General features: G+C 39.6%; 11 protein-coding genes across 18 annotated transcripts in view; 6 read left to right on the forward strand and 5 right to left on the reverse strand.

The window, feature by feature from the left end:
* Positions 1–5,264, reverse strand: part of zbedx (zinc finger BED-type containing X) — a 10,224-nt gene extending 4,960 nt beyond the window's left edge. Inside the window, exons 1-2 of one of the 2 annotated variants that reach the window (XM_077199212.1) lie at positions 4,863–5,264; positions 2,853–3,113 (exon numbers count right to left, since the gene is read on the reverse strand). In XM_077199212.1, coding sequence (XP_077055327.1) covers positions 2,853–3,113; positions 4,863–5,030 — 429 coding nt within the window. In that variant the 5' untranslated portion in view covers positions 5,031–5,264. The remainder of the gene's footprint in view (positions 1–2,852; positions 3,114–4,862) is intronic. The other variant, XM_077199213.1, reaches the window with a different exon arrangement.
* Positions 5,265–20,111: 14,847 nt separating this feature from the next.
* Positions 20,112–37,681, forward strand: slc19a2 (solute carrier family 19 member 2). 2 transcript variants are annotated; one of them, XM_077199241.1, is made up of 7 exons: positions 20,112–20,334; positions 21,182–21,748; positions 22,803–23,040; positions 24,458–24,650; positions 25,897–26,038; positions 26,135–26,277; positions 33,068–35,277. In XM_077199241.1, exons 1-6 carry the CDS (start codon positions 20,206–20,208, stop codon positions 26,267–26,269), a joined length of 1,404 nt encoding a protein of 467 aa, XP_077055356.1. In that variant the 5' UTR covers positions 20,112–20,205; the 3' UTR covers positions 26,270–26,277; positions 33,068–35,277. The 2 variants fall into 2 exon arrangements, with proteins under 2 accessions (XP_077055356.1, XP_077055355.1); XM_077199240.1 differs by lacking the exon at positions 33,068–35,277 and adding an exon at positions 36,208–37,681 and having other exon boundaries at positions 20,149–20,334.
* On the reverse strand, positions 35,040–43,772 carry ccdc80l1 (coiled-coil domain containing 80 like 1). Its single transcript, XM_077199208.1, has 7 exons — positions 41,606–43,772; positions 40,786–40,942; positions 40,414–40,550; positions 40,162–40,313; positions 39,959–40,062; positions 36,652–36,735; positions 35,040–36,538 (listed from the first exon to the last, which is right to left on the reverse strand). The coding sequence occupies exons 1-7, from the start codon at positions 43,292–43,294 to the stop codon at positions 36,243–36,245; spliced, it is 2,619 nt and encodes an 872-aa protein (XP_077055323.1). The 5' UTR covers positions 43,295–43,772; the 3' UTR covers positions 35,040–36,242.
* A 537-nt stretch (positions 43,773–44,309) lies between these two features.
* Positions 44,310–48,380, forward strand: faimb (Fas apoptotic inhibitory molecule b). The gene is made up of 4 exons (XM_077199978.1): positions 44,310–44,616; positions 44,985–45,213; positions 45,669–45,718; positions 45,935–48,380. The coding sequence occupies exons 1-4, from the start codon at positions 44,503–44,505 to the stop codon at positions 46,082–46,084; spliced, it is 543 nt and encodes a 180-aa protein (XP_077056093.1). The 5' UTR covers positions 44,310–44,502; the 3' UTR covers positions 46,085–48,380.
* A 3,751-nt stretch (positions 48,381–52,131) lies between these two features.
* On the forward strand, positions 52,132–294,110 carry agap1 (ArfGAP with GTPase domain, ankyrin repeat and PH domain 1). 4 transcript variants are annotated; one of them, XM_077199205.1, is made up of 19 exons: positions 52,246–53,319; positions 181,469–181,527; positions 182,983–183,070; positions 185,657–185,671; positions 189,515–189,600; positions 190,532–190,673; positions 192,320–192,454; positions 203,357–203,484; positions 204,033–204,188; positions 206,595–206,687; positions 224,881–224,985; positions 227,796–227,961; positions 231,280–231,441; positions 248,045–248,206; positions 264,212–264,366; positions 265,620–265,710; positions 265,915–266,137; positions 288,807–289,062; positions 290,958–294,110. In XM_077199205.1, the coding sequence occupies exons 1-19, from the start codon at positions 53,157–53,159 to the stop codon at positions 291,162–291,164; spliced, it is 2,592 nt and encodes an 863-aa protein (XP_077055320.1). In that variant the 5' UTR covers positions 52,246–53,156; the 3' UTR covers positions 291,165–294,110. The 4 variants fall into 4 exon arrangements, with proteins under 4 accessions (XP_077055321.1, XP_077055320.1, XP_077055318.1 ...); XM_077199203.1 differs by lacking the exon at positions 52,246–53,319 and adding an exon at positions 117,161–118,510; XM_077199206.1 differs by lacking the exon at positions 185,657–185,671 and having other exon boundaries at positions 52,132–53,319.
* Positions 294,111–301,140: 7,030 nt separating this feature from the next.
* Positions 301,141–304,316, reverse strand: gbx2 (gastrulation brain homeobox 2). Its single transcript, XM_077199979.1, has 2 exons — positions 303,365–304,316; positions 301,141–302,299 (listed from the first exon to the last, which is right to left on the reverse strand). The coding sequence occupies exons 1-2, from the start codon at positions 303,864–303,866 to the stop codon at positions 301,782–301,784; spliced, it is 1,020 nt and encodes a 339-aa protein (XP_077056094.1). The 5' UTR covers positions 303,867–304,316; the 3' UTR covers positions 301,141–301,781.
* Positions 304,317–323,782: 19,466 nt separating this feature from the next.
* On the reverse strand, positions 323,783–378,399 carry drc11 (dynein regulatory complex subunit 11). Of its 2 annotated transcripts, none has more exons than XM_077199171.1 (19): positions 378,264–378,399; positions 376,195–376,522; positions 375,811–375,930; positions 375,501–375,683; positions 363,261–363,332; positions 362,235–362,437; positions 359,087–359,171; positions 358,753–358,902; positions 355,913–355,988; positions 347,055–347,161; positions 346,645–346,743; positions 340,540–340,601; positions 340,055–340,137; positions 337,739–337,846; positions 328,286–328,485; positions 325,975–326,061; positions 325,074–325,251; positions 324,661–324,899; positions 323,783–324,559 (listed from the first exon to the last, which is right to left on the reverse strand). In XM_077199171.1, exons 1-19 carry the CDS (start codon positions 378,272–378,274, stop codon positions 324,404–324,406), a joined length of 2,547 nt encoding a protein of 848 aa, XP_077055286.1. In that variant the 5' UTR covers positions 378,275–378,399; the 3' UTR covers positions 323,783–324,403. The 2 variants fall into 2 exon arrangements, with proteins under 2 accessions (XP_077055286.1, XP_077055285.1); XM_077199170.1 differs by having other exon boundaries at positions 375,501–375,686.
* A 3,818-nt stretch (positions 378,400–382,217) lies between these two features.
* ackr3b (atypical chemokine receptor 3b) lies at positions 382,218–387,569 on the forward strand. The gene is made up of 2 exons (XM_077199172.1): positions 382,218–382,438; positions 385,698–387,569. The coding sequence occupies exon 2, from the start codon at positions 385,746–385,748 to the stop codon at positions 386,832–386,834; it is 1,089 nt and encodes a 362-aa protein (XP_077055287.1). The 5' UTR covers positions 382,218–382,438; positions 385,698–385,745; the 3' UTR covers positions 386,835–387,569.
* A 51,619-nt stretch (positions 387,570–439,188) lies between these two features.
* trim63a (tripartite motif containing 63a) lies at positions 439,189–440,825 on the forward strand. The gene has a single exon (XM_077199173.1). It carries the CDS (start codon positions 439,351–439,353, stop codon positions 440,374–440,376), a length of 1,026 nt encoding a protein of 341 aa, XP_077055288.1. The 5' UTR covers positions 439,189–439,350; the 3' UTR covers positions 440,377–440,825.
* A 12,361-nt stretch (positions 440,826–453,186) lies between these two features.
* On the forward strand, positions 453,187–490,105 carry mlpha (melanophilin a). Of its 2 annotated transcripts, XM_077199174.1 has the most exons (15): positions 453,187–453,262; positions 453,789–453,929; positions 463,910–464,131; positions 464,263–464,375; positions 470,268–470,309; positions 470,486–470,547; positions 473,650–473,739; positions 473,827–473,941; positions 480,002–480,198; positions 487,462–487,545; positions 487,659–487,877; positions 488,715–488,885; positions 489,037–489,201; positions 489,362–489,433; positions 489,535–490,105. In XM_077199174.1, exons 2-15 carry the CDS (start codon positions 453,820–453,822, stop codon positions 489,598–489,600), a joined length of 1,728 nt encoding a protein of 575 aa, XP_077055289.1. In that variant the 5' UTR covers positions 453,187–453,262; positions 453,789–453,819; the 3' UTR covers positions 489,601–490,105. The 2 variants fall into 2 exon arrangements, with proteins under 2 accessions (XP_077055289.1, XP_077055290.1); XM_077199175.1 differs by lacking the exon at positions 488,715–488,885.
* A 3,548-nt stretch (positions 490,106–493,653) lies between these two features.
* On the reverse strand, positions 493,654–494,544 carry LOC143707272 (uncharacterized). The gene is made up of 3 exons (XM_077199980.1): positions 494,429–494,544; positions 494,146–494,334; positions 493,654–494,037 (listed from the first exon to the last, which is right to left on the reverse strand). The coding sequence occupies exons 1-3, from the start codon at positions 494,541–494,543 to the stop codon at positions 493,994–493,996; spliced, it is 348 nt and encodes a 115-aa protein (XP_077056095.1). The 5' UTR covers position 494,544; the 3' UTR covers positions 493,654–493,993.
* Positions 494,545–499,477: the final 4,933 nt, after the last annotated feature.

The following is a 499,477-nucleotide window of genomic DNA, read 5'->3' on the forward strand; positions in this document are numbered from 1 at the left end:
CGTGCTGCGAATAGCAAAATTGCATCACAGACAAATGGTTTAATATTATTATACATAGAACTGGCTGGCGAGATAAACATGTTCAAGATTACGTCTTTATATCAATAACAAATAGTAGGCTACGTGTATTTTCTATTTTCTCCAGTACCGACAGCAGAACCGAAAACGTCCGAGCTTTAAAGCGAACGGGGGTAAACACGGGGGATTTGAATGGGACTTATGTATCGATACTCGTGGCTTAAAAATCGATACTTTCTTGGGAAAAAAAATATTGATTTATATTGCAGAATCTTTAAAATTGCTCAGCCTTATAACAGAGTTACGCCTTCGTGACTATTTTTTGTATATCCGATTAATCACATATATGATGCGTTTGGGTAAGAAAATAAATGCTGTAAAAGAGCGCTTCAGTTTACCATCTTTAGCTTTAGCGCGCGGTCAAACAGTAATGCACAACGTTAACCACTATGATTGAGAATGTTATATTACATAAAATTATAAAGAGAACACTTCTAAAACACTGAATTATTTGGAGTTAGTTGCCTTATTTCAGCACGTTGTTACAGAAAGAGTGCGGCCACAACAGGAGTAACACATTCTGACTACGTAACTTAAAGGAGCATTGCGTAGGTTCTGAAATTTCTTACCGTTACTGACACCAGTGGCTGTTAGAGAAACTGCAGCCAGTCTCATGCTCGCTCTCGGTGCGACCACATCAACCAGAGAGTTGTAACTATGTCTTACCTTTGCAGTAAAAAGAAAGCAAACTCCGGTCTGTTTTATACCCGCCACTTTATTTTGGCCGAACTAGATAAGGCTTTTATTTATTTTTTTAAACTTACGAGGAGTTTCCGTGGGTGTCTGGATTGTGCTGGAGGCTGGCCGCTTCTTTCCGTCCGCAGAGTCCATTTGAAACACTAACGTTACTTACTGCTAGCGATTGCCGAATGTAAGCCCAAGTAGATGAGAACGCGAATGACGTCACATTTTGTGAATTTTCGCGCCAATTTGGACCCGACTCCTCCACACACAATTGAGCCTACAGGCTGATAGAGGCAACCGTGGTGGACATTAAGGTGTCATTCTTTCTATTACATTATGGTTGGCTCATAAATGTATAAATGAAAACTCTATCTTAAAGATTTTTTTTTAAGTAAAAAGCTACGCAATGCTCCTTTAATTCAATTTCACTTGAGCATTTTTATTTTCATTTTTTGCAGATTTAAGTTGTAATATTATGTTTATGTTGCATACATATCTGATTAATTTTACATAGGATGTGTTTGGTTAAGTTAATTTAGTGCTGGTAAAGCACTCCAGTTTACCAGTGTGATCACTGATCATCTTTAACTTCATCGCACGCAGCTCAACTTGCAATGCACATAAATGACTATGATTGGGACTGTCATATAACCTACATAACATTATAAAGAGAACACTATTTACAAAACGTAGTGAATTCTTTGTGTTTAGTTGCCATGTTTAGTTGCCATGTGTCAGCATTGTTACGAGAAGAGCACATCCACAACAGGATCACACATTCTGCAAGCATGTAGAGTTCACTTGTGCATTAGCATCATTTTGTGCATTTAAGTTATATGTTTATGTAGTATAAATATGATTAATCTCATATAAGACTGTTAATTTAGCTCTGCAGCTTGAGCGCACACACTGCTTTTATTTGAAAAAGTAATATTAATTTAAGATGTTTCTTTTTCAAAAAAAAACTTCATTCATTATTAATAACTTGCATTTTCATAAACAATATGGTTTAATTAAAATAATTTCATTATTGTCTGTGCTTAGGGGCTGTTTACAAGACACCGCTTTCAATTAAAAACATAAAAACTTCTTATGGCCATTCATTTACACGATAACAGCGTTTTGGGTGCCTGAAAACGCAAACTTTTGAAAATGGGTTTTTGAAAACGGTCTCTGTGTAAACAACAAAAACATGAATCTCTGAAGACGATGACGTCATGCACATGCGTATTACGTGTTCAGTCTATAGTGTCTATAGCAGAATACAGTATTTTTAGTCGTTTCAGCGGATCCGTGTAAATAGGGATTCGTTTTGACAATGGTGTCGTCTGTACGCCGAAAACTTAAAGGAAAAATTTCTCAACTTTAAGCATATCGTTGTCGTGTAAACGTACCCTTAGACTATTCCATTATTTATCCATGGCACACCCATTTTTAATTTTTTATACGCGTGTAGTCCAATGACCTGTTTGCATTACTATTATTTTTATAAAGAAATTTGCATTTGCCCCATTTTTACATTTGAGTCCCTGTCCCCGAGAAACTCTCTGCACGGCCAATACATTAGATTGATTTTAATAACTTAATTGTACTGGAAGTTGTACACCAAGCACTAGGAAATTACAAGTATCGGATCGGGACTCTGTATCCGCAGATACTTAATATTCAATGACTCAGGACATCCCTACTCAAAACATTCTTCACAATATCTTTTGTGTTTCACAGACAAAAGTAACTTATACAGGTTTGGAACAACATCAGGATGAGTAAAGGATGACAATTGTTTTTGGGTGAACTATCCTTTAAAATGTTGGACAAAGTGGGACAGTAGCTTTCAGGCCAGCTGATCTAGAAATGTAACGGTATGAGATCTTCACGGTACAATATAACACGATTATACACTTGATGTTTTTTTTTTTATGTTGCCCTATAGTAATGTTGCATTTAGGGCTTACAGAATGCACCAACATAATGTTGACCTACCAAAAAATTATTAATTTCAAAACCTGAAGTGTATTCCATTTGCTTATGTATTTTATGAAAGGCGGTCTACAATTTATTAGTTGTCGATTTATAGTATTGTCACTTACATTCATCTTTGCAAATTCCTTGGGGTGGTGGTCACGGAGATGGTGCATCATGTTTGAAGTGTTGCCCGCCCGTGCCGACACTTTTTTCCGACACATTCTACAAACTGGATAACCATCAACAATGATGGTGCCTCCTGGGTCTTTTAAATACCCAAAATACTCCCAGACAGCGGACTTCAGCCGCTTGGGTGGGAGAAAAAGAGGCTCAGGCTCCGACATTTCGATGTGCTGCCGTTTGCGCATCTGGCAAGGTGAGTGACACTTAAATGAAAGAGGAGAAAGTCGTAATTTAGACATTTATGATTCTCTTAATTAAACGTATAGTGAACAGTAAAATGTCTTATTTTGATTTAATTCAAAATAAAAACCCTAACTCGTGTTACAATAACGTCTTTATTTAAAACCGTGTACCGTAAAACCGTCATACCATTACATTGCTAGTATGAACAGATAAAGTGCTTTGATGAATAATAATAAATCAATCATCACACTGTTAGGAATGAACATGTCTCAAACCATGCCATTGAAAATTTAGCTGTGTCTAAAATCACCCCAATCCCATGTATTGTGCATTATTTAGGGTGGAGATTATCCAGTGCACCTTTTCAATCCCGTAAAGCTCTACTACAACATACATGGTTAAATGGATAGTTCACCTAGAAAATAAAATTCTGTCATTATTTACTCACCCTCAAGTTGTTCCAAAACCATACACTTCTTTCCTTTCCTGAGCACAAAACCAGGTATTTTGAAGAATGTCAGTAACCACATGTATTGTGACATTGACCTCCACAGTATTTCTTTTCCCAATCCTTTGGAAGTCAATGGGGCCCCATCAACTGTTTGGTTACCCATATTCTTCAAAATATCTTCTTTTGTGTTCATCAGAAGAAAGAAATTCATACAGGTTTGGAAAAACTTCAGGGTGAGTAGGCTAAATGATGACAATTTTCATTTTTGGGTGAACTATCCTTTAAACTATACAAACATTTGAATACTGATTGTATTAATTAGTAACAGGGAGGGGGATACGTTATACTAAGGCCTATATAAACAATTCTGCAAAGTAATGTTTCATTTCCTCTTTTATAAATCAAAGTTGTCTGAATTCACTCTCCAATTTTCATTCACCCCTTTCTAGTGTAGTGGATTATAAGACTTTCACTAAATAAGAGATAGGGGACTATTTTGGACACAACATACAACAAAGTTGTAGATAGCCCGCCTTAAAAACATTACTAACCAATCCCACCTTCGAACTGCCGTCCGCCATTTTCTCAGACGAGCTTTTGCTTTTCTATTTTTAATATAATAAGTCTAACGTTACCGAGGATATGCATGTTTCTAAGTCTTAGACTATATTTTACAAGCATACAGTAAGATGGAGTTGTTGGATATTTTATAATTGTAACACAAGCGGCATTTCCTTCTGTAAAGCACAATAAACAAACCGTGAAACGTACACGCGGTATTACCCCTCATTCACAAATTAACACGTATTAACTTGCGTCAAAAACATTTTATAAAGTGTAAACAAGCCTTACAAACCTTTTATCTATATGTTAGAGTCGAAACTACCGAGTTTGCGAATAGTAAATGCGATATCAAATGAAGCTTTCTCATTCCATCACTGGATCTATTGTACGTTATTACTAGCGGGTAATTTAGCACCCAACTTAACACTTTTTAATAGAATAAATTTGTTGGCTACAAACTCAAAACCACTCCCACTTTTGTTGATTCTGTCCCCACGTTTCGCTTGAAACTTTGCATGAAAAGCATTTAAAGTAAAACCAGCGCCTACCTGTATTTATAAGTCACAAAATTATATTATCTCGTGCATCCTTGTATTCACATATAGAAATGTAACAAAAGCTTTAATCTGTGCTCGATCGCGAATCTACCAAAAACAGTCTACTTTTGCATATTCGCTCCACAAACTCATGGGGTTATACACAGTATAAAACAGCAATCTTTGGATGTTAAAATTGAGAAAACACGCAAATGTACCTCCAAATGCTTCTTTAGATTAGATGTAGAGTCCCTCGCAGTGGACAAGATGTTGATCTTTGGAAGGCAGAGGTTGCACTGAACGGTTATGTTTCTCCCTCTTGTATCCCTGAACGTGAAGTGGTGTCTGTGCATCCAGTGGTCAAAAGCTGTTCGAGTCCGCTCCATCTTCACACGAGGCTCCGGCGAGGTAAAGCTCTTTTAAAACGAAAGAGCAAAAACAGTAAATTATTTTTGCTGTTTACTATTTAATCGTGTAATTAAAAAAATATATATATATCCTATTATATTTGCAGACTCTTGGTTTTTGTAATCTAATTACGTAATCCAAATATCGTGTAGTCCGTTACTACCAAACAACAACAGACAAATTTCTTCTCTCTTCCGTTTGCTGTTTCCGGCGGAGGACAAACTAAAATAGTTCATTACCACCACCTTCTGCTAGCATGGAGTAAAGACACTATACCTGGTTCTGATCCTTCTCATGTCTGCTTCTCATGCACAAGCACACACACCACAAACTTCATTGAGAATCTGTGTCTCATTTTGTGCTCTCTGCATTTGTCAGCCACATATGTCATTGAAGATGTCTCATTTCAGAAAAATAACTATTATAAAATTGACTGTTATCCTCATGAGTTGTAAATTACACTAACTTCTTTCTTATTTTGGAATATAATGGGTAGGCGTACTCTACCTTTTTTGTGTGTTGGGGGGAGAACGGGGAAAAAAGAAACCGCAAACAGATATTAATTATGGTACACGAAAACTCATCATATTTATTCAAAAAAGAAGTACATTTTCTATTATCAATTATTCTTAGTGATTTGATATTTTACTTCACATAAGACATCTTTAAAAGTAGGAATTTTCTTAAGAAACCTTTGTTTGTGAAAGTAAAACTTTGCCACAAGGATAATAAATTTAACAGTAGATTCTAAAGATTTGTTTGGGTTTTCAAAAAGACAAATTACATAATGTGTAGATTACCGTTCATATTAACTTTAGAAAAACAATAAGAGCTCAAATCATTCCAGGAAATTTATGAAACATTACAAGAGATTTTTCATTCTTACAGAAGGAGCATGTCAGCTCAATCACAGTATTTGGACAATCGTGCATTACAAGGGAATTATGCAGAATTTTAAAATGCATGTAAACCAATTTCCAGGCTAACAGAGCTTGTTGATGAAATCTAGCCAATTTAATGGGTAATTTACCAGTGGAGTAAATACATTTAATCAAAAAAGAAAGGCCACCTACCCTTTTAAATGCATTATGAGGGATTCTGACCCAAGCAAGCATCTCTTCAACCAATTAATTTTGAATGTATTGTTAGTATCATCAAAGTTCAGGACTTCAAGACCCCCCTCACTCCTTTTGTTTGCTAGCACACATATACACACACACATATATATATATATATATATATATATATATATATATATATATATATATATATATATATATATATATATTATCTATGTATTATTCAAAATAAAATCAATATATTATAAATATTTTGATTAACTAATGCTAAAGACAGGGAAGGGTACACAAATCTGGATAATCCATTTTTTTTGGATAAAAAGACTCTGCCTAAAATTGACAGATCTCTTTGTAGCCAACTAAAATATATTTTGTTTTGGATAGTCGTGGAGAAAAATTCAGAAACGGTCTACTAATTACATTTTTCTTTATATGAATACCCAAATATTTAACTTCATTTATAAATGGTATATTTTCAAATTCATTTTCTACATTGTCAAATAAGCAAATAATTGCACACTTGGATAAATTAAGTTTGAGTCCAGAAGCATTAGAGAAAGCATTAATTGTAGTTAAGACATGGAGAAACTTGCTCTTTATCTTTTAAGAATAAAGTGGTATCATCTGCTAATTGTGAGATTCGAATCTCAATTGGATAATGTTTCTACAACCAATAAAAATGAGCTTAAAGGGCAACCCTGTCTTATTCCGCGAAGAATAGGAAACCTTGGTGATGTTCGTGAATTTAAAATTATACAGCTTACAATATCTTTGTATAACATTTGGACAACGTTAATAAAATTGGATGGGAATCGAAAAGCCTCTAAAGAGCTTATAAGTGACTGGTGCTCTACAGTGTCGAAGGCCTTATAAAAATCAAAGAATAAAATAATTGCATCAGACTCAATTTCTTCTTTATAATCAATAAGATCCAGAACAAGTCGAGTATTATGATATATATAATATTTCGTAAAGCCAGTCTGCCCTATACTTTTCTGAAAAAAGACAGCCTTCATGACGTATATGACCCACAAATGCGACCCTATATCAAAATATATTATAGCAAACTATAAAACAAATGCTTTAATAAACAAAATCTACATTTGGGTGTTTCTTTAACTATAGGCAATTGGCCTTGTTGATTTTAAGAATAATTTTTTTTTAAACAATCACGTGTTTTTCCAATAACAATATGATACTATATCCACTACTATATCAGCTCTGTTAATAATGTACACTCCAGGAACTGTGACAATAGTTGGATTGTGTTACTCTCTATTGCTCAACACTTCTAATAACTTTTGTCTTTTGCAACTTCCTGCAATGAAGTTATATTGTGGAATGTTCACTGACCCCACAACACTCACAAAGCCCTGTTAAATTTTCAGTGAGAAACACAAATTAAGATATTTTTGATTAAATCTGAGAGCTGGATCACTCCTCCATAGGCTTCTATGGGATCGAAACTTAGTAAAGACAATGTTTAAAATAGTCCAAGTTCATCAAGCGGGGAGAATACTTTTTGTGCACAAAAAAAAAAACACTTTATTCAATTCATTTTCTATTCATTTTCTTCTGTGTGGGCCTCTGAGTGAGTTCACGTAGTGTAAGAAAAAAAAAGTATTCTCGTTGCTTGATAGGTTGAGCCATTGTAGTCACTCTTGGATTATTTTAAACATTGTCTTTACTAACTTTCTGGGTCAGCAAGTTTCGATCCCATTGAAGCCGATTGGAGGAGTGATCCAGCTCTCAGATTTAATCAAAAATATCTTAATTTGTGTTCAGAAGATGAATGAAAGTCTTTGTTACGGCGTCCAGTCTCCCTGAGTCCACCATCTCTCAACCACGAGCGCCCTCTTCTGAGTTCTAGTGTGTTGCATACTTTCCTATTAGTATGCATCATTTGCGCTGTGACTACCCATCACATGTTCTGTATTATTAATCATTGCTCAGCCTTTATCTGCCTCGTTAACTGAGCGTTCTGTGCGAAGTATTGCCTCTCTACGTGTGCATGTCTGAGCCGTTTCTGTGTATCAAGATCTCCCGTATTTCTGATCCTCGCTATACTAACCTTATCTGAATGTCTGCAGCCTGCCTCACGACCCACAGCCTGATATGGATTCTGATTCTAGCCGCCTCCCCAGACCTTGTTGTCCGAACTCACTGCTTACTTCAAGCCTAGTTTCTTCCCGCAGTCAGCACATCCTTATCCAAGAATTTCCTGTGTTTCTCTCTGACTGTCTTTGAGTTATTAAAGTTCTTGCATATGGATCTGCCTCAGCCTTCTGATTCGTTACTGAATACTTCGCCACACGAGGATCCAGCAACTATGACAGCATTATCCGCAGCTTTCAACTCACAAGCCTCGCAACTGGCTTCCCATCACCATCAGCTTACACGTCTAACAGCTGTGACAGAGGAACTGGTAAAGGCTGTGCAAGCTCTACGAAGTTTGACGGTAATCCAGGTAGATGCAAGGGATTCATCCTTCAATGTTCTCTGTTTCTGAGCCAACAGCCTTCACAGCATCCTTCGGACTCCAGCAGGATCTCTTTCGTCTCCTCCCTGCTGACCGGCCGTTCTCTGGACTGGATTGCGGCTGTACGGGGAACGGATGGCTCTGCATTCCGCTCATACGACGAGTTTCTTCAGGAATTCCGGGCCGTCTTCGAACATTCCAAAGGAGGGAAGGAAGCGGAGAATCTGCTTCTGGAACTTAGGCAAGGAAGTAATACAGCAGCTGAGTATGCACTAGAATTTCGTACTCTTGCCGCGCCAAATAACTGATGTGGCGAGCAGGACGAGGTCGAGGGACGTGGGAGAACGGCGCGAGGCCGGTGGCGTGATTGGTAATGAATGACACCTGCGAGACGCACCGGTCTCGCATCTCTCACAGAGGAGCGGAAGCATAAAGGGGGAGCGACGACAGAGGAGATCGAGAGAGGACAGGCCTGTGTTTTATTTGATGTTTTGTTTCTGTTCGGTGTTGCCAGCAGTCGGCCGTGAGGGGCTGCTGGCAGTTTCTTTTGTTTTTGTATTTGTATCACGCCGCGCTGGCATTCACTCCACTACCTCCTCTCGCAGTTTTCCTGTGCCACGGTACCACAGTTCCATGCCTACTGATTCAAGTGAACCCATGCAAGTTAACTCTTTTCACATTTCAGAAGAGGAAAGAGAATGTCGCAGATCCCAGAGGCTATGCTTATACTATGGAGGGGTTGGTCACTTTCGTCAAAACTGCCCACATCGGTCTGCCAACAGAGAGAATGCTGGGGTGAGTCTAACCCTTGACTGTTTAAATCAGAAATCATGTGTAGAAGTTCCCATTGAATTTACTGTGAACGGTAAATCCGTTTCCACATCTGCTCTGTTGGATTCTGGCGCTGCTGGGAACTTCATGTCGCAAGAATTTGCTAAACTTCACAGGATTACTCTAATTCCATGCATTTCTCCCCTTTCTGTCGAGGCTGTAGACCGCTGGGTACCGGTCACGTCACTCCACCTGTCTCAGGAGTTGCACATGCACACCGGGCTGTTACACAGCGAATTTATTCAGTTCCCTTTTCGAACGGTCACTTCGTATTGCGTAGCTATACGCAGTGGGGAAACTCCTTTTCCTCGATTTACTGAAGCCTTTATGTAAAGCGCATTTGCAGCTGCACAGCTAGAACATGAGCGTCTGGCTCGCTCATAAGCTGCGCTGCGGCAACTGCACCTCCAATGTCACGGGCGCCGGCCAAGGGGGCGTGACCTCAGTCTATAATAGTCCCCGAATTCGCCATTATAGCAGATTTTACTCCTTCAGCGACAAACTTCACGTCTCTGACCATTTATTGAGCTTTCACCGTCAAACAAGCTTAGATTTGAACAAAGCTCTCATGAGACGGCCGTTCAAAATGTTAACTATCAAACATATCCTCGCGCAAGTGCGCCCGGGGGATTGGTTTGTCACAATGGATCTAAAAGACGCTTACTTTCACATTCAAGTAAATCCTCGTCACAGGCCATTCTTGAGATTCGCCTTCGAGGGCCAGGCTTATCAATATACCGTTCTGCCATTCGGTCTATCGTTGGCACCCCGTAAATTCACGAAGTTTGTGGATGCAGCACTTTCTCCTCTGAGACATCAGGGAGTGCATGTGTTAAATTTTCTCGACGACTGGCTGGTGCTGGCACAGTCGAGAATCGAGCTATTAGCTCACAGGGATTTGATTCTCGGCCATCTAAAATGCCTGGGTTTCACAATCAATGTTTCAAAAAGCAAACTAACCCCCAGCCAGAGCGTGATCTTTCTGGGCACAGTTTTAGACTCGAGGGCTATGACAGCGCGACTCACACCAGAGCGCGCGCTCTCAGTGCGAGCGCTTGCAGGCACTTTCAGAGCGTGCGAGTGCGCGCCACTGAAGAAATTTCAGAAACTGCTTGGTCTCATGGCAGCAGCATCGCCAGTACTCCGCTTGGGATTACTGCGCATTCGCCCACTGCAGCAGTGGCTGAAACGCCGTGTGCCAACTCACGCATGGCGGTCAGGCAACTTGCACGTTATGGTAAATCACGGTTGTTTAAGAACCATGATTCTCTGGCGGGCTCAGAACTGGTACCACGAGGGGGTGACAATGGGAACAATTTCCAGGAGTAAAGTGGTTCTTACAGATGCGTCCAACCTGGGTTGGGGAGCGCTGCACGAGGGCATGCCTGCATCCGGCCTCTGGTCGAGCACGGAGCAGAGCTTACATAACAACCGTCTGGAGATGAAAGCAGTTGGATTGGCCCTGAAGGCCCTTCTCGAAGAACAGGCCCATGTCTGGCCCAACCGTCCCCTTTATGCCTTTCCCCCCGTCTCGATGATTCCACAAATCATCAAACGGGTCAGAGAGAGCGGGTGCCCAGTACTTCTGGTGGCCCCTCTCTGGAAAACCAGACCGTGGTTCCCGGAACTGGTTCAGTTATCCCATGGCCTGTCCCACTGAGGAAAGACCTCCTCACACAGGCGAGGTGCGGGTCCACTCTCAAAGTGTATGTGGCAGCCATAGCAGCATATCATGTTTTGGTGGCTGGTCAGTCACTGGGAAGAAACGACCTGGACGTGAGATTCCTTAAAGGTGCTAGGAGAATAAACCCCTCCAGAACTCGATCTGTGCCGTCTTGGGACCTCTCCACGGTCCTGGGGGCTCTGAAAGGTCCGCCTTTCGAACCGCTCCAATCGGTTGATCTAAAACCCCTCTCGCTGAAGACCGCTCTCCTTATGGCGTTGGCATCTATCAAGCGAGTGGGAGATCTGCAGGCACTCTCTGTGAGCCCTGCTTGTTTGGAGTTGGGTACAGATGACTCCAGAGTCATCCTCAAGCCCAGGCATGGTTACGTTCCTAAAGTGCTCTCAACACCGTTCAGAGCACAGGTGGTGACGTTATCAGCCCTTCCTCCTTCTGCAGAGGATGGAGAGGTTAATCTTCCCTGCCCTGTCAGAGCGCTGAGAATCTATCTGGAGCGTTCTGCGTCTTTTAGACAATCAGAACAGCTTTTTGTCTGCTTTGGTGGTAGATCCAAGGGGGATCCAGTCACTAAGCAAAGACTGTCTAGATGGATAGTGGATGCTATTTCTATGCCTTATACCGCAGCGGGTCAAGTTTGCCCTATAGGCATCAAGGCCCATTCGACCAGGGGTATGCCCTCGTCATAGGCTTGGTCATCTGGCATTCCCATTAGTGATATTTGTGATGCGGCCGGCTGGTCCTCGCCTTCCACATTTATGAGTTTCTATAATATGGAAGTGCCTTCCCTGCAGGCGAAGGTGCTTTCGGTATGATTGAGACCCGTCGGTGGCCGGTCTTGTCATTTATTACTGTGCACAATCACATTCACATATATATATATAAAACCCGCTGCTGGCCGGTTGTATTTCATGCAAAAACCCGCTGTTGCCGGTTATATTAACATATATATATATATATATATATATATATATATATATATATATATATATATGTGTGTATATATATATAACCCGCTTTGGGCCGGTTATATGACATATATAAAACCCGCTTTTGGCCGGTTATATGACATACAGGTCCTTCTCAAAAAATGTGAATATTGTGATAAAGTTCATTATTTTCCATAATGTAATGATAAAAATTTAACTTTCATATATTTTAGATTCATTGCACACCAACTGAAATTGTTTTAATACTGATGATTTTGGCATACAGCTCATGAAAACCCCAAATTCCTATCTCAAAAAATTAGCATATCATGAAAAGGGTCTCTAAACGAGCTATTAACCTAATCATCTGAATCAACTAATTAACTCTAAACACCTGCAAAAGATTCCTGAGGCTTTTAAAAACTCCCAGCCTGTTTCATTACTCAAAACCGCAATCATTGGTAAGACTGGCGACCTGACTGCTGTCCAGAAGGCCATCATTGACACCCTCAAGCAAGAGGGTAAGACACAGAAATAAATTTCTGAACAAATAGGCTGTTCCCAGAGTGCTGTATCAAGGCACCTCAGTGGGAAGTCTGTGGGAAGGAAAAAGTGTGGCAAAAAAAATGCTGCGCAACGAGAAAAGGTGACCGGACCCTGAGGAAGATTGTGGAGAAGGAACGAATCCAGACCTTGGGGGACCTGCGGAAGCAGTGGACTGAGTCTGGAGTAGAAATATCCAGAGCCACCGTGCACAGGCGTGTGCAGAAAATGGGCTACAGGTGCCACATTCCCCAGGTCAAGCCACTTTTGAACCAGAAACAGCGGCAGAAGCACCTGACCTGGGCTACGGAGAAGCAGCACTGGACTGTTGCTCAGTGGTCCAAAGTACTTTTTTCGGATGAAAGCAAATTTTGCATGTCATGCGGAAATCAGGGTGCCAGAGTCTGGAGGAAGATTGGGGAGAAGGAAATGCCAAAATGCCTGAAGTCCAGTGTCAAGTACCCACATTCAGTGATGGTCTGGGGTGCCATGTCAGCTGCTGGTGTTGGTCCACTGTGTTTTATCAAGGGCAGGGTCAATGCAGCTAGCTATCAGGAGATTTTGGAGCACTTCATGCTTCCATCTGCTGAAAAGCTTTATGGAGATGAAGATTTCCTTTTTCAGCACGACCTGGCACCTGCTCACAGTGCCAAAACGGCTGGTAAATGGTTTACTGACCATGGTATTACTGTGCTCAATTGGCCTACCAACTCTCCTGACCTGAACCCCATAGAGAATCTGTGGGATATTGTGAAGAGAAAGTTGAGAGACGCAAGACCCAACACTCTGGATGAGCTTAAGGCCGCTATCGAAGCATCCTGGGCCTCATAACACCTCAGCAGTGCCACAGGCTGATTGCCTCCATGCCACGCCGCATTGAAGCAGTCATTTCTGCAAAAGGATTCCCGACCAAGTATTGAGTGCATAACTGAACATAATTATTTGAAGGTTGACTTTTTTTGTATTAAAAACACTTCTTTTATTGGTCGGATGAAATATGCAAATTTTTTGAGATAGGAATTTTGGGTTTTCATGAGCTGTATGCCAAAATCATCAGTATTAAAACAATAAAAGACCTGAAATATTTCAGTTGGTGTGCAATGAATCTAAAATATACGAAAGTTAAATTTTTATCATTACATTATGGAAAATAATGAACTTTATCACAATATGCTAATTTTTTGAGAAGGACCTGTATAAAAAACCTGTTTTGCCGGTTATATTCCATACATATATAAAACCAGCTTTGGCCGGTTATATTCCATACATATATAAAACCGCTTTGGCCGGTTATAATTTCATATATAAACCCACTTGACTGGTTATATGTTCATATACTAATAACCCCGATAGTGTCTGGGTTCATTGGTGTAGTATATTGGGTTATTTCAAACTGATGTATACTATTTTAGACCTGACGGTTTCTGGTCTATTTATACATAACTATGCGGTTATGGCTTGTTCTGTATGCTCATGGGTCCTGAGTTGCAGTGGCAATACTCGTTCCCTAACTCAGGGAACTAAGGTTACGTGAGTAACCGAGTAGTTCTACATCCTTCAAGCTCCACACACTCCCGTGATTTTGGGGTTTGCCCTGGCTCCGTAAGCATGACCCACTTCTGCAATGAACCTTCGGTCAGATCATCAGCTGGGTAAAAAACTGCTTTACCAACTGCCTGTCCTCGGTCCAACCTCGTCCTGTGAGGAGCATCCGAGAGTTCCCCGATGACACCGTGTTGAATCACCTGCCCGCTGTGTACCACGACCTGGCGGAAACCACTGAGCTGCTGCCTCATCGCCCTTATGACTGCGCCATTGACTTCTTGCCTGACGCCACACCACCTAAGGGGCGTATCTTCCCTCTGTCCTAGCCCGAGACTGAAGCCATGCAGAAATATATTGAGGAGGAGCTCGCCAAGGGTTTCATTCGACCATCCACTTCTCCCGCATCAGCCGTTTTTTTTTTTTCGTTCAGAAGAAGGATGGAGGACTCCGACCATGTATTGATTACAGAGCGCTCAATGATTGTACCGTCAAGCTTCGCTATCCACTGCCCCTGGTTCCAGCTCCCCTGGAGCTGCTCCGCAAAGCAAGATCCTATACCAAGCTGGATCTGCAAAGTGCATACAACCTGGCCCGTATCCGTGAAGGGGATGAGTGAAAGACAGCCTTTTCTACGTGTACACGGCACTATGAATACTTGGTTATGCCGTTCGGGCTTTCCAACAGTCCAGCTGTATTCCAATCCTTCATTAATGATGTGTTCCGAGACATGCTCCAACGCCATGTCATCATCTATATTGACGACATTCTGGTTTATTCAGACTCCTTAGAAGCCCATGTCCGACATGTCCGTGCTGTGCTTCAGAGGCTTATCCAGTATCAGCTCTACGCAAAAATTGAGAAGTGTGACTTCCACCAAACCTCCACCTCGTTCTTGAGGATACATCATCAGTCCGGGGGGTGTGGCTATGGAGGAGGGCAAGGTAAAGGCAGTGGTGGAATGGCCCCAGCCCACTACACTGAAGGAGCTGCAGCGCTTCCTAGGGTTTGGAAACTTTTATCGCCGCTTTATCAGAGGGTTCAGCACGATGGCGTCACCCCTGACCACGCTGGTTCGCAAGGGTACTTCTTGTCTGCCTTGGAGTGAAGAGGCCGCTCGGGCCTTTAACCGTCTCAAACAGGCTTTTACCTCAGCTCCCATCCTGCATCATCCTGATCCAGAGTCACCTTTTGTAGTGGAAGTGGATGCCTCGAGTACCGACCTGGGTGCAGTGCTGTCTCAGCGTCAAGGATCGCCTCCCAAATTGTACCCCTGCGCCTATTATTCCAGAAAGCTCAGTCCAGCCGAGAGAAATTACGATGTGGGTGATCGTAAGTTGCTGGCCATGAAGGCAGCCTTTGAAGAGTGGAGGCACTGGCTGGAGGGCTCCACATATCCTTTCATCGTTCTTACTGATCACAAGAACTTGGAGTACCTGCGCACGGCTAAAAGGCTGAATCCGCGTCAGGCCAGGTGGTCTCGGTTCTTTTCTCGCTCCCAGTTCACAGTCACCTATCGTCCGGGCTCGAAGAACACCAAGGCGGATTCCTTGTCTCGTCAGTTCGATTGGTTCGGTAACCATCCAGACTCCAGAAACCATTCTCAAGCCTAATTTAATCATCAGTCCCATACGATGGGATATCGAGACAGAACTCGAACTGGCCAACGCTGACTCCGAGACTCGTCCAGAATGCCCCCCGGGAAAGCTCCATGTACCTGAAGCTCTTCGAGAAAAGGTGCTTAAGCATGTTCATGCCCTGCCCAGTTCCGGACACCCAGGTATCACCGCCACCATCCATCTTCTTCAGAATCGCTTCTGGTGGTCAGCTGTGTCCCAAGATGCCAGTCGGTTCGTTCACCAATGCCTAACCTGTAATACCCAAAAAGCTTCCCATCTCATGCCTGCCAGTTTACTTCAACCAATGCCCATACCACAAGGACCCTGGTCTCATTGGCTTCTCCAAGGCCTGCCGCCTCATACCCCTCAGTAAGCTTCCCACAGCCCTGCAGACTGCTGAACACCTCTGTAATCTGGTATTCCGGTTTTATGGGCTGCCTGAAGACATCGTCTCGGACAGGGGTCCTCAATTCACTTCCCGAGTCTGGTCTGCCTTCTTCCAAATGCTCCAAGTCAACGTGAGTCTCACCTCCGGCTACCATCCTCAGGGCAAAGGTCAGGTTGAACGACTCAACCAGGAGATCTCCCGTTTCCTCCAGTCTTACTGCCAACTCCATCAGAAGGACTGGAGCCGGTATCTGATGTGGGCGGAATACGCTCAAAACTCCATTCAGAAACACTCCACGGGCTTGACTCCTTTCCAGTGTGTTCTCAGATTTCAGCCACCCCTGTTTCCTTGCTCTGATGAGCCCACTAACTCCTTGGTCTGGTGAGCGCAGTTAATGACTGGCTAAATCGGAGCGAGGAGACCTGGAACCTGGCTCATACAAATCTACAGTGGGCTGTTCAATTCAATTCAATTCAAATTTGTTTGTATAGCGCTTTTCACAATACATATTGTTTCAAAGCAGCTTTACAGAAAGTGCATTTCAGAATTGTACATAGAAAAATACAGTTAGTTAATCATGTATAGTTTAGGGCATAACATATCGCTGTCATTGAGTCGTCTCTTCACAGGCGTTTAGTCATCTCATCGCAGGTGTTGGGGCATCTGAAGTCTGAAAAGCAGATGGGAAATAATTAGCATAGCTGCTGTTCATAATATTAATGCATTCGATCTGATTCAACAGTAGTATAAAAGGTAAGCATTATGTGAATGCTTGGCTAAAGAGATGCGTCTTTAATCTAGTTTTAAACTGGGACAGCGAGTCTGAGCCTCGAAAAATATCAGGAAGGCTATTCCAGAGATATCCTAGGAATAACCAGAAGCCTTGAATTTAGTGATCTTAAAGAACGCGATGGATTGTAGGGCGATAGAAGGTCCATTAAATACACAGGAGCAGGGACGTGCACAGGAATTATGAGGGGCAGTTGCTCTGACCTGAAAAAAGGGCTTCCTGTACATTCAGTTGTGCTTCTTGCTCGTATTCAGTTCTGATGGTAAGCTACGGGCAACTACGCATGATTTGAGGTATGATTGCGTAAAGGGAACAGGAATTCCGGTAGGGAACAGAATCGACTGCTAAACCCAGGGCCGATCCTGAACTCCCCCTGGGGCCCTAAGCAAAAGGGGCTCTCTACCTGACCTGTGACGCCGTGAGCTATGTAAACCATTTGCCATTGCCACACAATCACACCTGACACTTCAGTGCTCCCAATACAATCCTCCCTCCTTTAAACAAAACAGTCAAAGAATAAGTACAACAATATAGAACAGAATGAGGTTCAAACAAACAATATTTATTGAATAGAGTATTTTCTATAGAATGTTAACATAACAAGTGAATATTAACGTAAACATAAATAAGAAGAAAATAATAAATTATAACCCTGAGCTTTGGCTTTTGGGATTAACTTTGGTTCTCTCTACAGCCTGGGTATTTTCGGCATCAGTATGATTTTTATTTATTTATTATTATGCATGTTGAAGCAATTCTTGATTTATGGTTATTATTTACCGAGGGATGTGCATCCATATTGACCAGTATGTCCAGCTAATCAACATTTTAAATTCAATATAGCCTATAAATCAATAGTCAATCAATGTCAAATTGTCAATACATTGCTTTCTATCTTGCATAATTAGTGCAGTTGTTTAGAGTTTTTAACTACACTGAGACTAGATAATCAGTTTCTTGTTTTATAAATGTGACTTTGATTGGGAGTGCCATCATTCACGTGCATTTATTGTACAGTATGTCTGGTCTCCACATATTTCTGCTTGAAAAATGCGAGTTTCATTTCGTGCACGCGCATATGAACGCACGATAACACACGCGACGCGGTTATGTTTTCCGAGCTGCAGTAAACAAACACCGTTGCACTTTGTCGTTTATCAAAAACAAACGTAATATTTTTTTTTATTTTACTCTCACTTTTGTCAGGCACAAAGTGATGCAAGGGATGCACTGCCTGCCCAGCTAGGTTAGCAAGACCGAAAAACATCAAACTTTGCTGACATCAAACTTAGAGAGGAGAGAACACAAGTTTACCTGATTGTTGTTCCCGCAATTCACTCTCATGGGTTTTTTTCTTCTTCCTCTTTTCGTGACCAGAAGGATAGTTTCGCTTCATTTTGTCATGGATGTTGTACACATTAATTGACACGCTATGACACGAGATGGAGGCGGGGCCTTAAGTAATTTGTGGGGTCTTACGCACCGGTCGCGTGCAGCGCTGCAGCCACGTAAACAGTTTGCCCTTCCCTTACTGACTTTCACTTTCGGTGCACGAATGGAAGTGAATGAGGCTTTGCGATTTAAAAAAAAAAAAAAAAATGTATCTAGGCCTATGTGAAATTCTGCAGCCATTGTACGATTTTTTTTTTTTTTCTCGGAAGGGCAACTTGAGTCGAGAAGGGCATATGGGCAGTTGCCCGGGCAACCTGAGCAACCCCCCTGTGCACGTCCCTGCTTATTGGTCCAAAAAACTACCCACAAAACCTCGTACAATACAACTTTAAATTAGAAGATGGGTGTTATACTAGACCACAGCTTTTCTTTCGAAAATCATATTTCATATGTTACAAGAACAGCCTTTTTCCACCTTAGAAACATTGCTAAGCTACGTAACATGCTATCTGTTTCTGATGCAGAAAAGTTTGTTCATGCATTCATGACCTTGAGACTAGATTACTGTAATGCTTATTAGCTAGCTGTCCTGCATCCTCAATAAACAAGCTGTGCTCTAGTGCTCTAGCTTCTAGTGCAAAATGCAGCTGATAGAGTTCTTACTAGGTCAAGTAAATATGATCATATAACACCAATTTTATCATCTCTACACTGGTTACCTATTAAGTTCCGTATTATTTACAAAGTATTACTTCTGACCTATAAAGCCCTAAATGGTTTAGCTCCTGTCAAGTAATACCTCCGTTTTATCTGAATTGAATAGCTGGAAATTACACTTCATCCAGCGTTTTATATCTTTAAGACACTCTGTCAATTTAGATAAGTTAGTGTTTTCATCTGGTTGTGATGAAATATATAATTCAGTGTCATCAGCATAACAGTGGAAATTAATTCCATGTTTTCTTATAATATTACCAAGTGGCAGCATATATTGAGAATAGCAGAGGGCCTAACACCGATCCTTGCAGCACTCCATAGTCTACTGACGTTATCTTCGATTTTTCCCCATTTAAACACACAAAATGTAACAGTCTGATAAGTACGATCTAAACCAGCTTAATGCCTGTCCCTCAACACCAGTGTAGTTTTGTAGTCGATCCAAGAATATTTTATGATCTATAGTGTCGAATGCGGCGCTAAGATACAGCCTTGGTCAGAAGCTAAAAGTAAATCATTTGTAATTTTAACTAGCGCAGTTTCTGTGCTATGATGCGGTCTGAATCCTGACTGTCATTTTGCATAGTTATCATTTTCTAAGGGCTGTCAATCGTGGTAAGAGGCAGGCTGATCATCACCGCCGCCCCAACCCAGAGTATCAGCCATGTACGGCGTCCAGTCTCCCAGAGTCCAGAGTCCACCATCTCTCAACCACGAGTGCCCTCTCCTGAGTTCTAGTGTGTTGCATACTCTCGCAACGCAAAGTGCTATCATTGGCTTCTGTGAATGTGGGAGTCTTGAGACAGTAGGACATGTTTTCCTGGAATGTAGAAAGTATGGGGCAGAAAGAAACATATTCTTTGTTAAACTGGCAGGACTTGGTGTTGAGGCTTTTTCTGTTTTTTCTTTGTTTGGAGTGGACACAGTGACAAGCATAAACTTATCTCCAAGGCAGTTCTTCAGTTCTTGGATGACACAGTATTGTATGTAAGAATTTAGTGCACACTTTGACCTGTGGAGGGCAGTAATGCCCTTAGCAGTGTCTACTACCGGAATCCTAGAAGAAGAAGAAGAAGTCGCCCGGTCAAACCCGGTGAGCGAGAGTTATTGCAAAATGCTCCTGTATCGTTCGCTGTCGTTAAGGTCAATAGGCGCAAGCGATTATGTCTGAACCATGGCTTTACCCCACCGTTTTACTGTGCATTTATGGATTTTTCTCCAGCCTCAGACCACTGGAGCCTTTTCTAACACCGTTTTTGATGGGACCTGACAAAAACCTGACTGAGACAGAGGTAAGTTAATGTGCTGTAGGTTGATGAAAACATGCGGGTTCACCACATGCAGACAGGCAGATCTACGACAACTCATTTCAGTATCGAAACCGTTGGAATAGCCATTGGATTTTATAAGAGTGAAATACAATAAATTATAGTAAAATATGAATTAATGTGAACACGTGCGTTAATTTGACACGGCTAACTATTCTGCTCTTTTCCTTCTCTGAGCACGATTTGAAAGAACTAGAAAGAAAAAAATATTAATGTGAAGAATATACTTCGGTGTTGGAAGTCAACTTTCCCACCAGCTAGATGGGAAATCTGCCAGCTATTTGTCTAATCCTAGAAGCTTAATCTCTTTTCAAAAGAAAAATCCTGCATTAAATAAAGCTGCATCACAAGATTTTTAGGCTTCAGAGAGTGTTGAGAGAATTAGTTCAGGTTGTAAAATGTCCCCGAGATGAATTATATTAATTAACAATTTGTAAAAAAAAAAAAAAAAAATTAAAAAAATGTTACTTTTATGTTGTAGTTAAATATTTCAATTTACCTCATTAAAATGTACACACTCACATGTATTGAAGGTGTAAAGAAACTATGTTACTTTTTATTTGATGGTTACACCACATTTTTTGTTGGTAAATTTAAAATGTGGCACATGTGTTTTAAGCTAGATTTTAAAATAATCTTTTTTTCACCATAAAGACTGTACAGTACACCATTTGAAGTGGATAAAAACCTTTCATGATATTTGAACAATAGCCGTTCTTGTCTTAGGGCAACTTTGAACTTTTTTTTTATCAGCTTCAAATGTTGACTACTGTATTATTGACTCTTCTAACTACTTTAACTTTTATCTCAGGTTGTGAATGAGATATATCCATTATGGACATATTCCTACCTTGTCCTGCTTTTTCCTGTTTTCCTTGCCACGGATTACCTTCGCTACAAGCCTGTGCTTATTCTCCAGGCGGCCAGCTTCATAGTGACATATGCTATGCTCATGAAGGCCCGGGATGTGCGGGCCATGCAGTTATTGGAGTTTTTTTTCGGTTTGGCCACTGCCACTGAAGTTGCGTACTACTCCTACATCTACAGTGTTGTGGAGCCGTCTCATTATCAGAGGGTGACTGGTTTTTGTCGCAGCGTCACACTGTTGGGCTCGGCAATTGGCTCACTCATGGGACAGATTCTGGTGTCTGTAGCCCAGGTACCTCTTTTTTACTTGAGCGTCATCACATTGGTGTCCTCCTGCATAGCTTTTGTTGCCCCTTGGTTCCTACCCATGCCCAGTAAGAGCCTGTTCTTTCATGAGAGAGAGCGCAGCTCTCAGGATGAATCAGTACTGGAACCCATGAACCGTGGTCAGCTGATCGAGAAGCCAGAGGATCCAGAGTGCAAAATGCAGCTTAGTGCAGATAAAAGAACCGTGAGTAGACTAGTTTTTATGTAAAGATAATATAATTTAAGAAGTTTATTTGTATGCTCTTCCAAAATGTTTGATTATACTGTGTTAGTCAAAAACATTTATTTAAAACAATTATTTAAATTAATAAACAAATATGCATTACTTCAATGAGCTCATTGTTTCTGTCTTAAATTATAACATTGTTTAAAAAAATGTTTTTTGGCTAACTGTGATTTTGTATGTACATTTCTGAAATATATAATTTGATAACAGATCACTCTTAATTGTAATGTGGACTCAAAATATGCATTTTCTGTAAAGCTGCTTTGAAACGATGTGTATTGTGAAAAGCGCTATACAAATAATTGTGAATTGAATTGAATTCAGATAATTATTCTTATGTTATGACTGATATCTAGTATGATGTAATTATTATACCCTATATGTTATAATAATATTATATTTATTATGCACCATATATCTGATCTTTGAACAAAATTATCCCTACTATTACCTGCTACTATTAAAGGAATAGTTCACCCAAAAATGCAAATTCTGTCATTTACTCACTCAGATGTTGTTCCAAACCCGAATGATTTTGGTGAATCTTTAAAAAATACATATTAAGATATTTTTATTGAATCCTGAGAGGTTTTTGTCCCTCCATTTATAGTCTAGATAACCCAAACTTAGAAGATCCAAAAAGGTCATAAAGGCATCGTAAAATATATATATATGAATCCAGCGGTTTAATCCAAATCTTATAAAGACCTATGATCGCTTTATATGATGAACAGATTTAATTGACATCAAAGCAGTGATTGAAACATTATACATGGAACATGTCACATATGGTAAATATAGAATCTCAAAAGTGCGTGCGTAATGGATGAGGACAGAACCAGGTTTCATAAAAACAAAATATTGTGTTTCAAAGTTTAACCAAAGCCTTTAAATTATGACTGAATGTTATTTTTTAAATTTCTAATATTTGCAGATACTGATGTTCACGGTCATATGCATGTTTATCAGATAACTGTCTATGACTTGATTTGACTATTTGTTTGATTTTCAGACTCTCAGGCACAACACTAGCAGTAGTAGATTACTGGAAGTGTTAAAAATGCTCTGGGCAGACTTCCTGCAGTGTTACTCCTCCTCTACCCTACTTGCCTGGTCAGTGTGGTGGGCTTTGTCCACATGTGGTTACTTCCAGGTGATTAATTACGCTCAAGCACTTTGGGAGAAAATCTTGCCTTCCAATGATTTTGAGATCTACAATGGATATGTGGAGACCATTTCTACTTTGCTTGGTATGGTTATCAACTTCATTATATACTCATTCTCAAATTACTTTATGCGTTCTCTGTTGAATTTGTGTTGATAATTATGAAAAGGCTGGCAACAATCAAATAACAATAGAGACACAATTGTATAAATTGATTCCCAATAATAGAGCACCTATTATCCTTTTTATTTTTACTTTTATTTTAGTGCATGGGTATCAAAGTCCGTTCCTGGAGGGCCATAGCCCTGTAGAGTTTAGCTCCTCTGAAACGCCTTGTTTGTAGTCCTAGCTACATAAACATGTGATTTCACTATAGCCTTGTTTAGACTATCAGTCCACAATATTTTTGTGCATATCCAATTGGAATCCAATCATATTTAGCAAGTGTGAACGGAAAAAAAATCACATGAAATCGGATTTTTGTAAATCCATTTCAAGCTACATTCATATGACGACTTTTGGCTGAATTTTGCTGTTGCAAACAGATTTAGAAGGTTTGCGACGACAACCCCTGGATCGCGGCCAAATCGGTGCTCGTTGCGGTCACTGATGCTCCTCAAAGACGAGCTTGTCAGTGACATGATCTGAGCCTGTCTCTCGCAGTCACAGACGCTGCAATATTTTCAAACCTGTTTGATATTATTGCCATGATCGCAGTGAGCTATGAAACATGGTAAACTGCTCATGCACCTTAATGTACATGAATGCAAGGCGACAATTTGAAATTAAAATTAAAATGCGGCATGACCTCAACCAATCAGTATGTTCAGCGTTCAAGTCCCACCCTGAAAGTTCCTGAACTTTGAAAAAGTGCTACCTAGTGAGCAAGGACTTTCTGAGGGGGAGATTTTTACCCTGAACATTTAGACCAGGGGTAGGCAAGTTCAGTCCTAGAGAGCCGCTGTCCTGCAGAATTTAGTTCCAAACCTAATCAAACACACCTGAACAAGCTAATCAATGTCTTCAGGATTACTAAGGCTATAGGCAGGTGAGGATTTTTTTCAGTGTTGGAGCAAAACTCTGCAGGACAGCGGCTCTTTAGGACTGAACTTGCCTACCCCCGATTTAGACCCTAGTTCCTGCGGTCGAAACACAAGAGTACTATGAGTACCTATGTTGTCTAATATAATAGAGACATCTCTGTGGTCCAGCGATGAGGTGACTTCACTTCTTTCACTGTGCAGCAGAAACGGCATAGAATGAGCCAATCAGGCCAGCCTCAATTTCTGTCTGTGCGCGAACTGCGCGTTCATGTGTTTTGGAGGAAGTTGGTTTTGGGATCTTATGCTTTCAAAGCTAGCTCGCTATTGCCAGCCACTCCGAAATTGCCTAACCCACCTTTAAATCATGTAAATGTATTTTAGTAGACCCCAAAAATAAAATTATGAACTTGGAAATGAGCATAAATGGGCACTTTTGATGACTTATGTTTTTCCCACCAGGTGCTTTTGCTGCATTTGTTGTAAGCTTTGTGAAAGTATCTTGGACAGTGTGGGGAGAACTTGCTCTCTGCATTTTCTCTGTGGTAATTGCAGTGTGTGTGTGCCTCATGGACACCATCAGGAATATCTGGGTTTGCTACGCTGCCTATATTATCTTCAGAGCTACCTACATGCTGCTTATCACCATAGCAACGTAAGTAAAGCTGTCAATATGTATCAATTTTCTTTAGAAATCACCTTTAAGCTGGATAACTTTTAATTTTTTGAAGGTACATTTTGTTTGGACCACAACGTTCTAAGAACTTACGACAGCGAAAGAAACGAGGATGAAAGAAAAAAGTAGAAATGAGTATTCCAAAGATACCCGGATTGTCTACTTTTTCCGGTTAGAATCCGAAGTGCAGATCCATGCACACTGTAACGGCTAATATTGCCAACAACCCATTGCGTGTTGGACAAGGATTCGATTAGAACTGTCTACAAACATAAATAAAAAGTTTTTTTTTTTTTTTTACTACAAACATGGCAACACTACAAATCCAACAGTTAAGTAGAGAGAGGTTTAGATAAAGGGGTTTGAGTGATTAAAGGGATAGTTCCCCCAAGAATGAAAATTCTGTCATTAATTACCCACCCTCATGTCGTTCCTAACCCGTAAGACCTCCGTTCATCTTCGAAACTCATTGGTCAGAACGCCAGCTCCTGTGTCATTATGCACATGCGTCGTGGTGCTCTTGTAAGAAATGACTGAATAAAGTCGAGATTTTTTTTATGGCGCACAAAAAGTATTCTCGTCGCTTGATAAAATTAAGCTTGAACCACTCTAGTCACATGGACTATTTTAACGATGTATTTCCTACCTTTCTGGGCCTTCAAAGTGTTCATTTTTAACTCAGGATTCCTCTGAGGGGAAGTGCTTGGGGAAGTTTGAGTGGAGTTAAACAGCCAAAGAGAAAAGACAGAGCACAGCTTGGGCACAACAACAAACCCTTATGGCTCTGGGCGTAACAACAGCAAAATGAACTAGAACAAAAATTCCCAAACTCTTGATTCATTTGATTGCATGATTGAAAGAATTAATTACAAAGCAAGTGCATATTTACTCTCTGGAAGATGGGATAAATGAAAAAACACTGTTATTGCATTCCTAAATCACAGAGAGCCCAAACGCATTCATTGGTTCCATTTCCATTAATATTTTTTCGGACAAATTTTTAGCCATTTTAATACTTTTTCGATATTCGTCAGCATTTGTTCAATTTGTGCACAATCTTGTTGCTGCAGTACTCCAAATAATCATGTGTAAATCTGAAGTGAGTTTTGGATTAGCGATGTTACCTAGTCTTTCTGCTCATTTATATGAAATTCGTTTGGCTGTTTCAGTAGAGTTGTCCATGTGCACTTGGACTTCAAATTCATTTGTCTTTTTTATATTGCAGGTATCAGATTGCTACTAACTTAAGCATGAAACGATATGCTTTGGTTTTTGGAGTAAACACTTTCATTGCACTTTTACTGCAGACGGTTCTTACAGTGATTGTAGTAGATTCTGCCGGACTTGGCCTGGACATTGTTCTACAGGTAAAGTACAACATGAATCCAGCTGAGTGAGTAATAATGCTTTTGCATCACTAATGAAAGCTGCTAATATCCTGTGCAATTTTCTGCTGTCCACAGTTTTTGATCTATGCGAGTTACTTTGCTGCAGTAGCGGTGATATTCTTCATTGCTGGGCTGTATACACTGTTCAAAAGAAGGAGATCTGGAGGACAGAATGAATTGCCCACAACAGAGTCCGTTCCAGAGGCATGAAACGCAAGGTTATGGAATAATCCTCTGTCCGACTGAACAGAAAAAAATCCTATATATATATATATATATAAATACATGCAAAAAAAAAAAAGCATTTCCAAATCAGTCACACTTGATTGATACAGCTTTATAGATTATAAGCACTGATGATTATGATTCTTATTACTGAGTTCACAATTATAAGTAAGTGGCCCGTTGTGGGTCACAGATTGTGTAGAACAAAATGCACTTATTTAAAGGAAACCATTATGATGCCTTATTTTATGGCTGTTACTTGAAACTAAAACCCTATGGAGAGTTGGGTTAAAGTAATTATTAACAGAGCTTCTCAGTGATTTTAGTCCCATTTGAATGTGCCATCTCAGTAATAATTACGGACAATTAGCCCTATTTGGACGGGATTAACACTGGTAGATGGAGTTATGTAATTTTACTACAGGACGTATGTTATAATAATGGCCAATTCACATGGAATAAGAACTGTCAGTAAAACTAGCAGAAGTGGGAGGGGTAACTCGATTTGTGCACCGCCTCCCTGTCCTACCTTCTTTTTGATCTGAATGGTATGCGGAGAACACTTGAGGTTTACTTGTCTGTGCTGTGTGTAATCTATTACAACAAAATTACCCAAATTCTCAAAAAATTGGCGTATGGCGTAATTTCCTGTTTAAAAGTAGTTTTCCCTGGTTTTTCCAAGTTTGGCAGCGCTTGATAAATCATTCAGTTGCGTTCTAATCGGTGGGACAAGTCTGTGGTAAATCTCAAGTGTTTTCTGCATACCATTCAGCTCAAAAAGAAGATCGAAAGCAACTTCTTTTAGCTTTAGGCAAGTGCCTATTACCAACATAATTTAATTAATAAAATGTTCTACCGCAAATAACTGTAAATGTGTGTGTTTGTGTATTAGGGGTGTAACGATACACAAAACTGACGGTTCGTTTCTTCCCACGGTTTTGACGTCTCGGTTCGGTACGGTTCGGTGGGGTGGGGTTTAGAAAGCTAAAATTGCTTTTTTAAAACAATGGTTTAATGAAAAAAATTTCTTTCTTTAAATTAATTCACTTACAATTAAACGTTTTGCAAGGATTTAAAAAAAAGATCTGCTAATTGCTAATTTCAGTGATGCTTTGGATGAGCAATATATAAAACCGCAAATAAATGACAGCTTTTGACAGCGCCTCAAGTCACGAGCTCAGCTTCTTGTTCGTCTTTTCACCGGAACACGCACAGCAGCGGAGTGGCAACTTCACAATAGCAGCTTGTGTTTCTGTCGACTGAAGAAGTGCTTTTCTACGGCGAGCAACTTCTATGTTTGGCTTGTTCCAGCGGTGACAAGTCAACGGTCTGAAGAAGAAAGATTCAGTGTAATTGCAGTTCGATGCCGCTTTATTAAAGGGGCATTCGGCAACTATTTCAACTTAATAAAACCGTTTAGAAATCATTTGGATGATTTAATAACCTGTTCTGGTGAGAATGGTGACTTTCCCCGCTCCCCCCAATGTTCCTAGGCGGAAAACCAACCTTGCAACATGGGGACTAACGTCCCGGTAAGTTGGAAATAAGTCTTGTGAGAAGCGAGAACGAGCGAGAAACACAAACTGCTTTACGGCAATTTGAAATAAACGCACACGCCGCCCTCACAATGTGTATGATGTATTACCCACCTCGGTAGACATAGCTCCACACGATAAAGTTGGCCGGCTCCGATAATAACAAATGCACGTGAGCAGCAGTAGAAAGGGGGAGGAGGTGCCGCAAGTTGGTTTTTTTACGACATTGTGGTGAAATATACGCCTCACAGCTGTAGGCGGAGCTCGTTGACAAAACATGCAACAACAAAAGTGAAAATCAGCAAAGAAATAGCTAGAGCTGCCGAATGCCCCTTTAAGCGGTCACAGCGCTCACTCACATTCTCCGTCGTCATTAGTTTACGACCTCTGTTAGTCAGATCTAATATTTTGTTAGACAGAACCGGTGGCTACAGAACTGGTCAAAGAAAGTAAATGGTATGCGAAAAAGTAATACGTTTGCTTTTATATTATTTGTAACCGAAAAGGCAAACAATCAGGCTAAAATACTTTCTCATTTACCGTCAACATTCAGCAAATGCGCATCTGCATAATTTAAACAAATCTCTGAATATCTAATACACATTTAATTTCAGAAACCTTGCAGATTTAATCGAATCCAGCTGTTATATCTTGTGAAGTGTGCATTTGTAGCCTGCATAAACGTGTTCCTGCGAGTGACGGTCCGTGCGAAGTGAGTAAATGCGAAGTGAGTAAATGCTTCACAGGAAACGCGATTGAAAAACTTTAAATCCTTCATTTTAAAATATGCTGTGCTATATCCAGTGGCCCACTGTGTCATATTTATGTCGTTTCCACTGTGTGCTGTATGTAAAATTAGCGTTACCTTGTCAAAAGTCAAAGTAAAAAAAATAATCTTTATTTGAAAAAATATGATTATCAGTGATTACTGATTAATTACCAGATTACTGAGTGCCCTGTTACAGTGTTTACTTCCTTTTTATTCACATATTCATATATTTCAAAACAATTACTTTATTTTTGAAAAATTCTGTAATAGGATTGCAGATTCAAGAAGTTGCCATCTAAAGTATAGGGCCTAAGCATGTTTATTTTAAAGATTTTTAAATATTTATTAAATTTATCTATTGATTTATATAAATATAAAGTGTGTGTGTGTATATATATATATATATATATATATATATATATATTGTATATATATATTATACAAATATCAGCTTTATATCGGCCATCGGCCACCCTGCTCTCTTAAGATATCGGCATCGGCCATCAAAAAACCCATATTGGTCGACCACTGTTGTGGAACAGCTGTGTCGTCATCAGAGCTCGTGCAGCCGCTCTTGAGAAGCTGTGCAGAATGAATCAGCCGGCTGCCTTAGGTTGCTTTCACACCTGCCTCATTTAGTTCGGTTGAATCACACTAGAACTCGTTGTCTCCCTTGGTGCAGTTCGTTTGGGCAGGTGTGAATGCAGCAATCGCACTCGGGTGCACACCAAAAGCGGACCGTACAAATCTCCCTCTCGCTACTCTGGAATGGTTCGTTTGTGGTGAGAACGTGGTCCGACCTCCTACAGACCCAACTGCCAAAGAACTGCGCATTTTTGGACTAAACCAGCTGCCGTAGTCAGCTGTGCTGTGCATTATGGGATGAGGATTAATGTTTGTTGACAGTTTGCACTTTTAGCATGGCAGCTCGCGTACAAACTTGGAGTTGCGAGGAGGTGCGAAGCCTCATAGAAATTTGGTCTGATGACCATATTAGGTCTCAACTTTCAAAAACTCACAAGAACAGAGTAATAACTTGCTAGAGACAGATCCTTTCAAGATAGTTAATTTACTCAGGGAACATCAATAGCCATCAGTACACTTGATAACAGCCCAGGTGGATTAGATCTGCACCAAATAGGTTCTTCTTTGCTACTTTTAAGCCAAAGTCGAACGGCATTAGATTAAATTGCCCCCTACAGGTCAATCTACAAAAGCTCGCTCTAAAACAAACAGCAAAATCTTCGCTTTGTTTAGCAAACAGCTCTCCATAGTAAAAAGCATAGACAGTAAAAAGCGGCGTGTTGTCTGCCGGATTTTCCTCCTCTTTGTTTACTTACGGCAGGTCTGTTGGAATTTTCCTGCACATTAATTCTGACCAATCGAAGTGCAGCTATGGAAATACGTTCAAGACACATCTGGCCAACGAGTGATGTGGATGTTGTCACGTGACTGCATTTTGGTTTGTTTCATCAACTGATTTAGACCATAGCAATCAGTGTGGTGTGAAAAGGAACCAAAACGCCTAAAAAATTCTATAAAGTATCATTTTTTGCCCTTGGTCCAGACCAAATGAACCGAACTACAGATGTTAAAGCACCCTTAGAATCACTCTCTCGGTATTTTGATGCCATATGTCACAGTCAAGTGGCGTCGGCGCTGTTTCAAGTCAGACACAATTTCTAAATGGCATGCCCTGCTTTAAAGGTTGTATCAGTGATTTCAGGCCCAAAAATAAATGTCTAATCTTTCCTAACGATCCGCTAGCTGCCCGCCCCATAAGCATGCCGTCCAAAAACCGCGTCTCTGTAGGCAGCCTAGGCTCTGAGATCTGCACACAAAAACAAATGGGTACAACCACCACTCAAAACCAAAATAAAGTGTTTCAACCAATCACTGACAGGGGCGGGTGTTGTGAGGTTTTGCGCTCGTGCACGGCTGGACGCGAAATCGGAGCAACACCCGCCCCTGTCAGTGATTGGTTGGAACACTGTTTATTTTGGTTTTGAGTGGTGGTTGTACCCATTTGTTTTTGTGTGCAGATCTCAGAGCCTAGGCTGCCTACAGAGACGCGGTTTTTGGACGGCATGCTTATGGGGCGAGCAGCTAGCGGATCGTTAGGAAAGATTATACATTTATTTTTGGGCCAGAAATCACTGATACAACCTTTAAAGGTACAATATGTACGAATTTTGTAATAAAATATCCAAAAATCACTTGCACAGTGTGATATATTTCCTGCAGTTTTGTACTTAGAATATCCCAAAAGTCACCAAAGATTTATTTCAGAGAAATTCTGTTTTTAAATAATTTAAAAATTAAATTATAGTCGCCTGTAAATGACGCAATATCCACGCTATCCTCGGTTTCCACTCGTACTGCCATAGCTATGACATAACCATGGCGACAGATGTAGACAACTGCGTAGTGCATAACGTTTAGCGCAACGCTGTTCTTGTTTCGTTCAAACATTATAGACCGTGGCTAGCAGACTTTAGGACTAAAAAGAGAACTAAAATGAGGATCAATATCGGCGTGGCGTTTTTGAGATGCCGAGAGCTCCACGACTAACTTGGACTTGACAGAGCTTTATGAGTCACGACTTGACGGCAACACCGCTCTTGCACATACTTTATTAGACAGGTGAGCAAATGTACATAAAACAAATCAATGTTATATAGCTCAACATGATGAAATATTAGAATATGATCAGTATATATGATCAGCTTACTGCTAGTTTCATATAGCAAACGAACTAACACGTAGAATAACATTATAACTTTCAACACACATTTTAATGCTATTTAGGGTGATAGTGTAATGTTAGACCAAGTGAAACAGCGCTGTGTTACCTCACAAGTTTAATTCGTCTAATAAACTGATCTGTGCGAGTTAGTAATCCAGCGCTTGCGGGTAACGTTAGTTCGGTAGAATTAAATGTCTTTATTCATTTACCCGCGGGACTCGCGTGTGATATCCGTCTCTTATTAGCAATCGCGACCTGCTTCATACCACTGTAATGTTAAACATGAATGTTTTCACTCCTCCATAAACATTATTAGATCCATCAGCTGGACAGCAAGTCCCATCATTCAGCTTATCACTGCATCATAAACCTGCTCCTTTGTTATTGTAAGAGGTTAGCAACCCCTAGCGGCGAAAAAAATAACATTGTTAGGGCTGCTCAATTAATCGAATTTCTAATTGCGATTACGATTACGGATGCCACGATTACGTAATCGTTCAAGGCCGCGATTACAAAAGAAAATCCACTCTGCGTGTGTGTTTAGAGCATTTATGTTATGAGATGCGAATTACGACTACTTCAGAAAACCCAGCACAATATGACATACCAGGCAGTGACGTAGGTGTACGCTGAAATAAAAAGTCTTTCACCTCAGAAAAACGGACTTTACTGTCCTGTCAGCCGTTATCCTGTGCTCGTAGCGCACATCTTCAATTGCACGCGCAAATGCGGCGGCGCGCGCTGTGTATCGCTTCACTGTATAAGTGCAAAAGAAACTACGAGCATGCAACGTCGTTACAATGTAAATTAGTAAGTCACGAAATAAAAGTAAAATACCAATAAATCACGTGTTAGCTGAGAAGGATTTACATGCAGGTATGATTTTCATTCTATTCACCAGGAGCTGTTTCATTAACAGTTCATGTTAGTATTGTGTATTTACCATGGTAACTGTCGTTTCCATAACCCAAAAATGCCACTTTTTCACTTTGTTATTTTTTTATATTATTAAATGACTGTGGTGGCTCGTATCAACATTTTATTAACAAAAACTATTTTGGGACTGCTATTTAATTGCTTTACCATAGTCCTAATGTTTTTCTAGTCTTTACTATGAGTCATACAATTTATGTGAATGTTAAGTAAAGGGGGACAGTACTTGTGTGTGTTAACAATTTTTGTGTAAACGTGTATTATAATATGCCTATATATATTCAATGTAAATTGTGATAATCGTAATTAATAATCGCAATTACAATTTCAAGGGAATAATCGGCAATTATGATTTTTGTCATAATCGTGCAGCTCTACATATTGTACCTTTAAGTCAACTGCTGATCGGTTTGCGCAGCGCTGTATGAGGTCGAACAAGCCTATCATGAAGCAACGTAATACGCACATGATGACAGGGAGGTGACGGCGGTGTGTAAATCGAGTTACCCCTCCCGCTTCGGCTAGTTTTACCGAGATTTCTTATCCCAAGCGAATTGGCCAATAATATTACAGACGTCCTGTGGTAAAATTATATTACTCCATCTACGTATCCTTGTAAAAACTAATCCTGTCCGAATAGGGATCAGAAACTGTGGTCGGTTCATAAAAAGCCAGGTCCTTAATTTAAAAATAATTTAAATACATTTATACATTCATTCAAGATATTTGAATTTCTAGTCCAGTAGGCCTTTCCACCGAATTTACCCAGAATAATGTGTCCCATGAACTTTTTTCCCCAGATCTGTTGCTATCTGCATTTCCACCGCGGTCTAAAGTACCGTGAAGTTTAGGGAAATTATTGCGGTGACTTAGGACTGCGGGCACCGCAACAGATTTCTTAAAAAATGGTGGTTGAAATGAAATGCTGCGTGGAGTCAATCAATCCAAATGCGGCATGAACTCAACCAATAAGCATGTTTAGTGCCCAAGACCCATCTCTGAAAGTTCCTGCACTTTGAAAAAGTCCTACATCGCAAGCAGGGACTTTTTAAGGGGAAAATTTTTACCCAGAACTTCATTTAAACCATGGTTCCTGCGGTCGAAACACACTGAGTACCTACAAAGTCCCTAGTTCCTGCGGGTGGAAACCTGGTTTTAGTGACAAGAATTGGGCCAATACTAGTCAGACTGTTAGCCCGTACAATCACATTATGGATGTAAGCACTAGTTTGAATCTGCCATCTCATCTTTCTTACACATGTGCAGAATTAATGCACGTTCACTGCAAATTCATAAAATGTTTGGCTCAAACGAGATTTTGAGCAATTATACCCAGTTTTTGCCTACCATCAAAAAACACTATTTGGACAATTTTCTTCATTGACTGTATAAAATGTGTCTTTGTCATATAATTTGGTTGATGCTTCCTCATCTCCTCACTCCTCCAGCCATTGACACGGAAACCGATCAAAGTTTGCCATCTTGAACGTCATCTCACTTCTCTAATTGCACACGAGGTGTGAGCAAGGGTGCACAGTTATATCCTATGCTGAAGTGTTTCTTGTCGAAAAAACCTAACGCACATATAAATTCTCCTTCACATCTGTCACGATCATTTCAATTTATGTTTTACCTTTGCAGTTTAAACAAACCATACATCTCACATATTTCAACAAGGCATCTTACTTTATTATTATTATTTATTAATGAATTTCTGAAATAACCAACATAACATTCAACAACATAAGTGCAGATCCCTTAAGCACCGCTGATGAACCTCGAGTGATCAAGAATATTCCAATTTGAACTAATATTTCCTTCGATTCTTCGTCCTCTTTTCTGGTTTCCTTCCCTTGAATCCTAAGTGGGGTTGAGCTGGGACATGAGGGGGAAAAAAGGGAGGATGCACACTTAAAATGGTGAGAAGCACCCAAAGCCTTGTAGATTCAGAACAGCAAGATTGTGAGTGTGAAATAGCTTTTGTAAAGAAAGAGAAATGTAACATTTTAGTTATTTTTTTGTCTTTTCTAAGAAAATAGTTCCAAACGAAACCACAGCAGAATCAACCGTTGCACATCTGTGTGCAACACAAAGTGTTTGTGTTTTGTTCTGGATAGAACCATTGAAAAGATAGAATGATTCAAGGACTCCATCAAACACAGTCACTTGACCAATTAAATTTGAGGACTGGAACTAACTTGTATAATATTGCAACAGTTTATCATTGTGTGCTGCTAGACTATAATTAAGTTTTTCCATACAAAAACGACACATGTTTTGTTGAACATCCCATCTATGTTTTATTTAATACATTATTATTTTTTGAACATTTCTTAATTTACAGATAAAGGGGAGCATGTCTGTGTGTTTGAACACCAGAACATTATTGAACACTATAGTCCTTGATATATCATGGTACACACAACAGAAGGAAATTAATTATTTAGATCAAGACTCAGAATAAAAAAATTAAGTATTAACAATTTGTACACAATATTCAGTTGACTAAACTAAACAGCGACATAATTTACCATGACCAGCCGAAAGCGGCATTGCACCATCTATTGTATCGTTTTTGCAAATACCGGCAAAGATCTATAAATCTTTATCTAGGGTCTAGCTTTACAGAAAAATTATATTGTAGAAAGCTTTTTTTTAGAAATATAATAATATAAAAAAAGCAATAACACATGATTGTCTTGAAGGACTAAAAAAATGAAGTCATGATTGTGCCAAAATTATAACTAATATACTTTTGTTTTTTTTTAAATATATATTTCTGTCTTATTGTATAGTATTGTGGAAATTTGAGACCAAAACAGGGTTGTGTGTGGAATTAACATTTGTAAGGTATATTTATTATATTGTAAGGTAATTTGGTTTTAGGTTTTGTGTGCTCTGTGATGTTGGATACTGATTAAATATGATCTTCTAGTGCTGCTCTTTTTTTCTTTTACAAGTATTCTTCTGTAGAGGTTTTCTAAAATAAAATAAAAATAACCTGATCACATTTTGTGGATTTGTGCATTTCTTTTGGTTTGAAATATTTAAGATTTGTACAAATTATTAATCTTAATGTTGTTTCACAGTGCATAATTGCATACTAATAACACATTTAACATTTAGCCTTTTTAAAAAGTTTATTCATTTTAATTCATCTATGTCATTAGGAAATGTATGAAAATAATGTTAATTTACTAAATGTCTTCATAACCAAAGTTACAAGCAAATTTTTTTTTACCCCTGAATACCCAGTAGAGGGCAGTAGAGAAATTCCAGATAAAATAGGCCATACAAAATGTTCCCAGAATAAAAAATATTTACTTGTGACTCAATTTATCAACAAAATATATAATTGCGGAACAAAATACACACAAACAAATAACTTTTCCCTTATTAGCAATGAATATTTTATTACTGCTAAATTCATAAATGTATACCCAAAGAAAAAAACTGCATACAAGTATATTCAAGGTGTAAAACATGATTCAAAAACATTAACAGCACTTTAAAATAATTGGTAAAACTTTACAATAAGTTTCATTAGTTGACATTAGTTAATGTATTAAGTAACATGAACTAACATTGAACATAACATGTTACAGTATTTATTAATCTTTGTTAATTAATAAAAATACAGCTGTTCATTGTTTGTTCATGGTAGTTCACAGTGCATTAACTAATGTTAACAAATACAACCTTTGAATTTAATAATGTATAGGTAAATGTTGAAATTGATATTAGATTAATAAATGCTGTAGAAGTATTTTTAACTAATGAACCTTTTTGTAAAGTGTTACCAAATCATTCATGACGAGCAAATCTAAATATCAGCTTCCACAAAACAGTACATAAAATGAGGTGTTCATTGTACTGTTTAGTAAGAAAACTGCAAAGGCAAAGTCTTCTGACATTTGAATCTATTCACTTTTCCCTGTAGGGAGTGCACAGCCTCAAAGACATCTCGCACTGTTCTTAATAACCGTAACCCCGATGATAGCCCTCATGGTAACCATCATGGTGACTGTCGTCGTCTGGGCAACGCATGCCGAGAGACTGCTGGATGGCCATCTCCTGCCTGCGAAGCTGCATGGAGTCCACCAGCTCGTAAATGATTGACATGGACCACATAGGCGAGGGGTACCAGGATTTCACATTGCCGTCTTTCCCAACAAGCAGCATGGAGAAATACTCGTGGCTGACCTGGAAGTAGTTTCTGATGTCCTGCACCAGCGAGGCAGACAGGTCCTCATGGTCCACTGATACACTTCCTGCAATACAAACCAGTTTCCTCTTTTTTTTCGAATAATAAAAAAGCACATCTGCATTCCAGGAATAAAAGTGAGTGAGTTTTGTTCACTGCGAAACGAGTCGCTAAACTCACCATTTATGGGGTAAAGCTCCAGGACTCCACTCATGTCATCCAGCGTTTTTCCAGTAATTTTCAGTACAGATATGTGACGCAGCCCTGTGAATTTGGGGAAAAAGAAAGACTAAACAACAAAAGGAGACTCATACTATACACTGGATTCAACCGACTTTTTGCAGAGATGTTCTCTAAAACGTGCCTGTGATTTGCATTAAAAATATCTGTTGTTTTTTGTTCTAAAACGGGCCTTTGTTTATGAGGGCATCAATCAAGCTGTCATGCCCCAGAGAGGAAGTGGTCTCTGTTGGATCGCTACGCATGACTCAAACATACACAGGTCCTCCTGGATTATAAAGAATGCAGAGAAAGATTCCTAAAAATGTTCCTACTTCCGAAATAGCCAACAAAAAAAGCTGTAAATGGACTTCGTCATCCTATTTTTATTAGTGCCATTCCTCAGAGCCATTTGTCATTGAGGGCTCTTGTGCAGATAAGAGCTGGTTCCAATTAAAAGACAAGTATCAATACCATATGTGCATTTCTATAAGCGGGCAGCTCTCTGGAGAATCCTCTGGCATCTGACTTGATTTCCTAGTGCAAATAGTTTTTTATGTTAGTTGTTAAATTGGAATTATGGGGTTGGTTGAAGGTCAAGACATCCAGATAGTGTAGAATGCACTTAAGACGTGCATTTTTGATTTGAATGTCCAAACAAATCAAAGCTTTTGACATTATCGCATGAGGTGTTGACCGGACCGGACCCCTAAATTTGTTTACAAATGCTTAACATTGAATTTCAGAAAACAAAAGTTTACATAAACAAGTGGTAGTGATGTTGATATAGCAAAGCTCTTAGAGGTTTCTGTATACAGTTCACAAAAAAGTACGAATATTGATAGTTTGAGTGCGGTGTCATATAGTTTCAACTTTCCTGTTTTTTATTAATCTAGTAAATTCTCAGATTTTTTCTCAGAAATTCTCTGGCTGGTTTTACACAACTGTGTCATGAACAATTCTACTAATAAAAAATTATTATTACAAATCCTAGAAATCCTTTTATAGTGTATGTTGTCTGAACTATTATGACCATTAAGGTCTTTTACATATAATAGTACAGGGTTTTCCCAAATCGGGGGGTTCGTGGGTTGATGAAAATCAAATAATTAATGAAATCGGATGTAAAATTTAAATAATTAAATGGGGATTCACAATTAGTCAAAATAAAATGTTCTTAAAAGCTTATTAAAGGTTTTGTTTAATTAAATAAATATAGTCTGTTGTGTTGCGTGTTTTAGAGTGAAGAGCAGCACTGCTTTGTACACTCAAGTAGCTTTGATTAGGTGTATCAGTATCTTAAAGCGGTTTGGCTCTGTTTTATGTGCATTTTGAGGATGCTGTGTGCTCTTGGTTCACTTTATTTAGCCTAGACATAAAGTTTGAGGATTTGAATGTTTGAAAGTAAAGCATTTAAAACATTTAAATATTGCTAACCTGTGGTTAAGGGTATCTATGTCAGTTTCTGTTTTGGGTGGGTTTGTCACATGTTTTAGGTTTCTGTGTTTCAGTTTGTTACCAATGCTGTGTTTGAAATCGCCCCTTAAACCCTCATTCACTATTCCCTACATTACTCCACTAATATAGTCCCACTTGAAGGACTGAATGAAAACGGGTGAGTGAATTCGGACAATGAGTTGGCAGGAAGGGCTGCCGCTTTTGCAGAGCAAAACTGTAGCAAACTGCTCCAGTAGTAATGAAAAGATTTATCCTGAACTCTGCTATGGAAACTAGCATGTATAAACCGTAATTAAACAATTTAATAAATTAAAAAGGAATTTATACCTGTATGATATTACGGGGTTTGGAAAATGGATGGATGATTGATTTAGCTGCGGCGTCATCTCCTGGCGAGACGCGGGAATTCCTTCAGCGCATTATGGACTCTCACAGTGCATTATGGGTAGTCTCTAGTTGTTGAGCGTACATCAGTTGTACACTCGTTATTGCGGTGCATTGTGGGATTGAATGAGTGCACTCAAAATTGTCCACTATGTTTTCGGACACCACTACAAATGGCTGTCCCTTCAAATAGTGCCCTATTTAAGGGTATAGGGGGCGATTTCAGACACAGCCCATGGCTTCTTTTTGATTTGATTAACATGTGCACCTGTTATTCATTTAGTTGATTAGTTTGCCTTGTGTATTTAATCTCTGTCTTTGTTCAGTTCATTGTCTGTTGTCATTTGGGGTGTTTACACGACAACGATATGCTTAAAACGGATAAGTTTTTCCTTTGAATTTTCCACGTACAGACGACACCATTGTCAAAACGATCCCCATTCACACTGATCCACGAAAACGACAAAAATGCTGTATTCTGCTGCCAGGCCATTAGATGGCAATGAAACACTATATTTTACCTCCAAGAGGTTTGGCAGACCAAAACGTTTTTGAACACCTGTAATAGTGTATATTACCTACAAGAGTGTTTCTCAGTCCTGGGGACGCACATATGTACTAGAATGTTTTAGATATCTCACTCATTAAAACACCTGATTCAGCTCATCCAACACATTCTCATCCTTTGGCGTCATATAGGTGACGCCATATGACATTTCGCCGAAATCTTACGCATATGGCATCCTTTAGCGTCAATATGACACGCACTGTTATGGGTAGGTTTAGGTCTGGGGTAGGGTACGGTTATGACGCCTTGGGATCTGCGTCTCATACTGACGCTAAAGGATGCCATGTGCGTCGGATTTAGACAAGCGTCACCTGTATGACGCCTTGGGTTCTGCGTCTCATATTGACGCTAAAGGATGCCATGTGCGTAAGATTTCGACGAAATATCACAAGCGTTACATGTATGACGCCTTGGGATGAGAACGGGCTGGCTCATCAGCTTCTTAGGCTACGTTTACAAGACAATGATGAGCTAAAAACAGAAAAGATTTCCTTTGAGTTTTTCAAGTACAGACGACAACGTTGAGAAAACGATCCTTGTTCACACAGATCAGCGAAAACAACTACAAACGCTGAATTATGCTGCCATGACAGTAGTTGGCGATATCATTTTGTAAAGAAACACTACTACGCACCTATAGACTGAACACGTAATGCGCAAGACATCACTATTTTGACCATACACTAGAGATTGTGAAATTGAACATTTCTCATTTTGCAAACTTCTGGATTTGAATTGCATTTTGTAGTCTACTGTAAGTAGCGCTAGTGGTACGTTGACATTAAAAAAAAACATGTTTATTTCACAATGGAAGATAGTTCCTAAAAATGCCACTAAGGTTTATCCAAATGATCTCACCTAGATTACAAGCTTGGCTATTAATGACGTAGAGTTGTTGCTGATAGGCCCATTCTTCATCATTAGGGGTGGATATTACAAACAGTCTCCGCCTCCAACGGAATCTTAAAAGACAATGACATGAGAAAGCATGCAGATGAGCATATTCCATTAATGCATGATATCAATTATAAATTCAGCCACTGACACTGGTTATTTCGAACCTAGATAGGAAGTCCTCTAGAGATCCTGATTTGTCTTCTTTCTTGCACATAACCGCAAGTTTCCTCTGCTGTTCTATCTCTTTAATGCGAGTTGACAATGTGTCAATGTAATCAAACACTGCTTCCATGACAATTGGGACTTCATATCGTTGCTGTGAAAACAAGGAATGCATAATTTTGTGTAATATAATTAAGTCAGAAACGATTACATCTACATCTCATATACACTAACAAAAGTTTTTTACGACGCACCTTGACTTTCATGTCAAAGTCAGTCAGCAACATGTTGAAATCATTATAAATCATCCCGAAATGCTTCCGAAATGCAGTGATGAGGTCCTGGTTGATGAGATCACTGTCCGGCAGGCCTCGTAAGGGCTTATCCTGTTCTGTTAAAAAAAGAATGAGGACATTTTGATAGGACATGTTACAAACACACAAAGACTGTAAGCAGGAGCGCCGCTAGAAATTTTGGGCCGTATGAAAGAATATGAGGTTGGGCCCCCTACCGCACCCATTCCATTAATAAAATCGATCTCTGGGGGCCCCCAAAAGTGTGTGGCCCTTAGAATCGTCCTAACTTTCCCCCCCTTAGCGGCACCCCTAACTGTAAGCAGCACTGACCTGTCTGGTAGTGTTCAATCTTCATGGTACTGTTTGTGAGGGGCCCAAATATACTGATGATGGAAATTTTACGCAGTGCCATATCACACACTTGCTCCAGGTACTCATCCCTTTGTTCACTGTACATATGATTCTGCTCATCTGGAGCAGTTATTACCTGCAGAAGATTAATAAAACACCCAACATTTTTAGACATCGATTCAGTGCTTTAATGAACCAAACTGCTTCTTAATTTTCAGGAACATATTGAGAAAATAAATTTTTTAAAAGGGAGGGTTCAGATTTTTGAGATCCTTTCAGTAAAAAATTATAGAATTATAGATACCACAGAGAACCTTTATTTTAAAGAGGGCTCAACAGTACGGATTTTCTAAAGGTTTCTTAAATAAGTGGAAAATTATTCATTTAAATGTATACATTTATCTATTTTTTATTTTAAATGTATAATATTAACAATTATTATTTAATAATTATTTGAAAATTATTAAAAATGTTCACACATTTTCACTGACCTTTAAAAAGTATTAAAAGTATTCACACATTGCAGTAATAGATACGAATTATACATTATATAAATATGTCTATCTGATGAGTTTAAAAATTTGATAAACAGAATTCCATGTCACCAAATTTCAGAAAAAGTTTGGTGATGAGTAATGTGTAATGATAAAAATTTTAAGATATAGCGCTGACCCATTGGGCATGTGACAGTTTCGACAACTGCCCCGAAACTCTGTCACAAGGGGTCATCCATATTGTTGAGCCCTGAGCTATATCTCTATGTAACTGTTTCCATGTGTCTCATAGATACAATACGTACTATGAGCCGTCGTCTTCTCTGAAAGTAACTCAAAAAAGTTTCAAACGATTTCTTGGAATTGGCTGCCTGGTCCACAATAGCCCTTTCTTCAAAGACATTTGGCTTTTGCACAGTGTTTTTTATTTGAACACTGACATTTGTCACTTTTGGGCCTTTTTTCCCTCCAGGTATCTTCTTTAAAGGCTTTTCAGGTCTATCCACCTTCTTCCTCCGGTCGGCACTGTCAGCTTTAGTTTTCCCCTTTTGAGTGGTAATAAGTTCTATCTCTGGTTTATTAGCAGTGGGCCTCCATGTGTCTCTTTCTCTTGTGTGCTGACTAAGCTTTTCACTCCATCCATGTTTTACCACACGCAGTTTGCCCTTCTGTGTGGATGCTTGTGTTGGTGAGATTGCAGTTGAAATCTTTTGCGTGTGGTCTAGGTGTTTTCCTTTATGTTGTTTGTAGAAGTTAGAGGTAACAGCGAAACGAGTATCTGTGTCCCTCAGACGGTTTCGTAGTGAGGGCCGGTAGACCCGCTCAGAGGTATTGGGCACAGCTGTGTTCCAGGGTATGGTTGTGTTTGGATGCGTTTGCACCACTGTGGAGGGTGCATTTGTGGTAATAGTAGTTGTTGTTGAGGGAAAAAAGGTGGTAGTAGGTGCTGTTGTCGTTATAGTAGTTGTAGTTGGAGGTGTTGTGGTTGTAGTTTTCAAGGTAGTCGTTGTTGTAAGTTTTTTGGTTGTAGTCATTGTAGTGGTACTGATGGTAGTTGATATTTGTGCCTGAGTTATCTGGGTGGGCTGAGGGACTGGTCTCACCCTGTGTCGCCCTGTATTTTTTGTCGTGTTCACCTGCGTCTGCAAACCAACTGCATTTGAGCCAACAGACTGCACTACCTGGCCCTCAACTCCAGTGGTCTTGCACTTTTGCACAAAGCCCTTTTGCCTGGCCTTCTCCAGTCTACGCATAGGAGTCTGGTCTATCGCTTCATAAATTGCCTCCAGCTGAACAGGGTATGGGTATCTTTCCTCTACCTGAAGGGTCTTTCTTAGGAGCACCATCCCAAACTTACCATCCTCCAGCTTCAGGAAGCCCATCAGTCTGGGCACCAGGGCTGGATCCAACGGCTCCTCCACCAGAGATCCCTGATTGTTAACACGGCTCACCTTGCCTCCCATCTTCCCCTTTTCATGGAACATTATAATCTGCTGCATGTGTCTGTCCGCCATCTCACAGTACACGTCCGGCTTGAGCAAGTTCATCATTAACCTGTAATAGCCATCAGAGTCGTTGGGAGCTGAAATGACCAGAACACGTTTCTTACCTGCAAACCCAGCCAGGATGTTTATGGAGCTAGTTGTGCCCAATGGAGTAGATTGAATGATATGTTCTTGAGCAGGAATTCTCTCAGTCACACTAGGTTTCCTGTATAGAACTTGTCTTTGCCCTTTCAGGACCCTCCTGGTTGGGGGTCGTGAGGACTCCACATTCTGATCATTTTGACGTTTCCTGAGTATACGTGTGTTTCCAGAGGTGGATAACCGTGCAAATCTTCTACTAGATTGCACATCATTTGTGTACTTTTTGACAAAAGTGTTTGATTCTAATTGTGCTTTTCCTCCATCTGATCCTGTGTAATCCAGGACCAATTCTGATGCTTGAATCCACGTCAGAGTAAATAAAATGACATGTACCTGATGATTTTTCATTGCAATAATACTGCTAATATGACTACAACATAAATACAAATCACTCCAAAAATTATGACACTGAATAGGCGAAAAGGTTTGGGTAATTTGATCCAAAAGCAGCGAGACACAAACTAACCCTGCATTCCAGCTCAATAGTGTTACTTAATAGTAAACAAAATACAGATTAATTCTTAGAAAAACTGCGTAAAATAGATATAAAGAAAACAACTAAAAGTAATTCCGAATCGTCTTCGAGGGAAAAATATAATGTCATAATCCAAAGCGAATGAGTTTGTCAAATGATTGCGAGAAATGGATTATTCCGTATGGATTCCCTCATTATAATATTCAGTTACGTCAAGTAGTTTCCAAGAAAGACATCAGGCAGAACTCCACAACACTTTGTCAAATTTCTGTATCCTTTAAAGAATGGCGTAAAAGTGCCTCAGCAAACGTTCATCGTGTCCAATACTTCTCAATGCTCTCTGAGCTCAAGCTACTGACTGTGATCTAGAAGAAAGTTCTCAACAAGCGGAGCTCGCAGCAAGATTGACCACGCCTACTCTCTTTTGATATGTTAATAGCGTGCCTGCCTGCCTAATGTGTTCTACATCAACTTTGCATAACATCATATTGCACGACATTGCATAAAATAGGGCTGTGAAGGGATTTATATGACATCTTTAAAAGATTAAATACTAAACTTTATTGATCACATATACGTAATAGCCTACTATGTATTTTTGCCATGTAATCAGCTGATCTGGTTTTAACGTAGACCTAAAAAGAAAGACTTTTTTTTTTAATTTGTATTTTTTGTATTTAATACTTCAGGATCTAGAAAATATTTCTAGGTCAAGAATATTTTATAAAGGCGAGATAGAGAGAGAGAGGACTGCCATCTATTGGTACAAGAGAGGATGCAAAAAAGGGGGACAAATGCTCTTTAACATTTCATTTCATTTTTTTATCTAAAACCTAAGTTCTATTTAAATGTGCTTGAAGTAAAAAAAATAAAAACCTCAATGACTCTCTGCTTGATGAGTTAAGCCTCTTACACTAATGCACTCGTTGCTGAACGAGCACAGGATGGCAACCTTCTCAAGAATATACAGAGATCTAATCAGCCATTACACATGTCGATGGCTATTATGACCAGGCTCAGGCTAAAACATTACAGAGAAATAAACATAATATAGAGTGCTTAATCTTAATAGGCCGACAGAATGTCCGGAGACATTGTGGGAACCTGGGATGTGTCGCTAAGTGATGGGTTTTACCGAATTGAGTTTGAACATGGAACAACAACAGGAAAACGGGTCATTTACATTAATGGGAAGGTGAGATCTAGTCAAATTTGTATGTATTTATTATTATACTATAGGCTATACTATAGCATTGTGTTATATTACTGTCATAATGATATGTGTGAGTGTGTGTGTATATATATATATATATATATATATATATATATACACACACACACACAAAGTATATAATATAAATACATTAATGAAAAAATACATTAAATATCTTACACAGAATATGAGTATATAAAACCAGAAGCATAATGTTTTCTATATTTTTATTCAAGTTTTTATATTTCTATATATTTTTATCTTGAATTTATTCATTTAGATAATAATGTAATATAATATATAGATAAATGAGATCATATCAATCAGTCTCACCAAGTCTTGTTTTTAAGGAGGTGTTGAGGAGGGATTGGCTGTTTAAACTGGTGGGCAAAGAAACATTCCCTGTTGGGAATACAGACACAAAAGCAACCATACATATTGAGGCGGTCACTGGGTTTTCCTATGAGTACACACTGGAGATCAACGGAAAAAGTCTCAAAAAGTTTTTGGACAACCGATCAAAGATTTCCAAAACATGGGTGCTGAAACTGGATGATGCTGATTACAGGATAGTTCTAGGTAAGATTCACAGTGAAAACATCCCTCTTGATTTATGACGCAAAATGATGTTCTTAAAGTTTTTCTGAAAGCCCTTATTTTTCTCAAAGTAATTTATATCCACATGAAGTTTATGAAGATAATCAGACTATCAGGGGTTTCAATTTAGGGGGTCAGCAAATAAAAAAGGTCAACTTATTGGACAGTACAAATAGGCATTTTTTACATGAAAATATGCTTTATATTTTAGGAAGGGGGGTTTTCAAAGGGAGTCATCGGGGTCTGAAGCATCAGTTTGAAAACCCTTATAGACTAATTTATACAGTGCACATGCAATACTAAGAGAACGCAAAAATGATCCTCTAATTTGCCTGTTTGATTTGGCAGGCAGCAGACAGTTTAACTGTAATCTCTGAAGTTAAGACAATTAAGACAACATTATAGCAAACCATTATGTGTTTTTTCTGTTTCACTAGAGAAAGACACTATGGATGTATGGTGCAATGGACAGAAAATGGAGACCATGGTGAGAACTTTTAATACTGCTATTCACACTGGCACAGGGCACAGGCCTTGAAAGATGCACTTTGGTCCATTAAGTCTGAGTCGCGTCAGCTAATGGAGCGGTTGTGTGACCAGTGACCACTGTGGAAATATGAAACACCTTAATCAGTTCACAGCATTCCCATGACTTGTGCTTATTTAGTTACAGGTATATGTTTATATTGATTTCTGTGTGCAGGGGGAGTTTACCGAGAATGGAACCGAGACACACTTTGCAGTGGGGAACCGTGAATGCTGCATAAAAGCAACAACTAGTGGAAGGAAACGGAATGGAATAGTTCATTCCCTACTGGTGGATGGAATCAGGATAGAAGAGGCTATTGAGTAAAATGGAGGCTAATAGAATTCAGATGTGCCAGACATTTACCAACAGTGTACTTTATCAGAATTAGATACAGATGGCACTGAAAAGTTTATTTTTTTCAGTTCAATACATCCAGTATGTTGGCATTTGTTCAGGGTATTGACAAAAACATTTAAAGTTGTTAAATGTCTTTAAGTATCATTAGAAGCACAATCAAACCCATTTAATTTAAATAAATTACACATTTTGTGAAAATGAAAAAAAAAGTTATCCAGACCAGGGTAAGATGACCTTGAGTAGCCTAAGATGACACCCATCCCCACCTTAATTCTTTCTCTTGAGCATAGTACAATATCTCAAAAGCTTCTCAACACAATGAATGGCTGTTTCAGACTGTAACAATGTTTAGGGAAGGAGGCGGAACCGGCGAACAATTTAAAATAAAACAAACCAAAATACCTTCAGCAGCCCCTCGCGGACGACTGCTGCCTACCGAAAATAAACAAAGAACTGCCAGCAGGCCCTCGCGGACGACTGCTGGTTAAAATAAAATACAAATACAAAAAACAAAACAACGTAAAACACAGGCCGGGGGCCTATACCATGAAGCCGGTTTAGGTGGCTAGCCAGCTATGTTTCAGTTTAGTTTGCGTCAACCCTGGGTTTTAGGGACCATGAAAGTGGTTTGGCTTTTAGCAGTGTTCATCGCCATAGTAACTTACGCTCCACGGCAGGTTATGTTTTAGGTAAGAGGTTGCAAACTGAACTTGGACCAATCAGCTGTGAGCAAAGTGACACATGCCTGATGCGATAAAGTCACTCCACCTGTTTCTACTCCAAATTAAAGGTCACTACATAGCAAATGATTCTTAAAGACAAAATCGTCTAGTTTTTAGTGATGCTTATTTAGAATAATAAATTTGTATGATTTAGATATTATTTAGGCCTATGTAATTATTATACCCTTAATCAATCACAGATGTACAATTTTAGTTCATCAATAATTATTTCCCAGTTTAATTAAATATACAAAGGTAATATAAATACACTTTAGCATCAATAGATGAAGCTATAAAATAACTTCATGTGAGCTTAAATGTTCAATTCTCTCTATACCTTTATCAGCTGTATAAAATAACTCCACAACTTTTACTTGCACTGATATACAGTAGCGAGACTTTTTCTTTTAGTTGTCCTTTTTCATAGACAGCTGTTTTCTTCTTGCTGTGTAAATTTGTTTAAAGTCTAACTATTTTAATACTTTTATTTAATAAGTGAATTGCGCTGCTTCTCTCGCGAGAAATTAATCACAGTTTCACTCTCTCAACATGTGATTGGCCGTTTGCTGCTGATGTCACACTTAAACTCCTAAACTCAGGATCAAAGCCCGTTGACAGAGAAAGTTGATGATCAGCATCATGGTACCAACAAAGTCTGGTCGGATTGGTTTGGTTTTGTCAACTCTAAACTAATCCTGTAACCCTGAGTTTGTTCAACTACCATCATGGTACAGGCCCCTGTTCCTCTCTCGATCATCAACGACGTCGCTCCTCCTTTATGCCTCCGCTCCTCCGTGAGAGATGCGAGACCGGTGTGCTTCACAGGTGCTGCTCATTAGCAATCGCACCACCGGCCTCGCGTCGTTCTCTCACGTCCCTCGGCCGTCCTGTTCGCCACATACCCCCATCGCCCCTCACAGGCCGGGGGGTACACCCTCTGTGGACGGCTCGACTCTCCTCCTCCGCCGCCCGGTGGACGGCGACGGCTCCTCGGGTGCCTTGGGCAGACGGCAGGAGTCCCCCGCTCCTCCCCTTCTTTGGTGGACGACAACAGGCTCCGGCCCACGGCGAGCGGCAGCGAGCTCGACCGTCCAACCGGCAACTCACTCAGCGCACCGCCTCGAGCGTCCATGGCCGCGAGTCCCCCGCTCCCTGCTCCTCCCCTTCTGGCGGATGGCAGCAGGCTCCGACCCACGGCGAGCGGCGGCGACTCGCGCACCATACTCGATGGCACCGCGGATTCCCCACAGCGGCGAGGACTCTCTGACAGCGCGTCCCTCCCTCTTCCCGGGCTTCGGCACCAGTGTAGCAATGTTCAGGGAAGAAGGAGGGGGGAACCGGCGAACAATCAAAATATACTTTATTTAAAATAAACAAACCAAAATACCGCCAGCAGCCCCTCGCGGACGACAGCTGGCTACCGAAAATAAAAAAAACAACTGCCAGCAACCCCTCGCGGACGACTGCTGGCTAAAAAAAAACAAAAAAAAATAAAAAAAAAACAGGCCTGTTCCTCTCTCGATCATCAACGTCGTCGCTCCTCCTTTATGCTTCCGGTTCTCCGTGAGAGATGCGAGACCGGTGTGCTTCACAGGTGCTGCTCATTAGCAATCGCACCACCGGCCTCGCGCCGTTCTCTCACGTCCCTCGGCCGTCCTGTTCGCCACACAGACTTTTTATGTAGGCCTATATACTTTGTTACTTCTCAGCAATATACTTAAAATTAAACTTAAGTAGCCTACTTGACTATACTGACAGAAACGTCTAATTTGGAATACTCTACCACTATCAATCAGAACAGTTTCGTCATTTGCCACTTTTAAGTCAAAGCTTAACAAACACTTTCTTAATATGGATTCTTAATGCATTCTCTTAACTTTCAATTGCATTATATTCAATGTATCAGTTACTCTATTGCTTGTAAATGTATCGATTGCTCTGGAAATCTTATTATATCATATTATCTTTGTACTGATTATTCTGTCCTGTTTAGCACTTTGGTCAACCATGGGTTGTTTTTAAATGTGCTCTACAAATAAATAAATAATGAATAAATGAATATACTTAAAATTAAACTTAAGTAGCCTATACTTGACTATACTGACAGAAACGTCTAATTTGGCCTATATACTCAATCGATATATACTTAAAATTATAATTAAGTAGTCTAAGTAGGCCTATAATTGGCTTGCAGTTGTGTTTATACTGTTTTTATTGAGTAGGGTATTCAATATTTTTTTTCTCATGATTTTGATAGTGTCTCATAAACTTACATTGTTTAAAAATATTAATTTATAAAGAAATATAGATATGTTCCGAATTCTGAGTATGTGAATTTGTGTGCAGTCCACTGGTAATGTAAATAACCCTGCCATTAATGGAATTTACGGCTAGATATCATCTCATTTATTCAGTAGGGGACACAATACGCATCTTCTGAAAGAGTACTGAATTTCCGGATTAAAACACAGATGAAGAAGCTTTTTATTTTTATTCATTTTTTATTTTATTTATAAAAAGCAGAGAGGCTCCGATCAGATATTTATACCAAAAAAATATTCTTGGGGCCATGAAAGTTTTGTGAAAATAATCAAAAATGATGGCGCAGGCTGACAACTTAAAAATAAATTAAAAATAAAAACTCTTGATGTTAAGTTCACTTTAAAGCAGTATAAAAATGACTAAACAAGTTTTCTTAGAGAATACTTCAAAGTGTCATTTCATAAATTAAAAAATGTGCCACCTGGTAAACTACAGGTATAATTGCGGACGGTACAAGCAAAAACTTAGTTGTTGTGTACTCAAGGTTTACTACTGTTACATTTAACAAAGTATTCTTTTATACACTAAAAAGTGGGCGAATTTAGTCCCAAGTTGGCTAGTATTGATATAGTAAACCTCCAAGTATATTGATATTAGTAAGCTATAGGCTACTTAATAAATAGGCCCTACTTAAATATATTCTTGAACTTTACTTAGTATACTTCATAAAATGAACTTGAAGTAGGCTATACTTATTTTGATAAGGGACTCAGATAAATGAAAGAAAAAACACAATAACAAACAAATATATAAAATAAAAACAATAATAAATATGTATATGTAAAATACAGCAATAATTACAATACTGAAGTGTTATTTTTATTTAATATTTACTGTAATTAATAGGGTTATTATTCATCGAATTCATGAGTTAGATATATTTTAGATGCCTTTACTATTAAAACTATGGGTTAAATGAATGAAATGATCCAATTTAATTACTATTACTGTTTTTTAATTACTGTTTTTAATTAAAATATGGGTAATTAAATATGTATAATCATATGCCTAAGTCATAGAATAAATTTGCCTTTCAGATGAATGTCTTATACTCTTATTCTGCTTTGTCTGTTTTGGTTATTCAATTATTGAACTAAATTGTCAAAAACAGAGTTCAATTGCTTTAGTATTTTAATGACACTTTAACAAATGTTTACTGTACAAACATTATATTATATCCCCTAACCCTGAAACCTACCATCACAGAAAAAACACAAAAAATGCATTTTTATATTTTCAAAAAACATCACTTAGTATAATTTTTAAGCTGTTTACCAAAAAATTTACCTACAAGGACAAGGATTTTGTACATTGCCCCATAACATAGGGTATCAGGACCCCCCACTCCCACTCCCTCTCTCACTCCCACACACACACACACACACACACACACACACACACACACACACACACTCTCTCTCTCTCTCTCTCTCCCTCCATCATCCTGCATTATATATGCCTAGATATATCTAATATGCTCAAATTTAAAAGAAAATCCATATGCATACAGAAAATGCATACAGGCCAGGGGTTGCATCTTCCTATAAGCCCATGTCAGCACACCAGTAAAAACCAAACCTGCATATGTTTAACCTTTATTGTGGTTAAATTGGGCCGGGGCTCTCCGGGGCTCAGACCCGCCACAAGCCTTCTCGTTTGTGTCCTGATGTGCTTGTTTACAGTCAGTGGCCTACTGGAAATTATGCCACATAAATTTTGATGAAAGTGATGGTTTTGAAAACATATTTCTGACAATAAATTAAAGATTTTTGAAATGGCATGTCTATTTTGTCTTGGTGGAGCTGAGATGAGAACAATCGGTACACGGCTGTATTCTTGTTCAGCTGCTTAATCTCGTTGTCAGTTGACCATGATCGCGTAACGCTCGCGCATGCGCATCTAGGTGACACGGATAAATGTACGCAGCAATATAAAATGAATGTTCCTGGGAGATTCGTAGTTGCGCGGGATGTGGAAGCGCGCAAAAGTTCCAGAAATGTACAAAAGTGCCCTGGCCTTAAATAACCAAGACTAGGTTGACTATGTGTTTTTTTTCCTCATGAGATGTGTTGAGCATTTTGCTTCAGACACCAGATTATCAGCAAACTGCCAAGAGAATTGCTAGCTGGCTACTCAAAATAAACTAGCAATCTATTCAGTCATTTGTATTTGATCTGTGTGAAATATAAGACTTGCTAGACCTACTTTTAGCTAGCAAGCAACCTTTCCACAAGGATAGATTGATTTTATTTTTGTGACTTGTGCATACCTTGATGTGAAATGACGCAGAGTAGGCTGTTTGTGTGTGTGTGTGTGTGTGTGTGTGTGTGTGTGTGTCTGTGTGTTGTAGTAATAAAGAGAGAGAATGGGAGAAGGAAGTTTGTGTGAGGTGGACCTGGTCACCACAGACCCAAATCTTCTCAGCTGTACGTTGCTACTGTCATACGCTGCACTCTTCATGTGGCACATTATGTTTGGCACATTGTATGGGTCACCTATATCATAACAATGCAATACAATGTGTAATCAAGTGATGACTGATTAACAGTAGGCTAATTTAAATGCTAAATGTCCTAATACCTGTTGATACTACAACCATGCAAAGTAGCATATGCTCTTAACCTTGCAGTTTTTTTTTACATATCATGTAGTAATATTTCTCAATTTCTTTGCACAAAACTCTCCAGACAGTGCCATTTAATGGTTTATTTAAATTAAAAAAAATTCCCAGCATACCCACGGACCCCCCTAGGGAGAGCACCCCCACTTAATAAATCCCAGTTTAACCCGGGGTGGGGTGACCATGCACACCCATGTTATCATAAGACTCTGAGGTCATATCCGAGTGTGTTGCAGAACTGAGACCAAAAGGTCATTCTTATGGTTTACAGGGTCCACTAATCAGACAACACATGTTTTCAGGCCGGGTAAGATAAAGGCACCATATAGCGCCCCCATCCTGTGTGTGGCGACCTGTATGCGATTTTATGACAACGAACTGCGCAGAATTAGCGCAGCTACGACCTTGACGACGGCTCCGAAGCACCGACGTTTTTCCAGTAGGAAGCGTCAAAAGGAAGGAGCAGGCGCAATGATGTTTGAGAGGATACAGACGGGACGGACCTCAGTGCGGGAGAAAAGGGAATGCACCCATCTTTGCGGATAAAACAAGAGAGATACCAGAAAAACCCGGCGATAGTATCTCGTTGAGGTTGGCGCACCTGGTTTTGTGGTTTCGCATCGAGACCGCAGAAAGTATTTAATTGGTTGTAATGTCAGCACGAGCCGAAGTGAACAACAGGAGAGAGCGAGTTGACTGTGCTGGGAACACAGCAGACATACCGTGTCCAGCTCGTTTGTGCGAACTGTAGTTTCTCGGCGAGTTAGAGTTTTAATAATTTATCTTCGTCTCACCCCCTTTTGCCGCTGAAACTGGTCAGTGTGTATGAAGCACACTGCCGGAGTCGACCATGTGGACTCTTCTCGCCTCGGACTATAGACCTGAGATGGCCTTCACTTGCCTATTATAGTCGGTAATGACGATGCGTGGTGATTTGGTGGAGCTTCTTTGTTTTTATGCGGTATTTACGAGGATATGGGGCATATGACTTTATCCTGGGATTTCCAATCCGGACAGCTGCAGCTCTCCCTCCAGCGTCTGGACTTCTGTTGTAGTAGCCTACACATATACTCAAATATTACATGCACTGATATCAAATCCGCTGCTAGATGGTAGTCTCGCATGACGTGTTAGGTGGTTTAACGCCTAATCATTAGTTAGATTTGCAGCCATCTGTGATTGCATCCTATTTACCCAGTGTACATTTGGGATCATTTGGAGTTTTGGCTAAAATCGTTAAGAGCTGACCTCAGACCTCATGTGGACATCTGATCTCACTCCTGTGTTTGCAGCACATCAGTGTCCCTAAATCACCTGCAAACACTCTTTAGATAATTGCATATCGGGTTCCATTGGAAGAGATTACATTGCAAACATGAATTATCAGCAGCACCTGGCGAACTCAGCTGCGATCAGAGCTGAGATCCAGAGGTTCGAGTCCGTCCATCCGAACATCTACTCCATCTACGAGCTGCTAGAGCGGGTGGAGGATCCACTGCTGCAGAACCAGATCCGAGAGCACGTCATTGCCATCGAAGGTAAGGGCAACAAGGGCATTTGAATCTCATTCAGGAGCCAGTTTTCAGAATCTTTAATTGTACGTTATATTTGGTGGCAACGAAATGGGATGGGACGACAAACCTGCATTATAGCATGCCACTTTTATGAAATCTGTGTCCACTCCCAGTGTCATAAAAAAAATACACAATGAGTTTTATATTACATAATGAATAATGCCAGTACAAATCAGGCCATTCCAAAGGGTGATTATTAGTTCTCTCTCTTCACATGACGAGTGCACTTTCTTTTCAATCTAAGAAAAAGTTTTGGACCTTTGGCTTCTAGAAATGAGAGGTAGTAAATCTTTTATTGGTTATTGTAGTTTAAAAAAAAAAAACATTTACTTGTCTTCAAGACATCTAAGATTTCCGATTTAGTCATTGTAAGTGTGAGAGAGGTTTGAGTCAAACTTTAAACCGAGATGATCCGATTTTAGTCAGCCAGATATTTCCCATATGTGATTTTTCACTATATATAACCAGGTTAAATAGATTTAGAGTATGTTCGATAGGTTATATAGTATTTGATTGACTCATAGGTATACAACACTACAAACCTTTGATCTGCCAGTCACAGCATAAGTTCATTCGTCAAAATTTAATGTCATTTACTCTGAATAAGATCCGTACTGTCACAAGGAATTGTTGATGGTTTGTGTCAGATGCAGATTTCATTCTTGCTACTTATAGAGGATTGAAGGTAGTGTTTATGTATGGTTTGCATGAAGATTTCTTTGTAGGGTGGTGGGAGAGTGCCTGTCATGGTCTGTGAGGTTTAATGCCCTGTCATTTTTTTTTTTAATAATACTGTAGTTAAGATATAATCATCATGGTTTTTACAAACACATGCAAATGCTGTCAGTTTTAGCAGTAGGTTATGTAATGGCAAAATGAGAAACTGCATTGTGCTTGAAATGAAACTCAGTGTTCCACTAGATTGCAGTGAGTGTTTTGGTAATGAGGTAAAGTGGGCTTCTTGACTGTGTGTGTGTGGTCAGTGACATGTCTCTGTCAAAGCTGATGTATGAATCTTTGACCGATTTCAATGGAAGTAAAAGGGTTCTTTATTTGTTGAGACATGCACATGGATCATCCTGACATAGACAAACCTGTCACTCCCATAGCACACCCCCTCTACAGACCCCGGCCTGTCTATTTCCTTAAAAACCAAGACAGACTTGGGAATGGAGTGTTTACTTGCTTAGTGGAATCAATAGTGATTCTTTTGAAATCCTACTTATAATTCCTTAAATTATAATAGACCTAGGCTTGTTATGTTGCATGTGGTCATGAGTCAAAGTTGGCATTCTAAAAGCAGAACTTGATAGAAGTTATGTTTGTTTTGTTGTCAAAACTGGTTGACTTCTGGCGTTGCAGTGTTTTACTAATCATGTTAGATAAGTGCTAACTAACTAACTGCTGTCATTACTAGCTATGTGTACTTGGTAGTGAATTTAATGCAAACAATCTGAATATCCCAAAAACAGTCTGCAGAATAATCTGCATTTAGGAATTTAATGTGTAAAGGTGGATTAAATGTCTACTTTGATGCCACTTTCATTAACTACTCCCTGACCCTCTAGTTTAACAGATGGCAAATCTGAGCTGAAAAGCGATACTTAAAGTGCCCCTATTTTAAAGTTTCCTAATGTTGTTTTGGAGTCTCCTACAACAGGTTTACATGCATCAAAGGTAAAAAAAACCTTTGATGCAAAGGTTTCATTTTCTCAAAAATTTGCACATCCCCACATTTTCAATGATTCTCAAACGACTCGTCAGATGAATCAATCTCTAAATCCTTCCTTTCCGTGAGCTACTCTGCTCTGATTGGCCAGACAGCTCAGTCTGTTGTGATTGGTCTACCGTGTACAGCGTGCATCGAAAACAAAAACGCCCATTGCCATAACAACATCACCTGTCCTGAGGCTTCCTACACCGTAAACTAAACACAGTAACGAACAATCCGATGATGAAACATTGAAAGAACTAGTTATTCAGCCCGAACCTCCATCGCAAGGACGACTCGAGCAGGACGTTTCTCAGTGATGCGCTACTCAGTTTGAGGTACATTATGAGATGTTGCAACTGTAACTCTTCACCATCAGCATTAACAAGTGCATGTCCATCAACAAACCGATTATTTTACTTGTACTAATTTATTTACAGAGTATTTTTCTAATATATTGTGTGAACGTGGAAATTGTATCAATAACAGTACATACATTAGCCAAGCTCTAGCGTGAATGACTGATGTAACATAAACGTTGGTAAAACAAATCTTGCTCCATGCTTAGCCTAATCTTTCCTCAAAGTAGTGAGAACGACAGACAATCTGCATTAATAGACACAGTTTTAGGTAATAGTGGCCCACAGCTGATTATCAGAAGTATTTCAGTAAGACAGTAATAATGTGAGTTAACCAGTTAACAGGAGACCAACACAATATAAAACTTGAAACTAAGTATTTTAAACACCATCTTTCAAGAGCAAGCGGTTTGCGAATCCTGCATTGAACTCCGAGATTTGAGACGCAGTCATCAGTAAAATAAAGGGAATTATTTAGGATTATACTGCTGTGGTATCATGGAATGAATTTCAACCACTGATTCTTCACATACTCGTCCTTGGGCAGTGGAAAAAATAATGTGGCTTTACTGTCACATTGTAGTGCACAGCATCTTCTCGACATGATGCTATCCAGCATCCACTGGAATCAGCTGCAGTGTTTGAGGTTGAAGTTGTCCCTGGTGTCTGCACACACAATAAGTGGGCGGGCAATATGCTAATGTTTCGTCTTGACATCATAATTGTCTCTTTTGAAAAATAATTAATTTTATTGACTCAGAGTCGAATCCTACTTTTGAAAGACAATAACTTAACTATATACGTTGCACTTTAAATTTTAAATTTTGCAGGATGTTTTCATTCATTTAGAGCTATGTTATACACTACATGAAAGGTCATTTTCAAAAATCCATAATAGGGGCACTTTAACACGCCCTGTGATCTGAAGCACGTCTGTCTTCGGATATTAGACTGGTGTAGCATTTACATTAGGGCTGGGCGGTTTATCGAGTTTTTACAATATATCGATATTTTTTTTCCCCACGATATGGAATGAGGCAATACCGTTTGTATCGATACAGTAGTTTGATACGAGCACATCTGAAAAATAGTGGAGTTCGCAGTGTGAGCTCCCGCAGTGAAAGAACAGTACAATTTGTCCTAAACATGACACAAGCTTATTAAGCGCTTCAAAATAACTGGTAAGATAGTTAACAAGTTTAAAGCAGCTTGCTCTGTCAGATGCTCGGACAGATAGCCTACTGTTAGTGACTGAAAGATAAATACTGGCGCTGTTTAATGCGTTTGAGACGTGGTGCTTTCCTCAGTGCTTAACTTACATTTCACAGATATATTCTCCATCTGTAAATGTTCAAACAAATATGTCCATATCATTGTCAGGAGAGGACGAGCTTCTGCAAATTAATCTCCTCTAAAATTTAAGATTCCGTGAATGAGCGCCGCCGCGCGCATGCACGCCAAACAGACAGTAGCAGACAGTAGCACAATAGAACAGTAGCGAAATAAGTCTAACTAAAATACATATTACTAAAATATTTGTTGTTGGAGACAATAAATGTGCCATATGTGGAATTTTAAATCTACAAGTATATTTTTATGAAAGTGACAATTTTAATGGGGTAATCAAATGCAGGCTAATATAATTAGTTTGTGCTTTTTTTTTATTTTCATTTTTAGTTTAGCCTTTAGTCATTTTTATTTTTCATTTAGTCATTTTTAGTAATTTTTTAGCCCATAGTCATAAAAACAAAAGCATTATTTTTGTTTTTAGTTTGTAATGTTACAAAGTTAGAATGTAATGTGATTTTAACCACCTTTTTTACACATAATATATTGCATAGCCTACATTACATTCCCTATTTGTTTCCATATCCTTCAATATCATTGTTTGGAAATCATTGAGCAGGATGTGAAATAACTTTTTTTTAAAAAATAAATACATTTTCTTTATCCAAATAGAAAAACGTAGACAGTACCGAGATATATATCGTATATCGCCATTTAACCAAAAAATACCAAGATATGATTTTTTTGGCCATATCGCCCAGCCCTAATTTACATTGGTGTGCACTTTAATTCATTTCACACAAGACGCCTGCTGACACATCAGGGATGGGTTGGTCTGAGCCTAAGCAGATCGCTCTCTATGCAAGGCATGTTTGTGATCCCAGAGACGCGCATCTTGGCGACACTCTGGCCTCCCTGTTTCTTGCATAAAGGGCATGACATTTATAAGAATGAATAGTGTAGCTTGTGCATAGAAAAGAAGAGTTGGATGAATGTTGGATAAAACAGACCTTCTGAGAATCTAAAATTCAGAAAACTATCATGCACAATCATATACAAGTATTAAAGTAAATGTTGTTCAGTTCTGATTTCATATTCATTTTATGCTCGGTCAAGGCAAACGTGAGCGTATGAGCATTTTATTTGCATTTGTTTTATCCAGCATTTTTGATGTAATGTCCCCAAAATGTGCATAAAAATAAATTGATGGAAAATGTCTTATGCGAATTTGGAGTAATGTTGTGAAATTTGGTACATTGCTTGGGGAAAGTGTGAAAAGTGTCTGGACCAAGTTTTGAATCTGTAATGTCTATTCTATATTGCCATCAACAGTTGAAATTTGACCTTTCATTTGCTGGTAAATTTTTACCTGAATAGCCTTCTAATAATTATTGCTGGGTGGTATACCGGTTCATACCGAATACCATTGTTTATGTTTTTTTATGATATGAATTTTTAATATACTGAAATACAGGTGTAAATAACGTTCGGAACACGGCGTGGCACGACCCCGTTTGGAAGGGTCCCTTTTCACCTGCACTGTGGTGAGGGCACAGCTGTATGTTTTACTAAGCGTGACTGTGAAGATGGATAGGTTAAACTATAGCTGTCAAATTATATTAGTGTTTCCCTTACATTGGTTCACAACATCAACACTGCCCGCCACAAATAGATTTTCCAAAAGGCTTTGACATCGTTGAATAAACATGAGCACTGGTTTCAAAGTCAAAACGCATTGTGGGTGTTTTTATATGAAAGTCTCTAGAAAAGTTTTGATGTTCTTTTCATTTAATCTTTCTTTATCTTTCCTGATGAAGCAGCGTTATGAGTGCTGCGCTGCTTTGTGTACAGCCGTTACCAGGGAAACCGCTGTTTCTGCCGCTCCTAAAGCGCCTCCTGCTGACACCTCTTTGTAAACAGCATATTTTTGTGGGGCCTTGCAAACCTGTATACTAGTGACAGTAAAATAGGACATTCTAAGTCAGTCTACTGCAGTATTTCCTCCCTCAATCAGTAGAAAATGTGGTTAACACCCAGTCATACGTTGGGGAAGAACTTTACCGTGAAACCGGAATACTTTTTAAAAATACCGTGATGTACATTTTTGGTCATACCTCCCAGCACTACAAATAATTATTCCTCTTATTCTTTTTAGTGTGAATTGCATCAATGTCTGCCAAATATATTTTATGACATTTTGAATTTTATATAACTTTCGAAAACTTCTATCTAATTTCATACTTTATTGGCCACACAAAGTTGATAGATACCCAGTGTTCCTCAGTTATTAATTTTGTCATAAAATGCTGAGTTTTAGCTATTTGGTCTGTTGTGTAAAGCCATTTTGAATTTCACGCAGCTGTTTTCGTATAACACCCCTGTAAATATGATAGCAAAACGTCAAAAAGGAGGGTGTCTCTCGGCACCGGTGCCAGACATTTTTCCCTCCTAATTTGCCAATAAAAGTAGCTAAAAAAAGCCAGAAAATAGAATAAGAAACATTGATTATAAGCGGACTCATAGTTCTGTTGCTTTTTGAGAAGCTCATTGTGTGTCTGGTTAAATTTTCTGTCGAAAGCCTAACCCCAACACTGTCCACTTTTGCAATGCAGGACAGGTTCCCTGTTGGGATTGTTAGCTAGGAAATAACTGGCAGATCTAATGGCTGGGGTTATTATGCTAGGGCAACAGTGCTTTTCAACACACCCCTTCCAAATGAGAGGTTGCAGCATCATGCAGATGTCAGATACACAGCCCTCCCATCCAATCTGTGTGGAGGGCACCATTAGAGAGATGTAGTCACAGCCATCCATATAGTTAGTTAAATGCGTACAGAGGAGCGTGCGTCACCCCGTGAAATGGCAACAAGGTTGTACTGTCAAATTGGTCCATCCTTAAAATTAGATCTCACATCCTACTGCTGAGTCATACTCTGCTTTTATGGCCATTATGTCTGGTACATTAAAGATTTTGGCCATCTCTTTTGCATTTCTCAGAGCTTTCACTGTGGTCAGCATTTTACCCAAATTGAACTAAGCATTTGGTGCAGTAGAATGCGAACCAGAGCAATGGCTGCAAGGAGACCATATATCTTTTTATATTTAATTAGGAGGACCTGAATCACAGCCGTAGAAACTATAGCTAGGAGAGAGGGACGGGACAGCATATGTGGGGGCCATATGTTGAAAAGCGTGCAAAGTCTAGACTGGGTTCAGGGATTAACAAGCTAACAGTACAGTTGAATTAAATGGTTCAGTGGGATTCTGAACACAAACAATAAAGAGGCAGATTAGGGGCAGTAACTGTCTCTTCTAGTTATGAGAGTAAGTAGATTACTTGACCTTCACTGATTCCCACATAGGCTACGTCTACATGAATCCATTCCAGATACATTTGAAAATGGCGTTTTCGTTTCAAAACTCTCTCCGTCCACACTAGTGTTTTCCAAAAGTCTCTTGTCTGCACTGAAATTAAAAATCATCTTAATGTGCATGTGTAAAACTTAACAAAAGCTCACTGAGATGACCAGACATAATAAAGTTCTCACGTTATTCTTCTGGCGCAATCATTTTATTAGGAAAATATCCCACCACATATTGGTGTGTCCAGGTCGACCTCAATCGCCATTCCATGTATGGTCTAAAATGCAATTACCCTAATGTTTTGACACAGGACAGAAATTGCAAGTAAACTTTCCTAAAAAGTAGTTCCTCGCCATAGAAAAGCACCTCTTCTGCGGATGGCATCACAAGCTTCTATTGTGAACACACCGCTCTGCTGCCGTGTTCTAGCGAGAAGACGTGTAAGAAGCTAATGGTGCTTGTCCACTACTGTGGCAAAACTATACTCAGTAAACTCTAATTAAATTTGGAAATAGGGAAGCTTTGTTTCCAAATTCCCCAAGTAAAGATATCCTGTCAATTTCATAAATTTTTGCAAACCCAGTATAACCAATGAAAGCGTCCAAACTGCAATATTTAACATATTAAATAGGAATATATATATAACAACTGCAAAGCATCCAATCTGTAAACAACATAATTTACGCACTGAATCCAGCATAAACTCCGGCATAACCTGCATATTTTTAAACGCTCAACTACCTGAACCTCCCAGTGATTGGCTGCCGAACTGCCCAACCTTTTGACGCTCTCGGATGCTCTCAACGCTTTCTCTGGTTCGCTGTCAATCCCACAATGCACTGCGTGAGCGTGAAGCCCAACTTCCATATGAATGAGTTAAAACGCTCTCTCTGCTCGACTCACCCTGCGCCAGTGGGCACAAACCGTAAGCTCGTAAGATGCTGCTAAAATTTTTTTTTTATTTAAATTAAAAGTTTTCTTACTGTTGGGGGGTGGGGTGGCAGATTTTTTAAAGTTTTTTTTTTTTAAACCTTTTGTTCCAGCTCTTTTGTTATAGCTTCTGTTGCAAGGGTGCCTCCATCTTGCATTACTAGGACCCATGACGTCACTGGGTTGGTTGTCTTGCCTGAGTTACGGTAGAGATACCGTTATAGACCGACAGTGGAGGAAAGTGAAAGATAAGGACAGAGATAATGAAAGATGGAAACTGGAAAGCCACAGGGCATCGGAAGACAAAAGAGCAACCACTATTGAATTGCTCCTGGATGTAAAAAATGAGTTTTAAAGTGTTAAAGCAAAGGACAATTAAGATTGCATTTTCATAAACTGCAGCTGAAACGGAAAACATTACTGCTTCGCCTCCCGATACGCATTCAGGTACAAGACCCACTGCCTCAAGATTTTCATAGTTATACTTGTCTATACAATATGTAGCCAAAATGACTATCAGAAATTAAAATGAACCACAACCATTATAAACCCCCGTTTGTCATTCCACAACATGCATAGATCAAAGCTGATACAAACCGCAAAATAAATATTTATTATTGTGATTCCACATTTACCAATCATCAGGACTCCATACGTTGGATAATCTTCAACCTTTATCCATGTCATCTTCCTTGCCATCTTTTTTGATCCCTTAGCATATTGTGCAATCAATTTTCTTTTTTTTTTTTTACCAACTTTTCCTTCACTGCTGGAGTCCTGAATTATTTTTCTTTGCCTATTTTGTACCTATCAGCCCGGAATTGTCTCGCTAATAGCACTGGAGCCCTCTTTTGGTCATCTACTTGGTGACGGATATTATGAGTTTTTTTTTTGTCTATTACTAGTAACGATTACAGCAACTAAGCAGAAAAATCAAAGAAGAGAATCGAAACTGTTATAATCCTCATTAATCCAACGGAACCAACCAACCCTGTGACGTCACGTTGTAGTACTGCAAGATGGAAGCGCCATTGTTACAAAAGCTGTAACAACATCTTTTTAGTTTAGAGACTTTTTGATAAGTGGAAATCCTTTTTTTTCTGAGAGTGTTGGTACAATGTAGCCTGACTACGTCAGACTTCCTACTTCCGCTAATTTCATTTCGCTCCTGTAGTCAGTCTGAGATAGCAGCCTATCTTTCTGTTTTCCACCGGCCTGAAAACAGCCTGGCCAATCAACGAACAGAGGGCGGGCTGAAAGCCGTGACGTAGTCGGTAAGCGCAGTGTTTAAGATTAGGTCAGGGAAATCGAAAACGACCGCTGATATGGAGACGCGGATGCAATTCGCTCTGTTGTGGAGAATATTCCCGGCATTAGCAAACTGAAGCCCGAACACGAAGAGTGTGTATTAAACATTTTGAATGGAGGTGATGTTGTGGCCCTACTCCCTTTGGGAAAAGTTTAATTTATCAACTATTACCGATCGTCAGCGAGAAACTGGGGAGCCTTTTGACAGGTCAGTGTCTCTTTTCTTTTCCAGGTCTTAAATACCGTAAAACTTCAAATAATAGCCCGGGCTTTTATTTGCCCAAATCGTCGAACTGCACCGGCTTGTACTTGAGATAGGCGTCTAACTTATATGAGACAGGCCTTTATAGTTGAGATGTTGTTCATTGAGATGTTGTTCCTAGAGTCTATAATCTCTAAAAATCTCCAAATGCTCCACGTGAAACCGCGGTCTTCCGACCTCTTACTATCTTGTCGATTGATTTTTATGAATATGCGCGAGGGAGAGAGAGCCAAGACAGCGCTCTTGTTGTTTGTAGACGTGGGAGTGCGCGCGCGCGGCCGGGGCTCTCTCTCTCTCTCTCTCTCTCTCTCTCTCTCTCTCTCTCTCTCTCTCTGTCTGCTCGTTTGTGCCCTGTCAAGCGCAGCAGTCATTCTATTACATCACTCACAGATCAAAAAAGTCGTTTACAGCCATGTTCACTCGGTTATTTCGCTCGCATCATCAAGTGTTTACAGTGGAAGTTCGATCATAGATTTGAGTTCGATGCATGATGTCTGTGGTTCGATGCGGCTGTGTCGGCGCATAACATACGTCATAAACAAACTTATCTGATTGGCTTACGGGTAACCAATGATTTTAAACTTCAGTACGCGCCCCCTAGCGAACACTTCTCTATTATGCTATCCCAGACTCTGTGTACGAAGCAAAGTGAAGTAGCAGAGTCTGGTATTACCAGGCTAGGTACAATGGGTCACATGAAGAAAAATGCGCCACCATTTTCAAATGCCTTCATTTTCATGGTCCACACTATTATGTAAAAACGGCTTTTTTAAATGTATTTATTTTGGAGCGCATCTTCTGAAAGCTCTGCTTTTGCAGGACAAAAAATATGCATTTTCAAATGTATCTGGATTAATATAGAGCTAACTTTTGAAGGTGTTTATTTGCTGTTCTCAAAACCAAGGTGTTACATCTTTTGGGGTTTTGGTTCTCTAGCAGTAAGTGGGACAAAACATCAGTAGCATGATGGGTCAGTCCCAAGGGCCTTTTTTTTCTTTGTTCGTAGTAGAAGGCAGTAGAGGAAGTTGAGCTCTTCTAAGTCACTTTCAAAGGAAAGAGATGAAACACTGCCACAGGCAAAGCTGTAAAGAGTCTCGAGTCGAGATCAGCTCGCTCTCCATCTCTTTCCCTCTCACTCCCTCGGTTTATCATTTTCTTTCTCAGTGTGGGTGGTGAGTGAGCAAAAGTTCTCAGCTAAATAGTGATTTGTTCTTTCCAGTCTAAAGTGAAAACAACACCCTCATCCCCCCTCTTACTGCTTTTATCACTCCACATTGTCATCCTTTCAGCAGACCTGTGCACCTGTGCCCTCTGAAAAAATGTGCTGGGTGATTCACAATGGTTGTCTCATTCCTATTTGAGCCTTGAATCTGTATCTACATTCTTCTCGGATAATAGACCAGATGCCGGATAATAAGAAAGATCAATTTAAATGACAAGATATTTAAGTATTGTTACATGTAATTATTAACTCTACTGTCATCTGCGTTATCCAGAAATGCATTACTCATAAATAACCAACAATCTTTTCAGCAGTGACGTTCTCTAGGGCAACACTCTAGTTTTTCTGTCTATCCTTGTGAAAGTTGAAAATATTCACCTCTTACTGTGCAGTAATGAGAAACTCTTTTAGCCCATCGTCCTCATACTAACCTAGTTCTCAAAGGACATTTGACACTGGAGGAAGTGTGTGTCAGGTGTTACAGCGTTTCTGATTAAAAGAGTCAGTTGTGTTAGATTGTTTAAAACTGTATTGTAATGACCTGGAGGAAGATCCTCCTGTTTGTCCAGTTTTGTGGGGAACTCCATCAGCAGGCACTCTAGATGGAAGCACTTGCTTCCTCTTTTGCCTTTAATGTATAATGTGGTTATGCTGATCACCACATTTTTGTTCCACCTTGCTGTAGACAAATGTATGTTTATTGTATGTCTATTAATTTCATTACTCAATGCACCTCATAATCATAATTGAGCCAATTATATATGGCTATAATGATTTGTGGAAAAATACTGTACATAAAAATGCTAGGGCTGCACGATTAATCGTATTTTAATAGTGATAGCGATTTCTAATAACTAAAAATAATCGACACAATATTTTCCCTGCTGATTATTTGTTCTGAAAAAGTTATTTTTTTATTTTAGACATTTCCATTTTCTTGCATTGCTAACCAGTGTTCTACTTAATTTTCTCAATCAACCATGCACACACTCCAATGTGAAATTCTGCTTGAATGTCAGAGTTATACAGCCACACTTTGTTCCTTCACGTGGCCACGTTTTCCAATTGCTGCTACTAAATCTAAAACGTCTCTGTGACAAACTTTAATAAATCTAAACATGATTCTTGACCATATTGTTTGCGATCATTGTTGGTGAATAAATGGGGTCCATGCACCCTCTGTGCTGCAATACAAAGTATACTTTTATGTAAAAGTAAAAATGTAACACAATTTGGAATTCATTTTAGGAATTTCACTTTTTCATGTTTTAGCTTTTGAGATGATCTAAAGCAATTGGAAACTACATAGCCCCACCATCAGTTTGCAGTGTTTAGCCATTTCAAAGATGAAAATGGCTGAAAGAAAGAAAGAAAGAGGAAAATAGCAGCTCTGCAGTCTGTCTGTAGAATGTGCACTTATGAGGCAATTTGAATCTGAGGTTTGTCTCATTTGCAACTGAATTTCAAGTCATGCAATTGCTAAATTAAGCAATGTTCAATTTACTGTTACCCCTTTTGATACTTTACCAAAAAAAAAAAAAAGAACAAAATAATCGTAATCCTCAGTTAAACCATTATCAAGCTGCCCTATACAGTGCAATTCTTACAATAATTGCAATAACCTGAATTTGAATTCATGTTCATGTCCTGGCTAATACAACTGTTCTGAAATCATCATGAAGAAATCTTATTAAAAGAATGACATCTTAAAAACACAATTTAGTTTAGCTTAATCGTCCATTATTACTATCAACAAAACCACTTGACTAAATATAGTTTTCATATCAAATGATATTTCACATCATATATAGTTGCCATCTCAAAATAATGTTGTGCGACTAACAAAGTAATGTGATGCAGCCAACATGCAGAAACAGGAACATGAAATCATATATATTACCATACCCCCACAGACCCTGTGTAAAGGTCAGGAATTCTCTTTAAATATTACATAATTTGATCTTTTTATCACGACAGATTCAGGTTGTAAAATGTATTGTGGTGCGACTCCCCAAAAACATATTTATGAATTAAATCATGACATTTGTAAAAAAAAAAAAAAAAAGATGGCTTGATTGCTACACTGTATTACAAACACAATTATTATTTAACGTTAAAAATGTTAACGTTTTTTTTTTAAGAGTAAACCTGACAATTTAAGGACGTTTTTTCTTTTTTCAGCGGGTTCATAATGAAGCCATTCCTTTCTCTGACATTATCTTAAGACCGATACGAGCAGGACCATGAAGCAGTTTGTTGGCTGATTTAAGTCCCGTCCACACTACTGCGTTTTCGTTTAAAAACGGAGAATTAAAACGAAAATGATCTCCGTCCACACCAGCGTTTTAGCTGCGTATTAGAATTGATCTCCGTCCACATTAAAACGACTGAAAACTCGGATCACTTGACCATTCTCCAACACTGTGCATGCGCGTGCCGGTATAAACAGGAAACGGATGGACTATTTCTCAGATTTGATGAGGAAGCAAGTAACGTTAGCTACCTCTGCAAAGATTAGAAAATGTCGAAGACCAGAGATTTCTTTTCATGGACCGCCGCTGCACACGGGAATTGTCATAGATCGCTCGAATAATAGTTTGCCTCCGGCGCATGTAGGCAGTTATAGCATTGTAAAATGCAGAATTTGCTTGCACAACAGCTGCTAACAAAGACATCAAAGTCAGTAACGCTTGTAATTCGTTATCCATGTTGCACTCACTAACATCAGCTACGTAGTCCAGGATGTTTTTGTTTGTTTTCTTCCGGTGACGGGACATGTGATGGGTGGCTGACGAATCAGGGAAGGATACGTCATGGGTGATGACACCCAATCATAGAGCCGAGCGTGACCTTCTACGTCATCGTTTCTAAACTCCTCCGTTTTGTCCCGTCTACACTAAAACGCCCTCCGGAGATTCAAAACGAAAAACGGAGCTGCAGCTTTTCTAAACTTCTCCGTTTTGGGTCTTCGTTTTTCCCGTTTTAGTGTGGACGGGAGGTGCAAACGTAGCAAAAGGTCTCCGTTTTTAAACGAAAACGCAGTAGTGTGGATGGGGCCTTAGTCCTGTGTTGCAGAAATTCCTAAGATTCAGTTCATATTGTTGGCTGAACTGCGATGATGTTGTAGATCTAGTTTGCCAGTGAAGTGATATTGGTTAGACTAGAGAATTGGAGACAATGTGAAACCTAGTGTCACAACGGTCTCTGAAGATCATCATATAGCTAGGAAATACCAGACCGTGGCAGTGATATGGTGATGTAATGTCTCTAGAGACACAGGGCTTTGTTTTCATTTTGTCCTCTGCGTGCCTACGCACTCTGCTGATGGGTTGGGTTTGTATCTCTTGTCAGAAGAGCAGCTCACCCATACAGCTAAAGCTGAATTCTGTTTGTAATACCACTCCATGTGATTTTCCTGTTTGATGACCTCACATGGCGATACAATTGCTTAATTCCCCTGTCCTCTTCTTTTCTTTATTGGACTGGAATGGTTGTAAATGGGTGTGTCCCCCCCCCAGATGTCATTCACATGTTGGTTTGACATGACCTCATTTGTAAGTTAGTGATTTAGATCTTGCGGTGTCAGTGTGGTGCAGTGTTTTGTGGGTGAGTATGCTGTAAGTGATGTTGGAACAGCTGCAACTGTAGGGGAAGTGACTGTAATAGAGCCACATATATTATATACTACCATTCATATGCTTGGAATCCCAATGAAACCAGTATAAAACGGAAGTTGCGATTAGTTGTGATTTATTTTTCCTTGTTGTGACGTATATCCAAGTGAAGCGGCTTCTTGAATAAGAAAACCATGTTGGGCGGGACTTGATTTTGTCCATTGGTAATTGATTGGATCGTTGGATTCTTGTGGTTTGCTATTGCTGTGTTCTGTTGCTAGAGGATTTATTTTGTTTGCACTGATAAATAATTGATGATAAATACTGCAATATTCCATAAAAATAAGAATAGTCAGTTTTGTTATTATGGTTACCTTAAAGTAGCAGAGTAAAAGAGCCTTTTACTCAATAAGAATCCCTTGTTAGATGTATTATCAAAAATGCATTTAAAATGTTACAAAGGACTTTCTATTTGATTCAAATAAACGCTGTATTCTTAATCTTCACATTCTCTATTCATCAAATAATTCTCCTCTTGCAGCACTGACAGCTTTTTCAACCTGGGCTAGATTTATTCAGGTGAAGTTTCATTCTATGCTTTTGATCAATAAAATGCTACATTGGCAAACAGAAGCATTAGCGTCTATTGAAAACAAATGCAATGCCGTTAAGACATTTGAAATCAAAGATCTTTTGTTTTATTTTGAAATATAAAAAAGACAAAACATGAGAAAAATAGTTTTTTACAGGTTAAAATGTTTGTTTCTACCAAAATTCCTGTAGTCGGTACCAATACCAGTACAATTTCACATTATAATAATAGCATTATATTATAATATATTAATAGCTTCAATAGATAGAATCAGTTCCTAAAAAGTCCACTAAACTAAAAACACCCAGAACCAATAAAAAGCATTATTGAATTGTCTGTGCTCAGAGCACTGTAGCCAGCCAGGGAAAACAGACTTATTTAAGCTGGTGAATCAAATATGAATCAAAATCGAATTGTTACTTAATCAAATATGAAACATTTAGCCTTCATTAAAACAGAACATTTTAAACACAGGTGGGTTTAATTACACATGTAGCCCATTCTGGTTTTCATATTGTTATTATTGTTATTTTTATTTTATTTTTTGCAAAACATTATCGTGTTTGAGATTTCAATGTAATCTTTGATTTAGTATCAGCTTTATCCCGAAGAAAAAGTTGAATGGGGTTATTTCTCATCATTTAGAGCAGCATAAAGGTTGAAAAAAAGGCTCATTCGCATGACTGGAGTGAGACATGACTTTGTGTTACTGTATTTAAAGACAGTCAGAGCTTGAGCACAGCAGAAGTAGCAGCACCTTTTGGCCCTCGTTCTCCTGATATCACTCATCTTACTGGTCAGGGGGGGGGAGACACCAACCAAAACAATAGCGGTGCTCTGATTCAGATCTCAGGGAGGCAGAAATAGCCTCCTGAGCTGTGGCCTTCCTGCTGCTCACTGTACTGCTTCCCCCCATTAATGTCTCCAGGGTAGTGATGTCACTTCCTCAGCATTGATCGCTCTGTTGTGGGTCGGGTGGATGTCCACCAGCTGCAACCTGTCCCGGTGGCTTTGCTATCAGTCACATTAGACCAATACATTATTTTTCAGAATTTATTGACTATAAAAATGTTATGCGGTGTAACCAAGTAAAACGCTTGCCTTACACCTTGAATGCATGTGAGTGTACACCTCTTAATCATATACATATTTACTTGGAAATTATGACATTTTTGTACAGATAATAAAAAAAATAACATTTGTACTAAAATGTTATAATTTCCAAGTAAATATCATTCTTTGCGGAGTCACACCAAATGACATTTTACCTTACCTTATCATGAAAAGGTCCAAGAAGTTTTTTCCCAGTTTTTTTTCTGAATGTTGTAAAGTATTGAAGCAGATTTGTATGTTTATATTTCTAAATAATAGTTACAAATATTATAATGAATTATTAATTAAAATATATTATGCCAACCTACTTAATGTTTTCTTGTCAAAGTTTTTTAAAAATACGTTTTCTTCATTGACATCAGGACACCCTTACATTTATGAACATCAAAATTAATTTCAATGCAGAAATAATCTCATAGAATGTGTCATGTATGTATAAATTGAATTAAATCGAAAGTATTTTTTTTTTTATAAATGAATGCACTGCAAGTCATTGATCCTTTCACAACTTTCAAAATGTTAGCATTCACTGCTGTAGTAGCTCTTCATCTTTGAATGTCTTTGAATACAGTTGAGAAATTCCACAGCCTGTAATGCCCCACCTTTGAGGTGAACTGAGAAATTAAATTAGATTGAGTCTGTCTTTTTTCCAGTTTGTTGTTGTTGTTTTTTGACTGGAATTCCCATTAATCTTATTTTTTATCACTTTGCCTTAAAATAATTACGCTTCTCCATCTGTTGTACATTTAAAAATAACTTTCTAGCTTAAAGACATTGTAGAAAAATTATGCTTTGTTTCTTCTGTAGGAATTCACATAATGGGGTCAATCTTTGTTGTGTCCTATATTCGCTTATACAATATTAAAATTGTTCTGTCATTCATTCATCATAACTGCCGTTTTGTCTGACTATCTGTGTTGTTGGGCATCATTTGTTGGTGATGCAGTGGTTTGTGGGGAAGCCTCAGTCAGAGTAGGGAATACTCCAGTTGCACAGTTGCTATGCCTGCTATAATTTCAGTAGAACGGTGGAAGAACAACGTTACCTGGTCTTTTAAAGTTAAACATTTGTATCCGCAATCAGGCCATCAGCAACCACCCAACCCCCACCTTTGAAAGGAAAACAAACGGATTAGTTGAGCCTCTGTCACAACATCTTGGGGTTGCCTCCTTACAATGGGTGAAGCTCACTGGCTGAATTGGCATTGAAAGTGGAAGTGTTGCATCAATAAGAGGCACTGTTCCCATCTGGCCCCTGCTTAGAAAGGAAGGGGAAAATCAATGGCACTTTCCTTCAGGACCGCCCTCTTGTGTTAGGTCACCATCTGCCAGCTCTAGACCCCGCTTTCAATGTTAGTGGAGTAATTAATGTCTTCTGCTACATCTCAAGAGTGTGTGTGCTAATGCTGGGTATACACCAAAAGATTTTTTTACATCTTATAAGATTTTCAAAATGTGATAGACCACAAACATGAGGACAAAAAATCCTAGATTTAACTGTTTTGCTCCTATAGTGTGTGGTGTGCCATGATGTGGCAAAGACAGCACACCTCACACGAACAGATTTTCAACTCACAGTCTCACTCACAGTCTCGACTGTGAACACAGGAAATCTCTCAGATTCTCGCGAGACTTCAGAATAAGTGTGGCGGACAATATGCAGGAAGAAATTGCGATGATTAGTTTGGAATGATTTTCACAGAAAATTCACGGGGGGAAAAAAGAAAAGGGTTTGGGTGAAGTCGTGGAGATGGCAGGAATTTAGTGAATTTAGTGAACTTAAAGGTTGTGGTAATGCACACACGCTCTCTCTCCCCTTACGAATATTTACCATGGTTTAACTACAAAATAAAACATGGATATTGTAGTTAAACCACGATAACCACAAATTGACCATAGTTTTGCCTTTAAAAAAAATAATTCGAACTATAGTATTTATTTGGTTACAAATGTTCAATACGCCTATAATATGGTTAATTTTCCGTGTCTCTCTTTCGCTCTCACACACACACACACACATCATGTGTACTGGTACACCTATCCTTATATGGAATGGTTTTTATAGCGAGCTAATGAAATTTTGTGAGCCACAAATAAACAAGCTGATCCTCCATCTCTGCTGTCCACATCAATTTCACTTTATGCTGTGCCATGACTGCGTATGTTATTCTTCTGTCTTCCATCATCTCGCTTTCTGATTGGATATTGTTTCTTTTCACGTGATAATCTCCAGAGCGTGCGCACGTTTGTCCTCGGGGTTCCCCCCACACATCAGGATTTCTGATCGTAAATATTCAACATGTTGATCAGGGGGGCTCCGACGTTCTTCCGAGCAGGTTCGGACACTCTTAACACACATCTCACCACAGGAATATCTGATAAGATAATCCGTAGAACCATCAAGGTAATCGGGACATAGCTAGGATTGTCCGAAGGGGGAAAATCGTCCTCAAATCAGCCCGATTATCTTTTGGTGTGTACCCAACATAACACAGTCTGTGAGCGTCGAACCAAGATGTTTACATAGTTTGTGTAGATAAACATTTTAATATGTCTTGACTTCATTTCAACCTTCCTGCAACCTGTACTACTGGAACATTCAGTCTGATAAAGGAACTGTTCTTTACTCAAAGTTTCAATACAGTGGCACCAGCAGAATACAGTGCGTACATATGTACTCACTTAAAGCAATGTATACAATAGAGCAAATCTCAAATTCTTGTTTATTTATATTGACGTTTCCATGACACATTGCTACGCGTTTGTGTCTTGCTTTGGACTTGACTGACAGACTGGCAATCTGACGCCTCAAGCTTGCTAATCACTATGCACCCTTTTTTATTCTACTCACTTTAAAAATAAAATGCAAGGAGTCTGTAAGTAGTTAGCATATTCATAACTGACCACACAGTCCATTTACAAAAGTGACCGAGAACCGTGGACCATGGCTCTCTTAATGATTGCTAGTGTAATCAAAATAGAAATCTACATATGACATTTCAAAAATGTTACATAATTAATCGATGCACGTTTGTCATGTATAATACACAAATCAATTGCGATGTGGTACGAAAAGCTCAAATTTCATTGCAAAATGTGAAGTGGTCATTTCCTGGTGTCTTTCATAAATCAGTTAAACTATACAGCCACTTTCTTCTTTTTTTAACAAAGTGAAATGGCTAAAAGAAAAAGGACGAGTATCATTCTTTACAGTCAACTCCAAATGGACAGAAGAATTTCTATTTGTGGAGTGGTTTGTCAGTGTAAATTGACCACTACTTACCATTAACGCGACTTCTGGTGCTGCATTGTTTTGTCCGTCCATCCATCCATGTTTTTGCACACGTGTACACCTACCGAGGACCTGCCAGTCTACTATTGTGAAAAAGTTAGCAGCCATATCACCCTGTAGCCCAAGACTGGTTGCCCACGGAAGCTAAGCAGGGTTGAGCCTGGTCAGTACCTTGATGGGAGACCTCCTGGGAAAACTAGGTTGCTGCTGGAAGAGGTGTTAGTGAGGCCAGCAGGGGGTGCTCACCCTGTGGTCTGTGTGGGTCCTAACGCCCCCAGTATAGTGACAGGGACACTATTCTGTCAAAAAACACCGTCCTTCGGATGAGATGTCAAACCGAGGTCCTGACTCTCTGTGGTCATTAAAAAAAATCCCAGGATGTCTTTTGAAAAAAGTAGAGTAGGGGTGTAAACCCTGTATCCTGGCCTAATTTACCCATTGGCCTCTGCCCATCAACATGGCCTCCTAATCATCCCCATATATGTACTGATTGGCTTCATCACTCTGTCTCCTCTCCATCAATAAGCGGTGTGTGGTGGGCGTTCTGGCGCAATATGACTACCGGTGTATTATCCAGGTGTGTGCTGCACATTGCTGATGGTTGAGGAGATTCCCCCTTCCATGTAAAGCATTCGAGTGTTAAATTTAGCGCTTTTCTTGGCAAATTATTATAATACAATAAATTAAACTTTCCTACCCTAATTAAGCTTCACTACACCTTTATTTTCTACACCCTAACACAACACCGAACCCTTCCCTTTACAGACAGCATTTGTCTTTTTAAAAAAATGTGGAGAGATATGCCCTCACCAAAAAAATATTAGTGAGCTACAGAGGTCATGCTTTTGCCTTAGCATGATTACAAAGATGATGGAACCGCTGGCAGAGGCTTGCGTTATCCATCACTGCGATTAAGTCATTGGGCTCAGTAGGTTATGCGTTATCAGGTAAACAGAATGTAAATAATGTAATGTGAGGCCAAAGCCTGCACTAATCCATCTCATCTGTAGTTAGAGATTCCGTTTCTGGAAATTCACCACTGATGTTTAGTCCGCTGTAGACTTGCTCCCCGGGCATCAGAATATAGAATTTCTATTTAAGCCGTTTAGCGTGGACAAGCTGGCACTAAGAGGGATGAGTGTGCAAAACGCACACAAACACACACACACACACACACACTCTGCTCAGGTGTGTTGGGGTTGCCATGGTGCTCGAGCTGGGCTAATTAACCCCTGTGGATGCATCTGCCTGCGGGCGGCGGTGGTTCTAGGTCATCTTTGCTGACTGGGAATTGCACCAAAACACTCCAGTCCTCTTTTTTTCTTCACTTGTTCCAGCTCTTGTCAAGTGTACTTGAAGAGTTTTCATATAAAAGGGTCACATTATGATTTGGTGCAGCAATGGCGGTCTTGTTGAAAAGAGATCCAGCGGTTTGACATTATCACAGTATCACAACTTCCTGCAGATGTTTTAACAATACATAAGTTGCGTGCCAAAAATCTGCCGCAATTGTTTATGCGTGGGAGGCCTGAGGGGGAAGCTAGATATTTCAATTGCATATCTGGGTTTTTGTTTTAGCTGTTTAATGTGTAGTAATTAAGTGAAGGACGTACCGTATTATGATGGCCATCTTCTCACAGAGTGAGAGGTGTAGTAACCGCACGTAATTATGATAAGAAATGCCTGAAGGTGTACAATGTAGCTTGTGTACAGTATATATTTATTAGATTCCATGAAATGGTTTGAAATTGGGGGCTGAGAACCAAAGTTTTGATATGGATAAAAGCAGCTTGCATATGAAATGATCCAGGTTTAATTATGTAAACACCGATTGATGGTGATATACTGCCAGAAAGAGCTTGTGTTAAAGTTGAGACGCACGTGCCTGCTGTGGTCAAAATTCAAACGCACTTGCAAATTCAGTTTATAATTTGTCTAATTTTGCATGCACAGTGTGATGTAATTCCAATATTATAAATATATTATGTTATGCATATTTTACTTTGCATTAACTTAGATACTCCACTTGCAAATTACTAAAGATTTTATTCATCTTGTAGGACTACATTAACAGACATGGACTAATCCTTCAATTTTGATTTTTGAAAAATAATCAAAAGTTACGGTGTGATATTATTTATAGTAGTAGTATGTATATTCAGTACATTATAGTACTGTTTTGAATATGTGGGTGGTGTAGCCTAGTAGTTAAAGACTACTAACCAAAAACGTGCCTGTTTGAACCAACGAGTTAATCAAAGGTTAATTCACTGTAACCTAAATTGTGATCCTGAGTTTCTCAGAAAGACATTAGCACTTAGGGGTGTAACAATATATTGTCACAATATATTCCATTACAAAAAATGCAACAATAGAGTGGATAGCAACCCTCTATGGACACACTGAAGCTTGAGTCGCCATTGGCTAGTACATGTTGTATTTTACTCGTCAGACTTTTTACATGGAATGCAAGAATAAAACAAATGAAAAAATATTTAACATTAGGCTATTAAAGAGAAGTAAACCGTTTGTAATAAAATAAGAACAAATTAAACTACAAGCAGTACAACACAATAGAACAAAGATACAAATAAATTAAACTGTGCTTTTCAGTTTTTCAGGTAGATCTAACAGTAGTTGTATGCAGATTAGATAAGGGACAGAAATTGAATAATCAAATACAAAATAACACTGGATAGTCTTCACTGTATAAATTAAATATCGAATAATAATTTATTTATTATTATTAACGTTACAAAAGTTATTCAATCAAGAGCAGTGAGTGATATATATATAATTTTTTTTTTTTTTTTGCAGTGAGTTTTTTTGTTTAATTAACATTAAAAAATACAGACAGCAGCAGGAATATTAGGCTTCTGTCACTTTAAGACCTAATGCTCGAATCCAGTACACTGATACTGTTATACATCCGTTGTCTTTCTCGACTGTTTGTCCACTTAAGACATAACTGCCGATGTTTAGTAGGATACTCGCCAAGATGGGCATTTTGACATAATTTTGTGATATTGTCAGTTCAAGCGCAGGAAGATGTGAAAGAACTCAATTCAGTATTCGTGTGCTGAGACAATTTCTGAGGGCAAAATTTCTGAGTACCGAATTAAGTTCTCTTTTGTATCTTCTTGTCACTCTTGTGCTTGAATATTTTAATTGGAATGGCTTAACACGTGCAAATGAAAAACTTTAATGACGATGCAGCACTGGCCCGATCAGGACAGTGACAGTTCTGTCAACTCTTGGCCATCAGGCAGACTTTATTGTCGATCACTGCATTTAGATCTAGCATGTCAATTCTATAAGCATCTCTCTTTTTCTCACGTTGAGTGTTAGTGTGAGTGAAAGCGACAGAGGGCGCCCTCAACCAAGCGATGGTGCTCAGCAGGCAATGCAATTTATATCTGAGCTAAATTTATTTTTGCCATCTTAATCACAGGCAAGTGAAATTGTACGCTTTACTAGCCATTTGCTAATTAAAGAGATTTTTTTTAGCTGCCTACTGTGCCTAGCATGAAATTTGGTCTCATATGCGAGTAATTTACTCACGTTGTTGAGGGTTGGATTGCGACAATACATTAGGCCAATGTATAGTTAACAAACTTTTTTGAATTTAGCATCAAATATGGTAAACCCAGAAGGTCACACATTTGAGCTTCCATGTTTATTCATTATTATTAATACAATTAAAATAAAACGCATTAATGAATAAAATACAATATTTCAAACATTTTAAATTTAGTCAGGGACAGAGTGCAAGTATATGTTTTAACATAATTCTATATTTTTAGCTAAGCTGAATCAAGAATAAGGCTTTTTCTATTCTGGTGTCACTATTACCCTGTGCATGAGGAGACTATTCAAATACATTCCTGATGAAATGCCAAATTTATCATTTTAAGAACTGTTCTTTTCGTTAACCGTTTATAGTTATTATATATCCTAGAAGTAGTAATTAAAAAACACTTACCATTTGAACTCTTTTGGCATAGTATCTTCTTGAGAGTATTGCATCTTGAGATCAGTATCATGTTTCGAACCAAATCAGGCTATAAATGTATTGTTACACACCCTTATTTAGCGCTGCCTGTTAGCAGTTATATCTCATTGTGAGTTGAAGCTGTTCTCAAAGCTCTCAGTGGTAGATTAGCTTGAACGTCCAAAAGTGGTGCTCTGGGGAGTAGAGCCTTTCCCTCCAGGGTCTGCATGTCTGCACAGTATTGTGGGAATTTGTGCATCAACAGCTCATTGGATGCTTGATGAGTTCAGTGTGAATGTGCAGTATCCTGTTTCATGCTATTATTATTCCCATACTACAGGAAGTGCCTTAACTAAACTCACTAATATACTCATGGAAATCAATAATAAGCTTCTCAGTTTGCGAAATGTTCTTTAGTATATGTAACAACTAATGCAATGAGATCTAAATATTAATTAGACACGCAAATGGTGCTTCTTACATGAAGCAACAGGCAAGGTGTGGCAAAACTAGGGCACACTCTTATTACAATGCTATGTATACTGCATGTGCACTGTCAGAACAGTCTAGTTTTATTGTTACATCACATTGCTTACTTGCAGTGTACTCATGGTGGCCCAGTAGTGCACAACGCAACGAATTTTAAAAAGTAAACATAAGTTCACAACACAACGAAAACAAGCCACAACACACATTCAGATGACAGTTGGTAATATCTAGAAAACACATTTTTAATCAAAACTTGCATGTTTTTTTATTTTCATTACACCGCATTACCATGAAATGTTAGTAATTGTATAAATAGAAATAGACCTTGTGACAACCAGTCTTCCCTAATGCCTGGCTCACACTACAGCAGTTTCAAAATCCTAACCGATTTTGAAATCTGGTTGCAGCACACAAAAATGCCTTTACAGTCATTCAGAAGCCATGCATGCAGTGGTTGATCTTAATGAAAATGGTCTCATCAATGGCAAACGTTCAGATGCATTTCAGGTTAGATTTGAATAGATTGTAGGTAGATATTTCACTTCATCCAGTATTTTTTTGTACTTGCTTTTTATTGTTATAGTTTTGTCATGCCAAATGCTTGTACAGACTAAATGATGTTTAAATGATTCAAATCATGAACTAATTTAGACTGTTTCGCTTATAGTTTTTTGGAACCGACTTGAGAGAATCATTTACCTGGTGCTCATTGCTATTTTAGATTCCAAACCACTGACAGAAAAATATACTGATTGCTGAGTACAGGCAAGAATGGAATAAAGCAGGTCTGCATGAGATTCTCAATCATTTAGGTTAATTATAACATTTAGGATGCCATTAAAACTACTAGTCCCCTCTCCATATGAGGCATTTCAGGAGGAGATCTGCCCCCACTTTCAGAACTGCTATTCAGGGTTTCAGGCCACTGTTCTCTTTTCGGACAGCCAAAACTGGCTCTGTAAATTCCTCAGCGCTCTGAAATTTGAAGGTCCAAAACTCCCCTTTCTCTCCTCTCTCACTTTGCTGAATTGGCGAGAGTTTGCAGAGGATCAACAGTGACTCACTTTTGAGGGAGGGTGTGTGTGAGTGGTCCGGTGACGCAGGATGACGCCATCTCCCCTCTCGAGTCAGTCATCCAGTTGTGCTTTGTTTGAGAGCGAGTGTGTCTGTCATCTTTGTGTGCTGAGGTTCCATCTCTTGCTAGCTGCACTTTCATCTGTGATGTGACTGTCAGTACGTTGACTGTGTCTCACAATCGCATGTCAGTCTTTCTGTTCTCCATCTGTCTGTCATATTGCAGCATTGCACCCGGCTCAGAGACTGGAACGGTGATCAAGAGGGACAAACTGTGACTATAAATTATACACACGCAGTGGCAGCCATAACTTTGACTCTGATGCCTGTCACATGGCATCTGATCGTTTCCCAGCACTTCTATTAAACTGTTTTAAATTCAGTATGAAACTAAAGTTGAGAGTCTCTTTTCTTCCCTATTGTGACATACAGTTGTGGTCAGAATTATTGTCACCCATGGTAAATATGATCAAAGATGGCTGTAAAAATAAATCTGCATTTTTAATCCTTTTTATCTTTCATTAAAAAAATTGCAAAAATTTAGCCTTTCATTGAAGTAAAAGAATTGGAAAGTGGGGGGTAAATCACATTATGAAATAAATGCTTTTCTGCAAAACACGTTGGCCATAATTATTGGCACCCTTTTAATAAATACTATTTGCAACCTCCTTTTGCTCTGAGTCTTCTTCTATAATCCCTAATGAGTTTGGAGAACAACTGACCAGAGATCAGACCATTCCTCCATATACAATCTCTCCAGATCCTTCATATTCCCAGATAAATATTGGCGCTGCTTCTCGTCAGTTCAGCCCACTCATTTTCTATTGGGTTCAGGTCATGGAACTGAGATGGCCATGGCAGAGGCTTAATTTTGTGCTCTGTGACACATTCCAACCACAACCCATTATAACATTTCTAGCTGAAGTGGTCAGGTTTTGATTTTTTAATATGTTGGTATTTGTTAGAATCCATGATGCCATGTATCTGAACAAGATGTCATGGACCTCCAGCAGAAAAAAATAGGCCCACAACATTAAAGATCCAGCAATATATTTAATTATAGGCATGGGGTAATTTCTCATCCCTGTATGCACTAAACACATCTGGTGGGTTTGCTGCCAAAAAGCCCTTTTTTTTGTTTCATCTGACCATAGAAGTCGGTCCCATTTGAAGTTGCAGTCATGTCTGACAACTGAATTTGCTGGAGTTTATTTTTGGAGGAGCGAGGAGGATTTTTCTTGAAACCAACCCAAACAAAATGTGCTGATGTAGGGGTCTTTTTCTTTTTTCCTCAAGTAATCTCTGCAATTACTAAACAATGCAGATATATTTTTACAGCCATCTTTAATCATATTTACCCAGGGGTTTTGACCACAACTGAATATAATTGAGACAGCTTCTTGAACAAGAAACAAAATGTAGAGCAGGACTTGATTTTGTCCGTCGTGATTTGATTGGATCATTGTGGTTTGCTTATGGTCGATCTCTTGTGAGTGACAGGTTGTCACACCCTCGCACCAGTAAACACTTCGTCAGAGAAGAGATGTCGCTGCAAGTGGGAGGGGAACTTATTTTAATTAAAGATTATGAGAGCACATAAATTAACAAAAATGCTTGTTTATTTGTTCCATCTTTTCTACCATATCTGTTGCCCTATTAAAAAGCTGCGCTATATGCCCAAAATAAACACCTTTTACTTTAATAGTATGTTTATTTTGTACTATTTATCATGAAATAGTTTATAAAAATACAAATATTAGTGTGTGATAGTTATTTTGTTAACATTTAACCAGATTTAGCAGTAAAGGGGTAACATTATTTGTACTTACTATATTAATAACACTAGATTATGTGCAATTACAAGCAACTAACCCTAAATAAAACCATAATCCTAACCCTATAGCAAATATATGTTTGTTAAATTATATTTCTCAGTACTTAATTGTAAAATTACACTATACCAAGGACAGACTTTAAAATAAAGTGTAACCTTACACATTTTCCCCTACAAAATGTTTTTTTCCCCCTTAGATTAATATGATGTACATTTAGATATAAACAAATTTCTATACAATTACTGTTTATTTTGCTACTGAATTACCCGCCTAGCTTTATAATATATTTTTGGCTTTGTCTGTGAGTTAAATTGTGTGTGTGTATGTATGTATATATATGTATATGTGTGTGTATGTGCCTTTTTATAATAATAAAATAGTGTTTTCACTGGGCTCTTTGAAACACAAAAGAATGATCATCAGTTCCACACAGTGAGACAAAAAAACACCACTGGTATCATATCGGTATTGACAACGGCTGATATGCAGAATTTGGGTTTCAGAATCGGTAAATGAAATGGTGGCATCAGTGCACTGCTATCTAGTACACAGCTACCATAAAACAGCACCACTGAATTCTCACTTTAGTTCACAATGTTTTTGCTGCTGACCTTGATTTAAAATTCACTATACTAATGGCTTTACTTTAGTACAAGGTCATGTCTGTTTTCTATTTTGAATTTTTATTATAATTGTTTTTATTAGAGCGTTAAACTTGCTTCTAATAGCTGTATGGTAGAGCAGAGTGCATTGCTCCACCTGTTTTACCGTGTGAATTTTCCTTTTTTTACTCCGATAGATATTTCTTTTGCTTTAGGTGTAAATAGACCATACATCTGATAACTTTTCACATTGCGTTTGCTATGAAAGGGCCTTAATAGCTAGCAGGGAGACCAGAGGCCATTAGTTTGAAAGAAGCATTTCAGTGACGCCATTATATGATTTTATCCAATTTCAGCCTTGTTGACTGTTCTTTTCCAGCGATACAGCCGGAGGAGGTTGACCTCTCCTCCTCCTCCTCCTCCTCCCCAGAATGAAATCTCTGGTGCAGTCCAGTTCCCTGCCTCTCTCACAGACACATTAAAGCAGTCCTGCGTCACATACATCATATTTCTTAACTCAATTTGCTGACCAGCTCAGCATTTCCGTCAGATCCCTGTGAATAATTGAATTCTGCTTGCATCATTCTTGTCTGAACATGAGTGGAGGGAAAAGACTGAGGATGTGATTTTATCCTGGGATTTTCTTGGTTTTTGTAGAGCCCGTTTTTTTTTCTCTGATCTTTGTTAGGAAACTGAATGGACTCGCAGGTGGCGAGGTTTCTGTGTGTTCAGACATTGTTGCTGCGCCACTTCTCTTTACCCCCATCTCTCCCACTCTCTCTGTCTGAGGAAAACGGTTAAATGGCACATTGTTTGCTAGATACACATCAAAAATTGAGAAGGACGTGCTCAGGAGGGGGCGAGACATTAGAGGGCAGTCTTGGGTGCTTTGGAGATCTGTGTAGAGGAATGAGTTTAGTCGCCCTTTGTGACCTAAAATACAGTATGCAATTGAATTATGCTGTAAATCGCATCTGGCTGTTCTTCCTCCCAGGAGACGTAGGCGCACAGACCCGTGATTATTCTCTTTTCAGGCTCGCAGAACCCTGTGCTGTTTCTCTGCACTAAATGGGACTCTTTTCTTGCCCAATTTCTTGTTCTTATAGAGTTCACATATATATACTTTCAGTGTAGAGCAGTGGTTCTCACTCTTTTATTAAGGAATTCTTAAATCCTTATATAATTATTGTTATTACTGAAACAGAAATTTATTGAACTGTTCTATAAACCCCTTTTGCGCCGACGTCACAGTTACGTCACGGCGTTAGCTAGAGGCAAAACAAAGGGGAAACTGGAGGCGGCAAATACAAACCAGCACAGATTCGGCTACATAATAAGGAGCTTAAATTTGTATTATTATTATTAAATGTCATCTTGTTGTGTTGTTGGGTGCTAGAATCAATTAAAAATGAATATGCTGTATCTGGAATTTTTATTTCAAAAAAATATTCACATCATTAAAATGGCACCGTAATGTCACTCTTTACATTGTTGTCGTCTTGGCGCTGGATAGGCAGAACTGCGGATCGTACCACACAAGTCTTGTACATAACCATTCAGCCCATAGTTATAGCATCTAAAGATTTATATGCCCTCAGTTTCTCTTTACGCTCTGTTTCTCTATCGGATAGGTGTAGAAGTCAGGCCACTCAACCGGAGGTAGCCTAGCGTTAACGTTAATCCTGTCAGATCGTCCATCCATTGAGTGAGCGTGTACGGGTCAGCCAATCTAGTTCCGTCCGTTAAAATTAACTTTTGCAAATAACAATCGTGGTCCTGGACAGTGAGTGACCTTGCACATTAAAATAAAATCGGATTTTCTCCCGTCATTGTTAAAAAAACAAACTAACAAAACTTGCAAACTAACGTTAGTGAAGCGGCCAGAGGGATTGTTCTGCCTCCACCTAAGCTCCGCCCACAAACAATTTCATCATGTTTACTAACTGAAAAGGGGTCTATTGAAGGGGAAATAAATAGGCTATTATTTTAGTTTACGTCTTTTTTTTTGCATTTTCATTTAGTTTAGAGTTATTTTAATTTATGATTATAACTTTATTAATTTTATTCATTTAATTAATTAAGCGCATATATATATATATATATATATATATATATATATATATATATATATATATATATATATATATATATATATATATATATATATATATATATATATACACACACACACATACACACACATACACACACACACACACACACACACACACACACACACACACACACACACACACACACACACACACACACACACACACACACACACACACACACACACACACACACACACACACACACACATATTAAAGTGGGCCGGAACTGCGTTCCGGCACCTCAGATAAATTAAAAAAAAAAAAATAGATTCATTAATCTCAACGGATCTTGCTGGTCCCGAGATGGACAGACTGGCCGACCAACCTCCCTTCCTCCCCGCTGAACGCGAGTGATTATAAATGCATGAAATGCGCTCACGGTGGTTGAGCGCGGTAAAGTTAGTTTAATGTTCGATATTCCGCCGGACATTGCTTTCCATTGCCACTGTTCGGGTCGGCAGTCTTACAAAGATATCAATGGCTGGATTAGTTTTAACATTATGTAACCATTATCGACATTTTAATATTCGTTCAAAATCACCGTGCGTTAATACGGACCCCCTAAAGGGACGTGGTGGTGAAAAAAAAATTAGGATGGGAGAAATTTTTTTTTAATCTTTTGCGTTCCCTCGCAGAACTTTTGCGTTCCCCCGATAAACTTTGTGTTCCCTCGCAAAGATATTTGCGTTCCCACGCAAAAGTTTTGCGTTCCCTCGCAAAACCTGTTGTGAGCTCGGACAGACACTTCCTGTTTAATGTCCTGCTGGCAGTGCTTCAGAGCTCCGTACGTTAATGGAGCATTTCATAGTGTTTGAAGTTTGAACTTGGACTCAAATATAAAGAAATGCGGTCAGTGCTTAACTCAAGGAACTTCCCGGATCAATATTCTTGAGCTAAACGTTGTTAACACAAACGACACCTATTTACAATCACAGTAACCTAGACAACGAGCTACTACCCAATTTTCCTCAAAACGAGCTTTATAATATAGGCTAAATGGATCTTTATGTGCAGGTGGCTGAGAGACAAGTCAAGGGACCATCTGCAAAGTGCAATATAACCCAACAAACGACTACAACATCAACCCATATTCAAAAATACAAAAACAGTCATTAACTTCAATGTTACAAACTGTAGTGCCACCCAATTCAGCTTACACATCAATGGTGACCCACTGGTCATACTACACTGCTTTTGCACATTTTATATTATGAAAAATATTCAATAACTCCACTGTAACACACCAAATTTAGTTCACACATCACTGCTCTAATATTGGTTATACAACACTTTGTCTTCTAAATGCATAACTGTAAATGTAACTCTTTTATCCAAAGGTATACATTTACATTCTTATGAGTTCTTGCTCTTCCCTGGGAATCGAACCTATGACCTTGGTATTGCATGCACCAATGCTCTACTGTTTGAGCTACAGGAAAGCTAGTATGGGAAGTAATTGCACATAAAAAATAAGTAGGCCTATTATTTACACACAATTATATTTTGTACTGTGCGCAACTAGTTACAATCATAGCTTATGCATTATCTTTGCTTACTGAATTTCGATTGCATTACACATGAGTGTGAAGTTATTGATTTTATTTCATAAAAAAATCATAACAACTATGCTTTTTTTTAATCAAACTAAGTATTGTAGTATGACCAGCAGGAGAGCGGTGATGTGTGAACTGAATTTGGCCACAATGTCATAGTGAAGCTATAGAATATGTTTAATAATATAAAATGTGCAGATGGGTTTGGGATTTGAACTTTGCAGACGGCCCCTTATTTGGACTTGTCTCTCAATCGTCTGTTTAGACATAAATTTATATTGTGAGGAGAATTAGCTCGTTTTCTAGGTTACTGTGATTGTAAATAGGTGTCGTTTGTGTTTTAACAAAGTTTAGCTCAAGAATATTGATCCGGGAAGTTCGAATAGCCTATTTGAATATTGCTAGCATTTCTTTATATTTGAGTCCAAGTTCAAACACTATGAAACGCTCCATTAACGTACGGAGCTCTGAAGCACTGCCAGCGGAACATTAAACAGGAAGTGTCTGTCCGAGCTCACAACAGGGTTTGCATGGGAACGGAAATATCTTTGCGAGGGAACGCAGAACTTTTGCGTGGGAACGCAAATAACTTTGCGAGGGAACGCAAAGTTTCTCGGCGGAACTCAAAAGTTATGCGAGGGAACGCAAAAGATTTTAAAAAAAGAAAAAAAAAATCCCATCCTAAATTTTTTTCCACCACCACGTCCCTTTAGGGGCTCCGTACGTTAATGCTGCATATTTATACCCGAGAATGCTTTTTGACGCGTTTCCACAACGCATGCCTAAGGGAACGTCTGCCAATTCCACTAACTGCGTTAAACGTAAGGCTGAGCAATTTTAGCGATTCTGCGATATAAATCCATATTTTTCCCCCCAAGAAAGTATCGATTTTTAAGCCGCGAGTATGGATACATAAGTCCCATTCAAATCCCCCGAGTTTACCCCCGTTCGCTTTAAAGCTCGGACGTTATCGGTTCTGCTGTCGGTAGGCTACAGGGGAAATTAAGAAAATACACTTATTATTTATTATTGATATAAAGACGTAATCTTGAACATGTTTATCTCGCCAGCCAGTTCTACATATAATAATATTAAACCATTTGTCTGTGACTGTGATGCAATTTTGCTATTCGCAGTCCAGCAGAGAGAGAGAGATCTCTCACGCGGAGCCACAGCGCGCACAACATCACAGCCCTGCTTAATGAGTGACAGAACTAAACATTCAAACGTGGTTACACTTTAGATCTGGGATATTATTCTAATTTTATTTTAGATTTCGCCTTTTAGAGATTATAAAAAGAAGATATTTGAGATGAAACCATTACAGACTAGAGTAGAAGCAGAGCAACTTCCTCACTTTCACAGCGATGCGCTGTCATTTCTTTCTAAAACCCAAACGTACCGTCAGAATCAGCATGATCAGTAATTGTTGTAAAATGCAGTATCTACTGTTGCTAAATAGCGGACGCGTTTAATCATTAAAATAGCTAGTATAAGCACAAAAATCTGCGCTAGAGCTGTTCACAAGGCGACGCGCGCTCCGAAATGGACTGCAACGAGACAAGAAAAGCCCTACTTAACTTTGGGCTTCATGTGCGCATCTAAACTATCAAATATACATACAAATATAAAAATGACCAGCTCTTCACTGAAACACAGTTTATTCACTTAAACAGTTTATGTCTTAAATGGACGTAAATAATTGGGAGAAAATGATGGTGCATCAGTCACCTATTAAATTGCACTCTAATAAACCTGCTAACGTTTGAGCCATTAATGCTAATCAAACTACAAAAGGCACTCACAGCTCTTGAATGAATAACTTAACTTGTCCAGTCAGAGACATATATTGTGTAATTGATGTTTTTAGTTTTCAGTTCCATTAATTCAATCCAAGTAAATGGAACACTCACAAGATGTCACCAAAATCACTCTGTCCCCTTTAAATCTTTCATAAAACGATGTAAGTGTATCGAATTATATCGAATCGTATCGTTGGCTGAATATCGTGATATATATCGTATCGTGAGCTGAATATCGTGTATCGTATCTAGGGCTGGACCAGAATATTCGAATATTCGAATATTCGTTCGGTGGGTTGGTATTCGATTTGAAAATTTGACATTCGAATATTCGTTTTTTTTTTTTTTGCACACCTGGGATCCCCCGCGAAACGGTTCTCACTCGCGCTTGAATAAGGCCGGCGACACACTGGCTGCATGGCGTGAGCGTCTCAGCTGTGTGGCATGTACGTTTTTATTTCAGCTCCCATGTTAACAGGTTGGAGTTTGCACACTGCCTGTGTGAACTCGAGCCACGCGGAAAATGCGTGCATGCTAGAAATAGAACCGACGCCTAACTGCAACGGGAGTGTTCTCTGGCTAGAGCGCAGAACAGCGGAGTTTGTATGGACCGAAGTGCATGCCTGAGCTTGTGTTTTGGGTTAAGCTGCGTTGCTTTGACATTGTGGAAAATAGAATAATAGAAACAAAATGTATTTGCCTTTTACCCGTTATTATCAATCTAAATTAATCTCGTTTTTAATTTAACTTAATTTCATTTTTCTTTATTTAAATTTCGTTTTTTCTTTATTTAAGTTTCATTTTTCTTTATTTAAATTTCGTTTTTCTTTATTTAAGTTTCGTTTTTCTTTATTTAAGTTTCGTTTTTCTTTATTTAAATAAATTTTTTTCTTTATTTAAATTTCGTTTTTCCTTATTTAAATTAATTTTTTTCTTTATTTAAATTTCGTTTTTCTTTATTTAAATCTACCCTTTACTGTGTCAGTAATTTGTTAGTCAGAAAAATATTAGACTACCTTAAAAGTATTGCTTAATTTAACAGACCTGTGTGTGTGCGTTTTATATCATAGAGTGTTCGTTCTCGGAGCATATAAACCCTGCCCGCGTGAGGTGCGCTGCTTCCCGCTCGCGCTGTTCTGTAGCTGACTAAAAGTTCATTAATTCTGAATGTGTCGCGTCTCGCGTGTCCATCTATATTGCACCAAATGCAACACTGCACTCCCTTGTGAAGTCGGTTGGATGAACGGTTCTCGAAATACTCAAAATGCAAAAAGACAGACCAACACAGAGATTCCTGCCTTTATTAGTGAAAAGAATATGTTCAGCCCCCTCTCGCCGAAGCTTCGAATATTCGATGTTCATTACTACCGAAGCTTCGAAGCTCAAAAAATGGTATTCGGACCAGCCCTAATCGTATCGTGAGATTAGTGTATCGCTACAGCCCTAGTTAAACGTAGCCTATAATTTGTATTATTTAAAATTACTTTTCAAATTCCAAAGTTTGTAGAAGGTTCCTATTGGCAATGCTGATCTGGTAGCCTTGAGTAAATTAACTTATCTAAGAAAATGATTCATAAAACTCATCAGTTGAGCCTATGTTTACTTTCTTCACTGACACAGACGAAAATGAAAAGACTATCAGTCAAAGTTCAGCTTTAGGAGGGGAAGAAATACGGCAGGATAAAGAGGAGGTATTGACAAATAATCTAATGCACACTGACATGGTTTTGAATTTATTATCCATTTTTTTTTGGCCTTCAAAAGTCTTAAATTGCACATATGTAGGTCAGAGAAATAAAAATTTTCTCGGGGGAGCATGCCCTCGAACCGTCCTAACTACCTCACATTTAAATGCACATGTCTGTGTCTGTGGGTGGGGCTGTGCTATTGTGGGCTGAGGTGGCTACAATGCCAGGGCTCAATTTTTGGCACAGTGTTCAGCAATTTTTACATAGCATACTCACCATATCAGTGTTGATGGACCAAAGTAAAACCGTTAAAATATCAAGTAAATAAGTTTTGTGATATGTGGTGCCACAGTGAGTGACACTCTTGTCACAAAAAGTATTACTATACCACGATACTCAATATGTTGTCCCACGGTGAGTCATTTTTCCCTGTTGCACCTACACAAAATTTGAGGGTTCCCCCACCTACCAAATCCCACTTTAAGCACTGTGTGTGTATATGTATATATATATATATATATATATATATATATATTTTTTTTTTTTATATAAAGCAATATTTTATATTTATATGAAGCTATATATAAATTAGGGCTGCAACTAACGATTATTTTGATAATCAATTAATCGATTATTTTGATAATCGATTAATCGGACGATTATTTTTCGATTAATCGATTAATCGGATAGAAATTAAATTAGATTTTTTTTTTATTATAACTAAATAAAACCGTAAATCAGGGTATTTATGTGTAAAAGTGTACTTTAAAAAGTGCAAAAGCTACACATTGAGTTTTACTAATATCAATATTTGCATTGTTTTTAATGATAATTGCTGATGGCAAGTTGACAAACATGATTATTGTTAAAAAAATGATATCCAACATATTATGTTTTAACACAATTTTTGTTAAAACAAATTTACACAGACATGTTGTTCAGATGTGAATATCTGAACTAAAAACAAACTAAAAACATCTAAAATATATAATTCATTTAATTTTTATTTAAAATTAATTATATATAAGGAATATAAGGATAAAGAATATAATATATATTATATATATAATATATAAAATAATATAATATAAGGATAAATTGATTAAATAAATATAGAAAGACTGAAAACAATTGTGTGAATGTAGAGCCACAGTAGATCGCGTTTGAAAAACAATTAAAACTTAGTAGACAAATGCTATAAAAAGAGAACGGAATGGAGGTAACGTTACCCAGCAAGCTAACAGGCTTGAGTAAAGGACAGGAGAAATTATGCATTAGTGCACAAGCATTCGCTGAAAACCACTGAGTACAGTGACTAAAAAAAAATATTTTACTGCTGCTGTTATTAACTGCCTTTGTATTTAATGCTTCACTTTGTAAACACCGTTTTAATTTAACCTATTTCTGCGGTAGCGCTATTTTAATCCATCACTTACGTTGCGAGCGAACTGATTGCACAACCTGATGCTCGAGACAAAATACAGACATCCCAAGATCCCGGAAGTCCCGGGAGTCTCCCGCATATTGATTGCGGCTCCCTGATGCCCGCGAATTAGTTCAAACTCCCGAAATCTAGAGCGCGCAAGCAAGAGCGCGCATGCGAGACAGAAGAGACTGCTCCAAACCGTGTAGCGCGCGCGCTCGGCAGAGCGCCTGAGGGAGAGAGACCTTGCGTGTGTGTGCGTACCAGTAAACGCTCCCCGTGACGTAAGCAGACCAACTAATCGATAATGACATTCGTTGACAACGATTTTCATAATCGATTATAATCGATTTTATCGATTAGTTGTTGCAGCCCTAATATAAATACATCGTAATAAACATCTGTTTTTACTTTTTTTTAAATTGGACATGTTAACACATGAAATGTCAGTAAACCCCGTTTCATGTTGGCGGGGGCGGCACCGGCACCGGCACCGGGAACAATTGTTTTCTGATTTGATTGCAGCAAATTTACCCACTGTGAAAGGCCACTTTTACTCATTCACACACATTCACATGCTCTCTCATACTCATTGACTTGACCGCAGTGGCATCAACCTTCCTTTCTTGTGTGTCTGCAGTCTGTGTGAAACATGTATGTCAGTGTCTATCACCTTCAGGCAGCCTGGAGCTCTCTGCCTTGCCTGCCTGACTCTTTGACTGCCTGGCCTGTGTCATTTTGAATTGTTCTGGCCTGTGTGTGCTTGTTTTCATGCATGCCTGTGTCTGTCCATCATGCCGTCCATCACTTATAATAGAAACAGAGTAAAGACAGCCTCTTGGAACCTCATGCTATTTGTGCTCTGTGGAGCCGTTGTTTGTGTCGTCATGATGTTTTTGTTTGTCTAAAAAATAATGTAAATAATGTCACATATAAAGTTACATTTACCTCAGAAAAGCCATTCAGTAACCATAAACCTTAAAATTAGAAAAGTTAACTCTAGAGAGGAGCATTTTGCTAAATATATGCACCATATTACATATTCATTATAATTTGTACTGTTCTTTGATGTTTGAAAAATATCATGAAGTTATGACAGTCACCATTAAAATGTTTATATTTCAAAAATGAATTGCAGTAGAAACATAATTATGTAATTTATATAGTTAGTATTAACTTTATTATAAAAACTTCAATATTATAGTGATGTAGTACCAACTGACTTCTTGTTTAGTTTACAGCATTAGTAGAAAATTTGCCATGTACTGCACCTGGTAGGCTATATATACAAAATAATCGAAATCGAATGGAATCGGAATCAAATCTAATCGCAAGATTATAAATCTGAATCGAATTGTGGAATTTGTCAATGCCTGCCCTACTTAAGTGTAGCTAATTAACCCCAAAAAGAAACTATATACTGTATATCAGCAAAAAGATAATTGTGTAAAATCTGAATATTGGAAAGGGTTTAAATAGTGTTTTTCATGGTTGTTCAGTAACAATTATTGCACATGCACCTGTGGAGCACTTAGGACACTTAAAGAGTCTTTTCTACTAATTCTGAAAAACACCAGGAGAAATGTCCAGAGTCCCTGATCACTTGTGTGAACATGCCATAGACCTGCTGTAGAGGCCTGAGGACTGATAGGGAGGCAGATACTGACTGCTACTTTTATAGTGAACCCCCCTTTGTTCAGGGAGTCGTTATTCCGTTTCTATTTGTCAGTGTCTGTGAAATGTCAGTTTATGTCAGTTTTTTTCTCTCTCTCCAATTTTCAGAGTAAGGGCTTAATTGCAGTAAGATGTTTACATGACACGAGCAAACCTCTTCACTCCCGTTCACATGCAATTTTCATGATTCTGATAATCACTAAGAATACCCCAATGCACACGCTACAGTGGGTTTGGGCCACTGTTGTACGTCAAATGTAAAATTCATTTCTATGGGTGTATTGGATTTTTTTTGGTCACGCGCAAAGCTCAAAAGTTTCACATTCATATTCTAGCAGTTTCATACTATATGTTAGGTACGGACATGGTGTTCAAAGAGTAAGATCCCTTACTGCAATAAGCCTATTACTGTGGCTTACCATTTTTGCTCCAAATGCCTCATAATATGAAATCAAAACCCTCTCATTCCTGTGCGTGTCTTCATGGGTTTATTTATAGACTTGTAAGGACACACTGTTAGTATGAATAAAAATGAGATATGTGGCCTTCAAAATATGCAGCACAAAAGCAGCCTCTGTTCTGATGTGTAGTAGCAAATTCACACCACTATGTGGCGGCAGTGAGCTTTGAGTGCACTCAGCAGTATAGATTAATGCACAAGTATGAAAACCTATAGATGTACACATCACTATTCATTATTCATTCATTTTTTTCTCCTTTTATTTGTCTTGCCTTCCGCTCAGCCTCTGCTCTTCGTCCCTTGAGTTTGCAAGTTTGCATACATTAAGGCTTCTTGTGTTCACAATACTGTTTTATAAAACACAAAGTTTATGTGGTTGTTTTGATGTGGAATCTGACCCTTTCTTTTTCTGTGATACGTGGTTGTTTCGCCTGTTTACACATGCTGAGTGAATCAGTGGGTCTCAGTTTGGCTGCAGGCTCCCGTCTCCCATTATTTGTGCATGCTAAAAGACGGCGCCACATCTCCCATGTTGATACACCGCTACACCAGGGGTTACTGTGGAGCGTGGGGCTCGGCCAATTTACAGTTATTAGCCTAAATTTGTTGGTGTACTGAAAAAATCTGTGTGTGTATGTATAGGAGGTTGTTTGGTCCCTAACCTTGTAGCATTAATGTTTAATAACAATGTAAATTGTTTATGAATCACTTAGTGTTCTTATAAATAATCATATTGAAGATACTGATCGTAAAAACAGAGATTTTTGGATATTTCTGTAATACATATACATTAATATGGTACAATGAAATAAATCTCATGTTCTTTGGTGCAAGATCTGTTAGATAAACAATTATCTATCATACAATTAACATAACATGAAAAGCAGTTTAAACCTGTGGTTCACAAGTTGTGTGCCTAGGGGAATTGTTATTTGATTATATTAATAATATTATATTACTAATTACTTGCATAAAACATAGAAGCAAATTATATTTTCCCCTTAAGTATTATTTAAAGTCCCCCTGTAGCCAATAGTCATTTAGTTCATAATAATATCGTAATATACATCATATACATGATTCACCTGCTATATTGTTAAATCTACCCGACTTTTCATATCAAAAGAAAAAATTATATAACCTGGCTTCTCTTGAGACTCTCCTGCTTCGCAGTTAATGATAAGCCTGCCAGCACGTTGACATGATTAGATACAAGGTATTTTGTGACGTCAGAAACACCAGTGATTTCAAACCGCGTTTTTGAGACTAACTTTTTTCACTGCAGTATAAAGAGAAAATACTCAGCAAAAGTGTTGACTTATACATTTGTACATGGTTTGTCTTAAAGCACATTAAAACACCACAGGGACATAAAGTTTTTGAAACTTCTGGAATCATAAAATGAATTGTTTTTTTTTTGTTTTTATAAGAGAAAAAAAATTATTTCAGCACCTCTATTAGGCTGCGTTTACACTTGGCATTAACATGCGACCTGTATCCGGATGTTGTCCACATACACATTGAAAAGACAAGTGTAAACGCGTTTCTGATTGGAATGTTATCCAATCAGCGTGTCCAGGTTCGGAGGTAGTTGAGGACGAATTGTGATTGGATCTCAGTGTAATGTAAACGCAATCCAGCCATCGTGTCTGCATTCACAGGTGGATGTCAAATAAATTCCCGCCCAGTCTCCCCGCGTGGCTGTCAGAAAATATTGGCCAGACGCAGTCTGATCTAGATCTTGCGAGGCTGATCAATGTTTTCTAGAACATTTCCGTTCATTTTTTCCCAAAAAAAAAAAAAAAATAGATTCAGGCCTTATTTTGTACCCTATTTGTGAAGGGGCCTTACACTACGCAGAGTTGCAAATTGGCATTGAATTTTATACACATGTGCATTATTCATTCAATAACGATTTAGGATTGTTAGTTCACCCTCATGTCATTCCAAACCCATAAGACTTTCCTTCATCTTCGGAAAACAAATGAAGTTATATTCAATGGAATTTTAGACCTTAATGTCCCTCCATTGACCGCCTACTCAACTGCCACTTTCAAGCCCCAGAAAGGTAGTAAAGAGTAGTTGCCTAGGCTGTCAATGGAGAGACATAAAATCTCTAAAATGTAATTAAAAATAACTTCATTTGTCCTTTGTGTGTGTGTGTGTGTGTCTTCACAGGGTTAGTTCACCCAAAAAAAAGAAAATTCAAACACACACACACACACACACACACACACACACACACACACACACACACACACACACACACACACACACACACACACACACACACACACACCCACCACCTAGCTCCCTAATGATGTCTCGATGGCAGGAGTGTGTGTGTTTACATAGGATGCTGTTCTTCCTCTCACTGACAGCTCCTTCTTTATTACATTCTCTCTCTTTGACAAATAGAATATTTGACACTTTTTTTTTTTATGCTTCCTTGACCTCTCATACCTCTTTTCCACCAAAAAAGAACTGGTTCGGAACTGGTGCTGGTTCAAAGTTGGTTCAAAGCTGGTTCAACTTGCGAACCTTATCAGAACCTGTTTGTTTTTCCACTGACTAGAGAGCCCAGCGAATGACGTCGTTAGGTCACTGTGTACGTCGCCTTACGTCTTAGCTAGAAACGCTTGCGCCAACTTCAAGCATAACAATTACAATGGCGGACTACATCGTCTTTCTGCAAATGTTTCTTCTGGCTTTGCGATCCTACATTGGGGTCAGAAGAAGACGTTTAGAACACATTTGTGTTCTAAACCCCACCCCCAGCCCCCGACGTAAGCATGACGTGGTAAAATAACGGTTCTAGTCCAGCAAAGAGTTGGTGCCGTTTTGGAACCAATTTTCCTGGCCGAGAACTGGTTCTTTGGCAGTCGAAACACAAAGAACCAGTTCGCAAGTAGGCACTGGCTCCGAACCGGCTCTCAAAATGCTTTGGTGGAAAAGGGGTATCATTCTCTCCAACGGTGCTTCCCATTACTCATCCTTGTTCTTCCTGCAGCGGTGTCGTTTAGCAAGCACACCATTGCCTGTGTCAGGTACTGTCGGCATCCTGTTTTGCATTCGTTGGGTGTGTTTATATAGTTGACAGTGGTGGAATTCTGTTAACATTCAGAATGTCTGGGTCTTGAGTGTGTGTGAGGGGCTTTGTTTAATGGGAGGGCCAGACACAAGACTGACAGCTGCTTAATGAGAGTGAAAGTCACTTCAATAAAGCCTTTACTCTTTGTGGGTGTTGGGCTTTTATGACCGCTGATGTGGAGGGGTCTTAACACAGTGGATGCCATTGTTGTTTGCTGTGTTTTCCCCAAAAGAATGTGGAAAGGACTTTGAGATAAGCAGCTCTCTGAGATGAGTCCAGGACATTTTCTTTTAAACTCTTTTAAAGTTCATGACAAATCTCTGCATCCATAAAATGGAAGACGCATGGACACAAGGGAAAGTTCCAGACGTCTATATGGTCTTTCTTAAGTTGGGAAATAAAGAGTTGGTTGGTTGGTTGTACTAGTCGCATATGACTTACCTTATACTGATCCAAAAAGAAGCCTTGCAAATGTGTAAACAGAAGTTATATAAGTAATCATGAAATAAAATAAGTAAATATTGTGAATAAGTAAACATTAAATAACCTACAATTGTGACAGTAAAGACATTTATATACAATGTGACTTTCAAAAAAGTGCTGTTCTTTTGAACTTTCTATTCATAAAAAAATCTGAAAAAATAAAGCAGCACAACTCTTTTCAACATTAAGAAAAATAAGAATGTTTTATTGAGCACCAAATCAGCATATTACAATGATTTCTGAAGGATTAATGTGACACTGAAGACTGGAGTAATGGCTTCTGAAAAACCACCACTTTTAATAAATTACATTTTACAGAATATTTGTAACTTTATATTTCACAATATTTTTACTGTATTTTTTTATATTCAGCCTTGGTGAGTAGCAGAGGCTTCTTTCAAAAACATGTTTAATGGTATTGTATAAACTAATGAACAAACTATGAGAATTAAAATGTATGCATGTATTTTTAATTAAATTTTGTTATGATATGCCTGAAATGCCTGAAAAGGAGTTGCACAGGGTGATGCACACACTATTTAGTCACATCTTTTATCAGTTTTGTACAGAGGAGTCCGGTATTCACAATGGCCTCACTCGTATGTGTAAATGAGTGTAGAAAAGTCAAATAATTAGATGTGCGTAAGTTTGCAGAGTGCTCATTTATTCAACAACTATTGTAGGTTAAGTTGGTGGAACCGGCCCCAGATTCTTAGTAATCTTGGTAGTCAACATTACACAACTGTTGGTCTGCACATTGGGTCTTATGCTAATTTCTTATACGCTTAAATATGAACAGCACCTTGTCCAGGTGTGCATGAGATGGGGTGAGCGGTCTATATAAAAATATCTTTTTTGTTCAATGACATTTCATTTCATGTGATTTATAGATATATTTTGAGGAAAAACCCACTGCCAGCTGGCATCGCTGACATCTTGAAAGGCTTCCTGTGTTCTAAAGGAATCTGATGGAGTTCAGCCAACTTAATGTCCTGTTTTTCTGAACACCAAGCACTTCCTCTTGCCTCCATGTTTTTTTGTGCTGTCTCTTATCTAGAACTTGAATAATTCAACTGCGATTGCATAGCCAACACTGTTGACTTACAAAAATAATTTTCTACTCCCTGCGTAAATAATTTAGACCAGTGTTTATCAAAGTTTAGATGTCTCTGTAATATAATACACCTGATTCAAACCATTAGCCAACTGACCCTTCGCTAAACCCTGCATTTAAAACGGTACTCACCAGTCCTACCTTAGCAACGCGGTCTCTACATTTTCTCAGACATTCCAAGGGTTCCATCAATGGTTAATGAATCTGAAGTTGTGCACATTCATTCCACGTTCAAAATAAGGTGGATGAATAATACTGACACAAGGTACACAGAGAGGATAAAAGCAATATTTTGTTCTTCCAACTCTTTAAATAATTATTACGGATTAAAGTATCCCAAACAATCCCAAATAAACATGTAAAAATAGCTACTTTGCAACAAGATAAATTTGTACATTTTTGTATTGATACAAATCATTCTAGTATTAGATAGTGGGTCAATTATGTGGCGCTCATTTTAAATATCAGATGCCATCAGGTGCAACCTCCCAAAATTGTTCTATTTATGAATTATAATTTTTTTTTTTACTTCATTTTAACATATATTTCAAATGTTTCAAATTTCAGATATTTATAAAATGAGTAAGATGTGTACACACATTTAATATGTAAGAACAATTTATTACTTAGTACTATTTACAGTTTTTAATCCCTTTATTTAATCCTGCATTTTCCATTTTGCAATGTCACTTCATTCCAGTCCAATTCATTTGACCACTTTTGAACAGCGTTTACTGAAAATCATGCTATTTACAGAAATCTACTGTTAATTGCTATGCAATGTTCTGTAAAGCTTTTCTGATTTAGCAACAAATACCCTAGTGATTGTCAAAGCTGTTTTGTCTTCAAAAAATGGAACGGAGCAAGTTTTCTCAGCAAAGTTGGCGTTTTTAGATGGAATAAGCAGCAATGCCGCAGGACGCAGTGTAATTACAGGCTCCAAACTCACTCAAACAGCCTTTTTTCCCCACCATGTTTATATGCAATCCTGAATTTGAAACATTATTGTTATATATTGGTAATGGTTGCCATCTATCTGTTGACCGAAGGGAGTCAGGCAACTGGTGTGCAGATGGATTTAAAGGAGATGAATTGAAGCTTGGCTTTTGTCCCTAACATCTGTGACGGAGCTGTGTTGTGTAGCGACAGCTAGATGGCATCAGCATATTGAGTGACCTGCAGCAGGCTGGACTGTGGGGCTTTGTTTGTTCAGAGTGGCTGGTTTCACAGATTCACCCTAACATTACTGACATGATGTTCTAATTCAATTCATATTTACTATTGTTCAATATAATTGAAGTGATTTCAATTTAGAAATGTCTGCTAAATGCATATTACTTTTCATTTCCATTCCTAGAAGGAAGCACTTCCACTTCAGATCCTGAGGATGGTTTCTTGTCAGGGATTTGGGCTGTAGCTTAGGTTATCTGGTTTAAATCTAATGCTCAATGTCAGATCAGCTGTGCGTTCTACAGCTGGCCAAATCCTCTTTAAATTGTGATCACGTCAAGAGGTGTAATCCTACTTCCTGCAACACCTCATCAGCCCCACGTCCTCTCCGTCACCAGGCCAGGGTGGCATCTGTAGCACTTTACCCACTGTTATTGTTTTGAAAGCTTTTTTTTTTCTTCAAGCAAAACTGTTTTAATTAGACTAGAATCTGGTTCAATAAGCCATTTTTACGTTGTTGATGGCAAACAAACAGATTTATAATATACATCATTTGGCCAAAAACAACCTTAATTTCGACAAAATATGGAATTTGAACTGCAATAGGATAAACTTTTTTTTTTTATCTTGTATTGCTACTACGGAGACATAAGCTATCATGTTGAATCAGATGTAAAAACTACAAACTTGCCACTGATGCTTGTTTTTGCTTATTCATTTGCTAATTTTCTCATACAGTAATAATAATAATAATAAGAATAATAACGGTTGCACTTTATTTTACAGTCCTGTTTCTCATTAACATACTATGTCCTTATTGTAGTAATGACTCTAACCTGGGTAATAACTAGGTACTAACCCTGAACCTACTGTTAAACCTTAACTTAACCCATATACACTAAGTATATTAAACTAAGTTTTTTAAGGTGTTGTTCTAAAAACCTCTAGGCTTTTTTGACAGAAAAGCAATGAAAGGCATTTCATTTCAGTATGTGACATGTTTGTAAATCATTATAACCATTATTCCAAATCTGGCTACTCGCTGTTATATCCTTTTCTGTCAAATCAATAACTATCAATATGTTTTTTTTACTTTTTACTTTTTCTTTATTAAATGTTTTGGTAATTATGCAATTTTTTTAATTAAGTGGACCTGGATAGCTTTCCATTTACAATGGCAATAAGCATCACAATACATGGAATAGATGACCGAGTAATTCTGAGGACTAAATATTTATTCAGAGATCAACCTCTTGAGTTTAAAGACCAGTTCACACTGACACGAATGTTTGACATTAAAATTGTGTCTGATTTTTGCATGCGATTTGTCTATTCAGACCAATGCGTAAGTCAGGTGGGCTAAATTAACATAATGTGCATGCAAATGCAATTTCTGACAAACAAAAAGTTATATTGCTTTGTCTCCTGGAGGAACCGAGTATTTCTGCTTTTCTAAAAGCACATTGGTTTTAGAAAAGCAGACATATCCTGGTTACTCCTGGAGACAAGGCACAATGTAACTTTTCTTTTCTGACACCAGCTTGTCACGGAGAAGAAAGGAAGTCAAACAGTATTTAAATGTTTTCAAACATTCGTTATGAATTTTTACATCTGTGGTTTGAATCAAATGCAAGATTACAGAGACGAGAGCCAGTTCCGGTTTCTTTCTCTGCTATTCATTGTCACATTGCAAAATAGTCTGTTTGTTTGTGTTGCAGTACTCGAGACTGGTCTTTTTTTTTTTTTTTGAAGGTCTTGGTCACAGACTAAGGGTACATAACACGACAATGATGTACTAAAAATGGAAAAGTTTTTGTCAATGCGATCTCCGTTCACACTAAAAAAACGTTGTTTTATCCTGCCAGGCCAGTAGTTGTCACTTTGTAAAGAAACACTACGCACCTATAGACTTAACACGTAATACGCATACACATGTGCATAATCTCACTGTACTCACAAATTTGCGCTTTTGTAATTTATAAGCGAGACGATAATGGTATCGTTGTTGTCGTGTAAATGAATGGCCAAAACAAAGTTTTCCGTTTTTAGTTGAAAATGTTAAATGGCACCTAAGAGGCCATTAACTAAGAGATTTTATTTCAAGACCACAACTGCGGGGATATCACTAAATTGCCGGTGCATTTTCTGAATTATTTGTTAACGTCATTGATTGGATATACAGCTTCCTGCTTCTAATACAATAACTTATTTCTAATTTGGTTTCTTTGTGCCGTGTTAGAAATTAAAGGGGGAATTGTCAAAATCCGTGGGTCTTGACTACAACACTACTGTTCGTGAATGCCAAAAAGTCGTAGTTTTATATAGCAGCAGCTGCTCTGAGCATGTGACCAAAAGCATACTATCGGTTGACCAGGTTTCTTCACAATGCAATCTAAAAAATAAATTTGAACACATGCAAATGTTTGTCTGCCTAAATTGACACATTAATGGCAAATAAAAAAATATTTTTTTTTGCATCAAAATATTTGTCTTAGTGTCAACTGGACTTAATAATTGCATAAGGTCATTAGGTCATACAGCAATTTCAAATCTATTTTGATAATTAAGTGGATTACATTCCTTATACCGTATCTTGTGTAAACTTGCACAAGATTCGATTTCTAGAGCGTGAGAGCGGAGTCAGTATTTTGGCAGTGTACAGCTGAGGTTGAACGTGAACCATGAGTAAGTAAAGGGTGTTTTTTAGGCAGGTTGTTCTTGGAAGGTGGCTTGAGAGGCAGAAAGAGCATATGGTGTGATCTGTGAAGGGTGATTAAGGCTGGATGAAGGCAGGAGCACTGCAGGGATGCCCAGGGGGTCTTTGCTCAGCTGCTGTCTGTACTGCCACTCTGATAGGAAATGGCATTCTGTTCCTGCCCCACTTTTTGGTTGGCATTGCGGCTGTGCTGTTCTGATAAGATTACCAATATTAGAGTGAAAAGCACATTTACAGTCTGATTCAACTTTGTTGGATAAGCAGAGCAGGATCAGATCATGCACTATGATATGCTCTTACTCATGGGCAGAAGTGTGCTTGTGAACTTGGCCTCTGTACTCAAGCCCTTCCTCCACCTGCTCATGAATATGTTATATGTGTGCTAAATTCCACATTGAAACTACATGGATCATGAATAATTAATGAATCAATGTAACAACCTGACTCAAATGCTAGTTTGAAGCCCTTGATCTGACCTCAAAGCTCTTATAAATAGACACACATTGTGAATTTAACTTATGCGCAGAATTGGAATATCGCATAAAACATTTGCGAATAAAGCACCGTTTCCATCCAGTCAGTCAAAGCGAATAAAACCGTCTCTTCTTGATAAACTAAGAAAAATGGAAGTTGATGCAGTAGGAGAAGCCACTATATATAATAATGTTATTTATATATATAATATATATATAATTATAGTTATATAAATAACCCCCAGAGTGTGCAGATGGAACACAATAAACGCAGTCATGTTAACTTGCTTTCTGAGGCGGATGCCTGCTGTTTGGGAACGCAGTCGTGTAAGACAGTTGTGGGAGAGAATTAAACCAAACCACTTTGACGATAGACTTCGCTTTACGCATTTCAGAATGACCATACAGCATTTCAGATGCAACAAGATCGGTCCGCTGGTTGTTTCAGTTATTTCGTCAAGTCTTTTCTGATGCGCATCAAGGAATTTATTCGGTAAATGTGTTTTCATCCTAGTTTATGCGCACGTTTTCTTAGTTGTACTCAGTTGAGCACATAGGTTTTTAGAATTTGTGTATCTTGGTGTTTCTATCCAGCAGTTTTTTATGCAATATCCCAAAATGTGCATAAAAATAGGTGAATGGAAACATAGCTACTTTTGATCACTATATTAAGACCTAGTTTGACTTTTAGCCTTGCCTTGTTAAAAGTTGTTTTATAAATGTTTTGTGCACAGTATAAATATCGTACACTAATTAATGTTTTTCTTTCTCTTTTATGTAATCTTGGCTTCTTTGTCGTGATCCTCACAGGTAAGCAATGTTTTATTTATTCAAATCAATCAAATGTATTCTCTTTTTGAGTTATGGTTCTCAGAAAGAGCCCCAGAAGGAGGCTGCAGGGTGACTTAAAGGGTTGGTTCACCCAAAAATGAAAATTATCCCATAATTTACTTGCCCTCAAACCATCCTAGATGTATAGGAGTTTTTTCTTTCAGCTGAACACAATAGGAGTTATATTAGATAATATCTTGGCTCTTCAAGGCTTTATAATGGGAGTGAATAGTAACTGATTTTGAAGCCAAAGTGCATTCATCAATCTTAAAAGTAATCCATACGGCTCCAAGAGGTTAATAAATACCTTCTGATGCGAAGCGATGCGTTTTTGTTAGAAAAAAAATCCATATTTATAGCTTTATAAACTAGAATCTCTGGCTTCCCTACGGAATACTAGTTCCGGCGGAAGAGTGACCTCAGATCCGACGCATGACATATCGACGAAAGCAGAAGCGCAGAGGATAGTGCAAAACAAAACACCAGTCACGAATAAGAAATCTAAAAGGAGAATTTTTAAAGAGAAATGTCAGAGAAGCTTAAGTTTGTTGCCCAGCCCTATTTTTTGGAACCGCGAGAGACGTCTATCTCACCTAAGCTTACGTTATGCCTACGTCATACGCCGGAACTCGACTCTCTAGGACAGACGGACGTTACCGAAAGCTAATGATTACGGTTTATAAAGTTATTATTTTCTTATTTGTTGTTATTTTTGATTGATTATCACACTATTTATTATTCAGTGTGGACAAACACAAGTCTAATGCTAAAATATTTTGTAATGACTGCTTGCGACACAATGTAAAAAACAAAACCAAGAAACACCTGTCTTAGTAAATGTTATTTCCTTAAAGATTTTAGCCAGTTAGTCTTAATCTGATTTTTGTGCATATCCGATTGGATTCCGATTTATATTTAGCGAGTGTGAACGTCGAAAACACCTCATATAATATAATTTTCACAAATTGGTTTCAGGCTACGTTCATATGTGGTTTGAAATCCTATTAAAATCACATGTATGGAAATTCGTTTCAGTCTGATCAGCTCTGCTCTGAATTCGTGTAGCTTTTCTATGTCACTTTTTTTAAGCCACGTGAAACATAAAAGGCTGTAACACAGCAGACTGTTGTCACCTCACGTCAGCTGCGTTTGGGCCAAAAAGCTGCGTTTGAACACACTGCAAAGACTACAGCAGACTGCCAACTAGCATGTGTGTTCAATGCCTGCCTGTAAGTAAATTATGGTTTATATCAGCAGGTATCTATAGTCTGAATTTATCATTCAAAAAGGAAACCGAAAGTTGTGTAAATATAAACCATAAACAAAGCAGCACTTGCTTACCATTTTCACTACAATTCATGTTGATCACTTTCTGCATTACATGCGGCTCGTGTCGTTATGACAATATTAGCGTATTAGAATATCTAGGACGACAGAGGCTCACCGACGGCCCACCGCCGGCTTGGTGTCACGGCCCAAACATGTCAGACGTTGTTGTGTGAAAATAAATTCAGAAACAAGGTTGTGTTGTTGCAAAGTGCAGGTCGAGCAGAAATGCTACTAGTCGGCCTGGTCTACACACCTCTTTGAATTCTGAGACCGGCAGAGCCAGCACCAGGGAATAACATTGTTACATTGTAAGAAAACATGTAAAACCGTCCATGTTATTGCTGTTGTTTTTTCGTTGTTTTGGTATAGGTATACAAACACAACGTCATTGTGACGCCATTTAAAAACGTGTGAACGTAAAACCTAAAATGTTGAGCAATAATTACGAAACTAAGTTTCTGTAATGTTGTGGGAATGTTAGTAATTTCTGCTGTTCTTCTAGTATTATCTGATGTTCATATGTTTAGCGTTATGCTGTGTCTTCCTGTTACGAGCTTCTATACCTATGCTTAGTGTTATCTGATTTTCCTGTGTTTTTAATATTATCTGTCATTCTTAGCATTATCTGATGTTCATACAGTATATGAAATGTATAGTATTATCTGCATTTCCTTTAGTATCAGGTTCTGATCTGGTCTTTGACTATTTATAGCTTGCGAGACATTGCACGAATCTTAATCCCTTTTGTATTTTTTTTTTAAAACTGTGCTTTTATGTGAATTGTGTACCTACATTCATGCCCATATGCCAGTGTGTGCGTGTGTGTATTCCAGCAGGGGTCTGTACTCTCTGCTAACTGACCCATTTTCCACAGCCTCATGGGGGGGATGAAAGGCAGCGTGGTGCTTCGCTCTTTCAATCTCTCTCTGCATCAAAGAGAGAGTGAGAGCTGCTCAAACGCACCTTATTCACTGTTCAAACCGCTCTATCCCAGCATCCCCACATCAGCTCCATCACAGCTCTGTTGGTGGCTCCATAAGTGTCTTTTAATGTCTAAACAAGCTCCGTTTAAAGTTTTTTAACGGTTTGCATGAGCTGACACTGGAAAGCCAAGCGTTTCTGCTGTGTTGCAGGGCTGCGATTCATATTTAATGCAATGCGGAGAGTGTGTGAGCATGTGTGTCGATGCGTAGGAGGGAAGCTGCAACTGAGGGTACACTTTTTTTTTTTAACGTAGAAAGCATGAGAATATCTTTTATATTCCACTGCAGTGTCAATTCCCTTTTGGCTTTGCTAGTTTTCTGATCTCCATTTAGCAGTGATCTGCAAAAATGCTAACATAGAACGAGTCTCTCTCTCACCACCATTTTGTTTCAGTTCCTGAACTGTAGCGTCAAGGTTGATGAAAGGCCTGAAAGTAAAATCTGCCCTCAGGTAAAAGTGGCCTATGCTGACAGTCATGTGACAGACAGGCTGCTTATGTCGCACTTTGTTTTCTTGTTGCTGCTGTGGACACTGTTTCAATTGACTTATGTATGCTGTAAGTTTTCTGGAACTACTATTGATTTTATTGTAATAACAGCTTCTAGTGGTTTCATGTTCATGACAAGCTTATTATAGTTCAGAACTACAGCATGAAAGCAGACTGCAGGGCATTTCTTCTGTTTTCTTCTGATTTCTCCTGTTTTGTATGGAATTAGCTCTTCATTAGCTTTTTCTGCAAAAAAAAACACACTCATACATTGTCAAGTTTTGATTGTTTTTCCATGGCAAATAAACACTCTCTCTGCCACTGAACACTATGGGTGGTTTCCTTCTCCTTTTTATAAAATGTAAACAATAGATAATGCGTTAATCAGGTCATGACACATATTACATTACAAAAGAGGTTTCTCAAAGGCTTTCCTCACTGAGCCAGCAGGTGGTGTGCACCTACAAGGGTTTCAGTTGACAACTGACTTAGCATTAAATAAAATTGTTGGTGTTATTTTTTTCTTCTTCTTGGATTAAGATAATTAATTTAAATATGTATAATTATGTTTACTATTAACACATACAAATATTAACTTTATTTATTAAACATTTTTAAATCTTGTTCAACTAATTAATATAATTGGACTTTTAATATATTTGTATATATAAACATATGTTCTATATATTAATTATTTATTATATGCATATATGTGTGTGTTTGTGTATGTGTACACACACACACACACACACACACACACACACACACACACACACACACACACACACACACACACACACACACACACACACACACACACACACACACACACACACACATATTATATATATATACATGTGTATGTCAAGTTACCTTCATTTATGTAGCGCTTTTAACAATACAGATTATTTCAAAGCAGCTTTACTGTGATAATAGGAAATTAAAGTTACAGAGATTGTTTTGGCTTTACAGCAGCTCTAGAATAAAGTTATTGTCTAGCTAAAGTTAGTTTTGATTTATTCACTTCCGTTGCTATGATCATTAGTTATTAAATTAGGGGCCGCTAACACGACACCGTTCTAACAGAAAACCCTTAATGCGATCCGGCCACTCATTTGCACAACACAGTGCCTAGTGGCTCGAGAATGCAAACCTTGAAATAGGTTCGAAGGTACAAGCCTTGAAAAATGTATAATACAGAATTTTTTATCGCTTCCGTATAGCCACGTGAACCATAATTATCCCCACAACGTTTGATCTGTACAGAGGTAAATGGACGGGAAGGAGCCCTTCACAGTGGAGAGACTAGTTCACTTCAGAACTGCGTTGTGGTCGTGTCCAGGCGCAGGTCCTTCATCAGATCCGGATATGGCCTGGATCCGGCGGACTGCGGTAAACCTCGGGATAAACAGAGGGACTAATATTAGCATAGATGCCATGCTTGACCAGCACATCAGGATTTATGGGAAGTGTTCCTGGTTCTGGCTGACCTAATCTATGCAGCCTAACATTGAATTATTGAAGTCTATAATGTGTTGTGTATGCTAGGTCAAAGAGATGTGTTTTTAGTCTAGATTTGAACTGACAGACTGTGTCTGCTTCCCGGACAATGTTAGGAAGACTGTTTCAATGTTTTGGTGCTAAATGGGAAATGGATCTACCGCCAGCAGTCTTTTTTGATATTCCTGGCCGGAATTTTGAGATCGCAATAGATGTGAAGGACTATCATGCGTTAAGAGCTCGATCAAGTACTGGGGAGCTAAACCATTTAGTGCTTTGTAAGTAATCTGCAATATTTCAGAATTTATACGATGTTTAATAGGGAGCCAATGCAGTGTTGACAGAACTGGGCTAATATGGTCATATTCCTGGTTTTGGTAAGAACTCAAACTACAGCTGGTCCAAAACGCTGCAGATAGTTAATTAAGCGTGCAGGGCCACCACTCATAATAGCATTACAATAATCTAGTCTTTGTCATGAACGCATGAACTAACTGTTCCGCATTTGTCATTGAGAGCATATGACGTAATTTAAATATATTTTTAAGATGGAAAAATTTGGTTTTACTGATTCCCTGACGTGACTTTTAAATGAAAGATTGGTATCAAAGAGCACACCCAGGTTCCTAACCGACGACAAAGACTTGACAGAGCAGCTATCAAGTGTTAGACAGTATTCTAGGTTAGTATTTGAGGAAGTTTTTTGTCCAATAATTAGAATCTGTTTTTTTTTTCAGAATGAAGTAGTAGGAAATTACTAGTCATCCAGTTTTTTTTAATATCTGCTATGCATTCCGTTAATTTTGTGAATTGGTAGGTTTTGTCAGGGCGTGAAGAAATATAGAGCTGAGTATCATCAGCATAACAGTGAAAACTAATGCCATGCTTCCTGATGATATCTCCTAAGGGTAGCATGTACAGAGTGAATTGCAACGGTCCTAGTACTGAGCCTTGTGGTACACCATACTGAACTTTTGATCGATAAGACATCTCTTCATTTACTACTACAAACTGATAACGGTCAGATAAGTATGATTTAAACCATGCTAATGCAATTCCACTAATGCCAACATTATTTTCAAGTCTATTTAAAAGAATGTTGTCATCAATTGTATCAAATGCAACATTAAGATCGAGTAACACCAATAGCGAGATACAACCACGATTGGATGATGCATCCAAATCATTTGTGACTCTTGAGAGCTGTCTCAGTACTATGGTACGTTCTAAATCCTGACTGAAAATCCTCGCAGATACCATTTCTTTCTAAAAAGGAACATAGTTGTGAGGATACTGCCTTTTCTAGTATCTGACAGAAAAGGTAAATTCGAGATCGGCCTGTAATTGAATAATTCTGTAGGATCAAGTTGCGTTTTTTTAACAAGCGATTTAATCATAGCCAGCTTAAAAGTTTTTGGTATCCAAATGACAAAGATAAATTAATGATATTAAGAAGAGGATCTATGTCCTCTGGAAGCATCTCTTTCAGTAGCTTAGTCGTTATAGGGTCTAACATACATGTTGTCAATTTAGATCATTTAATGGGTTTAGAAAATTTTTCCTCCGGGAGACTACAATACACTGCTTGATACAATACCGGTTGCATAGTTATAATTTTCTCCCTTATATTATCAATCTTGTAAGTAAAGAAGTTCATAGTCACTACTGCTGTGCTGCTTGGAAACGTCTGGTGGTGTATATAACATATATGTATATGCAGGGTCCGAAATTAGCACCCGCCAAGCGCCAAATGCGGGTAGATTTTCCGTTTGGCGAGTAAATCTCAAAAGGCTATCCGCCACACTGGCGGGTGGATGTTCCAGACATCCAAAGTCTTGCGGAAGTTTCGGGAGTCTCCCGCATATTGATAGCGGCTGCCTGATGCCCGCAAATTAGTTCAAATCTCCAGGAATCTAGAGCGAGCGAGAAAGAAAGAGCGCGCTCATACTGTGCTCCAAACCGTGTAGCGCGCGCACTGCAGAGAGCGAGAGACCTTGTGTGTGTGTGTGTGTGTGTGCCTCAAGAAGCGTGTGTGAACCTTCTCCACACCCAAAATAGACCAACACTAAATATATTATTTTAACTTAAAGAATTAACAAATTAAGATGACAAAAAGAAAACACTGAATCAGTTTGAAGCTTTGAAAAAAACGCTTTTTTTCATCAGACTACGTTTTTTCGTCAAATAAAAATAGCAGACCTACCTCAATCCACAGCTTGTCTAGTTTTTACTTAAAAAAGTAATATGTCTACATGATGTGGGGTGAGTCTGGATCTCCGATGGCACAGATGTCCCGGGAATACAGAGATGACGTCTCGCTAGAGTGGCCAATTTCGGAAAGCGCCTTTCATTTGCTTGTGGATGTTTGCTTCGCCAGTGATATTGCATTGTACTTGCACTAGGCCTACTGCTATTTTAATACCACGTAGCATATTTTGCAAGTAACTTCGTCGCCCTTTCTGTCAAAATGGTCCCACACAGTAGCTACTTCTTTTCGCGTGCCTTGCTTCATTGTGCTTGCTCAGCGAAATATGTCTTTAGGCGCGTGTGGTTGCGCGTGTCGACGCACCCCATGATTTAACAAATACAGGGTATATATACTGTTTTTTTTTTACCATGCAGCAAACAAACAAAAAAGCTAAATGTGTGTGTGTGTGTGTGTATATATATATAATTTTAAAACATAATTTTATGTTTACTTTCGGTAAAGTATCCTTCAAATGTACTGTTATGAGCACTAGTTCCATGCTCACATCTTCCATGTCTTATATTTGTTGCTCTGATTTGACTTCTATGTACTCTTATTCATTCAACATAATACTTATCTCAATTAAATGTACTGAAATGAATGTATATGTGACACAAAAAGGCTGTTTATTATTTTGGCCGGTAAAAAATATGCTTGGCTGGTGGATTTTTTCATCTACCAGTCCCCGTGGCAGGTGAGCCAAAAAGTTAATTTCGGACCCTGTGTATATGTGGGTTTCCTTTTTACATATATTCAATTTTATATATAGAGAAAACGACAAATCTTAATTGCAGAGGCAAAAATTCAGTTTATAAGAAAACTTTTGTGAACATTTTTAGATAACTAAAATAATTGGACATTTTATATATTTATATTTAATATAGTTTTTATATATTTATATTTAATATTGTTTTTATATATTACTTATTATATGGTTTATTGTATAATCAATGTATTCATATATTGTATAATAATTGTTTCCTATCAACAAATGTAACATTTTATTATTTATGAAATACTATATTAATTATATTATTAAAATCATTTTTTTTTTTTGCAGAGATACATTTCAGATCATTTGAAGACTTGAAGATAATTTGAGATTTGACAAAGAAACTGATCTTTTTTGGGGGATTTAAGGAGCACATCTGCTTATTTTGCTGTTTCGTCACAGTTAGAAACATGTTCCATTACAAGATCAATCAAAACTGTTTTGTAATATCATATTTGCTAGCTGACAAGATCATATGTACATACAATCAAATTGAGTTTCACACTGGGTTAAAGCTACAATATGTATTTTTTTCACTAACCTCTTACAATAAAGGCGTATAGGTTGATGATGCATAAGCGGAATTATGGAACTTGTGGTCATGCTGATGGATCTAATGATGTTTATGGATTAGTGAATACATTTGATTTTTTAACATGACTGATATGAAGCAGGGCGCGATTGCAAATGAGAGACAGATCTCAGTGCCACACGCGAGTCCCGCAAATATAAAGGAATAAGGACATTTCATTCTACCAAACTACCCGCAAATGCTGAATTAATACTCACACATGTCAGTTTATTAGACGAATGAAACTTCTGAGCTAACCCAGCGCTGTTTCACTTGGTCTACACCCGGGCTATTCAATTGGCGGCCCCAGGGCCGGGTCCGGCCCCTGAAGGATTTTGTACTGGCCCTTTAGGCCTAATTTGCGGGTGGGAAATGTTTTGCTAAGGTTGATATTGTCCGCACCACTTTTGAAACATCTTGCGGCACAAATGTACCAATACAAATAAATTAAAAATCTCCAGTTAACTAGCAGAGCATTCGTTTCGTTTGTTTGTTAAATAAGAGGCTTTGAAATGTGTAGTTTTGGTTCAAAATGCTTGTTGCCGCTGCGATCAGTGGCGCGGATACGTGTTCAATCCGTTGTGGAGACTCTCTATATTCCAGGGCACTCAAGGGTCACGCATTGAGTGTGACAGTCACTCCTTTCGGTCTTTTGTCACGCACTCCCGCCACACATTGCATTTCTCACGCGGAACAACTATTTATAATATATTTAATATGCAGCATATGCAAATTTACATAAAACTAAAGTACACGCAAGTGTGGCGTCTGTCAAGTCGAAGTTTGTCATGGACATGGAGCTCTCGGCATCTCGAAAACGCCACGCTGATATTGATCCTCGTTTTAGTTCTCCTTTTGTCCCAAAGTCTGCTAGCCATGGTCCATAATGTTTGAACGAAACAACAACAGAGTGAGCGTGCTGCTAGACATAACGCAGTTATCCACGTCTGTCGCCATGGTTACTATGGAAGTACGAGCGGAAACCAAGGGGGTAATCCATCAGCCGGAAGTTGAAGCCTCGCGGGAGCCGCCATTGTTGCAGAACTTCACCTGATGTTAGCATTCCATTGACTCTCATTCATTTTGGCGTCACTTTGACCGTGAATAACTTTACATCTGAGGCGTCCAAAGACTTCATTTGTCCATTATTTATTTCTAAATAAACATGACAATGTATAAAAGGCTCCATTACTTTGTATCTTACGTTATGGCCCCGTAGAAGCCGTTTTTGTTAAAAACAGGCTAACGATTGCGTCATAACCACAATAGAGACATTACCGTATAGACAGGAGGAGAAGCTTGCAGGCAATCTTTTACTGTCTATGAAGCAATCGGGGGGACATAGAGGCATAAAGTCAAGGGAGAAGCCCATAGATAGAGAGTCCATAAAAACAACGGGACAACATATTTCAACAACGTTTTTGAGGAATTAGGTGATTCAGTCTTCTCCTTTGAAATCAATGGGGTCGCTGTGTCCATTTCTTTTACTGTCTATGGCGGAAACCAGGGATAACGCGGATATTACGTCATTGACAGGCGACAATGACCAGGGATGAGACATTATTTAAAATTGGAATTTCTCTGGAATTAAAAATCTTTGGGAACTTTTGAGTTATTGTAAGTACACAACTGCAGGAAATATATCACACTGTTGTAATAAAATATCCAAAAATCACTTGCACAATCTTACATACAGTATATTGTACCTTTAACCGGATCATCCTCACTTTTTAGGTAAGAGTTTCTGTAAACCTTCATCTGTTCCAAAGGGAAATCTGTCACTCAGGTTCTGTTCTTAACCTGATCATATGAAACACATGAAAGCATTCGCAATTATGAATCGTTTTTTTTTTTTTTACTTGTGGACTGCACTTTAGGTTCTATCAGTAAAGCGATGATATGTTTTCTCTTTCTCTCAAGTGTTTCTTTGTATGTAAAACAGGGATCAAGACATGGACCAGATACTTGTTCTCTCGCTCATTCCCATTGAGAGCTGTGATGCTTTTCCTTTTAAGCTTTAGCTAATAACATGCACCAGAGATTCTGTGCGGGCTGCACCTGTGAAGCTCTGTGGTCTGTATTCGGGATCTTACATGATGCAGGAGTGATGAAACCCGCCAATCATGGGGCCTGTCGACACCCTGCCACTGGAGCGCAGCAATAAACATGGCTCTTTTCCACCTGAGCCTTTTATCTCAGATGAAAGTCTCTCCCCTGTGAGTCTTGCCAACCCTTCCAAGTGCAGCAAATGGGCCAGAGAACACCTGCTAAAGTCACCATGTTTTTTTTTTTTTACATCCTTCACTGTTCCTTCCATCTCGATTTGTTTTTATATTCTTTCTGTCTGTCCACCCACCTTGCTCTGGGATCCTGTTTTCTCTCAGGCCTGAGCCTTCGTTGAAGGTTAAGTTGGCACTGGGCATCTACGTCATAGGTCTATCATAACTCAAATAAGAGTACACTTTTCAGTTCTACTGTTGTGGTTTGTTTTATGGGCTCCTTTTTAAACCGCTTCTGCTGTGTCAAAATATACAAAACGTTTCAATGCTATTTGTTTTGTAGGGTTATTAGATTAGATTATTATTATTAGATTATTATTTTTTTTTCATTTGTTGGTATTGGTTTATATTGTATATTGAAATATGTATAGTACCAATTTCACCTATTTACATTTCAAAAATACTATAAAAAATATTTTTTGGAATGAATTAAATTAAATTAATTAAGGATACATTAAATTGGTCAGTAAAGACTTATAACACATTACAAAAGATCATATTCAAATAAATGCTGTTCTTTTCTTAAAAGAATCCTGAAAAAAAAATTTTTTTTTTTAATCTCACATTTGTTTTTGTGAACACTATCGGATAGGTTTAGGGTCGGTTTGGTGTGGGTGGTACGCTATTTTCAAACATAATAGAGCATTAGCCTGTTAGCCCCTCTTACCAGATATATAATTCCAGAACTTCCACGATATGTATACACACAAACAGATTCATGCATCACGTGAAAATTGAAAACACTTTAGCTTCGAAAGTGTCGCGGAATGTTCAAATTCAATTTTTATTTATATAGCACATTTACAACAGCCACTAGGCTGACCAAAGTGCTTTACAGAACAACAAGATTAAAAGAAGATATTACATGCATAACAAAAAATAAAACCAAAAATAAGAGCAACATGGCTAAGATCGTGCAAGACATAACTTTATATATTTTTGCACAAATGTCACCATAGGCATGTTTTTCCAATGAGCTGGATTAAACACTGAAGTGTAATGGCTGCTTTGCCATCACAGGGAAAAATATATATTTTAAAGTTATTCTAAATTGTAGTAATATTTTACTGGATTTTTGATCAAATTGACCCTATACTTTTGAATGAGAGTATACCTTTGCCATCATCTAAAGCTCACTTAAAGTTAATTTTTAAAAGCACTAATTATTTAAAGTTTAACTTCGCCGATTTTCAACCCTCTTTGTATTGTTACAATGTCGGTATTATATGTAAATTAACAATGTTTACTCATTCTCTGTGTTATCTGAAGCTAGATATTCACGTTTGTTTGTCAAAGTGAGAAAAATACTTTTGATCGCCTCTGGCCTTTCGTGAAAAATACAGAATTAAACGCGCGGGGGTGGGGTTTCTACTTCTCTGTCCATCAAAACCTTTAAACCCACCCGGGTTTACAGAAGAAAGAAGCGTGCTACGATGCACAAAGTAGTTTTTCTGTACATATGTTATCGCTTTAAACTATGTGTATTCATGAATATCGTAGCAAAAGGTAGTTTTATTGATATGGCACTAAATTAGGGAAATGCCTAAATTCACTTAAAATCAGTATTGATTTTAGTTTTGACTTTTTAAGCTTGATTTTGAGTTACAGGCCCCTATCTTGCACCCAGCGCAATTGACTTTGTACATCAATGCATGTATCATTCCTATTTTGCACCCGACGCACAGCAGACTTTTCCCTCCAAAGACGCACGTCGGTAAATTAAAGCGGAGGCGTGTTCCGGCGCAAATGTTCCCTAGTGCTATTTGCAGTTTCAGAAAACAATTCCGCCACTGACCAGAAAAAACTTAGTCTAAAGTCAGTGGCGCGTTATTCAGATGCTAAGGGCGCATGCTTGGCCATTATGTAGCGTGCGCACAACGCGCATCCACTTTGCTTCTCTCATTTACACAGACGCAGCAGTTCCCATTTTTGCAAACCATACATAATTACAAGGAAAAATATTACCACACAAGGGAAATCATTGTGGTGTCCATGAAGATGTGAAAAAATAGGCATAAATCTAGCTTACACATTTACCCAAATTATTATATACTTGTTTAACGAAGGTAATTTGGGTGGGTTTCTCCCATCCCCATACAATGTCACTTCTCTGTCTTTTACGGCCCTGGAGAGAACGTCGGTCTTCTTGGCTGTGAACCGGTCCTGGCGTGCGTCTGGCAAAACCACCATCATAATAGCAATCCACCATGGAACAAGCGCGCCTGCTTTTAAAGGGAATGTGAGATGATGCTCTGATTGGTTTACTCATAGGTGTGGTTTGGGCGTAACGTGAAATAATGTAGCTACTTCAGACCAACCCAGTTTAGATCCGAGATCTGACCACAAAGTTCCTTGCGTTTTGCGTTTGATACTTGCGTTTCAGATCGTTAAAATGGGGCCCTTAGTGTTTTTATGATTAATTTATTTATTAAAATGGTCTAAACCATTTTATTGGTTATTCACCAGAATATGAAAGTAATGATTGGTTTAACATATTTTCCATGGCCAAAATTTTATCATTGTGCATCCCTAATTGAAATTTCACACATTTAATACTCTGTTTTTTTTATGGTGAATGGGAGATTTACTTGTGTAGTACATTTGAGGTCCAAGGCACTCTCAGAGCTCACTAAAACGGTGTGGGCTCTTTTGGCCTGCTGAGAAGACAGGTGGTTCTTCACGGAACATCCTCTTCAGACCAGGGATCTCGAAACATAATTTCATTAAAGCAGCTTTCATGGTCTGCACGGCAATTATCCGAATCCTGTGTTTTTCTTGGCCATGAATAAAAAATAAGAATGAGGAGGAAAAAAACAGACCCAGAATACTCTAGACAATGTTAGCTGTAGATAGCAAACTCTTTTTTTCCAATGTTCTACATTTGCAAGCATGATCTCTAATTGTTATCTTTAGGATATTACAGTTATTGAATTTGATGCAGTTGAATTATGCATGTTTTGAAGACGCGTTAGGCAAATTCTCAGTGTTAGTAACTATTGTAAGGCAAGCGGTGCTCCTTTTATTTCATGGCATACAGTGGGAAATCCTACACTGGAGAATTTTTCTGTAATCAGTCAAGCTCCTGGGTCGCCAGCGGTGCCACATGCCTTTCAAAATAACTGTACCTCATCGTATTTTTTATTCAACTGCATATGATAGTGATGATAGAAACATGCTTGATGTGAACCTCTGTTATATATTTCATATGTGCCTGCTTTATATTCCATTCTCTGTGTTCAAGTATTCAGGAGGTATGAAGTCATGCAGTCACATTGACGATAGAACACGTGAAGGGCGATGTTGCATCAAGAGCATATAAGTGTATACCTAGGCTTTTAAGTTTGCGTCTCTTTATGACAGTCCTGTGGATGTGATGAAAGGACGGGGCTTGTTTGAAGTCAGACTTATTGCATCGAGTTTATAATTTGCCTAAACTGATTTTCTATAGCCTCGCTAGTGCAGAGTTTTGAAGTCCTACGATCAGAGCAATATTGACGGAACTGGATCACATTGGTTGTGTGGGTCTATGTCGATGAAACTGACATGTCCTGTCGATATTCATTCATACATGCATTGACTTGAATACGCCTCTTTTGAGATCATGTTTTTCATTTCTGAAATAAAATTTTGTTATTTTTTGGAAAAGAAAAACATATTACAAAAAGCAAGTTTTAGAAAAGTATTTTGACACGTCTTTTATTATTATTTAAGAAGACTTTTATATTATATATTAATATTTAAGTGTGTCAACTTTAGTATTTGAAAACCTTTTGTCCGCTAAATGATAAATCATATGGTGGAACCAAAAAATGTGGTAAACAATAAATTATTTCATAATTTTTTGATTTATGTGCATCAAAGTCAATATGTTTTTTGAAAAAAGAAAAATGTGACCTTTTATGAAAAGACAAGTTATAGTAGTTGAGGTTGTAAAATGTCATATGGTGCAACTCCCAACAACATATTATAGTATGCATTTTTAACTTCTGTGTGTGTGTGTTTTGTGTGTATGTATGCATATATATATATATATATATATATATATATATATATATATATATATATATATATATATATATATATATGATTAGGATATCTACATTCACATTTATTTGAAATTGAAACTAATTCAGTCATTGGAATAATGTTAATTACTTTTATGTTTTGACAAAACAGGTTTCGTAACTTGTATATCTGTATCTTGTATTATTAAGATGAACAAAATTTGGTCTTTGGACAGGGGAGTAGATGAAGACTGCTAGAGTAGATGGAAGCGTCACAGAGGCACGTGGGGCTCCATTGCTGAGTTATGGGGAGGACAGGGGAGAGGTGATAGTGAGAAAAGCTGTACAGAATGGATCCTAATGAGCTGCTTCTAATCCGCCTAAATCTCTGTGAAGATTCCACAAATGTCAGGCCTGGATTGAAAGCGAAAGGAAGACGCAGGGATTTGAGCGGCGAGATAAGAGGGGTAATCTTCCACATCCACACCTCCCTCCTTAGAGAGAGAGTGGGGTGATGGAGAGGTGGCCCGAGGGCAGATGAAAGCGCTCCTTGACCTCAAGTGTGTTCTGACTGCTTATGAAACATGTGATTAGTCTATATATACTATTGTTTTATACCGTCACATCATACTATATGCATTGAGAGAATATATGGATTTTTTTTAGTATGTGGAAGTGCACTGAAAGTTTTAATAAATATATATATATATTCTAATTAAGTAAACCAAATAAATTATATAAATTAAAATGTTCCCACAAACCCTGATGCTTTTTTTTTACCCTAATTTAGTGCCATATCAATAAAACAACCTTTTGCTACGATATTCGTGAATACACAGTTTAAAGCGATAACATATGTACAGAAAAAGTACTTTGTGCATTGTAGCACGCTTCTTTCTTCTGTAAGCCCGGGTGGGTTTAAAGGTTTTGATGGACAGAGAAGTAGAACCCCCCCCCCCCCGCGCGTCCGCTAGATAACGCGGTGACCCGGAGTGGATCATCCAGCGCAGAAGATTCACTTCAAACTCATTACTGTTTTTCTTGACACACCAAAGCAAATACAAACGCTCGCATAGCAGTTAAATTTATATGAATCACAACTTTTTGTCTCATAAATGTTGTCTCTGAAAACATTTTTGCTTGCTGGATTTTAAGTAGACCTACCGTGTTTGATATGGCTCTCGTCGGGCACCAATAATAAACATTACAGGTAGCTAGATAATATTGGGTTAGATGAGTTTTTCGCATGCTGATTTAATGCATAATGATTGTATTTTATATTGATGTATTGCCTTTTCCCCGTATGACAATTAAATGATGCAAGTCGCATGTAACCGCGGCGCACTAGTGTGGAATGCGTTTTGGAGTAATCCGTTCCGGGTTTTCCTTCGTATCCACACAAATCATCCAGTTAGAACAGGAGTACACGGGGCTGATAGAGGAGAGAGACGGGTATGGATCCGTAGCTGTTTCGGCTCTCTGTCTCGTTTCCCGGGACTCTCGTTATGCGTGCTTCGGGTCGTGCTTGTTACATTTGAATGAGAGTAGGAACGCACCGCGGCGGGAAACAAAGGCGCGACCGGTCTTGTGTAAAGGGTGCAAGCTGGCTGCGCGGCGGGGGATGCACGGGCACAATAGGGAAGACCACACTCTTCTGCTTTAGGAGGACTGTGTTGCAATAACATTTCCCCTCAGACAGAGAAGCCTCGCAGCGGGTAGCAGGAATTTGTAGCCGGACTTTACTTTTCTGTGAACATTGATGACGGGCTTTGCATTGGACGTTTAGGTGACTTGACGGGGATCCTTTTTTGAAAGCGCAAGTAGTCAGAACGCACCTTTACAGCAAAGGAGCATTTATCTGGATTTTGTGCACACCACAGCGATTTTGTAAAAAACAACTTTTTCAACAGAGAGCTAAGATTATTATTATTGTTGTTGTTATTATTATTATTATTATTATTATTATTATTATTATTATTATTATTATTGTTATTATTATTATTATTATTATGTGCTCTGGTAATCACCAACTGTGGGTGGAATCACACTAGAAACGTATTTGACATTAATTCATTTATTTGGATTTGGTTTCTGAAGAATGTACTTACTTGATTCTAATTACCCGGAAAGGATGGAGCGGGGTACGCCACAAAGAAAAACCGTGTACCGGATATCTTTGACATTAGTGAAGAAAGAAAACCTGCAGGATGGCGGAGGCTCGGCGCACCGGCGGCTAGAGAACCCTAAAGTGAGTGCGTACCGGCGGGAGGGGGTCTCTGAGCCTCAGCGGAGCTCTGCTCTGGAAGAACTCAAAGAAGTGGAGGACGAGACAGACGATTTTTCTACGCACTCATACATGAGGAACTTCAGGACCTTTAGTACTGGACATCTTGAGTTGGGCAGGTTGAAAATCTCAAGGAGGGTGCAGCATTCACTTAAAGACAGAGAATTAAATGAAACGTGCATTCTGCCAGAAAATGGACAGAGGAAGGAAAATGGGGCACCAGTGCAGAAAAGGGCAGAAGATATAGCTGAAAGTGACAGATTGAAACGTGATGCAGAACGTGGAGAAATCTGCAGCACTACTGCTGGTAATGGAGAAAACACAGGCATTAGAAAAGTCCTCAAGACCTCCCGGAGCACAGAGGAGACTGTCATTACGTGGTTAGATGAGATGTCTGGTGAGGCGAAGGGTGACAGTACGGCCAAGGAGAGCTGCGTCTCCTCGTTGCTGGCTAAAGGGAATGGGAAGTCACCCAAGCCTGTGCCTCAAACCCCTCCGGCGAAGAAGCACCCAAGCCTGCTGCGGAGAAGTTTCAGCTTTCGCCACTGGACGGGTGGAGAGTTGATCCGCATACGGGCGCTCTCCAAAGAGAAGCACCACAGCAGCTCGGGCTGCATCGGCCGTAACGGAGAGGAGAGTCAGGCCCCATCCGGTGTGGTTCTGCAAAACATGACGTTCGCAGAGTCCTCTGAGAAGCGAAACACTTTGGATGTGGGTGAGGTTCTAAACAATACTGACTCTATGATGGAGCCGGGCCGCAGGGAAAGGATGAAGGGCAAGAATCGCACACTGGACAACAGTGATCTTCTCAAGATGTCGGATAAATCTTTGGTGGACAAGGAGGGATTTATCAGAGGGACGGGATCCCGTTCCAGCGGGCAGGAACGTAAACTTATCAGATTTTTCAGCGGTATCTTCTCAAAGCGAGATGGGACGTCCACGCCACTTAGCAGCCCCGGTAATCGAGCTCTCCGGAAGAACGGCCTGCTGGGAACTCAGCGCAGATCTGAAATGGGCTACTCGCAGTCCAGCAGTGAGAGTGTTAATGGATGCCAACCGGACGGTAATAGCTGTTTTTCTTCTTTCTGCCATTTTTTTCTAGTTAACATGTTATTATGCAGGAGGATGCTCTGTTTGCTGTTGTGGTCCTAGGACAGGCTAGTGGGATGCATGTTTGTTTTGGCCAGGAAGGTGATGTTTAGCTGGCACTTTGCAGGCCACCTGTGTTTGTGTTTCATTATGCTGCATGCTTGCAGCTTACTCTGAGATCTGGCAGCCTTGTTTGCAACCGTGATCCGTGAATGTAAAAAAACTCAGTTAGTGCTGTATCGGTTCTGTTAGCCTGCTCTGTTCATTTTGCTGGCAATGCACAATGTCAGAGTGACTGTTTCTCCCATTTGTCTTTTCTTTTTAATGGCTGGAGTTAATGTAAGGGGATTGCACTATTCACATGCACGCCTTCTCTGTTGTTCTGAAGGCATTATCTCACTCTCTGTGTTACTGGAGATAGAAGGCCACCACCCACTCCTGTCACTGATATGGTAATGTAGAGCTGCTGGTAGATATTGTGTCATATAGATTTTAATAAATTACCACACAATCTAATGTCTGTGAGGTGAACAGATCCTTCTGAAAGACAGATTGCCACTCTCTGTAAAACAGGCCTTTTGGTTAAGAGGTTTCAATCTTTTCATCCCTTAACATTAAGATCCCCTTGCAATGGTCCCGCTTCCTAAAATATAATTGCAGCTATGCAATTAAATTATAAAGACTGAATTATAGGCCTACAGTTGTTAACAGTCATACTATAAAGAAATTTTTTCCCCCAAAATTAAATAATTGACCATAGCAAATAATTATTTGGTGGTGAGTTGACTAACATTATTCTAATAGTGGTTTAGAAAAAAATACAGATTATCCTTAAAAAAATAATAATATAATCACATATTTCTTACCTGTTAAAAACTAGAGTTGTCAGTAGAATACTATTCTCATGATTTTGAAGTAAGTTAACTGATCTTAAGATTGTTACTTTGATAACCCCAAAACTACTGCAATATTTAAAACCTTATCATCTTTGTCATACTGTCAGTTTCTGTGGAGATTAATGAATGGTCAAACTTAGACGGGATATTAAAAGAAAAGGGTTTTGGACAATTCCTCTCTGTTTGTAAAGTATTACATTTTGAAATGTGTAAGATGATGCTGATGCAGGTATGAATTAAATTGGAAATTATTTTTTTACATTTGTGTCAGAGGAGGAGTTATTTCAGGAGAGTGTTAATGATCAGGTCAGCGCTAATGCCCGTAACACGGCATGTAGTAAAACCTTTAGTGTCTGTGGGGTGAGACAGCACCTTAGCTGATTAGCCGTATCCACATTCCTCACATTCCAGAGGCATTCCTGACTCTTTAGAAGAAATGCATTCTTGCCAATTAAATAATAATCTTACATTAGTACAGTGTCATGTTTCCTTTTAAATGAGCAGCTTTACCTAGAACTGTTCAATGAATGATGCACCAATCCATCAATTGTTGTTGGCTAATATTTATCTGAAGCATGTAATTCAGGGTTGATATTTTAAATGGCTTCATACAAAATGTATACATATGGAGGTAATGGATATTATGAATAATAACAACCATTTCAGTATGTTCTCATAACCCTGTGAATTATGTACCAATAATTATTCTCTTTAATTATAATGAAGTGAGTGGCCAGAATATTCTTTAAAGTTCTGTCTTCGAGAATCCAGATCAAATCTTTTGTTTTCCACTTAATCGGAATTACAGGTTTGGAATGACATAAGGGAACTAAGTAATGACAGTTCTAAAATTTTTGGGTGTTTCGGGGGGCTTACCAGCAATGCATGTTAATTGAAATAAGTTTATTTTACAGTATCACCTTTTTTGTGAAATTAGTTGATTGTTTGATTAGATTCCTATCATTAGATTTAACAAAAATCACAAAGTCAACATTTCTGATTGATTGCATTTGTAGAATGGTTTTCATTTTTGCTTTTATAGCAAAACTGTGACGCATTAGAACACACCTGCCTCCTTTGAGGTTTATTTTTAGTCAGTTGTTTGTTTCATGACTCAGCCTGTGTGGACGTAGCTCTGACGTTTCCTCGCCATGCAACCTTGGAGTCATCCGTTAATTTCAGTTCAGATAGCATTGCTGTGTTAGCTTGCAGCCGGATGGCGTATGACTTTCATTCATTTGGCTCTGGTGAGCAGGATGTGAGATTGCACTGCAATGTCAGCGTTATACAATCCTGGAGGGGATATTCCCTGATGGGTCCTGCATATGGATAAATTTATAGGCGACTGTTGCCCTCATACAACACTTACTGTCCTATAGCTTGAATGTACAGCGTTCAGTGATTCATAATGAGAGCAGAAATGCGTATTAATGAAGTAAAAGGGGCAGTTTTGGTTTTTATTGCAACTTTAAAGTTCCCCTGTAGTCAATAATTTTATTCCTTAACTCATCTTTGATCACCAAAATTACATAAAGTTTTTTGCTTGAAAAAAATTCTTCATGAATTAAGATAGCTTGAATGTGACTCTACACCCGTGCCTCATTTATTATATGCGTTTCTTTGAATACGCAAATTAGCCCCGGCTCCACTCACTCACACCAGCTCAGAGATCCAATCGTTGACGATCACACGTTGACGTGATTGGTTACAAAGTAGTTTGTGACGTTAAGAAACACCAGTGATTTCAAACCGTTTTTTTGAGACTGTCTTTGGTTCACTGCAGTTTTAAAGAGAAAATACTCAGCAATGGTGCTGAATTATGAATTTGCACATTAAAAACAGCACATAGACATATAAACAACATTAAAAACTTGATTTTCACCACAGGGGGACTTTAAGATGTCAAACCTCTGTTCACAGAACTCTTACTCGAATACTTATGAAAAGCAGAAGTTGTATTACCATCACTAGCCGCGTTTCCACTGTTGGGCCAGGGCCGGGGCAGGGCTAACAGCGAGCCGAGCCAGGCCACTGGCCTCGGGCCTCAAGCACCGGGCTTGGGTTTCCACTGCCGGGCCAGTAGTCCCGCAGCGCTGCCATAAACCCCGCCCTTAATACGCCTTCCTGGATCGCACGTCATACAACCCCACCCATTTCAGCGGGAATTATGAAGTTCATTCAGGCAGGACACATTAGCTTGCTAAAATCACACGACGATCGAGATGGAGAGGACCGTAGCGTCTGTTTGTTTGCTCTTTTTGGTATTTGCTTGGTGGAAGATGAGGCAGCCGAGCCAAGATAAGAAGATGGAGGTTCAGCGGCTACAACGCCGAAAGCTTATGTTGGCTGCAAGGAGAAAGAGAGCGATCCAACGACGTGCGATTCGGTTACAGCGAATGCAGAGTCGCCAGCAATGGATGGAAAATGGTAAATATTTTATTTTATAGTATAGTTAATTCGTATCTTGTAGTCGATGTGAGCATTAGGGCTGCAACAACGAATCGATTAAATCGATTAAAATCGATTATTAAAATAGTTGGCAAAGAATTTCATTATCGATTCGTTGTGTCGCGCGACTATCAATAAGTTGCGGAGATGTTTGAGTATAAAAAGATGTGTTCAGCGCGGAGCAGAGCTATGAGGCGCCGGACTGGACGCTGCGCGCGAGAGAGACCGGGTGTGTCAGCGCGCGAGCAACAGTGTGCGAAAGATACCGAGTGTGTCTGCGCGCGAGAGATACCGAGTGTGTCAGCGCGCGAGCGACAGTGTGCAAAAGATACCGAGTGTGTCTGCGCGCGCGAGAGAGACCGAGTGTGTCAGCGCGCGAGCAACAGTGTGCAAAAGATACCGAGTGTGTCTGCGCGCGAGAGAGACCGAGTGTGTCCGAGCATTATTAAATTGGTACATAGGAATGTAATTATTAAGAGGCATGGAAGTTCGATAAATGGACAACAATAAATAAAACCAATTAAATTTTTACCACTGAATTAGCAGACTGTGATATCAATCAGATAGACAGAAGATGAAAACACTTTCTTGTCTGTCCCAAGTACCACTACAAGAGGAATATTTTTTCCACAATTTGCAGCACTGAATTTTTCATTCTAAATGACTCCGAGAAACTTCACTATATGCTCCGAATGGATGAGCTGCAAAATAAGCCTTACACACCATATGAGGTAGTCAATCCATTGTATATATTTTATATACATTGTATTTATAATTAATATTAGGATAGACTAGAGATATTATCTTCTGTTGTAATTATTATTGTTGCTATTATTATTACCTATTATCCGACTGCACGAGACTTGTCTTTTGTGTGCATGTGTTTGTCAAATAATGTCAAACATTTTGTTAGATTACAACATATTTGACAAAAAACAAAACAACACACAAGTTTGTGAGTGTGTGCGTCTGTGAGTGTGAGTTTGTGAGTGTGTGCGTCTGTGAGTGTGTGCGTCTGTGAGTGTGTGCGTCTGTGAGTGTGTGCATCTGTGAGTGTGTGCGTCTGTGAGTGTGTGCGTCTGTGAGTGTGTGCATCTGTGAGTGTGAGAGTCTGTGAGTGTGAGAGTTTGAGTGTGTGCGTCTGTGAGTGTGAGTTTGTGAGTGTGTGCGTCTGTGAGTGTTAGAGTTTGTGAGTGTGTGTGTCTAATTGTGAGAGTCTGTGAGTGTGAGAGTCTGTGAGTGTGAGAGTCTGTGAGTGTGAGAGTCTGTGAGTGTGAGAGTCTGTGAGTGTGAGAGTCTGTGAGTGTGAGAGTCTGTGAGTGTGAGAGTCTGTGAGTGTGAGAGTCTGTGAGTGTGAGAGTCTGTGAGTGTGAGAGTCTGTGAGTGTGAGAGTCTGTGAGTGTGAGAGTCTGTGAGTGTGTGCGTCTGTGAGTGTGAGAGTCTGAGTGTGTGCGTCTGTGAGTGTGAGAGTCTGTGAGTGTGTGCATCTGTGAGTGTGAGAGTCTGTGAGTGTGAGAGTTTGAGTGTGTGCGTCTGTGAGTGTGAGTTTGTAAGTGTGTGCGTCTGTGAGTGTTAGAGTTTGTGAGTGTGTGTGTCTGTGAGTGTGAGAGTCTGTGAGTGTGTGCGTCTGTGAGTGTGAGAGTTTGTGAACGTGTGCGTCTGTGAGTGTGAGAGTTTGTGATTGTGTGCGTCTGTGAGTGTGAGACTTTGTGAGTGTGTGCGTCTGTGAGTGTGAGAGTCTGTGAGTGTGAGAGTTTGTGAGTGTGTGTGTCTGTGAGTGTGAGTGTCTGTGAGTGTGAGAGTCTGTGAGTGTGTGCGTCTGTGAGTGTGAGAGTTTGTGAACGTGTGCGTTTGTGATTGTGTGCGTCTGTGAGTGTGAGACTTTGTGAGTGTGTGCGTCTGTGAGTGTAGTGTAGAGAGCAAGTTCTGATGTTCAAACAAATCATTTTAAAATCAAATTATTTATTGTTCTAACAGCTCAGGTCCCTTTTTACAAAAATATACATCTTTTTGTTCACTATTTTAAAAAAGCCTATATATTTGGCAGATGTAAAGCATACATGTGTATGTTTTTTGTGTTAGTCCATTTTTTATTATTATTATTATTACTTTAACAGCTCAGGGATGTTCAAGGAGTGACCTGTTTGTGCACTTTCGCACTGTGAATTTGCACTGTCAGTTCTGTTTTTGAATAAAGGGTTGGAAAGTAATGCTTTTTTTCCTTCAGTTTTTTTAATCCGATTAATCGATTAATCGAAAAAATAATCGACAGATTAATCGATTATTAAAATAATAGTTAGTTGCAGCCCTAGTGAGCATAACTTCAAATCATATTGCACGGAGTTGTTTTTATGAGCTTTTCACTAACTTTACTATCTGATGAAAAGAGACAAATATTTTGCTAGCTTATCATATCTTGCTTGCTATATTAATAAAAATAAAGTTAGGTGTTAACTGTCATTGTATTATTCGATTAATACATCTATTTATACCCATGATTATGAATATATGCATTTACATTTCGCATAATTAGGGGTTATGTTAGAAGTAATGTTTACAGTACCACTTTGCAAGAAAGTAAAGTATGTAATGTATGGGTTAACATGAACGAAACATTAGCAATACATTTGTTACTGTATTTGTTTATCTTTGTTAACGCTAGATTTAAAAAAAATCAGCTGTTGGTTTGTTAGTTTGTTCACAGTGCGTTAACTGATTGTAACAATTAAAACATTGGCGTGTAATGTATTAATAAATGGGTTAGCAAATATTTATAAATGCTGTGTACGTGCATCCTCGTTTCTGCACACGCCGTCAAATTGACGTTGTACTCTTTCTTCTGCCCAAATGCTCAGAAGAGCTCTGGTATCCTCGACAGACCAGTACAGGCGATTCTCCATTTCGAGCAGGGATAATTTTGTGCGATATAAAAAAGTGAAATGTGCGTCTTGCCGCAGACCATACCTTTCCCTAACACCGATAAACTCCGCCTTTTACCTTGACCACGCCTCTAGCCCGAGCTGGCCTGCTTTGGCCCAAGGTATTTGACGGGCCAGAAATCCTGGCCCCTGGCCCCAAGTAAGCCCCACTCAAGCACCGGAAGTGACCGTGGGAACGCGACTGGCCCTGGCACGCACTAGCACGGCTCGGCCTTGGCCCGGCAGTGGTAACGCGGCTATTGATGCTCCCATGTTGAAGTGGTTAGAGGAAGAAATGGACTCCAGTTTTTTTACATTGAGTCATTTGGTGTTTAAATGGAACTCGCTCTCAGTTTCCTCTGAAACGGTGTGATCATTAGGGTGTCCATTTCAGTGTTCTGCTCAGGTATTCACTGTTGGTAGAGTGAATAATAATTTATGTTATTAGATTTGTATAATATGGGATGACTGGAGGGTCTAAACTGTGTATATCTGCCCCACCCTCAACATGAGCCATCTATTGGTGTCAGGTATGAGTGGGTGGGGTTGTGCGTGTGTGTGACCTACATCTACAGCCATGCAGAAGTAATGCCGGTTGCATGTGGAACTGTGACATGCTGGATGTGATAAGAGCATAGCTGGAGCTTCTCATGGGACTAGTGTCTGACAGTGGAATGGAAACAGACTGTCTTATACACTCACTCATAGACAGAAGTTGGAACGTCTTTTTTCAGACAGTCACTGTCTGACTGAGTCAGACACTGCTCTGATTAAAAAAAAAAAGTGTTTAAATATTGTATGAATATTCACTTTTATATTCTATATTCTACACAGAAAGGGTTTTTGCATTTAAAAATGGGGCAGTGGAATAAAAAGAAAATGCAAAGTCTTGAGACAAGTTGAACTACTCTTGACTGCATTCTAACATCGCAGTGCTCATTCGCAAGATGATGCGAAAGATGTGAGACATGAGCGCAAAAGTCAAAGAGGTCCGTAAGGCATTTTTGCTTATAAAAACAGAAAAGAGCTTGCTTTGTGAACATCTCTTTATTCTGTTGATATCTTAATGCCTCATACATTCTCACACACAAAAAATACTTTTGTGTAAGGATGGGAATCATAAGGAATGTAATGATTCTGATTCTTTAATGGATCCATTAATTTTTTTTTAGAGATGTATATAAATGCAATTTGTATTACATGTAATGCCCTCAGCAGTCATTCATGATTTTAACAGAGCAGATATAACAAAGAAGAAATCAATTTAATCAATCAGTTCTTGCAAAATAGGTTTGCATTTAAAAGAACAGTTTCGAAATAGAACTTCATTCGGGAATCAGACTTTAATGTTTGCAATGCATGTTTTTGATTCCTGTTCACACCAACACATGTTGTTTGGTGTGAAAATCCTGTATGGAAGAAAGTAAGTCAAACAATATTTAGGCTACACGTTTTGATCAGCTATTCAGATTGCATTGCATTGACGGCATGTGAATGTTTGTGTTGGTCTGAACAGATACATTCAAATGAAAATGTTCATCGCACTGAACAATCCTTTTGGTGTGAACAGGCCTTAATAGTCATTTGTTCAAGAATTGGCCTACACTGGTTGCATTGTATGTTTTGTGGTGCTGCTGAATTTTAGTGCGAGAAACGGTTCAAATATTTATGTACCGTGATCTGTCCTCATCAGTGGAAGAATTCACATTCAGGAATCATTGGAAGAACCATGGAAGTCATGAAAATCCTTTTGCTCTGGTTCCTTTTTAATGGTAAATTGTTCTGATAAAGAGAAAGACATAATGTGAAAGAAATGTAACTGTGGATTGCAGCCAGAGATGGATTGTTGAGTTGTACTGTATCCATACAGCTGTCATCATTGCAGTGTGCTGTAGAACATCCACTCCAGAACAAAGATGCAGCAGGTACAGACTAAATGTGGCTTTTGTTTCCCATGCGGCACGGGAGTAGGAAGTAAAGGAAGGATTGGGCTGAAGTAAAGGAGAAGGATTGGGCTAAAGTAGTGAATTATTGTGTGTGAGAGGGTCTGTGTTCTTAGAAGGTGGAGTGTTGACACATGATTTGGACAGGCATATAGACATAGCAAAGAGCAACTTGGAAAAGCAGGGACGGACTCACTGTTGGTCAGACTTAAACCTGTATCATCTTTAGCAACATTAGAGAGTTGGACTAACACTGTGTTCTAACCAGACATGATGCTGTGATACATGTTAAAGGTGTCTTTTCCATGTTAATCAAAGATTTTGTCCTAACCAGCCACAACGGTTGTTTTGGAAACCGTTTCTATTGCTGCAATGTTGGTGTTGTTGCATTTATTAAAAGACACCTTTCAACAATTCTTAAAAAAATCTAAATTTGAACATTTATTGTAATTTTTGAAATATTAAACAGACCTGCAAACTCACAATTGGTGAAAAAGGTGACATGTTTACAAAGTAATTTGTTGTAGGGGGTCACCAGGGTGTTATTTGCCTTTATAAAGGACTATTTATTAAACCTTACTAAATATGTACGTTTTATGTCAAATTCTTACATTTGATCAAATTCAGTTTTAATAAAAAGGGCTGTTATCCATTAAATTAATTTACACTGCAAAATTACAACTGTAAAAATATGATGAGATTAATGTTTAAACAAATAATAAAATAAAAAATAAATTCAATGATGCCCTTACCTTTAAACAATATATCAATAGGTGGCGACAAGTGACCGTCTTAATAAATGAATTATTGAGGCCCTGTTTACACGAGAACGATTCTGGGTGAAAACGTAAAAATATTTTATCGGATGTGCCTTTCGTTTACACGGCGACGGCGTTTTGGAGGCTTAAAAACGCAAAAAAGTGAAACCACCCTCCAGAGTGGAAGTCTTAAAAACGATCCACCGTCGCGTTCCCATCTAAACAGTAAAACCGCAAATCTGCTCACTGTGGCTCTCGTCTCGTACGTGTTTACGTCACTGGCATGCGCCATTACAGGAAAATAACCCCAATATGTTGGATTATTTCCATACGTCGGACCTTCAAGTTGCCATTGCAGCTCTGATAAACGGACAAGAGTCTTTTCAGCAGTTGTACAAAATATTCTCAGATATTGGTGTTGTTGTGTCGCAGTGCTTCACATTGCCACCTAGCCGCTCGAGTGCATACTACATCGAATTTCACACACTTTTGCGTCATCATATGCACGCGGATTTCCCCCCGATAACGCTCGTCTAAACGCAGAATAAAAAGTGATAACGCAACGCCACTTTTGCGTTTTCTCTTCAGATCGTTTCCGTGTAAACATAGCCTCAGTGTAACAGTGTATCATTTGCAATCGTGATATGATATTATAGAACAGCCCTTAATCATGTTATGTTACTTAACTATCATTTAGCCTATCATAAATTAAAAAAAAACTCAACATTTCTACCTCAGTATGTTTCTTCTGTGAGTTTTTGTGTGAGCTGTTAGGCTCATTTGTTTTGATTTGTCCACTAATGTCTCTCTCACAAAGGCAGCGCAGCTTCCAGAAACTATCCAATCTTTGTTTACACTGACTGTATAAAATCAAAACCATCTCGCGTTTCTATCGGTCGGGCAAGTAAAACTCTTTTACTTGAAACTTAAAAATCGCCTTTTCCCGGACAAGGAGACACGTTTTAATGTTGCTCCCTGTGTTCATTCTCGATTTGTTTAGTGCTGTAAAGCGGAACAGATGATCAGGTCATGTGCGCTCGCGCTGCCGTTCGCTTGAACTGAGGCGCTTCAGTGATCGAGCAGAAAGAGATCGCGACAGCTCGAGATACGTCTATGGTCGGATTCCGTTCTATATATAATAAGCCAATTGTTATTGTGAAGTTTATTGTACTTACAGTTTATGACTGTATAGGCTGAGAGTGTTTATGGCTTCGGGAGGGCGGATGTGCGCGTGCGCGAGTCATTCAGAACACAAGACAAAATAACATGACACAGGGTTGGATCTACCGGGGTGGCATGGGGTGGCAAATGCCACCCTAAAAGAAAGCCTTTGCCACCCCAGTTGGCAGCAACAAATTAACAGTTGTGGCCAATTTGACAATTTACGAGCGCGAATCTCCAATGTCCGGAGACTGCAGTGAATGCAGCACGAGATTACGTCAGAGCGTCAAGAGACTGATTTGATTTGAAAACTCTCACACATCTGCCACTCATCACCCTGGTCGTACCTTAATGTTTTTCCTGTGATAATGCCCCTTATTTCTATCATACTTCTATCTCCTATTACGTGAGATGACATTGTATGGTCACTTATTCCCAGTGGTTAAATTGGGCCGGGGCTTAATCTCGTTGTCAGTCGACCATGATCGCGCACGCACATCTAGGTGTCACGGATAAATGTACGCAGCAATATGTAATGAATGTTCCTGGGAGATCCGTAGTTGCGCGGGATGTGGAAGCGCGCAAACGTTCCAGAAATGTACAAAAAGTGGCCTGGGCCTTGAATGACAAGGTAAGGAAAATAAGATTAAATAAAATAAAAATTAAATAACCAAGACTAGGTTGTGTGTGATGATTTTTCTCAGGAGATGTTTTGAGCATTTTACTTCAGACACCGGATTATCAGCAAACTGCCAAGAGAACTGTTAGCTGGCTACTCAAAATAAACTAGCAATATATTCAGTCAGCATATTTGTATTTGATATGTGTGAATTACAGAAATATAAGACTTGCTAGACCTACTTTTAGCTACCAAGCAACCTTTCCACAAGGATAGATTGATACATTTGTGACTTGTGCATACCTGGATGTGAAATGATGCAGAGTAGGCTGTGTGTGTCTGTGTGTGTGTGTTGTAGTAGTAAAGAGAGAGAATGGGAGAAGGAAGTTTGTGTGAGGTGGACCTGCGGTCACCACAGACCCAAATCTTCTCAGCTGTTGCTACTGTCATACGCTGCACTGTCTCTTCATGTGGCACTTTATGTTTGGCACATTGTATGGGTCACCTATATCATAACAAGGTAATACAATGTGTAATCAAGTGATGACTGATTAACAGTAATGTAAATGCAAAATGTCCTAATACCTGTTGATACTACAACAATGCAAAGTATATGCTTTTAACTTTGCAGTTTTTCACATATCATGTAATACTCAATTTCTCTATTTCTTTGCACAAAACTCTCCAGAAAGTGCCATTTAATGTTTTTTTTTTTTAATCCCGGGGGGGCATAGCCCCGGACCCCCCTAGGGAGAGCACCGGCCCCCACATAAAAAATCCCAATTTAACCCCTGCTTATTCCTAATATGAACTGTTTCACATGAAACCTCAAGTGCAAGACATTGATTCCATGAGACTAAGTTTGTCTGTATGAGTTTGTAAATGGCAGTCTGTGCCCTTTTGTAGTGTGTACATACCATTTCTCTGTGATTAACTGTGATTAAATTCAGTATATACGTCTGCCATATGTTGCCACCCCTCAAAAAATTCCTGCCTCCCTCTCGCCACCCCATAAATGTTTTTCTAGATCCGCCCCTGACATGACAAAATAATCGTTTTTACTCGATTGTACTATTTTGGAGATCGTTGGGAGCCAAAATCGAAATTGAAATCAAAATTCTATTAATTGCACAGCCCTAATTGTTTCAGTCACTATTTTGAATAATATTAAAATGGTGTAGTTTCTATGAATTGTGGTACTTAATCCATGTTGTTGTAAGTGCAAAGCGCTTGCAAAGAGATCCCACCCACACTCTCTTCTGATTGGCTTGGATTGTTGATTGATTTTGTCACATCTCGTAGTCGTGTTGCATCTGGTGTGGCCAGACAAATTGCTTGTCGCTGGAATCTTATCGCATCACATCTGGCTAGGACGCAGTGCAAGTGTGTGTGTACATTTTTGCAGTAGTCCTTTGTGGCTACTCCTGGCTTCGTACCACTGGGGAAACAGGGCTGTGTAAAAATAACGAGCCCTAACCGAGTGAGCAGGGATGGGGGGGTGGAGTGGACCGCGTCTGAAACTCAGATGCACTCATCCTGCAGTCTGTGTTTTGTAGGTCAGTCTCTGCCTGCATCTGCAATGTGGTAGTTAGAGCTGCCGTTGTTATGCACAGAATCCTTAAAGTTTAATGAAGAAGTTTAATGCCTCTTGCCTTTTGAGGTTCAAATTCTCCATATTTGTCGGGGGTCACGGAAAGGAGCAAGGTTTACAAAATGAGTGTTGCTTCTGTGCGTTTTAGTGATGCACATTCAAATGGTGGTAGTGTGTGTATTGTGTTTGTGACAGAGGGAGAAAGAACGTTATAGCTGTAGGCAGTAATACTGACCTGACCAGTGGAGCATAGACTGCACAAATACTCACACACGCACATGTGCCTTCACTAACTATATGCTATTTTCTCTGATGAGGGATGAAGAAAACACAAAAATAGATACCTGAAGCAATGCATACACCTCCCCCCCTTTCTTCCCCCATCATGCTTTTTCTTTTTTTTCCATGTCAAATTCAGTTTGTTGTGCTTTATTTGTATGACCGACAACTTTACATTCTGTATTGCCGAAAGGTTGCTGCATGAAATGCAAATAAGTGCAGAATAATATTAACTAAAATAACACTTTCAAAAGGTAGCCTAATATTAACAAATAATGAGTATATACAATAATCTGTTTTCTGATGTTCACTGATAACTTCATGGATGTTCATTGATAAATATCATGGAATTTTAAAATGTGATTTACAGGCCTGAAAAGCCATGGGAATTAATTAGTGATTGACTATGTATTTTCTTGATGGCTGAAGCCTATGTCTTGGAGAGCAGGATGGCTGATATAAAACTGATTTAGTCCTACAGTATAATATCACATTATTTCTATTTAAAATTAGTTAATAACACATGCAACTATATGTGATGTAAATTTGTATTTGTTTTTACATGCTAGTTACAAAAAATACATTTGAAAATGTGTTAATTAATTTGAACATGGTAGATCAATCTGTAAAATCTTCTTGATTCTGTAAGCCTATTATTGTATTTTTTTCTCAGATAAAGAAGTTGCTTAAGTAACTAGCCAACAGTGTACTCCGTAAACTGGTGAGTTTGTGTGCTGAAGTCATGGTAAATATTGGTAATATATTGGCCTTGAATAGAATGATTAAAATCAAAGTCACAGAAGAATCATGGAATTTGTAGTGTTAATATTATGGATGGGCAATAAAGAAAAGATATGTCGGATTAATTCAAGCCTCTTACTCCTGAGTTCATGTAGGGCTGGGCGGTTTATCGAGTTTGTACAATATATCGATTTTTTTTTTGTTGAAACAATATGGAATGAGGCAATACCGTTTATATCGATACAGTAGTTTGATACGAGCACATCTGAAAAATAGCGGAGGATGGAGTGTGAGCTCCTGCAGTGAAAGTACATGGTACAATTTGTCCTAAACATGACACAAGCTTATAATAAGTGCTTCAAAATAACTGGTAAGATCGAGTTAATGGTACTCTAAGCGATGTTGGGTGACGTCACCTCTTGTTGACGTTCGAAGTATTGCAACAGCTTCTGCAAGTGAATCTCCTCTAAAATTCAAGCTTCCGTTAATTAATGAGCGCTGCCGCGCGCATGCGTGCCAAACAGACGGAGCACAATAGAATATGACTAAAATATACATATTGTTAAAATATTTGTTGTTCGAGAGAATGTTTCATTGTGGAATTTTAAACCTACAAGTATATTTTTATGAAAGTGACCATTATAATGGGGTAATCAAATGCAGGCTAATATAATTAGTCTGTGCTTTTGTTTTTATTTTCAATTTAGTTTAGCCTTTAGTCATTTTAAAAACAAAAGCATGTAATGTTAGAATGTAATGTGATTTTAGCCACCCTTTTGCACAAAATATATTGCATAGCCTACATTACATTCCCTATATTTGTTTCCATATCCTTCAATATCAACATTGTTTGGATATCATTGAGCAGGATGTGAAATAAAAAAAAATGTAAACACAGATTTTCTTTATCCAAATAGAAAAACGTAGAAAGTACCGAGATATATATCGTATATCGCCATTTAACCGAAAAATACCGTGATATCTCTCTCTCTCTCTCTCTCTCTCTCTCTCTCTCTCTCTCTCTCTCTCTCTCTCTCTCTCTCTCTCTCTCTCTCTCTCTCTCTCTCTCTCTCTCTCTCTCTCTCTCTCTCTCTCTCTCTCTCTCTCTCCTGTCGTTTAGGTTAATTAAGTGTCTAGTGTATGGATCAGCAGGGTCTTTATGAATCACAAATGCATCCCATTCTGAGGTTCATTACCGTTAGACACCACAGCACGATCCCATTAAACACATGCTGGGTCTGAATACACACTTGCTTGTGTGTGTGAGCCACAGCACAGAGAGATCTGTGTGAAGGAAGAGAAAGCAACCTTACAGCTTTATGATGACTACTGAGTGTCCGTAAGCAGATTACATGTCGTCTTCTCTCTGAGTGTTGATACTCTTTTAGACTTGATGTGATCCAAGCTGGTATTAAGGTCAGTGTGTGTGTTTGTGTCAGAGATAGAGAGATAGGATAAATTAGAGCTGTGCCACATGCTCAGAGGAAACCAGATGCTATACAGCGGGAGGGAGTTTTCGCCTCTGTTTGCAGCTCTGTTTGTGACCATTGTCGTGATCATTAGCTGGAATTTTATATTGGGGGTTATGTTGTGCGTGTGAGAGACCTTCAGTAGCTGTTATTAGTTGTGGTTAGACAGCTGTGTGAGTGTGTGTAAAGATGAATGTGATCGTGTTGATCACAGAGCTCAGTTCCCATACTGTATGAATCAGGCAGACATTCCTTGTCCCCCACCTGACCTCACAACACTTTAGTTCACGGTTAGCACTTATACACCTCTTCTTAAGATACATCTTTCCACTGATACGGTTTCTGTGCAGGTTCCCGGTCTTTGTCTGTTCTTGAACTGTTTGGCGCATTTTATATATAATTTATAATAATAATGGATATTATGTTATTGCATTATAATGATAATTTAGTCAATATTGGAGCAAATAGAAGAAATAAAACAATTCAAAATCTGTTCTGCATATTGGTTATTGAATACTTAAAGGAAATCTATTATTGTCTGACAAAACTATATTGGTTGAAAAGAAAATGGACAGACTTTAAATTGCTATATAATGTAGGATAAGATCCATTTTATTTCTGTGCTAAACTGCAAGACTTGACCTGTAGAAAGAAAATGTCCCTCACACACAGAGCCCTTTTCAGTTGCTGTTTTGCATAGGAGCCTATAGGAGTTTTTGCCTTTCTGTCTGTCTGCGTGCGTGGGTGTTGTGAGGGGTCATGGTGGAAAACTCTTGAATTTTGTTTTTTGTCAAGTCTTTTCCATGGTTGTTTGGTTGTTCTCTGTCCTGTTATCTGGGCCTGAAATGGAAAATAAAGGAAGATGGGGACGGAGCGGTGAGATTTTGCCTGGGAATGTGAAACTGGAGGTGGGGGAAGCCCATCTGGGTGTGCCAGCTGAGATTTGGCTGCCCAAGAGTTTGGAAAATGGATCTAGAGGTGAGGAGAGATGGAGAAAAAGAGCTTGTTCACATCTGGTTCCCAGCAGAAAAATATTTGTTTATTGTAGCAGTCCTGTAGCTTAACTGATCATTTCACTATCAAAACCAAGATCATGGGTTTCCTCAGAAACAAAAAATGAATACCTTATGTACCTAAATGCCGACCAAATGCACTGTAAGCCGCTTTTGTTGAGTGTATGCCAAATGCATAAATATTGAAGACCATATATAAGAATAAATTAATTGAGTGAATGTGAATGAGAATATGTAATATTCTGAAATAAAAAACAAACAATAAATGCATCAGTAAATAATCCAATATGGTTAAATTGATTTGCATTCTTTTGCTTTTATTTATTTTATATAAAGTTATTTATTTATCAAAAATGGTGTTTAGTACTTTTAACTGATTAAAATATAATATCTAGGTTACTAGAACCTAGTTAACTTTTGTTTGTAATGGCCAGTGTTGATAATTCCATAGACAGTGGAATGTTCTCACATTTATGACCAAATAAGTTGATATTTTTGGCCTTTTATTATATTATTGGAAAGTAAAGTTTATCATAATTTTATTTAATCACTGCATTATTTTGTACAAGCTCTAGCGGCATACTTTTAAGCTCTGTCTCTTTTCTCAACTCACCACGGCTACCCAGAATTACCCAGTGCTGTGTCTGTCACCTCTGCAGAGAAGGACAGCTGTGGTCTGCCACCTCTCATGCTCATGTTCTGAATTCCTGTAAGTGCATGCCAGGGCACTTGTGCCAAAGAATTAGGCTACATCTTCATATTTTCCCAGTGTGTGTTGCAGCTGCACAGTACAGATAGCAACACCAAAGCATTTCTGTGGCTTACATTCAGATGTGTGTTCAGAGCATCTTGTGTGGCTTTAAGAATTCATGGTTCTGTGTGTGGGATATCTTTGCTTTGCTGCAGTTGTCACCTGTTCAGGTAGTCGATGAGCAAGATAATCGAAGGAGAGGACAAGAGACGTGAGCTTAGTGTAGAGTTTTCAGTTTATCTCCATGTCTTTTGCATTATCAGTGTCCTGTCTTGTCTTTCAATTTTGTGCACAGGTGTACTAGTGCTCAGACTGCTTTTGACCTCTACTTATCTCACTGAAGTGGACTTGCGGTCAGTTTAGTTGATTTTTTGTAGAAACAGTGTCTTTATAAGGGGATGAGATGCTCCCAGGTGATTAAAAAGTCTAGACTTGAGTCTTGACCCTACAAGAAGTGATTAATGAATTGCAACCAAAGGGCAAAACCCTGTAAAAATAAAAGTTTTAACCCAGATTGCCCAACAGCTCAAAACATTAATTGAAGCAGGACAAAGAGAAAGGTTGAAGCCAAAGTATAGCTTGGTTTTCTGTTTGGTGCTTATTATATCACCAATAGGTGTGTGTGTGTGTGTGTGTGTGTGTCTGGACTGTGCACGTGCTGCCCAGTTTTTGTAACCGTGCGCCCATGTGTGCATTTTACAAAAAGGCAGAATACAAAGGTGGAAGCAACAATATTAGGAAGTCAGTGGGGCTGGGTATCGATTCAGGCTTTCTAATTAAGTTTTACTTGATTCTGATTCATATTTCAATTATAATGTCCATTTTGCTTACTGATTAAATAAATTATATGGTACTGTAATAAATACTTGTGTATTTTTTACTTTTTATTAAAAGAATATTCTCAATTGTTTTGGAAATCAGGAAATCTTTTTATTACCCGTCAGCCAGAATACGCAGGTTGCGTTGTATGTAGGGCTGTAGCTATGGATTATTTTAGTAATCGGGTATTCTACTGATTATTCCATCGATTAATCGAGTAATCGGATACAACATTTGTGGTAATAAAAATAGATCCAAGTCTTTAAAATTACTTAAAAATAACTACCTTAGTATACTAAGAATGAACAATATTTCTACAGCATTTATTAATCTTAGTTAATATAAATTTTCAATGTATTTCATTTACTAATACATTATTAAAATCAAAGGTTGTATTTGTTAACATTAATGTACTGTGAACTAAATGAACAAAAAATGAAACTAACATTAACAAAGATTAATAAATAGTTACAAATGTATTGTTCATTGTTAGTTTATGTTGGTTAATACATTAAGTAATGTTAACTAATGAACCTTATTGTAAAGTGTTACCTAAATATATAATAACAAGCAATAATTATTTGTTCAAATAAAGTATCAAAGTAATCATACGGGTTATATTGAACGACCCTGTTAAAATACACCATGTAAACGACCATGTAAAATAAATGATATAAACTAATATAATTACGTAAAAACAAATGTTCACAGAGAGCGTCAACGGCTTGGTTACACTAAGGCATGATCGAATCCTTGTTTAATATTGGCCAAACTAAATTTAATTCAAATGTCAACTTAATCTTTAATATTTGGTCACTTCTTTACAATAGAAATGCAACAGCTGCTGTAATTTCTTGAACAAGAACATGTGCACGTTAAAACATGCAAACTCAGTGCAAGGGTTACATTTTATTTTGAAATCGCGGTGAACAACAACATATTTTATATATTTCATAATATTTCATAAAGATATTTATATATTCTCCTATGTTGGTGTAGATTTACAAATGAGTTGCGCTATGAATCTTGTGAATCGGCGCACACTGCGTGCAGATGAACGTTATAAGCAGACAAACTCACAGCATGCAGAGATGGAGTTTGAGAAACCCGAGACGCTGACAAGCATATAAATGATGACAGTGCTACTATGAAACATGCGCCAGAGATTTTTGTGTTCCAGCACATGCAGAGACTGAGGCTATGTTTACACGGAAACGATCTGAAGAGAAAACGCAAAAGTGGCTTTGCGTTATCACTTTTTATTCTGCGTTTAGACGAGCGTTATGGGGGAGAAATCCGCGTGAATATGGTGACGCAAAAGTGTGTGAAATTCGATGTAGTATGCACTCCAGGCAGCTAGGTGGCAATGTGAAGCACTGCCACACAACACCAATATCTGAGAATATTTTGTACAACTGCTGAAAAGACTCTTGTACGTTTATCAGAGCTGCTAGGGCAACTTGAAGGTCCGATGTAACGAAATAATCCGACATGTTGGTTGTTATTTTACTGTACTGGCGCATGCCTGTGACGTAAACGCGTACGTGACGAGAGCCACCGTGAGCAGATTTGAGTTTTTACCCTTTAGACGGGAACGCGAAATTTAAGATTTCCACTCTGGAGGGTGGTTTCACTTTTTTGCGTTTTTAAGCCCCAAAAACGCCGTCGCCGTGTAAACGGAAGACACATCTGATAAAATCTTTTTACGTGTTCACCCGTGAGCGTTCTCGTGTAAACAGGGCCTCAGGCCATGTGGAAATCTCAAAAACGCTCCACCGTCGCCTTCCCGTCTTAAGGGTAAAAAAGCAAAGCAAATCTGCTCACGGTGGCTCTCGTCGCATACGCGTTTACATCACAGGCATGCGCCAGTACAGGAAAAATAACAACCAACGTGTCGGATTATTTCCATACGTCGGACCTTCAAGTTGCCCCATATCTATCCAAGTTGCCCTAGCAGCTCTGATAAACATACAGGAGTCTTTTTGCTGTTCGCTTCACCATGTTTTCATTTCGCGCTACTACGGAGAGAAGTAGAAGGAAGGTTGTACGCAGGCACTCGGACTTGGTGTTGTTGTGTGGCAGTGCTTCACATTGCCACCCAGCCACCTGGAGTGCATACTACTACTATTTTTGATAAAATCTGAGAGCTTAGGGCTGAACGATTAATTGCATTTGCGATAATATCGCGATATGATGAAATGCGATTTTGTAACCGCAAAAGCTGTGATTACACTGGTCATGTGACACGCGAGAGAAAAGCAGTCTGCAAATCAAGCATCAACTTGGCACGCTGCGCATAGGTCTGGCATACAGGTAAGAACAGTTTATTTTTTATGTATGTGATATTGTGTTATTTATTCTCTCTCCAACAATTCTGGATTGATTCAGAGAATTTCAGAATCAAATCTGAGCTTAGTTTTTAAACACACATGCGTGATGACGCTGCGCGTGCTTTAGAAACAACCGTATTCTGCTTGCTTCTAATCTCTCTCTCTCTCTTTGTTTATTGCTTGTAATGTTTTTTTTTGTTCCTCTTTATTTACTAGCTTTTATATTTTGAAGCTATATTAGTTTATAGTCCATTTAAAATTCTTAACATGTAATTTAATTTAATTAATAAATATATATATATATATATATATATATATATATATATATATATGTGTATATTTACACATGTAATTAAATACATATTTTAAGTATTATTAAGATTAATTAATAAGAAAAAAATTAGATCGGATCATGAGCTGCCTAAAGATTCCCATCCCTACTGTACAATGATTTATTGCTTGTCTTTGTCGACTAATACAGAAGGTAAACAACTTAAAGTAATCGCATATTAAATCGCAATCGCAATGTTGGTTAAAAAAATCGCAATTAGATTATTTTCCATAATCGTTCAGCCCTAAGCTGGATCACTCCTCCATACTAGTCCATAGGCTTCTTCAGGGATTGAAACTTGCCAGGCCTGAAAAGTCATTAAAGACATCGTTAAAATAGTCCAAGTGACTACAGTGGCTCAATCTTAAGTTTATCAAAGGACGAGAGTACTTTTTGTGCGCAAAAAAAAGAACGACTTTATTTCAACTATTCATTTCCTTCTCTCTGGGCCTCGAGTCAGTTCACTAGTATAATTGCGTAAGCTTCTGTTGTTGTATGTCACACGCATCACACACATGACCCTCGTCGGCCAATAGTGAGCCTACGTGTGACTAGGGATGCAACGATTACAGATTTTGTAAGTACGATTATTGTCTGAGAAATAATCACTATTTAACGATTATTATGCATCAATTAATTTCACAACACTACTAATGTATAATATCACATGAACACTCACCGCAGTTTGACAGCAAATTTTGACAGCAAATTTTGATTTAGTTTAGTCATAGTCTTGACTAAAATGCCATTTAGTTTGTCATATTTTAGTCATCTAAATTGTTTTAGTTTTAGTCTAGTTTTAGTCGATGAAACACAATAAGATTTGTCAACTAAATCTACAGTAGATTTAGTCGACTAAAATATAATGGGTTTAGGGAAATTGTAATGCATTAATTTAGAATTTCTCTAAAATTTCCAAACCCACATACTCCCGGAGAGAACATCTATTAACCCATTAATATGAATGATTTTTACGTTTGAACATGCAATACAGACACAGATTTAACTACTGTGGCTTAAAAAATATCTTAAAATTAAAACCACCTTTGCTAAAGTAAAACAGTCTTCTTTTCAATGAATGATATATGCATTCTTTATAAATACTTGCATAAATCATTCTTTATTCTTTCAAGCAGACATATTTATTTGTATGAATATAATTAATCCTTATCAAAGCTCAAAAAACAGTGAATGCTTTTCTCTTTTCTTTTGTTGCTTGATCAATATTAAGGACACAGACCGCATTAGATTTATTAGCACTGTCACTTTAAGACGTCGGATCATGTCCAATGACATGCGGATCCAATTGCACTGATGCACATCCGATACTCTCACAACTGTTTAAGACATAACCAACATAGTTTACATGAATACTCTCCAAATCGGACATTTAGACATAATGTTGTGTGTATCGAGCGCGCTACAGTACAAAAGTGCGCACTGCAGGCGTTTTTTCAGTGGAAATAGAGCGTCGCTGCTTAGTCCCTCTGCCATAGTGACTGATGAGCACGGCACTTTAAGCTGGTGCACCGCTGCAGTAACTGTTTTCGTTTTGTGTTAGTTGCAAAATTTCCGTTCCGTGAAAAACACTCGGTGTAGCATAGTATTTACGATTAATTAACCGTGACGTTTTAAAGCGCGGTTAATTGTGAAATCCGGTAATCGCTGCATCCCTACGTGTGACGTAGCTCTACGCAATAGAGATGCGTGGATGGGCTATTATTTCATCTGCAACCGCATCACAAAACTCATCATCCGTCCGCCATACATCCGCACCAACGTTTTTGAACAATTTTCCCGCCCACCATCCGCTGATACAAGGCGCTGCTGATGACAGCCGCGAGACTAGAAACTGCCCGCCACCCGCCCGAATTTAATGAAAATATTTTTTTTCGTCACGTCATCCGCCCCATCCGCGGTTTATCCGCGGAGTCCGCGGCTATAACCGCCAACCGCGCATCTCTACTACGCAATCATACTAAGTTAACTGACTAGAGGCCAACAGAGAAGAAAATTAATAGTTTAAATAGTTGAATAGTTGTTTTTGTTTGTTTTTGCACACAAAAAGTATTCTCGTCACTTGAAAACTTAAGATTGAGCAACAGTAGTCACTTGGACTATTTTAACGATGTCTTTAATGACTTTTCGGGGCTGGCAAGTTTCAATACCTGAAGAAGCCTGTGGAGGAGTGATCCATCTCTCAGATTTCATCAAAAATATCTTAATTCGTGTTCCGAAGATGAACGAAGGTCTTACGGGGTTGGAACAACATGAGGGTGAGTAAATACTGACAGAATTTTCATTTTTGGGTGAACTATCCCTTTAACACAATCTGCAGGCATGTAAATAATTAAAGGTTCGTGCTTCTCTGTGGGGAAAAAAAACAGCACATATATTTTTTTAACTCATTCGAAGCCTTTGTGATTTCATGATAGCACTATGCTATGAATGTAAATGGTTTTAAATAGATCACGTAGCCTTAGAAAACGGTGTAATAATGTGGTTTATGGATTCTTGTCTGTGGAATGCACCACTTCCGGTATTTTGCCGGTTACTCGACACGGGTAAATTGCAATCGAGGGTTTTGTTAAAATCGAGTACTCGACTTTAATCGAGGAATCGTTACAGCCCTAGTTGTATGTTTGTTTTGTGCGCAGCCTGCAGCCTTTTTTTGTGTGCATCTAGGTAGATATTGCTTTTTTCATGTTTTTGTTCACCTTCTGAAGAGGTCACATCCTCTTTTAAGCTGCAGTCAGGTTATTACTGCTTGTACAGGTGAGTGTTATGTGTGTTCATTCTCCCTTCTCTGTCATCGTGTCCCTTCTAATCCTGCCAATGAGCTCATTTTCTACACATTCCTTCTTAGAGAGCCACTGGCTTTCCACTGAGCCAAGCATTTCTGCCATTATCCATCCTGCAACTCTGTTTTCTCATTCTATTGGTCCCGTTCTTCCTGTCCTTGGCTGCTGTATCTATCTGCAAGCTTTCCATGCTTGGGTCTGGATCTGTGCCTGGTAGATTATGGTCACATTGACCCTGATTGACCACTAGCAGATGTCTTGATGTCTGCCTGTTCACTATCAGTGGTCACAATGGCTTTACTGTACAAGGAGCATTTCCAGCGGATGACTTTTAAAGTGCCTGCATTTATGACTCTCATGAATGATTCACTTGCGTTTTCAGAAGCATCTTTGCAGTGTTCCTTTTGCCAGCCCAAGAGAACATGGTCTGCATGAAGACCTTTTTTAATGTGCTGGTGCAGAAAAAAATGTCCTCATTGACCCTTTTGAGTGGAATCGAACAATTAACACGTATGAGGTCATTTTAAACAAAATCCGGCCAAAACTAAGGTTGTTTTGCCATTGCAAACTTTCTAGAAAACTTTAAACCGACTGTTAAACACCTTCAAACTGTCCATGGCGATTGTGTAATTGGTGGGTGTACTCTGGGGCTCTACCTTCTTCGACATGGAAATCGTTTTGGTTAATTTCTTCACTCCGGTTGTAAATTACTTTTAATTGATTTTCAGGGATTTTTTTTCTTAAAGCATAGTGAATGTATGTCATACTTCAGTGAATAATCACATTATATTTAAATAATTATGGCTGTTGTATATAACGTCAATGAAATAATTGTGACAACTCTAAATAATTCATAAGGTATCCCAACAAATGCTCTGTTGAAATTATTTTGATCTCAAATCTCAGCTCTCTTCTGGTTACCATCACAGTTGATTGATATAATCAATGTGTTGGGAGTGTTTTATGCATCTTTTAATTAAGAAATGACTTCTTTACAAGTTAGTTTAGCCTGCTTTATTTTTCTGCCGGAAATCATGTGAAAATTGTGTTGAATTTCGTATGATCCTGACTCGCAGTGTTATTGCACTAGTGTTGTAAGTCACTTACAAGCTTCTGATCATTTTTAAACATTCTCTAATGTTTCAGGTACCGACGGCATGTAATTCAGAGTGTGTGAACTCTGAATCGTTTGCGATCTGCCTCAAACTCCATGTTTTCAAATGCTAACAATTGCACAAAAGTTATTGTGATTGCTATTGGAACTCACCAGGTCATACAGTCAATCCGTGTACCACTGCTTCTGTATGTTTTGTGCAAGGACTCTCGACTGTAGGAATTCACACAGTGTACACACACTCTTATATATTCAATACTTGCCTCTGAGACAGCAAATAGACGATATCTGAAAGCCACTTTAGGTCTCTCTGGTATCTGCAGACATACTAAACCCATACTAAATTATAAGTAGGCAGGCCTATAATAAGTTATCAGGTTTAAAAACATAGGAATTAACAACAGGGTAATCTTTGCCCCCAGATTTTAAATATCATTTAATTGTCATATTAGATAGCTAGTTTGTCATTTTTTGTGTGGCATTTTGCCCCAACCACTGGTTCAGTTTTGACCTTGGTGGTAAACAAGACTTGCAAGAGCAACCAATGAAAGGGTTCTGTGGGTTCCATATTGCCGAGATTTTAGATACAGCTGGCTGGTTGCTACCATGGTTGCCCTCCATGAGCTGTCAATCAACAGCTTGTGCAGAACTGCACTCACCACAATTGATAGCAAACAGCTGGCGAACGCAAACACTCAGTGTGACTGATTGATGAGGATGAATTTACAAACATTTAGAAACATGATTTTTGCCCAGCATTAGAAGAAAAACATCCCACACTCAGATGGAAAGAGGCCAGATAATGATGGGACCTGATAACAGAAATGTGGGGGATGGGGTAATTCTGGGTGGTGTTCCAGTGCAGTTTCAATGATCCGTTACCATTTTCTATCTGGTTGGGGCTGTTACAATTAACTGAAGGATTGCCCTGGCTCCCTTCTCTCCTCCGGGTGCTGCAGAGTGACCCTTGAGGCTGGTGATATCCACTGTTTGTTTAGCTATTGTTTAGCTGACAATAGGCCAGATCAATAGCTGCAGGCGGCTAACTGATGAAAGCTATTCATGGCGATAAGTCTTGCTTTCGGGAGCAAGAAGTCAGCTGGAACTATGGCGAGTGGCGCATGTGTGTAGGGCAGGGCTTTTTAAGCAAACATGAATATTCATAGTGTTTTCCTCCACCATTTGTTGTTGTACATGGAAGTTGTCATTTGTCAACAGATTTTCAACAGAATTTTCTGATTTTTAATCTATAAAATGCATTTTTTTTGCTTTTATGGACCATAGAAAAAACCTATGGCCTGTTCACAGGATATTGCAAGGTTTTGAGGGGTTTCCCCCAAATGTTCTGATGTTTATCTTGGAGACTATGTAAAATAACCAGTTAGACGAGTTACTTGGGCATCATCTGTAGTCTTACACAAAATTGAAAACATCCTCCCTCTGAACAGGATTATGAGTCTTGACTGTGAATGCGCTGGCAACGGTTTCATTGAGGTGATGAAGTTGACCTTAATTGCTCTGATTGAAACTAATTTTTGGGCTCTTTGTTCGAAGAGTGTCAGTGGCGACACCATTTAATGTGGGGGAAGCTTAATTGTGTATGCGTGAAGAAGGGAGTTGCTTATTTGCATATGGTCGAGGATGATTATTATTCACATATTCAAGTAAAATTGCATTTTGTCTTATGTATAAACAACAGTGATCTCTTGTAACCCTTCTGCTGAGAGCACAATGAGAAATGAATAGCAGCTAGCAAGGTTTGAGGGGGAGAAGGGGGGGGGTGAATGAATGAGTGGTTATGGGTTTGATGCCATTTATGAGAAGAGAGGGGAGAAGCCAGTGACTATTTGTCATCGTCAGTCTCTCGTTAACCCACCGTCAGACACGCACACCTCCCCCCACTGCCGCACACTTCTTAAACACGAGCTGCCCTCAGGATATGGGCCCGACCCTCACCCACACACTGCAAGTGTGTCTTTGTGTACTCTTCTCATTATGTATGCAGCGTGCAGTAAAATTGATAATGTTTCCCGGAACACAGAGCAATTAAAGTTTTGTATAATTATTTCATTAATCTGTGAGTCAAGGTTTGGCCTGAGACCTCAGCAGGGGTCTGCCGTCACTTAACCTGCTGTTGGTGTGCTTTCTGTCTGGCTTTACATTTTCTCTCTTTCTCTTTCATATTTGCATCCCGCTCTGTTTCTTCATTCTGTAATTGGTAAACATTCTTGTTTTTATCCCTGCATCTAAATATGTAAAGTATGTATGAGTATACATATGACTTTGTACTTCCTTACTTATGTAAAAATCAGTTTGTCAAACGAATAGTATGTGACTTGTTTTTTGTCATATCTATCTTTTTTATTGTTTTATTCAAGAATACATTACATTAAAATGCAGGGTGCATAAACGATGGCAGGGTGATGCAGCTGTTCTGATATTATGATGAAAAAAACAAAATTTTTTTTGATAATCCTTAAGTTTTTTGACATTTTTAAATAATATTATGAAATAAAACTGGGTATTCATATTTGCAAAATCATGTGTTGCAAAACCCAACTTGCAAAACCCCCTACAGTCTTTTAATATAAATAATTTGTCCTTTTTATTACAAGACTAAGTTAGCTAGTTAATTATTTAAATTTATAACAAAATACAGGAAAATGTTTGAATACTTGAAAATAATTAATAGTATGTGCACTCACTGTATAATGTATTCAATGAATTCATTCAGTGTATAAGATAAATGTTATTACATTTTACTTGGTTACACCACATGATTTTTACAGTCATTAAATCGTTATAAAAAATGATTTTTTTTTTCCTGCCAAAGCCAAATGGATAATACAAAGAGTACATTTCTAAGATCTTGGCACACGTTTTAAACTAGATTTATTTACTGACTGACGGAGGGTGAAGTCTCAGGTGAAGCTGTCTCTGAGTCGAAGACATGAGGCGCTCTGTGTTTGAGTTTGTTGTTTAAGGATGTGTCGGATTGCCATTGTTGCATGTCCTGGAAAACCCTGTCTTGTACCCCCACCCTTCACCTCTTCACCTCACTCATGGAAAAGAAAAGAAAAGAAAAGGCCTAAATAATGGCACTCTTACAAACAAACTGTTCCTTCAGTCACTGTTACCCCTTTTCCACCAACAAGAACCAGGTGCTGGTTAAGAGCCAGAGCTAGTGCTGGTTCGGAGTTGGTTCAACTGACGAGCTTTCAAAGAACCGGTTTGCCTTTCCACAGGCTAGAGAGCCATCACAGAGCCAGATCTTACGTCACTGTATACATCTCATGTTGCCCAGCAACGCTAGCGCGGCACACACAAACACACCAGGCTTCTTCGAGATGGTTCGGCACTGTGAATCTAGAACTGCGAGAGCGATCCAAAAGCAGGAGGAGTCGTATGCTCTCCAAACACTCCCGCAGCTCCGATCAGTCCATGCCGCTCCGATGCATCTCGAACAAGCCTTCCATCAACAATGGCGGTCGTTGCGTTACTATTTTGTGGCGAGGGACGGCAGCGCACCACCACCCCCGGATCCGTCTCAATGTGGTGCTGAATGAGGTCCGTTCGACCAGGCAGGGGAGAGAACACATCAGCAAATTCAGCTAAATTCAGTAAATTTTTAATGTCAGTGAGCTGGGAGGGTGAGAGGTGATCTCCGCCAAGAGCCAGCGCGAGATATTGTGGTTTTGTGTTCGCTTCTGGCCCGAGATCCTCCTCTCCGCTCACTACCGTCGCCAGCATCACTGACTCTACCTCAACCCACTTTTTGAGGAGGTTGAGGTGATAAATTTGATGTGCCCCGCCCCTATCTGTTCAAACTACCTCATAGTTGAGATCGTTAACCCGCCGTGTGACCTCAAAAGGTCCTTGCCACTTTGCGAGTAATTTTCGAGCTAGAAGTAGGGAGTAATACAAGCACCTTATCTCCCGGTGCAAATTGACGGTCTAGCCCCCCTGTTGTACAGCTGACTCTGTCTGTCCTGGGCCTGTAACAAATTCTCCATTGATAGCCACCCCAAAGTGTGGAGTTTTGTTGTCAGGTCCAAGACATACTGAATTTCGTTCTTACTAGCGGACGGTCCGTCCTCCCAAGCCTCTCTAAGAACGTCCAACACCCCGCGGGGCTGACGCCCATAGAGAAGCTCGAAGGGGGAAAACCCCGTGGAGGCTTGGGGAACCTCGCGTACAGCGAACAAGAGGGGTTCTAGCCACTTATCCCAATTTTTGGCGGCTTCGTGAACGAACTTTCGAATCATGGACTTCAAAGTGCGATTAAACCGTTCCACTAATCCGTCTGTCTGTGGGTGGTAGACGCTAGTGCGAATCGATTTAATGCCCAATAATTCATAAAGTTCGCGAATAGTTCGTGACATAAACGCCGTGCCCTGATCGGTGAGAATCTCCTTGGGGATTCCCACCCGGGAGATTAATGAAAAGAGCGCGCTCGCAACACTTTTGGCAGAAATGTTACGGAGCGGGACAGCTTCAGGATACCGCGTTGCGTAATCCACCAGGACTAACGCAAAGCGGTGTCCACGTGCTGACCGTTCCAATGGCCCGATGAGGTCCATACCAATTCGTTCGAAGGGGACCTGCATTAGCGGAAGGGGGCACAATGGTGCTTTTGGATTGGCCGGTGGATTCACGAACTGACATTCACGACAAGACGCGCACCACTTGCGCACATTCTCGTGAATGCCCGGCCAGAAGAACCGGGCCATGAGACGGTTTAGTGTCGCCGTTTGACCTAAATGCCTGGCCATTGGATTACAGTGAGCCGCCTGAAAAAGCATTTCCCGGCGGCTTTTAGGAACTAACAACTGCGTTGTATCCTCTTTTAACTGGGTGTCTTGGGTCACCCGATACAACTTATCTTTTGAAATAGCAAAATAGGGATAAGAGGGCGGTTGGTCTGGGTGGAGTACCTGGCCGTCGATAGAACGGACCTGATTAAACGCATGTTTTAACGTCTCGTCCTGGGACTGCTCCAGGGGAAAATCATCGCGCTCTGTGAGGATAGTTCTGTCCCCACCTCCATCACCGGACACCGGTCGATAAAGTGTCCCGGGTCCCCGCAGCGCCAACAGGCCGGCCCAGGCCTCCCCGCCGCCCCAGTGGCGGGAAGCGGGTCAAGGGATTGGCGTGGAGAGCGTAGGGCTGCCGGAATCGGGGCGGAGTGGTCGCCGGACGCAGCCCCCCTGGGTGGGGCCCTGAATGCGGGGACAGGCTCCGCCGGAGCCCCTGTTTTCCACCACGGGCCTCGGCCGACCTCTCAAAAAGGTCCAGGAATGCCTCCGGATCATCCTGGGGTCCCATCCTATTGAGAGGCAGGGGCGGGGCCGTAGTTGGATCGGGGACGGCCCGAATCTCCCGGTCGAGCCAGCTCCGGAACAGCTCGCGGTCTTCTTGCTGGCCTTGGAGAAGCATCTGGAACCGGTGGTCTTGCTCCTCCTTTACGGCCAGCAGGGCGTGGTGTTGTTCCCTGTGAAGACCCGCGAGCGTATGGATGAGGTCCGCAAATGGCGTTCCTGGCGGGGTCTGCATGGCGGCGGCAGTCTTCTTCTACCCGGTTTTCGGCACCAGTGTAGTAAAACTCAGCGTGGGTGTAGGAAGAAGACAGGGTCGGCTGAATTGGGACTTGCACTTTATTTAGAAATAAAACAAACAAACTAAAATACCGCCAGCAGCCCCTCGCGGACGACTGCTGGCTTACCCAAAATAAAACATAACGGCCAGCAGCCCCTCGCGGACGACTGCTGGCTAAAATAAAACACAAATACAAAAACCAGAACAACTAAAATCAGGCCTGTTCCTCTCTCGATCATTAATGTCGTCGCTCCCCCTTTATGCTTCCGCTCCTCCGTGAGAGATGCGAGCCCGGTGTGCTAAACAGGTGTTGCTCATTAGCAATCGCACCACCGGCCTCGCGCCGTTCTCTCACGTCCCTCGGCCGTCCCTCGCCACATATTTATGCTAATGGCTTTGCAAACCTACATCGGTATCCAAACACGGCGAATCAAGCACGTTCGTGCACCTCGCCGTAACTTGCATTAATGGAGATTACAATCGAGCTGCTATTAGCACGATTAGCTGCTATTTAAAAAATGGTGGTCACAAGTTTCTGTTTGTCTTGTTGGTCACGGTAACCCCACGGTAACCCCAGCCGCTGACGTAAGCGGTTCTTACTTCTAGACCAGCAATGATTTGGTGCTAATATACATTACATTACCACTTTTACTGGTTCGGAGCTGGTGCTTTGGTGGTCGAAAAACAAAAAACCGGTTTGAAACTAGGCTCTGGCTCCGAAACAGCACCAGCTCTGCCTTGGTGGAAAAGGGGTATGTGAGCGTGATTGTTCCTGACAGCAGTGTGTCTGTATTTGATGATAAATGTCATGGCTGCATTGCTTTGTTTTGGACCCTGGAGGTATAGTTGTTTGCTGGGCATTGATTGCTTGAAGAAAAAACAGTAGATTTTATACTACCACATATTGTTGTGTTTGCATACTGTGCTTTTACAGGTTTTTCTGAAAGGATATTTTCATTTCCTTTCATTAGTTTCCTCTCTTGCTCATATTAGCTTTCATCTTGCCATTAGACACCGCAAGCTGGCACAGAGCAGTGGCACGGAAATGGCGCCTTGGCATCTTGGCCTTTTAACAGACCTTTCCACCCTTCTCTCAGACTCCTGCCGTGACTGTGGTTCTTATTAATGCTCTCCTCCATGAATGATAGCAGACTGGAACCCGTAAGAGTGGGTTTAGAAAGTTTCATAGCGATTATAGATTGGACAGACAGTGGCTTGTGGATTCTTGTAATCATTGTGCACAATTGCAAATCATAGCTGTCTATTGTCTGATTGTCTGTCTGAGACTGTCAATGAGCTCACACTGAACTGCAGGGATACTCTTGCAGTCCCTCCGTCTTCTTGGGGTGTGCAAAAGTACATACTTTTTATATTTTCCCTAATGACTGAGGGCACTTACAAACTGGAGTGCATCAGATTGATTTCCATTTCAATGTGAAAGGAGAACTTTTGATTTAATCCATTGATGAGAATGTCACAGAGGTGGGACCATGTGTACTTTTGAAATCCCATTCACTGTAATCCTGCTTTGTTTGAAATTGAGTCGTTTATTAGAGAAAAAAATACAATTTAAAATTCTATTTTTACATAATTTAAAATGTAATTTATTCTTGCACTGTAAAAGCTGAATTTTTAACAGCCATTACTCCAATCTTTAGTGTCACATGATCTTGGGGCTGCTTTTAGTCACGATTACTATTGGTCAATATTGAAATTGCAATTATTTAACACGATTATTGGTGGGGTGATGTGATTTAAAGTTTTATTTCACGATATGAGTATTTTTAAATAGAGAAATTTTACAATTATAGATTCTTCAGCAAAAACTAATCAAGGTTAAGTAATGTTAGAAAAGGTCCTCAAAATAATTACATAAGACCAGTAAACAGTCAGCAATACAATATGAACAAAGAAACTAATTACAAACAAAACGGACAAATAAATACAACAGCATGAAAATACAAATGAAATAAACAGTTTTAAGTTTTTCAGGAAGCTGTACTAATAATAGTAATACTAGCCTACAAAAGCTTACAACAAAACATAATGAAATGTAAAATAACACTGCATAGTCTTACTGTACATTGAATATAGATTAATCCTGATGAACTCTACTTAAGTTATTCAGTCAAGGTCACTGAGTGATTTTCCTTTGTCATTTGTTGTTTGATTATCATTAATGACAGATTGCAGCAGGTATTTAGGCTTCTGTCACTTTAAGAGCTAATGCATGGATCCAATATACTGTTTTGTAGCTTAATGCGCTTTTAATAAACTCTTTAATATCAAACACATCCTGCACTTTAGCAACAGTAGACTGCATTTTACAACACTCACCTATTTGGCTGATTTGGATGTTAAGTTTGGACTCTTAGGGATGAACGAAAGCACACCGCTGTGAATGAAAGGAAGGCGCACTGGACGGAATGCAGCAGGGGCACAATAATCGTTTTACCTGATTATCTTCATAATCATTGGAAGCCTAAATTGAAAATGAGATTAATCGAGCGTCCCTACATGATCTTGTATGTTGATTTGGTGCTCAAGAAACATTTCTTACTATCTATTTAAAAAAAAAAAAATCTTACTGACCCCAAACTTTGCTTTGAATAAAAGTATCTACTAAATGAATATATGTAAATAGAAAATATTGCCGCAACTGAAGTAGACCTTAACGGAGCTGTGTGATCTATACTTTTCACAATTAGACGTTGTAAATTGAATCTTTATTGTTTTTTGTGCAGCCCAACAAGGGGCCAGGAGTTGCTAGCAGTTGGTCTAAAGCTCATGCTGGGTAGTCAGATCCAGAGACAACGACACGTCTGTGGTAACAGAACACCACTGACTTGGACCGATATTGTGTGAATCCTAGTGGTTGCGATGGGTTGTTTGGAGGCTGCCAAGTGTCTCTTTACTGTCTCTTCTTTATAAATTTGTTTTTGTTTCCTGACATTGTGGTGGAGCTTTATGTATATGTTTGTGCATGTATGTAATCTGCACTGTTGTGAGTTCCACAAGTGTTTGGTGTGATTGAGCATTTACAGCAGCTTAACCTTTCATAACACTGCTGAGTTTCACTTCTTTTCACATTTCCTTTGTTTTGTCCATGACACCCATTGATCTTGTTGTGTTAAATGGTACTCCACTCGACAGCTTAATTGCAATGTGAATTGCAGCATGCAATGTACAGCTCAGTCCTACTGTAGGGAATGTCATTTCTAGAACGTTCTGTTTATGAGGATGTTCCAACAACATATACAGGGCCAACCAGATTATCGTTTCTTGTGCATTTTGCTTGCGTACTCTCCCATTGTCGTTGTATCACTGCTTCATTTTTATATCCATTGTCTTGCTTTCAGTCAAAACAATGAAGGGTGGAGAAGCGTTTTGCGTATGCTTGGTTTATCAGGCTTTCATCTGATCTTCTGTAATAATGGCACTCTGACTGTGTCATCTGTAATGATATCTTGCAGGACTATTATCATAGTTACAGTCAAGTTAATGGTGCATTGAACGTGGGTGGCTTTTTTCCATCAGATGTGTAGCAGCATTCTTAAGCTAAGGGGCCTAATGAGGGCTGTAATTCCATTGTAACTGGAAAAGCTGTATGAAAACGTATGGACATATTTTGACCCCTGATCTCGACATCTCTGTTTCACTGTCTGCATCTTACAGAATTTACATTAACCCTCTGAGGTTGGCGCGATAGTCTCGCTTTTTTTCTTATCAGTGCAAACTCAAAATACTGTATGAAACGAGAGAGATATCAGTCTTTTTCTTTCCAGCTCATTATACCTAATTACGCATTAATGTGCCACGCCCACGGAGAGCGCGCGGTATTCAAACGCAAATGATCTAAGGCAAGCCATTCAAACATGCCAACGCCCACCAGTTGGATTATAAAACACATCGTGTTTAGTAAGTATCTTACTACAGCTGTGTACACAGCGTATCCATACGCTATGAGGAATAATACTATCTAATAACCCTGGAAAATGTACCAGAAGTGCTGGTAGTTTCATTTCGAGGAGCAACGGATCCAGCTGATGTAGTAAGTCATTTATTCTTAAGTGCTTTTTTCTAATCGCGATATTGAATAGTGTCTGACTGTAAACCGAAAAAAAAACTGATTAAATATGAATTTCGTGTCTGTGTGTAGGCTAAATGATGAATAAACGGCACAGGCTCGCGTGCGCGCTTTGTTTACTACAGTTATACAGCGCGCGTCTGTGCCGTTCATTCACTCTCGCACCTACATTAGTAAACGTTATGTTTACATGAACACATCCAAACTATATTGCTATAGCCTACTAAGATGAGTAAAAATAGACTGAAATATGTTGAAATAAAATTTTCGTATAAGCAACAAACTGCAAATTCACATGTATATGCTAATATATCATACACAATATGTTACCGACTAAATATGAATGTTTAGACAAGATGTTGTGATTAGTTTTGGATAGATTATAAAGTTTTGACTGTAAAAAAAAACTACTGTCACATTAAATAGGTACGCTTTTGTTCAACAATTTCTGCTCATAGTTAAATATACGATAGCATGATGTTTTGTCAAAAATAAAGTAGGTATATTGAATTAACAACTAAGACGTTATTAGGCATGTGCCGGTATCAAATTTTCATGCTGCGATTAATTGATTGAGCTTTTATCACGGTATACGGTATTATCACGATATTTTAATTGCACAAGAGAAACAGACGGATTGAAGGTGTCTAAAAAAAACTTGCATCACAATGTGTAATTGTGATTGTCAAAACATTAATTTTATTTTTTAGTGACAACATGTTATAATGTTTACATGGTACAGTTACTGAGGCTACTGTTTGTATTATTACTTAACACAATTTTCATGATTTCAATTAAATTCTTGGATTTAATTTCAATCTTGATTCAATGTTGACTCATTTGGATAAATATTAGGTAAGCTACAGTAGATAGCCTGCATTTAATTTTTTCTCAAGAAAAAATATATCTCACATAATGCTGTAAACATACAGAGAGAAATTAAATATAATGCATACAATATAAATATAATAATAATATAAATATAAAAATGTAATATGCCGTAATTTTCATTATAATAACAATTATATAATGACAAGTAAACAAACATGTATTAAAATATGTAATATAGTGCACATATTTAGCAAAATACTCTCTATAGCTATTTTCTTATAGTTAACTAACATTAAATGGCTTTCCTGAGGTAAATGTAACGTTCTGTGACATAATTGTTCTCCTGCAGTGTTATTGACCTCTTTCCGTGGTTGAAAAACACTGATTGATCGAAAGTACGTATACCTTTCGGTGGGTTGTACTGTATCTTTAATAAAAAGTAACAGATGATCTGTTTACTTGAACTGAGGCGCGCGATCTGTCACGTCATTTACAAGCACCAAAACAGTATTTATTGTCTGAATTTCGTTATAAAACCTGAGAGCTGATATTTTTTTCATATCAAAAGTAACCTGCTCTGTCTAGTCTGTCGGTGTCAGTGTCCTCTTTGCTCCGCGATTTTTCTCTGCGTGAGAAAATGGATGTGTGGCGCGAGACCGTGTGAAAGTGTCAATTGCGTGAGTCTCAAGGTGCTGAATGCGTGAGAGTTGGCAGCCATGCGGGGGATAAATAGTCGGCAGCGTTCCTCCTTCCGCCGTGCTTCTTTTCCATGTGAGGATTGTTTACATTAGACTAGAGTGCACACTGCATTCACACAGTGCTTATACATGTGATGTGGGGATTGTTTACATCAAAGTGCGCACGTGTTTTGCGCAGCATATACGCATTGTTTTTTTAAGCGGTTGATGGAAAATAAGCTGATGCGCGTTCTAAAAATCTAAATTCGGATCTATTATTTTTCACGGTATTTCGAAGTCCCCGCGATAACAATATCGTGCATATTCATTACCGCGATTTATCGCATTACCGAATACCGGCACATGTCTAGACTTTATTATAGTTTTTGTTCCAATATCCAAACTAATGAATCCTTACCTTTTTTAATATGTATGATAAAACGTATACTTTTTACAAAGAAATACACTTGAAATATTGTTAAATTGTAATTGTTGTTGTAATTGTAACCTATTAGTAATTGGTTACAATTTCTAATTGTAAAATATGTATATATAGATAATTTCTTTTGTCCTTGCATTCTTTGGGATCCTGTGACACAGCTGTGTGAAAGGGCTAATTAATATGCAGCTCATTATGTATGTGGCACATTATCCGGCCTTTGTCTTCTCATGTGTGAACACACCTCCATGCATATTGCCTTTCCAAACAAAAGGTGTCTTATAAAATTTAAATCAATGTATTGTTTTGTGTAAATGATTAGGCAGGATGATTTTCAGATCATTTTGATGTTCAGGGAAGGAGGCGGGAACCGGCGAACAATCAAAACAATCTTTATTTAAAATAAAACAAACCAAAATACCGCCAGCAGCCCCTCGCGGACGACTGCTGGCTACCGAAAATAAACATAACTGCCAGCAGCCCCTCGCGGACGACTGCTGGCTAAAAAAAGGCCTGTTCCTCTCTCGATCATCAACATCGTCGCTCCTCCTTTATGCTTCCGCTCCTCCGTGAGAGATGCGAGATCGGTGTGCTTCACAGGTGCTGCTCATTAGCAATCGCACCACCGGCCTCGCGCCGTTCTCTCACGTCCCTTGGCGTCCTGTTCGCCACAGTTGGGTACACGATCGAAAGCCTTGTAGTTTTGACGTTCAGAGACGTCACCCTTGCCTTTCCAGATTGGCACCGTGGTGCTGGTCGTCAAGGCCTGCGGTGCACTGTTCTCGGTGGTGGTCTTATTGAACAGGGCGGCAAGGATCACGGCTCCGCAATGCCCCATCAGCTTCAATACATTGGCTGGGAAGTCGTCTGGCCCAGTAGCTTTGCCATTTTTCATTCTCTTCACAGCCTTCGTGACTTCGGCTGTGGTGACTGGAGATACGGGTCCACGGATGGGGTCGGGGCTGTGAATCGGTGGATGCGGGAATTCCTCATTTGAAATGGCAGTGAAATACTCGTTTCAACGGGCCAGTATGGTGGGAGGGTACAATACTTGCCAATGGCTTGGGTCGATTTGTGCCACGAGTTTGCGATGTGGTAGATCATTTTCTCCCCTTCGGGTGTTCCTAATTGCTTGTACAGGTCATGGTAGTACTCAGCTTTCGCCTTGGCCAATACCCGTTTCGCAGCAGACTCTTTTAACTTCTCTAATTCACTTTAATTAAGAAAATTTCGACTGTTCGACTGTCATGTAAGCATCTCAAAATGCTTTTATGATGCGAATTTAATTTAAACAATCAGATATGTCTTAATGGATTAAACAGACAAGACAAACATCTTGTCAAAATAGATTTGTGTATTTGTGTGAATGCAGCCTAGCTCCCACTGTCTATGATGTCATCACTAATAATCAAACAGCAGTAAAGCTGAGAAAGAGAAAAATCCCTGCTATTGACTGGAAAACATTCAGATACTTGAATCACTCTTTGTGTATTGCTTGTAAAATGTTTCTTTTGATCTTCTTTATACCCACCCTAATGCTTAAAGGGTTAGTTCACCCAAAAATGAAAATTCTATCATTAATTATTCCTCATGTCCTTCAGCTACGCAACTGACACTGATCGAGACGCTTTGGCTTCAATTTTCAGGGCTTGTGCGGCACGCTTGTGTGTAACACAAGAATGAACCTCATTGGTTCTTGCACGTCAAGTGAACATGCTTGAGCTTCCAACTGATGTGTAAGTTTGAATAAATTAATGTTTATATGTGAATAAAAGCCTAAATTCAATCTGTTCATAAAGCAATCATGTCTCCAGAAAATTTGTGAATTAACCGCTCAATTCACATGGATTAGTTTGACGATCTATTTATGAACTTTTTGAAGCGTCAATTTCAGTTGTGTAGCTGTCAATGGAGGGACAGAAAGCTCTCAGATTTCATCAAAAAGATCTTCATTTGTGTTTCGAGGATGAGCAAAAGTTTTACGGGTTTGGAATGACATGAGGGTGAGTAGTTAATGAAAATATTCCGTGAAATATCCCTTTAAAACAAAAGGATCAAATGTACATATCACTGTCAACACTGCTCTTGCAGAAATGGAACCAGTTTTTGCAAATTTGCATTTAGCATTTGATATTCAGATAAGCTGAAAATTATTTCCTTGTATGTTTTGGCATGTTTTTTCTTAGCTGCTTTGGTCCTGAATCAGGTGCTTTGTTAATGTGCGTCTTTGTACTTTTCCTCTAGTGTTCTGTATCCTGTGATGTTTGTCCTACTTGACAGCGCTGACTCAAAGGTGGCCACAGTATAATAATAGAAGCAGCGAGGGAAAGAATAAAGCAGAAGGAGCAATGCAGAAACTGTGCCAGTAGCGCAGGCTGTCGGAGACAGAATTATGGCAATACGGCTATTTTCCTCTCTTTTTCCCTCACTGCCATGTTTTCAGCTGACCACATCACAGACGCAAAGGGAGGGAAGTCTATATAGAGAATGTAAACACTGCACAGGAAGTGGTAAAAGCATTATATTTACATCTCTCCTCCAATGCATCAGTCTTTATTTAACACCACATTTCTGCTCAACTAACTTTATATTATAAACTGCATTGCAGATGTTTATTGCAAAAGTCTTTGCACACATAACAGGAACAAAAGTTTGTCTCAAGCATTGTGCATAGTTTAGGTCTATAAACTTTCATCAAACCCCTGTTTACACCTGATATTAAGATGCGTTTTGGTTGATCGCATCACAAGTGGACGACTCTAAATACAGGTGTAAACAGGGTCTGAATAGTTTTGAGCTTGTCCACTTTCTAACACTTTCTGGAGGTAGTCAAAAACGCATTCGACCGGATTGCTTTTGTAGTGTAGACACTCCTGTGGCAGAATGCATTTGAACAGTCACCAAAGACCGCCTACTCTGACTACTTACTTGATGTGTAAACATTATGGGAAGCATGCTAGCAAGACAGGATTTAAACTTGGCTGTTGGCTGGTGTTACAATGTTAGTTGTTCAGGGAAGGAGGCGGCGGGAACCGGTTTATAAGATAAACAAACACAAAACGTAAGTTAAGTGGCAGCCCCTCACGGACGACTGCTGCACAGACATAAACAAAATACAGCATAAAGGCCAGGCCTGGTCCTCTCTCGTCCTTCTCTGTTTTCGCTCTTCCTTTTATGCTCCCATAGCTCCTCCGTGAGATACAAGGCCGGTGCAGTGCGGAGATGATGTTCCTTATCAATCACGCCACCGGCCTCGCGCCGTCCTCCCGGCTCTTGGCTCCGCCCTGCTTGCTAAAGCTGGAGACCGAAGTAGAGTTTGAAGATGAAAAACCTACCAAGCACAGTGTTCTCTCACCATTCCCAATGTCTAAAACGCACTCAATAGCGTTCTGCATAGTCTTTTGGCTGTTAGAACAGAAACGAAAGGCACTGCTCTCCGCGTGATTTTCCGTGTTCTCTGGGCATGTTCGTATGTAAATTGTGCGTGCTTATTTTGTCCATTACATAGAAAGATCTGAAAAAAAAAATCCATACATTTACCCGCCCATAAACCTTCCCCTCTAAGAAATTAGGACAGAAATGGTTGAAAGTGGACAAAAGAGCCAGAGTAAAATACCAGGTGTAAACGAGAATGTGTCTACCTCGTCTACTTGTTATCCAATCGACCAACACGCATGTTAGTACCAGGTGTAAACAGGGGCCTCAGTTTACTCTGTGGCCATCTTGGAAATGTGCTTTGTCCGCTATTTCCTTTCAAGTACAGCTCCGATTGAATTAAATGGGACAATACTGAAATCTCAAAAACTCACATTTTATTAACGTATTTTAAATCTGCAAACTGACATGAATTAAATTTTAAATAATTTTTTAAATGTTTACTGGTTATCAGTGGCGGCTCCTGCTAAATCTCTCAGGGGGGGCAAATGTTTCAATCAACTTTATCGCATGCAGCCTTTTTAATAGATTTAACTTTAGGGTTTGAGATGTGCAGGAATCAACTTAAAACAGGTTTTCTTTAGTTTCCTGAAAAGTAACAGTTTTGGACATACAAGGCTTCCATCCGACAGCGATGATTTGTGTGTGTGTGTGTTAATTAACATTTTTACCAAAATTCAAGCTCGAATGGAGTTTGACAAGGGTAAATGCATTTTCCATCCACTCAGATAGTTTATTTTATTAAAGATTCCACTAGGTGGCGACAAATAATATTGTTGACTGAATCGTAGACGTGTAGGATAAAGATTGTGTTGGTGTTCGAATGGAATGTACAAATTTCAAAGTACAATGCTAGGAGTAAAATGCTAGGAGTGCTTTTCTGCTGTTAAACGGCGTTCGTCAGCTCCAGTTTGTATCCAGCCTTTCACGGAGACTTCAGATACCCCAATCACAAAGCCTGTGAAGAGACGACTCAACACCGGCGATATGGACCCTCTATGGTGGACGGCACTGATCCTCAACAACTCGTCTCAACACCGGAGTGATTACTTGGACTTCTAAAAGATGGAAATGGATAAAATTCTAAATGTTCCGATCCAATCTGCCTTGTAATGCTGCCCGAATCATAAATCATGCACTGTTCCTTCGTTGGCCAGAGGAGAACTGGCCCTCCGACTGAGTCTGGTTTCTCCCAAGGTTTTTTTCTCCATTCTGTCACCTGATGGAGTTTTGGTTCCTTGCCACTGTTTCCTTGGCTTTTGGCTTGCTTAGTTGGGGACATTTAATATTCAATAATATTATTGATCTGCCTTACTTAAGGTGGACGTTGACTCAATTTTCTTTTAGAAACAAACTCTGTTATATTATTTTCATGTTATCACTAGTGATCGACCGATATTGATTTTTTTAACCGATACCGATACCGATTATTTGCATATTTATGTGCCCGACAACCGATATGCAGAACCGATATTTATTTACTGTTATACTTCTTTTTTTGACACAATTATTACAACACAAATGAACTGAACAAACCATTTTATTTAAACAATCACTCCCTCCTCTTGCATACAAAAGAAATAAACTTTATATTTATACACAAATAAATAGAAGGGTCTGATTCCAAAAAATAAAGTGCACTGTTACTAAATGTCTTTGTTTAAAAATAAAAGCTTTGATGAGGTAAAAAATAAAGCACAAAAATTATTCAAACATATTGGGCGGAAAAAATCTAAATTACCTGAGGTTTTTTTTGCAAAATGTAACTTAATACTCCCAGTTAAGCAGAACTAGGTTGTAATGTAGAAAACAGAGTCTTTCAGCATTCTGCCCTGTAAGCCTGCTTCGTTTGTTTTCATAAATGGCTCCCACTTCACTGAAGACTCGCTCACTGGGCACCGAAGACGGTGGGGGGCAAAGGAACTTTCTTGACAGACGAGCAAGAATGGGGAACCTTTTCTCATTTTGTTTCCACCATTCAAGTGGCTTGCCCATCCTCCTATCAATCACTGGTTCTGAAACGTACTGCTGAAGCTCTCCTTCAAGGCTAGACCCACCAACTACAGAACTAGTAGTTCTGTATCTTTAAGTGATTCCACATGTTGGAGGTATTTTTTGTTGTAGTAGATTTTGACCCCATGCTTACGTTCATTTGTCATTCTTTGCAAACTGCCACCCCTGCTATTATTGACTGAGTGAAGTAAGTCCATACTTCACTTTGATTTTTCCTCCTTTCAGTCATCTTAAAAAACAAAACAAAAAGTGTGGAAAGTTAGCAGTCTTTCATGTTAAATTAAATCTTCAAATTACAATAAAAACATTTATATTACTACATTATATAATTTATATCTAAATTATACATATAATTTATAAGCATCAGCAGCAACAATGTTAACAATAGGCTAAATAAATGTTAAGTCTAATGTTTTCATATGGAGAAAATAATTGACAGGGGAGTCATATCACCTTTGCAGAAATGTAATTCATTTTAAACAGTTTTAGGAAGTTTATGTGCCGTTTAATAGGTTTAAAGAGTGAGGAACAATTCCCTGGGTAATATTAATTCACTGAATAATATTAGCTGGAATATAACATTGTCAGGAAAGTAACAAACAAAACAGCATATACATCATTGCATTTTCCAACTAGTATGTTATTAATTATTAATTATATTTTTGTCGGTCTAGATCATGAAATGCTTTCTGACAAAGTGTAGTTTATCTATGTATTTACACAGAACTATAACTTAGGCTAATGTATGTTACTAAACCGCGATCGCGCGTGCAGATAATAAATAATTAATTTCCACAAAGCAGTATATTTAGATGTGTATTAGCGAAATAATTGCTATGTAGTAAATTATAATATAATCTAGGGTGTTTAAACAAGATAATCTTGTCAAAAGTTTCATTCAGTGGACGGGTTGAGCATTCCTGATCATCAACCCAGTGAGTGCTCAGCAATATGAACGAACTTTTTTTCCGAGACTACTGGTGAGCAAATACAACAGATAGAGAATTAAATTCAGCGCTTTTATTTTCAACATATACTCATTCATGTCTGTTTTATTTAATTCATGTAAAGTTACGTCTTTATTGGGGCAGGACACGACGATTAAGCTAATTTACGTGACTCCATGAGACGAGTTCGTCTCAATTTTTTAGAACCAAGCTGCATAAATAAACTAGGCCTATATCAGGCATTTATGTCTCAAATTTTATTTCTGCATGTCTGTTATGTTAAATAAAGTTGAATAATTAAAGGAAAGCAAGTAGAAAATATACTTTACCTGTGCACAGAGTTGCTGTTGACTGATCTCCTCAGACGCGGGCTGCAATGGCGTAATTCTCGAAACGGCCACAAGATGGCGCCGTATATCGGCGAATCCGATATTACAAAACCGATACCCGATTATGGGAAAATGCTTAAATATCGGGAAAAATATCGGTAAACCGATACATCGGTCGATCTCTAGTTATCACTGTGAAGCTGCTTTGATACAATCTGTATTGTAAAAAGCGCTATGTAAATAAAGGTGACTTGACTTGACTTGACTTAAAAAAGACTGCTACCATTCTTTCCTAAACTGATTGTAAAAACAAAGTGAGATTTTCCAACACTCGAGTATTTAAATGGTCAGCAATAAATACCTCCTCTGCTTGTCTTTCTTCTCCCAAGGCCCTCCTAGATCTTGTTGTTCCTGTTGCTAACTTGTTACTTGCTCCTGAAATGAGCCCTGGTCCTGATTACTACGACGGCTGAATGGTATTTCTTTTAATGACACGATAGAATTAACTGCGTTCGCCATGACGTTGTTCAAGTTCAACTGGCCTCAACTCGCGAGATGTCCCAACAGTCTCTCTCGCTCTCGCTCTCGCTCTCGTTCTCGTTCTCTTTTTTATTTTTTATTTTTAAATCACATTTGATAAAGATATTAAAGTAGTGTTTCATTTTTTCTTGTTGTTCAAATTCAAAATTGTTTTCAAATATTATTTTTCACTTAATCTTACAGATTTTTAATAGTGTATGTTTGTTCCCACCAATCGCTGCACAAGTTAAGGATACGTATGATGACGTAAGCATGTTAGTGCGAGCCCTCCCGGAACCCATAGAGAATGCATTGCAGTGCCTGCAGTTCGAAAAAAAACATCTTTGAATGTAAGTCTATTCTCAGCCAGAGTGAAATCGCCCAAAAAGAGGCGGTACTCCACAGAACGTGACATGACGCTGATTGGAAAAATATCCAGAGGCACAGTGACGGCTAGCGGAACTCTGTGGTGAATGAGATTGTGAATGTGATTGAAAAAGTCCCTTTCACACTTTGGTGGTGTGTAGCCCAATCGTCCTAATGAAGAAACCGCCCCTGCTGGTTATAAGGTATTTCAGGTTGGTCCAAAAATGTGAACCGCTACACCCCTTTGTCTGTTCTTCGGTTTGGGCAGCCTCCAAATTTTCTAAAGATTCTCTATAGGCTATCTTCTATATTCTCAACAGTATTTCTGCTCTGACCCACCAATAGAAATAGAATACGTTTCTATAATTACCTAGTATCAGAGTCAATTCTGTGGCTTTCGTTCCTAGTAAGTTTCAATCAGTGTGCATCTTGTTTACTGTGCTACGCATGAGAATTAGAACTTTCAAGCATGAAATGTATGTGTCCCATGATTGTGATTCCTTATTTATTCTGTTGAACACAAAAGAAGATATTTTAAAGAATTTTGGTAACCAGTCAGTTTACTGTCGCCATTGACGTTCATACTAATTTTTTTCCTACTTTAGAAGTCAATGGCTACGGTCAACTGTTTGATTACCAACATTCTTCAAAAATATATATTTTTTGTGTTTGGGTTAACTAACCCTTAGTGATGCGCGATATATCGTCCGCCGATATAATATCGGCCGTTATAGTACATTTTTTACACATCGGTATCGTTCCGATGGCAAAATAGGGCCGATGTGAACACGCTGATAATCATACATGTGTATTTGACGGGTGTGTAGGCTCATGTGGGGCCGGCGGGGATGCTTGTCTTTTCACGAGCGCATACATTACACACATAATGTGCTGAAGCAGGTGCTGGAGCCGCAAGTTATGGCACTCTGCCTTGTTCTGACCGACCATCAATGTATTGTCTATGTAATGTTAGATTACTGAATAATGGCATACTCTCGGGGGAAAATGATGATGAAAATGATCATGGTAAGAATGACGCATGACACGGGTGCATAAAAAAGATTATCTTTAAAATCCAGTAATAGCTAGCGATAGCCTTTAGCTAGCGATGCTACTTTACGAACTAGACACAAACACGTTTCAAGCCATAATCAACAACTTTGTCTTGTGTGTCTAGTAACAAGTGCTGCATTAGAGCAGGCTTGTAGGACATCTTAATTCACAGCCCGTAATACAAGGCTACATGTAGGCTACAACTGAAATAAAATGCTAGCTCTCGCCTGTCAATGACAGTCCACTGACTGAAAACTACGCTAATTTGTTGGTTGGAGCCGCAACAACGCACCCATTGTACACCAGCAACAGGAATGTAGTAATTTAAAGCCTACCTTTTATTGAACCCTGGTTAAAATCCATGTCAAACAACCGACGAGAAAGCAAATCCATTACAATGCGGAACTACTAACTGTTAGATACAGTTCTTTAGGGACACCTAGTCTGTAGCCCTGCCTTAGCTCTGAAGCTCTGTGACTATTATGAACTGTCTGTGACGTCAAGAATGCAATGCTGGAATATGTTTGTGTGTGTGTTTGTGTGTGTGTTTTTGGCGCGTGTGAGAGAGAGAGAGAGAAAGAGAGAGAGGCGCGGGCGCGATCGAACAGTGGAAACAAAAACATACTCCATCATTTTGTTCATACAGGACATTCCAACTATTCTCACTACTTCAACTTCTTGTTTATATGTGAAGCCATTTTTATCATAGTGAGTCTATTAGGGTTAATATTGCTTACATTTTAAGTGTTATCATAACATTGTGCTATAAAATAGAAGTTAAGGTCTTTTGCCTTAAGCCCCTTTCACACAGAGATTCCAAAAAATACACGGATAAAGTGACCCTGGATTTGACCCGGGTTCGTTTGATTTTGGTTCATTCACACTGCCAGTGATTTTCTGGAATCAGAGAGTGCGTTCACACACAACCCGTAAAAATCCCGTAAAGACACGTGACATCGATGTGACATGTAATGTCTCAGCAGCGACTATGTTTGCTTATGAGCTGCGATTTCTCTCTCGAGAAACCACGTTGGTGCATTTTTTTCTCTTATTCGATCATAAACTAGCGCATTACGTACCGTTTCACTAGCCTGCTTTCACTTCGCTTCAGCGTCATCATTACAACACAGCATTTATTACGGCTTTTGTTGACACAGCGCGCGTTCCGGGACTGATCCCAGCAATGTTACTAGGTCCCCAACCTGGCATCGATCCCGGGATCAATCCTGGGTCGTGTTTGCGTTCACACAGAAGGCCTTCTGGCAAATTCCCGGCAATTTCCCGGGATCAACGTGCTGTGTGAAAGGGGCTTTAGTAGGACAGTACTGTACTTTAAAGTTTTGAACTGTTGTACAATGTTCACAGAATACAGTGACTTGGTCTCAAGTGAGTTAGATGTTTATTGAGAATACTCATTGTTGGCTTATTCATAGTGTGAATTCAGGACACACTTGTATCCTTTATAAAAATGTATTTTTATATAAATATTTATTTTTTTCTTCTAAAATTACATTTTACACAGGTAAAGGTGCCTATTTAATAAATAAAATCAGTTATTTCTGAAAATAAATTGCATAAGTAAAAAAAAAAAAGTGTTTTCGAAAATAGCTCTTTATTTGATTATCATAAAAATGGGTTTTCTATACAGAGATATCGACATCGGTAAATATCGGTATCGGCCATAAAAGCAATATTAATATCGGTTATCGGTATCGGCCACAATTTTCACATCGATGCATCCCTACTATTCCTTTAAAGATACAGATACAAAAAATGCTATAAGTAAAAGTATAGTGTTTTTTTTCCCTGTTGTTGTTTGATTAATACTGATGCAGCCAGCATATATACTATATATATATATATATATATATATATATATATATATATATATATATATATATATATATATATAATATATCTACAGTAACTCACAGAGCCAATACTGACACACGTCCCAGACTGTTTTTTTCCCCAAACAGATTTTCCTAAACTATTTTTCCCCCAAACTGTTGGTTCACTTTAAGTCCCCCTTTGGTGAAAATCAAGCTTTTAATGTTGTTTATATGTCTATGTGGTGTTTTTAATGTGCTTTTAAGACAAACAATGTGCAATTTCATAAGTAAACACCATTGCTTGAGTATTTTCTCTTTAAAACTGCAGTGAACCAAAGACAGTCTCAAAAATGTGGTTTAAAATCGCTGGTGTTTCTGACTTCACAAATTACCTTGTAATCAATCACGTTCGTGCCGGCGGGCTTTACCATATCATTAACTATGGCCGCTCTGAAGCAGTGAAGTCTCAAGAGAAGCCAGGTTATCCCCGTATATTTTTCTATTGACATAAAAATCAGGTAGATTTACTGATATAGCGGGTGTATGATGTATATTACGATGTTATGATGAACTATAGGCCTATACCTTTCTTTGTTTACCCTTTCTGAGTTGTTCAAAGCGTTTCTAAGGATACTGAGGTAGCGGTCAGACTCCAAGATGGCGAACGGGAACAACACACTATTAGCTGTTTGATAACATAATCAAGCAAAAGGCTAATCATATAAATTACCATTGTGTCCGACGTTGTAAAGAGCGATACCATTGTGGAGGCAGGGCTAATTATCATATTCATAAATCTGCGTACATACTAAATGAAGCAAGGGTGTAGAGGTACAGGTGGACTTTTAGACATAACCGCCAAGATAAATATTTTAACACAATTGTGTGTGTATTTTACAGTTCACGCTCAATAAACCTAGAACACAATTCGGTATTCGCACTGTGACAGGTGGCAAGCGCACGCATGGTAACTAAAGCCAGCCTGACAACGGTCAGTATGAGTTCTCTTTGGCGGTATGCTGTGCTTTTAATCTTTTTTTTTCTTTCTTTTTTTTAACTATCGAATGTTTAATCGCTTCTTCGGGACCGGACACCAGAAAGACTCGCTAATGCTACGTTTCACACAGACTGAGACAACATTCATGACACCTGTATCCTCGTAAAAAATAATGCATTATAACTTAAAGTAAATTAGGGATAATTTAATTAGATGATTATAATTAATATTGTTGTGATTAGCCTATTTTGCGGTAAAATGGCGAATTATGCAGGATCACAAGACAATTTACATTTAGTTGATTTTGCGTTATATTCAATGATCGTGGAATCAAGAAAGAATGGAGGGACTGGTTTTTACAGACAAATCCTGGGAGAGAACAGACTGTGCTTCTGACAGGCAGAGGCAGCCAGGACACAAAACACATGTTCAACTGTGCTACACTGGATAATTTATCTAACACAACTTCAAATACACCCCTGCTTATTCCATCACTTGCTGTGTCCCCCCCCCCCCCCCCCCCCCCAACCCTCTTCCTCTCTCTCTTCCTCTGTGTCATTTTGATGAAGAGCAGACACATTCTGCTAAACATTCTTATCTCCTGCTCTTTTTGCAAAGGTGACACCTAGTAACACAGTGTGAGCCTAGTAGACATTGCCACAGTGTGTGTGGATAAATTTAAAGCATGGAATCTTGCATGTTCACCTTATGAAGCTTGTAAAATCTAGGACACGGACTCAGCTTTTCTTCTGCTTTCTCAGCACATGATGTGCACGTGTGTTGCAGGTTGATGTGCATTGTGAATCTCTCTCTCTCTCTCTCTCTCTCTCTCTCTCTCTCTCTCTCTCTCTCTCTCTCTCTCTCTCTCTCTCTCTCTCTCTCTCTCTCTCTCTCTCTCTCTCTCTATACACTAAACACAGTATTAGTATGGTGTTCCTAATAATCCTTTAGGTGACTGTTTATATATATATGCTAGAAAAATAGAAAGGAAAAAAAACTCTAGAGGTGAATTCGCTCATATATATATATATATATATACATACAGTATATGTGTATATATATGAGCGAAATTCACCTCGTTATTTTTCTAGTTTTTTTTCTTTTCTAGTTTTCTAGCATATACAGGTCCTTCAAAAAAAATTAGCATATTGTGATAAAGTTCATTATTTTCCATAATGTAATGATAAAAATTAAACTTTCATATATTTTAGAATCATTGCACACCAACTAAAATATTTCAGGTCTTTTATTGTTTTAATACTGATGATTTTGGCATACAGCTCATGAAAAACCAAAATTCCTATCTCAAAAAATTAACATATCATGAAAAGGGTCTCTAAACGAGCTATTAACCTAATCATCTGAATCAACTAATCAACTCTAAACACCTGCAAAAGATTCCTGAGGCTTTTAAAAACTCCCAGCCTGTTTCATTACTCAAAACCGCAATCATGGGTAAGACTGCCGACCTGACTGCTGTCCAGAAGGCCATCATTGACACCCTCAAGCAAGAGGGTAAGACACAGAAAGAAATTGTGGCGTGGCATGGAGGCAATCAGCCTGTGGCACTGCTGAGGTGTTATGGAGGCCCAGGATGCTTCGATAGCGGCCTTAAGCTCATCCAGAGTGTTGGGTCTTGCGTCTCTCAACTTTCTCTTCACAATATCCCACAGATTCTCTATGGGGTTCAGGTCAGGAGAGTTGGCAGGCCAATTGAGCACAGTAATACCATGGTCAGTAAACCATTTACCAGTGGTTTTGGCACTGTGAGCAGGTGCCAGGTCGTGCTGAAAAATTAAATCTTCATCTCCATAAAGCTTTTCAGCAGATGGAAGCATGAAGTGCTCCAAAATCTCCTGATAGCTAGCTGCATTGACCCTGCCCTTGATAAAACACAGTGGACCAACACCAGCAGCTGACATGGCACCCCAGACCATCACTGACTGTGGGTACTCCAGTGCTGCTTATCTGTAGCCCAGGTCAGGCGCTTCTGCCACTGTTTCTGGTTCAAAAGTGGCTTGACCTGGGGAATGCGGCACCTGTAGCCCATTTCCTGCACACGCCTGTGCACGGTGGCTCTGGATGTTTCTACTCCAGACTCAGTCCACTGCTTCCGCAGGTCCCCCAAGGTCTGGAATCGTCCTTCTCCACAATCTTCCTCAGGGTCCGGTCACCTCTTCTCGTTGTGCAGCGTTTTTTGCCACACTTTTTCCTTCCCACAGACTTCCCACTGAGGTGCCTTGATACAGCACTCTGGGAACAGCCTATTTGTTCAGAAATTTCTTTCTGTGTTTTACCCTCTTGCTTGAGGGTGTCAATGATGGCCTTCTGGACAGCAGTCAGGTCGGCAGTCTTACCCATGATTGCGGTTTTGAGTAATGAAACAGGCTGGGAGTTTTTAAAAGCCTCAGGAATCTTTTGCAGGTGTTTAGAGTTGATTCAGATGATTAGGTTAATAGCTCGTTTAGAAAACCTTTTCATGATATGCTAATTTTTTGAGATAGGAATTTGGGGTTTTCATGAGCTGTATGCCAAAATCATCAGTATTAAAACAATAAAAGACCTGAAATAATTCAGTTGGTGTGCAATGAATCTAAAATATATGAAAGTTTAATTTTTATCATTACATTATGGAAAATAATTAACTTTATCACAATATGCTAATTTTTTGAGAAGGACCTGTATATAAACACTCACCTAAAGGATTATTAGGAACACCGTACTAATACTGTGTTTGACCCCCTTTCGCCTTCAGAACTGCCTTAATTCTACGTGGCATTGATTCAACAAGGTGCTGAAAGCATTCTTTAGAAATGTTGGCCCATATTGATAGGATAGCAGCTTGCAGTCGATGGAGATTTGTGGGATGCACATCCAGGGCTCGAAGCTCCCGTTCCACCACATCCCAAAGATGCTCTATTGGGTTGAGATCTGGTGACTGTGGGGGCCATTTTAGTACAGAGAACTCATTGTCATGTTCAAGAAACCAATTTGATATGATTCGAGCTTTTTGACATTGTGCATTATCCTGCTGGAAGTAGCCATCAGTGGATGGGTACATGGTGGCCATAAAGGGATGGACATGGTCAGAAAAAATGATCGGGTAGGCCGTGGCATTTAAACGATGCCCAATTGGCACTAAGGGGCCTAAACTGTGCCAAGAAAACATCCCCCACACCATTACACCACCACCACCAGTCTGCACAGTGGTAACAAGGCATGATGGATCCATGTTCTCATTCTGTTTACGCCAAATTCTGACTCTACCATCTGAATGTCTCAACAGAAATCGAGACTCATCAGACCAGACAACATTTTTCCAGTCTTCAACTGTCCAATTTTGGTGAGCTCTTGCAAAGTGTAGCCTCTTTTTCCTATTTGTAGTGGAGATAAGTGGTACCCGGTGGGGTCTTCTGCTCTTGTAGCCCATCCGCCTCAAGGTTGTGTGTGTTGTGGCTTCACAAATGCTTTGCTGCATACCTCAGTTGTAACGAGTGGTTATTCCAGTCAAAGTTGCTCTTCTATCAGCTTGAATCAGTCGGACCATTCTCCTCTGACCTCTAGCATCAACAAGGCATTTTCGCCCACAGGACTGCTGCATACTGGATGTTTTTCCCTTTTCACACCATTCTTTGTAAACCCTAGAAATGGTTGTGCGTGAAAATCCCAGTAACTGAGCAGATTGTGAAATACTCAGACCGGCCCGTCTGGCACCAACAACCATGCCACGCTCAAAATTGCTTAAATCACCTTTCCTTCCCATTCTGATATTCGGTTTGAGTTCAGGAGATTGTCTTGACCAGGACCAAACCCCTAAATGCATTGAAGCAACTGCCATGTGATTGGTTGATTAGATAATTGCATTAATGAGAAATTGAACGGGTGTTACTAATAATCCTTTAGGTGAGTGCGTGTGTATATGTGTGTGTGTGTGTATATATATATATATATATATATATATATATATATATATATATATATATATATATATATATATATATATATATATATATATATATATATATATATATATATAAAAATAAATTCTAAATAAATATAAATTCTAAATAAATATATTATTATTTTGCATTTTTCTAAATGCAGATTCAGACACAAATAAATTTGAGATTTGTGGAGATATTGGCTCTCCTGCACACGCCTAATATTACTCTTCCCTTAATGATTCTGCCAGTCTTATTCAGCAAAGTCCCTGATTATGGATAAGCCCATGGTCTTCCTCCGAACAATCTTCCCACTCTTTCTGCTCACCTGGAACTGTGATTGGCATTTAGAATTTTCAGGATAAATTCTGACAAGAAACCTGTAAATACAAAAAAAGAAAAAAAAATTTTTCAACTAAATTAAGAGTGATCACAAAATGTAGCATCATCTGTAATAAGTCACGTCACAATAATAGGGGATAAGCTCTAAACCATCACTTATGCAAAACCCCATTGGTGTTACTAATAGAAATCATTTTGTAACAAAAGTGTATGAATACAAAAACTTTTGCAGGGCATTTGGCCTCCATGTATTTCATTATAGTCATGTATATCATCCATAGTTAAAACAACAATTACGATATTGTAGCAGACAATAAATGTCACACTTAGCTTTGTCTTCGGACAAAAATCCACACTTCTGACTGAGCGCTTCCCGCGGTATTAGGTCCATCATGTAACTGAAGTTCAGAGAAGCGAGCAAGGTTCTGGCTGATCGCCAGGTCAGGTTCTCACAGACGTGCAAAAGAAAAATCTGATCTACATGAAAATGAGCGCACGTGAATCAAAAAGAGGAATCGAAAATTACATTTTAGAACAATTATCCAAATCCTAACCTTGGGTATCAGATTTCAGGACCCATTGATCGATTTTCAATTCCCAACCCTATAAATAATGAATGCGCCAGTGCTTCCACCGACTTAACGTGGTAGATAACGAACGATTAGTTAATTCTGACCTTAAGAGGCTATATATGCAATCTAGGTTTATAAAATCAAATTTACTAATCAAGTAGGCCTACAAGCTATAACACAAAGGAAATCCACTTCTAACTTACATAAGCCCTACTGTTGTATTACAAATTTATTAAATGTTTAATTTAGGTTCCAATACAATAGTATGTAAACTGAGAAAGTTTAGTAGACTGAATTTAGCATTTGAGGTATAAATGAAATGAGTCAGACTAATGAGACTATCACTCTTTGTCTTTAATGTCTCTTGGAGCCAGTCCCAGTCATTGAATAGTTAGGCTGATTGGATTATCACCTTTGCATTTGAATCACACCGTTATACTGATGAGATCAGGGCTGGGGAATTTTCGGTAACGGGCTGACTCCTGTACTTCATTTACATGCTTTGTTCAGATTGTCTCCACCTCTATTACCCCTTTTCCACCAAAGCATTTTGAGAGCCGGTTCGGAGCCGGTACCTACTCGCGAACCGGTTCTTTGTGTTTCGACAGCCAAAGAACCGGTTCTCGGCCAGGAAAACTGGTTCCAAAGCGGCACCAACTCTTTGCTGGACTAGAACCAGAGAACCGTTCTTTTACCACCGTGTCATGCTTACGGCGGGGCTGGAGGCGGGTTTAGATGTGTCCTAAACATATTTTATGACCGCAAAGCCAGGAGAAACATTTGCAGAAACACGATGTAGTCCACCATTGTAATTATTATGCTTGAAGTTGGCGCAAGCGTTTCTAGCTTTTTTTAAATTTTATTTTTTTATTGAAAATATGTAAGCAAAGAAGAAAACAGTCAAAATATAGAACAAATAAACGGAAAGAAAAAAAGACACAAGACAGAGGTACATAACTAATCAGAAAAGATTACATATCAAAGGAAAAGATTAAAAGACTTACTTATTTCAATTGTTTTTAAAGCCTTCATGGTACACAAGTTAGAGATAATCCCAAAATAATGTACTTGCTAGCGTTTCTGTATGGCGACGTACACAGTGACGTAACGATGTCGTTCGCTGGGCGCTCTAGTCAGTGGGAAAACAAACCGGTTCTGAGAAGGTTCGCAAGTTGAACCAACTCCGAACTAACTTTGAACCAGCACCAGTTCCGAACCAGTTCTTTTTTGGTGGAGAAGGGGTATATGTAATCCCTCCCCCTTGAAAGGTATAAACTCTACTGTGCTGAGCTATTTGTTAGACTTAGGATGACTACAGCCACGCACAGGAAGTTTCCTATAAAGAGTAACTTCTGCTTGAAAGATATCCAGACGACTCCTGGTCTCTGAAGAAAACATTTTCAACGCTACGTTACAGCTAACATCAAAGCCGCTGGCAGTTCTTATACTAACGTTAATGCTATGTTACTGACATTTTGGTTTGCATAAAAAATAAAGATTCATCACTAACCAGAAAACTTTGCAATAGACAGCGACACGAGGCAAAGGCGCTCTCAAAGTTGCTCAGATAACTGAAGAATTCTTCATAAAATGGCACTTTGTGGTGGTTTTTCGCGGTCATTTTGTATTATTGTATTTAAATTTACAGTAACCTGTCCCAAACTGCATCGAAACCTCCGTATCATATGTACACAGAAATGTTGAAAATAAATGAAATACCTTGAATATCTAAAAATCTTAAAATTTAAGAGTTAACCCTTGTGCATTGTTCAAATTCACTACCATTTTATGTTCGTGGCTGAAAACAGCCACTACTTTAAACTGCTGTAAAAATATCTAATAAATATATATATTTGACTTCCATTGACTTCGATTATAACCACATTTTTTGATTGCAAAGCCATGTCGCCATATAATCATGCATTTTTGATTGTTGGTGGATTTCCATTTTGGGAAGAGGTATCATTAAGTTTTTACTGTTGATAACCAGGTGGCACCATTAACCCTTTAGATAGGCCTGTGCAAATAAAAGCTTAGTTTCTGGCTTTTACATGGAGTTATATGGAGTATAATAGCATATTAATGTGTGAGTGAGAGAGATAGAGAGACGCTCATCTTGATGCGTCTGAATTCCTAAAAAACAGGTGTTTTGCCCCCTCGATATGTTTTAGGAAAACAGTATAAAACTGTGAAAACAACAGAAATCATTTACAGTGGTAGGTAAAAGTAATCCATGTGAATCAGGAAGTTTAATCAAAGTCCTGATTGCTTTAAATGGTTAACCGATTTAATATAGGTTTTTATTCATATACATATGGATCAATATTGCATATTGTTGACCATGAAAATTTATTTATTGTTCTTTGTTATTTAAAAACAAAACAAAATCAAGGTTTCAGTAAGTGAGGCCCTTACAATGGGAGTAAATGGGAATCATGTAAAATGCAAAAGCAAAGTTGTAAAATGGGATGACACTTAACAGAAAAGATTTATGAATCTTTTTTTTTTTTACACGGTAACTGCCTCATTGTAACCCTTTTTATTTAATAAAGAAAATCAAATTCATTTTTGTGGTAATTAGCATTATGTGATAATGTTGGTTGAGATTAACTTACATTGAATTTTCCTCAACATTGACTTTTGGCATTGTGTCAGTCAGTGCATGCAAGCATTAGGATTTAGTTTTCATGATCATGATAATAGTGTCGAAGGGGACTAGCGAGTCACTGAACTGGTTCAATTTGTGTGTGGCAACACATTGATTTAGCCACAGCAGTGACTCCAGCATGCAGGTCATTGAACTGGTACTACAGCGACCTTGCTGCACTGGGAACTCTGGGGAAGATGGAAAATTGAGGCCCCTCCTAGGAAAACAGGAAGCAGCTGTAACAACATCCTGTTTCAGAGTGATGTCCAGGGAGCATTGGCACATGGGTGAGCCAACAGTAGCCCAAGTGCAGCCCAACTGTAGGGCAACAATGCAGCCCAGTGTGTCAGAGGAGCAGTAGGGGGCCGACAGACTGGAGTTTTTCCATTCAATCTATTGAGGTCAATGACCAGCATATGCATATTGCCAGAATACAGTTATTTGCTGTTTTTTGTTGTTGTTGAAGATTATGTTTGATTGTGGGAATTGGAGAGAGAGAGAATCTTTGAAAGTTAGTGTGTTTTCGCAAAAACTGCTGGGGAACGTGGCTTTGTGTTCAGGAAGCTATTTCGGGAGATGCAGTGAATGAGGAGGTGAAACATGCTGTTCTCAGTGTCTAGAGGGAATGATGGGGTGAGGTGGGAATTAGATGATAGAGATCGAGATGAGGACTGGAAAGTGAGTGGAACGGAGAGAGAGAGTGAGGTTATCTAGTGTTTTCCATAAAATGATCAGAGTGTACAGCAGTAAGTCATGTTTCTGACAGTTAATTGAATTAAACTGAGGCTCCACAGAACACTGACTCAATGTGCACTTCACTGCCTCTCACTGTGTTCTTTACAAGTCTAGAAGCAATTGGATAAGTGCTATGTATGCCTTTTTTTGTCTGTAATTTCCTCATTTTCAATTCTAATATGGCCCATCTTTGACCTGAACTTGTCAGCATTTTACTTTACAATTTCATGTTGAATCAGACAGATGTAGCCCAGTGTTAAGCTCAGAAAGCACGCTCCAACTGTTCACACACTGTGTAAGGTTTTAAAGAGATAGTTCACTCAAAAATAGAAATAAATGATAGGATGACAGAATTTAAATCATTAATTCCATCATTTACTCATGTCGTTCCAAAAGTGAGTTAGGTACTTTCGTCTGTGGAACATCAAAAGAGATATTTTGAGAAATTATTTGTCAATAGAATAAATGTCAATGGACTCCAGTGTTGTTTGGCTCATGAAAGCATGGTTACATGTTGTTCTGGGAGTTTTCTTTGGTGACATCCAGTCATTCCATTAGCAATCCACAGAGACTGCAATTTTAGATGAGGGTAAAAGATTTCTCCATGCAGCTTTCATTAAACCAAAGATTTCCACGATGCGGAACAGAATCACGGAATCCAGTCAGAAAAATGAAATTTACAGGATAAAATGTCCCCCATGTTGATAGTGGTTCCCTGATGCAAATGAGATTAGGCCTATATATCGTACGAAGTTTATCCTGGTGTTAACGCTGTGACATCCTATTTGTCAGACTGATACAAACCGGTAATGATTCATTCAAAGAAGCAGCTCATAAGAGTCATTTGCTCATGAAACAGACTACAGTGGTCACACTATTTTATATATTATTTTGAGTGCAACTGACTGTAAAGGCTCATTCTTGCTGGAGCTGGCGTGAAAGCGGTACATGAAACACTGGTAACCACTCTAATGCATATGCTAGCACATATGGCGAGAGCTTTTCAAAATCATAAGCTCCAATCTGACGACGACTTCCGTTCTAATTAGGCCAGTTCTTGGCCAGAATAAGCTGCAAAATGTATCAGACTTTGATGACTGTCAAAATTCTGGCTCTAGATGAATATAGATGATACCAGATAAAACCAAGCCCAATAGAGCCCTGCACGGGCCTCAAATCTAGGCCCGAGCCCGGCCCTGGCCGGAGACGCTCAGGCCCTAGCCCGACCCGTGTCCGACAGCTCATCAAAATTATCAGCCCGACCCAAGTCCGAGCCCATTTTTTATTTTTTTCATTACACAGCGACAGCCTTCCCTATTTGCAGCCATTAAAATAGATCAGTTTTGTTTCTTTTCATTTATTTATTAAAGGAGAACTCCGGGCAATTTTTAAGTTAATCTTGATCGTTAGACCTTTGGGAGTACTGACTATAGAAAAAAAAACGAACCGGATTGGTGCTTGCTACGCGGAGCTGCGACCGCGAATGCCCAGAGCTCCCACTCAGCTAAAACGGCAGCTATGGGGGCATGGACATAAAGAGCGTTTTTGAGCCTCTTAACAGACACAAAATGCAATTAAAATGTCTGTCCAACATGAACAGGGACCCTACATGTGAACAAGATGCGTTTAGCAACTTAGCCATTGTTTCAACTCACCTAAATAGTCTTTTAGACGGCAAGCTGTAGTCTCGCGCTGCAGTCCCGTGCTGTAGCCGGAAAAGGTAAACAATGTCCAGGTGGGAGGAGCGTTGATCATGTGCGACATGAGCTGGGTGGGAGCTCTGGGCATTCGCGGTCGCAGCTCCGCGTAGCAATCACCAATCCGGTTCGTTTTTTTTTCTATAGTCAGTACTCACAAAGGTCTAACGATCAAGATTAACTTAAAAACTGCCCGGAGTTCTCCTTTAAGTTGACGATCAAGCAGCCGAGCCAACAGCAAGTAAAACATGTTTGATCAATTTAGCCTCTGAAATCAACGCTAATACTTTACTTTGCTACAATAAAATCCATAGATATAAAACAATTCAAGCATATCACACAGACAGTTAGTTTAATAAATGTTTATTTAATGTTTTGAAATAGGCTACTACTGAGGCAGGCTCAGGTTGCTCGCAACAGCGCTCGCAAACGAAATGAGCAATAGCCTATCTAAACAAATTTAATTAAAAACAAACTTGCAGGTTATCTTATCTCAAAAGGGCACCACAGAACATGGCCATTCTATTTCCCAGTAACTTAGTTTCCAACAGTTAAACAAAAATAAAGTCCAATCAAACGATAAACAGCAGTAGTTTGCAACAGTTAAATAAAAATAAAGTCCAATCAAACGAAAAGTTAGAACAGTCTCTTACAGAGGATCGTGGAGAAAAAGAGCAGCATCCACAGTGGGAGGTTTTAACCCCGTCCTCCTCTCTTCTATCACTCTTCCCGTTGCGCTGAAGACGCGTCCGCTGCTGCTGCTGCTGGCGGGGGAAACTAAACACAGAGTTGCGGTAGCAGGGTCTCGTGCTGTTTCCACCAGAGCAGCACATCTCGTCCATCACCTACCATGTTGTGTGGGTGCGTGAGACTGTCTTGTCAGTCATATGTCAGTGTAACGTTAATTATACGATGGGTTAAAAACAGGTTATGTATGTATGTATAATGTTTACGTTACTCTATGTGGCCCCATTAATTGCCCCTTGGGGAAAAATAATGTGTTTTGAAATTGAGGTTATGAAATGTCTTTTTATGTTTGTTTTTCTATCGTCGACGTCAACTTCTCATATTTTCTTTTAATTAATGTCTAAAAATATAAAAAGGATAACCCAAAAAAAGCCTGAGGCCCGGCCCGCATGTGAACTATGACGTGAAAATTGGCCCGAAGCCCGGCCCTAGGGGCGTAAATAAGACGGGGCCCGTCGGGCTCGGGCTGAAATGCAGGGCTTTACCAGAGAAATTACATACTCTCACTGTTCTGAAGAAGAGGAAATGCAGCTTCATGAGAGAATTACGCCATGACCGAATGATGATGGATGTCCTTGGGAGTGCTGTGAAATGGCTAATTGTTGCACGCTCCCCGAGTCCCGACACATTCATTATTGGGCTCTGTGTGTTTGTTCCGCTATCCGCTTTCATAAATCCTAATTGAATCTTTGATAGAGCCTCATGCTGTCGATGTTGGGCTGCTATGGCCTAGTTCTCCAAGACCCCTCAGGATGCTTACATTGGCTGTGTGGGATTTTAATGATACAGCAGACACTCTTAAAGCTGCATGTTTATAAAGTGAGGGTGAAAGGAGGAAAGCTGAACTATATAAAATGACCTGATCTGGTTCAGGCCATCAAAGACTCTAGGACAACAACCCTGATAACATTATGCAGAATTATTGTAAATTGATGGACCTCCAGTAAACGTCTTTTTATTCCATTATTCTGTTCTTTCCATCACATCGTCCTTTTCTGCCCAACACACAGAGTGGGTGGTGGAAGTCCGCTTCTGTAATCGGTCAGCTCACAGCGAGGGGGTGGAGGGTCCAGGCAGGTCATGGGAAACTGACTGCAAAGAATCAACGTCGAGTGAAATTACTCTCACCCTACATACGCATATAAACAAATACATAAGAGCATTTAAAAAAGACACTTGAGCCTCCCACAGGGCACACAGACATCCCTTCATTAGCCCACCTGCTTGACTTGGACTTTGTTTGTTTGTTGTAGGTTTATACTGTTCTTTTTTTACTGTACCTTCTTAATTTCTATTTTTTTTTTATAGTTTTGTCTTGTTTAATGTCTACAAAAATCCCTATGTTCTTGTAATGTCTGTACAGGTACAAATGGCAAATTAAACAATCAATCATGAACCACTATTCTTGACTTGAAGACAGACATGTGAAAAACAAGTTATTTTGGTATGGCGTTCCCAATTACATTCTCTTTTTATTATTACCCCACATGACAGCATGAAACGCTACATTTTACTATTCATTCGTTCCCTTTCTATGCGCTGCAGCTGCAAATATCACAGTTCATTGTAGGGCTGCAGCTATCGATTCTTTTTGTAATCGATTAATCTAGCACTTAATCGATCGATTAATCTGATATTTTTTTGTGTGTGTGTTTTATTAACAGAATAGTTACAAAATATTACAGAATTATATTAAACTTGTGTCTATTTCGGATAAAGCTGTTATAAGTTATATACTATAAGTTATATAGTATGCAAGTTATAAAGCTATCTCATATGTGAATTTTCCTTTAAGATGTTATAATATAACAACTCTAAGCATCTAAGCATATTTGTGTATTCTGGTAGTTTAACGCTGAAGAAGAGCTGTTACGTGACTTGTTGTTGAACACGCAGTAAAAGCTGACGCACTTTTTGTTCCATGCGTTTTAACCTAAAAAATGAATAGGCCTACTCCGAATCTTTATTAAAAACCAACAGCCTGGGGACTTAAATTTTTGTTGTTGTCTGTAACTATTTTGCAGACGTGAAATACAAACAAGGTCTCGCAAAGACTGCAATACAATATTTGTTCCTCCATCACGTCTCGGTGTGTACAGTGAATGCATGCTGAAATTATTGTTGCGTGGCTACATAAAAGTTTAAGCATATGTGATGCATTGCTGCAATTGGTCTGACTGGCGTGTGTGTATGTGTGTGTGTGAAGGGGTTCTTTATTTAGGCTATACTCTCTTGCAATTGAACGTGATAGTTACGTTTACTACTTAAAAATGTCATCAAAGCTAAAAATCATATCTAGTCAAACCGCATCACGACATCACTACAAATACAGTATGGGATTAAAATCAGCGAACATCAATAGATTTAGACTACGTTACCTTGTTTCAGCGAGTTAAGTGTATTTAGTGAATTAAGTGTGTAATGATCCCACACTTTAGACAATTTCTGCCGTTTATTTACATATTTATTCTCCGCCATCGCGCCAACTAAATTCAAAATATATGCTTCCTGATAGTATAGTGATAGTATTGAATCGGGAGATAGGTGCATCATCCCAGCCCTTATATTCATCACTCACAACAAACAGTAACAATATAGACAAGTCTTACCTTGTATTAATCTTCATTTAATTTGTAAAGCGATCAATTAATCCAAAGGGGAGCTGCGATGTACTTCTTTACAAGCAAGCCTCTTGACAGATGTGCAACATGTTTCCTTGTACTTTCACCCCCCCCCCAAGTATTTGCATATATTATCCAAATTTACCAAGTTAACCTGCATCTGGACTGGATGAACACTTCCATGCACAATTTTTGATTCTGTGCGATTGTGATTTCCACAGATTTGTTGAGTCGGGCTGTGTTATATCACACACGACACACAGATGGAATGTTTTTCTTTGTTTTGTTTACCGTAACGTTTGTCTATACACAGGGGTTTTGTTACCTCCGGCACTCATCAGAAGACTACATTACATTACCCATCCTTTCTTGAAAACTACACCAAACACGGCAAATGTCTCAAAATGTATAAAAAATATACATAAAATTATTTTCTTTAAAAGCTTTAGCAATGTCTTTTATTACTGTTTTTATCGAGGCTGCACTAAGCTTTATAAATAACCATGCTTTTGTCTTCCATAATGAGAAAGCATCTAGCAAGTCTATTTAAATTGAAGAGTTGAGACAAAGATGACAAGGGCTTTGGCTGCAATAGATCATCACCGGTCTGTCACTCCCATCACGTCTCCTGTGATGTTACGGTTTGTCATTTTGAATGAGCCACAGTATCGCAGACACAGCTGTCATACCGCTTTGTTGATTGGTTCCATCTGTGCACCGCATACCCAGTAGAGGAAAGAGATCAAATAAGTCCAATCTTATAAAAACAATATGATTAATATGTGATTGCAACATTAAATGTACAATCCAACCTTTAACACCCAGTCAGTTGTGGGTAGCAGATTTTGTTAACCTTTCTCAGATTTCAGACACTGTGGCCTTTTGTGGGTCACCCAGCTGAATATATGAAGCAACCCCCCAAAGATTTTTCTTTCTTTCTATACTTCATCTGCTAGTTTATCGAAAAGTGCCAATGGAGACAATCCCCAAGGGTTATGCATATATGTTAGCATTAGTGTGTGTTTAGTATGGGTCTCTTGAGAAATTAGTTTTTTTCCATTCATTTACCTCTATCCTACCTTAAATAACAATAAAACCGAGCATGTATTTCAAACAGTGTAAAAACAGGAAAATGGTAGTCCTTGTTTTTAATGTTGATGATATATTATACTAGCAATAATTTTCTCACACGATTGCAAATGTGACATTGATTCATACAAGCATTCAACAAACAAAAATATATTAAGTGACCTACATTTTAAACACAGTATTGTCAATATTGTTTGCAACAAAATAATAGTTCCAATGAAAACCACATCTGAAAACTGTTGTGAGTCTCCTCTCCAAACAACACAACAGCAGTTTTTCATTAGTAAATTAATATGTGGCTTTGAACGAATCGGGAGATTCAATGAGCTTTTATAAACATACCATAGAAGATAACATTACTTGTGTGCTACTTTAGAGAAAGCAATGGCATCTGACATATTTTAAGATAAATCTGTGAAAGTTGCTTTTAGTTAAAACAGCTCAAAGATGCATTTAAGTCTGGGACTACGCTTAAGTCTTGTCCGTGAAACCGGGCACTAGTGTTTTAAAGTCCGTTCAGATTTTAAAAGCTGAATAGTGTATTCCAGTCTTCAGAAAGCAGCTGTCTATGTAGGCAGTAGACAAGGAAAGGGACTCACTACATTTATGCATTTTGCAGATACTTAGAGCATCAGGTACAAAGGATTTGAAACAGAGCTTAATAATCTAATACACCAAACTGGCATAGCATTATTTATCTTTTTCTTTCGTAATAGAGCATGACCTGAATCTCACCATACATGATTTTCACAACACTTCTGGGCCTGGTTTCACAGACAGGGCTTATATTAAACCAGGATTTGACAATTAGTTTAATTATCCTTGGACATTTAAGTGGCTTTTATAAATGTGCTTTAGAAAAAAAACAAACACATTACTGTTGTGCATCTTAAGGCAAAAGAATGGCACTGACATATTTTAAGATCCTAGTGCAAGTATCTTTCAGTTAAAACATCTCAATCATGCATTTTAGTCTTGGAATAGGCTTAAGCCTAATCTGTGAAACTGGGGGCTAGAGTCATGGATTTGCAGGCTTATTTGCTGGTCTCTTAGATGTCCTCTGAGCGTTTGAGCCCACTGTGCACATGCAGCCACTATTGTTCTATTGTAATGTGAAACGTGTCGTGCAGCTGAGCGTGGGGGCCGTGAAGGCATCATGGGGGTCTAATTAACACTTTGGATATTTCGCTCTGCTGAAAAAAAAAGACCTAAAATAAACGCAAACATGTTTTGTGCTATAGTGTAGTTGTAGAATAGTATGATAATTTTGGTTAAGTGTCAATGGAAAGGATTTTGTTCCACTTTGGTCTGTTTGACTGTGCTTTTCATCTGCTTTTTGTATTGATCAGTGAGCCGCATACCTAGAACTGTTCTTTAAATAAGTTTGTGTTTAAGTGCATGACCACATTTATGATGATCCCTCTCTTTTTCTGTTACAGATGCTTTTGTCAACAGTCAGGAATGGACGCTCAGTCGCGCAGTACCGGAGCTCAAAGTGGTGAGTCCAGTCACTGATGTTTATATTTGCCTTTAAAAAAAAAATCATAATAGAAGCTTTTATTTGCATCATTTAATTAGTGTTGCATGCTCGTCACCCCAAAACGGCTTCGATCAGGTCGAATGCAGTGTTTCTTAGAAAATACACTCGCTTAAACTCTCTTTTTACACTGTTTATTTGTCGGTTCACTAATAATAGACATATACATTCATTTCCTTCACAGTGTTATTTCCTCTACATCTCAAATTATCTCTTGCTTGATTACATTCTGGAAAATTATGAGGGTGAAAATGACATTGTACCAGTTTTAAATTAAAATGGTTGACATGTCTTGCTAAGGATAGTCCTATAATAATCATTTAATGAATCCAAAAGTCCAATAAACAATATTTTAATACATTTTGCATAATTTAAAATAAAAAGTTTGGAAATAACCATATTAAGTTACCTTATTTAGCTCAATTTTACTTTTTCTTTTAACATAACATCTCATATTTCATCCTTGGAAACAAGTACAATAACTTTAGGAAAAAAACATTATAAGGGTCAAAGTATTGCTTGATGTGGTGTTAATCCGTCTACAATCAAGAGATAGTCGAAACTGTTAATATAACTATATCAAAAAGGATACAAATAAAATCTGTTAGTTCTAATAAAACTCAACCCAGATTGCAGAGCGCCATAGCGCGGTACCTCTCGCTCGTCTCTCTCTCTCTCTCTCTCTCTCTCTCTCTCTCTCTCTCTCTCTCTCTCTCTCTCTCTCTCTCTCTCTCTCTCTCTCTCTCTCTCTCTCTCTCTCTCTCTCTCTCTCTCACACTCACCAGTACGTCTCGCGCGCTCTCTCTCTCTCTCTCTCACTCACCAGTACGTCTCGCGCTCTCTCTCTCTCTCTCTCTCTCTCTCTCTCTCTCTCTCTCTCTCTCTCTCTCTCTCTCTCTCTCTCTCTCTCTCTCTCTCTCTCTCTCTCTCTCTCTCTCTCTCTCTCTCTCTCTCTCTCTCTCTCTCTCTCTCTCTCTCTCACACTCACCAGTACGTCTCGCGCTCTCTCTCTCTCCCTCATGGAACACCGCTGCACAAATCTGTCCAACGCTGCGCTGTCAATGTTGGAGACCCAGCTTTAAAAAAAGTTATTAGCCAGCATGCAAGGAGCCTAGCTAATAAGGAGAGCTAAGTTATTGTTAGAATACAGCTGGATTTTCGAGCTGGTAGTCAATATCGATGTATATAGCTGGTGTATATAGTATATAGCTGTATATAGCTTGTTAGAATACAGCTGGTGTATATAGCTGGTAGTCAATATATATGCAAGCGCGCAGCCGACCGTCCCCCACCCACCCGTCACAGTTACACTGTCATTCTGTGGGAAACACTGTCAGCACTCAGCCAAGGTTATAAAACCACTAAAATATCACATAGTAAGGGACCCCTAATAATACTGTGTTTGTTTGTGTGCAGGGCATTGTGGGTAACTTGGCCAGTGGGAAGTCTGCTCTGGTTCACCGGTATCTGACGGGGACTTATGTGCAGGAAGAAAGCCCTGAAGGTAAGTAGCTTCAAATGGTTAAATACGGAGCCTCTTTAAAAGCCTTTTTATTCTTAGATTTTAAAACGTATTCATCTTATGCACAAGCGATATTATTAGCACAGTTTATAGTACTCCCTTTGATGCTTTTGAAAGACTGTACTATCTCTATTTTCAGTACTACCGAGGCATAGGCTAGACACACTTCTTATTTCTACTCTCAGCTTTCTCCTTCTCTTATTCTTCTTCTCCACACACCTGCTGTTAGTATGTTAGTATGGTACAGTTGTGCCGGAGGACTCTGCCATACTCTCCATGTATAATTGAGAACATTCAAGGCACGCCGCCAGACCACCACAATATGCTCTCTTCCCCGAGCGAGGATCTACTTTCAAAAGCTCCCCGTGTCAATATTTCATGTCCTTTATGATGTTATTATGTAGTCATGTTAAACTGGGCTTTCAAATGGCTGCCTCACAAAGCAGGGCTTGTAGTTTAGGTATTCATTTAAAAATCAGGGCTTTTCTTTAAAGATCGAAATTTGTTTAAGCAGCGTTTAGTACAATTGGGCTTAACTGCAGTAATCTGAATGCCTTAGGATCTCGTAGAGAGCATGAGGTCACAGGAGCGGAAATTTGGTGGACCGACGGGCACTAATCATGTCTCGTCCTCTCCTTTGCACTTCATCGTATAAAACTCAACCCACTGCATACCAGCGGTCAACCAGGAAATCACCCTGCAAGAAAAAACCCTCAGAAATGTCAATTGCCTGTTTGCTGCAGTGGATTATAGCACAGAGTGCCAAAAGAAACTTAGCGCGACATCAGAGACCGTTGAAGTGTGTGCCTTGCTAAGCTTAAGCGACACGGTTGAATTTTTCACGTTTGAGGCCAGCACGTCATCATGTGTTAGAAGTGCCGCTAAACTCAAATTTTCAGTGACAGCATGTCACATTTCCGCAACGGTTAACTGATTTGAAATTCAAAATTTAGATTCCAGTAAAACTACCATGCCACTAAAATGTTTTCCTACTCTTCTTTTTTGAAGTTTCACTATTCTGGGTTTAAAAATAGTGTTTCCTAGCTTTGGTAGAGTAACCCCAACCTCAAAACCACTAAGTAGAGCTGGAGCAGATTTTTACAGAGCACTCTGCAAAGAAAGCAGGCGGCCGCATGGGTTTTGCTCTGTCCCTCACTTCTATCACACATAATACATGAATAGACACATTCTCAGAACTCATTAAGATATATTATCACAAGGCCAATTGTGTGACTGTGTGTGTATGCTTACACAAGAAGGAAGAAAATCCCTACAGGCTTTGTGGTCCTGACACCGACCCGACCTTTACCATTTCAAAACCCAGCACCCCTATTTGGGTAAATAACTGACTTTTTGCTTATGCCGCCACATAAGCTGTTTGATTTAGAAATGCAGCTCTGCTGGGATCAGCAATTTGGTGCAATTGTGCAGGCCAGTCCCTCTGGCATGGGAAAAACACCACCACTTATATCAATGTAAAACATCAAATTTAGACTTTAAATCTTTTCCAAATGGGGTTTTACCCCACAAAACATTAAATCTAGATAAACTGGTTCACCATCCTGACCCATTTCTACTCTGCATGCTTTATCTTTTTATGGGTCAGTGGCAAATAAAAATATTTAAAAAATCTAGCTTAAAGTTTCAGTCTGACTGCTCTGATAGGATTTTGCGTGGATTATGTGACTGTCTCATGACACGTAAAACTCAAACGTCAGACGTTTTTATAGGAAACATGCTGACAGTCACTGCAGAAATAAGATTTCGTTGTTGCAAAGTGCCGGACGAGCAGAAAATGACAATTTAACAAAGACATTTTTTGCCAACGATGAAGACGACAGCATGGAATAAAGCTGCTCATACCAGCCTCCTACGTTTCTTCCATGTAAATGTCATGTTGTAAATAAGACAACATCTGTATTGCAAACCCCTCCATGTTGCGGTTGTTGTTATTTTTGGCGTATACCTACCAATCGCAACATCAATGCCACATAAATCAATGCAGATATTCCGGAAAGTGAAAGAGCGGCATGGGACACACACATCGGATCTGAACAGTTGCGATACACTGTGGACAGTCAATAATTTTAGATCAGATTCCAATCGGATACACAAATATTCGTATGAGTAAATTGCATTTGTAATGTATTTTTGAATGAACTAATAGATTGCGAGTTGCATCATTGACCTCAAAGCTCAGCTGGCATGCATTACATGAGTGTGTGTGATAGTATGTGCCCTTTTCAGCTGTATTGACCTGGCCTTGTTTGATCTGTTCAGATACACACATACTCACAGAAGCCCCTTGACTTTAGATAAGATTGTGATGAATGAATGAAAGTTATGCTTCTCTCTCTCTCTCTCTCTCTCTCTCTCTCTCTCTCTCTCTCTCTCTCTCTCTCTCTCTCTCTCTCTCTCTCTCTCTCTCTCTCTCTCTCTCTCTCTCTCTCTCTCTCTCTCTCTCTCTCTCTCTCTAATTTCTTAACTGTGACTGTGCATGTTTAGCTTGGCTGCTTTTTGATTTGAGTTTTGTTTATTCTCTCTTTCCTTGGTCTCTTCTTTAACTAGCTGACGTGGACGCAGGTAACTATTTGCTCTCTTTTTAAACGTCTGATATTTTCTTCTTGGGGAAGGTCTTTTCTAGTGCAAGAGAGTTGGACAGGTGGACTCTCCCCTCTGTGGCTTGTATAACAGCACATTCTTTGTCATGTTTCCATTTAGATGCATTGTTTTGCTCACAAACAGTCTGCATGATATTTAAAGTCTTGAAGTAGAGACGTATCAATTCCACACATCCTCTGTTTACTCAGCACAAAGCTTTAAACAGATCAAGCCACAGAACAGGAGGTTCCACTCCTCTCATGATGCCACTGTAGTTTTGCCATCTTCCATTTCATTCATTTCCTTAATGAACCACCAATGACACCACTGCACTAAGTGTTATAGGTCACTGTACATCGAGTCTGGATGTCAAACTGTTGTTCCACTGTGCGTTCTATCAAAAACTGTTCTTTTTTACACGAGTTTGTCGAGATGAGCTATCAGAGACATGAAACTCAAGCGTGTTTTTACTCAACTGACGTCAACTCCATGGAGAAAGAACCCAGAGTGTAATTAAGCGATGGGTGTGTATCTTTCACTCACTGTGCACTTCTCTCTCACTCTAAATTTTCTACAAATATATAAATAACTGGGTCCAGACTATATGCTGAGTATTAGCTGTCCTGACCCTGGTCCTCTTCCTCTTCCTTTATAGCTCAAACAGTGTCATTATGGAAAAGCTTGTCGTACCCTCCAGCCGTACCACCATACCCGAACAGGCTAACCCAATCTTCTTTTTCAACATGCCGACTTTTAGTCTAAAGCGCATGAACTTTGGCTTTCATATTATTGCCCATGTTTGGTTCAGCAGAAGAGCGGAGTTTAAACACTTTATCCAGACAGAGAGAAAATGGAAACAGAGGCTATAACTGTATTTTGGATATATTCCCTTTAGTGTAATAACTTATCTTTTTTTTAGAGATAATGATTATTTGCTGCTGTGTCTGATATGCAGAACTGATATTTAATAATCATTTTAATCAACACCATTTTTTTGGGTACAGTTATTACTAAATCATGGGTTTTCAAACTTTTTTTCCCAACTAGGATCTCATTGCCAAGGCCCCCTACTAAAAAACACTCTTTTATACTGTGTGTGGTAAAATAGTGTGATATTAAGGCAAGATTTTGTTTCAAAATAAAAATAATTTTCATTGCATTGAAGCCAAAATATCTAGAAAATGTGGTTAGTACATATATAAAAATATTTAAATAATTATTAAATTGTATTTGTATAGTGCTTTTCACAAGATTGGGATGTTTTTGTAATTGTCAATATTTAGAATATTTTTCTTTTCTTCTGAAATGTTCCCTTAGTAGCCTATTGTGACCCCCGCCCTGTGAATAATCCTAAACTTAGAACCGTGTTTCTCAAAGTGTGCGGATTTTTTGAGTGGAGTTTAAAGGGGGAGGCATGATTTAAAAAATTGAGAACCACTGGCTAGGAACAATAAAAATATACCATTTCTGTAACATATTACTTGAGCATAAATGGCTATCTAAAAAAAAGCACACATTTATTGACAATTGACATGATTACTGCTTTTAAATTAGTTATTTTACTTGAGAAGACCATTGTTCCCTGTTAGACCTGATTAAAAAATATCAAGTTAAATAGTATAAATATTTAAAATATTGGTTAAACCAGTTATTGGTCCATCTCAAATCTGTGTATGATTGATCGTCTTTGCTGGTTATCATGGTGATACATAGTTGGAGGTCAGAGGTGAAGGGTGAAAGTTTAATAGAGAATAGTGGAGTGGCCAAATCTCCAGATGACCATGGAATGTCCAGGATATGAAGTGAGAGTGAGGCTCTCTCAGGCCTTCGGTACACAAGCCGATTAGCCACATAGAGCTGCGATAAGGTTAAGAAGACCCTCTAACATCTCCAGGAATCCCCTCTGATCCTCTTATGTTTCAGCAAACCAACCAAGCAACAGTCACCCTCCCTTCTTCCCCTGGGAGAAAGGTGGAGAGAAGTCTCTGTCACACTGATCTCTGACCGCCGCGGTCTCACCTCAGATGGGACGTTCTGACCTTTAACATTCTCTATCGTCGGACTGGATGTTTGAAAACAAATTGTTTTAGTTGACACCTTATTACTCCATGGGTTCAAATACTTGTTTTGGCTGAACCCTGTGGGCAGAAAACTTCACCTATGCATTTCAGTCACAAGGGAAAAACTCATGTTAATAAGGTTTAGACCAGTGGTTCTCAACTTTTTTTTGAACTGGCCTCCACAATTGTCAATCGTCCAACACAATATTCAATGGTTCCTCATTCAAGATACAGTGAAATATTTTCAAAATCTTTTTGTCTTATTTACTTAACAGAAATTGGGATTGTCAATATATTATATTAATGAACCACATTTTTTCTTCTGAGGGGAAAATTAATGATAAAAAGAAATTAGTTAATTACATTTTAAACAACTTTATTTCAACAATTTTAATTGAATTAATGTCTGAATAAAATTCTGGGATTTAATCAATATACTAACTTGTGAATAATAGTTCCTGAACAGTTCTGTTAATTGAGATGTAAAAAAATTGAGATGATTTTCTCTAAGAATTTCTATTTAAACAATTCTGACGGAAGGTGTTTTTACACTAACAAACAAAAAATGTGGTAACATATTCCATTTATTCATTTATTTTTATGAAATACTACTGTAAAAAATCATAAATGTTTCTACGCATTGGCCGTTTTTCAATATGAGTTCTCGTACGTCATCATCGACCGTCGAAGTACGGATCCAGTACTCAAGAACGCAAGTACAGAGAAGGCAGGAAAGTAACCAGATGTGTTCTTGACCCGAGAGAATCAAACCGTTTCTTGTTCTCACTCAAGAGATCATTCCCACTGAAAAACCCCACTTGACAGCTTGTGAAAGTAAACGTATGTCTTTTTGATTGGCATAATTTCAATAAAGTTATAAATACCCTGATAAAGTCTTCAGTACTTATTAATTGGCATGTTTACAATAATTAGGTTAATAAAGCATAACCATTATAGGCCTATATATATACAGTACAAACACATTTACACATACTCATGTAAAACAAAAAGATATCAAGTAATAATTAAATATTTTTATAGGTTATGAAATCTGTGATGTTCCGTTTTATTTATTGTGCATTGGATGGTGCTGTCCTACTGCCTATTACGTCCTGAACGGTCCGTTCACAGCACATCTCAATTCTCAGAAAGATGCATTCTGTGTCCTCGTGTCCTTCAGAGTTTGTTCTTTCAAAGTAGCCTGGCAAGACCACAAAAGCGCAAGTCTGTTCTTTGCATTCAATTGAGAAAAAGCCATTGTCATATGAACAACCAGTCAGTAAGTACACTATTAGCATGAGCACATTTTACGAGCGTGAAGCACAACATGACACAGTGTGTTCTATGCTGTGTGATTTTGATTCACTAAATTGACCAAGCTTGTTCATTAAGAATCAGCTCTTTGGGAATAAAAAGAGAGAGATTCTGTAGGAATATAAAAACTTGAATCGTATACCAGAATACCAAAACTTGAAATCCTTTGCACTTTTCACAGGAAGAGTAGAATTATAATGGAGAGAAGTTGCAAAGAAGCAGTGTAGCTCATCATTTATTTAATAAATTCACAGTACTTATTTTTTGAATATTAACTTCGATTTGTAGATCAAATTATTTACCCAATAAAGTAATTAGAAAATAACCAGATACACATACCCTTCTCCGTTTCCATGTCAATCAACAGTCCACCAATCATCTCATTTTAGAAGTAGTAAATGTATTAGCATCATCAGGCTCTTTAAATTGATTGGCTGCTTCTGTTGGACAGGAGGGCGTTTTAAAAAGGAGATCGTGGTGGATGGACAAAGTTACCTCCTCTTAATCCGGGATGAAGGGGGACCTCCGGAGGCGCAGGTAGGAAGTACAGCGGATGTTCTGATTCACAATGTTGTGCCTGAACTGTGGATGGCGTAGCTAAAACAATAGATTAGTTTTGTTTTACAGAGCCGATTGAGTGGAAACCATGATGTAAAAGAGTTTACATGAGGTTGATCATGTTTATTTAGACCAACTGACTTTGTTAGTCATAAAATGCAAACAGGAAGTCATTTGGCTGCTTTCACATGAACTGTGAAATATGAATTGTATGGTTAAGTCTCAATCCACTTCCTAGTTCAGTAAGTGCACTGTAGACTTTTTAACCGTATAAATCCTGTGAGCATTGGTTGCTCCATGGATTCACTTACCTGAAAAGTCTTTCAAAAAGTATGAAAATGTATGAAGACAAACTGACAAAGCCTTATTTTTCTGTCCTTAAAAGGTAAGATGGTATTTTTCATCTTAAACAAATCAACAAAAAAAATCTGCAAAATAAAGTTAGTTTTAGTTATTTCATCATGTCCTTTTGTAATTGTATAGGTTTTTTTATATATTATTTATTTATTTATTTCAGTTTTAGTTATTTATTTCCAGTTAATAATTTTAATGCTTCAACTTTAAGTTTACTGCCAAGGCAAAAAAAAAAAAGTCATCTAATATTTTTATTTTGCATAATTGCGATGTTGTTGATAATTGATAAATAGCCCCTGTAATTTAATGTCTGGCTTTTTAATCATTTTGTAGGTAATAGTCATCTGTGTCCCAATGTGTAGTGGTTCAAAGCCCTTGCTAGTACAAAAGTTCACATTCACAATAATCACATCGCAGGGAACGGGGAGCGGAATGAGACACAGCCTACGATTCTATGATGAAATATAAGTGCAGCCTATTTTTAACAATGTTACTTGAAAAATATTTCTCTCTCCCTTTCTAAATTGTTCCCACTCTCTCAATCATTTTCTCTCAGTTTGCATTGTGGGTGGATGCGGTGATATTTGTGTTCAGTCTGGAAGATGAGATCAGCTTTCAGACGGTCTACCACTACTATAGTCGCATGGCCAACTACCGCAACACAGCAGAGGTGCCCCTGGTGCTTGTGGGAACTCAGGGTAAGTGTAGGCACACTAGAAGAGGAAAAAATATATCTTATGACAACAACTCACACTCAAATTCCAAGGCCATATTCTTTAGTGGTTTGGCAACAAATTTAAAGACCAGAGTTTGACTAGACAGAATTTCTTTAAATATTTTCAGGGGTTTGTTTGGTCAGTTTTTAATTATTATCATTACGATTAACACAAACACCTCAGATGCATTAAGCTATGACTGTGTGTGTAAGCATTATTTATAGATCTTTTTATAGACACACTACCTCTCAAAAGTTAAGGTTTTTTTTGGGGGGGGGGGTCTCTTATGCTCACTAAGACAGCATGTATTTGATAAAAAATGCATTTTTTGCAAAGACAAAAAATTGTGAAATATTATTACAATTTAAAATAAAGTTTTTCTATTTTAAAGCTGCAGTCTGTAACTTTTTGTTGTGCTTTTAAAATTGAATTTAAAGTATACAAATATTCTATAATGAGCGAGTAAACCATGAATCCATTTTCCATTGTTTTTGCCTTATCCTGTATCACTACGGTATATCTATAATTAGTACACCTATAATAAGTGTTTGTATTCAGACTGGTTCTGCGTGACTCGTCATAGACATAAACAGAGAGAAGTAACTCCGGCTACAATGCTCTCCTGCAAGACGCATGCAGTTCTGTTTATTAACCACTATAGCGCCAAAAGTTAGGGACTGCGGCTTTAAGATATTTTAAAACAATATAGTATCCTGTGATGTAGGGATGTGCCCGAAGCCGAATTCAGAAATAATTTAACGGATTATATAGTTCCACAATTATATAGTTGGGTAATTATATTGTATATAATTTGCGGGCATCAGGGAGCCACTATTAAATTGCTTTTAAATTCACACTAGCTTCTTACTTTCGCTTTTGAATTCGTGATCTTGCGTACTCTGTTTATAGTAAGCAGCGGTACTGACCACACATTTTACTGATCAGATATTTGTCAATGACACTCAGGATCTGTTGCTCACCTAATCCTCCGACAAGGTCTTGTCAGCCATTTTTCCTATCTTCACATGATAAGTGAAATCTGATGTACTGTAATGTATCCAATTACTGCAGTAAGCCTAATGGTGTCCCTCTAGGGACTCCATATTAATTTTCTGTGCCTTTCGAATTCGGCTTGGGCGCATCCCTACTGTGATGGCACAGCTGAATTTCATCAGCCATTACTCTAGTCTTCAGTGTCACATGATCATTTCTCACATTTCTTACTTATTAGTTTTATGGAAACACTACTACATGTTTTTTTTCAGGGTTATAAATAGCATTATTAAAATATAAATCTCTTCTAATATTATAAATGTTTTACTAATGTTTAACTTTTGATCAGTTGCTGGATGAAAATATTAATTTCCTGATTTTTTTTTTTAAATCTTACCCCAAACTTTTAAACACACACACATATATAATATATATATTTAAAGTATTAAGTAATGAAAAAAATTATACCCTATGCATTACTTGTGTTTTCAGTATATGAACACTAGGGGGTGCCACACTATAACCAATGGAAGATTGTTCTTAAATATGTCCACAAGATCATTTGATGCAGTTAAAGCCTTTTCACCAGTGTTAGTTTTAAAAATGTTTTTTTGTCTCATCCTATCTATTCACAGATGCAATCAGTGCAGCTAACCCTCGTGTCATCGACGACACACGCGCTCGTAAACTGTCCAACGACCTGAAGAGGTGCACGTATTACGAGACCTGCGCTACCTACGGCCTCAATGTGGAGCGCGTCTTCCAGGATGGTGAGTCTCTTCATACTGTCTTAAATAAGTTAACGTGAGCTTTAGGTGTTTAATGTGTTTGAATTTACTGGCAAAGTTATCAAATAAAGGTTTAAACAAACACAAGGTCATCAATGGTGGTTTTAATTCAGTGTTCAAAAGTGTCAATTGTACGTCACCTCTGTTAGATCAGATTGTTTGCGGCACCAGTTGTAACAGCGCATGCTTGGAGAAGTGATACTTTCACATCATGTAGGTTACAGCATAAGAAAATGGAGGCAGAAAGTGCAAGGTGACTTTGCTGTTGAATAGCTGGCTCAATCTGGCTTAATCGGCTCTTAATTACAAGCTAAATGGCCCATCTCGTCTTGTGTGGCTCTGTGTGGTAAAGAGATAGCTGTGGTGTTCTGTGTGCTGACATTTGCTTGGGCACTTTGAGAAAAGCGTGATTTAAGTGCTTCATTAAACGTTTTGAAGTTGTTTTGTTTATTTGCCCACTAAACTGTTGAGATCAGTGAGAACAAAATTTTCTAGGACCGATAAAGTGAGGATGAAGTTGTGAGATCTGTGCTCTAGGGGGCGCAAGACGTTAAGAAATGAGGCTCATTTCAGAAGATTTTTTTGGATGTGCTTATGGGTTTTCCTTGTTGGAAAATTCACATCCTCTTTTTGATTCATTTAGATGTCTTTGGTCTGTTGCGCGTTCATATTTCGCACCAGATTTCATTTGGAAGCGGACCTAGACCCACCTTTTCAGGGATCTTGGTCCACTTTTTTGGTGCGCACCAGGGTTCGGATGGCAGCATTCACACTTATTCAAATGAACCACACTAACAGAGCAATCGCACCAGAGTCTGTTTTAATCGAACCAAACTCTGGCAAGTGTCAACACACCCTAAATGTACAATAAATACAAGTAGCAAACTTGTATTGCATACATTTATGAACATGTGAGGGTTTGTCCTCAGTAGTGAACCTTTATGGTATTTCTTCAGTTGTAAATGGTTCTTCTGGCCTCACAGAGGAACAAGAAAGACATTTTCGGACCTGGTTAAGTGCCCCATCATGTAGAGAGCTGGGAGAGCTAGATGACTGCTGTAGCAAGGCTTGGTCTGAGATGCGATGATGGGTTGGGGATGGTGGAGGGGGCCTTAAGAACCAATGCTAACTTAGTTGATCTTGCCAGTTACAAGCATGCATTGTATAAACCTGAGGAAACATGAGAGATTATTGAGAAAAGAAATGGAAATCCAATAAAATCATTCATTCAAAACGACACTTTTTCTAACCTTTCCCTGTTTGTCGTTGTGATGTTTGTGTTGTTCTATGTAACTCTGTTATGTCTGTTGTTTGCATGCGGCTTTACGTGGGTTTTGTGTATTTGCACATGCAGATGTGTGTGTGGCTGGGCGGCAGATGCGCGCAGCTCTTCAAGGCTGAACCGTTCAGTGCTCCGTCCAGGAGGGAGATTTACACTCTAAACGCTCAGCTATTATCCTCTTCATTATTACACTGTTGGCTGCTGCCGGGACTGCTGTAATTGAACTGTGTGTGTAAAAAGAGTGGCTGCATGTCTGTATGATGGCCAAGCTCATCAGCAGCACTAAATGAGAGCAAGAAAAGGCTACATTCCTGATCATTACTGACGCTGTCTCTTCGCATCTCTCATTTCATTATCCTCAATTAATCATGCATTCTAATTATCCACTGTAGTGGAATGTATGGATGAGTACCAAAATGATTATTTTAATGTTTTTTGTTGCAGTGATAGCATAGCAACTACCCAGAGGTGTGTGTGTGTGTGTGTGTGTGTGTGTGTGGGTGTGTGTGTGTCTGTCTGTGTGCGCGCGTGCCACTCATTCCATTTTGTTTGCCTGATTTGGGCCTATTATTGTCATTACTACATAATTAAAGAGTTTTAATAATTGGCTCACTGCATATTTACAGGCTCTGTATGATTCTGTGAGGGAACTGGACAAAAGCTGTTGATGTTTAGGATCATCTCACATTAGAAACAGTATGGATGGAACTTAAGTCTGTTTGACTCCATAATCATGTCACACTGGAACAATGCAATATTTGTGTGTGTGTCATTCTAGTATTTAATGAGAGGAAGAAAAGTATCCTATCTGGCTTTGTTAAAATACAATTTAATATAATGTATTGTAATATAATATAGGTTAATATAATACAACATAACATAATTTAACAACATATATGTTTTATCAAAAAGTGTGCTTGTTATTTCTTATATAAAATGAAAATAAATGTAAAATATATTTTTTCAGACTTTTTATTTTGTTACTTAATTTTTCAACGTGAAATAAATATTGTGATACACTATCGTACAAGGTCAATTTTTCTTGAAGCAGTTCTGCTTTGTTAGTGTTCTCGATTGATTTGAGAGATTCAGCGGAGTATTAATGTAAGTGCAGTTTATCAGGAAAATTGTTTGTTTTTTTATAAAGAAGCATCATGCCCATTGATTTGCACCGCAGTTTTATGCATGTTTGATCACCTTGGGTTACTTTCTGTCACAATCAATTATTACTCACTCGAAATTCATAATTCCTAATGGGACAAAAGTCTATACATACAAGTTTGCTCATGTTTAAGAACAGGGCTCAAGCTCCTCATGGCCTTTTGCCTCTAATAAATGACAATTGTCTTTGGTTGAGCATGCAGTAATATAATGACCTAAATTGCCATAAATCAAATAATGCAGGCGAGCGAGTTGCATTGCTTTCCCAGAATCATAGAGATGCCAACACGCAAATAACAAGAACATTAACCATTAAAAATAATTGGTGCACTAGTTATCTGCATTAGATTTATGTAACAAACTGTTTACGAGATGGCCAGTGGAGAAATAAAGTGAGGCAATGTATTCAGTCAGGGTCAGCTGAGGGTTTATCCGAGTAGTAGTTTTTTTTTGTGCTTTCCTATATGCGCCCACTGTTTAAATCGAATCCACGGTTCTGAGCGCGCATCTGGACGTGGGTACGTGTGTATTTCTACGCCTACAGAGTGTGTGTATGTGTTTGTCTGTGGTACTTGGTTAGAGGAGAGGGGTCCTGACAGTTCCCCAGCCTGCGTCCATCAGCGTGCTAATTTAATTATCCTAATTACCCCCAACCCCCCCCCCCCCCCCCCCCCAATCCTTCCCCTCGCGCGCGCTGGCTTGTCACATTGTCAGAGTGAGGATGTAGAGCTTTGTTAGTGTACGCTAACAGCTAACGAGGTCTGCTGTGCACTTCCTCTCTCTTTTTCATTCTCACTATTTATATCTTAATCTCTTTCATAGGCCCCTGTGGTTTGACCATTACTTTCATTGTTAATGTCATATATTTCGTATTGGAGTTATTAGTTAAATTGTAGTTGCCGTTTTAAAATTGTCACCAAAAAGCGGTGAGGACCGACCATGATGGCACATGTGGGTTATTTGTGGAATATTTGCTAAAACTATATCAGTAGTTTTTTTTTATTTGATTAGTGTATTAAAACTGAAATGTGCAAGAACAACTAGACAAACAATAACATTTTGATTAAAAATGTCCAAAATATCATTAGTTTTAATTGTTGTGCTTATGCAAGCTCTCTTTAACTCTTACACATTGGTTTGAGTATAATCTTGGCTTAAATTAACTTTTGATTTGTTTATTTTGATAACTTCATCCTTACAATCGTGGCTCGGCAACTAGTTCACAACGTGTGACCTAGTGGTTTTGAGAACCAGGGGTTCTGGCTCTTAGTCTGCCGTTACTTTACAATAACGTTCATTTAATTAGCATTAGTTAGGTAACACAAACTAGCCTGTATTAATCTTGTTAATTTCTTCATATACTAATATATTTTAAATTTTGAATGGAGATGTATAAATTAACATTAGTTAATATATTATGAATGAAGAAGAATTCACCATGAACTATAATGTATTTATTAACGTACAATACAGTTCAAAATCTTGGGGGCAAAAAGTTTTTTTTTAAAAATGTTTTTCTAACTAGTCTCTTATGATCACCAAAAGTAAATTTATTTGATCAACAACACAGCAGAACAGTAATATTGAGAAATGTTATCACAATTTAAAATTATTATTATTTTTTTTCATTTTAATACATTTTAAAATATAATTTATTCCTGTAATGTCAAAACTGTATTTTCAGCAGACATTACTCCAGTTTTCAGTGTCACCTGACCCTTCAGAAATCATTATAATATGCTGATTTCCTGCTCAAGAAACATATCTTATCAATGTTGAAAACGGTTTAATATATTTGTGGAAACTGTGATACTTTTTTTATTCTTTGATGAAAAGAAAGATTTACATACGAAAAGAAAGAATAAACAATTATTTATTCTAAATAGAATATGTATGTTACTTTTGATTAATTTAATGTGTCCTTATTAAATAAAATTATTAATTATTTGAGAAAACTTGCTTATCCCAAACTTTTGAACAGAAGTGTAGAATAATAAATGCGACTAAATATGTTGTTCATTGTTAGTTCATGATACTTTAGCTAACGTAAATGAATTTTAGATGTATGTAAAAACCACACACACACACACACACACACACACACACACACACACACACACACACACACACACACACACACACACACACACACACACATATATTCATATTCTTTTATTTTGTCTGGGTTATTGCACTGGAAAGGTCAATTTTTTTCTGTAATTTTTAGTGTATTTTATCACCGTCTTCATTTGGGCAGAGAAAACACTACAGTTCTCTCGCATCTACGTGAGGACCAAGTCAGGACTCAAGGCTGTCCAATCAGATCAGTGTTGCTGTGTACATTTGTGATGGATGGAGAGAGAAAAAAGCTGTCAGCGTGTCATAACTATCACTGTTACACCTGTGGCTTAATTCCCTGCATGCGGGACGTAACGGTTGGATTTTTTGTGTGGATGCGAGTCTGTATTTACGCGAGTGTATATTTTGTCTTGTATAGCAGGTCTAATTACTGAACAGTAAGTGCAGGAGCTCTTCGACCTTTATACAAGATTCCTGGCGGGTGGTTCATCTGCCCTGCTCTCCTTCAACTCATTAGCTAATATTTATAGCACACTGTTACTAACCGCTCTGACAGCAGCCTGATAAACATACCTGTGTCTTTATTTAGTCTGACTCACCTGTTCAGTCCATTCTCCCTTTGCACGTTGTGGTCTCTTTTTCTCTTTGCTTATTTCTCTCTGGGGGTCGAGGATAAAGGTCAGTCTGTTGTATCAGCTCAGCGTTTAGATGAGAGGTCACAACCTGTGTTGCAGAGTCGGGGGTCCAGATCTTTGTTCAGCAGGGTTGAATGATATGTTGACCTCAAGGTAGTGTAATTGAGTGAATAAATAAACACAGCAACAACCAATAAATTAGAGCAAGAGAACGGTTGTGAATTAATAGTAGAGCTGCACGATTCTGAATAAAATGTGACCCTGGATCAAAGAACCAGTCACAAGTAGCACAGGTATATTTGTGGCATAATCATAAATGGCCAACTTTAAAAGCGATTTTCTCAATGTTTTGATTTTTTTGCACACTCAGATTCCAGATTTTCACCCTCGGATTATCAGATTTTCAGTACATTATCTCAGCCAAATATTGTCATATCCTAACAAACCATACATCAATGGAAAGCTTATTTATTCAGCTTTCAGATGATGTATAAATTCTCAATTAAAAAAAATTACCCATGTGACTGTTTTTGTGGTCCAGGGTCACAAATGAGAATCATGATTTTTTCTTTTAAAATAGAGCTCACAATTCTCTCACGATTCTGAAAAGGCAACTAAACAGAAGTCTATTAAAAAATATTTATTTAATTTGAATTAATAAAAAAAAGGTTTGAATGAATAATTCAATGACTCACTCATAAAGACTTCACTTGTTTCATTACTGCATGAATCAGCGTTTGAATGAATGATTCATTGACAAATAAATTTAAGTCACTTGTCACCACCTACTGGTGTAAAAATATAATTGATACAATCTTGATTTGAAACGTCAAGTGCGAAAGAGCATTTAGAGATCGATCGACAATCGGTTTTACCAATATCTTTCATGATATTTAAGCATTTTTCCATAATCTGGTATCATTTTTTAAAATATCAGATTCACTGATAACTTGGCGCTAAAGAATAGAGACAAACTCACAGTCACGTAACCGCCAAGTCATGTTCAAATAAAGACATACATGAATTAGATAAAACATCCATGAATGGAAATAAAACCGCTCAATTTAATTCCCTCTCTGTTATCTATGCTCATCATTCTTCTTATATAGTGGCGTTCATAGTGCCATTCATTGATGGAAGTACTCCATGGCCACCGTATGCAGCTTTAAACTAGATCCACTCATCTTAAACTCCCTATATTATATTAGCATTTACTTTATAACCTTATTTCGCTTATAAACATTTAAATAATTAAATCTGAGTGGAAATCTGTGATCTCTGCGAAAAGTTCTGTGTAAATGCATAAGAACAGCACTCTGTCAGAAAGTACTGTATTTCATAATCTAGACTGACAAAACCATTATTAATTATTGTGATTAATTATGACGTGTTCGTTAATTTGTTTATTTTTCTGTCAATGTATGTGTATTCCAGCGAATTTTCCAGCGTATTCTGTTCACTTAAATGTTTTACAACACAACACAAATTACTGATATTAGTCCTATAATATTTTCCTCTTAGATTAAATTATTAATTCATGAGGCTTTTTTAATTTGCATCTAGGACTTTATTTGGTAAAGTGTTTTCTAAATAGTTTATGCTCATGTCTGCTTACTGAATAAACATGAGTTTTTATGTGCATTGTGGAAATGTTATTCATATCACAGAGTTTACCTCTAGCATTTTATAATCAAATTTGTATACCAGTAAAACACTGTAATTATATATGTGGAAAGTAACCTGACTATTGATGTGCACTTTGTCCCAATTGTAGCAGAAATGTATTCTAATAGGATTTGTACAAGCAATAGCAGTGTTTTACAAGTGCGCAAATGTATAAATAACTACTGACAAATGTCTTCAATGTATTGTATAGCTGAGAATATTCTTATTGGCTTTAATAGAAGGCACAACTCTCTAAAATCTGAAGAAAAGAGAAGCTGGAGTGAATGGTCCTCTATGATGGCTATGCTTCTGCTTCTCAGACCTCCTGCCATAAATCTGATCAAACGGGAAATGTTTCCGGCAGGATAAATGGCTGCCTCTCACAGGGGAGCCAAGATTGATAGTCAAAGTTAAATTGTATTAGCTGTGCAGTTTAAACATTTAACCCAGTCTTATCATAACTGCTCTTAACACTTAAAGTAAAATACAGCAGGGGTGTCTGGAGAGGGATCTGTGGACATATATCTCTCACCACCTCCATGCTCCTGCAGTGCTATTGTCCAATAATACTTTAATGGCTTGACTTATTATGAATGGTCATTATAAAGCTCTCTAGAAGATTCTGGGTGATAACAGAGTTGTGTTTTCATGAAGGCCACTGCGGCTTTGTGAGCTGCATTGCTGTTAACATAAGGGTCAATGACATAATGCTCTATTTTTTTTGTACAAATTTATTCATTTAAATTCCTATCGGTCTAGGTAACTCGTGCACACAATGACTTGAATACACTGTTTCTATAAGGAGCGTTTTTTTATTCCACATTTTTTATTTTATTTATGTTTTGAGGGGCATAAAGTAAAGATGTCAGTGTCATACAACTGCCATTATGTCAAGATGAAAAAGCCTCATTAAAAGAATATAGTGAAAATAGTTTGAAAATGTTTTTAATAATAATCCGGTGTCTGAAGTAAAATGCTCAAAACATCTCCTGAGAAAAAATTACATGGTCAACCTAGTCTTGGTTATTTAATTTTATTTTCCTTACCTTGTCATTCAAGGCCAGGGCACTTTTTGTACATTTCTGAAACTTTTGCGCACTTCCACATCCCACGTAACTACGGATCTCCCAGGAACATTCATTATATACTGCTAGATGCGCGTGCGTGAGCGGTGCGCGATCATTGTCAACTGACAACGAGATTAAGCAGCTGAACAAGAATACGGCCGTGTACCGATTGTTCTCATCTAAACTCCGCCGAGACAAAATAGACATGCCATTTCAAAAATCTTTCATTTATTGTCAGAAATATGTTTTCAAAAGCATCACTTTCATCAAATTTTGTTTGGCATAATTTCCAGTAGGCCACTGACTGGGTTATGTGAAAATAGTTTGAAAATGTTTTTAATAATAATCCGGTGTCTGAAGTAAAATGCTCAAAACATCTCCTGAGAAAAAATTACATGGTCAACCTAGTCTTGGTTATTTAATTTTATTTTCCTTACCTTGTCATTCAAGGCCAGGGCACTTTTTGTACATTTCTGAAACTTTTGCGCACTTCCACATCCCACGTAACTACGGATCTCCCAGGAACATTCATTATATACTGCTAGATGCGCGTGCGTGAGCGGTGCGCGATCATTGTCAACTGACAACGAGATTAAGCAGCTGAACAAGAATACGGCCGTGTACCGATTGTTCTCATCTCAACTCCGCCGAGACAAAATAGACATGCCATTTCAAAAATCTTTCATTTATTGTCAGAAATATGTTTTCAAAAGCATCACTTTCATCAAATTTTGTTTGGCATAATTTCCAGTAGGCCACTGACTGCAAACGGGCACATCAGGACACAAACGAGCAGGCCCCGGAGAGCCCCTGCCTAATTTAACCACTATATATATACATACATACACACACCACGGGTCAAAGTAAATTAGCCTCTTAAAATATCAGATATGACCCCCCCCCCCCCAAAAGGCTTTATTTATTAATTCATAATGCATTGTGTTCGAAATGCTTTTTACTTTGAAAATTTTTATTCAAAAATATATTTATAACGCTTTCCCTGCCATTGACGGAATTTTCTGTCATTTATAACGCAACTCTTCCCCGCCATTGACGGAATTTTCTGCCGTTTCGTTTTCCCCTGGGGGGGACTATTACACATCTTCATCTCCAGATCAAAACACAGGCAAACAAGCAATGGAAGCATTGCTTACTTGCATGTAAGCTAAAGTGATCATCAAACATCAAATTAGCATATAAATCAAAACTGCCAAACGTTACCGAATGAAATGTCGAACCCATGAAGAGTTCTAGGCCTGTGCAAGCTTTAGGTGTGTTGATGGATTTGATCTACACGGTCTATGTTTTGATCATTGTTCTGAGTCCGATCTAGAACGTGATTTTTCTCAGCTTTTCCTTCAACATGTTGCTTTTTTTTATTTTTTTTTATGAAACTTCCCCACATTCAAGTGTTCATAAAAAAATGTATGCATGATGCTAGAATAAAATTAAATTTTTAGAGCAAAAGCTCTGTTTTTTCTTTTGATATATTGTATGTTCAGATATATTACAACAAAATATTGTCTGGGCCATGAAAGTTTTGTGAAAATGATCAAAAGTGCTGGCTGGAAAATTACAGTATTAATGTGTTTACTTTCCTTAAATTCTATAGTAATTCATCGTAGAAAATTCTATCATTTTATACTTTCTTTGAAAAATTCTAGGTTTTTCAAAACCATATAAAATCAACATGAACCCAAAGAATGCATTTCTAAGAACTTGTTTTAACTTAAATTTTTTAAAGATTTTTCCTTTGCTTTATTGCGGATGTTGGTAACAGTTTGTCACAATAGTGCTGTTGCGGCTTCTCTTTCCTCTCATATGTTGAAATGAGAGGAGCTGCTGGTTTATGATTATAATTAGCCGATTAGCGTGGTAGCGTGTCACGACGAGTCTAAATAAACACAGCTGCACAGCTTTTCTCTTGGAGCGGCAGATGGGACAGGGAGAGCATGAGACTATTGCGTTGAGAGAATTTTTTAGCAGAGTAGCATGCTGTTTGCCCTTGGACAGTGATCTGATCTCTCACCTGAAGGTAAATGTTTATGACGGAATCATAATTAAAACTCAGACGTTTAATAGGTTCAATTAAAACAATGACTTCATTTACAGCGGAATGAGAGCCGGCCCTATTTATTGGGAAGTGGAGTAATAGAGTTCTGGGCACTTGGACCGTTAACTCCCTCCTGCCTCCTGAGAGCCACTTCAGTTTCAGGATTGAGGAAGTTTCTGAACACTAGAGGGCGAATGTTTTGTGCTCAAGGGAAAATGAATCTAATCACTATTATGTTTGGAGGAGTGTTTAATCAGAGAAATTAATTTTTGCATTGACAGTTCACAACTTAAGAGTTACTGTTAAGTTCTGAGAGGGAATAAAAGGCCACTCTCTACACTTCTTTCCTCAGCACGTGTCTGTTTTACGGGATTAATGGGTTAAAGAATGAGCGGTTCTCTGTAAGCTTCTCTCCACATGATGGGATCAATGTCGTTAGCCGTGAGATGACGAAGCGGTAGAATATTTCTCCGTGGGCCGAGCGCAGATTGCCACAGGGGCCGTCAACCGATCGATAGGGACAGAGGCGAGCGATTGACTGACACCGCCCTTTTCCTGGCACGGGCAGAGCATCGGGGGAGAAGAGAAATGGCCAAGGGAGGGGAAATGTTGAAATAATAGGCCTTGGAGGCTTTGAGTGGAGGGCGAGTGCTTGCCTGTGGAGGAGAGTGATGGGCAAATTAGGAGCGGCCCGGGTTAGCAATTACACACACACACACACACACACACACACACACACACACACACACACACACACACACACACACACACACACACACACACACACACACACACACACTCTCATGAGGGGTAATAAAGTAGACCACTTTACCCATCTAACTACAGACTAAACTGGCATTGTGTTCTCTGCACACTTGTTGTTGGTCCTTCTCCATAATGCATAAACTCCCTCCGACCTTTTCCATTTCTTTGTAATTTCAGTGGCTCAGAAAATCGTTGCATCCCGGAAGAAACAACAACTCTCAATCGGACCCTGTAAGTCACTGCCCAATTCTCCAAGCCACTCTTCCGTCTGTGCAGCGCCTGTGTCTGCAGTGCATATCAGTCAGGTGAGTGCAGTTAACCGTCTTGTTGGGTTGCGTTGTGACCTGTTCGATTTGAAACACTTGTTAAATTATTTCTTGAAATGTTGTGAACGATTTCTTTTTTCGAATTATTTAGGGTTATGAGTGTGCATTCAAAGTGTTTGGATGTCAACTTTTGTGTTGGAGTCAAATTGACCCAATTGGTTTCCATGCAAAACCAGCCTGGTGTAAAAAATAAATAAATTGTAGCTTGACTCAACATATGTACAATGCATGAGAACTTGTTAAATTTAAGACTCAAGTTTTAATCGTCAATTGAAGTCTGAATAATACAAGGAAAATTGTGTTTTTTTATGTGTTATCCCCCTGCTGACAGTAATCCACTTCCGCATGGCTCAGTCCTCATTGATTTCTCATTAGCAGTGTACAAGTGAGCCTGTGTATGTGCAGCCAAGCTTAGAGAGGCTTAGGTGAAGCTCAGAAAAAAGGAGGCCTATGGTGTTCCTTTGTAACATGAGATTATTTTCTTGCTTTTGTTGCTAAGCCATTCTCGCTCTGTGTGTGTGTTACAGACTAGTAATGGTGGAGGCAGTTTGAGCGATTACTCTTCTTCCGTTCCCTCCACTCCCAGTACCAGTCAGAAGGAACTGCGTATCGATGTACCCCAAACTGCCAACACCCCTACACCCGTCCGCAAACAGTCCAAACGACGCTCCAACCTCTTTACGGTCAGTCTGCTCTCCCATTAGACATATAGGCGTTATTATAATTGTTAATTAGTTTCTTAACTTTATAAGTAAAATTACAAAACTACAATAGCAGCATTTGCATTTGTTACAAAGTGAATACAACAAAAATAAAGTAAAATTGATAAATGTATATTTTTTATTATGTATTTTTATGTACAATTCTGTTCAAACGTTTGGGGTCAGTAAGTTTTTAATTTTACTTAAGAATTTAATACTTTTATTCAGCAAGGATGGTTTAATGTTGCAAATGATTTCTGTTTCATCAAAGAATCCTGGGAAAAAAAATCATATTTCCACAAAATATTAAGCAGCACAACTGTTTTAAGCATTAATAATGATAAGAAATGATTGATTGTGAGCGTGTTCTGGTGAGACTTTCAAACATATTACAAAATCTTACCAACGTCAAAATTGGAATATAAATGTATGCATGTATATAGCATACATAAATTACATGCATATGCATGTATACATTATGCATATATATATATATATATATATATTTTTTTTTTTTATAATTAGAGGTGGGCATAGATTAATTTTTTAATCTAGATTAATCTCACTGTAATCTTGGAATTAATCTAGATTAAAATGGCTCATTTGAATTCTGCCGAAGGCATTCAGAATATGTGTGCTACCCAAATAATGACTAAAAGTAAGTCTTTGAGAATAGTTCGCCTCGCGTAGGGATGTGAATTTCTGCCAAAAATGCCTCTCGACAATAAAGGAGCAATAGTCGAATATCGTTCGAAAAACAAAACAAAAAACCCGCACACTCACAATGACAGAAAGGGAGGTCAATTTCATCTTTAACGATTTGTCAAACAAACTGTTTATTAATTGAACAAGTAACATGTTTTCGTAGTTTTTTTTAACATAGTAGGCTAATTGGAAGAAGAAAAAAAACAATAAGCACGACGTATAGGCTACAGTCCGTTTTTGCATCGCCAAACCAGATGCTCGTTAGATCAAAAAATAATGTCATAATGATTTTATGTGAACCTGCCTTTACCGGCAATAGCCTCCTCCTTTTTAAACAAATTAGTTTCAATCAATGTAAACTATTCGTGTGACTATGCCCCTGCGCAATACACACACGACACATTACCGTAGGATGGCGGGTTTTCATTTCATAAACTGTACACAATGGTAGCTTTAACCTGTTAACCTTTGCCAGTGCGCCGACACTCTGAAGCGTTTTTTTGTAGCCTATAAATTAATGTATATGTCCAAATAACGGATAATGTCATACTTTTTAGAAGTGCTATCGTGGCGTAATAATCTGTTTGGTTGTAAAATGTATTACCTGAATGAAATTAAATCGAATGCATCGTCCTGTGGAATCATTCATTCACAGACAGCTTACGAAGATGTTCAACTAATAAATATCTTCATCGCTGGCAAACAATATGATGCATTTGCAGATTTGCTTTTACTAGACTAAACTAGATCCACGGCCACTTCATCCAACGCTCTTGATGTTCTTAAATATTCCTGTTACGAATCCGAGTCGAGTGTGATTGAACGCGCTTCAGACGATTCAGTGCGTGAGGAACATCAGATATACATCTGCCAACTTGTTTGATGAAGTCTTTGAACAGAATCGACTCTAAAGAGTGATTCGTTTGTAAATTGAGCATCGCTCATGCCCATAAAAAGATACAGCGCGCTTGGAATAAACTCATCTAACAACATGTATTGCGTTAAAATAAAGTAACGAGAGGACCGTCGCCCAACGTAACATGTAAAAGTATACACCTTGTGTCCCTGACAGGAAAATACCCTGCTGCGCGATCTGTGACAGTAGGCGCGGCGTCAATTATGCTGGGCTACACATGGAATTGCGTGAAAATATAACGATATTCGAAAAAGCTATTTTATGATCCCAACCCAACTTTGAGAATAGATTAACGGCGATTTTTTTTTATCGCCCGATAAGAGTCTCACGTTAACGCTGATAACGGCCCACCACTAATATATATATATATATATATATATATATATGTATATATATATATATATATAAAATATATATTTAAAGGGGTTACTGATCATATAAAATGTGTGTGTGTGTGTATAATATATAATATTATATGTTATACACACACACACACATTTTATATGATCAGTAACCCCTTTAAATTGACAGCCATTCTTCCGGTCTTGTAAGCTCTTTAGTAGTGTACGCACATGTACCACATGTCTTGCTTTCAAGAAGTTGGGGGGGGGGGGGGGGGTCACGTCAAGGTCAAGTTGACCCCTTCCACACCCTTTGACTTTTGAAGTCAAGAGTTTGCCCTGCACTCCAAACTGGATCTGGTCTGAAGTAAGGCTCAATTAGCAGTTATCTTGCCTTTGACTAAAATGATGTCTTCTCCCCCCCAGTCTCGGAAGGGAAGCGAACCAGACAGGGAGAAGAAAGGGATGGATGGGCGCGCAGACAGCATTGGAAGTGGCCGCGCTATCCCAATTAAACAGGTAGGGTCTGGCCGGCCGTCTGGGCTGGTATAATTGGAGTCCAGCAGCGGCGTATTGTGGACGAAGGGGCCTCAGATCAGTACTCAGACCCGCGAGAAGCCCGTTTGATGCCATCTTCTTGATTAACAGTGAAAGCACGCACTTGACATCAATTAGAGCCAGACTCTCCCGTGTGCTGAAATGAGATCATTAGGATAAGATGTGGGAAGGGATTTTTCTCTCCTCAATGCACTATACCCCCCCTCCACAGCCAAAACCCCTACACCATCTCACTCTTCCACCTTCTTTTTCCCTGTCAAGTGTGGGGATAGAAAAAAAGCTTAGAGGAGCCAAATGAAGTGCAGTCTACCAATCTGCATATGGGCCCATCTTTCCCATCAGCCCTCCCCGACAAGTGGCGTGGGGGGGAGGGGTGTGCGGGGGTGAGAAGCAGAATGTGATGTGAAGATGGACCCCCCCCCCCCCCCCCCCCCTCCTCTACACTGTGGGAGAGATAGTTTGACTTGGCCTTAATTTGTCGCAAACAAGGGTGTAGTGAGAGAGTAAAGAAAACGCTAGCTAGCGTGGGGGTGGGGTGGCGAGATCATCCTCTGCGCATCTCAGCTGGAGTGAAAGAATCAGGTAATTAGCGGCACTAATCGTGCCCTCTCATGTCAGCGCAGTGGCCTTGTTTGTAATTTTCTAATGAACAAATTGCATCTCTGATTAAAGCTGCCTTTAAGTGAGATCTGTGTTTGTTAGCGCGCCACAGCGGAGAAGCACTTCCGCCATCCACCATACAGCACAGCTGGCGTTCAAGAGCGAAGCTGTAGACCTTTTGGATGTGTGGGTTGCGTTCGGAACCCGCTGGGTTCACATTGAGAGGCTCCATTGGAGGCAAGGACATTTGCACAAGACTCCTGGGCAATGAAGCGGCGCTGTAATCGGCCCTTCTTTTCTGCAAATTAGACATTTGAGAATACATTGCGTCTTCGCTGACATGTGTGGCATTGTAATACTAAAATCCTTCTTAGTACAATCATAATGCGAATGTCGAAATTTGAGCTATGGATCAATGATGTGACATTGATTTTTTCCCCCCGCATATATAAAAATACATTAAAATGCAAGTTATATACGCACTCACTTGAATTCTTCGATGATTCGGATTTAAAAAAAAAAAAAAATCATTAAAATATTTTATCATCAAAAATGTCAGTATGATATCTGAATGAATCTGTTCTGATATCATAATGAAGAAAATAATCATTAAAGGAATGCAATTCTTGAAGAAAAAATTAAGTAGTTTGGCATAATATTTTATTATTTCTTGCAAAAAAAATACTTAAAATAACTGCTCTTTTAAATTTGAAACGCATTTATCCGCCACATGTTAAGTGGTGGGACATTCATGAATTAAACCGTAAATAACTATGTTATATAGAGGACCCTCATGCAATAGGATAAAAAAAGAAGAAATTAATACTTTTATTCAGACATTACCTAGATTGAAAAAAGTTGCCCAGAAGCGTTACCTAGATGGTTGCTGAGTAAATTGCCTTAAAGGGACTTTGGAGGTACTTCTTTTTGGAGGCACACAAGCGAGTGCTAATGCTGCCAGCAGTGATCTCTCACCTCCTGCGGCTCTATTTGCATAAATCCTGTTAAAGTCAGTGGCGGTTAATGAAGAAGAAATGAGGCTGGCCCGGCTACAGCGGTGCTGAGAGCAGGGCGCCACACTAGTGGCAGATGGGAAGGCTGAGCTATAGAAGGCAGCTGTGCGGAGAAGAGAGCAGCACAGGGTTCTGACTATAATCTGACTCTCCAACTGGGTTTGCGCTGGGATCATTTGTATGTGCGATGCCAAGAGCAATCAAGACGGTAACGCGTGTTCTCAAGAGAGAGGGCTGGCTGCTGTTCCCCAACATGTAGAACAACCATGTTATATGACATTAGAGCACGTCATTCACGTAAATGATTACAATTTAAATTTAACAATTAGAGGGATTGTTCATGCAAACATTTTAATTCTGCCATCAATTATTCAGTCTTGTGTCGTTCCAAACCCATAAGACTTTCATTCATCTTCAAAACACAAATAAAGATGAAGTGATTTCTGTTTTCCATCCATTGAAAGTCTATTCAACAAAAACGTCTGACGATTCGAAACGTTCATAAAAAGAATGTAAAATAGATCCATATGAATCAAGCGGAATTGAGTATTCTGAAGACACACTATTGGCTTATATGATGAACAGATTGAATATAAACATTGATCAGCAAACATAGAGCTCTCAAATATGGTAAACGGAAACTCAACCGTGCTTGACACATGAGAACAAACCTTAGGCTATTGGTTCTTGCAGAAGCTCAAACATACTGGCGTGACACATGAGAATGAACCTTATTGGTTCTCGGGCATCAGTCAAGCTCAAATTTGAGCTTTTGTTTACCAAATTTGAGTGCTTAATGTACATTCTCTGATTAATTTTTATATATGAATAAAAGCCTAGATTAAATCTGTTTATCTTCATTAGACTTGGATTAAATCACTTGTTTTATATGGATTTCTTTTACAATCTCTCAATGTATGTTTTGAAGCATCTGAGTTTTGGGTGAATAGACTTTCAATGGGAGGGACTCCGTCTTATGTTGAATTATAATAGGCTATCCTCATTATGTGCTCTTGTTTTATAGGTACTGAAAGAAAAGTTTTATTTAAATGTTACATGTATTAGAGAGCCTGCATTATATTGAGGCATTAGCGGATAGAAAGTGTCTCACGGGTGGCCTGGCGCAGAGCCATATCTCTGAAGCATCTCTCAGCCTCTTGACACTGCAGGTACATAAATGAGGGATTAATTTCCTTGGTGTCAGACAGAGCCTGCCCCACACTACACGCACACTTACGCACACACTCTTGTGCTGATCAGAGGCTCCAGTGGTGCCCGTGTCCCTCATCTCATGAGGAGATCAATCAGAGCTCCCCAGCCTCTGCAGTGCACAGTGTTTCTGTTCTCCCTGCTGTTCTCTCGCTCACTCACTGGTGCTTCAGCTTCATGTTAGTCCTTATTGAATCCCACTGGCTGGCCCAAAGGCACTGTTTTGCATTTTCTATGCTGATTGGGGCAAAATTTGTCGGCTAAATGATTTAAATAGGACCACACATTTTAGATTTAAATGTATGTATTAGGGATGTCCCGATCCGATCCACAGCATCGGTATCGTGCCAATGCTGGCCCAGAACGCTAGATCGGAGATCGGAGGGGAGAAAAAATATGATCCGATACCTATCCAATAATGCTTCAATATAGCATTTCCCTTCCTGCGACATCCAATTAAGCTGCGCATATTGGGCGGTTTTGCAATCTATTTTGCGGGCAAAAAATTGATTTGGGCGGGTGGATAAAAATTGGGCTGGTTTCGGATCAGTTCGGCGGGTTTTTGTAGCCGAAACACCGGCACTTCAGATTCTTCTTTCACTCCACTTCTTCAGACACTCCATCCCACTACCTTCGGTGTACTATAAACACGGTTTTGCAATCTGTCTCCTCAGTTTATAAACGTAGACTGTAAACTGTATGCTACACAGGATTTTGACGCATATCCAAGCAAAGGTTTGTGCAGAGTGTGGAGCGCGCACTGCATGGCACGGAGCGCGGGCGCGAACACTTCCGTTTTCCTTTCAACTGTGGAAACAACTTAAAATACTCTTATCATTTCTGGTCATAGAGAAAATAACTTATTTATATATAATAATATATAAATTTATATATTACGTCAATATTTATTTTTTTCCGCAGCTTTTGGTGTGCATACAGTTCAAATTAAAATGTTGGTGTTCAACTTTGCGTTTTAAAAATACAACAACCAAAAAATTTTTTTTTTACGGGTTAAAAAGGCAAAACGAATGGACGCAAAAGTACACGGATCAATGGGTAATTTTAAAGCTAGTTAATGATTAACTTTAAACCTGTTGGTAGCTTTAAGTAGCCTACTAAAATAGCCTGCCTGCCTGTATTTATTTTATTTTTTTGTAGTGTTTAAATCATGGTTTGAATAAAGGGTGGCAGTCTTTCATAATCAATTGTTGTTGTTGACTTTATTCTGAAGAAGTATTTGTTCTCCATTTGAGTGAGATGTTTTTAGGTTGCTAATTGAGCAAAGTGCTTCCATATATTTTATTAGGCCTAGTATTAGTTCAAGAATATCGGTATCGGCCATTTTCAAAACCGATTTGCTGATAAAATAATTTAATTTTGAAATGCGCTATATTTGGCTGTGACGCAGCCACCTCTGTCTGAATACACCACTCTGTAGACTAGACTAATGTCCCCGTCCATCTGATTTGTTGGGAGTCACAAATCTGGCCAATCAACTCGGAAAGCTGAAGGCACTGAAAGTTTTGCGCACTCATACCGAATGCACTTGCTGACTGGAGCTGACTGCTTCACTGATCACGCATCAGTTGTCTCTCAAAGAGGCAGCAGCAGACTTTGCTGAAGTAGCAATAAATTACTACACTGAAGTTGCAAAACACCTCAATATAATCGGGCCCTGTGATTTCCGCGATGCAGAAAACACGGACGGAATCGTGGAATCCAGTCATAAAAATGGAATTTACTGTATAAAGTGGAATGTCACTGAATTTGTCAACTTTTTGATGAATTAATAAAAAGCAGGTCAGTACAAATCAAATCGAATTTCAAACCGCAAAAAGACTATTTAAATATGATTCCTGCGTGTCTCTAAATGAATGGCGCAGACCCGTGATTTCATTTACCACACACACACACACACACACACACACACACACACACACACACACACACACACACACACACACACACACACACACACACGAGTCAATATTGAATTAAAAATTGAAATCAAATCAAGAATTGAACTGAAATCGTGAAAATTGTGTTAAGCAATAATACAAACAGTAGCCTACCAGTCATTGTACCATGTAAACATTGTATCATGTTGTCACTAAACTTAATAAAATTCTGTTTAGTTACCAAATGTTTTGACAATCACTATTACACCTATTGTGATGCAAGTTGTTGTTTTTTTACATCCCCCAATCCATCCCCCAATTTCTCTTCTGCAATTAAAATATCGTGATAATACTGTATAGCGTGATAAAAGCTCAATCAATTAATCGCAGCATGAAAATGATACCGGCACATGCCTAGTTACAATTACATTTTTGTTGTAAATATGTAAACATTTATTTCGCGTCTGCCTTAAATTAAATACACTATTAGCTAACTGTGTAATTTGTCTATGTATATTTCTGAAATGCATAACTTGGACACCGTCACCTCTGATAACAGATCACTCTAAATTGTAATGTCGGCATGCATTTTCTGTGAAGCTGCTTTGAAACAATATGTATTGTCAAAAGCGCTATCACATTTTTGATTATACTTTAATTAATTGTGCAGCACTAGATGCTGCAGAAGTTAATAGACGTATGTTCAGATCCTGAAGACTTCTATGGACGCCCATTCTATGTGGGACTGGACATTGGTCCTTTAATCAAACTTAATTTAATTTATAATATCCTTTTGACCCGTGACATCTTCGAATCTCCTCAGAAAGAGACTCATAGAGAGACAGACGCTGCAGACCGGCATCCGTGGAGCCGCTGACCACAATCCCTCCATCAGATCAGTGGCTGCGTCTGCTGCTGTGGCATTTCCCATCTAATTGGGCGCTACGTTCAGGCGATGAGCGTTTCACCAACAGTTTGAAAGCGGCCCGGGCACGTCCCCTCACAGATGATTACGCAGCCGAGCAGTTTGCGCTCAGAGCCACAGGGCAGAGCGTTGTTTTGGAACTGGATGTTAATTGATTTGATAATTCCCTGTGGTCTTTCCTCTTACATGCTCGCGTCTCTCTCGATCTTCCTCCTCGCCTCTCACTAGCCACTGCAGGCTGCTGGGCGTTAGACCTGCTCTCCAATTAGCGTGTGCTTCCCGAGTCTACCTACCTCGCATTAACACCTTTTCAGTGATCTCTTTTGGTCCAGGAATGTGATTTTTGTAGATTTCACCAGGAATCCCTCACTCACGGCACGGCATCAATCTCTGGGATGAACTTTTGTGTGCTGGCTCTCAGCTGCACATCGTCACCGGATGTTGATGAGGGACGTCAACTTGTAATCTCTTTGGCAGATGTCTGAGTGTATTAGATTTATGGTTCAGCTGTTCCTTGAAGGTATGGCCGTAATTGTTAGTGAGTTACTCACACACAGATGAGTCCTGAACTAAATCGATTGCTTTTGATGCTTTGGATTTTCACTCAACACTCTTGAAAAAAAAAAGACGTTTCCAAAAGGGGGTTTTCGCAGTGATGCCATAGGAAAACCTTTTTGGATTCGCCAAAACATTTGTTGGTGAATTTTTAAATGCTTGTCCAGTTGGCTTTTCATAACGTGTTGTTTTTAGATTATTGGAAAGTAAACATCCAAAATAACCTTAAGTGTTAATTTATTGCACTTTATATATTTGCTTTATATATTTCAAATACAATGCTTATCCTTGCAGTTCTCTGCAGTTCCCAGAAATTCTCCACTTCTGTGGCACTTACATACACCAAACCTTACAGTTTTAAATATTCGGTCTATAGAAAATCTATCATGTACAATTATATACTTTCTATAGATTTTAACAGAGGGGTTTGTTCACGTATCATTTGATTTTTTGACATTTTATTCTTTTAAATCTTTTAACTTTTTCTGGCTGTTGACCGTATTTTCTGATTTATAGAGTGATTGAAAGAGATATCCAAAATCCCCTCTGTAACAACGTTTGAGTCTACAAAATGAAACCAGAATTTTGAACTGGGCTTTATCCAATGTTCAAATTTCTGTACTCAATGTATGCAAATTAGTGCATATTTAATTAGATAATGCATCAATTGCATATTTAATCATAACATTTCAGAAAACTTATGATACAATTTTTTTCCTTAAGTGTTATAATGTATCAGTTTGTGCATGTGTAGGATCTGCAAAGTTACATTCTCTCTAACAGAGACCTGCTTAAAACGCCTTGATTGAAGTCCAGATATTGCTTCCTCAAGCGTCTGCGTCACAATGTGAAATATTGGCATAATGCCCGCTTAAAGGCATAAGCAAAGAAAGAAGACGAGACTTCAGTGAATTGTCTTGTTGTTTTGTTTGCGGAGGTGCTGTGTGTTTGGATGCAACTGATTTGTTTGGAATCAGTGGTTAAGATTTATTCATAATGCTGTTCCTGAGCAGTACAACCCAAAGTTTGCTTGTGTACAGCATATTTTAAAATGGACAGCTTCTTGAATCTGGGAGAGTACAAGGCTCTGTTCTGCTGAAGTCGTGCTTGAAAAGTTGGTTCTAATCTATCGGCTTGATCATCCGCATTTTCAGAATCCCACTCAGGCTCGAACTGATACGCTAATACCGTTGACATTATTAACTGTGTTTGTAATTGGTTAATGCTTTGGAAGATGAACCCTTGAGGTGTTTAGCCAATCAGAGCGCTCTGACCTTTTTGGAAGGAGAGGCTTTGTAGTTATCCGTATGTTTCAGACAGGTACTGCAGTGTACAGTGAATGAAAAATAAATGTTTTTTTAGCATTGAAGCATGTTAACCTATTCTGTTACACCCAATAAACAAAATAATACACTTTTAGAATAGCTTCATTTGACCCCTTTAATGTAATCAATCAACTGGGGAAGTATAATGATAGTATGAGTTATGTTTTTGTGTTTTTTTTTGTTATTGCCTGAAAACAGGGTGTCCATTCCTGCTCCTGGAAGGCCACTGTCCTTTAGAGTTTAGCTCCACCCCAATTAAACTCACCTGAGCCAGCTATTTAAGGTCTTACTAGGTATTCTAGAAACTTCCAGGCAAGTTGAAGCTAAAGGAGCAGGACAGTGGCCCTCTAGGAGAACCTTTTTTCTACTATAAAGAACCTTTTGTGCTTTGGAAATGTTCCATGGATATTGAAGGTTCTTTATTTAACCATAGATAAAGAGCAGATGCAAAGAGCAATGAAACAGCTTGGTTGATTTCTGTGTTTAACATTGACACATAATTCTTCCTCTTAATTACAGAATTGCAGAAAAACAGACACAAAACTGGTATGAACTCATTCAGTAGTGTTTTTTTTTTTTTTTTACTGTTTATGTGCACATGCTTAAGGTAGTTTTATTCTCTCTTAGACCTTGTCGCAGTATATTTGCCATTCACTGTGATCTCATTACGAAGGTTATTGTCCTGACTCCTGAGCTGAAGGTTACGCTCTCAACATGGCTCTCAGCTACAATAAAACCTTTGTAAAAACGCCTTCATTAGAACATGCTCCTCATTAAAACACGCAGACGGCTTGGTGAAGCGTAATGAGGCTGGGGTGGGCTCGCACTCTCCAGCAATTAGACGGCTAAAGAGGAGCGTTTTCAGCGCCGTCTCCCTGTGGAGAGCTTCAGACTGGCCTCTCTGAGCCCTCAGAGTGGGTGTGGTGAGGTCAGATGTGTCACCTGAATTTGCCATGACAGCTCTCGCATCTGCCAATCACAGCCTCCTTTGACCCTCTGCCTTGTTATTAATACGACTGTTTGTCCAATCACCACAGAGATCCCGGTTGTTTTGACATCTATTAAATATTATGACTATATTATGGTGTTTGTTTTGACTGGTGGTCATTTTTAATGGCTTTTAGTGTTTTTTCTTTCTTTCTATTTTTTAAATGACTCATTTAAATTTGTCAGAGGTCACGCTGAGCTGCAATTATTATGCTGAAACTGTTGAAACTTGGCAAGGTATTTGGATTGTCTGTAAAAAAAATAGTTTTGTTTGATAGTTGTTTATGGCTTTGTTCAGAAACTAATGTTACTCTAATGATCGCCAGCTTTGTTTACTGACCTTGTGCAGCCCGGAGTCTGTCGACATCTGTTCCACGTTCTTAATTAACCGATTACCGTGCACACACACATCTTTGCTAACTGTTCGGAAAGGCATTTTGACAAGCTTTAATACAAATTAATTTTCATAAGTGGCTCTAGATTGATGCAGTAAGACTTATGTCTTCCTCATTCTCAAGTCAATGTACCAATAGGTCTGTGGTTTTAAATGTGATTGCATAGGGTTGGGAATCGTGAACAATTTTCAAAAAAAATTTCTGATTCATTTGAATGATTTCGGTTTTGTATAATTATTTATTGTGAGGTAAAAATTTTTTTGAAAAACAATTGATAATTGAGATAAATTTAAAACCGTTATTGCAAAAATTGTTTAAACACCGATGTTTAAATGACTTAAAGGGGGACCTATTATGCAAAATTCACTTTTACATGGTGTTTGAACCTAAACGTGTGTCTGCAGTATGTGTACAAAACCACCCTATAATGGTAAAAATCCACCCACTCCCCTTTTTATTAATTCTCATGGTCCCACTTTATATTAAGTGGCTTTAAGTATAATGTACTTACATCGACAAATAAGTACAATGTACTTATTGTGTTGATGTTGTATTGCAAAACACTTGTGCTGCTATTGAGATCTGATACGGGTAAGGTTAGCGGATGGTGTGGGGGTATGGGTCGGTTTAAGGGTGGGTTAAAGTGTAAGGGAAGGGTCAACTGTGTAATTACAAATGTAATTACATCAATTAATTACAGCTGTAATTACATGCAGGTATTTTCAAAATATAAGTACAATGTAATAACATGTATGCACACAATAAGTCCATTGTATCAAATTATTAATTTCAATGTAAGTACATAGTACTTAAAGCCACTTAATATAAGGCGGGACCAAAAATCATAAGCAGTCTCTCAGAACAGGCCGTTTGCAGTTTCTGTGCAATGTGACATCATGACTGCTGACAGACACTGCCCTATTAGCATAGACCCGCCCTGAGTGATCTGTACACAGTCCGCCATGTTGATCTCCTCGCCAGAGCGTTTAACAGCAGCATTCAAGTAAGAAAGTTATTCAATTAAAGGACACCTATTATGCAAAATTCACTTTTACATGGTGTTTGAACATAAATGTGTGTTGGCAGTATGTGAGCAAAACCACCCTAGAATGATTAAAATCCACCCAGTGTTTTTTATACAATCTCAATAAATCATAAGCACTGTCTCAGAACGAGCTGTTTTAAGATTCGGCTCAGTGTGACGTAGAATTGAGCAAGCCCCACCGACGTGGTTTGATTGACACTGTGGTTTTGGCATAGACCCCGCCCTCGGTGATCTGTTCACCATCCTCCATTGTTTCAATGACAGCCAGGGTTCTGAAGATTTGTGCTGCCTTGTCGAAAATGTCTCCTAAGAAACATAACTGTTCTGTTGTGGCATGTAATAATGTTCATAGTAGTTTTCACTTACTTCCGACATCAGAGCCACTGAAAACGCAATGGATGGATTTTATTTAGGAAGGAAAGGCGCCACTTAAACTTCCAAAATACATTTATGTTAGCGCGAATCATTTTCTGACAGACTGTTTTGTGAACGAGGGTCAATTCAAAGCAGGTCTAAGTTAATCCTCAAGTGTGGATCGTTGCCTACTGTTCGAGATCCAACATCACCTCCAGTAGAAGTAAGTGTATTTTATGATTTTTGAGCAAATAGTCATTTCAGTCGATGTCAGCCAATTCAACAACAAATGTGTCTAAAGTTGTCGTCGTCGTAGGATGTCTGTGTATATAATTTAAACCTTGTTTGTATAGTGTGTAACCACACATTTATAAATATATTTTTTAAAGATATTGTATTAAAAACTGTGCATGTTTTCTGTAAAGACAAGTCATCAAAATTGCTGTTTCATCCGTCTTGTAACCTTCCATACAACAAATAGCGTCAGACAGTTTTATGTCACATATTATTTTTTGCAACAATTACAAATGTAAATAAATTAATACCTGTTCTATCTCCCTGCAGCATATATTTTCTTGTTCTGTAGCCATCTTCTCACATTTGCCACATAAGCACCTGTTCGACAAGTAATGTAAACATGACGCAACAGGTCCCTCGCATAAATGTAATTTCGTTTGTATGTAGCAAACGTTAGTATTTGTGTTTGTAGTTTTTAAAAATTGCGCCAACGTTATCACAGTTTGTGTGTGTCTGTGTGATTTGCACATCCATAATTGCAAAGGGGACGCGATTACAACTCTATAAGTACATGTATCAAATAACCATTCCGAGACGTCCTGGTCCATTCTCATTTGTGTTTCTTCTGCCGGAGTCTCTTCATCATCTGGGTCTGATTCCGGTTCAAACATGTACGGCTGAATGCCATACAAAACAGCGGGTCTCTCACTCACTCTCAGCCATTCTGCTTCTACCGACTGTTTATTGCCATAGGTATGCAAGTTACGCACTCATCCAAAGGCTGGGCGGGGATATGCAGCTCATTTACATTTAAGGTGGTAAACACCAAAACAGCTCTTTTTAAAACAGGCCTCAAAAATGACATTTTCAAATCCTTATAATAAATTAATTGTGGGGTATTTTGTGCTGAAACTTCACAAATACATTCTGGGGACACCCGAGACCAATATTACATCTTGTAAAAAGGGGCATAATAGGTGCCCTTTAAGACCAGTGAGTGGTTTTCTGTTTTTCTTTTGTTGTTTGATTCATAATAACAGCATATATAGCAGTAAGCACTGTATATTACGCTGCTTTCACTTTAATACACAGATCTAATATATACATGATTTCTTTCCCTGCTGTTTACATTCACACTGTTTTTATATGAACTTTGTGTGTTTTGAACATAACCTTGTGTGTATTTGACAGTTTAAGCGTAATAACACGTGAAAGAGAACTTAGTTTAATACTCACAGGATGCGCCGTCTGGTAGCTCTCTGTGCGCGTGTTTCGGGTGTGCACTCCGAAAACTATAAATTAGAAGTTTAGACCGAAAAGGCTTTAAAACGCATGCAGATAACAAACTTTCATGATGATGAAGAACTGCAATGTTACGTGAGCGTGACCGTGATAGAGATGAAAATCAAAACCAAACAGATGTTTTAGTTTTTGGCAGAGTATTCCGAGGCATGAGCTGTGTGCTCAGCTCTCTTTTGGAAAACGGGGTGGGGAGCAGCAGCTCATTTGCATTTAAAGATACATGGACGAAAACAGCATGTTTTTCCTTTTGCACAAAAATGTTAATTTATTTGTATAAATACTGCAGACAAAATCATAATGTATCTCTTTAACTACACACCAGTCAGGAACTATGCTGAGTTAAGTCTAACAAACTAGGTAGGCCTACAATAAAATGCTACAGTAAGGGTAAAAAAAAAAAACACTGGATCATAAGAGTAATTTGTTCAGGAAATAGACTACAATGGTCATTCTGTATATTTTTTTTAATTAATTTAAAAGAATCTGCTCATAAGAGTCAGTTAGTGACTGGCTAGACATCACTTATAACCCTACCCTGTATGCATGTTTTTGATCCACTAGAAAGAACTGGCTCATATGGGCCATTTGTTCAGAATCGGACTACACTAATTGCTGCTGTGTTTCTCATGTTGTAAATCATTTGGTTCAAATGATGTTTTATATATATATATATATATATATATATATATATATATATATATATGCTATATGCTGTAGCTACTATTATTGTCTTTAATTTCCATCACCGTTGTTTTCCCACAGTGCCTGATTTATTGAATATCTTCTTGTCATCCTAGCCGATGTGTTCCCAATGCTCAAGATTAAACAACATTTTGACCTTTTTCCATGTTTGGTGGTGCAGTGAAACTTTTCACACGTTACATTTTACCGTGCATTGGGCTCTTAAAATTTCCTTTTAAGAAATACAATGGCACTGAAACGTCTCTCCTCATCATAAAGGGAAATTAGTATCATGGTTGTAATTGCATGTTCTGGTGCGTAGATGAGCACTGAGCTGTGCATGTTTGACGAAGTTCTGCCCCCTCGGAGCAGGGGTGCTTTGTAAGGAGTTAAATTGGATGGTTAATTCGGGTGTTATTTACCCTGTAATTCATTAGCTTGGCCCTGCCATTGGCAGCGGGCAGGCTGTAATTTCACGCTTCGCAATAAAAGATGTCTCATAATCTGCTTCATTTAGCACCGAAAGAATTTAATGAAATTAACTGCAGCCCTAATTAAGACGGTGAATATTAAAGACCTGCTATCAAGCCTTTAACGAGTGTGACATGATCCGCCTTCTGTGGGATTGGAAAAATATCATTTCCGAAGGAAAGGTTGTCGCTGCTCCGAGCCATTTTGGCCAAGATGGCATTTTTGTCATGCACACTAACCTCCTGCAAATTTGATTTTCTTTTCTTCTTCTCCCTGTATAATTTTAGCTTGAAAATAATTTAACCCAATACATAAACATAAATCAGTGCTCTCTGTTTAGATTGGGCTAATCTCGTGTTGCTGGCTTCAATCCACTGGCTTCGATTGGTTTAAGCTTTCAGGGGAGTGTTTTAACCACTCATTAAGCTCCTTGATGACCTCGACGTGTTATTGTTTAAAGCTGAGAGCTGCAATGAACCTCACAATACCTACTTTACTGTTTGTTCATCAAACTTGGACTCCTGAGTATTTAAGATGGACAGGGGTGTAGTTATGAAGACATTGTTTTAAGAAAAACAACTCTTTGTCATTTATTTTCATTATAAGACAAGAAACTCGATCAAAACTATATGTACAAGTCTCAGAATAATTTAACTACTCTATGTATTGTCTATACAGAATAGACACATTTCCAACCTATTTTGGCGTAGAACATCTGTAATTCTCAAGTTACTTCCTTTTACGCCAACCTAGAAAAAAGTCGTGTCTGGTTCCTAGAAATATATAATCTTTGTATTCATGTTGGTTTCATATGAATTTGGAAAACCTTTTTACCGTTTCTCAACAAATGTTTAAAAATGTCACCTGGTGTAAACAGTAATAAAGGTAGAAAGTATTTAATTATTTTATTTTTATTTATTTTTTACAAATTTCACGAGTTACTCTTAAATGTCGTTTTGTTTTCGGAGATGTACCATATGAGGCTTGACACAATTACAAGGGTCTTCAAGGGTCCTTTATATCCCTGAACGCTAGTTGCACTACATGACTTTTCAAATATTATTTATTGTATTTTTAAGTCGTAATTTCATTTTTTCAGCTTTAAAGCAAAATATAACCTGTTTGGGAATCACTGTGCTAGAGAACATGGGTAATTCTATAGTAATGAGTATTTAATGAAGTATTCCCATTTCTAGCCTGATTCAGGTGTGTTTGTCAGCGAGAGAGAGAATGTGCCTGTCGTTAAATGATAAATGTCTTTTGGAGGGGTGTGTCCTCTCACTGCCTGCACTGGCCAGATCAGATGGCCGCAGCGATTATAAGACCTCCAGCTTTCATGCCGTGTCACTCATGTGGCCCTACTTCCCTTGCACACACGCGTACACATTCAGTCACAGTGACAGGGCCGGAGGCGAGCCAGTGTTGGGATGACACACTTAATTTAGCGCCCTTCTCTCTGGAGCGCCCAAGAACAATAAGGCCAGTGTGGGCAAACACCCAAGCCTTTTGTTAAGCGGCTGTCCGAAGCGGACTCATAGGAGACGGATCCTGTCCACCATACTGACTCTGTCCACACCCATGCCACAGTCTGCATTCATCTCCCAGTTAACCTCTCCTTTTGTTATCAAAGAATGGGAGAATTGAGAAGAGCTGAAAGAAGAGGATAACACACTGATAAGAGCACATCGGCTTCTTTTAATGGAAGAGTGCACAGATTAGAGGCTTTTGTTTGTTCGTGAAGTTTATTTGTAATGGACGCTCGCCCTGTTCCGGTTGTTTTCCATCCAGGAAAAGAATGGGAATTTACATTTTCTGACTTTGTATTGTCTTATGTTGGCTTGACAAAGACAACTTACTGATGTACTATTTAAGCTTCTTTTTTTGAAGATCTACACTTATCTATGTATCTATCTTTCTGTCTGTCTAATTCCATCCACCCATCCATCCGTATTTTGTCACTGAAAATATCCGACCAAATTCATTTTCTGATCTTCAGTTTGATGAATAGATCTTTAAGTCTATACTGTTTTAAGTTAATGCGTGAAGAAAACTTCTCTACACATTATTTGTAGATTTTTATTATTAAGTTGTTCTCCTCTAGAGAGATATATTTTTTCTTAAACTGTTGTCTTCATTATTTAATGTATGTTAGAATAAATTTGTCATGAAGTTTATTTTTATTATAGCCACCATTTAATTGTTTATATTGTAACAACGGATTTGAGTAGACAGTTGCTGCAGTTGCTGGCTTGTAGTGAGTAGGAAATGCCTGTGTGAGATTAATTTTTTTGGCCCCGTTTTGCAACATTACAAGACCTTTCAGGTTGTCAACCAGGGGAGGGGTAAAATAGGGGCAAGCAGGGTGTCACCGGCCCAAGCCTTAAATAATGAACAATTACTCCAATCAGAGAAGCGACATGGTGTTCAATTAGCCTCTCCTGCTGAATGATCGCTTGTCACCTTCCCGATGGATGTGCAAAATTAATATACCTAGATCCAAACCAGGCTGAGGTAGAAGACATAACAGCTACCTGCTCAACACACCATGCCTGGAGAGACCACACACATACACCGTCTTTAAAAGATCATCTCAATCGGTCCCTTTCTTTCTTGCTCTCCCTCTTTTGCCCCCTTTCATTCTTGCTCTTTTTTTCCCCCCAGAGACACACACACACACACCTCAGTCTTAGTTAATGAAGTAATGGATATTCACCCTATGTGACAGATGGGCCGCTAGCGGCAGCACCCTTGTTATAACTCGTCAACTTGTGTTTACTACTCAGCAGGAGAGCCTGTTTTTATTTTACCCAGGAAGCGCTCTTCTCTTGTCTTGAACACTGGGTTTAGGGTGTACACAGATGTGGACTGACCTAAGGGAACATCCTCCCACATGTATAGCTCCATCACCTGGGGCCCGACCGACCTCAGAACAGACCTCATTACCTTAAATCCAGATGATCTTACAACAAATGTATACGTTTCACCCAAGGCCAGGCTGATCTCAGAACAGTTCCACAACAAAAAATGTAAAATAAAAATTCTATGCACTGCTGCTTTACCACATTAGGATTTTTATGAATGCTTAAACATCTTTATAATGCCTTAAGCTGATTTTTTGTTTTTGATTTAGGCTTCTATTTAGGAATAATGTATAATGTACATAGGCTAAAATAGGTTACAGCTCAGTTTGACATCATTATGAATTATTGTGAATTGATTGTTCAGACACTTAAAAAAAAGTTTTATTTTATTACCAAAACTTGTCATACACTGATAACTACCCTACTGATAATTACTGAAAAGTGTGCAAACAAGTCTAAATAACAATATATACCATATAGTATATAGAAATGAGAAAAAAACAATGTGTGTAAATGTGTGTTGACCAGTATGTATATTCTAGTTTTATATAATTTGAAACTCCATTATGTTTAGTTAATGTAAACCTGCTTTCAGATGGTGATACACAAATATGGACATGTCCACATTCAGGCATTTCATACTATGGGCTTAAACAGCTCACCCTTTTACAGCAGATGTAGTTCACAAACAACTGACAATCATGACCTAAATATGATTTTCATTTACAATAATACATCCTACAATTCAGCATTAGTAACTTACTTTTCACGCAATCAGTTCACGCACACTCAAGCTTCGAGGATTTTCCATTCTTCGCTCATTTTGAGTCAGGCTTATGAATTCAGGGAACTGTTACCTGGAGACTCGCTCTGAGTGGATCATTTGAAACAGTGAGTTGAATCAAGAACAGATGCAATCGGATCGTCCAATCCACGAATTAATTCTTCAGTACGATTTGTGAACCGATTTCTAAAAAAAAATCAGCTCATTATTAACTAGTAAAAAGTACGACATTATGCTTTAGAATGTAGTGAAGTAAAAGTTTCCCAAAATAAAAAGTGAAATAAAAATAGTGTATTTTTTTTATTTATTTTTTTTTTTATTTGATCCTTAGGGCCTTGGTTCAACCTGTCAGTTTTTGATTGGATGGGGTCAGATCTGAATGCAAGTTTGCAGTTGATTGTAAAAAAAAGGGAGGGGCAATGTCAACGACTTTTTAATTCAAAATTACAAGGTAAAGAAAAAACGTATGCAAAGATGAATAACCAATAAGATCAACAACATTCATTTAGGGATTTTTTTAAATAAATAATTAACATTTTTAAAATAAAAAATCGAAATAATATTTTTATTAAAGATTATTTTTTTAAATTATTTCATTCTCTGCTAAAAAGTAAAAAAAATCAATCAAAATACTCAATGTATTTTGAAGATTGACAAAGTGAAGTTTATTATTTACAGGTTTTCGGTTTCAGAAACGAAATTTGTCAAATACACTTTACTGACAGTCCTCTCAGTAAATCCTGTTTTTTTCTTTTTTCCTCCAGACTGTTTGGATACCAATTACCACATAATTAGGCCAGTTTAACAGTGTGTGACAGTTAGGGTTTGTGGCATTTTTGTCATTTTTTTTTTAATGAAAATTCAGGCTGTGGAGTGACTGAAAGAAAACAACAAGAAGTGAAATAGGCAGAGAGTGACAGAAACTTGTCGGCTCTGATGTCGCACGCTCCGTGGCAGGCAGAGCAAGAAATCTATTATTATCCGTCCTGTCTGCACGTTAATGTTTAACAAGTCCAGCGAAGTGACACGCCGCCTCTGCAGCGTAATTGCTAATCAACGGACAGTTTTATTCCCTTCTTGCCTAATGAATTTGGCTGAAATGAGGTGTGGGCGTCCGGACCCTTAAACGGGCAGTCAGCCGCCACTGATGTGCGTAGGAGAGGAAGGTTAGTGCTAGTGTCATAGTGCTAATGTGCTCGCTAACACTCCAAGGGGAATGAAGCTCACGGTGCACTTTTTTTTTTTCTCGCTCTCTCTCGCTCTCCTCAAAGTGTGCATATAAACTGTCTGTCCACTTGAGTACAATATAACAGAGTGTGTGATTTTTATGTGTCAGTGGGAGATTTTTTTATGAACCACAGACAGTTTTAGCCCTCTATTTCAACTTATAAACTATTTTTCAGACAAACCTGTTTTATTGTATGAAAGAAATGAATAAATGAATACTTGAAGTGTTTATTTTCGGTAATGAAGGTTTAACTGTGCTGCTCTTTTTTTTTTTTTGTCTCTCAGGGCATGCTGTTGAAAAGAAGTGGCAAGTCACTGAACAAAGAGTGGAAGAAGAAATATGTCACGCTTTGTGACAACGGAGTCCTCACGTATCATCCCAGTTTGCATGTGAGTGCCCACACACACACATGCACACAAACACGCACGCACGCACGCACGCACGCACGCGTGGGGCCTGTACACGTGTATTGTATCTGCCTTTCTCCTCATCCTATTGGTCCTGCCCTATTAATATTGTTCTCTGTTCGCCCATCACTGCTACATCCTGTTTTTTAATGTGCTTTTCACTGACGTTTAACAGATTATCGTGTCTGCTTCAGTAAGCATAGTGTCTGATGACACGGTCTTGTCCTTAATTACTGCCTCATCTGTTTGCACACGGCTGATGCTGTTGATGTGTAATATAACGCTGTAATGGCTCGTCATAATCACCAGCTTTGACGACCTGTTTGCCCACACAACAAAGGAAATGGCCGTCTTTTATTGGTTGTTTTCCTCTCTGGGTTTTTTTTTGGACTGCAATCAGACCTTATTGTTAGCACTAACCGATCCCTGAGTAATTCTACAAATCACAGATGCAAATGAAAAAAAAACTGTATAGAATGGATGGATGAAGACATGGATAGCATATAGTCATAGGTCAGTTCTTGTATAATTTAAGATAGAAAGACTTGTGTGAGCTGTTGCATATTATAGAATTATTATCCTTGGGCAGCTAAAGGATTGTGTTTCAGGACCCAGGGTTAACATTGAAATGATCCAAGTGGCAACCTGACACAGCATCAAAATTGTTTATTGTACAAAAGTAAACACAAATGTCCTTAAAATGTTTTCGGAAACTTTGAAATACATTTTCATGGTTTCATGCTCCCTGCAGCTGTTTTTTTGTTTGTTTTTTTTGTCATCTACTGAATTTAAAAAAACTTTAACTGGTCATTTTAGATGCTTTCCATCAATTTGAGAGGGAAAAAATATGCATCTGGACAAAGTAATAAAATAACGTGTCAGGTCTAATACTTTAGCAGATTGCAAGAGCACAGTGTCTGTTCTTTCTCACATTATGAAAGCTCATATATGAAGGCGAAACATGTAAGACTTTCATTTATCTTTGGAGCACAAGTAAAAAATATTTTTAATCTTCTCGCATGATTTTTTTCCCATCCAAACCACTCAATTCATATGACTTGCATTTACGATGCTTCATGTCCTTTTTGAACCTTGAATATGTTGAATGGATGCTAAATGATGACAATTTAAATTTTTGGGTAAAGTAACATTTTTATGTAAACTAGGTTTGTTCATTGTTGGAGGATGAGACAAAAAATTGTTTTGATATGGATATTTAAAGGTTGATGAACCTTTTTACTTTAATATCCTAACTTTGCACAAGTATGGTTGATTACATTTTTTTTCTGTTATTCGAACCCTTTCAAACAGACTTGTGTCTCCTGAGTTAAATACCCTCCTGACACACTGATACAGATTTTATTCTTTTTTTTGCCATCTTATTCCCCTTCTTTATTTCCAATTATCTCAGATACTGAGCCCATGTATTTTAGATGAGTACAAAGGGGCCACACTTTTAAATTTAAAAAAAGGAAAAGAAAATAGTTTGTCAAATTCACTGAACATAATTTAAACTCGCATGCATTAATTCCCTAATTAACAACCTCATCAGGGTGAATTAGAGGAAGTGTGCGTCATCATATACCGTCCCCCTCCTCCTTTTGACTGTGAACAGGTTCCTCTCATCAGCAGGTGTCTGCTACACAGCCATCAATTAGAGTGTTTGCGGAGGCTAATAGGATGAAACTCAATCAGGGCTCTTAATTGCTCAACTATGTGAAAAAGAAATCACATTAATGCAGCTGATTAAGTGGATGGCAATAGATGCAACCTAATTAGTGAGGGGAAAAATATCCCAAATAGCTCATCCATGTTCACATCCATTATAACCACAACTCTTTTTTTTTTTTTTTGGCACATAACTATTGTGCGTTGATTAAACTTGCACTGTTTTGTTAAACATTACGCGATAATGCTTTAGAGCAGTACGGTTTGATAGATTCATCTATGCAGAGCATCAATTTTAAATGCACATCTGCCCCTGAAGTGCCCAGATGATGGTCTTTTCACCAACCGTTAACATTTGAGCACTCCAACTCCCAAACGAAATCCCTCAAGTGGTTTGCCCGTCCTTTATTTTAAATTGAGAGTTACATATGGACCAGTCCCCGGAGTGTATGTCCTACATGAAACACAATAACATACGTTCTTCAATAGAGCAGCTACGTGGAGTGTTTGGCCTTAATGAGCAGGGGCAAGGCTTTGAGAGGGAGCGTGTACCACCCGGAACTGCCATACATCAGCTGAGTGCCAATCAAATAAAACAAAGACCTGAAGACTCTCTGTGTATGTGTGCTGTACCGAGCAATTTACAGCAAGAGCATAACATGTCCATCCCTCACTAGAGGCCAACAAAAGGGCAATTCAAAGCCAAGAGCTCTCAACACGGTTTAACAAGCCACAGGAGAGCCCTTCAGGAGTGGCGGGCCAACAGCTTGCGGCTGGTAATTGCATCCCTATTAGCATTGAGTAACTTTCATCATCAACGCAAGCAAAGCCACGCGCAAATCCAGACAACGCAGTTAGAATCCAAACACATGCTGCGATGGCATGCTGTGATCTGCGGAAAAGGAAAACGAAGATTTTACATGTGCTCTGAAAAGCATTAGCTGATTTTCTGCATACAAAAGTGCATTTCTTCACCATGAATTTCAATTATGTTGATATTGATTTCTTCACCTCCAGAGGGTGGGAAGGATTAACTGTGTGCTGACAAAATAAATTTAGTTGACACTTTTCATCCAAAGTGTCCAATGCTGTTGGAGTAATCTTTTTGTCATTTTTACCTATAGGATTATATGCAGAATGTTCATGGGAAGGAGATCGACCTGCTTCGGACTACAGTGAAGGTTCCAGGGAAGAGGCCCCCCAGGGCCATCTCCACATGTGCGGCCCCCAGTCCCAAAACCAATGGGTTGACCAAGGACATGAGCAACCTGCAGCTTGGACAGGCACCAGGTAACGTGATCATTTTTTTGTTTTGATTTGATTTGCTTTTTGTTTGGCTTTTTGTTTTATTTTGCTTTTCGCTTTGCTTTGTTTTATGATATATATATGTGTGTGTAGATGGATGGATGGATGGATTGATGGATGGATGGATGGATAGATAAAATAAAATGAGATAATATACATTTTTTCCTATATAACATAAAATATATATTGGCCATCCTTCCAGATAATATGAGCATGCTTGATTTGTTATATATATATATATATATATATATATATATATATATATATATATATATATATATATATATATATATATATATATATATATATATATATATATATATATATATATATGATAAAATAGATAACCATTTTTATTTAATAGAATACAATGTATACTGGCCATTCTTCCAGGGTGTTTTTCTGCCTATGGTCTGAGCAGCGACCCTACATATGGTAATGAATGGATGTATAATAAAATATATAAAACTGAGTACATATTCATAACAATTATTTATAATACATATGAAAAATAATATAAAACATTTCCTTACATTGTAAGGAATGTAAGGAAACACTTGTTTTCCTAGAAAACACATGTATTAATGTGTCTTAATGTCATTATAATGGGCCTCAGAAGTGCACAGTCTTCATTAGTAGAGAATTAAACAATTAAGTTATTGTTTAGTAATTCGTATACACACTCATTGGATCAACAATCCTTAAGCCCCCCAAGGAGTGTTAAAGACCCTACTCGGGCACACACACACACAGCACCAGAAGGACCAAACTAATAGCATGAATATTCAGTGACCCATAATACATGTACTAATTATTGTCATGAATATTAATGCAATCAGCTCGTTCTCCAGTCAGGCAAGTCCGAAATGAACACTAATGAGAGGGAGAGAGAGAGAGAATGAGGGAAGGAGGGAGGCTGTGGTAGAGGAGAAAAGAGAGATATTTCACCGTGTTAAGGCAGTGAAAGCTTTTGTAAGTCAAGTATTTGACTGTAGGGCTGGATCACATGCACCTCTTATTCCTTTGGTCTTAACATCTCTTTTTGTGAAAGCTCCCATTATCCACCGAATCCATTATAGCATATCTTCACACACTGCTGTTCTTGCACTGTGTATGTGCGTAAACCCTGCTCTGCCCTCATACATGCATAGTGTTTATTTTTTTCTTCCAGATGGCCACGGATGTAAAAATGTAGTTTATCAGGCCTCTCCTGAAGTACGCTCAGATTTTGCCATTTACCCAAAGGTGCTGCCGTCTGATTTATCCGCTACAATGGAGATTAAATTGAGTCATGACATTTCATTCAGTTGAGTTTGCAACGGGTTCATTGGAGGCCTGTGGGTACACCTTTCTCCAACAACATATTAAAAAACAGAAAAATAAATATTTACTGACCCCTTTTTTTTTTTTACTAAATCAAGTGTTTTGTGTGCACTGACTGTAGCTAGGGCCAATAACAAGTGGTATCATGACATCAGCGTTATTTACATTTTGTCCGCTGCTATTGGACAAACTGTTAAAGGGTTAGTTCACTCAAATATGAGAATTATGTCATTAATTACTCACCATTGTGTCGTTCCAAACACATAAGACTTTCGCTCATCTTCGGAATGCAAATCTTTTTGATGAAATCTGAGAGCTTTTTGTCCCTCCATAGACAGCCTACGCAACTGCAGCTCAAGCATGTGGCGTAACCAATGAGGTTCGTTCTCGTGTCTCGCAGCACTTTTGAGCTTCCGCAAGAGGTTTGTTTCAACGTGTCATTTAGGTTCGGTTGAGCTTTTGTTTGTTCACTGATCAATGTTTATAGGTAAGTAAAAGCCTACATTAAATCTGTGCATCATAAAAAGCGATCGAGTCTCTTCAGAAAATTTGGACTAAACCACTCAATTCATATAGTTTTCTGATCTCTTTATTGACTTTTTGGTGCTTCAAAGTTGCAGTTGCGTAGGCTGACTATGGAGGGACAAAAAGCTCTCAGATTTAATCAAAAAGATCTTCATTTTGCATTCCTAAGATCAACGAAAGTCTTGCGGGTTTGGAATGACATGAGGGTGAGTAATTAATGACAGAATTTTAATTTTTAGGTGAACTGACCATTTAAATTTTCAGAGTTGAATTTCATCTGTTGGTAAGCCCAGCAGTCTTATGGTTGATTGTGTTTGAGTCAGTATTTGCACGTCATATAATATCTTTCTCACATTTGTTTGTGCTTAGTTGTGCTGTAATCTTATTAGTGCGATTAGATATGACTTGCTATGATGTCCACTTTAATTTCCATGCGGGTCAGACAAACCTCTCCCACCGTTTGATGACTCACGGTGGTGATAATTAACCTTTAAGTAATCTTATGTCTGATCTGATGTCACTATTTATGTTCCTTGACGAGAACAAATAAAGAAGTTTCGAGCATGTGTGTTAGTTATGCTTATTATTATTGTCCAAATCTATTATGAAGGCAACAGCTAATTAGGGATGCCTCTATATTACACCTCTGGTCGATTTCAGTAAGAGAATCTTTATTCTCTTGATGTGGATGGTATTAAAATTACATACTGTTTTGTTTAAATAATGAAAAAATAAAATGCTATAAAATAAATCAATTTAAATGCTTCAAGTGAATTTAATCATCACAACGATACTGTGTATGATATAAAAAATAGATTTGCTAAATATTACATTTAACGGGGGATAATTTGCTCATATCACATTTACTCATGTCATCTCAAACCAAGACTTTCGTCCATCTTTTGGACACAAATGAAGACATTTTAAAAGTAATCCAAACAAATTGAGCTGTTTAATCCAAGTCTTCTCAACAAAACTTTTATATGATTAACATATTTAATTTAGGCTTTTATTCACATATAAACATCAATTTTAATTTTGTTGGATGAAACTATCTCTAGAATTATTCATTTTTTAAGATGAACTTTGAGTGATAAATGATGGCAAAGGTAATTTAAAAGTAAAATTACCATACACAATTAAATGTCCGATATCGACCGATACTGCTAAATTAAAATTAAACAAAAAATCCAATATCGGCTGATATAACCAATCTCGTGCTTAATTGTACATTGTACTTACTATTATTGTACTTATTGTACACAATTTTTTTTATTAACTGGAGTTTACAAAAGAATGAAATCAATACACTATAACATGAACAAAAACTAAATGGCATTACAGATAATTTTCGATCAAATTTTGAAACAAGATGAGTAACTACTCTGTAAGGGTATATACTCATTGAGTATATTATAACAATGGTGTATTAATGATCATACATCTCTCTCACAGGATCTGTGACCAGTAGTTCTTCAGCGTCTCAGATGGCGAGTGGCATCAGTCTGGTGTCGTTTAACAGTCGGCCAGACGGGATGCATCAGCGCTCATATTCTGTATCCAGTGCCGACCAATGGAGTGATGCCACAGTCATCGCCAACTCAGGAATCAGCACGGGTAAGTGTTGGACATGTGATGCCGCCTCAACCTGCTGAGGGGGAGGGGGGCTTTTGGGTTGTGTATTTGTATACATATTGTTTCCTTGAAGGTTTTTCTTCAGAACAGAGAACAGAACCTTAAACAGTGATTTGTTATCGTATAGTTGTAAACGCACACATACACCCACACCACCTTTCATTGATCCTTGCGTCAAGCTCTAATGCTGCTTTAACTGTTTATCAAAGTAATGGCCACTCAGGAGAAGCACATTACCAAAGGCCCATCTGTCGACGGCGAGTCGCTAGCAGAAGAGAAATGTTTGGAGCATGATGTTTATCAGGCTGTCACCTTTCTGTTGTCATATATATTTTCATACTTCGCTATTTTTATGAAATCTCTCCTGTCTGCAAAGCCACAGGGGCAAATGGGAACACACAGATGGAAGTCACTGTTGGACTGACAGCTGTCAGACACCATGTGTATATGTGTGCTGATGAACTGCAATGACATGGTGTGACTTGTTTTAGGCTTGTCGTTTGACCCTTGTCTGTAGTTGCCTCTGTTTATCCCTGATGACGATTAAAGCTGTGAAAAGCTTAAACGGGCTGCGCAGCAGGATACTACACGCACACAGCTGAGCCACAGACCCCACACATGACGTCAACAACAGAACTTGTAGTATGGTACTTTGAAATACATCAGTCGTGTACACGCACACACACACAACCAGTTTAAAGTTTTGGATCGTTAAGATTTTTTTTGTTTTTAAAAAGTCTTTTCTGCTCAGCAAGGCTGAATTTATTTGATTAAAAAAACAGTTATATTGTTAAATATCATGACAATTTAAACAGCATCATTACTCCAGTCTTCAGTGTCACATGATTCAGAAATCATTCTAATATGTGGATTTAATGTTAAAAAAAACCTTTCATTATTATTATTATTATTATTAATGTTGAAAACAGTTGTGTACAATTGTTTTTCAGGATTCTTTGAAGAGTAGAAAGTTCGAAAGAACAGCATTTATTTGAAATAGAATCTTTTGTAACATTATACATGTTTTTGCTGTAACTTTTGATCAATTTAATTCATCCTTGATGAATAAAAGTGTTAATTTTTTTTTAAATTCTTTCCCCCAAAAAATTAAATAAAAAATTCGTTCTGACCCCAAACTTTTGAGCTGTTATGTTTAATGTTATAAAAGCTTTCTATTTCAGATAAATTCTGTTCTTTTGAACTTTCTTTTCATCAAAGAATCCTGAAATAAAAACTGTTTTCAACATTGAAATTATGAGAAATGTTTCTTGAGCATCAAATCATCATATTAGAATGATTTCTGAAGACTGGAGAAATGATGCTGAAAATTCAGTTTTGATCACAGGAATAAATTACACTTCACTATATATTCACATAGAAAACAGCTTTTTTAAATTGTAATATTTCACAATATTACTTTTTTTTTTTTAAATCAAATAAATGTAGCCTGAGTGAGCAGAAGAGACTTATTTTAAAAACATTACAAATCGTACCAATCCAAAAATTGTGTCTGGTAGTGTGTGTATATATATATATATATATATATATATATATATATATATATATATATATATATATATATATATATATATATATATAATGGCTGTCAAAAAATTAGCGTGATTAAAATTATGTGAAATTAACGCACCCGCCCCAGACCTACGTTGGTCATCTTACATTTTATATAGTTGATTGGTGATGAACATGAAGCAGGGCAACAGCTCACTGCATGATGGAGCCTATAGAATGCAGTTAAAATGTCCCTAAAATTCAAGATTATGGGGCAAGAATGCCCCAGTATAAGTTTTTGTCTCATATTTATATCATAAGTTAAGCAAAATCACACACGTGCTGTTTTTCTTCCAAAAAGCAATGTGACATTGATTTACAACAGTTCAATAAATAAGTTAATATTGTGGTATCTTTTAAACATAATATTATCTGTTTTAGCTACATTTTGTTTGATTTTCAAGTCGAACACACCTGGTGTTTCGTTTCTGAATGGATTTGCATATTGAGCCAATCAATCGGGTGAACCAATGATGCAATGGCCTATTCATAAAGAGAACCATTTACTTAATTCATTCGATTCGTTCAAACGGCTGATTCATTCAGGAATTAATTACTCAATTATTTACTCTTTTAGACATTTGCTGCCACTTTTTTTGTTTAGTTTTTTTGCATATCTGAACTTTGACTAATTTCTGACCTACTGCATATAACATTTTCTTGATGATAAAATAATCTAAAGTAAGCAATTCAGAACTAGAACTGTGTATTGGCAACAAAGGCAAAAACACGATACGTATCCCAATGCCACAATAAAATATATCACGATACGGGTCTACACTAAATTTTACCTTAGCAGAATTTAGCATAATAGCTGTTTATTAAACAATGCATACTGTAAGGCAATTGCTAACTAATTGCTAACACAAATTAACACACTCTCTACATTTAAGAAAATTTATTCAAAAATTAGTAGCATTCTAAACTAATTCTCTTACTTCATTGTAGCTCACGCACTCACATTCAGACAGTCACTCTCATAGAAACATTCAGCAACACAGAAACTTAATGCTGCCCTGCTATTTTTTATTAATAAGATAGCTTCACCACTGAAGAGCTACATTATCTTTCTCAGCAAAGGAGAAGGTAACTTCACTGTTTTTGAATCAATTAAACTCACTGCTTCACTGTTAATAGAGAAACGCAGCACAGACTGAGGTCATTCATACAAGCACAATCTTTCTCTCTCTCTCAGGCCCGTAAATGAACACAGACTTGATGCATCAAACTTTTTTCTGTGAATAGAATATCAAACTGAAGATCGCTAAACTGCCAGCTTACCGGTGTTTTCAGAAATGTAATTTACGTGAGCAGGCAGACCATATTTACTTCCAAATAGTAATTAATCCACACAGAACAGAATTCAAATCCATATTGTAGTAACTGTTTAAAAGTATGGATTCAGTCAGACTTGGTAAGTAGAAAGTACTGTTTGTATACCTGTCACTATGTGTGGAATAATTGTGAAAAAATGTGATTTATAGTGCATTGTCAACATTTTCAGAGTTCAGCATGCTGCTTGCAGCAAAAATATGTTTAACGGCGAAACACTTCATCTCAATAGCTCTGGGAGAAAGCCTATTGCTACTGTGCCTTTAAGAGTTCAATGCAAATTCCCTTTTCACATGTGAAATGAGAAAGAGCACTCACACTATAAAAGCCTTTTTGCCAAGGCTGTTTTACATTTGTGAACAGTATTCAAAATACAGTCTGTACTGAAATGTGGGGGGAAAAAGAAAATTCCTCATTCTGAAAAGTCTATTTTCACATAGTGATCCCTAAATCCCTAGTTTTCAAAAGAACAAAAATGACTATATAAATATCCACAATAGTATTAACAAAATTAAATGGAGCATTTTTACAGTATTGCAAGCAAGCAAGAAAAAAATACAAATGTTAGCATACCGTACATTAATAAATAAGCCTTTCTTTCACATTACTAAAAGCATATCTATAAGCCCTCTCTGTGCGTATCACCATGTGTATCAGTGACTTAGCAGTGGAGTTAGTGATTATCACTGCTTCAGTGATATTCAGGAGGGTTGTTCGGGCTCTGTTGTGAGGTTGTGTAAGTGCTCGTATCCTTCCCCCCAGGACTCTCTTAAAAATAACCTTTCTGCTGGCTTAATGATGTGTCTGTCCACGGCCTGACTGGATCAGATCTGATGGCTGGATGACGGTAGTGCCGGACGCTGACTGCTTGTCACCTCTTGCCCCCAGGAGCTGGCGGGAATGAGATCTTGTCTTTCTCCTGAAAGAAATGGAGAGAGATGAGTGGTAGCTAAGTAATTAACTGACGTTCCTTGCACTGCACTGAGAGGGAGACACTGTTGACTAACCTTTAACCTTTTGTTTAGTCTCTTGTTTTTGTTTAGCCTGGAAGCTCAATTATTAATTTAGTTTCTTAACTATTATTATTTCCTGATAGTTTTAGATTATTCTGATATTTTGTTATTGTCCACACATCAAACAGAATATTAAACAAAGATATTTTCATATAGTCCATTTCTGGTGGTCTATAAGCTTGATATTAATTTCCCACAATGTAGTTCTTGGCACTAAACAGACTTAAAGTATAAATTTAAGATCATAAAAAGCCTTAAACAGGGCTGTACATAGACTTTATTTGCACCTATCTCTGGTGCTACAGAGGTTGAAAGTTTTGTAGCGCAAGACTCACAGGCCACACAATTGTAGTACTGGTACATACAAAACGTCTGTTACCGTCTCTGGAAACAACCACAAGTTGCGCAGTTAAGTTTCCTGTCATCATCTAACACGCTCGATTAGCTACGGGAAATGGCATATAGAGGAAAGTGCATCAGAATTATGGAAGTGTTACCTTAAAATTATAAAGAGCACCAGGTTTGTTGTGCTTGTTTTTAGGGCTGCATTTGGGCAAAATATTATTTTTTATATATTAATGACTAATAATCATCATCATAATAATACAATATAATTAATACAATATAATAAATCACAATAATTACAATATAATATATATATATATGTATATATATATTTATTATTAGTATTATTAGTATTATTATTTTTATTTTATTTTTTATTATTAGTATTAGTATTTTTTTTAAAGGAGTAAAGCAATATACAGTGAAACCATTAATGTTACATTTTCCCTCCTTCTAATTTTAACTATAATAACCCCCCTCACCCCCAAGACATCCCTAGGCAGCTTAAATACAACATAATAACATAGCGTCTGGTTACAAAGTCAAAATATAACCATTATGCCACTACACCTTTTCAAGGCATGTACCCATGCATACCAACCAAAACAAAAGTAATGATGATAAAAGTATCACTATTACAGTATAAATGCATACACAAAAGAGAGGGAAGAAAATAATTATAATAAATATAATTTTGCCATTCTGTGAGACAAACTACACTGAGGTCAAAGCAGCAAATACAACGACACAACAAGAAGTAAAGAGAGAGATACATGGAAAATAGGTCAACTGGTAATTCTTCCAGATTTTTAAAATTTCAAAATAGGTTCCCACTTCTAATAAAATCTGTCCACAGAACCCTTTAATGTAAATTTTATCTTTTCTAATTTTAAAAAGAACATCACATCTTCTAGCCAAACTGTTGCAGATGGAGGGGTAGGGGATTTCTAACTTAACAAGATTCTTCTGCGGGCCAATAAAGAAGTATATGCAATGATGTCCCTCTGGGTTGCAGTTAAGGTAATTGTTATAGTGTCACTGGGAGATCCAAAAAATAGTTATTGAGGAACAAGGCCGCAATGTCACCCCAAGAGCCTCACTGATAGTTTTAAAAAACAATTCCCAGTAACTATTTAGAGAGGAGCAAGACCAGAATGTATGTGTCAGACTGGCTGGAGAGAAAGAGCATCTATCACAGGCTGCATCTAACCCAGGATATATTCTCGCTAACCATTCCTTGCTCAAGTGTACCCTGTGAAGCACTTTAAATTGTATGAGCCCTAACCTAAGACAGGATGATGATGAGTGGACCCTTTTACATGCCTCCCTCCAAAAAGCCTCAGACAACATTATGCCCAGTTCACCTTCCCATTTGGATTTATTTTTATCCAGATTGTACCCTTTCAAAGACATGAGCTGGGAATATAATATGGAAATCAATCCTTTATTATTAAAATTGAGAGTAAGACTATCTCAGGGTGAGGTAGGAGGAAAATCAGGGAAAGGTGGAAATTTGTTCTTAACAAAATTACGAATCTGAAGGTATCTAAAAAAATGGCTTTGTGGGAGATCAAACAGTCTGCAGAGGTTCTCGAAACTGTTAAATAAACCCTCAGTATATAAATCTTTGATGCATATTAGACCGGAAGTTACCCACTGTCTAAATGATGAGTCTGTTGTAGAGGGAGGGAATAAATGATTTTTGTAAATAGGACCCAAAACTGATGCTGATGTAAATTTATAGTGACAGCGAAACTGATTAAAGATCCTAAGAGTAGAAAGTACTACAGGGTTGGATGTGAATCGAGAAGCTTTCAAAGAATACACTAAAGCAGGGAGAGAGGAAGCGTGACACGTTTCTGCTTCAATTAAACACCAATTTGTTTCTTGGCAATGAAGCCAAAATAATATTTTCTGAATATTTGCTGCCCAGTAATAATGAGTGGAACTTGGGAGGCCTAAACCACCTGCATCACGGGTCCCCTGAAGAATATGTTTGTTAACTCTGGGGGATCTTATTTTCCCAAATGAAAGGGGATATAGTGTGATTAATTGAACGGAAAAAGGATTTGGGGGAAGAAAAAAAACCGGTAGGGACTGAAACAAATAAAGGAGCTTGGGAAGAATTGTCATTTTCACTGAATTTATACATCCAGCTAAAGTAAGGGGAAGACTACGCCACCTTTCTAACTCAGCCTTTACTTCTTTGAACAGAGCTTTATAATTGGCTTCAAACAAAGAAGAAAAGGAGCGCATCATGTGAATTCCAAGATATTTAAAGCCATTTGGAGAAAAACGAAAGGGTAATGATTCTTGTTGAATTTGTAATGCCAAATCATTCATGGGGAAACATTCACTTTTTTGGAAATTTAATTTGTATCCCGAAAAGGTACCAAACCGACCTAGTAATGATAGAATTAAAGGACAACTAGATATGGGGTCACTAATGTAAAGCAAAAGGTCATCGGTGTATTAAGACACACGATGTTCAATACCCCCCCGGGTGTGGAGAAGTATCAGAAAGATACATTATGTTAGCGAGTCTACGAATATTAGAGAAAGATGGGCGACCTTTTATAAATCCTGTTTGATCGTCTGAGATTATCCAAAGGAGGACAAGTTCTAAACGAAATGCCAATACTTTAGCTAAAATTTTAATGTCGGTGTTTAAAAGAGATATAGGACGATACGATTCACACTGGGTAGAGTCTTTATCTTTTTTATGGAGGAGTGTAATAGATGCTTGAGAAAAGGTTGGAGGTAGGGAACCTAAAAGTCATAAATTGAATCGGGTCTTGTCCTTCCAACTTTTCGGGGATGCCCACAACTCTTATATTAGATCTCCGAGAGCAATGTTCGAGGTCGTGCAGCTTTTCCTTCAGTGATACGTTCTCCCTCAGTAACGCATCCATTGAAGCCTCGACATTTACCAGCCTATCACTGTAGTCATTTAGGCCATCTTCAACCTCGCAAAGTTGTACGTCATGAGCTTCGTAATATGATTTAACTTGTTCCAATGTCGCGTTCACAGGTGACAGTGCACCAGCCAGTTCTGTTTTTAAAAGAAAGTGAACTACTTGCGTCATATCAGAAAGCAGCACTGACCGAAGCCTTTCGAGATCTTTGGGTAAAGCCGTTAAGCCCTCAGGGGATGGCGCCATATCGTCTGTCTTGCTTGAAGCTTCACTGTCTTTGTCGGCAGTTTTATTCCGAAGTTGCTTTCTACTTGTCATTTTTGCTCCACCGTTATTTCAAGTAATATCAGGTGCCAGATAGTCGATTGTAGTGAATAAATATTTTAAAAAATGACTAAATGAACGAAAGAGGTCGGGAGCTACACTCACGTGCGTCTTCTCACGTCATCCTTAAACCGGAAGTCCAATATAATCTTTTTTTTAATAAAATATTATTATATCTTATAATCTTATTTTATAAATATTACAATAGGGATATTTATGATTTTAATATAAGTATTTATAAATCATTAGAAAGGTCTATGGATTTGCATGCTTCAAGCTTCTTTAGAGAGAAGTCTTTCTTTTTCTTATTGAAAGTTGGTTGAAGCGATTGCATGTGAATTCATTCTACCTGGCAGCGTCTCTCTACTAATAGTGAAGCTGTGGGGTTTTAGTTACTGAGAAATATATGGTAGAACTTTTATTGATAAATCAACGGAACAGTGTTGACAATACATTTCTGCGATCCTTTGTTTCTGTGTGTACGTGATCGGCACGTGATGTGCGAGCGCATTAGCTTAACTTGCGTGTACAATAAGCCGTTAAAAATGTGCATTCACCCGATCGATTTTGAGCATCCAGATGGTATAATCAAGCATATCATGTGAAGCACTATCGGAATATGCATTTATTTGTCATATTAACTGTTAGAAACAGAGCGTAAATGTGAACTTCAAAGATTTCTTATTCTGTTGCGCCCCTCTATAGGCCATGATCAGCGACTAGTCGACATCAAAATTAAAGCATCGTGGCAACCCCTAGTACACACATGAAATGTACACTAATGTCTGTTTCTTTAATACCTGAACCCGGAGGGCGCCCTCATGCAGAAAGTCCACAAGTGAGACTCGTCTTTCCATTCATTAGAGCCGTCGCTCTGCTGTTATTGTGAAGCCTACTATAGTAACTGCAAAACAATTTTTATGTATGTCATGTTTTTTAAGCGCAAATCTGTGTTCGTGGTGATCATCCCTGTATGCCTGTCTCTCAGACATAAAAATCTTTTGTCAAATTGGACCGATAGTGAAACTAAAGTGCTTCTCCTCATCCAGGTCGATAAAGAAGACAGTACAGCTTTTTATGGTCATTTTTGATGATTGACATCACAGTTTACTTTCGTACTGTGGAAATGGTATCTTACCTGTAAAAAGACGGAACTCTTGTGTGAACAGCACATTTGTGCAGTTTCAGGAAAAGTAGTTCTGGTAATTTTACTATAATGTAGTGGGATTACATCTCGCAATTTCAGATTTGCGAGATATAAATTCAGAATTGCGTTACATAAAGTCGCAATTGTGTGTTATAAAGTCACAATTGCAAGATATAGGCTAAACTATAAAAATAAATTCGCAATTGACTTTTTTTCTTGCAATTGCGAGTTTATATCTCGCAGTTCTGACATATTTTCTCATAATTGTGTGATATAAACGTGCAATTGCGAGTTATAAAGTCCAATTCTAAGGAAAAAAAGACTGACTTTTTCCCTCATAATTGCGACTTTATAACATGCAATTGCAACTTTAAATCATAAAATTCTGACTTTATAAAACAATTGCGACTTTATATCACACAATTTTGACTTTATAACACACAATTCTGACATAAAAAGTCAGAATTGTGAGATGTAAACTCACAATTGTGAGAAAAAAAAGAAAAAATATTATTTTATTTTTTATTCTGTGGCGGAATCAAGCTTCCATACAAACGTTCAAACTCAATGCTTTTCTAAAAAGCACAACTATGTTGTATTCAGGGGTTACCAGGGTAACTGCTATATTTTTGCTGTTCCATAAGTGCCACCTACTGTCAGAGAGTGAAGCTGCATTTTTTTTTTATTTGGCTGGTAGATCGAAGAGAAGCTAATGTGCATTCAAAAAATCTGAAAAAGTTCAGATTTCATCCCTATGGAGAAACAATATGTTTCTGCATAGGGATGCATTTTTTTTTATTTGGCTGGTAGATCAAAGAGAAGCTAATGTGCATTCAAAAAATCTGAAAAATTTCAGATTTCATCCCTATGGAGAAACAATATGTTTCTGCATAGGGATGCATTTTTTTTTATTTGGCTGGTAGATCAAAGAGAAGCTAATGTGCATTCAAAAAATCTGAAAAATAAGGGTAAGATAATTTTACAAAATAAATATTGTCTTTGTCAAAACCGGTTTCATTTGAACTGTAATGTTTAAATCGTCATTTTATGGTTTCTATGTTACCATAGACATTGCTCTACCCCACCCATATGGTATTAGTTTTATTTGTGCAGGTCTTAAAAAGGTCTTACAAAGCCTTACATTTTTGCAGATGCATGCAGACACTTGTCCCTGTGCTTTTTATGCAAAATATACTGAACCAAGCTGTTTTGACCTGAGATCATTTAGATATACAGATGGCTTTAAAGTGTAATTGTAAGAGAGGGTCAGAGTTGAAAAGAGTTGGCACTCGGCTGTGTGCTGTCTGAATGAGTTGGACCACATCAGAGCAGACTCGTTCTGACTGGACATGGCTGCCATTTGAGAAACTCAGCCTCAGTAATGAGCTCTTTTATTCCAGAGGAAACAAAGCCAAGTCCGTTTAAAGGAGATAAGATCCCCCTCCAGTGATCGTTCTCTCTGTCTTTTTGTCCCACTCCACGTTGTCTTGAGGGCATGGGAAAGGCAGTGACATCCCTGTCTCTCTACCTGGAGCATCCTTTGCCCCAAGCAGACAGTTGTGCACAAAAATACCCCTGTCCCTCCCTCCGTGGCTATTCCTGAGCCTCCCGCTCTCTCGCTTCAGCAGCAGAAGTAATGAGTGTCTCTTTGATTACATCTGCTGTGTTTAGGTGCTCTGGGGTACATGCTTTTGGTCCAACTTGCCTTAAGATAAATGCCTGGCTGTCCTGATGTCACGTCACCCAACTTGTTGAGTTATGTACCCGTGTTTTTTTTCTCCATAGGGATGTTCCTTCTCTTATCTGTTCCCTTTGACTGCCCTAAATGTTTTCTTGTTCTCTCTCACTCATTGCATCATACTCCTGGTCTACCCCTTCACTTTTTTGTTGTTTTGTTCTTTAGGGCTCTTTTGACTTGGCCCAGTAAGCAACCATGTAGAAACCACCAAGATTGAGCTAGTAATCGCCTAGCAACAACCAAGAAAATGGATCCTAAACTTCCTAAAAATGTTTTGTTGCCTTCACATTGTTTTGAAAAACGTAGATATAAGATTTTCAGCAGGTTTAACTACCGTATAATAGTTTGAGGTTGGTAAGATTTTAAAAAATGTATTGAAGTCACTTCTGCTCACCAAGGATGCATTTATTTGATTAAGAATACAGTTAAACAATACAGTTCAATTCTAATTATTTTCTATAATTGCAAAGCTTGGAATTTCAGCATCATTACCCCAGTCTTCAGTGTCACATGATCATTCAGAAATCATTCAAATATGCTGATTTGGTGCTGAAGAAAAATGTCTTATATAATGTCTTAAATAATTGTGCTGCTTTAATATTTTATATTTGTTTGAGATTCTTTGAAGGACATGTATTTGAAATGTTTACACTTCACTTGTCTTTGCTGTCTCTTTTGATCAAATGATTGCATCATTCCTGAATACAAATCGTAAAAAATAATAATAATAATAATTGAGTGATAGTGTATATTACATGAATAAAACCAAGTGAAAAGGCCCTTTCACACTGAGCCTGACACAATAAAGCGAAGCTAATAGGTGGTGCTGACCGATAAGGCATTTTCCTTGTATATGTGTCTTGAGGTTTTTCCATTTGGCTTTAACCTCGCCTGCTGTACAGCATGCATCAATACATTAAGGCTACGTTCACACTGCAGGCTGAAACGACCCAATTCCGATTTTTTTTGCCCCTATGCGACCTGTATCTGATCTTTTCATGACAGTCTGAACGACACAGATCTGATCTTTTCAAATGCGACGCAGGCCACTTGGGTATGTGGTCCAAATCCGATATGCATCCGATCTTTTGAAATGCGACTTCAATCTGAATGGCCAGGTCACATGTATCCGACCCGCACGTCATTGATATGCGACAAACGTCATAATTCTGCGTTGAAGTAGGCGGGAATCAGAAGATAAACAACAACTATGGTGTACGATGCTGAGACCAGTCAATGGAAGGGAAGCGAGGTTTCTGATTTAATTAATATTTGGGGGGACAGCTCTATTCAGGCCATGTTTAGCTACTTCCGCAAACAACAAGTGACGTCGTTGACCGTTGAGTACTCTTCTGCGCATGCGGGTCACTTCTGGGTCATTTCACGTTCACACAGAAGATCACAAAAGGTCGCATTTAATTGGAAATGTGAACGGCCTTGCAAAAAATTCGGATTTTATCAAAAAATCGGAATTGAGCATTAAGCCCCTGCAGTGTGAACGAGGCCTAAGATAAATAAATGATGGTCCTACACCAGAACACAAACTATCTATAATGCTTTCGAAAAAATGTTTTTTTACCAAATACATCATAAAATCGCAGATGAGTAACAAATGTCAAGCTACACTTCACAATTTGAGATTTTTACTATGTTTTTGCTCAAAACCCACTTTAAACCATCATCAAGTGCTTGTAATAACTAACGCTTGCTATCTAAAGTTCTTTTTGACCCTATAATGGACAGACCTGTATTAGTTGTAGTTTTTTATGATGGACTGAACGTTACGCTAAAACTGTTTACCATTTCTCATGTAAACATTTATGGTTATAAAAATAGCCTGAACCACATGAAAAACACAAACGGAATACAGGTCCTTCTCAAAAAATTAGCATATTATGATAAAGTTCATTATTTTCCATAATGTAATAATAAAAATTAAACTTTCATATATTTTAGATTCATTGCACACCAACTGAAATAATTCAGGTCTTTTATTGTTTTAATACTGATGATTTTGGCATACAGCTCATGAAAACCCAAAATTCCTGTCTCAAAAAATTAGCATATCATGAAAAGGGTCTCTAAACGAGCTATTAACCTAATCATCTGAATCAACTAATTAACTCTAAACACTTTTTAAGGCTTTTAAAAACTCCCAGCCTGTTTCATTACTCAAAACCGCAATCATGGGTAAGACTGCCGACCTGACTGCTGTCCAGAAGGCCATCATTGGCACCCTCAAGCAAGAGGGTAAGACACAGAAAGACATTTCTGAACAAATAGGCTGTTCCCAGAGTGCTGTATCAAGGCACCTCAGTGGGAAGTCTGTGGGAAGGAAAAAGTGTGGCAAAAAACGCTGCACAACGAGAAGAGGTGACCGGACCCTGAGGAAGATTGTGGAGAAGGACCGATTCCAGACCTTGGGGGACCTGCGGAAGCAGAAGACAGAGTCTGGAGTAGAAACATCCAGAGCCACCGTGCACAGGCGTGTGCAGGAAATGGGCTACAGGTGCCGCATTCCCCAGGTCAAGCCACTTTTGAACCAGAAACAGCGGCAGAAGCGCCTGACCTGGGCTACAGAGAAGCAGCACTGGACTGTTGCTCAGTTTTGCATGTCATTCGAAAATCAAGGTGCCAGAGTCTGGAGGAAGACTGGGGAGAAGGAAATGCCAAAATGCCTGAAGTCCAGTGTCAAGTACCCACAGTCAGTGATGGTCTGGGGTGCCATGTCAGCTGCTGGTGTTGGTCCACTGTGTTTTATCAAGGGCAGGGTCAATGCAGCTAGCTATCAGGAGATTTTGGAGCACTTCATGCTTCCATCTACTGAAAAGCTTTATGGAGATGAAGATTTCATTTTTCAGCACGACCTGGCACCTGCTCACAGTGCCAAAACCACTGGTAAATGGTTTACTGACCATGGTATTACTGTGCTCAATTGGCCTGCCAACTCTCCTGACCTGAACCCCATAGAGAATCTGTGGGATATTGTGAAGAGAAAGTTGAGAGACGCAAGACCCAACACTCTGGATGAGCTTAAGGCCGCTATCGAAGCATCCTGGGCCTCCATAACACCTCAGCAGTGCCACAGGCTGATTGCCTCCATGCCACGCCGCATTGAAGCAGTCATTTCTGCAAAAGGATTCCCGACCAAGTATTGACTATTGAGTGCATAACTGAACATAATTATTTGAACGTTGACTTTTTTTTTTGTATTAAAAACACTTCTTTTATTGGTCGGATGAAATATGCTAATTTTTTGAGATAGGAATTTTGGGTTTTCATGAGCTGTATGCCAAAATCATCAGTATTAAAACAATAAAAGACCTGAAATATTTCAGTTGGTGTGCAATGAATCTAAAATATATGAAAGTTTAATTTTTATCATTACATTATGGAAAATAATGAACTATCACAATATGCTAATTTTTTGAGAAGGACCTGTATATATCTTGGAAATCATGCTTTGTACGCTGTTTCAAGCTCATCATATCGCATAATTCAGGGGAATATTAATAGAAATTATATACTGTATAAAGAACATGTGATAATGAATCTGTTCTCAGACACCAGCGATAACAAGAACTCAACATCCATGCTCTTCTCTCTTGAACCCTTTTCTTGTGTTTACACTGGTTTTCAAAACAGCACATTTTATCCCTTAAAACTCATCTATGATCACCAAAATGACACATTTAAATGTTGTTTCCGTGGAAAAAAAACTCTTAAAATAGCTTGAATGTAACTATACACCCTTGCCTCATTTAGTATACTCGGTTCTATGCATATGCAAATTAACCCCACCTCAACTCACTCACACCAGCTCAGAGATCCACCAGTTGACGTGATTGGTTACAAGGTAGTTTGTGATGTCAGAAACACCAGCAATTTCAAACTGTGTTTTTGAGACTGTCTTTGGTTTCACTGTAGTTTTAGGGAGAAAATACTCTGCAATGGTGTTAAATTATGAATTTGCACATGGTTTGTCTTAAAGCATATTAAAAACACCACATATACATATAAACAACATTTAAAAGCTTTATTTTCACCACAGGGGGTTTAAACTCAAATCTAATCGAAAAGCCGGTTTCATATAGGGTGACGGAGAAAAAAAATCTAGCTTTGACACACTGCAATTGAATGAGCCTGGTGTGAATAGCTCCATAGGGATCTATTTTGTCGATACAAGACATCGCGTCGTACATTTGCATCGTGCTCAGTGCGAAAGGCCCTAAACGTTGAAAAAAAATTACAAATAAAGGAATTTTTTTAATACATGCGAGTGTATGAAATTTAATCAAATTATTTTCAAAAATGTTTTTAAATATATTTGAGGTAAAAAAAAATTATAAACTAGTGTTTTTTCTTTATGATGTTAGAGACATTTTTACCCCCACCTCAAAAAAAAAATCTAAATGGATTCAAAAAATTTAAAACACACTTATCATAGATGAGGTGTTTTGATATCTCTGCATAAATAATAATAAAAAATGAGTTTCATGTCATTGATCCTAAAAAAAACTATCGCAATGACCTGGCAGCCACCCAGGTTTACTTACTAGTTTGTTGTTCTACATAATAGATGACAGACATTTAGGAATTATTCCATGATAATGTATGTGGTGTTGTGGTGTGTTGCCTCTTCACTCCTCTAAAATGACAAAATCTAGAAGCAAACTGTCTGTTACACCAGACATTATACCAGTAATTATACCAGACTAATAAATGACCTTTGAGAAAGCACTGAGCTTGAAAAGAAAAGGATGGAGAATATGAGGAAGAGGAAAAAGGTGTATTTGACGTTGAAGTGTTTGAAGAGAGAGAGAGAGAGAGAGAGAGAGAGGGCTGGACAAAAGGGGCTGTTAAAACGAGGTGGTTAATTGTTCACTTTGGGATGGCATCTTGTCAGCAGAGATAAGTTGTCACGTTTTCCACTTGAGCTGAGACTAAACGATTGTAAAATAAGTTACGGCCGTCCTTGGGGCTGTGTGCTGATGCACGGCGCTGGGAGCATGCTCAGTGCCAGCCTGAACACCCCCCTCCCCACATCAGCGCTTTCACTCGGCCTGAAATTGATGTGAACGGAATGTTATTTTATTCTGCCGCTAGTCACAGCTGTCAGTGCCGCTTATGAAAAGTGAAGCAGACCCTCTGATAGCCTGAGCTGGAGGATCAGCCAAACGCCAGTCAGAACTGGCCTCTCACGAACACGGGTGCTCGATCATTTAAACCAGTGTAGACATCATGGAATGTTCTACACTCTAAAAACGGTCTGTGAAAATAGGGCCCAATGTACAGTTAATTTGAAGGAATTTTTTGTATTGATTTTACACCGGTGCTTTTTCTTTATTTTGAATGATGTTTTAGGTTTAACCCTCTGCGGTCTTAGGTGGGGTTTTTGGACCCTGGATGTGTTTTGACAATTGTGCTTGTTTCAGTTACTTGTAACATTTTCTTGGCTATAGTCTGATTTGTAAACTTGAACAGAATTGTTTTATATAAATGACTATAGAATAAGAAATATAAATATCTCCAAGTTTTTCTATAGATTTTTCTTACGTCTGTACTGTACATGTGAGGCAGAGTTACATTCTGAATAAATTGAGAATCAGGATTTTTTGTTTCAAATAGAGATCACGATTCTGAATAGATATCTAAACAAAATAAAAGGTAATTTACTAGAGGTTCTGACAAATGTTTTTTTGCTGCAGTCTATTTCAAATATTTCATTTGAATTATTTAAATAAAATCTGTTTAAATGAATGATTCAAGGACTCACTCAAACACTTTAATATTCTCTGGATAAATCAGCGTTTTTGAATGAATCTGTTGAATGAATGATTCAATGACAAATGCATTTTTTTTCACCACCTGGTGTAACAAATTTACTCTGTTTTGATCACTACTTTAGACATCATTGTTTATCCCAGTAATCTGTGATGATTTGTGTTATTGTAACAGAAATTTTGATACTGTGTGGTTTAAAAAATGTTTCAAACCATGAGAACTGCTCTATGGGTCAGCGGCAGTGCCAACGCAGATGTAAATGTTCTGCTGTTATTGTACTTGTCAAAGGTTTAATAGACAACTGGATCATTGTCATTTAGGGATAAGATCCCATAGGTGTTTGAATGGAGATCGTGCGGCACTAGTGTGTGATAAAATAGGGCTGAACATCAGTCTCTCTCTCTCTCTCTGTGTGCAGATACCAGTATGGGAGATTCTGTGTGCTCCAGCCCTAGCATATCCAGTACCACCAGTCCAAAGATGGATCCGCCCCCATCGCCCCACGCCAACCGCAAAAAACACAGGAGGAAGAAGAGTACCAGTAACTTCAAGGTGGATGGCTTCTCTGGAACTGCAGAAGGTACTTCCTGTCTCTGTCCCACACAATCTGGTCAGATCTCTGCTGAACATCTTTTGGTCTGCACATTCAGCCACCTTCCTAAGAACACTGGTCCTTAAATGGTCTTCAAACGTTCTCCTGTATCTTTGGCTGAGCTTTTGCAATGCCATTGATATTTTAAATGGGGAGTCAAATGAGGGGGAGTGTGCTTTGTGAGAAAACATTGCACAAAAGTCCACAATGAAATATTTGGATTTTAAAATCTATTTAAACCTGGAAACAGATGGAAAATTGTCAGGTCAATAATCAAATTAGCATTGGCAGGATGGCAAAATTTCAGTAGTCAGTAACAGCACCTGTGAAATTTAATAAGCAAAGACTAATTTGCATTAACACACTATTTGACTATTTAGCTTTTTTAAGTATTTTAAAGTTAATCATTATAAATAAACATTAATTAAAATAAATACATTAAATGCATGACATTGTAGCCTTTTTGTTTAAGCATTGCTTGAAAACAAGTATAGACAAGTGAAAAGTAATTGATAAAAAAATAAATAAAAAAAACCTTTGCAAGCAATAGAACGCAGTTATTGATGGTTTTCCTTTTCTTACTGTAAAGGGTTTATTAATGCTGCTAAAGCTATCCAGACAAGAACCGTGACCGTTATATTTTGTATTATTTTAATTTTAATACAAAATTGTTGGTCCTCTGTGTCCTTTTGACATCACTAAGATAAATACAAGTAATTTTTTTATTTGTATAATTGATCACATGAACTCCTTTAAATGAACTGTCAAAAATCCAGCTTTCTTTCTTTTTCTCTGAATTTCAAGTTAATTCATGTACTTTTTCATTCAAATTCTGAATGAATAATAACATTCACATGCAGACAATTTGTACAATATATAGATTCAGTACTTTTCATTAGAATCAAAGAAGCCTTCCCATATACCATCATGTATAAAAGCACATGCTGCATACACTGCTGCTGTCACACAAACGCAAGTGAGCACACACCGTCATGCAGTGAAGTTGCAGTCGAACAGATGTTTCTGAGCAGCAGATGTGCAATATGTTTCCTGCTGTCAGTATGGATCAGGCGGCTGACAGGCCTGCGTGGAGCAAGAGAAATATACTGAGTGATTATTACAATCTCACACAGAAAGGGAGGTTAAACGCCGTCTGTCACTCACACACACATAACTCCACTCAGCACTGCAGCCACCATTATGACACAGTGGATATATATTTGTATTTATTTCGCTAGAATTGAAGCTTAAAGTGATTTGATTAACATTTTATTTAGCGACACTTGTTTGTACAAAACTTTGCTAGAGGCCTACATAGGTTTACATGTGAATGTAATGTCAATGCAGATCTACAATTTACAAAATGATCTAACAAATTTGATTAAAAGTTACAGTAACACACTACCATTCAGCAGTTTGGGATTAGTATGTTTTTTTCTAAAGAAATGAATATGTTTTATTCAGCAAGGATACATTAAATTGATTATAAATGACAGTAAAGACTTTAACATTGTTACAGAAAAAAATCGATTTTAATTAAATGCTGTTCAGTTGAACTTTCTGTTTATCAAAGAATCCACAAAAATCTTAATCAGCAACTGTTTTCAACATCAGAAATAATAAGTATTTGTTAAGCACCAAAGCAGCATATTAGAAGGATTTCTGAATGATCATGTGACACTGAAGACTGAAGTATTGGCTGCTGAAAATTCAGCTTTGCATCACAAGAATAAATTACATTATAAAATGTATCAAATAGAAAACCGTTTTTGTAAGTTGTAATAATATTTTACAATAGTACCGTTTTTACTGTTTTTGATCCAATGGACACAGATGCGTAAATGCATGAAAAAGGTCACTGACAAAATGAAAATGTGCCCCACCGACTGCTTCTGTTAGTTTCAAACATAGCCGAGGATAATTTCCAACTGGAAATCAACTAAAAATCTCATAGTAAGGCTTAAATTACTACACTAATATACCGAATATTTATAAACAAAATTTGCATCAAAACTGTCTAATACCAAACTTTTATTAACTTTTTAAAGAAAATTTGGATATTTAAATTAACCTAAAAGAATTTAAAAATTGCTTGATCACAATATATTTATGAATCTCATGATATGCCTCGTTACATTTTCAAAATCTTATTGTGAATGTCTACACTTAATGCGGATAAGTTCTCAGTTTACTGTAAGTAGTTTATAACCTCTTTTCAGGGTGAGAATACAGTTCAAAAGTGTTATAAGGTCATCTGTATATATGTGTGTGTTTGTGTGTGAGAGAGACAGTGAGCATGTAGGAATGATGGATGAGTGTGTGTCAGCTCAGAGAGTGTGTGATTAATTAGACTGGACTTGTGTGGGTGGCCACGGCCTCTTGAGAGCGGAGGATCAGTGTTTGTTTAAAATGTTCCCAATCAACCCTTATTGATCCTCTCCCAAAGGGGGCCAATATATTGTCAGTGAGGGAAGAGTGTGTGTGTGTGTGTACATCCATGTGTCATGCTACATTATTTGCTTCAGAATTAAATGTATTCATTGTTTCTCTAACAGTACTATATACCATATATTTATGCATTCAGATGCTCTCAACTAGGGGATGTGACCCATAAATGTGCTTGTGGAACTGAAAAACTAGGTCCAAATAACAAAATTATACTGGTCCTCTAATTGTGCATAGGTAAAATGGCAAAAATAAATATGCATCAGACAGTATTAGAGTGCTAATTTAGGTCGTTGAAGCAATTAAAATTCGACATGCTAACATGAATTGGTTTCATGACAGGTTTCCAACTATGTAAATAAAAGAAAACAAAACTGGCAAGGCTATAAACTAATTACAATGATAATTTGACCACAACGAGATGTGACCACAATGTGTTTTGTGCACTGAATAAGTATATTATAATTTAAAATTTTATTATTAAATAACTTATTAAATTGCTTTTACTACCACTCAAAAGTTTGGGGTCCGTTGATTTTTTTTTTTTAAGAAACAAATTAATTCTATTCAACAACATGGATGAAGTAATTTATACTGTTAAAAACATTTTCAAATAAAATCAACTTTCTATTTATCAAAGAATCACAGTTTCCACCAAAAGCATAGCATTATAAGTTCAACTGTTTTCAACATCGTTAATAATAGGAAATGTTTCTTGAGCACCAAAATCAGCATATTAGAACGAATTGTGAAGGGTCATGTGACACTGAAGACTAGAGCAATGGCTGCTGAAAATTCACAGGAATAAATAAGTTTAAAAATATATTAAAATAGATAACAAATATTTTAAGTTTTAATAATATTTCAGAATAGTAATGCTTTGCATTTAATTAATTTTCATTAAATAAATTTATCCTTGGTGGGCACAAGAGACTTCTTGCAAAAACATTATTAAAAATCTTGCCGACTCCAAACTTTTGAACAATATTGTTAATGTGCAAAATAATTTTTTATTTATTTATTTATTTTAACTGTATTGGGTTGCCATTTGATGGCCAATGTAAAACCAGTTGAGACCTACTGATCTGATGCACCATGACTCTACCATGACTTTAGCATTTGAGAATTTTGAGAGGCCATCTGTTTCACTTAATTCTCTCTATGGTGCCACCATGTGGTCATGGAAGAGTGGAATTATGGGAAATGAGGCCCCTGGCAATCCTTGGATTGTAGTAAGCATATACATGACCATTGTTCCAAGATCATATTCAGTCTTTGATAAATCTCTGAACCTTACGTTTTATTTAGCAATTTATCCCATCTGGAGTTCTGTGTTGAAACAAAGAGATTTTTCTTGTAGTTTCTGACCTGTAGGGGTCTTCTGTGAGAAATGGGGTTGCATTAATGTACCTCACTCACCCCCTCTTTATTTCTTGCCATCACTATCTTTCTTTCACTCTTTACCCATTCTCCCTCCCCCTTTCCTTTTTCCTAACCCTGGAGAGCCACTTTGTCTTGCCCTTATTCACGTTTTTTGAAAAGGTTGAACGTTGTCAGACGCCGCCCGGTCCTCTTACCCAGCCCCCATTCGTCAGGCAGGCACTTAAGTGAAATATTATAAATAATCTACAGTATTGAAATCTTTTATCAGCTGTGTCACTTTCATTATTCAATAAGCGATTAGTAACAGTCTCCCAATTTAGCCATTAAGCACTTGTGCGTGGGGCCGGGGAGTGCTGTCACACCGCGGGCCTGCTGAGGGATAAGGCTGTCAGCTCCTCTGTTATTCATGAGCTCCACCAGCCAGGTACTGCGTCCATAGTGTTTTATATAACACACACTGTCACGGTCAGGTACTGCACTCAGTGTGTCTTATAGAACACTCACACACAAGCCGCGCTTCCATCACACTTCAAAATGCGCAAATTGAAATTGCGAATTGAAAATACGCCCAATGGAAACACGTCAATTTTGCAAAAAGTTTTTACGCTCACTTGCAGTGTTTTTTTTTAGGCAATTCGAAAAAGGAATATTTTCGCAAAACTGTAATAGAACAGACACCAGACATAGATGGCGCGGTATGTTTGGACAGAGAACGAGACAGAAATCTTTATTAAAACCCATATAAATTGGAATACTGAATGCCACAATCAAGACCTCAAAGCAGATATGAGGGATAAACACCAAGAAACACCTCATACGTGGCCACTCCCAAGTATAAGGTGCTTTCCTTGCCATTAATGCTTGGATAACATGCCTACGTCTCCTTCAAATAAAAGTAATGGCTAGTGCAGTGGCTGGGATATAAGTAAACCTACCAACATCTGTTGGCATCCTTTATGGAATTACTTATCGCGAGAGGAAAAAAAATTACGTTTCAGTCGACATTACATCGGTTAATGGAAACGCTGTCATTTCGCAATAGTTTTTTATCGACATTTAGAAAATATCGCAAAAGTTTCGCGCAAATCTGTAATGGAAACACTGCTATATGGGATCAATTTCCCGCCAGATGTATTGCGGCCACGGATCAAATATAATAAGCGTGAATAAAAAAATAACAAGCATGAAAAAAAACTTAAAACACATTAAAAAATATTTTTTACAAAACTTAAACTTGTGTTCATGCTTTCTTTAAAATTATGTTTTCCTTGGTTTTATTACTCTGTACTTTGCGCTCTCTTTCATTTTCTGCTAATAATTAATTTTTTTGTACGCTTGTGCTGTTTTTCTCTTCGCTCTTCTTTCCATGTTCTGCGCTTCCTCTTCCAAATGTTGCATTTCATGTGAATTAGGTCGGGCTTAAGCGTCACCATTGGTCCAGATTGTTCTAGATTGACAGCTCCTCCTCTAGCCAATCAAACGAAGAGGGGAGTTGACGTCACTCCAATGCGACTCGCGCTACTGATGCTCACTCGTAGCTACAGGTGAAGATAACCATCAGCTCAGCTGGCAAAAATCTTTCCGTGGCAGGACACCGCTAAACTGTATGTGTGCCTGCAACTCGACCTGTTACGTCTACCTGCCGATCCGTTATCGTTAAATTTGTCACCCTAACGACGACGACCTGTCACAGTTATGCCTGTCTGATGATCCATCATATTCACCTTTAATGCCCTGGCCTTACTTTTGGACCTTGCACTGTGAGCGTCGATCTCCTGCGAGCCACACAACAGTGTTTCATTAAAGAATTCCTGATTTGAACGAGAAATTTGAATGAATGACTCCCTCATAAAGACATTAACTTGACATGGAAGGGCAATGTCGGTCCTCCTGGGTGCAGAGTTTAGCTCCTCCAACCCTAATCAAACACACCGAAACCAGCTAATCATCATCTTTAGGATTATTAATACTGCTAGGTTTTTATCGGAGTTGACGCTAAACTCTGCAGGACAGCGGCACTCCAGAAACGACGTTACCTATCCCTGATCTTTTCAATAATTTTCATGTTGCTGTATTAAAAATGTAAGCTATATTTAAAACATTAATCCTAAAGTAATATGCAATTATGTAGCTGTGTAAATGAACACAATAACTATAATAAATCACTGCATATCAAATCCACCTGGTTTCTGTAATCTCCTCTGTACACTATCATTTTCATTAATCTTTTGTCAAATGGTGCATCTAGTCTAGAATTAATTTACCAGGCTACCTAGACTATAAGATCACTTAACAACAACAATTAAGAAAATATTTGAGGATAGCGTATTTAACTGTAACGGATCACCAGGTAGGCTGTGCGGTTTTTTTTCCTTTTATAAAGGATACATGTTTATTTTAAATTTTAGTTGTTGTTGTTCTTTGTTTTACATACTCTGAACTGTACCACAAATGCCTTTGTATTTGTCTTGTACTTTTTGCAGAGTATGGCTTGTCTGTAATGGATCTAAATAATATATATATAGATATATATATATATATAGATATATATATATATAGATATATATAAAGTTAGGCTTTGTGTAGCGTTGAAAGGCCAAATTCCTAAATTCTTCAGACGGGTAAAATGGACGTTTTTAACTTAATTTTTGCAAAGAAATGTAGTGTTTCAAAACTGCATGATGTTTTAGAGCTGCCTTAGCATATTAACATCATGGGCCAAGTATTGTTTAACACCAATTACCAGTGTGCGCATTAAAATGTAGGCTACCTCAAAAAAGAGGAATTTAATTATTTTTATGTTCAGAGTTCAGATAGCTTTACTGCTTAAAAGTCCTTGTAAAGTTTAAAATAAACTTGTCTTCCCCTGTACGAGTGAGCATCAGTAGCCCGAGTCGCATTGGAGTGACGTCAACTCCCCTCTTTGATTGATTGGCCTGAGATGGAGCTGTCAATCTAGAACTAGTGGACCAATGGTTACGCTTATGCCCGTCCTAATTTACATGAAACTCAAACTGCAACATTTGGAAGAGCAAGCGCAGAACATGGAAAGAAGAGCGAAGAGAAAAACAGCACAAGGTTACAATTGTTTTTATTATGAGCAGAAAATGAAAGAGAGCGCAAAGTACAGAGTAATAAAACCAAGGAAAACATAATTTTAAAGAAAGCATGAACACAAGTTAAAGTTTTGTGAAAAATATTTTTTTATGTGTTTAAAGTTTTTATTCATGCTTGTTATTTTTTGATTCACGCTTATTATATTTTGATCCGTGGCCGCAATACATTTGGCGGGAATTTGATCCCATACTGCTACACTTACATGCACTCTGATGGCAAGGTGCTACTTGAACAGTGTGCTTGGCTAACATCTCATGTGACACAAAACCAGCTAAAAACATGTTTGGTTCATATTTCACTCCAAAATCAATCAAATATTACTGCAAGAAGATTAACCTTATTTTAGAACCATCAAGAATGTTTGCATTGTGACATTATTTGCATTAAATATATTTTCCTTCTGAATTATCGTTATAATAATTTATTGAAAATATCTGTTACTGTATTGCAAAAATGTTTCTTTATACATCACAGTCATTTTTGTTGTACTTTATGCTTAAAGTAATAGTTTAATACAATATATTAGTTTTGCATATAATACAGTAAAAACAAAAAACTAAAATCCTTTCATTATTTACTCATTTTTGCGTCATTCCAAACTGCATGACTGCCTTCTATGAAACAACAACAAAAGAATATATTTCTAATAATGTTCTGATCATTCTCTTCCATAAAATTACAATTAATACAGCTTGGAGATTAAAAATAATTCAAAATCACCAGCCTGAATAATTTGTTCTGGAAATTGAATTGATCCAGTTCTCAACTTCAACACACTGCTGAAGTCTTCTGGTCGCTGCAGTCACATGCTTACTGTATTGGAGAAAATAAGTGTGAATAATGACTTGTATTTATATAGAGAAATGTAATTGAAAAGAGTTTTTTAAAAATTATTATAATGCGACTGTATACAGTGGATTCATTATCCATCTTATAAAGACATCCTAAAGGTGTCTAAGTTCCTTCATCTTCAATGCTCGTTGTTTTAGAAATGTATTTCTGAACACACACAATCTCAAAAGGGCTGGTAGAGTTTCAGATGATGTCATAGGGTCTTTCTTTAATTTTAGCTCACCTGCTCTTCTTTTTCCGAAACAGAGTCTTCTCACACACATTCCTCTTTCATCCCCCTACACACCCACACGAAGATCAATCCATCCCAGCATGCCGTGCATTTTTACACTCCTCGCATCCCCCCACAGTGGGCCGCTGAAAGCTCACCACTCAAATGGCAAACTTACTGCACGGACGATCACAGTTTATCAATTACCGCTGAGCTGTAGGGCCCTAAGTGGCCCTTGTTAAGTAATTACTACGTTTGATGCGAGCAGGAGAATGCGAGAGCCTTTGAAACCGGATCAGGCAGACGGCGTGGGTTCTGCGCTGCACAGGGACAGCGGGAGGATCATGAATGCCTTGATGGTTGCACAAAGAGAACGATACCTCAGGAAGGCGAGACGTTTTAAGAAACGGCCAGAAAGAGAAAGACATTCCAAAGGATGGCGGGGGCTCACAGGTGTCCTCAGCTGGAATCGGTCTGGCACGTGTTCGCATCGTTTAATTAAAGCGTTCTGCAGGTGAACGGCTCTGCGCTGTTTCTCTCAGGAACAAAGTGAAGATGGTCTCATGGCTTTCTAATGGTATGGAAAAAAGGACCATTCACCATCTCAAACTGAATGTTGCTGTCTGTGATCAACAAAAGCCATTTTGAAGTGTTTTTAAGACCTGCAAATGAGATAGAGACATGTTAAGAGCAGACATTCATGGAATTTATGTTATTAGAAGGCGAAGAATGGTTTGGGTGGGGGACCAAGCGTGGCACGTAGACAATAAGATAGAGTCAATGTATCCTATACAGATTCTACAGAGTCTATTGTGTGGAAAATAGCTTGATACTGGGTACACCTTATTGTAGTTTTTGCTTCTGATGCTGCGCACATGGAAGAGACTGGATGCGATAGTTTTTTTTTTTCCAGGATTACTGTTGTGTAAAAATGTCCCCTTTGGCCTAAGGGGAAAAGAGTGAGACTGCACGGAGCCAAAGTGACTTCAGGTCAGTTGCCGGCCCAACTGAGAAACAGTTATTTAAAGAGTCGAGACTCGACCTGTGTTAATACAGAGAGTAAACTGAGAATTAAATGATTTAAAGGCATTTTGCATAACGCAGTGATTTGTGTAATTTGTTTTCTTTACAGGCGTTTCTTATATGGACACACTTATGTACCATGGGTTGAATTTTATGAAAAATATCAGATTTCAGCTTTTTCAGTGTTATATGAAAGAGTCACAATAAACTTTTTTTTATTTTTTTATTTTTTTTATGTCTTCATCTTTTTTTAAATGCTTTTACAAGATTTTTGTCTCTATTCCTTGTCATAGATCCAAATTTTCAATCTTAAAATTAAATTTCATAATCTTGAAAATCCATAAAAAATAATTACATTTAAACAAAGATTGAAATAAACATTTTTTTTCTTAAAAATTCTGTCACACAGTCGTGGCTTAATTTGCACCACACTGAACTTGTTTATTAAAATAAAGTCTACTTTACCAAGAAGATAACTTTGTCAGTAAAAATACTTAAAACTTGAGATGAAATATGAACAAAAAAAGTAATAATCACACGTGAATCGAATATTTCCAATCAGGCTATAATTTTGACAATTTGTTTTTTACAAAACCATTGTTTCTGTGACCATAAACACAATAAATAATTTGGTGTGGTGGAATTGCACAGTGGTGGGATATTAAGAAGAATTTAAAAAGAATGTATTTGTATACTTTTGGACATTGTGAGTGGAGAAATTAAACACGGGGCCAAAAGTGCCATACTTGACGAAACACCCTTTATGCCACTGTTATGAAATGCATAGATTTATCTTTATTTTTCATTGCATGATAACACAACCTGACTTGTCTTTCACTTTTCCTCTCAAGCGGTGCATTATTATGTATTTTTTAAACTAATGCAATGTGTTTTCAACCCTGCTTCATACCCAACGACTTCATTGGCTAACTAAACATTTCTATATCTTTCTCATTTGAAGGAATATTTGCACTTTTGCCTGCTGACTGCAGTTCATCCTTTTTCAACCCTGATTTTCTCTGTGAATTGTATTTCATTGCTTTGACACTTCCTGTTTATTTCCCAAATATCTTTTTGGCTGTTCTACTTTCTCCACTCCTATCATTTGCTTTTTCGTCTTTTTTTTTCTTTCTCTCTGGCTATTCCTGTGCCTGCCGTCGGATGCAGCCAAACGTAGGGCATGGAAACTAAATCACGTCAGTAGTCTTCGCAACATTTACAGCAGTGCTTCCAACGTTGAAGGTAACTAGCTCCAGAAAACAGAGCGAGGGGGAAGTCAGTGTACCCCTGTTTTTTTAGTCAAGCCCCTCACGCATACAGTGAGAGCCTGTGAGTATGCTTTATCCTTCAGTCCTCCCTGATGTACTGTTAACCCCTGAAACACTCCCTGCTCGGCACTTTTAGGGTTTATTAGAGCATGTAACAATTGTAAAGGTATGCTTTGCTTCCATGATCGTGTTTGTATGTGTTAAAGTGCTGTGTTTGAGTTTTAATTATTTAGTGATGGTAAATTGGATGATGTAATTTGGTGATATTGAACACATTGTGGGAGGGCACATATAAGTTTTGTAGTGGTAGGGGAAAAAATCGATTCTGTTCAGTATCGCGATATTTTGCGCACGCAATTATATCGATACAGTAGCGCAAAGTATTGCGATATTTAATTATAAAATTATCTGTTTTACTTTCCGGTTTTCTCAGAGTTTACTCTGATCATTTACATTTGCGTATTACATCCACAAGGTGGCGCTTGTTGCGGTGCTTTGTTGTCTTACATTCGACAGCAAATTCAAATGAAAATGGCTTCAGTATTACGGTTGTACACGACGCTCCGCATCTTTCAAATCGAAAGTGTGGGTAAATTTCGGTTTTATGATTATTCTGAGGTTTATGTTACTCTATGTCTGCTTTATGTTACTCTATTGTATTTAAATAATTTTAAGTTATGTGCTGGGAGCTCAGTGAGTTTTGTTTGTTTCATATTAAATATTACCTGCTCGGTCTTGTCTGTCAGCGCGTTGTCATTGTCCTCTATTTTTCACTGCTTGAGAACATGGGTTGAAATCGCCCTCTAAACCCTCATTCACTAAGTTAGGCCTATTCCCTAAGTTAACGTTAGTCCACTAATACTGTTCACTTGAAGGAGTGAATGAAAACGAGTGAGCGACAGGCGTTGAGCGTACATAAGCTGTACATTCGTTAATGCAGTGCAATGTGGGACAGAGACGCGGTCTGACACGCGTCCCATTTTCTCACAAATCTCTACGTTTATTTAAATAATTCAAGATTGCTCTTATGAGAACACTCGACAAAACTGACATTTTGGCATAATTTGTGTGTGTTATGGTTTGTTCAAGCCCGAAAGAGAACTTGATACTGACGCGCGTCTTCTCTGTGGGTCGTGTGTGTGTGTGTGTCTAATAAAGGCAGGATTTAACGGATACTGCGTAATTGCGTTAAACATTTTTAACGCTTTAAACTTTTTTTTTTGTTTTTGTTGCAGTGCCGCGGTGGGCAAGTGATGAAACCAGTGTTGCAATGTGTCCCGAATGTTCAAGAACAAGTTTTTCAGTTTTTGCACTTCAGTTAATGTGTAGAAGATAATGTTTACAGGATTAAATGTGATATTTAAAGTGAGGTGAGCGGTCTTATTTTCATAATTTTTTGTAATGCCTTTGAATAATATGGGGGACGTGAATCGCAATATCGCAGAATCGAATCGCAATACTTGCTGTATCGCAATATATTGAGAATCGCAATAATATTGAATCGTGGCCCAAATATCGCAATACTATTGAATCGTCACATTTTTGCCAATTCCCACCCCTAAAGTTTTGGCCCCTCCTCTTTGCACGCCCCCTTTCCAACGACTCCACCCCTCCTCTGCTTTATTTATTTGTTCACATTTTTCCCTTGATGTGAATAACACCTGTAATATTTGCCAGGTTATTAATACTGGATGCTTGAAAGGAGAGGGGATAATATGGGAATTAATGACCTGTGTCACAAAGCAATACTGTGTGCTTTGACATTTCGCTCGGTTAATTTGTTTCCAAGCATTCAACTCTTCCCCTGTACCCCCAAGCACTTCCGCCTGGGCCGTGTGGAGGTAACACCCCCACCTTATCCTGCCTCATTTCTGTGCATGCTGCATCTTTTGCTCTGAGTTGATTGTGTGCCATTTGTTGGTAAAGGTTGCCTGTGTCAGAGTTCACAAATTTACTTGCCTCTGCAATATGCCTGAACATCAAACCACAAGAATAGAAAAGCGCAGAAATGATTGGATACCTTCGGTCTAAATTGCACAGAAAGTAATTATCGTCATATTAGTAGCTTGTGGAATATGGAGATCAGTACCAGGCACCAGATGAATGATAGCTGCCTCATTTTGAAGTTTAAGGGCGAAATAGAGGGGAGGGTTGGCTGCATGATGCCCTGTCATCGCAGTTTTTGTATTACACAATGGTTTTCTGATTAATTGTTTGCTAAGGGGAGGAGGCGGAGCCAATCTTCATATTTGCCTCTGATTATCATCTTTCTGCATTGTTGCTTTTCATAATTGTCAAATACCGCCCTCTCCCCAGCAGCACTGCAATTTAATTAGGGTGAGAACATTGCTGCTGACCCCAGAGGGCCTGGTGCCTTTGAAGGGTGGGTCCAATCTAGGCTGGGATGCTCCAGTGATCCCACCAACCCCCAAACCTTGCAAATTTTAATAATAAAAAAAAACTTAAAATGAATAAATAATAGGCCCAGACTTCCCAGTCACTTTTTGTTGATGTTTTGAGTTTGACTTTTGCTGTAAACGAGCAGATCATCTAATTTATGCTTGTTCTTTTGATCCAGAACAGGAAAGATCTCTTTCTTTCCCTTTTCTGAGTTTGGAGAGTGGAGAGGTTTAAGTATTCCGTCTACCAAGCATGTCTTTCTGTAAGGGAGGAATTTTGGGATTTAAACACAAGGCTCTTTTACAGCAGTGAGGGTGGCTCATGGCCCTGCGGGACCTTTAATATGACTTGTATGATAGGAGTTCAATTAGGCCTGTGATTGACTGAAGGAGAGGAAATGGTGTGACTGCACAGATTTCCCGCTGATTAAACTTGTGAAATGGCCTCACAGGGAGATGATTCGAAAAGCTTTCTCAGAACATAGTGTAGCCAGAAGAGAAGCCTCACAGACAAATTGGTTTGAATGCTTATATATGGAGAGAAGAACAAATAAGCTGTGAATACACATCGATAGATGTGTTTTAATCTTGCATTCGGCAAAATAAGTGAATCACAGAGCCTGGCTATCAGCATAAATAAAGTCTGGTCCACATTACAGCTTATTCTGGTAAAAACTGCCGCCTTATCTCATTCCAAAACTCTGCAACTGAAAAATGACAATGTCCTCACAAAAAAAATAAAAATTGTCTAAAAGTCAATTAACTTCTATTATATGTACAAAAACAATTAAAGCCTTCTTCAATTTTTTTTATTTTTTTGTTACACAAAAGAAAGTCCTACAGGATTGGAATGGCATGAGAGTTGTTAACTTTGATGCCACTGACCATAAGCCCCTACAAACGCATTCAACATGTTCACTTAAGCCATTGTGATAAACGACCTGACCTCTTTCAAACTAATTTTGCATTCAAACTAACATTGATAGCCAATCAGAATCCACCTAGCTTTAAGGAAGTAGAGCAGTGGTCCTCAAATAGCGGACTGCGGCCTTGTTCCAGACCCTGGCTTGGTTCCAACCGGACCTCGAGACAAAATGACAACTGTAGCACCAGTTTACCGTTTATGTATTTTAAAGTGAGCAGCACGTTAAAACAACGGAGCGGCTCACGCCACAAGCACTCAGGGTCGTTTATCGTAATGATCTTTCGGCACTATATCCTCTGATACTTCTATCGTTTCGTGTGCGTTGCTTCTCTCTCCCGCTGAAGACACTACAGCGCTATAAGAGCTTTATCCGCTTAACGCGGTTATTTTAACAACAGGAGAGAAACCGTGAACAACAATCTAGATTCATAAAACACTGCAGAAAATGAGAATGCTGCAAATACAACTATTTTTATCTGTCATATATGACTCCGACCATTTAAACTAGTTTTTTGGAAAGACTTTTTTTTTATCTATATTGAGCATTATTATGTTATGAGCATTTCATAATAAATTGTTAAAATTATTTATAGACAACTAAAACCTTGAAATAACTAGTTAAATTTGTTTTCTGTTCATGATGAGGGCATTTTGATTATGTACTTTGTTTATAGTAGATACTTTTTTTCAAGTCTGGAATTTTTATTTTCTTAAGATGAGGAAACCCCTGAATCCCCACACAGTAGCTTCTTGAAACCACTGCTTTGACTCTGAGGCCCAACATACTCATCTTTGATGACCATTTTGACTGTTTAGGTTTTTGTTGTTGTTGTTGTTGGTTTTTTTTTACAAATTGGTACTGCTGCCCAGATGGAAATTTATCCAAAAATTTATTGTCCGGACCTCTGCTGGGAAGGAAATATAGTGACCGGACCTCTTGGAACTTTATTTGAATATCCCTGATAGAGCATTTAAAGCAGCAGATACCTGCAGCCCACCTCAACAGTTTAGTTTTCCTGTTTAGTTCTTCCTCATTGAAACTAAATGTATCCTGACTCCAACTGAATCCCAACGGTAGCCAATCAGTTGTTCTAGGCATTTTTGTGTAAAGGGCATCTTGAGTTCATAAATATGCCATCTAAGGCTGAGATGAGTTTGTCTGTCAGTGATACCAGCCATCAGTGAGGGATTTGATTGTTTGATGTATTCAAGAATACAGAGTTTCCAGGTTGTTTCCTGTTCTCATTGTCCTGCAGAGGCTATGGAGTGCATGGGTCTTTCCACTTCATATGGCATTTTGGCCTGTGTGTGTGTGTGTGTGTGTGTGTGTGTGTGTGTGTGTGTGTGTGTGTGTGTGTGTGTGTGTGTGTGTGTGTGTGTGTGTGTGTGTGTGTGTGTGTGTGTGTGTGTGTGTGTGTGTGTGTGTGTGTGTGTGTGTGTGTGTGTGTGTGTGTGTGTGTGTGTGTGTGTGTGTGTGTGTGTGTGTGTGTGTGGGTGGGTGGGTGGGTGGGTGGAGAGAGAGGGGTATTACTTCCCTGATTACTTCTTCATTATGTAATTGCCCACTCCAGAGTAAATTATAAACAGAATGTGTAAAGTGTGTGATCTCTTACTGGCTCAGATTGTATTTCAGGGGGGGGATCCCTTTGATTGTGACACACCAACACATCTCATCAATGCAGGTTCTCTGTTCAAGCCATCTGCTTGCCCCTTCCATTGCTGTCCCATCTGATCACCCAGTCAATGGCCTTTTGTTCCTAACACTTTCCAAATGTTGACCCTCAGTGCCGCTAAATAACCTCCCTCCATTTCTCTGTACTCAAATTCTTGAGATAAACTCCTGAAAAGGGAGCTCTCACTCTCACTCACTCACTCTCACACACACATTTTCCTAATTGTCTCGTGATTGGCCCATTAACCTAACCAGGGCCCTGGATAGTAGATCCATATGTCACTTTGCCTAGGGAGTGTTGTGGACGGGACCAGTGGCACGGTTGGAAAGATTGTGATGCTGGTCTGGTCTGTAATTAGAGGCATATCCTGCCCAGGGTCGCGGGGCAAGCCCTCCAGGTCAGAGGTTGTAGAATGTGTCCTGCAGCTAACAGGTGCTCCACAGGGGCGAGAATCCTTCCTGGTGACTTTTATCCCAGATCAGTACTACCTAAGTGTTTGAGTTAAGCATTCATATAATGTCTTAAGCTGCACCCAGAAAACATCACATTTATAGAATGTTCATAAGTTTCTTGAAAACAAACAAAAAAGACATAAATATTAAAAAATGACATGCATCACTTAATAAACATTCTGATTATCTGCTGTTGTAGCTGTTGGTTAGTAATCATCCTGACTCTTTTCTCCCATCTGGTCTAGAACAAGAGGACAACTTTGAGTTCATCATTGTTTCTCTGACGGGACAGACTTGGAATTTTGAGGCAACATCCTATGAGGAGCGGGACGCATGGGTTCAGGCCATTGAGAGCCAGATCCTGGCGAGCTTGCAGTCCTGTGAGAGCAGCAAACAGAAGGTAGAAAACAGATTCAAAGCACTAAAACAGTGCGTTTCACATATTATGCTATGTATTTAGACCAGGGGTTTTCAAACTTTTTCATGCCAAGGTCTCACAAAAATGATGTTCCACTTGCAATGGACCCCATTCCTATGATATAAAGGCAGGTGTGTAGTTTATGGGTCAGTTTCTTTTAATCTATTAATTTATTCAAAATTACATAAACAATGCAGTTTACGCATACAGTAACTTGAATACGCCCCTTCTATGAGGAGAGTGTTTTCAATTTCTGAATAAAAATTTAATTTTAATTAATTGGGGGCATAAAGTAAGCCTCTACATAATTTGATTTTTTAAAAGTATTAAAAAAATACATTAAAAAAGCCTCACTGCTGCTTAATAAATGAAAAACACTTGTTTTCCAACACAAAGTAATGTGATTCAACCAACATGCAGATTACTGTATTGTAAAAACGTTTATATAAATATATATAAAATATATATATATATATATATATATATATATATATATATATATACATACTTTCCATAGATCCCCCTACAATCATCTTGGACCCCAGTTTAAAAACCCCATATTTAAATGATTGTAGTCAAAGTTGTTGGCTGACGTCCTTTCTTGTCAAAGAGTTGGTGTTTTATCAAGTGTATAAGATAAATAAAATGCCCCACCTTCTTGTTACATGACGCTATATATATATAGCTGGGGTGGTGATGGCGCAGTGGATAAGACACATGCCTTTGGTGTGAGAGACCCGGGTTCAAATCCACTGTGAGACACCAATGTGTCCCTGAGCAAGACACTTAACCCCTAGTTGCTCCAGAGGCGTGTGACCTCTGACATATATAGCAAAACTGTAAGTCGCTTTGGATAAAAGCGTCATTATATATATATTACACATTATATATAACAAATTCATGGCCATGTTTAGAAATTGTAATTACTTTCATTCTAATATTACCCTCCTGCAGTATTACATGCCAGTTTCATAGCTAGAATTTTAACTCTCAACCCACTGTGTGTTTATGCCTCAGGCCAGGGCAAATTGCATTTCCCTGGACCTTCTACAGAGTGCCTCTATTCTTTTTATTTAGCTCCGCTTGTTTCCCCACTTTGGAATCTCATTTCAGCATAAAATGCTGGGTGTTTGCAATGTTGCTGTGTAATCAGAATTGCCTAATGATGCTTTATAATAAGCTTCATGAGAGTCATTATCTTTGAAACAAACTTTAACTTACTTATGTGCCCGTAGTCTCGTCTGAGCAGCCAATCAGAAGCCATCGCGCTGCAGTCCGTCAGAAACATGAGAGGAAACACACGCTGTGTGGATTGTGAAGCTCAGAGTGAGTTTTGACCTGAATAAATTTGTTATAATCTGAGATCTGTTTACACATTTCGTATTATGTGCTGATCATTATATATTGGTCTGGTTAAATGATGCAACAAACAGAATGATCCTTCTATATGGACAAATTAGGGTTATATATGCCAAATATACATGTTTATGCCGTTTCATTTTTTCTGTCTCTCTTTTTTGGCTTTTTCAGATCCTGATTGGGCCAGTCTGAACCTAGGGGCTTTGATCTGTATCGAATGTTCAGGCATTCATCGGAACCTGGGTACTCACCTGTCCCGTGTTCGCTCTTTGGACCTGGACGAGTGGCCCCTGGAGCTCATCAAGGTCATGTCTGCCATTGGCAATGAGCTGGCTAATAGTGTGTGGGAGGCCAATGCTCAAGGACGCCTAAAGCCTGCTCCTGATGCCAGCAGGTACACTACATTATTTCCTCTTTTTATCTGTTTGAGCTTTTCACATAACCAATAATTTCACTTTGTTGGTGTAACATCTATCATTATTTCCACTTAATGTAAACAAGGTGCTGATTATATTTTCCTACTTTATATTTCCCAACTATATAGTATAGCAAAAAAATGTACAGCAACAGAGTAGTATGGACGAATATATAGTATTAAAAAAACGGTAGTCAAAAAGTACACTGATAACCTTCTACTTCCACTGAGATTCTGCAGTGCGCATTCGATGGAAATTTTAATATCCCATGGTTATCCCATTAATAACCAATGATGTTAACTGACGCCGTAGGTCACATGACAGTGACAATCTGCCTTATAGCATGTGTGTGTGGAGTTCTGTGGAAAAACCTAAAATCAGATTTTTCCTTTTCCTTGCTCTTCCGTCTTTACCAGCGTAATTATCGGAAGAGAGGCTTTAGTCCCACCAGCCATCATAACAAATTAGTGCTGACTGCTGGCCGCCAAAATATCGACTTCCCATTCCACGCCGGCCTCATTAGTCACCTGAAGCACCTTTTAATTACTCCCCTCCTCTCTGAAAATCTTTCGATATGGATCCGCCATTTTCTGCCGTCCGTTGTCGATGTGCTAATGCGATTATAGTTCCTCATGTAGCTGTTTATTTATGTATGTTGAAGGCATGTGGCCCCCTGAGTGGGAAGAGGAGATTACAGAGAGGGTCAATATTATCTCAATTAACCTCAGTCACTGGACACTCTCTCATCTCTCTACTCACCCTCAATACTCCTGCTGAAATAGACGGAGTGTAATCCAGTGTGATGTTTTTGACTGGACCTGGCTTTTACTTAGTGAAATTGAAAGTTGATTTGAAATATATTTGTAGGCTAAGCAGACAAGGTTCATAAGTAAAAACATCCATTTTACTGTACATCAAGAATATTAAGAATATAGTAGTTGACAATAGGGGTCCTTGGTTCAGTTGTCATTTTTCAATCTCCTTTATCCCACCATCTTTTTGTTATTTACTTGAAATAGCCCGCTAAATAATTTTAAAATCATCTTTAAAAAAATTACTTCAAAATCACATACATATTAGGTAGGGGTGTCCCCGACTAAGGATTTTCATAGTCGAATCAGAATCGTCAAGTCTTCCGTACAGTCGACTAATAGTCGAATCGTGTGTGGGGTTGGGGAGGGGGTGGGGATTTAACATTTTAAACCCGCGATGTACAGAACATCACACAAAGATAGAAGAAAATATATAAAAACATTTCGGATCAATAAAACTAAGAAATAACATAAATAACTGCAGAAAGGCCACACTGCAGACAGGATTTGCATTTCACATGCAAATCAAATTAAATCAGCTAATGCTCCAAGTAGCCTACAGAGCGCAACATCGATGCACCGAAAAATAATCAACAACTAATTTACAGAATTAAATTAGAACAGAACATACCTTTCTAATAAGTAAAAATACAAAACTAAATAAGTCAGAATCAAGTCACAAGATGCAGAACAAATGTGTGCAAAGTGCCTAAAGTGCAGGGGAACATATATTCAAAACACAAGCCACAAATAGTTAAATTAGATAACCCGGAGTAATCAATAAATTAAATAAAAATAAATAAATTATAAAAATATCGAAAGTCTAGCCAGAATTGTCAACTTTGTCTTTTTAACTGCAGAAACAACAATAAACTCTAAACTCGAATGACAGTTTCTAAACATGTTCACAGCATCCAAAAATCACATTAGAACCGGCTGAAATGTTTTGAAATACTTGTAGGATACCCTACCTGATCGAGAGAGAAAAAAATCTAGTCTTTCACTCTGTCTGTGTCTCTATCCATTTGAGTCTTTTCAAATCGTGTGCGTGGATAAAATACATTCTAAAACACTACATGAAAAATGTTTAACGGCTTAATGTCCTAAGACAGTTATATTAATAGATCAAATTATGTACACACCTTATGTAGCCTACAGAAAAGCAGATGAGCCCAGAATATGAACACAACGAGTTTAATTAAACTCTAATTTTCCTCCCATTGAAAACCGTTATTATAAAGAAAACGCTTTACGTGACTTTCTATTGGAGGAACACGTTGCGTTCATATTCTGGGTTCATCTGCACAAAGTAGGCCTATGGTTTCTCAATGAGGTATGTACTATACATTAAGCCATGTAAAAGTGCCCTTTAAGTGTTTTAAAAGCTTTTTTCACGTTAAGCGTTTTAGAATGTCCAGAGAAAAAAAACAACTTGTTAACGTTGAACGTAAGAAGTGCGATCATGGTTTTCCTGATGCTAAATCCAGCCTTGGAGAATATCCTTTCTGATGGTGTGCATCCAAACTTTAGATTTTCTTATCGCAGACATTTTTAAAGATTTAAATCCCTGCCGCCAAAACGCTCCTCTTTCGGTCACGGATCGAAAGTGAAACTTAAATCTGTCACGGGGTGTTTTGATTTATTCACGCACGTTAGAAATATTTATTAAAAGCTTCTTCCTTTACACATTTGTATTTACAGCATTATAATAATAGGCTTCTATATTAACGTATTGACAGAAAACCGGTAGTTCTATGTGAAATCAGACATTGAGCTGCACCCTCATATAACCTTCTGCGAAGATTCGACCGTGAGATTGGTAGTCAAATCAGGCTCCTCCTATCGATGCATCGAATCTTCAACTATTCGGGGGTCCCCCCTAATATTAGGACTATCAACGTTAATGTACTGACACATGCAAATAATTCTAAATCTTTGACGCGGTAAAATAAAAGCGCAAATAAATTAATGAAGCATGTGATATTGCCTCATTAAAGTAATTCACATCACACATTCAGATTATTTTAGAAGTCTTTAGAAGAATTCTATTCTAACCCTTTAACCTGATTTTGCGTCTCTGTTTGAGATCAGATCATTTAAATTTGTTAAACTCTGGGAAAATTTTTCAGTCCAATGATCCTGGAAGCGAATTCTTTCAAGCAATTGGTCCAAACAGTGCTAATGTAAAGGAAATCAGGCTGATTACATCAGTGATGGCAGAGAGTAGAGACTTGCGTTGCGTTTTCAGTGAATTATTTATTCCAGTGTGTTTCGCTTTAAAAGATGAGCTCTGTCATATTCTGTGATTGCTGTATGTTTAATTTCACGATAAGTGTGCAATTAATCGCGATTAAAACATTATTCTTTTGACAGCCCTGGTCCGACTGTATATTAAAGTCCCCATGAAATCAAAATTAAAGTTTTTTGGCTTTTAGTATAAATGTATTAGCTTAAGGTTATCTATAAGATAGTATGCTCTAAAACAGGGGTCTCCAACCTTTTTTCATTTGAGAGCTACTTTTTAAAAAAGATAGTGGCCGAGAGCTACTCATGTAGGCTAATACAATACTTAAATCTCTTAAATAATGTCTCATAACTCTCATATTAACAACTAGTTTTTGTAGAACGATATGTCACCCTTAAATGTCAGAGAAAAGAACAGAATCAGAGATTCATTTTTTTAAAGAAAATTGTACTTTGCATATTATACTGTAAAAACACATAATAGTTAATTTTTATAGTGTATCTTAACTAGAGATGAAATGGCATGAAAATTTCATGATTATAGTGACCAAATTGATCACGGTTATCACAGAATCCTGTTCAAAAAGTACTAATACTACACAATAAAATCAGTTCACCAAGGTTTATGTCGAAAAACAGCAAATAACAAATATAATTAGAATTCATTTGCACTTTTTGTTTACATAAACAAAATAACAACATTAAAAATGATGGCCAGATTTTAAAGGAGTGTCTTGCGACATGTTATCTACTAACATGTAGCCTACAAGTTAAAATAAAGTTTTGACAAAAAAAGATTTATAAAAAGCTTGCATATTTCAGCCTTTAAATCATTTTTATAAAAAGAATGAGTCAAAAAAGATAAATTACTGACGTTCACAATGCACATTAGCTTATCTTTCATTATTAATAGTAAAATTCGGTCCGATTTTCCCGTGGCGTCTGTCGTTGCTATGCAACCATGCACTGCGCTCTCCACAATGTCAAAGAAGTTTTAGTAGCTAATGGATTTTTCATCTCGCTGCGCCTGGAAAAAATGAGCGCGTCGCTTCAATTATGAGCTTCCAACATTTGAAATAACGAACTTGAGCACAATCAGGCCACAAGCTACTTGTAGCTCGCGAGCGACATGTTGGAGACCCCTGCCATAGACCATTGGCAACCGCAATGCTAGCTCCACAGATGAGGCATACAGCTTTATCTTTAACGTTAGTGAAGAGGAATTCTGTTTCCCACTCCTCGTTAAAATAATAAGTCTTCTTCTTTTTTGCATGACCTGCATCATCAGCCATAATTAATCTTTTTTTATTTTTTATAGTTCAATTTATCTTATGTATGTACCGTCTGCCCGCGACCGCCTCAACTCACAGAAGTTACGTTGCGTTTTTGTTTTTTTTGAAAGCTGCTCGACGTGCAGATTCTAAATATTTCAAATTATTTTATTATGTTTTAATGGTATATGAAATGTTACCATTAGTTATTTTCTCATTTTATGCCATCATCATAAATAATAATAATAAAAAAAAGCGAAATGAAAGATTACAATTCAGGCTATTTATAGAACGTGCGCACCATGTTGGAGACCACTGCTCTAAAACAATGACAAAATTTGCACACATCTACACCCACCACACTTGCTCAGCATAATTATGTTCACTGTTTTGCTTTAGTAACAGTTGCGTGTTAAATCTAAAAGGGGAGTCTATTAGACTGTGGCTGTCATAAGCTATCAAATGCGGCTTTTCCGAGCTCAACAGCTCTGTCCGAGCTGTGATATAAACTAAACGCTATTGGCTATTTCAAAAAGGGGAGGGGCTGTTCTATATCTCCCGCCCTGTTTTCCTGTTTTAGTGGATATAACATCAACAGATTGAATAATGCTGCACGTTTCAAGGCACTTCAGTGGACCTTTAAGTGTCTTTAACTACCATGTACTAACATTTAAATTAATGATTTGATACAATGCATTTATTGTGTACATACATGTTTTTAAATTGTACTTATATTATTATAATTACCTGCATGTAATTATATCTTTTATAATTTCTGTATTTACAGCTATAATTACACTGTTGACTCTTTCCTTCCCTTTTAACCCACCCTGAAACCTACACATACCACTAAACCCGTCTCTAACTTTATACCCGTATACCACCTCAATAGCAGCACTAAAGTGTTTTGCAATACATGCACAAAAATTAAGTACAATGTACTTATTTTGTTAAAGTACATAGTAGTTAAAGACACCTAATTTAAAGTGTAATTTATGAAAAGAACTATTATAGTTTGATTATTTTTTATTTTATGTATACTTTTATAAGTGTAATATATAAATAAAATGTAAAAAAAAATAATGTATGCCTTTAAATTGAATTCAGAATTGCATTTCTATCAGAATCTGACAAACTTCAGTTCCCTCATGAAATTCTAGGGGTTCATGAAGCCTGGTTGGGAACCCTGATAAAAGCCATAAAAAGCCATAAAATGGCTGAGAATCTTGTAGAATTCGACTTACATTTTAAAGACTACGTGGCCACCCCCTGATTGTGTGCGCATGTGATTTTGTCAGTGCTCTGTTGCGTGTAATTTGCTGCCTTCCCATCCTTTACTGGACGTTTGAATTGATTTAGCTTGTAACATCCAAATTGATTCAATCTGATTGGATAAAGCACATTTGACTGTAGTGAGTGTGTCAAATCTAAAAACAGAATATAATCTCATGTATACTCTATACTTCTTTGAAAATTAAGTTCTGTTGATATGATTTGCATTTGACGTGTGTGAAGTTCATGGTTTTCCTTATTAGAATGTCTCAGTCTTGAGACATTTTTGAAGCGTTCATACATTTGAAGCGCTGTCTTATCGCTAAATGCTGATACTCAGCAAGCTTGTGTCCTGGTGAACAGCTCAGGCATTGGTGTGTGTGCTCTGCATCCAGGATTGGTGGCTGATAAATGAAAACCCTCCCTCGTGGTCTCTCAAGTGAGTAATAGAGCTCGAAATTTCATTTTGCAAGCGACTGATTTAATGATCCAAAGGGTAATTAATGGGCTGATTATCTTAATGTTAAATATGGCCAGCAGCAATTAGACTGACCTCCCGCCTGTCAAGGTCTGGGCTACTCTCGTCTTTCAATTAGGGGCATGTTTGGGGGGTGTGAGCTGGAGGTAAGGGGGAAGAGACACGTTGTCTTCCATACCTCTTTCTCCACATGCATCATTCCTCGTTCTCCAGGCTGGAATTATGTTTCAGAGTGATCACACCCAGACAGCCCACCTGGATCCAACTAGAGAAATTGTATGTTGTTTTCAGCCTCTCTCTTTTTTCCTTTTTCTTTTTGACCCACCTATTTCTATAAGGTTTTGTTTAGCATTTAGCCTCAGCAACCTCTGCCTCTTCTTCCAGCCTTCACTGTTAATCGTCTTTTAAGAGAATGTCAAGAGTTAAATTAATGGTGCTGTATGTTAGCTGTTCTAAAACTATACTTGCTGATTTGGACATGGCCCCCTCTTTCTAAAACCCCGCCCTACAAGAATACTGTTGCATTTTAAGCACTGTTTAACCACAGCGGCTGTCTTGAGGAAATTAGGAAAATAAAAAATGTTCAAGCAACCTCCACTGGACCACTTGAGATAAACTGACCCTAATGCCTAAAACTGTTGGTAGCATTTACAGTTTATTTAACTTTTTAGTCTTTTAGCTGTAATTCATTCGAACAAAACAATATAGAATTTTAATGTTGTCCATTTATTGGTTATTGGATTTAGAGTAAAAAAAACAAATTAAAATCTGTTTAAAAATCCTTTTTTTGAAGTTTATTGATCCTAGGACTGTTATATTTCAGGGCACTTATATCAGTGATATCTGTCAGTTAATAGGGCTATTATTGAGCCATTAAAACATGTTCTCTGTATTTAACTGTTTGCTTTAAAGCAAAGGGAAAGTTTCTTCCTGCTGCCTCATGGGCTGCTTGGCCGTTATGTACGATTGAGCCTGAGAGAACCTCTAAATATACCCATTAACCTTTTATTGCCTGGGATAAATTCACACCTTCTCTGCCTCTAAAACTCTATGAGGTCACCGCTATGGGCTTATTTTTGGGATTGTTTGACCACACACACGCGTTCACACACACTCTCTCTTAGGCAATAGGTTTTGGCATGAGTGCTCTTTGTTGGCAGCTAGGCCATGTTGCAGTCTCATTTTTTTAATTAGTGTGGTGCTGCCATGGACACCAGAGCCCCCTCTCCCCTTCCTCACACACTAGGTGCCGGTCTGTATTAGCGGGCCAGGCAGGGTAGGAATGACAGCTCTGCTAATTGCGCCTCGTGGTGACTTATTGGGAGGGTGGCGCTCGCTGGCATCTCACACTGCCAACCCTCAGCAACACTAACGTTTCGCAGCCTGTCACCAAGCGTGAATATCTTAAAGTGTGAAATACATGCATTGTGTGCGTTTTACACACCCCTTTGTTCCAAGTGCATGTTAGTGATATACTTGTTTTCTCATGTTATCTGAGTGTAATTAATAGCAGAAAACACTATCAGATTTTTACTGATTATAGTGGCATGCTACAGGAATGATGTTTTTTTTGTAGGCCAGAACATGGAAAGATTAGTTTAGCATTTCTGGTTCCATTGTCCAGAAGTCAATGATTTTTTTAATGGGTTTTTGGTTAAATGCCTGAAATAAGGTCTGTGGTGAACACAAGGTCAAGGTATTTTTCATATTTTATGCTGCGACATGAAATGTATCAGTAATACCTCCTGTGAAAAAAAAAATATATAATAATTTTTTTGTTTAATCCTTTTGCTTGTCTTGAAAAAGGCGTTTTCTAACAAGTGAATGAGAGAGACTAAAAAGGTTGCTGGGGATATGAAATGTCATCACGCTGATCAGGTAAACTCGTCTAAACGCTAGTTGTGCTTATAATCATGCTATTCTAACTCAGACTTTTTAAAAAAAAATAATATGATAGAGTTGCCTAACCAGGGGTGGTGCCAGAGGATTTTTAACATGTGCTGAGGGGGTGCTAAATCATTGACGTGGAGCTGTGCAATTATTTATATTTATATATATATATATATATATATATACATACATACACTATTAATAAATGAACAAAACTTGGCCACTCAATACTTACAATACTCAATACCACTCAATATTCAATTATTTTAATTATCACAATTAAAGTTTTAATTTTATTAAATTGAACAAAAACAACATTCAGCATTCAATCAAATATTCTTAAAGATTTATTATTATTAATAATTTTATTTCAACATAATATCTCGTTATTACGACATAGTATGTGTGCGTGCAACAAGCAAGATGTGCATTTGTAAATCCGATGACGCATGTGTATTGATTTTATTAATAAACTTGTGTTTTCTGTGGCAGTTTCGGCTGCAAGGAAGAATTTGACGATCACTATCTCCGTAGTGAACGCGCCTATAGAGATAAATGCACATAATGGATTACATAATCAGAGAGTAGCCTATTTCTTTTAGTTTTGAATTGTTTCATTTAAAGACATTTCAAGCTTTCTATAGATATATTTACGCTGAGTTTCGGTTTATTTATGATGAGATCCGCTCCAGTTCACGTGCAATGCAAGTGACTGCGCCGGTGCCTCCATGTCATGATTATATTGTCTGCTATATTTGCTTCTTATTTATTAAATCCAGGCAATTGGTTGATGAAAAATGCTAGCGCAAAATGCTGCTAGCCCAACCCTAGCACCGCCCATGTACCTAAAGCTTAATGGTGGTGACATTGAAGTCATGTGGCCATGGTGTAGTTTGTTTATAGCCTATGTTTAGCTTTTTATTTCTGGTGAGTGTATTTAGGCTTCAAAATTCATGAAAGTTGGTCATTTGTGAAGATTGTTATAATTAACCAAGCGTGTCAGGGCTTATAAGCACAGTGCTTATTTTTTGGCAATAATCCAAAAGCCAATGGACAAATCCTATTGTGTTTTTTTTGAGGGATACGGTTAAAAAAGCCCACAAAGATAAAGTCCAACACCATGATAACTGAGCTTTAACAACACAACTAAGACGTTAATGCAAAGCAAACCAGCTAACTTACTAACAAACTAACTCTCTCGTCTCTATGGCGAAATCTGCATGATGATGGGTGGGTGAAGGTGGGTGTTGATTTGCAGACTAGGGTGTCTATCATCTGTTTTATAGAATCCAAGAAACTTCCATCAGATAGCTGAGATATTGAGCTCCACAAACCGCCTGACTCCCGTAGCCACATGCGTCATCATGAGCAATGTCTGGCCTATAATAATTCAGCAGTAAGTGGCTAAAAAATAGCCTCTTTATGGCCAGATATCGGTCTCTGAAAGGGCAGAGCCAACAGATTTCAAATTAGACCCGGCTCTTAATCTGGGCTGGGGTGCAGGTGTGCGTCCCCAAAGCTGAGATCAGATTGGGCCCTGGGGACGGATGAGGGGGGTGATTTGGGGAGGCCTGCTGGGCTTTATTCTTCCTCCGATCCAGACGTAGACGGAGAGCGACGTACTATTAATGTCCCATGAGTTACTCGCATAATGTAACTCGTTGAACTTGATCTCTTTGTGGAAAAGGAAAGAAGAATAATCACATTTTAGATTTCAACATGTGCTGCGCACCTTCTTTCTGTCATGTACCTGTCCTTATCATTTTCCTGTCAGTGCCGGCAGGCATTCAAGGAGGTCCATTTCTTCAGCATTAGCTGGCTGATCCTGCATTGGTCAGCCTCTAACCTCTTCCCAGTGTGAAGACCGGTGATATGAGCCAACTCATGGCCTGCATGTTAAACAGCTCTTGTGTCGTTATCTTTCTCCTCTTTTTTTTCTCTTTCACTGACAGAAAGGACTGCGCAAATGTTTAAAATAATTGGCTGCCCCATTCTAATTCATCGGTAAAAGGACTTCTTGATTAGATTAGTCTAATAGACATTATTTTTTACATGACTGCCTACCATTGCCCGTAATCATGTCCCAACTAGGTTAACAAGCCTTCCAATTTACTATTGACATTAAACTGGCAGACAAGAGCCAATCAAAGCACGGCATATTATGAAGAGGACTGATAAGCAAGATGGCATTTAATGCCTCAATCATCACATTGTCTACCTTTTTGTCCAATTTAATACAGGATAAATAATGTGTATGCATTTGTGTGGTTTTTTTCTCCCTTTCTCTCGCTCTGTCAGTGAATTTCTTTTGGAGTTTTCATGGGTATTTTTTATTCAGGTCAGGAAAAACTATATAAAATGTCACATTTCATTATTTCTTGTTTAAATACCTCTTTTTGAACTGTTAAATCTGTTAACGTGAAAGCCAGACAAGAATGTCAGCTTTTCAAAGCCTTTGTTCTTATGCAAGTTCAAATATGGGTTTGAATCCAGCCTGCGTCACATCCTGTTTCTGCACTTCTCCCATCATACATGGATCTGATGGGAGCATAGCAAGTACTGATAAAGATCATGCCCTGTTCGGTTTTACTGATGCTTAGCACATTTCTTTTCCCGTCTCTCTCTCGCACGTACACTTTTTTTTTTGTCTCTCTTTGCCCTTTGGCCCCCATTTGCATGCTGCCACTGAAGCGTTCTGATCCAGTTAATGGAACCTTGTATGAGTGTGGCCCATTGCCTCCAGTGGGACTGATTTGAGTGTGGCGCAGGCCAGAGCTCAGTCAGAATCGCTAAGTGCCCGTAATATTAAAAGAAGCGCTGAGCTTAATTATCTGTGTCTATCCAAGGGCAGCTAACGACTAGACTAGAGAGGATAATTGATTTCAGGGCCTTGTTTTTTCCTTGTTAGAAAAGGGGGTGGGGGGGGGCAGGAACAGAGCAGCTCTTGTAGTAAAATTGTCCCTTTGTGGCCTTATTCACCTCATGAATTCTCTGTCATTGACGTTTAGTTTTTTTGTGTCGTTTTTTTTAGGGTGGGTGTTTTCTATTTAGAATGTGAATATGGATTAGAATTGAAGAAAAGCCCAAAATATATTTCGGCTATCTGCGCTCTGCGCTATCCGCGCAAAAGAAACTGGAATTGCATAAGTCCTGACACAAATTAAGACAAATACTGAAACTTGAGTCTTATATCTTTTTAATAATCATAATAATTGTTCTCTCTAGGCCAATTAAGATTATGAGAAATTATTGACATTGCTCTCTTTAGCAGTAGCACTTCTGCAATTCTACATAATACCTTTTCCTTAGTTCCGTGGTTCTCAGATTTTTTTTTAGAGTGCCATACCCCTCTTCCACTTAGACTGCAGTCACACCTTTTCCATTAAGGGACAATATTTGCCCCCTTTAATAAAATTTTCCATTTCATTTTTTTTACCTTTGTAAAACCTTTAAAAAATAAATAATTCCTTAAATAAATGATAAATGGACTGCATTTATATAGCGCTTTAACAGACCCAATGGCCACCAAAGTGCTTTACATATTGCCTCACATTCACCCATTCACTCATCCATTCATACACCGACGGCGGTGTCAGGTGTCTTGCTCATGGACAGCCCGACACTTGGTCAGGTGGAACCGGGGATCGAACCACCAACCTTTCGGTTTGTAGACAACCTACATGAACCACTGAGTCACTGCCGCCCCAAATAAAGCAATGTTAAAATCGTTTAATATTAATAAAAATATTATATTAAAATCGCCAGTAGGTGGCGGTAACTCATTGTCTTTAACGCTATGTGTGAGTCATCAAGTCATTCATTGAATCTCACGATTCATTCAAAGCCACAGATTTCGTTGCAAAATAGAGCAATAAGCCTGACTATACTGTTTTAAATGTAGTAAATCACTTAATGTTACCCTTTTGTTTTGTTTTTAACTGTTTAATAAAATCAATGTCACATTTGAAATTGTGTGGATATTCGGGAAACATTGCATCAACATTAAAAACTGCTGGATATCAGCCTTCATTTTGTTCGCACAAACAGCACAAGCGGCTCGTGACAGAACATAGACCGACTGAATGACACTTCAATTTAAGTTGAAAATCTCAAATGAAGATTGCTGAACTCCAGCTTGTCTGTGTTTTCAGATCATCCGCGCTTCTTGAGCAGTGCAGAGAGCGCGCGCGCATGGTTGCCAACTACTATTGAAAAGACCGGGTAGAAAACAAGTTCTTTTAACAGAAAAGCTCTGATTTGGGGGTTAAATTTTTGAATTCTGGCATTTGTGGCCACAGCGGATTAAACTGAAACTTTCCTATTTCAGACGACAAACTATGCTTGGCTAACATTACTATCTTGTTCTGTAACTCACTTGCTTAGTAACCATAGTAACGGTGCGCACGCTTTTGCGCTTTCTGCTATGACGTGGAGTGCGAGGTGCACTCAACAAAATTAACTGTTACTAAAAATTTATGCGTTATGGTATGAACTTAATCCTAGTAAAGGCAAAAATATATAATACCTTTGTAAGGAAATCCAAGACTTTTTATACCAAATTAAAAGCCTTTAAAGGCCTTAATTTGAGATTATTTTTCAATGCTTTTAAGATCCCGCGGGTACCCTGATTAATGTGTCTTGTCATGGTCTTGTCCCCTCACAATGACAGTAAACGAATTATTAGGCTAACTCACATAGTGGTCTATTTTCAGCTCAAAATGGCGAAAATAGACAAAAGTGTATTAGTTTGCCTGATTATTTTTGTGATTCGTTTAACATTTATGATCTAAAAAAACTGTCAAATGTTTAGTTTAGCAACTTGCATTTTATCTTGCACTTGACCGACCGTAATCTGAGGCGCGTCAAGTCGCTCTGCTAAAATTCGCGCTGCGAACATAAAGCCCGCCTACTTTGATTTGATTGGTCATCTCAAATATTCTGACATTGACGAGCAGTGACAGCCCAATGAGGCTCAGATGAACACACACACTACCACACCCTGTCTTCTGTTTGTTCTGACGTGCTTGGCGCCGCTGCGGAAGAACGCACTGATAACAAGACTGAAGCGAACACGAAGGCTAATCACATTTTTAAAGATTGAAACGGAGAAAACAGGACAGAGTAACTCGGCAGATATCGCTCATACAATTTTTTTTGACAACGTCGTTAAGGCGGCAGGCGTGTGTTGTTTAGGCGGCCACCTTAGTTACAAAGTGCTGCGGGAAACCCTGGCTCTCTTCCATTGGTGAGAAGTGAAGCCGCCAGTGTCCCGATATGGCGCTGACATCTTGTGTCTTGAGTCTACGCAGTTGCGATCTCGGGACCAGACCTGCGCAGTAGTGAGCAGGAAGTAAAGCCGCGAAATCAACGCCCCGCCCTCACTCTCGCCGAATGCACTCTCCCAGTCACTGCACTTTTTTTAAGTGGCCTATGTCTGCTCCGTTCCTCCGTTCTGCTCCAATTTTGATGTCTATTTTAACAAGCCTCTTGTCGTACTGCCATAAACAAAGTAAATACAATCTCCTCAGTCCTCCAAAGATCCCGAAGTCCGTTGGTGCTTCAGTGACTACTTCGCTCAGATTGTCAATCATGATGTCACAGCACTGTTTTTATAGCATCAAATAACTAACTAAAAAAAAACTTATTTTAAAAACAAACAATTGAAATTACATCAGCGTGATTAAAAACAACAGTAAATGACAAAAAACTATCTTTGGAAAAAAGATATGTGAAGTGTAATTGAATTGTTTAGTTGGTCTCACGTCCCGTTAAATAACATGGGGAGGCGGGGTTTATGACCTATATTAGGACCAGTCACCGGGGGGGGGGGGGGCGATCAAGACGCTTTGGCTTCACTTTTCAGGGCTTGTGCGGCACGCTTGGTCCGCATGACTTGAGTGCCTGAAAACAAAGTCCACTAGATGCACCAAACGTGTCTTTCCACACTCACGGCCAAAGGAGTATACGTGGAGAGGAATGAGGAAAATGAAGTATATCCCTGGGCGTTAATCCAGTGAAATAACGTTATAAATACTGTGATTTTGTTGTTTAAAACCCTGTGAGGAAATCACAAGAGTGCAGCGTCTGTTGTGTTTTTCACATTTGGGAGCAGGATCAGCAAAAAAGACCAGAAATTCTTTAACACGTGACTTAACCGACTCAGTCCATCAAAGTGGCATACATGACACATATTTATGCACCAAAACCAGGGTTTAGACTTTCATCTATATTGAGAAAACATCAGAGCAACTAACAAATCGACAACTTTGGATCTTGAAACATTTACGCATAGACTTTTAGATACATTTTTGAACGTTTCCATCATGTCGGGCATCACAATTCAGTAACACAATGACATATGTATGTACACTGCTGTTCAAAAGTTTTGGATCGGTAAGATTTATGTTTTTAAAAAAAAGTCTCTTCTGCTCCCCAAGGCTGCATTTATTTGGTTAAAAATAAAATTTCCAAAAATTTGGTAATATTGTAAAATATTATTACAATTTAAAACAGCTGTTTTCTATCTGAATATATAGTAAAGTGTATTTTATTCCTGTGATCAAAGTTGAATTTTCAGCATCATTACTCCAGTCTTCAGTGTCACATGATCCTTCAGAAATCATTCTAATATGATGATTTGATGCTCAACAAACATTTCTCATTGTCAATGTTGAAAAAATGTATTTAAATGTTCATTCTTTGATGAAAAGAAAGTTCAGAAGAACAGCATTTATCTGAAATAGAAAGCTTTTGTAACAGCTTTAGACTACCGTTCAAAAGTTTGGGGTCAGTAAAAATTTGTATTTTATTTTTGGGGGGAAAGAAATAAAATAAATCAATACTTTTATTCGTCAAGGATTAAATTGTTCAAAAGTTGTTATAAATGCTGTTCTTTTGAACTTTCTATTCTTCAAAGAATCCTGATTTTTTTTTTACAAAACTGTTTTCAACATTAATAATAACTGTTTTTTGAGCATTACATCATATTAGAATGATTTCTGAAGGATCATGTGACACTGAAGATTAGAGTAATGATGCTGAATATACAGCTTTGATCACAGGTATAAATTAATTTTAAAATAGAAAGTTATTTTAAATTAGCATAATTTTGTATTTTTAATAAAATAAACACAGCCTTGGTTAGCAGAAGAGACTTCTTTTAAAAACATAAAAAATCTTACCAATCCAAAACTTTTGAATGACAGTGTATATAAGAAACTATTGTAATCAAATCCCACCGCTTAACAAAATCTGATAACTTACTACTGATTTGTCACAGGAGGCTTATTCGGGACATGTAAAAGGGCTTGAGATTTGTGTGTGCCTCGTAAGGGTTAAAGCACTGAGATGAATGAGCTTGTGTGTGTCTGCTTCTGCGCATGTGCAGGTAAATGTGCACTGCTGTCTGTTTGACAGATTTAGCCTGTCAGCGTTCATTACCTGTGAGTCAGTAGGACACTAATGAGCTGAATTAGTGGTATAATTAGCCTGAAAGAAAAGAGCATCAACGTCGATCTCTTCTCTATGAATTTCTCTCCCTTTTGTTTTACTCGGCCAAACTGAAATTTGGTGATCTCAGTTGCACAAGGTAGTTTGCATCTGATATGTGGTCTGTGTGAACTTTGGCAGAAGTTCAGAGATGTGTGTTTAGGGTAGGGGATCTCTGGGGGCTGTGGCAGCTGTAGGGTTGTCTTTTCACGGGATGCTGCATTAGCCGACGCCTGTCAGTGTTGGGTAAACAGCCGCTGGCTTTGAGCTGGACAGGAAGTGCTGGCAAGTGGGTAAACACAAGCCCACAAAGTGATCGTCCAGGAAGAACACAATGCGGATTTACACTCACAAACAGGAAACCGTCCTGACGAGGGATTGATGTAGACTCCCGATAATTCCCATGACCCAGCCTGTTGCATTCCAACGTCAATGAGGCTACGGTCGCACCCCCCATGCCCCCCCCCCCCCCCCCCACCTTCCCCTCAGGTAAATTTTCCAAAACGGCAATACAACACTTTAATGAAGCTGTCACACAAACATGTGTTTGCCATGAACACAGCTTTACAAACACTGTATCTGTAGTTTCCATCAAAATAACACTGACTACAGGTATTGTTACTGTTATTTAATCACTTTTAAAAAACAATTAAAATAAAAAATTTAAAGATAAGTACATGTTTTAAAGGAGATTCCATATTAATTTATGATTTTACAGTATCATAGTCAATGACATGTTCATTTTTTATTAACATATACATTTTTTCACAAAATGCATTAAACATTCAATTCATACATGACTTGAATACACCTGATGAACTTGTTTTAATTCCTGAATTAAAAATACATTTTTTTTTTAATTTTGGGGGCAAATTAGTTTAAAATATGAATGATTGTTCCAACTGCATAATGAAGAATGATGAAAAACTCATTAAATGGTTGAAATTCTTGGAAAGAAAATGCAAGTTTTTTGATTGTATTATGTGTTAAAAAAGCATGATCAAAAAACAAATATATCATAAATATCTTAACATGTGTGTGTGTGTGTGACTCCTAAACCCTGTTTTTGTTGTCTTTGCAACCATGTCACACCCATTTACACTTCTATTTATGTGTGTATAAGTGTGTTTGTACATGTTTAGAGAGACCTAAAGTCAAACGATAAACGTTATTGTCTTCCTCAAGGTTTATAGATTGGACAGTATTTAAAATCAAAACTTACAGGTGAAACTCGAAAAATTAGAATATCGTGCAAAAGTTTGTGTATTCCAGTATTTCAAATTAAAAGATGAAACTAATATGTTTAATATATATATATAACTATATACATATGCATGATTATACTTTTTGTGTCGACATTTGTGTATTTAAAATCCTTTTTTTTATTGATTTCATATAATATTCTAATTTTCTGAGATTTTGAATTTGGGGTTTTCATAAGCTGTAAGCCATAATCATCAAAATTATAACTTTTGCACGATATTCTAATATTTTAAGTTTCACCTATATGTTAACCCAAAACAGTCCCAAAAAGGCTACCAGCTACATTTGCTTTCATATATAATTGACAATGATTTAACTGCAAAAAGTTTCGACTTTTTTTTCCGTTAGCCAGGCGGGCTTGGCCCTTAGCAACGCTGCTAACTGGGGAAGGCATGCGTTTCAGAGGGCAGTGAAGTGCTCCACATTTCCTCTAGACACAGAGAGGCAGAGGGGCAGTGGGGAGATCCTGCCGAGCCTCTTCCTCTCTCTTTTCCCCTCCTCTATCTCCCTCCTCCATGGCTCCCAGGATGCTTTGTGTGGGGGCTGTGGTCCGTGGCCCTCGTGCCAGCCCTCTCACTCACCCTGGGCTGACCATCAGCACCCGGAACATTCCGTGCTGCTAGACCCCCCTCTCGAAACACACACAGTTAATAAAATTCTTCAACTTTCCCACAGATGCGCTGTAGCTTTTCTCTCCTCCTCCTGTCTCCTCTCTTCCCTGTCGCTCCTTCCTGCTCTTTCATCCCATCTGTGTTTTTTCCTTACTTGTCCTACTGTGTGTGAATCAAATGATCAATGCTGGAAATTTTGTAAGAACCTTCTGAGTTTCTTGATACTATTTGAATCGTTTTATACATATACGTGTGCGTATATGTTTATAAATATATATTATATATACTATATACTATATATATGTATATATATATATATACACACTCCTCCTGTCTCCTCTCTTCCCTGTCGCTCCTTCCTGCTCTTTCATCCCATCTGTGTTTTTTCCTTACTTGTCCTACTGTGTGTGAATCAAATGATCACACTACTATATTATATATATATATATATATATATATATATATAGCCTATACCTATAAATGTGTAGCAGTTAGTCACACTGACTTTTATAGCCCTATGTGCCGTATTAACATTTGGGATCATTATGTATGTATGTGTGTGTGTGTTCACTTTAAGACTAATTCATTTGCAAAGACTAATAACTTTTTTATGGGACAAGTCTTGCAATTTTTTTGTGTGAAATATGCTTTTTTTGTTTTTATATATTTGTAGGGTTAGGGTTATCCATTATATTAGTCTTAACAAATTGCTTGGACTGCCCCTTCCTGTCATGTTCAGTGTCTCTTGATTAGAATAAACTGCAAAGTGAACTCGACTTTATGCTGATAATCAAATGTCTGGCTGTAGTTTGACATCAACAGGTGATTGATACTTGTCTTTTTCCCATGTGTGCCATGTTTGTGCGTATGTATGTTTGTGACTGTGAGCCGTGATGCTAGCTGTGACTTTAGACAGATAATCTTTGAGTGTGCAGTGGAGGGTTCAGGTCCGTCAGCATGGCTTTGCTGCTTTGATTAAGAAGGATGTCACTAAACCATCGATCACCTGGTCTATTGATTACCTATTTTCATCCATCTGCCTCTCTGATAAAATGTTATCTCCTCTGCACTCTGGCCCCTGACATCCATACAAGGCTAATTTGTAATCCGGGGGGGGGGGGGGGGGGTCTCGAGTTTAACCCTTTGATACCCCTTTTCCACCAAAAAAGAACTGGTTCGGAACTGGTGCTGGTTCAAAGTTAGTTCGGAGTTGGTTCAACTTGCGAACCTTCTCAGAACCGGTTTGTTTTCCCACTGACTAGAGCGCCCAGCGAACGACGTCGTTACGTCACTGTGTAGGTCGCCATACAGAAACGCTAGCAAGTACATTATTTTGGGATTATCTATAACTTGTGTACCATGAAGGCTTTAAAAACAATTGAAATAAGTAAGTCTTTTAATCTTTTCCTTTGATATGTAATCATTTCTGATTAGTTATGTACCTCTGTCTTGTGTCTTTTTTTCTTTCCGTTTATTTGTTCTATATTTTGACTGTTTTCTTCTTTGCTTACATAATGTTTTCAATAAAAAAATAAAATTTAAAAAAAGCTAGAAACGCTTGCGCCAACTTCAAGCATAATAATTACAATGGTGGACTACATCGTGTTTCTGCAAATGTTTCTCCTGGCTTTGCGGTCATAAAATATGTTTAGGACACATCTAAACCCGCCTCCAGCCCCGCCGTAAGCATGACACAGTGGTAAAAGAACGGTTCTCTGGTTCTAGTCCAGCAAAGAGTTGGTGCCGCTTTGGAACCAGTTTTCCTGGCCGAGAACCGGTTCTTTGGCTGTCGAAACACAAAGAACCGTTTCGCGAGTAGGCACCGGCTCCGAACCGGCTCTCAAAATGCTTTGGTGGAAAAGGGGTATGAGAGACACTTGAGTTCATCTTTCAAAGCCCATCATGTCTGTGGCATCCTGTATTACAAGCAGTGGATAGACCATATAAACTTGGGATTAAAAAAATTGGGCAGTTTTTATAACTTTAAGCATAAAATTTAAAATGTATTTTAATATTTATTTTTTTGTTTATTTAAAAAAATCTGTTGTTTCTAATACACTTAAAATGAAAGCTCAGATTTACACACTAGTGCAATGGTTCAAAACCTTTTTGACTCTAAATCCTCCAATGTCCAAGACCATATTTGAACGACCTCTAGTCTAAGCTGAGATGTATCTCTGGTTACACATATTTAGGGCCCAATTACAAAGGTGCGAGGACCCTCTTGGAATTGCTCCGTTTATTATTTTTTGTGTTTTTGGCATTTTAATTAATATTGTGTTAATATAACTTAATTTTAATAATTTGAACACTTATTGGGACCTCCATTGAAGTTTGCCGAGGCCCCCTGTTTTAGAACCAATGTGTTTGTGGTTGATCTATACGTTTTTTTAATGCCCAATATAATTCCGTAATATACACATGGATAAAATTAAATATAAATGGATGTTTAATCTAACATGATTTATTTTTAGATTTATTTTCTTATTTAACACAAAATTTCAATGAAAACTTTTACTTAAATTGTGTCAATATTATATACAGAATATTTACTCAACATATGATCAAATGAATTTCTGGTAGTTGACATTAACTTGAAAGATTGGCCTATTAACTCCATTGTACATCATTTTAAATTGGACAGAAATTAAAACTAGGTTGTGAGGTATTATGTTGTGGTCAGAGTTATCGACACTATTGGTAAATCAAAGAAGGCTGTGAAAATAAATCAGCATTGTATATCCTTTTAATCTTTCATTTAAAAAAATAACAAAAATCTAACCTTTCATTGAAGTGAAACTAATGAATGTGGATGGAAATCACAGTGAAATAAATGTTTTTCTCTAATACATGTTGGCCACAATTATTGGTACCCCTAGAAACTCGTACTAGTAAAATATATCTGTATGTATAGTCCCCTTCATATTTACAATTTTAACGCACACCATTGGTCTAGGAACATGAAATTATCCAGCCATGAGTTCCTGTTTAACAACAGCATAAATATAAGTTAACACAAAGATTAAAGAGGATGCGTGTCTGCATTGTCTTAATGCACGGCGAGGAAGAGAGTTTGAGTGGCTAAAGACTCTCCAAGGGTCACAGCTGGAGAATTGCAGGAAATAGATGAGACTTGTGGGTCAGAAAGCCTAAAAAAAATCGAACAGCACCTACATCACCACAAGTGGTTTAAGAGGGTTTCAAGAAAAATCCTCTGGTCTTGTCCAACTCCAGCATATTCAGTTTTCAGACACGACTGGAACTTCAAATGGGATCGGCTTCTATGGTCAGATGAAACTTTAAAAAAAAAAGCTTTTTCGCAGGAAATAGGTTTGGTGCACATAGGGATTAAAAAAAGTACCCAATGTGTACGATTAAATATACTGCTGGATCTTTAATGTTGTGGGCCTATTTTTCTGCTGGAGGTCCTGGACATCTTGTTCAGATGGATAGTATCATGGATTCTATCAAATACCAACAGATAAAAAATCAAAACCTGACTGCCTCTGCTAAAAATCTTATAATGGGCCGTGGTTTGATCCTTCACCTGGACAATGATCCAAAATAAACTTAAAAATTAACACAAAAATGGGTCACTGAGCACAAAATTAAGGTACCTGAATCCTATAGAAAACTGAAGAGGAGAGTGTATCAACATGGACTTTGGAATTTGAATTGTATGGAGGAATAGTCTCTGATCTCTTGTCAGGTCTTCAAATGCATCAGGCATTATGGGAGAAGAGCTGTTATCTTGGCTGAAGGAGGTTGCCAAAAGTATTAAATAAATGGGTGCCAATTATTGTGGCCAATGTGTGTTAGAGAAAAACATTTATTTCATAATGAGATTTCCCCCCATTTTTATTTTTACTTCAATACAAGGTTAGATTTTTGTGATTTTTATTTTTTATAAAAGGTCAAAAGTATTTATGCAGATTTATTTTCACAGGCTTCTTATTAGTTCATATTTACCAAGGTTACCTCAGAGGGTAGCTCTGACCAAGACAGTAGAAGTACAGTCCATTCAATATGTCGTACATTTGTGTGTCTGTTCCTGGAATTGTGTGTTGATCATTCAAATGAAACATTGAAAATTCATGTTCCCACAAATCCTACACTATACTTCTCCATCACAACGTATTTTTAATTTAAATCGAATTAAATGGGATTTCTGTTTGTCATAACTTGAAAATGGAAATGACTCCATTGGTGTGTTAAGTCAGGTTTGAGTCCTGACATCTCTAATAATTGTGTGTACACTTTGTTCCTGTCCAGATGCTCCTGGTGAGGAGGAATTGTGACAGTAGGATGTCTGTTCTATAGTCTCATGGGTTTGGACTCCCTGATGGGCAACTGTGTTTTAGGGAACAGCTCAATATCCTCTGCCCAACTCCCTTCCCCTCCCCGGGGGTATCAGAACTCCCTCTTCCCCTCAGATAGGAGCTGAAGCTGAACTAATCCTGAGTTGTCTGAGAAAGGCTGTTTACTCTGTGGGGATTAACAGAGATTAAGTGCTATCATAGCACAGTTTGAGGAGGGGTGCTGTAAACGATCCAACCATTTCTGATGGCCCTCTCCTGTTTGCGTTTGCTTAGTTAACTTGTCAAACACACACTCACATTCTTAAGGCCCTGACATACTGTATTGACGGCAAGTTCTTTTTTTGTTCTTCATTGTCATGAGAACAAAATAAGTGTCAAAATAAGTTTGAAATTCCTTTGCAGTGGTATACTGTTAGCGAACATCCTGATGCCACCCATGCTGCCGGAAGAATTTATTATGTGCTGCTCACTTTTTCTCTCAATAAACAATTAAACACAAAACCGCAGTAAATAAAACAACGGATCATATCAACATGGATATGTTTGCATGAACTCTGCAAATCGGCACTTCACTCAAGTCACGTCTCATTTATTTATGCTATGTCACGTTATACGATAGATTCCGTGCACAGTTAGCGGAGGCTTGCGGTGCGGAGCCAGGCGGAAGTATAAACAAGGCTTTACGCACATACATTTACACAAACACATAGCAACCATTCAAAATGTGGTGGTATTGTTTCTGTACTGCTCAGTATAATATATTTTTTTAGTGTATTAAAGTCTAGATGCTGCTGTGTGTAATGGAGATGTGAGTGCTAGTATATGTTTGGCGCTGTGCTAGAAATGAAATCGAAAAGCAGTACACAAATCCCATCAAATTTTAAATGTCATTTGGAATGAGAGCCAGATCAAAACATGCCGCCGGTGTGAACCATGTGTTGACGGCCCGCGTTAATTCAATCTCGAGCCTAACTGTAGATTCTGTGTGTGTTGTTTCAGAGAGGAACGTGAGCGCTGGATCAGGGCAAAATACGAGCAGAAGTTGTTTTTGGCATCGCTGGCTTGCACAGAGCTGTCTCTAGGACAGCAGCTACTGCGGGCCACAGCGGAGGAAGACCTGCGCTTCGTGGTCATACTGCTGGCCAACGGCTCCAGAGATGAAGTCAACGAAACCTGCGGGGAAGGTGACGGCCGGACAGCCCTGCACCTGGCCTGCCGCAAGGGGAATGTTGTGATCACGCAACTGCTCATATGGGTAAGAGCTACAGCACACACTGGTTTTATCACAGCCAACTACTGGCCAGGATGTGTTTTGGAGTAAAGACCTTTTCATACCAAATGTGTAACCTAAAAGCTCAACTGATCAGAAATGAATGGTCTTTCCACACCAAGGGTGAATATTTGTCAGGTGCGCCACTCCTGTCTGATCAGTTTAACACAATATCCGCAGTAAGAAAATGGAACAAAACTAAATTAAAAAAAAAATTTTTTTTTTTTTTGAATGATGGAATTAAACTAGGGATAGTTCACCCAAAAATGAAAATTCTGTCAGTATTTACTCACCCTGATGTTGTTCCAACCCCGTAAGACCTTCGTTAATCTTCGGAACACGAATTAAGATTTTTTTGATGAAATCTCAGAGCTGGATCACTCCTCCATACTAGTCCATAGGCTTCTTGAGGGATTGAAACTTGCCAGCCTCGAAAAGTTATTAAAGACATTGTTAAAATAGTCCAAGTGACTACAGTGGCTAAATATTAAGTTTATCAAGCGACGAGAATACTTTTTGTGCGCAAAAACAAACATAAATAACGACTTTGTTTCAACTATTAATTTCCTTCTCTTTGGGCCTCTAGTCAGTTAAACTAGTGTAATTGCGTAGAGCTACGTCACACGTAGGCACATGTACAACACAGAAGCGTACGCTGTTAAACTAGTAACCTGACTCGAGGCCCAGAGAGAAGGAAATGAATAGTTGAAATAAAGTTGTTATTTTTGTTTTTTTTGCGCACAAACAGTAATCTCGTCGTTTGATAAACTTAAGATTGAGCCACTGTAGTCACTTGGACTATTTTAACGATGACTTTAATAACTTTTCGAGGCCGGCAAGTTCAATCCCTCAAGAAGCCTATGGACTAGTATGGAGGAGTGATCCAGCTCTCAGATTTCATCAAAAATATCTTAATTCGTGTTCCGAAGATGAACCAAGGTCTTACGGGGTTGGAACAACATGAGGGTGAGTAAATACTGACAGAATTTTCATTTTTGGGTGAACTATCCCTTTAAGTCCTTAAAGTGTATAATTATTAAATAATTATTGGTCAGTATTTGTGTTTTTCTGTTTTGATTCATTCTGAAGAACATAAAAAAAAACTTGTGTTTGAATGAGAGAAGTAAAAGATAACTATTGCATAAATATACCTCTGACAGTAAGCCCATAAAAGCTCTATTCAAGAATTTGACATTAAGCAGTAATGTGCAGATGGAAATGATGGATAACCGATAAGGGTTTTTGAAAAACAGATTTTTTTTTATTCTTAAAATGATTCTGTTTGAATTGGAACAAATCAAGACAAGCCATTCTGCCAATATCGTCCTAATCAGACCAATTTTAATAATTTGGAGTCATACAAAAAATTTTATATCATTACATATATCACCCTGAGGTCCATTTAAAATGTGAGGAATATTTTTGCAATAAAAATACATTTTGAAACAATAATTTCTGATGGACAAAATCAAGTCCCGCCCTCATTTTTTTCTTGTTCAAGAAGCTGTTTCACTCGGATATACGTCACAATAGAGAAAAAAAGACTCGCAACTTCTGTTTCATGTCCACTTTTAATATTATTGTACTGCCTTTCTCTTATCGGAGAGCTCAAATACAGTTTTTAACTACATTCTTCAATAACAGTCTCTTTGTTCAAGGTGTTAAAACAGGGACCTTATTTAAATAATTAAATAATATAAAAATTAAAACAATAATTATAATATTAATAATAATATTAACAAAGCATTTTTATGAAGGATATTAGTGGCAGGTGTTACACACAGCCAGGAGAAGCAGAGGATTTGTCTGACTTTATTTGCTCTTAAAAAGTTAATGTTCAGGTGTTCTCTTGCTAACACTCTTCATCCGTCTCTCTGTAGTACGGCGTGGACATCATGGCACGGGATGCTCACGGCAATACGGCGTTGGCGTATGCACGGCAAGCTAACTGTCAGGAGTGTATGGACATCCTCCTTCAGTACGGCTGTCCCGACGAGCGTTACCCGCTCATGGCCACTCCCAACCTGTCCCGCAGGAACAATAATCGCAATAACAGCTGCAGCAGCATGAACAGTGCAGTTATATGAGGAATAAAAACGCACACATGAACATGCACTCCTCCTCCCTCTCTATACACACCGTCATATGTACAGCTCCACCACTGCATCAGAATCATGAAACTATAGCAGACTCAAGGGAATGATGATGATGATGATGAAGCATGAGAAGAGTTTGCACTCACGCCTCCCCTTGCCTCTTGTGAAACGATCCGCACCCTGACTCTACAATCCCTCTAGTTGGAAATGTTGTAATGACAAGGTCTTGGCCAGTCGTGTCATCTATTTTTTTTTGGGAGAGTTTGGGAGAGTCCAATGTCTCGCTGCATTGTGGAACAAAAATTAAAACAACCCTGGATTCTGCTTTTCTGATTGCGCCAGTTGAAGCTACCAAGTGCATGATGGGAAAATAGGGTGTGTATGTATTTGGTAACTGATGACCTGGTGACACATCTTTTCAGCCTCTTTTCTGTGGAGTCCAAAAGGAAATGATGGGATACTTTTACGCAGAATCTTCAAAATGACCCAGAAGTCCCAGAGAACTTCACTTGGTCACCATGCGTGTCTGGACTTTCATCTCACCCCTTTGACACTGGTTTTTCTGTCTGTTCTCTCTCTCCCTCAGACTTTTTCTTTGCATCTGTTCTGACTCTTTTTCAGTCAGTATGTCCATTATGTCTTCTTTTCTTCTTTATTTCAAAGGAATGTGAAAGGATGTAATGACATTTACAAAAAACACCCAGATATTGAGTCATACGTTTGAAGTTTGAATCTGACATGGTCTTTTAAACCTTTTTTGTTTTAACATTGTTGAGTAGCATTTGTATTAGTGCTCATTACTGGACCAACGGAGGATTCTTAAAAAGGTGTTTAAAGATTTATGTTTCTCAGACGTAAAAAGGAATTACATTTTTTACTTTCAACGGCTTTTATTTAGCCAATTTTTTATCTTTCAACACGTCAAACTAGCCTTATATGTTGCCCATTGCCCATGTTCATCATCAAAAAAAAAAATCTTTTTAATGAAAGTAATATCACAGGTAGGTTGCCTCGTCTCTGAGCACAGAATATCATGAAATGCAGAGCTTATTTGTAATGTGATCTGCTCATGGTGGCCGTTGCTTTCGTACAGTGGCGTGCCTCTCTCAGGTCATCTCTGTCTGTTGCTGTTCACACACTTTACACTGCAGAGTCCGAAACCTCATGTATCTCAGTGAAGAGAAGGGCTCTCTGGGTCTTCAATGCCAATCTGTACATACTTCTTCCTTCTCTTTCATTCTATTTTTTCTCTAAGTAGTGTTCTATATTGAAAGTATTTGAAGAAAAAATTAACCCTCTGACATAAGCCTTTATTAATATATTTTTACCAGCCACTTTTCTTGTTTCAGTGCAGGTTTTGGTGTCTGAAAGTGTGCCTGTTTGAGTCGAGTTTCCTTTTACTGATCCCTATTTCTCTGAATTGTTCTTCAGAGCTTATTTTTCCTCATTGCGTTTATCTTCTTTCTTTATTGTGTCAAGGATTATTAAAGCAATACGAAGCCAAAATTCCGCCAGGTAGACACACAAGTAATTTCTCGCGGCGTTCTTCAACGTCACCCCAGCGGTCCAAGCTGCCATTGTTATTGAGAGATGTAAAGCTGATGTAAGACTCTGTCTCAGGTCATATATCATTACAGAAGATCCCATGCAGGGTTTGATATTGACTTAATCCATAATATGATTTAATGGGCTTTGATCATTTAATCTCAGCTTCCATTGATTTTACTCTTCGCTAGGTAGTAGAAATGTGGTAGGGTACTTGGCTTGGGGTTGGAGATGTGAGAGGCTCTGTGTTGTAGAATTGATATTCCGCAATACAAACAATCTGGAAAGTCTTCAAGCTTGTTGATAGATATTTTGGGAATATGTAGAGAAACTTAGATAGTTTAGAAAACAGTGAGAGTTGAAAAGCTTTAGTGAAGGATGTGAGGATGTAAACTATGAGAGAAATATTGAGGTATGTTGATTTTCAGCTCAAAAGGGGGCCGTTTTCACCTTGTATATAACGTAGCAGGCCTTTAGAGGCTTTACCACAATAACCATTATTTATGACTAAATGCACTACAGAACACCGATCACTTGTTGTGAAGAACCCACAATATAATGTCCACTTTGAATCCTTCCTGTGAAAAAAGTCGTTTTTCTTTTCTTTTTGCATGAAAGGATGTAAATGTTCTCGTCCTTGTGTAAATGTCTTCGTCTTCATAAAATGACTGTACCCTGACAGGTGACCCTAAAGAGTCTGCCATTTTAATATGAAAAAAAAAACTTATGAACAACTTGTGAACATTTTCTTTTTCTTTTTGTCAGTCCCTCATTTCCTTCTTTTGTAATCCATCACTTTGAGTAAAAATTTTTTTTTGATTTATCTTTAACTGAATAAAGAAAGCATAAATGAGCAAAAGAGACAAAAATCCAACCGATACCATGACAGCAACCGAAGGCTCTTGCCAGCCCTTGTGAGCAGATAATGCAGACAGTTGGGGGCTTTATCAGTACGTTCCAAGTTGCTTAAACATATCCTCGTTTTTATTTCAGTTTCCATTCACCGGTCATCGCTTTGTGTAAATAGATGTAAAAATGGAGAAACCTGTAGTGTTTGTTTACTTTGTTTTCGTTTGTGTTCGTTACCTCATTTCATCAACAGTCTCTGTGTTACCTTCAAACCCAAGAGACCCGTTTAATTATTTATGAATATGCTAATCTAAAAGGGGAGGAGCTCTCTCACACTACTTTGGTTTTGCATTTGTTCCTTTATTCAGTCCATTGACATCACAACTATCATTCTGATTCGAATTATTGGTGTTGTATTTCTAATTATTGTTATTATATTGAGTTTGTGTCAGCTGTACAGTACTGTGTTGAAAAATTATACCTGATGCAGAGTCTTATACTGTAATGTCTCTTTTCAATAAAAAGCTTCTTATTATAATTCTCTCCTCGATTTTGTACCCTTTCATTTATTTAATAGTGTGTGTGTGTGTATATGTGTATATATATACACTCACCTAAAGGATTATTAGGAACACCTGTTCAATTTCTCATTAATGCAATTATCTAATCAACCAATCACATGGCAGTTGATTCAATGCATTTAGGGGTTTGGTCCTGGTCAAGACAATCTCCTGAACTCCAAACTGAATATCAGAATGGGAAGGAAAGGTGATTTAAGCAATTTTGAGCGTGGGATGGTTGTTGGTGCCAGACGGGCCGGTCTGAGTATTTCACAATCTGCTCAGTTACTGGGATTTTCACGCACAACCATTTCTAGGGTTTACAAAGAATGGTGTGAAAAGGGAAAAACATCCAGTATGCGGCAGTCCTGTGGGCGAAAATGCCTTGTTGATGCTAGAGATCAGAGGAGAATGGGCCGACTGATTCAAGCTGATAGAAGAGCAACTTTGACTGAAATAACCACTCGTTACAACCGAGGTATGCAGCAAAGCATTTGTGAAGCCACAACACGCACAACTTTGAGGCGGATGGGCTACAACATCAGAAGACCCCACCGGGTACCACTCATATCCACTACAAATAGGAAAAAGAGGTTTGCAAGAGCTTACCAAAATTGGACAGTTGAAGACTGGAAAAATGTTGCCTGGTCTGATGAGTCTCGATTTCTGTTGAGACATTCAGATGGTAGAGTCAGAATTTGGCGTAAACCGAATGAGAACATGGATCCATCATGCCTTGTTACCACTGTGCAGACTGGTGGTGGAGGTGTAATGGTGTGGGGGATGTTTTCTTGGCACACTTTAGGCCCCTTAGTGCCAATTGGGCATCGTTTAAATGCCATGGCCTACCTGAGCATTGTTTCTGACCATGTCCATCCCTTTATGGCCACCATGTACCCATTCTCTGATGGCTACTTCATGCAGGATAATGCACCATGTCACAAAGCTCGAATCATATCAAATTGGTTTCTTGAACATGACAATGAGTTCACTGTACTAAAATGGCCCCCTAAGTCACCAGATCTCGACCCAATAGAGCATCTTTGGGATGTGGTGGAACGGGAGCTTCGTGCCCTGGATGTGCATCCCACAAATCTCCATCAACTGCAAGATGCTATCCTATCAATATGGGCAAACATTTCTAAAGAATGCTTTCAGCACCTTGTTGAATCAATGCCATGTAGAATTAAGGCGAAAGGGGGTCAAACACAGTATTAGTACGGTGTTCCTAATAATCCTTTAGGTGAGTGTATGCATGTATATATATATATATATATGTATGTATGTATGTATGTATGTATATATATATATATATATATATATATATATATATATATGCTTGTATATAAGTGTTTGTTTTGATTTAAATAGGCAAATGCTTAAGAGTCTGATTGGATCATTATTGCAGTGATTATTATGTTTCTAGCATGTTATATGTTTGGTAACAGTTACTGTTACCCTAATTGATGGAGTATGTAGCTTTTCATTTCTTAACCATGTAGGAAGACACATCTTTGCCATATTCCAGGATACCAATGCCAATATTCATCAGGCTAAAATTGTGAAAGAATGGTTGGGAGAAGAAACATTTATACCCATGAATCGGCACCTCTGAGTCCAGACCTTAAATTCATTGAAAGTCTTTGGGATGTGCTGGATACACATATACATTGATATTACTATCAATATGTTAATAGTTTTCTTTTCAGCATATGCTTAATTCTTCTTCCTCCAGGCATACCGCTGATCTATAGGGCCGAAAAGTTCCAGTTTTGTTTCATCGCTCCACAGAACAGAATCCCAAAACTTCTGTGGGTTTTTTTATATGATTTTGAGCACTTTTCTTGTGCTTTTGTGTCAGCAGTGGTGTACGTCTTGGAGTTCTGGCATGGAAACCGTCTTGTGTTTAGTACGTGCTGTACTGTGCAAGCTAAAAAGTCTTGCTGCAGGTCTTTAGCAGTCACTCAAGGGTTTCCTCTCAGAAATCTGGTTACAGTCATTGATAGCTTCCTTTTTCTGCTAAGGCCAGTTAGTGTAACCACTGTTTCTTTAACTGCAAACTATGATTCCAACAGTGTCTCTAGGAACATGTAGTGCCTTTGCTATCTTTTTTTATCCTGTCCCATGTTTGTGAATGGCGATGATATCTTTTAACTTCTTGGACCATTCTTTTGACTTAGCCATATTTCTAACATGCAGTCAATCATGACACTCAACAAACCTAACCAGTTCAGATATTTCATGTGTTCTAGCTCAAACACACCTGGTACAACTAATGAAGCCCTTGATCAGTTCTATCAGGTGTGCTTGAGACAACACCTGTTTTGCAGATTTGTGCTGTTGTGGGGGATTCTGTTCAGAGGTTTAAATAATTTTGAGACTGCAGAAGTCATTAAAAATTGCATTTTCAATTGAATTTGGAGAAACCACTTAAAACATTTGTTGTGTTGAGCTATTTCAATTACTTTTGTTTGATTTGTTCATTGGAAAAAGCTGAAAGTCTGTAAATTTTACTTTAATATATAATACTGATTCATAATATGTATATATTGTTATTGAAATTTACTTCACATATCTCAAATACAAATCAACTGTTTCAGGAAGTGTTAAGCTAATCGAAACACACGTGTATGTTTTGTGATTCGCGCATGTCCGCAGCCCGAACGCCTAGTTTGGGTTTCTCAGCGGGTGCGATCCACTCTCCGGCCTCTGCGGTGCAGATGAAGGCGTTAAAGCCGGACCCTGCCGACTCACTGTGTCTCTAATGAGATAAAGATCCTCTAATCCCCTTCTCATCCTTTCCCTCGCAGGAAGAGAGCCACAGCGCCACAAAGCATCCGAGGAGGGGATGCGGGGCTTGAATCTGCCCCCTGACCGGGAGGACAAAAGAGGCCTCAGCAGCCCAGGAAAACAGATGTAATTAAAGAGATTAGACAAGGCAGAGAGAGAAAAGAGCAATCTATAGAAAGAGGAAATGTTTCGTGGTTGAGAGGGGAAGTGGGAGCGTGATTATGACTGACTGACAGGAAGTGTGTTTGTTTTCTAATAATTCCTTTAACAAACATTTGGAGCTTGTAAGCGGTTGAAGGTTGACAGGCTAAAGGAGCCATGGGAAATGAATCCTTAAAATGTCAGTGGTGGTCCAGAACCACAAAACCCTGAAGCATCTTGTCCAGATCTAGTCTGATCATCTCTCATCATAAATCAGTTCCACTTAGAAATCCAATGAGGCACAGCACTGGTTCAGTGCATTAACAGAGCTGTTCATCTATCATGATATGTGTGCGTGTGTGTGTCCCTCTCACACACACAATAATGGCATTAGAAATGCTAGAGAAGCCCTGAAATGAGGCATGAGCTGCACCATCATTTTGTGATGATAATCCAAATGTTCAGAGAGAAAGAACTGGAAAATCACACTCTAATCATGCCGTACAGAGACGGGTCTGTTGTAATGCATTCTCTTTTAACTGTCTTATCTTTGATGTAATCCCATATTTCTCTGCTACAGATTATAGTTAATAAATCTACTACTCATGCTTAAATTGTGTGAATTAATGTCATGTGCAAAGAGTGCTGCACTTAATCATCAGTTCCGAGGTGGGGTGAAACACTAATAGAAAACATGGACGTTTTAAAATGCATGCATAAATTCAAACTGTCATAACCATCATCACCCCATCTTCATTTTACTGTAAACACTTTCCTTCTAAATGGCCAATTATAGGAAATTCAATGAAAATAGCAAATAAAATAAGTGTATAAAACAGGTGTGTGTGTGTGTGTGTGTGTGTGTGTGTGTGTGTGTGTGTGGTCCTGGTAAAATCTACGTTATGTGGACAAAATGTCCCCACAAAGATTGCAATATCTCTTGTGCAGACATTGTTTTTGGTCCACATGAGGAGAGCAACTTATAAATCACACTTTAAAACATGAACACTCAGTGTGTGTGTTCTTGTTTAACCTACATTGAGAGGACCAAATGTCCCCACAAAGATAGTAAAATGTGAAAATGTTGACATTGTGGGGCCATTTGGTCAGGCCCCACAAGTGAAAAAAAAAACATACCAAGTGATGTTTTTTTAATTAAAAAAAGCAGACCGTTTTCTGTGATGGGAAGGTTTAGTGTAAGGGGATAGTGTGTGTGTTAGTCTCTCGCAATTGTCAAATAGCCTTATGTCCTGTTTTATGCCAAATGCTAAACTATTCCGTTTCTTTTTTTCTTTTTCGGCCAGGCCATGAAACTTAAAAGCTGTATTTAATATATAATTTGTTATATATCAAGTTGAACAAGAATCAGTTGACACCTGTTCTGTCATTTAACATGAATTAATATGATCTCAACTCCAGTTATAACCTAGACATGAAATTGTAATTACTTACCTCAAAATTCTGTTTTGTCTTGTAATCATTTTTATTTTTCACAGAATCTTTAAATAGTATGTGTGTATGATTTGTAGCTCTGTAGCTCTTTTCAAATTGGTTATACTGGTGGTATTATAACTCACCCGCTCTCCTTTGCATACACAAACTGACTGCTTGATGCTCATTGAAAAAACATGCTTAATTATTAATAGCAGTTATGATTGTTACAATAAAATCATAATATTGTAATTTTCCTGTGTTCGCCTAATTAGATCTTTTAGAAAAATCTAAACTAAAAGGGAAAGTCAGCAACTATGAACTACTGCTTTGTTGTGATAAATCTCACATAAAACACTAACATATTTTGTGCTTAATACTGGTAAAAGATTTAATAACATTTCATAAATTAGATATTTTTTTGCATGTAGGTGCGTTTGTCAATATGCAGATCTATAAATAAATCTAATTATGATTACAATTATGTTGGTCATAATTTAAATGTTTTTAATTTAATAAAAAACTGTTTAAAATTACTTTGAGTAATGTTTTATGTTACAAAATCACAGAAGTTTAAAAAAAATCAAATGTGTGTCTGTCATTCCTTTATTAGTGTTATCTTTGTTGTTGAACACAGATTTGACAGAAACTTCCAGCATAAGTGTGTTTCAGTGCTCTCCGTCAGGATTAATCATTGGAGGTTCATTTGACGCTGTTAATTTAGTGCAGGAGGGACAAGCTGGAGTGAAAAGCTGCGGCCCGAGCCGATCCCCGCGGGCCCATTTATCTGACAGACACTACGGACAGCCTTGATTACAATTTGCACAAAAATTCATTAGAGTTTAGGTAATTGTAAGATCTCTCTTTCTCTCATCACGGTTCCTTATGAAATGTCTTTCTGCCCAGTTTTCATGTCAATGGACATGAAAGTATTGTCTATTTTCCAACATCATTCAAACCAGCACATTTCAATTGTCTACACTGCTGTTTTCTCTCTCTCTCTCTCTCTCTCTCTCTCTCTCTCTCTCTCTCTCTCTCTCTCTCTCTCTCTCTCTCTCTCTCTCCTCTCTCTGTGTGTGTGTGTGTGTCAGTGATGATGAGGCACTGATGATGTCTGATCTATTGCAATGTTCAGGACTTGCACCTGCATACAACAATAAATCTACTACCAACAATAATTCAATTTCTCTAGGAAGAAAAATTAGAATTCCAGTTTAATTATGAAACTTAAGTCTATTAACCACTGCAGTCATAATAACTTTTTGGTTCATGTTACATTTTTCATTTAACTCTCTCTACATATAGAAAGGTATGTTGATTAGTACAAAAAGGTACTTAATGTGTAATGATTTTGCACAGCAGACTGTAATTAAACTTTTTTTAATCAATTATAATTATTGCTTGTAGCATGGACACAGTAAGAATGTTAATAGAATCTTTTATTTTCTCATTTACCAAGTATTTACTTATTTCTACTTGATTTAAAAATATATAATTTTTAAAATCGTATTAATAATAGGGTAAATAAATGTTTTCTAAATTAATAAAAAGGTTACATATGATACATATTACAAATTCTACTCAATTATATCTCAATAATTTATCTTCTTAAATGACTGTAATGAATGCGTAAAGTTTGGAGAAAACAACAGGGCTGTAGTATTTAAGTTTGCTATAAAAAAAACTCATGTTTAATCTGTCGAATTTGGAAACTAATATGAACCCTAGGTTTAGGCTACGTTTGTTGAGAATAATGTATATTTCGACAAGCTTGCATGCAGACACAAATGCAAAATTATATAGCTAATATTATATGATTATATTGATAAATAAAGTATTAAAACCGGTGTATTTTTAAAAAAAAAGAGGTTTGAATTGGCCAATGAGCAATTTTTCGAAATTATATGAAAAAAATATGAACATAAAATATAGAAATTTCAAGAGCTGCGAGGTTTAAATGATTGTATTATGATCAATTGCATATACAGCAAAGGCTGTTTGCGAAATTATTTTTAAAAATACTATTAATTACAGCCGCTAAAGAACTGAAATGACGAAAAGTAACGAGCCTATTCGTCACACACGGGGCACGTTGGGAAAGAGACGCAAATAAAATACATTTGCGTCTCTATCTTTCCCAACGTGCCCCGTGTGTGACGAATAGGCTCGTTACTTTTCGTCATATAAAATAAGGCAGGTCAAATCCGACGGAGATCAAGGCTGACACGAGGTTGTGTCTCTCATCATGACCCTGAAATCTATTCATGAACCACAGCCTCCTGTCACAACACCCGATTCAAACCTGACAAGGTTAGATGATTTCAGATCATGTGTACTAACAGAGCAGAGACTGCGCGGAACAGATGGAGCAAGCGGAAGTCCGTTCTGCAGGTGCAATAAAATACCACCATTAGCAGTAATTATTATTAACTTATGTTTAAAATATAGCTACAAATTATAAAGAAAAAAATAATAAAGACAAATGTTACACAAATAATGTAAAGAAACAAGTCTAGCCCACTCAATGTATTTGAATTGATGACGTAGTTTAGGTTATTTCCCCCTCACGCGCACTTCGGACAGAAATAGTGACTTACGTGTTGCATTTAAAAAATAAAAAAGGACAATTTTTTTTTTTACAATTATTTATGGTCCAGCTTTAATCCACACAATATTCTGAAGTCAGTAAACTCATGAAACGTTAGCAAGTTTTTTTTTCTTTTCACAATATTAAATAAATTAGCAACCTGCCCGTGACGTCTGAAAAGGTTACAGAAAAAGGAAAATTAATGCAAGAAAAAAAATTAAATAAAGGCTATTTACCATAAAAATAAAAAGCACATATTTAACAGGTTGTTTAATAAATTCGAGGGAATGGTGTTAATTTTACTATAAATTGAATTATATTGTGTTCTTCAGCAGAGACCAGAAGTGCTCCTTTTTGGATAATATTCATCTCTGCAAAAAACAAAACAAAAAAAACACGTGAACTAGACAGTCACACAAAACTAAACATAAAACTGATTAAGTTTTTAAATACAGGGTGTAAATTCAAGAACTAAAATTTGTTCGTGATTTGGTCCAAAGTTGGAAATAAAACAGCAGTTTCTCCCTCCCAATATGTCTTAGTTTGAACATTTTCGCTCAAACTGAGTCTGTTTCTTTCTTTTCTCCCGTTTGCACAACTCTGTAGTTTAAACGAAAACTATATATATAGGTTGCGTGTCCTGGGTTCCTCAAGAACAGTTTGGTTATATTAGATTTCTCAGAATTGTCTTGGTCCTCTAGTGTATCAAGGTCTGGCCTGTTCTAACTGTTGGTGTTGGCTGCGTATTGCAAACCGACTAACATGCACCGGAATGGGCACCACAATTTTCGGGTTTCTGGAGGGCTCTCCGGTTTTGGAGTTCACGTTTCCAGCTTTGACACGTTTCCACTTAGCTCTCCGGTTCTGAAACCAGATCTTGACTTGCACCTCGCTGAGCTTTAAGGCATGGGCGATCTGTGAGCGTTCTGTGAGGGATAGGTATTTCTTACAGTGAAACTCCTTTTCCAGTTCTAAGAGCTGCTCGCTCGTAAAAGCCGTCCTCCTTCTCCGATTTTTCCCGGTGGACGTGGTGTTTCCCGCCCCATTCCCACCGTGGACACCGTCGTCCAGTCCTCCGTTGCCGTCTCCATCTTCCTTCTGACACATCGCGTTCCCGGGCCCGTTGTCGTCGGAGCTGTAATCTAAATCACTGTCCATGGAGAAGCTCTCATCTTTCCTGTTACACTCATCCTCCTTCGCGTCGTCTTTGCTGTGACCTCGCACTATGGGAATGAAATAAAAAGCAGAATTATTTTGAGAACTGTTATCAGAAGAAAACATCTAAATGTAAGCTTCTGTTGTGAGGTAATTTGTGTTTTTAGTTTTGACTAGTGTGGTCGGGGAAACAAGTTGTGAGTTTTCATAAGAATCTGACCTAGTCTTGTCTCGCAACACATTCTTCCTGTTTATTGCTGCCACTTTTACGCGCAATTACGCACGGTGATGGATCTCTTAGGAAAGTAGTTTGCAGACCTCAAAACAAACCGGCCTAAAAGTTTTCCCTCTTCTGCATCTCTTGAGATCATTTGACTTTTTTTAAACATGCATTATTTTACATAGACCTTATTTTTTTCATAATTTCAGATTTCAATATCAAATTGTCCCTACAGCTAATTTCATTTTTCTTTACGTTGCAGACATGGTAGGCTATATTACAATAATGCGGGACTACATTTATTTTACTATGCCTACATATAAATGATCCAGGCGACAGTGAATTTTGCTTACAGTTTTATGGACATTTAAACACCGCTGGCCCTCCGATCCCTCAATTAAAATGAGCTAATTTAGTCCTTGACGGCAGCTCGGCCTCAGGCACTATTCCCTGGAAAACTTGATTTGGGCCTTTAATTTAGGTGTGCGTCTCTGAAATCCCACAATCATGACATTTTATTTCCGGGAGATTTTATATATTTATTTCCGTCCCACATTACTCGCTGCAACTCGGTAAACTGTATTTTAAGTGAAAATTTTAATTTTAGCGTATAGACCTAAAGCAGACATACACAATTTGCTTCTTAGAAAAAAGTAAGAATAAAACGTATGACATCGGAATGATAAATATTTATAATTATTATTATTATTACACTTTAAAATTTGAGAACACAAGAATCAGTAGCAACTATGGGTCTGTTTTACTTTTATTTAACATGCATGGCAAGATCAGATTTGCTCTTCACATATTATTTTTTAAAGACTTCACAAAGCAATAAGGACGTATGCAACCCTATTCACAACAATGCACCCTCTGAAAGTGTGAAGAGTTCGGAAGGCTGGCTTTATCTCACCTGTAGAGTTGTGCGAGTCGTGAAATGATGTAAGGGTCGTTGAATCTTTCGTTGGGAACGTCTTCCCATCCTCTCCATCTAAACGAATATCCTGAGATTTCTCAAACATGGCGTGAATGGACTGAGAGCTCAGCTTCCTCGCCGCGTCCTGGTGCTGCTGAGACGGCGAGCTGGAGAAGCCGCCGGGTAACGTGGCCATTAGCGTGGATGTGAGCGCCATGCCCTGCGCCAGACTGGAGCAGAACCCGCTAGGTAAGCCCGGAATCGGGTGGTGCGGATGGGTCGCGGGGAGCGCGCTCTGAGGAAGAGTTGGAGGAGGTGGCGGTGGTGGAGGAGGTAGCACCACTGACCGGTAGGGCATGAACATGGGATAGCCCGTGTACACGAAATGTCCCGGACTGGGCTGCGGTGGACCTCCGATGAGTGAGTCAATGCTGAATGCAGTGGTGCTTCCCACCGGACGCTGCATCATCATGAACGGTGTACTGTAAGCTGCACTCATATGATCGTATATGGCTAGTTTATAAAGTCCTGAAGTCTGTGGGAGCAGCTGTCTCCCCTGTGCTTCTCAGATGAGGAACTCACTGCTGGACAGTGTCATACACTGACACTCTCTGAGGTTTCGGTAATCCTGCGAATGTCTCTCTGTATGCGCAGTTCGTAAAACCGTTGCATCTGTTTCGACTTAGTTCAGTGCCAAACTGATTTTTTCGTTATAAGAACAGATCGAGACAAGTGCATTAAAACACAGACAAACGACGCAAATCCCTTGGTGAGAAATGTCTGGACGAGAAGAAGGTCGAGCATCTCAGATGAGCTTTATCGTCCTCCCTTGAGTTATTTCAGCGTCCTTGTCCCTTCTGCTTGGCCGCTTTTCATTCCGACCTGATAGAAGTCACAATAAATTGCCCCTCGCACTCGCAGTATCAGCTGTGATCATCTACTGAAGTGTGAGTTTGAATTACGCTCCTTCGGTTTAAGCGTCTCCACCATGCGCTTTGGCTACGCCCACCGCGACTCTGCGCTTGCTATTGGTCCAGTTTCATCCGTTTATGTGGAACTGTCCAGACGCGCCTGAGCCGCGAGCGCTGGCTGCTGTCTCTTAAATTAGAACGTCACTAACACAGTCTCACATTCCAAAACAGTCAAAACAAGAATCATGTGAGATGTGATCTGATGTGTATTTTGGCATCCAATGGTCCTGATGATATTTTTTGTATTCCAATTAATGAAATCCATCCTTTTAGCCACAGCGCATTAATATTTTGAGATGTAATTTTGCAAATGTATAATAAAATTTGTACCGTTCCAGGGGCCCCGCTATAGCGACTAACCCCCCTGCAGATGAGTCTTTGCACTTTATAGCAGTCAGTCACCTTATGATCTGTGAATCAGCAGTTAATAACCCTCATTCGCACATACACTGTGTTCTTTACATCCGTAAACAATCTGCTCTGCATAAATACATAGTGAAGTATGAAAATGAAAACCTATAGGCTTCTCTGACGTTGCTTCAGATAAAGCTTACATAGGCTATGTTAAATCATGCGCCAGTGCAGGCACAATTCCAAAACCCTGAATAAAGAAAAACATAATAATAATGGAATTGTCAATGTTTAATGGGGGAGGGAGATTAAATAATGAATTATTCAGTGGAATCGCTGATCAATAAATGTGTCTCCATATTTGTAAAATCTTTGTCCATGTGAGCATCATTTGGTCCACATAATTAAAAGGAATGCGCCCGTTTTCTCCGTTAATGCTGGTGATTAGTCCTAATCTTTGGGGACATTCGTGCACCCTAAAAACCTTGACCCGAGCCCCCACCTCTGCCTCCATGCCAAATCAAGGGCAATCCCCTCACCCCCTCCCCAGGGTCACAAGGACACGGTCTCATTAAAGACAGGCTGATCCGCAACTGCAATGCAGACATTAAATAGCAGTATTTTTCAATTAACGCTGACAAATTCAATCAAAATTCCATAGATTAGGATGAAATGAGGCATGGGTCATTTACAAGGGGATTTAATTGCACCACCATTAGACAAATAGTACAGCAGTCACCGTTCCATTATCAATCATGTGAAGGCATCAATAGTACAGGGAGAGGGTGGGGGATGGGGGGTGCTTTCTAATACGCCGCACCGCAGAGCAGCTAATAAATACCCTCTTTTGTACTTATAAATTATCCAGTTTAATTAACAACATGGATTATGATTGGAATATGATTTAATTAAACCTTTCCTGCATGGTGGAGTGCAGAATCATCCATTATGTAGAAGCGAAGGGGAGCGTTACCGTGGGCTAAATTAAGAAAGGCCCAGAAACACTGACAGACCCCGAAGACCTCCTGAACGGGACAATAACTGCAGATAACATGCAGAGGAGTTCTGTGTTTTAAACAGGAGACTGTGTTGGCCCAATACATGCTTTTAATTGTGTAGCATACAGACGGAGGCCCAGAGAAACAGCCCCGCATCTAAGAAAGGTTTACTCAGTCAGTGGGCAAACCAATTAAAGACCCCTTATTGCTACTCGCTGCAGTTTTGCTGGGGAAATGGATTTTGAAATGTTGCCTGCAGCATTTGACCATTCAACATTATTTAGTTACTGTGTCTCAGGCTCAACCTTTTCATCAAGATCCAAATGTCAGCTATAATTTATTCGGCACAGTTCGCTTCTCCCAATGAAAACATGAGTCGCTGTTTCCCTCTCTCTGATCCAGTCGCATTAGGAAAGGGCATAGGCTCACTTTCATATATATATATGTTTAATTTGCTCTCAAATTGTTTTGGTCATAGACAAACGGCTATTAAAAGCCTGACCTTCGATTTCAAATTATGAGATCTATTTGAAATCAATTGATTAACCTTTAAATGATCCCCTGATGATAGCAGATCAGAGCCATTCAGGGTCTGGTCATGCGTGACTGGTGGGGAGAGCTAGTTCTCCCTGAGGCTCGGGACTAAGCACAAAGATTGATCTATCTCAGTCAACCAGTCCTCAGGGCTCCACACTATACCAGTCAATAACCACTGAGTTAAGGCTGCTCTGTATCCTTACACTCACCGCAAAAAGTCTAGACATGTATTATATATATACTGTGTATATACTGATAGGTTACAACAAGAACTTGAGAAAGTACACGATCATCACATTTTTTAATGTTTATGGAGAAACAGAAATTGTTAATAAGAAATAGCGCAATATTTAAATGGATAATTAATTCATTAATTAAATTCAACGTCCAACAGTTTTCTGTTCATGTAATCATTGTGGCATCTCAAGTATTTTATAAGAACTGTGCATTTTGTTTTCAGCACAGTACTGTGCAACAGAGCTGCATTGTTGCTATTTCCCTAATGACTCTCCTTCGTGCAGTGTGAGCACACTCTGCACATCCTCCACAACAAATCTATTCCGTCCCAATTATAGAAAACAATCAGTTGCACTCAAGGTGTTTTGCATTTGCCTCTTTTGCCTCAAACTGCCTAAAACCTAACAGCAGTTTTGATGATTTATTCTGGCAGCAGTGAATCATTTAGTCTCTTTAACTGAGTCTTTTAGACCAAAATCTATCCTTACACGTGTTTAAAAGTTACTGAAAAATGGATCTCACTAAACCTAAATTTGAAATCATCGTAAACACTTTTCTCAAAATATCTGATTAGCTACTTATACAATCATATTGATCAAATTAACAGCATTGTGCACAATGTCGTCGTGGATCAGGAAACTGCAGTGCATTGAGACAAACAGCTGTTTACCCTTGTGAAAAAGAAGTAGCATACTTTTAAAAAGAGTACTTATTATAGAAAAAATATACTATAAAATAATCCTTAAGTGTGAACTGGATGTAATGTTTTCAGACATTTAATTGCTTATTATATTAAATATTGAAACATAAAATTTATTGTATAAACAAATATTTGAAATGCAATGATTTGAACTATATATTATAAGTACATAAGTACATCTTTATATGTAATTTCATAATTACTGCTGTTGTCTTTGGTTAAGACAAATTGGTTAAGACTATACTTTGGTATAGTTATAGTTCTCTTACGAGAGGTTCTCTCGTATTGCGTAAGTTTAGCTTACGCTACGGGATTTTCCAGCTTAGGACGAAAATCCCGTAGCGTAAGCTAAACTTACGCAATACTCGTTCCCTCTCTAGAGAGAACCGAGGTTACGTTAGTAACCGAGTATCGTTATTATACTTTGGTTAAGACTATAGAAAATGAGTGGGCTGAACTGAAGAGAAGAAGCACACACCTGGATCTGGGAATATGAAGGATCTGGAGAGATTCTCTATGGAGGAATGCTCTCTGATCTCTTGTCAGTTGTTCTCCAAACTCATCAGGCATTATAGAAGAAGACTCAGAGCTGTTATCTTGGAAAAAGGAGGTTGCAAAAAGTATCTAATAAAAGGGGCAAATAATTGTTCCCAACGTGTTTTGGAGAAAAACATTTATTTCATAATGCGACCCCCCATAATGCGATAAACAATGCAGATTTATTTTTTACAGCCATCTTTGATCATATTTACCAAGGGGGCAAATAATTCTGACCAGCACTGTATGTGAATAAAAGCCTAAATTCAATACGTCCATCATATAAAGCGATTTTCTCTTCAGGAAATTTCGACTAAACCATTCAATTCATATGGATTAGTTTTATGATCTCTTTTGAACTTTCTGATGTGTCAAAGTGGTAATTGAGTAACTGTCATTGGAGGGACAGAAAGCTCTCAGATTTCATCAAAAAGATCTACATTTGTGTTCCCAAGATGAATGAATGTAGCCTATTATTAGTTTGGACTGACATGAGGGTGAGTAATTAATGACAATTTAATTTTTTGGGTGAACTCATTTAAATGTCCGTCTATTTTTTTATTATCTTCAAGTATACAGTTAAAAATATACTTTTAAGATTTGAAGTACACTACAATTGCACATTAAATACTATTAAGTATACTTCTCTTTCAGAAAAATAGGAAATTGCTGTAGTTGTTTTTCTTGCTATAGTGTTCTGAGAGAAAGTCACTCAAAAGGGGCCTTTAGCGCCATTGTATCCTACTTGCTCCTTCTGAATGCTGGTTATTACATTGCTTTACATCAATCACAATATAGCTGACAAGAATTCCATTCAAGTCTATGCAGACAGAAGCAATCACACAAACAATGTCTGGCAACTTGGCAAGTGCAGACTGAATGGAGTGTAAAAGCCAGGCCAGGGTCATAACTACACTAGGCATGTGCTTTACGCCTATTCAGACTCCCACTTGATTATGTCATCTGCCTTTGTGAGACATAGACTACATATATCTCAGGACACATTTTCACTGCCAGTTATACTTGGTAAATAGGCACAAAGCTCAACACAATACTCATAATAAAGCGTAATTCAAACCATCATTCCCTTTTTAATATGCCTAACATTAATGGGATCACACCATAACACACAAGTGTGTGCCATGGTCCAATTCATCTTGCTTTATTAAAGCGAGGAAATGAGGTGAGGCATCAGTGCTTTGCACCCCCAGGGCACGTTCAAGACAGATGAACAACAGGGGCAAGCACAATGATAGCACAGGATTAGCACCCCACACACACTGGAGCTCTGTTCAAATGTACAAAGCAGCAGAGAATGGCTTTACAAATCCTCAAAAACAACATTCTGATACTGTCACAAGCACCTCGCACATGCAGTGTTGTACGGCTCAAGGAAATCAATACTGCTATAAGTGCATCTATAAAAGACCACCATAAACATGCCAGCTCATTCAGCGCAGTCACTGGACTCTATAGTACTAAGAATTGACAGTATCCTGCTCCCTTATTTATTAATATTGCAAATTATGTCATTAAAATATAATTTATAATAACAAATATTTCCATTTATCTAATGTCATGAACTGATCACTTTAAAAAGTCTCTACGTAAAAAAAGCGTTTACAGGACAAGGGCAAGAAAGTTGTAAACTTCACATCTAGTTCTAATTTGATCTGTGTTCATGTTAATCATTGTTAATTGGCAGAAAGAAAATAAATATCATGGCTGACCAGATGTGGAGGGTTTTAACACTTTCAAAGTTGACCCACAAAAAATGGCCATACACTGTAAAATATGTTTTTTACATTGCTTTAACTTATCAAAATATGCAATTTTCTACTTTGTTCTGTAAGTTATACAATATTCGACCCATTTTAAAGTAATTTTAATGTAATTTAAGTTGAAATTACTTAAACATCCAAGTTGATTGTATTTAAAAATTTAAGGCAGCAACTTTTTTTAACAGTGTGTAACAGTGTAACACAGCACTGTTATGTTTCTTTTTCTTTTTTTCCACAAATTTTATTGTTGAGGATAACCCCTTGAGATGAAACATCTCGTTTTCGAGGGGGTCCTCGAGACAAAGACAAAGATAATACAGCACATATACATTCACTCTTACTAAAGCTCTACCTCATCCTGCCTCGCCCGGCCCGCCCTGCCCACCAACTCCTTATTCGCAACAAATGCATATATAAAACATATTGCAGTATTAAGATGCATGACAACATTTAGCCCTTACATTCATGTCTATACGTACATATATACATACATAATATACATACGCACACCTACACCCATAATCGCATATGTACACAAAATAATAATAATTTAGAATAATTAGTTTCGAATATGTTTTATGCATTTGTTTTATATTAGTTTATTTTCTTCTGTTTCCCACTTTAATCGTTTTTCAATTAAAAAAACTGAAATGAAAAAGAAAATTGACGGAAGGCAACAATTCCTGTAAATTTGTCCACAATAATTCTACAATAAATTCATGGGCAAAAACAGTTCAACTGTTTTTTTTTAAAACTCACTCTAGTAGTAGTTTGTAACATTAGGCCTTCCACTTTTTGAACTTTTTACAAAAATTTAGGCTACACAGTATTGATATTTGTGAATGAACACACCGTTTTAACCAGATATTTAAGAGATATTATATCAAAGAAATACTGAATACTCTTAACTGAGTAACAAAATGTGTTACAACACTGGCCGCCTTTCCCATGGTCTTTCCGACTATTGTAGCCTACAGAAAACAGAAGTTCCAATCAGTCACATTAATCGACAGCGCCGCCTGCAGGACATAATTAAAACTACAAACTTGTTTCAGACAGTTCAACGTGTCGAAGACGAAATTCGCTCTTTGAGTAAAATAGTATTTGACTGAAAATACGTTTTATAAACAAGATTGTCGGTACATCCAGGCATATATACAGAAGATCTACAGTATGTGCACGATAGTCTACAAACTCTCACATGAACACAATTTGTAGCTAGGCCTACATTTTAAAGAGCTATGAGAAATTAGATTAAGAACAGAAACGAGAACCTTGAAACCACACATTAAATATCCTTAATTGTCTTGCCCCTACCATCAACTCCAAGCAAAACTACCAGACATGTCAATCACAAGCAACTTCTGAACGCCCATGAAAGGGAAATCCAGATGTGCTCTAATTATAGTAATTTGAAAAGCATCACAGCCTTCACTCTCTACAGACCTCCAGAAACAGACATCATGCTCCACGACTAGACATCAAATTCTTTCCGTTAACAAGCTGAATTAAAGCCGATTTGGTTCAAGACATTCACGGGATCAGCTGTCCAGACGGTCAACATTCCCAGTGCTCTGCTCACTAACGTATCGAAATTAAATTTCCTGAAAGTTGACCTCCAACGGCTCTCTGACACGTCCCAAAGCACATTTATTCAATTGCAATACGCATACTAACACCTATAAATACTAGTCAAAATAAATAAGTAAATAAACACAGCCTAATTAAAGCGTATTCTGACGCTACAATAGGGATGGACTAGACCCAGTTCATTTTCTCTCTCAGTTAAAGAGCAGTCAGTTTGATTAACATTAGTACCTGGGACTTGTCTTATTATTGCTTGGCTAGACGAGACATGAAGTGTTCATGTGCCCTTTAACACGTGAAAACAACAACATACACTCATGTTCTCATTTATAACTTAACTTGCATGATCTTCCACTTCTGTGTGAAATATAAACTTTAAAAACCTTAGGGGTCAATGTGAAAGTAAACAATCTATAAAAACATGGTTAACATTGATTTCTTGTCTTTACAGTGTCTGAATAATGGTAGCTTCATGGGGCTGTTTTTGACAACTCTGTGAAAGAGCTTTGATGGATTTAAGAGCAACCTTACTGACAACGTTTAGTTCAGCCTCATCAGTGGAGGTAAGGAAGAATAAAAAACTCCAGGTGACACACAAAATCACCTTCATGCCTTAAATAGATAGATCAATTTTTCTCCCAAATGAAATAGACAACAAGATTCAGACTGTGAGAGAGAGGCAGAGAGAGAGAGAGAGAGAGAGAGAGAGAGAGAGAGAGAGAGAGAGAGAGAGAGAGAGAGAGAGAGAGAGAGAGAGAGAGAGAGAGAGAGAGAGAGAGAGAGAGAGAGAGAGAGAGAGAGAGAGAGAGAGAGAGAGAGAGAGAGAGAGAGAGAGAGAGAGAGAGAGAGAGAGAGAGAGAGAGAGAGAGAGAGATTCAACTGTGGAGTTAACCCTGTACAGATCTCCGTTTGATAAAGTGTAAAGTGTCTTCAAGGATAGTGGATACAACATCATTATGAGAAAAGGGCCACAGTTTGCTTAGACCTCCAGAGCTTTAATGAGTCTTTCTTTGCTAATTAGTCTGATACGAGCTCAACTATACAGCACCCAGACCTTTCACTGCTAAAGTACAAGCCTGCAAAACACACAGAGATTCCCAGAGCACTGTGGCACACATCAAGCAATTTGTTTCTTGTATGTTTAAAGGTTAAGTGGCGTTTATTCAAAAATGCAATTCAGCTTGTTTTTAATTTCGGAATTAAGTTCATTTAAAAAGAAGAAAATCACATTGATAATCAAAGTGATACAACTGTCCTAAAATCATATTAAGGAAAAGGCCTCATTAATGGAATGAAATCCCAGAAAAAAAATCATCCGAACTAGTGACTGGATTCATCTTTTATTATGTCGTAGTAAAAAAATAAACAGAAGTGCTTCACTTCTCATTAATATTTGAAAATGTTTGTCCATCGTCAAAGTCATGTGGTCCTGCAAGCCAGCAACATACAGAAATATGCAGTATAAAGCATAAAAAGGAAATTGTATCATAGAGAGGAGCCATGCAGACCCTCATGACTGTGTGTAAAGGTTATTAGTTTCTTAAAATTTCAGATAAATGGTTACCCTACATGAACAAAGATATATTGAGACATGTTTTCTTCGTCAATAATGGAAGGTAATGGTAACCACCAGTGTTCTGCAAAATATCTTCTTTTGTGTGCCATGGAAGAAATAAAGTTTTCACAGTTCATCACAATTTGGTTCCCCAAAGAAACATTCAGTGAACAGTTCTTAAAATATTTGTTTTCTTAGTGTGAAGAACATTTAAAAAATCTGAAGATAATTTTCTCAATGTAAAGAACCTTTTGTGGAATAGAACAGTTCATGGATGTTAAAGGTTCTTCATGGAACCATTGATGCCAATAAAGAACCTTTGATTTAATGAAATCAGGGTGAGTAAATTATTTGTTTTTTGGGGGTTTACACACATATTCAACCTTAATCTCTATTGACATTTCCAGTTTTCTTATAAACGGTATACACGCTTTTCAAAAAACAACATGAATACAAAGAGTACATTTCTAAAACTTATTTTCTTTTTATTTAGTGTGGACACTTGTATTTGACATTAACATTGTCCTTTGGGAAAGACAAATCAACCACTGCAGGTCGAGCTTTGGGTTTACAGATAGCTTCCATCTCCTCTAAAATTTTTCTGTTTTCAATTCTAATTTTTGAGGGGTAAATGGATTAAATATGGTAAAATGTGTTATTCATATTAGCCAAACATATAATATAACTTAACTAATATAACAATATAACTTATATCATATTAGCCAAATTCACTAATAAATGAGGATGTACTATATAGTAGAAGTTTGTGAATGATGAGCAATTCTGTGGAAATCTGCAGAGCTCTCTATGGCCACATATTCAGTGTAGGGTTGGTCATAACTACATATACTGGTTTCTTCGGCATGTGTGCACTTGCAAAATAATGGATGAATCTTCCCTCTTGCCTTCAAGTTCCTCTATTATAATGATCTCCTCCTAAAGACCATCTAAATGCTGTGTCTCCTTTCTGCCGATATGCATCATCCCTTTATCACCTCTTACTTACAGAAGGATATATTGGGGAGTTATTATTATTATTTTTTTGTGTATAAACATTTGCTTGGAACCATATGAGAATATGTGTGTAGTCGTGTGTGTAAGTGCTGGTGTGTGAGTGAGCAGAAGGGGGAGTGTTATGGGCTTTCCTAATGTAGCTCTGCTGACAAGGGGTGTGGATTCTGAATGGCTGTGGTTTGCAAGGTCACTGTGTCAGATTGGGTTCTATAATGTTTCCATGATCGTAATAACAAATCCTCAAGGTTACAGAGCGTTGCTCTTGATCATGAGGGAGCGCAGGGGTGGAATACATTCAGAGGTCCAATATGCCTCTCAAATCAGAATATACAACCATCTACATTCCGTATGTTAACCGTTGTCCTTGAGCGTTCTACTCCCCAAAAATAGATGTTCTTGAATGGTGGGACGTTAACGTGTTGAACCTTCTGCACCCTCAGTATAGAGCTGGTAACATGGAAAAACTGTTTTTAATTTCAAATGGCATTCATGAATTTTGTTGTGAAACTGCATGGGTCTATTTATAAACTCCAGGCATACAGAAACAAGTCAAGTTTAAGGTGCATGACTATAGTGGGCCAGTTGTTATCTAGGCAAGGATAAATGAGATGGGGGTAGCGCCTTTACCCCTAGATTACATTTCAGGATGGGATCTAATAACTAAAATGATACAAAAGCACAATTAAAATAGGGCCATGGAAATATGAATTTGTTCCTCATTAGGGGTAAGTTGAACTATGTGGAGTAAATTTAATATATACAAAGTTCTGTCATGAAACTCTAGATGGCCCAGGCTGATAGGTCCTTTACTCAATCTGCTTGCAAACACATCATTCTCTATAGGGCACAGCGGATTGGTTCCTGCTGTTTTAGTAGCCAATGAGCTCGCTACGTAACCTTCAAATACTTGGTCAGCATTTGCTGTAGCAGTTGCAGCGCGCTTTCAGAAACCCTCCATCTTCCCCAGCTCCACCTGTATAAATCAGCTACGGGTAATTCATGCCTGCCATACTGTAACGCAGCAGCGTGTCATGTAGGCTATGTATTGGCAGTAGCAAGTGCCAGCAATAACAGCAGGAGCAGCGTAGCAAATTTCCGTTGTCATATCCATTAAGGCCCTGAATTACTTTAACTGATGTGTAGCCATTACGAACAAAATTAGGTCCCTTTGGAAGATCAAAACAGCTTTCTGGAAAAGTTCTCTCTGGCTGGTAAACACCTTGGTACTACCATTGGTAGTTGTGCTCTGAAGCTTCGCCTTCTTTGACGTGGAAAACGAATTTCTTATGTCCCGTCTGTCAAGGTCAGACGCCTGTGAGTGAAAACACGAACACACTGGGAAGCCGTGCTATAAGTGCTATATACTGTAAATAAACATAATGGGATGTTACTAGAGTGCCGAATTGCATGCTTGCTATTTTCTAATTTTGTTGTGTGATCATTTTGTTATTGTGAGGGAAGTACGCAGCACATATTTACATATATTCATCTAAACACCACTCTCAGCAGTGTGGGTGGCGTTGGGATGTTCACAAACAGTATATCGATGCTCACATATTTCAAACTTCTTTTTATCCCTAAGCGAATAACAAAAAAGAACTTGAGCATATGATGCTGTGAGTATATCGGGGCCTTTACCATGCCAGAGACTCAGAGAGTTGTGATGATAGAAATATATTTAAGGTTGGGAAGATTTTTAAAGAAGTATATTATGCTCACCAAGGCAAAAAAATACAGTAATATTGTGAAATATTATTAGTTTTAAATAGGCAAGTGCTCAAGACTCTATGATTGGATCATTATTGCAGTGATTATTATGTTATAGCATGTTATTTGTTTAGTAAAACTTACTGTAACCCTAATTGATGGAGTGTGTAGCTTTTCATTTCTTAAACAACCATGTAGGAAGACACATCTTGGCCATATTCCATGATGACAATGCCAATATTCATCAGGCTCAAATTGTGAAAGAATGGTTGGGAGGGAGCATGAAGAATCCTTTTCACCCATGAATTGGTACCTCTGAGTCCAGACCTTAAATGCATTGAAAGTCTTTCGGATGTGCTGGAGTAGACTTTACAGAGTGCTGGACTCTTGCATTTTCAGTACAAGATCTTGACCAAAAAGTGATGCAGCTCTTGATGGAAATTAATGTTGTGATGTTTTTTAACTGTTGCAAACATAGGCTATACTGTATGTCTATCTGGTGTTTTTAAAATGAAACCATGTAATATAAACCATTTAATATAAATCATGTACAAATGCATGTCAACACCATTCCTCAGTATTTTCTTCTTAAAACTGCAACGAACCAAAGACAGTCTCAAAAACACGGTTTGAAATCGCTGATGTTTCTGACATCACAAACTACCTTGTAATCAATTACGTCGACGTGTGATCATCAGCGAGGGGATCTCTGAGCTAGTGTGAGAGAGTGGAGGTGGGGCTAATTTGCAGATTTACATTTTTTTATACAGTCTATGGTCTGCGTTTTTAATGTTAACCAAACAAAAGGACATAGAAAAAAAATGGTACCTCAACCCCTGGTCAGAGCCGGACTCCACCCACTGGTAATATTTGAAAAATTCTGGAAAAGTGGGCAGGGGGGGCACCTGAGACCCGCGTCTCTCTGTAGGCAAGGATGTGGTGAGCTGGTGCCTGGTTGCAGTACCACAACATCCAATAGGAAAATTCAACTGAAGTAGCCACCGTTCAACCTGAAGAGGGCAGCACTCAGACGTTTTTACACCATATATTGTAGAATTAAAAGACTATACCCAAATGTCTAAAAATGTACTCAAATCAATGAACAGCATTAATAAAGCCCCAGTCTTACAGATCATTAACAAAAAAATTGTTTTAGGGTTTAGTTACCCTTTAAAAAGGATATGAAGACTATGCAGTGTTATTTATTTGAATAGCCTACTTTATTAAATTTCGGTACCTGACAACTATTAGACCTGCCTGAAGAGCACTGTTTATTTCATTTGTTTGTACTGTATACTATTTATTTGTGCTTTTGTCTTTAATTTGAGTGTTTGTTCGACTGTTTGCTTGTCTTTAAAAATTTATAGGCTATTAATTGTATAGTCTATTAGATAAGCTAGAAGTTTATGTGGTATTAAATTGGAATAGAGAAATATGAATTTGTGAACACATTTTTTATGCAAATTACCCACTGGCACATCTTACCACAATCTTCCCTATTTATTATGATGTGCTACTCTTGTCTGTGCTTTAACTCTGCAGCTATTGACAAGGGCCAGTACTCAGTCTCAGTGTTGGCCTGGCAAAGAAGAAAACTTCAAATTGAATAAAGAGTTATGTGGTTAATCACTTGTACTTCTGTTTCTCAAGGGCGTAAAAGAGTCATGTTCGGGCTTCACCAACCCCTGTCCAAAAAGGCGGCAGCAGTGGCCTATGATTTCCCAGATTCCCCTGCTGGAGCTTCTGACTAGGCAGGCTGGTTGGTCATTATGTGACAGGGCAGTGGTGTAATTGAGATGAAGCACACCTGGACTTTAATTGCTCACTCACCTGGTTCAGCAGCCTCTCTTTGTAAGTAGCACTGCCTACCCTGTCACTCTCACTCTGAAACTGAGCAGTAGCATAAACAGCTCTGACATACAGACATTAGTTGACCTTTTAAAGTAGTCATAAAGGTGTAACCAGTCTGCTCTCCTTCCCAGGTAACTCCTTGTATGAGTAATGGTCTGAAATGTCTGAGTAGCCAGGCCTCTCTCATCCACACAAATAGCCTAATTTCTAGACACAGTTTTACACTGTTTGACAAACCACTAGTAAAAAGAATGTTGTTCGGAAAAGACGAACAATTGTAATTGTTCAGGGGACTCATATTGTGATTGTGGACTTTTTGCATTATGCAAACACTATGTAAAACCGGTTGAAGATGAATTAAACTCATGCTGTGCAGCTCTACAGAGTTTTTTTTTAAATACTAGAATATGTTTAAATTAATCACTCTTGATTTGCTGCATTAAAAAGTCAGACTAATTAACAAATGATTAGCAAATGATAAAGAATTACATGATGTTGGGCTAATTAACATAACATTAATTGCTTTGTTTTATAATACCCAGCTGGATAATTGTTCTTTCTCTCTGTTCTCCATAATTATTCCAGAAAGAAGGTGACTGGGGTTTTCTCTCCTCCCCAGTGAGGGGTCTGGAGCTCACAGTTAGCTACCTTTATATTAAGTATTTATATGAAGATGGTACTGCCCAGTAGTGGCTCCTGACTGTAAATTTAGGTAGGGCAGATTCTGGGTCTTAGTGCTAGTATATGATAATAGACATTTTGTAAGCTTTATATTATAATCTTTGAACACAAACAACACTTTTGGCAGAACTGCGTTATTCAGCCTGAGGGTGGCGCTCCAATGTTGATTGACAGGCTTTAAAGGGTTAATTCAACCAAAAGTGAAAATTACTCACCGTCATGTCGCAAGACTTTTGTTCATCTTCGAAACACAAATGAAAATCTTTTTAATGAAATCTGAGAGCTTTCTGTCCCTCCATTGACAGCTATTCGTTCGGTTCACATGACATCGCTGTAGCTTTGCGCCGCCATCTTGACGACCGACGGTCTCAGTAATGCCTGCAATATGTTGTGCAGTTGGCTGCAACAACAGCCGAAAAAGGAACCCCGAACTGGTATTTCATTCTATACCAAAAGAAAAGGATAGAAGAAATGTCTCATACTGTATGAATGTCTAATATTGTATCATGTCTCATCTTTCTGTGCGCACACACCCGACCCGAAGCGTGCATCGATAGAGCCCTATAACGTTACAGCGCGCGAGTAATGAATTGAGCTCTGTTTCGTTTCTGAATGGACAAATACACACAACATTATGTTTAAATGTCCGTTTTGGAGAGTATTCACTTAAAATATGTCGGTTATGTCTTAAACAGAGTTGTCATCCAGTCTCTTTGGTACAGAGAAGAGAGAGAGAGAGAGAGAGAGAGAGAGAGAGAGAGAGAGATGAGGAAAACAAAGCATGCAAATGGAAATTATCGCGGCCGGAAAAACTATCGAGCTAATTTTTTTTTATCGTGCGATTAATTGATTTATTGACTATCGCGACAGGCCTAATCCAGATTAATGACAGCTAGCCGTGAGCCGTGGCTAACAGCTGGCAAGCTACCAGCTGAGCCACTTAGCTAGCTAACAACTCGCTACCTAGTCAGAGCAAACTACCACCAAAATCAAACATTTGAATTTCTTTTATAATTCCAACATTTCCCATGATTAAATATAAATCCTTGGTGGCCAGGTGCCGCAGTTGTACGTCTTTTACCCATCCAGCAACAGCATATTGATACGCGTCTGTACTCTTGAAAGCCTTCAAGCAATCCCCACTGTATGGGGAGGGGTTATGCACAAGATAAATATATATATATATATATCATGGAAGCCAAATTGGGGCAAGTCTGGGGCAGATAATAAAGGACAAAAGAAAACTGGGGGTAACAAATAAGATAGGAGCCTACAATTAAAATTTTCTCCAGGTATCTCTGTCTTTCTCTCTCATTCAAATGGGCAGTTTGGGCGGCCATACCGGGCGAGATCGGTTGTCAATATGGCGGCGTTCTATTCCTAGTGACGTAGGTGGCATCTATGAATACGCAACTGCAACTTTGACACTTCAAAAAGTTCATAAAGCGATTGTAAAACTAATCCATATGAATTGAGTGGTTTAGTCCAAATTTTCTGAAGATACCCGATCACTTTATATTATGAACAGATTGAATATAGGCTTTTATTCACATATTAAGCGTAACGTCAGTTCTGGCAGGTGACATTTGTCAAGCTCGCATCAGCTGACACTCAGCTGATACACATCTACCTATAGGAATACGATGCCTATTACTATATATATATATATATATAAGCTCCTTCTGTATTATCAGCAGCTATCGCGTTTCTCAGGAACTAATTACCCTCCTCCATCCCCAGCTCCTCCTCTCGTCCAGTCAGTAACTGACATTCTGATTCCCCCTGAATCAGAATAAATTCTCGAATTATGTTGTACTTTAAAATCTTGAATTAATGATATCTGCAATACATTCATGTTGGTTCTGTTCTGTTAACCCTAAAGGGGTTTATTGCTGTTCTCCCTGCACTTATCCAGGCTAGGTTGCATGGATGCGCAGGGAGTTCCCCCTCAGGAGGGTCAGCAGGGTCAACAGGGATTGAAGACTCCAGGACGGTACCGGCAGTTCAGGAGACCAGGGCGGAGCAGGCTGAGCAGATGGCCCGGGCGAGTTGACCCTTCGGGCAGCCACGACGGAGACGACCCTTCGCGCGGCCACGGCGGAGACAACCCTTCGGGCGGCTACGGCGGATCGGCCTTCGTGGCCATTCCGTTGGAGCCGTGTCTGGCAACTAAGGCCGATGAAGTATAGGCTCAGGCTCGGCAGGGCTGACGTGGAGCTCAGGCATGACGTGAAGATCAGGCTGGTCAGGCATGATGTGAAGATCAGGCTGGTCAGGCATGACGTGAAGATCAGGCTGGTCAGGCATTTCGTGAAGATCAGGCTCAGCAAAACTGACGTGAAGCTCAGGCTTGGCAGACATGACGGCAGACATGACGTGAAGGAACTCAGGCTCGGTAGACATGACGTGAAGAAGCTCAGATTCGGTAGATATGAAGTAAAGAGGCCCGGGATCGGTAGGACGAGACTCTGGACGGGCGGTCTCGTTGGGACAAGACTCTGGATGGGCGGTCTCAAGTTCATGGCTGTTGGAAAGGCCAATGGTGAACTGAGAACCACAGCGGAATAATACCCACTCAACGAAAGCCTCAAAGTTTTCTCTAGGTCCCACACCGGGCAGGCGTGCCTTCGTTTCCACATTGAGGCCTGTGTGAAAGAAAACACTCAATGAAAGGTCGGGGAAGGAGGTAAGGCACGCCAGGTCGAGAAAGGCCGTGGTGTGGGCCTCGAGAAAGAGCTGGTCCTCCTCTAGGAAGATGAGAAGTACTGCAGGATCCATAGTACGGTTTTGGTCCGTTCTTCTGTCACGGTGTGGTGCAGGCAGAAGAAGACGAAGAGGCAAAAGGCTCCAAGACAAACTTCTACTTTAAATAGAATTCCAACAGGTACAGGCAGGCAGGATGAACACACACTACATAAGACTGAGAACGGACAAAGACTGGCTGCACTGAAACTAAATACAAAAACAGAGTAACAGAAACCAGGTGACACAGATGATAATTATCTAGACAACAGATGATGAACTAAATGACAGTAACCATAGAAACAGATGAGTGGCAGGAAAACAGAACAAAGGAAGACATGTGACTAGGGTTGACTGTGACAACGATAGTGGTCCTGATAGAAATTACACTTTTGTTAAACAAGACTGCATTCAATTGCATTTATTATCTAAAAAAAAACCCAGTAAAAACCCTAACAGTGTGAAATATTATTACAATTTAAAATAAGTTTTTTTAAAAATATATTTTTCAACATTTAATTTATGTAATGGCAAAACTAAATTTTTAGCAGCCATTTCTTCTGATTTGGTGCTCAAAAAACCTTATTACATTTTTGAAATATTAATGTATAAAACAGTTGTGCTGACAACTATTTTTGTGGGAACTGTGATGCATTTTTCCAGGATTCTTTGATGAATAGAAAATTCAAAAGAACAACATTTATTTGAAATAGAAATCTATCTATCTATATTATTATTATCCTCTCTGAATATCTCCTTATCTTCTCTAGAGCAACCCCGTAAGGCACCAATTCTTCATTTAATAAAATCTCAAGCCATTACAAAACAGCACTCTATCTCATATACATTTCCAATGAGCAAACTGTGCACTCTGCACACAGGGATGTAGTCAAATTTGACAGCTTAAGAGAGGCTATCCTGTGGGTCAGTTTCCCAGATATATCTCCTATCATATGGCCTATTTGGAAGGCTCACTTTAAAAAAACTCCATTAAATCAGGGACAACTTATTAATGGCTCTGTCTCACCCTTCCGTCCTTAGGCCAAACCTAGGGTTACTAAAGTTGTAAAGGCACGGGCAGCACTATAAACAGTCCCTCAGAGGTCAGCGCTTGCTGCAGGAAAGGCAGTGCTGCATAAGAAAGCCCTGGACCCTGGAGCAACAGGACAGGGAAATAAATAGTAATTGCAAAACAATGGTTAAAAGGCTCCTTAAAATGAAGGAGTTGCTATACTTTATTTGACATCAACGGCCACAGGGCGAGAAAGGACTGCGTTCAGGTCTCAGTGAGACAAAAAGATACATCTGACTAATCCAATCTGAATAATGTTTAATTATTAGCACTCCTGAAGGGGAGAAGTGTGTAGGGGGAATGACCTATGAGAATAATGTACAGTCAAACGAGGCATTTAATTAAAAACAGTATGAAGAGCACTGCGGGAAAAGATTACTTCAAATCATCTTTTTATTTTCGGCAATTAGGTGTGCAAATATAAGCCAGTGCACTTGGGCATGTGCATATCAACATCTCACATTTAAATTAGCAAGTCAAGGGAAAAAAAACAAAAAATACTCCTCTTAACATGTCACCCAGCTTTAGGGCTCTTTTTGTTCTTCGGGATAGATGTGGCCTACACACCACACACACACACACACACACACACACACACACACACACACACACACACACACACACACACACACACACACACACACACACACACACACACACACACACACACACACACACACACACACACACAAACACACACACACACACACACACACACACACACAAACACACACACACACACACACACACACACACACACACCTGATTAATTAAATTAGATGTGAGCTGAAGCTACAAAAAGCACATTGAGGTGACTTTGTTTGTCATGCCCTATAAACCTGGTGAGGAGGAGGGGATCCGGTAAGATCAGAGTCGAAGAGTGGGATAAAGAGTGAACAAGGCAACCCCCCCCCCCCCCCCCACCACACACACACACACCACCCCACCAAGAAAAAAAAAAAAGGAGAGGGGAATTTACCAAGAACGACCTTGGATTAGCTGTGAGGGAGTCGATGATGTTGCAAACAAGGGGTTGGAGACATTACCGAGAATTAAGGAATTATATAGGCATAGCTCCCATGGGAAGATTCTAAAGGAAGAAGGGAAGTGGGTCGGCTGCTTGGCAGAGCAGGCTCTCTCATAAGCAACCTGGGCAGAAATGTCGCACTGCAGCCCGGATGGCAGACACAGTTTGGCTGAAGATTACATGGGACAATAAGCTCTCTGATATTAAGAGTTTCCATATGATTCCGTGGAACCTACAGTATTATATGGTTGTACTATATCTCTATAATTATATTATAATATATCTCCCCCCAAGAGAGAGCGAGAAATTAGTCATCATTTACTCACCGACATGTCATTCCAAACCTGTATGACTTTCTTTCAGCCCAGGCTCATTAGAAAAACGTACCTGTGGCAACGTTTTGTGAATAAAACCGTTTTTCGTACTGCTTTTTGAACACGTGGGGGATTTGATTTTGTCGACCGGGAATTGATTGGATGGTTGTGATTTGCTATTGCTATGATCTCATGTGTGACAGGTTGTCCTGCCACATAATGATAGAAGAGATGAGATGTCTCTGCAAAAGGGAGAGGAAGTTATTTTGTTTAAAGATTACGATGAGGGCACATGAGAAAAAAAAATGTGCACGGTTAAATCGTTTATAATAAATACTGCAATATCTCATTAAAAAAAGAATTGTCAATTTTAATTTTTTTAATAGTGACTAACTATTTTCACAAATATTTTGAACTAACAGCACACAAGGTCATTTGACAACTCTGGAGTTTGTCAACAACAAAATACCCAAATCCTTTTTGATTTTAATGTTCAAAGGTATTTTGTCTTAATTTTAAACTGGATATCTATTATTTTATGAATGAAAACCTAACCTTTTTTTTTGCATGCAAAGTGTGCTCGCACTGTTTTTCTCTAAAATAATTGCACATGGTTTCTATTTCATATATTGTTATCCAATGTAATTACATTTTTACATTTTTAAATGTGATTTAAGTGTGCAATTTGCAAACATGTTTATTGGCTACTGTATCAGAGTCTGAATGCGCATCATTTCAGGACATTGACAAGAGTTTCAGGTCCATGTTTTGTCCTTTAATGGCTGTCTAGCTTCAAGTCAGGTTCAACAATCACATTTTAATAGATCAAATTATATAGTAAAGCAAAATAAATATGAAACAACACACCCATCTTTGTACTTCCTCTCTGCACAGTGATAAAGTTGAAGGTAATCCAATCTAAACAGTTTGGAACAGTGTCCAAGCTCTTGTGAGAAGCTTCAGTTGTTAGAGATATAATGTTTTATGTTCTCAGTACTAAAAGGGTCTGCTAGTCTGACGCTATCTTCGCAAAACTATTTTTCCCCAATGGGAAAAAGACAGTCCACCAGATACCTAATTCAAGTAAGAAATGTCATAATTAGCCAAAAGTACAAATGATACTTAGAAAGCACACAGATGAAAACCAACATAATCCAAACGGGTTGTGGAATGAGTAGAATTACTTAGTAGAAGAGTTTTTTCTAAAACAAAACAAACAAAAAATAGCATAAAAAAGTACTAGTTGAGAAACAATGGAAAGAAAAACACTGAAGTAGACTTTTCAGTGGGAGATGTGCTGAGGCTCTCTGCTGGCAAGAAGATGAACTGCAACTGTATTTTTATTTAGGGTCTGACTGGAGTGTCCAAATTTTTTCACTTCTTTTTCTTTCTCTTTTTATTCTTCCCCTCCTTCCGTTTTGTTTGTAATTTACCTCCTTTTGTTTTCCCTTTCTTGAGATCTGCCTCCTCCTCACTGGCCCTGGCCGCTCGTGCTCTTTTTTTGCCCAGAGGTGTCCGGCTGTACCACGTCTATCAACGCAGAAAATACAAACATAATCTACAGTCAGTATGGATACGTATAGCTGGGTTCAACACATGTGTCCCTCCAGAAAGCATCCTAAAAAACTGACCTTAAAGGCCTCCTCCTCTTCTTTGTAGACCGGGTCTAGCCTTGCAAGAGGTGGGATGAACTCCACAGCAGTGAGGGGTCTTTTGGTCTGCTGGTTGAGGCGGTGAGAGTTTAGGACAGTTTGGATCGCCTGAAGAATGTGACCCTGAGTGTAACCATCTGTAACTTTAGCTAGAGAGCTCAGGTCCAGCTTAGGGCCCAGCTGAGCACCACCTGCATGGAGCAGCTCCTTCCACAGAGCTAAACATAAAAGATAAATTAATATACACAATAAACTAGATTTTAAAAAAAAGACATGATGTATAGAAATGCAAACTGTAATTATAAAGAGCGATAAATGTGTTAATAACTTAATATGTGAAATCGATCTCAGTATGAAACTTATATTAAACACAAACATAGATGATTACTTACTAAATCTTGAAGCATAATCTGGTCTAGGGATCAAAATGATCTTCTTGTAAACTTTACAGAGAGGTTTGATGTCTGCATCAAAAGGTCTGCGTGTCGTTCCCACCACTAACACACGGTCCTCTGGTTTAATAGATTTTAGGAACTTCGGCAGGTTTTTCTTTAGTCTTTTGGGTTCCATCTAGAAATGAATGGAATTAAGAAACAGCTGAACTGAAGAAAACAATAGAGTCCTGCAGGGATGACGCATTTTTGTAGAACATTTTAGCACTTCTGGTTCCATCGTCCCAATTCTTGTCAATGTTTTTTTTTTTATGTTAAATACTTGAAATATGGTCTGTGGTTAACACAAGCTTAAGATATTTCCATGTTTTATTCTATGACATCATTAATACCCAATGATATGTGAAACGGCGGTTGTTAACAACAAGTGGCTAAATGGGACTACAGAGGTTGTCGGGACATTAAACGTCATCCTTCGAACAGGTAAACTCATCTACTCACAAGTCCCCTTTCACAGCCTCATTGTGTTTATAATCACGTTCTTGCAAACTATTCTAACTCGAACTTTCAGGAAAAATGTTTTTTAAATTAACGCTGAAAGAGTTGTTGGAAGTGCAATGGAACAAAACATGCAAGAATCATAAACTTTCATCACTGCAGCAGCACTCTTTTAATGTTAGCACAGTATATCTAAATCTTTAACCACAAGAGGACAGCAGAGTCCACTAGCTCACAGTGGCAATGGCTTTAAAAAATAGGTTTTTACTTTAATTCATTGGATTTTGTGAATGAAGAACAATATCACAGTTTATGGTCTTTTATTAGACTTGTATGTATTTTTCAAAGTTGTGTTTATTTAGTAAGTGTTCTAATGACTGTGAGCTTGTTAGATGCGACAAACCTCTTTCTCCAGCTTTGGAACTTTCTTGTAGAATGTTTTCTCAGCGTCGCCGATCCAAATGACTGAGGGCTGCAGCTGGCGAGCCACCTGCCAAAACACGACAATGTTCCTCGTCCAAAGCAAGCCAAACGGTACAACAACCCAAACAATCATCAGCTCACACAAACAATTACTTATCGGCCAGAGCAGAAACAACACTGACGGTAATCAACACTGCCCTTAAAACAAATGGTAACACATTAGTGATGTGAGTGCATGCTTTAATATTATTTGACTGAAAACAATGCCTTCAGTTCACTAATGTTTAACAACAATTTCTGTAAACCCCGCAGACTCCCATGAACTATGTTTCTGCAAATTTTGTTTCTGATCAAAAACATGCAGACCATTTGGCCATTTAAGCACAAACACCCAATGTACCACAATTTTGTTTATACAGAAATTCTATAAAATACTACTAATACTAATACATACAAAAAGATTATACCTTGATTGTGCTACATTTTACACAGTAGCTAAAAAAAAAAAAAAATATATATATATTGGACATATTTAGCCTAATATAAATATGGATGAATATAACAATTGAGAGCGTTCTATGGGGTCTGTGGAAAATTTGAGACATAAAATATTTAAATATTGTGTTTTTGTTATCATGTATTCTATTTTTCTAAGACTGTTGCTGTAAAAATGTGTAAAATTGTTTTGGAGAGATACATATTTAAAAAAATTCTATATAACTAAATTAAATGAAAATGAATTGAAAGTGAAAAGTTTATTTTTCGGTTTATACATCTAAAAAAAGATGCACGTGAATAATATTTTAGCAAATTTTATATTTTTATATATTTTATTTTATTTCACACAGTATATTTATGGCAAATATTTACACATGTCTATCTGCCTTCATATTTTAAAAGGGGGAATCCCTCACAAGGGGATCATCATATTTGGGGGTCTTTGGCATCAAAACGGTTGAGAACCACTGGCCTATAATGTCATTCTGTTATGCTGGATGCATACAATCTGCATACTATGCATTGTATACACTCTAGTAAGATAGTAGTATAGTAGAATGCATTTGCCTCAGTCTTGGTTTCCTGAGAAAAGTCAAGCATGGCCTCCATGGGCTTCTGCAAGTTTGCAAGTTGCAAGTTGTGCAACTTGCAGAAATCTCTGTCGGCTTCTCTTTTATGATGCAGTCCATAGCGAATTAATCAGCACAGCATATTTCCACACAAGATTTCTCAGATTCAGTTCCATAATGAAAAGCAATGGATACATAGCTGTAATTCAAGAAAACACTAGCTCTTTTCCCACATATTTGAGTTAACCTTCTGGATTTGCGGATCTGATTGTCGGATTTGTTTTGGCCTCCACGGGAGCAACATCAGAAGTATGCAGTTGTACAGATTAGAGGGAACAGTAACAAACTAACTTCCCTAAATATATGTAAATAAAACCTTTCTCCAATGTTTGTAACAGAGAGCTTTGCAGTGGACAGGAAAGTGGAGGAGTGATTCATCTCAAAACGGTTTAGTGAGCAGGAAATCATGCTGGCACCTGGTTTTATTCCCAGCATGCATTAGGAGAGGTGCTGAAAGACCACCATCCAACACAATGCTGAGTGCAGAATCTCAGAATCCCCCTGCCTCATCCTGCCTTGTTTATCTGTGGTGCCAGATGCTCTCAGAAACAGTTCTTCAAGTAAAACTTCCAAGCCTGGCATTCCCCTCTCTTAAAGGCCACAATAAACTATACTGGTGGGCAACAGCACAAATTTCAAAGCCCTTTATTGATTTGACCGTTCCATTATTTGTGATTTATTACTAAAGCTTCGTCAAAAAAGGGAAGAGGTGATATGGGGATACAATTTGGCCTCCTAGGTTAAACACGCGAGTTTATTTATGTACAGTACTAAACACTTCTTGAAATGTTAAACAGCAAGTAAACAATGTCTTTCTAGAAGTATTTTCTTGCCACATAGAGACAGGAAGGAAAGTTTTTCCATTTGCATTAGTGTTTATGTTTGGAAGTCATGCCAGAATATTTCTCATAAACAGAAAAACCATCACAAAAAGCCTCATGTTTCACTCTATTTTAGAAGATGAATTGATGATCCTGACGATAAGTCTTGACACAAGCTAAAGTATGCATACCAATCAATCAGGTATGTTGACCCTATCGGTTTTTATGATATGTGGAGCTAAAAGAAGCTCATGGAATTTCAACATTTCACTATCTTAAAATCTTGGCTTTCTATATTCCCAGAAGATAATTTTCAGAGAGGCCGCAGATGGTATCCCCTCACCTTGAAGACCATGTGCAGGAGGGATTGCAGTCCGCTTTTGCCTGGATATTTGCCAGCTAGTGTTGAAGAGGAGAGGTCGAATAAGTTCGCACCAGTTTCGTTGCACAGGGCATGGACCAACATCTTCTTCCCAACCCCTGCCGGCCCCGTAAGCAGCACAGCCCGGATCAGGGGCCCTCTCTCATGGACACACTGAGAGCCTATGGAGACCAGAAGAGGAAGCAGTGAGTTTTACTTCTAAAGGCGATATACTACAAGTGAAATCAAAGAAAGTACAGGTGTGATATCATTTTGAATTAAATCAGGCCAAAACAAAGTTTGTATAACGTTCGTTTCGGTAGTTCAAAAGGACTTAGAAGAAGCTGCTTTATAGTAGAAATTGAAGTTGTAATTTTTATCGAAAGTGACGCTGATATTTCAAAGAGATATTTCTTTTTACCCCTATGTGAATAAGAAAAAAATTACTTTGCCGTGAGTATATAGGGTAGGGCTGCACGATTATGACAAAAATCATAATTTTCGATTATTCCCTTGAATTGCAATTGCGAATATTAATTACGATTATCACAAAAAAATATCTTAAGATAAGCTGAAGAAAGCAAAAAAACAAATCTTAAGCACACAGAATAATGTAAGTGGACTTGTTTTTGTAATTGCGTCTTTGAACAATTACATAATTACATAAATCACGACTACAAATTCGATTTATTGTGCAGCCCTAATATTGGGGCCTTAATATCTTATGTGTTCTATCTCTAGTTTCTGTCCCTCTGTCGTTGCTCTGTCGTCCTCACTCATCCTCATTCAATTTCCTGACTATATACTGCAGTATATCAGATAACCATCTGTATACATCGGTTGAATAAGAGTAACTGTTTAAGTCATCTCAAGATAATTGTCAGATAATTTGTTATAATACAACATTGCTCTGACAAAGAAGGAAAATCCCCTTTGACTCCAGATGTTTAAAATCTAATGCATCCCACCCAATCATTCATCTATATCTAAAGACAGGGAGGAACTCCCTGCAAACTCTATACTCATTTGATTAGGAAGTCAGATGTCAGAAAAGGTTGATTGCTCTGGCTGCCGGTGCTCAGTAATAGAAGAACAATAGTTTAATGGCTCTCTGGGGCTAAGACACAGGTGGTGTGAGATTCTTCTCATGGATGCTGTAAAAGGGCTCCAACTGGACAGAGCTCAGGATGCAGTGAGCTGGCATGAATGTGAGACCACACAGACACACAAACAGAAGCATACAAAAATATACGTCTGCCAGTGCGCACACAAAAGTCCGGCCACACACACATCCACACAAACAAACATGTCTGCCCAGAAGGGAGGCTTACACATAACAGGTGCTGCACAATATCACGTCTCTGTTCTCAATGAGTCCCAAAAGTGCTATAAAAGTATACTTGTGGTTCTTATTCAATATCTTTATATTTAAGTCATTTTTCTCTGAAAATCTTGGCATCCACCCATCTCTCCTCGCTGCGTTCATGAGAATTCATGAAAGTTGCAATGTCTGATTTATTCTTTTGAGTTGGCTATATTCAGTGAATAAGTTGATTCAGTTCACAAAACTTCTCATGATTAATTCACAAATCAGAATGAACAAGTTCTCAAGTTCAAATCACTGACTAAAAAAATGGGAAGGGGAGGGGAAATGAATATATTAAATTTCTCTTTGTTCATCACAAAACATTATTGTAAATATTAAAGTAAATAATATGAGTATTAATAATATTATAAATGCTTTAAATACAGCTCAGTTGTATGGGATATTAACATACTTTCATGGTGCTTAAGTATCCATTTTGAAGCTTGAAAGTCTTACGCTGCATCTGAAATAAAATACTTCCCTACTATATAGTATGCAAAAAAAGTATGCAAACAGAGTAGTATGTCCGAATTCATAGTACTCGAAAAACAGTAGGCGAAAAGTACCTGGATGTCCTACTACTTCCGACCGAGATTCTGGTGCGCATTCGATGGCCAATTTACTATCCCATGAGGCCACAGGGGAGGATTTGTGAATGGAAGTGGTAACACTGGTAGGTCACGTGACAGTAACAACATAGCGGATGTAGTACGTCTGAACTTCATTCATACTACCCATATTCATAGAACGTACTTTAATGTTTGCAAAGTAATTCAAATGCAGTACCTACACAGGCAGTATGTGATTTTGAACGCACCGTTGGTGCCTATTTATTTTAATAACATAGAGCAGGACAATTGTGACCCTGAATCACAAAACCAGTCACAAGTAGCATGGGTTTATTTGCGGCAAAAGCCACAGATTTCATCAAAAATATCTTAATTCGTGTTCCGAATATGAACGAAGGTCTTACGGGGTTGGAACAACATGAGGGTGAGTAAATACTGACAGAATTTTCATTTTTGGGTGAACTATCCCTTTAAGTCATTCTTAAAAAAGGAAGATGTGTTCGGAGTTTTGACGACCGGATACGGCAAAAGTTTAATATATCAACTAGCTCCGCTGGTGGAAAAACCCATGGGACTCACTCAGCCACAGCCGTTCGTTGCTCTGGTTGGTTGTAGCGCTGTCCTATTGCGTGCAGAGGGATTTTGTAAGACAACTATGGGGTTAGAATTCTGTCACAATTCTGCACGCGCAAGATCACATTTTGAGCGCGCAAAAGGGCGTGAACTGAGTTTTGCGGAGAAATGTTCGTCTCGCAGAATACTAAACGAAAATCAATTTTGCATTTAAAATACGTATTTTGATGTGCGCAGACATTCTCTTTCGCATGTGCAGAGTTTCACTTTCTTGCTCCTTTCATACCAGCCATGAGCGCTCTCTAAGCGCAGACGCTCGCTTGCTCAACACAACCCAGCGTTACAATATGCCATAATTCCAGCCAATCAGAGATGAGGCTGCTAAATTCTGATTGGCTAGCTTAACAACCAATCACAAGACTCCCTGCATCACAGACTGTGGAAGAGGAGAAATACATGGTGGAAGATGTTTATGTTTTAATTTGTTTAATGGCTTGAACACTTTAAGTTCAAATGTCTACCACTCCACGACCACATTTTATATTTTAGCTTATTTCTAAGCTAATTCTTTTTAGCTTATTTTTAATCAAAATCAAATCGTACTATTACTGTACATAATGGCATGTCCCAGTGTTTGCTACACCTCAAGTGGTAGTTCTAACTTCTTTCTGAACTGCAAGTTATGTAATTAACATTAGTGAAATATGAATGTGACCGAGCTGGGGTCTCAAATGTTACACATTTTCAGAAATGAAGATGGACAGACTTTTCCCCTTTTAATGAAATAAGTGTGTAAAAACGGTACATCACTCACATTAGAATAAAAAAAGCCATCAAATAAACGTAGAAATGCAATGTAATAACATTAAAATAATAATCAATCTACTTTATATCCTTGGAATTATTTAAACAAAAATATTCACAGCAGAGATGTTCTGTAAAAACAACTGTCATACTAAAAAAAAAATACTGTATTTTCTTATATACTATTTTAGGATGGATAGTGTTCACATTGGGATGCAGGCTTGTTCCCCTCACTGCAAAAAAATAAAAATCTAATTATGCGAGTAATTATATAGTAGAAGTCTTGTGGGTCACACACCCAAGATTTTCACTTACAGTTATATTTGCATTGTTACCCACATGTCTTTCTCTTTTTTTGCAGTGAGAGGAACAAGCCTGCATCCCAGTGTGAACACTATCCATCCTAAAATAGTATATAAGAAAATACAGTATATATTTGTTTTTTTAGTATGATAGTTGTTTTTACAGAACATCTCTGCTGTGAATGTTTTTGTTAACATAAACATCTTCCACCATGTATTTTTCCTCTTCCACAGTCAGTGATGCAGGGAGTCTTGTGATTGGTTTTCAAGCCAGCCAATCAGAATTTACAAGCCTCATCTCTGATTGGCTGGAATTATGGCATATTGTAATGCTGGGTTGTGTTAAGCAAGCGAGCGTCTGCGCTTAGAGAGCGCTTATGGCTGGTATGAAAGGAGCAAGAAAGTGAAACTTTGCACATGCGAAAGAGAACGTCTGCGCACATCCAAATACTTATTTTAAATGCAAAATTGATTTTCGTTCGCTCTAAATATTTTATTATCTGCAAGATGAACATTTTGCCGCAGAACTCAGGTCACGCGCGTGCGAAATGCCCTTTTGCGCGCTCAAAATGTGATCTTTTGCGCTCAGAAATTGTGACCGAATTCTAACCCCATAGACAACCATTTATCCCGCCCCTCGGATTGAGGCATGCCAATTGTGAGTTCCCAGACCTAACATCTTGATGTAGGTCTGGCTTGCCAGGCTAAGTGAATACAGCACAATCGCAAACATAAATGGACAACTCTAAAATTCATATGGGTTTGAAATGACATGATGGTGTGTAAATGATGTCAGAATTCTCGTTGAAAGTGTTCCTTGAAGTGAAAAGTATGTGTAACCCAGTTTTAGATAAAAAAGGCAGACATTGAGAGCATAGAAAGAACTGCAGTGAAAAAGACTCATATTTTGTATGTGTGGGTATTTGTTTCACATTTCCAGCTCTCTTTGTCATCTCAGTGATAATTTCACAAGTATAAACCAACCTTTACACTTTCAGGACTATAAGCAGCAGGGGGCGATATAAATAGAAAAATCACTCTGTGTTTGGATGAGTAGGGCATAAGGCTAGATCCTATTATCAAATATTATTCTAAATAATATACAAGAATTAAAGTGTCTGAAAGTGCCAGCATGGTATATTTTTTTAAATGTATTTTTCAGAGTGTGCATGCTTTTTGTGCTATCACCCACAAGCCCTTGCACATTGGAAAAGGATGAGTTTGTGATGTTTTACTTTTTTGTAGTTGAAAAGTGTGAAGGGTGCAAGGCCAAAGCTGCTGCTGCATTTGTATTAAGGCGAGACACTACAGGTGAATTGGGTAATTTTTTTAACTAGCAGATATCACCATGAAACTTTGCCAGTTGATTACCTACATTAAGATGAGAAAAAAATGTATTACAAGTTTTCTGTAATTTAATGTTTAAATATGGAAATGAGGCATTATCTAATTAAATATGCACTAATTTGCATATATTTTAAAAAACGAAATCTGAGTATTGGATAAAGCCAGGTTCAAAATTATTTTTTTCATTGTGTTCACATATTAGATGGGGAAAACATTACAGAGGGATTTATGCATATCTACTTTTGTTATCCTGTAAATCAGAATATACTGCCAATAGCCTTAAAAAAATGATTTTCGACATGTTTTTTGGAATACAATGTTATATAAATCAGGCTAGGAATAATATATTTACAAATCCCTCAGTAAATGTCTTCATAATATAACTAGGTACAAGACTGGAAAGTTTGGTGTATATAGGTGCTACTGAAGTGGAGATTTCGGACTTGGAGTATGTGAGAAAAGTCATTTTCAGAAAACGGGCTTTAAAGATTTAGCATCAGCCAATGAGATTGCGCATTTAGAGTAAAATCCCCCGTTTTACTTCAACGATTGGTTGCTGATAAAAAGGAAATTACCATATTTGGATCCGACGATATTGTACACGAGAGAGAGCTTTCTATCGGTGTGTGTGATGACAGAGTGCAGATCGCGATCGCGGAGCAGAGGGATGATTTATAACGACAACTTTTGATGAATTTATGAGAAATCTACAGACGCAAACAGACAAAGCGTAGTAAAATAAAGACCTAAATGTGTATTTCGGACTTTTTTTCACCACAATTCTGAAAAAAGACATGTAATTGAAGACAAATATCCCAAAATCTCAAAATTGACCAGTGAACAAAAAAAATATGTTTTTGCCTGTCATGTCCCGCCTTAAACCTAAAACTTAAGAAATATTTTATTTTAAGGTAATTCAATTAGCTTACTGCTATCAGGATACAGCACATTAATAAATTTACCTTGTGTTCCATTCAGAAGTTAGAAATTCCCAGTAGTTTAACTGGAATGCCCACTCAAGTCTGAGCTCCAACTCGGAGGAACGCTCACAACCCTGATTGAGTATCCAAAATGGCTGCTCAGCACCTCAACAGTAAGTGAAACAGAACTAATATATTGTTTATTAGCACTTCTGTTTGTCTTTGTCTCAATACAAACATTACTCGCAACCTCTAGCGGTGGACATTATTTGTGCAAAATGCTGCTTTTTAATGCACAACAAAGGTTTGCTGGACGCATCTATCTTGGTTTTCCGACTTGTGTACACTTGAGTGTGATTTCATTCACAGCTCCAAAATCCGACTACCAAGGTATACGCACCATAAGCACCAGATTAGCACAAACAGGCCTCAACTGGATAGTAAGGTTAGATCACCGTTGTTTGTGAATATTTATAGAAATTTGATGAGTTCTAAATGTATCTCGGGTATGAATCATTGTATTTAATAATTTGAACCAAATTACTGTACAAATGGTTCCAGTAAAAAAAGTATTTTTTGTAGAAAGAAAACTAGTTTTGCATGTGGTTCAATGGAGAGTTAAGCTTTTAAATCATGTAAGAACCCCCTTGAGGAAGCCCACTTGTGTCACATAGAAAAGGTTTTCATAGGTTATTAGCCGACAAAATTTCCGTATCAGTGCTGCACAATCAAAAGTATGTACTTTACCATCACCAGCGAAGTGCATACTTTTATTGCACACTGTAAGCAAGCAGATTGGAGCACAGCCTGTGTTATGCGTGAACGAATGTGTATCTGCGTGTACACTTCACAAGCACTACGGTTTAAACTTGATTATCCAAAATTGAATTACACTTCCTAATCTCTCCCAAACGCTTTGTTAAAAGAGCCATTGTGTTATTTATTTATTTATTTATTTAATTTATTTATTTAAAAGGGACAATGCATATTAATGAACATAATTAGCTTTTCAGCAATGTAAATATGCCAGAATTAGCCCCAGGGCTACTTTACATCTGCAGTCCCCCCTGTTATGGAGGAAGTTTATTTGACTTCAGAATATCTGCAATGTTTATCAAGAATAAAATAGTTTACAGAAAAGGAAAATTATTAACACTGTGAGAAACTTGTGCTTTTCTGCAACCACTTACAAGGTAGTTGCACTAATCATGGTTCATAGTTCATGAATTTCACACTGTCCCAGTTAACAGCTGCTGGCTTTGATGTTCAAATTAGATTTACACTAGTCCGCCCTGTAAAATGGTGGGAGTGATTATATTTCTAGGGATGGGTAGGTAAGAACTCAAGACGGGAAAGAACAGAAATGCAAGAAAATCTAATCTAGAGGGGTAGATCTAACAAAACTTGATCTCTGCAGTGAGAACACAGAGCAACATACCTCAGGCCAGGGCAGCATTCGTTACTTTTAAAGAGGGGCAATCATCAAAAACAAAATGAAAACTAGGATTTATGTCATGGCTCACAGAGTAGGAAGTTAGAAAGTGGAATAATGACTATCCCCTTTTTTAAACCCCTATCTTTCCTTTCTCTCTTTGTCCCTCTTTTGTGTTGAAAATAACAGTTTAGATCAAAATGAATTTTTATGTTGGCTTATGCTGGTTTGTGTTTTTTTGATCTATAGATCAGTAGTTCTCAACTTGTTTTGCTTCAAGGACAATAAAAAAGTCCTTAAAATCAAACACTCAAAGTTTACCATTAAAATTGATTCAGAATGAACCATGCAAAAAAATATGCAAAATGATCAGTATGAGACAGGCTGTGTGAGGAAACAATTTTGTAAATGAAATGAATTACCATTCTAACATGTAAAACACACTTGGTCTTACTGTATTAGTTTTAGTCATATTGCAGAGTAACAGGTGAATTTGTGTCAAAATACTGCTAAGTTTGTTGAGGCATAGTCTTTGACTCTGAAAGTTGATTTATTTTGCTCTGTGTTTGCTGTATTGGGAGCAGTCTAGTTTTGATTTGCACTTGCAATGTTACTCTCCTCTGGGAATGCCGTGATGACAGACCTCTGGAGAGACATCACACACTCTCATACCACAGAGATCTTTAGGGATATAGACATCCTGACTCCTTTGTGTGATTGTTTTGCTGCTGCTGACTGAGGTATCTTTGTTTTAGCACTGAGCTCTGTTTATGTGGTAACCTTTTTCGCCTAGGGCCACGAATCACTGAGGGACAATCTAACTCTCCCTGGAAAGAGTTGTTAAGGTTACAGCCCACCAGGGCAGTGTGTGTATGATCTGGCCTGATCCCATTGAGCCCATGGCTGGGTTATTAAATGAGAAGTGAGTGTATAGAGTGAATGTTGGTGTTGATACTGTGATACGGGACACCGGGCCTTTGCTAGGCAATGAAGCATTCGCTCCAGAGAAAGTTACAAAAGACCATGAGCTGCTTAGTAGGGTCAAGTACAGTTCAGAAGGGCAGACAGGGTGCATTCTATTACACACACACACACACACACACACACACACACACACACACACACACACACACACACACACACACACACACACACACACACACACACACACACACACACACACACACACACACACACACACACACACACACACAAACACACGGATCTAATAGTGCTGCTCCTGAAAAATTGATGTGAGCCACTATAAAATTCCACGAGACGCTCTTGAGTGCCTCTTGAGTGGAGCTTCATAATGCATTTGGGTGTGTTTGGACCCAGAAGGGATACATTTTTTTTGTCATCACAGTTTTTTTGTACAGGAACCAAACTTTGCAGACGTGCCAAGACTATCAAAATACATGTAATTATTATTTTTTTACTTTTTAAAAATAGTTTACTTGAGATATAAACACTTTTTGGTTTTATACATGATGTTATAGAGACTATTTTTTAAAAACATTTTATGTCTCAAAATTATTTTGTAAAATATATTTATCCTACAGTCAATCAAACACAGTATTGGGACAAAATTTTGTTGATAAACATAAATATGCACACACCTTGATGAACCACTGCAGCATGAAACAAATTATCTTCTTTTTCATTGGAAAGTAAAAGTGTGATTTTTTTTGTTATTTTATATATTGATGTTTTGTTTGAGGATTCATAAATGTAGACCATTTTTTTAATACTGGTAATTCTCAGGTTGATTTATGATTTAGATTTTTTCTTTAGGTCATGTAAATTTGAAATGTCAAAGAATTGCTATGTTTTTTTTTATTAATAAAAAGGGATATAGTAATAACATGGTAAGATTTAAAAAAAAATAATAATAATTGTGCATACACTAATTCACTTCCAACAGTCCCAGAAATGCAAAAATTGTATTATGATGAATAATATTTAACTCTCATTTTAACAGTTCAGCAGAACATACTTCATTATAGTGACATCATCAGAGTAATGCCACACATTTTCAGGTGTTTTTGGATGATGTATGATGACTAAAACAAAGAGAAGCACAGTTGACTAGGTCTGACTAGTTAGAGCTGGTTACACTCACCCAAAGGGAGAATGCCATAAAGTGCGATGAGCTGTCTTACGTCAGAGAGAGATGGCATGGGCTCAATATCTGCTTGCCGCAGTGTTGTGCCCAAGTAACTGTATTCACCTAGAGAGACAAGGAAAAATATATGCCATACTGCTTTAAATATGCTAACAAACATCAGACATCAATGGTTGCTTGCCAGCACTGCATCTGTCACTGTTACACGGTTTCCATGGAATGCAAAAAACAATGTTAGAGTAACAAAGTTGTTCCGACACATAGCAATGTGGTTTTCTATACTTTAAACGCCACACCCTGTTTCCAAAAAACGAACTAAACAGAAACTGACATTTTAGGGCATTTCGCATTTCGTGTCATTTTAGAGCAAATTTAGGTTGCTATGCTGTGCAGTTGAACCATAGATGAGTCATAAAATCCATTGTGGTGCACACACACGTGCACAAGGGTGTGATTCAGCACTGTGCATGTGTCTGTGGTAAAGTTGCTTTAGCAGTAAAACCAAGTCTGAAACCCTGGGCTTTGCATTTATCATAAAACTGATTCAAACTCGGAAAACTTGATTCACTGATGTAACCGTCTGATTTCACTGTGCTTGTGACATGTAACAAATGGCAACACATGAAAACAACTGAAAACAGTATTCTAGGTAAAATCAATGTACACTATATGTTCACATCAAAGCTATAGCTCTGACACTGGACGTTATGCACTTTATGTGATTAAGCTGAACTAATTAAGTCTAAGAATTATCAACATAAATACTGAAATGTTTAGCAAAACAAATGATTTCAGAAGCAGTTTGGAGCCCCCATAAGTGTGACCACAGCCATTGAACTGGACAAGAGTCTCTGTTTTCATGTGGCATTACACTATGCCAGGAGAAAAGAGGCTGATTTCAGCAAGTGCAACATGTTCCTGGATCAACATTCCAATCAACCAATCAGATTTGAGGGACACATTTACAGTTTATGTCAAGTTCAGGCTTACAGCCAGGATTAGGTGCTTCTACATCAGTGTTATTCACCTATCAATTTGGGATATCTATCATCTGATTTTGGGGATAACTAATGCTTTCTGTACACCTAAAGACTTTGAAAAGATTTAGAAAAGACTTTATAAGATTATCAGCTCACATGTAAAGACTTGGGTTCACAGTTTTTAGTCTCAGACTAAAGACTTGCGATAATATCAAACATGTTTGATATGATAGACTAGAGAAAGACTGGCATAAATCGAGTCGCCGACTGCAGATTATCACCTCACATTTAACGATCGAGACGACGGGAGCGCGCCGAGACTCCAGTAAGATTCCTAAAGACTGCCGGTCTTTAGTCTGGGACTGTGAAAATCCTTTGGTGTACGCCCGGCATTCGGGGTAGGGTTAGGTTTAGGGGTAGGGATAGGATAGGATAGGATTACATTTTCGGACAGGAATGTTGTTCCAGGATCAACAAAACATGTTGACCCAGGAACGCCTTTAACTCGCAAAATCAGGATGTGCTGAACTTCTTGTGCCAAACTAAGATCTAGTGAACTATAAGGTCTGACCAATACTACTACTACTACTACTACTACTACTACTATTACTAATAATAATACATAAAATATAATAATAATAATGAAAGTGACAGTGAAACATAATAAATTCATAAATTTAAATAAATCATACAATTCCCCCCCCCCCCCCCCCCCCCAATTTTTTTTATTTTTATATTTTAACTTTTTAATAATATAAATGTAGTTCTTTTTTTTAAAAGTGTGATAATCTTTAATTTTATTCAATAACTTTTAAATAAATGTTTTATTTAATTTTGTTTCCCCGGAATTTAAAATATGGTTATAGTTTATTTTGATAGTCTACTTTAGACATTTTACTAACTATAAGTAACTTTGCAACTATATGTCAACTAACCATAGTATTGTATAGTATTGTATAGTAACTATAGAGTATTAGTAGACTATTAGATTATGGTGAATAAAGTGTTAGCAGATATTAAGCCGACAGTCTTCTAATAATCTAACGATTGGTAGTTGACATGTAGTTGCAAAGTTACTTATAGTTAGTCGAATGTCTTAATTGATTTAAAGTGTTACATAAAATATTTTCAACATTTAAAGATAATTCAATTGGAAGGAAATTTGTCATATAACTGAAATGTGTATCTTCAAAAATAATTAAACATATTTTTGAGTGTAATGTTTAACCATCAATGCAGAATTAAGCAAGTGAATGATGGAGTTAAGAAGACATTACAGAATGTTAAAAACTAAAAAGACGTGACATTTATCTCAGTGGTGTTTAGTTTTTACCTATGTAATCTGACAACTTGACGTTCATTGGCCTGATTATGAAGCCTTCCAGAACAAGCTCCTCATATAGAGATTCTATGGTCCTAGAGGGAAGACAAAAAGAGAGGTAGAAAGAAAGTTTGGAAGAGAGAAAAACAGAAAAAGCATTGCAAACAAGAGAGCAAACTGATTAGTCATGCTGTGTATCTGACGCAAACTTCTATTACATCACAGCGATCAGAGCCAGCCGTGAATTCTTGTGCTCCACATGGACGTACGCCAGGCACCCTGAGCTCCAAACCCTGACACTCACTTGAGCACTTTCCAGAAGCACAATCCTTCTATTCCAGAACTCTCACAGTGCACTGGTGTTTAACGTATGACCTACATCTCCCAGTTGCAAACAGTGCCAGGGGTCAAATATACTCTTTTAGCAATGATTAAACTACATTGTAATATTCTTGAGAAATAGACTTTGCATTTTAAACCAGTTTATTTATTCAAACCTGTCAGCTGTGAGGTCCTTCTCTTTCTTCTTCTTTCCAGTCTTCCGCCCTTTCTTTTTTTTCTAAAGCAAAGAAAATGTGTTTTTAGTTATGGTCAACAATATTTGAAAATAATTCAGAATCAAGTATGACAGGGGAAGGAGAGTATGTGTCGTAGATAGTACCGATATTATATTTTTCCTTTCTGGTTTTTAGATTGAAATAAGTCTTAGCATAACTCAAAGTGTGATTAGATTAGTGTCAGACTGTAAAGGAAGTTTATTTTCCTTTTAACACCAAGGCATATCAACATGTCTGTTTCAGTATATTAAATCTTCTGACCCTACAATATTGCCTGAAAAATATTGCAAGAATTAGATGCTTTGTTTCCAGTCAAGACTTAGAAAAACTTGTGCATGCTTTTATCACCAGTAGGGTGGATTATTGTAATGGACTTCTCACTGGCCTTCCCAAAAAGACCATAAGACAGTTGCAGCTCATACAGAACGCTGCTGCTAGGATTCTGAGCAGAACCAGAACATATGAACACATCACACCAGTCCTCAGGTCTTCACACTGGCTGCCAGTTACATTTAGGATTGATTTTAAAGTATTATTACTGGTATATAAATCATTCAATGGCCTAGGACCTCAATACATTGCAGAAATGCTCACTGAATATAAACCCAACAGATCACTCAGATCATTAGGATCACATCGGCTAGAAATACCAAGGGTTCACTCTAAGCATGGCGAGTCTGCTTTTAGCTACTATGCCAGCCGCAGCTGGAACCAGCTTCCAGAAGAGATCAGATGTGCTCCTACAGTAGTCACATTCAAATCCAGACTCAAAACACATCTGTTTAGCTGTGCATTTACTGAATGAGCACTGTGCCACTGTTCGTCCGACTGTTTGCACTGTATTTTATTTTATGTTTTAATTATTCTGATTTCATTTGATTATTTCTGTATTTTATCTTTTATTCTAAACTGCTTTAATTATTCTGATTTCTTTTGATTATTTTAATTTCTTCTATGTAAAGCACTCTGAATTACCATTGTGTATGAAATGTGCTATATAAATAAACTTGCCTTGGCTTGCCTTGCCTTACCATGTAACATGTTAATAACAGGTGATTATCTAGACTGTACTCTCAGTACAACCGTTTTTATGCAGCCTACTGTAGACACCTTGAAACCTGCTGTTATTCAGGGCTTTTCCAAAGCACAAATGAACCAGACTAGCAGGACTAGCAACCGGGAATTTCCATGAATAATATGTAACCAAACGTTCTAAATATTTGTTCGGCGAGTAATAGAAACCCTCTTCATTTTCTCAGAAACTGGGACTGAACATACTGTGATTCCCCAAAATATTTTTATGGAGAATCTTGGATCATTTTTTGGCAGGTCTGAGTATGTTAGTCAGTGAAATTAAGATCAGGAAACTTTTCTCCTGCATTTATATAACAGTCAGGATGAACTCCTGCTAGCATTAGCTCAGCTTGGGCGTTGCATGTTTATTTAACAAACAAACCCTCCCTGTTGCATAATGTTCAATTTGATGTTCCCAAATTGCATGGCTTCCTAAATTCACTGAATGTGTTTTAAAATTCCAACAAAGTTCAATGTGCAAACCTACTTAGATTAATTAACAGCTGGAATTCAGTCTTACGCCAACAGAGCTGAATGGGGTATGCGTGTGCCTGCATTCGCAGAATGATTAATGATAAAAAACATCTTTGTGTATAAATTACACACGTCAGACAGACAGCGTCTGTGACCGATTTAGCTGTCAAAACCTCTCAGCGTAAAGCAACTCAAGCAGGATGCCAAATATGTTGTTGAGGAATTCTAGCTCTTGTGCAGGCATGCAATGAGGCCTTTTTCTATGCTTCTTGTTTTGGAGAAGACACAATAGTGACTGATTGCAGGAAACATAGAGATGGATTGGTCTCCTATATATTCCCATATGTTTATAGGTCACAGTTAAACAGAGCCACACACATATTCACATACATACACAAACAAATCTATCTTTTTATATGTATATTATTCTGTCTAAATATTGCCGGCATAGTAATGGATGTCTTTACTTTGCACATATAAATGTCTAGAATCTGCCGTTAGATGTATAAACACTTTGATAATACTGCTTCCAGGTCAGCTTTTTTTGTTTCAGAAGTAAAAGTAAGATAAAGTTTAAAATAATAAAATCATGACACATTATGAGTTGTAATAAAGTCCCATTGTAAGGTATAAAGTTGCAAATATGAGAAACAAAGCTCAAATTGCAACATTTGGAGTTATATTGTGAAATAAAGTCAGTTAGGAGAAGTAAAGTTGTAGATAAAGTTTCAATTATGAAAAACGGAGCAGTAATTGCAAAACAAATAGTCCCATTGTGTCATGATTCTGCCATCTAGTTCTTGTCTTTCTTTAAGTCTTGAGGCAGGATCATGACAGACCCATGTTTTATGTGCAAACACATGGCCTTATTGGGCCATGTGCTTGTGTTGTCCCGTCATCTAGCCCCGCCCTCCTTGTTATCCTTGTTTAGTCATTATTGCTTCCCCATTATCACCTGTCTCCCTCATTAGTTTGGACAGCAAACACGAGAGGACTAAATAGAGACAGTGTCGGTTCATTGTCAATCTGTGTCAAGTTTGTGAGTAACCTGTCAAGAATAATCGTCCTGTTGAGCTATTTTTTGTATCAGTTGTTTGTCTTCTAGTATTTTGTCAGTATCTTTGTCTAGTTAGTCACCTTAGTCCTGTCTTGTTTTGCCCCCTCGTGGGCTTTGTTTTTCCTTTTTGTTCATAATAAACCGTGTGCTGTGACTACTGTCTGCGCTTGGGTTCATTCCCTTCTTCACCCTTCGAACCTCATGACAGAATGAACCGACCTAAGAAGAACCCAGCAGACTGTTTGTCCTTCTCTGCCAAGCATCGTCTGGACCCCCTTGAAGAAGTCTGGTTGTCTTCCCCCCTCAACAAGAGGAGTGTCACCCTTCCATACTCACCCGAGGGTGAGTGGATCTTGTCAAACTTCTCCCGGCTGTATGACCACTTCTCCCGGGAGGAGTCTGGGGGTCTCGAGGTCTTCACCTTCTGCCTGTCTTCCTGTCATCCCGGAGGGTCGTATGATAGGCGTTGCGACGCTTGGGGACCAGGCTGGTTCCCCCATGACTCCAGAGGCGTCTTCCACACCCACTGATCTCCGTGGTAAACGAGGGAGACGGGTTTCGTGGGATTCCCCTTCGGAATCATCTTCATCTGAGCTTACCCAACCAGAGATGGTCTTCCCAGTTCCTGTTTTGTCTTCCGCTGAGCCCGTCCAGCTGATCACGAGTCCTGATGTGACCATTGCTTCCCGACCTAGGAGAAAGAGGAAGAGGGGAGCCTCCCATCCTTCGTCAAGCGCCGTTCCAGAGCCCGCTACTGCAAGCGCCGTTCCAGAGCCCGCTACTGCAAGCGCCGTTCCAGAGCCCGCTACTGCAAGCGCCGTTCCAGAGCCCGCTACTGCAAGCGCCGTGGCCGATCAAGCTGCAGAAGCAGTCCTGCAAGCGGTGTCTGCTCGTAAGCGGATCCCTATCATTGTTGCTGCCGAGACTCTAGCAGACTACCTTGCCAAGCTTGTCAAGATCCTTCATGTGCCCGTCATGTCTTGTCCCGAGCCCACTGTGTCTGTGAGCTCTATTCCCAAGCCTACCCCTGTGAGCGCCACACCCAAAGCAGTCCTGCAAGCGGTGTCTGCTCGTAAGCGGATGCCTATCATTGTTGCTGCCGAGACTCTAGCAGACTACCTTGCCAAGGTTGTCAAGATCCTTCATGTGCCTGTCATGTCTTGTCCCGAGCCCACTGTGTCTGTGAGCTCTATTCCCAAGCCTACCCCTGTGAGCGCCGCACCCGATCCTGTCCCTGGGAGCGCCGCACCCAAGCCTGTCACTGGGAGTGTTGCACCCAAGCCTGCCACGGAGAGCGCTGCACCCTGTCCTGCCCCATCGCCTGCTATGTCCCCCGTCAGGAGTCCCGTTTCCTCATCCTCTGTGTCCTCCGTGTCTGAATCTGTTGCTGCTACCACTGAAGCAGTATCCCAGCCTGTTTTCCCGATCGTCCCTGTCTCCACTAATTCCCGGACTGTTTCCCCGTTCGTCCCTGTCTCCACCAGCCCCCGGACTGTTTCCCCGTTTGTCCCCGTTTCCACTAGTCCCCGGACTGTTTCCCCGTTTGTCCCTGTCACCACTAGTTCTCGGACTGTTTTCCCTGTCTCCACTAAGCCCCGGACTGTTTCCCCCAAGACCTCTCCTCGTGTGTCTCCGTCTAAGCCTACCCAGAGTCCTCGTCCTCAGCCCTCATCCCATGTACCCAAGAGCCCCAGTCCACCCATCCACTCTGAACATTTCTCCATGAACACTGTGTTCCCTCCGCCCCCCCTTCCTTGTCTGTTATTTTTGATTTGTCATCCCAACCCTGCTATTGTTTATTCGTGTATTCCTTTATTGTTAATTGTCATGTATTGTTGGTTTGTGTCTTTGTCACAGACTGTCATGTCCCGTGTTTGATGTCCCCTTGAGGAGCGTCTGGAAGCCGCTCCTTAAGGTGGGGGTTCTGTCATGATTCTGCCATCTAGTTCTTGTCTGTCTTTAAGTCTTGAGGCAGGATCATGACAGACCCATGTTTTATGTGCAAACACATGGCCTTGTTGGGCCATGTGCTTGTGTTGTCCCGTCATCTAGCCCCGCCCTCCTTGTTATCCTTGTTTAGTCATTTATTGCTTCCCCATTATCACCTGTCTCCCTCATTAGTTTGTCTCCATTTAATCCCCTCGTGTTTGCTGTCCAGTGTCGGTTCATTGTCAATCCGTGTCAAGTTTGTGTAACCTGTCAAGAATAATCGTCCTGTTGAGCTATTTTTTGTATTAGTTGTTTGTCTTCTAGTATTTTGTCAGTATCTTTGTCTAGTTAGTCACCTTAGTCCTGTCTTGTTTTGCCCCCTCGTGGGCTTTGTTTTCCCTTTTTGTTCATAATAAACCGTGTGCTGTGACTACTGTCTGCGATTGGGTTCATTCCCTTCTTCACCCTTCCATCCTCATGACACATTGTTTTTTACTGTGGCAAAAACAGGATTTCTATAGTTGTTGAATATGCTTTGAGATAAAAATACATACATTTAACTATACATTTACATGTCTATGACTCTACGTACATTATGTACTTTACCATATGTCTTGGTCCTCTCGTTACCATATATTGAGTGTGTGTGTATGTGGTTCAGGTATACTCTACGTTACCGGGACAATGTCCCCACAAAGATGGCAATATTTGAAATCCTTGTTCTTGTGGGAAAATGTTTTGATCCCCATGAGGAAAACGGCTTATAAATCATACTAAGTGATGGTTTTTACTTTTATTTTTCTGTGATGAGTAGGTTATGGGTAAGGGTTCAGGGATCGAATTTACAGTTTGCACAGTATAAAATTAATTATGCCCATAAAACATGGAAACTCAATATGGGTGTGTGTGTGTGTCTGGTATTCCCTACATAATGAGGACCAAATATCTCACAAGGATAATCATACTGGTCAATTGTTTTGGTCCCCATGACGAAAACAGCTAAATCATACTAAATTAAGTGTTTTAAAAAACATAAAAATGCAGAAAGTTTTCTTTGATGGGTAGGTTGAAGGGTTAGTGTAGGGAGATATAATATACAGTTTGTACAGTATACAAATTATTGCGTCTAAGTAGATCCCCAGAAAATATGGAAACCAGTATGTGTGTGTGCGTGGTAGACACTGGGGCCCTATCAAAACACAAGCTGAAGAGGGCAGGACACCTTTACTAATTCTCTGTCCAGACCACATTCCTGGTCTTGAGGGCAGATCACTGTATGACCCCAGGGCCCCTCACACAAGGTGCATAAACAGAGGGCAGAGAGTATATCTCGAGATCTGGATTCATCCAGACTAAAAGACACATTACAGGGTTTTACATGCCAGTCACCATCTATAATCTGAGGAACATCAGGGAGCACTGAGCATCTGTACACTGTCACTCATGCAGAGAATTTAAAATGCGCTTAAGATCTTATCTCAAAAGAAGAAGTATGCATGTCTGGCATTCACCTTTTTACTACTTTTCTTTACTTTTTTCTTTTTCTTTCCCTTGTCTCTGTCCACCACCAGTTTAAGGTTCTTCAGTTCCTGCCTCATCAGCTCGTCCACCTGAGACAAATATAAAAACAAAGATGGAGAAAGAGGGAAAAAAATGTGATGGAATGAATTGAGCCACAAGGGAAGGGAAAGAGCTTAACTGTTTTGTTTTCATAGAGTGTTATGACTTTCATAAAATGTAGTGCAGAAAGAGTGTTTGATTTCTTTACTCCCAATCAGGATTTGAATTCATGAGGGTCCGAGACAAAATTATGAAGCTGAGGGCCCCACTTCGCATACTATTGGCAGGTTAAAGATGTGTTTACTGGGACCCCTCCATCACAGGCCCCTGGTTCCCCCCCTGATGACAGCTCTGCTCCCACCTGAACTCTGAGCTCCTCTTCAACTTCCAATCTCTTCTCCTCTCGCACCAACTGAGCATCGAAACTTTGAAGGAAGTTATGTTTTTCATCTCGGTAATGCCAAACCTCTGCAATGCACAACAAATCCACAGAGGATATTGATTTATGTAAAACTAAATTTCAACAACAGTGATAATATGATCATTACCACAGGGAAACCGCCATGGTTATTGACAATACATCTAAAACGACAGAACATACAGACATTCTCTGCCATGTGAAAACAAACTTGAGTTGGACACAAAGCATCAAAGTATAGTCAGGAGAACATCAGTCAGCACTGTGTGTAAAAGAGGAAACAATTCTGAGAGGGGTCTGGAGGGCCTCAGTCGGACCTCCTGCGTGTGGAGTGTAGAGGAAGCACAGGTGCTGTAGTCTGGGTGAGAACGCAGCATCTGATTGTACTCCATGCTGCGCTCTCACGCGCCACATCCTGACAGGAAGTCCATTTCCACCCACTTCCTGTCCTGGCTAAAGGCAGTACGCCAGGTTGATTTGGAAACTGGAAGAGGACTGAATGGCAGGGTCTGACCTCACAATGAGTCTGAAGTTGTTTTTCCCTGTTTTGTTCATTTGCATATCATAGAGATAAAAAAACAGCAAACTAAATATAAACTGGCCAGGACAAACATTTGTGAAAGTGTGTTAAAGATTACATTTGGCAGATGATTTTACTCAAAGCAACTAGCAGTGAATTCAAGGTTTATATTTTTATCAGTTCATGTATTTACCTGAGAATCAAGTCCATGACATTGGTGCTTGCGCTACAGTTCTTGTAACAAAGCCCTCATAAACACCAGGGTTGTGCACCTTTTAAAATTGAATACATTGGAATACATTTTTTAAATTCAAATTCCAGGTTCAGTTGTTCGGGTGTCAGTCAAATTTCAAATTCTAAATTTCAATTGAGGTAGCAAATAGGAACTAGACCCGAATTCAAATTGAGAGAGTACATAAAAAAATCTGTGTTCAAATCTGCCCCTGCCTTAGCCTCATTCACTACACTGGGCAAATTAGTGTGAGAGTGCAATTCCAAAAAAGCACAGATGGGAGTGGAAAGTTCTGCGCAGACAAGCAGTGCAAATTAGCGTCTGGTTTAAGACATGCTTTTTTGGGTGATAAATAATGGCGCAAATACCATTAAATTGACTAGCGCAAACCTTAGTAAATCACCTTGAAGGATTCATTTAAAATACTCTCCTCCCATAAATTTAGCACCTGAAAGGGAAACTCCTACAAATGCACATGCAATAAGGTCAGCCGCAAAAATAACCCTGTCCATGCATTTCAGTGCTAATTTTTCTCCATGTGTCTTTAGTAAATCCGGACAGTAGTTTTTTTAACGCCAAAAGAGGGTTTAATAAATCTGGCCCTATGTCTATAATAATGATTGAGCAATTGGTGAATTTTTAGCAAATTGGACCGATTTGGTGGCAAATTCCAGGTTTACGTCATTTGTTCTTGTATGTTTATGTCGTGTCTGTAAACACAGACAGCTACTATATACAGATAAGCTCTGATATGATCACTGGTAGCATTGCGCTTCCTCAAATAAAAAGCAGTGTTGAAGAACATATGATTGCTCTGCAGTCATGCAGTTTCAACCACAGAATGACGATAGAGAGGCCAAAATTCTGTACTGCAGCTTGAATGAAGCTCAAGTAAAATTAAATAAAAACTGAACTGGGTAACACTTTTGATGGTTATTAAACTCGTTTGAGTGTTAGTAGACTGTCTGCTTAATATCTGCTGACTCTTTATTGTGATGGTCCTCCAACAGACATTCGTCTGACTATAAGTAACTTTGCAACTACATGTCAACTTATTCGAACCCTAACCCTACCAGTCTACTAATACTAACACTCTAATGAGAGTTAATAGACATATAGGTCCAAAGTTACTTATAGTGAATGTGTTAAACGGACCATCAAAATAAAGTAGTTTCCTGTTGGAAAAATTAACTACCTTTGGTGTGGATCTTGTGCTTTGCAAATCTGCAGATCATTTTCATGCAAAAACATCTATATTACACACTAATGGAAAGGTGAAATAATAAAAGCATAATAGGTGCATCATTTCAAACAACACTAATAAGCAGCACTGTCAAGTTCACACAGGGGTCAAAGGGCACTGACGTTAAAGCTCACTCTGGTGGAACCTAAAAATAAGCATCAAACTTTGAAATGAGATCCCTTGCTGAGGTCGGAGGTCAAACTGCCGTCCACAAAGCCTCCTTTTCAAAGTCACATTTTCAAAACATCCCGGGGCAATACGATCCATATAATTGCCTAGTTCCTTCAGAGGGATGCATTCACATAGCCTGGCCTGTTTGTTTAAAGACAACATTCACCTAACTCTCCTGAACACCCATGACTGTTAGGGGTCAGCATTTTAAACCTACTTTATTTGGATTGAAGACCTCTGAGAATGGTCCAACCCCACACAGTGCAAAAATAACAGACACTACTGTGGATGAACAGAAAAGCAACAACATTTATCGTGACACGGCTGCCAGTTTTGTGGGAAGGGGGTGGCCACACACATCTGCTCTGACTGAACATGGGGTATATACAGCACATTTGCCACCCACCATATGGGGATACAGTGAAAAACACAGCAGGGGCTGGAGGGCGGTCAGCTGTATCTACTCTGCTAGGCTCCGTAGCGGCCTGTTATCTTCACGGTATGGTCTTTTGTACCATTTGTGAAGATTTGTATGCTGGTCAGTATACGACGATGGAGCTGCACTCATTCTGAAAGCCTGTTTTGCCTGTTTGTCCCGGTCATTCAGCTAACAGTGAGAAACAGACACTTCCTTAACACGGCTCTCTTCTGCCAAGAGACTGAAATGAAATCAATCGGTCACATCCAGCAAGTGCGGCATGACGTTGGGATGCAGGAAGGGAAGGAGGGGGGGAAAGGGAGTGAGAGGGAAGCAAGCGCCAGACAAGACCAAACAGGCAATCTCAATCTTACTACAAATGACTTCCGTGGCCTCCCTTTAAGCCACTTTCAACTGCCGTGCGAATGACTTTCCCAACAGAGCTTGTCTCTCTGGGGATCATGCTGGCTATAGTCTGATTCTGGGTAAATATGGTGCTCACCTTTCCGCCTCATTACATCTTAATAAACCCACCACATGATCATATCCCAATTACAGACAGCTGATAAAACAGTGTGCTGCCGATTAACTCGCGCAGCAAAGACCCTCGACTCTAATTAGCTGTCTCACAGGCAGGATGTAATACATGGACTTAACCATGTTGGTCTTCTGAACACATCACACAAGAGTTCTGAATTGCTGATCACATTGTTTACTGTGACAAGGCTGTTTAAGTTAGGAGAAAGAAGAACATTGTGAAAAAGAAGTATAATTTCACATGCTTTTAAAAAAGAGTACTTATTATGGAGATATCATTTGAAAGCAATGTCTTCAGTAAGTTAATTGCGTGTTAATTGCATGTAAATTAAAACATATTATAGATTAAATTAAAAGCAATTAGCTGTACTGCTTTTAGTAGTACGATTTTATACATAATTTCCTAATTACTTCTATGGTCTTTGAAATATGGTTAAAGTTTAAAGTGCCAGATGTACTGACAAGCATTAGGGTGAAATAAAATGTACTTTAATATATTTTTTTTATTGAAACTTGTTTGAAATGTAAAATTTGTAATGGTGGTTTACATATATTAACTTTAAATGTACTATCAAATAACATTACAGTTAATCATAGCACTATAATAAAGCAATATAAATGCAGTATGTTGCTCAACACATCAAAATAAGTTTACTTCTTTCAAGCAAAACAAAATATGATTAAAACCTAATGATTTAAAAAAGTTCTTTAAAACTTTCAATTTAACATTTACAAAGCGCATTTTTAAAAAGTGTACTAAATGTACTTCAGAAACAGTCATGAAAGTGTATTCTCTATAAGTACACTTAAGTAGCCTTTTATTACAGTTTTAATTAAAATATATACTTTTAAGATTTGAACTACACTACAAGTGTACATTTATTGCAGTTAGCTGCATTCCTCTGTTTTTTTTTGTTGCGTTTTTGCAATAGGAGACAATACAATTAATAAAAAACATGTTTATAAAAACTTTTCACTTACATTTTAAAATGTCATAATTTAATGGTACTGTATTCTATCGACATTTCGGTTGCCAGCAGTTTGGTTGATCAATATAACAGATATAACCAACACATTGTGAGACGGACATCGCTATTCACTAACCCATGTCAAATATCAGGAGGTAAGCTCTGATCTCTGCTTTTCATTACAACTTTAGGCTTCATTCCTCTGGAATGTAACCCTTTGCTCCACAGACTGAGCAATGTGACATTTGGAGGAAAATCTTTGACTGGGCATATAATTGTGTCCTGTAAGGTTACAGCTGCTAGTTGGCTGAAATATTTTCCAGTCAAAAAGGCATTTCCACATGCACACACTCACATATGTACATCACACTTTTAACATGCCATGCTCTCACTTGTAGCATATTTAAGTATTTACATATCCAATAAATATCCTGTACAAAATAATAAGTAACTAGTAAATATATGGTAAATCGGGCACAGTGAAACAGCAGTCCTGAAAACGGCACTTCTACTGTATCAGAATGACATATTAACTATTAATTTATATATTATATTTGAAATGTTTTATGCACACAGTGTTTCATCTGCTTGCTGAAAAAAATCATAACATGTAAAAATGTACTTATACAATAACATCAACTATAAACTCAGTATACTAAGCTACTTCTATGAAAAGCTTTACAGCTGAATACAGTGCAGTATGACACCTGCAACAGTATACATGCCAATTGTATACATGCCAATGCAGCTATTGTCCAGTTACTACAGTTGCAAGTGCAGCTGTCAGTCAAACCAGTTGTTGCACTGATCTGAAGTATATCCTACTATTGTATTGAGCTTTACTTGTATTGTACTACAGGTATGCTTAAATACAGTTGTTCTGCAGAGTATTTTTAACCGCTATACAGTTTATCATTGTGGAGCACAGCATAATTGTAATCTACAAAACTTGTCATTGCATAGATTGCAGTAATAAACTCCTGAGAAAAACAGAGGCCACGGTAAACATGGCAAAATATTTAGACGTCTTTTAATGGTCTTAACCATTTTAATCACAAATCACTAGTCAGGAAATTTGCAAAATTTGCACAAACACTAGATAAAGTAGCTTAGCACAAGAATAGCCTTCCCCTTTGTTTTCTGTGAATGTTTAAGCTGTGTGGGTAAACTTGCAGACAGCTTTTTACAGAAGAAAGAGTCATTGTTGTCCCACTCAATGTTAATGGCTTCAAAAAGTTCATGAGCAGTTGAAAAATGCTCCCAGTTAGTTTGAGTTTAATGTGAGAGCAATATTCACTATAGGGTTCAAATCTGGACTCTGACCAGGCCAAAACATGAGCCTGATGGACTTGTTCTCAAGCCGCTTCTTGTTTGTCTTTGCAATTTGAGCTGGAGCATTATGTTGAAAAATAACAACAGATCATTCCTCTTTAGATAAAAGCTTTTCATTTGTGGGAAGCAAGCCATTTTGCAATAGGTTCCTGTACTCCAAAGCATTAAATGACTTTTCACAGTGAAAAGTAGCTCAACAATACTAGGAGCTGAAAAGGCTCCCACAGAATGACACCTCTTCCTCCATGCTTTACTGTGGTAGACATTATATTTCTCACCAGATTTTCAGAGACAGAGACCGCTCTTGAGCGTCACCATGCAACTCGTGTTTCATTGTGATTCATCACTCCACATTGCTTAAATTATGCTAATTTCCTGAACAATAATTTGAGATTAAGACAAATAAAATTGGCCCTAATTTAAAAAAAAAAATGTTTTTTGCGCAGGAGTTTTGTACAATCATACTGCAGTTTTACTGCAGTTAATTTCAGTAAGGGAGAGATTAAAGGGATAGTTCAACCAAAAATGAAGATTCTGTCAGTAATTACTCACCCTCATGTTGTTCCAACCCCGTAAAACTTTCGTTCATCTTCGAACACAGATTAAGAAATTTTTTATTAAATCTGAGAGCTGGATCACTCCTCCATAGGTAAGCGTAGTGCTTCTGAGGTTGTACGTCACACGTAGTCTCACTATTGGCTGACGCTGGTCATGTGTGTGATGCGTGTGACGTACAACACAGAAGCACTACGCTATTACACTACATGAACTCACTCGAGGCCCACAGAGAAGGAAATGAATAGTTTAAATAAAGTCGTTATTTTTTATTACCACAAAAAATAATCTCGTCGCTTGATGAATTTAAGATTGAGCCATTGTAGTCACTTGGACTATTTTATTAACAATGTCTTTAATAACTTTTCTGGGCTGGCAAGTTTCAATCCCTTAGAAGCCTATGGAGGAGTGATCCAGCTCTCAGATTTCATCAAAAATATCTTAATTTGTGTTCTGAAGATGAACGAAAGTCTTAAAGGGTTGGAACAACATGAGGGTGAGTAATTACTGACAGAATTTTCAATTTTGGGTGAACTAACCCTTTAAGCATCAAAGACCTGCAACTGACGTAACTTGACGTCAATGTGTCTTGTGATGAATACAGGGTCTGAGAACAGAAAGAACTTTAGCAGATGTGAAGTGGGTGATGCGCTTTAGTGAACCTCTATGTTCTATAAAGAGCGATAGACTCATTCAGAGTTACAAGCTAAAAGCACAGCTGAGAGATAAATGTGAGATTCGGTGACTTAAAAGACCTTATCAGATGTTGACTTTAAAAGACACCTCAGACCTCCCTCAGGTAACAGGAAGTAAATGAGACAAGCAGGAGCGGAAGAAAAAGAAATCTAACAATCTGTGGCTGACCCGAGATGGTCTGTAATGGACCGGATCACAGCTAAAAAGGGGTTGCCCATGGTAATTCCCCACTGGTGTGTAATGAACAGTGCAGTCTATTGATGGAAGTTTTCTAATCACTGAACACAGGCAACAGTGCAGGATGTTGTCATAGCAATTTATCCTGGAAATGCTAGACTGACATGTTCAGAATTGGTTTTTGCAGACCTCTGGTTCACCTGCTCCCTACAGACACGCACAAAAACATCCAAATGGTTCTGAAAGATCTAAGATCTAGCTCTCTACCCTGCCTTCATGGATCACTGAAACACAGAAGTGCAGTCCAGTCTTCTCATTTCCTGTTGAGAGACCTTAAACCTCTACACAAACAGGAAGTAGTGTCTCAGTCATTAACATCCTTGTCTTGTCAAGATGTTTCAGGGGTGACTTGATTGAGTTGCTGCTCAACAGGCAATGTTGAGGTTGGGTCTCCTAAAAACACAATCTCCTCACACATTACAGAATAAGACCCAAGTGAAGCATCAGGTCAGATAGGACATATAGCCTAATGTGTTAAAGCCATTTGTGTGAATGGGAAAAAAAACATTATTTTCTCTGTTCAAATAAATGGCCAGATTTTACATTACAACCATGATATATGGAAGTAAAATGTATAAATGCAGTGTATGGTAAAAATGTAAGATAATACATGCACTTTTAGAGCAGAACATTGTTAAAACGTTATTTGTCGTTATTTACCAACATTATTTTTACAAGAGCGCCACACCGCATGCGCGAGAACTGCAAAGATGACGCTCACGCTCATTTGATGGGAAAGTGTGAAAGGTAGACCATTCATTTTGCGGCATTGGTAAGGCACTTTTACGGTTTCTCACGATTCGGACATCCAGGAAATGCACACTTTAGAACCATTTCAAACACTACATTGAGACCCATCCGCGTCATCTTCTCAGTTCTCTAAACTCATGTCAGAGGCCTAAACAGAAGAAAATGAATAGTTGAATAAATTTGTTATTTTTTTTGTTTTTTGCGCACAAAAAGTATTCTCGTCGTTTGATAAACTTGAGGTTGAGCCACTGTAGTCACTTGGACTATTTTAACAATGTTTTACTAACTTTTCTGGACCGGCAGAATGAAATTGCCTAGAAGCCATGAAGGAGTGATCCATTTGATTTCATCAAAAATATCTTAATTTGTGTTCCGGAGATGAACAAAAGTCTTACAGGGTTGGAACAACACGAGGGTGAGTAATTACTCACAATTAAGATTTTGGGGTGATCTAACCCTTTAACACTATGTCAATTAATGGACTAAACAGTTATGAATTGTAAAATATACAAGCATCTAAATGCCTCGAGTAAGGCCTGAAACACTGTATTTTTTACAGTGAATCCCTGGCAAACCTGCTCCCAATTTTTTACCGTAAAGAACAAAGTCTGTTTTACAGTGTACACTTGTTTGGAGAGAATTGGATGAACGGCTATCACTTCACAAACTAATGTAGTTAGATATACGGCCTGTAAAAACTGTCCTTGACATGAAACCAAGGCAACTGGGGAGTTGACAGACGACTGCTGTTGATTATAAAACGAGGAGGAGCTGGACTTCAAATTGGCGTCAGGAGACTCCGTTTTAATGAGAGGGCAAGAAAACTTATCTGTAGTCACAAAAGAAGGGGGAAGATAAAAGACGTATAGAGAGAGAGAGAAAAAGAAGGACACCATGTGGGGTGGGGAACCATCTGGACCGGTCTTGACCTGAGAACTGACATGGCCCTATCATTATTGGTTACTTAGACGTATTCCAGACACATCTCATGTCACAACTGTGATGAAAGCTCCCTCGCTCACTGACCTCACACAAACACTGTTGACATTGTTGAGAATTAGTCATTTGGTCAGGGAAAAGCTGCATAAATTATCGATGACAGACACGCAGACTGCACCCTTTCGCCGTCCTTTCCCACTCACCTTTGTACAGTTTGGCTCCCTCGACTACCGTAGGAAGGAAATTACTGGGAGTCATCTTCCATCCCTTCTCTTCTTCCTGTAAAACAGACAGTTAGTATCAAGGTGGGTCCTTTATAAGCACAGCGTCACTGTTTTCCTGTAAATGAACTTCTCTGAACATTCTCTGAAATAATGCAAGTCAAGTTATGGGTAAATCAGCCAAGACTGAGATTCCACACGTGTGATCAAAGCTCTTCCCAGGACGATGTGCTTGCATGCTGCTCTGGTGCAGGGTCAGTCTCAGCACTGGCATTTTAATGATGTGAATACACAGCAGGGGCTGAACGCGATGCTGCGAGCATGATTTACAGCGCCTCCTGTTTTCCTTTCTCTCAACTAGGGGTCACACATTAAAAGTAAATCAACGTCCTCGCGTACTCACGCGAATGTTTGGCTTGCGTGTCACAAGCACACACTCAGACCACAGAGTGTGTCTGCTCAGGAGCAGAGCTTTTTAAAAGGAATAAGCCAAATGGAGGCTGTATATTTTATGGGCTGTCTTCCTTTAAACACATTTCTCCATTAGCAACTAATGACCCCCAAAAGAGACAGAAATCCATCTGAAAATATGAAAGGCACTTAAGTGCCTGGGAGCAGTGATTTATGATTATTCATGTGGCATTAGACAGAACTCAAATGGATCTAGCAGCTTATATCAAAGAACCCTGTGACCAGGTCAGGGGTAAAATTAATTCATGCCAGGTTTAATATAATTTAGCTCCAACTGAATTTTTCAAAAATTAGCAACAGCCTATACGGCAAAAATATACATAATTTCAGATATATTTTTGAATATGTTTAAATATTATTTTTAAAATATGTATATATATATATTGTTTTTTGTTGCTTTACTAATACAGCTTTTAAGATGTAGGCCTACTCACACAATTATATATTTTTTAAGTTTTAGTTATTTATATTTTCGGCAATTTATATATATATATATATATATATTCAATCTGTATCGTCCAAAATATATTTCGAAATACATTTTGCTTTTACTCTTTTTCTTAAGACATTTTTTGGTAACACTTTACATTACATTTCCATTTGTTAAGATTAGTTAACATGAACTAACACTGAAAAATACTTTAACGAAGATTAATAAATTATTATTATTATTATAATGTTAATTTTTAAATTTTCTAATAAATTATAAAAACTGAAAGTTCTACTTGTTAATATTGTATGGATTAACTATTAATATTTTATATAATATTAATATTTATTTAATAATAAATAAAATAACAAATGTTATGGCCATTGTTAGTTAATGCTATTTCATACATTAATTAATGTTAGCATCTTGAAGTACATTTAGCCTTTAAAAAAAAAAGATATTAAATTTGAATATACTTCCTGAAATATATTTCTTTAAGCTGCACAGTTTACAGCTTATATTTGAAATATATTTTGGCCATATGGTATTGAAGGAATATATTAAATATTCACTAATCACAGTTTAATAAACTTTCTTTCCTTTGTAAACTATGTATTTGGTACTTTTTTTCCTTCAACGAGGAGCCTTTGAGTGGCACTTGGAAATTTAAACCTGGCCTAAACTAGGCCAACATAAGAGCTTTGACAAAAATTCCTTAATGAACTATTGAAAGGCTCAGCTTTCACACAGGATGTGAACATTTGAAAAAGGTCAGATTGGTCTTTCGGCCTCATTGTGAGCAGATATCAGTGGTTTGGCTCTCCAATGAGGATTACAGGTGCTCTTGTGAAGGAAAGCCTGAACAAAGGTTCCATTCTAGAACTCCGGAACGCAGCCAATCAGCGTGAGCGGGCATTTTAATCGCTTGACTGGTTCACAGTAATAACTGGTCAGCATATGACGTTCAGAGGTCAAATCACAGAACATAAAACCTCACATGAACCTAAATCACTTTGGACTTCAACATGAAAGACTGCTTGCTGTCTGTCACGCCTAAGCTTTAATACGTCATTTGTCAGGTTCAACTCTTTGTTAAAATAAAATGTAGGAACACAGGAAATCAGGATGTCATAGTAGAGAAAACAGAACCTCTATCTATGTTTAACAAGAGGAAGAGTTCTGAATAGAGAGAGCAAGAGGTTATCAAGGATACAGTTAAATCACCTTGCTGAAATCACAGATATTTCCAGAGACTGTGGATGAGTTTAACAAACTAACATCCTCACCATTCATTCCTCATCTTAATCTACCCTGAACAGAACACAGGCAGGGATACTCAGGCACATTTACAATGTGTAATTATGCATGAGAATATGAGTGTACTGAGTATGTTAAATGTCTTTTCTAAGATGGAACAATGCAGGTACTGGTGTGAAATGTCATAATTCTCTCATCTATGACTCTTTTAACTTAACAGTGAAACTTCAAACCTCCTCACCTAAGGGAAATCTGTCAAATAAAACTCCCTAACACAGATGTTGATAGAAAAGCTTGTAAACTCACTTTCATCGAACTGCAATGCAAAAAAGCCTATAGGTTAGAGAAACTTGCCTGTAATGGAGATGTCAATGTCTTCCTAGTCTTGTCACAAGGACAAGGAAACACTAAACAAGAAAGTACAATGAAAAACCAAGTGATTTTTCTTTAAAACCTGCTCTGTAATCAAATTATCCACGCTCCATGCAGTTCAACCAATGAAGTGTCGTTCATTGTGTGTGGGCCTGACCACAGAGGTCATTGAGTCACTAGATACTCAAATATGTGCCACATCAGCTGATTTAATTCTGCAAACAGATACTTTAAAAAGCCTTTATTGATTTCTGTGCAACTGTGATAGGGTTTTATGAAGGCATGGCCTTACCTCTGTATCTTCTTTCCCCTTTTTTCCTTTCATCTTCCCTTTTTTCTCTTTCTTCTTCTTTTTGCGGTCTTTCCCCTTTTTGTCCTTATCTTCTTTCGATTTCTTCTTCTTCTCCCCCTCTTCTTCCTTAGCAGCAAATTCAGCAGCAACCTTTAAAACATTTACTGTATGTAAAAATTCTAAAACAAACATTAATGGAAAAACATTTAAAAAAAGAACAGTATCAAGAAGCAGTATACATCTGAAATGAAATTATATTTCTTAGTAATAGTACAGTAATTGGGTCTGTAACTGTAATTCTGGATGGATTTAATGGACTGATAGGATTTATAACCTGCTCTGGTGTCTTCTGAGCAAATATGGAAGCAGATCCTCCATCTTCAGGGCATGGGAAGTCAGGGAACTTTCCAGTGGCATCTCTGAAACACAAAACAGTGTGTGTGTATATATATATATAAAAAAAAATTGCCCTTTATTTAACCAGATAAAAACTTTCTTTAACAGAGAATCTCTTTAACAGAAGTGACCTGGCCAAGATGAGCAGCACAACATTATCAAAAATAAAAAAATAATAATAATAAAAAAATAAAAGGACAAAAAAAAAATCCCCATGACATTAAAATATATCAAAACAATTAAAAACACACACACACACACACACACACACACACACACACACACACACACACACACACACACACACACACACACACACACACACACACACACACACACACCCAATGTTTTTTTTAGAAACAGTTGAAATATACATGTTATCATCCAGAATAAAGAGAACAAATATAAAACTGTCTATTGAGAGACTAAGACCTACAGAAACACCTATAACTCATAACATATTTCAAATTTCCCTCCCAACTTTTCTTTTTTCAGAATTCCTTTCCAAAACAGAAAATATATGTGTGAGAAAAACAATTTTCTTAAAGATTTTTTAAAGATGAGGTAAGGCAGACTTCACGTCTGTGTGAGCATATAGATAAACAAAGCAGATCGCGTGAACAAAGGCAAATCAATCATATTTGAACTGTGAACTTCACACATGGGGAGGATACATTAGCCAGGTCCAGCGCTGACTCTCAGGGGAACTAGGGCAGGTTTAGAATAACAGGGTAAAAGTGTCAGTCAGGGCCCGGTCTGAGCTCTCTGCTCTAGCTAACTTAATCAGTAGCACACAACTGAAACTAACTTCCAATGTGGTAGCACATGCTGAAAGCTCTACTACTGTAATGCAGAGGGATTGTTCATCTAAATCTGCTCACTAAAAGAAAACCAGACTCACTTAATTTTTTTAAAATAAATAACTTATTCAAAAACTTCAATGAAGGGATTGTACAATGAAACTGTTCATTTCTTTCAAAGCTATACCTCAGTGTAGAGTGCATTAGTACCTGTCAACTTTTTCAGTGGTGCTGGTTCTGTAAGTATTTTTTCCATTAGTTTTCCCCATTTAGATTTCATAAAAAGTCTTTATTAAGTTGTTATAAGCCATGAAACCAGACAACCAGCTACGAGGTGAGTGAAGCATTACAAACTTTTATTTGAAGCAAAAAAGTATCTGAAAATCGGAAAAAAAGACAAAAGTACAAGACTTAACGGCTATAGTAAGGGAAAGAACTACAATCCCATGAACCACTACAAATGACATAATCAAATTAAAATGATGGATAAATTTAAAATTATTCATTTAGAGTAGTTGATTATGCCTTTAGGAACTATATTTTAAGTTTATTGCAAAATATGCATTTATATGCTAATATTTAAGTATTTTAACTGCATATCAAGACTTATTATTATGATTACATCATTTGCGGTGCTTCTTGGACGTGATTTTCTCAAAGTAGGTCTGTCTTTAAAGGTTATCATTAAAAATCTATTTCCCTATCAAGAAAATGTATTAATATTTTACTTCTGGAACCCGACTGCTGCACTCTGTAAAGAGGGTGAAGTATTTTATAATGGCGAGACGTGTATATGTTTTACAGCAAACGTCTGGGTGGCTGCTCAAATACTCCACCTTCACTTCAACAGCACATGGAAACCACGCCAACATACTTCACCTTGCAGGTCCTGACCCGGGATCGCATACATCCCTTATACAACAAGCAGGGACCCAGCAAGGTCACTGGAAGGGGCCAGAGAAAGGGGCCGCTAAACGGAGACAAAGCTACTGAACTCCCCCCCCCCACCACCACCACATTGTGTTGTCCAACTGAGATGACTTATGACTGTTGTCTCTGTATTAATGGGCAGCAGCATGCTTTGGCAGGCCGTAAATCAGGCTGGAATGCACTAATAAGCCCAGTCTCATTCTACACCGTGCCCACTTGAAAATATCACATGCATTAGGTAAGCATAAACAGCTCTGGGTAAAAGTGACCATCGCTTTGACTGCTTACATTCCAGCCTCTGCACAAAAGGAAGAGACGAAGGACCAGGAATGTACTTTACAATTAAGAGAGAAATAATGGGTTGAGAGAATGGAGAAAAGCAAGGAAAAAGCTCTCGTGAGTTTAGAAGCAAATTAACAGATTATCTAAAGGGGAAGTCAGAGTGGTAGAAGCTTACATAGAGGTGATTAGTTCCAGAGATTCTGAGAAAGTAATTGAGGGAATGCTGAGGAACAAAAAGTCTTTATTTCAAGTGGAAAAATATTATTGAACTTTTTCCACAATTCGCCAGTTACTTATACCTCTCAACGATAAAGAAATATCTTTAAAATCAATTTTAAAATCAATTTTAAAACATATGTGCTAAGTTCCTATACATGAACTCTTTTTATCCATATTGGTTTCATATGGTTTTGAAAAACCTTAATACCATTTTCACAAAAAGTTAAAATTTAAAAAATGTAAGTAAAAAGTATTTTCCTTATTGAATACATGTGTGTAAACATCCTAATCCTTTTTTGTAAATATAAATATTTTTCAAGATAAAAAGTACTTTTCACCATCGTGAACGATTCATTTTTAGGTGGAGTCACACCACATAATGTCAAATTATCTGAATTTTTAAGAGGCTGGACAGTAGGGTCTGCATGAGTTCTCAGTATGATATAATTTCCTATTTTATGGGGGGGGGGTTGTTGCATGTTTCTGCATGTTAGTTTGACCACATGACATGTTTTTGTTGGTTGATCCAACAAACATGACTTTTGCAGTTGCTTAATTAAATATTATATTTTTTACTTCTAAGAAATAATAATAAAATATTAAACTACTTAACAAGGGTTTCTTTTCAAAACTTTCATTCTTTTCTATCAAAAAAGTTTTTTTTGCAGAATTTGGATCATAATGGTTTGTATGTACTGGATATTTATTTCTGAATAATAGAGAACAAAAAAAATACATCATGTCTTTGAACAACCTATCATCTCTGCTGTAATTATTAACTTTTTTTAGCTAAATGTAATATATTTATCCAACTTAAACTGGGGATGATATCTGTGATTTTTGTGTATGGCTTACCGACACTCAATAAACCACTGCCTTATTTGTTCTTGCAGGCTTTCTTTAATATCTGGGCCATCCACACATTGCACTGACTCTTTGATGTTGGCAAGTGCCCTCTGGTACTCAGCCTCATGCTCCTCCTGCATGCCATGCCTCCTACTTTTCAGCTGCTGTGCATGCAATTGGGCAGGGCTGGGTGTTGGTTGCTGGGCTGGTATCTGGAAACAGGGCACCAGGAGAGAAGAGATGAAAAAAATGGAAATGAAGGGTACAAAAAGTGGTTTGACAAAAAATAGCAGAAGTTATGTACAAAACATCAATAATCATGAAGACACTTGCTTTTCACGAACAGTAAATTCCCAGTTAACAAAAATATTCTAAGAATGCTTTGCTGACGTTCCCATTAAGTTATGAAAATGTTATTTCTGAATGTTGCTTGAATGTTTTTCTTAGTTATACGAATTTTAATGGAACATTCTATTTTATATTTTGCAAATATTTGCGAACGCTACTTTTGAAAGTTCTCTGAATGTTCTAAAACATGTAGTAACATTTAAAGAGATAATTCACCAAAAATTTTTAATTGTCATAATTTACTTGTTGTTCCAAACCTGAACGAATTTCTTTCTTCTGCTGAACACAAAAGAAGATATTTTGAAGAATGTCGATCACCAAACAGTTGATGGGCCCCATTTACTTTCATGTCATTTTTCCCCCATACTATGGAAGTCAATGGTGCGGCACCATTGGTGCCCATCATCTTTGGTAACCGACATTCTTCAAAATCTTCTTTTGTGCTAGAAGAAAGAAAATCATACAGGTTTGGAACAACTTGAGGGTGTGTTAATGACAGCATTTTAATTTTTGGGTGGTCTATCCCTAAAAATAATGTTAGATGAAAATCACACTAAAACATTTCAGAAAATACATTTATAGACCAGATAACTTTGAATTTGTTCTATCAAAACACTGGAAGAACGTTTGCCAAAAGTCTGAGAACATTCCCTGTTAGCTGGATTGGCAGAGCAACCTGGTGTTTACCATTCCCAAAAATATCATCTCCTCTAGACACTCCTTTTTGACCCTCCTCCTGTCTCGATACCCCCGCCAAACCTAGAAGATGGAACGAAAAACACATGATAATAGTAGGAAATATGAAAAACTAAAGCTGAAGACACATACCAGAAATGATGCTATCATAGTCAATTTAAGATCAAGAACATGCATCTGCTCTTGTGTTATCTGGTGAAAACAATCTACCGTCTTCTTCCATTCACTGTGGACTTTTAGATGAGAGGAATTCACAACAGCAACCGAAATTCTAATCTGACAAACAGAATTTCCTCATTCAGTTTGTCAGTGAGAATGTGAGGATATTTATATCACCTCAACATTAAGGCAAATCAATCTCAAGTGCAGCTTACAGTCCATAAATGCAGGCAAGGGTTTTCCATTATTTTCTATATTACTTTTAATGAATACTCATTTTTAGTTTGAACAACAATGATGCTAAAACAACAATAGCCAACTGAAGAGAGAGGATTATGTTTCCAGGGTTTCACGGAAATCTACTTTGTTGTGAGCTACAGAATGAGAAAGGATTAGACCTTGTAAAAAAAGCCTTGCAGTGTGAGAGTTCAAAATCTCTGTTTAATCTGTAACACAGGAGGTTCAAACACAGTACACTGCATGTTGGATGAGCTATTTGAAAATGAATTCCCCATTAGCTACAATGTTTTGACTCCTTATATGTGTCACGGGTGGCTTAGTACAAACACACAGCGAAGGACAATATCTAAACACAAACTGTCTTTATTAAATCCAAAGGAGAATAAGGTAAACACAATCACTTTACATCAACAAGAACAACGACCTGAACAGAACAGGGAGTATATACCAGCATAGATATCCATAATAAAGGCTAGATGTCTCGTCTGCGCTGCTGGCCAATGGAGGTCGACGTCTGCACCTGGCGGCCATCTTGTCACAGGCAGCTCGGTCACTCGTAACATTGTGTATTAATGGTGCATGCACTTTTTAAATAACCATAACTTGCTCAATTTTCTACCGATTTTCAAACGGTTAGGTTTGTTATAAACATCAGAGATGTAGTTATCACACTGTATACTTATGAATAATAAGTGTATAAATAAATAATCATCAAGAATTATAGCCACGTTGATAACGTTTGTAAGAAACCAAACCGTTTGTAAATCCGTCAAGATTTCAAAGATATAAGAGTATTTGTGTTCGTGCTGATCACTCATATTACATCAGGTACCACAGAGCCCGCCAGAAAGCTTGCTGTGACAAGATGGCCGACGGTGATGACGATAGAGACTCCGCCGTAAGACATCTAGCCTTTATTATAGATATCTATGTATACCAGACCAAACCAGGGAACGTCCTGGTTGCGTATGCAACCCACGGTTCCCTGAAGGAGGGAACGGAGGACGTAGTCCACGTCGACTGAATTGGGATCACGCTAGGGAGCCTATCATCTTCGATTACTATTGAACGAGCCAATGGAATTTGGCGTGCGTGATTTGCATCACACACTCCGCCCCCGCGGCGCGGGTATAAATACGGAAGTGGATGCACGCACTAGTTGCTTTTCGCTGAGGAGCCGAGAGTAACCCGGGGTCAGCGGTGGTACAGCGGTAGTGGCAAGGGGACTACGTCCTCCGTTCCCTCCTTCAGGGAACGGTGGGTTGCATACGCAACCAGGACGTTCCCTTTCAGTCGATAACGTCGGACGTAGTCGACGTCGAATGAATTGGGATCACCCTTTGAACACGGCCACTAACGCTGCCACCTTCCAGTGCCTAAACCAAAGCCTCCTGATGCCCCCGCAAATTTAAGGCGGGGAAGGACAGGGGTTAGGCCAGGGAAGTCACTGCTGTTCCTACAGGACCACTGGGAAAGCGTTCCCCGTACATTGGAAGGAAGGGACGCTGCGGAAGCCACGTCCAACCCAGAGGGAGGTAACGTGGAAAATACACATATGAACTGGGCGGAAACCGGGCGGAAACCGGGCAGTCTAACATATGGAATGACACTGGGGTGGCTCCAGCCTAAGACGGGGGGAGACACACCGGACAGTGACGGCAGAGAGACTCTGCCGAGGGAAGACACGGGCTCACCGCAGGGAGCCGTATCGTGGAAGAATACACATATGGGGTCGCCGAAGGGACCGCAACATATGGACCCAGCCTAACACAGGTTCCACACTGCTTACGAGTGGTAGGCCTAACACCAGACGTTCCGCACGTCCGACGTCGGAGGGGTGTGGAGGAACTCAACAGGGTTCAATTTTAAGGGAACTCAACTGGAGTAGAAAGGCGCACGTATCCAGTCCATAGGAGGGGAATGGCGCAGCAAGCCGACACTTGAACCGGGCTCACGGTGAAACTGGCTTCATGAGAAGGGAGCCCACAGGAAGCCGCGGTTCAACTAGGTGTCGTCCAGCCCCCAACTCTAGAATCTGTTTTAGCAAAGCATATCGTCAACGCCCAGGCGGAGCACTTTACACTCATCACAGAGGAGCTCAACACCTAAGTGGACATGTTGCATCTCGGATCTTTACCGAAATGAAGGCAAGCACTAAGTGCAACTTTGCATGGAAACAGCCTTCCCTGTCTGCTGAATTCCAACAGATATTTGTAGAGCTGGTCTGAGGTCTATGACTTGCATTCTGTACACGTCCAAGCGAACGGACAGAGAAGCCAGGGCTGGATCTGCCTCCTCCAGGGCAGCGCTTGCAGGCTCACCACCTGCTCCTATTACGGGAGAGGTAGGAACCTTGGGCACAATCCGAGCCGGGGTCTCAGCTTGTGAGAGTTAGCCGGCCCAGACTCCAGGCACAATACGTTGACCGAAAGCGAGCAAGTCCCTACCCTCTAGTAGAGACCACGCGAGCAGGAGAACTGATATAACAGATTTTTTAACTCACTGCCTGCAGTGGCTCAGGGGCGGTCTCTGCAGTGCAGTTGCACCAGGGACAAGGCCCAAGAGGATAAAGAGGGACACAAGGATTACAAGACCTTGCTCCTCAGGAACCTGACGATCAGAACGTGCTTCTGCATACTTCTGCAACACGATGAGCGTCGTTTAAACACCGAGGCAACATCATTTTGAGGGTGAAGGAAAACAGCCTACTGCAACCCATTTTGCAGGAAAGAGAGCACTGAAGTGATCGAAAGCTTTTAGGATCTCCTCTGGAGAGAAGACGCACTCAACGACTAGGTTCCACTTCTAACGGCGTAAGCACGCTACCCAATTCTAGGGGGTGCTCGCCGAAGTGATGGTAACTATCACATGTTCTTGTGATAGCCACCTGAACCTCCGCGTTCAGATGTAAGACCGCCCGGAATCTCCGGGGGAAGAACGCGGGTGCCATCGTGCCCCGTCCCCGAAAGAGTTTTCAGGGAAAGTCAGGAAGGCTGTTGATGGGAACCAGGTCTAGTTGGGCCAATAAGGGGCAACTATGAAGACCTGTTCCTCTCCTGACTTGGCACGTAGGTGCAAGCGACGGGCGCAAAAGACAGGAGCATTGCTCAACACAACATGTGAAGATCACTGGGCTTCTGAAGCATTTTCTGCTCAGCACTTGGGTGTGACAAGTTCACTGAGCTTCAGGAGCATTCCTGCTCAACACCTGAGTGTGATAAACTCACCGAGCTTCAGGAGCATTTCTGCTCAACACTTGAGTGCGAAGAACTTCACTGAGCGACAGGAGCATTTCTGCTCAGCACTTGAGTGTGACAGGTTCACTTAGCTTCAGGAGCATTCCTGCTCAACACCTGAGTGTGATAAACTCACTGAGCTTCAGGAGCATTTCTGCTCAACACTTGAGTGCGAAGCACTTCACTGAGCACCAGGAGCATTTCTGCTCAGCACTTGAGTGTGACAGGTTCACTGAGCTTCAGGAGCATTCCTGCTCAACACCTGAGTGTGATAAACTCACTGAGCTTCAGGAGCATTTCTGCTCAACACTTGAGTGCGAAGCACTTCACTGAGCACCAGGAGCATTTCTGCTCAGCACTGCGTGTGACGAATTCACTGAGCTACATGTGATGAACTCACTGAGCAACAGGAGCATTGCTGCTCAACACCTGAGTGCGATGAACTTCACTGAGTTTCAGGAGCAATTCTGCTCAACATGAAGAGTGATGATTTCACTGACTTGAGCAGGCGCAAGGCGACCATGAGTCGCAGTCACTTTTAGAAGGCTCACTGGGGTTAAACGCATTTCTGCGGGCCCCTGGGGCCGCTGAGACCCAGTGTTTGTCCAAGGGTAGTCCGCTCGGTTTACACAAACACTGGCGAAAAAATGAAACCGGGGGCGACTGAGCGGCCCCGGAATGGTCATGACCCACCGGACCCAGGGGATGGAGTCTCCACTTGCCCTGGCTATAACTGTCGTGAGGCTCGATGGCGGCACGATTGAGTAAGCGGGAGGAGTGGAACGAGGCGCCCTCAGAAGCGTCTGACTCCAAGGAGGAGGTGACGGGTGAGTTGTGACATGCAGGGGAAGCTTGCGCAACGGTCGCAACGTCTAACAACTCGAGGCACGAATGCCCGTGTAGTCGGGGGTCGCCCAGGCCCTTTGTACATGGCCCCTCTGTTGAAGAGGGTTTGGCAGCAGACCGGGATGAACTATAGTCACACAGGGTGAGCTGCTCTGCCACGGTCACCTCGGGACTCGATCGTGAAGCTAGCGCTGAAGCGGTCACATATGGAGGAAGCCAAAGGCTGCGACTACCATATACCCCAGGAGACTCTGAAAGTTCTTTCAGTGGGACCCTTTCTCACTTCAACACCAGCTGAACACATTCTCACTGGAGAGACGTGTTAGACCGCGTACCTCTCCAAAACTGAAAAAGAGATACTCAGCCCGTGGGCGAGATTACTCTCTTCCAGTAGACCTGAAGACCCAACGGGCTCTGGAGCACTCGAGGGGAAGGACACTGTACTGATACTCCACCCTTAGACGCAACCCACAGGATGGCCTGCGGTGCGGGAGGTAGATATCTGAAGCACATGTCTTTCAGGTCAAAGCTGCAGACCAATCTTGGGCCAAGATGGTCACGACTCACCACCTAGTAGCACGCAGTCGAGTTTGCGACTGGCCTTCGTACCGGCTGGAGGAGCGGCTATATCAAATCCTTCGCCAGCAGGATAAGATAAACACGCACAAGTCAGGAGCACTTTTGCTCCACACTCGGTGTGATGAATATCACAGAATTTTCAGGAGCACGTCTGTTCAACACCTAATGTGATGATTATCACTGACTTGAGCGGGGTAGCCGAGCCTGAGGTGGGGCAGCAAAGTAGAGATAGTGGTGTTAGTGTGTAGTGCAACACTTACCTGTCTCCACTAGCGGCAGGGGATGTGAGAAGGCGGATGACCGGGTCCTCGAACGCCCCAAGCTGCCTGCTGGCGACCAAGGGAAGCTGGGGGATGTAAGGCTAATACAGGGTCACACCCGCCAGACTAGTCCACTTGGGACTCAGGAATAGAAAATTTGCTCTTTTTCTGAATATGTGGGTACCGCTGACCCCGTTTTTATAGGGGCCAGCGGCGGAACAGACACACACATAACAAAAAACTCCAGCCGGCCCTCCAACCAGCCAGAGGGAGTGGATCGGCGACCACTCCACGAGCAACTCCTCCATCCCTGAGAGCCCGTCCAGGTTCAGCGTTTTCTTTTGCGCTGATGCTTACCACCTGGCTTGGCAGCGCCTGGAGCAGGCTGGGCGCCCCTTCCGCGGCCGGCTCCACGGCGGAACCTGGGTGAAGGCTGCTGCGATGGTCCGGCGGGAGCTGAGGCGGCTGCGGGCGGACGCCCTCGGCGACGAGCAGGCGGAGGATCTGACCTCGGTGGGCGGGTGTAGGCAGTAGCGTCCCTCCGAGGCAGGATGTGCCGGATGGCCTCCGTCTGTTTCTGAGCTGTAGAGAACTGTTGGGCAAAGTTCTCCACAGCGTCGCCGAATAACCCAACCTGGGAAATGGGAGAGTCCAGGAACCGAACCTTGTCCGCTTCTCTCATATCGGCCAGGTTGAGCCAGAGATGGCGCTCCTGGACCACCAGTGTGGACATCGCCGAACCGACCGCGCGAGCTGCAACCTTCGCCGCCCGGAGGGCGAGGTCAGTTGCAGTGCGGAGCTCACCCATGAGCTCACGGTCCGAACTACCCTCGTGCATGTTCATGAGTGCCTGGGCCTGGTGGACCTGGAGCAACGCCATGGCATGCAAGGAGGAAGCGGCTTGCCCACAAGCTTTGTAAGCCTTGCTCGTAAGAGCGGACGAGAACTTACAGGCTTTAGAGGGGTGACGAGGATCACCCCTCCAGGAAGCGGCCGCCGTTGGGCATAACTGCATCGCAACGGCCCGCTCCACCGGAGGGATAGCCTCGTAACCCTTCACCGCTCCCCCATCAAGGGTAGTGAGGGAGAAGGAGCTACTCAGGCGGTTTCTGGCAGAGAAAGGTGCCATCCATGCCCTCGTCAGCTCCTCATGCACTTCCGGAAAGAAAGGAACTGGGGCGGCGGACTGAGAACCAGTACGGCCCGCCCCGATATACCAATCATCCAACCGAGACGGCTCGAGACACGGTGGAGGGTTCCACACGAGCCCTACCGCCTCGGCGGCCTTTTTCAGCATAGCTGACATCTCTGGATCTGGCTCGGGCAACACTGGTCTCCCGGAGTGAGGCAGTGCAGCCGAGTCATCATCTCCAGAGTTCAGCTCCCCCTCCGATGCTGCGATTGACATCGTATCCCCTGGAGGGGCCCCAAATGACACGGCTGGCCTGTCCATTACAGAGGGACCAGCGGGACCAATGGGGAGCTCGACCGGTTGCGGTGTGAAAGAGGAGTGAGGGACCCACGGGGCCTGGCCGGGCGGATTACCCCTCACTGTGATCCTCAGATCACCCAGCTTGGACGGCGCCCCAGTCCTCCTCTGGGAAGGTAACCCAGAGGAAGAACAAGGGCGGGGCCCAGAGGTGGGGACTGCACCAACGCTTTTGACGAAGGCGAGTCTAGATCTCAACACCGAGATGGTCATGTTCCCGCAGTGAGAACATGACTCATCCACGAAAGCTGCCTCAGCATGCTGTAAGCCCAAACATGCGACACAACTTTCGTGACCGTCAGAGGGGGATAGTGCCAGACCGCACCCAGAAACGCACGGATGGAATGGCATCTTGAAAAAGACGCACTCACACCCATGTTGCTCTTCTAGGAAATGGGACCGTCACCAGTGCCGGAGCACACAGGGAATGACCGCGGCAAACACTGAATAGTCTTTCAACTAACAGTGAAGCACTCACTTCTCGCCCTCTAACCAACCGTCAACACACAAACAAACAATAGAAATTTGATGCTGTTAAAACAGCAGTTGAGAGCTGAGAAGCTCGCGATCACCGCTGCACCACGCTGTAGAACACCAACACTGGAGAGGTCTTCCCGTAAGAACACCGACACACTCGCTCGTTGAACACAACAGCACTCTTCAGAGACATCAAAGACGAACGGCTCCGAAGCGAAAGGCAACTAGTGCGTGCATCCACTTCCGTATTTATACCCGCGCCGTGGGGGCAGAGTGTGTGATGCAAATCACGCACGCCAAATTCCATTGGCTCGTTCAATAGTAATCGAAGATGATAGGCTCCCTAGCGTGATCCCAATTCAGTCGACGTGGACTACGTCCGACGTTATCGACTGAAAGGGAACTAATGAGCTGATTAATCAACAACAGGTGAACTGAATCCACAGACATGTAAATTAGGTCAACTTACGGCCGTTTCACACCGCAAGCGTCAGCGGCGCGTGAGCAGCGCCAATTTTTTTCGGCGTGCATGTTAATCAATGAGTGCGTTCACACCGAGAGCAGGAGCAGCGCGTGAGCGTCAAGCAGGGGCGTCGCGTGAGCAGCAGTGAAGCGGGGGTTTCGGCTTCGAGTCTATTTTTGCTGCGCTGCTCACGCTCAATTAAAGTGAAAGCACACTTTTGATGGACACAATTAATATGATTTCACACAAAAAGTGCCCAAAACGCATAGAATTTGCATGTCTAGTGTGTTTTAACAAGAATTGCAGTATGTCAGAAAAGGAAATGAAGACTAAAATAAAGAAAATAACATTTTATAGAAAATGTACCCATCAAACTTGTTTTTAATTGTTCAGTTTGGGCTTTGAACAAACTTCAAATGTGTTTATGACCACCAAAATCTAAAAACAAAATTTTCAAAAGTCCTTGTAAAGATATGCTTGCTTATATGTAGCCTTATGTGTAGCCTGGGAGCCGCTGTTGTGACGCTGTACAAACGCTTCCAGTGTGAATACTCGCGCGCGTCTGCAGCTTCAGTGACGATGTAGTTGCGCTGACGTGCTGCTCACGCGCCGATCATGCTTGCGGTGTGAAACGGCCGTTAGGGTGCTTTCACACTGGGCTCGTTTGTGAGATTGTTCCCGGTGCCCCCAGCAGCATTGGTCTGGTTTCACACTCAATTTGATTCTATCGAAACCTGGTGCGTTTGCATGCATATTACGTCATCGCAAACGTGCACTGCGCATGATAGAAAACAGAACGCGGGTCGATATATATTGTGTTTTTTATTAATTTTGTGCTATTATGCACAGCTGAGTGTACAACAGGTTTACAGTGAGTGTGTGTCGCATAAGGTGGCTTTCTGCTGCCTGCAAACTGACTTTTTTGAGGAGACAGTGGATTTCAAAGTTTGTTGCCCTGATTCCACGCGATATGCGCGAATACACTGCAGGCTCATTTATGTATTTTATTTAACTAAATACATAATAATCAGCTAAAAGGCATACGCAGGTTACTTTACTTGCTGAACAAGTGCACACCCGAGTCCGTGTTGCTTTTTACATTCACACGAACCGCACCACAGTTCGAGTGCAACCGAACTCCGGATGACAGCGTTCACATTAGCGATTTATCATGCGAACCGTGCCCCGTTCCGACCTAAACTGCCAGTGTGAAAGCACCCTTAGAATGACAGAATCAAACACAAATATAGCTGCAAGCAGCAATTATCGATGCCAAGTGCAAGAAGATATGCCAACATGGCTGGGAGTGTCAGACAAACTTCAACAATGAGCAATTAAATACATTTAAAGATGATTTTAGGCAAAATGGCTGAAGAATCATACAGTAATTAAAAATATGATTTAATGGATTATCACTTTCAACCAATAGGTGGTGCAGTTATAAAATTGATGTGATGTGGTCAGAGTGAGGTGACAATGACAAACCTTAAGACCAATGTCATTACAATATGTAAATTTATTCAAAAGTCATTAGCATTTTTAGAAATTTTGTTATAACTTTTTCACCACAAGGGGGCTCCCCCAAAACTTTTTGAGTACCTTCAAGGCATGGTGCCGATGACCCATACCGAGTTTCGAAACATACGCTAATGCATTCGTAAAGTATGGCATTTTATATCACAATACTATATTGAGGTCAATGGCAATTTCATGTTTTGTTCTATTATAGCGCCAACAAGAGGCAAAATCCCACTATATTTTCCATGTGTCCTCAGAGTGAGCCAATACATGTGTGTGTCAAATTTGGTGAAAATATCTCAATTAGTTTTGGAGTTATAGACATTTATATGTATAAACACATACAAAAAATGACCCACACCTGACTGTGTTTGCATTTTTCTTGTCACTTACTATTAATATTTTGACATTTGAGCTTACAAAATCAGTCAAAAACCTGTTTCTGAACTTCCTATGGTGGTTTCGTCTTGATCGGTCTAACGGTTTTGAAAATATTGACAAATGCTTTTTAAGCGCTAATTTACTACGTTACATTAACCATGTGGCAAAACCTAACATGCTTGGTATCGTTGGATTCGACAAGGATTCAGGAATGTAATGAGATGACTCCCGTGAAAATAAGTCAACCAAATCCAAAGTTATAAGCATGTAAATAATTTTTTTAACCACTAGGTGCAGCTGGATTTTTCACCATTCAGACTCTTTCATGGCATCGTGCTGATGACCAAAATACTTTATTTTATGAACGCATTAGCGTACTGTTATTTTTAGTACATAATTCAAAATGGCCGACGCCCAAAATGGCCGATATGGATCAAATTGGATATCATTCGACTTTGGCATGATGCCCCAAATCTAACGACACCGTTTTTATGATTCTCTGGACCAGTAGGTGGTGCTGAGCCAAAACGCAGCATGTCACCACAGGTCATGCTTGTGATGACATGTACCATGTTTTGTCTGAATACGATAAGGCATTGCGACATGGTCTGTAGATGATCTGGTTAAATTTTCATGAAAATCGGAGCAACCGTCTAGGTCTAGGATGAGTTCGAAAAGGGCGCTTTTTCTGAAATTTCACAATTTCATAACTTTCCTGCAAGCGGTTCTATGGTCTGCCATAGACTTCCAGAGCAGAAGAAGATGAAGAAACAGAAGAAGAAGAAGAAGGCCAACAATTTCAATAGGTGCCTATGCACTTTCAGTGCTTGGCCGCTAATAATAATAAGAACACCAATGATTTAAATAGGTCCCTACGCACTTTCAGTGTTTGGAACATAACTAGAACACAATCCTGACAACAGGGACCCTCGTCTATGTATTTCTGTACTATTTCACTGAGCAATGTCAGTTACACACCTGCACTGTAAAAAATTTCAGATCTCCAAAATCGTATCTGCAATCTCTTTCAGGCTACATCTATGTCTGTGTTCACCAACCAAAGCGAACACTCGCTCAAAAAGATGTCAGGATACATGAGCTCAGATGTCATGATTAGGATGGCACTGAAAAAGAACACCAAAAATCCAGGAATTCTTTCCTTTTCCCATCTCTCATCACTCCAATGCTAATCTCCCTCCTCCTGCCAAAGGGTCTACAAGCACATTATTCCCACAGATGAGGTGGATATATATCTTTTATGCTTTGGATGGGATCACATGTCATTCATAGTCCTTTGTGAGCGGACTGCATGTCAAATGTGACAACTGATGAGTGTGAAAGGAGATGGCTTGACCTCTACATTTGAGTTCATGCACAGGTAGGGCAGCAGACATTACCTCCCTTCCGTTTGATGCAAGAACATCAACAATCAATTTATAAAATTAGATATTATTGATGTAATGTTATGATGTATGCATAATCTTGGGGGCCATAATATAATTTATTTTATGACCTCGATAGCCATTTAGCTTACTCTGATGTAATGACACTGAGTAGTAGTACTCGTAACTATAACAGTAACCGCATAATTTATTCATGCATCAGTACATGCTGAGACAATATTGCTCAATAAAAAATTATTTATGCAGACTTCTCTGTTTGACTAGTTGGGACAACATTTGGGAGAGTTTTATTGATTAAATATGGGTTTTATGTACTAGTAAGTCACATTTCTTAGTATTGTGACTCAAATGCCCAGTTTCACAGACAAGGCTTAAGCTTAGTCCCAGACTAAAATGCATGTTTGAGATGTCTTAACTGAAAGCAACTTATGTCAGTGCCATTTTTTTGTTTCAAGAAGCAGTAATGCTTTCGAAGGCACGTTTAAAAAGAACAAAAGTTACTTAATTGTTCTAATTGAACAAGGGCCTAATTCTGGGCCAAAAGGACCCATTAACGGTAAATAGAGTTGTTTTTCTTTTACAGAACTCAAATGATATTACAAACAATGTTTGTAAATATTTTTCCCATGTTCTCAAAGCCAATGGGATCCAAAACTTTCAAGCTCAAAATTGGACATAAAGCATCAAATTAATCCATTCAACCTGACTGGTATACCCCAAATTTTCTGGTTTGTATTGCCATTTTCTATGTAGTCTGTGCATACTGTATATGCACTGATTGATTCAATTAATTTGATTCAAGAGTAAATAAGGGCTTAAATATAATCTGTTCATCATACAATGTGATACATTTTGCTTCAAAAACTTGGTATATATCAGTCAAAACATTAATTGCACTATATGTTTATGTCCTTTTGGACAAAACAGTTCTTCAAAATTGAATTGTGTTCCAGAAGAAGAAAGAAAGCCATACAATTTTGAAACAATATGAAAGTTAGTAAATAATGACAGCATTTGTGCAGTCATTGTAATATATAAGTAGTAACATTTATAATTTCACTGCAAGAAAGTTTGCCTCATCATTCCTTTGTTTTCCCAATTTCAAACCCATCCATTCAATGCATCAGTGATTTCACTGCAATGCAAACTCACTGTTGAAAATCAAGTGATTTCCTGATACCTTCTGAATGCAGGTGGCTGCCCAGTCAGGGTCCAGTATACTAGAGCTTGAACTCTGAAGTCTTCTTTGTTCCTCCTGCCGAATCGTCTTCATGAAGTGAGCTCTCAGTCTTCCCTGCCGTGCTCGCTCACTGACCTGTAGCAGCCACATTGCCCGCTCTATAGACATGGACTGAACTGGTACCTGCTAAATGAGAAACCAGACCCACACACATGAAGTGTGCACTGCATTTGGTACAACCATTATTTGAATTAGCATTGCATATTTTTGTATTTAGAGAATAAATATTTGTACATAATGATATACTCACAGGTTTATCTTCATGATGTCCTCCTTTAGCCAAAATATGGGCCAACATCTTCTCTCTCTCTTTCAGTGCCCTCATCTTCTCCCTCACAAAATAGTGTGGGATAGGCACCTCAAGATCCTCCTAAAAAAATTTCAAACTATTATCAGCCCTGAACAATGCAGGTCATATGTAAAAGTGGCTGTGCATTAGTGACCCCATTTAGCATCCACTAAATTCAGAGGAAAAACAAGAGGCTTAGTCTGCTAAAATCCACTTTGACATTGAGCACTTAAATCTTTCCCAAGCCCAAATCTTCAAAATTCCCTCAAGGAATTTCACTCTTCTGAATCTTACAGACCAAAACAGCATTCTGTACCTGTAAGTGTATTTTATTATCTCACTCACAGGTGTCATTTTGAGGTCCTGCAGTATGTCATCAAAGTAGTGAAACTCGGAGTACTCCAGCTCCACCATCTCATTCTTCAGCTCTAAAAGTCGTCCCATCACCCCCTCAAGAACCTGGTGCACAACCCGTCTCTTCTGGGGGTGAACAAGCTGATCATAAACCTCCTCCAGGGCACGGAATATCTTCAGGTAGCGCAGATAGAAAGTCGCCAATGTCTGAAAAACCTGCATGCGGTCCTTTTGAGGATGGAGTTGCATTGTGGGATACTCATCCTCCAAAAGGTACTCCAAAGCTCCCTGAGCAGCATCCCACATTCGGCCATAAGAACTGGGTAAAGGATAAAGATTATATTTAGGTAATAATGATAGCTTAATGAGATAATAGTTCTGTAAATCTTACATTTTAACATATTTCCTTTGTTTTATTAACAGTTTATTTGGATAAAACAAAGATTATATTTTCCCGTGTTCTTATTAATGGTGCACAGCTTTGTATTTATGCATTGAAAAATCAAGGTTTTCATTTTATTGAAAAGCAGTTCATTTTATTATTTTATTTGTTTTTATAAATGCTGAGTTATGTAATGTTTTCTATATTTTAACATTTCCATGGCCTTCCATGACAACCTGTCTTTGAAATGCAAACAACAGAGACATGTAAATCTGCGATAGTACCTGTTAACGGGCCCCAATTACACCTGTTGAGAGCACCTGCCCTCTGGAAAAGTTTTCCCGACCCTCAGGCCAAAACTAGCACCGCCAATGCCTGACTGTGCAAAATGAATGTGGGAAACCACAGAATGCAAACTGAATTCACCCCACGTAAGCATATTAAGCCACATAATGGAAGAAATACCCTGACAAACATTATTTCTCCATTCTTCGTTTTCTAAAGTTGAATACGCATGAATTCCACAGATGTCCTCTGACCTCTTTGACTCCCTCGTGTGGGTGCTCCCTTTGTGATTGTTGAAAGAGTTCATGGCGAGGGTGAAACCACCTTCTTTTCTTATTCTGATGGGTCCATACAGTATTGTTCCCCTCTGGGCATTAACACTGCCAAGAGCTACTCAAATTGTAGGGATGGCAAAATCAAAGGAGGGGATGGGATAGTTAGAGTGGGAGGGGGGCAGGGGAGGAGTTGTGGGAGGAGGTTAGAAAGGAGGTTGTAAAAGAACATTTACAATAAAATAGAGAGGCGCCTCTTAGAGATATCTTAAATATGACAGACAACAAAGGCAGAAGTACTGCAATTCACTTGAAATCTGCAGTAAATAATGAATGTCCGCTGAAAGTAGTGCTTGATGAGGAAAATTACTTGATGTTATTTTTGAGGAATTTAAAATGTACTTTCTACATGTGCAGTAGGCTACTATTAAATGAAGTGATTTGCTTTAGAAAAATGAGTGTGAAGGTTACTAAAAAAAACATGCACCACACACCAAAGCTGGGGCCAGTTGCTAAACATAGCAAATACGTTAAGACTGTGTCTTAAGTTCTAGTTATCTAGTATGACCAACTAACAGTTAGTCAAGGGGCAAATAGTCTTACTTTTTAGTATCAAATTAGACCAATCTACGTTTATATATAACTGACTTAAAACGGTTATGAACAGTTTAAAAGAAAAAAAATGTGATGACTAACTTTAAATACTAGTCTTAGCCGTTTATGCAACTGGCCCTAAATCTCTAATAGCTCCTATTAGGGACAAAAATGCTGGTTCTAAGTAGTTTTGCTCTATGTTGTCATAGGAACTGCAATGCAATGTGAACTTTCTCCTAGTAGGCGTTTGTTCCCAAACTTGCGTTTCCAAAGAACACTTTCTTTTGCACCTTTCTTTTTTTAATTTCTCCTCAGTCTTGCATATGTCTTATAATCAAACTATTCTGCTCGTTACATATGTAGGCGAGTAGATCTGTTCACTGCGTAGGCTTCATAACACATATTACAGTTTTCACACAGACATTACACAATTTTTGTTAATAATAAACACTATGGTACTTTTTTGTTATCACATCAACATTCCCGTTTCGCAGTAAAATGCACAAGGTAAAAGTGCAGTTACTCACCTCTGCGACATCTTCCACGCCCTACAGAGTTTAGTTTAGAACGTGCGGTAGGCTATTTGAATATCAGAGGGAAAACAATTGCAAGCCGCCGCTTTCGAAACTAAAATAGTTAAACGAAGCGAAGTAAGGCATCCAAGCAGTAAGTTTTGATTATTCATTAGTTAACCATTTTTAAACTAGAGTTGGACAAGTCTCGCGCCAGACAGACTGCGGTTTGCGTTGAGCTGCTGACAGCTGCCATGGCAACGAGATCAAAGCCTCTTCACTGCTTCTGAGACAGAGCACGGGGCATTTATGCAACGAGTTAAAAGCAGAATACAATACTCTATCAACTTAACTATAACACATAATGCGATTCTAACACATAATGAGAGATCTAGCCGGTTATTTTCATCGTTTTGTTATCTTATCCGATAAGCATGTCAAGTCTCTGTTACTAACAAGCTTTAATTTGGCATCCCGCTATGCAAAACAACACAACACCACGCTTGCGTTGCTGAGCTCATTCAATGTATGAATTCTATTCGGCTATTTGTTCACAAAGCTATTTGGAAGCGTCTTTCAGCATGTTTTGAAATAATTGTTGTCATTTTGGAAGTGAGCTATATTCCTTTGCTTGTATTTCTGATCTACGACATATTGTTTGAATTCAATAGCCTAGTTAAAAGGACCCATGTGGATGTGGGCAGGTGTAAACGGAGACTGCAGATTTATTTATCAATGGATGCATCATTTGTCCTTGTCTCCCTACCTTCCTGGTGGTCCTATCATGGATAATAGTTTTAAAAAGAGTGTTAATTCCAATCAAACAAAAATATGTTCTAAGAACGTTATTTTGCTTAATTAAGTTATGAAAATGATATTTCAAAGGCCTACGTTTACACGACAACAAACCCGAATCCGCGAAAACGATTAAAACGCTGTATTATGCTGCCAGGCCAGTAGTTGGCGATGTCACTTTGTAAAGAAAAAACACTCGCCTATAGCCTGAACACGTAATAAGCATGACATGACAACGCTATCTCACGACCAATATGTACAAATTTGTACGAGTGATTAAAAAGTGGCTAATTCGTATGAATTTGTACGATTTGTCTAAACCCACGTGTTGGGTAGGTTTAGGGGCGGGGTCAGGAATAGGTCATTCGTACAAATTCATACGAATTGGGCAACTCGTAAAATATGTAAGATTTAGCAAAAATCTTACTAATTCGTACGAGTAAGGTCGTATGAATTCGTACGAATTAGCCACCTCGTAAAATTCGTACGAATTGCCGTGAGATCGGGCTGGACATGACGTCACCGTTTTCACTAATTTGCGTTTTTGAAGTTTACATGGAAAAGATAACGATCTCGTTTTCAAAAACTTGGACTTTAAGGCCCTGTTTACACGAGAACGCTCGCGGGTGAAAAGGTAAAATTATTTATCATATGTGCCTTTCGTTTACACGGCGACAGCGTTTTTGGGGCTTGAAAACACAAAAAAGTGAAACAACCCTCCAGAGTGGAAATCTTAAAAACGCTCCACTATCGCGTTCCCAGTATGCGCCAGTACAGGAAAATAACAACCAACATGTCGGATAATTTCCATACGTCGGACCTTCAAGTTGCCCTAGCAGCCCTGATAAACGTACAAGAGTCTTTTTGCTGTTCGCTTCACCATGTTTTCATTTCACGCTACTAGGGATAGAACTAAATGGAAGGTTCTATGCACGCACGCAGACTTGGTGTTGTTGTGTGGCAGTGCTTCACATTGCCACTTAGCCGCCTGGAGTGCATACTACATCGAATTTCACACACTTTTGCGTCACCATATGCACGCAGATTTCCCCCCCTAACGCTCGTCTAGATAAAAAGTCATAACGCAACACCACTTTTGCGTTTTCTCTTCAGATCGTTTCCGTGTAAACATAGCCTAAAACTCATGTTCAAAAGTTTGCGTTTTCAGTTGTCGTGTAAATGAACGGTCAGAATGGATACATAGTTTTTCATTTTTAGTTGAAAACAGTGTCGTGTAAACGGTCCCAAAATGTTCTCAGAAGTGTCCATTTTTTAAATATTTTTTTTCTATTTTTTTTTCTTGATTATTGCAAACATTCGAGAAACCATTAAGGGAATGTTCCATTGTATGATTAAGGAAATATTTTGTGAATTACTTTAGAATGTAAGGCTTTAATATGTTAGATGATTGTCCAACTAAAAACGCTACAATGTATAAATGACAAACATTAAAGACCAGATAATTTGAAGAACATCAATTTTACTGCAGAACATTTCTTCATATAGGCCTAGAGAGAACCATGCTAGAACGTTAGACAAAGTTCTGAGAATCTTCCCTGTTTGCTGGGATGATCCCTTACATGCATGATGGGAAGTGAACAGCTACTTGCAGTTGATAGCAGGTTCTCAAGAAATTTTGTTTAAATTTTTGTTTTATAGACACCCCATAAGCATTCTAATCCAAAACCAGTGTTCTTTTGTGAAAACCTTTCCTTTCCAGAGACAAAAAAACAGACTAGTGAAAACTTAATAAGATGGAAAGACCATTTTAACAATCTTTAATTTGGAACATGTCTCAGTTTACCAGCCTACGCCCCTAACTAAAACCAAATGTCTTTCAACTGCTGGATTTCTATGCATGCTTCTCACAAAAATACCTGATGGTTTCCACCCGGCATGCCAGAATCTTCAAACAGAGAGCATTGACCTATCAATTGTTATTGAGTCTGGTGTGAAGTTGCTTTTAATGTGGAAATGCTTGAAAGTGTATTTCCCCATTTCAGGAGTGGCTCCACAAATGATGTGTATTATTCAGGCAGGTATTCCAACTGATTTCATATATTTACATGCATAAGCAATGACATTGATCCATCTCAATCCAAATTATTATCGCAATCAAAAAATTATGCTGGCAAAGTCTTTACACTTTCGGTGTTGTGATTACAGTTGCATTTATCTGGATTTATCCGGCTTATCACTTTTCCATAAAGAGGAAGTCAAATTATGTTTAGCAGTTGGATCAATGCACTATTAGTGTTTATGCTTCTACAATCAAATGCAATCACTTCACTCCATACCTCTGAACAATTTATCTCATCAAGATTTCATTGATATCATTAAGCATGCTTCATTTCAGTTTCCACTTATCCAAGCCACATACAATAGGCACTGGCCGTTATCCAGAAAATATAAAGCTAAACAGAGGCCAGCTGAACATTCAGAACAGGTGAGATTCCTTGTGCCTAAATTTAGCAAACTGCTTGGAAGTCTTTGAGGGATTGCCAAGAGGATGCAAAAAGAATGGAACACACGAAAAACAACAAAACAACATTCCCCTGCTACTACTTACAGCATGGTGCAAGCTACAATTTATAAAAGACTTTACCCTGAAGCAACTATAAAAGCAAATGTTTAAAATTAAATTAAAAATTAAATCAGTTTGGTATGACTGATAGGGCACTAGTCCTTTTACCGGTAATATGATATAATATTTGTATTATAATAGCCTAATTTATAATTAGCCATTAGCTAATAAACAATAGCTAATGCTTAACAGATCAATTGGTACATTCCAATTTGAATACAGGCTATGACTATTCTAGACGATATTTTAAACTCTTTGAATGGAATGATAATATAGGAAATGGTATGTTAGCAATATAGAAGAGGCTATTAATTGTTACAGCATTAATAATAGTTGCCTTGGCTTGAATAGTGTAAAGAAATGTAAAAATCTTGAGAATATTACATGAAGCACATTTCAGCTTGTGAAACTGTGGAAGTCCTAAATGAAACTTTCGCATGGATAGGCTTCTTTGATTTCTCTAAAGAACTCTCGTGCGAAAACAAAACACAAAGGCGTATTTTTATATTCGAACAGTCTTTTTTGTTTATATCGCTGTTTAAAATGGGAGTGGAAATCCGATGTGTCGCACGTCCGCTATTCACATTGTTGTTGGACAGAAACTTAAAGTGATTCACTTTTCCGATACCGTTCGGTAGGCGTTGCTCGCAGCACTATATATCAGCAAGTGCAGTCAGAGCGCAGAGGGACAATCACGCCATTCTCTCGTACGGATAACCACAAGACTTTAACATTTTCTCCAGGCATCGGAATCTCGATACCAAAGGCTACGTTTAAAAGTCTAGGAGCACCAAAGCAGACCACAAGGATTGTAAGTTAATTTTTACGTCTTGTTTGTGTGTGCACGTGTTTGTGTGAGAGGTTTTAGTTTTTAAATGCATCCTTTTCAATAGCCTACTCGTACCGGACCATGATAGCTATTAAAACTAATGATATAAGGTGTTACAAGATATCAGTTTTAAATGCGGTCATAAAACATCAAGTAACTTTCTCTAATTCTACACTTAGAAAGTTAAGGTAGCCTTCTTAAAAATATCTCTTTTAACAAATTTACCGACCCCGAAACTCTCAGATGGAGGCGATTAGAAAGTGTCCAATCCCGCGGATGTGTCACTGTAATAGGCTACCAACGTGATATCCGATTAGATTTAGGCTAATGTAACAAACAAATTAATGGTGTTTTAGAATAAATGAATTTAAATGCACATTTTAAGAGTAGGATATGCATTATTGTGTCTACAGGGTCAGGTAAAGGGACTCTTTTTGTTTCTCGTCTCTTTCGAGACTCTGTCTTCTTTGTTTTCTGGAGCAAGAATTAGTTCATGTGAATCCATTCATGTAAATATTGAGCTGGGGTGCGTTTCCCAAAGCCAACTATGGTCGCAAGTTCCGTCGTTACCAATAGAGTTCAATGGAAATTGCGATCATAGTTGGCCAACGATGCTTTTGGGAAACGCACCCCTGGTTTGTTGACTGGGGTATGAAGTTGCGTTTTTTTTTTTTTGTTTTTTTTTAATTTGGGACTAAAGGTGGTTTAGAAATAATGCAGCATTTAGGTAGGCTACTCAAATTGAAACTCTCCCCGTCTGAAAAATGTTGACTCTTCTTAAATTATTTTATTTAGCATTATTCTGTCTATTAAAAATAAACATATTAATATTTATATAAAAACATATTTCTGTTTTTTATTCAGTCCACACTTACAGTACTCGTTATGTTCTGTGGGACTAATTTATTTAAATTCCCTAGGTATAGTTTCCTTCCAGTTTCATGATCAGCATGTCTTCAACGGATTTGTTTAACTCCTTGTATTGTTGTTACATTCCCCCCCACTCACTTTCAGTACAATGAATATTTCATGCTTTAACCATCACTGATAATTCCCTTATTTCATGCTTGCAAAACACTTTGGAGTGAAACAATACTGAGTTTCAAGGGAACTTCAAGACTTCAAGTGAGAGAGAGAGAGAGAGAGAGAGAGAGAGAGAGAGAGAGAAGGGGAGGGGGGGCTGCATGGAGAGTCGCTGTGTCCGCACAGCTAATTCTTTGTGCGGGCAAGTGTGCATGATGCCTGGGGCCGTGAGATCAGGTGAGGGGGCCGCTGTGTTTGAGCAGTGTAAACGCAACAGTTTTACAACAAGGCTGGGGGACGTGATGGTGGTGCTTGGGGCCGTCTGTAATGGACCATCACATTTTATGGCACCTGATCTTTTTCAATTGCACCTGGTAAATCAGGTCAGAGGTTTACGCTGCCCTCTCTGTCTCCCTTGTCTAATGATGTCAGAGTGGAAAGCTGTAAAATAAGTCATTGTTTTGGAGGCGATTGAGGATCTTGCAGTAAGGATCACAGGATGCATTAAGAGCAGCTGTGTCTCTTCTCATATTTCTTTTGATGAAATTAAAGTCAGGCGCTAACCGTTTTCAAGGGTCAGAACTGTGGGTTGATTTGGAATGAAAATAAACAAGCTCAAACTCAATCTATGTCTTGATGGTTCTTTAGCAAAACACAAGTTTATAGTGTTTATTATAGTGTTTTACGCCAGGACAATTGTAAACAGATATTTTGTTTAATTTTCTCCATGTTTACTTAATAAATGTGAAAGAGCATAACTGTGTTTATCATTTCTGCTTCATTGCACAAAGTTTTAGTTTTAAAAAGCATGCTTAAGTGTACCAGTGTTTTTTTTTTTACTCTGCAAATCCCAGGGGTTGAAGATCAAAACTGTGTGATTAGAGATGTGTACATCTGTGTCTGAGAATGTGTATATGGTAAAAACTTTGACACAGCCCCAGTCTGGTGGTTCTCTGTTCTCTTAAGCTTTTGTCAGTTCAAAGCCTGGCATCCAGTCCTCAAGCTGAGCATATCATTTTGAGAAAAGAACCTTTCACCCCTCTGTGTCGCAGAGGGAGCAGTAGCCGCCCATCCTCCCCTCTGTCTATGACTTATCTCACTTCTAACAGGCATTAGTCTCACTCTGATGCCTTCAGGAGAGTTACACTCTGCTCTCTATCATTGTATTCACTCGTCTAGACTGTTGGTTGTGCTGAGCATTTTTGTATATTAATTTGCCATGGATAAATACTTAGCTTTTCATTAGGTCACTGCATGACAACTGCGGTCTGCCAATAAGCTTTTGCGCAACCATCGGAGTATTGCTGCCAGGCATTTAGTCCTTATGTTCAGCAAAGCAGTACAGCACAGCCTTTGAGCACTGAACCACTATTGCTTTTTTGTTAGTCTAGTCTGATATTATTACAGTCAATACAATGAAGTAACACTAAAACAAATTCTGAACAAAACTGCTTCACGGCCTAGTGTTATTTGCAAAATCTTTGTCCGCTAAATCAGTCATAGAGATCGTGGTTCAGCCAGTGTGCAGAAACGTGGACTTGCAGATGTTCATGTTTAAGGTCAATACATTTCTTAAATATCAGAAAATTTGATGAAGGTTGGTTCATATTGTACAGTCATGTGGTGTGACTCTCCAAAAAGATCATATTTGTAAATAAGATATCCCTAATATTTGAAATAAAAAACTTTATATTTAGAAAAGTTTTTGAAAATGATGATTAAGATGTGTACAATTACATGTATTCAAGGTGAAATAATGTTATTACGTTTTGCTTGATTTTTACACCACATTACATTTTTAGAGTCATTAAATTGAAAGTTTTCATGAATAAGCACATTTCTAAGAATATGGAACATATTTTAAATATATATTTTCCTTTTATTAAATGTGGACACCCTTATTTGACTCATTGTCCCTTCCCTCTTTGATTTTGTGAACATTTAAATGTATTCTTAAATTAATAACAATCCAGTAAGCCTGGGAAATAAACCCATGCACTGAATTATTTAGGGGGGAAAAATCCTCTTAAACAGTACAAGGTCCTGCCCTCTGACAAGAGATCCTGGTGTGTTCGACATGTTTCAGATTATGTGTGTTTTATAAATAAACATTCTTTGTTTTACATTTTTCTGTCCCTCTGAGTTTAATTGGTCCCGTTCGGGTTTTTTTTTTTTACTCTGTCTACGTGTCATAACAGTGGCTCTCTTTTTGTTTCAGGTCACAACCTTTGTGTCCCAATAGCGGCAATAACAAAGACGTGGCAAGATGAGTGTGAACGTGAATGACTTCAATGACATTTTGGATGCACTGGGCGACCTAAACTTCTCAACTCTTGACGACAATGTCTCCCACGTGGAAGTGTGTCACAGCACTTTCAGCCAGAAGGCGCTGCTCTACGCCCTCTCTGTGCTCTACATCTTCCTCTTCATCATCGGCCTTGCAGCTAATGCTCTGGTGGTGTGGGTGAATGTGCGATCTGAGAGGAAACATTACGAGACTCACCTGTATATCCTCAACCTAGCCATCGCTGACCTCTGCGTAGTGGCCACTCTTCCGGTCTCCATTAGTTCTCTGCTTCAACTCGGCCACTGGCCTTTTGGTGATGCCATGTGCAAAATTACACACCTGGTCTTCAGTGTCAACCTTTTTAGCAGTATCTTTTTCCTTACATGCATGAGTGTGGACCGCTACCTGTCCGTGAAACTTTTTGGAGACGGTCCCAGCCAGAGGAAGAGAAGGACCAGAGAGCTAATCTGTGTGGGCGTTTGGCTGCTGGCACTCTTTGCCGCCCTCCCTGAAACATATTTCCTTCAGGCTGAGAAATCCAGGTATTCAGACAGCATTGTATGTAAGTCTGTTTTCCCAGCAGACACCACTAAGGAGTGGACAGTTGGCATCCAAATGAGTTTCTTCATGCTCGGCTTTGCCATTCCCTTCCCTATAATTGCTGTGTTCTATGTCCTCTTGGCCGGTACCATCCAACCCTCAGCTGACCAGGAACGTCGCATCAGCCGTCGCCTCGTCTTCACCTACATTGTGGTCTTTCTAGTGTGTTGGGTGCCCTACCATGGAGCTCTACTGCTTGACACGCTAGCCTTTCTCAACGTGCTGCCCTTCAACTGCACTCTGGAGAATGCTCTCTATGCAGCGCTGCATCTCACCCAGTGGTTCTCCCTCCTTCACTGCTGCTTGAACCCCATGATCTACAACTTCATCAACAAGAACTACCGCTATGACCTTATGAAAGCCTTCATCTTCAAGTACTCTACCAAAACTGGCCTCGCTAGACTCATCGATGCCTCGCATGTGTCTGAGACCGAATACTCCGCCGTGGAGAACCAGGGACCATTATGAACGCTCTATGATGGTGTTGATCAACACCAGCTCTGCAAAGCTCAGAGATAAACAGGGAACAGTCATGTAAATCTCTCTGTACTTTGAGTTCTTGAGGCATAGCAGAATTTGAGGTTTTGTAAAATAGTGAAACAACTTTGTACACATACAGTTTGCTTAATCTTTATAAACAGATGATTTTTGTTTGCTTTTTGTACATTATTATGACAGTTTTAGATGTATTGAGAAAGCACTTGTATTGATTTGATTTGTAAGCGTATTAGCCTTTTAAGTCTAGCTAGGCTTTGTGTCAGTGGAATTGGTGGAAAAGGTCCCTCCCTGTCCTGGAGCCACAGAGAGACTTATATAATCCGTTCTCCAATTATCAGTGGCTTTTGTACATCTGCTGGAAAGACTGAAGATCACATTTTCATACACAATGTGTAATGTACAGTTATGTCTGGTAAAATGGAGGGGGATGTTGAAAACCCAAACATTTGAGTGGAGAGAAGCTAGTCCAAATCAAGATTAGATGTAGCTATTGTAAACTGATGTTATGCTGTTTGCTATGCTTGTGGGAAATGATACCATTTTTTTAAGTTAAGTTGTACATTTCAAGAACAATGCTAGCTGCATTTGTAAATGTTTTGTAAATAAAATTATATTTATATACTCAGTGTGTATGTTCAGTGTTTTGGAATATTGTCTGACATAAAAATGTGCCGTTGAAATAAAATATATATAAATCTTTTGGAATTCTCTTGAATATTTTTGTTTTGTTTGATTACAAATTATCCCATAAGCACTCACTATTTAAGCATTAGCTTAATAATTATTTTATGTCTTGTATCTTTTGAGAAAATGCATTACTTGTATGCAAGATCATTAACATTTTACAACAGGGTTTATTTACATTATACAATACATTAGATATCATGAACTAACAATAAACTTGTTTTTAGCATTTGTTAATTTAGGTTGATGTTAGCTTGATGTTTGCTCATAAAACATCAACTAATGTTATTTTATACACATTTAAATGTTATAGATGTATTAGTAATACATGTATTACTAATAATGTATTACTGATTTTGAAGATTAATGAACATTAGTTAATATATTATGAACAAACCTCAAATTAACCAATATTAGGATCATGGAATATTTCATAATAACACACTGAATGAATTTCTAAAGTAAACCATATGCATTTATCATTTTTTATTTAATTTAGAATTATATTCAGACCTACACATGATCAAAGTAAAGATGTTGAGTATTTACAACTGACCATATGGCTTATATTGCCATGATGAGCAGACATTACTCATTGAGCCTGTGGGCATGGTTCATATGGGTACGGTTGCGTATATGTGCGAGTGTGCATATGTGCGAGTGTGTACTTAAATCTCCAGGGGGGGTCCGGCTCATTCTGTATCTTCAGTGAGTTCAGCTCAGAGAGAAGGGAAGTTTGTTAAATCCATACCAACTGTTTCAGGAGCCCATTTTCTCTGCTTCCCCTTTGTAGTCCTGAAGAAGTTCTAGGTGTTTGTTTCAAATACCCCTTTTCCACCAAAGCATTTTGAGAGCCGGTTCGGAGCCGGTGCCTACTCGCGAACCGGTTCTTTGTGTTTCGACAGCCAAAGAACCGGTTCTCGGCCAGGAAAACTGGTTCCAAAGCGGCACCAACTCTTTGCTGGACTAGAACCAGAGAACCGTTCTTTTACCACCGTGTCATGCTTACGGCGGGGCTGGAGGCGGGTTTAGATGTGTCCTAAACATATTTTATGACCGCAAAGCCAGGAGAAACATTTGCAGAAACACGATGTAGTCCACCATTGTAATTATAATGCTTGAAGTTGGCGCAAGCGTTTCTAGCTTTTTTTAAATTTTATTTTTTTATTGAAAACATTATGTAAGCAAAGAAGAAAACAGTCAAAATATAGAACAAATAAACGGAAAGAAAAAAAGACACAAGACAGAGGTACATAACTAATCAGAAATGATTACATATCAAAGGAAAAGATTAAAAGACTTACTTATTTCAATTGTTTTTAAAGCCTTCATGGAACACAAGTTAGAGATAATCCCAAAATAATGTACTTGCTAGCGTTTCTGTATGGCGACGTACACAGTGACGTAACGACGTCGTTCGCTGGGCGCTCTAGTCAGTGGGAAAACAAACCGGTTCTGAGAAGGTTCGCAAGTTGAACCAACTCCGAACTAACTTTGAACCAGCACCAGTTCCGAACCAGTTCTTTTTTGGTGGAAAAGGGGTAAAATATACCCTGTGTAGTTCCCTGTGACTGGGTTTCTAGACAGTGCAAATTAGAGAAGGCATTATTACTCTTCACTTTAAAAGTCCTCAGAAAATGACAAGGCTTATTCTCTCCCATAAAACAAATGATATGAAGCACCAATTTATGATTTACACAAAAACTTTAATGCATATGTGCGAGTGTGTACTTAAATCTCCAGGGGGGTCCGGCTCATTCTGTATCTTCAGTGAGTTCAGCTCAGAGAGAAGGGAAGTTTGTTAAATCCATACCAACTGTTTCAGGAGCCCATTTTCTCTGCTTCCCCTTTGTAGTCCTGAAGAAGTTCTAGGTGTTTGTTTCAAATATACCCTGTGTAGTTCCCTGTGACTGGGTTTCTAGACAGTGCAAATTAGAGAAGGCATTATTACTCTTCCCTTTAAAAGTCCTCAGAAAATGACAAGGCTTATTCTCTCCCATAAAACAAATGATATGAAGCACCAATTTATGATTTACACAAAAACTTTAATGTTTTGGAAGAAAAGTAACATAACTTGAGAATCCCCAAAATAAATAATGAATCATAACCTGACATGTTTATGCGCTCAAGTCTGTGATTTGAGCAGTATTGCTTAATAAATGTAATGAAAAGATGGAAGGTTCTTGGTGCAGACACAATTTTTCTGGCACAGACTTATTTAAGAATCCCACGTATATCTCACTTGGAGGATTAACTGTTATCACAAAATTATCTTATAGATTTCTAGTGAGTTTTTCTCTTGTTGTCAGTGCTACAAAAATGTTTTAATGGGATGTTAAATTAGTATGACATGAATCTCATAATGCTATGAATTCTTCAAATTTTGAAAAATCGATAATTCTTTATTCCTAAAATCTTTATGATCATAAATCTTTATGATATTATTATTTTAATGACACACTAGGCTATCCAGACTAACATTTATCAATTGCTTTATGGTTTGGTAAGATAAGGATTCTGTTCTCAGATTTTGTAGTCAAACTGTGCTTTCTATGGACTTCCGTTTCTACTGAGTGATACAGGAGAACAGCTCTCCAAATGTTGAGAGTGTGTTTGTTTTCCTGTCAATACTGTGATTTATCACATGGGATATTCCCTGAGCTCCTCTTAATCAGAGAAAGGTGGCAGTGGTAACACTGTGCCAAAGAGAATGGCACAAGTGAGAGAGAGAGAGAGAGATACGAGAGCCCTGAGAATCAGACAATAGAGTCGCTTTCGGTGGATCAGTTTACAGGTAGAGAGAAAGTGAAGACTGAAAGGTCATTAGCACTCTAAGGTCATTAATAAACCCTGCTGGGAACCACACTGTGAGAGAAGCTAATGGGCCATTCAACCACTACACTGTGTTTGGCCTGTAACGTTGCACTAACTCTCGCTTCAATACTATTGTTTGGTAATGAGACCACAAGTTCAATTTCACATGGTTTGTGTGCGGGTCGAGCTCTCTCTGATTGGGCCGAGATGCTGAACCAATCAAAGTTGAGAGACAGGGGGAGATGGAGAGGACAGATTAATCTAGAAGGATGCGGGCAAAAGCGGATATAGAGGTCCACATAATTTTCAGTCCTTGCTGAAAAGAGAAGGGTTGTTTTGGCAGAAGAACAATGATGGGAAGAATTATTTTATTTTTATTTTTCTCTAGGCATCATATACACTTACAGCAACATATAATAAAGGAGATGACGCACAAGTTCTTTTCCTTGGTTATTTATACAAAATTTGCATGCAACCACAGTATCAGTTACTATGTAGTTTCACTCTGTTTAGACATTTTAAACGAGGAACAAGGAAGAATGAACTTTGTAGACCGAGGAGTAAAAAGAAAATGGAATAAAGAGAAATCGAATATGAGACATGAAAAAAGAGCGAGGCACTATTCCTCCCTAGGGTTTTTAAGCAATGGATGTGGAAACAAATGAGAGTCATTTCTCTCCCCCAACAGTTTTAACCTTTGATACAATAATAACTCTCCTCTACATTGATGGATTTTACCAGTAGAAAAATGTTAAGATCTTGAAAATGAACATTAAAGAAAAGATGCGGTAACATGTTCTATTGCTCAGCAAGGTTTTTCGGGCAAAATTCAGTCATTCCAACAAGAATCTGTGCAATGGTGAGTTTTGTGTGAGGACAAAAAAAGTTCCCCATGTAGATTGCCCACATTTTCAAGTTGGACAAGTGAATTCACCATGCTGACCAACAGAAAGCTGCTTGTTTTGAAAGTGAATGCGGTGTGTGCTGTGTTTCATACGTTGCTACGCTATTAACAATAGACAATGGTCCTTTTTTTGTCTGTCACTGAAATTTGTGACCACACCTTAAAGAGGACCTATTATGCCCTTGATTTTGTTTTGGGGGGTCTACTAGAATAGAATTTCATAGTTGAATGTTAAAACATTTTTTCACATTTTAACATTATTGCAGCACCTCTTTACCTAGTCTGTCAGTAACTCTTTATTTAGTTCCAGTCTCAATGAAGTCCCTCCTCCTGAAAAGCACAATGTTCTCTGATTGATCGGCTGGACCAGTGTGTTGTGATTGGTTAACCGCTTTGAGCGTGTTTCAGAAATGTTACGCTTCTTACCATAATCTCAAGTTTCAACTCTACTAATGTAACTCAACCAGGCCTCGTTCCCTTTTTTTTCTATGCTTTGTGTGGGAATTATTTGAATGAGTGGAGTGGACTTTATACTTTGTAACTTTGCAGACCCATTTCACGCTCAAACTGCAACATTACATGCTAAAGAAAGTTTACAGTAATATGTAAAAAAAGCATAATAGGACCCCTTTATGGAATGTAGAATGTAAAAAAGAAAAAAGAAAATTCCTGGCTTCTGGATGTTGACATTAGAATTCCTTCACACTTTGAATGATTTGCACCAACATGCTTGGCGATGATTATGACATACTGTCTAATATGCATAGATGATCTTATTTTTAAAAACAGAATACAAATTTGACACAGCAGCTGAACAGCAACATATAACATGATCAGACATTCATTTATGGTTAATTTATGTCACAATTCTGAATTACTCAGCATTCACAATGCCAATGAATATAAGCAGCAGGATTTGAGCGCTGAGACTGTTCTCTGAGTATGTGCCTAGATGTATAAAAGGAAAGCGGGGGCTGCTCATCTCGCTGACAGACGTGTGGGCGGAGTCTGAATTTGAGTGAAGGGCAGGGGAACTGCTGTTGTTGTGTGGAGAAAAAGAGTTCACAGGAGACCCGTAGCATGTGGCTTGAGCCTTTGGCAGAAAAAAAACATGGCTGAATTTTAGCATGAGGAAAAGGACTGGCTCTGGCCTCCAAGACACGGTGCATTTGTATTCTGAAAGCTCAAGACATAGTCAGAGCTTTTTTCTGTATCCGCATGGTTTAAATGCAGCCACGGATTTCATTCATATTGAAATTATCCTATAGTGTGTGATACAATGGACAGTAAACCCACCATCACACACCCAAACAGCCACTCACAACCAAGTATAGGATATGGACAGCTAAACACATACATGTATACTATATTTGTGAACTTGAAGGGAACTGAGTTAATTTTTCCTTGAAAAATGACCTTGAGACAAGCTGGTTAAAAATAATTGGAATAAAATGGCTCAGAAAAATTGGCTGAGTGAAAAGCTCTCATCATTTGTTTGCAGATGCCACCTAGTTTGATATTTTGTATCTCATGCATTGAAATTCAGACTTAAGTGTCCAAAAGTGTCTATACGGGGGTCACTGTATAACATGAGAGTGGTTGGTATTATATTTCTGGTTACATTTTGCAATAAGCTTCTATACGTTAACATTAGTTCATGCATAGTTAACACCATATAATAATGAACCAAACTTTTAAAGCATTTACTATTGTGTTTGTTATTATCTACATATATTACATGTTTTAAGATTTTAAGTATTATACGTGAACATGAGTTAATGTATTATCACTGAACTTTAATGAGCAATTTATAACTAATAATTAACGTAGATTGTTGTCTATTGTTAATTCATCAGTCATGTTAATTCAAATTTAACATGAGAAGGTTTTTCTGATGAATATCATGTATTAGATCTTCTCATGATACCCCCACACATTTTCCTTTCTTTTTGCATTCTTCTTAATACAATCATACATTACGTCAAAGAGAGGATTCACTGGTAATGCTGAAAAGCTCACGTATTAACTTGGAACCACTCATCACCCAAACTTTACACACATACTCATCTGTAAATAACACTCTGGCCAACTGTCAAACCCTCAGATTTCTGCTTTCACAAGCATCACAATTATTTAAGGAGACAGGTTTAAAGTTCATATGATACTACTTATACTATTGTGTCCTTCCTGGTCTCTTACTCACTAAATGAACACTCAGTTTCTTAGGGGAAACTGTTTCAAGACAGAAAGAAAAATAGGTGAAAGTTTCATACTTAATGACGCATGTAACACATTTAGTTTCTTACATCCTCTTACAACGTTCTCTCTCTTTCAGTGTCACATAGCATTAAGGAAACATTACACTGCCAAATCTCCTTTAAGGCCAGTTAAACTGGCTTATTCAGGTTCAACGGTTCTTCATTGGCATGCCACCTTTCTTAAAATCTTCTCTTACTATTCTAGCACTCATTGTAAGAGGGGGGATGGGGGCTTTTGTCTCGATTCCACTTTGTTATCTGGGATTGTTTGTGTCCCATCAGGTTTAGCTGCAGCTCAGGCTGGCTTATCAGCATTTGGCTATGGTGAGACTCATGTTTAGAGTAGTGGGCAATTGTGATTCCATTGTGGCTGTCCAGCCTCTGCCAAGTGTGCAGGATTGTATGCAAAGCCTTTGAGAATCGCTCTATAACGCTTTTTTAATTCGCTGGCACAGTGAGAGGCAGCGTGATAAGGGGAAAGAGAGAGAAACAGTGTGAAAAGTGTGGGCACATTCAATTCAAAACAGCATGGCATGTGAATGAAGAATAGGGTTTTGACCTTGACCTGTGCTAATTGACCAGTGACTGCTTAGCAAAACTTGACAAAAGTCCACAGGGCAGGGCCACAAAAATGCTAAAGGCCCCGATATAACACGGCAAAGTTCTTTTTCATTCTTCATTTAGCGGTTAAAAAGAAGCTACAAAGAAATACCTTTGAAGTGGTATACTGTTAGCGAACATCCCGACATCCCCACGCTGCTGGAAGCGGTGTTTATATGAATATGTAAATATACGTGCTGTGCACTTTCCTCTCAATAGTGGTGAGAAAGCAGTAGTAAAGAAAGCATCTGATCATAGTATATTGCTTTAAAGTATTTTTGCAGTATTAAACATGAAAAAACAGTGTCAGTGTCACTTCCAATTAGAATTACAACTTTTCTACTATAAAGCAGCTCTTCAGTATGTTCATGTCTGACCTCCAAGTACTGGACAAAAGATGGAATGAACTGGAGAACATTTTCACGTCAAAGAAAGTGGAGCTTCAGAGTACACCTACCTATTACGTAAATGCCACGGACCACTGGTATTTCAAAGGTGTTTACCAGACTTTTCTGGAAAGTCCGCTTTGGCAAGCTGTTTCGAACAAACTCCAAATGAAGTTCGTTTTGGCCTGATTTTGTTATAAATAACGTCACACCCGTTCATTCTACGATTTTGCTTGAACTACAGTATATCAGGGGTTAATGCTAATCATTTATAAACAATTAGTATTCTGAAATGTTAAAATAAATTATTTATTTGTGTCACATTGTGTCAAGACAATAAAATTAACATTCCATTCCATTTCCACATCTAACACTGTGGCTAGACGCATGCTAACCTTAAAAGGATAGTTAAAATTCTGTCATCATTTACTCATCCTCATGTTGTTCCAACCCTGTATGCATTTCTTTCTTCTGCTGAACACAGAAGAATATATTTAGAAAAATATGGGTATAACCAAACAGTTGATGGGCCCCATTGATCCCCCCCCCCCCCCCCCAACAAAAAAAAAATACCATGGAAGTCAATGGGCCCCATCAACTCTTTTCTGTTTTCTTTATCGACATTCTTCAATGGGGGTGAGTAAATTATGGCAGAATTTTCATTTTTGGGTGAACTATCCCTTTAAACCTGCTAGCTTACCATAACATTATTGCTATGCTAATACATGCATTTACTGATGGACTGTTAAACCTGGTAATGAGTGACCTTGTACTAGAGACAGAACCTGCAGACTGATTCTCTAAGGAGACTACACCTCAGATCAGGTGTAAGAAATCTGTTGCCCCGAGCAATCTGTGGACATTCAACACCAAATCCCAGCACCTGGACATCTCATTCTCTATCTTTCCTCCATTCTCAATCTTGGTTTCTATTTTTCTTCCTGTTCTTCTCATGTTTAAGATCTGCCTACAGCTATGAAAAGCCGCAATATCCCATCCATGACATTCTGTGGGCCTGTTTCATTTTAGAAGACAATCGTTGACCTTTGAGATCCCACATAAAGCTTCTGAACTTTCCATTTCAAGATTGGTATATATGTGATTTATTATGCAAATATGATCAATGTATGTTGTAATATGAACCATACATGCAATTATTGTTTTGTTTTCCCAAATTGTGAGGCACCAATGTTCTTTTAGTATTATTTATACTACTATTGTATTTTTAATATTTTAAATTAGTTTTCAGTTTTCATTTTCATTTTAGTTTAAGTTTCAGTAATTTTGTTACTGCATTTTAGTCATTATTCTAATATTTGTATTTAACTTTAATTTATTTTTATTTCAGTTTAGTCATTTTAGTACTTCAAAAAACTTATTTCAGTTTCTAATTTTAATTTCCATTTTTTTTTAGGTTTAAATTTTCTATCAAACATTTATATTTTATTTAATTTTAGCTTCAATTAGACTACTGAAAATCATTTGTAATATCTTTAGAGTCAGCTTTAATTAACAATAACATAACTGTGTAGCACAAGTTCACATGAGTGTTATTATTGTCACGTTCAGTTTAGTTCATGGACTTTCACTGTGTTTTCATCTGTCACATATTTCTTTGTTCAGTTTCCCACCACTCTTTCGACTCCTTGGTTACCATCCTTATTAGTTCATGTCCGTCAGCTGTGTTTAGTAAATATCCTCGTTGTGTTCACTACTTTAGTTGTTTCTTCTCTTGCACACCTTGTTCAGTCACCGTAATACCTAGACCATGTTAATGTGAGTTTCCCTGTCTGTTACCCGATTCTTGAGTGTTGCTATTAAAGTGTTGTTTGGATTTCATCTTCTGAGTCTTCAGCCTGTTACTGAGTACACCACACCGCCACAGATGACCGGACCAACCAAAATGGATGTAAGAGCTCAGTTTATTTCGGTTTATTTCAGTTTATTTTCGTTTTATTTGAACTTCTGTCGTCTTGCACTTACTAGCCTGCTCGATGACGAGACAATAAAAACCCTGTTCTGGATCGGGGCGAACTTCCACAAACCCATCAACCTTCCAGACACCACCAGACTGAGTTAGAGGGAAGCCATTGTGAGGTGTCTGGAGAGCGTACAGCCCCAATCCAGAACTTGGCCAGACTCAGAGCCCAGCCTGTCACCTGATCGACAACACCTGAGCCCCCCGCAGACTGGAGGCTTCCGCCTGCTGCGATGATTGAGCCTGCCTAAGAATGGGAGGGAAGAGCACACCATGGAGCACCATGGAGCAGTCAAAGCACCATGGAGAGTCTGACCAGAGGCATGAGCTGACGACAACACCCATCGCCTTGGGAGTCCTCATTGAGTTCGAGGAGATGGAAACGAGCCCTGCCCACTCTCCCGCAACTGAGAGCGTGCACCAGCTGAACCTGTTGGACAGTTTATTTGAGTGTGGAGAGTCTAATTCCCTGTGTCCCTTGAACTACTCTGAATCTGAATCTTCTTCGTCAGTCCTGTTATCCTCACCCAGACTCCCTCTCCCACCACCTCTAAATACTACCATCAGGAATGCTCCTTCGCCATTCGGTCGTTTCCCAGATGTCATCACCATCATGGCTCCTCTCACCGTCGACTCCGCCTTGGGCTACCGGCATGCCTGAGCTCTGGGTTGCATCCACAAGGCCACTCCTTCCATCTTCTCCACCATGGATGCTATGTCATGATCGCGGGATGAACGACAGGAAGCAGATGCAAGTTACTCTTTTAATGAAGATAAGTAGAAGATGACACACAGTACAGCCGATGGTGAAGTGACGCAGGAGCTTCGGTGGCCAGGACTCGTGAAGACGTGCAGTGAAGACGTGACGACAACGAAAACCCCAATCCACTTGAACACGACGACGAACAGGAACACCAGGCTGAACAGGAACACAGGAACACCAACACCGAGGACCAGAGACAACGTACTGACAAGGATGCAGAAACAGAGGTAAGAATATATATGGTTGAGAGATTGCGTGCAGCTGGTGAGATGATGATGATCAGCTGGAGCGGATCCGGAGTGCCAATCATTCACGCCCACACGCACGTGCACTCATACAACAACATAAACACGAGACAAGAAGAGACCAGAGAATACGTATACCGTGACATGCTACCTCCTGCTCCTCCCTGGTCGTCATCATCTATCTGTCTGCCTGCCCCTTTCATCAGCCCTTCGCCATCTGTCAACAATCTACTACTGTGCGAGGATGTGCCTTGCTGGGAGGGGCGTTATCTCACGTTTAGTTTAGTTCATTGACTTTCAGTGTGTTTTCATCTGTCACATGTTTCTTTGTTCAGTTTTCCACGACTCTTTCGAATCCTTGGTTACCATCATTAATAGTTAATTTCCATCAGCTGTGTTTAGTAATTATCCTTGTTGTGTTCACTACTTTAGTTGTTCCTTCTCCTGCACTCCTTGTCCGGTCACCATAATACCTACTTAGTGTTAATGTAAGTTTCGCTGTCTTTTACCTGATTCTTGAGTGTTGCTATTAAAGTATTGTTTGGATCTCATCTTCTGAGTATTCAGCCTGTTCCTGAGTACACCACACCATTACAATTGTAAACAAAAACAAAATCTAAAACAAAAACTAAGTGAAAACATTTTTGTTAATTAAAATCTATAAAGCACTGAAAAAGGAAAGATGCTACATCCCTATTTGCATACTATCCGTCCTAAACAGTATTCAAAATTAAAATGAGTGTGTCCCAAATCTTAGTATGTTGAAATAAGTATTTCAAAGATACCTGGATGGTCTACTTTTTCCTGTTATTTGATGTGCAAATGCATGCACAATTTTGCTAATATTGCCCACAACATATTGTGAGTTGGATGGGGATTCAATTAGAACTACAAACACAGATATAGGGCCCTATTTTAATGATATCAAACGCAAGTAACTTTGACAAGGTCTGAAGTAGCTACATTACTCATAGGTGTGGTTTGGGCGTAACGTGAAATAAACCAGTCAGAACGTCATCTCACATTCCCTTTAAAAGCAATCGCCCTTGTTCCATGGCGGATTGCTATTATGATGGTGGTTTTGCCAGGTGCACACCAGGAGCGGTTCACAGCCGAGGAGACCGACGTTCTCGCCAGGGCCGTAAAAGACAGAGAAGTGACATTGTATGGGGATGGGAGAAACCCACCCAAATTTGCTTTGGTTAAACAGGCGTATAATAATTTCGGTAAATTTGTAAGCTAGATTTATGCCTATTTTTTCACATCTTCATGGACACCACAATGATTTCCCTCGTGTGGTAATATTTTTCCTTGTAATTATGTATGGTTTACAAAAATGGGAACTACTGCGTCTGTGTAAATGAGAAGCAAAGTGTGTTGTGCACACGTTACATTATGGCCAAGCATGCGCCCTTAAAATACCATCTGAATAACGCGCCACTGACTTTAGACTAGGTTTTTCCTGGTCTGTGGTGGAATTGTTTTCTGAAACTGCAAAATAGCACCAGGGAACGTATGCGCCAGAACACGCCGCCTCTTTTCGCTGAACCGCCCCCGGGAGCGCAAGTTCATTCCCTAATTTACAGACGTGCGTCTGTGGACGGAAAAGTCCATTGTGCGTCGGGTGCAAAATAGGAATGATACATGCGTCGGTGTACAAAGTCAATTGCGCTTGGTGCAAGATAGGGGCCCAAAAAGTGTTAAACTACAAACATGACGGATGTGAAAGTATGACGATTAAGTCGAGCGATTTAGATAAAGGGGTTTGAGTGATTAATCAGTATCTAAACTGAAGAAAAGAAATTTATTCAATCTTATCCAAATTATATTTAATCTGCAACAGCATTTTTAACTTTTGTAAAGATGCGTTTGGTCATTAACTTTTAAATGCATCATTATGCAAATTGCAAACACACGAGGAAAGTCTCTGCATGGAAGGCCAACGATTGGCTGATCAACATGCTATTATATTTCTCTCCGAAACAGGAGGAAATTAAATCAAATTTTATGTGGATGATTTTAACTGTGACATGGCTGTTTAAATGGGGACAGGATTTTTATTCTGGTGTCACCATTGTCCTGTGCATTGGGTTACCAGCACCAAGTCCAATCTTATTAATTTCAACCCCTAATGTAATACCAAATTTAGCATTTTAATCAACAGTACATTTTTTGTTAACCTTTTACCGTCTTGGAGTATCACAATAATATCGTATCGTGAGTTCAGTTTCGTGATATGTATCAAATCGTGACATGAGGGTATCAATACACCCCTATGACGAAGTATAGCCTATGCCTTACCTACTATCCTGCTGCACACTCTCAAATATGAACTTTTCTTTTACAAAAACAGTAGGGCAATTGGCAATAGGCGAATTGGAACAAAGTGAGAGTGAAATCTAACAAACACTAAACTAAACTAAAAATAATCTGTTAAATTAAAACTATAATAATCATTATATTATCAAGATTTGTTGGTTTTGAAAGTGCTCTACCAGGCTTGTAATGGAGTAGTAACACACTGGGATCTAAAAGGAAACAGTCAATCACACCAATGGCATAAAGGTATAAGTGAAAAGTGTGCTTGCATAAAATGCATTCCCACAAGAATGCAGTAGAACAACATTTGGTTAAACTGCATTCTGGGGTAATTCAAACAACTCTAGCCAGTTGGCACAATCTTGAAAGCTATTATTGCTTGAAAGTATGTAAATCAGCCAAGTTCATTCAAAGCAATTGAAATAGAAATATATTATTAAAAGAACTAAATGTCAAAGCACAAACACATGCCATGTGATATATGTTTTGCTTTATCGTTGTTTTTACAGTATTGGCTGACACATTCAGAGTAATGTTGATTTAAGTGATTGATGTGTTCCTTAAAACTCTACAGGAAAACGTATCCCTCACTTTCCACAAAAAGTGAGCTCAAATGCAAAGTGTGTTCTTTTAGAAGACGAATGAATGACAGACCTTCAGTGGCTGTACAGACCTTACCTGAATGCTGAGAGACGGGTGGACTAACCTGGGAGGTCTGTGGTCAGGCCCAGGCTGGGTTTACTAAAGGCAGGTGTTGGATTAGTGAGGCAGGGAGCCCACACATTCCTTCGCAAGAGACGCTGAGGGTCAACTTTAAGACATGCTCCACAGCACACACACCGCCCCATCCTCCATCCTACACACTGAGACCCAGACTAAACGACTCCGTGGCACTGGGGTGAGAGCACATACACGTGCTCTCGCGCACACACACACACACACACACACACACACACACACACACACACACACACACACACACACACACACACACACACACACACACACACACACACACACACACACACACACACACACACACACACACACACACACACACACACACACACACAATACCACACTTCGAGAAACAGAGCAGGGCAGAAAAAGAATCTGAGGGAGAAGACACAGTATTTATGCACTACCACAAAATAAGACTGCAAATAATCAGGTGATGTGGTCAATGATATATGTTGTAATACGAATGATAATCTACATTGATTTCTTTTTGTTTTGTGTTCTTATTGCCTCCTTGGCCCATAAATTGTGTTGCATCAGTGTTATTTTAGTATTTTTGCAATTATAGTAAAAATTTTTATTATTATTTTGAATTAGTCTTTATTTTTGTTAAAATATGTATTGCTCAGTTGCTTTTCCTAAGCTCATGAAACTTATTTGTGATTCTTATGTATCTCTCATTTTAGTATCAACATTGTCTCAGACGTTTTTTACCAAAATTATTTCCCAAAAATGTTTTGTCTCTCTAAAAGTAGAGACAAATGAGACCTGAGAAATATCTTAGAGAAATTGAGTCAAAATTGAAAATGCGGTGGAAGAAACATAGGACATCTCTTTATTGTCTTGCTGTAATCTATTTCAAGATTCCATAGTATTTTATTGCTCAGAGGTTGCTCTATCTAAGCTCAGGAGACTTAGTTGAGATTCTTAAATATTTCTTATTTTAATATCAACAGTGTATCAGATGCATCTTCTAAAATGCCTTAGGAGAAATAAAAGTTGACAAAACTGAGACCTGAGAAAGAGTCCAAAATGAGAATGGGCTGTGAGAAACATGGGAGGTCTCTTTATTGTCTTGCTGTAATCTCTTTAAAGACTACAATCCAGAGGTTGCTCTTTGATTTATTCGTTCTTTCTTTTTTAAATTACAAATCAAAATCAAAAATGAAACTTCTATCTCAAACGTTTCTTCTAGACAGAAGTTACATTAACATCAAATGGAGACTTTAGCTTGAGTCTCCTGCTTACTTGTCTCCTGAGACAAAAACATATCTAACACTCTCACAATGGTCTCTTTTAAAGTTTTATTAGAGACCTCTACAACATTACACACTGTCCACAGTTATTTCTCCAAAAGATTCTGGTGATTTCACATTTGCCACCTCTAAAGTTTCAGAATAGACCTCAACAACATAACATGTGTTTAGATTTTTCTTCTGAAGACTCTAGCAAAGTCTTTAGCAAAAGCATATTAAGATACTTCCAGCTGAATTATTTCTTTTTGAATTTGAATGGTTGCGTGTGGAGTGAGGAGTTGGCTGGTGTGCCGGTGCCTCTCTTTTAAGCTCAGTTTCATCAGGCTCGGCTGTGCGGTGGCAGGAACACATCTATCAGGGTAGAAAGGAGTGCAGTGGGAGGCGAAATGAGGTTCTCTTGCTCTTTCCATGATGGATAAGGAAGAGTTTTAAATGGAATCCACAATCCTGACATCACCTTCATCACTATTGTTATTAAACAAGTTTATTATGGCTGAGGAGTTTTGCACTCGGACATCTGTTTCATACATAAGGCCTTTTAATAGTTTCAAAGTTCAGTCTGAGATTAAACAAGGGTGTGTATACCGGTCAAAAGTTTGGAATAATTCAGATTATTTAATGTTTTTGAAAAAAGTCTCTTATGCTCACCAATGCTGCATTTATTTAATCAAAATTACAGTAAAAAAAGCAATATTGTGAAATATTATTACAATTTAAAAGAAGTGTTTTCTATTTGAATATATTTTATGTGAATGTATTTAGGCTAAATGTATTTTATTATTTTATTCAATCCTTCAGAAAACATTCTAATATGCTCATTTGGTGCTCAGTTATTATCAATAATTATTGGTGCTCAATTATAATTATCAATGTTAAATACTGCTGCCTAATTTTTTTGTGGTAACAGTGAACTTTTTTCGGGATTCTTTGATGAATAGAAAGTTCAACAAACAGCATTGATTTAAAAAAATATAAATCTTTTGTAACATTATATATGTAAATTTTGATCAATTAAAGCATATTTGCTAAGTAAAAGTATTAATAAAAAAATCACAAACTTTTGAATGGTAGCGTATTACAGTTTACATACAAATATTAAGCGGCAAAAAATGGTTTTAAACATTGATAATAATGTTTCTTAAGGACCAAATCAGCAGAATGATTTCTGAAGGATAATGTGACACTGAAGACTGATGCTGAAAATGTAGCTTTGCCATCACAGGAATAAATTGCATTTTAAAATATGTTAAAAAAAAAAAAAAAACAGTACTTTAAAATTTTGCAATTAAATTTTTTGCACTGTTGATCAAATAAATACAGACTTGGTAAGCATAAGATCTTTCAAACACCTAAAAAATCTATTCTAATCTAGACTCTCTTTTGTCGGAAAGCAACATATTTGAAGAGTGTCTGTAGATAAGAATATCAGTAAGAATGTCAACATTTGCAATCCTAAATAGAGTTGCATTGAAAAGGTCTGAATTGAGACCCAGTCACTCCACAAATGCTATTATCTGAAAATCCTTCTCTATATAGTTACTTCTCAATACAATTATCATATTTCACCCTGCAGTCAGATGTGTGGTATGCTTGACACTGTTACTAAGGGAAACTGGTTAAATAGACAGAACGGCCAACACCCCTACAGGGCATTTTATAGTTGGCCTGTAATATAAGAGCAAATGGAGCCTTTGAGGAGATGGCAATGAGACTTGTTTATTCAGTGGAGTCTTTTCAGGAGGCCACAGATGGGCATAAAGCAAGAAAGAAGAGAGAAGTGCTCTCATCACCTGCTGCAGTGTTATTGTGTGTGAGTGAGTGTGAAGGAGAGAGAAAGAAAGACGGATATACAGAGAGAGAGGGAGCGAGAGAACGGTTCTACTCTGAATATATACAGTTATTGATGGCTATTAAACATGACACAAGCTGACAGAAAAGCTAAGAGAGAATAATTAGAGAAAATAAATGAAAGACGTGCAGGAGACAGAAAATGAGAAAGAAAGGGAAGCAAATGAGAACTGAAATTAAGAGAGAACTGAGAAAAACAAAGAAATGTGTCGATCAAAACAGCTTGTAAATTGAGAAAATTGGGGAGACGCAGAGAAAGAAACATTGAGATAAAGAAATTAAGAGAAAGAGAGAGAGAGCAGGGGACAACTAAAATGTGTGACAGAAAGAGAGTGATGTATGGGGGTCTGAAACACGTCTCTCCACACTCCTCTTGTTCGGGGAAGCTCAATACATCAGGATTTAACCCCAGGCCTCCCCCTTTTGTGGGTTGCTGTCAAACGAGACAAATATGCAAACATGATATGAGCCCACTGATACTGTCACCGCCTAACAAATAAGTCTTTCACCAACCCGGCTGTATGTTGACAGAGCACCGCTGAGATGTTCACATTTCCTACGGAATAAGACAGGGGTCTGGGAATACGACAAAAGCCTTCTTTTAATCAAGGATCATTTATGCCCTCTATACAGTGGCAGAAAAGAATTATCTTGAAAATAATAATCCAGCACAATCAGAATGCATGATTAAGACATCTCAGTGAATTTTTTATTATTCATTGAATTTTATTCTATACAGCAGTCTATATTACTGTATTTCTTTACACACTCAAAAGCACATCTATCTATCTATCTATCTATCTATCTATCTATCTATCTATCTATCTATCTATCTATCTATCTATCTATCTATCTATCTATCTATCTATCTATCTATCTATCTATCTATCTATCTATCTATCTATCTATCTATCTATCTATCTATCTATCTATCTATCCATCCATCCATCCATCCATCCATCCATCCATCCATCCATCCATCCATCCATCTATCATATAAAATTATTTTAGTCTCTTACACTCACCAAACATGCAGTTATTTCATCAAAACTACAGTGAAACAGTAATATTGTGAAATACAATAATTTAAAACAACAGTAATCTATTTTAATATTTTTTTTTTTCTCACATTTCATGTATTTCTGTGATGGCAAAGCTGTATTTTCAGCAGCCATTACTCCAGTCTTCAGTGTCACATGATCCATCAGAATCACGAAACACGTATTCTAATATGCTGATTTGATACTCAAGTAAAATTTCTTGGTAAAACTTTACAATAAGGTTTCATTAGTTAACATTAGTTACAGTAACATGAACTAATAATAAACTGCACATCTACATCATGCATCTATTAATCTTTATTAATGTTAATTTTAAAGTTATAATTGTTAACATTATTAAATGCATTGTGAAGTAACATTAACAAAAAATTAACAGCTGTATTTTTATTACAGTAACTAACATTACGTAACAAAGATGTACAAATACATCTTATGATAAAATGAATACATCCTTGCTGAAAAGTATTACTGTAACTTTAAAAAAAAATTGTACTAACCCCGAACTTTTGAACCATACATTTTTTTGGACTCTACTTTTTTCTGGGCGGAAGCAAAGACAGACTACCAGGATTTCTCCCTTCTTTTCTCCACACCAACCGTAAGAATCCACTTAATCATTCTCAAATGAGTGAGCAATACTTCACTAAATCTCTTCAGTGGTGAAGCCCTGCCAAAACATCTAACGCTTGATTAGCTCTTTTCCGTACTTCTCCCTTACCCCACAGCACAAATTCATTACTTATGTTCACAATCTAAATATATCACTCCATCTCTGCTGTTAGATGGAGCTGGATTAGATTTGATTATAATAGCCTACCATGCCCCTCTTTTGGCAGCAGTCTGCGGTCCACTGAGAGGGAGATCAAAGGTGCCTGGTAGCCAGAGCCAAAAAAGTGCCAGATAGTGAGGAGAGGGAGGCCCCATGCTTAATCTCATACACTGAGGGAAAGTGACCTGCATTCGCTTTTCCTCTGAACCTTCCATACATGTTCGCTTGGGGTTTGCCACAGGGAGATTGCTGGGCATTGTGTTCTGACTGCTGAGAAACAGAGAGCTCCTTCACCACTCTTCTGCAAGTCATCACAATTCACTCTGACTTTCTCTCATGTCTTCTAAATGCTGGAAAATGAACTGCGAGGCACCCGGCCTCCGCTTCCACTCGAATGCTGTGAAAGAGACTAGAACAAGATCAAAAGTCTGAACCTCAGCCATTCCCACTGCTGTAACCACAATGAATTTACAGCTGTCTCTTTACCACACAATCCTTTGAAGGACAGGTACTCTCAAGAGGCTCTCAAACATGTGGGCGAAGTGGTTGTTTCATGACATATGACTTAAACCATGACAACACTGTGATTCATTGGAACAGGCTCAAATGTGATGAACTGAGACATAATATGTAAGCATAAGGGAAAATCATTAAAGTGCAAAAGCTTCTGGATCAAATGGCTGTGATTCTGACGATGACGTGTTGATATGAATGAAATATTTTCCACTGCAGGAACGACTTCCTTGAATTGTGTTACAGTTATACAATTAAGTGAAACACGCAACTCTCCACAGAACCCTGACCCAGGGCAACCTAATGCAATTTAACATATAGTCGGCCAAAAGACGTGCATTAGGCAAACAGGGATATATGAAACATTTAAAGAAATTCAAGACTGTGTTTTGATTGCAATGGAACTGCAGACCACAAGATATATTGACCTTGGCAATCTCTCTAGATATTTATGGAGTAAATTGCTCTTTAAGATTAAAATGCACATACAGTTTATTGGTCTAAACGATTTAATGATAAAAAATAAAAAAAATCCCACAGTATTTATTGCACAGCAGACTCCAGACTGGATATAATCATCTTTCTTTCTGGACCGGGAATAATCGAGTAAACAAAAAGTTCTGACATGGAATGGGTGTAACACCTACAGTTAAGATGTAAATGCAAAGTAAAAATGAAAGTCAAACAAGCACCAATCCAGATGTAAAATAATCTAGACATGTTATTTGGGTCTTACATGGTGAAGTCATACATTCATTCAGTCTAGTTATGAATAGAGCCAATGTGGGCAATTAGTTTGCCATTACAAATTCAATCAACTGATTCATTAACTTTGAAATAGAAATCAGAAACCATAATTCCTTAAAATATATATTGTAATACTGTATTATTTGCCACTCCAAGTGGTTTTTATCTTCTTATGGCTATACATTATATAATGACATCTAAATGCCCATGTTAAATAGATATTGATCATTTCTTTTAAAACATAAAAAAAGAAAAAAAATCAAAACTGAATTAAATAAACCGCCAAGTGTCATTTAAGTACAAAAAAGAAAAAGAAAAAAATGTATATATATATATATATATATATATATATATTATGGTAATTCAGATATAGTGAACTGATAAGCACATATTAAATAAATAATAATATTTTGTAGTATTTTTATATTGTAGTATTTTATTTAAGGCATTATCCCAGACACTTACAACTTCACTTCCTCAAGTGACAAAACATTTTGTGTGGACAACTTGTGTAACTGGTAAAATATGTTTTCTTTTTTTGTATACTGTCCCTATGAAAGCTAACACATATGTTATAACTTCTGTGGGAAATTGGTGCTGATGTAATAAGTCTTTTACCATTTTTATATTTTTAATTTAATTTCTAATCTTATCTGCAAAAGACTGTTTTGTGTACTGGTCTGAGAACAGAAAGATCGTGGATCAAATTACAGTTGTAGCAGAGATTGGTGCTACCCTAATAACTACATTCCTCAATGACAAATTCAATACATTTATCTCTCAAGTTCATTATTTTGGTCCAAAGTTCAAGTCAACCAGGAAAGTGCTTCCGTCAGCTCTGAATTTATGAGAGAAAGTATTGTAGAATATCTTACAGTTCAATTAATGTAGTTCCCTTTCAGTCGATAACGTCAGATGTAGTCGACGGTCGACTGAAATGGGATCGCGCTAGAGAGCCTATCATCTTCGATTACTATTGAACGAGCCAATGGAATTTGGCGTGCGTGATTTGCATCACACACTCCGCCCCCGTGGCGCGGGTATAAATGCGGAAGTGGATGCACGCACTAGTTGCCTTTCGCTTCGGAGCCGTTCGTCTTTGATGTCTCTGAAGAGTGCTGTTGTATTCAACGAGCGAGTGTGTCATTGTTCTTGCGGGAAGACCTCTCCAGTGTTGGTGTTCTACAGCGTGATGCAGCGATGATCGCAAGCTTCTCAGCTCTCAACTGCTGTTTTAACAGCATCAAATTTCTATTGTTTGTTTGTGTGTTGCGGTTGGTTAGAGTGCGAGAAGTGAGTGCTTCACTGTTGGTTGAAAGACTATTCAATGTTTGCCGCGGTCATTCCCTGGGTGCTCCGGCACTGGTGACGGTCCCATTTCCTAAAAGAGCAACATGGGTGTGAGTGCGTCTTTTTCAAGATGCCATTCCATCCGTGTGTTTCTGGGTGCGGTCTGGCGCTATCCCCCTCTGACGGTCACGAAAGTTGTGTCGCATGTTTGGGCTTACAGCATGCCGAGGCAGCTTTCGTGGATGAGTCATGTTCTCACTGCGGGAACATGGCGATCTCGGTGTTGAGATCTAGACTCGCCTTCGTCAAAAGCGTTGGTGCAGTCCCCACCTCTGGGCCCCGCCCTTGTTCTTCCTCTGGGTTACCTTCCCAGAGAAAGACTGGGGTGCCGTCCAAGCTGGGTGATCTGAGGATCACAGTGAGGGGTAATCCGCCCGGCCAGGCCCCGTGGGTCCCTCACTCCTCTTTCGCACCGCAACCGGTGGAGCTCCCCATTGATCCCGCTGGTCCCTCTTTAATGGACAGGCCAGCCGTGTCATTTGGGGCCCCTCCAGGGGATACTATGTCAATCGCAGCATCGGAGGGGGAGCTGAACTCTGGAGATGACGACTCGGCTGCACTGCCTCCCTCCGGGAGACCAGTGTTGCCCGAGCCAGATCCAGAAATGTCAGCTATGCTGAAAAAGACCGCTGAGGCGGTAGGGCTCGTGTGGAACCCTCCACTGTGTCCCGAGCCGTCTCGGTTGGATGATTGGTATATCGTTCCTTTCTTTCCTGAAGTGCATGAGGAGCTTACGAGGGCATGGATGGCACCTTTCTCTGCCAGAAACCGCCTGAGTGGCTCCTCCCCCCTGACTACCCTTGATGGGGGAGCGGTGAAGGGTTACTAGGCTATCCCTCCGGTGGAGCGGGCCGTTGCGATGCAGTTATGCCCAACGGCGGCCGCTTCCTGGAGAGGTGATCCTCGTCACCCCTCTAAAGCCTGTAAGTTCTCGTCCGCTCTTACGGGCAAGGCTTACAAAGCTTGTGGGCAAGCCGCTTCCTCTCTGCATGCCATGGCGTTGCTCCAGGTCCACCAGGCCCAGCTACTCATGAACATGCACGAAGGTAGTTCGGACGGTGAGGTCATGGGTGAGCTCCGCACTGCAACTGACCTCGCCCTCCGGGCGACGAAGGTTGCAGCTCGCGCGGTCGGTTCGGCGATGTCCACACTTGTGTTCCAGGAGCGCCATCTCTGGCTCAACCTGGCCGATATGAGAGAAGCGGACAAGGTTTGGTTCCTGGACTCTCCCATTTCCCAGGTTGGGTTATTCGGCGACGCTGTGGAGAACTTTGCCCAACAGTTCTCTACAGCTCAGAAACAGACGGAGGCCATCCGGCACATCCTGCCTCGGAGGGACGCTGCTACCTTCACCCACCCGCCCGCCAAGGTCAGATCCTCCGCCTGTTCGTCGCCGAGGGCGTCCGCCCGCAGCCGCCTCAGCTCCCGCCGGACAACCGCAGCAGCCTTAACCCAGGTTCTGGCGTGGAGCTGGCCGTGGAAGGGGCGCCCAGCCTGCTCCAGCCGCTGCCAAGCCAGGTGGTAAGCATCAGCGCAAAAGGAAACGCTGAACCTGGACGGGGTCTCAGGGATGGAGGAGTTGCTCGTGGAGTGGTCGCCGATCCACTCCCTCTGGCTGGTTGGAGGGCCGGCTGGAGTTTTTTGTTATGTGTGTGTCTGTTCCGCCGCTGGCCCCTATAAAAACGGGGTCAGCGGTACCCACATATTCAGAAAAAGAGCAAATTTTCTATTCCTGAGTCCCAAGTGGACCAGTCTGGCGGTGTGACCATGTAATATCCTTACATCCCCCAGCTTCCCTTGGTCGCCAGATGGCAGCTTGGGGCGTTCAAGGACCCGGTCATCCGCCTTCTCACGCGCCCCTGTCGCTAGTGGAGACAGGTAAGTGTTGCACTGCACACTAACACCACTATCTCTACTTTGCTGCCCCACCTCAGGCTCGGCTACCCCGCTCAAGTCAGTGATAATCATCACATTAGGTGTTGAGCAGACGTGCTCCTGAAAATTCAATGATATTCATCACACCGAGTGTGGAGCAGTGCTCCTGACTTGTGCGTGCTTATCTTATCCTGCTGGCGAAGGATTTGATATAGCCGCTCCTCCAGCCGGTACGAAGGCCAGTTGTAAACTCGTTCTTCGTGCTAGTAGGTGGTGGGTCGTGACCATCTTGGCCCAAGATTGGTCTGCAGCTCCGACCTGAACATGTGCTTTAGATCTCTACCTTCCGCACCGCAGGCAATCCGGTGTGTTGCATGTAAGGGTGGAGTATCAGTACAGTGTCCTGCCCCTCGAGTGCTCCAGAGCCCGTTGGGTCTTCAGGTCAACTGCAAGAGAGTAATCTCGCCCACGGGCTGAGTATCTCTTTTTCAGTTTTGGAGATGGACTCGGTCTAACACGTCTCTCCAATGAGAATGTGTTCAGCTGGTGTTGAAGTGAGAAAGGGTCCCACTGAAAGAACTTTCAGAGGCTCCTGGGGTATATGGTAGTCGCAGCCTTTGGCTTCCTCCATATGTGACCGCTTCAGCGCTAGCTTCATGATCGAGTCCCGAGGTGACCGTGGCAGAGCAGCTCACCCTGTGTGACTATAGTTCATCCCGGTCTGCTGCCAAACCCTCTTCAACAGAGGGGCCATGTACAAAGGCCGTGTTTTAACGGGGGCCTGGGCGACCCCCGACTACACGGGCATTCGTCCCTCGAGTTGTTAGACATTGCGACCATTGCGCAAGCTTCCCTTGCATGTCACAACTCACCCGTTGCCTCCTCCTTTGAGTCAGAAGCTTCTGAGGACGCTTTGTTCAAGTCAGTGAAATCATCACACAAAATGTTGCCTCTGTGTTTAAACGACGCTCATCGTGTTGCAGAAGCACGTTCTGATCGTCAACCTCAGCAAGGTCTTGTAAATCCTTGCGTCCCTCTTTATCCTCTTGGGCCTTGTCCCTGGTGCGACTGCACTGCAGAGACCGCCCCTGAGCCACTGCAGGCAGTGAGTTAAAAATTCTGTTATATCAGTTCTCCTGCTCGCGTGGTCTCTACTAGAGGGTAGGGACTTGCTCGCTTTCGGTCAATGTATTGTGCCTGGAGTCTGGGCCGGCTAACTCTCACAAGCTGAGACCCCGGCTACGATTGTGCCCAAGGTTCCTACCTCTCCCGTAATAGGAGCAGGTGGTGAGCCTGCAAGCGTTGCCCTGGAGGAGGCAGATCCAGCCCTGGCTTCTCTGTCCGTTCACTTGGACATGTACAGAATGCAAGCCATAGACCTCAGACCAGCTCTACAAATATCTGTTGGAACTCAGCACAGAGGGAAGGCTGTTTTCATTCAAAGTTGCACTTAGTGCTTGCCTTCATTTCGGTAAAAATCCGAGATGCAACATGTCCACTTAGGTGTTGAGCTCCTCTATGATGAGTGTAAAGTGCTCCGCCTGGGCGTTGACGATATGCTTTGCTAAACAGATTCTAGAGTTGGGGGCTGGACGACACCTAGTTGAACCGCTGCTTCCTGTGGGCTCCCTTCTCATGAAGCCAGTTTCACCGTGAGCCCGGTTCAAGTGTCGGCTTGCTGCGCCATTCCCCTCCTATGGACTGGATACGTGCGCCTTTCTACTCCAGTTGTGTTCCCTTAAAATTGAACCCTGTTGAGTTCTTCCACACCCCTCCGACGTCGGACGTGCGGAACGTCTGGTGTTAGGTCTACCACTCGTAAGCAGTGTGGAACCTGTGTTAGTTTCTCTGCCGTCACTGTCCGGTGTGTCTCCCCCGTCTTAGGCTGGAGCCACCTCAGTGACATTCCATATGTTAGACTGCCCGGTTTCTGCCCAGTTCATCTGTGTATTCTCCACATTACCTCCCTCTGGGTTGGATGTGGCTTCCGCAGCGTCCCATCCTTCCAATGTACGGGGAACGCTTTCCCAGTGGTCCTGTAGGAACAGCAGTGACTTCCCTGGCCTAAGCCCTGTCCTTCCCCGCCTTAAATTTGCGGGGGCATCAGGAGGCTTTGGTTTAGGCACTGGAAGGTGGCAGCGTTAGTGGCGTGTTCAAAGGGTGATCCCATCTCAGTCGACCGTCGACTACGTCTGACGTTATCGACTGAAAGGGAACGTCCTGGTTGCGTATGCAACCCACCGTTCCCTGAAGGAGGGAACGGAGGACGTAGGCCCCTTGCCACTACCGCTGGACCACCGCTGACCCCGGGTTACTCTCGGCTCCTCAGCGAAAAGCAACTAGTGTGTGCATCCACTTCCGTATTCATACCCGCGCCGCAGGGGCGGAGTGTGTGATGCAAATCACGCACGCCAAATTCCATTGGCTCGTTCAATAGTAATCGAAGATGATAGGCTCTCTAGTGCGATCCCATTTCAGTCGACCGTCGACTACGTCCTCCGTTCCCTCCTTCAGGGAACGGTGGGTTGCATACGCAACCAGGACGTTTTTCTGCACTTCATTAAATCAGATTTTTTTTTATGTTATATTTATAAACCCGTAATTTTTACCATGTGGGATATTCCAGTTTTTCTTTCTGATTTCATAACCTGTAAATCAAAGAAATCAGATTGTACAAATGATGAAGATTAAACAAGGTTATTTTTCCCAACGCAACATTCAATAAATTGCTCTCACTCATCTGTTTTCATGGGCTGTAATTAATAACTCTGTGCTAATGGGGTCTTAGTCAGACCAATTCATAACTGTCTGCTTTACCCACCAGCCCTTGCAGTGCTGTGAATCTATAAAAAGCATTTGACTTCAGGCCATGCAAACCCCATTCATCTTCACACCCACACAGACTTACGTATTCTATGACATAACCTGTCCATCCGTCATCAGAAAGTAACCTGATACAGCATTGCATTTACTGAAACAACATCCCTCCCTGCGTCTCTGGATCCAATTGCTGCATTTGCCAAAGATGATGCTGAACGACATAGCCATTTTTCCTAATGACACTGCAGAATATAAACATTCTCTGCTGGTTTCAGTCAAACACATTTACCTCTATGTGTGCATTTTGTCAGGTAGAATATGGGTTTACAGCCTGTGGATGTCTCTCAACAGTTACGATGTTTGAAGTTTTACTCAAGGCTCCTTCCTTGTGGTTCCTTCCTCTGGTAAGTTTCCAGAATTGGGTAAATATTAGGCCAAGGAGCTGAAAAAGACCAGAGGCCACTAGGAACACACAAAATGGGGCCAGATCCTGGGATAAAGGCAGCTTAGCTGTCAGTTTACTATATAGAATCCTGACCTTCATTCTCTCATCTGACATCCACCCCCATCACATAGACTTCAGGCAACAAGGATGTGGAGTCCATTTCAAATAAACCCCGAGGGTGCTTTAATACTTTTCATAGACAGAAACACAGAAATCTGTCAATCATGGATGCTTTATCTGCTTCCCAAAACAAAAAGATGACCAAAACAAAAGTTAAGCAGACGGAGACAAGTTCCTTCTTTTCTGTTTTTCTAAATAGTTTTATAATATAGTTTTATTTTGCTGTGTCAATGGTATATTAATTCACAGTATCTGTTAGTTTATCACTAAGAAATAAGCATAAAAATGAATTATACAGTAATGTTTTTTTAGTTTTTTCGTGTAAAATGAATGAATGAATAAATGAACGAACGAACGAACGAACGAACGAACGAACGAATGAATGAATCTAGTCATGTTCACTTTATCTCACCATGACAGTCATTACAGGAATTCAAATGTGTCTCAATTTATGTTGGCAGTTTGGGTCTAAAGTGACTCCATTAACACCTCATGCACATTGGCTGATCCAGAGCAATGCTATAATTGAGCTTCAATTTGGATGAAAAAGAAATCAAAATAAATTCTCGTTGATATCAGATTCATCCAAGTTTTCCGGAGCTTGTATCTAACCCAGGCTTTCACCATGGTCAGATCACCTAATATGGGTGTTAAAACCCGAAACTTTGTTTGTTCTGATTTAAGTAGCTCAATACAACTGACAATAGGTTTCTGATAGTAACCCAGACAAAGAATGCAACATTACAAAAGATTCAATTTCCTTGAGTAATGGAAATATTCAGTCTGTCATCATCTGTTATGTACCATCTCAGGCCTATCAGAGAGTCTGCACAATTGATTTGTCAACTGTGTTATGAACCATGATAGAATTTACAGCATTGTAAATCACTGAAAAGACTCAGAAGAGTTCTTACATCATACTGTTGACCAATCATTTTGTCGAAGCTGAGTTCCCTTTCGAGGGAGATCAACACTGCGTCGAGAATCGACACTTTGGGTACGCTCCCTTAGCGTGCGCCTCTGAAGTAAGAATGAAACTAATCCAATCCAGATTGGTGTTGCGTCGTGATGTAACATGTGACGGCATAACCGGATGCATAAAAGTGACGCTGACACAAACACACATCAGCTTTAGCTCTTCAGCAAGCGCTCTCTGTGAAACTGTCTGTCTTATTTGGTGTTGTTTGTCTGTGCAAAGCTCTGTATTATGGCGAGTGAACAATACACTAAGTGTGTGCACCCCTGCCCAAGATAATATATATGCCACGGGTGGGGACACGCATCAGCTGTGTGTGTGTGTATTGTTTAGGGGCGCAGCACGCACTGTCAGCTCTCGAGAGGGCTGCCTGTGCACACTGTGAAGCACTTCCTATTAGAGTGCTGTGCTCCCGCTTGGCTATATTATTTCCTGATGATGGCCAGGCTCACGATCCCTGCGGTTCGGGTCCCGCGTCCATTGAGGCGGCGCGACGGCTTAGATCGTGGAGATAGCAGAAGGATCTCGCGGATGAGAACGAGACTGCTGAGGCACCTTTTCTCTCATCATCCGCAGATTCTATGACACTCGTTCACGACGCAGAAGCCCGCGATGCGGCTTCTCCTGCCCGTGACGAATGCCCAGTGCTCGAGCTATCTGTTTATAAGGAGGTAGATGTGCTCAGCATCGGGAACGAGCAACATGAGTCACACTCCCCGGCTTATGTTTCTGCTTATGTAGAGCTCGTGGAGGGTGTGATGCGTGCGGTGGCCAGACTAAATAAATATATAAATAAATATATTTATATATATAAAATATATGAGCTGGCCACAAAATAAGCAGGATGATCCCCGTCAAAATGAACTGGACGAGAGATTCCTGCAGCACCGTTCACAACCTCAGAGCCGGGGCTTACTGTTTTTCCCAGATCTTTATAAAAATATAAATATATATGTGTAGATCCTGGGAAAAACCCCATTCTTTAGGTATCTCACCTCATTCATTATATGTTTATTCGAATGTGGTGGGTGCGAGAGAGTCGGGTTATGGCAAGTTGCCGCAGATGGAGGAAGCTTTAGCGTGCTATCTTTCTCCTGATCCGGCATCTTCACTTTAAGCCCCGGCGCTGCCCAACAAACCGTGCAGGGACACCTCTGCACTGGTTGGCTGGGCTTATATGGTGCAGGAAATCGATGTTGCTCTTCCGCCGTTAAAAACGTTTCGGGACACATCGGTTTCCAGCGAACGCAGGCTGCACTGTCCGCCCCACATTTTTGCGGCCAGGCAGCATTCGCGTTCGCCAATCGAGAATCTTTTTCGGTCCAGCCCTTCCGGAAACCCGCTTCAGGGGGTCGAGAACGAATCCCGATTAATACCCGAAGCCAGGCTCGAGAGCCTGGTTCCTTTGGTAAAATATTTAGAAAAGAAAAGGTCAGGCTGGTGCGTGCCTGCACTCTAGGACGATTTTGCAGGCGTACCAGGCCGATCTTCTTAAAGATCTAAGTGAGGCAAATATTTCCTGTTGGCCGCTCCGCAATCTCCTTCTGGCCTGTTTTCCAACGCTGTCACTACAGTCGTTGACAGGTTTCAGGAAGCAAAAAAAAAAAAAAAGAGCGTTGCCTCTAGAGGCCCTCCTGCGGGAGTTTGGCAAACAGAGGAAGCACTCTCAACCGAAGTCCTCCAGCCAGAAGGGTGACCTGAGGGCCGTCCTTCAGGCGAAGAGGTCCTAATTGTAGGACCTCTGAGGGCTGCCCTCCCCTCCCCCCCCCCCCCCGCTGTGGAACAATCGAGGTTGTTCTAGCAGCAGGTGCCCTCAGGGTAGAAGATGTTGTCACGCCGTCTTTGACGCTTCGGGCCACATCGATTTCCAGCGAACGCACTCCGTGGCGTTCGCCCCAAAAGCTTGCAACAGGGCACCGACTATGGTCACAAAATCTGTATCGACTTTTATCCTGCCGGTCCTCCGCTTCAGGAAGTCGAGAATAGTGCTCGGAAAACACCTGAGGTCAGTCTCGAGGGGCTGGTTCCCTTAGTAGATTTTGTAGAAGAATGGCAACGCCTTCCGAATATATCTCTATGGGTACAGATTGCAGTTCGGTGCCCGACCTCCCTAGTTTGCTGGGGTGGTACCGACTGCAGTGATTCCAGAACAGGCTCGGGTTATGGAACAAGAGGTACAGACTCTACTGGAATTTAGGGGCCATAGAATGTGTTCCCCTACCAGACAGGGAGTCCGGGTTTTACAGCCGGTACTTTATAGTTCCAAAGAAGGATGGCGGACTGAGGCCAATTTTAGATCTAGGGCTTTTGAATCGTTCTTTGAGGAGATTCAGGTTCAAAATGCTTACTATTCCCATTATCGTGAGCCATATCAGATCCGAGGACTGGTTTGTCACGATGGATCTAAAAGACTCTTATTTCATGTCTCCATCCTTCCATGTCACAGGAGGTTCCTGAGGTTGCTTTCGAGGGCGAAGCATACCAATATCGGGTTCTTCCGTTCGGCCTAGCACTCTCTCCCCGCACGTTCACAAAGTGTATGGATGCGGCTCTGGCTCCACTGAGGCTTCAGGGCATCCGTATACTGAATTACATCGGCGACTAGCTCATATTGGCCCAGTCTCGAGAAATGGCAGTTCGGCATCGAGATGTCGTCCTTGGCCACATTCAGAACCGGGGGTTGAGGCTCAACACTAAGAAAAATGTGTTGGACCCAGCTCAGAAGACTACTCTTCTGGGCGTGGTATAGAATTCGGTTACGATGCGGGCACGTATGTCTCCCGCTCGTATCGAATCCATCCTTGCCATGGTGTCCGGGATAAAGCTAGGCCAGGCCATCACTGTAAAGCAATTTCAAAGACTGCTGGGCCTCATAACAGCGGCATCCAACATAATCCCTTTGGGCCTGTTTCACATGAGGCCCCTTCAGTGGTGGCTCAAAGCCAAGGGTTTTTTCCCCAAGGGGAATCCGTTCCATATAATAAAGGTTACGCGCAGATGCCTTCGTTCCCTATTAATATGGAAGAAACCTTGGTTCTTGTCCCAAGGGCTAGTGGTAGGGGCGTCATGTCGCCGGGAAACTGTTTCGACAGACGCTTCCCTCGCTGGCTGGGGCGCGGTCTCGGACGGCCGCTTTGCCAGGGGTCTGTGGCAGGACCATCATCATTCTTGGCATATAAATTGCCTAGAGATGTTGGCTGTGTTCAGGGCTCTGAGGAGCTTCCTCACAGACATCAAAGGTTACCACATCTCAGTGGTAGCTTATCTAAACCGACAAAGAACACTCAGATCGCGCCCTCTATCCAGAATGGCGCATCAGATCATTTTATGGCCCCAAGGGAAAATATTATCTATAAGAGCAATATATGTCCCGGGGGATCTGAATCAGGGAGCGGACATCCTGTCGAGGCAGGGGCTGAGGCCCGGGGAATGGAGACTCCATCCAGAGGTGGTGGAGTTCATATGGCAGAGGTTTGGACCAGTGGAAGTGGATCTGTTTGCGTCTCGAGGGACGTGCATCCCACTGTCCACTTTGGTTCTCCCTCACTCATCCAGCCCCGCTGGGGTTGGATGCCATGGTACAGGCCTGGCCGAGGCTTCGCCTGTACGCTTTTCCCCCCGATCGCTCTGCTCCCGGGGGTCCTGGAGAGGGTCCGTCAGGAGGGCATCAGTCTTCTTCTGATAGCCCTGTTTTGGCCAGCCCGAGTATGGTTTTCAGACTTAATTTCACCCCTGATAGCTCCTCCATGGCAGATTCCTCTGAGGAGGGGTCTGTTGTCTCAGGCGGAGGGCACTATATTCCATCCTCATCCAGAGCTGTGGAAATTGTGGGTCTGGCCTCTGAGGGGGCTCAGTACCTAGATGCTGGTCTATCATCTGGGGTGGTCGAAACCATACTTATCTCTAGGGCTCTGTCTACTAGGAGATTATATGGCCTCAAGTGAAATATTTTTCTACTTGGTGTAGAGAACTTGAGTTAGACCCAGTTAACTGCCCAATGGCTTCAGTTCTGGAGTTTCTTCAAGATTGTTTCTCTGCGAATCTCTCCCCTTCCACACGTAGGGTGTACGTGGCTGCCATTGCGGCGTTCCATGCACCACTAAATGTTGGGCCTTTAGGGAGGCACCAACTGGTCATACTATTTCTCCATGGTATTGGAGGATGAGACAGACAGTCAGGTCCAGGGTTCCGTCCTGGGACCTGGCGGTGGTTCTCGAAGGGCTATCCCTGGCTCCCTTCGAATACCTCCAGTCGGCTTCGCCTAGGACCTCACGTTCAAGATAGCCTTTCTCTTAGCTATTTCTTTAAAGAGACTGGGAGATCTCCAAGCCCTGGCATTATCGCCAGTTTGCTTGGGGTCTACCCCCGGCGGAGTTAAGGCCATCCTGCATCCGAGACCCAGCTATGTGCCTTAAGTGCAATTTATCATGGCTAGGTCCATGGTCCTGCAAGTATTTCATCCTCCACCTCATGTGTCGGCAGAAAAGCAGAGGTTCCTTGCTCTGCCAGTCAGAGTTCCGAGTATTATCTTGAGAGGTCCTCTTCTTGGAGGAGGTCGGACCTACTGTAGTGTGTTTTGGATCACCTATTAGGGGCTCCCGGCTATACAAACCATAAGTAGGCCTACAAGGTGCGGAATTTCCCTTCACCTTTGGCCGTTAGGGCTCATTCTACTAGAGACATGGCGTCCTCTAGGGCCCTCCTTTCGGGAGTTCCCATCAAGGAGATCTGTGAGGCAGCCGGTTGGGCTACCCCACACACTTTTGTTAGGTTCTATAGTCTGCACCTCCCTAGTACGCTTGGCGCACACGTGCTCTCGTCCTAGCTGAGTGCCTGAATCAGTTTCACTCCGGGGCAGGCCTGTTTTCGGTGCGTGGCTTAGTGGGCATTCGTTCCCCAAAGTGTCGATTCTCGACGCAGTGTTGAGTTGCCTCGAAAGGGAACGTCTCGGGTTATGACTATAACCCTTGTTCCCTGAGAAGGGAACGAGACACTGCGTCGTCCTGCCACGCCCCTCGAGGCCTTGGAGCGTCTTGCTTCATCGCGGAGCTGATGTGTGTGTGTGTCAGCGTCACTTTTATGCATCCGGTTATGCCGTCACATGTTACATCACGACGCAACACCAATCAGGATTGGATTAGTTTCATTCTTACTTCAGAGGCGCACGCTAAGGGAGCGTCCCCAAAGTGTCGATTCTTGACGCAGTGTCTCGTTCCCTTCTCAGGGAACAAGGGTTATAGTCATAACCCGAGACGTTTTACCATGACAGCCAATTCATCTGTAAAGCGAGGGAGGGTTAATATTATAATAAAATGTAGTTCTATTGAAACATTAGCCAAGTGGATACATTTTGGAAGATGGTACTCTCCTGTTATGCTTTCCTCTCGGGCATTATTCATTTGAGGTCAAGGAAGAATTTTGCGGTACATGGAACAAAATAACATAGATATCCATAGTGAAGATATGGTGAAATGCACACCTGTTTTTAAGCATTAAATCTTCTGCAGATTCAAGACGGAATGTTGGTTTCAGAAACATTTGTGGATCACTTCTTCTGCTACCCCCTCAATCAATAGTCTCACAAGAGTCCATATCCTTTTTGAAAGTTTGTTGGCTAATAGCTACATTCGGTTAGGGGGAAGAGTGAAGGAAGGGTCAAATATCTCATTTCCCACCATTGATTAATAGTTTGATTATGTTCCTAGGTGCATGCAGTATGTGCATGCATAATTGACCTGGCTTTGTTTCACAGTGCCATAAATAGGTTCCTGTTTGCTGATTGCATGAACACCATCACGTACTGTACACCTTTGTGTAATCATTGCTCACAAGAGAGCTGAGGCCTGCAGTTTCAGGTAACTTTTTTCTTGTCCAAAACATGTATCGAGACAGTTCACTTGAAGGGATAGCACATCCAAAAATAAAACTTTTGTCAACACACCTTCCTGTCCTTCCAAACTTGGATGTCTTTTTTTTCTTCACAACATAACATCATATATTTTTAAGAATCCTTCAGTTGTAACATTGGACCCCATTGCCGTTAATTGTGTGCACAATAAAAACACTGAGACCGTTTGTGTTTTACAGAAGAAAGAAAGTCATAAATAGAGTAAAGAAGAGTAAATTATGATATAATTTTATTTGTGCATGAACTATTCTTTTTGAAATAAAGGAAAAGAAGATGGACAGGGTATATGTAGGTTATTATTTCAAAATCTGTGCCAAAAGTTTCTGCGTGAAACTTGCATGAATCTCTGCTTTCAGGGCTTTGCCTGGAAAACAATTTGGTTTAAGGGCAAACAAATAAATAAAGTCAAAGGAAGATTTGTTCCACTCCAAGTTTGGCTTGCTTTGTGGTTGACAGCCTACCACGACTGTTGAAATATTCTTAATCCTATTATTATGAGAACCTTGTGTAATAAAATGGAAACAAATATGCTGCCTTTGTATTTGGGATAGTGATACATCATGGTTACATTCAGGGATAATTATCTCCTGTGGAATAAAGCCATTATGTGCCGTAATGCAGATGGCCTTAATTCCCCTCTGTTTAGAATACCACAGACAAATAATAGCAAACAAGTCCAGGTCTCTCTATAAAACAGGGACTTAATCAAGGCTCAGAACTCCTGTCCTTCAGACTAATGTGAGAGAGATAAACAAGGTGAAAATGCTGTGCTTCACTCTGTGGCGCCGTGTACTGGAAAAAGTGGCGTGTTTTAGACTTGAGAAAGGGATGTGGAGGCATAAATACTCTCCTGTCCTTCTCCCCCACTGACCAGAAGACCATTGCCTCGTCTTTGAGCAGATAAGAATCAGCAAACATATGTGCTGAGACTCAATCAGAGAGATCATAAAGAACTTCCTCACTATTATATCTAGAGTCTGGCTTTGTCCTCCCCCGACACAGTTCAAAGACACTTGGATAGAGAAAAGACACTTCACAAATAAGCACATATTGAGGAGAGTTTGCTTGAGGTGCATACCAGCAAAAAAAAACCTTTTGAACTATGGCTTTGGTCCACTGTCTGTGTGCTGACCTACAGAAAATGGTTTAGTTGCAGCACTGTTGACCCTGCACTGACCCACTTCCTTCTCAGATACAAAACATCCCAATTAGTAGAGCTACAACCTTGGAATTATCAGGGGAGGCTTTATGGTGAATAATTAAACCTCAAGCACAGTGCAGTGGTGCAGATGTTTTCGATGAAGATTAATTAGATTGGCACACCATTAATTATGTTTTAGTTGAAAGCATCATTCTCTTACCTCATGAAATTTCCTAAAATGTCCCCAGTAGTAGCATGAGAACAATAAGCTGTTGCAGTGGAACAAAACAAAACATTTTAAACCCGTAAGGCACTTTTCCAATTCAGTTTCGAGACATCATTAATAAATACAAGGAGACAAGCTGAGGAAATGCTGAAGTTATATTTAGTTATGCTGTGTACTGCGAATGGGAAATAAGCCACAACGCCCTCATTTTGATCTGGTGACTTAACAAATGAAAGGGATTTAGTAAAGAGAGAGGAATTTTACCACCTGAAAGGGGTTATCTTTGGCATGGACTCTTTTTAAAACAACATCTCACCAACGCTCAATCTGAGATGGGAGCTATTGGATAAGAAACAAGCTTAAAGACAAAAGAAAAGCAAATAAATGTGAAGCATAGTTGTCTCATACCTGTTTTGACCTCTTGTGGCTAGCTGGACCTCTTCCAGATTCAATTAGAGATTAACTGGGTCCCTAAGCCTCTGCCAGGGATCCCTGAATCCATATAGCTACACTCTGGGTAATTTTATGACTATTTGGGGAAAATCAAACTCTACAGTTGTCCCTCAGAGCAGAGCTCATGTTCTTTTAGACAGGCATGGGAAAAGTAAACTGGTGGATAATCCGAACCACACTTTGATAAACCATAAGATTGTTATAAATTAAAAACATTTCTATATTTCAGTTGTGAGAGTTCCTTCAAGCATCCAAATCAAATCAGACAAATCTAAAATGTTTCACTGTAAAAGAAGCATAGCAAAATACTATTTATGCAACAATTCCGATGAATTTGGCGTTTGTGGAGTTCTGATCACAGTCCAACAGCACTTCACTTTTTGTATTACTCCTTTTGTCGTTGTCCATTTTAGACCATTTGTTCATTAGTGGTGGGAAATTACATCGTCTTGCCAGTAGGGTGTCAACAAATTGCAGCCCCTTTCACACATTAAGTCTTTACTAGTAAATTACCTATAAAGAGATTATGCATGAACAGGACCTTTTCAAAAATACCAGTAAATCAGTTCTGGAAATTTCCTGGCATAGTGTGTAAACAAAGAATGAAGATTACATTCATGAGGATGTACGAGGTCAGAAAGTGCTGACGTAAGAACTTTACTTTGGGCCAATCATAAAGCTATGTCGGAGAGAATTTAATTGTTTTCTATGTAAATATGCTGGGTAAATATGCCGGGGGCGCTGTTGCTCATATTTTTAAGAGCAAAATCAAGTACAGTGTGATCATCCCTTATGCCTGTCCCTCAAAAGTAAAAAAACAAAAACAAAAAAAAAGAACTAAAATTAAACTAAAGTGCTTTCTCTCATCTAGGTGGATTAAGAAAACGGCTCGGCGTTTAAAGGTCATATCTGATGATTGACATTAGAGAGCTCTCCGGTATTTTGGTACCGATGTGTTAATGGTGTCTTACTGGGAAAAAAGACAGATGGGGTTGTGACACATAACTGTCACAAATGGGGTTAACATTAGCACCCAAAATCAGAAATGGTACACCCTGTGGCACGTGTCCAACTCTGCTCCTGTAGGGTCACTGTTCTGGACAGTTTAGCTTCAACCAGCTGCAAAACACCTGCTCAGAGGTTTCTAGTAATACTGAAGACCTTGATTAGCTGGTTCAGGTGTGTTTGATAGGGTTGGAGTTAAACTCTGCAGGACAGTGGCCCTTCAGGAAATGTGACACCCCGTACAGTCTTTTGGATTTCAAAGGGATGAGCATGTCATGGCCAATATGCTTTTGGCAAAGTACTTCTTCATTCTTCTCTCAAGGGTAAACAAGTTCAAAATAACTCAGCAACAGTATAGGCCAACTGTTTGCGGACATTCCATCCACCACCATGCTGCTGTGTGCGGTGTTTAGATGAATATTTAAATATGCTGTGGGCAATACTTTCAGCGTGGGATTTGCCAGATTATATTTTTTATTTGTATTTTGTCTTATCTGATTGGTCTCTGTGTGTGTTTTTGCTGTTGTAACACCTTAATTTCCCTGTCAGGGATTAATAAAGTCGGGTTGCATTGTAAAAACACACAAAAAAAACAACAAATGATTAAAATTACCAAAAAAGAGCAGTTCTGAAAGCATTGGATCATATGGATGTGAATGTTTGTACTAGCTCTGCATTTCAGTGAAGAAATTAACCTGATTTCCACGTCAAAGAACATGGTGACCCAGAGCATACCTACCTATCATGTAATCGTCACGGACCAATGGCAGGTTGACAGTGTTTAACAGCTGGTGTTTATTTTGAAAACTCTGTTTATGACTTTTTACAAGTCAGAATCTAGAAGTTACAGTAACATGACGTGACATGAACTCACTGTAAGTTTTATTTGGAACTATTTTTATTGGCAGAGCACAATTAGACAGCATAATATTCAATATTCTCAGTAAAATGTATGACACTCATTAAGTTAAAGCAATATAACACTCACAATATAGCCTTAGTGGTCTGAATAAAACAACAGTTATAATTACTTGCAATAAAATGGCTCTGTAATCACAATCATGCTCAAAGTAGTAACAACAGATCTTGTGCTCATGTAATATTGCTCAATTATATTCAGTTGTAAATGTTATGCTTTCTGAATTACACTGATCAATCTTGTAAAGGAATTAAGTTTTGGTGTGTCTGGGTTGTGAAAAATGTGTTGTGCAAAAGCATGGCTGAGCTCCAAATGTTATTGATCTGATGAAGACTAGAGATCTCACAAGGCTGTGTGACACACGTATAATTCTGGTTCCCTATCAGTCTCTCACGTTTGACGTAACGTCGATGTGACAACGTAATTGGGATCACTTCAGGGAGCCCTATCATCTTTGAGTGACTTCAGAACGTTGACGTGCGTGAATCGCGTCATGCGCCCCCGCCCCACAGCACGGGTATAAACAGGAAGCGGGCGCACACACTCATTGTCTTTCACTTCGGAGCCAAGTTTCTGTTGGTCTTCTGAATACAGACTCAAGCTACTGCGTTGAAGAATCCTCTCTCCTTCCTTGTATCCAGTGTTGGTGTGACGGCGCGAAAAGCGAGTGGCGGCGAGTTCAAGCTCAACAACTGCTGTTTACACAGCATTGAAATTCCTGTATCAGTTTCGATGGGCGTTCCCTGAAAAGTGTTTACAGCACTGCTGTACACAGCGGCCATTCCCTGGGTGCCTCAGCACTGTGGACCGGCATTAAGAGAGCATTTCTTTCTTCACAAAAGAGCAACACAAGCCTGACCATTTTTAGCAAGTCATTCTGCTTGTACGTTTCTGGATGCGGTCGTTCTCTGGCGCCAGCAGACGGCCACAATATTTGCCTCTCGTGTTTGGGCATTCAGCACACTGAGGCAGCTTTTGTGAATAGTTCATGTTCTCATTGCTGGAATATGACTATGGCAGCGCTTAGATTGAGACTTGCTTTCCTCAAGGGAAGTACAGTCCCCTCGCCTATGCCCCGATCTAGTGTCTATTCTGGTCCTCAGAATAGACCTACTTCTGTGCATGGCCAGGGTGATCTGAAGATCACCGTGAGGGCTTCCCCGCCAAGGCAATCTCTGTGGGCCCCTCACGCCTCACAAGCGCTGCCGCCATTGGAGCCTTCAAAGGAGTGTGCTGGTTCTTCTCATGGACGACCAGTCGTGTACTTTGGACGATCAGATGTCGGTCGATCGTCCTCCGGGAGCTCCGTGTGGCAACTAACCCCGTTTTCCAGGCGACGAAGGGAACCGCACGTTCCGTTGGTCAGGCAATGTCCACCTTGGTGGTCCAAGAGCGCCACCTTTGGCTCAATCTGGCCGATATGAAGGGCACCGATAAATATCGGTTCCTGGATGCCCCTCTGTCCCAGGTTGGGTTGTTTGGCGACGCGGTCGAGAGCTTTGCCCAGCAGTTCTCGGCTGCACAGAAGCAGACGGAGGCGATCTGACACATCCTGCCCCGGCAGCCAACATCCAGGCCGCAGCATGGAGCAAGCCGCAGGACACGATCCCGCCCGTCCAGGCCACTGCCAAACCAGGAGGCAAGCGGAGGTGCAAACGACCCTGAGACGGGCAACCCAGAGGTGGATCAAGTTGCTCTTCAGGAGATGGTGAACATGCCGCTCCTTCCATGGTGGAGGGCCGGGCAGAGAATCTTTTGTTTCCTTTTGTTTTTGTTCTGCCACAGGCCCCCTCGCTGGCTCATCCGTACTATCAGACTCGGCTATGCGATTCAGTTCGCTCGGCACCTCCAGTCTTCGGGGGCATTCTGTTCACCCGTGTTCTGGCGGACAATGGCCCTGTGCTCAGGGCAGAGATCACAGTCCTACTGGCGAAGGACGCGACTGAGCCGGTCCCTCCAGCCGATATGAAGACCGGCTTCTACAGCCCGTACTTCATTGTACCCAAGAATGGCGGTGGGTTACGGCCAATCTTGAACCTGCGTGTCCTGAACCTGTCCTTTCACAGGCTGCCGTTCAAGATGCTTACGCAGAAACACATTTTCAAATGCATCCGTCCCCAAGATTGGTTTGCAGCGATCGACCTGAAGGACACGTACTTTCATGTCTCGATTCTCCCTCGACACAGACTGTTTCAACGCTTTGCGTTCGAGGGATGGGCATATCAGTACAAAGTCTTACCCTTCAGGCTGGCCCTGTCGCCCCGTGTCTTCACGAAAGTCGCGGAGGCAGCCATTGCACCCTATGGCACCCAAGTCCAGACTTCTGGAAACTCCATGTCTGGTCCCTGGATGGGACGCGGATGTGCAAGCTTGGTGTGTTCACATTCTCAACCACCTTGACGACTGCCACATTCTGGCCCAGTCGAGAGATCAGTTGTGCGAACACAGGGACATGGTGCTCAGTCACCTCAGCCACCTAGGGCTTAGGGTCAACTGGGAAAACAGCAAACTCACCCCCAGACAGAGGATCTTTTCTCGATATGGAGTTGGACTTGATCAACATGACAGCGTGCCTCATCGAGGCCTGCATCCAGTCAGTGCTGAACTGCTCAGACGCAGAACAGCGGCACCACTGAAACTGTTTCATATGGCATCTGCAGCCGCGGTAACGCAGCTCGGATTGCTTCATATGAGGCCGCTCCAACACTGGCTCCACGATCGAGTCCCGAGTTGGGCGTGGCAGAGCGGCTCGTGCCGGGTCCAAGTAACCCTGTCACTGTCGCCGAACTCTCAGCTTGTGGTCGGACCCTTCATTCCTGCGGGCAAGTGTTCCCCTAGAAAATGTGTCCAGGCACTCTGTGGTCTCCACGGATGCCTCTGCCACCGGCTGGGGTGCCACGTACAAACGACATGCAGCTTCAGGTCTGTTGGCCTCTACTGCAATGGCACATCAACTGCCTCGAGTTGTTAGCAGTACATCTTGCGCTGGGCCGCTTCAAAACGCCGCTACTAGGCAAGCAAGTACGGGTCCGTACGGACAGCACTGCAACCGTTGCGTATATCAACCGTCAGGGTGGTCTACGCTCCCACCACATGTCACAACTTGCCCGCCATCTCCACCTTTGGACTCAGAAGCATCTGAGGTTGCTTCGTGCCATTTATATTCCGGGCCTGCTCAACCGTGCAGCCGATGAGCTCTGGTGGTCCAGCTAATTTTCAAGTGCTTCGGGACTGCACAGATGGAATCTGTTGTCGCCTCGGACACGTCTCACTGCCAGTTGTTCTATTCCCTGACTGAGGGGACCCTTGGTAACGGATGCTCTGGCACACAGGTGGCCCCCAGGCCTATGCAAGTATGCATTTCCCCCAATGAGCCTTCTTGCACAGACCTTGTGCAAGGTCAGGGAGGACGAGGAGCAGGTCTTGTTAGTTGCGCCGTATTGGCCCAACCGGACCTGGTTCCCGGAAATGGTGCTCCTTGCAACAGCCTCTCCCTGGCCCATTCCTCTGAGAGAGGACCTGCTCTCTCAGAGACGGGGCACCCTATGGCACCCACATCCAGACCTCTGGAAACTCCATGTCTGGTCCCTGGAGACGTGGAGGTCCTAGGTGACCTACCCCCAGCGGTAGTTGACACCATCACTTCCGCTAGAGCCCCCTCTACGTGGCGTCTCTATGCGTTTAAGTAGAACCTGTTCGTTGAATGGTGTTCTTCTCATGAGGAGAACCCCCAAACTTGCTCGATCAGAGCTGTGCTTTCCTTCCTGCAAGATGGGTTGGAGTGAAGCCTGTCTCCCTCCACTCTTAAAGTGTATGTTGCCACTATCACCACACGTCATGATGCAGTTGAAGGTAAGTCGCTGGGAAAGCACGACCAGATCGTCAGGTTCTTGAGGAGGGCGAGGAGACTAAATCCGCCTTACATCGAACGTGAGCGACTGATCAGGAATGTCTCGGTTACCAATGTCTCGAGTTCAATGGTGTTCAATTCAATTCAATTGGTTTTGAACTGAACTGGTTTTGAATTTGAATTTGAACACCAATTCAATGGTGTTCAAACAATTCAATGGTGTTCTTGTTCCCTGAAGGAGGAAATAGGAAACGTAATGTCCCATCGCCACGGTCGCTGTACGGTCGTCACGATCTCGGCTCTTCAGCGAAAAACAATGAGTGCGTGCGCCCGCTTCTTGTTTAAACCGAGATGTTTCCAGTGACATCATAAACCAATAATGTCACACTACAGCCAGCCCCTCGCCGTACCAGAAAAAGCCCAAAACCTGATAAAAGTCACACCACCACCACCACCACCACCATAAATGTCACAGAGAATGTATTAAGGCTTCAAATGAAACCAAGATAAAAGAAGTCTTATAAAAGAAGATCACTAGGAACCATTAATCCATCTAGCAAATACTTCTAAGAACAATAGTAAGCCCAAAGCCAAGCAGATACTGTTAGAGTGTACCATCACAGGATTGTGTACACTACATCAATGTATACCTCCATCCTGGACATTAAATATGGTAAAAGTCCCTGGAAATTTGCATTAGGTAGGCAAACAGCAATTTTATTTGCAATTCAATGGTGTTCAGTGAATAATACTTTTAAGCCAAGATACTGCATGCGAGAATAATCTTTTGTTTACACCGGAGTGCTTTTCTCTCTCTTGCTGAGGGGGCGCAGAAACTTCAGTAATCTGTTTTTAATCTGACCACATCTTCCTGTTTGGAAAGACAGTCTTCCACTCTCCCATTCTGTGGTGAATGATGTTGATGGATATGATCTTTCTCTTTCTTATCCTCCCTCACTGTCCTCTTCGTTCGACCCATTTCCTCTTCCACATATAGAAATTCCTTTAACTCTATTGGCAATTCTAAATGATTATGTTCTGCTGTTATCGTATACTCGATTAAAAAGTCAAGCACCACTTTGTGGGACTGTGGGAAAGAAACTATTCTCAGACTGAAATATCTGGTGTTTTATTGTGGCAGTGCTGCTTAGGGTTAGACTAATATACAGCCTGTATGTTTATTAATAATTTAACAATTTGAATGAAGTAAGAGATTCAATTTTATACTCATCGTGTCCTTCTGTTTTTACTTTTAATGTAAACCTTCAAGAAACTATTTTGAAAGTCATAAATGAAGAAATGACTGTCACTTCTTTGAAATCACACTCCACCCATGACCTCAAGAAGAAAAAAAATCTATTTTAGGTACATGCTGGGTCTATATGTCGAAACTAGCCACATTTGTATGGATGCCAGCATCCAAACAAAGCCAGTCTATGGTCACTCCTAATGCTGGTGTTAAAATGGGCAGTGGGCTTCAAAAACAGGGGTGAGGGATCGAACAGAAGGAAATTTTGGCAACGAAAAATACCACCCTGCTCCTTTATTTTCTCACGCACTCCAACTTTGGCGCACTGCAGCTAAACAGAGACCCGGCTCAACTGGGAATTCCAGCCTCATTGTCCTTGGCAATCTTTTCAGTAAAGAAACCCTTTAGTTGAACAAATAAACATGAAAAAAAGCCTCAGATATCAAAGTTCTTGACCATCAGGTACTGTGTAATTGGATGGAAAGCATATGCCCCAATGCAGGGGGTTTCAAACTTGGGACCACTAAATATGAGGATGCCCTTAAGAGGGACCTCTTTCTTAAATTTAAGTTGTTTTATATTTTACATATACTGTATAACCGGTCACTGGTATGGATACAAAATCCTGTGTATACTGTGTATAGTAGGCCTAAGCGTGATATAATTTATTTGAAAAAAAAAAATGCATTAAATAAGTGACTTTTATATTGTCATTGTACTTAAGCCAAAAGTAATTATTAAAATGATATCTAGAAAACATTTACTTTATAGTAAGTTAATGGCGTATCTGTCACAGTTATGTTCAGTTTGTTTACATGCAAGTACCTGTGACAGATGACCGGACCACCAAGTGTATATTGTGGCGAACAGGATGGCCGAGGGACAGAGAGAATTTTTATTGTGTTTGTGGACTTGTTTGTTTTATTTTAAATAAAGTATATTTTGATTGTTTGCCGGTTCCCGCCTCCTTCTTCCCTGAACATTTCTACATATATGCAGTGAGGTTTGCTGCTGTGGCTCAAGAGAACCATGACTTTTTTACTTACACCCGAACAGTTTTGTCATCTTGTCATCACCTCTCCCTTCTATGGCGAGACCCTGAAGTCGTTGTTCTGGACTGGGGACAACTACCACCACCCTATGGACCTCCCAGACCTCCCAGGCTGTCACCAGGGGTCTGGAGAGCACCCTGCCCGTTTTCAAAGCACAGCCAGACCCAGAGCCGGATTTCCACCTTCGACTGCGGAGAATTCGCGTGAGCCCCCGCAGACGTAGAGGGACCACCCCCTGTGACGAGTGAGCCTGAACTTGAGAACAAGAGGACAGCACTTACCATTGCCCCGGAAGAGGTTCCCCAGTGTGAGTCTGACCAGGGGTGTGAGCCTGAGACACCAGTGGCCGAGGGAACAGAAACAGAAGACTGGCTGATAGACTTCAGAGGAGGTATTGATTCCCATCCTTTCCCACCCAGTACCTGATTTATCATCGCTGTTTAAATACAGCACAGAAAAATGTATAGACTACAATTTTTCTGTTAAGCCTTCATCATCGCTCCTTCCAGACAACATTGTGGACTATATGGACTGGGATTTATTCATGTCATCGACCTTTTTGGACTGTGTCATTCTCACTGTGATCCTGTCAAGTTTCCGTTACCACCATCACAGCAAAGTTCAGCCAGTCCTCTAGCCCAGCCGCTGCCAGAAGTTTACAGCCCAGTGCAAGAGGATCCTACGGCTCTGTCTCCGGCCTCTAATCCTATCGCTTCATCTCGGCCCGTAGACCTGTCAGCTCCACCTTGGCTCCTCTCACCTTCGGCTCCACCAGAGACCATCGGCCTTGCGGCTCCACCGGGTTCCCTTGTCCCACGGGCTCCCCCTTGGTCAGTCATCACTCTACTTCCATCACAGACTAATGGGCTGTCCACTCCTATGGCTGCAGCAGGTTCCTCCTTCCCTTCGGCATTGCCTCTGTCCTCTGTCACAACGGCTCCGCCTTATCCCTCGGGTACTCTGGCTCTGCCTCTGACGCTCATTGCCGCGGCATCACCTGGGTCTCTAGTGTCAGCAATGTCACTAAGTTCCATCAGCCCTCCGTCTGCGCCTATGGATCCATCCGCCTCATCTCCTGCGGTTGTCCCCTAGATGTCGGCAGCCACAGCAACATCTTGGATTCTTATTATTAAAACTTTGAGTGGGAACTCTCTTCTAGATCTTTGTTTGTTTGATTGAAACCACCCGTGACAGTATCATTTTTATGCTTTTATTATATAGTACTTTTAGGCCTGGTTATACAGACAGGGCTTAGATTAAGCCAGGTTTAGGCCTGAGAATGTAAGTAGCTTTAAAAAAAATTACTGGTGTGAATCTTGAGACAAAACAATGGGACTGATATATTTTAAGATCTGTAAGTAGTTTTTTTAAAGTAGTTTTTAGTTAAAATGCTCAAACATGCATTTTAGTCTGGGACTATAGGCTTAAGCCTTGTCTGTGAAACTGGGGGTTATACATGTAAACTCAAAGAGAAACGCTTTCAGTTCATTTCTATTAATTTGTATAAGACTTTTTCAATTCAATTCAACTCAAATTAATTTGTATAGCGCTTTTCACAATACATATTGTTTCAAAGCAGCTTTGCCGAAAGTGCATTTCAGAAATGTACATAGAAAAATACATTTAGTTAATCATGTATAATTTAGGGCATAGCATATCGCCGGCGTTGAGTCATCTCTTCACAGGCGTCGAGTCGTCTCTTCACAGGCGTTTAGTCATCTCATCGCAGGTGTTGGGGCATCTGAAGTCTCCGTGAGAGGCTGGATACAAACTGGAGCTGACGAACGCTATTTACCTCGGGACTAGCGTCCCGAGATAACAGCAGAAAAGCAGATGGGAAATAATTAGCATAGCTGCTGTTCATAATATTAATGCATTCGATCTGATTCAACAGTAGTATACTGTACTACTATACTTTTCACAATAAATGTTGTTCCAAAGCAGCTTTAGAGATATTATTGCCCCCCGTGAAAGGTAAAAGTGAAAGTAGAAAAGAAAATAACTTACAAAGATACAGCGCAAGTTCAAAATATTCTTGACAGTATGTATATTGAAAGGAAGGTGTATTTTTTCCCCAAAAAATATATGCATATGTTAACAAATGATTGTAAATAGAAACAGGGATTTATCTCATGACTTCCGACAAGTCTTCATAAAGTAATAATAATAATAATTAAAGCTGCAAGCAGCATTTATCGGTGTTCAAGCAGTGAAGGCAGTTAAGGCAGTTAAGCTCAAAAGCATCAAAAGACATTAAGTTTCATGTAGCAAGCATTTAACCACTGACATCATAGATGGAATAGACCTTGTTTTAGCATGATTTACCATGATAAACTAAACATTAGTGTGATTTTTCATGATTTGCCATGTTCCAGTATGATTTACCATGAATCTAGCATGATTTACCATAGTTTACCATGATATACCAAGTTCTAGTATGATTCACCATGATTTACCCTGCTCTAGCATGGTTTACTACAATTGAACACATTCTAGTATGATTTAAAATGATTCTAGCATGATTTACCATATTATAGGATGATTTACCATGATATACCACATTCTAGAATGATGTATGATGGTTTTGAACATTATGATATGAACATTATATTATCATAGATGGAAAAGACCATTTACAGCTAATACAGGCAATATACCATAGGAAATGCATGGTTTTTAAGCTTTTGAAGCTTTTTTGCACGATGCGTTTTAGGGGAATTTGTTTTTTAAATCGAAATCGGAGATATACATCTTGTCCGTCTCGAGGATCACAGTAGTGTAAAAAGCTTGAGGCTAGGACCAACGGTCTAGGAGTTATGAGCAATTTAGTACTTTTGGTTACTGTAGCGCCAATCGGGGTCATACTCTTACAGGTTGTCCCCAAATTGAGGCCTACCATCTGGCCGAGTTTCAAGTCTGTAGGCCTTACGGTTTGGGCTGCACAATGCGTTTTAGGGGAATTTGTTTTTACAAATAGCAATTACAATAGGTTTTCAGCACTAAAGTGCCTGAACACCTAAAAATAATAAAAGTGATTGTGACTGCAAATACCAGATTTCTTCCAAACCCAGTTGTATTCCCCAGTTGTATTCACTAAAAGACAAGTATAGACTTGAACACCTGCAGATTTTTATGTGGCCCACTGGCATGTCTTGTCGGGGTCTTTTGCTTTCAACTCTATATGGAAGAAACCTAACAGTTCTAGTCCCAGAAGGTTCTCATTAGTCTATATTCCAGTGGGAAGATTTGAGTATATAGGTGATGAGAGAAGCCTGCATGTGTTCCATCTGCCTGTGGAAACCACAAGAACAATGATTAATCTAGACAGAGATTTATAGAGTGTAAAACCAAGGTCTCTGTCTGGACATCTTCCCTCACACATTCCTCCATTCTGTGACTCCCGACACGTGTCTTTTCTCAGGAGCACGAAAAAGTATAGTTTTAATTATTTTTTATCTCTCACAAATTTGTGGCCGTTCAGAGTGGAGACGGTCAGAGACATAGTCGCATGGCACCAGAATAGTGTGATTTAAAGCATGTATAGGGCTCCAGTAAGTTTTCTCAGAACAACAATGAAGATTTTGACTTCAGAGAATTTGATGTACAATGTCAAATGTGTCATATTTTTCTTTAACTTTATAAGATTAAATTTTAGCAGAATTTTTGGCTAAAAGTTCACTGATCAACAGCTGTTTGGAAGTGAGAGAAAATCTTAGAAGCAATAGGAAGCTGACCTTTGCGGACCTGGTCTGAACTTAGTGAGATAACACTTAACCCTCTCCTTGCCAAAATGGGTAGATCACCAGCTTTGAGAAACTGTCAGAATAACATAACATAACCTAAGCCTAAGCTGTAAAATTTTATTAGTATTTTCTATTGCATCACACTAAACAAGCAGCTCATATCATATCACTCATATCAAGCAGCTCATTCAAGGAAAGAAACCATTAGAATAGCTTCTTGTTTTGGAATTATTTTTAGGTTTCATGTTTTGTCAGTTACGAGAAGGATCATTACACATTACATTTTATAAGTACGCTAGTTATTAAAGGGATAGTTCACCCAAAAATGAAAATTCTGTCAGTATTTACTCACCCTCATGTTGTTCCAACCCCGTAAGACCTTCGTTCATCTTCGGAACACGAATTAAAATATTTTTGATTAAATCTGAGAGCTGGATCACTCCTCCATAGGCTTCTAAGGGATTGACACTTGCCAGCCCAGAAAAGTTATTAAAGACATTGTTAAAATAGTCCAAGTGACTACAGTGGCTCAATCTTAAGTTTATCAAGCGACGAGATTCCTTTTTGTGCGCAAAAACAAACAAAAATAATGACTTTATTTCAACTATTCATTTCCTTCTCTGTGGGCCTCTAGTGAGTTAATGTAGTGTGATTGCGTAGTGCTACGTCACACGTAGGCTCACTATTGGCCGACGCTGGTCATGTGTGTGATGCTTGTGACGTACAACACAGAAGCTTACAGTAAAAGCTCACCTAGTACACTAGTGAACTTTACGGATGGGCAATATGGCCTAAAATCCATATTGCGATATACAATGCAACCTCTTGCGATAACGATATATATCACGATATATAAATTATAATAGAACCATTTCAGAACAGTTTAGATGGACCATAAGGAAAGCCAAACTGCTAAATGTATTTTTTTTAAAGAAACGTATGTAGTTTTGAGAACATTTATTATGCAAAACTGTAATTATACAACATAATGTTGCAGATAAATAAAATTCAAGTACACTAGCTGCAGAGACTTAAACAAAGAAAAAGCTTTCCTTCCTTTAGTGCACGCCTGTTTCACACATACTCTGTGTGCAGTGCGTGTTGCGGTGGTATGTGGCACAGGAGCAGCACGAGCTATTGTGCTTTCACATATGCTGCGTTTGCAGTGCGCAACTGATCTACGGCTGTGTGTTTCAGCATTGCGATTCTATTTGTACACAGACAGTAGGCTAGTAATATGTCTACACTCCTATCACAAGACTTATGCTATTCACGTTTACTTAATAGGACACTTAAACTTATTACCTCTAAATAGATTTATATATTAAGTTGCTCAAGCAAGTGGCAAAACATTTATACATTTATTTTAAGATTTAACACAAATGACAAAAACAGCGCTCTCTCATGCCTTTTCTTTTGCATTTAAATCTTTTTTACAAGAAATATTGCAGTCTCAAAAAACTTGTTTTCCACCTCTACGAAGAGACAAGTGCATCCATTATGTCACGTTGTTGAGGTAATGTTACTGTGTAGTTGCCTTGCTTTAATTACCCCGAGCTTAAAGTTTAATAGAAGATGACTGTGAAAAAATAGTAGTATAATTTAATTAAATGCATTTAAGGAGAGATTTCAATATTTTCATATCAACCCGCGTTCATTTTGACCATGAACCATGCGCTGTCACTTTAATTCAGCACGTGCTGCATAGCAGAAAGACTGCGTGTCGGACGGCTTAAATCCGAAACAAGTCCAAATAATGGATGCACTGTTTTTTTTCACCAGCTCCTCCGTTTCGCTTTCAGCCATGTTTACTCAAGATGACGAATACGATGATGCTTTGCAGCTGGTTGCAGCTCGTGGCTCTAAATTTTGCGGGTAGATTGTTTTGCGTCAACATGCATTATCGCGATTTAAAATAGAGAATTAAAATCTCTATCGTAGGCCAATTTTGTATCGTTTAGATCGCATATCCTTTATATCGCCCATTACTAGTGAACTGACTCGAGGCCCACAGAGAAGGAAATGAATAGTTGAAATAAAGTTGTTATTTTAGTTTTTTTTGCGCACAAAAAGTATTCTCGTCGTTTGATAAACTTAGGATTGAGCCACTGTAGTCACTTGGACTATTTTAACGATGTCTTTAATAACTTTTCGGGGAACACGTGTCAATCCCTTAAGAAGCCAATGGAGGAGTGATTCCAGCTCTCAGATTTAATCAAAAATATCTTAATTCGTGTTCCGAAGATGAACGAAGGTCTTACGGGGTTGGAACAACATGAGGGTGAGTAAATACTGACAGAATTTTCATTTTTGGGTGAACTATCCCTTTAATAATGTTTTTGCTGGCATTTCAATTTCTTAAAGCGTGGGAAAATTTCTATCAACGTTGTTGTTGATTGTGCCATTGTACCAAACACACTGCTGTATTCATGACCATTTAACATCCTCTGAGTGGCGGAAGTTAAACACACAGTCAAGAACAGGAATGTCGTCTGCACGCCATGTCGTATCTGGCACATTTGACATGGCACGGAATTTTGCACAACAGCCTTACAGAGTGAATCACGTCAGCATTTGCTTGCTTCAAGTCATTCAAATCATTGTGTCTCTCATACACACAGCCACAATGAACTCATATTGTAGACTTGTGGACACAAAGATGGTTCTGTTGATAGGGGTCAAACTGGCTCCAGTCAGGAAATGTACATTCATCTGTTATCTTTGATTGTGGCCCCAAAACAAATAATTGGTCTCCAGTGATCACATACACTGTAGGAAACACTTTTGTTGGAGAGGCGACACATTCTCACAGACATAAGAACTGCATGCATTATGGTTGCAACTTTATGTCTGCTCACTCACATAGCATAGACTGAACCAATAACTTAAAATTTGAACTAAAGCAAAAGTGAAAAGAGCTTGAGACAGTTTGTATGAGGTGTTGAAATAAATTGGTATATTCTGCCACCTAGTGGATACTTTTTAGTCTATAAAATCCAGATAAAACTTAGAGCCTTTTCACATGAAATTTTCACTAGTTTTTATTTTATTTGTCATCTAAATATGTTAGTAATAGTAACAAATGGATATGAATGTAAATTAAAACACATTTATGTATTTATACGTACACACACGCACAGTATATATATATATATATATTTACAAATATGTTTTTTAAATAATATTTTTCTTTATTTGTTTTCTGAAAGTCCACTCCACTTTAATTTCCACCACATGTGCATGTGTTGTGTTTAATGAAAATGACAGCAGTGAAATAAATCCTTTTTCTAGTTTGAGAGCGTTCATTTCTTTTTGTTTAATTAGAGAGGAAAAGCTTCATATTGGATCTCTTTCCTCACATCGTGCAAATTTTTCTTGGATTGTGATAACACAGATGTCACTTTGAAGATTTTTTATAATAACCCATGACAAGAAAATTATCTGGTGATTTGATCCAGTCTCTGTCATTTATACCTCACGTTGAACCAAGACAGTGTGTTCCAGGAACATGCTTCTCTGCCAAAACACACACAAAATAGTAAAACAACCCACAAATATCAATTTGAAGTCATTTGAACAGTATAAGTCCATCTTTTAAAATTCACTTTTAAGAGTTGTGTCCATGAGTTGCATGAGTGTCTCTTGCAGGTGTCAGTTTGCATCTGGCTCCCACACTTGTTTATATTTACATGGATGATATACATCGTGACAGGGGCAACAAACTGTCCTCGATGACTTTTCATAAAGGTTACACAAAGCTCTAGATTTGGGATGTCAAACTCAGTTACTGACCAATTTGCTGCCCTATTTACCTGATGCTCTTTGCATCTCAGCCCATTCCACCACTGATCATTGTGTTCACTCACACAGAAACTGCACAACTTTATTTCTTGATATATAGCTTGTATCTAATATATACTGTGTATATATAGATCATTAATAGTTTAAATGATCTTTTATTTAATTTATTTAATTTCAGTTTAAGTTGTTGTGATTTTGTTTTGTTATGTGCTTTTGTCAGTTTTATTAGTCCTTTAAAAAATATATTTTAGCTTTTTAGCTATTTTTATCAAAGTTTAAATAATATAGAACTCTAACTTTTTATTTCAGGTAGTTGCCAAGATAATATTTCAAAGTTTTTCTTTTGGATTTCATTTAATGTTATCAATTAGCAAAAACATTTTTTAACAATGTTAGTTTTAATGAACAACAACAAGAACAACAAGAACAACAACAAGAACAACAACAACAACAACTGATTTGTTTTTCTACATGTTGTTTGCACCACAGGAATTTTGTTGGTCATTTCACATGACGTTGATTTGGTGGACAAAGGATTTCAAAAAATAATGCCAGGACACTTAAGGACTAGCTGAAACATTCTAAGACTGAACTGAACACACTTACTGTTTCCAATGACTGCAGCAGAATTTAAAGACAGACTGAACGCAACAGTCATTAAGTGTCCCCGGCTTATCAAGCAGTGAAGTAGCATAATACAGTTGAAAATACATTGGCTACTTATAATAATTAAACACTTAACATACTGTATACTGTACATGTTTTTGTCACTTGAAAACATCTAATTTTTCATTGATAATAAATTTTGCTCCACATAACCTTTGATGGGCACATACTGGTCTGAACATGTTGTTTCAGCGCATATGTGCGTGAGATGATTCTGCAACACTACATACTCTAGATATGGTTTACATATGTATTGCTGTGTCCACCTGCTGTTTTGGAGGGGAGGGGACAATGACACCTTCAGTGTGATATTGCTCAAGATGACGAGGGGTGGCATGGCTGTTGACCATATGACTTTTGTTTGTTTACAAATTCACTGTGCTGAGGTTGTGAAATCTGTCATCTGACATCTGTCTTGAACTGCCTATGCACACCAACCATCTGATCTCTCTTCCAGAACCATACAGACGAATGTTGGTGGCAAGCGGCCATCAGTACTACTTCAGGGGTGAAGGACAATCGAGCCTAAAACAGTTTATATGGTACACAACTCACCCCTTGCTCAATGGTCCTAGAAAATCCTCCTGACCTGCCATGTTGTTGTGCAGTCAGGGAAGTTCTGGATGTCTAAATGCCAACAGCTATCACATGGGTCTTGTTTGGCCTGACTTTGTGATTTGCCTACACATTTCTACTGCCGATGGAGAGCTTGGAAAGGGAGGGGGTCGTGTTGCTAAGTTTGGCGTGTGACTTGTTCTTTAGTGGGTTGTGTTGGAGGGCAGCATGTTTTTTCGAATCAAGCCGCACAAACAAGTGGTGGGAGCAATCTTGTCACAGCTGCCTCACATATCAAGTGTCACAGGCAGCTGGACAGTATATAAGCCCTGAGTGTGTTCTGCCTCGACAGATCAAATAAGCCTCAGTAAAGGAAGAAAAAACCAGAAAAGCTCAAGCTCAACCAAAAGGCAAAGCCGTGAAGGTTATAAGGACTCTACCTCAAACAAATGGACATCAGAACGGGTCAAATAGTCCGGGCTCCGAGTCCCATGGAGAGCCTAGAGAAGCAGCTGAGCTGCCCCATCTGCCTGGACATGTTCACAAAGCCAGTTGTCATTCTACCATGCCAGCACAATCTGTGCCGCAGCTGCGCCAGTGACCTCTACGACTCCAAAAACCCATACCACTACTCTGGAGGTATCTTCAGATGCCCTACCTGCCGCTTTGAGGTGGTTCTGGACCGCCACGGTGTCTATGGTCTTCAGAGGAACCTTCTGGTGGAGAACATCATTGACATCTACAAGCAGCAGTTGGAGAAAGGAGGTAATGCCCTTGAACCCCCATTGAAATCCAAAGAAACAAAAGAGCCTACGTGCGAGGTACACGAAGATGAAAAAATTAACATCTACTGCATAACCTGCCAGACACCGACCTGCTCCATGTGCAAGGTATTCGGTCAGCACAAGGACTGTGAGGTTTCCACTCTAAAAGTTGTTTATGAAGCACAGAAGTCCGAACTTAAAAATTCAATCGACCTTCTAGGCGCCAGCAACAGCTGCCTAAAGGCGATGTTAACGCAGATGGAGGAAAACAGCAAAATGGTGGAAGCAAACAGCCAAGTGCAGAAGCAGAAGCTTGGGGAGAAGTTTGACCTACTCTATGCCATCCTAGAAGACCGCAAGACCCAACTACTAGAGAAGATTGCTCAAGAACAGGATGAGAAGGTGGCTGTGGTGCGATCTCTAGTTCAACAGTACAATGAACACCTGCAGGCCAGCATCAAGCTGATGGATAAAGCCTCCCAGACAATAGAAAACTGCAATACGGCAGAGTTCCTCATCGCTGCTAAGCAGCTTATCACTGAAGCCAAAGATACATCCAAGAACTCACAACTAGAGAGACCAGAGCCAGGCTTTGAGAGTATGGACCACTTCACGCTCTTCACTGAAGACGCAGAGGCCATGCTTGCAAAACTGGACTTTGGAGTCAGTGGCGATGATGAGGAGGAAGAGGAAGAGGAAGAGGAGGAATAAGCAATGATAGACTTTAGAAAAAAGACTTTGTAGGGAAAAAGAGATGACAGCAGATACAAACCTCAGTCATAAGGACAAGAATCTAGCTGCTTTTGATAACTGTGGGACAAGGGAAGTGCAATCTTAAAGCAGTTTTAGTACAAATTGTACAAATTGCAGCATTTGTAATGTATTTTCCACTTGATTTTTGTACTTTTTTATTAATATGGATGTTAATATTGAATTATGTTTTTTATATTTTTATTAGAATGTAGAAATTTATGTTTTGTTTGCAAAATTAAAGCTAGATTATATGCTGTAGAATACAGCTCTGCCAACTTACTTTAGAGTGTCATGTGAGATCCAAATGTTTGAATACTTGAAATATTAAATGCACTCGACTGATGAACTGCAATGTAATGTCCATTTTCATTGGATAATTTGGTGGAAATAAAAGGACTTAATAAAAAGTGTCACTTATTAAATTATTCATTTGTTGAAGTGCACACACCTTCAGATGACCTTAAAATTCTTAACATTTTACCCCTTTTAACTGTGTGGCTATATCTGCATTCTCTCCAACCTATCCTTGTGAGGCATTGAGCTACACAGTTGGAGTGGGTGGTTATTTTAGCTTGGTGAGAATGAGAGAAGCCACATGACTCCAGGAATAGGCTCACAGTAGGATGCAGACCTCATGTTTCCAACCCTGACAATTACAGCTGCTGGTAGGCATGTTTGACAAAGTTATGGGCCAGAGGTTAACACTGACTCTTCTATCAACCACGGGAACAGTTGCTATGGCCCTAAAACAAACCCTAACAGATGATTTGAATAACAATGCAGTACCTGTCAAGCAACCAGCAAACATTATATATAAGCTAGACTATTATTATTATTATTTTTTAGAGAGAGTGAACAATACCTTATTTTATCAGGATTTGCAAAAACTATAGCGATTTTACAGAAACACCATCAACACTGGTCCTTGAACAATACACTATAAATACATTTTTTCCCTTCAAAATAAAAGCACTGATACTGGAGAGATAAACCATGTCAACACATCTACACAGCATTTAGATGTTAAACTCAACTATTGCTTGGCAAATAGTCATTTAAATGACAAAGGCAATACTGCAAACCTTTCCACATATCGCTTTTTTGTTTGTTTGTTCTTTTTATTGTATTAATGATTATTAAAATGTTGTTACTCTACATTTAAATATTCAAACGTTAATTCACAATATTTGTCAAAATATTAAAAAAAATATTTCAATAAATCTTTTGTATAACAGTCAAACTAATCTAAACAGGCATGTAATTCTTCCACTCGTACCTGGCTATGAACCCAGTGCCCTGTGGGCTAGATCCAGCTTGCTGACCTACAATATGAGGACTGGCTTACCCCATTGGCTTACTCAGCATATACTTTAATATGTCCATTAACAAATTCAGACTCAAATCTTTAAATTTAACTAAGAGAGAGTACTTTTTTGTAGAGACATATAGAAAACAAAAAACGTATAATAACAATAACAATTCTGTGCCCATTTAAGAGAAAAATATGGTTTTGAACAAAAGAATCAGCTGTTTATGGGGTTGACCTGTTGATTTAAAATTCTCAAAGAATGTTGGTCTGAGCTGTTGAGAATAGTATCGTGCATGTCTGTCATGTATATTTATCTGTTTAGTTTGAGGCTCAGCTTTCCTATTTCTAACATGCTGGAGCTGAAGGCCACACTGACACGGGATGAAGTGTGTGCACGTGTGTATCAATACCTTCTTGGTCCAGAAACTAATTTAAAGATGTTCCTCCAAGATTTTCCATAAAGAAATTATTAATTCATACAACTATCATTTTTAAGTACTATATTTATATTCTATTTATAATTGTATTTTATTTATTAAATTATATTTCTAATTTCATAATCATATCTAATAATCTTTTTAAGTAATATAAAGATACCTTATTTTCCATTAGGAAATGAGCCACAAACAATACTTTAACTTATTACAACACATTAAAGTGATTTCTATTCTGGCTCTGTTTACAGCTTTCCTTTTACAGTGTCAGTGTCATACTTTTCCATTTAACCACATTTATTCTTGAGAAACTCTTTAGATCGTTTTAGTTCCCACTTTACAGCTCATCTGTGAAACACTCAACCAGTATGTGCAAAGATCCATTTGGTGCATTTGAAAAGTCACTGAAAGCTCAGCAATGCTTCCCTAAATAAGAACAGGACTTCCCCTAGCCATCACCCAAAGCAAGGGCAGTGCATTAGAGCTAATTTTAGAGTATTGAATCAGCCTGCTCATAGTCTAGACTCAATGCACTAAAGGGCAATTCTCATTCAACCACCTACCCTAAATCATGAATTAGGACACATCTTTTACTTGAACGACAGCCCTAGAGATGGGCTTTTCTGTTGATCACTAAGGTAGAGACAGTTACAGACCAGGGAATGCATTGTTTAGCAATTAAATTCCATGTGAGAATCTGCTGTGTCATTTTACACAAGACATGAAACTTTACTGTGCCATTGCAGAATGCATATCTAAGACTGCGCTGTGGTGTGTAAAACTATCCCAGATTCATTTTTAGCCACCTCAGACATTGCCTGTAGATGGGCGTACAGTAAATAGAAACTTTCACTCTGTCATCTTGCCATATGCCTCATAAGCTCTAATGTAATGTGGAAGTCAAAAGGTTGAACATGGCAGGTGGCAAATTCTATCCTTGCAGTTTTCCAAACGTAAAAAATGCATTTATGTACAAGGTAAAGTGATGTTGTGTTGAATATCAACATGTTTGTCATTCGGCTTTTATACTGTACAAAAGTTCATTATACAAGTTATTAATTTACAGTAACTTATATTTCAGACAAAAACTGGCCAGTTAGTTTACTATACTATTATAGGGTTGTCATGGTACCAAAATTCCAGTAGTCAGTACCAATAACAGAACAATTTCAGTCAATCACAGTGTAGTGTTGGTTCAGTGTGGGTGTGATGGAAGAAGACAAGGGTCGGCGTAACTGGGACTCGTACACGTTTTTTTTACTCAGAATGCGTTGAACAGACAATGTGCGCGAGATGCGGCTTCACCATAGAACACTCTATAGCAACGTTCAAAACACTCTTTCCATTTTCATATGAACTCAGTCCATAAATTCTCCAGTCTTTTCTCGTGCACAAAGTCCCAGTCCTTTTCTCTCCCCGTTCTCTCACTCCAGCCGGCTTTTATGCGATCTCCCCACGCCAGTTACTGCAATCAGAAACAGGTAATCGTCATTTTGCACTTGACCTACTTACCCACCACTCGGCTCCGCCCTCGCTCTCTGCTACAGACTCCGCTAAACCACGCCCCCCTCACCACATACCCCCACCGCCCAACTCAGGCGGGGGAGCCATCCGGCCTGCAGCCCCCCCCCCCCTCTCCTCCTGGAGAGAAAGTCAGCCATCTGTGCACCCGGCCTGTGGACCACCTGAAATTTAAAAGGTTGTAAAGCCAGATACCAACGGGTGATCCGCGCGTTGGTATCTTTCATGCGATGGAGCCATTGCAGGGGAGCATGGTCCGAACAGAGGGTGAACTCCTGCCCCAAGAGATAATAGCGGAGGGTGAGAACGGCCCACCTGATGGCAAGACACTCCTTTTCAATGGTGCTGTACTTAGTCTCTGTCTTAGAGAGCTTACGACTAATGTACAGCACCGGCCGTTCCTCACCCTTTATCTCCTGGGACAGGACAGCGCCCAGCCCCCTGTCCGAGGCGTCAGTCTGTAGGGTAAAAGGGAGAGAAAAGTTATGAGCCTGTAAGAGCGATCCGCCAGATAGACCAGCCTTTATCTGGGTAAAGGCCTGCTGACACCGCTCCGTCAACTGGACGGTATCTGGTGCTTCCTTTTTAGTTAGGTCAGTCAGCGGGCTAGCGAGGTCCGAATAACCAGGCACAAACCTTCTGTAATATCCGGCTAGCCCCAGGAACTGACTAACCTCCTTTTTGATCTTAGGACTCGGACAGGTCGCAACTGCTGCCGTCTTATCAATTTGGGGATGCACCTGTCTATGACCCAAGTGGAAACCCAGATACCTAACTTCCACACGCCCAACTGCACACTTCTTTGGGTTGGCCGTGAGCCCCACTTCCCGCAACATCCTGAGGACAGCTCGCAAATGCTGCATATGCCGTTGCCAATCATTACTATAGATGATAATATCATCCAAGTAAGCAGCGGCATATGTAGTATGCGGCCGGAGAATTCTGTCCATCAGACGCTGGAAGGTCGCTTGAGCCCCGAACAAGCCGAAAGGAAGAGTAACAAATTGTTGTAATCCAAACGGCGTTGTGAAAGCGGTCTTTTCTTTGGATATTGGAGTTAAGGGGATCTGCCAATACCCCTTTGTCAAATCCAGTGTCGAATAAAAATGAGCGGTACCGAGCAGATCAAGTAATTTGTCAACCCGAGGCGTTGGATACGCGTCGAATTTCGACACCGCATTCACCTTGCTATAGTCCACACAGAACCGGACCGAGCCGTCGGTTTTAGGCACTAAAACTATCGGGCTTGCCCAGTCACTGTTGGATTCTTCTATTACCCCCATGTCCAGCGTAGCCTCTAATTCATCCTGAACTATTTTCTTTTTATGTTCAGGTAAGCGATATGGCCGGCTACGCACTACTACGCCCGGTTCGGTCTCAACGTGGTGCTGAATGAGATTTGTCCGACTAGGCAGGGGCGAGAACACATCCGCAAATTCTGCTTGTAAATTACGTATATCAGTGAGCTGGGACGGCGAGAGGTGATCTCCTCCAACTGCCAGAGCGAGAGATTGAGAGTTTGAGCTCGCCTCTGGACCGAGATCCTCCTCCCCGCTCACCACCGTTGCCAGCATCACTGACTCCGCCTCATTCCACTTTTTAAGGAGGTTGAGGTGGTAAATTTGAGGTGCCCCTTCCCCATCTGTTCGGATAACCTCATAGTCGAGATCCCCAACTGGCCGTGTGACCTCAAAGGGTCCTTGCCACTTCGCTAGTAATTTTGAACTGGACGTGGGGAGCAATACAAGTACTTTATCTCCCGGTGCAAACTCTCTTAGTCTAGTCCCCCTGTTGTACAGCCGACTGCCTGTCCTGAGCCTGTAACAAATTTTCCATAGAAAGCCACCCCAAAGTGTGGAGTTTTCTCCAGCACCCCGCGGGGCTGACGCCCATAGAGAAGCTTGAAGGGGGAAAACCACGTGGAGGCTTGGTGAACCTCGCGTACAGAAACAAGAGGGGTTCTAGCCACTTATCCCAATATTTGGCGTCTTCCCGCACAAACTTACGAATCATGGATTTCAACGTGCGATTAAATCGTTCCACCAGTCTGTCCGTTTGTGGGTGATAGACGCTGGTGCGAATCGATGTAATGCCCAACAATTCGTAAAGTTCACGAATGGTACGTGACATAAACGCCGTGCCCTGGTCGGTGAGAATCTCTTTCGGGATTCCCACCTGGGAGATTAACTGAAACAGTGCGCTCGCCACGCTCTTACTAGAAATACTGTGAAGCGGCACTGCTTCTGGGTATCGCGTTGCATAATCCACTAGGATCAATGCAAAACGATGCCCCCGTGCAGATCGTTCCAATGGCCCGATGAGGTCCACGCCAATTCTTTCGAAGTGGACCTCTATTAAAGGAAGGGGGCACAACAGTGCTTTTGGGGTGGCCGGTGGATTCACCAACTGACATTCACGACAAGATGCGCACCACTTGCGCACATTCTCGTGAATGCCCGGCCAAAAAAATCGGGTCATTAGACGATTCAGTGTAGCTGTCTGCCCTAAATGCCCAGCCATCGGATTACAGTGAGGTACTCTTTGGTACTAATAACTGAGTTGTATCTTGCTTTGATTGGGCGTCCTGGGTCACCCGATACAACTTATCTTTTATGATTGCGAAATAAGGATATGAAAGTGGCCGGTCTGGGTGGAGAGGCTGTCCGTCGTTTGTACGGACTTGGTCAAACGCATTTTTGAGCGTCTCGTCTCGGGACTGTTCCATAGGAAAATCATCACGCTCTGAAAGTGACATTCTCTCAACAGCGTTCCGTTCCTCTGGCACAGGCACCGACGGTACCGGCACAGCCTTTCCAACCTGAGCGACCGCTCTCTTCCCCCGCTTCCTTTTTGTCCCAGAAGCACCCGCACACAAATGTGCCAATAACACTTTGAACCCCGGCCAATTAGTCCCCAAAATTAGCGGGTGTTGGAGGTGCTGGCTAACGGCCACCTCCACACTATGCTTTTGGCCCCGGAATTGAATAGTGACTGGCATTAACGGGTAATCCACCACCTCCCCCTGGACACACCGAACCTTAACCATGCGGCTCTTATCCAATGCCTCTGGTTGAATCAGGCTTTGATGGATGGCGGTTTGGTTACAGCCTGAATCCACCAAGGCCTGATAAGTACTCCCCTTTATAATTACTGGTATCTGGTACAGTCCAGCTTGATCGGGGGCGGTCTGCGGTGTGTCAGGGACCCTAACCAGCGTCCCCACCTCCATCACTGGACACTGATCGACAAAGGGCCCAGGGTCCCCGCAAAGCCAACAGGCCCCAATGCCGGAAAGCTGGTCAAGGAATTGGCGCGGGGAGAGCGTGTGCAACAGCAGTGGAGCGTTGCCGGGGCCAGAGGATGCCCCCCTAAACGGTGGTCGGGGAGCAGGAGCAGGCTCCACCGCAGGTCCTGTCCTCCAGCGGGGCACTGGTCTGGGTGGGAGAGTCCTGAACTTTAGTACAGGGACAGGAGGAGAAGGGGAGAGAGAAGAGGGAAGAGAGAGAGAGAGAAGCTGCTGGAAGGGGTTCGCCGACCCCTGGGCACGCCACCATCTGGTCCTCCGCCAACTGGATGGCCTGGTTCAGCGACGTCGGGCGGTGGCACTGGACCCACTCCGCGTTCTTCCGGGGAAGCCGCGCCACGAACTGCTCCAGTACCACTTGATCTAGGACTATCTCAACATCGCATCCGTCGGCCATCAGCCACTTGCGGCACGTGTCCCGGAGCTGCTGCGGAAAGACGAAGGGTCGGCCAGACTCACTGCTCCAGTGACCGGAACCGCTGTCGGCTCTACTCCGGGGTCCGGCCGACCCGCTGCAAGATGGCGCGTTTGAGGCCTTTATAGACCAGGAGGTTCCAGACTGGCAGCTGTTGTGCGGCGATCTGTGCTTCTCCGGATAGCAACGGGATCAACCGCATTGGCCAGTCCGCGGGCGGCCAGCCCCAGGCCTCGGCCGACCTCTCGAAGAGGTCCAAGATGGCCTCTGGGTCGTCCTGGGGACCCATTTTGTTGAGAGGCATGGGGGGGCCGAGGCTGTCGCTGGCGATGATGGGGCGGCCCGAACCTCCCGGTCCATCCAGCTCCGGAACAGCTCGCAGTCCAGCTGCTGGGCCCGGAGGAGCGTCTCAAAACGGCGCTCCTGTTGTTCCTCCATGGCCAGCAGCGCTTGGTGTTGTTGCTGGTGGAGACCCGCGAGCGCGTGGATGACATCCGCAAGTGGTGTCGGGGACTGTCTGGCGGCGGCTTCTTCTTTCATCCCGGGTTTCGGCACCAGTGTAGTGTTGGTTCAGTGTGGTACACTCGTACACGGGTTTTATTACTCAGAATGCGTTGAACAGACAATATGCGCGAGATGCGCCTTCACCATAGAACACTCTATAGCAACGTTCAAAACACTCTTTCCACTTTCATATAAACTCAGTCCATAAATTCTCCATTCCTTTCTCGTGCACGAAGTCCGAGTCCTTCTCTCTCCCCGTTCTCTCACTCCAGCCGGCTTTTATGCGATCTCCCCACGCCAATTACAACAGTCAGAAACGGGTGATCGTCATGTTGCACTTGACCTACTTACCCACCACTCGGTTCCGCCCTCGCTCTCCGCAACATACCCTGCTAAACCACGCCCCCCTCACCACACACAGTTTGAGTACTGAATGTGAATAATTTTTTTTTTAATGTTGAAACATTAATTTTAATGTTAATGTTAATTAATGTGTAATGTTAATGTAGAAACAATGCAAAGATAACGTAGCCGAATTGAGAGCTGCTAACTGTGAATTAAGAATTCGTTCCCTCAATTACAGTACAATAACAATTCCTTATTGTATTCGTTTCCGCGATTTTAATCTGTTCCCTTGTTTTAGTTAAATCATGGATAAGAATTTGTTTAAACAACTTCCTTCATTTTATTAAATGAAGCTCGAGTCCATGACCAAAGAGCGTAAAAGGGTCCAAACCTTTCTCAAACTCCTCTGCTAGCTTGATCTGCGATCCCCATGACCTAAGCCTCTACTATGCCACGGCAACAGCGGGGGCTGAGCTGTGAGGCACAGTTGCTTTTCTTACATCCCTCGAGAATAAGGAGAAACACAAACTAACCTTTCTCATTGAGAATTTCTCACAATGAGCCCATTCAAAACCCTTGATAACTGAACCTGCATGCTCCTCACCTAGACAATAAACACACAGTACGCATATGTCCTTAGGTGTCAAATATCTGGGACATGGAGTCACACACTTCTGGATACTGCCTTCACCACGTGCTAACTATACAAATGTGTACTAAGGGGGCTCTGCTTATGATGCTCCAATGAAATTAGACAGTTCACTGTCGCACTGGCATCCCCATAGCTTCGAGCCAAGATACAGTTGTAGAGTTCCACTTTGAAAGGGAACAAGGATGCACAAACAAGAAATGCAAAGCAAACCAAGAATGGACCATTTTAATAGACTGTGGTGATGCTTTTCCACAGTTATCAACATCGCAAATCTAGTAAATTTTTTAGTATTTTCATTGCTATAATATCACAATGCTATATATTGTGTTATATAACCTTGGCAGTAAATGACAAAAAAACTAATTAATGTTGCTGTGACTGTGAGGATGTTTCTAATACAAAGGCTGAGGGACTGACAGACAATTTGACATTTTTTTCTCTCCTGCTTGCTGTAATGAATCTCTCTATATTTTTCCCTCCTCTGGACGGTCCTGGAAACAATATTACAGATTTTTTCATTCGCTTTTAGCTTACAGCAAATGCAAAAACTACAATTATATTTGCTGTTGTCTCTCATTTCCCGAAGAAGTTTACCCAACTATGACGACTCCCGGTTTTGAGAACCCCATGTGAAAAGAATGCCTCCACCAAAACCAGTTCAGCAGAAACTCCACCACACAGCTGATTCTAAAGATTTAATTCGTCATGTCAATCACAGTGCTGCTTGGCTATTCACCAGCTGGTTGAGATTTCAGAGATTAAAACCGAGCGTATTTCTAAATGGCAAAATAGCACAAGTACATCTCGAAGACATCGATTTGATGTCTGCATTTACAGAGTGTTTGCTCATCTGCAATACGTCTCTAGGACGTTTCCTGTTAGATGTCATATAGACATTTAGAAGATATCTTTAAAATGTTTAAGAATTAGAATGTATGTAAAACTGCTTTTTCTATTATGTTTATCAGATGTTTTTACACAGCCAATGCTTTCCAGATTAACAGATCTTTAGCAGACATGTTACAGACATAACTGTACTACCTGGAGCTAGCTTCTAGTGTAAAACAGCAACATTAAAGTGCCGTAAAAGGTGAAATCCATTATACATGACATCCAAACATATTACCTCATCTTTGCTGTCATAACTGACAGCACACACAAGCAATGTGCATACAGTAAGGTTGCATGCAGAGTATTCTGCCATAGCAAAGCGTGCTACATTACTGCTATTCTTTTCTCGTAAATATACGTTTGTAAAAGTGGGGTTTTAGCACTTAATGGCACAAAGAACAAATATTGACACAGACTGTGATATCGAAGACTTTTCGATACAAAAACACCCTGTGTGAGTGAGTTCTTGTTTTAAATGTTGATAATATATTAATCAAGCATGAATGCATGTTTTTCCGAATCCACACAATGTGACTGAGGGATCAGTGTGATTGATTTTAACATTTCAACAAACAAAAAGGTAGGTCATATACCATGATGTGAATTTTAAACAATATTGTCAATATTGTTTGCTGTATTTAGAACAAAATAATAGTTCCAAGCAGAACCGTTGAAAAACAGAGTTACGACACTCACGTAGACTTCCATTGGAATGCAATAATTGAGTAACCAATAGTTCCAGCTGCTACATGTTAGCATTCAGGCAGGCAAAGGAGCAGGCTGAGAATTGGATCCACATGCAGTTAGAGATTTACCAAAATAATCCTCAAGGTTTAAAACACAGGGAGTGAGCGAAAACAAGACAACCCAGGATACAATCAAACATTTAACGACTGACCAAAACAAGTAAAACACAAGGGCTTTTCATACACAAGGCAAGCTTAAAGGGTAACTAATACCTATAACAACTTTTTTTAGTTAATGATTTAGTCTTAATTTAGTCTGTAAGACTGGGGCTTTATTAATGTTGTTCATTGATTCGAGTAAATTGTTTGACATTTGGGTATAAAGTGTTTTAATTCTACACATGGTGTAAAAACATCTGAGTGTTGCCCTCTTCAGGTTGAACGCTGACTACTGCAGTTGAATTTTCCTATTGGATGTTGTGGTACTGCGTGATGTAAGCAGGCACCAGCTCACCACGCCCGACGGTCTCAGTAATGCCTGCAATATGTTGTGCAGTTGGCTGCAACAACAGCCAAAAGAGGAACCCCGAACTGGTATTTTATTCTATACCAAAAGAAAAGGATAGAAGAAATGTCTCATATTGTATGAATGTCTCATATTGTATCATGTCTCATCTTTCTGTGCGCACACACCCGACCCGAAGCGTGCAGCCATAGACCCCTATATAACGCGCGAGTAATGAATTGAGCTCGGTTTCGTGTCTGAATGGACAAATACACACAACATTATGTTTAAATGTCTGTTTTGGAGAGTATTCATGTAAAATATGTCGGTTATGTCTTAAACAGAGTTGTCATCCAGTCTCTTTGGTAGAGAGAGAGAAAGAGAGACGAGGAAAACAAACAAGTATGCAATTGGAAATTATCGCGGCCGGAAAAATTATCGAGCTAATTTTTTTTTATCCTGGGATTAATTGATTTATCGACTATCGCGACAGGCCTAATCCAGATTAATGACAGCTAGCCGTGAGCCGTGGCTAACAGCTGGCAAGCTACCAGCTGTTAGCCACTTAGCTAGCTAACAACTCGCTACCTAGTCAGAGCAAACTACCACCAAATTTCTTTTTTTAATAATCCCTGCATTTCCCATGATTAAATATAAATCCTTGGTGTTATATAAATCCTTGATATAAATATATATCATGGAAGGAAAATTGCGGCAAGTCTGGGGCAGATAATAATGGATAAAAGAAAACTGGGGGTAACAAATAAGGATCAGAGCCTAAAATTAAAATTTTCTCCAGGTATCTCTGTCTCTCTCTCTCATACAAATGGGCAGTTTGGGCGGCCATACCAGGCGAGATCGTCGTAAATATGGCGGCGTTCTATTTGGTAGTGACGTAGGTGGCATCTATCAATACACAGAACTTCAAAATAAGTGTCCAAGACAGACACTGGAAACACAGGCAGGAATCGTGACACCAGCATCGAATCCCATTAATTTCATTGTTTCTCAAGCACATTCGCTGGCAAGTTAATTACAGCATTTTTTTTTTTTTTACATTTTAACACATTAGTTGACCTGTAAGGAATCTTTCCAGTGACGCTCTATAGTTAGGCTAATGTTTATCTTTAGATACTTTAGATAATTTTTAGAGATTGGCATGGTTTTATTTCAGTTAGCCTAATAGCTGGTTTGATTTGCATTGAAAGATTATCTTATGGAAAGTACCCCATGCCAATCTCTAGGTATGGTGAAGGGTGTGTGATGATGTGGGTCTATTTTAATTCCAAAGACCAAAGTAACTTTATCAGGATGCATATTATCCTGGATCCATGAAATAACTGGCCTTTAAAAATTAAAAACTGCCTGACTCGATGGGAGTTTCACATAGGGGTGTCCTGACTTATGCACCCTGTATTTTAAGGAAGAAAATGTATTTATTTATGATACATTATTCATACACAAAGAAAATTGGTGTCCTTAAAGGTTGGATTTTTCCCCATTTTTCTAATTAAGGCATTAAGATCAATTTCCGAAAGATTTTCCTCTTTTTAGGCAACTTTAGCATGGGTGTCCTAACTTATTCACATCACTATATATATATATATATATATATATATATATATATATATATATATATATATATATATATATATATATATATATATATATACACTTCATATTATTTTTCTATTATTCTTTCTATGAAGACTGCCCATTCAAGGAATAACTTATCTAGCGCCTCACTGCTGGATATATAACTAGAACTTGTTGTCACCTAGCATAACAATGTAAGCTGCAGAAAAAACACACAAAAAACCCAGATAATGGTAGTGATATAAACAGTAAAAAGTCCCAGTTCTTTTGGACTTTCTGTTGTATAAATGTTTATTTATTTATTTATTTATAACAGGACTAAAGAAGCTGTGGTCTGTAAAAGTAAAATATAAAAATAAAAATAAAAAAAGGTTAAAAAAAGAGGCTAATGTTTAACTAACTGTTTACTATAGAAGAAATTGAACCAGAAATAATCAACAAGATAAAAGCAAAGGATAAAATACAACTAATAATCTCTCTTAAAATAACAATTATTTTAATCTGCCAGGGGCAAAAAAAAAACATTCATTTTATATTTCAGGCATGGAAAGGGTGGAGCTTTCTCTGCATTTCATTTGAAAAACTAGACATGTGATTAAGACTGCCATACCTCTGACTATTCTCACATTATCTGCCTCATCCTGAGAGACTTGGCAAGAGCAGCTACGTGTCTGCATACAAGGTAAACTAAATCTTCATTATCACTTATGAACCTAAGTGTAAAGTCTGATTTTTAATGGTTTAATAGGTAAATAATTTGAATAGGTTTAATATTAAGTCAATTCCTCTTGCATCCATCACTTTCTTTTAAAGGTAATGTAGTTGTTTTGTTAGAACTAATTTTATTTATCAGTAGTTAATGTCTCTTTCATGATGGAATTCACAAACTTGATTTGAACTACTGATGTTACAGATGTTTACAGACTAATCTATACTGAATTATTTTGAAGATGTGTTAAGAGACCTTTTAATGTACCTTTATTTAAAGTAGCTGCTTAGACTTGGGAATGAAAAGGGTCACACCCAGTGGATTGATTCTTGATTATAATGACTGTGGTGCTTCATATGAATTTGTATGTCCAGGTAGCCCATATTGAAAACCTATTATCTCTCTAGTCTAGAGGATAAAGAGGTAGAATGATGAAAGGGTCGCATTATCCTTAGACTTCTTGTAGCCTTGTACTTAAGTAATTTTTCCTGTTATTTAGTAAAAATAGAAAAAACAACTAAGCTCTGATTATGGATAAGAAGTTGGACCTGTCCAGACTATCAGAAGAGGAGGCCAAACATGTGTGGGACGTCATTCAGAGAGACTTCGTCCTCAGGAAGAAGGAAGAGGAGAGGCTTGGGTGAGAACTTTAAATTGCATGATTACCACTTAGGTTACCACTTATCCAGCTAACAGGGAATGTTCTCAGAACCTTGGATAACGTTCTGGAAAGGTTCTCTCAAAGTTGTGAAAAAAAATTCTTCCAGCATCATTAACAGAATAGAATGTTTTTTTTTTTTTCCTGAAAGTTTTAGTTGGAAATTTGTCTAACTTTTGTTAATGGTAATACTTGTTTCAGAGAACATTAAAAAGTAACTTTCCCATAATTATTTCAAAATTATAAAATGGAACATTCCCTTAAAGCTTGCATAAACAAAAAAAAAGCAACATTAAAACATTAAAAACTTTCCCTTTTGAACATTCAGTGAACATTCAAAAATAACATTTATGTTAGTAAAATGTTCTTAAAACATATTTTTGTTAACAAATCTTACATTTACATTGGTTAAATTGTTAATGTTTGTGATCTGTCAGTGGAGTCAACCAGCACATAGTGTACTGTGAGGTCTATCCATAATGCATAATTTCTTCCATATTTCTCTGTATATCATACACACCAGAAAAAGAAGTTTATGAGAACAAATGATAAATGAAGGACATAAAGTTTGAAAGGACACTGTTGTAAAGACATCATGATGATCATGGTACAGTCACAAGGCTTGATCACACCATTCCACTGGGTGGGAAAACATAATGCCCCAGAGCTCTATTCTCTATTCACAAGGAGGTCTCTGTTGAGTTGAAGATTATGTTATTTTCTATTTCCTGGCAAGGACAGTTATTTGGTGTATGTATTGAATTCAAGTTGAATTCTTGATATGACTATTCTATGACATCGATTATGTGTTCTAGTGCTGAATTATTCTATTATCATGATCGTGAAAAATTCAGTGAGAGTTTGTGTGACTGTTTAGAAATGATTCAATTTCAAATGATCACTGACACTAATAGACTCTATGAGTTTTGATATAAAAATAGACATGCACTGATATTAAAATTCTGGCAGAGTTGATAATCTGATCATTATTTTAATGTTATGGTAATTTTGGATAAACAATAATTCTATATTGTTTTGTTTAAATCATAAATGGAAAACGTCTCGGGTTATGACTATAACCCTTGTTCAATGAGAAGGGAACTTGACACTGCGCCGAGAACTCGACACTTTGGGGACGCTCCCTTAGCGTGCGCCTCTGAAGTAAGAATGAAACTATTCAAATCCTGATTGGCGTTGTGTCCTGACGTAACATGTGACGGCATAACCGGAAGTATAAAAGTGACGCTGAAACACACACATACCAACCTCGCGATGAAGCAAGACGCTCTAAGGCCTCGAGGGGCGTGGCAGAGCGACGCAGTGTCTCGTTCCCTTCTCAGGCAACAAGGGTTATAGTCATAACCCGAGACGTTCCCTTTCGAGGGAACTCAACACTGCGTCGAGAACTCAACACTTTGGGGAACGAATGCCCACTAGGCCACGCACCGAAAAGGCCTGTCCCAGAGTGAAACTGATTCAGGCACTCAACTAGGACGAAAGCACGTGTGCGCCAGGTGTACTAGGGAGGTGTAAACTGTAAAACCTAATAAAAGTGTGTGGGGTAGCCCAGCCGGCTGCCTCACAGATCTCCTGGAGGGGCACTCCCGAAAGGAGGGCCCTAGAGGAAGCCACGCCTCTAGTCGAATGAGCCCTAACAGCTAAAGGTGAAGGCAAGTCGCGCACCTTGTAAGCCAAGGTAATAGCCTGAACAATCCAATTACTAATAGTTTGCTTGGATGCCGGGAGCCCCTTCTTAGGTGACCCAAAACACACCAATAATTGGTCCGACCTCCTCCAAGAAGAGGACCTCTCGAGGTACACGCTCAAAGCTCTGACGGGGCAGAGCAAATGAAGCTTCTCTTCTTCTGTCGACACATGAGTTGGAGGATGGAATGCCTGAAGGACCGTGGACCGAGCCGTATTCGTAGAAACCTTAGGCATGTAGCCCGGACTCGGGTGCAAAAAGGCTTTAACTCTGCCAGGGGCAAACTCCAAGCAAGCTGGTGTCACTGCCAGGGCTTGGAGATCTCCCACCCTCTTAAGAGAGGTAATAGCGAAGAGAAATACAATTTTTAGGGTAAGATCCCTAGGCGAAGCCGACTGCAGAGGTTCGAAGGGGGCCAGGGATGACCCTTCGAGAACCACCGCCAGGTCCCAGACAGGAACCCTGGACCTGGTTGTCGGTCTCATCCTCCAAGTACCACGGAGAAAACGTATGACCAACTGGTGCCTCCCCAGAGGCACATCACTTAATGGTGCGTGGAAAGCCGCAATAGCAGCCACGTACACTTTAAGCGTGGAAGGGGAGAGACCCGCAGAGAAGCGATCTTGCAAAAACTCCAGAACTGAAGCCACCGGGCAGTTTACTGGATCTAACTCCTGTTCTCTACACCAAGTGACAAATACATTCTACTTGAGGCCATATTATCTCCTAGTAGACGGAGCCCTAGAGCTAAGTATGGTTTCAACCACCCCAGCTGATAGACCAGCATTTAGGTACTGAACCCCCTCAGAGGCCAGACCCACAGTTTCCACAGCTCCGGGTGATGGTGGAAGATTGTGCCCTCCGCCTGAGACAACAGATCCCTCCTCAGAGGAATCTGCCTTGGCGGAGCTATCAGGAGTGATATCATTTCTGAAAACCACACTCGGGTCGGCCACATTGGGGCAACCAGAAGTAGACTGATGCCCTCTTGACGGACCCTCTCCAGGACTTCTGGAAGCAGAGAGATCGGGGGAAATGCGTACAGGCGAAGCTTCGGCCAGGCCTGTACCATAGCATCCAACCCCAGTGGGGCTGGATGTGAGAGGGAGAACCAAGGTGGGCAGTGGGACGTCTCTCGAGACGCAAATAGATCCACTTCCATTGGTCCAAACCTCTCCCATATCAACTTCACCACATCTGGATGAAGTCTCCATTCCCCGGGCCTCAGCCCCTGCCTCGACAGGATGTCTGCTCCCTGATTCTGAACCCCTGGAATATACATTGCTCTGATAGAAAGTATTTTCCCCTGGGACCAAAGAATAATCTGATGCGCCAGTCTGCACAGAGGGAGCGATCTGAGTCCCCCTTGTCGGTTCAGATGAGCTACCACTGATGTATTGTCTGATCGTACTAAGACGTGGTAACCTCTAATGTCTGGAAGGAAGCTCCTCAAAGCCCTGAACACAGCCATTATCTCTAGACAGTTTATGTGCCAAGAATGATGATGGTCCTGCCACAGACCCCTGGCAAAGTGGCCGTCCATGACCGCGCCCCAGCCAGTGAGGGAGGCGTCTGTCGAAACGGATTTCCGGCGACATGACGCTCACAACACTGGCCATTGGGACAGGAACCAAGGTTTCTTCCATATTTGTAGAGAACGAAGGCATCTGCGCGTTACTCTGATCATACGAAACGGATTCTTCTTGGGAGAAAACCCCTTGGCTTTTAGCCACCACTGAAGGGGCCTCATATGTAGAAGGCCCAAAGGTAAAATGTTGGATACTTTCAAGGACAGACAACAATAAATAGGACAGACAGTTTCAACATAGAGCGCTTGCTGAAGAGCGATAGCTGGTATGTGTGTGTTTCAGCGTCACCTTTATACTTCCGGTTATGCCGTTACATGTTACATCAGGACGCAACGTCAATCAGGATTGGAATAGTTTCATTCTTACTTCAGAGGCGCTAAGGGAGCGTCCCCAAAGTGTCGAGTTCTCGACGCAGTGTTGAGTTCCCTCGAAAGGGAACTATATTATCTACTATAAATGTAAAATCAGTCATTTTAAATGTTGCAAGTCAATTTAAGCATCACAATATGATGTTTTATTAACAAGGTTCGGGAGGAGCAGGTGCAGATAATTAACCCAATCAGCACAAGTGGAGATCAATCAGTAATCAACTCAGGACAAGATAAATAACAGCAGAACCCACCTGTGTTTCTTGACGGTTTATCAGCATTTGGCCCCGCAGTAGCCTACCTTCCTATCATGTCCGAATCAAGCTCTTCCTGTTTGCTGAAGAATCTTTCGTCCATCAGAATCAGGAATATTTGCCACAATCCTCTGGTGTTATCTCGCGGGCGTCAGGCCAAGCAAACGGGTCCTCGCCACCGCGGGCGAAACATCCGCACTCTACTTCCACATATTTGTTTAAACCGGAGCATTCAATAATTCCTGTCATAGAGAAATGGACAATAAGTCAATGCCGCCCTCTTCACACGAAGGAACGGGCCTTCCTCCAGCGCCAGGCCGCCGCTGCAGGCGCTAAGTAAGCCGCGCTGCAGATTCAGTCCCGACCAGTCCACACTCTCTACGTATGTCGGGTCAACTCCTTGAGTGCTCGGCTCAAAACCTTTTCGTTTCCGTCCCCGGTTGAACTTCGCATCGATTCAGTTGTGGAAACATGAGCCAGTTATGCTATCTGGATAGTCATTTTTGATCGGGGAACACTCGCTTTAAATCATTTCTGTACAAATGATTTGCCGTCATTAAAAATGCTTCCTCGTGGCATAAACTCACACGTAAACAATAGGTCTCACGTTACGTGCAGATTGCACACAGAATCATCAAGAACCTATCATTAACTCTGTCCTGCAATGTATCTACAAAAATCGCTTAGAAACGTAAAGTTATAGCGTAAATGTATTTTTATTAAGTTTTTTGAAGTAGCCTAATTTAAAACCACTGCTTCACTATTGTTTTTCTGATTCATAACGAACAAATCGGCAGGGAATGTGACCCATAGCCATAGAAATAATTAAAATAAACTGTCATGCTGACGGTCCCTGTTTGATGATCATCCAACATCAAACAATGATTACTGAATCAAACCGATGGGTCAGAGGTGAATATATGCAGGTTCTAAAACGTTTTAGCCTTCTCATGTAAGCAGTCTAAACTGTTCTGAACGCGGACTGCTATCTTTGCTCGGCCACTTAAACTTCAGATGCGCATAATCCTGCAAGGATTAATCTCTCACCTCCTCTTCCTTGCGTCTTTGATTAACGTGCAAGAAGACGAGCATCGGTCTGCCAGGCCCCGATCTCCTCCTCCCTTCACTCAGCCTTACACCACAGGAGCTTAATTTCTCCAGGTAAGTTTCTCCACTGCCACAGCAGTGATGTCTCCTCTGCTCCAGCTGGAGCTCTCTTTCTCTGGCTAATTTTCTCCACTGCCACAGCAGTGATGTCTCCTCTGGTCCCACAGGAGCTCTGTTTCTCTGGCTAATTTTCTCCACTGCCACAGCAGTGATGTCTCCTCTGCTCCCACAGGAGCTCTCTTTCTCTTGCTAATTTTCTCCACTGCCACAGCAGTGATGTCTCCTCTGCTCCCGCAGGAGCTCTGTTTCTCTGGCTAATATTCTCCACTGCCACAGCAGTGATGTCTCCTCTGCTCCCGCAGGAGCTCAATTTCTCCAGGTAAGTTTCTCCACTGCTACAGCAGTGATGTCTCCTCTGCTCCCGCAGGAGCTCTGTTTCTCTGGCTAAGTTTCTCCACTGCCACAGCAGCGATGTCTCCTCTGCTCCCGCAGGAGCTCTGTTTCTCTGGCTAACTTTCTCCACTGCCACAGCAGTGATGTCTCCTCTGCTCCCGCAGGAGCTCAATTTTTCTGGCTAATCTTTCTCCACTGCCGCAGCAGTGATGTCTACTCTGGTCTCGCCGGATCTCTGTTTCTCTGGCTATTTTCTCCACTGCCGCAGCAGTGAGGTCTACTCTGCTCCCGCTGGAGCTCTGTTTCTCTGGTTATTTTCTCCACTGCCGCAGCAGTGATGTCTCCTCTGCTCCCGCAGGAGCTCTATTTCTCTAGCTAATTTTCTCCACCGCCCCAGCAGTGATGTCTTCTCTCCAGTACCTCACTATACAGAATCTATTCCAGTAAAAAAAAAAAGAAAAAAAAAAGCAATTGATGATTGTCTCTGTCCAGCGAGCATTGGTCTCCCAGCGGACGTAGTATGCATCTGTTTCCTCTTTTTCCATCCAGCGAGCACTGGTCTCCCAGCGGATGTTGCATGCATCTATGTTTCCTCTTTCTCCATCCAGCGAGCATTGGTCTCCCAGCGGATGTTGCATGCATCTGTTTCTTCTTTCTATGTCCAGCAAGCATTGGTCTCCCAGCGGACGTAGCATGCATCTATCTCTACTCTTTTCCATCCAGCGAGCATTGGTCTCCCAGTGAATGTACTATGTATTATGTACTTGTGCTGCATTCTATTATTTATGCGTGTCGGAGTTCAGACTAGGAAGACAGACGTTGCCTAGCAACACGCCCCCATTCCTCAGATTTCCCAGCTCGGTAGTCAGACAACCGTGAGGACACTGAGCAAGAATTCCGATATGGAATCCAAGATGGCTGCGCCCTGTGTGACTTGTATGAATTGTTTTCTTTGGTTTTGGACCGCTTTGGTTGTTTAAATTATGATTTCAATCACTCGTATTACTGCGATACCTTACTGCGTCTGTATCACTGCCTGTGGCCTTGTTCTGAGTGCAATATTGAATAAAACCTTGTTTCAAACGGGTGTTACTAACGTGGCTAGCGTTGCTAACAGAAGATAACTAAAACATGAAAAAGTGAGAATTTTAGAAGTTCAAATGGCTGCGTTTTGATAAGCGCCTGGTAATCGGCCAGTGCTACCATGGCAACAGCTTTCTGGGTGGCGTCTATATTTTTCTCCGACCCAAACGCGTGAAAGATACCAGAATACGTGAAGCGTAGAAGTGACGTCATATATGAGGGCCGAATCGGTTCGTTGACAATCGGTTCCATATTGCAGAACTGTGACTTGCTTAATGTGGAACAACCTCAAGTAAAGTAAAAATGGGAACGTCACCTAGTGAAACAAAGTAAAATTTCATTTTCTTTTTAATAGAAATGTACTTGAGTTAAAGTAAAAGTTTACCCACACAATATTATCTCTTTTTAACTAATTTATTATTATTTTTTTACTTTTATTGTTTTTTTTTATTTCTTATGAATTGTTTTATGATTGCTATTTATTTCTTCTTTTGTAAAGCACTTTGAAATTGTCATAATCGTCAATACAATACAGGAAGCAATCGCAGGTAAACTCAGGTCTTTATTTAGATCCTTTATAAATCCTTCTTTATACTGGCGGAGGTTGCTGAAGTAGTTATCCTTGAAGTGCTTCGCGCACACAAAAATGACTTTACCCACAGATGTGGGTACATTTCCATAAAAAATAAAACTCAACCAGGCACTTCGAAGAGGTTCTTCGGGAGACGGTGTAATGAAGCGTGTGGGTTACTACATCCAACAACCGAACATTTTGACTTACTCTCGCGTAACTTCTGCATCCTTGAGCTTGGACTACAAAATCGCAGCGAGAAAAAAAAATGGCGGATTGCTTGAAGTGTTGGAAGTGTTGGGCTGGGAGTCGATGTCCTTATTTGGCAGTTCCGCTACAAATACTGTGACGTAATTGTTCAAAAAAACATCATAGAGAATAGAAAAATCGGAACAGAACAGAATATAAAGATATCACCGAAGCACCTGAAGAGACTAATTTCAACTTTTCTGTAAACACGATATTTGCAGAAAACACACAGGGACATGTGATAGTTACCATCACTTCTGCGAGCACCCCCTAGAAATGGGTAGCGTGCTTACGCCTTTAGAAGTCGAACCTAGTTGTTGAGTGCGTCTTCTCTCCAGAGGAGATCCTGAAAGCTTTCGATCACTTCAGTGCTCTCTTTCCTGCAAGATGGTTTGGAGTAGGCTGTTTTCTTTCACCCTCAAAATGATGTTGCCTCTGTGTTTAAACGACGCTCATCGTGATGCAGAAGTATGGAGAAGCACGTCCTGATCGTCAGGTTCCGAGGAGCAAGGTAATGTAAATCCGTGCGTCCCTCTTTATCCTCTTGGGTCTTATCTCTGGTGCAACTGCACTGCAGAGACCGCCCCTGAGCCACTGCAGGCAGTGAGTTAAAAATTCTGTTATATCAGTTCTCCTGCTCGCGTGGTCTCTACTAGAGGGTAGGGACTTGCTCGCTTTCGGTCAACGTATTGTGCCTGGAGTTTGGCCCGGCTAACTCTCACAAGCTGAGACCCCGGCTCGGATTGTGCCCAAGGTTCCCACCTCTCCTGTAATAGGAGCAGGTGGTGAGCCTGCAAGCGCTGCCCCGGAGGAGGCAGATCCAGCCCTGGCTTTCTCTGTCCGTTCGCTTATAGCGGTTAGACGTGTACAGAACGCAAGCCATAGACCTCAGACCAGCTCTAGAAAAATCTGTTAAGAATTCAGCACAGAGGGAAGGCTGTTTCCAAGCAAAGTTGGCCACTTAGTGCTTGCTTTCATTTCGGTAAAAATTCTGAGATGCAACATGTCCACTTAGGTGTTGAGCTCCTCTATGATGAGTGTAAAGTGCTCTGCCTGGGCGTTGACGATATGCTTTGCTAAATAGATTCTAGAGTTGGGGGCTGGACGACACCTAGTTGAACCGCTGCTTCCCGTGGGCTTCATGAGAAGGAAGCAGTATATACACCGTGAGCCCGGTTCAAGTGTCGGTTTGCTGCGCCATTCCCCTCCTATGGACTGCGCCATTCCCCTCCGCCTTTCTGAATTGAAAAAAATTGAACCCTGTTAGTTCCTCCACACCCCTCCGACGTCGGACGTGCGGAACGTCTGGTGTTAGGCCTACCACTTGTAAGCAGTGTGGAACCTGTGTTAGGCTGAGTCCATATGTTGCGGTCCCTACTGCGACCCCATATGTGTATTCTTCCACGATACGGCTCCCTACGGCGAGCCTGTGTCTTCCATCGGCAGAGTCTCTCTACCGTCACTGTCCGGTGAGTCTCTCCCCGTCTAAGGCTGGAGCCACCTCAGTGTTATTCCATATGTTATACTGCCCGGTCATCCGCCCAGTTCATATGTGTATTTTCCACATTTACCTCCCTTCGGGTAGGATGTGCTTCCGCAGCGTCCCTTCCTTCCAATGTACGGGACCGCTTTCTCAGTGGTCCTGTAGTAACAGCAGTGACTTCCCTGGCCTAAGCCCTGTCCTTCCCCGCCTTAATTGCGGGGGCATCAGGAGGCTTTTGTCTAGGCGCTGGAAGGTGGCAGCTTTAGTGGCGCTTTCAAAGGTTATCCCCATTCAGTCAACGTCGACTACGTCCGACTTTATCGACTGAAGGGGAACGTCCTGGTTGCGTATGCAACCCAACGTTCCCTGAAGGAGGGAACGGAGGACGTAGTCCCCTTGCCACTACCGCTGGACCACCGCTGACTCCGGGTTACGCTCGGCTCCTCAGCGAAAAAGCAGCTAGTGCGTGCATCCACTTCCGTATTTATACCCACGCCGCGGGGGCGGAGTGTGTGATGCGAATCACGCACGCCAATTACATTGGCTCGTTCAATAGTACTCGAAGATGATAGGCTCTCTGACGCGATCCCCATTCAGTCGACGTCGACTACGTCCTCCGTTCCCTCCTTCAGGGAACGGTGGGTTTTATACGCAACCAGGACGTTCTCCCCTGTGAGCCCCGAAAAGCCAGAGTTTGCTCAAACTAATCTAAAAACTTACCCGGGTAGCAACTGAAACCGGATTCATGCAACAGACCACTGGCAAACTATTTAACAAACCTGTCTGTGATTGATACCAGTTATCTAAAATGATATGAAAAACAAACACTTTCTTTGAAAAAATAAAATCTGAATGTTTACTGTGTAAAATCCTAATGATATGTCACTTGCATAATAATTTGGAACACAGTGTATTGTGCATCCCTATGAACATTATGTGTCCTGCACAAGGATCAGAGTTTGCTTGTCAATGATTTATATTTTATTATTTTTGATGTTTTTAGTTGAGGGCTAAGCCAAACCTGGCCAACAGAAAAGCAGCCCGATTCTCACCCGTCAAAGCCATAAAGCTTATTTCAGCAGAAAAGCTTGTTCTTTACTCATGTATGTCATTATGCTGAGACATTCTGAAAGGCTCTGTCTATTTATATTACACTGCAGGGAGCTTAAATCCAAGATTGAGAAGGAGGAAACAAAGAGGGAACTCCTGGGATCTCAGTCAAATCTGGGTGACTCTCACTGTATCCGCTGCCTGCAGCCCTTTAAGTTCCTGGTGAACAGTAAACGGCAGTGTATAGACTGCAAACTCTACACCTGCAAGACCTGCAGCCGCTACAACAAGAAAGAGCGTGGCTGGGTATGCGACCCCTGCCGCATGTCCAGGTTAGAATTTTTTTTCTTTTCTCAGAGTTGAAAGCTTATACACTTAGTACACTTACTTCTATAAAATAATGTGGATATTTAATCACTTCTAAATAAAATCTATACATAGAACCTGTTTTTTTTTTATCCAGGGTCCTAAAAATTGGAACCTTGGGGTGGTACCATGACAACGTACACTCTCGCTTCAAGCGTTTTGGCAGTGCAAAAGTAATGAGGTCACTGTACAAGAGATTAAATGAAGATGGTGAGTGCTATTAAAAGCCCCCTGATAACCTTTATTGTGTACACATTGCTGTCACATCATCATACTGGTTCAGTATCACCAGTCATTTTAAGTGCTTGTGCGAGCAAGGGAGTTTTAAGTAAGAGATAATGTACAATCAGCCAGTTATTATGGCAAAATAAACCTTGGCATGGTGATTAGGCTTCAGTAATAGAGGTAATAGAGGGCTCTTGTATAATCCTGAAGGGATTTATTTTGCAATAATGACTGGCTGACTGTACACTATCCCACTTAGTACACACCTACTCTCTAAATAAACAAATGTGTGGATATGAAATATTTATTTCAATTTAACATATTGTATACAGTAATTTTAACTGTATAGTCGGTCACACTTTAGATTAGGGTCCAATTCTATGAATTCTGCCTCAATAAACTCCTAATTACTGCTTAGTAATAGTTAATAAGCTAGTATTGGGTAAGGTACAGTAAGGTATTGGGTAGTTAGTAAGGTAGTATTTGGGTAAGGTATTGGGTAGTTAGTAGTATTGGGTAAGGTATTGGGTAGTTAGTAAGGTAGTATTGGGTAAGGTATAGTATTGGGTAGTTTGTAAGGTATTGGGTAAGGTGAGGTATTGGGTAGTTCGTTAGGTAGTATTGGGTAAGGTATTTGGTAGTTAGTAAAGTAGTTTTGAGTAAGGTATTGGATAGGAATTGGGTAAGATTAAGGGATGTAGAATATGGTCATGCAGAATAAGGCATTATCATCTGCTTTATAAGTCCTAAACTGAAGTGTTACCTTATAGTCACATTGGATAAAAGTACCTGCTAAATGAAGAAATGTAAAAAAAATATTCATGATCAATAATTAGTAAAACTTATAGTATATATGTAAACCATGTATATACTGCTTTACAGATGAACAACAGCAAGAGACAGCAAATAGTTAGACCATGTGTAATCGTTGTTATATCTATGTGTATTAGGTTACGAAAAGAATTTGTTGATCAGACTTTTGAATTCAAAGAACTCTGTCCAGAGACTGTGTCCCAGCAGTGCCGAGGCCACAACTGGGTCACAAGCTGTGTATGGGGCGCTGTCTTGTTGATGTTGTTTATAGCCTTGCGCGACAGGACATTGTCATGATATGAGGCAACACACGGGTCGTGGTCTATATTAAAGAGGGTTTTATTCAGCTAGTACAGAATAACATAAGCTATGCGTTCGACTCTCGTGGTTAGCATACCCCGAACTAAGGTAGCTTAACATGGACAAAAGACAATCTCACAACATCTCCCCCTTTTGGAAGTTAGCAATAACAAGATCCCAAACATCAGTATTTTGCAATATTAATTAAATCTTAAATTTCCTTAAACAACATAAAATAAATGCAACAACTATGTTAACTTTGTTATCAAATAACATCTTCCTTTTGTTTCCATTCTGCAAATAATCTCAGAACGGTGCAGGACGTCACAGGGGTAGACTCCCCTCAGTCCTGGAAGGGGTTATTCTGCCCTTTTTAATATCATCAGTCTCGCAGCCTAAGAGCCACTTTTATCTCCCGGCCCCTGGAGGTTCTTTTCACAGGAGTAGATGGTGGAAGGGGAGGCCCTGAGGAAGGGCCTGCTGGTAGCTGGCGCACTGGTGATTCCGGCGGCGCCATCACATCTGTCGGTGGGGAACCGCTGTCCTGCTGAGACACTGTAGACTGAGCACATTGCTGTTCCCCAGGAGGTTCGGTCTCAGGAACAGTCTGGAGGTGACGCCTGTTCCGACGGGTCACATTCCCATTGGCCCTCTCCACGAGGTAGGATCTCGGCTCCTTGGACTTACTTATGACCCTGGCAGGTGTGGCCCATCCCTTCTCCCCATCGAGCTTCACTCTAACAGTTTGACCAGGGTGAAGTTCAGGGAGCGCACGTGCCGAATGACTGCGGTTGTAGTAGAATCTGTATGAACTTTTCGCTGTAGCGTCCTTCATGTAGACTTGATCCGGGTTGAATGGACGTGGCAGCAATGACTTTTCTAGTACCGGAACCGTAGTACGGATTTGTCTACCAGTCATGAGCTGTGCTGGACTTTCACCTGTTGCTGCGATTGGTGTAGAGCGATAACCCATAAGGGCCAAGCAGGGATCCGGCTGTTTGTGGATGTACTTGGCAGTCTGAACAGCCCTTTCTGCAGCTCCGTTCGACTGTGGATAATGTGGGCTGGAGGTAATGTGAGTGAAACCATACCTCTGTTTGAAATCCTGGAACTCTGCTGACGTGAACTGTGTCCCGTTGTCACTGACCAGTTCTAGCGGGATGCCCCATCTCACAAAAATGTTCTTGAGCTTGTTAATAACCTGCTTGCTGGTAATGGTGGTGAGGGAAGCAATCTCAATGTCTCTAGACAAGTAATCGACAGCGACAAGAAAAGTCTTACCCTCCAACTCGAACAGGTCAACAGCAATCCTTTGCCATGGGCCACTGGGCAGGGGAGTGGTTACCAGTGGTTCACGTCTTTGTGTAGGTTTGTGCTCTCTGCAAAAGTCACATAATTTCACTTTGTTTGTGATCTGTGCTCCGATGTTTGGCCACCAAACTGTCAACTTGGCTCGCTCCCGACACTTGGTGAGGCCCTGGTGACCTCCGTGCAATTGGTCCAGGACCTCAGCTCTGAGTACTGCTGGAACTACTATGCGGTCGTGGTATAGGACCAGAGTGTCCGACTCTGATAAGTGATTCCTGGCTGCATAGTATCCACGCAGTGGTGAGCCCTCCGCCATTTTGCGAGGCCACCCTTTTCTGATGAATGTGATTAATTTTTGAAGTTCAGCTTCGCTTTGCGTGACTCTGCGAATTTCCTCGAGCTTGGGTCACTTGATTGGTTCGCTAGCCACCATAGTGTTCACATATGCCTTTACTTGGGTTTCCGTTTCAGGCACGTAACTGTCTTTCAGTGGATGTCTAGAGAGTGTATCTGCGACTACTAGCTACTTACCGGGAACATGTTCAGCAGTGACGTTGAATCGCATGAGGCGCATAAGCAGTCTCTGACATCCTAGTGGCGTTTTGTCCAGATCGTATGAGTTGATCAATGGCACCAGTGGCTTGTGGTCAGTTTGTAAACGGACCCGGCCCATACCTTGGATGTAGCGGGCGAAACGTTCACAAGCCCAAACAGATGCCAGACACTCCTTTTCGATCTGCGAATACCTCTTCTCCGCATCAGTGAGTGTGCGCGAGCAAAAGGCAACGGGCCGCAACTCTCCATCGTGGTCTTGCAACAGGGCAGCACCAAGGCCATAACTGCTGGCGTCGGCACTGACCACTGTTGGTTTGTTGGCGTCGTAATAACAAAGGGCTGGTGCAGCCATGAGCATTGCTTTTGCTTGGTTAAATGCTTGCTCTTGAGGCTCACCCCAAACCCACGCAGTCTCTTTCTTGAGCAGGTTAGTGAGTGGATGCAACACTGTAGACAGGCCTGGCAGGAATTTTCCAACATAGTTAACCAGTCCGAGCACCTGCCGCAGCTGCTCCACGTTGGAGGGGCTGGACATCTGAGCAATAGCCTCCACTTTGCTCTCATCAGGCTTCACACCATCCGCGCTAATGATGTGTCCAAAGAACTGCAGTTCAGTCTTTCCAAAGTGACACTTGGCTCTATTGAGCTTGAGACCGGACGCCTTAACCGTCCGAAACACCGCGTCAAGATGGCGGTCATGCTCCTCCTTTGTAGATCCGTAAACCAGGATATCGTCCATCACAACGACCGTCCCTTCTAGGCCTTTGAGCAGGTCGGTCATCAGCCGCTGGAAAATCTCAGGCGCTGATGTAATGCCAAATGGCAGACGTTTGAAGCATAACCGGACCTTTGGGGTAATGAAGGTTGTCAACTCCTGCCAGCTTAGGTGTTATATCGTCCAGTGTGGGCAAAATATAACGTTCGCGCTTCACTCCCTTGTTCAAGCGTTTCAAATCCACACACACTCTGACCTCGTCCTTGTTGCGTTTTGGAGCGGGCACCATAGGGTCACACCAGTCCGTCGGCTCTGTAACTTCCTCAATGATCTCGAGGCTCAGCATACGCTTTAGCTCTTTCTCCACCTGTGGAAGGAGCGTAAACGGAACTCTGCGTGGCGTGTTGACGCTGTATGGGACTGCTTCCTCAGTCAGCTCGATCTTAACCGGCTCACAGTTCAGTAGACCTATTTTCCCGAACACATCGCTTGTTAAGTCACTAGTGCTAGCATTGACTCTTGCAACCAGCGCTTTGCCCATGCGCTTTGCCACCGCCTTGTCCAACAAGTTACTAACATACTGTCATTTTATGACTGTAATCCTGTATTGGTATTTCTGACCTTTGTATGTAGTGGTGGCAAGGAACTTACCCACGCATTGGACTTTCCCACCTGGGCTGTACACTGTTGGCCTGGACTTGTTCAGTTTTGGTTTTTGACGTAGTTTGCTTAAAGTCGCTTCAGTCATAACGGTGGTATCAGCACCTGTGTCGATTTTAAAATCCACCGGACTGCCATTCACTAGCAACTCTACATCCAAGTCAGTATCCGGGTTTGACTCCTCAATGATATTTGGCTTTGACTTTGTGGTTGCTCTCAGGAATAGTTCTCCAATAAAAAATGAATCCTCGTCTGAATCCATAACAGCCTCTGCTCTGACTTGTTTCAGCATCTTGGATTTACACACAGCCTCGAAATGTCTGATTTTATTGCACTTTCTGCACCTTTTGTTACGGGCTGGACAGTTTTCTTTTTTTTCATGCATCCTGTTGCATCTCTGACAGTTAAGTTTGTTCTCACTGTATTTCTGTCCTTGTCCCTGCCGTGGTTTATCGTAGCTCCTCCTTGTGCTATTGTACTGTTTCTGTCTCACCTCATTCACTGTAGTTTCCACACGCTCTGCACTTTATTGTTTCACTTGTTCACTTTGCCGTGCAAGCTGGATGGCTCTCTCCAGAGTCAGGTCCGCCTCTAGCTGTAGTTTTTGCGAAACCTCTTTGTCCATTATTCCGATGACGATCCGGTCCCGGATCTGCTCGTCCTTCCCCGCACCGAACTCGCAGTGCTGCGCGAGCTCGTACAGGCTCCGCACAAAAGCTTCAACTGTCTCACTGGCCCTTTGGGTCCGCTTATGAAAACAGGCGCGATCGTGGATGACGTTTCTTTTCGGGACAAAGTGTTCATCAAACTTCTGCATCACTAGATTAAACTCATACTCATACTCATACAACTTCGCTGCTCTCTTTGTCAAGTTTCGATGCGACTCTGAACCGGGAGAATCTCTGCCGCCATGTAAGCCACTCCGCTGGCTGGGAGAAATCAAACGGCTCGGGAGGTCCAAACTTTGCCATCTTGCTCTTAATGTCGGCGTGGAATCCTTAATTCTGACACCATGTCATGATATGAGGCAACACACAGGTCGTGGTCTATATTAAAGAGGGTTTTATTCAGCTAGTACAGAATAACATAAGCTATGCGTTCGACTCTCGTGGTTAGCATACCCCGAACTACGGTAGCTTAACATGGACAAAAGACAATCTCACAACAGACATGTTAAACAGAAAAATTAGAAACCTTGGCTTAATGCACAAATGGAAGCGTAGATTATTTATCACAAGGTTAAAGATGACTGAAGTGACATTTGTCTTTGGTTTACAGCTGTAAAACTGTTTATGTTCTTTGTTTACAGTTGTAAAGCTGTGGTACTATGTACAACAACAACAACTTCAATGCAAAAGTGATTACTCAAATATATAATTTGTTAATTATACCTGAAAAAATTGGCAATAATTCCACATATTGTAATCTGTCTGAGTGCCTGAGTTAAATAGTCCTTAAGGAATGTCAGATTTTCCCTTTGTGTTACACAAGACCCACATTTACATTGTTGTCCTTTATTTCTTTAGGGCAACGTGATGATGACACACAGAGCATGCCTGATGTGCGCAGTGAGTACAAAACACATTCATGGCATGGTGAAGAAAACAGGAAGCATATAGATGGTGTTGTCACAGAGTAGAGCTGAGGGCATTTGACCTTGTGCATTGTTGTAGGACCCCTATTGAAACCATGGAATCCCTTTTGATAGTGCATCACTGTAAAATATAATGTCTTTTATTCTTAGATGTGTGTAATGGTCATGATGAAGAACATATGGATGCTGCTGAAGCTCAACGTTATAAGCAGGTAGATTAAATTGTTAGGTATTTGAATTCACATTTCAGTATGAATTTCAGTAGCATTTTAAGGCTTTCACAAGGTGAAATAAAGCATGATTTTTTTAAAAAACTCTTTTTTAACAATTTAGTAAATCATTGTTTTTGTACCTAGTGTGTTAGTCTAATGGTACAGTTTTTGTGTAGGGAACCAATACCCTATGAAATATTTCTGCCAAATAAAAAAATAAAAATAAACTATTCCTGCTTTGGTACATCACAATTATGACATAATACTGTGGTTTCACAGACAAGGCTTAAGCTAATCCCAGAATAAATAACTTGTTTGAATTGGTTTAACTTGCGCTGACATATCTTAAAGGTGCAGTGTGTGATTTTTAGCGACATCTAGCGGTTCGGTTGCGAGTTGCACTAAGGGCTCAGCCCACTGCTCACCCCTCCCTTTCGAAGAAGTTACGGTGGCTGAAACTGGACAAACATATCGTCGCCTGAGACAGCAGAGAATAGCCAGAGTAAGCCAAGAGTGTGTAACATTGTCACTGTTTCTGTACCACAGCCCATTATAAACCACATCATGGATAAAGTTTACAAAGCCATAGTCAGATGAGGATCAAGGGTCTTAATATATAATGTAATAATAGTAATCAGCTGATTGTTTCACAAACGTAACCAGCACATTTCCCCCCACATAGCAAACCCATAATACAGCGAGGGAGAAGAACCACATGAAACTATATGCAACTATATATTTTTTCTAACAGGGTAGTAAAAGTTTAGCTGTCTAAATATGAGCTGTTACTGTGGCTGAGCTGGTTAAAGCGTAAAGCAGTGTTTAAACTTGACGCGTCCGCATGAGCCCAAAGGTGTGTGCGGCAAAAATGACATGATTGTAACAGCGCGTGCGCCTCCGCATCCCCTAGACACCATTTACTACACTTAATAGGCTTTTTTTCTCTGATTTTGAAAACTCTTCGCGATCGACTTAAAATGCTTCCAAGATCAACTTGTCGACCGCGATCGACGCGTTTGTGATTCCTGTAACATTGTTTTACGGTCAATGACAAGAGTGCTAATCAGCTGTCTCACGAACGTAACCAGCACATTTATCCCCACATAGCAAAGCCATAACACAGCGAGGGAGAAGAACTAAGTTACATGAAACATTCCAGTTACATATTTTACACCACTGACAAGGGAAAAGTCACTACTCACGGTGTTTATGGCTAGCTTCTAGGTTTCTGCTGCTTCTCTTTCAAGGTAGTGACGAAACGCGCTCTGTAGCGCGGTTTGTTCACTGTCGGCTATGGTAGAAACATGACGTCACAATATGTCGACCTTCATAGAAGGGGGTGCCCGCGGTTATGTAGAAATAAATGTCTCATTCTAAGGTAATAAAAACATTACGGTTTATTAAGTAAGTTCTTTATACACCACTGAAAACATAGTTATGGATGTCATATTGCATGTCTGTTAATAGATACTCAAAATCTTTTAATGAATCAAATTATGTCAGTGCCATTGTTTTGTATCTGCAAAACTTTGTAGATACACACCAGTAATGTTTTTTTATAAAGCATGTTTATAAAAGCTACTAAAATATCCTAATTGAACTAAGGCCCAATCCTGGTTTAATTTAAGTTTGTGAAACCAGGCTAAAAATTCATAATTATGAGATGCTAAATTACAATTATGAGATAAATGGTAGAAGTTATATGAAACTAATTCATATTTGTGAGATAAAAAGTTCAAAATTATGAATTCATATATACAGTATGAGGTAAAAAGTTGAAGGTGATACTTGAAAAGTTAGTGAAGTTAGTGTTAGAGAAGACATATAAACTTTATTTTATAGTCAGACTGTGCCTGTGGACATTATGCATATTTTGGTAGCTCCACCTTGAGTAAAACAGCTCCATATTTAACAAAGCAAGTACTAAAGACCTGAACTGGAACCGGAAGCGATGCAGTTGTCCACTTTAGTCAGTCTACTAATTATAAGTAACATTGCAATTACATGGCCTGGTTTCACAAACAGGGCTTAGATTAAGACAGGATTAGGCTTTAGTAGGACATTTAAGTAGCTTTCCTAAATGTGCCTTAGGAAAAAAACACAACTGGGGTGCATCTTGAGACAAAACAATGGCACTGACATATTTTAAGATTTTGTCAGTACAAGTAGCTTTCAGTTAAAACAGCTCAGTAATGAACTTTGGTCTGGAACTAGGCTTAATGGCTAGACGATGTCAACTAACTCTCGTTAATTTGCAACAACATGTCAATTAACTCTCATTAGAGTATTAGTAGACTGTTAAGTTAGTGTTAGAATAAATTAACATGTACTTGCAAAGTTACTTATAGTCAGTAGAATATAGTGTATCACAATAAAGTGTTAGCAGATATTCCTGCAGACAGTTTACTAATACAACAATGACTGCTAGATGACATGTAGATACAAAGTTCCTTATAGAATGTCTATGGTGGACTATTGAAATAGTGTTGCCAATGTTGAAATTATGATATACTTATTATGAGATAAAAAGTTGGAATTGTGATACTCGAAATTATGACATATTAAGGAAAAAATCATAAAGACAAAACCTCATAATTTAATGTCATAATTTTTACTTTATACATCATAATTATGGTGTACCAAAGATTTTCTTTTTTTGTGGCGGAAATGGCCTTCCTTACTATACTGACTGAAATAGTATATTCTTAGTATGCCATAATATGCCTATATATTTTATGTAATATATTTTAAGTATTGTTATACTTTAATACATAAAAGTGGGGTTTTAGAAAAACCTTTTTTAAGTCTTCAACTTAATTATTGAAGATACTTTGTTTCATTCAAAATCCACTTTGCTTATAAATCTGAGGTGGTACATTTAAATGGGCATGATGCTTCTGTTGCATTTGAATGATATTACATTACTATACACTATTATACATTACTGTATATTTCATAAATCCCTGGGAATATTTTAGAATCATTATGTAAAATCATTGGGAATATTTTAAATTGTGCAATTACAATTACAAAAGTCTCTTAAACCAGTAGTATTCTGTTCCTCATATTATCTTCTATGAACTTGTTGTGACTTCCTCTCAGATGCGAAAGACCAAGCGTCTACTCTCTGTCCACCCTATGGATCTTGACATGGACGACTATGCCACCCACTCTCGCAGACAGTCTGTCCAGGTATTGATATGGTTCTCATTATTGCTATCAACATCCACATTTTTAAGGGGTACTCAGGCATTATAAACACTTTTCTCTTTTCTCCAGTACATGCATGAAGATAGAGGCCAGCGGAATGATCTAGAATACAATTCTGACATGTACCATCACCATAACCATCGCATGAACCGCAGGAAAAGTCTCGACAGGATTCCGCGCCCAGGTGAAGAAAGCATGTTCTGTTTGTACTCTTCACTCTCCCTTTTTTCTTAACCATTCTTTCTCTTCCTCATTTCTTTCACAAATAGACAAATTCACACAAACTGGTGCTGGATGGAGTAAAAAACTGATCACATATCAGGGACTTCAAGTAAAATTTGGCATATTCACAAAGTTTTCAGTTTACACAAAGAATATGAATGTTGTCTATATCTATACAATATTATAATTCTAAAACAATACTCTTAATCAGTGTCTCAGAATATACACAGCATGTATTTTAATATATTTTATTTATTTTAAGTAAATGTGTAACACGGGTAAGCTCAAAAACGAGGGAATGTTGGATCCATATGCAGGGAACAGAATGAGCTCATCAAAACATACAGTCATGTGGGACAAGACTCGACAAAGAACACAAGAAACACTGAGGTATACATACTAGAGGAGCAATAGGAAAACGTCTCAGGTTACGTATGTAACCCTGGTTCCCTGAGAGGGAACGAGACACTGCGTTGAGACGCTGTGGGAATGCTCTGCATGATTGCGTCGTGAAGCACGTTTATAATCAGTCCCAATGGAAGAGCTAGACGTCATAGGCGGGTGACGTCATAGACCAGGAAGCTATAAAGCATACCTGAAAACAGACCACGACAGCTTCTGAAAAAGCCTGAAACAAGTCGATCAGGGCATGCAGGAAGTATGGCAGGAAAACGCAGCGTCTCGTTCCCTCTCAGGGAACCAGGGTTACATACGTAACCTGAGACGTTCCCTTTCAAGGGAACTCGAGCTGCGTTGAGACGCGGTGGGAACCCCATACCCACTACGCCATAAAGACAAATGCCCGTTATGTGTGAAGTCCTTGCGCACATTAAGAAGCAAGCAACCTAGCCCCAGGAGTGGAGAGGTGTAAGTCATAAAATCTGACAATGTATGTGGTGAGGACCAGCCTGCCGCATTACAAATGTCCTGAAGGGGAACACCCGAAATTAAAGCCTAGAGGCAGCCATACTCCTGTAGAATGGGCCTGAACAGCCATAGGTGAAGGCTGTCCGGCCGCTTCATAAGCAAGTGAGTTAGCCTCAACTACCCACTTGCTCATCATCTGTTTAGATGCTGGGCAACCTATCTTAGGTAACCCGAAGCAGACAAATAATTGTTCTGATACACGCCACTGAGCAGCTCTGTGGACACACACATCCAAAGCCCGGACAGGGTTTAACAGATTAAGTTTTTCCTGATCTGGGGTATTAAAAGTGGAGGACAGAAGGCCTGCTGCACAAATGACCCGCACATTTATTAGGGACCTAGAAATACAACCCGACCTGGGGTGAAGAAGTACTATCACCATAGCAGGTGCAAATCCAAGTACGTGTAGGCCTCAGCCTCATGTACCACAGAGAAGACGAAATTAAGGATCTCTCCTCAGAGATAACCCAGTAAAGAAACATTCATACAGAAATCAAGTACTGTACCCATGGGGCAGAAACAAGATTCAGAAGGCGTTCTCTGCACCAGGCAGAGAACAGCATATTTAGTCTTCTCGTGGAGGAAGCTATAGACTGGAGTATGGTCTCCACGACCTCGGTCGAGAGACCTGAATCTATGAGCTGGGCCCCCTCAGAGGCTGAGCCCACAGTATCCACAACTCCAGAGCTCCCAGGAGCAAAGATATCGGGAAAAGCGTATAGGTGTAGCGGCAACCACACCTATTACATCACATCCAGTCCAAGCGGAGCTGGATGCGTGAGGGAGAACCGCAAGGGCAATGCATTGTACAAGCGATGCGAAAGGTCGACTTGTAGTTTGACCGAAGTTCTCCCTAAGAAGCTCCACCACCTCGGGGTGAAGTCTCCATTCCCCGGGCAAAGCCCCTGCCTCAACAGGATATCTGCTCTGATATACGAGACCATCAGTGTGTTGTCCGGACCCTTCGCCGAGCAACCACTCATGATTGCCCCCGACTTGTGAGGGAAGCATCCGTCGATAGCATTATGCGTCGACAAGAAGTCCCCAACACTGGGCCTGGGCGAGGAACCAAGGTTCTTCCACATGACCGAGGCACGAAGGCATAGCCGCGTGACCTTGATCATGCGAAAACGGATTTCCCCTCGGAGAAAACCCCTTGGTCCTGAGCCACCACAGCAGGGGTCTCATGTACAGAAGGCCAAAAGTAACTATGTTGGACACAACTGCCATGAGCCCCAGCCAAAGACCTTTCACCGAGCGGCCACTCATGACCGCCCCCCATCCTGTGAGGGAAGCATCCGTCGATAGCGTGACGCGTCGACAAGAAGCCCCCAGCACTGGGCACTGGGCGAGGAACCAAGGTTTCTTCCACATTACCGAGGCACGAAGGCATAGCCGCGTGACCTTGATCATGCGAAAACGGATTTCCCCTCGGATTAAACCCCTTGGTCCCGAGCCACCACTGCAGGGGTCTCATGTACAGGAGGCCAAAAGTAACTACGTTGGACGCAACTACCATGAGCCCCAACAGTCTCAGAGACTGTTTTGCAGTGAGTGACTGACCTAGTTTTACATTCTTTACGGCTGTGAGAATCGCAGAAATACGTGCAGGAGACAGACGTGCTTGCATTGTTGTCGAATCCCATAATACACCTAGAAAAGTGGTCCTCTGAGCTGGGAGGAGTACACTCTTTTTGGTGTTGAGCCGCAACCCCAACCCCCTTATGTGGGACAGAACGACATCTCGATGTTGAACTGCCAAAAGCTCGGACTGAGCTAAAATCAACCAATCGTCGATATTATTTAATACGCGAATGCCCTGGAATCTCAGAGGAAACAGAGCTGCATCCACGCATATTGTAAAAGGTGCGGGGTGATAACCTAGGCCGAAAGAAAGAACCCGATACTGGTATGCTTCGCCCCTGAAAGCAAACCTCAGGAATCTCATGTGATGAGGATGGATAGATAAGTAAGCGTCCTTTAAGTCTATTGTGACAAACCAGTCCTCGGACTGAGTCTGTGACACAATCATATTTAGCGTAAGCATTATTTGCTTACTTTGAACTTAAGATTCTGAAACCTGCTGTTTAATTGACGCAGGTCTAGAGTAGGACGCAACCCCTCATCCTCTTTTGGAACAATGAAGTAATGGCAGTAAAACCCTGACTGTCTGCCGGGAGGAGGAACCCTTTCTACAGCTCCTTTTGCAGAAGTGTCAGTACTTCCTGCTCCATAACCAAAGCCTGCTCGGGGTCCACCACAGTGGGGAGGACCCCTAGAAATCTGGGCGGACAAGAACCGAATTCTGAACCCTTTTCTATAGTGTGCAGGACCCACCGAGAAATATGTGGCAGTAGTTTCCACGCTGCCAGAAATTCTACTAGGGGAACCAGTCTCTCAAGACTGGCCTCTGGATTTGGTTGAACAGTCACTACGGTGCCCTGAAGCGGCGAACCGGCAGGGAACAACCGAACTGACCGTTCTATGACCCTCCTCGGAGGATCGTATGGGAACGCTGACACCTCGGTGCCCTGAACGGCGAAGCGGCAAGGAACAACCGAACTGACAGCGCTGTGACCCCAGAGGGCGCCGAGGAGAAACGATTTCTCAAAACCGTCCCTGCCCCGGAGGAGCCCTCAGATGCCAGATAGCCTTGTTTTTACGACAGGGCTTCCTGTCTAAGCTTTATTAGAGATGACGACAGTCCTCAGACCTTGCCTACCTCTAAATAAGTTAGTTCCTACGACCCTCCTCGGAGGATCGTATGGGGGCGCTGACACCTCGGTGCCCTGAACGTCGAACCGTCAGGGAACAACCGAACTGCCAGCACTGCGACCCTCCTCAGAGAGTCGCACCCCAGAGGGCGCCGAGGAGAAACGATTTCTCAAAACCATCCCTACTCCGGAGGGGACCACCCTTTAGAAGCCTGATAGCCTCGGCGTCAGGGCTTCCTATTTGTCCGAGCTTTTTTAGAGATACAATAGTCCTCAGATCTTGCATATCTCTAACTGGCTAGACTGCTACCGCCACACAAGTCCCCCTCGATTGGGGAGGTCCCAAATGGCGATGCTCGTTTTGCACTCTGTGCTGCGAGGAGCTTAGTAGACCGAGACTGCTCCGCCCAGCAGTCTCAGGAACATTAGATTGGTGAGGAAGAAACCTCTGGAACGCCGCTGAATGGTTTATTTCTTAGTTTTTTGAAAGCGGAGCGTCCAGAAGAACAGACATAATTTTATCTTATTTTTCTTTATTTTTAAATCAAGAGTCGCCCCTCAGAGGACGCAGAGGAGAAACGATTTCTCGAAACCGTCCCTCCCCAGTATAGTAGAATATCCCCAATTCTCGAATAACGTCAGTGCTGACAACCTCACATTCATCCATGTCTTTATAATTCACCCACCAGCGCTGCCTAATAAAATTTTTCTTTATTTATTTAAGATGGCTGGTGGGTAACGTCGGGGTTAAAAATGATGACGCCGACTCGGGAGAGAGAAAGCTAGCAAGCGTCTCTTTAACCCGAGGAACTGTCATACCATAATACTTAATACCCATAGCATTACTATAGTTAGACGTTTGGGCATTAAACACATAAAATAGAAACCGGCTTATTCCACAATCTCGACACCTCAGTGTGTTGTGGAGATAGGGAAAAACGGCAGTCCCGACGAGGAGGATGAGATACAGAGTTTTTCTGTTTTTAGATATATTTCATCTAATAAACTCTCTTTTATCACTCTCATAATGTTCAGCTGGCCAGAAAATATTTAACTAGCAACAGCACTAGATAAACCTCCTTTTAAAGCTCCTCTTTATTCAACAGAGTTATGAGCTGACTTATTTATTCATTTATTGAAAACTCAAACATCTGTCTTTTTCTTAATATCTTTATTTGTTTTGTTCTCTTTTTTTAAACAAACCACTAACGATACCAATTCCTCGGAACTGGAATCGCCAGCACTGGATCTGGCAGATGAAAGCTGAGATAGGGCGGGGCCCGTCCCAAACCCCACTGTCAGATCCGTTCGCGAACCCCAAAATGCGAGTCGCCGCCGTGCATCGGCAACAGCGGGACCCACGTGGGGAGCGCGAACCGAACCGTCCTCCTCGAAGAACGCCCGGCGGGAGCGGAGCGTCCTCACGGACAGCTTCTCGCAATACTCACAGTCAGCCCACTCGAGAACTGACTGTGGCATGCTCCACTCCCAAATAGTACCAGAAAACTGATGTGTGTGTCCCCACCCGTGATATAACGTGGGCAGGGAACAACACGGAGCTGCTTGCTCTCTTTTGGCATAATATATATATATATATATATATATATATATATTGCAACTTGACAGACAACAATAAATATGACAAGGACAGAATACACAGATCGCTTGCTGAAGGCACAGAAGCTGTCGCGGTCTGTTTTCAGGTGTGCTTTATAGCTTCCTGGTCGATGACGTCCCCAAAATGCGTCATCGACGTCACCCACCTATGACGTCTAGCTCTTCCATTGGACTGATTATACACGTGCTTCACGACGCAATCACGCAGAGCGTTCCCACCGCGTCTCAACGCAGCTCGAGTTCCCTTGAAAGGGAACAAGACACACGTGGGAATGATTGCAGAACTAATCCACTAGAAAAACTACAAAGAACTACAAAACATGGCGAAGAACAGGAAGTAACATAAAAGTACAAACAAGACCAATGGAACACAGGCCAGGACCATGACTATTTTGTTAAATCTTTTTTATGAAATATTTTTACATTTTTTATGTATTTTAAATGTGTAGCTTACCCCATACACATATTTTTTTTAAAGAAACCATATGTATGCAATTTTGAATGTTTCTACTGAATTCTGTAGATCACTGACATAACATTTTGAAAATAACATTTGTATTATGCATAATGTTTATCAAGTGATCAAGGTTAAGTGGGTTAAGAGGTTTAAGTATTACAAATCATATATTGTTTTTTGATATCTGTTCAATTAATGTATACATGTTGTATAACATGATGCACTGCGTGGACAGTCACCTGAGAACTTAGATGGAGTTTCAGCATTAAACAAATTAACTAATTTGTCCTCTTCATTTTTGTTGTAGATGATGGACTATATTCTGAACACAGAATGGTACGCGCACGGTCTCTCTCTAAAATCAACTCTTCCATGGCTCCGCGCCAGATCTACCTGGACACTTCAGAGGAGGAAGATATGTTCCGTTACCCTGTCTACCAGCTGCCCCCGCGACGCCGCAGTCGAGCATCATCTCAGGAAAACATTCATCAGGGACCACCACCGGTATGATTAAGAGACTTTTAAGAGGAATTTTAAATATAGTTATTCTTAAAAGTGCATAAATGGTTTCAGATGCCATTGTAAAAAATGCACTATTCACAATTAGAGGAAGTATTCAATGTCAGGGAGGTTACTGAGACAAAATTAGTTGTTTTCAGCTGGACATGTGATTTCAACAAGGTGATTCCCATCAGGCTACTGATATGACCTGGTTCTTCACCTCATGTGGATATACATGATTTAAAACATACACTATCATTTAAAAGTTTGGAGTCAGTCAGTTTTTTTTTTTGGAGAAATTAATAATTTTTTTCAGAAAGGGCAAATATAATTGATTAAAAGAAGCAGTTAAGACTTTTACATTGTTAGAAATATTTATATTTCAAATAAATGCTGTTCTTTTGAACCTTCTATTCATCAAATAATCCTAAAAACAATGCATCCATGGTTTCACACAAAAAATATTAAGCAGCACAATCATTTACAGCTGTGATAATAATAAGAAATATTACTTGAGCACAAAATCAGCATATTGATTTCTTAAGGATCATGTGACACTAAAGACAGGAGTAATGGCTCCTGAAAATTCTGCTTTTGCCATTACAGGTGTTGTGATTTGGTTGTAGACAGCACTGAGCACAACGAAAGAAGATCCAAATGCAGTTTTATTGGAAGCACAATCCAAAGTTGTAGTCCATTAAACAGGCAGAAGATCAGAGCACCATAAATCAGTCCAGTCCAATCAAACAAACAAACCAATCCAGAGTGCAAGACAGGAAGGAGAAAACCAGGACACAGGCAGATAGATTTCAAAAACCAGGAACATAGAAAACAGGGGAAACACTTAGTAATGCGGTATAGACAAGACTTTGCCACAATACAAACAACTGTACAGGTATAAATAGGCAAATAGACTAAGAGAGGTGATGAGGAACAGCTTCACAAGATTACATTGATGACAAACAAAGCACTGTGGCAAATTGAGGACATGAAAGTGGAATGAGCAGTAAGAGTGCCCTCTGCTGGCGTTCAAGGGCACTCGCAGCTGGCGGGTGTGACAACAGGAATAAATTAGTTTTTGTAATATATTAAAATGGAAACCTGAATTTTAAATTGTAATAATGTTTCACAATTTTTTATCATTTATTTTTTTTACTGTATTTATGAGCATGAGACTTCTTTCAGAAACATTAAAAAATCTTACCGACCCTAAACTTTTGGACAGTAGCGTATCTTTTAAAAGTACTTTTTATTGCACCTTTTAACCAATTATTACTGTAGGTAAGATTGGTTTCAGTTACTTCCTGTTTGTCTGTATTTGTAGAAAGAATTATTTCAGATGTCACATAAAACAAGAAACGTCTCGTTACGTATGTAACCCTCGTTCCCTGAGTACGGAACGGAGACGTTACGTCGGATGACGACGAATGGGTTTCGCTTGGAACACCTATCGACTTCGAGTATTACAAAACGAGCCAATGGCAAAGAACTGCCATGGGTCTGCGGAATTTGCATAGCGTAACTCCGCCCCACCTCGTGGGTATAAAAGGAGGAAGCCGGCAACATGCAGATATGTTTCATCGCTGAGGAGCCAAGACTGGGCTCAGGCGATCCCCGCGGTACAGCGGAAAGTGGCAGGCAGACGTAACATCCCTTTCGTTGTCACTCCGAGTTACGACGGATGACGACGAATGGGGTTACCAGTCTAATCACGGCACCTTCTCGGCTGTCTTCCAGTGCCCTGCGTAAATCTGAGATCCTTGTCGTGAGACTGGCACGGACGAAGGACTCCTATTTAGCAGTGGAAATACACATGTGGGGGTCGCTCAGAGGAGGGACCATGCACACGGGAGGCACCTAGCCGACACACAGGCAATAGACACTGGCGCCGACGTCAGGAGTAAAGGAGGAGCTCAGGGCTTTCGGAGAAGCTCACCTGAGGAGAAATCGCACGTATCCAGTCCGTGGAGTGGAATGGCGAGCAAGCGAAGACACCTGAGCGGGTCCAGTACTAGCTAGTTGAAGCGAGTACATGAGAGGACACTGGCTCCACTCGGAGATTGTAGAATCTGGCGAATGTGTTAGGTGTCGCCCAGCCTGCAGCTCTGCAGATGTCTGTTAGCGAGGCGCCATGCGCTAGAGCCCAAGAGGACGCCACACTCCGGGTGGATTGGGCAGTCACACCAAGGGGGCACGGTCGACATTGCTGCTGGTATGCCAAAGCAATGGCGTCCACTATCCAGTGAGACAACCTTTGCTTGGAGAGAGCCTTTCCCTTCAGCTTCCCACCATAACAGACAAAGAGCTGGTCTGAGGTCCTGAAACACTGCGTTCTGTCTACATAGGTGCGGAGAGCGCGTACTGGACAGAGCAGTGCCAAGGCTGGGTCTGCCTCCTCCAGGGGCAGCGCTTGCAGGTTCACCACCTGGTCCCGGAAGGGAGTGGTAGGAACCTTGGGCACATATCCAGGCCGGGGTCTCAGGATCACGTGAGAGTAAGCCGGCCCGAATGCCAGGCACGCTTCGTCAACGGACAATGCGTGCAGGTCGCCTAACCTCTTGATGGAGGCCAGTGCAACCAGGAGTGCTGTCTTCATAGACACGAATTTAAGCTCGACTGATTGCAGGGGCTCAAATGGAGCACTCTTCAGGGCAGTTAGAACCACTGAGAGGTCCCAAGAGGGAACGAGAGGAGGGCGAGGCGGATTTAGTCTCCTCGCTCCTCTCAGGAACCTGATAAGTAGGTCGTGCTTCCCCACCGACTTACCTTCGATGAGGTCATGGAGTGCGGCAATGGCGGCAACATAGACCTTCAGGGTGGAGGGAGACATACTTCGCTCCAACCCCTGTTGAAGGAAGGAAAGCACAACGCTGATCGAGCATCTCCGGGGGTCTTCTCGGTGAGAAGAGCACCAGCTGACGAAGAGGTTCCACTTCAACGCATAGACGTGTCTCGTGGACGACGCCCTAGCGGAAGTGATGGTAGACACCACCGCTGGTGTTAGGGTACTCAAACCTGCCTCGTCCCATCCAGGAGCCACACGTGGAGGTTCCAGAGATCGGGACGAGGGTGCCATTGGGTGCCCCGTCCCTGAGAAAGAAGGTTCTTCCTCAGAGGAATCGGCCAGGGAGGTGCTGTCGCGAGGAGTAATAGTTCAGGGAACCAGGTCCGGTTGGGCCAGTAAGGGGCAACCAGAATGACCTGCTCCTCATCCTCCCTGACCTTGCGCAAGGTCTGTACAAGAAGGCTCACTGGGGGAAACACGTACTTGCGGCCCTGCGGCCAGCTGTGCGCCAGAGCATCCGATCCGAGCGTGCCCTCGGTCAGGGAATAAAACTGGGCGCAATGGGTCGAGTCGTGAGAGGCAAACAGATCTATCTGTGCGTCCCCGAACTGGTCCCAAATTAGCTGAACCGACTGGGGATGGAGTCGCCATTCTCCAGGGAGTGGCTGAAGCCGTGAGAGCTCGTTGGCTGCACAGTTCAGGACTCCAGGAATGAAAATGGCTCGAAGCGACCTCAGATGCTTCTGACTCCATAATAGGAGGTGGCGGGCGAGTTGCGACATACGGCGCGAGCGTAGACCACGTTGACGGTTGATGTACGCTACTGTGGCAGTATTGTCTGATCGGACTAGTACGTGTTGACCCCTGAGCAACGCCCGGAAGCGGTGCAGGGCAAGGCGTACTGCCAGCAACTCGAGGCAATAGACATGCCACACTGCTCAACACTACATGCGAGAACTGAGCTTCAGGAGCAACCTTGCTCAACACCTAAATGTGAAGAAATTCACTGAACTTCAGGAGCATTTCTGCTCAACACCTGGTGTGATAAATCTCACTGAATTTTTCAGGAGCATTTCTGCTCAACATGAGAGTGTGACAGCATGTCCATTGCGCATGGCGCCCCAGCGCCCTCGGAGGCATCTGTTGAGACAACAACATGCCGGGAAACTCGTTCCAGGGGCACTCGGACCCGGAGAAAACTGAGGTTCGACCACGGGGTGAGTACTGACGGCAGGTCGGAGTAACTGGTACTCAGAGGGTGCCGTGTTGCCATGCACACCTCGGGAATCGGTCGCAAAGCCAAAGCTGAAGTGGTCTCATATGAAGCAATCTGAGCGGCGTACCGTGGCTGCAGATGCCATATGCCCCAGGAGCCTCTGAAAAAACTTCAGTGGAACCGCACTTTTGCGCTTGATAGTCTCAGGCAAGTCAGCAATGGCTGAGTGGAGAAGGCGACCAAGTCCATACCGAGAAAAGAGCTCCTCTGCACGAGGCAAAGTTTACTCCTTTCCCAGTTGACCCGAAGGCCCAGACGAGCTAGGTGCCGGAGCACTGGGTCCCTGTATTCGCAAACCTGGTCTCAGGAGTGAGCTTAAGACAGCCAGTCACCGAGATAGTTCAGGATGCGAACCCCGTGCTCCCATGGAGGAACAAGGGATGCCTCAACAACCTTGTGAAGGCGCGAGGAGACAGGGCTAGGCCGAATGGGAGAACAGCGTACTGATATGCGCGCGCCCTGACAGCAAACCGTAGGTATGGTCTGAGTCGAAGGAGAACGGAGACATAAAAGTAGGCGTCCTTCAGGTCGATCACTGCAAACCAATCCTGTGGCCGCACACATCCAGAAATGCGTTTGGCCAGGAGCATCTTGAACGGCAGCCTGTGAAGGGAGCAGTTCGGATGCGTAGGTCCAGGGTTGGCCGTAACCCACCAGACTTCTCCGGGACAATGAGGTAGGGGCTGTAAACCCGGACCTCATTTTGGCTGGAGGGACAGTCTCAATCGCACCCTTCGCCAGTAGGGTAGCAACCTCCGCTCTCATGATAGGGCACAGCCATCGACCAAAGTGGAGCGGACTCCCCTGAAGCGGGGAGGAGACCGTGCGAACTGAATCGCATAGCCGAGCCGATGGTTCGCGCGACCCAGCGGAACAGATAGGGAAGCTCTAGGCAGGCTCCCAACTGTGCCAGCGGCGTAAAGAACCACAGACGGCCCCCCCGGTGGTGCAGCGAAGCGGAATGACCGGCCCAGACGTGGACGGCATAGCGGCCCGGTGTGGGGGCAAGGTCAAAACGGCACCCTGACAGAGGAGGCCAGGGAAGGACCAGCGTTTCACGGGGGCCTGCTCTGTCAGGGGTCTGGGGACAGGGGCGAAGCAGTCCGTGGACGGCACGCCGTGTCAACCACCTCTGGGACAGAGGGGGATGAGGAGAGCACGGCTTGTGGGCGGCGCTCTGTGTCGTCTGAGAACTCTGTATGCTCAGAGACGAGAGAGTCAGCTCTTTCTGAATAAGGATTCTTCCCCAGCCCTCCACCGGGGAAAGGAGTGGCCCTGCTACCAACTCCTGGAAAGAACTGAGTCTCATCTCTGAGCAGCCTATCTCAAAAGTGCCGCTTAACCTGGCGTTTAGCAGGGGGCGGGGCTGGAGAGGGCTGTGGCAGCCCCCCCTACGGTCTTCCAGAGCCAGGCCCGGGTGAACGGGCAGGGTTGGAACCTTGGGAGGGCGCCTTCGGCGGTGGGCAGACTGAGGGATCTGAGTGGACGGCGGGGCCATCGGGCAGAATAACCTCAATCTGCTCACGGACGGTTGAGAACTGTTGGGCAGAAGCACTCAACCGCACCGCCGAAGAGGCCGACCTGGGAGATGGGGGTGTCGAGCAGACGGGTCCGCCCGACATTGTGCACATCAGACCGGTCAGCCCAAGAATGGTGAACATCATCTGACTCCGAGAGCGTACGGCCACTTTCGTCGCTCGGAGAGCAAGGTCAGTGGCGGCGCGCAGCTCACTGAAGAACCTCGGGTCAGTCCCGCCCTCCTGCATGTCCATGAGCATCTGGGTCAGGTAGACCAGCAGAATGGTCATGGGATGCAGTGAGGCGGCAGCCTGTCCTGTGGCACTACAGGATTTCGCCACAGATTAGAGTAGACGAAAAGAACTACAGGCTTTGGACGGGTGCTTAGGATTGCGCCGGGAAGCACTCTGAGGACACAGTAGCATGGCAACAGAGCGTTCAACCGGGGGGACCCCAGTGTACCCATGGGCAACGGCCCCTGAGGGGATGAAAGGCGTATGAGACCAACGAGGGGACCCGTGATCTCATCATGCACGTCCGGTAGGAAAGATATTGGGGTTTGCCGTGGACGCGGGTCGGCGGCCTCACCCAAAAAACAATCGTCCCGGGAAAGCATGGCTGTCATCTCCGGATCAGACTCAGGCACAGCCGTATGCACACCAGAGGGTGGCAGCTGTGACGAGTCGTCATTTCCAGAAGAATCAAGCCCACCTAGTGATGCTGTTACAGACACAGCATCATCCTCTGTATCTTCAAATGAAAACACACAGGCCACCCGAGGGTAGACTCGTGGAATCATCAGTTTGCTAGCGGGCACCGTCATTAAAGAGGGGGGCTGGGGTCGCAGACACAGAGTCGGCGCCTAATTCCAGACCAACACCCTCAGGTCACCCTGGCCACCAGCCGAAGATCGGGGGGTGGATGAGGGGACTTTCACTCTTGCGAGTTCACCGAGTCTCGACCTATATATGACACGATGATCACGTTCCCAGCGAGAACATGAGTAACCCACGAGCGCTGTTCAAGCATGATCAAAGCCCAAACACACCAGACAGCGCTCGTGCCCATCAGAGTCCAATACCAGTCCGCTGCAACCAGAAATGCACGGGCGAGCCGTCTTTGAAAAGACGTGCCGCGTGCGAGCTCTTTTATGAGAGGAGAAAAAAACTCCGCGTTGTTAAAGCGCACAGGGAGACACACACACACTGGCAGATCACTGCACAGATCAGCAGGCACTGTGAGCTCGCTGCAGATCGCCGTCACACCAACACCGGAGAGAGAAGCTCGTCTCGTAGAGCGAAGTCAGAGATGACTGTGGAGTGGAGAAATACTCTTGGCTCCGAAGCGAAAACATTTCTGCATGTTGCCAGCTTCCCCCTTTTATACCCACGAGGTGGGGCGGAGTTACGCTATGCAAATTCCGCAGACCCATGGCATTTCTTTGCCATTGGCTCGTTTTGTAATACTCAAAGTCGATAGGTGTTCGAAGCGGAACCCCATTCGTCGTAATCCGACGTAACTCGGAGTGACAACGAAAGGGAACTGTGCTTCCTATTTAAGCTGAGTAAGACAAAAGTATGGTTAGGAGTGACTACCTTGTTCAAATAATCATTTGCTCAATCTGCATATTAAAGTCAACTTAACCTTGATTTTTTCCCCCTTTATTTCACATGTTGCTGTGAGGTAGATTAATGAACTGAGCAAGAGAATGTCTGCCATTGAGAGTCTTTTGAATCGACTGGAAGAGAAAATTACTTTGCCTTCTGATCAGGTATGAATAAAGTCTCAAAACAGAAATGTAGCTCCAGTACTTCTTATTAAAGGTTTCATATAGGTCCATATCTCATGATTTGAATAAAAACTACTCACTTTGCATGTCTGTAGCCTGTTCAGCCCACAGCAGGGCAGATGGACGAGGAGAAGCTTAGACGAAAACTAGATGAGCTGTTGAGCGACAAGGCACTTTCCTCTGATGAAGACGAGCCGAAGAGACCTCCTAAGTCCAAAAGGTCCGCTGTGAGGGGGGACCAGGCACCGATGGCCCCTGTGTCCCAAGAACCCTTGAGCTCCTCCAGTGATGAAATGCCCACTGAAGCACAAAAGGTGAGTACACAGACAACACACATATCCATAGAGTGCAAACATCTATGGAAGATGCTGTATTTGTCCAAGGTAAGGTTTTCCTGAGAAGCATCTCTGATTAAAAAAAATCTTACAATAATATTTTTTTTATAGAACAGCTAATGCAGATTCAAATGTCTCATTATAAGACCCTTTGGTGGAATACCAGATGGTATTAAAAGTCACAACTTTCAATAGGTTTCCCATATGATCGGTAACATTTTGTAGAATGCTCGGGAAAAAAAAAAGAAGAAATTTCTGTCATCACCCTCATGTAATTTCCAACCCATAAGGCTTTGGTTAATCTCCTTAAAGCAAATTAAGATATTTTTAATGAAACCTGAGATGTTTCGGTCTCTCCATTGAAAGTCCTGGTTACCTAAACTTAGAGGATCCAAAAAGCTCACAATGCACCGTAAAAGGAATCCATATAAATTGAGCAGTTCAATCCAAGTCTTGTTAATTGCTTTACATGATGAAGGGTTGGTTACCTGGACTTTCATCGGAGGGACAGAAACCTTTCAGGTCTTATGGGTTTGGAACAACATGATTTAACTATCTCCTAATAATTTTAAAATACTGAGTTTAGCTCTAGCATTTTTATTAGTATAGCCAAAGAAACATCTGAAAGACATTCATAGTTCCCCTGAGTTATTTTAATAAATAATCCGTATCTTATCCAAAGACCATACGACACTTATGCTTCGTTTAGCTATAATCTCAACAATGCTGACACCATACAGTAATTTTTTAGGGTTTTAATGCTGATGAGGCTTCTCTCCTCTCGGTTAATTACTGTTCCCTCTACATGGCTTTCAGAGATCCACCGCGGCAGCCCTATGCGACATCACAACTGAGATTCTAAGAACAATTAATGCCACTGAAAGTGCTATGAACGAGTTGGCCCACTCAAATCCTAATGACAGACTTCAGTTAGCGGGCACAGATGTTAAGCATGCTGATGATGCGTACAGGGAACTTGAGGAAAATGTAAGCTTATCCCTCTTATAGATACTGTTATGTTTGTTTGAAGGAGAGAGGTTAGACTCTTCGACCAATCGGTTTTACATCACTAGATTTGTTAAGATTTGTTCAGAACTGAATTTTGCTGTAGTTTTTCTTTCTCTCTTTGTTACTGCAGGTGTACATGACTGCAGGGAAGTCCTTTGATATGGCAAAAAAGTTGCAAATGATTGAACAGAATGCCAACAATCACTACAGCGCACCACTTATTGATTCCGAACTCTCCGAACTGGAGGACCAGGTTTCTTTGGCAGCCACTAAAGTTCAGAGCACAGAAAGTGAGGTGAGCAACATTCCAAAAGATCTATCTATCTATCTATCTATCTATCTATCTATCTATCTATCTATCTATCTATCTATCTATCTATCTATCTATCTATCATATGTCCGTCTGTTTGTCTATTTATCTGTATGTAGATATTAATTATGTATTAATCTATCAGGTCTCAGACATTGAGAACAAGATAGCTGCTCTAAGTGCTAAAGGATTATCAATTGATAAAGCCAAGAAAAAGGTGAACTGATAAAAAAAGAACCTTGGTAAAATTTTACTTTTAAACAAATTTTCTTGCAGATTTGCAACTAATTAGATGTTTTTGTTAATATTTTATTTCAGGCACTGAGTATACAACAAAAAAGGAAGTTTTCCCAAGACATTCCTTCAAACAGAGTACACTTCTGAGTGTATACAGGACATTGCTTTAACTTCTCTGCATTAATCAGCCCTTAATCCATCAGTACATTTGCCTCTTATATCTATAATGTACATGCATTCAGTCCAGAGGATGGATCACTTACTTGGAATAACATTTCTCTTATACACAAATGTAATTTAGACCACTGTCAATGAGGCTATCACATATTGCTAATGACATGCCCTATGTGAAGATATCTGTGTCCATATTACTCTGTAATATCATGACTTATCGAATATCCATCTGATCTTGACTTGGCACTATCAACTTTGTGTCTCTTGTGTATATGATCAGGTGACTCGATTAAACCCCAATTTTAACCAAAATCATTATTAGTTAAAATAAGGAATTTTTTTTAAAGACAAAAGATGTGAAGTATCCATGCCAAGAAAAATAGGAATAATTGCTATTGCTTTTCCTTGCTTGCTTTGTTCCACAAATTGCCTTTACAACTTTGAGATTTCAATAATAAAGGAAGGTATTCCAAAAAAATTTTTTTCTTTATTGCATTATTGGTCTTTTTTGAGATAGGCCTACACTAAACCTGTCACTTTATCTTTAAGTTATACATGTTGATTCATAAGAAATGTAGGCTTAACCTGGAAATTAATTGTAAAATGGAACATGTTTATTTTGTTTTCCTTGCTTGAAGAAAAACAGATATTAAATCATCCTCAACTGGTTTTCTATAGTCTTAGTTCCAGCTTGTTCATGCTGGTCTGTTGACTAGTTTTGAAAGCATTTGGGTTAAACAACAGCTTTGACCATCTTACAGCAGTTAAGGCCCTTCTAAAAACAGCTTATGCTTCATTTTGTTAAGCACGACGAAAGCTATCCATTAGCATTCTCATACAATCTCTCATTCAATTACCTTCACTAGATACTATCCTGAGCGAAAGTGAAAAGCAGCAGACAAGGAAAAGCTCGTTTCATACAGACAGGCTTGATTACGAGCAGGCACAGGGATCATTGTCGAATGCTACCGAGCCAAAGCTTGTGTCCATTGTTGAGTGTGCTGCCCTCTAGTGGACATTTAAAGAAAGCTTTTTTTCAATCGCTTTGGATCAATTCTCAAATGAGACTTTTTTCCTCTCTCTCTCAAAACAGATATCTGAACAATTAGTTTCTTGTTCACATCAGATTTGAATTTCTTATTGATTTAAGCAAAGCACATGCAGTTTGTATGGAGTTTGCTGACAGCACAATCACCACCATTTAATTTTTTTTTTTTTTATTGAACAATTAGTTTACAAACGAAATAGGGAACAATACAATGCCTATTACAAAATATACACTTTTCCTTTCATATGTCCATCCTAAATGTCCACCTCTGTATATATATCTCATACAATAACATCAAAGAAAACAACATTCAATAATCATTGTAGAGAGGGTGCAAGGAAAAATAAATAAATAAATAAGGGTTAAATCTTACCAAACTTAAAAGGAAAGAGACTCATACATTGATTTATACAGTTCTCCAAGGGTTTGATTTTCTTTGGATAAGTGTTTTAAAGATTCTAAGTATTTTTTGCATTCATTTTTAAAGTAATTTAAAGAGGGTTTACTGTTATTCCACTTACTTTTGTGTATATGGTATTTACCCATTGTAATAATAATATTCAAAGTGTATGACAACTCTTTTGAAAGACAATCAGCATAAATCAAAACCTGAAACAATTTTAGTGATGGAATAGCATCGTTGATATCAATATTTAACCAACTGAAAAGATCCTGCCAGTTTTTCAATATTATTGGGCAAGAATAAAATAAATGATCAATGGTTTCAAGCTCTACTAAACAAAAAACACAAGGATCTAATTCAAAACGTAATCTTTTAAAAAAAAACCTCAGCAGCGGGATACACATTACTAATAATCCTAAACTGCATATTCTTCATTTTCGTTTGGCCATTTAAGGTAATTACAGAATTTGTTTTTAAAAGTTTCATTTTCAAATTGTTCAAATTTTGAAGTTTTATCATAATCTGGAAATAACTTACATTTTAATACATTCCCTATCACTTTATTATTACACTTTTTGTCTCCAATATATACTTCTCCAATCTTTAACTCGGGCAGTTTAACCGATACCTTTGAATAAGAAGAGTAAGAGTGCTTTGAATTAGTTGTTTTAAAGCAAGATGAATGGCTTTGCACAATGTATTATATTCTCTAAATGAACATTTTATCTCAAATTTCTCCATGAATGCATTATGTTGAATAATTAGACCTGTTTCATCTAAAAGATCAACAACATGTAAAACATTTTTCCCATACCACTCTTTTTTGAATACGGTCTTTCGTAATGATTCTGTTATTCCATAATGTAGAGCAATGTGGTGAAACATTTTGAGGGAATATCAATTTCCAGTAGTACAGAATCTGTTTGTGGAATTTTGAAAGCTTAATTGGCAATTTGGTAACCTCAAAAGCACATTTCAGCAAAATCACCACCATTTTTGAACATGGAGGAACATCACAACTCAACACAAAAATTATTGTAATGGAAGAGCAATAGGAAGATATGTAACTAAGAAGATATGTACTGTATGCGTTAGAGAAAGACATAATAGAGTGTGTAAAAATGAACAAGCAACTGAGAATGCTCAGTTGACGTAACCCATTGCAAAAAAAGAACTGTAAAAAATACAAATTTTCATTTTCTTTTATAGTGTACTATGTGTTGACTTTTCCCAGTCAATTTTTACATATACTCTCTGAATCATTTGCACAGACAAAACTGGCATTCTTGTACAGTATAGAAAGCAGTTAGAGTCAACAAAAGAAAAAAAAACATGAAATTTGTATATAACAAATATTTCCATGGTGAAAAAAAACATCTAAACATTTTGCCCAGTGTGGCTCATACAATGACATAAACACATGTTGGTGGCATTGGGCAATTTACTGATACAATAACTAAGTTCTGATGTTCCAGCAAACAGTTGTGACAATTGAGCTTACAGTTTAGAGAATGCTAAGACTGTTTTGAAAAAATGTGCCAAAACTATTGAGGAAAAACTGTCATTCTAAACTGCAAATAACCTTGCAATTGTATTTGGGTATATTGTTTTTTTCCTGTGATTGGATTGACCAGATTTATATACTGTATAAGCCCTATGGGGGGAGTTAGCAGATTCCTTTATTTAGTTAATAAAGTTAAAGCATAGAAAATAAGTAAATTATATGTTTGAAATTCAAAAAATATCACATACAGTCAGATATAATCTGTCTAATAAAGCCTCTTCTAATCTAACTGCCCTAGTAAAAAAAAAAGAGTATACTTTATTGTAGGCTATTTGAAATATATTCCCTTTTTCAATAGTACATAGCAAATATACTAACACAAATTGTACTATCTTTAAATATATTAAAAGTATATTAGCAACACGCTTTTACCTATTTTTACAATACAAATTTTAACACTTTAAAATAATTGTACTTTAGTATATTTTCTAAAAAATGTATTTTAGAAAAATATATTTGGATATTTTATTTTTAAAATATAATATTAAGAGTGAGAGAGTAAGAGTAAGTTTATTTTTTAAAGGTGCAGTGTGTGATTTTTAGCGACATCTAGCGGTTCGGTTGCGAGTTTACTCTAAGGGCTCAGACAACTGCTCACCCCTCCCTTTCGAAGAAGCTACCGTGGCGAAAACGGGACAAACATCGTCGTCTGAGACGGCTGAGAATAGCCAGAGTAAACCAAGTTTCTGTACCACAGTCCATTATTAACTAGTGATGGGCAGATCGAGGCTTCGTGAAGCAATGAAACAGTCGAAGCAAATGTGCCATTTTGTTTCGAGGCTTCGAATCAATCCGAAACCCGTCTCCACGGTGACACCTAGTGGTCACTTGCAGGTGTTGATCTGAAACAACCTTTACAAAGAGCTAAAAAAAAAATGTGTTGGTTTTTTTTTATTATTATTGTATTTTTGTAACATATGAAGCTTGTAACCTGTAGTCTCTTCACATTGCATAATGTGATTTTGGTCATGAAAAATGAATATTAATAAAAATAAATCAAGCCACAATGTCTCCCTTTCTTATAGATTTTTATTCAAAAATATTAATTTCTCTGCTGTTGAAGGACTCAGCCTACTTCTTTTTTTTACAGATAATTTCTCCAGCCTTTGAAAAAATTCTCTCACAAGGGACACTTGTTGCTGGCATACAAAGATATTTTTTAGCTAGGACATACAAATGAGGAAAGATTACTGCTCTCTCTTTCCAGTAAGTTAGAGGATCATGAGTTCTGGGCAAAAACGCATCGCTGGGGTATTTTTTCACTTCCACTGTGGCATCAGCTGTAGGATTGTGTATCATCTGGGTCTCACGGATACGATTGTCAAAATGTTCCCATAAACTGTCTTGTGTTTCAACTGGTGTTGATGATGATGGGCGATGTTGACATTTGTGGTTCTGAATTAAAAGAAAACGGCAATTAGTAACAAATCATAAACTGACAACACATATGAAGTATAAATTTCATGAATCACATTACATAAGATAACATAGACTGAAACTCACCAGGAGTTGTGTTTGAACGCATCAGTGAAGCACACTCCAGTGTGATGTGCTTTTCAGCATCCAGGGCTTTGGCAGGATTTCCAAAAGCCACATTTTTAAACCTTGGGTCCAGCAGTGTAGCCAGTGCCAAGGCTCTAAAAGTCTCGTACCCTCCACATCTGGAGTGCAGACCTTCTTGTAGATGTGAGCCTATGAGCCAACACAAGAGAAAACCATATTAATTAAAATAATGACAACAATATGAGAGTTATGGCCAATTACACGTATGGTCATAGTGTCCTACCTAATTGTACAGTTGATTCCTGCGTTGCATTTCCTTTTTTCTGTGCAAGCTTGTGCTGCAACATCCTGTACAATGGTATGAGCTTTGAAGCAGACACTCTCTGTTCCTCTGACATCTCTGTTGTTGCTAGTTTGAATGGTTGAAGAAGTGTCAATGACTGTTGAATAATGTCATACTCAAGACTTGTCAGGGGAGCAGTATCACTGTTTAAATTGGCAAGTGCAGCACCCACTGGCTCACGTTGCTCATACAAGCGTTGTAGCATGTCGAATGTGCTGTTCCATCTCGTTTCAACCTCCTGTATCATTTTCAGACTTGGTCTGCCCATCAAGCTCTGCATCTCCACAAGCTTGTCCTTTGCTTTGCAGCTGGATCTGAACAACCCCACTATCTTTCTGGCTTTCTGGCGAATTTCATTGATGACTGGGGTTTGATCCAGGGCCTTTTTCACTATCAAATTCAAATTATGAGCAAAACATGGGACATGGCGAAGGTTGAGTAGCTGGGCACTTAGGATCATGTTGGATGCATTGTCAGTCACCATGCAGTGAACTTTGGAGGTTATTCCCCACTCAGCCATTAGCAAGGCTTTAGCCTCCATGAGATGCTGGGCTGTGTGGGTTTGGTAAAACCTCCTTACACCCAGTAAAACAGTTGCCATTGTTGCCTCTGGTGTTATGTAATGGCATGTTACACCAAGATATCCATCCATATTAATGGAAGACCACATGTCAGCCGTAAGGCTAACAAATTCCGCCTTTTGTAGGTCCTCCATTGTCTTCTCCTTGGTTGTGTTGTACCTTTCGCTGACCATTGTTTTAAGCACCTTCCGGGATGGGAGGACATAGCTTGGATCAAGCTTGTTCACAAAGGCCCTGAAACCCTCATCCTCCACGATGGTGAAGGGCTGCAGATCCTTCACCACCATGTTCAGAAGAGCCTCATCCAATTCCCTCTGTCTGCCTTTTAAAAGAGAAGATAAAACATACTTTCAGACAAATATATTGGAAAAATAGTAGCCTACCGTGAAAGTAGTCTACTGGTTCATTTGGAAACCTTCCTAAACAAAGTTATGTTATGAATATTTATGCTCCGTGTGCAGAGACAGATAAAGTGCATTATAGAAATACAACAATTACAAAAAAACAAAATGATGTCTTGGCTGTAGATTGGGTACTCATATGTAGACATATAAAATGTATATTCACAAAGTATAATATTATATTGACAACATTTGTTTTTAAAGTGATTGGCAGTTGTGATTGGGATGTTAGGCATGTCTTAGTCCATGGCCTTTCTAAACAATGGCCCAACACTTAGTTATTATATTTCACTTATAATTAGCCTATATTTCAAACAATGCATACCTTGCTTAGATGGCCCAGCAGTGTCAGTAGCAGGCCTTGGTACAGGGGGAACACTACCATCCTCTGCACCCTGCAGAATGGCAGGATGAATGCTCCTCAAATGGCGCATCATGGATGATGTATTGTTGCAGTAGGCTAGCTGCCGATTACAATACACACATCTCACTTTATTTGGGGTTTCCAAATGGAAATGCTCCCACACCACAGATGTACGGCATCTCTTCTGTGGAGCCTCCATTTCTATCTATCTATCTATCTATCTATCTATCTATCTATCTATCTATCTATCTATCTATCTATCTATCTATCTATTTTATATGTAGCCTATCTATCTAATAATCTATATGTATCTGTAATATATGTATCTATCTATTAATCTATATATATATATATATATATATATATATATATATATATATATATATATATATATATATATATATTCTATCAATTGATCTATTAATGTGTCACTATATGTACTCTGTGTGTCTCTAAGTCAATGTGTAAATGTAAATTAAATCCTAAATATAACTAAACAAATCGCACTATAAATGTCACTATATCACCAAAAATCCGCTATCTCAAAACCAAACTCCTCTCACAAAAACCCACGATATGTAAATGCGTTGTCAAAACTTTTATACTGTGTGATTGTGTGATTTGTTCCCGAACCGACCAATCAATGAAACCCTGATTCGGAGGAGCACTCCACCTGATGAAACACTTAGACGCTTCATTTAGCCGTTGTCACGTGACGTGGGTGTTTTGAATCACGCTTCGGATCAGTGTTTCGAATCATCTTTGCTTCGGGATCTCGCAAAGCTTCGGAACGTCTGTTTCGCGCCAGCCATCCTTATTATAAACCACATCATGGATAAAGTTTACAAAGCCATAGTCAGGTGAGGATCAAGGGTCTTAATCAGTGGCGTAGCGTCTGGGCATGCAGGGTATGCACGTGCAAATGGGCCCGGGCCGATAGGGGGCCCGCCCATGGGGAACTTTTAATTAAAACAGGTTAATTCATTTTTAAAGTGTAGCCACAATAAATATATTTTTGTATGCATGTCATGTGTAATAATTTCTTGTTTCTCCATAATTTCTAATTTCTCCGACATTTGTTGTGTGCATTTATTATGCGTTTATTATTTTTTGCACCCCGCGGCTGCCGTAGAACTGTACCGTCATTTTTTACGGCATCGTGTGAGTGTGAGAGAGGTTACTAGACGCTAGCTAATTAAACATTAAAGGATGGATAAATACAAACATAAAAGTGGGGCCTTAAAGAGAAAAAAGAAGGTGGAGAAGTTAGTTGCGACACAAAAACTACCTAAAATAGACCGGTTTAGTTCTCTTTCTTACCATCCCTTCTGTTGCTTCAGCGGAGCCCTCATTTTCAAAACTGAAGCTAATAAACAGACTATTGGGACTGGCAATTATTTCCATCGAGAATGCACAAAGCCATGAATTAAACCCCAATGACATCGTGCTCGTGGATAAATTTGCCGAAAGAAAGGCCCGGAGAATGCTACTAAATGAGTAAGCAGTTTTATGGTTTTTACATTTTGGGCCGCGGTGCCAAGATCAGTAGTTGATTATTGACATTGGCTGAGCCTTGGTTGGTTTTAGACTTGTTTTTGTTCCGTTCTGGTTGTGAAAAGTTGTTGGCTAGAGTGTTTTTTTATGGTATTGTTTGGTATGGTATTTTCTTGATACACTACAGTGAAAGTCTATAAATGTATCTTCAATGTACTTGGGGGGCAGGGTTAGGGGGGCCCGTACAAATTTTTTTGCATATGGGCCCGGGACTGACTTGCTACGCCACTGGTCTTAATACGTAATACAATAATAGTAATTAGTTGATTGTCTTACAAACGTAACCAGCACATTTCTCCCCACATAGCAAACCCATAATACAGCGAGGGAGAAGAACCACATAAAACTATGCAACTATATATTTTTTCTAACCGGGTAGTAAAAGTTTAGCTGGCTAATACGAGCTGTTACTGTGGCTGAGCTGGTTAAAGCGTTAAGCCTTGTTTATAGCCTACTGGACGCGTCCGCATGAGCCCAAAGGTGCGTGCGGCAAAAATAACGTGATTGTAACAGCGCGTGCGCCTCCGCATCCTCTAGACACCATTAACTACACACAATAGGCTTTCTTTCTCTGATTTTGGAAACTCGATCGACTTAAAATGCTTCCAAGATCGATGGGTTGGTGATTCCTGTAACTGTTTTACGGTCAATGACAAGAGTGCTAATCAGCTGTCTCACGAACGTAACCAGCACATTTATCCCCACATAGCAAAGCCATAACACAGCGAGGGAGAAGAATTAAGTTACATGAAACAATCCAACTACATATTTTACACCACTGACAAGGGAAAAGTCATTACTCACGGTGTTTATGGCCAGCTTCTAGCTTTCTGCGGCTTCTCTTTCAAGGTAGTGACGAAACGCGCTCTGTAGCGCTGTTTGTTCGCTGTAGAAACGGTAGAAACATGACGTCACAATGGCCCTCATTTATCAAAAGTGCGTACACCAAATTTCCAGCGTACACCCAAAACCACGGTGACTTTGATATTTATCAATATGGACGTTGGCGTACGGCACGCTCAAATCCTAGGTGGTGTACATGTATGATGTATACGCACGTTTTGAGTTAGTGCGGAAATGCGCAGAAAAAAAATTCCTAACACCATAAAACGCACTGACAAACTAAAAGATATGAGGAGCTCTTTTCCAAAACGCGATAAACGCCATTTTTTTTTAAAAAATTGTATTTTATTTCTATTAATAAACTAGTGTTGTGTCTGCAAAGATGAAATTGATGATCACCATCTCTGTAGTGAACGCGCCTATAGAGAGAGTAGCCTATTTCTTTTCGTTTATAATTGTTTTGGTTAAAGACATTTCAAGCTTTCTTTATAGATATATTTCTCATGTCTGTGAGGCATATACTGAGTTTTGGTTAATTTGTGATGAGATGCGCTCCAGTTCACGTGCAATGCAAGGGACCGCGCTCGCGCCTCCATGTCATGACTCATGATTATATTGTCTGCTATTTGCTTCTTATTTATTAAATCCAGGCAATTGGTTGATGAAAAAAATATTAAAATTAAGATACAATTTATACAAAACGAAATTCACTTTAAAGAAAGGCTTTCTACAAAACAAAACTTAATTAAGTGGCCAAAATCATGTCTGAGCATGTCTCCCGATATATTGCGCATTCTATCTTAGCCTATGTTCACTTTTCATAATCAACATAGATGGGGAAAAAATAACATTATTATTTTTTAACAAATATGAAACTAAATGCACTTAGTTAATGGCTACAACACGTAGCCTAATAGTAGGCCTGAATATTGTTATCATTACTTTTTTCAAGTTCAGCACGAATTACTATTAGCCTAAATGTGTTACTAAATGATTTGAATGTATTTTTAACATTGTTGTATTTAAGGACTGTATTTGTGTGTTATTTTTAAATTATTTGTTTTATGTGGGGGACAATATTGGAACGTGACATTGGAAATATTTATTTTATTTTTACTATTTAATTTATTTTACTATTTATTTTTTTTTGGCTTTTATTTTTTTCATGCAGTTGCACTTATTTAATTTATATTAATTTATAGTATGAGTCCCCGATTATATGTTGCATGTTCTCTTCTTGTTGTTT

Source organism: Siphateles boraxobius, unplaced genomic scaffold (genome assembly GCF_051911475.1).
Source record: "Siphateles boraxobius isolate OS27281-9 unplaced genomic scaffold, OSU_SipBor_1 41, whole genome shotgun sequence".
NCBI classification, from domain to species: domain Eukaryota; kingdom Metazoa; phylum Chordata; class Actinopteri; order Cypriniformes; family Leuciscidae; genus Siphateles; species Siphateles boraxobius.

Coding starts and splice junctions, on each gene's coding strand:
- faimb (XM_077199978.1), top strand. CDS start 44,503: ATGTCCGGAGACATTGTGGGAACCTGGGATGTGTCGCTAAGTGATGGG. Junction 45,214..45,668: donor TGATTACAGGATAGTTCTAG/GTAAGATTCACA, acceptor CTGTTTCACTAG/AGAAAGACACTATGGATGTA. Junction 45,719..45,934: donor GACAGAAAATGGAGACCATG/GTGAGAACTTTT, acceptor TTCTGTGTGCAG/GGGGAGTTTACCGAGAATGG.
- trim63a (XM_077199173.1), top strand. CDS start 439,351: ATGGACATCAGAACGGGTCAAATAGTCCGGGCTCCGAGTCCCATGGAG.
- ackr3b (XM_077199172.1), top strand. CDS start 385,746: ATGAGTGTGAACGTGAATGACTTCAATGACATTTTGGATGCACTGGGC.
- mlpha (XM_077199174.1), top strand. CDS start 453,820: ATGGATAAGAAGTTGGACCTGTCCAGACTATCAGAAGAGGAGGCCAAA. Junction 470,310..470,485: donor GAGCATGCCTGATGTGCGCA/GTGAGTACAAAA, acceptor TTTTATTCTTAG/ATGTGTGTAATGGTCATGAT. Junction 487,546..487,658: donor TTACTTTGCCTTCTGATCAG/GTATGAATAAAG, acceptor GCATGTCTGTAG/CCTGTTCAGCCCACAGCAGG.
- ccdc80l1 (XM_077199208.1), bottom strand. CDS start 43,294: ATGAAAAATCATCAGGTACATGTCATTTTATTTACTCTGACGTGGATT. Junction 40,314..40,413: donor ACTTTGACATGAAAGTCAAG/GTGCGTCGTAAA, acceptor TTGTTTTCACAG/CAACGATATGAAGTCCCAAT. Junction 36,736..39,958: donor TAGCCAAGCTTGTAATCTAG/GTGAGATCATTT, acceptor CCAAATTCACAG/GGCTGCGTCACATATCTGTA.
- slc19a2 (XM_077199241.1), top strand. CDS start 20,206: ATGTCTGAACCATGGCTTTACCCCACCGTTTTACTGTGCATTTATGGA. Junction 20,335..21,181: donor AAAACCTGACTGAGACAGAG/GTAAGTTAATGT, acceptor CTTTTATCTCAG/GTTGTGAATGAGATATATCC. Junction 23,041..24,457: donor GACCATTTCTACTTTGCTTG/GTATGGTTATCA, acceptor TTTTCCCACCAG/GTGCTTTTGCTGCATTTGTT.
- LOC143707272 (XM_077199980.1), bottom strand. CDS start 494,543: ATGTCAGAGGAACAGAGAGTGTCTGCTTCAAAGCTCATACCATTGTAC. Junction 494,335..494,428: donor GGAATCAACTGTACAATTAG/GTAGGACACTAT, acceptor GTTGGCTCATAG/GCTCACATCTACAAGAAGGT. Junction 494,038..494,145: donor GCGTTCAAACACAACTCCTG/GTGAGTTTCAGT, acceptor CTTTTAATTCAG/AACCACAAATGTCAACATCG.
- agap1 (XM_077199203.1), top strand. CDS start 117,262: ATGTACTTACTTGATTCTAATTACCCGGAAAGGATGGAGCGGGGTACG. Junction 227,962..231,279: donor GCAGCTTGGACAGGCACCAG/GTAACGTGATCA, acceptor TCTCTCTCACAG/GATCTGTGACCAGTAGTTCT. Junction 264,367..265,619: donor GTGAGAGCAGCAAACAGAAG/GTAGAAAACAGA, acceptor ATGTGCCCGTAG/TCTCGTCTGAGCAGCCAATC.
- gbx2 (XM_077199979.1), bottom strand. CDS start 303,866: ATGAGTGCAGCTTACAGTACACCGTTCATGATGATGCAGCGTCCGGTG. Junction 302,300..303,364: donor CGACTCGCACAACTCTACAG/GTGAGATAAAGC, acceptor TCATTCCCATAG/TGCGAGGTCACAGCAAAGAC.
- drc11 (XM_077199170.1), bottom strand. Junction 340,602..346,644: donor TAAAGAAAAGTAGTAAAAAG/GTGAATGCCAGA, acceptor TCTTTGCTTTAG/AAAAAAAAGAAAGGGCGGAA. Junction 324,900..325,073: donor AGATTATGCTTCAAGATTTA/GTAAGTAATCAT, acceptor TTTTATGTTTAG/CTCTGTGGAAGGAGCTGCTC.